Source organism: Homo sapiens, chromosome 1, assembly GCF_000001405.40.
Source record: "Homo sapiens chromosome 1, GRCh38.p14 Primary Assembly".
NCBI classification, from domain to species: Eukaryota; Metazoa; Chordata; class Mammalia; order Primates; family Hominidae; genus Homo; species Homo sapiens.
In genome coordinates, this window is record NC_000001.11 from 112,377,649 (window position 1) to 112,939,775 (window position 562,127).

The window sequence follows — 562,127 nt, forward strand, 5'->3', positions numbered from 1 at the left end:
CTTCCAGTGCTATGTTGAATAAAAGTGGTGAAAGTGGGCATCTTTGTCTTGTTTCAGATCTTATAGGAAAGGCTTTCAGTTCAGCATGATGTTAACTATGGGTTTGTCATATATGGCCTTTATTGTTTTGAAGTATGTTTCTTCTATACCTAGTTTGTTGTAAGTTTTTATTATAAAGAGATGTTGAATTTTATCAAATGCTGTTTTATGCATCTATTGAGATGATCATATGGTTTTGTTCTTTATTCTGTTGTACAATTTGGTGTATCACATTTCTTGATTTGTGTATGCTGAACCATCCTTGCATCCCTGGAATAAATCCCACTTGATTCTGGTGTGTTATTATTATTTTTTTTTTTGAGATGGAGTCTCGCTCTGTTGCCCAGGCTGGAGTGCAGTGGCGCGATCTCTGCTCACTGCAAGCTCCGCCTCCTGGGTTCACACCATTCTCCTGCCTCAGCCTCCCAAGTAGCTGGGACTACAGGCGCCCACCACCATGCTCGGCTAATTTTTTTGTATTTTTAGTAGAGACGGGGTTTTACCGTGTTAGCCAGGAGGTCTCAATCTCCTGACCTCGTGATCCGCCCGTCTCAGCCTCCCAAAGTTCTGGGATTACAGGCGTGAGCCACCGTGCCCAGCTGTGTTATCTTTTTAATGCATTGTTGGATTATGTTTGCTAGTATTTTGTTGAGAATTTTTGCATCCATGTTCATCAGGAATATTGGCCTGTAGTTTTATTTTTGTTGTTGTTGTATCCTTATATGGTTTTTGTATTAGAGTAATGCTTATCTTATGGAATGAGTTAGAAATAATTCTCTCCTATTCATCTTTTGGAATAGTTTGGAAATAATTGGTGTTACTTTGGAGGGAGCTTTTAATACAAAGGAAATGTTCTATATCTTCAGTGGGGGCTACAAGAGTGTATATACTTGTCAAAACTGCACCAGAACTGCCTGTCAGCTGCTCAGGTGGTAGCATCTGATGGTGGCATCTCTCTGGGAACTGTACATTAAAAATAGGTGCATTGGTTGTATGTAAATTACATCTCAATAGAGTTGATTTTTTAAAACGAAGTAGAAAAAATATAATTAAATTAATCCCTCTCTCCTGATTCTCCACCAACATCTCTGGAGAGTACTCCTTAATCTTCTTTATAAATTCTTCATATTTCCCTTTGAAACTCAGGGGTTACTTGATGTTCCATTCTTGATCCTCTTCTTCTCCCTCATATAACCATAATTATTTCACTCAGTATTCGTGTTATAACTACCACCTATTTGAGGATCGTTCCCAAATCTACATTTCTTGCACAGACTTTTCCCCTGAGCTCCAGATAGCTATATCCAAATGCTTAATGGAAAATCTTTATCTCAAGCTCAACATGTCCAAAACTAAGACAATTACCACACATAGGCCAGAAGCAGTGGCTCATGCCTTATAGGCCAGGAGCCCAGGAGTTCAAGACCAGCCTGGGAAATATAGCACGCCCACATCTCTACAAAAAAAAAAAAAAAAAAAAAAAAAAAAAATTTGTTTTAATTAGCCAGGCATAGTGGCATGTGCCTGTAGTCTTAGTTACTCAAGAGGCTGAGGTGGGAGTATCGCTTGAGCCCAGGAGTTCGAGGCTGCAGTGAGCTATGACTGTGCCACTCTACTCCAGCCTGGGTTACAGAGAAAGATTCTGTCTCTAAAAAAAAAAAAAAAAAAAAATTACCACACATAACTTTAAGCCTACCTTTCATACAATATTCTTTATTTTTTTTCTTTTTTACTTTTTCTTTTTTTCTTTTGAGATAGAGTCACACTCTGTTGCCCAGGCTAGAGTGCAGTGGTGCAATCTTGGCTCACTGCAACCTCGGCTCACTGCAACCTCCACCTCTCAGGTTCAAGTGACTCTCGTGCCTCAGCCTCCCAAGTAGCTGGGATTACAGGCATGCACCACCATCCCTGGCTAATTTTTGCATTTTTAGTAGAGACACGGTTTTGCCATATTGGCCAGGCTGGGGCTCAAACTCCTGGCCGCAAGTGATCCACCTGCCTCATCCTCCCAAAGTGCTGGGATTACAGGCGTGAGCCATTGTGCCTTGCCCTATACAATATTCTTCATATGCATTGATGCGCTGTGGCTGACACATAGTAAACACTTTATATATTATTTGTTGAATGAATGAAATGTGAAATAACTAACAGCCAAATATGTCTTCAATTCTCTCTCACTCGCCTATATTATTAAGCACGTGACCAACATGCTTTGTGGAAATTATTTTCACAAATGTTAGTTCATTCTCTTATTCCTTTCTCCTCCCCACTACTACCTCCACTCCCACCCCAGATGGAGAGAGGGTGAGAATGGAGTTGGCACACATCTCTGAATGGCACCTGCTCAGATTGACAGGCTTCAGTATTTCAAGATAAGAAAAGCTGCTCTCCTCTTCCCCTTCTTTCCCCCTTCCAACATCATGGTCACCGCCAGAACTGCCTGCAATTGGTATTCTGGGCAGATGTAGCCAGCTGTAAGGTGCGTTATCTGACAGTGCATCTGTCTGGAAAACCAGAAGAAGGAAAAGGAAAACTGTGTTTAGAAGGTGTATTTTTCTCTTCCCCAGGTAAGCAGGAGAAATAATAGAATTCAAATTGTAATAACCATGCAACAAAACTTCTGCACACTAGGTGTTTATCCCAGTTCATAAAAACAACTATTTTAAGGTAATGAAAAGAACTCCCTGTTGGGGAAGCAAATGGAACTACATGTTTCTGAAACAGTTTGAAAGAAAACAGCAAACTCAATGACCAGACAGCAAAAACATGTCAAGCAGATTGGCACAGTTTGCCTCACTCACAAATCTTCCCCAGACAAGGCTCCAGGAAAGGCTGGACCCCTTGAAATCATACTACACATCAGGAAACCACGTGACCTTCTATTGTCAAACCCATACAGCCTACTCAGCTTCAGTGGGGTGTAAAGGCTCCCCTTTTTTTCTATACTCAGAGCCTAAGAATTCAACTTCATTTCTGTTTCTTTAATGGTACCCTACCAACTCTGAACCTTGGGACCCTGTCCCCCAAGTCCTTTTCTCTGTTGTCTCTAAAGACAAACATACAAGCTTTTATGATTGGAAGAATTAACTGCTAATCACTATAGGAAAATAGACACGGAAAAACAAAAGCAACAAAGATGAAAACGTTTATTTACCTAAGAGCTCTTATATACAGGGTAACCAAATGTCCCTGTTAGCCCAGGACGGTCCCAATTAACATCTATTTTCCTGGCATAATTACTAATTGCAACCGCTTCACTCTCAAAAGTATCATGTTTGGTCATAAAGTAGAATAAGTTATCCTATTTATATGGCACTTATTTTATGCCAGGCATATAAACGTTAATCTATTTGATCCTCAAAGCAATCTCATGAGCTAAGAAATGTTTTCAAAGTAATCAGACCAAAGCAGGAGAGGTTGAGTAGCTTGCCCAAGGGTACACATATAGTCAGTATCTGAGCCAGGATTTGCCAACAGAGGCAACTGGCTTCAATATCCTTGTCCTTAACCATTGTGGTAAGCTATGATAAAGCTTTAGGAAATCAAGTGTTCTTTCATTTAATAAGTATTATTAATGCCTACTATGTGCCAGGCACCATGCTACAAACTAGGAATACAGAATGAAACAGGCAGAGGACGTGCCCCAAGGAAACTTTCAGTCTGAGGGAAACAAAGATACAACTAAAAAGACAAGGAGTACAGGTACAGGGTGCATTGAGAACAATTGGTATAGAGGTGGGAGTGGTATCTAATCAGGCATTAAGAGATCATGGAAAGCTTCCTGGAGGAAGTGACATCTGAGGAGAGTGCTGAAGAAAGGGTATTTTATCTAGACTGGAAGGACCAGGAAAATCTGGTTCAGGCAGAACAGCAAATCAGATGGTCCTAAGGCCAAAGAAATCACAATGAATTCACATAGTTCAGTAGGGTTAGTGTTGCCTGGGGTCAGGGAAGGAGCAAAAGTTGGAGCTAGAAATATATACAAAGGCCAGATCAAGAAGGGATGTTACTGACATGCTCACATTTGCACTTTGTCCTGAAGTTAATGGGAAGCTCATGGCTTACTAGGAACTTAAGCAGAGAAGTGACCTGATCAAATTTTCACTTTACAAAAATCATTAGTGCTGCCATGCAGAAATGGTTTGAAGAGGCAAGAGCCAGAGCAAACACAGGAAACTCAGACAGAATGCTGTTGCCAGGATCCATCAGAGGGAGGAAGCAGGCTTGAACTAAGGTGGTGACTAGAGATGCAGAAAGACTTGGTATATCAAGGAGGTAGAACTGGCAGGACTTGGTGATGAGGAAGATGTGGTGGGTGAGGGGAAAGAAGGGTCATGGATGCCAGAGAGATGTCCCATCTGAGTCTGGAGCTCAGGAGAGAGACGTGGGCAAGAGACATAAATTTGGGAATCACCCATGTAGAGATGGTAATTAGGCCAGCTGGTTAGATGGCTTACCCAGGGGAGTCTGTAGAGTGGGAAGTGGAAGAATTTGCAAGACCAGGCATGGTGGCTCATGCCTGTAATCCCAGCACTTTGGGAGGCCAAGGTGGGAAGATCTGAGTTCGAGACCAGCTTGGGCAATGTAGGGAGATCCTGTCTGTAGAAAAAAAAATTTTTTTAATTAGCTGGGCATGGGCTGGATTCAGTGGCTCACGCCTGTAATCCCAGAACTTTGGGAAACCGAGGCAAACAGATCACCTGAGGTCAGGAGTTCAAGACCAGCCTGACCAACATACAGAAACCCCATCTCTACTAAAAATACGAAATTAGCTGGGTGTGGTGGCACATGCCTGTAATCCCAGCTACTCGGACTCGGGAGGCTGAGGCAGGAGAATCACTTGAACCCAGGAGGCAGAGGTTGCAGTGAGCCAAGATCACACCATTGCACTCTAGCCTGGGCAACAAGAGCAAAATTCTGTCTCAAAAAAAAAAAAAAAATTACCTGGGCATGGTCGCATGCGTCTGTGGTCCCAGCTACTCAGGAGGCTGAAGTGGGAAGATCACTTGAGCCCAGAAGGTGGAGACTGCAGTGAGCTATGATTCCACCATTACACTCCAGCCTGAGTGACAGAGCGAGACCCTGCCTCAAAGCAAAAAAAAAATAGAAAAAAGTAAAGAAAAGAAAAAAAGAACTGGCCACATAATCCAGTGTTAGTGTCTCTCCTCACAAGAAAATACGAAGAAAAATACTGGCCATGGGCTGGGTGGGGTGGCTCACGCCTGTAATCCCAGCACTTTGGGAGGCTGAGGTGGGTAGATCACCTGAGGTTGGGAGTTCGAGACCAGCCTGACCAACATGGAGAAACCCCATCTCTACTAAAAAATATATATATATATATAATTAGCCAGGCATGGTGGTGCATGCCTGTAATCCCAGCTACTTGGGAGGCTGAGGCAGGAGAATTGCTTGAACCCAGGAGGCAGAGGTTGCAGTGAGCCGAGATCGTGCCATTGCACTCCAGCCTGGGCAACAGTGAGACTCTGTCTCAAAAAAAAAAAAAAAAAAGAAAAGAAAAAGAAAAGAAAGGAAAAAAGAAAAAAACAGGCCACAAAGAGTTGGAACGAGCAGAGATGGGAGAGACTGAGCAGGAAAGCTTGATGTCCTCAGGGCCGCCAAGAGAAAAGGAAAAGAAAAACAGTGTCTAAGGCTTCATGGGGCACAAGTTCGGGGCCAGGCATATCCACACAGTTTATCAACAAGATGGTGTTTGCAAATCTTAAGGGTGCAGTTTCACTTGCAGGCAGGAGTGAGACTGCAAGGGGAAGAGGAGAAGCTGCAAGGTGGGAACAGGGAGCAGGGAGTGTCTCAGGGAGAATTGTGCAGGAGGTGGAAGTAGAAGTCATGTCCCAGAACAGAGGCATCCAGCACCCTGCTTTTGTGTACGTGTGGTAAGAACACTTAAAATGAGATCTAACCTCTAAATAAATGTTTAAGTGTACAGAACATTACTGTTGACCATAGGTATGATATCATACAGCAGATCTCTAGAGCTTATTCATCTTGCTGGACTAAAACTGTATGCATGCACATTGATTAGTAACTCCCCACCTCCCCCTCCCCTCAGCCCCTGGCATTCCACTCTTTGCTTCTATGAGTTTGACTCTTTTATTTTATTTCATTCCAACAGCCTGGGAGAGTTTGACTATTTTAGGTGCCTCACACAGGTGGAATCATGCAGTATTTATCTTTCCATGACTGGCTTATTTCACTTAGCAGCTTGTCTAAAGTTTGGTCAAGGAGAGAGTCTTTGTCACCAGTTGGCTGGGGCACAGAGAGTGAGGGGGCAGATCTGCTCTGGCTTATTCTGGAGAGATAAGCAGCAGTCAAGGCTTTGTAAATCCAGTTATCCTAAGAGCACTGAGAAGTTCTAATTGGGAAGGAAGTGATATGACATGATCAGATTGTGTTTTCTCAAAATCTACTCAGATTGCTCTACGGAGAACAGGCTGGAGGGGGTGAGAAGGAATGCTGGAAGACTAGTTAGATTGCCAGTGCTATTGTCATGACAAGAAAATGGGCAGAACAAGGTGATGGTGGTGGTAGAAACAGACATAGAGGGATTTGAGAAATGTAAAAGGTGAAACTGACAGGACTTGGTGATAGATTGGTGGCAGGGAGAAAAAGGTATCAATAAATGGCTTGGTATCTCATTTAATCTTTACTACAACCCTGTGAAACACATTATTATTTCCTCCATGTTATGGATAAGGGATTTGAAACTCAAAGTACTTGAGCGACATGCCCAGATCACACAGCTGGTAGGTCTGGCTCTAAAGTGACGCCCGCTCCACTATGTTATACAACAGTCAAGCAGTTCTTCCTTAAAGAATGGTCTCTTTCCTCGTACACCACTGAAGGCTATGCCTAGTCAATACTTCTACTAATAGCATGGTACTTCACCTACAATATTCTCATTATCTGTTTGCCTATACAACAGGAAAATAAATAAGAATATTATCACAGAAGCCGGCCGCAGTTTAAGCCAGCTGACCTCCAAGGACAGTACAAATCAATTCCTTTGCTGAAGAAGGTGACTTCTTGGGCTTATCTGGCTATAAAAAGTGAGGGCCCCTGAAGAGAGCTGAGATAAGAAAGGTTAGGGCAATAAGAAATTAACTTGCTCTGCATGACAAAGTTACAGGAATTTTGAAGAAGGAACCATAGCCATTAATATAGTTTGGATGTTTGTCCCCTCCAAATCTCAGGTTGAAATGTGATCTCCAATGTTGGAGGTGGGGCTTAATGGGAGATATTTGAGTCACGAGGATGGATGCCTCATGAATTGCTTGGTGCCCTCCCCATGGTCATGACTGAAGTTTCATTCTATTAGTTACCATGAGATCTGATCATTAAAAAGAGCCTGGACCTCCTGCTCTTCTCTCTTGCTCCCTATCTTGCCATGTGACATGCCTGCTCCCCCTTTGTCTTCCACCATTAGTAAAAGCTTCCTGAGGCCTCACCAGAAGCTGAGCAGATGCTTGTGCCACTCTTGTACAGCTTGCAGAACCGTGAGTCAAATAAACCTCTTTTCTGTGTAAATTACCCAGTCACAGGTATTCCTTTATGGCAATGCAAAGTGGACAACTACAACCATCATGCCCATCACTGTAACCCTAGTGCCTAGAACACAGGTACTCAACATATTTTGTTGAATGAATTTGCTTTAAGAAGGGGGTTATGTCTGGAAGAGAAGATGGGAGGCAGGGTCTGGAGAGAAGTGGCGTTAGAAATTAATGAAGAAACAGGAGTGGCCGGGCACGGTGGCTCACGCCTGTAATCCCAGCACTTTGGAGGCCAAGGAGGGCAGATCATGAGGTAAAGAGATGGAGACCAGCCTGGCCAACATGGTGAAACCCCGTCTCTACTAAAAATACAAAAATTGGCTGGGTGTGGTGGCCCACATCTGTAGTCCCAGCTACTCGGGAGGCTGAGGCAGGAGAATCGCTTGAACCCAGGAAGCAGAGGTTGCAGTGAGCTGAGATCACGCCACTGCCACTGCACTCCAGCCTGGGTGACAGAGACTCCATCTAAAAAAAGAAAAGGAAAAAAAAAAAGAAAGAAAGAAACAGGACTGATGAAGTCTAATGGAATTCCTTGAAATGGGATGGTCCATGGCTTTCTACAAACAGTATTAACTGATACTAAATTTTAAATTTTCTGTTTTAAAAGAAAAATTGTTATAAAACTGGACTGGAATAGAACTTTGTATTACATAAATCATGTAAATTTCTGGTCAAATGTTTATACAGTTGTCTGATATACATTAAAGGCAAACTCTCTCTTGTGGGTGATATTGATGTCAGTGGTGGGCCATCTGGAGCAGCCACTGCCACTGCGCCAACTGCCGCAGGGAGGTGAAAGTGGTGGTGGCAGAAGTAGCTGTGAGAGCAGCAATGGTGGTGGTGGGTCCCCTGTGCCCCATGTCTGGAGACAACTGACTGCACCGCCCCCACCCTTGCATGGCCAGGTGGGACCCACTCCCAGGCCCGGAGCTTCTGCAACTCTGGACCCTGGCACCGCATCACGGCTTTTGCGTGGCGCCCCTGCAGGAAGGGTAGGGGGAGGAGGGATAGCTGGGCCTAGGGCAGTGCTGTGCTCCAAGGGAGTCAGCAGGAGCCAGGGACAAGTGGGAGCATGCCCAGAGCCCACTGTTTGGGGGCCGCCACAGTGAGGCCAGCCGAGCCACCCACTGGCAGAGGAGGAGGGTGGTTGGGCATGCAGGGGTGGGCAGAGAGGGGTCCAGTGAGGACCTGGAGTCCCCCACCCCAGACTGCAAGGAGATGCCACCGGAGCTGCATGCATGCTCCAGGGATTGGGTGACAGCCCCGCCCTCCCAGACACAGGACCTGGGTGTCTCTGTACTCTGCACCCTCAGGGGCCCAGGAAAGCTCCTGCTGCCTCCACAGGCTCGAGGGTGTCTGCTCCTACTGCCTGGCCTTTCCCCACTCCTGGTGCCCACTCTGATCTCAGAGCAGGGTTGAGGCAGATTGCGGGGGGCAATGGGGTGGGGGGAGCTGAGGTGGGGCAGAGGGCAGGTTGGAGCTGGCCTGCAGGTGCCCCTTGGTGGGAGCAGCCTGGTCACCATGGATGGCAATAGGAGGCAGATAGGCTCCTGGGTGGAAGGGGGCAGGTCCCTGGTGAGGCCTCACCTTTAGGCCAGGGAGGGCCCAAAGGCTGGAGGCCAGGCTACCAGTCCCTCTGACCCTAGTGGGGACTTGTGGTGCCTTTTCCGGGCTGCCCATGGACCAACTGACATGCACTTCCTCCCCTCTGAGGCCAATAAAAGCCCCAGGCTTAGCCAGAGCTGGACAGATGCCAGCTTGAGCTGACCTGTGAATGAGAGCAAATGTGAAACAAACTCTCAAGTACATAGTACATACTATTTTCTTCCCAAACATCCATCCCCACTTTTTCTGGTAATAGAGATAGATAGATAGATAGATAGATAGATAGATAGATAGATAGATAGATAATAGATGGATGGATGGATAGATGATAGATAGATAGATAGATAGATAGATAGATAGATAGATAGATAGATAGACAGACAGACAGATAACATTTGAGGCTATAACTTTTTCCTACTCTTCATCCATGTCTGCAGGCACATGACCTAGATCTAGCCAATAAAAGCAGCCTATCCCTGGCCACGATGACTGGTTCAGGGATGAACACACAGTCCAAGCAGAGCCAAGGAGATAGTGGGATCTTTCTCCCACTTCTGGAAAAGAGCAGGTGCTCTTTCCTATTGAATACGACAAGATATGAAGCCTGAGCTACTGTGCTTATTGCCAGCTGAGGAAGAATGCCTGTCTAAAACAGAACCAACACAGAGGAAGCAAAGTTGAGAGACACAGGGATAGAAACCTGGTCCTGGCTGGGTACAGTGGCTTGCCCCTGTAATCCCAGCACTTTGGGAAGTGGAGGTGGAAGAAGCACTTCAGGCCAGGAGTTCGAGACCAACTGGGCAACATAGTAAAACTACAAAAAATTCAAAAATCAGCCAGGCCTGGTGGCTCACTACCTGGGAGGCTGAGGCAGGAGGATTGCTTGAGCCCAGGAGTTGGAGGCTGCAGTGAGCTATGATCACACCACTTGCTCTGTCACTCCAGCCTGAGTGACAGAGCAAGACCAGAAAGAAAGACAGAGAGAGAGGAAGGAAGGAAGGAAGGAAGGAAGGAAGGAAGGAAGGGAGGGAAGGAAGGAGAAGAAGGAAAGAAAGAAGAAGGAAAGAAGAAAAAGAAAGAGAGAGAGAAAGGAAGGAAGGGAGAGAAAGAAAGAGAAAGAAAGGAAGGAAGGGAGGGAGGGAGGAAGGAAGGAAGGAAGGAAGGAAGGAAGGAAGGAAGGAAGGAAGGAAGGAAAAAAGAAAAGAAACGAAACCTGGTGGTCCTGGTAACATTTTTGAGAAAACTGATCAAGCCTCATCTGAGGTCAGACTATTCCTGGACTTTCCTATTGTATGCGCCAATAAAAATCCTTTTGCCATTTTGGATAACGATTTCTGTCCCTTACATCTGGAGTCCCGATGATGATGTAAGATAGGGATTTGAGTTATTTTATTTGGAAAGCATGGCTGCAGAAAGCAGGAGTACCTGGGTCCATGAGTTACGCAAGTCTACCTCCTTTCAAGACTGAGTGCCCTGAGGTCCAAAGCCTGTGTTAGTTATCACTGCAATGTTAACAGGCATTCAATGATTATTTTTAGGAATAAAAGGAGGACAAGAAAAAGGCAAGTGGAAGAAAGAAAAGGGGATGGGAAATGTATAAACTCCTCCCAAGAAAGCGGGTCACCTGGTCACTTTGTTCAGGGCAGACTGGTCCTGCAGGAGCCCAGCAGGAGCATGAAGCAGGAAATGAGGGCACAGAAGCATCCAGCACCAGACTGTTCCAAAGGGCCATTTACCAGGAAATTGCCTAGAAATGACGGTGCAGCCATAACCGGGTCATTAGTTTCCCTACAAATATTTCTCCCTTTTGTGTGCAACAAGGACCCATTCAGCCAACTGTGTGGTGCTTCAGCTGAAATAACAGACCAGAGGAAATGTGTAATTGGCTTTCATCAAATTGAAACTGTAAGGCAGCCTAGCCAAGCTGAAGCTCTGTCTCTGGCCCTAGCACAGAAATTATTTTCTGCTTAATGTGAGGTTATATGTGGGAAAGAAGGGGAAATAGAGGGGAAAAAGAAAGAGGACCAGCCTTTGGGTCAGCTTCAGCCCTTCTGGCAAGGCTACTCAGAGCTTTGTCTTAACAGCCAACAAGGACAGAAAAGGAATCTGGCTCCAGACTTTTGGAGAGGAAGGGACCTGGGACAGAGGAAGAGAGGCAGTAAGGGGAGGGGTGGGAAGAGAGGGAAGGAGTTACTCTTTAATGAAATAAGGTAACTTACAAATTAGTTTTTAAAAAATAGTTCCCAACTGATATCTTTTCCCACCAGACTATTTATGTGAAATTTACACCTCAAAATAACAAACATAACGTCAACCAGTTTGCCAACTTACCACCTGGCATATGTGATGGTAACACATTTAATAATTATTTAATAATTTTAATAATTTAATAAAATGTAATCAATAATTTAATAGAGAAAAGTGAAAAAGAAAATTTGTGACTCACCCAAAGGGACATAAAGCATTATTCCAGGGACCTATGACTAATCTATATTTTGGGTGTGAGGGGAACTTTGTTGAATGATTTGGGAACTCTGTGGTATAGCTTATATATTTCCAGTAATTTTTTTTTTTGAGAAGGAGTCTCACTATGTTACCCAGACTGGTCTTGGACTCCTGGACTCAAACAATCCTCCTGTCCCAGCCTCTCAGGTAGCTGGGACTACAAGCACACTCCACCGTGCCCTGCTTATTTCTGGTAATTTTCTATCTGGAATTTTCTCTCTCATCTACTTCCAGGAATTTTCCATCTACCTTTCCTTTTAGGTCTCTTTGAGCTTTGCATTTCCCGTCCTGGCCCATCAGCTTCAGGGGAACATGTGAGTTCCACACAGAATTACTGGAGGGAGACAGGACTCAGCTCCTCTGAAGGCCCTCCCCGGGGCCCCTGACAGCAATATTGTTGTGCAGTTCCCATAGTGCTGCTCTGGTCATGTGCTTCCCTGAGCAAATTGTCCCCAGGATCCTTTGGACTTCTGCCTTGGTGTTTTCATTGCCATCATCTCAGGTTGAGAACTCCAAAAGACCACATGACAATGGTTTCCTGGTCCTCAGGAAGAACTGCCGAGCAGCAGCAGTAATGGAAAGAACATTGAGTCACACAGGCCTGGGCCCGAGTCCCACCTCTACCACCCACCACCTCCATGAGGCCATGGCGGAATAGAAACAGTGTGGGACTGGAAACGGGAGGACCTCGCTGTGTGACCTCAGGCAGCTTCTCAGTTATTCCTTTCTTACACTAAAATCTCAGTTACCTCATCACTAAAATGAAGATTATGATCACCACTTTAAAGTGTTGCTGTGGGGATTAAAAGAAATCATATGCCTGGTGTGGAGTAGGCACTAATTAATTGGCTAATGTTGCTATCATATTGTTATTGTTATTATGTGACCTTGGGGAAGACACTTAACCTCTCTGAACTTGCTTTCTCTTCTGAAAAACTAGAAGTAATAAAAATTACCTCTCAGGATTGTAGCAATAATTATATATGCAAAGGTTACAAGGATTGTTTATGTCACATATGTACCTGGTAGGCACCCAATGTTAGATTTCTATCCCTCTCACTTCTGGACTTCCCCTAATGCAATCTAGGATAAGAGTTTAAAGCTTCCGGCTGGGCGCGGTGGCTCACGCCTGTAATCCCAACGCTTTGGGAGGACGAGGTGGGCAGATCACTTCAGGTCAGGAGTTCGAGACTAGCCTGGCCAACATGGTGAAACCTTGTCTCTACTAAAAATACAAAAATAAATTAGCCGGGAGTGGTGGCAGGCGCCTGTAATCCCAGCTACTCAGGAGGCTGAGGCAGGAGAATCGCTTGAACCCGAGAATCGCTTGAAGCAGAGGTTACAGTGAGCCGAGACCGGCGCCATTGCACTCCAGCAACAGAGCGAGATTCCGTCTCAAAAAAAAAAAAAAAAAAAAAAGAGTTTAAAGCTTCCATCATGGCCAAGCTGGCCCCTACATTTTGCCAAACACCAAAGAATCTGTCTGTCCCTGAGGTGGATTTTTGAGCTGCCAGTCCTTGGAGTCCCCACCTGCTGTGCTGTCAGCCCACACCCTTAAAAGGAAAAACTGTGTTGGGCGGGAGGCATCAGAGGGACGGTCAGAAAGGAAGCCGACGGCTGCAGGATTCACTATTCGACACTAGGGGGCACAATAAGCTCGGGAACACTTTAGGGCCACACCCAGAAATCTCGTTTCCTGGTGCCCGAGTCTCCCCAGATAGGGCAGATCCAAGCAAGAAGAGAACGTTTAAGGACTGCCCAGCAAATCCTTTGTGGGAACAAATGATGGGAGAAAATGCAGAAATGCAGGGGGCAGTGGAGGGCACACCTTGCCTTCGGCTTCAGCCTGGTCCGGGGCTTGGAGAGCCCTCTCTGGCTTTCAGACTTTGACCTCCTCATCAACCCCGGGGAGAAGGGGTGGGGTCGGGAAGCGTGAGGAAAAGGAGATAGTGAAGACAAGCCAGAAGAAAGAAAGCATTTCTTTTCATCACTTTTCCCATTCATTTCAACTTCTACATCTAGCTCACTCAGCACTCAGCATCTTAATAAGTCCCAGTCCAGTGGGCCACAGCTAGAAGGAGCCTTATGGAGTCCCAGATGTTTAGTTGGAGCCTAGGACTCAGAGAAGAGGATTGAGCAAGATCTCCCAGGTAGCTAATACTTCCATGTACATCAGATCGCTTGGATACTGACAACCACCTGGTCTTGTAGACAGGAGCTATTATCTCATTTAACAAATGAGGAAACAAGTTCAGGTAAGTGCCCATAGCTCTCCTCCTAGCTACTAAGCCTTCATTGCCACCCACTATTCCCGCTTCTCTTGCTTTCCCTTGTTTTAAAATCAGTCCAGGCCGGGCGCGGTGGCTCCTGTAATCCCAACACTTTGGGAGGCCGAGGCAAGTGGGTCATTTGAGGTCAGGATTTCGAGACCAGCCTGGCCAACATAGTGAAACCCTGCCTCTACTGAAAATATAAAAAATTAGCCGGCAGTAGTGGTGCGCGCCTGTAATCCCAGCTACTTGGGAGGCTGAGACCGGAGAATAGCTTGAGCCTGGGAGGCAGAGGTTGCGGTGAGCAGAGATTGGGCCGCTGCACTCCAGTCTGGGCAACAGAGTGAGACCCTGTCTCAATAAATAAATAAATAAATAAATAAATAAAATAAGTCCAAACTTTACACATAATTCCAGGAAATTGCTACTCAGCTCCAAATATTCTATAAATCAAAATTGAAAATATTTGTTGCATTCCCCATCTTCCTAACCCACTTAGCATGATGGAGAGATGATAGAGCATAGTAATTTTGAGAGTGCACTTTGGAATCAGATCTAAGTAAATATTCTGTGTTCATCACTTATGAATTCCATGACTTTGGACCTCTTTGTGCCTCAATTTCCTCACCTGCAAAAGGGGACTGTTAATATCTATCTCGTGGAATTCTTTTAAGGGTGAAATGAGATGTCATATAAAAAATTGCATAATGCTTAGCACATAATTTGATAGCTTGATTAATGTATCTAGCATATATCATTATATTAAATCATAGGCTGAAATGATCTTTAGGAATTATTCCACTACTTTCATGCCTTTTATCAATGAACTTAAATGGAGTTAAGTGAGAAGGTTACTTTGCCAAGTAGGTTTGTGTATCGGGTCGAATGATGTCCCCCCAAAATTCATGTGCACCCATCTCAGACTGTGAATTTATTTAGAAATAGGGTCTTTGCAGATGTCATGAGTTCAGATGAGGTCATGGTGGAATAGAGTAGGCTCTAAGTACAACATGAGTGGGGCCTTTATAAGAAGAGGAGAGGACATACAGAGACGCTGAGACATAGAGAGAAGGCCATGTGAAGACGGAGGCAGGTATTGGGATGATGTAGTTACACGCCAATGATCACTGGGAACCACCAGAAGCCAGGGGAGAGAGGCATGGGATGGAGCATCTCTCAGAGCCCCCAGAAGGAGCCAACCTTGTCAACACCCTGATTTTTTTTTGTTTGTTTGTTTTTTTGAGACAGAGTTTCGCTCTTTGTTGCCCAGGGTGGAGTGCAGTGGCGCGATCTCGGCTCACTGCAACCTCCATCTCCTGGGTTCAAGCGATTCTCCTGCCTCAGTCTTCCAAGTAGCTGGGATTACAGGCACCCGCCACCATGCCCAGCTAATTTTTGTATTGTTAGTAGAGACGGGGTTTCACCATGTTGGCCAGGCTGGTCTAGAACTCCTGACCTCAGGTGATCCACCCACCTCAGCCTCCCAAAGTGCTAGGATTACAGGAGTGAGCCACTGCACTCGTCCAACACCCTGATTTTGTACTTCTAGCCTCAAGAACTGAGACAGAACACATTTCTGTTGTTTTAAGCTGCCCAGATAGAAACTACTATAGTTGATGACAGAATAAGAACTAGACTCCAGATTTTTTAACCTCTAGCCTAGACCTCTTTTACTCCATTGCTGCCTCCCCAAACCAGCAATAAACATTTATGGAAATTTACTTATTTGGAAAAAAATTGACACAATCTATAATTTTTAAGCACTTTAAGTTGTTGCCTGACACAATAGGCATTTAATAAATATTTTACTGTCCAGTTGATAAAATGATAGACATTAAAATGTTATATTTTGTTATACAAATCTAAGATATTGTTATGAACCATTTTTTACCTCTGCGTACACCTATGCACCAGACTCTAAATTTATTTACAAGGTTTATGTATTGAAGAATCACAAACCTCCATAACTCTCTCACTGCTACAATCTGAAAGATACACGAGGTTCACAAGCCCTGCCTGTTCCCTACTTCTAGGGGTGAAAAATTAAAAGGAAAGCAATCTGAACACCCTCAAGACTCTGAATCCTACAAGGCAGGGATGTTCTCATTTTTGCTGAGTCCTTCTACACTCATTTAGGAATACGCAGAAGGGAAGCCAGGAAATCAGGGGAGTTGCCCATTGCTCTAAAGGAAGTAGGTCACAGAGCACTGCTCCCACCCAGTCAGCCAGGGAAAAGAATGGGTGGTGGTGGGTTAACAGCTACAAAGGGAATGAGGGAAAGAAAGGAGGACCTGCCGGGCATGGTGGTTTACGCCTGTCATCCCAGCCACTTTGGGAGGCCAGCAGGTGGATCACCTGAGGTCAGGAGTTTGAGACCAGCCTGGCCAACATGGCAAAACCCCATCTCTACTAAAAATATAAAAATTAGCTGGGCACAGTGACAGGCGCCTATAATCCCAGCTACTCGGAAAGCTGAGGCAGGAGAATCGCTTGAACCCAGAAGGCGGAGGTTGTAGTGAGAGATTGCGCCATTGCACTCCAGTCTGGGAGACAGAGCGAGACTCCATCTCGATAAAAAAAAAAAAAAAAAAGAAAAGAAAAACAAGGGAGGAGCTGATTCACTAGAACAACTCTTAGAGTGACTCAGAAGCCAGCAGAAAATAGCTTGTTCTCCCACATCTGCTTCATTGTCAGGCGATGAGGCACTTCCTCATTGCATACACATAGGCAGAGCGAAAGGGAGGAGGAGGAAATGGGATTTTTCAAGTTCCTTTGCCTGCTCCAGCACCTAACACTCTGTATTTGTAATCATTTCAGACATTTTGTTTCAAGTCAATATTTATTGAGTACCTACTCTGTGCCTGGCCCCTCATTTTAGCTTTCAGATTGTCAGTTTTCAGAACACAAGGCATAATGCCTTTCTGAAGTTCAGTATACCCTGCATCATTACTCCAGATTCACTTACACTGCTATCGAGCACCTTCACTCATAGTCTTGCTATCCTTCATATACAGAGATGACCCTCCCAAGCCTAAAATCAACAGGGGGAGGCATAGAGCTGTCCTTCTGGCTCTAATGTTTGCTTTACCATCATCCACGCCCATTCTTAGTCCAGCATGTGAGAGCCAGTGTGAAGTGAGCAGAATATGGCATAAGTATGGAGTCATACATCCTTACTGGAAATTCTTTACCATTTACTAGCTCTATGACTTTATTTGACTTCTCTGAATCTCTATCTTCTCATCTGTAAATTGGACACAATGATGTCTATCCTACACTGTAGGATAGATTTCTCATACAGCACTGAAAATGACATCAAATACCATTAAATGAAAGTACATGGCACAGTGATAACATGATAAATACTTGTTTACTTCTTTCAGACTATAATCGCACAAACTGATCACATCCCTCAGTCAGACTGTAAACTGCATGAGGCAGGCTGCATCTGCCTTGGGGACTGTCTGCCTAGGCAAGCACTAGGTCCCTAATGCTGTCTTGCGAATTATAATTGCTAAGTTTAGGGATAATGTATTAAGTGTACTACATTATTTATGCATTATGAATATTCGTCTCAAATATTTATTATATTGTATTTTAAATAATGTGGTTATTGTAAATGTAACCAGCTGCATCAATCTGTGAGCTGACAGCCATTCTGTGGAAAAGGAATTCAGAAACTTTGACCTTAGGTAGGGATACAACTAGTTATACATCCACTCCCCTCTCTGAGTTATTTGGTCCTGCCTAAGACTTGCTGCCACCAAGATCTGCATTCCTGTGTTCACAAGGCAGACATTCCTTGCATCCTCTGTACTCTCCATTGTTTCAACTTCACTGCAAACACCATTCCCCACAATATAATGAGGCCAAGGAAAGAAAAAAGTCGCCTCAGCTGGCAAGCATAGGGTGGAAAAACCTGCCACACAAATTTGCAATTATTTGACTTCCGCCTGGAAGGCAGGTCGGCTGGGTTTATGTCCCCCAAAGTTAGTATCCTCTTCTGTACAAAATGTGGTTGAGAGAAGGGTGATCTCCAGGTGTTTCATCTTTGCACCCTTGCTTCCAGCACCACGCCCACAGGCGCTTCCAGAAAAAAGAAAAAAAAAAAGGGAGCAAGGAAGCCAGGTTTTTCAACAACGAATTCATTCTAATGCAGACACCAAAGCCCACTTCATTTATTAACATTCTGGATAAAATCCCAATCGATTAGGCCACCAGAGCCCTCCATTCCTAAACTCCGCGTACAGTCAGGTAAAAGCACGAAGCACTAGTCACGGTCCTGCCCAGACTTTTCACGCAGAGGTGGAAAGTTGCAGACCCCGAGCCGGGAGGGGCGCGAGCCCACCCTGAAGCCCAGGACCCAGGAGGGCGCTTCCTCCCGGAAGTGACGCGAGCTCAATCCCGGCCTTGCTCTTCCCAAACAAAAGGGATCTTGGGGCCCCGGGAGGAGCCTGAATGACTTTGGAGAAGCCCCGCCTCCAGCCGGCGCGGATTGGGGCCGAGGCTGGAGAAGCAAGGAGGCGATTGGCGCTGGTGAATGCCAATGCCCCCGCCGGGCGGCTGAGGGGGCGGAGCCTCAGCCGCTGTGGATGGGGAGTGGAGGCGGAGGGGAGCGGAGCCCGGAGCGTCGTGGAAAGGTAGGAGCAACTATCCCTGGGGCTTGGTGATGGCTGGGAGGCCGGGTTCTCAAGAGCAAAGCAAGGATAGGGGCACCGGTAGCCTCCCGCCGCCGTCTCAACGGCCTCTGGGCCCATCCCCTGAGGGGGCGGGGCCGTCTCCTCCACCTCCCGGTATTCCCCGAGGAGGCGGCTCCTCATCCTCCGAGGGTCCTCACAGCTACTTTTTGTCCCTCGTCGATTCCCAGCTCCTCAGAAGGGGCTTCCCTCTGACACCCCTCATTCAAAGGCACCTCCCACCCCGCACCTCAGCCTTGGCGGAGAGGACTCACAGGTACCGATTCTCTAGGCTGCCGCCCCCAACCCCATTTCGTACCCCCGGAAGGCCAAACATCCCTCCCTACACCTGTCCCTGCTCGCCAGGGTGGGACTGGAGCTGCTTTCCTCCGTAAGATAAAATTGGTGTTTCCCAAAAAGGAGGGATGGGGCGAAGCAAAAATCAAAGACCGACCTAGACAGCCAGCTTTACGGAGGAAGCGGCTTCTCCCACTTAAGTTCTTCCCATCCCCCATTCTCTGATGCTCAGTCTTCCTCCCGCAGCCCCTCGCATCCTCTGGCCTCTTGTGAGGAGTCGAGAGCTCTCCTGTTTTGGGACTGTTTTGGACTGTGAAAGAGGGAGAACTAGGACCTCCTCTCCTTCACCCTTTGTACCTTCCTTCTACTTTCTGTTCCTTCTGGGAGCACCCAGCCTCTAAGGGTTTCTTAGGTTTGAATTGCGTTTCATTTTTCCTTTTCCACCCTATTTCCTCCCTGAGAACTTGATGAAAAGCCATCTTATATTTCACAGTGAGGTGGGTGTGTTGGATATCTGCAGAGCTGGCTTTGTGTGGGCAGGAATGCAGTATATGTTGCTTGACAGTCAATGAATAACACCATGTTTTCAAATGAAACAGTATACATAAGTAAATAAGTAGCAGTGGATTAGGAATGAGTATATCCCAGTCTAGGGTGGGCTGGTCCATTGCTCAGGGAGACTGCAGTTAACCTTGAAGGTATACTGCAGGTTGAAACAAAAGACAGGAAGTGTTTGAAGAAAATTCAGGGTCAGTCATCTAGGTTTATGATTAATCTAGTCCTATGTCCTTTGGTAACTCTCTAACCCCTTTTTTATAGTGTCCTCCCCGCCCCCAGGAAACATTCATGTATATTTTGATTGGTTTTACGATCATCTATCAAAATTTAGAGGATGAAAAGTAAGAACAATTTTTAAATCTCAGAGATAAGAGTAAATAAAGGCAAGGTATTCTAGCTATTCATGTTTACCAAAAAGTGCCTCTTCTAGTGTGCTCCTAAAGGTTTTGTCAAGTGGTCTTCATTTCAGCAGGTGCAAAGTGTTGATTTTGACCTCATGTTAATGTCGTTGAATCCCCAGTAATCATCTATTGCTAGCGCTTTTATATATTAAAATTTACCATGTTTTTAGCATAGTTTCTTTTGCTTCCAATCTCAAGTCTACCTCCCCTCTGTCAGCTATAGCCAAAGCTGATGGCAATAAAATGCAAGGAGTTGGAATCACGGAGGGTGATTGTAATGACTGTTGTCTTTTACCTTCTTGATTAGACTTTCTGAAGGTAGACTTCCTAAAGATAATTACTTTTGAATAGTTAGGTTTGAAGTTTTCAGAGCCACTCGGTGCTCACAGGTCTTCTCAGTGATTGTTTCCAAATCTCCAGTAAGAAAGTACAAAGAAGAAACTGGAGGGTGTCTCTAGCAAACGCAATGTGTGCTGCAATAGAAGGGTAAGACGTGAGCTCCCAGCAATAACAGCAGAAAAAACTAAAAGCAGAACAGAAAATCCCAAAAAGATAAGTTGTATTATATCAACAGAGAACAGAAAATAAACTAAGGTAAGAGACTAAGCAAACCAAAGTTGTGATTGCCGAGGTTTAATAGGAAAAAGCAAATAATATTCTTTTATTATTTAGCACAGTAAGCAAGATCTGTTTGTTACACTTTTGGGTCTTGAAAATCTTTCCTTTAACCTTTTCAACACCTGTTTGGTCATGCTAGGTGAAGAAAAGCATAGTATGCAGAGGATAGATGTCTGATCTCTCTCCTTGAATTATAAATTCTTTGAGGGCAGATAGTAGTATTTTTTGTTTTTCATCTTTATATCTTTCACAGTTCCTAGTATATAGTATGACTTCATGAGTGTTTGTTTAACTTAGTTTGAGGCTGTCACCTTAGGGTAGACTGAAAGGCAATGTACTGATTAGATTTGGCACAATTTGTTAGTATAAACGGCCTACTTGTTGTCTTCATTTAACTTGATTTTCCCCATCTTCTGTCTTATGAAATTCCAGTGTCTTAAGTGACTAAAATTTTGAATTTCTTATAAAGAAATATCTGTGAGGCAGGGTGTGGTGGCTCATCCCTGTAATCCTTGCTACTTGGGAGGCTGAGGCAGGAGGCTTGCTTGAGCCCAGGTGTTTGAGGTTACAGTGAGCTATGATCATGCCACTGCACTCTCCAGCCTGGGCAGCAGAAAGAGACCCTGTCTCTTAACAAAAAAAAAAAAAAAAAAAGTTAAAAAAATATATATGTAATCTGCTAGTTAGAAAATACTATTTTACTGTCATGAAATTTGAACCAGACTTAAGAACGTAATGAGTGCTAATCATTTTAGGATTTTATTGTTCTAAATATCTGACCTGATAGGAATGAAGTGAATTTAGGAGAGATCACTAGGGACTGATTGCTGATTTTTGTTCAAGAATAGTTTCTGAGGCCAGGCTTGGTGGCTCACATCTGTAAACCCAGCACTTTGGGAAGCTGAGGCGGGTGGATCACGAGGTCAGGAGTTCGAGACCAGCCTGGCCAACATGATAAAACCCCGTCTTTATCAAAAATGTAAAAAATTAGCTGGATGTGGTGGCATGCACCTGTAATCCTAGCTACTCAGGAGGCTGAGGCAGCAGAATTGCTTGAACCCAGGAGGCAGAGTTTGCAGTGAGCTGAGATTGCACCACTGCGCCCCGGCCTGGGAAACAAAGCGAGACTCTGTCTCAAAAAAAAAAAAAAAAAAAAAGAATAGTTTCTGAGTGTTTGGTTTTGACAAGTTATTGATCTACTTTGGGACTTTTAAAATGGATTTTTAGTTGATTTTGTGTTTTTAAAGTAACACTAAAAATAGGAACGGAGCACAGAACAGCCTTGGGTCCCTAAGTGTAATTATACAGGCTGATTATTGATTGTGGTGGGCATAATACAATCAGTCTTCTCTGGATTTGTATCTTGGCAGAATCACATTTGCAGTGCTACCAGTTGATTTGCAGCGTAGGATTTGAATTCTTGGTTTTTCTGAGTGGAGCAGAATGGTGTTTCTTGGGGGTTTCCATCTAACTGGTGTTTGACGTCATGAAGCAGGAAGCAGAGATATGCTTCTAGAGGAAATTTGTTCAGTCTATGCTGGTTGGCCCCAGGAGTGGCTTATTAGCATGTTTTCTAAAGGCCATTTTAAAATTTCTGAATATTTGGCCGAGCATGGTGGCTCACACCTGTAATCCCAGCACGTTGGGACATTGAGGCAGGCAGATCACCTGAGATCAGGAGTTTGAGACCAGCCTGGCCAACATGGTGAAACCCCTTCTCTACTAAAAATACAAAAACTAGCCAGGCATGGTGATGGTCACCTGTAATCCCAGCTACTCGGGAGCCTGAGGCAGGAGAATGGCTTAAACCCAGGAGGCGGAGGTTGCAGTGAGCCGAGATCACGCCATTGCACTCCAGCCTGGGCAAGAAGAGAGAAACTTCATCTCAAAAAATAAAAAATTAACAAAATTAAAGTTTCTGAATATTTGCTGCTAATAACTAAAATTTAAATCTTCCAAAGTTCAATTTAAAGCCTTTTAGTGAGAAAATGGCTTACTTATCATGAGCCTGGAGAATGTAATTATTTACAACACAGACTTTAAAGGCAAACCTAGGTTCAAATCCCAACTGTGCTACTGTTCACTGTGTGATCCAGGGCAAGAGAAAAATTTTCTGTCTTCACCGTAGCTCAGTCTGTTTCCTCAGCTGTGAGATAGAAATAACTTGGAGAGGTTTCTTTAAGGATTACACGAATAGGCCAGGTGCGGAGGCTCACACCTGTAATCACAGCACTTTTGGAGGCCGAAGCGGGTGGATCGCTTGAGGCCAGGAGCTCGAGACCAGCCTGGCCAACATGGCAAAACTCTGTCTCTACTAAAAATACAAAAATTGCCAGGTGCAGTGGCTCACCTGTAATCCCAGCACTTTGGGAGGCCAAGGCAGGCGGATCACCTAAGGTCAGGAGTTTGAGACCAGCCTGACCAACATGGAGAAACCCCATCTCTACTAAAAATACAAAATTAACAGGGTGTGGTGGCACATGCCTGTAATCCCAGCTACTCCGGAGGCTGAGGCAGGAGAATGGCTTTAACCCGGGAGACGGAGGTTGCAGTGAGCCAAGATCGTGCCATTGCACTCCAGCCTGGGCAACAAGAGCGAAACTCTGTCTCAAAGAAAAAAAAAAATACAAAAATTAACCAGGCATGGTGGCACGTGCCTGTAGTCCCAGCTACTCAGGAAGCTGAGGCATGAGAATTTGCTTGAACCCAGGAGGTGGAGGTTGTAGTGAGCTAAGATTGTGTCACTGCACTCCAGCCTGGGTGACACAGCAAGACTCTGTCACCAAAAAAAAAAAAAAAAAAAAAAAAGGATTACATGAATATACACACATACACGTGCACATATCACAAAGCAAGGTACCCAGGATATAAGAAGCACTTAGTAATTGACAGGTATTATTATTAGCACTTGGCATGTGAGTTAAAGAATTTAATATTCAACATTATTTTACCCCTTCAGCATTTTAGCAAAGGTGAAGACTTAGTGTTGGATTTTAGTTATTGATTGGTTTTGTTTTAAATTTTTCAACATATGACTAAGTCCTGAATAGAGGGAAACAAAGCTTGTTTGCATATGTCATGATCTCAAGCATCTGAGCCAAAGATTTTTAGGAGAGTGTGTATCTGTCTTGGAGTGTGTGTATTTAATAATTTTGTCATGCAGATTATCTTTCTTGAGTTTTTTGGTCCAAGGAAAAAAGAAAGGCAAGGGATTCAGCTAGCCGATGTCTTCTTTCTGAATTGTCAGTTGCTCCACTCTAAGCTCTACTATCTTTAAGTAGCATCATCCTGAATGTCATATAAATGGTTTTGTAGATACTGTGATTACCGTGCAGAGTTATACCTTCTGTGAAATTTAAGGGACTTTTAATGGTAATTTTGATTAAAAGTGGTTTTTACCTTACTTTTGAAGACAGCCTCCCCCACTGTCCTCAAAGTAAGGAGCGATGATAGGAACAACCAAAACTGGAGTGAGAAGAAAACATGGATAGGGGAGTTGAGTAGAGGTGGGGGAACATGAAAGGCGGGAGTTTGTGGGTTGAAGAAAACAAGACTACAAAGAGGCATTGAACTAGATAATGCAATGCGCTGTAATATGGCTCATCTTTGCCAGTTATTTCCAAACTCTGCATTTCAGGTACAGAGCCAGAACTTCCAATCTAAATGTGTCATTTGCTGTTTAATGAATCCTTTCTGACTTCTGGAGCCACAAAGAATATAGTTCTCAATTGTTACTGAATTTAAAGAATGCAACCCTTAATTGTTACTGAGTTTAATAGAAACAAGAAAGGAAAATAGGAAAGCACAGGATGATGGGGTGGGTCTACAGACAAAGACTCCTGACCGTGAGCTTCGGGAGCATCTGCGTAGATTCTTTGTGCAAAACTGCTGGGAAAGGCTAGGCTGAAGCTGAAGTGTGCTCTGGGTCTACTCACCATAGAAAGGTGAGAGCCAGGCCAGGCATGGTGACTCACGCCTGTAATCCCAGCACTTTGGGAGGCTGAGGCAGGTGGATCACCTGAGGCTGGGAGTTCAAGACCAGCCTGACCAACATGGAGAAACCCCGTCTCTACTAAAAATACAAAATTAGCCAGGCATGTTAGCACATGCCTGTAATCCCAGCTACTCGGGAGGCCAAGACAGGAGAATCGTTTGAACCCAGAAGGCGGAGATTGTGGTGAGCCAAGATCGCGCCATTGCACTCCAGGCTGGGCAACAACAGTGAAACTCCATCTCAAAAAAAAGAAAAGTGAGAGCCAGGGAAGGAGAACAGAAAGTAGAAGCAGGGATAAATTGTTTTAACACGAGATAAGAATTGTAAGTTATAATGGAGAGAAGGATGAAAGATAACTGACAGGTAAGTTATAGGAAAAAGAAAGAAGCACAAACTGGGTTTTTTGTTGGAGAATGGGGGCTCCAGGGAGGCCCTCATTACTTGGTTTCTGCTAAATAGTCCTTTCTGTTACAGCAGGTGCTACAGAAGTAACAACAGAACCAATCTAGTTCTTAACTGACTTAATGTTTGAGGGTATAACAATGATCTGGTCTAGCCCTATATATCAGTTTCATCTTGTTGCCTCTTGTCCTTAAATTGAGGGCACAGAATAAATTTCCTTAAAAGGCTCTATCCCCAAAGACTTCTTCACTTCTAAACCCTTAGCCATCACCACACTAACAGACTCTTAACACGTTCCTCTTGGGGGTCAAATAACTTCTCATTCAGCCTGTCTCGTATCACAGTCATCATTTCCCCAGTAAACCCAGTTCCATTTCTAACATCCCTGTTTTTGCTAATGGTATCATCATTCTAGTCACCCAGTCTCAAAACCTCAGCTGATCTGGGATTATTTCCCCTCTTACCTCCCTAAATGAAAATCCGTCATTTACTGTAAGTAAATTCTTAAATAACTAAGTAAATTCTTTTTAATGTCTCTTTTGTCAGTCTCTTCCATTCTTATTGCTACCATCCTAGTTCATACATTTTTGCCTCATACCTATGCTGTTAAATTTTTTTCCCGACTACTCTTTCTGTTTCCATTTTCTCTTCAGTCAAGTCAGCCCTGTACTGTAAGCATTAACTTTCCTAAAACTATGCTTTTGTTATGATTTTCACCAGGTTAAAAATGTTGAGTGGCTTCCCATTTTCTAAAAGGTAAAGTCCAGTTGTGTTGGCTGAGATTGAAAGTGCTGTACATTTCTTTCCAACCAGCATTTTTTCAGTATCTGAACCAGACACTGCTAGTGCTAAGTGTGATCAAGTTGAATAGACAGAGTAGTTGTTCAGATGAGTTCAGAGTCTTGTGAGACAGAAGACAGATATGTAAACAGATGAATTGATGTAATAGAATGTGATAACTGCTCTTGAATTACGAATGTAGATACATATCCATTATGCATTTAATTTAATGTAAAAAAATAGCTGTGATATTTTCAGGAAACCCATTTCTCAGTCATCACAAGTTAAAGTTGTGACTTGATTAAAACCTGTTAAAATTCAGTGGAAGCAAAGGTATGCGTTTACCTGTATGCTAAAGGCACAAAAAACTAATCTAAGCAGAAGGCTGGCCTTTTCTTTTCCCAAGTATTGTGCAGATACAATTGGCTTGAACATGTCTCTAAACTGACTTTCCCAGGAACTGGCCAGGCCATCTCTTTCTTTTTGGTGCAGATCAACCTGCCAGAAGTCAGAAGTAAACTTGTTTTGGTTTGTAAATTAGACACGTGAATGATAGACAATGATGACCCATTGGAAAAGGAAAACTTCATTATCCTTGCAGATGAAACCAAAAAGTATGCTCTTTAAGGATGAGAAATGAGAAGCTGACCAGTCACTAACTCATTTAAACCATGCAGCCTCCTGTTACAGTATGTATTGTTATGTCCATTTTATAGCTAAAAAACTGAAGTTCAAAGGTTAAATGGATGAAAGAGCAAGTGGCAGAGCCAGGATGCAAACTCAGCTCTGTCAGATTCCAAAATCCATGTGCTTTCCACTATAACATACTGTCTCCCAGCAGAATTACTGTCCCTGAAGAACCATAGAACAACAATTGCCAGGCTTGTTGTTGGAAATATTCAACTGATACTCAATTGTTAAATTTTTTTTAAGTCAGTTATCTGTCTTAGAAGACAAAACAACATCACGAGTTTTATTTCTGCTAGAGGATTATTTGAAGTTTTTTTTGCAGTTCAGATAAAGTCAGGTTATGGGCATCGCTAAAACACAGATTCCTTAACTGTTTGATGGTTAATCCTTCATACCATACTCTGGAGTTTCTCCCCAGTGTGGAATCTTAGTGGAATCAATGACGTCATCATCCTACATTAGCATTTGAAGGGTTTGCATTCCAGGCTGCCTCTAGAATTGTGGCCCATGAATCATCTTACTGAAAATAATCAATCTACATGTTATTGTTCCCTTGTGGTATTTTACAAGTTATGGTGGCATTATTTCAGAAAAGCAAAAATTTAGGGGACTGATGGACAGATAGACAATAGAGACGGTCAGATACATATTTGATTGAAATCATGTTACAATTTCATTTAAATGAAATAAAGCCATCTAACAAATTATATAGAAATGATTCAGCCGGGTGCAGTGGCTCACGCCTGTAATTCCAGCACTTTGGGAGGCCGAGGTGGGCGGGTCACTTGAGGTCAGGAGTGCCAGACCAGCTTGACCAAAATGGAGGAACCCCGTCTCTACTAAAAATACAAAATTAGCCAGGCATGGTGGCACAAGCCTGTAATCCCAGCTACTTGGGAGTCTGAGGCAGGGGAATCTCTTGAACCAGGAGGCGGAGGTTGCGGTGAGGCCGAGGTTGCGGTGAGCCGAGGTTGCGCCATTGCACTCCAGGCTGGGCAACAAGAGCAAAACTCCATCTCAAAAAAAACAAACAAAAAAAATGTAATGTTTCAGTTTCCTGGTAATAATATTCTGATGTTAAAAGACATATCTTTTTTAAAATGTTCAATGATAAAAAATTTATTAATATAAAAGTTGTTATTCATTTTCATTAACATCCATTCCAGTAGCTTAACTAATGTAGTTCTAGTTTGGCCTTGTCTCAGATGAGAATACCTGAGATGGTGTAAACAGATATCCAGGTAGACAGACCTTTTGTTCTTGTTTTGAGATAGAGTCTTGCTCTGTCTCCCAGGCTGTAGTGCAGTGGTGCAATCTCAGCTCACTGCAACCTCCACCTCCTGGGTTCAAGCGATTCTCTTTCCTCAGCCACCTGAGAAGCTGGGATCACAGGTGTGCGCCACCATGCCCGGCTAATTTTTGTATTTTTAGTAGAGATGGGGTTTCACCATGTTGGCCAGGCTGGTCTTGAACTCTTTATCTCAGGTGATCTGCCTGCCTCGGCATTCCAAAGTGCTGGGATTACATGCGTGAGCCGCTGCACCCAGCCCAGACCTGTTTTTAATAGCTTTGCACTAATGTTCTCATTTGAGGGAAGAGATATCTGAATGTTTGTTTATGGGCATAAGGCTACTTCCTTCTTTTCTTCAATATACATATAAATCTTGCTGACATCATATATGAGAGACAGAGAAAGAGATGTGTACACACACACACTTACACATTCACACATTCACACTCACAGAGAGATATAGCAGAGTTGCATGAGTCTTAGAACTAAACAAAACAAAAACCTGATACCTATTATGTTGTCCCAGAAAGCGAATTAAACTGGATCTTAAAAAGACATGTATGCGGCCGGGCGCAGTGGCTCACGCCTGTAATCCCAGCACTTTGGGAGGCCGAGGCAGGTGGATCACGAGGTCAGGGGTTCGAGACCAGCCTGACCAACATGGTGAAACCCTGTCTCTACTAAAAATAGAAAAATTAGCTGGGCGTGGTGGTGGGCACCTGTAATCCCAGCTACTTAGGAGGCTGAGGCAGGAGAATTGCTTGAACCTGGGAGGCGGAGGTTGCAGTGAGCCGAGATCGCGCCATTGCACTCCAGCCTGGGTGACAAAGTGAGACTCCGTCTCAAAAAAAAAAAAACGTGTGCTAGACCTAGTTCTATTTAACTGTATTCACATTAACAACTCTGGCCTCAGTACTCATCTGTAGAATGAGAGTGCTGAATTAGATTATTGCTGAGGCTCCTTCCAGCTTTGTGAATCGTTGTTTAGCTGAGGTTTTTCCACCATACAATTCCTAAGGCTGATAAAATGAGAGGATCAGATGTAAGCAGTGGTTACCAAGGGAGTCTCTGGAGTCAATTTACCTGGGTTCACATCCCATTTCTACCACATACTAGCTGTGAGGCTTTGAGCAAGTTTTTTAGCCTCTATGCCTCAGGTTTCTCATCTGTTAAATGAGGAGGATGATGATAATGATGAATTTGTTGGGGATGGTTATAGCATATCACCTAAGGTTGTTGTGAAGACTGAATTAGTTAATACCTGTACATGTCAAGTACTTAGAACACTGTCTGGCATACATTAATGTTTAGCTCAATAAATGTTTATCTTTTTTTCATTATTACTATTATTGTTTAAATTCTTCTTAGAAAACTGCTATAGAACTCTGAAGTGGTGGTGATTATTGCTGATAGTATATCATAATTAATTTCTCTATTAAGCATAGATCCAGATAATCTGGTAACCTGGAATCTGCTTTAATGTAAATAGAGCACTATGTATTTGAATAGAGTACTACAGTGTTATAAATGTTGACCCTAAAAAATACTAGCTTAATTATAGAGCTGATCTCTTGAGGCCTGCTTCAAAGTCTATGTTGGCAGTATTGAATAAACAAGCATCTTGATCCCTTGGCACCATTGTAATTTCTTTGTAAGTGCACTATTCATATTATATTTCAGGATAACTCAAAACATCTTTCCTCGTGGGATCCTGAAATTGATTTTCTCTAAAAATGTTCCCAAACCATTCTGTTTTATATAATGCTGTCTATAATATGGCTGGGAAAAAACAGACTGATAAGGCAAAATAAGGCATTCTGAGAAATACTGTGTTGTAGTGCTGTCATGGTAAGAGGAAGGCTTAGATCCCCCTTACCTACAATTCAATTAGATCCAGTTGTTCTAATCATCTGTCAAAGTAGTAAGTGGTTAACATGTTGTGTGAGTTTGCTAGGGCTGCTATAACAAAGTACCACAGATGGGGTGGCTTAAAAAATAGAAATTTATTTTTTCACAATTCTGGAGCCTAGAAGTCTGAGATCAATGTGTGGGCAAGATTGGTTTCTTCTGAGGCGTCTCTCCTTGGCTTATAAAGATGGCTGTCTTCACATTGTCTTAACTCTGACCCGTCTATATCTCTATTTCCTCTTCTTATAAAACACCAGTCATATTGGATTAGAGCCCACCCTAATGACCTCATTTTAACTTAATTATCTCTTTAGAGATCCTGTTTCCAAAATCAGTCACATTTTGAGGTACTGGGGCTTAGGACTTCAACATATGAATTTTGGGAGGTACAAGTCAGCCTGTGTTATGTGTATTTAACACATGTATTATAGTAATCCAAATATTCCAGTAATATCTTTCACCTTCATCTGAGAGAAGCTTGATTTGAGATATATACTGTTTAATATTGGAATTGAATAAAATGAGATCAGTTATTATACCTTGATTTTAGAACTTTTGTAAATAGTAACAAAAACGGCTTTCTTTTTTCTTTCTTTTTTTTTTTTTTTTTTTTTTGAGGCAGGGTCTCGCTGTATTGCCCGGGCTGGAGTGCAGTGACGTAATCTTGCCTCACTGCAACCTCCACCACCCGGGCTCACGCAATTCTCCTGCCTCAGCCTACCAAGTAGCTGGGACTACAGGCACACATGCCACCATGCCTGGCTAATTTTTGCATTTTTTGTAGGGACAGGATTTTGCCATGTTGTCCAGGCTGGTCTCAAACTTCTGAGCTCAGGTGATTTGCCGGCCTCAGCCTCCCAAAGTGTTGGGATTACAGGTGTGAGCCACGCCCTTCAAAAACAGCTTTCTTTAACAAATGTACAAAAGATCTGCTTTCTTAATCAAAAAATTACTTTCTTTCTTTTTTTTTTAATTTTTTTTTTTTTTTTTTTTTTGCTGTTGCCCAGGCTGGCCTTGAGCGCCTGGCCTCAATTGATCCTCCTGTTTGGCCTCCCAAAGTGCTGAGATTACAGGCATATGCCACTGCACCCAGCCAGAAAATTATTTTCTAGTGGCACATTGACATGTTTTACTTCCTAGCCTAACCCTTAAATGCCAAAGAGGAATGAAAGGGACCATTTAGAATGTTGTCACTCTTTTATCCCAAATGAATAAATAATCCTTCTGAAAAATTAGAATCTTAAATCTTTTGAGATAGTCAAGGTAGTGTGTCAACACCTTCTACCTCCAATATGAGGTTGTTTTGTATACATTTTAATTTTTTTTTAAGGAGCAACCCTATTAACTGAAGCTTTGAATGCATTTTTTAAAATAGCAGTGCATTTCTGTTCATATTCAGATTTAGTATTTGTAAATGTGGCAAGTTTCTTTTTTATTATTATTTCATGTATACTGGGTTTTTAAGAAAAGTACATGATCTAGTGGCAAACTATCAAAAACACCCATTTCACATGTCCATCTTGGCTCTTTGAGTTTTAAGAATTTACTGGCCTCCTATATTTTGGCTTGGCTTATATGTATTGAAAGAGTATTTACGGGCCGGGCATGGTGGCTCACACCTATAATCCCAGCACTTTGGGAGGCTGAGGTGGGCGAATCACTTGAGGTCAGGAGTTCAAGACCAGCCTGGCCAACATGGTGAGACCCCCGTCTCTACTAAAAATATAAAAACTAGCCAGGCGTGGTAGCACGCACCTGTAGTCCCAGCTACTTAGGAGGCTGAGGCAGGAGAATTGCTTAAACTGCGGAGGCAGAGGTTGCAGTGAGCCAAGGTTGTGCCAGTGCACTCCAGCCTGGGCAACCAAGTGAGACTCTGTCTCAAAAAAAAAAAAAAAAAAAAGGAGTCTTTACATAATTGGAGTCAATTTCCTTTATAACTTTGCTCGCTAATCACTAATCACTTTGCTCACCAATACTAAAAACTCACTGAATGACCTTAATCTGAGTCATTTGTAGTCCAAATATAAATTTCTTAAATTTGATAGCTGAGTATAAATTTCTTAAGTTCGATATCTGAGTATATAATTAAAAAGTGATTTTTATCCAGCGTTGCAAGAATGCTCTCCTAGGTAAAATTACTGATTAAAAAAAATTAGTCCAGTTGATTTATTTAAATAGATCTATATAGATTTTTTTGAGGCATTTCTATGTCAGGAGCTATCTAAGCCTCATCTAAAAATGTTGTTTTCCTACCTTATGTGGAAAAACCTACCACCTGGAAAGAAATAAAGCCTCAGTTCTATGTAGATATGCTCACACCCAGATAATAGACAGACAAACATCTTGCTTGTACTCCACCCTGCCCTGCCCTGTCCTGCCCTGTCCTACTGCTTACATGGCTATAGAAGCTGTTTAGGGTGTTTCTTTTTCCGCCATTCAGTCTCTATATGGTAAAATGGCAGCAGCAATGCTTGTTATCTTATAGAATTAAGTCAGAATTCCAGAGCAGAAACTGGGACTTCTTCAAGAAAGAAGAAGCATAACCGAAACCAGAATAAGTGGAGCTCGGATAGTATCCAGAGAGGGGAAAATATCAGAATAAAATGAGCAGAGCCACACCAACATACTTCTAGGCAAAATCAGTACTACAGTTAAGGAGGCACAGTGGGGTAGTTGGGGGGATGCAGTTTTTGATACCCATAACTTCTGACTGTTGGCACAAGAAAGTTCATCTAGAAAAGACTCATGCTGTCCTGGCTATTGGGCTAAGATTTCATGGTGGGATGAAACCTGTGAATACACCAAATGGTATGCTGGGCAGGCTCATTTGAAATCACTTATTGATAACATAAAAATAAGTGTAGGCCGGGCACGGAGGCTCACACCTGTAATCCCAGCACTTTGGGAGGCCAAGGCGGGGGGATCACCTGAGGTCAGGAGTTTGAGACCAGCTTGACCAACATGGAGAAACCCCATCTCTACTAAAAATATAAAATCAGCTAGGCATGGTGGCGCATGCCTATAATCTCAGCTACTCAGAAGGCTGAGGTGGGAGAATAGCTTGAACCCGGGAGGCGAAGGCTGCGGTGATCAAGATCGTGCCATTGCACTCCAGCCTGGGCAATGAGAGCGAAACTCCATCTCAAAAAAAAAAAAAAAGTGTTATACTTAGCCCTTAAATGGGTTTATTTTTCCAGGCTATTAAAATATCTTTTTTAAAAATAAATATCTTTATCTTTTTTATTGTATATATTTATATGTGTATTTTTTATTGAGAAAACTATAAAGCTTAATATAGCTATAGCTGGCTATGCCACAGTGTATGATAATGTATCCAGATAATTTGTCTACAAGTGGTTTTTATTTCAGATTTATAGACTGTAGCATTCCTTAGAAATATCTATGTCTAAACTCTAAGGAAAGTTGGGTCTTGGAAGGAATTAGCTGAGCATTTAGTTGAAATGATCTTGCTCTTCGGAGTTACTGATGATGAAAATGACAAGTGACAGCTTACTTAGAAGATAAGTAGGGAATGAGTCCATAGACTTAGAAATATCTGTGTCTAAACTCTAAGGTAATTCGGGTCTTGGAAGGAATGAGCTGAGCATCTAGTTGAACTGATCTTGTCCTTCAGAGTCACTGATGATGAAGATGACAAGTGACAGCTTACTTAGAAAATAAGTAGGGAATGAGTCTATAGACACCATGTGGCATACCAAAAATCTGTCAGTTTTTCTGATAATGAATATGGGGCTAGAAATACCCTTTTTCTGAATATCCTTGGCCACATAATTCTGCCCATATATTGGGCAGAAATTGCTGGAATAGCTTATGCAGTGGTTTGTGTATATGTTGTTGGGTCTATATTCTTGACTGTATAACAAATTCATACTTCCTGTCCTAACTTGAGAGATCTGTAATTAGTTTAATTACTGATTCTTGTTTTAATGAAGCAACCAAGGACTTACTGCAGCATTATTTCTTCCTTTGACACTGTCCCCATTTGACTGTTAGGTTTCAGCAACTCAAATGGGCTTTCAGACTTAGTGCCTTAAAATAAAAGGCAAAGATTACATTTTATCAAATAAAATTTAAAGCCTATCATTTTTAATAAAATTTGCTGGGTCTAATACACTGTTAGGAAATCATAAACAAAAAATTACATATAATTTAACATTTAACATCTGATCATAAATGTGAAAAATATATACAGCTATAGCTGTCTATACCACAGTGTATGATAATGTATCCACACAATTTGTCTACAAGTGGTTTTTATTTCAGATTTATAGACTGTGGGGATGTGTAATCAGCCTTTATAGACAAAGTCGAGATGCTAAGAGGCTGATTTGTTTGTTTATGGATTGTTGGGAGGTGAGGAGATGAGAATTTTCCTTATATGAATTTGGCAGTTTAAAAATTTCCGTTGTAATTATGATTTTTTTTTTTTTTTGAGATGGAGTCTTGCTCTGTCGCCCAGGCTGGAGTGCAGTGGCACAATCTCGGCTCACTACAAGCTCCACCTCCTGGGTTCACGCCATTCTCCTGCCTTAGCCTCGTGAGTAGCTGGGACCACAGGCACCCGCCACCACGCCCGGCTAAATCTAAGTGCGTTGTGCTTAAGTCATGGTGATTCAAGCAAATAGGTTTTTGTCATTTCAGGAAGAGAAAAGTCAGAAGTTAAAATGGCAGTGGACATCTTAAAGTGGAAAAGATCTCAAAAGCCTCTACCTTCCCTTATTTTAGTTGCAAAAGGGAAGTCAGATTCCTGGTATTTTTCATATATTATTCAACTTCAACTTGAAGAACTGGCTGTTTTCTTCTTTCTTGTCATTATCAACCTGCAGCTGTCAGACCTCATCAGCGATGACAGTTGACGTTAATGGGATTTACCAAGTTGTTTATAGTATAATCACATGAACAATAAATTTCTCCTTATTTTGCAGCATTGGACACATTTCCACCATGCTAATGGCATTTTAAATATATTTGGCAATTTTCCCAATTTTTTACTGAAGAAAACTGTAAGTTTATACTTGAGGACTGAAGTGTGACTCTGCCGATTATCAGGTCAGTATCACCCCTACCTCCAAGGATATCACTGCTATCCTAAAATCTAATGCAATTTTACTGTCATTCTTTTATATTTCAGGCAAAAATTTATTGCAGTGTCTATATATTGAGATTACATTCAAATGCATAGAACAGAAGGAACTGTTAAATGTTAATACTTATAAATGGTGGTTATTGGAATATGCAAAAACAGATCTGTTGGTTCTTACATTACACAGCAGTGGCCTTTCTTTCCTCCTGTGTAATATTTATATTGTGTTCATGTAGACACTAAGCTGAGTTGGTACCTTTTTTTTTTTTTTTTTTTTTTTTTTGACACAGAGTCTCACTGTGTCAACCAGGCTAGAGTACAGTGGCGTGATTTCGGCTCACTGCCATCTCCACCTCCCAGGTTCAAGCGATTCTCCTGCCTCAGCCTCCTGAGTAGCTGGGACTACAGGTGTGCACCACCACGTCTGGCTAATTTTTTTGTATTTTAAGTAGAGACAGGGTTTCACCATGTTGGCCAGGCTGGTCTTAAACTCCTGACCTCAAGTGATCCTCCCACCTCCACCTCCCAAAGTGCTGGGATGGGATTACAGGTGTGGGTAACCATGCCTAGCCGAGTTGGGACATATTAGTGAAATGTTCCAGTTATTAACATTTGTGTGCAGAAGTGATTTATAAACACAGAGATAATAAAAGAATTCTTCTTTGTCATTGACAAGGAATAGAACTTTTTCTTGCCTAGGCTGGACTGTTTTGTAATTAAAGTGACTCTGAAGATTGTTTTAATTTTACTCTTTTATAAGGATGTATATTTATCATAACAGATCAAAGACTTTTTGTTTCATTTTACATATCGAACACTTTAAGTACAATATAATTTAGTTCTTTGTATATGTACCTCTTATTTTTATTTTATTAGAATCTAACAAATAATACTTGGTTTTTACTTAGAAGCTTAAACTAGAACCAAGAAGGACTTCCCAATTGCAAAAGGGCAACTGAAGTTATTTCCGAGGTCATCGATCTTGGCTGTCTGCAGTTTTTGATAGTGCCTTTCTTAAATTCTTTTGAAAAATGAGACAGGATAATAGTTACTAATAATGAAACCAGGTATCAGCAATGTGGTAAGATGTTCTACATTTATTAACTTAATCTTCATAGCAGCCCTATGAGTTAAATATCATCATCCCCCTTTCACAGATTAGAAAACGGAGTCAGATAACTTGCCCAGTCACACAACTAGGAAGATGCAGATGTGGCATCTGACTACCAAGCTACATGTTCTTTCCAATATAACCTCTAATAAAGTGTAGCTTTATTAGGTTTGTTAGAATTTTTTTGTTTAGTTTTGTTTTAGTTTTTATTTTTATTTTTAAAATAAATGTTATCAGATATATCCCTGATACTAAAGTGAACGTCATTTACTAGTTGCTGAAATTCACTTGTTAGAAAATAGAGGCTGGGCGTGGTGGCTCACACCTTTAATCTCAGCACTTTGAGAGGCCAAGGCGGGCGGATCACCTGAGGTCAGGAGTTGGAGACCAGCTTGGCCAACATGGTAAAACCCCATCTCTACTAAAAATACAAAAATTAGCTGGGCATGATGGCATGTGCCTGTAATCCCAGCTACTTGGGAGGCTGAGGCAGGAGAATCGCTGGAACCCGGGAGGCGGAGGTTGCAGTGAGCCAAGACTGCACCATTGCTCTCCAGCCTGGGCAACAAGAGCAAAACTCTGTCTCAAAAAAATAAATAAATAAAAAGAAAAAGAAAAAAAGGCCAGGTGTGGTGGCTCACACCTGTAATCCTAGCACTTTGGGAGACTGAGGTGGGCGGATCACCTGAGGTCAGGAGTTCAAGACCAGCCTTGCCAACATGGTGAAACCCCGTCTCTACTAAAATACAAAAATTAGCCAGGCGTGATGGTGGTTGCCTGTAATCCCAGCTACTCAGAGGCTGAGACTGGAGAAGTACTTGAACCTGGGAGACGGTGGTTGCAGTGAGCCGAAATCACCCCACTGCATTCCAGCCTGGGCAACTGAGTGAGACTCCATCTCAAAAAAAGAAAATTAGCAGTTAGAGCTGAGGTTACATCGAAGATGTTTTACTATGCTTTAAAAGACTTGGACAGCATGTCCTGGAACACAATCTAACAACAAAGTGAAGTATGCATTTTATACATGTTCACTTAAAAGCAGTAGCTCTGGAAGGAATCAATTCTTTTTTTGTGTGCCCCCCAAAATTAAAAAGAGTGATAAATTACTGGAGGATGTGTGAACTGGTCATGTTTTGATTCACTTTCCATAAGAGTGGCAATTTGAAAATAAAAAGTGGAGAGAGAAATATTTGTTCTACTTTGGAAATTATAAAATATATCTTACCATACACACTGGTCAGAAGGCTCTTCCAAGATTGTACAGCAGTCTAACTTGTATCTTTATGTGGTTTGTGAGAATTAGTGTTGTAGAAAGGATTGAGTTTGTGTCATGCAATTTGCCATTTAACATACTTTGGAACATGCAGATTCTCAGAGAAATGTGAACTTACCAAGTCAGATAAATTCAGTTTTTGGTAGCCTAGCCAATTAAGATGTTTAAACAGGCCTGGCACAGTGGCTCATGCCTGTAATCCCAGCACTTTGAAGGCTAAGGTGGGAGGATCACTTGAGCCCAGGAGTTTGAGTCCAGTCTGGGCAACACAGGGAGACCCCATTTCTACAAACAATAAAAAATAAATTAACCAGGCGTGGTGGCATGTATCGGTGATCCTAGCTACTTGGGAGGCTGAGGCGGGAGAATTACTTGAGCCCAGGAGGTTGAGGCTGCAGTGAGCCGTGTTTGCACCACTACACTCCAGCCTGGGTGACAGAGCAAGACCCTGTCTTAAAACAAAAAAAAATAAAGATGTTTAAACCCTATACTTTGAGAATTCATTTAAAAGTAAGTTTGCATATAGTTGAATTAAGTCTATTTTACTATACAAGATATAAATATTGTGTTAGCTATTGTCTGTGAAAGCAGACAATTTAAAAGAAAAATTTCTCCCATACTCCCACCAAACATTATCTCTTTTCCCGAATTTTATTTTAACCAATTGAAGAGGGATATCAGAATGTTTTATATACAGTTTTGGAAATTGGTTATCTAAAACTGGGAAATCTTTTGATGGTCTATCAATTTTTCAGAGAAATGGTATTCATTATAACACAATTTTACCTGAAAAATCAGTGGCTAATTCTTGTTTGCTTTTTTTTTGGTTTTTTTTTTTTGAGACAGAGTCTCACTCTGTCGCCCAGGCTGGAGTACAGTGGCGTGGTCTCGGCTCACTGCAATCTTTGCCTCCCGCGTTCAAGTGATTCCCCTGCCTCAGCCTCCCGAGTAGCTGGGACTACAGGCGTGCCCCACCATGCCCGGCTAATGTTTTGTATTTCAGTAGAGACAGGGTTTTACCATGTTGGCCGGGATGGTCTCGATCTCCTGACTTCGTGGTCCGCCCACCTTAGCCTCCCAAAGTGCTGGGATTACAGGCATGAGCCACTGCACCCAGCCCTAGCGGCTAATTCTTTCTGAGATTTCCTAGGATATTTGTTTGTAAACGTGTCTGGAGGAAATATGATGAAAAATTGATCTTTGTGAGTGGTAGTGAAATCAATAATTAAAGTGAATTTTACTTTCTGTTGTTGCTTAGTTTGTGATTAACACCAGAAAACATATTTCTATTTAATTTCAACTATTTCCTTTATTAAGGCATTTGATACTATAATTGCTCTTATCTCTCACTTTATTTTTTCTTTAATTGTATCAAATTAACTATGTCTTTGGAGATTGTCTGATTGTTACCTTTGTTTCAGGCTTTCAAGATGAATCTGGAAAAACTCAGCAAGCCTGAACTCCTGACACTATTTAGTATTCTTGAAGGAGAGCTTGAAGCAAGGGACCTTGTTATAGAAGCCTTAAAGGTATGTTAAAAGAAAAAAAAAAAGAGGTCATCATACATTGTGAAAGTCATTCATTAGTTTTAATTTATTTAACTAAGGTATTTCTGCAGTTTCCATTGAAATTAAATGGAGGACATACTGATACTTGCCATAGGTAGCCACCTACATTGTGTGTTATTAGGGACACTGGTGAAACCTTTCTGTTTTCAAAATAGTTCCCTTAGTTTCTCGATCTGATGTCTAGACCTTGAACTTCATTCTTTTTTTTTTTTTGAGACGGAGTGTCACTCTGTCGCCAGGCTGGAGTGCAGTGGCGCTATCTCGGCTCACTGCAACTTCTGCCTCCTGCATTCAAGTTCCTGCCCCAGCCTCCTGAGTAGCTGGGACTACAGGCGCACACCACCATGCCCAGCTAATTTTTGTATTTTTAGTAGAGACAGGGTTTCACCATGTTGGCCAGGATGGTCTTGATCTCTTGACCTGGTGATCCGCCCCCGCTTAGCCTCCCAAAGTGCTGAAATTACAGGTGTGAGCCACCACGCCCGGCAGAATTTCATTCTTTTAGTTTAGTGGCCCTTAGCTGTTTTTGAACGCTGACCCCTTTGAGACTTGATAAGAGCAACTTCCTAATAAATGTACATACATCCATATATCAAAATTTGAAATATAATATCTGGGAGATCAAGGATCCCATGAAAACATCCACGGATTCCCTGGACCCCAGATTAAGAATTCTTTTGGTAGTTTTAGCCCATTTCTAATTGTCACTGCTAATTGCCTATTGTTAGTCTCACTTCTTTGCCCCATTTATCATCTGTCTCAATCCCTTCATAATTAGGATAGGAGTGGAGGTAACAGCTGCCTCTAATGGAAAAATCAGAGGATGACCTCGTTTTCTCTTTTATAGTTTTACCGAGATAACCTGTCTGCTTTTCAGCCTTAGAAACTGTACAAACCTGTAGTGCTTTATGTGTCTATTTACTAATCACTGTATCCTCAGCACCCAGCATAGTGCCAGGCATGTAGATGCTCAGTAAATGTTTGTTGAACAAATGAAATGATTGTACCATTGTGGTGTGTTACTTTAAAAGATTACTATAATACTTCTAAGTGGATGTTGTGAATTACTAAATTTTAAAGCCTCTTCTTATGTACTCTGCAGCACATACTGCCTTCTGGTTTTAATGTTAACAGATGCTTAGATGCTTTTTGCACATGTTTTCCTAAAATATATTTTTTTCTTCATGAATCCAATTTTGGTTACTATAGGCAGTTCTGATAAGTTGAGAGAGAAGCTTGAGAAGCAAGAGCTAAAATTAAGGGAGCATTTTGATATAAGATACCATTCAGAATCAGGCACAAGTGTTGTATTTAGTCTGCATATGGTCTGTAGGTGATAAAATTATTCTGAGGCTTAACTCTGTGCAGTTTAGGTGAAATGAATAACTTCACCAGAAGTGACATATCTTTAAACAATCTATTGTTAGATAAAATAGGGGGCAGCCGGGATTAAAATTGTTTCAATCGTTTGAGAAAAGTAACTGCCATAGCATTCTTTAAACTGAAGTATCATTTTATTTATGGAGTTTTGGGGGGTTTTTTGTTGTTATTTGTTTTGGTTCTCCAATGTATCAGGATTTTACTGCATTATTTGTATCGTTTTTGCTTAACAATAAACACCTGTTGGACTTTATGAACTACTATGGCAACTTACCAATTTTCTTCCTTTTAATATTGGTTCTTAATTGATGCTTAGTCGGTTGAAAAGGTTTTGGTCTTTGTTCTAAATAGTTATGATTTGTTTTTCTTTTCTGTTTTGTCTCCAGTAAAAAAAAGCTTATCTTTTTATTTTCTCCCTAGCTTCAAAATAGATTTTTGTCTGGACATAAAATCTGTTCTTTAATCTTATATCTCTAAACAAAACCATATGGCTTACTGTCACTTCTTTGGCAAGGCTTGAGTTTCTTTCAGGATATGTTGTAAAGTTCCCATAGGCTGTAAGTTGACCTCACCTATAGAGTTAGAATTGTAAAAGAGCTACATTCCTATTCCAAAATTTCTGCAAAGTGCCAGATTGCAGCTATACTCTTCTAGAGCCCCCCATAATTACGTTCTTTTTCTTCCCAGAATCCTCCTCACTCACTCTCTATTGCAGCCAAGACATGTTTGGCATAGAACCAGGGAAAGCCAATAGAAAATAATGTAACACATTATTCAGTGTCTTGTATATTTCAAATCTAATTGTTATGGAGGGGACCTATACTATATTTGGTCCTAATTAAATTTTATTTAAAGTGGTTTTCTGTTTTAGAAGGAATCATGTCAGAAAAAAAAAAACTTCTTTATGAACGTCTTTCCCTTTTATTACTTTAATTTCATGAATAAGAACACCAAAGGAATACCCTCTACAATGAAAGCAAATTACATTGCTCATGAACTGTCTGGGGGAAGCAGAGAGTGGAACCACATAGTTCAGCAGGAAAGCCTCAGTTCATTAATTCCAAGCAAATCTAGTAAATGGCTTCCTACCATAGGCTGTGATTGCTTCAGAGGAGAATAAAGGAAGGTTAATCAATGGCCATTTTAAAAAATCTGAAAAATAGATTTGACTGCTAATAAAATTTAGATTAAATAGTTTATTTCTGAATATTCCACATCGGGTATATTACATCTGCACATCTTAGATCTGATGCAAAGCCACACTAAATGGCTTCTGTGACTAAATAGAATCCACCTTGCATTTATTGGTATTGCTTTATTTTAAAGCATTCTTTAAATCATCTATACAATGATAAATGGTGAAATATTACAGCTTTCATGTGCGATTAACTTAAGGAGTCTTGAATTCGTTTCCATTGATGCCTCAATCATAAAATAGGGATATCCTCTTTTAAAACCGAGGATAGAACTTTGTTGTGTTTGGCCAAATGCTGTTGCAAAATCCCCCAAGCAAGAAGATTTACAGGCAAAAATGTTGTAGACATGACAAAGTTAGAAGTATATTTAGAGTATGAGATTATGTAATACATCATTCTATAGGTTTAACTGTTGTGAGTTTTTTCAGCCACAAAGGGTTAAAATGAAAAAATCGAAATGTTATGTCTTTGTTGAAACAAATAATTTACTTTCACTGAAAATATTATTGAAAAAATAATCATAAGGATCTAATGACAGTGCCAAAATATAGAAAACAAAAGTTACCATGGAAGGTGCTGTGGCTTAAGAACATCACAGCTATGATCATATAGTGGTTAGTACTCTGTGTTGTGCCTGCAGCAACCTCAGTTGTATCCAAGTTGTGGCACCAAAAATTAAAAAAAAAATAACAATGCAAGTTCACTATAAGTCCATAGCCTAACATCTGCCTTTGGTCACGGCCTTGTACTTATTATGGAAGCAGATTATTATAAAGACTGGTCTGAAATGAAAAACGTAAAATTGAACTTAGCAATCACCATACATACTAATAAGCCTGTGAAGAGAGTTTGCATTTTTTAAAAAAATCAGATATTAGCTTGCTTGATAACAGATCTTTGAAAGTCTTAAACGGACTCAAGTTGAAACATTCTCTGGCACCCATAAGCCTGGACCTAACAGTTCTTTGGCCAAAAATGATCCCATTTTAATAGATGGTTTTTAGGAAGAGCTTTTAAGATTGGGATGGGTGGTTTCGATCATTGATAAAGATCACATGAACACATGAACATAAGCTATAACTGACAGAAGTCCAATTTCTGTCTAGTTCCCAACTGGGATATTAGGGTGGGAGCAGAACTTTATTTAGGTTACTGAGTTATAAGGTTTTTATATTTACAGTATTCATAACCTTTATTATAAAACGTTAATGAATTAATCAGTGACCATTTGTGGCCACATTTTAATATGTTTTTTAGAGTTGGAGTGGCTTTTTTTTTTTTTTTGAGATGAAGTCTCGCTCTGTTGCCCAGGCTGGAGTGCAATAGCATGGTTTCAGCTCACTGCAGCCTCCGCCTCCTGAGTTCAAGTGATTCTCCTGTCTCAGCCTCCGAGTAGCTGGGATTACAGGCGTGCGCCACCACACCCAGCTAATTTTTTAATACTTTTATAGAGATGGGGTTTTACCGTATTGGCCAGGCTGGTCTTGAACTCCTGACTCCTGATCTACCCACCTCAGCCTCCCAAAGTGCTGGGATTACATGCGTGAGCCACCACACCCAGCCTGGAGTGGCTATTTTTATTCCTATGCTCTGTTTCTTTTTCTGGAGACAGAGTCTTACTCTGTCGCCTAGGCTAGAGTGCAGTGGCTGGAGTGAGCAGCTCACTGCAGCCTCAACCTGCTGGACTTCAGTAATTCTCCCACCTCAGCCTCCTGAGTAACTGGGACTACAGGGGCATGCCACTATACCTGGCTAAGTTTTGTATTTTTTGTAGAGACAGGGTTTTGCCATGTTACCCAGGCTGGTTTCGAACTCCTGCTCAAGCAGTTCTGCTGTCCCAGCCTCCCAAAGTGCTGGGATTACAGGCATGAGCCACCGTGCCAGCCTATTCCTGCTCTCTCTGAGTAAAGTTTATACATGGATTCCTGATTTTTCAAAAAAGAAACATAAAGATAATTACTAGGCACTCTTCAAAACCATCAACCAGAACATTCAATTAAGTGTAGCTGTTAGGAATGTGAGCTTTCAAGTGAGACAGACTTTAGGGTTTGAGCTCTGCCACTCAATTGTAGTGTGATCTTAGACCAATTATTTTACCTTGTAAGTTTTATTGGTAAAATGTTATGGTTATTACGAGGACCAAATGAGATAGCAAATGCTAATTGAAGTGCTCAGTGCTCATTTACTGTTGGTTATTATTATTAGAACAGAGGTTCAAAGTCCATCCATCCATTTAGGAACAAAGATACATTCCATAAAGCAAGAAATACTAATAAGGCCAGGCACTGTGGCTTATGCCTATTAATCCCAGCACTTTGGGAGGCCGAGGCAGGAGGCATTATGTTGCCAAGGCTAGACTCGGACTCCTAGCCTGAAGTGCTAAGAGTTTGAGTCTAGCCTTTGCAACATAATGAGACCCCCATTTCTTTTCTTTTTTTTTTTTTTTTTTGAGACGGAGTTGCCCAGGCTGGAGTGCAGTGGCACAATCTCAGCTCACTGCAACCTCTGCCTCCTGGGTTCAAGCGATTCTCCTGCCTCAGCCTCCCAAGTAGCTGGGACTGCAGGTGTGCGCCACCACGCCCGGCTAGTTTTTTTGTATTTTTAGTAGAGATGGGGTTTCACCATGTTGGCCAGGCTGGTCTTGAACTCCTGACCTCGTAATCCACCTGCCTCGGCCTCCCAAAGTGCTGGGATTACAGGCATGAGCCACTGTGCCCGGCAAGACCCCCATTTCTACAAAAAAAAAAAAAAAGGAGAAGAAGAAAGAAATACTGATAATAGGAAAATGACAGTTCTTCTCAATTAAATCTTTGTTGTTATTAGTGGCACTTGGACATTATCTTGTTTTTCTTATGGGAATTGACAGTTTTGAGGTGACCCATTCCCATCCACACACCCAAAAGCATGTATTTTGAGACAGCAAAGGTTAAGGGTGTACTCTGGTGCATGGAACAGATGTTTTAATTCCTTCTCTTTATAATGAAAACAGGAAATACAGGGATAATGCAGAAGCCTTCGTAGCAGATTTTTTTTCATTGATTTGTTTATTATTCCATTGTTTGATGCAGCTTATTTTGTTTTTTTAAAACAGCTTTATTGAAGTATAATTGGCATGATAAACTGTATTATTTGATATGTGCATACTGATGTTTTGATATGTGTTTCCCCAAGAAACCATTATCACAATCAAGATAACAAACATATCCATTGCTCCCCAAAATTTTTATGCCCCTTAGTGACCTCTCCTGCTCAACTTTCCCCACTACTCTCTGCCCCTTACCCCAAACCACTGATCTGCTTTCTGTCATCAGAAATTATTTACATTTTCTGAAATTTTATATAAGTGGAATCATATGGAATATACTCTATTTTTTCCTGGCTTCTTTCACTCAGCATAATTACTTTGAGATTTATTCATGTCGTTGTGTATATTGATAGCTCATTTCTTCTTTGTTACTTAATAGTGTTGGCATTATATGTATATACCACGGTTTTGTTTTATCCACTTATCTGTTGATAAACATTTGTATTGTTTCTAATTTGGGACTTTATAATTAAAGTTGCTGTGAACATTCATGTACAAGGCTTTGTGTGGATATATGCTTTTATTTCTTTTGAATAAAAGCTAGAAATTGAATGGCTATATCATATGATAGATGTGTATTTAATTTTTAAGAATCTGCCCAAGTGTTTTGCAAAGCGATTGTACCATTTTACATTCCACAGATATATCCAGTTGCTGCACATCCTCACCAAACTTGGTATAGCCAATCTTTTTCATTTTAGCCATCCTTATAGGTGTGTAATATCTCATTATAGTTAAAATTTGCATATTATTGTTGGCTGATGTTAAGTATCATTTCATGTGCTTATTTGCTAATTTGCTCTCTGTATTATGTTTTTTTGTTTGTTTTTGTATTTTTTTATTTTAGAGATGGGATCTCACTTTGTTGCCCAAGCTGGAGTACAGTGGTGTAATCATGGCTCACTGCAGCCTCAACCTCTTGGGCTCCAGCAATCCTCCAGCCTCAGCCTCCCCAGTAGCTGGAACTACAGGCACACACCACCATGCCTGGCTAATTTTTAAAATTTTTAGTAGAAATGAGGTCTCACCATGTTGCTCAGGCTGGTCTCAAACTCCTCACCCTAAACGATCTTCCCGCCTTGGCTTCCCAAAGTGTTGGGATTGTAGGCATAGTCACCAACCTGGCCTGTGTTGTTTTCTTTGGTGCATGCAGTATCTGTTAAAATCTTTTGCCCATTTTTTTTAAGTTATTTGTTTTCTCATTATTTAGTTTTGAGAGTTTCTTATATATCTGGATGCAAGTCCTTTATCAAATATATGCCTTGCAAATATTTTCTCCCAGTCTGTGACTTATTTCATTATCTTAACTCTATTTTTTTTACAGTTAAGATACTTAACTGTTATAGTTAATAATAATGTATTGTATACTTCAAAAATCACTGAGAGTAGATTTTAAATGTTCTCACTACACAAAAATGATAAGTATGTAAGATCATACATATGTTAATTAGCTCGATTTTGCCATTCCACAGTGTATACATATTTCAAAACATCATGTGGCACACTATAAATATTTCCAATTTTTTATCAGTTAAAAAATAAATTTTAAATAAATAAAAACCCAGCCATAATCTAGACCAGGAAAAAAAAATGCATCTTTTGTAGACAGGAAAAAAGAAAAGATACTTAAGTGTGTCTCATTTCATTCTCTTAACTGTATCTTAAGAAAAGATACTTAACCTTGTCTCATTTCATTCTCTTAACTGTATCTTTTGAAGAGCAAAAGTTTTTCATTTCCATGAAGTCCAATTTATCAATTTTTTTTGTTTTGTTTTTTGAGACGGAGTCTCGCTGTGTCGCCAAGGCTGGAGTGCAGTGATGCGATCTCGGCTCACTGCAACCTTTGGCTCCCGGATTCAAGTGATTCTCCTGCCTCTGCCTCCCAAGTAGCTGGGATTACAGGCACATGCCATCATACCCGGCTAATTTTTTGTGTCTAGTAGAGACAGGATTTCACCATGTTGGTCGGGCTGGTCTTGGACTCCTGACCTCAGGTGACCCACTCGCCTCAGCCTCCCAAAGTGCTGGGATTACAGGCATGAGCCGCCGTGCCCAGCCTATCAATTTTTCTTTTATGGATTTTGTTTTTAATGTTATATCTAGGAAATCTTTGCCTAAACCAAGGTCAGAAAGGTTTTCTCCTGTTTTTTTGTTTTTGTTTTTGTTTTTTGTTTTTCTTATAAGTCTCATAGTTTTAAGTTTTACACTTAAGTCTATGATATATCTTCAGTTAATGTTGTTATATAGTACAATGCATGGATCCATTTTTTGTTTTTTTGCATATAGATGTCCAGTTGTTCTAGCACCAATTGTTGAGATTATCCTTCCTCTTTAGAATGGTCTTTGCACCTTTGTCAGTCGGTTATTCATATATTCATGTGTTTATTTCTAGACCCTCTGTTCTGTTCTTTTGATCTATTTGTCTACCTTGATGCCAGTACCACACTGTTTTGGTTATTGTGGCCTTGTGGTAACTTAAAATCAATTAGTGTTAGTCCTCCAACTTGTATTCTTTTTGAAACTTGCTTTACTTATTTATGGTCCTTCGCATTTCCATATGAATAGAATCAGCTTGCCAATTTCCCTAAAAATCCTGTTGGGATTTTGATTGGGATTGTATTGAATCTAGAGATCAATTTGGGGAGAATTCATATCTTAACAACATTGTGTTTTTCGATCCATGAATATGCTATATCTCATCATTTATTTAGGTTGTCTTTAATTTCTCTCAGCAGTGCTTTGTAGCTTTTAGTGTATAGCTTTTTCACATTTTTTTTGTCAGATTTACCCTAAGTGTTTCACACTTTTGATGATACTGTAAGTGGTATTGGGTTTTGTTGTTATTGTTGTTTTGGTTTGGTTTGTTTTTTTGAGACAGGGTCTGACTCTGTCACCCAGGCTGAGTGTAGTGGCATGATCATGGCTCACTGCAGCCTCAAGCCCCAGGCTCAAGTGATCCTCCTGCCTTAGCCTCCCAAGTAGCTAGGACTACAGGCACACACCACAACGCCCAGCTAAATTTTTTTTTTTTTTTTTTGGTAGAGAGATAGGAGCTCACTGTGTTGCCCAGGTTGGTCTCGAACTCCTGGCCTGGACCCAAGTGATCCTCCCACCTCACCCTCCCAAAGTGCTGGGATTACAAGCGTGAGCCACTGCACCCAGCCAGTATTGTTTGTTAAATGTTAATTTCTGATTGTTTATTGCTGTTTTACAGAAATAAAATTGGCCAGGTGCGGTGGCTTACACCTGTAATCCCAGCACTTTGGGAGGCTGAGGCAGGCAGATCACCTGAGGTCAGGAGTTCAAGACCAGCCTGGTTAACATGGTGAAACCCCGTCTCTACTAAAAGTACAAAAATTAGCCGGGCGAGGTGGCACACGCCTGTAGTCCCAGCCACTCAGGAGGCTGAGATAGGAGAATCACTTGAACCTGGGAGGCAAAGGTTGCAGTGAGCTGAGATCGCGCCACCGCACTCCAACCTGGGCAGCAGAGCAAGACTCCATCCCCATCAAAAAAAGAAATAAAATTGATTTTTGTATACATTGATTTTATATCCTGCAACCATGCTAATAAACTCACTTATTAATTCCAGTAGCTTTTAAAATAAATTTCATGGGGGCCCACGACGGTGGCTCATGCCTATAATCCCAGTATTTTGGGAGGCCTTCGTGGGTGGATCATTCAAGTCCAGGAGTTCAAGACCAGCATGGGCAACATGGTGAAACCCCTTGTCTAAAAAAAAAAAAAAATTAGCTGGGTATGGTAGCGTGCATCTGTAACCCCGGCTACTAGGGAGGCTGAGGTAGGAGACTTGATCGAATTAATGAGATTGAGGCTGCAATGAGCTATAATTGCACCACTGCACTCCAACTTGGGAGACAGAATGAGACCCTGGCTCAATCAATCAGTCAGTCGTTTCCATTGGATTTTCTACAGACAATTATGTCTGCAAATAAGGACAGTTTTACTTACTTCTTTCTAATCTGGATGCCGTGTGTGTGTGTGTGTGTGTGTGTGTGTGTGTGTGTGTGTGTGTGTGTCTGTCTGTCTTACTACATTGGCTAGAACTTCAGTACAATGTCAAGTAGAAATGATGGGGATATCTGTGTCTTCTTCCCAGAAAGCCTTCAGTCTGTCAAGTTGTTGGCCGTAGGTTTTTTGCAAATGCTGTTTATCAGATTAAGGAAATTTGTATTTTTAATTTGCAGGGAATTTTTATTAGGAATGGATGCTGGATTTTGTCATGCTTTTTCTGTACCCATTAAAAGCATAAAAATTTTTATGTCCTTGTTGTGTGTCTGAAGTATTGTGTGAAAGAGAGCTTCATCCCCTTTTTTATTGACCTTCTCTGAGATCAAGTAGAGTGATGTGGAGTAGCTTTTTCAGATTTATTCTGCTGCTTTTTAGAAACTAAATTCTGTAATTTAATTTTTAAAATTTTGCTGTGCTGGGCACAGTGGCTCACACCTGTAATCCCAGAACTTTAGGAGGTCAAGGCAGGAGGATCACTTGAAGCCAGGAGTTGAAGACCAGCTTGGGCAATATAGCAAGACCCCATCTCTAAAAAAAAGAAAAAAGAAAAGAAAGTAAAATTTTGCTGAGTAGAGTCCAGTAATTAAATCATTTTCCCTACGGCAAAACTTTTTTTTTTTTTTTTTTTTGAGACGGAGTCTTGCCCTTTACTGAGGTTGGAGTGCAGTGGCATGATCTCGGCTCACTGCTACCTCTGCCTCCTGGATTCAAATGATTCTCCTGCCTCAGCCTCCTGAGTAACTGGGATTACAGTTGCCCACCACCACACCCAGCTAATTTTGTATTTTTACTATAGACAAGGTTTCACCATATTGGCCAGACTAGTCTCAAACTCCTGACCTCAAGTGATCTGCCCACTTCAGCCTCCCAAAGTTCTGGGATTACAGGGTTGAGCCACCGCACCTGGCCTCCCCATGGCAAAACTTAATAGTAATTTAAAAATCATAAACATTTCAACAGAATAAACAATACCTCTACTGCTTTTATGAACTCCTCTCCTTTAAAGCAACTTTCCTTTGTCTTTTATTGGTTTTAATATTTTATTGGCTTCTTATGATCATTTTTCCAAAGACAAAAATACAAAGTGTGAATTTTTATACCTGATAGAATATTATTACCCCTTTCCCAGGAATAACAGAAATAATTTATTTGAAACAATCTTAAAGGCTCCTTTTATGGTAAACCATTTAAATTGATTTTTAGTGGCTCACTTAGGAAATAGACATCAAAATGTACCATTCCTTTAGTATTTTTCCGAAGGCATTTTTTCTCGTTAATCTGGGAGCACAAGAAGATTGATTTTAAAGGGGATTGTGTTTATAGGTGACATCCCCTATATTCTGAATGCTGCTCCAGAGTCAGTTGTTGAAGAATAAGTAAACATAGTATTGCTTCTCCGTTTTACTTTTGGGTAAAAAAATTCAGGGTTTGTTTCTTTTACTGAATTTACTAATCTCAGGACACCTACTGAGGAGAGTGGCTGTAGTTGACATGATTTTACATAAAAATCCATTTACGAAACATTTTGTATAAGTTAACTTCCAATTACCCCTCAGACAACCCATGATAACATAGTTATTTTGATCTAGCAATTAAGTCTTCAGAAAAAGTAAATCCTGCTGGGTGTGGTGGCTCATGCCTATAATCCCAGCACTTTGGGAGGCCGAGGCAAGTGGATCACGAGGTCAGGAGATCGAGACCATCCTGGCTGACACGGTGAAACCCCGTCTCTATTAAAAATACAAAAAAATTAGCCAGACATGGTGGCATGCACCTGTAGTCCCAGCTACTTGGGAGGCTGAGGCAGGAGAATCCCTTGAACCCAGGAGGCAGAGGTTGCAGTGAGCCGAGATCGCGCCACTGCACCCCAGCCTGGGGGACAGAGCAAGACTCTGTCTCAAAAAAAAAAAAAAACAGTAAATCCTTTATTAATAGCTACATGAATTGGGTGGTATATCCACATGATGGAACATTATGAAGCCATTTTAAAATAAGATGCATATGAAGAACGTTTAATGACATAGTAGTGTTCCTAGGACAAAATTAAATATATCCTTTAATCTCAATTATAAGCATTTATATATATATGTATCCACACACACACACTCACACACATACACACACATAAAAGACTCAAGCAAATACATTGAAATTTGTAGTTTGAGTGTTAATAGTGGTTGGCCCTAGGTAGTAGAATCATATGCATATTTTAATTTTTTCTTCAGAACTTCTGCTTTATATCTTAGTTACTTTTATTTCAGAAATGTTGATTTTTTTAAGTAACAATAATCTTGTACAACACATTTTTTTCTCAACTCTCAGTTTATTAACATTCTTGCCCAAAGAAGATACTTTAGCCTTCTATTATTCACTTTGTAGGAAAATAAATTAGAGCTAATCAGACCTACAGTTAAATTCTTCTTTTTTGGTTGTTCCTGATATTAAGTTAATATTATTTCTTTCCAACCCACCTGAAATAACTCAACTGAATCTGCCTAAAAAACCAACCTAAATTTCCAGACTATCCAGTAAAAAGATTGCAGAGTTTGGGGGAAGAAAAAAGAAGACTTGAATAAAGACCTTTTTATCATACCACAGTCTAAAGAGTTGTCTTTTAAACATTTTTGAAATAAATTTCACATTTCACCACAATCCAGGATACATATACACACCCATATACGTATATTAACTAAAACCAAAATTTCACTAGAATTTACTTTGTGTTTTACTATACTATAATATTTATACTATACCATACTGTACTGTAATATTTTCTGTTATACTTCATTTTTCTTTAAATGCTGATTATGACCCCACTAGACTAGTTTTATGATCCACTAATGAGCTGTGATCCAAAGTTTGAAAAACATTAGTCTAAAGCACTTCCTTTAATTTCTTAATTTGTTTTATAGTGGCAAGATTTCACTTTGTTTCATCTTGCCAGATCCTGAGACTGGAAATAAGATTTATTTAGGTATGTTTCTTATAAAATTCTAAAAGAATTTTGCTAAGCTATGGAATCAGAAGCTATTCCCAAAGTTTATTCCTTTAACAAGAACTAGCATTGTATATAGCCCTCTATGGTTTTCAGAGTGTTTCTATGTGTGATATGTTGTTGAATTCTCTGTACCCTTGTGAAGTTGATATTTTACATGCAGATCCTGGAGCTCATCTCTTGTAATTTAACATATTATTTTCAGATTAACTGTGCTCAGCTAAATGAACTATGGGATCTGACCATAAGAGATAAAATGTGTTTCATTAAAAACTGTACCTGTAAAGGTGAGGAGAAACTGGCACTCTCCTATATTGTTGTCCTCAACTGGTTAAGGAGAGTTTGGCAATATCTATCAAATTTAAAAATGCAGAGCCAGGCATGGTGGCACTTGCCTATAGTCCCAGCTACTTGGGAGGCTGAAGCAGGAGGATCACTTGAGGTCAGAAGTTCCAAGCTCTAATGCAAAATGATTTTGCCTGTGAATAGCTATTGTACTCCAGCCTGGGCAATATAGCAAGACCTTACCTCTTTCTTAAAAAAATGCATGTATCTAGAAGAAATTTCACTTCTAGAAATTTCTGCTACAGATGTCCTTAGGCCTTTACAATACAAATGTTCTTAGAGCTAATCTTTACACAATGAAGTATATGTGTAAAGATACCCATTGCAGCATAATTCATAGAAACAAAATGCTAGAAACAATTTAGTGTCTCTTATTAGGGTTCTGGTCAAGTAAATTATGGTATGATTGTAGAATAAAATACTGTGAAACTAATAAAATGAAAGATCTTTATATATAATAAAGAAAGAAAGTCACAGAGCACTGTACTAAATTCTTAAAAAAAGGCAGTATTAAGTTGCCACTGGTGAAGCCAGAAATACATCTCACAAAGCCTCTTCCTTCCTTTTAGCTTGGTTCTCTTGAGAATAGTAGGAACTCTTCTAATAATCTGTTCTAGGAAGAGCATGAAATTAGTAAGAGGGAAGTGCCAGATTCAGTGGTAGAGTACTCTAGCAGAAAAGGGCCAAAAGGTACAGGACAGGCTATTCATATGTGTTAGTTGTTCATAAATTGGCTATTTATTTAAAAAAGGACTGCATTCTTAAGCGATTAAATGTCTTTGCTCCATTCAGAAAAACATCAAACCCCATATATAAAAGCTAGCTCTTTTCTTTCTTTTCTTTTCTTTTCTTTTCTTTTCTTTTCTTTTCTTTTCTTTTCTTTTCTTGTCTTTTCTCTTTCATTTTTGAGACAGGGTCTCACTCTGTCGCCCATGCTGGAGTGCAGTGGCATGATCTCAGCTCACTGCAACCTCCGCCTCCTGGGCTCAAGTGATCTTCCCACCTCAGCCTCTTAAGTAGCTGGGACTATAGGCTTGCACCACGACACCCACCTATCTAATTTGTTGTGGTTGTACTTTTTTGTAGAGATGGGGTTTCGCCATTTTGCCCAGGCTGGTCTCGAACTCCTGACCTCAAGTGATCCACCCGCCTCGGCCTTCCAGAGTGCTGGGATTACAGGCGTGAGCCACCGCACCAGGCCATAGCTAGCTTTTTTTTTTTTTTTTTTTTTTTTGAGACAGAGTCTGACTCTGTTGCCCAGGCTTGGAGTGCAGTGACGTGATCTCGGCTCACTGCAACCCCTTCCTCCTGGGTTCAAGTGATTCTCCCGCCTCAGCCTCCCGAATAGCTGGGACTACAGGTGCGTGCCACCTTGTCCAGCTAATTTTTTTGTATTTTTAGTAGAGACTAAAATACATGTTAGTAGAGACTAAAATACATGTTTCACCATGTTGGCCAGGATTATCTCCATCTCTTGACCTCGTGATCTGCCTGCCTCTGCCTCCCAAAGTGCTGGGATTACAGGCATGAGCCACTGTTCCCGGCCAGCTAGCTCTTAAAAATTATTGTCTGGCATCAGCTGTTTGCTGTATAACTTTTTATCATGTCATCATTCATATTACAAATTGTGGCATTTAGGGGTTTAAGAATGAAGATGCCAGAAGAATAAGCAAATTTCTCGTTTGACTGATGTCTTCCTGTGGGTTCTGTGTTTTGTTTTGTTGTTGTAGTTTTAATATTTTTCAAGAAAGGGGAAATTCAGTTTATAAAACAGTACCTATTTAGAGAACATACAGTTTTCCAGCAGTTACGGAGGGGCTTCAGAAAAGATTACAGCAGTGAGGAATTTCATTGCATTTATTCAGCCTGTAACTAAAACAAATAAAAAAGGGAAATAGCTTATTCCTATTTTGACTTCCTCTTATTGTGTCTTCCTTGCATGTGTTAGCCTTGTGATTTGAGATTAATCAGGGGTTATTTCTAGTTGTCCCCATAAAGAGAAGAGAAGCAAAGGAAGACAAAGAGGTTGCTTCTAAAACTAAAACATATCATTTAGTATTCCAGTTTAGCCAGTTGTAAGAATAATTTGGAAGATAGGAGAAAACCATCTTGTATGTTTGCTGAAAATATTTATGGAAAGGAGGCATTTATAGAATGAACTGGGAGTTTTATTATGTGAAATTGTTTTGTTAGAAAAGCATAGTAATATAACTATTCTACAAAACAGTTCTCTCACATATGCACAAGTTAGCTTATTGAAGCATTGTTTAATACAGTATTGGAAACTGTAAACAACATAAATGTTCATCACTAAGTTCCATCAATGGCTGCATAAACTGGTGCATCCTTAGTATGGAATATTATATACTTTTTTTAATGAGAAAGAAAGCTATGTACTGACAGATCTCTCAGACAGTGAAAACAAATTGCAAAACAGTTTTACACAATAATAATATCTATGTAATTAGGTTTTATACACACAGACACCACACACATGCAAATGTATATATATTCTTGGAAATGGAGGCTGGGCACACAGGATCACTTGAGGCCAGAAGTTTGAGACCAGCCTGGGAAACAAAGCAAGACCCTGTCTCTACAAAAAATAAAAAACTTAAATTAGAAAAAGAAATGGTCTGGAAGGATACCTAACATACTAAGAACTTTTAGGGAGGAAAGTGAAAGGGGGTTACGGTCAGGAAGAGTTTCAGCTTTATCTATATATTTTGATTTTTTTTTTTTTTTTTTTTTTTTTGAGACAGAGTCTCACTCTTTCACCCAGGCTGGAGTGCAGTGGCATGATCTCAGCTCACTGCAAGTTCTGCCTCCCGGGTTCACACCATTTTCCTGCCTCAGCCTCCCGAGTAGCTGGGACTACAGGCGCCCGCCACCACACCCAGCTAATTTTTTGTATTTTTAGTAGAGACAGGGTTTCACCGTGGTCTCGATCTCCTGACTTCATGATCCGCCTGCCTTGGCCTCCCAAAGTGCTGGGATTACAGGCGTGAGCCACCGCGCCGGGCCTATAGTTTGAATTTTTATGAGAAAATACTTACTGATGATGGAATTAAAATAAAAATTTTGTAAGAAATATAATATGCACAATGGGATGTCAAGGAAACTGGATTCATTGGTAGAAATGAGCATATTATTGTATTATTATTAAGTCTCTCTTCTTACTGATTGGAAATGTCTAGAGATTTTTTTCATCCATTTAATAAGACATTCTTCTTTTCTTATACCACCCTATTCTAAGAGTAATGCCACTTGTACTCTTGATCTTATCTTTACCCTGTTTCTTCATGACCATACTCCATCAGTTACACCTTGCCTTCTCGCTTAGTGCCCCAGTTTCTTCTTTTAATACTACTACTTATTTTTGGCTAAAGCCTGTTTGAAACTTTCCATTCTATATTTAAAAAAAAAAAAAAAACCTTCTCAATCTTGCCATCCTTCTAAGTTACCACCCTAGTTCTCTTTCTCTCTTTACACTGAAATATTTAATTAAATATTTCTCATTCCTCATTACTCATTTGCCTTTTGTTTCTACTACTCTAATGAAATTTTACGTTTTGAAGTTAAAAGTAACCGCTAATGGCCTCTTTAATTAGATGACCTAACTCAGCATTCAACCGTGTTGACCATCCTCCTTGTTAAACTTCTTTCCTTGGCTTCTGTGATATTCTTGTCCTGGTCCTTCTCAGACTCCTTTGTGTTTTTTTCTTCCATATTCCTCTTAAATCTGATATCTTCTGTGACTAGATAAAATGTCCCTTCCTGTAGCTCCCATCACATACTGTTCAAAATCTACTATAGCACTTTTCATAACTGTATTGAAATAGCATTGTCTCTTGCCCTATAGCCTTTTAGGATCCTAAAGGGTAGAAGCCAAAATGTTATTATTCATTTTTGTGTGGGGGTGTGTGTGTGTGTGTATGTGCGTGCATGCGTGCGTTTTGTTTTAAAATTCCCCGTGGCTGGGCGCGGTGGCTGACGCCTGTAATCCCAGCACTTTGGGAGGCCAAGGTGGGTGGATTACTTGAGGTCAGGAGTTTGAGACCAGCCTGGCCAAAATGGCAAAACCCTGTCTCTACTAAAATACAACAATTAACCAGGCACAATGGTGCATGCCTGTAATCCCACTACTCAGGAGGCTGAGGCAGGAGAATGGCTTAAACCCGGGAGGCACAGGTTGCAGTGAGCCAAGATTGTGCCACTGCACTGCAGCTCGGGCGACAGAGCAAGACTCCATCTCAAAAAACAAACCAACATAATAATAATAAAATTCCCTGTATCCTCAGTTTCTCCTCCCATTCCCTTCTTGGTCTCCATAAGCAACTATTCTTAATACATTTTTTATTTGTATATATTCTTGTAAAATGTATTGCCTTGTGTGTATCAATTTGCATAAATGGCATTGTGCTATCTAGCTTGTTCTGTTTCTTACTTTTTATAATTACTATGCCTTTGCAGTCCATCATGTTGCCATGACTGCACATGATCTGTTGCTTCTATCTGCTGTGTCATACTCCATAATATACACTTATTTTACTGAGTCTCCTTTGTGGCTTTTTTTTTTTTTAAAGAGACGGGGTCTTGCCATGTTGCCCAGGCTAGTCCCGAACTCCTGGGCTCAGGCAGTCTTTCCGCCTTGGCCTCCCAAAGGCCACCATGCCTGGCCTCCTGTGTGACTTCGTGTCTACACCTAGCATTGCACAGTGGTACATAGAATATGTTAGCTGAATGAATAATACATAAAAAGATATTTCCTGATACTTTGTTCTTAGCCCTGTCACATCGTAACCTATTTACTCTCTTCCTCAGTGGGTGATTTCATCAGTTTTATTGGTTTCTATGGGTTGTTAACACCCAGATTTGTTATTCTCTTATACCTAGACCCATATATCCAAGTGCCTTTTTGACTTGTGCACCTAAATATCCCGTATCACAGTCTCAGCATCCTTCCCTAAAAGCCTGTGTGTTCTGCCTTTGTTCTCTGTTTTGGTTAATGGCATCACCAACCATCCACTCACCCAACCTAAATACTTCAAAGTATCTGTGTGTCTTCCCTCTTTGTGTCTAATCAGGTGCTAAAACCTGTTGGCTCTTCTCCAGAGTACCCCTTAAATGTGGTTTTTCTCTCCCTCTTATATTTTGACTTTAGATCCAAATGGTCTCTGGATCTAGCCTCCTACCTGACACTCTGCTACTCATCTTATATCCTAGATTTGTAACCTAACCATCATTAGTATCAAGTTGATCTTGTTTTTCTCTTTAAAAACTTCTTGTGACTCCTTGCTGCCTAAAAAATTAAGCTTAAAGACATTACATTCAAGACATTTACAGACTGGCTGGAACCCAGTCTCATTTCCTGCCAGTCTACTAGCTATAAATCTGACCTCTGTAGCCAAATTACGCATTTCCATTCTTCCATAACCTTGCTTGAACTGTTCCCTTGTTTGGAATACTGTTTTCCTTTCCTTCTTCTTCACACATAGAACCCTTCACATAAAAAGTATGTCCAGGCTGGGTGCAGTGGCTCATGCTGGTAATCCCAGCACTTTGGGAGGCCGAGGCGGGTGGATCATCTGAGGTCAGGAGTTCGAGACTAGCTTGGCCAACATGGCAAAACCCCATCTCTACTAAAAATATAAAAATTAGCCACACATGGTGGCACGCACCTGTAATCCCAGCTACTCTGGAGGCTGAGGCAGGAGAATCACTTGAACCCAGGAGGCAGAGATTGTAGCAAGCCGAGATCACACCATTGCACTCCAGCCTGGGCAGCAGAGCAAGACTCTGTCTCAAAAAAAAAAAAAAAAAAAAAGAAGTGTACCCAATAAATGTTCATAGAATTGAATCATACGTAACATGGTTTCTCTTTTTCTGTTGTCTACGCTAGATTAGTGATAATAGGAGAATTTATATATTTGTGCTGATAAGCATCACAGATTATAGGGATTTGTTTACTTTCTTTATGTTTATTATTATTATTTTTTTCACTAAATGTAAGCTCCTCAGGGGGCAGGTCCTTAATCTTATTTACCACTATATCCCAGGTATCTGGACCCAAGTAAGTACTTCATAAGTATTTGTCATACAGGAGAATGATTTCAGGCCCTGTAAGTCTACCTTGAATGTATTCAAGGCTCAAAATAGATTGCTAATTATTAATTCATATTTCTCAGAAAAGAAACTTAACTTTAGTAATATAATTTCATAACTTTTACTGTTGTTGATAATTTCCATTCAGTGACATTATTTACATCTTACCCCGTACTAAGAAGGAACAATTTGTTCTTCAGGCAGGAAATCATTGCATTGTGTTCGTTCTTTATTGGTAGTGAAGGATACCACATAATTGGAATATGTACTTTTGCTCACTATTTTGTATTCATCTAAAGAAAAAATCGTTTGGAAATTATTTCCTATTACTTCTTAATTTTCAACTGACATTTAATCTTGGTATCCTTTCCTATCAAATTGGGGTGTGATTATCTGCATTCCCTGACTGGTCAGTAAGGGGAACTTTCAGTATCAGATAAAATAGTTCAGTATGAAAAAAATTAGCTTGTCTTTCTTCATCTGGATACATACAAAAATATTATTTCCCAGACTTTTTAGCTAAGAACCTTTATGGTCATCTGTCTAAATTACACAGATTCTCTATCTTTTAGAATGTATCGACTGATCCTCCATTTCTCCTGTGATTTTTTTTTTTTTTTTGAGATTTGCTTTTTTTTTTGTCCTGTTTTATTGTTGCTTGTTTGTTTGTTTGTTTGTTTGGCTTTCACAAAATCTTTATCATCCCCCTTTGTCTGTTTACTTTCCAAAGTGGTAACTTTGAGTTCTTTAACCTTTAAAATGTCTTTTTCAGGCTCTTGTCCATCCTTTTCTGTGAATATCTGTCATAGGACAAATGACTGACATCTTCACCCCAGACCTAGAAATCATTAAAGGAGGAAGGTGCCAAAACAGAGTCTTAGAGGCCTAGAATAGAGCCAGTTTTCCTATTCCTTATGGGATTAAAATGGAAAAGAGGGTCTTGGTTATTCTAATCTGGTGACATTTAAAGTTTCCATATGGTGTTGCCATCCTTCAGAATGAAAAGAAGAGCTCATGTCACCAAAGATCACTCCTGTTCTTCTTATCCATCCATATCCCAATCCTCTTTAGCACACTTCTTTTTTTTCTTAGAGACAGGTCTCACTGTGTTGCCCAGGCTGGTCTCACACGTCTGGCCTCAAGTGATCTCCTTCAGCCTGCCAAGTAGCTGGAATTATAGGCACGAGCCACTGTGCCTGGCTCCCTTTAGTACACTTTTTTTTTTTTAACTTTTATTTTAAGTTCAGGGGTACATATGCAGGTTTATTATGTAGGTAAACTAATGTCATGGGGGGTTGTTGTACAGATTATTTCATCACCCCTAGTACCCTGTAGTTATTTTTTCTGGTCTTCTCCCTCATCCCACCCTCCACTGTCAAATAGTCCCCAGTGTCTGTCGTTCCTCTCTTGATGTCCATGTGTTCTTATCATTTAGCTCCAGCTTATAAGTGAGAACGTGTGGTATTTGGTTCCTGCATTTGGTAAGGATGATGGCTTCTAGCTCCAACCATGTTTCTGCAAAGGACATGATCTCATTCTTTTTTATGGCTGTGTAGTATTCCATGGTGTATATGTACCACATTTTCTTTATTCAGTCTACCACTGTAGGCACTTAGGTTGATTGTGTCTTTGCTATTGAGAATAGTGCTGCAGTGGATATTCACGTGCATGTCTTTATGGTAGAATGACTTATATTCCTTTGGGTATATATTGAGTAATGGGATTACTGGTAGTTCTGTTTTTAGGTCTTTGAGGAATTGCCAGACTACTTTCCACAATGGTTGAACCAGTTTACACTCCCACTAATAGTGTATAAGTGTTCCCTTTTCTCAGCAACCTCACCAACATTTGTTATTTTTTGACTTTTTAATAATAGCCATTCTGACTGGTATGAGATGGTATCTCATTGTGGTTTTGATTTGCATTTCTCTAATGATCAGTGATATTGAGCATTTTAAAATATGCTTGTTGGCCACATGTATGTTTTCTGTTGAAAAGTGTCTATTCATGTCCTTTGCCCACTTTTTAATAGAATTGCTTGGTTTTTTTTCTTGTAAAGTTGTTTGAGTTCCTTTGTTTTTTTTTGTTTGTTTTTGTTTTGAGACGGAGTCTCACTCTGTCACCCAGGCTGGAGTGCAGTGGTGCCATCTTGGCTCACTGCAACCTCTGCCTCCTGGGTTCAAGTGATTCTCCTGCCTCAGCCTCCCAAGTAGCTGGGACTACAGGTGCCCACCAGCACACCCAGCTAATTTTTTGTATTTTTAGTAGAGACAGGGTTTTACCATGTTAGCCAGGATGGTCTCGATCTCCTGAGCTTGTGATCCGCCTGCCTCAGCCTCCCAAAGTCCTGGGATTGCAGGTGTGAGCCACCATACCCGGCCGAGTTCCTTCCTTATAGATGCTGGATATTAGACGTTTGTCAGATGCATAGTTTGCAAATATTTTCTCTCATTCTGTACGTTGTCTGTTTACTCTGTTGATAGTTTCTTTTGCTGTGCAGAAGCCCTTAAGTAATTAGATCCCATTTATCAATTTTTGCTTCTGTTGCAATTGCATTTGGTGTCTTTGTCATGAAATCTTTGCCAGTTCCCGTGTCCAGAATGGTATTGTCTAGGTTGTCTTCCAGGGTTTTTATAGTTTTTGGGTTTTACATTTAAGTCTGTAATCCATCTTGAGTTAATTTTTGTATGTGGTGTAAGGACATTTTAATGATATTGATTCTACTAGTTCATGAGCATGGAGTGTTTTTCCATTTGTTTGTGTCATCTCTGATTTTTTTGAGCAGTGTTTTGTAATTCTCATTGTAGAGATCTTTCACCTCCCTGGTTAGTTGTATTCCTAGCTATTTTATTCTATGTGTGGCGACTGTGAATGGGATTGCGTTCCTGATTTGGCTCTCAGCCTGGCTGTTGTAGGTGTGTAGGAATGCTAGTGATTTTTGTATGTTGATTTTGTATCCTAGACTTTGCTAAAGTTGTTTATCAGCTGAAGGAATTTTTGGGCTGAGACCATGGGGTTTTTCTGTATTCTATATTTCTATATCTATTCTAGATATAGAATCATGTCATCTGCAAACAGGAATAGTTTGACTTCCTCTTTTCTTATTTGGATGCCCTTTATTTATTTCTCTTGCCTGATTGCCCTGGCCAGGACTTCCAATAGGAGTGGTGAGAGAGGGCATCCTTACCTTTTGCCAGCTTTCAAGGGGAATGCTTCCAGCTTTTGCATATTCAGTATGATGTTGGCTGTGGGTTTGTTGTATACTTCTGTTATGAACAGAAGATAAAGGCAGTCTTAGGTTGGGATTACTTGGACCTAACAGTTGCAGTGGTCACCTTTAGCATGCACAATTTCACCATATATTTGTGCCTTACTGCAGTGATGACCATTGCCAGGTTGTATTCAAAATTATCACTAAACACCCTGCAATGCAATGATAGCCCACCTTTTACTTTTTAGTCTTGACGTTTTTACTCTCTCCCCATTTTGTTCTCTAGAGAAGAATGATCCTTCCTTAATTTGAGTCCCAATCTATCTATTTGACTGCTGGTTGAAACCGAATAACTAGCTAGCTACTTCTTTCTACGTAAGGCTACAGTGACAGCCGAAATTGCTGCCTTTCCATCTGCCGACTTGTGACATAGGGCTTGTTCTTTATCTTAATATGTTACTTAGATATTCTATTCCACCTTCTGTCATTAGGATGTATGATTACACTGTCCTTGCTTCTGTTTGCCTGCCCTGGCATCCTGCTCTCACCATGGTAGGGGTCTTAAAGTATTACTGTCCCCTTTTTCATTCTGCCCTGTCTCTTTTCACACCCCACCTCCACTTCCCCCACAAATTTCTTATTCCTGTTACTTGATAACTTCTAAATATGAATAGTTTCTACTTCTTAACCAAGATAAGGCCCTCTTCCCAGGACCTCACTTTTGAGCAGCTTGTTTCTTGGCATGTTTCTGTGTAATATCAGTCTGTTTATAATTTAAGAAACTTGCTTCAAATAAATTTTTAGAGTTAAGACCCATCTCACAGTTACGCAGCTTCAGATCTCTCTCCCATAGAATACCTTAACTAGAGGAAATGAAGATATCCTTTCACATCTTGTTTACTGAGCTCTTTTAAAATATATTAACCTTGAAGTTTTCGGCACTGTCTGTTAATGGTGAGTGAAAGAGCCCAGCACATCTCCAATAAAGGTTTTTCAAGTTCATAGGGTTAACTTTAAGTATCACACACAGCTATAGTCTGTAGGCTGGGTTTCACTGTGTAATACTTCAGAGACAGTTTTGGGTTGTGTGGGCCCCCTACCCGAACCCTGCCAACCTCATGGTGTTTCCTGTAATTCATTAGATTGCCGATTGCTCCATTTATCTGCCAGAACCCACCCACTTCCAGGGTTGGCCTTTTCCTTCCTATTCCTTGTGAATGTAAAGTCTAAGTCTTAGAAAATTCCAATCTCAAATAAATTGTACTTGGTGTTCCTCTAAACATTAATGATATTGTTTAGAAAACATTTAAACAGAGAGGCTATTTGTTCATTGCTGATGTTAGGCCTTATACTTGTCTAGCAAATTTTAAGCTCCTTGAGGGCAGTGGACTACATCTTACATAGTCACATCTCTGTTCCCATGTCATTACTCACGTTGCTTATAATACACAGTACCCAGCAAACATTAAGTATTCAAACCATTCAGAGCCTGGGCCCTGCAAATCATGCACAAGTCCAGAAAACTTTCCCAGATTTCTCCAATAGTATTTTGGTTGTTTAACCCTGATAACACAGAGATGTGTTGTGTTGTTTATTTTTTGTTACATTTTGTATATTTGATGTTAGACCAAACCTCTCCTGGTTTATCGACTTTATAACATTAGTTAGTTTAAAATAAACAATAATACCGATTACTTATCATTTCTGTTAGAATTTGCATGTTTATCATAGCTTAAATTGTTTAAAATGATAGATTCAGGATTCAGATTTCTTGCATTCTTCATTCCATTCTAGTGTTTCTCAAACTTTTTGGACAGTAACACATATTAAAAAGTAGACTTTGCATTGTGACCCAGGGTACACACCTATATTCTTATGCTAGAAGTAAAGTTCCTCAAAATGCATCTTCTAACATTCAGTGCTCTGCAGTGTTTTTTATTCTGTTTTGTTTCATTTTTAAGTTACTGATCAAGACCTACTAAATTGAAATTCATTCCTACAAAGTCCTGGGGATGTATTTCTGTATTACTCAATCAGCTAACATAGTCAGCACTTAACTATATATAACACTTATTGTTCTTCACTACTTAATTAGCTTTGTGACCTTGGGAAAGTCACGTGTTTGATATTCAGTTTTTCTATAAAATGAAGATAATAGTGATGTTTACTTCATGAGGAATGCTGTTAGGAATAGATTAGATATGTAAAAAGCACACTGTTTCGCAGGCAATAAACGCTCGAGTGTTAACGTCTCTGTTGTTTTTGCTGTCATTGTTAAAAATACTTTGATTTGACCTTCCTATCTGTTTTGGAAATACTGTATGTAAAACATATACTACATATAACTTGTTTCCTTATAACTTTTATTATATATATTTACATTTTACATTGTTTAACTGGAGGTATAATTTGGATATAGTGAAATGCACAGATCTTAAACATTTCAATTCAATGTGTTTTTACAGATGCACACATCCACATAACCCACACTCCTATCAAGACACAGAACATTCTTATCACACCAGGATCTTGTGCCCCTTCCCAGTCAATCATCCCCCTGTCCCCAGAGGAAACCACTCTTCTGATTTTTTGTTCACCATAGTTCGGTTTTGTTTATTCCACAACTTCATCTAAACAAAGTCACACAGAACATACTCTTTTATGCCTGGCCTCTTTTTTTTGTTCAGTATGATGTTCAGGTTCATCAGTGTCACTGTATGTATCAGCACTTTGTTCCTTTTTATTGCTGTCTAGTATTCCATTTTATAAATGCACCACATTCTGTTTATTCTCCTGTTGATTGATATCTGATTATTTCTAGTTTGGGGCTATTACGAATAAAGCTGCTATAGCAGCTTTATTGTATAAAACTCTTGTAGAAATGTGTTTTCATATCTTTTGGATTAATATTTAATACTTACAAGTAGAATTACAGGTAGGATTTGTCTAACTTTATGAGAAATTTCCAGATCAGTTTCCAAAGTAACTGTACTGTTTTATACTCTCACTAGCAATGTGTGAGTGTTCTACTTACTCTACATTCCTTCCAACATTTGATGTTGTCAGTCTGTCATATTAGCCATTCTAGTGGCTGTATAGTGGTATCTTTTTATTTTTTTAACTTACACCTCCCTGATCCCTAATGACTTAGGCACTTCTTCATATGCTTTTCCCTATTGCAGTTTTCTCTTTAGGTCTGTGATGCATTTTTATTTTTGTATATGGTATAAGGTATGCATCTTCCCATTGTATTTTCAGAAATGTACGGTCTCCCGAAAAAAGAGATTAGGATCTAATGTATCATTTAAAATAATACTTTCTTCAACTGGAACAAATGTACCACTTTGGTGATGATACTGATAATGGGGGCGGCTGTGCCTGTGTGGGGCAGGGGATATATGAGAGATCTCTGTACCTGCTGCTGCATTTTGCAGTGAACCCAAAAGTGCTCTAAAAAATAATGTTTTTTGTTTTTTGTTTTGTTTTGTTTTGAGACAGTGTCTCACTCTGTCACCCAGGCTGGAGTGCAGTGGCGCGATCTCGGCTCACTGCAGCCTCTGCCTCCCAGGTTCAAGCAATTCTCCTGCCTCAGCCTCCCAAGTGGGGACTACAGGCATGTGCCGCCATGCCTGGCTAATTTTTATATTTTTAGTAGAAACAGAGTTTCACCATGTTGGCCAGACTGGTCTCAAACTCCTGACTTCAGGTGATCTTCCCGCCTCGGCCAAAAATAAATTATTTTTAAATTATACTTTAAAATTCTTAATTTATATTCAGAGCATTCTCCCTTTATCAGTTCATTAATCTGTTCAGTACTTGTTGAATTCCTAAACACATTTTCTTCCCCACCTCAAAAAGTTATTCTTGTGGACTCAGTCCAGAATGTACATATAATTTGTTTCAACCACCTACCTACACTGAACAAGTAAGAACAAAAAGAAAAAAAAATCTCAACACATTTGATTTCAGTTTCATTAGAACATTTCACAGGACTCTGGAATTTGAATGTTGAAACAGCTACATTATTCTGTTACTCATATTCTTTTTTTTTTTCTTTTAAGAGAGTCTCGCTCTGTCGCCCAGGCTGGAGTGCAGTGGAGCAATCTCAGCTCACTATAACCTCCGCCTCCCATGTTCAAGCAATTCTCCTGCCTCAGCCTCCCAAGTAGCTGGGATTACAGGCGCCCACCACCACACCCAGCTAATTTTTGTATTTTTAGTAGAGACGGGGTTTCGCCATGTTGGCCAGGCTGCTCTCGAACTTCTGACCTCAGGTGATCACCTGCCTCGGCCTCTCAAAGTGCTGGTATTACAGACATGAGCCACTGCGCCCAGCCTGTTTACTCATATTCTTATGCTATCAGCAAGCAGCCTGGGGGCTAGAAGTGCCACACTTATACCTATTTATACTAAACTATTTTTAGTCTTGAATAGAATTTAGTACACTGTAGTCAAATAATAATAAATGGTCATCTGTCCTTATGTAAATAATTGCTTTTATAAATATTTATGGTTGCAGGTTGACTCCAGAGGGAATATTTGAAGTTCATTCTATTTCACAGTTAGTTAAAATATTTTTGAGACAGAGTCTCACTCTATCACCGAGGCTGGAGTGCAGTGGTGCGATCTTGGCTCACTGCAACCTTTCCCTCCCAGGTTCAAGTGATTCTCGTGCCTCAGCCTCCTGAGTATCTGGGATTACAGGCGTGTGCCACCATGCCCAGCTAATTTTTGTATTTTTAGTAGAAATGGGGTTTCACCATGTTGGCCAGGCTGGTCTTGAACTCCTCACCTGAAGTCATCTGCCCACCTTGGCCTCCCAAAGTGCTGGGATTACAGGTGTGAGTCACCACACCTGGCTAATTTTTGTATTTTCAGTAGAGATGGGGTTGCACCACATTGGCCAGGCTGTTCTTGAACTCCTGACCTCAAGTGATCTGCCTGCCTTGGCCTCCCAAAGTGCTGGTATTATAGCTGTGAGCCACTGCACCTGGCCTGAAATATTTTTAAATCATGACAATTTTCTCTCTTTACTGTCATGTTTAATTTTTGTACTATTTTCCAAAAAATAAAGTTTAATTTAAATGAGGCTAAATCAGCTCTTTTATTAGTATCAAACATTAAAATCTAGTTCTTGTTCAGCAATTATAAAGGAACTTCCAGAACAAGGGTTTTCTTATTGTTGTCATCTTTATCCAGAATGTTTGCTTTATTTCCAGTTGCTCAGGTTGCTATAAACTACTTATAGTTTATCTATAGTGTGAATTACTTGACAGTAAATAGATTCAGTGTGCATGTGATAATGATTCCTTTTAACATGCTTTTGGTAGCATTAACCAAATACTTGGAATCATATTGTTGTTCTGGTCCCTGGCATGAAGTATTCAGATTTCTTTGAAGACCTATGATGTTCACATTGCTGATTACTTTTTAAAATATCACTTCAGAATTGTCTCTTTAGTGGCAAAAATACATCCTAATCCAGTTATGGTACCAGCCTGAGTCTTGAAAATAAAACCTTATAGTTGAATATAAACTTCCAATTAAATGAGCCTTAATTCTTCACCATTGGATTTTGAACGATTTTTCATGTTGGTGCCAAAGAATAAAAAGAAATTGATTTCCTACTTTAAGATTGGAATATACACACACACTGTACTGGGAAGTGGAGAGGAGGTGACTACTTCATATTTCCTTTTGAAGTTAGGAATAACACAGCTGAAACTTTTGGAGAGCAAGTATGGCCGACTCTAAGAAGATTATGTGATTTGATTTTAAGCTTTCAGTAGTGGTGTGTTTCATTCAGCCTGTGATAGTAAAAATAAATGAGTAATAGATGACTAGTGTGCTCTGGCTGCTGTGATAATACCCTCTGTTATTGAATCTGTCTAACCAGCCAGTTATTTTTCTGCTGTCTGAAATTAAAGACCATCATGTTTTCTGACAATGTAGGAATTTCTGTTCAGTTAATGTGTGTGTTGTTATTGAATTAAAAATAATAAAATTGAATTTACTTTATTTTTATTACTAAACCCCCTCCAAACTCTAATATCATTTAAAATTTCTTATAAAATAACTGAAATATCATTAATATATTACAACTCAGCTTTGATAGTTTTGAATATAGGTGTTTGGTCTTTAAATTTTGACCCGAGATATAAATGATAGTGGTAGCACATCTAGTCATTGACCTTGTAGCCAGCCTCCAAGATGGCTCCCAGTGATCTCTACCCCATGATATTCACACCCTTGGGTAGTCTGCCCCCAAATTTACCAGAGTTGGTCTGTGTGACTGATAGAATACATCAGAAATGATGGTGTGTCACTTCCAAGATTAGGTTATAAAAGACATTGGGACTTCCATCTTGGTCTCTGTCTCTTTTATGGGGCTGAGGGTCACTTGCTGTGTGGGAAGCTGGCACTTGTAAGGAGCCAAGGCCTACGCCAACAGTCATGTGAGTAAGTAAGCATGGAAGTGGGTCCATCAGTCCCAGTCATGGCTTCAGATGACTACAGCCCTGACCAACAGTTTGATTGCAACCTCATGAGACCCTGAGCCAGAACCACCCAGCTAAGCCCCTCCCAGATTCCTGACCCTCCAAAACTGTGAGATTTTTTTTTAATGTTTATTATTTAGGCTGCCTACTTTGGGGGTGATTGGTATGCAGGAATAGATCATCATTACACACCCCCATTAAATCTCTTCATTCTTCAAATCTTAATATCTGTTTTGGGGTTTTTTTATTATTTATACTGTTAAACCTGTAATCCATATAGTTCACCTGACTGAATCATTAAGTTGATTGAAAAATACCATGTTCTGTCTCCCATGTTCCAGTCCAGTGTTTGATATAATAAATATAGACTTTGAATTCACCTTTCCTATATTTGACCCCATATTAGAATGTACTTAAGAGAATCGCTCTCTGACAAGGAGTCTTCTTGAGGTTATTCCACAGATCCTTTTCCTTTACAGGCAAAGCCGTCTGTATTATACAACTTGTAATTACTATGCAAGTGATTATGGAATTACTATGAAGTACTACAGGAGAAAGCAGACAGCCAAACAACTGTTCTCAGGCTGAGACCTCACCAAAGAAGCTCTTTGTCTATTACTCATAACTCTGTGGTGCTTATTAATTATACAGGGTAATCACAGTGTGGGTTTTAAAAGTCATATTTTGGGGATTAGTTAACTATATACTACTCAAACCAGAGAGACAGCTTCTCAGCAGATCTGATGTCAAGGTCATGAATTGTAGTCCCAGCTCCTACTCCTCCATCCCACTTTCTCCATGGTGCTCTGAAAAGGAAAAGGTTATTAAAAGTATTTGGGTTTACTTTTTCTATTTCCTTTTTGCCCTAACTAAACCAACAGTGCCAATAGTTATTCCTTTACCATCACTAACCATACTGAAATGGCTATCATGAATAAGAAATGTGACAGTTAGAAAAGTAGTATTTCAGCTGCATAAAGAGATTATTTTTTCTTTTGCTTCTTTTTCTAAACTTTTCTATTTTTCTAAACATGGCCTAAAAAAGTGGAAAAAAAAAAAAAAACAACATAGCTGGGTGAGGTGGTATGTGCCTTTAGTCCCAGCTACTCAAGAGGCTGAGGTGGAAGGATCACTTGAGCCCAGGAGGTCAAGGCTGCAGTGAGCTGTGATCACACCATTACACTGCAGCCTGGTTGACAGAGCCAGACCCTGTCTCAAACAAAAAAGAAAAAAGAAAAAAAAAATTTGATACTTTCAGTGAGTTACAGGTAATCAATTTCAGGTTTTTATAGCTGAATTTAAAGAAACATGGTAAAAGGGAAACATTGATGAGTCCCATGTTGTTTGGCACTGTTGCTTTTAAAATACAACTAGCTTTTTGGTTTTACTTTCAGTATGTTTTATTTATTTATGTATTTTTAGAAACAGGTTCTTCTTCTGTTAACCAGGCTGGAATGTAGTGGTATAATCAGAGCTCATAGCAGCCTAGATCCTAGGCTCAACCAATCCTCCTGCTTCAGCCTCCCAAGTAGCTGGGGCTACAGGCACATGCCGTCATGCCCAGCTAATTTTTTGTTTTTTGTAGAGACAAGGTCTCCCTATTTTGCCCAGTTTGGTCTTAAACTCCTGGGCTCAAGTGATTCTCCTGCCTCTGCCTCCCAAAGTGCTGGGATTACAGACATGAGATGCTGCGGCCGGCTATTCACCATGTTTTAAAATAAGAAGAAGAATGGCTGGTTCTGGAGCTGATCTTTTCTTTCTCCATCCTAAATGGACTGGAGGTTATTTTGAAATTTTACTGTGAATTTCCTTTTTAACTTGGAGCTGAAAAAAGTAGGGTTTCAGCCAGGCGCAGTGGCTCACGCCTGTAATCCCAGCACTTTGGGAGGCCAAGGCGGGTGGATCACGAGGTCGGGAGATCGAGACCATCCTGGCTAACATGGTGAAACCCCGTCTCTATTAAAAAATACAAAAATTAGCCGGGCGTGGTGGTGGGCACCTGTAGTCCCAGCTACTTGGGAGGCTGAGGCAGGAGAATGGCGTGAACCCAAGAGGTGGAGCTTGCAGTGAGCCAAGATTGTGCCACTGCTCTCCAGCCTGGGCGACAGAGCGAGACTCCATCTAAAAAAAAAAAAAAAAAAAAAAAAAGTAGAGTTTCATCTTAGACTCTGTGTTTTATACCTCCCCCACTTTTAATTCACACACACACACACAACACACCATAAGGCTAGAAAGATAGTTATTAGTAACTTAAAGAAATGGATTTCTCTCTTCATATTTCCAGTATACAAATAACATCCAAATACTCCAGTAATGTCATAAAGTAAGATGGCTGCAGTCAAGCCAGAAGTAAAACCCAGAATTTCTAACTGCTTTGAACATTTGCCAGCTGATAAGAACGTAAAATTTTACCATAAGGCTAAGTGATTCCTGGGGCCTAAATTGGACAGTCAATGAAGAAGAAGTCTTCAGATTTTCAGCACTGAAATACTTCTGTGTTAAAAAAAAAACCCATGTTTGCTTTATTTTCTTAAAGTTTCCTTTAAATTAAAGCATAGCCAATGAATTGCAAATTTCCCTTTTTTTTAAACAGGCTCCTATTTGTGGATGGCAGTGCTAAGAAAACATGACTACTGATTAGTTTTTTAAAATGGATAAATAATAGTAGTTTTCATAACCAGATTTAATTTGAAAGCTTAAATTATATAGTACTTTGCTGTGACTTTTTAGTTTCTTCAACCCTGTGTTAACACTTCATTTTTCATTGTAAAATATCTCAAGAAACTTTTAAATATCTGTGTAATAAGTAAAAAGTAATGTACATGTAATGTATGATGCTCATGTGGAGTTCTTCAAGCTCTTCCTACAGAGATAAGGAAAGAGGGAAGCCTAGGAATATCTTTCCACCCACTTCCTGATCCTTATACTCCCAACTGGGTACCCAGGGCTAACGTCCTTGACCAGACTCCAGGCACCAGCTTGCATCCCTTTCTTACATGCTCATCCCCAAGGCTCATCAAGCCTTGAAAGAGACAGAAAAGAGAATGGAAAGTAACAACCAGAGACAAGAAGAGGGGGTGGAATTTGGCAGCAGGTGGAAGAGGTTTTGTCTGCATGTCTGGTTATGAGGTGCCTCCATCCTCCTTGACCCATCAACAACTGAGTAATGGTTCATATGTACAGGTCACAAGTAGTCCTAGATTGTAATGTGATCCTGCTTATATTTTGCACACTTTATATATCTGCTGGCATTTTGTTAGGTCTCTAAATATATAAACTCATAAAATTATCATACTTAACATGTTTTAGAAATGCTAGTACCATAACACGGAAAAAAATAAGATGTACCTGCTGGTAATATAAGCATTCATAAGCAGATATAAGCAGAGTCAGTAAGCACAGAGGTTAAGGACACAGACTTCGGGGCCAGGTTGCCTGGGTTTAAATCCCAATTCAGACAGCTTGCTAGATGAGTAACCAGGAATAGTTTTCTCATCAGCAAAATCGAGATGATAGCACTACCTTACAGGGTTGTAAATTTTAAACAAGTTAATCTGACTATAAATATTTAAAACAATGTCTAATACATAGTGCTTTATAAGTATTTGTTCTTGTTAATATACCATGCCACCTTTCTAATGCTGTTTCTTTAGATGGCTCAATCTGACTTGTAATTAGTAGGTTACATTTATACTAATACCACAACCTTTAATGTATAACCACTGGATAGCAAATCCCCCTTCCTCAGTAGTTTTAAAAAGCAAGATGCTTATTTTTTTTCCTCTTTCCCAGGCCCAACACAGAGATACTTTCATTGAAGAACGCTATGGAAAATATAACATCAGTGATCCTTTAATGGCTCTACAGAGAGATTTTGAAACACTGAAGGAGAAAAATGATGGCGAAAAGCAGCCAGTCTGCACAAATCCACTCTCTATTCTTAAGGTTGTGATGAAGCAGTGCAAGAACATGCAGGAGCGCATGCTGTCCCAGCTGGCTGCTGCTGAGAGCAGGCACCGAAAGGTAGGTTCACCTCAGTTGATGTGTAAATCTTTGTGAAGTCTTTATAAATTATGCCTGATACTTTCTTGTCAGCTGCCAGTTTTTCACAGTAATTCAATTGGGACATCTCACGGGTATCAAAAAGCCCCTTAGTTTATGTAAGAGCCAGGAGATAAAAAAGAAAACACAGCTTATTGCAAATGTTAAGTTTAGAGAACGTGCCAGACACGTTATTTAAGACAGCATTTCTTCTTGATATGTCACTCCAAAACACTTTGTATGTTTTTTCAGTTCTTGATCATTCAAACTTTGGGGTTTGGCCAAGCTTGTAGCTGACGGGAGTGTTCTCTATTTGCTTACTTAAGAGATAAATAAAAAGATTAACAGGTATTTGAGGCATGCTATATCCAAGGGAGAGAAAGAATTTACCTGAGGATAAACACAGAAGCCAATAGATTATTTTCATTTATTCCTATTATTCCTAGTTTTGAGTTTCATTGCATTTTGTTGCTCATGAAACCATAAACAGTCCCTTGGTTTATTTACCTTAAAGGTGTTCTACTCTATTAGTGAGGGGTGTGTGTGTGTGTGTGTGTGTGTGTTTTCCATATTTAACAAGCCCTAAAATAGGAAGGCAAACCTTATGGTTATTTACAGTATTTACTTTAAAGCTGTTCTACCCTATTAGTAAAGAGTGTGTGTGTGTGTTTCCATTTCTAACAAGCCCTAAGAAGGCAAACCTGTGCTTTCCTCTGCTTCATCTTACTGGAATTCTAGTGCTTGTGAATTTATTCACCAACTTGTCATCTTGTCATTTACTCCTCAAATTTGGCCTGTAAAAGATGCTTGGCTACAATCTTCATTTTTAAAACACTGTCAGTTTAGATTTATGCCAACAAGGCAGTTATCAGTGCATTTGGTAGGAAACATTTTCATCTGAAAAATAGGGTTAGCAGCTGCAAAATTTGGTGGACCTTACTTTTATGGTTATCAGCATTAGAGCCATCTTCTTAAATTGCATCTGATACATTTTCTAGGCTCTGGATCTTGCCCGTGATCTTTTCTTTCCCTTCACAGAAGCCAAATGAAAGGCCAGAGTGGAACTTCTTAACCATGGATAGGCCTCAGATGTTCCACAGTCCCCCAGAAAATAGACAGAATGTTCAGAGTTTATGCATTTTTGTAGGAAATGTATTTTTTCCATAGCTTTAATCAGATTCTCCAAGTTACCCAAGACCCAAAAATGTTTAACCTCTGGTTAGAATGAAGTAATCTGAAAACATTTACACTCCAATTTAAAAGGTATCAGTGGGTGGGAGTTAGTTGCCTAAATTGGGTGGAGGGGGAGCTTTTACATAATTCTCTAAAAATCTTCACAACATTCTTGTTTAATAGGCAGGCTTTATTTCCACTTCATCCATGAGGTGACTGAGTTGTGTTGAAGCTAGTTGGGCTAGCTTTCATGCCCATGGAAGGTGTACTAGGGACAGTTTGTGTTTCTAGGTGATTGGAGAGAGGAAGAAGTTAAAAATAATTCAAAATTTCTTAATACTATATTGCAGTGCTAAATGTTTTAAGTGAATATTAAATTTTTGAAACAAAGTACCTATCTATTCTTTTTTTTTTTTTTTTTGAGGTGAAGTCTCACTCTGTCACCCAGGCTGGAGTGCAGTGGTACAATCTTGGCTCACTGCAACCACCACCTCCCAGGTTCAAGTTTAAGTGGTTTATCAAAGTAGAAGACTGACTTTGTTAGAAATCAAACAGTACCTAGAGGCTTATAATTAGGGTGCTCATAGTCTCAGCTTATGCCTGTCACCTTGGCTTAGTTATTAACCATATTCCCTTTGACTGTCAGAAATGTTCTGGTTTGAATAATAAATTACATGGTCATTGTGCTTACAATGAAAAACAGTTTTCTATTCCACCTCTTCTCATTCCCCATCCTCCCCAGTATTCACAGGCAACCAGTTTTTTCTTTTAGCCATTCACTTTGGTAGCTAACCTCCATATTTCTAAATACTGCACTGTTCTCTCTTGCTTTATCAATTTTAGACATTTATATTACTTTCTTTTATATAGGTGCAGATTTAGTTATCTTACACCCCGCCTCCCTTTCCTCTCCTTAACCCTTACCCAGAACAAATTTAATCCTCTTTTCCCACCACCATTCTCTGTCACATCTACTATTCCCAAATCCTGAGCCTGTCACACTATTTCTTGAATGTGACAGGCTCAGGATTTGGGAATAGTAGATGTGACAGAGGCCAGATGCTGATGGTCTGTGTGCAGGAATCAGGGTGAAGGGACAAATAATTCTGAAAATACAGGCTTTGAAGGCCAGACACAGTGACTCATGCCTGTAATCCCAGCACTTTGGGAGGCCAAGACAGGCAGATCACTTGAGGTCAGGAGTTCGAGGCCAGGCCAGCCAACATGGTGAAACCCCATCTCTGCTAAAAATACAAAAATTAGCCAGGCATGGTGGCGTTCCTGTAATCCCAGCTACTCGGGAGGCTGAGGCAGAAGAATAGCTTGAGCCCAGGAGGTGGAGGTTGCAGTGAGCTGAGATCACACCACTGTAATCCAGCTTGGGTGACAGAGCAAGACTGTCTCAAAAAAAAAAAAAAAAACACAAAACAAACAAACAAAAAAACAGGCTTTGAGCCAGTTCTCCTGTTTTCTATTCTACATTTCACCTCTCCTCTGCAGTACCTGCCACCTCCAGGTTCCATCTCTTTGGGGCTCTGCAAGGCAAAACAGCTTCCCTCCTTCAAAGTAAAGTAGTTACCACAACTCCAGCCTCTTTTCTTCTTCAAAATATTATTAAAATTTTTTCTCTGCTAGAGGCTCTCTCCTTTGTGGGGTTTTAGTCTTTTTATTCCATTTCTGTAATTTTTGAGGACTCCCAAAAGGGAGAAGATAAGACTTACCACTTTTGGCCAAAAGCATGTCTTTCTATTAAATTGAAAAATTAGATTAAAAAAAGGAAATGTGCCAAATTTTTTTTCTTTCATTTATTTTGAGAGACAGGGTCTCGCTGTGTTGCCTGGGCGGGAGTACAGTGGCTATTAACAGGTGCGATCATAGCACCCTATAGCCTGGAACTCTTGGGCTCCAGTGATCCACCTCAGCCTCCCTAGTATCTGGGACTACAAGCATACACCACAGCACCAGTCTCTTCTTTTTTTTTTTTTTTTTTTTTTTTTTTAGACAGAGTTTCACTCTTGTTGCTCAGGCTGGAGTGCAATGGCACAATCTTGGCTCACCACAACCTCTGCCTACTGGGTTCAAGCGATTCTCCTGCCTCAGCCTCCCGAGTAGCTGGGATTACAGGCATGTGCCACCATGCCTGGCTAATTTTGTATTTTTAGTAGAGACAGGGTTTCTCCATGTTGGTCAGGCTGGTCTCGAACTCCCAACCTCAGGTGATCCACCTGCTTTGGCCTCCCAAAGTGCTGAGATTACAGGCATGAGCCACCACTCCTGGCCTCTTTTTTTTTTTTTGAGACAAAGTCTCACTCCGTTGCCTGGGCTGGAGTGCAACGGCATAATCATGGCTCACTGCAACCTCGACCTCCCTGGGCTGAGGTGATCCTTCCACCTCAGCCTCCTGAGTAGCTGGGACTACATGCACACCTCACCATGCCTGGCTAATTTTTGTACTTTTTTGTAGAAATGGGGTTTTGGGTTGGGCACAGTGGGTCACACCTGTAATCCCATCACTTTGGGAAGCTGAGGCAGAAGGACCACTTGAGTCCAGGTGTTTGAGACCAGCCTGGGCAACATGGCGACACCCCATTTCTACAAAAAATCAGCAGGCCATAGTGGTGTATGCCTGTAGTCTCAGCTGCTCAGGAGGCTGAGGTGGGAGGATCACTTGAGCCTAGGAGGCAAAGATTGCAGTGAGCCGAGATGATGCCACTGCATTTCAGCTTGGGTGAGAGTAAGACCCTGTCTCCTCAAAAGGAAGGAAGGGGGTGGGGGAGGGAGAGGGAGAGGGAGAAATAAATGGCTGGTCTCAAACTCCTGTGCTCAAGCAATCCTCCTGCCTCTGCCTCCCAAAAGTGCTGGGATTACAGGCATGAGCTCATTTTTATTTTTATAGACAGGTTTCATGTCCCAGAAAATTTACTCTCTTCACTCATAAAAATTTTTAGTGAGAAGACTAAGAAATGGCCTTTGGGACAAGAGTGCTCTACCCTGGAGGTCTGGGCCAAGGCACTTCTGAAGCATGAGCAGAAGCTACTAAGCAATCAGAATATTTGCAGTTGTAGATGGGATTATGTGAAAAATGTCTCTTTAAATTTGTATTCTTGGCCATGTGTGATGGCTCACACCTGTAATCCCAGCATTTTGGGAGGCTGAGGCGGGTGGATCACTTGAGCCCAGGAGTTCCAGACCAGCCTGGGCAAGATGGCAAAACCCCATCTCTACAAAAAATACTAAAATCAGCTGGGCGTGGTGGCGCACACCTGTAGTCCCAGCTACTTGGGAGGCTGAGAGGTGGGAGAATCTCTTGAGCTCGGGAGGCCAAGGCAGCAGTGAGCCATGATTGCACTACTACAGTCCAGCCTGGGTGACAAAGCAAGACCCTGTCTCGAAAAATAAATATATTTGTCTTCTCCTTAAAATTGGGCTTAATCCTTTGGCACCAGGGTAAGTGAAATAGGGGTAGGCAAGTTAAATAAAAGGGCGTATGAAAAATCTCCATTTAAGGTCTCTATATTTGAGCCTTTTTACATGCAGTAGGAAGTCAAGAGAGTCTATCCACCTCTTATCTAACTATATAAAAATGTATATTATTAGTTAAACAAGGCACACTTAGAATGTCACCTATTTGAAATGTTGAATTTCAGGCTCCTTCTTTGGTGCCTCTGGTGATTTGAGAATTGAGAAGAAAATCTCAGCTTTCAGGTTTCTGTGGTCCTGTCTTGCTCCATCACCTACACCTGGCCCCTAGTAACACCAAACTGCCTGCAGTTTCTTGGAATTTCTGTTAATTCTCGACACCTCCTCAACCCCTCTAGCTAATTAGTTGCTCTCTTCTCTCTGTTTGCATATCATTCTCTACATACTTCAAGTAAAGTAAGTATCTTACTGTTTAACACAGAGCTTTCATGTCTTTCACTGTAAGGCAGTGTGCTCCTTGATAGCCCTTGCTGGGTTTCATTTATTCGTTTGTTTGTTTGATCTCTGGAACTATCTAAGGTGCCTGATTTGGCACTTATTATTGGTTGTATTAATAAATGTGACTCCTTGATATTTGAAAATGAAATTTAAAAAATTCTTTAAAGGTGATCCTAGACCTTGAGGAAGAAAGGCAGCGGCATGCACAGGATACGGCTGAAGGAGATGATGTCACCTACATGCTAGAGAAGGAAAGAGAGAGGCTGACTCAACAGGTAATTAAGGTAGAGGGATTCACAGTAGCATTTGCCTGGAACAGCATTTCCCAAAGATTATTCTGCAGGATGCCAACTGGTATTGTTCAGAAAAGGGGCTTTGTGGTCAAATAAGTTTAGGAACTACTGGATTAAGCAAAGTTAAACAGGTTTCTAACTTTGTTAGGATCTTTAGTATGCAGAAGCACATTGTGAGTCTTCAAGAACAAGATAGGGTATTCTGTGTTTAGCAAATCCATGGTTTTATAAAATCTTTTATTGGCATAGATCCCTCACTGTGGGATTATTATTGTTCCGTAGAACACTCTTTGGGGAATGGTAACTTAGCGCTTGTAGCTCTCAAACTTTTGACTTAGAACCCCCAGTAAGAAGTGACATTTTATGTCACAACCCAGTATATGTAGACATACACAGTTACGCCTGAAACAAAAATCTCATGAAATCATATATAACCCCTACTGCTACAGTACACATTGATGTTTTCTGTTTATATATTTTTTTAAAATTCTAGTCGTGGCTCAGTTAGTTTCCCCATCCATTAATGGATCTCAGAGTTTGAAAAACACTGAGTTTCTTCAACCCTTTCCCTCTCACGCAGAGTCTCTGCCTCAAATAGGGTTGGGAAGACAATTAAAACAGGCTATATTTGTGTAAAAAATATGATTCAGGCTGGGCACAGTGGTTCACGCCTGTAATCCCAGCACTTTTGGAGGCCGAGGTGGGTGGATCACCTAAGGTCAGGAGTTTGAGACCAGCCTGACCAACATGGAAAAACCCTGTCTCTACTAAAAATACAAAATTAGGCGGGTGTGGTGGCGCATGACTGATCCCAGCTACCCGGGAGGCTGAGGCAGGAGAATCGCTTGAACCCAGAAGGCGGAGGTTGCAGTGAGCCAATATTGCACCATTGCACTCCAGCCTGGGAGACAAGAGTGAAACTCAGTCTCCAAAAAAAAGTATGATTCAAATGCAACTATTTGTGTGTGTTTGTTTCTGAGACCCAAGAAAATTATTGCTGAAACTTTAAAATGTTTGTTTTCAGCAACATTCATCACAAAATGTGGTTGATACAGCTTTCTGTTATCTTGTTTTGATTGGTTCTGATGCTCTCCACATACGTGAAACACAAAGATACGTCATATTCCCACTAATCACTGCAAGACAGTATGGGAACTAGAAGTGCCTCCCAAATCATCAAAGAAAGATTAAATCATAGTGTGTGCATTTTTTGTGTTAGGTGTTCTAAAATTTCAGAAATACTTGATCTAAGCACTGTGATGTGCATGTTAATCCTGTATACCAGAGAACAGCTAACGAAGACAGTCTACTTGATCACAGTTTGTCAGTATGTCTCTCTTTTCTTTTTTTTTCTAGTTGGAATTTGAAAAATCCCAAGTGAAAAAGTTTGAAAAAGAACAGAAGAAGCTCTCTAGTCAGCTGGAAGAGGAGCGCTCCCGCCACAAGCAGCTCTCATCCATGCTAGTGCTTGAGTGCAAGAAAGCCACCAACAAGGCAGCCGAGGAAGGACAGAAGGCAGGAGAGCTGAGCCTGAAATTGGAGAAGGAGAAGAGCCGGGTGAGTAAACTGGAAGAAGAGTTGGCAGCTGAGAGAAAGAGAGGCTTGCAGACTGAGGCCCAGGTAGAGAAGCAGTTATCAGAGTTTGACATCGAAAGGGAACAACTGAGAGCAAAACTGAACCGAGAAGAGAACCGGACCAAAACCCTGAAAGAAGAAATGGAAAGTTTAAAGAAGATAGTGAAGGACCTAGAGGCTTCCCACCAGCACAGTAGCCCTAATGAGCAATTGAAGAAACCAGTAACCGTGTCCAAAGGCACAGCAACTGAGCCTCTCATGCTAATGTCTGTGTTTTGCCAAACAGAGAGTTTTCCAGCAGAAAGAACCCATGGGAGCAACATAGCCAAGATGACAAACACTGGGCTGCCTGGTCCTGCCACTCCTGCTTACTCATATGCAAAAACCAATGGCCATTGTGACCCAGAGATACAAACTACCAGGGAGCTGACTGCAGGCAACAATGTAGAAAACCAGGTGCCTCCACGGGAAAAATCTGTGGCATTGGCCCAAGAGAAACCAGTGGAGAATGGTGGGTGTCCTGTGGGGATTGAGACTCCAGTCCCAATGCCCAGTCCCCTCTCTTCCAGTGGGAGCTCACTGTCTCCCAGCAGCACTGCCTCCTCCTCTCTAACATCCTCTCCTTGCTCTTCGCCGGTACTCACTAAGCGTTTATTGGGGTCATCAGCTAGCAGCCCTGGCTACCAGTCATCGTACCAAGTAGGGATCAACCAACGGTTCCATGCAGCTCGCCACAAATTTCAGTCCCAAGCAGATCAGGACCAACAAGCCAGTGGCCTACAGAGCCCTCCATCCAGGGATTTATCCCCCACCCTCATAGACAACTCTGCCGCCAAGCAGCTGGCCCGAAACACAGTCACTCAGGTGCTCTCCAGATTCACTAGCCAACAAGGGCCAATCAAGCCAGTCTCTCCCAACAGCTCTCCCTTTGGCACAGACTATCGAAATCTAGCCAACACTGCCAATCCAAGAGGTGACACAAGCCATTCACCTACTCCAGGGAAAGTGTCCAGTCCCCTGAGCCCCCTGTCTCCAGGAATCAAGTCCCCAACCATCCCCAGAGCTGAGAGAGGAAACCCTCCACCCATCCCACCCAAGAAACCTGGCCTCACCCCTTCTCCATCTGCTACCACTCCATTGACCAAAACTCATTCCCAGGCAGCCTCTTTGACCACTGCAGAAGACCTTGCCAGCAGCTGCTCTTCCAATACTGTTGTAGCAAATGGTAAGGATGTTGAGTTACTTTTGCCTACCAGCAGCTAGTCCCTAGGAGGGAGTCTCCACGTTTGACATTCCATCAGATTTCGTCCAAAAGCTCAGTCAGACTTCTGAGTCAGATTATGTTATTTATTTTGATAGTAGCTGAAACCATCTGTATAATACATTTAGTATATTTCACCATTTTGTATTTTTTTAAGTAGAAACTGAGTAGTTTGGATTTTTATGGCTCACATCTTTTTACTGAAGCCAGAAAGGCACCTCAAAGATGTCTCAAGCTCAGCAGTCACCGTCATGTTGTGATGAAGAAAGCGAATCACCAGGTGGTGATTTGCTATCTATTTGAGAACTAGAATCACTCAACACTCATTTTGAATTATGCAGAAGTGGTTCATGCAGATTTTTATTCCAGATGAACATGTTTTAAAAGTGCCTGAAATATGACTGCCATATGAATGTGATTCTGCAGCAAAAAACACAAAATAGATCATTTAATTACAGAAAATGAGATCCTCTGTGAATTCTGAATGTTAAAAACCAACACTGCTTTTAATCCTCTTTTAATGTTTTAATACAAGCTTTGTGTTCTGAAACAAGGCTGCATAAGTAGAATGGGAATCCTTCTAAAGGTGGGTGTGAACTCACCACAAGCTGAGCTTTATAGAGCCCTTGAGAAACCCTCCTGAGCACTAAGCAGTTGGGGTGCTGATTTTCTTGTACTTTTGAAAAATTAAGTCACTCCCAGTTTCCTGCATAAGTTCTTGAACAGAATGAAATCACATCTCCATTCAAAAAATGTCTCAAGCATCTACTGTTGTGTAAGGAACTTCTGATTCTGATTGCTGTTACTTGAATAGGAAATGGTTACTCATTCTGTATAAAAGTTTTGCAAGAGAATGAATTTTTTATTCTGTAATCAAAAAGCAATAACTTGAAATTCACTCTGTAATATTATAGGTCAGTCAGAATTATACAAGTTTTACCAAATTGTTACACTTATTCTCCAAGCTGCCAGAACCTGGTATCTGTATCTGTAAAACCAAATTAACTTTTGCTTAAATGGGAAGTATACATATATCTGTATAGATACATTACCCCTTTACATGTTTAACATACACACACTTAAACACATAAATACTAGTGTGATTATATCTTTGGAGTTTGCAATATAGCATAAAGGACAAGTAGAACTGCACATTAAGATTACCTACCGAAGCAACTAGATGTGGCTGGGACACAATCAAAGGAGGAATTTTGTCCACAGGAAGGTGAGGAAATTCCAAATGAAGCCTAGATCTTCAGTATCATAAAAAGGCAGAGCTGGCCAGGCACAGTGGCTCATGCCTGTAATCTTATCACTTTGGGAGGCTGAGATGGGAGGATCTCTTGAGACCAGGTGTTCAAGACCAGCCTCATCAACATAGTGAGACCCCATCTCTATTAAAAAAATAAATAGGCAGAGCTAAACTAACCCCAGTGTCACAAAACTCAACTGGTCATATAAATGAGTGAAACAGGCCTCTCACACAAGCGATGTAAAACAGCTGGGAGCAGTGGGAGCTGTGGCAAACTAAAGTGCCCAAGCCGCATTTAAAAAGGGCATCTGTTCAGCTCCATCTGCTTGCTGCGGTGCAAGAATGCTAAACCAGGATTACCAGTTCTTCACATTTTTTGAAATCCAAATTTTCATGAGAAACATTCTCATTTTTAAATATCAAGAAGTGATTTTAAAATGTTTAAATGGTGCTGGTTAAACAAACACGTCTGCAGCTGGATTTAGCTTGCAAGCTGCCAAGTTGCAACCTCTTTCATTCTAGAAACTTCTGTCATTTTCATCATAGCAAGTCTATGCGGACAAAAGCCTCCAAACTTTCCAACTGTGTAGGCCAGTACAGCTGGCAAGGTTCATAGAATATAATGGCTATCCCCCTCTGCCAAATAAGACTATCCACAACCCAGCTCAGACACAGTGGTTATATGATTTTGTGTCCATACAGGAGAGGCCTTGGTGTCTTCACATACATTCTCTGAGCCAACATCTATCCAGCAGCCCTGACCTCCTGCTATAATTTAAGTCTATTTCCTTTTAATCTAATAAGAGTTGATAGTAAAAAGGCAGGTGATGGAAATCAGTGTATAAATCACAATGGAGTATATTGGCAACTCCACAGCTTATAGTTTGATAAAGGCAAATACATGAAAAATAAAAATGCTACTAATGCCCCAAGGTGTCTATCAAAATGATGTAGGGGGTATCTTAAACTGTCCAAGGCAATCATGCATTGAACTTTATTCCTATGCAGAGCCAAAACGAATAGTGTTGATAAAATAGCTAAACTTTCTAAACTGGAGAGGAGGCTACAGTGCCAGAGAGTTATTGTCTCTTTTGCTTTAAATGGTAATCTTAAAAGTTGCATTGTGCTCTTCCTTTGTTTTGGGATAGATATATATAGAGAGAGATACTATAAGGAAGTTTATTTCTTAGGAAGTGCACTGAATAATGTATTTCTTTTACAGTGTAATATGGGGGTGGGGATATGCGAAAGAAATGTGTATTTTTGCTAGTTGCCTACCTTCTGAGATAAATAAGCACAATCTTGCAATGGATCCAATAACCCAGTTAGGTATTATAGATTAGTATTTAAGTTTGCTGTAGATTGTGTGTGTGTGTGCTAAGTAAAAGTTCCATGATTCACAATTTTAGTATTAACCCATGTTGCAAAAGCTGTTACTGGCCAACAGATTGTAATGATGTGTACCATATAACACAAGCATTAACTAGGCATTAACGTTTGTAAAGCCAAATATACCATGCAGAAGTCTTCATTTTTATAGCAGACTGCATTAAAACAAGTTAAATCTTGCTGTTTGGGGGGAAATAGTCTTGTTTGTACAAAGTGAAAAATGGCACAATTTGGGCATATTTTGTTGGGAAGAGGGGGTGGTGTAGAGGGAGCACTTGACTGTGGCTTTGACAAAACAAATGAAGTCAATGACCCATCCAGGTTAGACTCCATAAGGAACTAAGACATTGATTTTCTTTAGAGTCTTAGAGCTGGAAAAAGCCTTTACAATAATCCAGTCTGTGATTTTTTAAACCTTTTGGTGGTTCTGGACCTTTTTGAGAATCTTAGAAAAGCCATGGAGTTTATCCCTAGAAAAATGAATATGCCTATATGCAAAATTTGTTTGATGGCTTCATAGGATCCAAAGACCCTGAAGCCATCCATGGCTCATGTATTTCTGCTTAAGAAAGCATAATCTTGTTCTGCTCTCTCATTTTACAAATGATTAATGCATCCCTTTTCAACTACTCCAGCGCTGTTGCTGCTGCAATGTTAGCAAATGCAAGCCAGAGAGAAGCACTTGAAAATCCTTTGATGTCTAAAAAATGTTCAAATAGTGTGGATGTTTACATATCTGAAGTTTTCAGCATTTAAGCAAATTAATGATCATTTCAACAAATACTAGCATATCCGGTTTCCCTTAATAGCCTGTCAGCAGTGCTGCCTTGTCAATTTGTGTGTGTGTGTGTGTATGTGTGTGTGTGTGTGAATTCATAAGGAGTGCTTCTGATGCTTAGTCCTTGAAATGGAACTTCAACTGTCTTTCAAAACACTGGCTTCAAAATAGGATGTGTTTTCCTAATGAATCAGAAGTGGGCAATGAGCATTGTTCCACAGGAATAATTTTTAATTTAATTTCTATAAAACTAGTTGAGAAATGAGAGCCTGTCCACCCACCATTTGTGTATCAGTGGCCAATTCATTAGTAAAAATAAAGGAGGGGAAAGGAGACTGGAGTAGTGGTTCTCAAACTTTACTGTGCGTAAGTATAACCTGGGAAGCCTGCTAAAATAAAGATTTCTGGAGATTAGATCCTCAGACTAGCTGATGCAGCTAGTCTGTTTTGAGAAACAGTCCTTCATAGCCCTTACCTGTTCTTTCACAACAACTTGCTATTTGCCTCTGACCTAAGGAAATGTCTTAAGCTCCTGAAACTGGTTTGGCAGAATGTCAGTGATATTCAGAGTCAAGAGTGCCTACTTGAGTACCAAGCACCATGCTAATGATTTCACATACATATTACCTTATTAATCCTCACACGGGTGCTGTGAGGTATTATTATCCCCAGTGTAGTGATGAGGTAGTTGAGGGCCAGAGATCTGTGCAAGGGCCCTTAGCATATGACAGCCAGGATTTAAACCTTAGTGCTTTGTTCTTTCACTACCAGTATTTCCCAAATGAGAGTCTCTGGGGAGGAGCAGATTCCCAGGCTCCTCCCCTGGCGATTCTGATTTCAGTAGGCAAAGGTGGAGCTCTAGATAAATGCCTTGGTGATTCTTCAGATAGAGCAAGTTTAGAAAATGCATGCGGGACACCATGCTGCTCCACAGCCACCCCAGAAATGGATCATCAGACCTAATCAATGCCAGGAGACCTTCATCAGGTCAGATAAATGGAACAAAAATAAAACATCATTAATTCCCCTCAAACAACATGTTTTTTAAGTATCTAAGATGAACCAGAAAGCAAGGTGCTTATTAGGGAAGACACAAGTTTAATCCTGTTCCCTGCCCTTAGGGTACTCACAATCTAGTTGGGGAAACAAAACATTAACAAAATGATACATAGTGAGTCCAGAGGCAACAGTTTGATAGAATAATGCAGGCGAGCTTTTAAAAACCACAGGGAGGGCCAGGCGCGGTGGCTCTTGCCTGTAATCCCAGCACTTTGGGAGGCCGAGGCGGGTGGATCACGAGGTCAGGAGATTGAGACCATCCTGGCTAACACGGTGAAACCTCGTCTCTACTAAAAAATACAAAAAATTAGCCGGGTGTGGTAGCGGGCGCCTGTAGTCCCAGCTACTCGGAAGGCTGAGGCAGGAGAATGGCGTGAACTCGGGAGGCGGAGCATGCAGTGAGCCGAGATAGCGCCACTGCACTCCAGCCTGGGCGACAGAGCAAGGCTCTGTCTAAGAAAAAAAAACCATACACAGTTATTGAAGATGGTTCTGGTAAAAGCACTCTGGTAGCTCAGAGGTAACAGAGCTCTTTGTGGGCAGGAAAACATTAACTAGAAAGGGAATGAATGTCTTTTCTCCTCTCTCCAGGGCATTATTTACTTGGAGTTCTGTAACATGTCCCTGTGTTTGCTTTTTGTTTTAATTGGCTTGTCTTGATTCTAGGATAAGGTCAGAGACGGAGGCACAAGACGTCCCCAAGAGGTGAGTTCTGTTTCAGGGAGACTGACAGACACCAGTGGGTGCTTTCTTCAAGGGTTGGGGCTGACCTAAGAAGGAGCTCCCAGGCCACAGCATTCTGCAATACACTGTCCAATAATTTGTAGGGAAGATCTAGGAACATGCAAAAGGCAGTTTGAAAAAGGACCTGGTTGCCAAAGTACCATATTACCCATCAATGTCCTCTCCTACCCATTTCCCTTTTTCACACCCTCTAAATCTCTATAAGCAAATGCGGAAAATGCAAACTAAGCTTTGAACAGAATCAAATGAGTCCCTCTGGGACACTTGCAGGGGACTTATTTCTTCCGAAGGATGTGACAGCAGCTTCTCCCAATAGTGGCAGCGTTTGTTTCACTGTTAGACTGGAGGAGCACAAGGAGCATACAACATGTGGCTCTGTCCACACCACTGTGAAGTTGTTGGTTCTGAGAAATTACTGGGGGGAGTGTTAAAACAAGATTGGCCTTATCTCTGGGGAGTCACCTGTTTAACCTGACAAGAATCCTGCTCATTAACTCAATGTGTTAGACACTAGGATGTGCCACATGGGTTCCCTTTCAGGAGTGAAATTTAATTCCCTAGGTGCAGGGAATGCTGACAGTAAGTGGCCCTCAAGATATAACCCCTTATAGGAATTACCTTCACTGAAAGAAAATCAGCTTGACCAAAGTCACAGCTCCTTCCCTGGACAGCTCATATATTAATACAAAGACTGGGCATGGTGGCTGACACCTGTAATCCCAGCACTTTGGGAGACTGAGGCAGGTGGATCACTTGAGGTCAGGAGTTCGAGACTAGCCTGGTCAACATGGTGAAACCACATCTCTACTAACTAAAAAAAAAAAGCCAGGCATCGTGGCACAGACCTATAATCCCAGCTACTTGGGAGGCTGAAGCAGGGGAATCGCATGAACCCAGGAGGTGGAGGTTGCAGTGAGCCAAGATTGTGCCACTGCACTCCAGTCTGGGTGACAGAGCAAAACTCTGTATCAAAAAAAAAAAAAAATACAAAGACTGATTGATGTAGAGTTTATACTAACCCTCTTGTCCCAAATTAGGAGAACTCCGAAGGTTCATCTCAGCTTCAAAACCCCCTTTAGAGTTGCCTGAGACCTTTATTGAGACTATATTGCAGATCAACTTCTCCCTCTGCCCAATCCTGCTCCCATCCTGCTTCCATGCCCTAGGTGCGGATCCCAAGGGCACTTCCAAGTAAGCCATCTCCATCGTAATCTCCATCTCAGTCTACTCTGTTCCTTTGGTCATGATGAAGTCCTCTAAAGAAGGGAGGACACATTTTCTGAGTATTTATATAGTGCCAAGCTCTCAATCAGGTATTTTACACGTTACTTCATTTAATCAACAACTACGAAAAGAGGCAGATAATCCCTACTTGACAGATGTGATCATTAACTCCTGCTGAGACACAGTAAATTGCCCAAGGTCCTACAGCAGAGCTGAGATTCAGTGTCAGCTGGGATTCCAATCGTTGAAACCCTATTTGGCTTTCAAGTCCACTCTCTTTCTGCTGGCCACACTATAGTATCAAAACAGTAATAATACATTTGGGGAGTTTGGAATATTGACTTTTTGTCAGTCAAATACCCAAGTATAAGTCCACTGATCAGCTAGCTTTCTTTGAGACCTTCAGCTAGAAACAAGATACTGAAGGAATTGGGTTTTGGTGCAGAGAAAGGAAAAGGATGATTTCCCTACACACGTGGAGTCATCAGATGTTAGAGCTAGAGCTCATCATGGAGGAGACCCTCATAATCGAGATGAGGAAAATGAGCCCTAGAAAGGCCAGGGGACAGGCCCAATTGTGCATGTCTAGTTCACAGCAAGGCCTGGCCTGTACAGAAAGTCCGGCTCCCTCATCCTGCCTCAGCCAACTGCTCCTCCCCGAGCTGACCTGAAACCAGCAGTTCCTAGCCCAGCCCTGGCTGCTCCCTGGGGCACTCCTTCCCTCTCACCTGCTCTACCATGTCTGGCTTTGATCTTGTTCACCTGGGCTGCCCCATATTCCAGGCCCTGCCCTCTGCCTAGGGCTGTCTGCCTGCCACACTTGTTGCCACAAAAATCCTGTCCTCATGTCTCTGAACAGGTTTGACGGCTGGAGCAAGGGTAGGAGGGGGGAGCATGGTGGGGCTTCTCTTCCCAGGCCGTGCCTCCATCTGTCTAGAACCAGCTCTGGGAAGCACTCATCAGGCATGTCTTGCTCCTCAGGTCAGGCATGGACAAGATGCCACCAAAGTCCTGAGCATCTAGCCCCTCCCTGCTCGGGAGTCTGACTTGCCACACCTGCTTGTGGAGGAGGGAACAACTGAATGCTTGAGGGGAGACACCTCCTCCTCCTCCGACGCCTTCCGCACCTGAACTCAAACATAACAGCTCTGCTGGGAAGGGGCTTTTGCGTTTTTAAAGGACTTATCCATTTCCCTTCTCTCTAGTGCCCACCCTCCCACTCCCCCGCTCCCTCAGCCCACCCAACCCAAATCAAAGCCTTCTAGGATGGTTTGTGCCTCTGAGCAGACAGGGTGTCCTCAGGAAGACCCTGATCCAAAGGGATTCGGGGTGGTGGGGTAGTTTAGGGGTGGCGACCAAAGCACACAGGCCCCTTCTTCATCCCTAGCGTGTTTTCCTTCTCCTGAGTCTTGGTGAGTCAGAGCCACAGGGCCACACACAAGGCTACTATTCAGGGCTCGTTTTCCTTCCCCTCTACTCAGATCTTGGCATCTCTCACTCCTTCATTCTCTATGTGGGCCTTATTCTCACCATGGGAAAGCTCTGCTCCCTGCCCTGTGCCGCCTCACTTTCCCCCAACAACCCACCCAACACACACACACACACACACACTCCTCATCCTTGCCTTTTGAGAGTTTGCAGGCCCAGCTGGATACAAACATACAGGAGGTAGAACAACATAGAAATGTTACACCAACAAATCCTTATTCACATACTCAACCGGTTTTATTGCTTCTGGCTCCGTGCAGACCTCAGCCAGCTTGAGAAGGGGACACACACCACACACTCGCTGTGCTTGCCCTTCATCTATTCAGCATATAGTTATTAAGTACTGACTCTGTGTCAAGCAAGCATCATGCTAAGGGCTGGCATTTACACTCTGGTGGAGAAACATGTCTCAAAGAGGTGACTCTCAGGGTTGTGCAGGGCAGGATATTACAAGTGTTCCAAATGAGGGATGGGGCCCCTAAGATTCAGGAGAGCTGGAAACCCGCGGGTCTAGAGACTTAAGAAGCACCTGCTTTAAATAAAAGGGAGAAGGAGATCGGTTTGCATTGATAGGGTTCTGGGTACACTACAGCAAGGAGTCTGAGCAAGAAAAGCAGTTCAGAACAGGAGCTTTGTCGGTCCGTGCGCAACCTTGGACGAGTGAGTGAACCTCCGCCACCCTCCATCTCAGCATCAGTAAAATAAAGATGGGAACCTCCCTCTCAGGGTTTTGTGAGAATCCCGTGAGATAAAGCAGGCACGTGCCTAGCACATAGTAAGAACTCCATGGGTTTGCTGCTCCCTTTGTGGAGCGGCGCTGTGGGTGAAGGGGCGGTGATAGAAGTTGCTTGTCTAGATTGGAAGCCATGTGGTTCTGACGCCAAGGCCCGGCTGCAACGTGCCCGACGGGCTACTCCGGGCTGGCAGCCCCGCCCTTCTTCGGAAAGCTGACTTACTTGCGCCCCCTGGTGTTTCACATGCTGTGAATCTCTCACGACCGAGGTCTGGCCGCGCGCCACCTCTCTGAGGGAAGGACAGGGTCAGTGGCCAGGAAGGGGCCCACTTCAGACGCCGGCGTAAACGAGGATGCGCCTCCTCTCGTCCCCGTGCTCAGCCGCCTCCCTGGTGTCTAAGTTCGGAGCACAGCAGCTTACCCTGCCTGAAAAGCGGAACGAAGCCTAGACTGCGTAAAAAAAAACAGAGAACAGAAACCACCTCACAGCATTGTTGTGAGCCTTAAATGAGCAAATTTAAGACTTAAAACTGGTCATTGACATAAGCCTTCAAAAAGTGATAGCTATTAGTATTATGTAGCTCCTAGAACAGTGGCTGACATATAGTAGATGCTCATAACTGTTAAAAAGGGGCCAGGAGGATTCTATCTATTTATGCATTCATCCATTTAATTATGCTTCAGAAATGTCTTGCTCTTTTTATACTGTCGATGCTGTAAAATACAAAACCCATAATAAGCCAAGTAAGCAAGCAAGAGCCAGCACTCTGGGAGGAAAACAAAGAGATTTTCTTCATTGAAATATCCATGCCACAGTTCCTACTAGGTGCCAGGCACTGTGATAGGCACTAGGATAGAGAAATAAGTTACAGGCCTTTAGGGATTTTAGGTGCTGGTGGGAGAGACAAACATGAAACGCAGTGTTATGTGGATTATAATAAATAGAGCAACAAGCTGTGGCTGCACAGTTAACCCCCAGTGGAGTCAGGAAAGGTCTCACAGAGGAAGGGACACTTGTCTTGGTCTTGAAGGAGAGGTAGATGCTCCCAGGTGAAGAAGAGAATGAAGGGCATTCCAAGGAATGAGGATAGCATATACAGTGCACCAAGTTGCCAGCAGGCACCGTGTTTCTGGTGAGAAGCCTGGGATGGAAGTCTAGATCAGGAGAAGTAAGCAGGAACTCGACAGGAAAGGGCATGGTCTGCCCAGGCAAAGAATTTGTGCCCTTATTTGGTGGGCCACTGGAAGCCTGAATTGAGGAGCATCATGAGCACAGGCACATTTACCAAGAAGCTAATGAGGTTTAAGCTTCGAGGCCCATCACTGGCATGGCCCCTTCCAAACCCTGAAGAGCCCAAGCAATGTGGTTGTAAAATTTGCAAAATAAGATTAAATCTTAACTGCAATCTGTTAACACTGCTGTCTCCTTTCACTCTTTCTCCTATATCACACTTTCCCACATGTTGGATGGCCTTGGAGTGGTAGCCATAAGCATTTTTGGAATTCAACTAAAAGTAAGTTGAATGAAGCACTACTTTATTTAATACTTGTACCTAATTTTCTCCTTTTCTTCTCGATACATAATACTTTACATATTTATGGGGTATATATGATCATATACGTAGTATGTATAATGGTCAAGCTTGTTATACACGTAGTATGTATAATGGTCAAGTCAGGATATTTGGGGTATCCATCACCTTGAGTATTTATCATTTCTATGTGTTGGTATCATTTCAAGTCCTCTCTTCTAGTTACTTTGAAACATACAAAGTATTGTTGCCAAGTATAGTCACCCTATTCTGCTATCAAACATTAGAACTTATTTCTTCTATCTAACTGTATGTTTGTAACCATTAATCAACTTCTCTTCATTCCCCTCCCACCAACCACCCTTCCCAGACTCTGGTATCTATCATTCTATTCTCTATGGCCATGAGGTCAAGTTTTTTAGCTCCCACATATGAGTAAGAACATGCAGCATTTGTCTTTCTGTGCCTGGCTAATTTCATTTAACATAGTGACTTCCAGCACCATCCTTATGGCTGCAAATGAGTTGATTTCATTCTTTTTTATGACCAATAATATTCCATTTTGTATCTATACCAAGTTTTCTCTATTCATTCATCCGTTGATGGACACTTAGGTTTATATCTTTGCTGTCATGAGTCGTGCTGTAATACACATCTGAACGCAGGCATCCCTTTGATATACTATTTATTTTCCTTTAGCTAGATACCCAGTAATAGGATTCCTGGATTATGGTAGTTCTATTTTTAGGTTTTAATAAATCTCCATATTGTTTTCCATAGTGGTTGTACTAATTTACATTCCCACCATCAGTGTATAAGAGTTCCCTGTTCTCTGCGCCCTCATCAGCCTCTGTTATTTTTTTCTTCTTTATAATAGCCATTCTAACTGGGGTAAGACGATATCTCATTTTGGTTTTGTTTTGCACTTCCCTAATGATTCATGACATTGAGCATTTTTTCATGTATCCATTGGCCATTTGTCAGTCTTCATTTGAGAAATGTCTATTCATGCCAGTTTCCCATTTTAATGGGATTATTATTATTATTATTATTTATTGTTTAGTTGTTTGAGTTCCTTGTATATTCTGGAATTAGTCACCTGTTGCATGAGTAGTTAGCAAATATTTTCTCCCATTCAAGAGGTTGTCTCTTTACTCTGTTGATTGTTTCTTCTGCTACATAGAAGTTTTTCCATTTAATACAGTCCTATTTGTCTATTTTTCGTTTTGTTGCCTGTGCTTTTGAGGTCTTGGCCATAAAATCTTTGCCTAGACCAATGCCCTGAAGAGTTTTTCTTATGTTTTCTTCTAGTAGTTTTATAGTTTTCCATCTTACATTAAAATTCTTAATCCATCTTCAGTTGTCTTCTGTATATAGTGAAAGATAGGAATCCAGTTGCATTCTTGTGCATATGGTTATTCAGTTTTCCCAGCACCATTTATTGAAGAGGGTGTTCTTTCCCCATTGTATGTCCTTGGTGATTTGTTGAAGATGAGTTAGCTGTAAATATGTGGATTTATTTCTGAGTTTTCAATTCTGTTCCATTGGTCTATGTGTCTGCTTTTATACCAATACCATCCTGATTTGGTTACTAAAGCCATGTAATCCATTTTGAAGTGAGTCAAGAAGTGACTCTGAAGACACATCTGAAGATAGTGTGATATATCCACTTTATTGTTTTTGCTCAGGATTACATTGGCTATTCTGGCTCTTTTTTGGTTCCATACAAATTTTAGTATTTTTTTTCTATTCTGCGGAAAATGACATTGGTATTTTGATGGGGATTGCGTTGAATCTGTAGATTGCTGCAAGCAGTATGGTCATTTTAATAATACTAATTATACTAGTCCATGAGCATGGAATGCCTTTCCATTTGTTTGTGTCATCTTGAATTTTGTTCATCAGTTTTATGTAGTATACCTTGTAGAGATCTTTCACCTACTTAGTTAAGTTTATTCCTAGGTTTTTTGTTGTTTGTTTGTTTGTTTTTTAGCTATTGTAAATCAGATTTCTTTCCTTTTTTTTTTTGAGACGGAGCTCTGTCACCCAGGCTAGAGTGCAGTGTGCGATCTCAGCTCACTACAACCTCCGTCTCCCAGGTTCAAGCTATTCTCCTGCCTCAGCTTCCCGAGTAGCTGGGATTACAGGCACATGCCACCATGCCTGGCTAATTTTTGTATTTTTAGTAGAGATGGGGTTTCACCGTGTTAGCCAGGCTGGTCTCAAACTCCCAACCTCAGGTGATCTACCTATCTTGGCCTCCCAAAGTGCTGGGATTACAGGTGTGAGTCGCCGTACCCGGCCTATTTATATCTTCTTGTACTATGTCTTCAAAAATTGTTGTGATTATTATTTCTGAGTAGCTCATCTTTTAGTCATTCTACTCAAGATATGAGTAGTTTACACACCACAATTACAGTGTTATGATATTCTGTGTTTTTCTGTGTACTTCCTATTACCAGTGAGTTTTGTACCTTCGGATAATTTTTGATTGCTCAATGACCTTTTCTTTCAGATTGAAGAACTCTTTTTAGCATTTCTTGTAGGACAGGTCTGGTGTTGATGAAATTCCTCAGCTTTTGTTTTTCTGGGAAAGTCTTTATTTCTCCTTCATGTTTGAAGGATAATTTCACCAGATATAATTTTCTAGGGTAAAAGTTTTTTCCTTCAGCACTTTAAATATATCATGCCACTCTCAGCGGGGTGCGATGGCTCACCCTTGTAATTCCAGCACTTTGGGAGGCTGAGGCGGGTGGATCACCTGAGGACGGGAGTTTGAGACCAGCCTGGCCAATATGGTGAAAGCCCATTTTTGCTGAAAATATAAAAATTAGCCAGGTGTGATGGTGCACACCTGTAGTCCCAGCTACTTGGCAGGCTGAGGTGTGAGATCACTTGAGCCCAGGAGGCAGACGTTGCAGTGAGTCAAGATCACGCCACTGCACTCCAGCCTGGGTGGCAGAGTGAGACTCGTCTCTAAATAAATAAATAAATAATAAATCATGCTGCTATGGTGTACAAATGGGGGAAAGGCGTCCGCTCTCTATGCATGAGCCTAAGCACTGAGGCTGCTCCACCAGTGGGGGTAGGGTCACTGCCCAGGCCCCAGACAGTCAGCTCTCAGGCTCACCCACTTGGGCTCCTGGTGGCAGCAACTGCTGCATTTGTGTGGGTGTGGGGGAGGAAGGGGAGGCGGTGGGATGGGTGGAAGGAATTCCACTTTCCGATTATGAGCCCCAGAATAGAGTCTGTGCCACTGCTGGGGGCAAGGTCGCTCTCACAGGGTCTGGAAAGTGTCTGCTCTGGCTTACTGTGACTGTGTCCCAGGGGCTTCCTCCTTGGTGTGTGGCACCATCCTTTTCCTGAGGAGTAGTAGTTCATGTGGGCCAGGGTACTGGGGACCCTGTGCACATTTGGGTCCAGCCAGTGCTGTGCCACTGTAACCCTCTGAGTGGACACTAAGGGACATCAGTGGGGGATTCTGAAATGTGGACATAGGAGGGTGTGGTTCCCAGGGCAGGATGCAGTCCAGTGGTGGCTGTGCTTTCACAATGGTGCTGTGCTGCAGCCACGTACGTCTTGGGGAAGCATGTGACCCTGCATGAGTCCCCTGTCTGGTGAGATGCCCTGACAGGGCCTCCAGACCACCACCCACACTAGTCTCAGAGTTTGTATGGGTAGAGGAGCTCTCTCATGGTTAGGACTGCAGCAGTCTGCAGCAGGGATGTGTATAGCAGAGGGATTCTCACCGCCAACCTTGGCTGAGTTGACCACTCACTTCCTGCTCCATCTGTGCCTCAGGTATTTCCCATAACTTCTCTGTTGAACTCCAGTGTTCTCTCCTAGATGTTCTATTGGAGGTATGATTATCTATTCACAATTATTGATTCCTTCTTTAAAGAGTGAGTGTCTAATGTCTCTAGTCAGCCATTTTGAACCCCTATCTCAGTTTTTTGAGAGATTTCTGTGGTTTGCCGTCACTTCCATGAGTTTATGCTAGCCACGCCAATAGGAATAGCTTCTAGGAATACTCCCATCAATCCATGTGCTGCCTGACCTGACATAATGACATGAAGCAGCAGTGCCAAAGGTTGTATTCTAGGAATATACCCTGTAGTATCTGGCACTAAAAGTAAAGTGGGAAGCAAAGGAGAAACAAGTTTGGAATATGTGGAGCCAGAACACATCTATAGAAAATTCATCTAGTTCTCAGCTGTGTAAAATTATAAGTGGGCAATTAATTTCTTATTAAATCCTAGCCAAAACAAAATTTATCTCTTGCCAAGGAAACTGGTCAGTGATGCAGTGTACATAATTATAAATGCAGCATACATATGAAGATGTAATCAAGGAGTATGAAGTCAAAAGATAGATATATGGTTTTTTATTTTCAAGAATTCTACTTCTGACTTCAAAATAGAGTAACAGGAACTGGATTTATTCTCACACCTAAAAAAAAACTAAGCATTAAGCCAAATATATTAAAGACATTGACGATCAGACAACAAAGGACACAGATGGGAAACAAAGTGAGTCTTATAATTGCCCCCCAACAGGAAGGAGAATTCCAGGCATGGCCTCATGATCTCCTTAAGTTCAGGAGGTAAAGCTGGGAGTCTTGGGAGGGAAGAGTATTGGATGTAAGACAGCTTCAGTGAGAGAGATCACCAGAGGATGTGAGAGGCCTCCCCTGGAGTCTTCAACTAAGTGCTAATCAGCAAATGTATGAGGAAACTACCCAAGACCAATGAGAGAACCACCCAAAAGGATTAGAAGAAACTACTCAGAGATCTCATGGGACTGGGAGTAGTTTCTGTTCTCATTAGCGAAAAATGAAAAATCTCATAATTTGCAGCACATTCAAAGAGTCTTCAGAGTTTTGTCTCTATAGTGGGCCAAAATAAGCCCTAGAATAAATGATGCTCTGTTCCCACCAACCCCCAACCAATGAAAAAAAAAAAAAAAGACTCAAAAGGATAAAACTGTTTCTAAATAACTATGTCTCAGAATAAAGCTCAAGAATATGTATAGGAAAACAAAAATGTCCAGCAGTCAAAAGGTAAAAATCACAATGTCTGGCATCCAATAAAAAATTACAAAGAAGTAGAAAAATATGGCAAATAATTAGAAGAAAACTCAATCCTTGAAAATTACTTCAGGGTGGGCAACATGGAGAAACCTTGTCTCTACAAAAAATACAAAATTTAGCTGGGTGTGGTGGTGTGTGCCAGGAGTCCCAGCTACTCAGGAGGCTGAGGTGGGAGGATCACTTGAGCTTGGGAGATTGATGCTGCCGTGAGTTGTGATCATGCCACTGCACTCTAGCCTGGGCAACAAAGCAATACTAAAAAAAAAAAGGAGAGAAAGAGAAAGAGAGAGGGAGGGAGGGGAGGGAAGGGGAGAGAGAGAGAGGGAAGGAGGGAGAAAGGGAGAGGGAGAGGAAAGAAAAAGGAAAGGAAGAAAAAGAAAGAAAGAAACACGGAAGGAGGAAGGAAGGAAGGGAAAAAAGAAAGAAAAAAGAGAAAGAAAGAAGAAGGAAGGAAGGAAAAGAAAGAGAGGAAGGGAGGGCGGGAGGGACAGGAGAGAGGGAGGGAAGGAGGGAGGGAGAGGAAAGGAAGGAAGGAAGGAAGGAAAAGAGGGAGGGAGGGAGAGAGGGAAGGCAGGCTGGTCAAAATAACACAATGACAGAAATAGCAGACAATTACATTAAAATAGCTATTATAACTGTACTGTATATTCAAGGAGATAGGGAAAAGATTGAGTTTGGTAACTAGAGACATGAAAGATGCAGAAAAACTAAAATCAAACTTCTAGAGATGAAAATCCCAGTATCTGAGATTAAAAAAAAATGGATGAGATTAGCAACAGATTACACATTGTGGAAGAAATGATTATTAAATATGAAGAAATATTAATAAAAGCAATCCATAATAAAACACAGAGCATAAGAAATTTTTTTTAATGAACAAAGCATCAGTGAGCTTTGGGTCACATTCAGGTGACCTAATGTAAGTTTAATCGGCATCCCCAAAGAAAAATATTTGAACAAACAATAGCCAAGATTTTCCAAATTTGATGAAAATAATAAATTCACAGATACAAAAAAAGCCAATAAATATAAGCATAAGAAACATGAAGGAAACTGCAACAAGAAACATCATAATCGGCTGGGCATAGTGGCTCATGCCTGTAATCCCAGCACTTTGGGAGGCCGAGGCGGGTGGATCATGAGGTCAGGAGATCGAGATTATCCTGGCTAACACAGTGAAACCCCATCTCTACTAAAAATACAAAAAAAAAAAAAAATTAGCCGGGCGTGGTGGCAGGCAGTTGTAGTCCCAGCTACTCGGGAAGCTGAGGCAGGAGAATGGCATGAACCCAGGAGGCAGAGCTTGCAGTGAGCCAAGATAGGGCCACTGCACTCCGGCCTGGGTGACAGAGAGAGACTCTGTCTCAAAAAAAAAAAAAAAAAAGAAAGAAAAAGAAAAAGAAACATCATAATCAAAAAGCCTAAAACCTATGATAAAGAGAATGCTTTTTTATTTTTATTTTTTGAGATGGATTTTCACTCTGTCGCCCAGGCTGGAGTGTGGTGGCACAATCTCGACTCACTGCAACCTCCGCCTCCCGGGTTCAAGCGATTCTCCTGCCTCAGCCTCCCAAGTAGCTGGGACTACAGGTGTGAGCCACCACATCTGACTGATTTTTTTTTGTATTTTTAGTGGAGACGGGGTTTCACCGCGTTAGCCAGGATGGTCTCAATCTCCTGACCTCGTGATCTGCCTGCCTCCGCCTCCCAAAGGGCTGGGATTACAGGCGTAAGCCACCATGCCTGGCCAAGAGAACACTTTTAAAACAACCAGAGGAAAAAAAGCTATTACATACAGATGAACAAACATAAAAGAACATGAGATTTCTCATTAGTAATGACACAATCCTGAAGACAGTGGAGCAGTTAGTGGTAGACTACTGAGGAAAAAAACTGTCAACCTAGAATTCTAAACCCAGTGAAAATACCTTTCAAAAACAATGGCGATAGTCACTTTTTAAAATGTGAAACACCGTTCAGAAAAATGAGGATCGTGTTATGGTTTCAATCTGTATCCCCACCCAAATCTCATGTCGAATTGTGATCTCCAATGTTGGAGGTGGAGTCTGGTGGGAGGTGATTGGATCATGAGCATGGATCCTTCATGAATAGTTTAGCACCCTTGGTGCTGTTCTCATGATAATGAGTAAGTTCTTGAGAGATCTGGTTGTTTAAAAGTGTGTAGCAATCCCCCACACACACACCCAGCTCTCTCTCTTGCTCCTGCTTTGGCCATGTGATGTGCCTGCTACCCCTTCACTTTCCACCATAATTGTTAAGTTTCCTGAGGCCTCCCCAGAAAGGGAGCAGATGCTAGCATCATGCTTCCTGTACAGCCAACAGAACCATGAGACAGTTAAACCTCTTTTCATTATAAATTACCCAGTCTCAGGTACTTCTGTACAGCAATACAAGAATGAACTAATACAGATTGCTTTCCTTGATGTGTGAGAGTCATCATCTCTCCTCTTGGTTCATTATTGGGTGTGCTATAAATAAAATCATTAGCAATTAAAGTGAGATTTGCCCACACACACAAAAAGCAAAATAAAGATATTTCTCAAACATGCACATGATGAAAGAATTCCTCATCAGCAGAACTGCAGTACAAGAAATACTAAAGGAAGTAGTTCAGGCAAAATAAAACTAATAACAAATCTGCATCTATACAAAGGAATGATGAGCATCAAAAAATGGTAGGCATATGGGTAAATATGAAAGACTTACCCATTTTAAAGAGATTTAAAGAACAATAACTTTTCTTTAAATATTTAAATCTCTCTAAAGAGTTATCACAGTGTATTGTGGGCTTTTTCACATATGTAGAAATAAAATGTATGACAATGATAGCACAAACGCTGAGGGAAGAGAAATGGAAATATACTGTAGTAAGATTCTTATTCTGTAAATTCATCGGCATAATATCACATGAAGCTAGACCACAATAAGTTAAAGATGTACACAATGAGCCATAAAGCAACCATGAAAAAAAGCAAAACAAAACTAATAAGGCAACAAAGAAGATAAAAATAGAATCATAAAAATAATCTATAAGAAGGAAAGAAGAACAAAGAACCTATGGTAGAAAAATAACATTATTGATTTAAGCTAACTATATGAATAATCGCTTACAATTTAAATAGCCTAAACAACTCAATTAAAGGCAGAGATTGTCCAATTGTATTTTAAAGACAAACACTCAAAAATATGCTGCCCACAAGAAATCCAATATAAATATAAAGACATGTATAGGGTAAATTATTATTGACTACCCCACCCAAATGCAACAGAATACATATTATTTTTTAATGCACACATAGAACATTTACAATGATAGACAATATTTTTGGCTACTGAAAAGTCTCAATACATTTTAAAAGATCTAAATCATGCAAATTATGTTCTCTGGCCACAATGGAATTCAATTAGAGTAAATAAAATGCGGGTTTCTGGGATATCCCTAAATATTTGGAAAATAACACACTACCAAATAACCCATGGGTCAAAGGAAATTAAAGGAGAAATTAGAAAATAATTTGAACTGAATGAAAAGGAAGATGTAACATATCAATATTTATGGGACACAGATTGAGTACTTAAAGAGAAATTTATAACACTAAATGCCTATATTAAAAAAGAAGAAAGATATAAAATCAGTTAAGCAAATAGAAGTTCAAATGACATCACCAAGATGGTGGATGAGAAGGTAATGCCCATCCCCCACTGAGAAAAACAACGAATAAACAACTACATACCAACCAAAATAGCTCTGGGAGAGCTGCAGAGTACAATGAAAAACTTGCAGCAACCCAAAGGACCACACAAACCAAGATAGCCATATTAAAAAATACAGAAAGTATCCTACCTACTCCACCCCATCCCCCAGTCCAAGCACAGCTTTGCACCAAGAGGCATCTCCTGGACACAACCCACAACCTCCACCTGTGGGAGAAAAGTAGAGCAGGAGGACCCCAGCATCCTTTGCCACCAATGCAAACATTGACCACTTTTACCACTGAGGACCCCTGCAGTTTCCACCAGTGATGATCTCAACTGACAGAGCTTTCCAGGGTCCATGCTGCTGTGTCCCCCTGGAGAAGAAGCTGCTGTGTCCCCAGTGGCCAAGATTACCAACTCACCGTCTCACAATTGCATGTATGCTCTAGACCCCAGAGCCAAGGCTGCTACATGTATGATGGACACTTCTGACACTGGCACCACCACTGCCATGGGCACACCTGTACCCCAGATCATAGAGCCATGGCTGTTCTGTGTGCAACCAAGCATCAAATACCAGCACCACTACCAACATGAGCACACCTGCACTGTGGATCTGGCACAAAAAGGGATCCCATCAGCTGTGAAGTTCCCCCAAGCAGGAATAAGAGAACAGGAAAATGCCAGCAGCCTTTGCTGTTGCATTTGGGTGGGGTAGTCAATAATAATTTACCCTATACATGTCTTTATATTTAGAGTACCCAAGCAACTTTTTCTGCTGCTGTGTACACCCACAGCCTTGGCTGCTGAGGGCCTCCAGAGCCATTGGCCATGCTGATCTCAGCTGATGGAGCTTTATAGAGAGTATGCTGCTGTACCCACCATGGAGTTGGAGCTGATGCTGTGGCTTCCCAGAGCTAGAACCACCACACCCAACTCAGACAGCATCTTCATGCCCACTTATAAATGGTCTTTCCCTATTGAAATGAGTCCATACAGTCTGGAAGAGGTGGCTATTACTTCAAACATGCAGACATCACTACAAGGCTAAAGAAACATAAAAAAATCAAGGAAATATTACACCGCCAAAGGAACACAATAATTTTTCAGTAATTAACCCCAAAGAAATAGAGATCTATGAACTACCTAAAGAATAATTCAAAATAATTGTTTAAGGAAGCTTGGTGGCTACAAGAAGACACTGGGAATTCAGTGAAACCAGAAAAGCAATACAAGAACAGATTAAAAGTTCAAGAAAGAGATAGAAATCATTTTAAAATAACCAAACAAATTATGGAGTTGAAGAATACAATGAATGAAATTGAAAATACAATAGAGAATTTCAACAGCAGACTTGATCAAGCAAAATAATTTTAAAAAAAAATCTGTGAACCTGAAGACACATCATTTGAAATTATCTAGTCAGCAGACAAAAGAGAAAAAAGAATGGAAAACAGTAAAGAAAGCCTATGGGATTTATGGAATACCATCACTGAAATCAATATATGTATTTGGGAGTTCCAAAACCAGAAGAGTGGCTGAGCACTGTAGCTCATGCCTGTAACCCTAGCACATTGGGAGGCCAAGGCAGGAGGATCACTTGAGCCCAGGAGTTCAAGACCAGCCTGGGCAACATAGTGAGACCTGGTCTGTACAAAAAATGTAAAAATTAGCTGGGTGTGATGGTGCATGCCTGTGGTCTCCACAACTCAGGAGGCTGAGTTAGGAGGATCACTTGCACCCAGGAGGTCAAGGCTGCAATGAGCTGTGATTGCACCACTGCACTCCAGCCTGGGCAACAAAGCAAGATGCTGTCTCAAAGAGAGAGAGAGAAAATAAAAAAGAAAAAGTAGGAGAGAGGGCAGAAAGCTTATTAAAAAAAAATAATAAAGGCTAAAAACTTCCCAAATCTTGAGAGAGATATAGACATCCAGATTCATGATACCAAATAGCCCCCAAATAGAATCAACCCAAAGAAGACTACATCAAGGCATATTATAATCAAATTACCAAAAGTTAAGGACAAAGAGAATTTTGAAAGCAGTAAGAGAAAAGTAACTGATCACATATAAGGGAGACTCGATGGGACTATTGGAAGATTTCTCAGAAGAAAACTTGCTGACCAGGAGAAAATAGGGTGATATAACCCAAGTACTGAAAGAAAAAAAAATGCCATTTAAGAATACTATTCCTAGAAAAATTTTCCTTTAAAAATGAAGGAGAGGCTGGGCATGGTGGCTCACACCTGTAACCCCAGCATTTTGGAAGGCTGAGGTGGAAGGATCACTTAAACCTAGGAGTTTGAGACCAGCCTGGGCAACATGGCAAAACCTCATCTCCACAAAAAAAATTTAAAAATTAGCCAGGTGTGGTGACACACTCCTGTAGTCCCAGATACCAGGGAGGCTGAGGCAGGAGGCTTGCTTGAGCAGAGGTGTTTGAAGTTGCAGTGAGGCATGATCACACCACAGCACTCTAGCTTGGGCAACAGAGCAAGATTCTGTCTATAAAAATAAAACTAAAGGGCTGGGCGCAGTGGCTGATACCTGTATCCCAGTACGTTGGGAGGCCAAGGTGGGCGGATCCCCTCAGGTCAGGAGTTTGAGACCAGCCAGACCAACATGGTGAAACCTTGTCTCTACTAAAAATACAAAAATTAGCTGGGCGTAGTGGTACATGCCTGTAATCCCAGCTACTCAGGAGGCTGAGGCAGGAGAATCGCTTGAACCAAGGAGGTAGAGGTTGCAGTGAGCTGAAATTGCACCATTGCACTCCAGCCTGGGTGACAAGAGTGAAACTCTGTCTCAAAATAAATAAATAAATAAAAATAAAACTACAAATAAGATTAAACAAAACATAAGACAAAAATTTGCAGGGGCTGGGCGTGGGGGCTCATGCCTATAATCTCAGCATTTTGAGAGGCCGAGACGGGCTGATCACCTGAGGTCAGGAGTTTGAGACCAGCCTGGCCAACATGGTGAAACCCCGTCTCTACTAAAAATACAAAAATTAGCCGGTTGTGGTGGCAGGCACCTGTAATCCCAGCTACTTGGGAGGCTGAGGCAGGAGAATCGCTGGAACCTGGGAGACAGAAGTTGCAGTGAGCCAAGATCACACCACTGCACTCCAGCCTGGGAGACAGAGTGAGACTCCATTTTAAAAAAAATTTTTTTTCTAATGGATATACAGTATAAAAACAAGCCAGCAGCCAACAAGATCACAAAGTGTGCAGGGGTGCAGGGATGGAGAGTAAAAGTCTAGTGTTTTTGTAAGCAATTGAAGTTAAGTTTTTTTGTTGTTGTTGTTTTATTTTTGAGACGGGGTCTCGCTCTGTCTCCCAGGCTGGAGCGCAGTGTCGCATCTCTGCTCACTGCAAGCTCTGCCTCCTGGGTTCACACCATTCTCCTGCCTCAGCCTCCCAAGTAGCTGGGACTACAGGCACCTGCTACCATGCCCGACTAATTTTCTGTATTTTTTTAGTAGAGACGGGGTTTCACGGTGTTAGCCAGGATGGTCTCAATCTCCTGACCTCGTGATCTGCCTGCCTCAGCCTCCCAAAGTGCTGGGATTACAGACGTGAGCCACTGCACCCAGCTGAAGTTAAGTTGTTATCAACTAAAAATAAGTTACAACTCCAAGCTAACCATAAAGAAAAGACCTATGGTTGGGCACAGTGGCTCATGCCTGTAATCCCAGCACTTTGGGAGGCCAAGATGGGCAGATCACTTGAGGTCTGAGGTCAGGAGTTCAAGACCAGCCTTGCCAACATGGTGAAATCCTATCTCTACTAAAAATACAAAAATTAGCCAGGCGTGGTGGCAGGCACTTATAATGCCAGTTACTTGGGAGGCTGAGGCAGGAGAATCACGTGAACTTGGGAGGTGGAAGTTGCAGCCAGTCAATATCACACCACTGCACTCAGCCTGGGTGACAGAGTAAGACTCCGTCTCAAAAAAAAAAAAAAAAAAGAGAAGACAGTACAACCGATACCACAGAAACAAAAAGATGTATAAAGGACTATTATGAACAATTACATGCCAACAAACAGGAACAAACAGGATCACCTAGAAGAAATGGATAAATTTCTAGAAACATACAACCTACCAAAACTGAAGCAAAAAATAGAAAGCCTGAACAGACCAATAAAAAATAAGGCAACTGAATCAGTACTCAAAAAATCTCCCAAAAAAGAAAGCCCAGAACCAGATGGCTTCATAGGTGAATTCTACCAAGCATTTTAAAAAGAATGAACACCTAATCTTTCTTAAACTCTTGTGAAAAATAGAAGAAAAGGGAACACTTCAGAAGTTATTCTGCAAGGCCAAAATTACCCTGATACCAAAACCAGACAAAGATACTCCGAGAAAAGAAAACCTCAGGCCAATATACCTGATTAACTTAGATGTAAAAACCCTCAATGAAATACTAGCAAAACTAATTCAACAGCACATTATAAAAATTATACACCATAGGCCGGGCATGGTGGCTCACACCTGTAATCCCAGCACTTTGGGAGGCCGAGGTGGATGGATCACCTGAGGTCGGGAGATCAAGATCAGCCTGACCAACATGGAGAAACCCCGTCTCTACTAAAAATACAAAAATTAGCTGGGCATGTTGGCAGGTGCCTGTAATCCGAGCTACTCAGGAGGCTGAGGCAGGAGAATTGCTTGAACCTGGGAGGCAAAGGTTGCAGTGAGCCGAGATCGCGCCACTGCACTCCAGCCTGGGCAACAAGAGCAAAATTTCGTCTCAAAAAAAAAAAAAAATTATACACCCTGAGCAAGTGCAATTTGCTTATTTATTTGTTCATTTGTTTTATTATCCCTGGAATGCAAGTATGGTTCAACGTATGAAAATCAATCAATGTGATACAACATATTAGCTAAAGAAAAAATGTGATTATCTCAATAGATGCAGAAAAAACGTTTGGCAAAGTACAATATCTATTCATGACTCTCAACAAAAGAGGTACAGAAGAAACTTACCCTAAAATAATAAAGGCCATTATGAAAAGTCCACAGCTAATATCATAACCAATGGGGAAAAACTACAAGCTTTCCTTCTAAGATCTGGTACAAGGCAAGGATGCCCACTTTCACCTTCTTTTCAACATAGTACTAGAAGTCCTAGCCAGAGCAATGAGACAAGAAAAAGCCATCCAAACAAAAAAGAAGTAAACTTATCCTTCTTTGCAGATGGTGTGATCATGTACATAGAAAACACAGAAGACTCAATGAAAAAACTGTTAGAACTAATAAATGAATTCAGTAAATTTGCAGGGTACAAAAATCAACATAAAAAAATTAATCAGGCCAGGCGTGGTGGCTCATGCCCATAAGCCTAGCACTTTGGGAGGCCAGGTCAAGAGAATTGCTTGAGTCCAGGATTCAAGACCAGCCTGGGCAACATAAGGAGACCCCCATATCTACAAAAATTTTTTTAAATTAGTCGGGCATGGTGGCTCACGTCTGTAATCCCAGCACCTTGGGAGGCAGAGGCGGGCAGATCACTTGAGGTCAGGAGTTTGAGACCAGCCTGGCCAACATGGTGAAACCCCATCTCTACTAAATACAAAAGATTAACCTGGTACAGTGGTGCATGCCTGTAATCCCAGCTACTTGGGAGTCTGAGGCAGGAGAATTGCTTGAACCTGGGAGGCAGAGGTTGCAGTGAGTTGAGATTGTGCATTGCACTCCAGCCTGGGCAACAAGAGTGAAAACTCCATCTCAAAAAAAAAAAAAAATTAGCCAGGCTAATTTAAACGGTGGTGCATGCCTGTGGTTCCAACTATTTGGGAGGCTGATGTGGGAGAATAGTTTGAACCCGAGAGGTCAAGGCTGCAGTGAGTCGTGATTGTGCTACTACACTCCAACCTGGATGACAGAACAAGACCCTGTGTCAAAAAATAATAATAATAATCACATAAAAAAATTTTGAGACAGAGCCTTGCTCTGTCACCCAGGCTGCAGTGCAGTGATGTTATCATAGCTCACTGTAGTCTTAAACTTCTGGACTCAAGCAATCGTCCTGCCTCAGCCTACTGATAATCTGGGACTACAGGCACATGCCACCAGCCCCACTAATTTTATCTTTTTGTAAAGACAGGGTCTTGCTATGTTGCCCAGGCTAGTCTCAAACTCCTGGCCTCAAGCAATCCTCCTGCCTCAGCCTCCGAAAGCACTGGAATTACAGGCATGAGCCACCATGCCCAGCCCTAGTCACATTTCTAGACACAAACAGCAAAGTAGTCAGAAAGAAAATTAAGGAAACAATCCCATTCCCATTAGCAACAAAAAGAATAAAATATTGAGGAATAAACTTAGCCAAAAAGACTTGTACACTAAAATTATAAAACATTGAAGGAAATTAAATAACATTATAGATAAATGAAAAAGATATCGCATGTCCATAGATTGAAAAAATATTGGTAAAATGTTCATACTACCCAAAGTGATCTACAGATTTAACGCCATCCCTATCAAAATCCCAATGGTATTCTTTACAGAAATAGACAATAGAATCCTAAAATTCACATGGGATGACAAAAGACCTAGAATGTCCAAAGCAATCTTGAGCAAGAACAAAGCTGGATTAATCACACTTCCCAATTTTGAAATGTATTATAGCCAGATACAGGGTAGTCCCAGCTACCTGGGAGTGGAGTCTGAGGCAGGAGGATGCTTCAGCCTAGGAGTTTGAGGCTGCAGTGTGCTATGATTGCACCTGTGAATAGCCACTGCACTCTAGCCTGGGCAACATAGATACACACACACACACACACACACACACACACACACACACACATATACACACACACACACATTATAGTAATGAAAACAGTATGGTACTTGCATAAAAACAATATATAGAGCAAAGGGACAGAATAGAGCTCCCAGAAACAAATCCATGCATCTATAGTCAACTGATCTTCAACAAGGATGCCAATAACACACAATTGGAAAAGGATCATCTCCTTGATAGTGTTGGAAAAACTGGATATACAAATGCAGAAGGATGAAATTGGATCCATGTCTCACACTATATACAAAAATCAACTCAAAAAGGATTACAGATCTAAGCTTAAAAGCTAAAACCATAAAACTCCTAGAAGAAAACATAGGGGAACATTTTCTTGATATTGGCCTGGGAAATGATTTTTTTTTTGATGTGACACAAAAAGCACAAGCAACAGAAGCAAAAATAGACAAATGAGACTGCATCAAACTAAAAAGCTTCTGCACAGCAAAGGAAACAACAGAGAAAAAAGGCAGTCTAAGGAATGGGAGAAAATATTTTCAAACTATGTATCTGATAAGAGGTTAACATTTAAAATATATAAGGAACTCATACAACTGAATAACAAAAAAAAAAAAAGAAAGAGAGAATAAATTTAAAAAATAAATAAATAACCCTACTTTAAAATGAGCAAAGGACCTGAATAGACATTTCCCAAAAGAAGGCATACAGATGGCCAATAAGTATATGAAATCATCGGAGAAATGCAAATCAAATGAAATGTCACCTCACACCTGTTAGAATTAGTATTATCAAAAAGACAAAAGCCAGGTATGGTGGCTTGCGCTTATAATTTCAGCTATTCAGGAGACTGAGGTGGGAGGATCACTTGAGCCCTGGAGTTCAAGACGAACCTGAGCAACATAGTGAGACTTTGTCTCCAAAAATTATATATATATAATTTTATATAATAATTTTAACAATTTTATATAATAATTTATATAATAAATTATATATATCATTTTTATATATAATTTTGTCTCCAAAAATTTTATATATATATACACATATATATATACACATATATATACACATATATATACACATATATATATACACATATATATATATATATATACACACACATATATATAGAGAGAGAGAGAGAGAAGAGGGTCTCACTTGTCACCCAGGCTGGAGTTGGTGGTGCAGTCTCAGCTCACTGCAACCTCTACTTCCCAGGCTCAAATGATCCTCCTGCCTCAGCCTCCTGAGTGGCTAATTTTTTTTTTGTTTTTGTTTTTGTAGAGACAAGGTTTCACTACATTGCCTAGACTGGTCTCAAACTCCTGGACTCAAGTGATTCATCTACCTGGGCCTCCCAAAGTGCTGGGATTACAGGTGTGAGCCACTGTGCCTGGCCCCCAAAATTTTTTAAATTTAAATTTAAATTTTTTAAATCACCAAACTCCATGCCTGGCATGTGCCTGTAGTCCTAGCTACTCAGAAGGCTGAGGTGGGAGGATTGCTTGAGACCAGGAGTTCAGGCTGCAACTCCAGCCTGGGTGACAGAGCAAGACTCCCTCTTGAAAAAAAAAAAAAGGTTTATTTCTTTATATTAGCAATGGAAGTAGAAATTAATAAATAATACTATTTATAATAGCATCAAAAATACTAAATGTAAAGATATCTGACAGGAGATGTGCAAGACTTATACACAAAAACTACAAGTCATTGCTAAGACAAATTGAAGTTCTAAATAAATGGAGAGATATACTGTGTTTATAAATCAGAAGACAATATGGCTATGAATTCAGTGCTCTCCAAATAATTCATATATAGATTTAATGCAATCCCAGTGAAAATTCCAACAGGCTTTTTTGTAGAAATTGACAAGTTAACTCTAAAATTTGTATGGAAATGCAAAGGACCTAACATAACCAAAACAACTTTGAATAATAAAAACAAATTAGAAAATGTCACTATCTAACTTCAAAGCTTTTTATAAAGTTATAGTCGTCAGGCCTGGGGGCATGATGGCTCATGCCTGTAATCCCAGCACTTTGGGAGGCCAATGCTGGCAGATCACCTGAGGTCAGGAGTTTGAGACCAGCCTGCCCAACATGTCAAAACCCCGTGTCTACTAAAAATACAAAAATTAACCAGGCATGGTGACAGGTGCCTGTAATCCCAGGTACACAGGAGGCTGAGGCACGAGGATTGCTTGAACCCAGGAGGCAGAGGTTGCAGTGAGCCAAGATTGTGCCACTGCACTCCAGCCTGGGCGACAAAGTGAGACTCTGTCTCAAAAAAAAAAAAAAAAGGTTATGGTCATGAAGACTACGTTTTATTGGAATAGAAATAAAGAACTATATCACCATATCAATCAAACAGAATGAAGAGTCCAGAAACAGTCTCTCAAATATGTGCTTAGTTTATTTTTTGACAAAGGTGCAAATGCAATTCAATGGAGAAAGCGTAATCTTTTCAATAAATGGTACTGAAACAACTGGATATCTATATGCAAAAACTAAGCTTTGATCCATACATCACACCATATACAAAAATTAACTGAAGATATATTTTCGACCTAAATGTAAAACCTAAAAAAACTGTAAAACTTCTAGAAGAAAATGTAACAGAAAATCTTTGTAACCTTGGGTTAGGTAAAGATTTCTCTTAATATACCAAAAGCAGCCAGGCCCAGTGGCATGTGCCTCTAATCCCAGCTACTTTTTCTGAATTCATTGACATGATCATATGGGATTTTTTGACTTGTTAATATGGTGAAATACATTGATTGATTTTCAAATATTAAACCATTTATGCATTCCTTCCATAAACCCAATTGGTCATTTATGTATTATCTTTTTATATATTGTTGGGTTTGATTTGATAAAACACCAGCTACTGGAAGGCTGGGAGGATTGCTTGAGCCCAGGAGTTCAAGACCAGCCTGGGCAAGATAATGAGTTTTTAACACACACACACACACACACACACACCAGGCTGGGTGCTGTGGCTCATGCCTGTAATCCTAGCACTTTGGGAGGCCAAGGCAGGTGGATCCCTTGAGCTCAGCAGTTTGAGGCCAGCCTGGGCAACATAGCGAGACCCCATCTCTACAAAAAAATTTTTAATTAGTTGGGCATGGTGTTAAGTGCCTGTAGTCCCAGTTATTCAGGAGTCTGATGTGGGAGGTTGGCTTGAGCTTCAGAGGCAATGGTTGCAATGAGCCAAGGTCACACCACTGCACTCCATCCTGGGCAACAGAGCCAGACCCTGTCTCAAAAACAAAACAAAACAAAAGAACATACCAAAAGCACTACCCATAAAGAACCAATTGATAAATTGGACTTTATCAAAATTTAAAACTTCTGCTGTTCAAAAACATTATTAAAAGAATGAAAAGACAAGCCATTAACTAGGAGAATATACTTTCAAATCACACATTTAATAAAAGACTTATATCCAGAACATATGAAGAACTTTCTAAAGTTAATAAGAAAAAAAAAACCCAATAAAAATAGGGGAAATATTTTACTAGAAACTTCAAAAAAGACATACAGTAGGCAAATGAAAAGATCATTAGTCATTAGGGAAATGCAAATTAAAACCACAATGAGATAGCAATACATACCTACTAGAAAGCCTAAAATTAAAAGAACTTTTTATATTATGTGTTGACGAGAATGTAGAGCAACTAGAACTGCAAATGGGAGTATAAATGATACAACAACTTTGGAACATATTTCGATAGTTTCTTTAGAAAACATACATTAACCTGCCACATGATTCAGTTATCCCATGCCTAGGTATTTACTCAAAAGAAATGAGGGTATATTCTATGCAAAGGTTGTAAAATAATGTTCATAACAGTTTTACATGTCAAAGCCAAAAACTTGTAATTACCCAAATAGCCATCAACAAGTGAATAGATAAGTAAACTGTGATATATCCATACAATGGAATACTATTCAACAATAAAAAGAATGCAGCTACATGAATGAATCTCAATTATGCTAGTGAAAGAAGACATTTAAAATCAATACACACTATATGATTCTGTTTATTTAAAATTCTATAAATGCAAGATAAGATACAGTAAATAAAAGATTCGTGGTTGCCTGGGGATTGGGGGAGGGAGCAAAGAGAATAGAAATGTGATTACAAAGGTGTGATATAATAAGAAATATATACAGATGCTTCTCAATTTATGATAGCAGGGTTACCTCCTAATAAACCTATCATAAATTTAAAATACCATGTCAAAAATGTATTTAAGACACCTAATCTGCTGAACATCTCATTGCTTAGTGTAGCCTACCTTAAATGTGCTCAGAACACATTAGCCTACAGTTGGACAAAATCATCTAACACAATCCCTATTTTATAATAAAGTGTTGAATATCTCATGTAATTTATTGAATACTAAAGTGAAAAACAGTATAAGTATTGAAGTAGTTTGTGGAAATAAGTAATTCAAAATCTAAGCTGGGCTGGGTGTGGTAGCTCACGCCTGTAATCCCAACACTTTGGGAGGCTGAAGCGGGTGGATTGCTTGAGGTCAGGAGTTCAAGACCAGCCTGGCCAACATGGTGAAACCCTGTCTCTACTAAAATTACAAAAATTAGCCAGGCATGGTGGCACATGCCTGTAAACCCAGCTATGTCAGGAGGTTGAGGCACAAGAATTGCTTGAACCAAGGAGACAGAGGTTGCAATGAGCCGAGATTGCGCCACTGCACTCCAGCCTGGGTGACACAGAGAGGCTCTGACTCAAAAAAAAAAAAAAAAAAAAAAAAAATCTAAGCTGTTGGTAGACGACTCATATAAAAAATTTTTTAAAAACAAAATCTGGCCAGGCACAGTAGTTCACGCCCATAATCCCACCACTTTGAGAGGCCAAGGCGGGCAAATCACTGGAGCTCAGAAGTTTGAAGAGATCAGCCTGGCCAACATGGTGGAACTCCGTCTCTACCAAAAATAAAAAAATTAGCTGGGCAGGGTGGTGCACGCCTAGTAATCCCAGCTATTTGGGAGGCTGAGGCTGGAGAATTATTTGAACTAGGGAGGTAGAGTTTGCAGTTAGCCGAGATCGCTCCACTGCATTGCAGCCTGGGTGACAGAGCAAGACTCTGTCTCAAACAAACAAACAACAACAACAAAACACACACACACACACACACAAACTCTAAAATATTTTGCGCCTTAAGGGAACACGATTATGGCACCTGAGTCACATGACAGGCAGTCAAAACCTTTGTTTATCTGATTAGATTGGCCTTCTTCCTTACCTGCCTTACCTGCCTTGTTTTGTAAATGCTGTAAATAACTAAAGAGTGTTTAGTGATGTTGCACTATGGAAGGGAAGACTCCTTCCTTCTTTATTTACTTACTGTTTTTTTTTTTTTTTTGAGATAGAGTCTCGCTCTGTCGCCCATGCTGGAGTGCAGTGTCACGATCCTGGCTCACTGCAAGCTCCACCACCCGGGTTCACACCATTCTCCTGCCTCAGCCTCCCGAGTAGCTGGGACTACAGGCGCTCGCCACCATGCCCGGCTAATTTTTTTTTGTATTTTTAATAAAGACAGGTTTTCACCATGTTAACCAGGATGGTCTCGATCTCCTGACCTCGTGATCTGCCTGCCTCGGCCTCCCAAGGTGCTGGGATTACAAGCATGAGCCACTGTGCCTGGCCCTTTATTTACCGTTTTTTTAGAGACAGGATTTTCCTATGTCACCCAGGCTGGTCTCCAACTTCTGGGCTTAAGCAATCCTCCCACCTAGGCCTCCCAAATGGGAATTCTCATTCACTGTTGTGAGAGTGTAAATTGCAGTGAAATTAAGCATCTGTGCATCCTAAAACCAAGCAATCCCAGATAAATTTGCACTCTTAAAGGTCAGGTATGAAGATGTTTGCGGAGGCATTTTTTGATATTTTTGATAGCATGGGTTCAAGGTACTTAGATGTTCACTGGGAGAACAGGTAGCAAATTGTGGTGGCTATCACTACAGAATACAGTGCAACACTTTGAGGGAATGAACTATGCACATCTATATAGTAACAAGGACAGATTTTTTTTTAACATGAGAGTGTAAAAAAAAGAAAAAGAAAAAAAAAGGCCAGGCACAGTGGCTCACACCTTTAATCCCAGCACTTTGGGAGGCCGAGGCGGGCAGATTACAAAAGGTCAGGAGTTCAAGACCAGCATGGCCAACATGGTGAAAGCCCATCTCTACTAAAAATACAAAAAAAAAATTAGCCGGGCATGGCAGCAGGCACCTATAATCCCAGCTACTCGGGAGGCTGAGGCAGGAGAATCACTTGAACCCAGGAGGTGGAGGCTGCAGTGAGCCGAGATCACGCCATTGCACTCCAGCCTGGGTGACAGAGGGAGACTCTGTCTCAAAAACAAACAAACAAAAAACCCAAAGAGGTCTAAAGTCCATTGCATTATTCCCAGCAATTCACTCCCTTCTACCAGTTGTCATAAAACTTGCAATGCCAATACTCGCAATGGATATATTTCCTCATCCCATTGTTGAGTTTAGTTATCATGTGTGGGAGCAGATGTGACACATGCCAATTCAAGCTGAAGTTTTAAGAAACATCACAAATTCTGCCTATTTTTTTTTTACTATTCCTTTTGCAAGAAAATATAGCATGTCCCTCGCCAGTATGTTCCTTCAGCCCAGATCCTAAAGTGAGAAGATGGAGGAAGAGAACTTCAGTCTCCACCCACAATTACTGGTTTTTAGGATTTTAAATTTTAGGATTTTTTTCTTACTGCTGCAAGTCTAATACAAGCTTCATGTCAGAATATCATTTATAAAAATTAAAAATTAGAAATACACATGCAAACAACATAAAAGAATACATATATATCCAAGTGCATATTTCAGTTACATTAGAGTGGATGCCTATTACCAGGGGAAGGAATAAGAGTGGGAAATGGGATACAGGAAATAAAGAAACAAACAAGAGAGACACCTCGCACAGGTCGATGATGATCAGTGTTAAGAACTAAGCAGTAGCATTAACTCGACTCTCTGCATGTGCTGTACAAAGACAACAAAAACCTCTGGAGTGACAAGTAACTGTTGGAGAAAGGTCCTGGGGGACTTGGAAGAGGAGGGAATTCACAATCCAGGTAGAGAAAATCGGCCTTGGGATCACCTCCTCGTTCTGAGAGAGAAGCTGAGAGAAAGGCTTCTTAGGGATTCTGTTTTCAATGTAACCTGTACCAAAGGTGTTCTTCCAAGTGTGAGTGAGAAAGGGGCTCAAAGAGAGAGAGATAAGAGAACAATAAATTACTTTTCTCAAAGAACTCATATTCTTTTTTTTTTTTTTTGAGACGGAGTCTCGCTCTGTCTCCCAGGTTGGAGTGCAGAGGCAGGATCTCAGCTCACTGCAAGCTCCGCCTCCCGGGTTCACGCCATTCTCCTGCCTCAGCCTCCCTAGTAGCTGGGACTACCGGCGCCCATCACCACACCCGGCTAATTTTTTGTATTTTTAGTAGAGACAGGCTTTCACCGTGTTAGCCAGGATGGTCTCGATCTCCTGACCTCGTGATCTGCCCACCTCAGCCTCCCAAAGTGCTGGGATTACAGGCGTGAGCCCCCGCGCCCGGCCAAAGAACTCATATTCTTAATGAAAAGACTAAAATGCCCATTTTTGTATTTCAAATCCTACTCATCTATCAAGGTCTAGGCCAAAATTTACCTCTTCCGGAAAGATCCCCCCTGGATTCCCAATAGCTCTACCCTAAATAAATCTACAAATCACTCCTCTTCCTGCTGAAAATCCATAGCATTTATTATGTTAAATTGCGCCTGTGTTTTCTTTTCCGACCAGACTGAAGGATCCTTGAGGACGGCAGTACCTGGCATACCTACACAGTCAGCGTTCAACAAGTGTTTGCAAAGGTACATGATAATTAAAATGTCAGATAACCAATTATAAAAAATAAATTGGCCTGCACGGTGGCTCGTGCCTGTAATCCCAGCACTTTCAGAGGCTGAGGCGGGTGGATCACAAGGGCAAGAGTTCGAGACCAGCCTGGCCAACATGGTGAAACTCCGTCTCTACCAAAAATACAAAAATTAGCTGGGCGTGGTGGTGGGCGCCTGTAATCCCAGCTACTGGGAGACTGAGGCAGGAGAATTGCTTGAACCCAGGAGGCAGAGGTTGCAGTGAGCTGAGATTGCACCACTGCACTCCAGCCTGGGCAACAGAGCAAGACTCCGTCTCAATAAATAAATAAATAAGTCAACAGATCAGATAGCATTTCAGAAGAGGCTAAGAACATGTTGAACTGTTCAGGAAAGACTACATGGAATAGGGCCTTGAAAGAAGGGCAGGAATCAGCTAATTAGAAGACAGGAAGAGCATTTCAGGCCAAGGGAAAATGGTAAATAAACACAAAGAGTTAGAAGGATTGGAGGGAGGGCCAGGTGCGGTGGCTCATACCTGTAATCCCAGCACTTTGGGAGGCCAAGGCGGGCAGATTACTTGAGCTCAGGGGTTCAAGACCAACCTATTCAACATAGACCACATCTCTACAGAAAATTTTTAAAATAAAAAAATTAGCTAGGTATGGAGGCCCACACCTGTGGTCCTAACTACTCAGGAGGCTAAAGTGGGAGGATCACTTGAGCCTGGGAATTTGAGGCTGCAGTGAGCCATGATTGTGCCACCGTACTCCTGCCTGGGTGACAGAGCAAGATCTTGTCTCAAAAAATTTTTTCCAATAAAATAATTTTATTTATGTTCATAAATGTATTAGGGAAAATTTAGGATATGAGTTTCATCATCATGGGAGTGAGAACAACTTCCTAAGTAAGATAGTAACCTGGAAGCCATAAACATATATGTATGACAAGTCACGTAAATAAAATTAAGAGAGAAAGAAAAGAATAGGAAAAGACATTTTCAAAATATATACAAAGGACTTATTTTCCACAATATGTAAAGAAACTATTATAAATCAATATAAAAAAGACACTCAAGATTTAGCAATTTCCCATCTGGCATGTAAAAAGCTTGCAAGTCATCGCCCCAGCCTAACAATAAGTAAAAACCTGAACAAACTGAAAAATCAACACCCTTCTTACATCCACCAGAGTCATGAGGCCACAGGGCAAACCACTGCTTCCTAAATTGCAGAGACAGGCAGGCAAATGCAGGGAATCACAGCTTACCAGAGCAGAAACCCATGAGCAGGAACCAGTACCAGGGTACCAAAACCTGAGCTGTAATTGATGAATTGCTGGAGACTCAGTATGGACAACTCTGAGAATTAAAAACTCCAGGGGAAGCCAGTCATGGGAGGACCTCACATATTGTGAGTTTTACCTCCTAGAGCTCACCAGGTTCTCACAGTAAATATCAGAAAAATATCCCCTGTGCTTCTGGCTGGGGGAAGGAAAAGTAACCATTTCTAAATACACCTAAGCATTCTGTTCTTCTTAACAAGTCCTGTTCTCTCAAGAGAAACTATTTTGCCAGAACCTAAGCTTTTATTATTACTTTTTTTGCAGAGTCTATCCAAACTAGGGGAAGGAAAATATCCAGTTTCAGCCCGCTGTAGCCTTTACATTGGGGAAGGGAATATTAAATTCCATCCCACTCTAACCATCCTATACTACCTAAGGAGTGGAAGGATTGAGAAGCTTTTGCGAGGTGCGCAGTCCAGAGGCACAGGCTCACTAAATGACAGAGACCTAAGCATAGAACTATAGAATGCTTCCTCACTTCTTAACACCTTAACACATTACTAAATGCCTATTTACAGCATTTCTTTTTGTCTAATACATCATGCCTGGCTATCAAGAAAAAACTACAAGGCACACCAAAATGCAAAGAAGACAGTTTGAAAAGTCAAAACAGGCACCAGAACCAGACTCAGATATGGCAGGGATATTGGAATTATCATACTGGGAATTTTTAAAAAACTGTGATCAATATGTTAAGAGCTCTCTCTAATGGGTAAAGTAGACAGCATGCAAAAACAGGCAATGTTAACAAAGAGAAAGGAGAAGCAAGAAATGCTAGAGATCCTGCTCCATCAATAGCACTACGACGAAAGAATGCCTTTGATGAGTTTGTTAGTGGACTGGGTCCAGCTGAGGAAAGAGGCTCTGCACATAAGGCTACCTCAAAAGAAACTTTCAAAACTGAAAAGCAGCTAGACATGATGGCTCACACCTGTAATCCCAGCACTTCAGGAGGCTGGGAGGATTGCTTGAGCCCAGGAGTTCGAGACCAGCCTGGGCAACATAGTGAGACCCTGCCTTTACAAAAAAATGTATTTTGAATCAGCCAGGCATGGTGGTGCACGCTTGTGGTCCCAGCTACTCAAGAGGCTGAGATGAGAGGATCACTTGAGCCTGGGAGACTGAGGCTGCAATGAGCTGTGATCACACCCTTACACTCCAGTCTGGGCAACGGAGCAAGACCCTATCTCAAAAATAAAACGAAACCAAAACTGAAAAGCAAAGAGAAAAAAGACTAGAAAGAAGAAAAAGAATAACCAAGAACGGCGGGACAACTATAAAAGGTATAACATGTATAATGAGAATACCATAAAGAGAAAAAATAGAGAAAGGAACAGAAATATTTGAAGCAATGACTGTGAATTTCCCCCAAATTAATGTTGGCCACCAAACCACAGGTCCAAGAAGTTCAGTGAACACCAAGCAGATTAAATGACAAAAACGAAACCAACAACGACAAAAACACTACACCTAGGCATATCATATTTAAAACTGCAAAAAATCTAAGACAAAAAAAAAAAAACGATATTGAAAGAAGCCAGCGATGAGAAAAAAACCCTTACTTATAGAGAAGCAAAGATAAAAAGTACATCTACCGGCCAGGCGCGGTGGCTCATGCCTGTAATCCCAGCACTTTGGGAGGCTGAGGCGGGTGGATTGCCTGAGATCAGGAGTTCAAGACCAGCCTGACCAATATGGTGAAACCCCATCTCTACTAAAAATACAAAAATTAGCCATGCTTGGTGGCGTGCGCCTGTAGTCCCAGCTACTCGGGAGGCTGAGGCGGGAGAATCGTTTGAACCCGAGAAGCGGAGGTTGCAGTGAACAGAGATCGTGCCACTGCACTCTAGCCTGGGCAACAGAGAGACGATCCGTTTCAAAAAAAAAAATTATATCTACCTTCTCCTCAGGAACTATGCAAGCAAGAAGAAAGCGGAGAAAAATATATATATTTTAAGACACGGTCTTGCTCTATCACCCAGGCTAGAGTACAGTGGCACAATCATGGCTCACTGCAACCATGACCTCCTGGGCTCCAGCAATCATCCTGCCTCAGCTTCTGAGTAGCTAGAGCCACAGGCACACACCACCACACCTGGCTAATTATTTTATCTTATTTTTGTAGAGACAAAGTCTCTCTTTTGTAGAGAAGGGCCCAGGCTGGAGTAAAATATTTAAAGTATTGAGATATAAAAACCACTACCTTAGAAATCTGAACCATGTGAAATTATCCTTTAAAAATGAAGGTGAAGTAAACACTGTCTCAGACAAACAAAAAATAGGAGAATTTGTTGCCATTGGACTGGCCTTGCCAGAAATGTTAAAAGAAATTCTTTAGAGAGAAGCAAAATAATAGGTCAGAAACGTGGATCTACTTAAAGGAAGAAAGAACATCAGAGAAGGAACAAGTGAAGGTAAAACAAAAACTTTTCATATTCTTAATTGTTCTAACAGATAACAGTTTGTTCAAAATAAAAATAGCAATAGTATATTTGATTATGTATGCTTATATATATTCACATGCTTATGTACAAGTGAAATAAATGACAGAAATAATACAAGGGATTAGAGGGAGGAACTAGTATTATTTTGTTATTACAAGGTACTCACCCTACTGATGAAGCAGTATAGTATTATTTGAAAGTGGATTTGGGTTAGTTATAAATGTCTATTCTGACCACTAAGCAATGTAAAAAAATAAGTATAACTAATATGCTAAGAAAGGAGGGAAAATTGAATCATATGAAATGTTTATTTAAAACCACAAAAGGCAGATAAAAGAGCAGAAGACAAAAATAGGTACAAAGTATAAAAGCAACAACAGAAAACAGTAACAAATATGGTAGATATAAATCCAGCTATAGGCCAGGCGTGGTGGCTCACGTCTGTAATCCCAGCACTTTGGGAGGCTGAGGTGGGCAGATCACGAGGTCAGGAGATCGAGACCATCCTGGCTAACATGGTGAAACCCCCGTCTCTACTAAAAATACAAAAAAAACAAAAAAAAATTAGCTGGGCATGGTGGCGAGTGCCTATAGTCCCAGCTACTAGGGAGGCTGAGGCAGGAGAATGGCGTGAACCCAGAAGGCGGAGCTTGCAGCCAGCCAAGAACGCGCCACTGCGCTCCAGCCTGGGTGACAGAGCGAGACTCTGTCTCAAAAAAAAAAAAAAAAATCCAGCTATATCAATAATCACTTTAAACCACAATGGTCTGAATACACCAATTTGATGACAGAGATTGTCAGACTGATCAAACAATAAGACCCAACAATATCTGTTGTCTATAAGAAATCAAATATAAACAAAAACACTATTTTCATCTGTTTTGCTGCCGTAATAAAATAGCACAGATTGGGCAGTTTATAAAGGACAGAAATTTATGTCTCACAGTTCTGCAGGCTGGGAAGTCCAAGATCGAGGTGCTGGCAGGTTCCTTGTCTGGTGAGGGCCAGGTGTCTTGAATGCTGAATCCTCCAGAGTGGAGGACTGCTGGATCTTCACATGGCAGAAGGGCAAAAAGGATAAACTCCCTCTGTGAAGCCCTTATATAAGGGCATCTAATCCCATTCAGGAGGGCTCCACCCTCATAACTTAATTACTTCCCGAAGACCCCACCTTTCAATAGTGTCACATTAATAGTGCCATTAAGTTTCAACATGAATTCCATGGGGGATGGATGGGTGTTTGTTTTTGTTTCTTAGAGACAGGGTCCCCCTCTGTCATCCAGGTTAGAGTACAGCGATGTAATCATAGCTCACTGCAAGCCTCGACCTCCTGGGCTCAAGGAATCATCCTGCTTTAGCCTCCCGAGTAGCTAGGACTACAGGCATTTGCCAGCACTCCTGGCTAAGTTTCAACATGAATTTTAGAAGGTACACATTCAAATTTTAGAAGGGATGCATTCTGCCTCTGGCCCCCACAAAGTCATGTCCTTCCCATGTGCAAAATACTCATTCCATCCCAACAGCCCCCAAAGTCTTAACTCATTCCAGCATCAACTCAAAAGTCTAAGGTCCACAGTCTCATCTAAATCACATATGAGTGAGACTCAGTGCATGATTCATCCTGAGGCAAATTTCCCTCCAGCTATGAGCCCACGAAACCAAACAACTTACATGCTTCCAAAATGTAATAGTGGGACAGGTGTAGGACAGACGTTTCTTTTTCTTTTTTGTTTTTTTTTTTCGAGACGGAGTTTCACTCTTGTTGCCCAGGCTGGAGCGCAATGGTATGATCTTGGCTCACCACAACCTCCTCCTCCCGGGTTCAAGTGATTCTCCTGCCTCAGCCTCCTGAGTAGCTGGGATTACAGGCATGTACCACTACGCCCGGCTACTTTTGTATTTTTAGTAGAGACAGGGTTTCTCCATGTTGGTCAGGCTGGTCTCGAACTCACGACCTCCGGTGATCTGCCCGCCTCAGCCTCCCAAAGTGCTGGATTACAGGCGTGAGCCACTGTGCCCAGCCCAGGACTTACATTTCTAGTCCAAACTGGAGCAATCAGAAAGAAGGAGTAACAGGTCCCAAGTAAGTCTAAAACCCAAGGCAAACAACGTTAAATCCTATGACTGGAGAATAATCTTCTTTGACTCCATGTCCTGCCTTCCAGACACACTTCCCACAAGCGTTGGGCCCCCAAGCCCCTGAGCAGCCCCACTCCCACAGTTTTGCTGGAACCAGCCTACACAGCAGCTCTTATGGGTTGGAATAGGGTACCTGTGGCTTTCCCAAGGCTGGCATTGCAAGTCCATGCCTCAACGGGTCTGAGGTCTCAGGGGTGGTCCTGCCCCCACAACTCCACTAGGTATTGCCTTCGTGTGGGGATCTCTGTGGCAGCCCTGTTCCTGCAGCAAGTCTTTGCCCGGGCCCTGAGGTTGTCTGAGGCATCCTTTCAAATCTAGATGGAGGTAGCCATGCCTCCACAGCTCTTGCACTGTGCGTCCCTGCAGAGTTAGCACTACATGGACGCTGCCAAGGTTTATGGCTTGTGCCTTCTGGGGCAGCAGCCCCAGCTGCACCTAGACCCACATAGCAAAGATTTTAAATGGCCCTGGGCAGGAAATCCTGAGGTCTCACAGGTGCCCTAGGCACTCCCCCAATAACATTCTGCTTCTGAGGCCCTACCACTCAAAGCCTGTGATGGGCACAACAGCCACAAAGACCTCCAAAATGTCTTTGGGTCATTCTCCCATTGTCTTGATGAATACCACCTGACTTCCTTCTATCCTTATTAATCTCCTTACCAAACAGTCACTTGGCCACACCTTTGGTTTTCTCTCTAAACATGCTTTTTTATTCTTTACATGACGAGGCTGAGAATTTTCCAAATCTCTACATTTTGCTTCTCTTTTTTATTAAGAAATTCCATCTTAAAATCGTTTCTCTGCTTGCATTTTACTATAAGCAGTTAAGAGAAGCCATGTAGTACCCCGAGCACTTTGCTGCTTAGCTATTCCTTCCACCAAATATCCTAGTTCATCACTCTTTTTTTTTTTTAAGTTCCGGGATACATGTGCAGAATGTGCAGGTTTGTTATATAGGTATACATGTACCATGGTGGTTTGCTGCACCTGTCAACCCGTCGTCATCTAGATTTTAAGCCCCGCATGCATTAGATATTTGTCCTAACGATCTCTGTCCCCTTTCCCCCCCAACCCCCGATAGGCCCCGGTGTGTGTTGTTCCCCTCCTTGTGTCCAACTCCCACTTATGAGTGAGAACATGCAGTGTTTGTTTTTCTGTTCCTGTGTTAGTTTGCTGAGAATGGTGGCTTCTAGCTGCATCCATGTCCCTGTAAAGGACATGATCTCATTCCTTTTTTTTTTTAGTTTGTTTTGTTTTGAGGCGGAGTCTCACTCTGTTGCCCAGGCTGGAATGCAGTGGTGCCATCTTGGCTCACTGCAACCTCTACCTCCTGGGTTCAAGTGACTCTCCTGCCTCAGCCTCCCAAGTAGCTGGGATTACAGGCTAATTTTTGTATTTTTAGTAGAGACAGGGTTTCACCATGTTGGCCAGGCTGGTCTCAAACACCTGACCTCAGGTGATCCACCCACCTCGGCCTCCCAAAGTGCTGGGATTACAGACTTGAGCCACCACACCCAGCCAATCTCTCTCTTTTTTTTTTTAATGGCTGCACTAGTTCACCACTCTTAAATTTTGCCTTCCACTAAATTCTAGGACATGGACATAACACGGTCAAGTTCTTTGCCACTTTGTAACAAAGATGGCCTTTCCTCCAGTTTGGAAATTGTTTCCCATTTCCATCTGAGGCCTCATCAGAATAGTCTTCACTGTCCATATTTTTACCAGCATTCTGGTCATGATCACTTAGGTAATCATTAAGAGAGAAGCTTTCCCTATATAGCTCTTCTTTTCTGATCCTTTAGTGTAGTAGAATCACCCTTAATACTCCATTCACACCAATGTAAGTTTTTCCATCATTCACTTCAAAACCGTTCCAGCCTCTATCCATTACCCAATTTCAAAGCTGCTTCCAGCTGGGCGCGGTGGCTCACGCCTGTAATTCCAGCACTTTGGGAGGCCGAGGCAGGTGGATCACGAGGTGAAGAGTTTGAGACTAGCCTGACCAACATGGTGAAACCCCATCTCTACTAAAAATACAAAAATTAGCCGGTCGTGGTGGCGTGCGCCTGTAATCCCAGTTACTAAGGAGGCTGAGGCAGGAGAATGGCTTGAACCCAGGAGGTGGAGGTTGCAGTGAGCCAAGATCACGCCACTGCACTCCAGCCTGGGCGACAGAGCAAGACTGTCTCAAAAAAAAAAAAAAAAAAGCCACTTCCACTAAGACCAAAACAATGCAATTCTCCACAATCTCTTCCAGAAGACAGAAGCAGAGGACATACTTCCTAACTTATTCTATAAGTCCAGCATTACTCTAATACCAAAACCAGACAAAGACATTATATGAAAACTCAGACTAATATCTCTCATGAACACAGATGCAAAAATCCACAAAATATTAGCAAATCAAGTCCAATAATGTATAAAAAGAATTAGGCACCATCTGGGATTTATCCCAGATATGCAAGGCTGATTCAACATTTGAAAATCAATTAATATAACCTGTCACATTAACAGTCTAAAAAGGAAAAATCACATGATCATATCAATAAATGCAGAAAAAGCATACAACAAAACCCCACACCCATTCATTAAACTCTCATCAACTAGGAATAGAGGTAAACTTCCTCAATTTGATTAAAAAACAGGTACAAAAACCCTATAGCTAACATATTTAATGTCAAACTTACTAAATCAGAGTGTTATCATTGCATGGTGGAAACTCAGGTTGCTATGCAGGGGTGAAGGTATTTCATCAGAAAGAAAAATAACTCAGACTCCAGAATTGTTTCTAATCATCCAACAATCATATATTGTTCACTATTCTAGGAGTTGTAACACTTCTCAGTATGTTCAGGAGAAATGACAGGAGTAACTGTCTCATTGCTAAATAATTGTGCACAGTGGGGAGTACAGTGTCTTGATCATTAATTCCACAAAGCTGCTATGAGCAGAGGCACGATGGTCATGTTGACATGAACCAGGGAGTCTTAAAAGGGTAGATGGTTGGGAAAAAAGCGAGGGTATGACGACAGGCATAATCAGAGAACTCAAAAGTGATGTCAAAGTTAGGAACTTTGAACTGAGGATCTCAAATCACAGTAACGGATAAGATTGCTAAGGTAGTGACTCTCCAAGAGGTTCATAGTAATACTAAGCTGTTATTTGTTCATGTTTCCCTCGTTCTGTCATGAATGTACAATGGAGCTTTCCAGAGGCTACATTATCACACCAGACTGAATGTAGAAGCACATAAGAGAATTCTGCTATTAAGCCGGACATTAAAGATAGAGTATTTGCAAAAATGTTAAATAATGCCACTCTTTTCATGCTTTTTGTTTTGGAAATTATAGGTATTTTCCCATAAAAATATGGTATTAATATTAACAAGTATTGGGGTTATTATCGCTAATAATAAAAAAATTAAAATAAATATTTTTAAATGTTTCCATTTTGATCTGATAAAATACATTTTAGGCCAGGTGCAGTAGCTCATGCCTATAATCCCAGAACTTTGGGAGGTTGAGGCAGGAGGATTGCTTTAGCCCAGGAGTTCAAGACCAGCCTGGGCAACATAGTGAGACCCCGTCACTAAAAAAAATTTTTTTTAATTATTTAGGCATGGTGGTGCATACCTGTAGTCCCAGCTAATCGGGAGACTGAGGAGGGAAGATGGCTTGAGCCCAGGAGTTCAGGGCAAGCCATGATCGTGCCACTACACTCCAGCTTGGGCAAGAGAGCAAGGCCCTGTCTCAAAAAATAAAAATAAATTAAAATCTTATATTTTAGAGCAGTTTTTAGATTTACAGAAAAATTGCAAAGATAGTACAAAGTGCCCATATATCCCAGTTTTCCCGATTACAAACATCTTTCTTACACTACAAATGTATGGTACAGTTGTCACAACAGTGGACCAATACTAATATATTATTATTAATTAAAGTCCATACTTTGTTCAGAACGCCTCAGTTTTTCCCCAGTGTCCTCTTCCTTTTCCAGGATCCTATCCAAGTTATAATATTACATTTACTTGTCGTGTCTCCTTAGGCGCCTCTTGGCTGTGACAGTTGCTCAGACTTTCCTTGTTTTTCATGACCTTGACAGTTTTAAGGAGTACTAGTCAGGTATTTTGTAGAATGTCCCCCTGGTGGAATTTACCAGGTGTTTTTTTCTTGATTAGACCGGGGTAATGGGGAGGAGGACCACAGAGGGAAAGTGTTGTTTTATCGCATCATATCAAGAGTACATACTATCAACCTGACACTGGTATGTTGACCTTGATCACCCAGTGAGGTTGTATTTGTCAGCTTTCTCCACTGTGAAGTTGCTTTTCCCCTCCACACTCCCTGTCTGTACAATACTCTTGGAAAAAGGTCACGATGCATAGCCCACACTTAAGTAGTAGGGAGTTGTATGTCACCTCCTTCAGGGCAGAATACCCACATACATTATTTGGGATTCTGTATAGGAAATTTGTCTCTTCTCCTCCATTTATTTATTCATTCAATCATTTATTTGTATCAGCATGGACTCATGGGTATTTAATTTTATGCTTTGGGTTACAATCGAAAACTGTTTTGTTTTGTTGCCCAAATTGTCCAGCTTTGGCCACTGGGAACTTTTCAGTTGGCTCCTGAGTTTATGTTAATTTTTAATATGGATAGCTATTACCCACATAAACAAAAGCTCTTTGGGGTCCTTGATAATTTGTGAGTGTAAAGAGGTCCTGAGACCAAAATGTTTGAGAACCACCGCTCTAGGGATCCTCTGGCTGACCCGAATCCCCGGTGTGTGTGCGCGCTTCGTCTGCAGGTAGGAGTTGTGGTCTGGACAGAAGCAAAGTAGGCCACACTCGCCTGCCCTTGGGAACACCCACTTCTCCGTGCCACGCCCGCTCCTAAGGTTTTCTTCGGGCAGAAACGCGGGGATCCCCAAGAAGACGAAGCTCAGGCTGCCATGCCTTTCCCGCGAACGCCACGGCGCGGCGCCCGGTTCACAGGGCGAGTCGCCCACCCGCGAGTCGGAAAGCGCCCGGAATCTTGGCTAAAGCTCAGCGTTCTCCTCCGGGGCTGGGGCCCTGGCCAGGCCTGGCCTGAGCGGTCTCCCCTCACTCTGCGGCTCGCTCTCCCGGGCTACTCCGGCGCGCAGGTGCTGCGCCCGCGGGAGAGAGCGATCCTGCGGCCGTGGCGGACGCCGGGAGGAGCCACCGGGCTCTCCTCTCAGGAGCGCGTCCCCGTGCCCTCCAGCTGCCCGTCCCTGCTGAAAGCATCCGGACAGCTCCCCGGGCCGCGGCCCTGGGGCCCGCCAGAGCCCTGCCCTGCACCCCGCTCTCCCCTCTCTGGCCCGGAGGGCTGCGCCGGGCAGATCCTTTCCTCTGCAAGACAGAGACAAGCAGCGATAAACAGCTAAAGCTGGAGACCCGGCTAAATGATACAATAAGTTCTCTAATTGCCTCGAAAATAAGGTAATGATTTGGCAGAGGGAATGCTTTGATCTTATCAGGCAAGAGAGACCTCTCCAAAGGAAACCTCAGAGAAGGGCTGGAGGCCTCGGACTTGGGGGTGTGAAGCCCAAGGACAGCCTGCTTTCCCCGCCCTCCCCCGACCCTGCGTGTCCACGGTCCCCAGCCTCACCCTCCGGCTTTTCATGGAAAGACCCTTCTCCTGTGATGACTGGAGGAGAGTACACACACATAACACAGGGGTTAGGAGAGGAGGAGGGGGTGGGTTCTGGGTTTTTCAGGAACAGGAGGACGGCTGAAATGACTGGTGCAGTTTTAGAGAGGCTATAGAGAAGGAAATTGGGGGAGAGGGGATTGCGGACAGGGATTATGGAAAACCTGACTTGGCTCAAGTCTGATGATGTTTCTTACACAGTGAGGGCTGCTGATTTGAGCTTTTCAGGCAGGAGGGAGTGACAAAGGGAGGAGAACTTTGAGTGTCCTGCCTTCTCCAAGAATCTGCACACACACTCACACACACACCATTGCTCTGCGCTGTGGGTGTCCCTGCCTGGCAGAGGCCCCAGCACAAAGAGGATTAGAGAGATGAGCTAATCTGGTTTGTATCCCAGACATGGCCCCAGAAAGGGACCTTGTCCACCCTGATATGTAAGGATGTGAAGGAGTGAGGAGTCTTTCTTTGGGGGCCTGCTGGCTAACAGTACCAGAGACCCCACTCCACTGGAGTCCCTGGGATACTGCAGTCCTGACTTCAGGGTCAGATTTAGGAAGCAGAAAGACGGTCGGTCCCACAGAAGGAACTAGATCTCTACCCTACTTGTTTCACCAGTGGGGAAACTGAGGCCTGAAGTGGGAAAGTGATTTACAGAGTCATGCCAATAGTGCATGGCTGAGTTGGGGGAAAAAACCCTCAGGTTTTCTGACTTTTTACTGGTCCAGTGCTCCCTGCACTGTGTTGCAGGAGCTGCAAGGGAGAGGTATGAGACAGAGAGAGGGCAAGAGAAAGAGAGAGACGAAGACAGAAGCAAACATACACACCAAGGAAAATAGAGGTGCGCACACACCCACATGCACAGAGAGACGGAGAAAGCCACAGAGAGTCAGAAACAACATGGAGAGACAGATGGAGAGAGTGAAGAAAGAGCAAGACAAACGGTCATACAGATTCATACAGAGAGATACACACGGAGAGACAGGGAGTGACACAATCTGACAGGGAGACAGGCAAGAGACAGGGATTCAGAAAGAGAAGGACAGAGACATTCAGACAGGGAGGGGGAGGCAGGCCAACTTAGACACATAGAGAGACAAATGAAGACAGGGAGATAAACACAAGAGACAGATGCAAATAGACAGAGAATGACAGAAACAAGAGCCAGAGAGAGACCCAGGGAGATGGAGACTCAGAGAAGAGACATGGGGAGAGTATGAGAACAAGAGGCAGCGTGAACTGAGGAAGGCAGAGTGGGAGGGAGGCAGGCCATGCCCTCTGCAGATATTTGTCCATTGGAAACAACTCTCACTTCCAGATCATTCTAGGGCCCAGAACAGGTGGTAGGGAGAGAAAGAGGGCTTAGTGCTTAGCCTGTGTGATACAGGCAGACTGGGAACCCTCCCTTGGGGAGAGGCTGGTCAGTTGACCACCCAGGATCCCAGCAGCACACCCACTGGCCTCACACAGAACCTGGGCCACCCGCCCGGAATGGCCGTCAGCCCGCCCACTGCCTGGCTCCAGTCTGATTACAGCCAAAGTGCCAAAAGGCTCCAGACACCCCCATTCCCTGCCCCCATCGTCTCACCTCCCCACGCCTCCTCTCCTCCTTCCCCTTCTCCTTTACATCCCTCTCTTCCTTTCTTCCTAGTCCTCAGGGGAGCAGTTTGTGCCCCTGTTTAGCCACTAGCTGGGAGGAAAGGGGTTCTCCTCCATCAAGCCCCCTTTCCTGGTTTGGAGCTGGATGCTCCTTCCCTCCAAAGCCCTTTTGGTCTGGCCTCTTTGAGACACGTTCCACGCCTCGCCTAAGAGCTCATAAATACCAAGGAGAGGCCGGCCAGGCTGTGTACAAAGCGTGGATCCCCACTCTTTTCCCCCCTTAACAGCTCCTGGGTTCTTCCCAAGCTTCCTTTACTTCCCCAGACACCTGCATGGGGTGGCAGGGCAAGAGGTGAGGCATTAGTTACCTGTGTGAACCTGGCCCTATTTCAAATAAGACCTGCCTCGGTTTGCAAAGAAATCTCAGGAAAGGCGTCTCAGGGCCCCTTGTGCAAGCAGCAGGCTCAGGAATTCCTTGACTCCCATCCAAACCTCCCCCCAGCCCCTTCTTGGCCTTTCTCTCTGCTCATTACCATCCACACCACCTCCCACCCACCGGGAAAAAGAGAAGGTCATCGCCAAAGGGGCCCAGGGAAGGGGAGCCTTCTGGAGGATAGAGCAGGGTGGGGTAAGAGCTGTTTACCCACACCCCAGCTCCCCTTAGCTCATCTCCCCTCCCATCCAAGGGCCAGCAAAAATTCAAAATCATTCAGCCACGCATAGCTGAGAACAGAGTGAAAAGAAATCTTAACTCTGTCCCACCAGAGAGCAGAGCATAAGGTGACATCAAGGGTGACAGTGGACCCTTCTTCTTTGGGCACCCACTTTTGAGAGGACAGGAGGAGGCTCTAGTGCCACTATGGGGAAGAGGGTGGACCTGACTCTGCTGGCTGGGTGGAAGCTGTCCTGCTGGAGGCCCCAGGTAATCTGGCAGCTTTCAGGGGACCTGGGATTCTTCCTCAGGTCTCTACTGATACTGTTCACTATGTCTGCAGCATGCACCCTTGAACTTCAGCAGAGCCTAGTGTGCCACCCACAGACGGTTTTATTATATTTCCATGAAAATGCCTTGGGAGTAATGCCTTTTGCTCCTTGTTATTTAGGATACCCTGGCCAGTGTTGGGCACACAGCAGGTGCTCAGTAAGTGCTGACTTGACTCCATGCAGGGTTCTACAGACCAGAACTTAACTCTGAGATCAGTGACTCCTCCCTCTGGCTCCCAGAACTGAGAGTGAGAGTGTGGAATAAAATGAAGATGCAGGTCAGGAGCTAGCTTGAGCCTCTGGCCTTGACCCTCTGCCTGGCAGCCCCACAACAAGCCTTTGCGTGAGGAGCTGAGCTCTCCAGTAGTGTCTAGGACCTTGAGACTGGAAGTTTATTTTGAGATTTGAAGCTCCAAAGAGGCAGATCCCAGAAAACCTCTTCTCTGGCTCCATATTTGTTCTCTAGTTAAGTGGTTGAGTGCAGCTCTTGCAGTCAGCTGGCTCCTGCAGCCTGGGATTCCTCCCGGGGAACTGGGGACTCAGAGGAGAGGGGACAAAGAAGCAGAAGGAGCCAAGCCTCATCCTAGGTTGTCCACTCTGGGGGCAGAGGTGACTTGTAAACCTTAGAGAGAAGTCTAGTCCCCTCACCCACTTCCTTCCCTCTCAGAGCTGCTGATGTTTCTGGCTGTACCCCCCTCACCCCTCCCTTCAGCTCAGAAACATGCTTTAAAATTTTTTTTATTTCTATTTATTTATTTTGAGACAGGGTCTCACTCTGTTGCCCAGGCTGGGTGCAGTGGTGCATTCATGCCTCACTGCAGCCTTGACTTCCTGGGCGTAAACAATCCTGTTGCCTCAGCCTCTCAAGTAGCTGGGACCACAGGTGTGCATGACCACACCTGGCTAATTTAAAAAATTTTTTGGGTCTCACCGTATTGACCAGGCTAGTCTCTAACTCCTGTGCTCAAGCCATCCTCCCAACTCGGCCTCCCAATGTGCTGGGATTACAGGCGTAAGCCACCAAGCCTGGGCCTCAAAAACATGCTTTAATACTTGAGCATCTGTGTTGTGCCAAGACACAGTCCCACTTGACTGTAAAGACAGCTCAGGCCAAAGAAGGGGCCTCAGAAGTGATTTGGGGGCCCATGTGGGCGAGTCCACTCTAGGTTAGGGCTGATGTGATCATCTTCAGCCAACTTTCCCCCTCCCTGCGCTTTCCACCAACCCCAGGCCCTGTGTAGAAATAAACACAGGGCCAGAGTCACACCCAGGTCTAAACACACAGGGGAGTCTGGGAGAGGCTGCTGGAGCTCCAAGACTGCCCTGTGTAGGGATGGGGCTGGGTTGGGAGGAGGTAAAAGAGTGGTCCAAGGAAAGAGGCCCAGCCAAGAAGGAGCCTGGGCTCATTCCTCTCCCACCTGCCCCTCTCAGGAAAACTAAGCACAGAGTCTGTGCCTTTCTAAGGAAATAGCCAGGCCAACTGGAGCCCACCCGACAAAAAGAAAGGGAGAGAAGGGGAAGAAAATAAGTTAGCCTGTTGGCCACAAAGGATATGGTCCCAGTTTCTGTGCCAGGAAGTCGGCCCTGAGAAGTGTCTGTATTCAGTCCTCTCCAACTCCCATCCAACTCCAGCCCAGCCCCCACTTTCCACCCAAGTGGGGAGCACTGCCTCCCATTCATGACTTGGAGCACCTCAGGGACTCATCTGAATTCTCTTCCTCCACGCACTCCGCTCCAGCTGGATGGCCTTCTCGATAACCCTCGTACACCAGCCCACTCCTGCCTTTGGGTCCCTGTACGGGCTCTGCCCTCGGCTTAGGATGCTCTTCACCAGGAAGCTGCCTGGCTTGATTCCTTGCCTCCTTCAAATCTCTGCTTGCATGTCACCTTAATGAGGCCTACCCTGATCATCCTAGTTGCAACTGTAACCATCCCCTTGACTGTGCTCTCTTTACCACTGCACTTACTACTTTTTAACATACTCTGTTTTACTTCTGATGTTTATTGTTTATGGTCTATCCTCCTGCAATAGAAGGCAAACTCCATGAGGGCATAGACTGTTCACCAATGGGTCCCTAGTGCCTAGCACAGTCCTGGCATGTGGTAGGAAATAAGTATTTGTTGAATTAATGAATGCACTCATCACCTTACCACAGAAAGTGGGGGTAAAGGAGTGTCACTGTAGGTTGGGGACAGGAGGGAAGTGCTTGCAGCCCCTTCCCACTCTGCCCGCCCACAGAAGTTGGGGCTGCGGAGTGAGGGGCGCTAGGACCCGGAGGCGGTGGGGAGAGAGGTTAAAGGTTCCTCTGAAACCTTCTCCACTATCTCTGTCTCTGAGATGTCTGCAGCCAGCTGCACCCCATCTGCTTACACTCGGGAGGCACCTCTAACGCCACCACCGCCCCCCACCCCCAACCAAAGACTGACAGTGAATTTGGAGTTGGGGGCATCGGCAGTTACTAGTAAGTTGTTTACCCCAGGACTTTAAAATCATATGAGGAGGCAGGAAAGACACCTGCGAGGTGGGAGAAACTGAGGCTGAAGAAGCGACTGGAGCCAGATCCCAGGTGAACTCTGAACTCTCGAAGTTAAGCCCAGGATTTTAAAAAGAATTTTACTTCTGACGGAGGGCCACAGTGCCCGCAGGGCCCGTACCTGCTATCCTGGGAGGTTTGAGGGTTGGGGTGGTGGGGAGAGGAGAGTCTCTTTCGGCAGACTGCACCTCCCCACCCCTTCCCTATTTACCACGCCCCCAGGCGCTGTGCGGGCGGAGGGAGGGTGAAGGAGCAGTGGGGAGGAGGCAGGGCGAGAAGACGAAGGAGGGAAAAAGCTCCAGGGCTTCCACTCTCTCGGCAGGACCCCCACCCTGGCCTCTGGTGCGGGAAAACCTCCCAGCTGTTTCTGATTCTTTCATACTCTCAGCCCCGCCCGAGAGGGTGGAGGACCGAGGCACAGAGGGGGAGCGGGGAGAGACTGAGCTCCGCTGAGCCCAGGAGTAAGGGGCGGGGAGTCCGCAGGTGCCCCCTTAGCGTCGGCAGTCGATTCCCGGTCCGTAAAGAAAAGCACCCGGGCCGGGCAGGCCGGGCAAGCAGGAGCCAGGTCTAAACGTGATGCATTGGGGGTGGGGGGTGCAGTGGCTCAGAAGAAGCAGGGGCGATGAGCTCTAGCTGAAAGCATCCCCTGCTAGAAGCCGACTGCCCACGGCGCTCCTGTAGGCAGTGTTGAAAAGGTAGTTAAGACCTCCAACTCCCGGTGGCAGGGACTCTACCCATTTCACAGAAGCGCAAGGATGGAGGAAATGAGTGCATCCTCCGTGCTCAGCGCCGGTGTCACTGTAGGTTGGGGACAGGAGGGAAGTGCCCGCATCCCCTTCCCGCTCCGCCAGCCTGGCCGTCACCCATAGAAGTGGGGCTGCTGAGTGAAGGGCGCTAGGACCCGGTGGCGCGGTGTCGGCAGGGACTGGGCGCTTGGGGCGCAGGAGGGAGCCGCGGCGTCCCGTCGCAGCGTGCGGGAGCAGGTGGGGGTGCAGCGCGGTGGCGCGCGGGAGCCCCGAGGGGCGGAGGCGGCTGCTACACCTAGGGCGTCGCGGAGCGCCCCGGGCTTGGCGCGGGCGGAGCCGCCCTAAGGGCCGCGCGTGTCCCCGGCCTCGGCCCCGCCCCGTCCCGTCCAATGAGAGCCCGCGGCCGAAGGGGCTGTCCGCACACTAGGCCCGCAGCTCCCTTCAGCGCCGCAGACCCCCTGACACCGCACCCGGTCCTCAGGCAGCGCGCCCCAGACCCCGGGTTCGGCACGCCGTCGTCGGCTTCCGGACATCGCAACTTGCGCCCCTCTCGGGGATCCTCCTCCCGGGCTCTGGACCCCAGGTGATCCTAGGTCCCCAGCCGCCGGCGAACACCATGGCCCCCCAGGGGGGTGAGGTAGGAGCAGCCTGAGTACCCCCAGAAGGTGCCCCGTCCACGCCCCTCCGGGCTGCGCGGCGGGAGTCTTCGGGGAGCTATGCTGAGACCGGGTGGTGCGGAGGAAGCTGCGCAGCTCCCGCTTCGGCGCGCCAGCGCCCCGGTCCCTGTGCCGTCGCCCGCGGCCCCCGACGGCTCCCGGGCTTCGGCCCGCCTAGGTCTTGCCTGCCTTCTGCTCCTGCTGCTGCTGACGCTGCCGGCCCGCGTAGACACGTCCTGGTGGTAAGTGTGGCTCTCAGGCTGGGCGGGTGAGGCGCTTGGTAGGAGAGGCCGGAGGCGCCTGGAGGGACTGGCTGCTCACGGGACCAGGCTGTTGCTTCGACGGGTTGGAGACGATTCGGGCAGGACTGTCACTGAAATCTGAAGTCGCGGGGTGGCGGGAGGGTGAGGCGCCGCGTCTTACACGACTGGTGAGAAAGGCGCTGGGCATTCGGAGCAAGGATGCCCGGTGGTCGCGGCTCCTTAGGCCTCCACGTGCTGTACCCCCTCTATTTCAGCTCAAGCCCCTTAGGGCAGAAGCTACCTTCCGAGTTTCCCTCAGGGTGAGTTCAAGGAACGAATAACCTTCCAGGGCCCGCAATAGCTTCGCCAGGGCCCCAATCGCCTAAGGTCGCCCTCTGAGAGGTGGAGAAAGGGGCAGCTCGCTAGTCTAGCCCACCCATACCACAGGAAGGCTTTGGTGAGGCAGCAGCACCCAGCCGAGGCTTAGAAATGGAATCGAGGCAAAATTTACCCCATTAACTCCCACAATTAAAACAAACAAAACGCATGGGTTTGCATTATCTAGGCATTTGTCTTCAGCCACCGTTTTGAGGATGTCACTTAGGAAACTTTGCCTCCCTCCCTTCTTCCTATTCTTTCCCATCTCCCATTTCTCCCCTCCAAGAGCCAGAGGGCTGCGGAGTCCCAAGATACTAAGAGACCCCCTCCCCAGATTTCTTGCAGGCCCTAGACTCCAGACACTTCACAAGAGGGCAGATGAGGCAAAAAGGCATTACAGATCCACTGGATGTCTCGTGTCTGTTCTTTTTAGAATCCTCCCTGCCCCCTACTCCTTGGATGGCACTCATCACCTTCCCGTAGGAGAAGGAGCTGCTTTCCCTTCTTCCCCACCATGGGGAGAGGGCAAAGCAGGGAGAGTTGAACCTAGAAAAGACTCAGTCTTTCCTCTTCACCCCACAATCAAACTGGCCTCTTGGACTAGGCTATTGCCCCTCTCCACCAGGCAGTGCCTCCCGTCCTTTCCTTACTCCGTTCTTCTTCCCGTGCAAGCCCCCCTCCCCGAAATGTGGTCTCTTCTCTCCTTGCACCCTGTGGCTTTTCTCCTCTTGACTTGGAATCTTGGCTGAAGGGTGAGGGGTAGCTGGCCGAGGGGCCCGCCAGCTTGGGCTGCAGATTCCTATCATTTCAAGATGCCGTCTCTCCTTATCCCAACCCCCACCCCCTGTTTTCCTGTTTCAGAAAAATCTCTTTTGAATTTTTTTTTTTTAAATCTCTGCAGTGTTGGGGAAGGCAAGGAGGGGGGGTTCTGGTTGGGGGAACAGAGAGGCCTATATCTTACATCTGGCTTGAAACATTCTTTTAGAAAGGGAAAGGGGAGAAGGGGGATGAGGAGAAAAACCTTTCAAAGTTCTGAGTGAGATCAAAGCTACCTTTTGCCTTCATGAGCTTGGTCTGGCTGGGGACTTGGCATCTTCAGGGTCTTTGTTGAGACAACATGAAGTAACCGCTGCCCATCTTTATCTGGCTCAGACAGCAGTTTGCTTTTTGGGACTCTTGATTGCTTCTTACCAGTTTGGGATATAGTCTTGGGGACCAATTGGTGTTTGGGTGAGGAAGTGTCACTCTGGTAATTTCAGCATCCTGGCAGTGGTTCCTAAAGACCCAAATGGGGGTCTTCCTAGTTCCCATTTTGTACTCTTGACTACTCCCTCTCCCTTTTCCTTTCTCCCTCTACTACCCTCCCCTGATGTGGTTCATATTAAAGATTCTGGAAAAATTCCTGGGTGAAAGAGCTAGGGAGGGAGGGAGGGAGGGAGGTGACACAGAGTGACTTAGCAGCCCCTGTGAAAAGGAGGAAGGCTGCAACAGGGCCAGGTTGGGAAGTGGGTACAGAGGTTGTTTCAGCCTCCTTGCTCCACACCTGTCATAGCTACAGGCCCAGATGCCTGCCTCAGTGATCACCACTTGTGGGATAAGGTGAAAAGCTACCTTCTAAGGGCAGGCTAAGCCCCCAAGCCTTTCTCTTAGGAAAAAACCAGCAAGATTGATGTTCTGTACAACCCGTGGAAGAGAAATGCCTGTTGACTCTGGTGTGTCCATGTTCCACTCTGGAGCAGAAGGCCATCATTTTCACCAGTTAATATTTGGATTTTTCTCATAGCTTGAGATTCTTCCCCTTACTCTCTAACCACTGCCCTCCCTCTATCTATCCTAAACAGACCAAGAAATAGGGAGCTTCCGGCATGTGCTTTCCTGTTTCATTTTGCATTCTGTAGGGGGTTGGATGTAGGGAATCACAAGAACAGGATTGTATTCATAGGCTCACAAAGGGAGAGAAACACAAAGTGGTATCATATTGTTAGCACTACTTTTACCAACAGCAGTTGCTTTTAATAAGCCCTTACTGAGCTTCAGGCACTATGGCCAAACACCTTATGAGCATGATCTTTGTCAATCTGAAATAATCCAGTGAGATGGGTTCTATTATCATCCTTATTTCACAAATGAAAGTGAGGGATGCTGTGGCATTAAGAGCAGATTCATGGAGGCTAATAGTGTTATCTCTGTGTTCAAAGTTCTATATGTGCTGGGCTGAATCATGTACACTAGGGGCTGTACACGAAAGGAGGAAAGAAAAAAAAAAAGCAGATCCCTGGCCCGTTTGTGTCTTTAACATACAAACATAAAACATCTGCAGATAGGCTGGCAACTGTTGACAAGTAAAGCTGTAATGGAAATGGGAGTTAATGGCTGGCTAGAGGGAGAAGGGAGTTGGGGATAAATCAGAACAGTTAGGTGTTTATTCAACAAATAGTGATTGCATACCTACTATGTGCCAGGCACTGTTCTCAGTACTGGGGATATTGAATTGAACAAAACCGACAAAAATCCCTGCCTTTGTGGAGTGGTGCATCCAAACCATGTGAGGATCATGGTGAAATGCAGATTCTGTTACGGTAGGCCTTGGGTGGGGCCTGAATGTCTGCATTTCTAACGAATCCCCACATGATACAGATACTGCTGTTCTGGGGACCACACTTTGAGTAGCAAGGGGCTAGAGTAGTGTATGCCTCACTTTGTCAAATGAAGGGATGTGAATTGGCCAAAAGCAGGTGAAGAGAAGCATTCTGGGGCAGGAAGCTGGGAAGGAAGTGAAGAACTTCCAGAAGGGAAAAACAAAGCTAGAGTCAGGGCATCTAACACTCTACCAGACCGTGAGGTGGGAGATGCCTTAAATATCTTTGTGTCCCTGACATCTGAGCTCAGTGCTTGGCACATGGTAGACATTTTGCAGGCATGTGTTGAACTGAGAGGAAGATGTGGTTAGCCTCAGGCTCAGCTTTATTGGAGGCTCCCTACACTAACTACAAGGGGCTGACTACTGGAGAGCAAGCAAGCGCCATGCTCTGTGGAGTCTTGAAGCCATTACTTAGTGGAGTAAGGGTGGTAATAGAGACATTTAATTATCTTCCCATCTTAGATACTGAACAGATGTTCCCACACTCAGTGAGGATGTAATAAAAAGGACCTATGTGGGCTGCAGCAGAATGGATTTAAGTCAGACCACAAGAAGGACTTGTTGCCCGAGTTTGGCCTGCCCCACTCCAGACTGTCTCACGAGGGCTGGGTTATTGGTCTCTCATTCCCATCCAACCCTCCTCACCCAAGCCCCATTAAAAAAAAACAAAAAAACACACCCATTGCCTAGAGCAGTACTTGGGCTGAACTAGGGAAGCTGAACGGTGGTGAGACAGGGACAAGCTCCAACTCCAACGGTCTTGATTCTCCAAACAAAGCACCACAGCAGTGGGTGTAACTCTGGGCTGTGCGTCAGGCAGCCTTTCCGGCCTGGCCCTGTCTGGGGTGTTTATTTTGTTTGTTCCTGGAAGCTGTTGCCCTGATGGACAGTGCTGGGGATGCTGATTCCATGGGATTTGTTAGGGGAGGGCCAGCCCTCTCACCCCTTCCCCGGGACAGATGGGCCCCATCAGCCCTGCTGAGTTCCCGAAGAGGCAAGCATCAGCCCTCCTTGTGTTTGTTTGAGTTGGTGTCACCAGTGGTGATCCAGTCTGTGGGTGAGGGCCGGCTGTGGGAATGCAGGGGGGTGGTGGGGGGGGACACAGAGCCCAGGGCAGTCTAGCTTTTCCCCTCCCCACACCAGCTGCCCTCCCTTCTCCTCACCCACTTCTAGGCCCATTTTGGGGCCGTTCCCAAACCACAGGCTCATTCATAGCTCAAACCAAGTCTTTTCTGTCTGCAGTAACAATTGCTCTCCATGGCCCCACCTGTTCAAAACAGGGGAGGGAGGGCAGCCCTTTGATGCGTTCTGGACAGGAGAATAAAAAGTTCCCAGCAAATCAAGGAAGGTGCTATGGGGTTAAAGGGAGAGAAAGAGAATGACAAGTGGAGCTGGGCTGTTGAGCTGGAGGAAGTGGGTGAATGGGTCAGATCTCATTTGGTGGCCTCTTGGGGAAGAAGGGTGATATACTCCTGTTTTCTCTCTGAAATATTCTTCCTGAGGCTTGTGGTGGGATCCAGGGTTAAAACTGAGTGAAGAGAAAATATTGCCTTGAGAAACAATAATGACTCTGGCAACCCACCTATTCTTTAGTAGCCCATCTCAATTGACCTTCTTTTAATTGTTCATATTGGACAGACTGGAGACTGCAGTGTGGGGAGAGTCATCCTCTTACTTATCTTGGCCTTTGGCTTCCCACTGCAGACAGCCCTTGCAGGTCCATCCAGGTTGGGGAAGATGGTTTTAAAAGGTTCATTAGTTAAGAAAGGCCCTGGGGCCTGGAAATAAAGGGTTTGAGGAGGAGAGTAGAGGGTGGGGTCTTCCTCCCCGGACCTCACGATTGGGAATGAGGATTTTTTTTAGCTACACGGGTCTGACTAGAGCTGTAAACGTTACTCAGATTGCTCACTATGTCTCTTCCCACGAGCCCCTCCCTGTCACCACCCCCCTGCTGTCAAACCATATCTTCGTGGACCAGCCATGCGGGACATCCCTCTTAATGGGAGCATAAGAGTGTTGTCTCAGACCCTTATTTTGTTAGTTTATGTTTCCATGAAGCTCTTAATGTTTATTAAATAAACAGACAATGAGTTTGTGTGACATGCCCACAGCTTCTGTGTATGTGACACATGCCTAGCCTGTGTTCTGGGAGTGTATGTCACTTTGGCCTTTGGCTGGGGAACTGGTGATGGTGGGAGGCCACTCAATTACTCTCTCTGCAACTGTATAACTATTAATACTTCTTCAGAACTGTGGGAAATGGTTCTACTCATCAGCTTTATGGAATGTGGGTTAGGGAGAGGGGACAGAATCTCTTCAAGGTCTGGATGCTAAACGTACCCCTTCCTTATTCCCTCCCAATGCAGAAAAAGGTCTGGGATGTTCTGACAGGGCCATCTCTGCCTTGCAGGTACATTGGGGCACTGGGGGCACGAGTGATCTGTGACAATATCCCTGGTTTGGTGAGCCGGCAGCGGCAGCTGTGCCAGCGTTACCCAGACATCATGCGTTCAGTGGGCGAGGGTGCCCGAGAATGGATCCGAGAGTGTCAGCACCAATTCCGCCACCACCGCTGGAACTGTACCACCCTGGACCGGGACCACACCGTCTTTGGCCGTGTCATGCTCAGAAGTAAGAGCCTCTTCCATCCTGTGTCAGCTCCTTCCCTTTCTGTGCTGGGGGTGGTGAGTGGGAAGAGTAGGCAAGATCTCCCCTCTCCTCTCCCACACACTGTTTCATCATCAGAGAAAGAACTGTGGGCAGAGCCCAGGATATAATTGGGAACAGACTCTTAGCATCTTAGATTTGTAGACAGGGGCTCCTCTAAATCTTAGTGCTCTGGGACAAGACCAAGGTAAAGCATTCCCTAGAACCTCCATCTTTCTCCCTCATTTTCCTTGTCCTCCCCAATCCCCAGCTTGGGAGGCTACCATGTACTGTAAGGCTGAGGTCTATGATAGGCCCTCTGTTCTTAACACCACCATCACTATCGTCACCCCAACACTCCCAACACTACAGTAATGGGAACAAAAGATAAACAGAAAGGTGATATGTAAATATTTGGAGAGTCAGTGGCTTGGCCTCAGCTCAGCAAAAAAGCTAAATAGAGCTAGACAGTAAACTAGGAGAAAGGGAACAAGATGGGAATCTGGAGGTGTCAGGCATACAGGGGCGATAATTCATCAGTCTCCAAGAGCAGGGAGGGAGAGCAAGCAGGCAAGGGAGGGTAGCATGGATCTCTAAACAGGCTGACCCCTGGGCTGGGGTCTCCATTGTGGGGGAACTGTCCAGCAGAGTGGGCCTGAAAAGGCCTGGAATGTGGACTAAGGCAGGCTTAGCTGAGCCAGTGCTGGCACTCAGTGGGAGGGGATGATTCACCAGGAGACTTTTCAATGGATGGACACAGGGAATTTGGCAGGAAACAAGAGTATAGGTCAGCTCAAAAGGTCAGATATACAAAGAAGTGGATAGAGAGTAGTGAGGGCTGAGGGGAAGAGGTCAGATACTCTGGGGAATGCTCTTGGAAATGAAAGGCACCTTGAATAAAGGGGGTGTAGGGGTGACTCTGGGAAAGAAAATTAGGGAAGAGGTTTCAGAGTCAGAGGTTGTATGGGCTGAAGAAGGGGACAGACATGGGCCTCTTTCCTGAAGCACACCTCTACAATTCTCTCTCTAGGTAGCCGAGAGGCAGCTTTTGTATATGCCATCTCATCAGCAGGGGTAGTCCACGCTATTACTCGCGCCTGTAGCCAGGGTGAACTGAGTGTGTGCAGCTGTGACCCCTACACCCGTGGCCGACACCATGACCAGCGTGGGGACTTTGACTGGGGTGGCTGCAGTGACAACATCCACTACGGTGTCCGTTTTGCCAAGGCCTTCGTGGATGCCAAGGAGAAGAGGCTTAAGGATGCCCGGGCCCTCATGAACTTACATAATAACCGCTGTGGTCGCACGGTCAGTACTCATGTCTGTGTAAGTACACTCATATTTGCTGGGGGTGACCAGTGTGTGTGACCATGGACTAAATAAATGTGAAGATGGAAGAGCTGAAGGCTTCTGGGTCACTTCCAAAAGCCCCAACATCCTGGGACAGGAGAACTAAATGCAAGGGAGCTTAGGAATGCCTAGGGTCAATCAGGTGCGTGAAGAGTCTTCACATAGGTGGAAAGTAGGAAAAGGTGGAGAAAAGAAGTAACTTTTTAAGAAGGAAAAGAACTGCCTTCATAAAGACTGAGAGGATAAGAGGTTGTTCTAGTCAGTTCCCTGGTATTTGAACATCTTCTATGTGCCTAGTACTATGCTGGAAAATGGCACACCACTAAAGTAGAAGGCATGGTACCTGGCACTCTAAAACGTGAAAAGTAGAGGATGTGCAAGCACACTGTCATCGTGAACAGAATCCTGTGGCTCTACAGTTCAGTGGGCTGTCATGAAAAGGAAAGCACTGTTGGTTCAGGCAGATTTCCTGGAAAAAGAGTTTCTTGAACTTGATCAGGAAGAATGGGTGGGATCTGATGTGGGAGAGAACCGAGAGCTCAATCGGCCAGCCAGGGCCAGGTCCAGCCTATCTCAGAGCACTCATCCTTTTGGACCTAGGGATGACTAAAATGTGTCCTGACCAGCTACTTCTCCCTTAACTGCCTTCCCCCTCCCCCAGGCTGTGCGGCGGTTTCTGAAGCTGGAGTGTAAGTGCCATGGCGTGAGTGGTTCCTGTACTCTGCGCACCTGCTGGCGTGCACTCTCAGATTTCCGCCGCACAGGTGATTACCTGCGGCGACGCTATGATGGGGCTGTGCAGGTGATGGCCACCCAAGATGGTGCCAACTTCACCGCAGCCCGCCAAGGCTATCGCCGTGCCACCCGGACTGATCTTGTCTACTTTGACAACTCTCCAGATTACTGTGTCTTGGACAAGGCTGCAGGTGAGTAAGGAAGGCAGGCAGGGACATGCAGTCCCAGTTCTTAGTGCAGGCACCCCTGGTTAATCATGGTCTGTTCAGTCTCAGGAGTTAGGGAAGGGGGTGCTGTGGGAGGAGGCAGTTTCCTCTCCACATGAACACCTGGTCATGAGATTGTTGCAGTCCACCAGGCCCAGTGCTGCCCAAGTAGAGAGGAGGTCACTCAGCTCCTTGAGGCCTGAGGTCATGCATCGCTCCTTTGTATCCCAGCATCTGGGATACAGTAGGCATTATTCAGGGTATGTTTAACTTAGTTACCTGTTTTCAGTTTTAAGCAATGTGTGGGCTGCACAGAAACATAAGATGCAGCCCTAAGCCTTTGGCTCTTCGCAATCTACTTAAAGAAATGAGACATAATGGGTAGACAAATGCAAAGAGAGATGGAGAAATCAATAAAGTTTATTTGAAAATGTAGGGAAAAAAAAGAAACTAGAATTTAAGCTGCTCCTTGAAGTGTAGGGAGTATCTGGATAGCTTGAGAGACGAGTGGGCAATTTCTTATCAGAGAGTAGTAGGTGGGAAAGCACATGATCTGTCCCAGGGACAGAGAACAGACCAATCTGCTGGGTAAAGGTTCTCTCTAAGGGAGATTAAAGCTAGAAAGATGTCCTTGAAAGGCTTTATCCAGTGTGCTGCCATTGAAGATTCTGAAACAGCTGAAAAAGAAACGAAGAAGAGATCCCTACCAAAGGCAGGTAAAGCAGCAAATGGTTGTTTTTCAGTCTGTTCGAGGTATTTGTGGTGGGATTCTTGGAGGTGCTGGAAGTTGATATGGTTTTTCCCCAAGGGAATGAAAGTTACCATCCTGGCTCACATTTCTGGTTCAGATAGGTTAAACTAGGAACATGCAATGCAGCAGAACTCTTCTCCTCTGGTTATTGCTGTGGGGCTCCCAGGCTCTTTTCTACAGGCTCAGCGTCAGGACTTGGGTGAAGTGGAGCCAAAAAACCTCAGCTATCTTCGGTACTGTTTGTTTTCACCCATCACTGTCATTCCTGGAAGAGTCAAGTGGCTTGGAGTAAAACTGGGCACAGAAAAAGGGTGGGGCTCTACCCAATTAATGAAGAAAGTAGTCTGTATACTTTGTAGGGTGCTAGAAGAAAAAAACTTGGAGCCCTTCTGATTTTCCTAGTGATTTCCTGCCACTAAGTATACTTTCCTCCCACTTGGTCTAATTCAGAGGGTCACTCTCTGGATACCTAGAAATAATTCCATAACATCTGAGGTGTAAACCTATACTACCATACTGAAAATACACCTTTAGGGAAGGAACTTTGGAGTTAGGAGGGAGGATAAGTCAAATGTGTGTTCGTTTTTCTCAGAGGCATAAAATTAGGCCTCCTAAAACCCAAAGTGGGCCCTGGAATTCAAAGAATATAAGTCATCCCAGAAAGAATATGGAGCCAGGAATTCCCTCCAAAGCAATAGAGTCCAATTGAACTTTCTGTGATGATAGAAATGTTTTCCTATCTCTGTTGTCCAATACAGTAGCAACTAGCCACATGTGATTACTGAGTACTTGGAATATAACTAGTGTGACTGAGGAGCTAAATTTTTTAGTTTAATTTTCATTAATTTAGATGTAAAAGACCATATGTGACTAGTGGCTGCTACCCTGGACAGCACAGCTCCACAGTGTAGAAGGGGTTTTTGGTGCCCAAGAGGACTTAAGACCCAGCCCTTGGAGTTAGGAGACTAACATATACAGTAGACCTAGTCAGTCCACATTCCAGACCAGTGGTCTCCTAACATTCTGGATCCTTTACTCCTATCATTAAAACAATTTGAGCATATATCTCCATTATATGTATATTTATTTATACCTGTGTTCCACTATATGAATATGTATATTATAAAACGTAAATATTTTAAATTGATGAGATAAAAAACATAGAAGTTCTAGCATTTTCCTCCCGTATCCCAGTGACATTTGGAGACTAATTCTGTAGAAATCAGTTAATCTATTCTCCGTTTTGAACCTAGGCTAGTCAGTTTCCCATCTCTGGATTCTTATTAACCATGGAAAAGCTTGGAGTAGATGCTCTCATGGGCCCAACTCATCCAAAAGTCTATTGATTTTATGATCTGTTGGCAGGATCTCTTTTGCTAAAATCAGTCAGAATGAGGTTCTAAGCATTCCCTATGCATGGGGAAAACATGATCCCTATCCTAGAGTTTCCACTGTAAGGGGAAGGGATAATGCTTAGGGATAATAGCAATAATAATAATGCAAGGGATATTACTTAGGAATTCCTTAGGAATATGCCTCCAGCCAGTCATGGTAATCAGTTCACCTCTTCAGATGAACAGAGATTATATCTAACAATCTATTATTGTGCTTATTTTCATATGAGAAACTAAGTTAATGTTTCATTTTGACTAAATCACACAACTAAGAGTGGTAGAACTGGGATTTGAATCCAGACAAGATGATGTCAGAGCCCATGCTTCTTTTTTTTTTTTTTTTTTTTGGAGACAGAGTTTCACTGTCACCCAGGCTAGAGTGCAGTGGTGCAATCTTGGCTCACTGCAGCCTCGACCTCCCAGCCTCGTGTTACTTTCACCTCAGCCTCCTGAGTATCTAGGACTACAGGCTCATGCCCATGGCACCTGGCTAATTTTTTAAGTTTTTGTAGAGACAGGGCTTGCTATGTTTCCCAGGCTGGTCTTGAATTCCTGGACTCAAGGATTCCTTCTGCCTTGGCCTTCCAAAATGCTGGGATGATAGGCATGAGTGAGCCACTGTGCCCAGCCCAAAAAAGCGATTCTTTTTATCTTCCTTCTGAGAATGTGGTTAAGGGTATCCAGGGCAGCTGAAGAGATAACTTTGTTCTCACTCCCTCTCTTCCCCAACCCAGGTTCCCTAGGCACTGCAGGCCGTGTCTGCAGCAAGACATCAAAAGGAACAGACGGTTGTGAAATCATGTGCTGTGGCCGAGGGTACGACACAACTCGAGTCACCCGTGTTACCCAGTGTGAGTGCAAATTCCACTGGTGCTGTGCTGTACGGTGCAAGGAATGCAGAAATACTGTGGACGTCCATACTTGCAAAGCCCCCAAGAAGGCAGAGTGGCTGGACCAAACCTGAACACACAGATACCTCACTCATCCCTCCAATTCAAGCCTCTCAACTCAAAAGCACAAGATCCTTGCATGCACACCTTCCTCCACCCTCCACCCTGGGCTGCTACCGCTTCTATTTAAGGATGTAGAGAGTAATCCATAGGGACCATGGTGTCCTGGCTGGTTCCTTAGCCCTGGGAAGGAGTTGTCAGGGGATATAAGAAACTGAGCAAGCTCCCTGATTTCCCGCTCTGGAGATTTGAAGGGAGAGTAGAAGAGATAGGGGGTCTTTAGAGTGAAATGAGTTGCACTAAAGTACGTAGTTGAGGCTCCTTTTTTCTTTCCTTTGCACCAGCTTCCCGATACTTCTTGGTGTGCAAGAGGAAGGGTACCTGTAGAGAGCTTCTTTTTGTTTCTACCTGGCCAAAGTTAGATGGGACAAAGATGAATGGCATGTCCCTTCTCTGAAGTCCGTTTGAGCAGAACTACCTGGTACCCCGAAAGAAAATCTTAGGCTACCACATTCTATTATTGAGAGCCTGAGATGTTAGCCATAGTGGACAAGGTTCCATTCACATGCTCATATGTTTATAAACTGTGTTTTGTAGAAGAAAAAGAATCATAACAATACAAACACACATTCATTCTCTCTTTTTCTCTCTACCATTCTCAACCTGTATTGGACAGCACTGCCTCTTTTGCTTACTTGCTGCCTGTTCAAACTGAGGTGGAATGCAGTGGTTCCCATGCTTAACAAATCATTAAAACACCCTAGAACACTCCTAGGATAGATTAATGTAGTAAGTCTGGCTAGGCCTTGTGTTGCCTTTTTTTTTTTTTTTTTTTTCTTTTCTTTTCTTCTCTTCCCATGCACTATTCTGGAGGTTTGCCAGGTTTGGGGAGACATGGAGTAAAAGAAAGATAGGCAACTCATGGATGGTGGGAGAGCAGGTAAGCAGGTCTGATCTCAAGGGCCCACATGAGGCATCAGTATATATTAGGCAGGTAGGGATCTCTGGCTTTGGTAATTCTTTATGAGAGGATCCTAGCCTTTGAAGCTGGGAGCAGGAGTCAGTGGCTACAGTGGGAAGGAGTACTGCAGGTTGGGGCCAAAGTGATACACAGCTTAGAAGGCAGCCTTCCTCCACTTACTCAACAAATCTTTATTTAGTGACTCTCCAAGTCCTAGTGATTATTATTATTGTTCACTCCACATTTGGCTTAATGGGTAATGCTATTACCCATTGCCTAACTAGGTTTGCAGTAGTGGAATCTCCAGAGATAGCAGGCTTAGTAAGCTGGAGGTAGGACATGAAGTCCCCCAAAACTTGATGTCCTATTTTTATGTGAGTTGGACAGTGGTTATCTTTTGCCTGTTGATATCTTAAAGCAGCAGAGTGGTATAGAAATTTGCGGTTATGACAGACCCGGGTTAAAAATCACAGCTGTGCCATTTGCTTTGATATTTTGAGCAAGGTAGCTAAATTTTCTGAGCTTCTATTTTCTCATCTGTAAAATGAGGATACGTACCTGTTCTTTTTTTTCTTTCTTTTTATTTCTTTTAGAGATAGGGTCTCGCTTTGTTGCCCAGGCTGGAGTGCACTGGCATGATCATGGCTCACTGCAGCCTCAAATTCCCAGGCTCAAGCAATCCTCCCACCTCAGCCTCCCCATTAGCTGGGACTACAGGGCCATGCCATCATGCCCAGCTAATTTAAACATAGTTTTCAGAGATGGAGCTCACTATGTTGCCCAGGCTGGTCTTGAATTCTTGGTCTCAAGCAATCCTCCCACTGCAGCCTTCCAAAGTGCTGGGCGTACAAGCGCAAGCCACTGTGCCCAGCTGTCAGACGCTGAGTTTTAATTATGCACCAAACTCCAGCCCGCAGATCCTCTTCACCAAAGCCCCTGGCTGGTCTAGCCCATCATGACTTCTCTAGGAACAGTCCTTCTTTAGGACTATAAAGTATTAACAAAAGTCTGTAGATTAAGGAGCCTGCATAAAGAATTCTGGATACAGGCCCCTGTCTTTCCAAAGTTCCTCTCCAATATCCCTTGGGGTCCTCATGTTTTTGAAGCAGCTTCACTCTGCACAGGCAGCAGGAGGTTGGGGGAGCCATAGCTCTGGGCCACGGGGGCAGATTTATTTGGATGATAGGACTAATATTTGTGTAACCTGCTGAGACCTGTGTGGGAGAGTTTAGGGTGGTTTTTCTTTTGGTGAGGGGATTTGCTCTGGTTTCACATCCATTAACACAAAACATGAGCTAGTCAGGGCCCTTGTGGTCTGCGGTAAGGGGATGCCTGTGGAGAAATGGGCCTGAGTGAGTCAGGCCAAGAGAATGTCTTCCTTCAGAATGGAGTCAACTGGATAACTGATGAGCCAATGGTGGGATTAAGGAGGGGGAAATGGGAGGGGAAGAGAACAGCTGACATCTTGAGGAAAGCTTTGGGGTAGTGGAGAGGTAAGGGGGTCATGGTCAGTCTGAACTCAACAATAGGGCTGAATGAATTTACCAAAGGAAGCTGCCTTATATTATATGCCAGGCTGCTGGGGAAAGCCTCAGGTCCTGGCCAGCCCCTGTTCTCACAAGAACATGCAGGTTACCACATAAATAATGGCATATGCCTTCCATAGGACGTCAACCTGACTTAAATCTACCTATACCCTACTCTCTATTCTTTGGTTTTTGGTTCTCATCCCTGTGGAAGGAAATGGGCCTCTTCTGGCATCTCATGCTACTCTGTGCTTTTCCTTGGGCTCCAAATTCTAGCTCATAAAGATGCAAGTTTTGCAATTTCCTATAAATGGTTAAGAAAAGAGCAAGCTGTCCAGAGAGTGAGAAGTTTGAAAAGAGAGGTGCATAAGAGAGAAATGATGTCCATTTGAGCCCCACCACGGAGGTTATGTGGTCCCAAAAGGAATGATGGCCAAGCAATTAATTTTTCCTCCTAGTTCTTAGCTTGCTTCTGCATTGATTGGCTTTACACAACTGGCATTTAGTCTGCATTACACAAATAGACACTAATTTATTTGGAACAAGCAGCAAAATGAGAACTTTATTTGGTGCAGTCAGGGCTCCATTTAGTTCCCTCACTCTGCTTCTAATCACCCCTTCTCCCAGCCCTCTTCTATTTGATAGAGGTCTGTCCCTCAGATCAGCAATGTCTTAGCCCCTCTCCTCTCTTCCATTCCTTCCTGTTGGTACTCATTTCTTCTAACTTTTAATAAACATTTAGGTATAATACATTACAGTAAGTGCTATTTAGATACAAACTTAAAACATACTATATATTTTAAGGATCTAAGAATCCTTTAGAGAAGGCACATGACTGAAGTACCTCAGCTGCGCAGCCTGTAGCCAGTTTTTTTAATGTAAAAGTAAGAATGCCAGCCTTAACCTAGCCCTGCAGATAAAAGCTAACTTTTATTAATACCAGCCCTGAATAATGGCACTAATCCACACTCTTCCTTAGAGTGATGCTGGAAAAATAAAATCAGGGGCTTCAGATTAAAAAAAAAAACAAAAAACAAAAAACAAAAACAAACATTGCCTGGCCCTGAGGGTCTGTTTGCAAAACTTCTTGTAGATCTAATTTCTGAACACTCACTGCTTCATTTCTATTCCTCCTGTTGCAGGGAGTAATTTCTTCTCCTTTGTCTCACTTCCCTTATCAAGAACACCAACCAGTAAGTCTTTGCCAAATTCTCAGACCCACTCAGGACACGAGTCTCTACATGGCTTAACAGAAGAGAGATAATTAGGATTTTTTTTTCCTCAGTCTTTCTGAGGTTTTTATTTAAATGCACTCAGTGGTCATAGGGCAGAAGCTCAAGCTAGCTGGGGCGAAGGGAGGACGCCAGGGAGAGTATGTTTCTCATCCCTGGGAGGCATTCAGCCTAGCTCCTGCAGCCAAATTACAGCACCAGAGAACAATGTGATGCATTCCTGGGCAGGTCGGTGGGACCCTGGGCGCCTGGGCCTTGTGGAGAGAGGTGCCAGACACAGAGTTCTCCGTAAGCAATCCTGCAGAGCCGCCCCCTGGGTGCAGAAATGAAATACGGGAGAGCTTCACATTACACAGAGACCTGTAGCTCACACCTGGTTATTGATGGCCTTGGTGGAGGCCTCTGCCCCGACCCTCCACTTGGGAACTGCCTGCTACTACGGGGGTTGGGCATCTTTGAAGCAATGTTGGATAACAAGAAAGAGATGCTTCCTTTTCACTCTTTGCCCTCCCTGTCAGCCTGAGCACAACCATGAGGTTACACACACACACACAGAGGTGTACATATACAGACACATAGAGAACTTCTCTCAGGCTGCATAGGAGTTCTGCTCATCCTCCTCTCCCCAACAATTAAAAAAAAAAGCAATTAGATTTCGATCCAGTACTTCAAAAAGGATACCAATAGGGTCTGGCTTTAATCAAGGAATATCTACAAAGTCACATTACCAACCTGCAGGCAACTCTTTGGTTTGGGGACCAGAACTCCTCTGGTGGGTGGTTGGGGGAAGGATGCAGGAAGGGCATGGTGAGGAGAGATCAGTGGTGAAGAATTACCATCAAAGCAGAGTGGCTGAGACTGTATAAGTTCGCAAGGCTGGTTCATGCCAGAGATAGTGAGATGTGCACCCTATGTGCTGAGAATGATGGAGCAGTCTCCTATGACTGCATGGGGTATAACTGCCAAGCCTACTGCTCATGACCTGTGGTTGTTTTTAACTCTTAACTGGGTTAGAAAACTGGAGAGCTTTGGATTCCAGGGATGATCTCCATAAGAGAGAAGCACTGGAAAAGACCAAGTGGTGGCTTTATTAGGGTAAATATATCACAGTTGCTACAGTGAATTGAGCTTTCTCAGAAGCTATTATTTTCTTTGGGTGATTGGCAGGTATAGGGCAATAGCCAGTGGGGTGTCAGTAATATGCCCTGTCCCTGACCTCAAAGGTAAAGGGATAGAAAAGAGAGGGCGTTGACAAACTCATTTTCCCACTTCCCACTCATGGCTTATATTATCTCTGAGCATCTCGGTGGCTATTCCTCATTTACTTAAGATGTTTTAGTCATTCTGGATGTGCAAATGCAAGGCAAGCATTCTCCCACTGGCCCCCTAACGGTTAACTATCCTGGCTTAAAATTTTCCTTTGCTCACTTCCATTCTATGAGTATATCGATGGAGCAGCTGGACATTAGAGTTCTTTCTCTTTGACCAAAGGAGCCAAAATGCGGTGACTTGACTTCAACCCCAACAGCCCCTGTAAGTAGCCCTGGCCAAACAGAAAGGCTAAGCTGAATGAAGAAAAAAGGAAGACAATTTCATCTACAGTTGTCCTTTTTGACAGCTTCCAAGGGGGGTTTGCCTAGGAATAACAATATTCATAAGAAGCTTTTTCATATGCAAAATGCTTTAGCATATATGTAATCCTCACAACAACCCTGTGAGGTAGGGGTTACTGTCACTTTACAGATGCTGTTCAGAAAAATTTGGTGATTTGTCCAAGGTCACATGAACAGTGCGTGGCTCAGCCAGAACTCAAACCTAGGTCTTCTGACTTCAAATCCTGTGTATTCTCCTCAAAGCCTGAGGATGCCCAGGGTTGGGGGCACCAGAGTCCCAGCACCTTCAAAACAGAAATTGATACAAAATGTTCAAGCCCTGTAGGAGTCCCAGGACAGCCAAGAGAGTATATCTGAGCACAGTTTACAAAGGAACAGCCTAGGCCCTCCTGAACCTTATCAACCAATGGCTCTTTTGCCATTTCTGCCACTATTACCACCAGTACCATGTGACCACTATACAACATATTCCACATTTAAACAACTCTGGCTCCTAATTCTACTCCTTTTTTCCCCTTCAGATTAACATTAAAAATTTTATCTAGTCCTTTTGAAATTATGCTAAATGTATAGACACAGTAGAAGTAGTCATGACAGAAAATTATTAAGGCTTTGAAAATATGTATCAGAGGCCGGGTGCAGTGGCTCATGCCTGTAATCCCAGCACTTTGGGAGGCCGAGGTGGGGCAGATCACGAGGTCAGGAGATTGAGACCATCCTGGCTAACACGGTGAAACCCTGTCTCTACTAAAAATACAAAAAAATTAGCCGGGCCTGGTGGCGGGCGCCTGTAGTCCCAGCTACTGGGGAGGCTGAGGCAGGAGAATGGCGTGAACCCAGGAGGCAGAGCTTGCAGTGAGCCAAGATGCACCACTGCACTCCAGCCTGGGAGACAGAGCGAGACTCCGTCACAAAAAAAAAAAAAAAGAAGGTATGTATTAGAATTTTCTTTGAGATTTCACTCCTTTTAAAAATGACGTCAACTCCTGGGTTAGGAAAGCAAGATGAGGGAATAAGTGTCCTAAGAAACTCCCATCCCAAGCCAGACAGATGCCTACCCGTGGCCTGGCAAAGGTCCTGGGATCTCAAGCTGATGCAAGCAATTTGTGTACACCAAGGCAAGGGGTCTCAATCCTGCAGAGAAACCCATGAGATGAGGCAGACAGCAGATTTTCACTTGATCAAACACTTGCTGCTCTCAACCCCTCTTTGTTTTCCCATCCAAAATCTGGACCTCTGTTTAGGCGCAAGACAGTGAGTAAGAGCAGCTCCAAAAGATGACGTATGCAAGGGGAACTCTTCTGTTCAATCCTGTAATGTTTTCTGTTAGAGACAGCATAGGCTACCTATCCTAATCCTGCACCCCAACTGTTAAGACAGAAGGGAAAAGTACAATGTTCATCAATCATAGCTCTGGGATGCTGCAGCTCCCTGACCTGGGCCCCTACTTGAGCTAGGAGAAGAACACCTCATGAAAACAGTCTACCTATAGTCAGGACTTCCCCAAGGCAGACTTTATTTTTTGGTCCATCGATCTTGGCTCTCACTGTTCTCCCTGCTTCCCACCCCCAACTGCCTCTGCATGTGGGCTCAGAAGTCATCATCTAAAGAATTCCATTGCTCACCTCCTGCATAGCAGCACAGCCCCATGAGGCCACACACCAGATGGAGGGGATAAAAGTACGAGGTCATGGCTTCTTGCAAGAGGCTTTTTCTTAAACTAACCCTGACTCCTGGAAAAGAGGCAGAGCAGGAGAGTGTTGAATGAGCTGCTGATGACAGCAGCTTCATAGGTCTTGTGTATAAAGGAAGGAAAAAGCTAACTTGGCTTTCCGTGGAAATTTACCTACTCCCATTTTCAGGTCTACTCCTGGTCTCACATCTACTTCTTGAAGGTGTCTAAGTAGAATGCAGAGATTGTCAAGCTAGAGGGTTAACTCCTTCCCAATTGTAGGGATCTATTCAGCAGGCTGCCACACACATGCTGAGGTGGAGGCCAACCCTGAACACATGCGCTGCTTCTTTAGGAATGTAACTATGAAGTAAAAGGAAACAGTAAGGAAGGTGAACTGGAACTCTGGGGAAACTGAAAAGGTCATCAATAGGCCTTCAAAATATTTGTGTGTAATAAGTAGACACAAGAGGCTGGAGGAAGATGATCATTCCTAGAATAATTATGCTTACTGGGTGACAATATACAGAAGCAACAATTACAATAAAATGAAACAGTTTAATGGACTAGGAAGCAGAAGTCTGAGAATAAAGGAATTAGGTTAATGAGATTAAGCAGAGATGGCATTCCACAGGAGGTGACTTTTGAGTTGAATTTTTAAAAGATAGCTTTATGTGTTTTATGAACTGACTGAGGGCAGTCAGAAGAAGGCATTCTAAATAGAGGGAACTGGTATGTGCTGAAACTTAGAAGCAGGAATGTACAAGCAATATATAAGGAATTTCAAGCAAGTACACATTATATACACTGGGGAATACAGAGAAATTAGAATGCTGAGATCAGGGCTTAAATAATGTGAGGTGACTGTGTGCACCTAGACTGTCAAATGGTTCAGCATCCCCTATAGAGCCACATAGTATCTTGATTTATGTCAGTAAACATCAGGGCACCTATGGAAAAGCACAAGGATGAGTCCATTTGTTACAGACCCAGGGACTAACAGAGATCTACACTGTAAAGTTCAACAAAATGCTACATATCATTAACTACAGCTCCTTATCATTTGAGATTCTGGGCTAAGTAAGAGATATCAAATATCCTATCCAGTACTGTGATACATTAATGTAGGCTTACAGGCCCAGAACCTGGCATAAATCAAGCCAAACCCTTAAGAAATTAGAATGTGAAAAGAAAATAATTTAAAATAGAAAATACATGCTGCTTTTCCTCACTCCCAAACTTAAAACTTGACTGGTCCTACATATTCTACTTGGTATATTGAATTTTTGCAGCTAGCAGATTTATCGTATCTGAGGCCATAGTGAATAGAAGAGCTGCAAAAGAGCTTTAGAGACTGCAAAACCAGCTCACTAATAAATGAGGAACTTTATTCTAATTTACTACCAGGGGCTGAAGTAGCAGCCAAAGAAGGAGACAAATTCTAACTTCATGATCTCTAGTTAGGTGTCTATTTTCCTGCATTTGCTAAAGGTAAAAATCGCTACTTATGGGGCTTTTGTCATACTTCTTAACCAAACTTCCCTAACTTCTGAGGATAAAAACCATAAGGGCAATCTTATTCTTCCAAAGCAGTTCCCTGGTGCCACTTTCAGAAACAGAGTATTGAACTATGGGTCTGACCCAGTGTGGCACTGAGTGTGTGTGTGTTTGTGTGTTTGTGTGTGTGTGTACACTGAATAAGCCAAAACGTGTGCCATATTCTAGGTTTCTGCTTTACTTAACTGGCAAAATTTGGTGCTGTAAGGGAGGCAGCCACAAAACCAGTGATAGCATTTGTTAGTATCATCTTAGTTCTCTTCCCTCCCCTAGGTAGTTTATAAAGGGTGATTTCTGAAACCCTTCACAAAAGAAAAGCTCAAGGGTTTACATTCAACTGTGACAGCACTATGAATTCATTAAGAAGCATGTTTCAGGTTGCACTGTAATTTCCCTATGTAATACAAACCCATGGAATCTGACATAAGCTGATTGCTCATGCTGGTTGTTTTATTTACATTTCTGAATGGAAAGGATTTCAATACTCATAAAATATCTAACTGGCTTATTTTTCATCTGTTCTCCCAGAGAAGCTATTATAAGATAGGCATAGAGACAGAAGTCTCAACTTGTATAACTGGTTAAGCAACCAGGGAAATGTTATTGCTCAAAATGCAATTTTAAAAAATTCAATATGGAACTTGAGGCCAAAAAAACAGAAGGTTACTCTCAATGCCATCCAAAAGATAAAAGTTAAAAAAAAAAAAAAAAAAAAAGGTAACTATGCTCATTATTTTCAACCAAGTTCTATGGAGGTGGTACCTTCACAGGAGCTCAGTGGAACTGGGGTTTACTTACATCTTTTTTCTGGGAACCTAATGTTAGCAGACACAGTTGCTAGTTTGAACAGGAATGCAGATGAATGGATGAAAGTGGGCTCCCTACCACCCAGAAATATGAATGTGCCTCCTTACCAATATGCTACAAATCAGACCTCTGAATTAGAAGATGCCATCATGCAACTAACTTACTATCTGGAGATGTGTATTTTGTTAACCTAGGCAAAGAATAACAATTTCTGCTTATTCCAGTAGGTGTGACAAGCTCAGAGAAGTGAGCGACAAGCTAGAGAAGTAATAATTACCAATAAAGTAAATTCCAAAGCCGAATCCCCAGTTTTCTGCCTCCAAGTTGTTGTTCAAATAGTTTATCTTCCTTTCTTCTACTGCAACACTAGTTTAATCAGTACATTCTACAACTCTCTAGTATTATTATAATATTTGCATGAGTAGTTTAGAATTTAGCCTTGGGCCTGCTCTTCTACCATTTTACCATATTTACTGATTACATTTTACCATATTTTACCATATTTACTGATTACATGCCTAATTTGTATAAACTCAAGGAGAGGTTCTGTGCCTTTTTGTTTGTTTTTTGAGATGGATTCTCGCTCTGTCACTAGGGCTGGAGTGCAGTGGCGTGATCTTGGCTCACTGCAACCTTCGCCTCCCAGGTTCAAGCAATTCTCCTGCCTCAGCCTCCTGAGTAGCTGGGATTACAGGCGCCTGCCACCACATCAGGCTAATTTTTGTGTTTTTAGTAGAGACAAGGTTTCACCATGTTGGCCAGGCTGGTCTCAAACTCCTGACCTCAGATGATCTACCCACCTCGGCCTCCCAAAGTGTTGGGATTACAGGAGTGAGCCACCGCACCCAGCCTCTGTGCCTATTTTAAAACATATATCCCAAAGTCATATCCCCAGTGATCCAGCTAGTCTGTTACTTTAATGAGACAGCTCAATAAAGATAGGAAATATTTTTTCAGTTACTTAAAGAGAAAATAATACTGGTGGTTCTCCCTGTAAAGAGGTAGAATTGCCAAAAAATGCAGAATTGATCAGCAAAACCCAGCTATAAAGAAAGGGCAAAAGGAACTTTATTTTAGTGCCTTATCCCAATATCCTTTTATTTAGTTTTTTGATTAACATGATGTGTGCCTATTTTCAGAATCAGTGACTGCCAGCTGCAGCTCTTGACATTATCAAGTGAGCTCTGGAAAATTCTGGGTAGCTCTTTCCTATTCTCTCACATGCCCAAAGAACTAAGTAATTTTGGTCCTAACTCTTACTATTCTATTCTTCTTCACATGAAATCACATTGTTTCATACTGAAAACCAGGATGGCTATTAGTTCTTATTAATCTGTCATTATTAGGAATGAGAGGATATAAAAGAGGTATATAAAATGTATGAGTGTAGAGCTTTTGTCTAAGGCAATTACTCTGTGAATCTGAGGTGAGACATTTCTTAAATTTTGAATTGTGGAGCTCTCCATTTTTTGATAAATTATATTCATATAAACATTATAATAAATAACACTGCTTACAAAAAGATGAATTCCAGCTGCTGAGTATAAAGATGAAAGTACTCCACATCACATATTTGGAAAAGAATAAAGATATCTCTTTCTATATGTTCTTGCTTGACCTAACCGAATAAATTCTTCTGAAAGGAAGCATAATCTATTAGTCTAGACTGACCTTTTGGGTCACTATATCTTACGGGAGCCGTGTGAAAATAACTCACCATTCCCTTCCAGTCAAATAAATGAATATTCAAGGATGAACTCATCTATTGTGGCAATAGCTTCCACCTTATACTAATACATCTTCATGCCCATCTCAAACCCCCTACCACTAGACTATGAGTTACTTATGAACAGGGATTATATTTTATACTTCACAGGTACCCAATGAATTTGAAATGCAAAGACCTGTTATATGTTATAGGACAATCATTACCATATTTTAGCATGTTATAGGACAATTAAAACCATGTTTTAATTTGCTGAGGCTCTTTACAAATCTAAACTTTGAAAACAAATCAAGACAGGCCCTATTGGAGTCCTTCCATTCAATAAGCCAACATTCAAAGAAGACTCTTTTCAGGTTATCCAGGACTCTCTGAACTGCATGTTCTACTGCAGTTTTTGTTTTTTGTTTTTTAAAGGTGGTATTACAAGAGCTAAAATTCACCAAGGGCAAATTAGTAAGAAAAGTCTTCACAGCTAGGGCTTAGCCAAATTAGAATCCCTGGGCTCGCAATAAGGGCTAAACCCCTAAAGGGATCAGAGTCTAATAAATAAAAAACATCCAGCTGAATTTTATCAGAGGGCAAAGTTTCAACTTTGAGTGCCCCAGCAACCAAGGATGAATTATGCATAAGATTAGTAAAGTGCCTTCGTCCACACCCTAGACAGAGAACATTTTTCTATCTCACTGTGACTGAAGGAAAACCAGCAATGTATTTGCCTGCCAAGAACAGCTGTGGCTGTACTCTTGATAGGAGTCTAACAACACTGTCGGATTAAAATTTAATTGTAAAGCTGCTGCTACCTGGGAGTAAAAGCATGAGCTCTGGCTTCAGAAAGAAACTGGGACTGCAGCATATTGAATAAATGAAGACGAGAGCTGGCATGTTCCTAACAAAGAGTGTGGGAATGTGCTCCCTTCTCCAACTGTCCCCTAAGCTGCATCTTTCTCTGTCACATTGGTCATCTGCAAGGATGTTTAAAGGAAACATAGCCCTTTTCTACACTTTGAACAGTTTTATTTCTAGAATGCTTGAAATTACAGAGTGAGGTCAGAAGGTGATTATGTGATCTGCATTCTCTGAATATCCTACTCTTAATTTTGTTAAGTATTATTGAATCCCAAATAATTTCTCTCCTTGAAGCTGGCTACTGTCAAGACAGACTTAAGACAATCTTAATGTTATTACAGAACAAAGATAATTTTATGATTTCCTCAAATTCAGATAGAACACCCAATTAAAACCCAATATTTTATTGAGGCCTCATGAGCATTAAGGAACACACCCAAGTTTCCTACCTATTGATACAATTACTAGAAGTACCTCTGCTACCTAAAATTCCTACTTTAGGGAAAAAAGTTATAGGTTATGATATTTTAGACCAAAAGTTTATTATGTTCAGTTTATCTTTCCCCTACAATCCTTCACAAACTTGCCCTTTGATTTTGAAAGAAGACTGATATTGAAACATAAGGTATACATTTATACTTCATATTAAAACTTTAAAAAAGTAACTTGAGAGTCAAATTCCCTCTGAATCATTACAAACCAGGGCTTACTGTTTCTTTAGTATTATTGTACATTTTAAGCACTTAGAGAGGCTGAAGTCTATGCAGTAACGTTTGAGTATGCAATGTAAATGACCAAGCGGCATTCTTTCTTAAGTAGCTAACTAGCAAGAGGAATGACATTGGAATGAATCAGTTTGAAAGAAAAGCATATGTGCGTTATTTTATTTTATTTTTTTTTTTGAGATGGAGTCTCGCTCTGTTGCCAGGCTGGAGTGCAGTGGCGTGATCCTGGCTCACGGCAATCTTGGCCTCCTGGGTTCAAGTGATTCTCCTGCCTCAGCCTCCCAAGTAGCTGGGACTACAGGCGCGCCACCACGCCCAGCCAATTTTTGTATTTTTAGTAGAGACGCGGTTTCACCATGTTGGCCAGGATCGTCTTGATCTCTTGACTCATGATCCACCTGCCTTGGCCTCCCAAAGTGCTGGGATTACAGGCGTGAACCACCACGCCCGGCTGAGTTCTTTATTTTTAAGTAATTAATTTATGTATATATGTATGTATGTACCTATTTATTTAAGACAAGGTCTTGCTCTGTGTCCCAGGCTGGAATGTGGTGTTGCTATCATGGCTTACCATAACCTCCAACTCCTGGGCTCAGATGATTCTCCTGTCTCCGCCTTCTAAGTAGCTGAAACTACAGGGGTGCGCCACCATGCCTGGCTAATTTGTTTTTATTTTTACTTTTCATTTTTATGAGCTCTTACTACTATAATTACTACTGTAATTGCCCAGGCTGGTCTCGAACTCCTGGGCTCAAGCAATCCTCCCACCTCAGCCTCCCAAAGTGCTGGGATTACAGGTGTCAGCCACCATGCACAGCTTTCATTCTTTATTTTAAAGCATTGGAGTTCATCAAACAGACTTAAACTGTGAAGAGTACTCCCAGGCAGCTTATTTGCCCACTGATACTTGTCTTTGCAGTAAACATTTCTCCAACCTAAGCACCCTTTTTATTTTTCTGACAATCCACATCAGTATCTTCATTTAAAACTCTTCTCCAAATTTAACTCTTTTAGGAAAGTTTCTCTAGCAAGCCACTGGATATCACCACTCTGTCATTCTCTATTCCCTCAGCATTACTATCTCTGGTATGAAATTTATTCTTTTGTACTCATTTCAGTGTAAGTTATGAAGTGATATATTATTGAAATCAAAAGTATGTATCATGACTAAAAGTAATAAGCTATCTTATCAATTGTGTAATTTTAGGCACATCACTTAACTTTGATGACTCAAACTTTACATCTATAATGTTCCCATGGTTTCGGTAAGTCTATGTTCCAATGGCTCCAGTAAGAATAAATGAGGATATAAGTATAATCTCTTTTAAAAAATGAAGCACTAACTGAAGTCTGAGTTACTCTTGGTTTAGAATTGTAATATATTATGTAGTCTCACTAATTTAGTTCATTTGATTGGTAGGGGAAGGGAGCCAAACTCCACCAAGATAAAAGCTAAAAACTATTCCTCAATATTATAATTTTCTTCTGTACCCCATGATTCTCCCAATTTAGAGGACTATGCTGGGTCTGCAAGATAGAGATGTTTTCTAAAACAAAGATCAGTGTTTCCTATTGTGAATTATAATATCACTAGGAGAATGGGTTTCGAATGAGTGATTTATATCACTATCTAAGCACAGCTCTTCTAAAAACTGCTAAGCACTCCATGTGTCCCAAGCGCTAATGATTAAGCAATAAATATATCAGTAGCAGTTAGTGACATGATGTCCTAAATTTTAGCAATGAGATTTTCACTTTGAGGGGGAAAAAAGATGATTAAACATATGTGAAACAAATTCTGGGAGAGCTTCTGTGAACCTCATACTTGACAGGCACATGTTAATGGGAAAAAAGGATACTTTCTACCAACTTTAAAACTGAATTAAACCCTGGGGAAGGGATATACACATGCGTTAAACGGTATATTGTTGGCTGGGCGCAGTGGCTCACACCTGTAATCCCAGCACTTTGGGAGGCCCAGGTGGGTGGATCACTTGAGTTCAGGAGTTCAAGACTAGCCTGGCCAACATGGTGAAACCCTGTCTCTACCAAAAATACAAAAATTAGCCAGGCATGGTGGTACATATTGTAGTCCCAACTACTTGGGAGGCTGAGGTGGGCATATGGTTTGAGCCAGGAAGGTGGAGATTGCAGTGAGCCCAGATGGTGCCACTGCACTCCATCCTGGGCAACAGAGGCAGACTCTGTCTCCAAATAATAATACTAATAATAATAAGAAGAAGAAGAAGAAGAAGAAGAAGATGAAGAAGAAGAAGTACATTGACATGGCTGGGCACGGTGGCTCAAGCCTGTAATCCCAGCATTTTGGTAGGCCGGTGTGGACAGATTGCTTGAGCTCAGGAGTTGGAGACCAGCCTGGGCAACAAAGTGAGACCCCATCTCTATAACAAATTTTTAAAAATTAGCCTAGCATGGAGGCACATACTTGTAGTCCCAGCTACTCGGGAGGCTGAGGTGGGAGGATCACTTGAGCCCAGGTTGCAGTGAGCCGAGATGGCACCACTGCACTCCTGCCTGGGTGAGAGAGTGAGACTCTGTCTCAAAAAAAAAAAAAAGTACATTTTCCTAACTTTTATTATTTTCTTTCCCCCTTAGAAGAGCTCAGTGCTTAGAAAATCTGGATGAATAATAATACCAGCAATTTCACAAATTTCTTAGTTTGGTTCTTTTTGAAGCAGAAAAACAAGGATGAAACATGAGAAATACCCTTCTAGGAGGTAGAGAACGTCTTTTCTCTTGATCCAAAATCCCAGTTAGTAAAGAAAATTAAAATTGAATATGCGAGACTGCCCAAATAAAGACTTTAGATGCACCAACAATGGAACAAATATGTAAACATTTAAAAATTTTGACCTGTCACACAATAGGTTTATTTTATTATCTGTATTATCTCTGGGAAACAACTCAGATTTATAACTGTGGAAATAGCATGGTTATAGAATATTTTACAGAAATGTAAGTTTAGTTACATTTCAAAATGTTTTTAAAACTGTATCAGTTCTTACGAACTAAAAAAGTCTCATAGCTTTGAAAGTAATCCATTTTCAAACAAAGTGAAGAAATTTATTTTAATCATTAATTTAATTTCTGAATGTGGCCCTAGGAATTTAATAAAGAAGTATACAACTATCATGTCACAGGTTATAATAATGGAAAACTCAGAACCTTTAAAAAAACATATATTTTTCAATTGGTATACATTAATATATAGTTATAATTGTTTATTAACTCCCCCGGTTCTGAAGATCAATCTTTTCCCTGAAAAAAATGGTAAGAATAGTGGACAAATCTTCCCAAAAGTTTTGTTCACTTTTCAGTAAAAGACACTTGGCATTTATATCTGCTTATTCTTTTAAAAATGTAATTTGGGAAGAAAAATTTTAATTATTTTTGAGAAGGGACTAAAGAAACCCCAGTGAGACATTCTGTAGAGAGGTTCTTTGTTAGTGTAACATCTGACCTTCTATATCTTTGGAAATCATGCAACTTGGCTAATGTAGTCCTTAAAGAATTAATCAAGCAGATTGTAAGGCCCTAGTTACAGTGGAGCCAGCCAATTATGAGTTGCTCAGAAATTCATCATTGGCATGTCCAACCACATTTTCCCACATAAAGATTAGTAGAAATATGTGGAAACAAAGCCCATTCCCACCGCAGCACAGCTACAATATGCGTTCAGTAAAACAAACTTCAACAAAGTTTTGCTGTACTAAAACAGACAATTTATTTGGGAATCTCTGATTCCTACCTTTACCTGTAACACCCTTTTCTGCCAAAATTGCAAAGACTACCCTGTTTAGTTAAAACCCAACTAGGGACTTTTTTTTTTTTTGAGATGGAGTCTCACTCTGTTACCCAGGCTGGAGTGCAGCGACGCGATCTCGGCTCACTGCAACTTCCGCCTTCTAGGTTCAAGCAGTTCTCCTGCCTCAGCCTCCCAAGTAGCTGGGATTACAGGCAAGTACCACCACGCCCAGCTAATTTTTTTTGTATTTTTAGTAGAGACGGGGTTTCACCATGTTGGCCAGGCTGGTCTCTAACTCCTGACCTCAAGTGATCCGCAGGCCTCAGCCTTCCAAAGTGCTGAGATTACAGGCGTGAGCCACCATGACTGGCCCCAATTAGAGACTTTAATATTTAAACACACTTCTGAATTCAAAACACTAAAGTCACATACCACAAGTCTGAGTTTGTCAGTAAGTTAGTGAAACCCCCAAGACCATCTTTAAGTCTTTTCACTGTTGTGATAATACCTTCCCAAGCCTTGCTAAGAAGAACACTTTTCTTGCAAGAGAAATTAAAGGGGCCAGAGTAGAAGATTGGTTCTCTAAGGAGAGGGCAGTGCTGTTGTTAAATAAAGAAGCTCCTTTCAGATAAGCAGAATCAGATTCCAGTTCAGTTGGTTTGCTGGCTACCCTTACTTTGAACTCTCATATTTAATCCAGCAGGCTTCAAAGCAGGTGAGAAAATGACCTACCACTTAAAAGCAATTTTTCCTTTTTCAGGAATTCTGGCCTTAGAGAATATCAGCTCTGATATAAGCACATTCCACATCTCCAGGGATTTATGCAACACTTTTTCATTGCTCTGTGTCTAATGTCAGACTAGGTTTTCATCTCAGCCAGGAGAAAAATCAGGGGAAAAAAGTCCTAACTTGCTAAAAATGAAGTCTATTCCACATAGCCGTATACCATGCAAAAGAAGAGGCACTAAAACCATTAGCCATTCTAGTTCATTCCCTTTCATTTCTCTAAATCTGATGTACAGTGAGAATTATTTAAAATCAGTGTCCAGTGCCTGGCCTCACCATAACACAATTTTTTTAACAAATGCATTTTAAGAAATTCAAACTCAATTTGCTCTGGCATGTGAGCTATTATGAAAAGATATTAGATGAGAAAGAGACAATGGTAACAATAAAGAAATTTAGGAAATTTTTAAAAAGTCTGTCTTCTGAAGTAGAACAAGTATGTCTCAAAGATTCTTCACCAATTTCTACTTTATTTGGCCATCAAATATCTGAATTAACTGGAAATGCTAACACAGACAGTTTGCAGCTTACCAACAGGTTCTGTTCTACAAGGTAGTTTGCCAGTGCCTAGAACCTGAAACATTTCTTCACCTTCTACATTCATATACACATAATGTGCCAGAAGCATAGTATTACAGTATTTTTTTTGAGACAGGGTCTTGCTCTGTTGCCCAGGCTGGAGTGCAATAGTGAAATCATGGCTCACTGCAGCCTCCACCTCCCAGGCTCAAGCGATCCTCCCATTTTAGCCCCCTGAATAGCTGGGACCACAGGTGCACACCACCACGCCTGGCTAATTTTTTTGTATATTTGGAAGAGATGGGGTTTCACCATGTTACCCGGGCTGGTCATGAACTCCTGAGCTCAAGTGATCCGCCTGCCTTGGCCTCCCAAAGTGCTGGGATTACAAGCACGAGAGCCATTGCACCTGGCCTACTAATAGTGTTTTAAAAATTATACCCAATCACCATTTATACTACAGTTTCTATGGAAAAATGCATTTTGAGCTGACTGTTAGGACATATCTCCTTTAAACAAGAAGGGGGTAGGGTTTCCCACTATTGCACTTTGGTGATGATGATGACAATAAAGGTAGCAACAACAGCTAACACTCACCTAGTTTTTACTGTGGGTAGACATAGTCCTAACACTTGCATATTTTAAAGTCATTTAACGCTCACCAAAACCCATGAGAGGTAGTATTATTCTCATTTTACAACTAAGGGTAGAAAAGGTTAAGTAACTAACCCGAGGTTGTACAGCATTGTTTCAGGGCTAGAATTCAAAGCAAAGCAGCCTGCCTCCAGAATCTATTTCATAATGACTCTGCAATGCTGCCTCTTTTCCACCTTGACAAGGCAGCACTATCGAGCTGTTCTAAATTCCTCTTATTGGGGGTAGAGTACAGCAAGTTTCTCCAAGCTTTAAATGTATATATAGGATCACCTGGGGATCTTGTTAAAATGTAGATTCTGATTCAGAAGGTCTGGAATGGTGCCTGAAGTTATGCATTTTTCATGAGCTCCTGGGTGATGGTGATGCTCCTACTGCATAGAGCAAACACTGTGAAGTGGTGAAGAAGTGTAATTTAAGCCTTTAGTTCCCTTGCTGTTTGTCTGTCTATAAAGGCATCTACACATTGTGTTTATAAGCTGGAAACTGGCCGGGTGCGGTGGCTCACGCCTGTAGTCCCAGCACTTTGGGAGGCCAAGGTGGGTTGATCACTTGAGGTCAGAAGTTCGAGACCAGCCTGGCCAACATGGCAAAACCCCATCTCTACTAAAAATACAAAAGTTAGCTGGGCGTTGTGGCACGTGCCTGTAGTCCCAGCTATGTGGGAGGCTGAGGCAGGAAAACTGCTTGAACCTAGAAGGCGGAGGTTGCAGTGAGCTGAGATCACGCCATTGCACTCTAGTCTGGGTGACAGAGCGAGACTCTGTTTCAAAAAAAAAAAAAAAAAAGAAAAAGAAAAAGAAAAGAAAGCTGGAAACTGCCCATACCACAGTCATTTCCCATTAACTCTTAAATGGAACCTGCCTTTGGAAATCCTGCACAAATATTGGTTTGCAGGAACTTTCAGTAAATACTTAGCTTTTAGGGTTTTAAAATGTACATGTAAAGGCCACAGGGATAAAAATGTGGCTGTAAAAGTTTACCATTAGGCACATTCTTAACACTATATACCATCACCTATACAGATACCAAAATAAATGCTTGTTTATTATCCATCAACTAGAAAAGCAGTATATCAATAACTTTTGGTCTGAAAAAGAAGCTTCCATTTAAAATATGTAATTATTCATTCTCAGTCTCTACTAGAGGAGTGCTAAGGAACTTATGCTATGTAATCGTAAAGATTCTTCTGGTGCCATTAGTGACTGCCTAGGTAAAGGCAGACACTATAAACATTAATTGTAGCTTGCACCCCATGGAAATATACTACTAACAGTTGGTATAGATCTATTCCAGATTCTAGATCTCCCTCCTTGCTCTATTTCACTTCCTTCCCACTCCACTTGCCTGAGACAAATCCAAGAATCATCTCTCCCATTGCTTGCCTGTGATCTCACATACACAGTTGCACATTTTCTTTCCAGCTATTAAATGGATGGAATTCTCTTTCTAGGCCATTTTTATTCGATGCCAGATTACATAGTAAGGTCATTTCAGTTTGAGATGCACTCACTCAACTATTAGCACTACTGCAAATAACAGTTATGAGTATGATCACTAAGTGTTCATTTTACACTGAAAAGAAATAGAATAGTCAGTTTCCAAACCAAATAGCTATACTCCCTGAACAACAGTGGAAAGTCATTCTTCTTGAAGTTTGACCCAGAATCAAGTGCAGACTCAGACTCCTAGGCCTACAGCCAGTGGCAACTTAACACATTATATGGTTGACCTTCAGGGAAAAAGGGAAACCACTGCTCTTACCACTGGTGCCAGAAAAAAGCCAACTAATCTTTAAGGCACAAAATAAACTATTCTTAAGGCAGAAAAAGAAACTGTGAGGAAACAAGTTAGAATGGAGGCATATAGAGAAAAATACAGAAAATACATTACCAAGTAAGGACTAGTTTTTCCATGGTTCTCAGTGTTTTCATTTTTGGGAATATAATTAATCAGCATTTTCTTTTTGGGTTTTAACTCCTACTACCTGGTAGAAATGCAAAGATGTACAAGAAAGATGCATTTTTAAAAAGGCTTGGAGACTTAAAGGCAATTATCTTTGCTAATTTTACTTTGAGCCAGTGACATTAATAAGTTCATATAGAAAAGTAAATAGTTGCTGGGCATGGCGGCTCATGCCTGTAATCCCAGCACTTTGGGAGGCTGAGGCGGGCAGATCACTTGAGCCCAGGAGTTCAAGACCAGCCTGGGCAACATGGCAAAACCCTGCCTCTACAAAAAATACAAACATTAGCTGGGCATGGTGGCATGTGCCTATAGTCCCAGCTACTCGGGGGGCTGAGGCGGGAGGACTGTTGAACCCAGGAGGCGGAGGCTGCAGTGAGCTGAGATCGTACCACTGCACTCCAGCCTGGGTCACAGCGAGACCTTGTCTCAGAAAAAAAAAAAAAAGTAAATAGTGATGGGATACCCACTCTAGTATCAGTCCTCAAGTGTTAACTGGTTCAGGAAATGGGGAAGTAGTTCAAAACTAAAGGGTAAAAATGAAAATATAGAACTACACATGGTTCTATATCCAAGTCTGGGGAAGTAAGAACAAGCAGACACAATAACTTGGAGAACCTTTGAGACATAGGCACATTCTGTACCTAGGGACAAATGTCCCATCTGTTCCCCCGCCTTATGTACTTATTATCCATCCTAGTTGTGCTCTTGAGTTTAAAGTTCAACAAATCCTGAGAACTAATGATTTCATTTAAATGAAAAAAATCAAAGGGTTTGTTTACAAAATAGGGTATTTTTAAAAATACCAAAGATAGTAACAAATGCTGTTTATCACCAAAAGTGATCTATAAGAGCAAACTTTATAATGTTATATTGTTACAATCTTATATTGTATTCTTTAAACTTTTAAGCAACAGAAGTAGCTCAAATCACCAAAAATTTATGTTTGATGTATTTATGGCAGCAACTATATACAAATCAATTCCTTTAATTTACAACAAATATCTTCCATTGTTCAGCTGGGTTAGCACAGGCAGATCAGAGATGGTTTCTTGTGTGTTTTACAAATAATCTACACAAGTCCTTGAGATCATACTTACAGCTTTAGCAAAAATACCCATGATTTCAGGAAACTGGTGAGTGAGAATGGCTATCATTGCTGTAGAAGAGCAAAATCCTGCTGTGAAATGGATGAACAAAGGAAGCTCCTTTTTTGGGTAAACAGAAACATGATGAAAGGCTGCAATGGAGAATAGGTAAGAATCAATTTTATTTCAGAATAACATGTAAACAAGTCTTAATCTTTTCAAATGAAATCTGTTTTTAAAAATTAAAAAGAAAAAAAATTTAAAAAGGAAAGTCTCTGGCTAAGCAAGGTAGAAGACAGTTATCCATTATTTATCCCAGCATCAACAGCATATCTAAATAGCCAGACAACTGTGCTGGGTGTGGGAACAGGATGGCGTCATGGGAAAGAATATTGATTACAAAATCATGCTGAGGTGATTTTGAAAAAAAGCTTTGTCACTTATTAGCTATGTGATCTTGAATAAGTTGCTAAACCCTCTAGAAGTTGCTATGGAGAGTTGTAATGATGAACATTTTAAGTGCTTAATGTGAGTTGCAGCCACAGGTGGTGGTTCACGTCTGTAATCCCAGCGCTTTGGGGGGCCAAAGAGGAGGATCGCTTAAAGCCAGGCATGCGACACTAACCTAAGCAAAATCGTGCTTAAAAATTTTTAAAAATTTTAAAAATTAGCCCAGCATGGTGGTGTGTGCCTGTAGGTCCAGCTACTCTGGAGGATGAGATGGGAAAATCACTGGAACCCAGGAGTTTGAGGCTGCAGTGAGCTATGATCATTCCACTGCACTCCAGCCTGGGTGACAGACCTGTCTCTAAATAAATAAATAAATAAATAAATAAATAAATAAATAAATACATTTGAGTTGCTACTTTTTTTTTTGAAGAAGAAGAGTCTCGCTCTGTTGCCTAGGCTGGAGTGCAGTGACATGATCTCGGCTCACTGCAACCTCTGCCACCCAGGTTCAAGTGACTCTTGTGCCTTAGCCTCCCAAGTAGCTGGGATTACATGCACAGGCCACTACGCCCAGCTACTTTTTTGTATTTTTAGTAGAGAGGGGTTTTGCCATGTTGGCCAGGCTGGTCTCAAACTCCTGGCCTAAAGTGATCCGTCCACCTCGGCCTCCCAAAGCGCTGGGATTACAGGTATAAGCCACCACACCTGGCATTGAGTTGTTATTAATTATTGTTCTTTGGGAGCTCAAAGACTAGTATGGAGAAAGAGGCAGACATGTCATTGGTGATTTCCTAGGACCATCAGTTAATAATTTTACCCAGTTATTAATGTGTTTATATATGTGGCATTTCATTAGGCACTGTAAAACTAAAGTAGGTAAGACGGGAGCAGTGGCTCACGCCTGTAATCCCAGCACCTTGGGAGGCTAAGTCGGGTGGATCACGAGGTCAGGAGATCGAGACCATCCTGGCCAACATGGTGAAACCCCGTCTCTACTAAAAATATAAAAATTAGGTGGGCGTGGTGACACGCGCCTATAGTCCCAGCTACTCAGGAAGGCTGAGCAGGAAAATCGCTTGAACCCGGGAGGCGGAGGGTGCAGTGAGCTGGGATTGTGCCACTGCACTCCAGCCTGGCAACAGAGCAAGACTCTGTCTCAAAAATAAATATGTAAATTAATTAATAAATAAAGTAGGTAGGCCAGGTGTGGTTGCTCATGTCTGTAATCCCAGCACTTTGGGAGGCCGAGGCAGGTGAATCATTTGAGTTCAGGGGTTTGAGATCAGCTTGGCCAACATAGTGAAACCCCATCTCTACTAAAAATAGAAAGATTAGCCAGGCATGGTGACGTGCACCTATAGTCACAGCTACTTGGGAGGCTGAGGCAGGAGGATCGCTAGAACCTGAGAGGCAGAGGTTGCAGTGAGCCAAGATCATGCCACTGCACTCTAGCCTGGGCAACAGAGTGAGACTCTATCTCAAAAAAAAAAAAAAAAAAAAAAACCTAAACTAGCAAACTGAAGGCCTAGGATTCTGACCATAAATAAAGTCCCTTGTCTTATTTTACCATATTTACATATTTACTCAGCTATTATTTTTCTAGTGATTGGATATTTCGTTATCAATTATACTCAAGTATTTATATTTTATTTGAAATTTGAAAATACTTGAATAACAATACTGAGATGAGCCTATTAGAGTACTTAACATGCAGTAGGTGCTCAATAAATGTCTGCTAAACTGAGAGCTATTCTGGGACTTCATTAGGCCAGGAAGTTGACCGCTTAGGGCTGGATACTAACCCAGGAATTTCTGATGTAATATCCTGCATTAGTAAGGGATGACTAATTTTGTGCTGAACCAAGGTCAGCTATAAATTTCACTTTTAAAACATAATGATTCACAGAGATTACACCTAAGCTTCCTTCAACAGCTATATTTTAATTTTTATTTTACTATATTCAGAAAGTATATACCAAAACACAAACCCATTAAAAATCCAGAAAATGTCCAGAACCTTGAGCCATGATTAAAGTAAAAGCACATCAAAATGGAAGTTTTAAAAGTTAGAAACATTAGAAACTGTAGAGAACATTGTGCTTTCAGCACCCAAAGAACCAGTCAGCAATCCCCTTTGCCCTGTCCCTCAGCCATGAGAGGCCAACTTCTTCTTCTTCCCAACTTCAAATCAAGAGAAACAAACCCTGCTATTCAAGAAGGTGGGAAACACATACAAGACAGCAAAGTTAGTAATATTACCTAACCTATATAGCATTTTATGGTTTATAAAGAACTTTAATTTATATTAGCTCATTTAATTCTTTTCAGTAACCCTAAGAGATAGTAGTATTCTCACTTTATAAGGTAGAAAACTGCATAGCTTTAGTGAGGAAATTTCCTAAAATATGAGATTTTTATACTGTAAGAGAGACCTAATTATTTCTTCCTGGATTGCTTTCTGTAGATTCATTTGTCAGTCAATGTTTGGCTAATACATCAAAATAATGGATGACTATTACAGAAACACTCCCTTGGAACGAAAGTTCAAATTTCATCACTGGCTTGTAGAGAAAAATTTATCAGAAGGCATAAAAGACGACTAAATAGCTATGTGAACTAGGGGAATAGTTCAACTCTGAACTTATGAGGTCCATAAGCAAATTCCAGAATGCGGTAAGTCATATCAAAGTTGAAGGAAAATTAAAAACAAAAAACATTAAGTACTCCTGGGTATTAAAACTCCTTATTGTTAACAATTTGTTCATTCTTCCACAGTCAGAGACAGAAAAAAATACTCTAAGAACATAAAATATAATCAAACAAAACCCCCCAGCATATTCCCCCTCTCCTACCTTCTGGAGTTTGCACCAAGTTAGAATAAAGGCTTGCCAAGAATAAACTGTCTGGTCTTATAGCTTACAGCTTTGACAACATAATAACCCTGATTTTATTCATATTACTATGTAAAATTGGCCTTATATTAGACAACCTTTGCAATAATTTACAAAGGAGGGCATTATTTTAGGCTAAATGTATTAGCTTAATATAATATACTCTTGCATATTGATGTTCCATAATTTAAGGTCCATTCTTTTGCCTTAAATATATTTGTTCCTGTTAAAATGGAAAGACAACAAGAACTACCACCACCACCTCTTTAGAAAGGAAAATAAAATTTCTCTCATTAATGACATCTTAATTGCTAAAGTCAATGGATTCTTCTTAGTATTTACCTTACCTATTATCTTGGATATTACTCCTCACTTGGAAATTTCTTCTTCCTTTTAGTTCTAGCATATTTAGTTTTAGTTCTTGTCCTGTCTCTCTGACAACCTCTTCACTGAATCTTCAACTGTCATTCTGCCACTCATTGCTTAGACATTTCTGTGCATCCATGGTTCCACCCTCAGTTCAATTCTCACTGTATACAGTTTTCCTTAGTGATTTCATTTATGCCTACGACTTCTTTTGCTACCTAGAAAATAATGACTCCCAATTCTGTTTTTTGAGATGTACAGAGGAAGATATATGAGGACCGCTGGCAATTTTATTTACACAACCTAATCCTGTCTTTAGGCTACAGCTGACTGGACAAGGAATAAACACCTGGATAAATCTGATTCTCTCTCCCAGAAGTTTTAGAAGTGGGATTGAGGCTGGGTGCAGTGGCTCACACCTGTATTCCCAACACCTGTTGAGGCAGGCAGATCACTTGAGCTCAGGAGTTCAAGGCCAAGCTGGGCAACATGGTGAAACCTCACCTCTACCAAAAATACAAAAATTAGCCAGGCATGGTGGCACATGCCTGTGGTCCCAACTACTCAGGAGGCAGAGTGGGGAGGATATTTTGAGCCTGAGAAGTCGAAGCTGCAGTGAGCCGTGACTGCACCACTGCATTCCAGCCTGAGTGACAGTGAAATCCTAACTCAAAAAAAAAAAAAAAAAAAAGAGAGAAAAGAAAAAGTGGGATTGAGATATTATTCATTCTGTATTGTCTGCCTGAACTCATGACATGTAAATAGAGGGCTGTAGGGGCCTCAAGTTTGGCCACATGGTTGTCTATGAAGGGAAAGCCAAACTGTAAAGAGAAAGATGTAAGAATGAAGTGGATACACTGAGAGAAACAGAAACGACAGAACACAGAAGGAGAAAATGGGGCTGGGGATGAAGGAAAGGAAAGTAAGAATAGGAAAGACTGAAAAAAGCAGCCAGGGACAGAGAGATATACAAATAACTGATTCCTGGAAATCCTAATGGCTTTCTAGTCCCCAGTTCTAGTCCCTTATGAAGTCCAAATATAATTGTTGCTATTGAGTTCTCTGATAACCCAGTGTTCTTCCAACAAATTACTATTTATATTTAAGCTAGTTTGAAGTTGCTCTCTATTACTTATGCCTACAACATTCACTAATTATAAATATTATATGTATACTTCATAATATACATTATATACATAACTTAAAAATATATCTATACCTATATATTATTTAGAGAGAGGAAAATATAGACTTGTATGTATATGTGTTAAGTAGATTATACAAGAAAATATTTAAGCATATAAATCTCTATATATGTACATATATATATACACATATACAGGTATGTATGTATATATGGATGAGATGTTACACAGGCAACATAGTCAAAGCTTGAACTTATTTATTTCCCTAACCCCTATTCCCAAATTGGCTCCTCCTGATATAGGATAGATTTACCATTCTCCAAGTCACCGAAGTCAGAAAATTGAGAATCATTCTTGACCTCCTAGATAGCTAGGCCCTCCCTTCTAGAGCTTTCTTTCTTTCTTTTTTTTTTTTTTTTTGAGACAGAGTCTTGCTTTGTCACCCAGGCTGGAGTGCAGTGGCACGATCTCGGCTCACTGCAACCTCCACCTCCTGGGTTCAAGCAATTCTCCTACCTCAGCCTCCTGAGTAGCTGGGATTACAGGCGCAAGCCACCACACCTGGCTAACTTTTGTATTTTTAGTAGAGATGGGGTTTTGCCATGTTGGCCAGGCTGGTCTTGAACTCCTGACCTCAAGTGATCCGCCCAGCTCAGCCTCCCAAAGTTCTGGGATTACAGGCGTGAGCCCCATGTCTGGCCCTTCTCAAGCTTTCTTATAATGTATTCCATACATGTAGCACTTAACACATTGTCTGTCATCTTTGTCATCTTTTTTTTTTTTTTTTTTTTTTTTTTGGAGACAGAGTCTTACTCTGTTGCCCAGGCTGGAGTGCAGTCTCAGCTCACTGCAACCTCCGCCTCCCAGGTTCAAGCGATTCTCCTGCCTCAGCCTTCCAAGTAGCTGAGATTACTGGCATGTGCCACCATGCCGGGCTAATTTTTTGTAGTTTTAGTAGAAATGGGGTTTCTCCATGTTGGCCAGGCTGGTCTCGGACTCCTGACCTCAGGTGATCCGCTCGCTTCAGCCTCCCAAAGTGCTGGGATTACAAACGTGAGCCATCGTTCCTGGCCTGTCCATCATCTTTTTATCAACCTTGTTAGCAGCCTAGGAGTTCAGAATAGGGTGAGAGGGAGAAGGCACTAATATTTAGCATTTTAGTTAAGTACTTACAATGTGCCAGCCATGTTTATAAGAATAAATTAATGAATTTGATTAATTCAACCAATATTTATTGAATACCAATTTTTATGGTAACCATTATAAGAGATACAGGAACAATGGCCAGGTGTAGTGGCTCACACTTGTAATCCTAGCACTTTGGGAGGCCAAGGCGGGTGGATCACTTGAGGCCAGGGGTTCAAGACCAGCCTGGCCACCATGGTGAAACCCTGTCTGTACTAAAAATACAAAAAAAATTAGCTGGGCGTGATGGTGGGTGCCTGTAATCCCAGCTACTCTGGAGGTTGAGGCAGGAGAATCACTTGAACCTGGGAAGCAGAGGTTGCAGTGAGCCGAGATCAGACCATTGCACTCCAGTCAGGGCAACAAGGACGGAAACTCCATCTCAAAAAACAAAAAAAGAAGAGAATCCTGGCCTTCAAGGAGTTTACAATCTAAAAGGGGAGATTAAGAAGTACACAAAGCACTTTGAGAATTCAGAGTAGGAAGAGATCACTTAGCAGATAAAGGAAAATAAAAAACATTAGGAGAAAAACACCAGCATACTCAATTTGCCATAATCTCTCCTAAATTTTCATTTATCAGTTTAAACTTATCAACTAGTTAAGTTTGATAGTTGTAAACCTGCAATTTTCCTTCCTAGACTTCAGTTTTAATGGCTCAGTATTGTAAAAACTGTAGCACAGGTTTATATCACATAAGAAAACATGGTCCTAGTGTTTATAGCCTTCGGCATGGTTGCTTCTCAGCTAAATCATAAAAAGAGAAGTTAAACAGAAATTTACTAGTTTACAGAGGAAAGAACAGATGATAAGGCAGCTGAGACACAAAGTGTAGACTGTTCTTTTGAGAAGTCTGGCTTCCTAAAGGCAGGAACTAGACTGAAACACTACCAGCAATCATAATCCTACATATTTCCGGTTCTCCTTCTAGTTCTTTGACTGCTCTTTTTCAATTCGTTCTTCTTCATAAAGATTGTTTGGGTCCTTTGCCTTTCCATATACATTTTAGAATAAGCTTGTTACTTTGTGTGTGTGTGTGTGTGTGTGTGTGTGAAAAATCCCTCCTGGGATTTTGATAGCGATTGTATTGAATCTATAGATCAATTTGGAGAGAATCGTCATCTAAATAATATTGGGGCCAGCCATGGTGGTTCACGCCTGTAGGCCCAGCACTTTAGGAGGCTGAGGCAGGTGGATTGCTTGACCCCAGGAGTTTGCAACCAGCCTGGGCAACATGGCGAAACCCTGTTTCTACCAAAAATACAAAAATTAGCCGGGCATGGTGGCATGCACCTGTAATCTCAGCTACTCAGGAGGCTGAGGCACAAGAATCGCCTGAACCCAGGAGGCGGAGGTTGTAGTGAGCTGAGATTGCGCCACTGCACTCCAGCCTGGGTGAGAGTGAGAATTGGTCTCAAATAAATAAATAAGTAAATAAAATTGGGTCTTCCAATCCATCAACATGGAATGTCTCTCCATTTATTTAGTTTTTCTTTAATTTCTCTCAGCTATATTTTAGTGTACATGTCTTAAATTTCTTTCGTTAAATTTATTCCTAAGTAGTTTTTGTTGCTACTATGATTGCTATTGTTTTCTAAATTCAATTTTCAGATTGTTCATTACTAGTATATAGATATATAATTAATTTTAGTATATTGATCTTATATTCTACAACCCTGTTGAACTCATTTATTAGTTCTAAGAGTATTTTTATGGATTTCTTAGGATTTCCTACATAGAAGATCATGTCACCTTTGAATAAAGAGAGTTTTACTTCCTCCTTGCCAATAACGAGTGCCTCTTATTGCTTTTTGTTGCCTGGTAACACCAGCTAGAACCTCTAGTACAATATTAAATAGAAGTGGTGACAACAGATATCCTTGTCTTATTCCCGATCTTAGGGGGAAAGCATTCAGTCTTTCTCCATTAAATATAATGTTAATTGTGGGTTTTTCAGGGATTTTTTTTAAATCAGGTTGAGGAAGTACCCTTCAATTTGTAGTTTACTGAGATTTTTTCTTTTTATCTTGAATGAGAGCCAGATTTTGTCAAATGCTTTTTCTGCATCTACTGTGCTTTATTCTATTAACTATGGTACATTACATTTTCAGATGTTAAACCAAACTTGCATTTGTGAGGTAAATCCCACTTGGTCATGGTATATAAGCCTTTCTATATGTTGCTGGATTCAGTTTCCTAATATTTTGTTGAAGATGTTTGTGTCTATATTCATAAGGGCTGTTGTTTTATAGTATTTTTATATCATATCTTTGGTTTGGTATCAGGAAAATACTGCTCTCATCAAATGATTTGGGGAGTATTCCTTCCTCATTTATTTTCTGAGTTTGTGAAGGATTGGCACTATTTCTTTTCTAAAAGTTTATAAGATGACAGTTCTTGTTAATATCTTTAATCTTGGTGTCCTTTGTTGCATCTAGCACAGAGTTTTGCTCAATAATTATTAGGAAATAAATTGAATTATACAACTACATCCCAGAAGTGGCTAAAATAGTATTTAAACAGTGTCCTGAATTTAAACCAAAGGCATTTTTAAAATGGAGAATACTATGACAAACAATCTAAACTTACTACTTTTAAGTTTAAGAAAACTAAAATATTTACTTACTAGGTAATAGCTCTCTATCAGCCGTCTCTGTGCAGCTGGGATAAGGGTAAAATAGATGTCCTTTCTCTAACGGGTATGGAATCATTCTAAAAGCTGAGGAAAAAAAAGCATGTGTTGATACTCAATTCTGTCTCATTTACCATCCTATATTTGGAGACAAATTTATATAGAAATTTCACATACTATTTTCTTTTTTTAGTGAGACATTTAGATACGAGAAACAAAGTAAGCAAAATAATAAATAAGGGGAAGGATAAGATTTATTTAGATAATAGTGAATGGTCTAGTCTGGCTGGAGTAAAACTATAGGGAGTGATAGATGAGACTGGCTGGGTCCTTCTTTGCTTCATTCAGTCTCCTCATTACAAACACAATTGATAATTCCAAAGCAGAATTGATAATTCTGCCCCTTACAGAAATCTTCATATAACTGGGATGTATATAACTGTTGTGGCCATTACTATTGGCAACCTAAAATAGTTTTCAATGGTTCCTAACTTCACATGTGAGTTTCACCAAAGCTTTCTATGAGCAGATCTTTTTTTTTTTTTTTTTTTTTTTTTTTTGAGACAGAGTCTTGCTCTGTTGCCCAGGCTGGAGTGCAGTGGCGTGATCTTGGCTCACTACAAGCTCTGCCTCCTGGGTTCACGCCATTCTCCTGCCTCAGCCTCCTGAGTAGCTGGGACTACAGGTGCCCGCCACCACACCTGGCTAATTTTTTGTATTTTTAGTAGAGGCGGGGTTTCACCGTGTTAGCCAGGATGGTCTCGATCTCCTGACCTTGTGATCCACCCACCTCGGCCTCCCAAAGTGCTGGGATTACAGGTGTGAGCCACCGCGCCCGGCCTATGAGCAGATCTTAATCTAGATCAGGGGTCACCAAAGTATGGCCCTTTGGCCAGGTCTGGCCCACTATGATTTTATAAATAAAACTTTATCGGAACATAGTTATGCCATTCATTTACATATTGGCTAAGGCTGTTTTCATGTTACAAGAATCGAGTAGCTGTGAAAAAAACTGTATGGCCCACAAAATCTAAAATATTTACTATTTAGTCCCTTGCAGGAAAAGTTTGTCCACCCCGATCTAGATTGTCACCAACTCCTGTGGATTTATTAAAGAAGAAATCTTTATTGATCTATTCCATTAGCTAAGTACATAAATCTTTAACGTTGTCAATAGGTTCTTGGAAACTGTGACTTTAAATGAAATGTCATATAATAAAACCAATTTTACCATAGGCTAACTGATATAAACAAGAGTTAAGTTCCTTGGTCACAAAACATCACCAAACTTCTAAATAAAGATCCAAAACACTTCTTATATTAAACATTGAAATAAATGTGAGCTATACATACGTTTAAGAAAGATTCATAAAAACAGGATCATTATTTACCCAATTATTTTAGTTCAGGGTCAAGCACGGCCAGAGCCTATCCTGGCAGCCCAGGGTGCAAGGCAGGAACCCACCCTGGACAGGACACCATTCCAGTATACCACTCACACACACCCCCACACTCACTCATACTGAGACAATTTAGATACACCAATTAACCTAATGTGCACATCTTTGGGATGTAAGGGGAAACCCACAAAGGCATGGGAATATCTTGCAAACTTCACAAAGACAATGGCCCTGGCTGGAAATCTGTTTTTTTTCCCCCCGATCAACATTATAATGAAATAATGTTGAATGAAACAACATTATTTAAGGGCCTGCTGTAGTCATCAAAATTGCGATAAGGTTTTTGTTTTTCCTTTCGTGTTTGGCTCTATAAACTTTTGTCGCAATTTAGACTTTATTTATTTATTTATTTATTGAGACAGAGTTTTGCTCTTGTTGCCCAGGCTGGAGTACAATGGTGCGATCTCGGCTCACCACAATCTCCGCCTCCCAGGTTCAAGTGATTCTCCTGCCTCAGCCTCCCAAGTAGCTGGGATTACAGGCATGCGCCACTATGCCCGGCTAATTTTGTATTTTTAGTAGAGACGGGGTTTCTCCATGTTGGTCAGGCTGGTTTCGAACTCCCAACCTCAGGTGATCCGCCCACCTCAGCCTCCCAAAGTTCTGGGATTACAGGCGTGAACCACCATGCCCAGCCTAGACTTTATTTTACCACAATAAGAAGTAGTTATTTGTCCAAAGTCATAGAGTAAATTAGTGATAACACTAATAAATCATTGATCATGATTCATGAAATACAGTATAAATCATAGGTGGTTGGGCATGATGGCTCATGCCTGTAATCTCAGCTCCTTTGGGAGGCCAAGGTGGAAGGATTGCCTGAGGCCAGGAGTTCAAGACCAGCCTGGGCAACATAGCAAGACCTCATCACTACATAAAAAGTAATAAAAGAAAATAAAATCATACACTTATTGAAAACCTATTTGCCAAGCAGAATGTCAGGCAGTGAAGACATGCACAAAATGAGTGAGACAGAATATCTGCTTTTGAAAAAAAGAAAAGATATTCATTGAGTATAGACTTAAAAAAAACAAAACAAAACAAAAAACAATATCTGCTTTTGAGGAGCTTATGGACTACTGGAGAAAAAGCAAAAGTAAGTTGAATTACTCAAAGACATTTGGTTTCTCAAGCACATAATCCCAGTTTTATCAATCTTTTCTTTAAACACACACACACACACACACACACACATATTAGAGAGAATCTTGCTATGTTGCCCAGGGTGGTCTCAAATTTCTGGCCTCAAGTGATCCTCCTGCCTCAGCCTCCCTAGTGGCTGGAACTACAGGTGTGAGTCACAACACTTGGCTCATCAATTTTATTTACATTGTCATTGTCAAGCCACAGTGTCTGGCTTTTAGCAAATGGTTAATGCAGAGGTTCCAAAATTGGTTCAAGATAATTTCACTTGTTAATAGTGAGTCCAAACAACTTAAAAAATTTATGTTCTGATAATTTAGCAGCAATTTGGAAAAAAATGCACATAAATTTAAAGAATCAATAAATCAATTTTCTTATTTCATTTTTAAATGACCATAATTTCTTACTAATGAGATATAGGTATGAGCCTATTAGACACTGTACAACTTCTCAAAACTTGGAATCACATTGGACACTACCATTCTCATTTCCTATATCACATTGATTTTTGTGTGGTACTTCTTTTAATCAGAGCAACTAACAAAACTCCAGCTTTGCAAAGATATAATGATATTGAAAGGAATGGAGAATGATCTAATGTTGAAACTGTGAACTGTCTGGAGCTAATAGTTTAAGTGATATCTGACAGATGTTGAATTATTCTTATTATTATTTTTGAGACAAGGTCTTACTCTGTCACCCAAGCTGGAATATAGTAGTGCCATCTCGGCTCACTAAAGCCTTGACCTTTTGGGAGGCCTCAGCCTCCCAAAGTGCTGAAATTACAGGCATGAGCCACCATACCTAGCCTTGAATATTGTATTGTGTTTCCATTGAAAATTAAAAATGTTCTACAGCACTCTTGTGAATTGCTGCAATATCCAAGGTGCCTCAGAGTAGTTTGGGAACTGAGGCGGGTTAACCAATTTTAGTGAATAAGCATTGAATTTATTTTTGAATTTTTACTGATAGCTGTGGTGTACTTTTCAAAAGAATTATGTGAATCCTATGGTAAAATGTTTTAATTAAGCTTCTTTACTTTCTTGGTGGTTATAAGAAGCAACAATTAAAGAGATCGGGTAGTTAGTTTAAAACAGTCCAATTTATTCTCCAAAGAAGATATATAAATGGCCAATAAACACATGAAAAGATGTTCAACATCACTAATCATCAGAGAAATGCAAAACACCACCACAATGAGATTCCACTTCACATCCATTAGGATGGCTATTATTTACATAAAGAAAAATCCCAGAAAATAACAAGTGTTGACAAGGATGTGAAGAAATTGGAACTTTTGTGCCTTGCTGGTGGGAATGTAAAATGGTGCAGCTGCTATGGAAAAAAACACTACTGAGCTTCCTTAAAAAATTAAACATAGAATTTTATGATCCAGCAATTCCCTTTCTGGGCATATACCCAAAAGAACTGAAAGCAGGAACTCAAATAGATATTTGTACACCAATATTTGTAGCAGCATTATTCACAATAGCCAAAAGGTAAAAACAACCCAAGTTAAATGGGTATCTGTTCATTAACAGATGAATGGATAAAAAAAATGTGATATATACATACAATGAATTATTCAGGCTTAAAAATGAAATTCTGATGCATATTACCAATATAAATGAATTTTGAAGATATTATACTAAGTGAAAAAGGCCAGACAAAACAGAACAAAAATTACGTAATTCCACTTATATGAGGTACCTAGAGTAGTCAAACTCATAGAGACAAAGTAGAATGGTGGCTGCCAAGGGCTAGAGGGAGGCAAGACTGGGGAGTTATTATTTAATGGGTATAGAATTTCAGTTTGGGATAATGAAAAAGTTCTGTAGATGGATGATGGTGATGTTCGTACAACACTATGAATGTACATAATGCCACTGAACTATATACTTAAAATAGTTAAAACTAAATTTTATGTTGTATATATTTTACAATAAAGAATAGGTTGATATTAGTTATGAAGAAAATAGTTTCATATTGTATACATCGGAAAACAAAACAAAACAAAAAGACCAATTTTTAAAATATTAGAATAGCTCAACCACATTAAAAAAGTTGTAAGTCAGGCCAGGTGCGGTGGCTCATGCCCGTAATCCCAGCACTTTGGGAGGCAGAGGTGGGCGGATCACGAGATCAGGAGATCGAGACCATCCTGGCTAACACGAGGAAACCCCATCTCTACTAAATATACAAAAAATTAGCCGGGCATGGTGGCAGGCGCCTGTAGTCCCAGCTACTTGGGAGGCTGAGGCAGGAGAACGGCATGAACCCAGGAGGCAGAGCTTGTGGTGAGCAGAGATTGCGCCACTGCACTCCAGCCTGGGGGACAGAGTGAGACTCCGTCTCAAAAAAAAACAAAAAAAGTTGTAAGTCAAAGGGCCAAGTTTTCATTTTCTTTCCTTACAAATATGTAACTTAAATTAACATATGGCAGAATACCATAACAATTTCTCATTCTGCTTTTGTGGGATCAATATAACATTATGCATTTCTACCAATAAACCAAATATCTCATCACTAATTTCCATTTGAAACCAATCTGAACGACAAATCCTTATGGAAACCCAGACAATCTCATTTAAAAAGACTGCCTGTGAATTCAATGAATAGTTAGAGAGATTAGTGTTACTTTTGGAAAAGAATACTTACTGCCTTCCCATGTACACTGTAACAGATTAAGAGCACCTTCTATTCGTTTCCAGTGCTGAAGATGAAAGAAAGCATAGGCAATTGCTTCACTATCACCCCGTTTCAGAATGTGTTCTGGAGGTAAAATTAAACTTTTCATCTCTAATAAATACTGAAAGAGTAACACACAGACACATATACACACAACAGAAAAAAGAAAAATTAAATTGTGTTAAATTCAAACACCCACAAAAATGTAGATTCAAAGTGTTAGAAAGTTAAACTGATTTTTAAAAAACTAACTGAAATGACATGAAGATACTGATAACATGTATAAAATGCTTATATACGCAAATTATGAAAACCAGAATATTTCTATAGGTAAAAATAAGGTGATAAATGGCATATGTGTGGCCTGGCTAAATACAAAATGGAAACTCGAGCTGAGAAGATGTGAGAGTAGATATTTATTTTTCCAAAAAGGAATTAAATGTAAAAATTACACATTTTTTATTTTTAAAATTCATTTATTTTAAATTTTTAATTAAGCCATTTCCTACTGAAAGGAAGAATTAAATATAAAAATTATGAAATCCAATTTTGGAACAATATTTGTGCAATTCTTTTTTCTCTTACTTACATTTTATAGGTGAAAGAACTTAATTGTGGAAAAGTTCAATTAAATTCCTATTTACTAAGTTCAAAGCACTGTGGTTGTTAGGGAATACCAAAGAACGCTTTGCCTGTTCTGTGGAGCTACATAATGCAATGGAAAAGACAGATTTCTTAAGTGAATAATTATAACAAGACTACGGTGAGTACTTTATTAGAGGTATACACAATGTACAAGGCCGAGTGCGCTGGCTCACACCTGTAATCCCAACACTTTGAGAGGCCAAAATCGTGAGGTCAGGAAATCGAGATCATCCTGACCAACATGGTGAAACCCCATCTCTACTAAAAATACAAAAATTAGCTGGGCCTGGTGGTGCATGCCTGTAGTGCCAGCTACTCAAGAGGCTGAGGCAGGAAAATCACTTGAACCCGGGAGGCGGAGGTTGCAGTGAGCCGAGATTGCGCCACTGCACTCCAGCCTGGCGACAGAGCGAGACTCTGTCTCAAAAAAAAAAAAAAAAAACAAAAAAAAAAAAACACAAAGAAAAGAAAAAAAAAGGTGCAATACATAGGAATACAGATAGAGGTATTAATTTTTTTAATTTAGTTTTTAAATAACAGCCTTTATTGAGATATAATTCACATACCTTAGAATTCACCCATTAAAGTATACAATTCGAGGATTTTTAATATATTCAGAGATATGTGCAACTATTGCCAAAGTCAATTTTAGAACATTTTCATCACTTCAAAAGAAAATCCTGTACCCTTTAGTTACAACTCACTTCTCCCCTAGTCCCCCAACCCCCTTAAGCAACTACTAACCTATCTTATATCTCTATAGATTTGCCTATTCTGGATATTTCATACAAATGGAATCATTTTGTGACTGGTTTCTTTCACTTAGCATAATGTTTTCAAGGTTCACCCAGTTTGTAGCATGCATGGGTACTTGTGCCTCATTTCTTCTTATGGCTGAATAATACTGCATTGTACATATGGTATATATGTTCTGTTTATCCATTCATCAACTGACAGATATTTGGTTGTTTTTAGCTTTCGGCTATTATGAATAATGTTGTTATAAACACTTGTGTATAAGTTTCAGAATGAACATATGTTTTTGTTTCTCTTGAGTAAGTACCATGGAGTAGAACTGCTGAGTCATATGATAACTCTATGTTTAGGAAGTATTATGATTTAGAGGCTAGAAATAAACCACTTGATGGGATTTGACTTGATATTTACAGATAGGTAGAATGTGGATGAGTGGACTGGGGAGTGAGGAGAACAGCAGGAGGACATAAACAAAGCACAGGGCCATCTTGAATAAAGGCACTGAACCAAGAGAGCATACTGCAGGATACATTTAATGTGCCTGTTAAAGAAGTTATAGTTTTCTCTCAATTCTTCTTCAGATATGAACCTAAATTTTATCTTAAACTCCTAATGAAAATACTTGTACTAATATTATCATTTATAACAAAAGCAGTGTAATCACAGTTACTATAGCAATCAAATGTACTTGTTATATGTAGAAAGATACAAAGTTAACTATCTGTACAGCATCTTTACTATTAGTCAACTTAAAACCTTTAAAAACTTACTTAGTTAGCTAAATACTATCTCCAAAGACTGAGACCAGAATGCACTTGCCCTTCTAGAATAGGTTTGAAATTACCTCTTTGGTTCCAAACAATTTGATATCAAATTATGTGTCATAAGATACAAATTATGTTAACTTCTCTTATAAAATATAAAAAGAGAAACATTCCAGAGGTGTCTCAAAAGATACACTCTCAGATTTCAAATTCTAGTTCCTCAGGTTGTTATACAAACTAACGGGACAACAGAAATTAAAGAGCTGAATTTGTGAAACACTTTGTAAAACTGCTACAAGCAATAAGACTCTAGGAAGACTCTTAAAAACAAAAAGCTGTAGTGGTTTCAAAATTTAAGCCTTACTTTATTTAATCAATATACATGTACTCCTCATATTATATCTAAAATAATTTTTCGATTTATGAAATGTACCTTTCCAACAATTACTAAGTTTAATGCCCATCTTTAATTACTCTTACTCTTGATGTCTTTGGCTCTGTTCTCAAAGTGTAAGAATATAGTCTGCTCATCAATTTATTTTACCAGATGTCACAAACTATGAGATTATTTACTAATCCAGTTTGGGGACTTAACATTTCCCATTCAGTTTCTTAAAGGAATGCAGTAGAGGTTGTGTCCTGGTCAAGCAAAGCCCATTTGATGCCTGGTTGGGTTCTCTCCCCTTAGTGCTTTGGGCCTATATTCAGGAGGGTAATATTCTTTCTAATCCCCTCTAATCCTTGCCCATTTTTTTTAAAACACAGTAAAAGATCACTCGCACCAGGCGGCTGTGGGAAAATGGACTCAAATAGCTGACCTCTGACATGACTCCTTATGTTCTTTGCAAGCGCACTAAGAGCTTCTTCAGTAGGAAGCAAAGAAAATGTGGCAATCACAGTGGAATTGTCATAATAAAAAGAATACTGAGTTTTCAGAAGAAAACTGCATAATATTTAAACCAAGTTCTTTCTATTAAAATTCTGTTTCATTTCACAGACAAGAGACAAAATATCCCAAATCATTTTCAGTGAATTTTAGAACTCCGAAGCCTTAAACCCCAACATGTTAAGTATTTAGTATATTCGTAACCATTTAGCAAATGTAAGCAAAGATATTCAGTTAACAATTATTAAGTAAAGCTTATATTACAAAAAATATCAATTTGATGTGTCAAAAAATACTTTTATTTATTTATTTTTTAGACGGTGTCTTGCTCTGTTGTCCAGGCTGGAGTGCAGTGGCTCACCAGAACCTCTGCCTCCCAGGTTCCAATGATTCTCCTGCCTCAGCCTCCCGAGTAGCTGGGACTACAGGCATGCACCATGATGCCAGGCTAATTTTTGTATTTTTAGTAGAAACGGGGTTTCACTATGTTGGCCAGGCTGGTCTCGAACTCCTGACCTCGTGATCCACCAGCCTCGGCTTCCCAAAGTGCTGGGATTACAGGCATGAGCCACCACGCCTGGCAAAAAAAAATACTTTTTTAAACAGCAACTATATACCTAAATTTTTACTGTTTAATAATCTGAGTGATAATTCAGGTGGTAAACACACATGGCACACTTATTAAGAAATTATACTTCAAGATTTTATATTAAAAATATTTTCTATTTAATCATTTTAAAAATCTTCCTTGGCTGGGCGCAGTGGCTTACACCTGTAATCCCAGTACTTTGAGATGCCAAGGCAGGTGGATCACGAGGTCAGGAGTTCAAGACCAGCCTGGCCAAGATGGTGAAACCCCGTCTCTACTAACTATACAAAAATTAGCCAGGCGTGGTGGCGGGCACCTGTAATCCCAGCTACTCGGGAGGCTGAGGCAGATAACTGCTTGAAGCCGGGCGGTGGCAGTTGCAGTGAGCCGAGATCGTGCCACTGCACTCCAGCCTGGGCAACAGAGCAAGACTCCATTTCAAAAAGAAAAAAAAATCTTCCTTATGCTAGCTTATTTTTTATTTAAAATAATTATTTGTTATCGATTATTATTGGTGGTCCTACCCACCAGCAAATATCCTTTCCAATTTGACTTTAAAACAAAGCAATTTTTCGGGCCAGGCGCAGTGGTTCACGCCTGTAATCCCAGCACTTTGGGAGGCCGAGGCGGGAGGATCACGAGGTTAGGAGATCCAGACCATCTTGGCTAACACGGTGAAACCCCGTCTCTACTAAAAATACAAAAAATTAGCTGGGCGTGGTGGCGGGCGCCTGTAGTCCCAGCTATTCGGGAGGCTGAGACAGGAGAATGGCGTGAGCCCGGGAGGCGGAGTTTGCAGTGAGCCAAGATCGCGCCACTGCACTCCAGCCTGGATGACAGAGCGAGACTCTGTCTCAAAAAAACCCAAAAACCAAAAAACAAAAACAAAAAAGCAATTTTTCAATTCCTGATTAGACAGTAAAATAAAAGTTGATCCCCAAAATATAAGAGAAAAATTTCAATTTAAGGAAAATGTATACAAATTATAAGATTATTTATTTTATCTCCTTCACAAACTGCTACTCAGGAATTTCCACTACCCAGCATAGGCTGTAACTTATTACACTATAAAAACCATATCCTTAAAATTCTACTACCATGCCTAGCATATTACACTAAAAGCAAGTATTAAAATACTTATTGGCCAGGCGCGGTGGCTCACACCTGTAATCCCAGCACTTTGGGAGGCTGAGACGGGCAGATCACCTGAGGTCAGGAATTTGAGACCAGCCTGGCCAACATGGTAAAACCCCATCTCTACTAAAGACACAAAAAATTAGCCAGGCATGGTGGTGGGTGCCTGTAATCCCAGCTACTTGGGAGGCTGAGGCAGGAGAATTGCTTGAACCCGGGAGGCAGGGGTTGCAGTAAGCCGAGATCGTGCCATTGCACTCCAGCCTGGGCGACAACAGCAAAACTACATCTTAAAGAAAAAAAAAAAAAAAAACTTATTAACTGAGTTAATCTGATAAATACAGCTGAAATGTCTTCAAATTCATATTTATATTTTAGTTTTTACCAAAGATATATTTTAACTCTCTGGGAAAACTAAAACCAAATACAAAAACTCTGCTACCCAGACTTTAATTTTCTAAGAAGAATATAAAAGATTAAAAACTGACCGATGATTTTTTTCAGTCTTTTTTTTTCTGCTTAGTAAAGTATATGCTCAGTGTACAGAAATGGAAACATAACAGAGCTAAGTAGTAGAAAATAATATGTTTGAAGAATAAAAAAATAAACTAAAGACAGGGCATGGTGGTACATGCCTGTAGTCCCAGCTACTCAGGAGGCTAAGGCAGGAGGATAGCTGGACCTCAGAAGTTTGAGCTCCCTGCCTCAAAAAAAAAAAAAAAAAAAGACAATAATCTGATTTATGTTTGTCTGGATTTCTTTTTCTATGCATAATACATTTTGCGCCTCCCTTCCTGTCTCTATACAGATCTAACTTTTTTTTTTGGAGATGGAATTTTGCTTTTGTTGTCCAGACTGGAGTGCAATGGCGTGATCTCGGCTCAGTGCAACTTCTGCCTCCTGGGTTCAAGCGATTCTCCTGCCTCAGCCTCCTGAGTAGCTGGGATTACAGGCGTGCACCACCACACCTGGCTAATTTTGTATTTTTAGTAGAGATGGGGTTTCACCATGTTGGTCAGGCTGATCTCAAACTACTGACCTCAGGTGATCTATCTGCCTTGGCCTCCCAAAGTGCTGGGATTACAGGCATGCGTTGCCCGGCCAATCTAACATTTTTAATTGTTGTATGATATCATATTTAAAGCTGAGTTATTTCATAATATAGTAAATACAGTCATGGTAAAATCACACTGTCATCTTTAAAAGGTAAAAAAATGGTATTATTAAGCAAAACTTGTAAAAACAGTTACGTAAACTAGCTTAAAAATTTGAAGAAATGATGCTTCTAAAACTTTACTTTTTTTTTTTTTTTTGAGACAGGGACTCACTCTGTCACTCAGGCTGGAGTGCAGTGGTATGATCATAGCTCACTGCAGCCTCGACCTCCTGGGCTCAAGCAATCCTCCTGCCTCAACCTCCTTAGTAGCTGGGACTGTAGGTGCAACTACCACATTTGGCTAGCTTTTTAATTTTTTTTGTAGAGATAGGGTTTCACTGTGTTGCCCAGGCTGGTTTCTAACTCCTGGGCTCAAGTGATCCTCTCACCTTGGCCTCTTGAAGTGCTGGGATTACAGGTGTGAGCCACTGTGCCCAATCTACTTTCTTTAACTTAGATAGACTTTTAAAGCAATGCAGTTCCAAACTACAGATATGTCTGTTTCCCAGTGTTTACTGATTGTCTATATAAGCTAGGAAGAGTGTTGGACATTAAATGATAAGTAAGACAAGTGCCCTGCTTTTGTTCAGAGGGAACTATGGGAGAAACATACAAACAGACCAATTAAAAAAAAAGATATGATTGAGATACTGAAGGAACAGAGAAGAGAAAGCCGTTATCTCTTCTTGGGAAAACTAGAAAAAACTCCTTATAAAGGAGACAACAGATGAGCAGGGTCTTAAAGAATGAGTAGAAATTTGCCAGGTAGAGAAGACAATGGCGGTGAGGTATGATGAGGCATGACCAATCCAGGGAACAGTGACAATGAACATAATGAGCAAAGCAGAACTGGCAAAGAGTAAGGCTGGAGACAGATACTGGCCCAGAATATGAAGGGCTTTTATAGGTGTAATACTAAAAGGTTGGTCCTTATCCTGTAGGCAATCGGGAACAAGCAGAGGTCTTTTAAGACTTGCTATTTAGGTAGATAACTCTGGCAATAGCTGGAATGGAGAAGGGCTGATGGCAGAAAGATGAGTGAGGAATCTGTTTTAATAGTCCACACAAGACACGGTAAAGTATTTGAGATTCTTTCTATGTCTATCTCTATGTGTTTAGAAATGCGTAGAAAATGTGGGCCAATATATATACCAAACAGTAACAGGTGGTTACTTCAGAGAAGTAGAATTGGGAGGGAGAGAACAGGAGATTTCTACTTTGTAAAAGTCTGAAGAGTCTGAATTTTTAAAAAGTACCTATTACTTTTGTTATAATAATAATAATAATAATAATATATTTTTTAAAGTACAGGTAATGAAGGCAAACAAGAGTCAGTGACAGTGGGGATGAGATAGATGGCTAGATCTGAAAAACATTTCAAAGGTTATAATATGAGTTGGCAATTTGGAAATGGCAGAGGTAAGGGTTAATGAGAGGATAATGAAGCCATAAATCAAAATATAGAAATAAATGAGAGGCAGTTTGGCAGTTTGAAGAAAGGACTTAACAAATTTTAAAAATTCTGTTTGAGACACATTAAAGTGTTTGAGGTACTTAACATGTGATTTCCACAACCAGATGGAAATGCTAAGTCTACAGACAAAGAAAGAAGCCAGAGATAAAAGACACAGATTTGGAAATTATCAACAAATAAAACATAGCTGAGGACACAAACCAAAGCTAGGACCTAATATGTGCTATCAGACCTTCCATATTACCTCTGACTCAGCCTATTGTGTCTGTAATGAGAAACTGCTTGGGACAATTTTAACTAGCATTCAACTATGAACAATACATTCAAATGAGTAAAACAAGAGAATTTAGCCTGTTGCTTTTCACTAAAAATATAATTATTAAGGCTCCTTTGGAAGCTATGGTTAAAAAGACATAATGATGTATGGTCTAGTGGTTTCTTTTACAACTCTAAAGCCCTATGTATGCTTACACTCAAATTTACTTTAATTTTGAACTGCTTTGATCTTTATAATTTATCTTTAGATTACTTTTTTCTATTACTTTGTAAATCTTACAACAGCTTTTGACCAAAAGCAATATAATTCTGACCTGAAGTAATGATAATGCTTTATAATCTTCCTCTTAAAAGCAGAGGTTAAAGAAAAATCTCTCTGAAGGCATCTGAAATTAAGGTACTTTGCTCTTGATCAGTCATGCACACAAAGAACCAACTTATCTCTGCAATTAGTTTTCTCAGTGCACATTCTATGAGATTGGACAGGCAGGGCGAATGCAGAGTCCACATTGGTATGTATTGGGGGAGACTAAAGACAGTTCCCAGATAGAAAATAAACAGAACTGCTATGTGAATAAACTGAAAGAAAACATAATACTACCTAACAATTTCAGGAGCCAAATAAAGTGACTTATACTGAAGGGAAAAGGAAAGGAGGCTGGAGAGGGCATTGCTACAAGAAAACTCCTTTCCACATCATCCTACAGAGCCACACCTCAAGATATAAGCATTTCATATCTCAACTCTTCTACTTAGGCCACAGTACAACATAAGGGAAAGGCAAAGGTTTCATTGTGCTCTAAGTTTGGGTCACAGACTTCAACACTTCTCCTTTGCTCTCTTTACCCCTGCTATGCCACTCGGAATGTCAACTGAGCACCTGTTTCCCTTTTATCTTTTATATATGCCGGTGCTATGATATAAGTAGTTTAGCCAGTGAAATGCAAGTCTGCTGCTAAAGAGCTACTATCAGCTGGGAGCAGTGGCTCAGCACTTTGGGAGGCCAAGGCAGGTGGCTCACCTGAGGTCAGGAGTTCAAGACCAGCCTGGCCAACATGGTGAAACCCTGCCTCTACTAAAAATACAAAAATTGCCCAGGTGTGGTGGCGGGTGCCTATAATCCCAGCTACTTGGGAGGCTGAGGCAGGAGAATTGCTTGAACCCAGGAGGCGGAGGTTGCAGTGAGCCGAGACTGTGCCATTGCACTCCAGCCTGGGCAACAAGAGCAAAACTGCATCTCAAAAAAAAAAAAAAAAAAAAAAGAGCTACTATCTTCTAGGGTGGATAAGACTTGTAACATTCTACGGGCTTCCATTTCTGATCAACCAGAACAGATTTTACTTTCTATGTATCAATTTATTTTTAAAACTTCCTCTGCACTTAAAAGTCTCCAGGTATAGTCTACTTTCTTGGCAGCATAACACTAAAAGCAGTTTTATTGTAAAATAAGAAATAGTAATTTTTATTTATTATTATTATTATTTGAGATGGAGCTTTGCTCTTGTTGCCCAGGCTGGAGTGCAATGGCGCGATCTCGGCTCACTGCAACCTCTGCCGTCCAGGTTCAAGCGATTCTCCTGCCTCAGCCTCCCAAGTAGCTGGGATTACAGGCGCCCACCACCATGTTCGGCTAATTTTTTTTTTTTTTTTTTTTTTTTTTTTTTGTATTTTCAGTAGAGACAGGGTTTCACCATGTCGGCCAGGCTGGTCTCAAACGCCTAACCTCAGATGATCCAACCCATCTCGGCCTCCCAAAGTGCTGGGATTGCAGGCGTGAGCCACCACGCCCAGCCAAAATAGTAACTTTTAAATGCTACAGATAGCGAATTTCTAAATATGTACTCCAGTTATAAGGATTTACTAAACACACTTTTGTTATTGTTTTGTTTCTTACTGCTCTACTTTACTCTTGCCCTAAGGGCTTCTTCTGTAAGACACAAACTGTTTTCAGGGTATTGTAACTAATTCAAATTAGTTATTACCTAACTATTATTACGTTATTAGCTAATTCAAATTAGTTAATTCCTAACTGTTTTCAAAATCTTCACCACTACCTCATCTCAACAAAGGAATCCCCCAAACCTTATACATTCTAAGGCTACAAACACTAAAATAACATCCACAAAGAAACAAACACTGAACAACTCAAAGAAGATGGGCCAGGCACAGTGGCTCATGCCTGTAATCCCAGCACTTTGGGAGGCCAAGGTGGGCGGACTGCTTGAGCCCAGGAGTTCAAGACCAGCCTGGACAAATGGCAAAACCCCATCTCTACAAAAAATACAAAAATTAGCTCCGTGGCATGCACCTGTAGTCCCAGCTACTAGGAAGGCTTAGGTGGGAGGATCACTTGAGCCCACCAGGCTGAGGCTGCAGTGAGTCATGATCATGCCACTGCACTCCAGCCTGGATGACAGAACAAAACTCTGTCTCAAGAAAAAAAAAAAAGGTACAGAAATAAAGTGACAACCACCATGATAATCAATAATAGCCTGACACTCAGACACTGTGTTAAGCACTTCACATACATTATCTAATTTCATCAGAAGGCATGATACTTTTACAATGCTTTCCATGCTAAGTCAAATTCTTTTTTCTTTATTGAGGTATAATTTTAAATACATAGATCCTAAATATGCGGCTTGATGAGTTTTGACAAATGTAGACAAGTAATGCCCAAATCAAGACATATTTTCTTTTATTTCTTTTTCTTCTTCTTCTTTTTTTTTTTTTTTTTTGAGACAGAGTCTTGCTCTGTCATCTAGGCTGGAGTGCAGTGGCGTGATATAGGCTCACTGCAACCTCCACCTCCTGGGTTCAAGTGATTCTCCTGCCTCAGCCTCCCAAGTAGCTGGGACTACAGGTGTGTGCCACCATGTCCAGCTAATTTTTTGTATTTTTAGTCGAGATGGGGTTTCACCATGCTGGCCAGGCTGGTCTCGAACTCCTGACCTCGTGATCCGCCCTCCTCAGCCTCCCAAAGTGTTGGGATTACAGGCATGAGCCACTGCGCCTGGCCATCAAAACGTATCTTCTTTCACTCCAGGAAGTTCTCCTTTCTAGTTAATGAATGTTTCACCTGACCACCTGAGGCAAACAGTGTTTTCATTTCTACCACCACAGATCACTTTTTGCCTTTTCTTGAACTTCACATAAATGGAATCATTCAGTAAGTACTTGTTTATATGTCATATTTTTGGTTTCATTCATGTTTTGCTTGTATCAGTAGGTCTTTTTATTGCTGAATACCACTGTATTGTAACTTACTTATCTATTTACCTATTGAAGGACATTGGGATTGTTTCTAGTTTGGGGCTATTATAAATAGAACTGCTATGATATTCATGTTCAACTCTTCTTGTGGACATATGATTTCATTTCTCTTGGGTATATACCTTGGAGTAGGATTGCTGGATCACAGGTTGAAGGATATATTTAATTGTATCAGAAATTGCCAGTTTTCCAAAGTGGTTGTACCATTTTGTAATCTTAGCAGCAGTGTATGAAAGTTCTGACTTTCACATTCTTATTGACATTTTATCAGTCTTTTAAATTTTAGTCATTCTGATAGATGTGAAAGTATTACTTCATGACTTTATATTGCATTTCTCTCATAACTAATGATGTTGAACATCTTTTCTTTTTTTGCCTGCTTCATTTTACCTTCATATGAACATCTCTTTATGTGTTATTGGACATTCCAATATTTTCTTTTGTAGTATCTGTTCAAGGCTTTTGCCCATTTTTTAATATTGTGTTTTTTTATATGTATATATTTTGGATACGAGTCCTTTGTCAGATAAACATATTACAAATATTTTTTCCTGTCCATGGCTTGCCTTTTTGTCTTAACACTAACATGAGCAGACTTTTAAAATTTTGATAAAGTTCAATTTGTAATTGTCTTCTCTTATAATTGCCTTCTATGTCCTAGGAAATCTTTCTTTACCCCCAGCTTTCAAAGATAGTCTTAGATGTTTTGGTCTAGATGTTGTATAGTTTTGGTTTTTATATTTAGATCAATGACACATTTCAAATTAATTTTTGTGTATGCTATGTGAAAAAAATTCATGATTCCCTCCCACCACATTTAGATATCCAGATGTTCTAGTACCATTTGTTGAAGTTCCATTTCCCCATTGAATTGCATTGGTGCTTTTGTCAAAAATCAATTGACAGTATATATGTGAATGTTTTGTCACATATATGACAGTATATATGTGGATCCATTCTGTGATTTTGTTTTTTATAGTAATTATTTTATATTTGAATATAAAATAAAATTTAGAAGAATTCAGCTATAGTATGCTTACTTTAAAAATCATCAATAAAATATTACAGCAAGCCATTGTTAGATCTTAAAGTTGGGCGATATTATTCTAACTGATGTGTGAAGTGTCATACCAACAATAGTTACATTTATAGTAGATCACTGACATTCAGGGATCTAACGTTTACAATTTCTACTCTTTGTGGGAGCTCCAAATACCCATGATGTATAGCAGGCATCATTTTGCTAAGGCACAAATTTGAATAACATGCTTTGAGGCTTGTGCACGCATGTGAATGATGTACCTAATGAATACATCTAGCAGGCTCTTTAGCATCTGTATCTCAGCAAGGTTTGTGACCCATTCTCATGTTTACATTTCATAGGTGAAAATACATGTAATAGTGGCATTTTCAAATGTGGATATTCACAATGGTTCTGGATCACATTAATCAAGAGTGTCAATGGTCTACTGTAATAATATTTTTTTTTTTTTTTTTTTTTTGTGAGACGGAGTCTTGCTTTGTCGCCCAGGCTGGAGTGCAGTGGCATGATCTCGGCTCACTGCAAGCTCTGCCTCCCAGGTTCATGCCATTCTCCTGCCTCAGCCTCCCAAGTAGCTGGGACTACAGGCGCCCACCACCATGCCTGGCTAATTTTTGTATTTTTAGTAGAGACGGAGTTTCACCGTGTTAGCCAGGATGGTCTCGATCTCCTGACCTTGTGATTCGCCCGCCTCAGCCTCCCAAAGTGCTGGGATTACAGGCATGAGCCACTGCGCCTGGCCAATAATAATGTTAAAGAATACCTTATAATAAAAAGATAAATAGAATACCTTTAATTTAAAAAACAAAAAAACAACAACAAAAAAACAAATTTAGGCCAGGCACAGTGACTCAAGCCTGTAATCCTAGCACTTCGGGAAGCTGAGGCAGGAGGATCCCTGGAGCCCAGGAGTTTGAGACGAGCCCGGGCAACATAGGGAGACCCTGTTTTTTATAAATATAAATATAAATATATATATATATATATATATATATAAAACAAAAATTTAAAAATATGCAACTTGAACATATATCTGTCCAAAGAAAAAACACAAACAGCCAATAAACATATTAAAGTGATGCTTAATATCATTAGTCATTAGGGAAATACAAAACAAAACTACAATGAAATATCACTTCATACCCATTGGGATAACTATAATAAAAAAGACAGATAATAATAAGTGTTGAGACAAATGTAGAGGAACTGGAACTCACACATTGCTGAGGGAATGTAAAATAATGCAGTTACTCTGCAAAACAGTTTGGCAGTCTCTCAAAAAATTAAACAGAATTACTTGCGATCTACCAGTTCCACTTCTAGGTGTATACTTGAGAGAATTGAAAAATTTATGTTCACACAAAAACTTGTACATGAATGTTCATAACAGCATTATTCATGCTAGTCAAAAAGTGAAACCAACCCAAATGTCCATCAGTTGAATGTATAAACAAAATGTGGTACAATGGAATAGTATTCAGCCATAAAATGAAGGAAGTACTGACATATGCTACATTATGCTAAGTGAAAGAAGTCAGACACAAAAGGCCACTATTATACGATTCAATTCATATGAAAAGTCCAGAATAGGCAAATGCATAAAGACAGAAAGTAGATTAGTGGTTGTGAGGGACTGGGGGGTGACTACTAACAGGTACTTCTTTCCAGAATTAAATAGTGGTAATGATTTTACAACCTTGTGAATATACTAAAAACCACTGAATTATATCCTTTAAAAGTGAATTTTATAGTATGTAAATTATCTCAATAAGAAAGACAGTATCAGCTGGGCGCAGTGGCTTACGCCTGTAATCCCATGACTATGGGAGGCCGAGGCGGGTGGATCACGAGGTCAGGAGATCAAGACCACCCTGGCTAACATGGTGAAACCCCATCTCTACTAAACATTACAAAAATTACCCGGGCGTAGTGGCACGCACCTGTAGTCCCAGCTACTCAGGAGGCTGAGGCAAGAAAATCGCTTGAAACCGGGAGGTGGAAGTTGCAGTGAGCCGAGATAGCACCACTGCATTCCAGCCTGGATGACAGAGGAAGATTCTGTCTCAAAAAAAAAAAAAAAAACAAAAAAACTATGAAACCATTTGATGGTTGGATAAGAAAAGTATGATACCAGAATGAATGAAACAGAATGCAGTGGAATATTTAGAATATATGAAACAATTTCTACTGAAAATAAAACTGACAATTCATATAGTAGCTGAAAGATAAACGACCGTTTTTGTGTTTGGCAACTAAAAAAAAAGTTCACTGAATCAAAGCCATAGCTAAATAATGAAGAATAAGTCAAAAACCATGAACACATGCTGTTCTATTTTTTTTACTGTGGTACTATCAGTTACTATACACTGAAATTCATTTAGTAGAATAAAAAAGCTATAGAAGCTATCAATATTAATGAAATACCTAAAAGCAAATTCATTGCTTGAAGAAATTTATATGATCTTTCTCTATTGCACTTCTAATAGTTTCCAGCTTTAACAAATTGCACAGCTCTAGACCTACAGCCATTTCTGTTGTAGTTATGTGGAAAGTTGCCAAAAATATTTCCCGCTAAAACAGCTTTATCCTTTGTCATTTTACTGCTAAGATGCATACAACCATTTGTATAATAAATTTGTGAGAATAAAAGATGTATATATATATATATATATATATATACACACACACATATATTTGAAATGTCACTGTTCCTTAGGTTGAATAAGTTATTGTGACTCACAATTGAAGTGTGAAGAAGAAAACCCCTAAATCCCTTTATGTTTGCTTGCTTCCAGCTGACAGTCAGGAATAGAGACCATAACAGGAGAAAAAGAGGGTCTGTACATACTTCATCAATTGTAAAACCCTAGCAAAAACAGCCAGTCACAAATTCCAGAGCTCTCCCAGTTCATATAACATCAATGTTATTTAAGTGAGATATTATTCAGGTTGGTGAAGTTTAAAACTTCTCCAAAAGTTTTGGCTCACAAATCTTCTCCAAAAGTGGTGGCTCACGCCTGTAATCCCAGCACTTAGCGGGGCCGAGGCAGGTGGGCCACTTGAGGTCAGGAGTTCGAGACCAGCCTGGCCAACATGGTGAAACCCCATCTCTACTAAAAATACAAAAATTAGCTGCACGTGGTGGCGCATGCCTGCGGTCCCAGCCACTTAGGAGGCTGAGGCAGGAGAATCGCTTGAACCCGGGAGGTGAAGGTTGCAGTGAGCCGAGATCAGCCCACTGCACTCCAGCCTGGATGACAGAGCGAGACTGTCTCAAAAAAACCAAATTCTTCAAAAAAACCTTAATAATTATTGTGTTTCATAACACTCGGCTTAAAGGGTCTATCTACAAACAATAATATAAGTTTATAGCATCACTCACTTAGCTGGATATTTTGAAATAGCTGAATTGTCAACTGCTTTGATATTTAGTTGAGGGGAAAATGGGTAAATTTCTACCTATAAATAAAAATGACATTAAAATGTTAAAGTGTATATGTGTGTATGTATATCTATCTATCTATATATCTATATAGTTTTATTTATTTATTTGAGACAGAGTTTCGCTCTTGTTGCCCAGGCAGAGTACAATGGCATGATCTTGGCTCACTGCAACCTCCACCTCCCAGGTTCAAGTGATTCTCCTGCCTCAGCCTCCTGAGTAGCTGGGGTTACAGGCATGTGCCACCAGGCCTGGCTAATTTTGTATTTTTAGTAGAGATGGGGTTTCTCCATGTTGGTCAGGCTGGTCTCGAACTCCTGACCTCAGGTGATCCACCCGCTTCGGCCTCCCAAAGGGCTGGGATTACAGGTGTGAGCCACCACGCCCAGCCTATATAGTTTTAATGAAGCATACTTTATATATCCCAAAATTCATGTTTGTAACTATAGACATATCTTGGACATATTGCAAGTTCACTTCCAGACCACTGCAATAAAGCAAATATCAAAATAAAGCAAGTCACACAAATTTTTTGGTTTCCCATGACATATAAAATTTACTTTGCCCAGATCCACCAGAGGAATCACTATATATGGGACCTACGGCCTTACTAAATGTATTTCTGAAATAATAGGACTTCCAAGTCAAAATGACTTCTTGATCTGTGGGCTGCAGAATGGCTGTTGTGTTAGCAGGTGTGGAAACATTAATCTCCTTGTACATCTCCAACAGAGCTCTTGGGTGACTAGGTACATTGTCAATGAGCAGTAATATTTTAAAAAGAATCATGTCTCAGCAGTAGGTCTCAACAGTGGGCCTAAAATAGTGTTTAAACCATGCTATAAACAGATGTGCTGTCATCCAGGCTTTGTTGTTCCATTTATAGAGCACAGGCAGAGAAGATTTAGCATAATTCTTAAAGACCCTAGGATTTTTGGAATGGTAAGTAAGCACTGGCTTCAACTTAAAGTCACCAGCTGCATTAGCCCCTAAGAAGAGAGTCAGCTTGTCCTCTGAAGCTTTGAAGCCAGGAACAACTTCTCCTCTCTAGCTATGAAAGTCTTAGTTGGCATCTTCTTCCAATAGAAGGCTGTTTCATCTACTTTGGAAATCTGTTGTTTCTCAACATGAGCAAAGCAGAAAAAAGAAAAAGAAGAAAAAAAATTTGAAGAAAATCTTTTGTTTATTATATCTACCTTCATGGAATAAATATAACTCTAAATCAAAGATGAAATTATAAACAGATTAGAAAATATTTTGGGCCAAGGGAGGTGGCTCACACCTGTAATCCCAGCACTTTGGGAGGCTGAGGAGGGAGGATGCTTGAGGCCAGGAGTTCAAGACCAGTCTGGGCAACATGTGGAGATCCTGTCTCTATTTTTTTTTAAAGAAAATATTTTGAACTAAATTATGTAAAAAATGTTGCTATAGTATGCAGTTAAAATTGTGTTGAGAGAAGTTTCTAGATTTAACTGGGTATATCAGAAGAAAGACGAAAATTACAGAGTTAAGTACCTATGTGAGAAGACACAGGAAATTAAAATAAAATAAACTCAAATTAAGTTGAAGGAAGGCAATAAAGAGCAGAAATGAATGAACCAGAAAATAAATAGTAGAAAAAACCCAACAAAGCCAGAGCCAAGTTCTTGGCAAAAACAAGTAAGATTGGCAAATCCCTAAAGAACCTGATCAAGAAAAATAAAACTAGCCAAGGTTAGGAATTAAAAAGTGGGGCCAGGTGCAGTAGCTTATGCCTGTAATCTCAGCACTTTGGGAGGCCGAGGCGGGCTGATCATCTGAGGTTGGGAGTTTGACACCAACCTGACCAATATGGAGAAACCCCATCTCAACCGAAAATACAAAATTAGCTGGGTATGGTGGCGCATGCCTGTAATCCCAGCTACTCAGGAGGCTGAGGCAGGAGAATCACCTGAACCCGGGAGGTGGAGGTTGCAGTGAGCCGAGATCGCGCCATTGCACTCCAGCCCGGGCAGCAAGAGCAAAACTCCCTCTCAAAAAAAAAAAAAAAAAAAAAAGAATTAAAAATTGAGTATTACAACTAATGCTGCAAATACTAATATGGCAATAAAAGGATTTTATGAATACCTTATGTCAATACATTTGAGAATTTTGATGAAATAAATTTTTAGAAAAATACAACTTAACAAAAACATAAGAAGAAACAAAAAATTTCAATAGTTATGATATGCTTAGAAATTGAATTTGTAATTAAACTATTAAAGAAATGAAATTTGTAACTCAAAGTCTTCTCACAAAGAAAACTGAAGAATCAGATGGCTTTAATAACAAATTTACTAATCATTTAGGGCAGAAATAATTCTAATTTTATACAAATTATTCCACAGAATAAATAAACAGGGACCACTCTTTAACTCATTTATAAATCCAGGGCCAGGCATATGTTTGCTCACACCTGTAATCCCAGCACTTTGGGAGGCTGAGGCGGGCAGATCGCTTGAGCCCAGGAGGTGGAGGTTGCAGTGGGCCAAGATCACACCACTGCACTCCAGCCTGGGCATGAGAGCAAGACCCTGTCTTCGTTTTTTCTTTTCCTGTTTTTTTTTTTTTTTTTTTTTTGAGACGGAGTCTCACTCTGTAGCCCAAGCTGGAGTGCAGTGGTGCGATCTCGGCTCACTGCAACCTTCATCTCTAGGACTCAAGTGATTCTCCTGCCTCAGCCCCCCAAGTAGCTGGGACTACAGGCGCACCCCACCACACCCGGTTAATTTTTTTGTATTTTTAGTAGAGACAGGGTTTCACCATGCTGCCCTGGGTGGTCTTGAACTCTTGAGCTTAGGCGATCCACCCACCTCGGCCTCCCAAAGTGCTGGGATTACAGGTGTGAGCCACTGCGCCCGGACTTTTTTTTTTTTTTTAATGAGACAGAGTCTCACTCTGTCACCCAGGCTGCGGTGTAATGGCACTATCTCGGCTCACTGCAACCTCTGCCTCCTGAGTTCAAGCAATTCTCCTGCCTCAGCCTCTCGAATAGCTGAAGAGTCTGTCTTAAAAAGAAAAAAAAAGCCAGACGCACTGGCTCACGCCTGTAATCCCAGCACTTTGGGAGGCCAAGGCGGGCGGATCACAAGGTCAGGAGATCGAGACCATCCTGGCTAACACTGTGAAACCTCGTCTCTACTAAAAATACAAAAAATTAGCCAGGCGTGGTGGCGGGCGCCTGCAGTCTCAGCTACTTGGGAGGCTGAGGCAGGAGAATGGCATAAACCCGGGAGGCAGAGCTTGCAGTGAGCCTAGATCACGCCACTGCACTCCAGCCTGGGCGACAGAACAAGACTCCGTCTCAAAAAAAAAAGAAAAAAAATCCATAAATAAAAAGTACAGATAAAAAACATAAAGGGAGGAAATAAACATAATTAATAAATAAGAATACAAATGAATAAGAATAGTGGTTACCTTTAGGTAGGAAGGGAGGTTGTAATGGGAAAGGGCAGTCAGGTAGGCGTCTGTGGGTTGATAATGTTCTGTTTCTTGATCTCGATAGTTTTCAAGCATTTACTTTGTAATAAATCATTAAGATGCACATTTTTGTCTCATACACTTTGCTGCATGTGTAGTAGAACTCATAATAAAAAGTTTACAAGGCTGGGCGCGGTGGCTTATGCCTGTAATCCCAGCACTTTGGGAGGCTGAGGCGGGCGGATCACAAGGTCAGGAGATCGAGACCATACTAGCTAACATGGTGAAACCTCGTCTCTACTAAAAATACAAAATAATTAGCTGGGCGTGGTGGCGCGCACCTGTAGTCCCAGCTACTTGGGAGGCTGAGGCAGAAGAATCGCTTGAACTCTGGAGGCGGAGGTTGCAGTGAGCCAAGATTCTGCCACTGTACTCCAGCTTGGGCGAAAGCAAAACTCTGTCTAAAGAAAAATAAAAGTTTACAGTACTCACTCCTTATCCTCAGTACATATGTTTTAAGACTCCCAGTGGATATCTGAAACCACAAATAGTACCAAACCCTACGTACACCATGTTTTTTCCTCTAAATATATGCCCATGATAGAATTTAATTTATAATTTAGGCACAGTAAGAGACTAATAACAATAACTAATGATAAAATAGAACAGTTATAACAATATGTCAATCTTGCATTTGGGGTCACTATTAAGTAAGATAAAGGTTACCTGAACACAAGCACTATGATACCATGACAGTCGATCTGATAACCGAGTTGGCTACTAAGTGACTAATGGGCGGGTAGCATAGACAGTGTTGGATATGCTGGACAAGGGGATGAGTCATGTACTAGCCTGGATGGAGGGGGATGGTGTAAGATTTCATCAAGCTACTCAGAACGGCATGCAACTTAAAACTTATGAATTGTTTATTTCTGGAATTTTCCATGTAATATTTTCAGACAGAGGCTGACTGTGGTAACTGAAACCATGGAATGCAAAACCATAGATATGGGTGAACCGCTGTCTTTAAATTTATGGAACCAGTGTCACTTAATGAGAGAATGGTATAAATATTTGTTGACTCTCTTTCTTGGATTTAAGTACTTTTCTTAACCATATCTTTACTTACTCTAACAGGCTTACAACATCCTTTTCTTGGAAATTATCTTTTAGCAATTAATCTCTTTACTGTAGCTCTTTAGCTTCCAAGCTCTATTAACACCCTTTCACTGGAATCAATAGCTATAATTACTTTCCGTAGTAAGGGCATCTATTCTTGAATTGTCTATACTTCCTAACATGGGGCATTGTTTGTAGAACCCCAATTTTTTTTTTGAGATGGGGTTTCACTCTGTCACCCAAGGCTTCAGTGCAGTGGCGTGATTGCAGCTCACTACAGTCTCGACCTCCTGGACTCAAGCAATCTTCTCCCCTTGGTCTCCCAAGTAGCTGAGACAACAGGAAGCATCACCACACTCAGATAATTTTTATATTTTTTGCAGAGATGAGGTCTCACCACATTGCCCAGCCGCTAGTCCCAAACTCCTGGGCTCAAGTAATCCTCCCACCTCGGCCTCCCAAAGTGTTGAGATTATAGGCATGAGCCACTGTGCCCAGCCCAAACCCCAAAATTTAATTTTGTGTTGTAACACACAAAGATTAAGCAATAATTTGTATAACTGCAAGGTGTACAATATAAAGACAAAGCAAGTATATAGACTCATTGGGGACGAAATAAGCATCAGCCAGTTTTTCTGGGAATTTCCACATCTGCCTCCTATCATTGATTATTTTAATCTGTTTGTCTTCAGTTTTTGTCTACCCAACCCTAGTTCAAAACCCAGGCATCTGTCTAGAAAAAGCTTTCACAGTAACAGGAAATTTGATTTAGTGATAAGAAATATGAATAATCTTTTATTAAGACCAACCCATTATTTATTTTCTACAACTATACTAAAAGAACAGCTAAGTGAACACAGTTCAAATTATATTTTGATAGTAATTACAAAGCATATAGCTAACTATTGCTCCTATCTACCTTTCTAAATGCCTAAATGTTTCAACGTCCCCTGTAAGGTGAATAATAAGCATCAAAATATAGCAGATTAAAACAATTCTGCACCAAATTATGGTGACCCAGACTCTGGTCTACGAACTGTCATCAATTTGATAAACTTAAATAAAGGTAGTATTTTTATCATAAAATTTCTCACTTTTGGAACATGAGGATTAAATTCCACAGCTCTATGAATTGCTTCCACGGCATTAATTTCTGCTGTGCTTAATCCTCTTCTGGAGGCTGTTTCTGGAGAGAATCTACAAGAAAACCACAAAATGAAAAAATAAATATGCTAAAAAAAAGAAAAAAAGTATGAATTTAGATAATAATACAGCCCCTTGAATCAAAAGAAGTTTCTGGAGATGGCCAAAAACAAAGCCAGAGGACTAACAAAAAAAAAAAAAAAATTAAAGCTGGCCGGGCGCAGTGGCTCATGCTTGTAATCCCAGCACTTTGGGAGGCTGAGATAGGTGGATCACCTGAGCTCAGGAGTTAGAGACCAGCCTGACCAACATGGAGAAACCCCGTCTCTACTACAAATACAAAATTAGCTGGGTGTGGTGGTGTGTGCCTGTAGTCCCAGGCACACATGGGAGGCTGAGGCAGGAGAATCACTTGTACCCGGGAGGCAGAGGTTGCAGTGAGCCAAGATTGTGCCATTGCACTCCAGCCTGGGCAACAAGAGTGAAACTCTGTCTCAAAAAAAAAAAAAAAAAAAAAAAAAGTATAGTCTTGTGGGTTCAACATAGAAAAAACAAAGCAGCATAAGGAATGAAAGTCTTCAAACTTAGGTAAAGAAGGCCTTCAGGAGAAGTCCACTGAAGGTACACTTTAGGAAAGGTAATAAAGTAATAAATGCAACACAGTGATATCCAGAGAATCTCATGAAATAGCAGTACATTCTTATCAAATTCTTATTTGAGAGGACACAAATGGAAAATTCCATTCTAATTCATATCAAAGCATAAAAATCTAAGGTGAAAGAAAATGGCCACTATTTGGTTGGTTTCTGAGTATCTTACCTGCACAATAAAGAGAATTCACTAAGAGTAGCCAAAAATACAAGAAAAGCAGAAGAACTCAGAATTATACTCTAAGAAGAGATAACATAAGCCTATTTCCCTACTACACACTTTATCATCATCATCATAGTTACTATTTGGTGTGTGTACTTTCTTTCTAGATATTGCTTTAGGCACTTACCACACATAATCCTCCTACAACCCTCCTGCAATATTAGTCTCATTTTACAGATGAAGGAGAGACTCAAAATGATTAACTTGCCTACAGTCCTATAGCTAAAATGTGGTAGAGTTTGAATTTGAGCTCAGGTTAGCTCTAAAAACTTTGCTCTTTCCACTACACACAGCAAGAAGCCTAAAAGCCCAAGAAGATCCAGGGCTATTCAGAAGGAAGTAGAGTGGAAAACAGCATTGTTTAAAGTCAGTAGAGGACAAGCATAATACTGAGTTTAGCAGTCTTTCCAAATCATTGTAGTTTTTATAACACGTACTTTTCTGAAACAGTCCTTGTCTTCAACAGTGCTGCTGTGTAACAGATTGCTGCTGACTTTGGAAGGCTTATATCTGTAACGATAATTTTCAATTTAGGTAGGAATTACAAAAAAGGTATTGAGACAATTTTTTAATAAGAATAATTCACGGCCAGGCATGGTGGCTCATGCCTATAATCCCAGCACTTAGGGAGGCTGAGGCGGGTGGATCATGAGGTCAGGAGTTCAAGACCGGCCTGACCAAAATGGAGAAACCCCGTCTCTATTAAAAATACAAAAATTTGCCAGGCATGGTGGCGCATGCCTGTAATCCCAGCTACTCAGGAGGCTGAGGCAGGAGAATCGCTTGAACCTAGGAGGCGGAGGTTGCAGTGAGCCAAGATTGCGCCATTGCGCTCCAGCCTGGGCAACAAGAGTGAAACTCCGTCTCCAAAAAAAACAAAACAAAACAAAACAAAAAAAAGAATAATTCACAATGCAATGCAAATTCAATAGTTATATAGGAAAAACCTGGACGTGATGTTGAAAAATCTATAATATAGTAGGAAAAACCCGTATATGAAGTTGAAAAAGCTGAATCTGAATCTTTATCTTACTATTTACCAGCTAAGCATCTTTGAGCTAGTAGCAACTTGTTTGACCTCAGTTTTCACCTCTCAAAATAATGATATTTTCTGACCGAGATGAAATTATGTCTATGAAAGCCGTCTGCACAACGGTGAAATGCGTTCAACCAATGTCTACAATAACCTGCTTATGGACGGGCGTGGTGGCTCATGCCTGTAATCCCAGCACTTTGGGAGGCTGAGGTGGGTGGATCACGAGGTCAGGAGTTCGAGACCAACCTGGCCAACATAGTGAAACCCTGTCTCTACTAAAAATACAAAAAATTAGCCGGGTGTGATGGCAGGTGCCTGTAATCCCAGCTACTCAGGAGGCTGAGGCAGGAGAATCACTTGAACCTGGAAGGCCGAGGTTGCAGTGAGCCGAGATTGTGCCAGTGCACTCCAACCTGGGTGACAGTACGAGACTCTGTAAAAAAAAAAAAAAAAAAAACAATAAAAAAAAAACCTGCTTATAGTAAGTTCAGGGGAAAAGGCATGGTATAATTAGAACTATGTAAAACCTTCACCTATTCATAGAGAAAAACTAATATTAGAAAAAAATTAAAATATTTAACAGTAGTTAAATCCAGGTTGATTCAACCGAGGGTGATATTTTTCTTCTTCCTAGATTTATTTTTCTTAAATTATTATTTTTTAGAAAATAAAAATTTCATCTGGAACTGTAGGTAAATTAATTATATCAATCATTCTCAAAAGAATATCCAAAATAATGCTATCAGAAGATGTTTCTGATCCCAGAATCATACTAGCAAATGGAGAACTAAGGAAGTAAATTTGCTTTCAACTTCCTCCAGATTCTGGAATGGTAAAAACTGGGACTCATGAAAATAACTGAAAATACAGAAGCATATCAACTTAGATATGCTTTATTAGTTTTAGTTTTATTTTATTTTTAATGAATCAGGTCCTATTCCAGTTTGTTACATTCAGTCCCTAAGCTTGCTCATCATAAGTATTATAAGCAGGCCATGTATCCAGTAAGTTACATATGGAAAGAATTTCTCACAAATTTCTCCATGAGCCTACACTATTCTGAAGCATTGCTTAAGAATTCCAGATGTTTAAAAGAAGTAAACTTCTCTTTCCAAGTATAACACATTTCAAACTTCCCAAGTCATGGGGATTCCCAAGCAAATGGGTAGGAACCTATAACAGGACAAATGTGAATAAACGACCTTTTTCTTTGTTTTTTTTGTGAGATAGGGTCTCACTCTGTCACCCAGGCTGGAATACAGTGGTGCAATCTTGGTTCACTGCAACCTCTACCTCCCAGGCTCAAGAGATCCTCACACCTCAGCTTCCCGAGCAGCTGGGACTACAGGCGCATGCCACCACACCCAGCTAAATTTTTAAAATATTTTTTTTAGAAATGGGTTTTCACCATGTTGCTCAAGCTGGTCTTCAACTTCTGAGCTCAAGCAATCCACCCGCTTCAGCTTCCCAAAGGGTTGGAATTACAGGCATGAGCCACTGTGTCCAGCCTTCAATGTGACTTACATGTGTTCTCGTATAGTGAAAGATACCACCAGAAGCATAGTAACCCCAAATTTTCAGCTTGAGGTTAAAAGCTGATGCCTCTCTCAGGATAAGAAGGGAGGCTTTATGTCTTTAAAATTCTCCAAACTTCATGTGTGGTAAACTGGTATTGTTATAACATAATAATAAAAATAACTGCCAGGTGCGGTGGCTCACGCCTGTAATCCCAGCACTTTGGGAGGCCGAGCCAGGCAGATCATGAGGTCAGGAGATCGAGACCATCCTGGCCAACATGGTGAAACCTCATCTCTACTAAAAAAAATACAAAAAAATTAGCCAGACATGGTGGCAGGCACCTGTAGACCCAGCTACTCGGGAGGCTGAGGCAGGAGAATGGCGTGAACCTGGGAAGCGGAGCTTGCAGTGAGCCGAGATTGCACCACTGCACTCCCGCCCAGGCGACAGAGTGAGACTCTGTCTCCAATAAAAAAATAAAAATAACCAATATATATTGAATTGTTACCATGGAAAGACTAATGAACTAAGAAATCAAACACCTGGATTTGCCTTTTACTGGCTGGGAGACCTTACTCCAATACTTTAACCTTCTTAAATTCCAGTTCCCTTATTCAGTTAATTGGAGACAGTAAAAATACTTGTCCCACAACATCATAAGACTATTATAACGATCATATTATCATTGAACTTTGTAACTAAAAAGCATTGTAAAAATGTTATTCTGAATTGCTCTTATAGTATATACTGCTAAGCAACTTCTCTGTTAGGCTTGCTTGACACTCCAAAACAAATAAGGTACCCCTACTATGTGCACAGCACCCATACTTCTCCAATTATCTCCCAAACATGCTGTCTTCAATGTAACTGCTGCTCATTTGTCTGTATGCTCCACTAAACTGTAAATAAACTGTAAATCCTATGAGGGCTCCCCGTCTTTTTTTTTTTTTTTTTTGAGACAGGGTCTCCCTCTGTCGCCTAGGCTGGACTACAGTGGTGCAGTCACAGCTCACTACAGCCTGAACCTCCCAGGTTCAAGTGATCCTCCCACCTTAGCCTCCCAAGTAGCTGGGACTACAGGTACACACCACCAAACCCAGCTAATTTTTTTAAAAAATTTTTTTGTAGAGACAGGGTCTTGCCATGTTGCCCATGCTGGTCTCCAACTCCTGGGCTCAAGTGATCCTCCCACCTCAGTCTCCAAAACAAAATGCTGGGATTACAGGTGTGAGCCACCATGCCCAGCCTCCCATGTTGTCTTGTTCACTGTCATATTCTGAATGACTCACTCATATTAGAAACAAGCACTCAATAAACAAACAAGTAAATCTTGACAGAAGAAAAGTTCTTCCTTGCAGACTTTTGCTAATGAAAGTCCTGATAAAGAAGATACTAAATAGCAACCTCTGAGTGCTAAATACTGACTGGTAAGAACAGAAAGAGAAAATTAAATACTAGAATATAACCACATTTATAATTACATAATTGGAAAAGAATAACCATGCTATCAACTAAGGGAATATGACTCACCATCATATTTTGCTAGGACTGCCTGAACATCTGGATAGGCCTGTAATTCTAAAAGTGATTCTAAGAGATTTTCATGGATGTTCAACATGGTAAGAGGAGGAAATTCTTTCATCAACTGTATATTAAAAGGAAAAGAAAGATTAAAATCATAACAAAGGAACTCAATAGAGCTGAGCCAGATTCATTAAGTAGAAATTCTTGTTTCTTACCATAGCTGTGAAGAAGACCTAACCCTTAAGAAAGGTACGTATATTAAATAAATACCTTGTTCTAAAAACTACCAATTAAAATACAATGATTCTGCATTAAAATAACTGGCAACTTAACTAAATTTTTAGTTTCTGGAGGAATAAATGTAATAGTCCCATCATCAATTTACTTACATCTCTCATTATTTTTACTGCTTCTCTTATTCTTCCTAATTTTCTTGCACACATTGCCAATCTTCTTTTAATATATACCAGTACATTGGTATCTCTCCCTATTTAGAAAAACAAAAAAATGATACAACTATCACTTTTGTATTGTGGGCTGCTATTTCATTAACATATCCATTAATTTTATTTGCTTCCCTTGGAAGAGTCAATTAAAATTAAATTGTGTCAGAATGGAAGAATATTAATGATGTCTACATTTGGATGATAAATATTGAACAGGAGTGTTCTCTATTTTTGCGCATGTTTCAAGTTTTCTGTATTAAAACTTAAAATACACATTTAATTATTTTTGCCTCTAATAGTAACTTAAGTACAGTATATATAATTCGTGTATGATTGACAAGTTTATTTTACCATTAGCAAAAAAGAAATACATACATTATAGTAAGATATAACATTAACCTAGTATTTAAGTTTGTGCATAAATGATCTACTATTCTGATACTCTCTATTGTTTTAAATGAAAAACAAAAAATGTCCAAAACAAAATTTCCATGGCTAATGTAAACTTTTCTTAACAGTGAGTAGTTGACAAACTATAAAACTACTTCTAGAAAGAGCTAACAAATATTTCTGTAACTAGCTCATAACCGTATTTGAGATTATTCAAAGACAAATGGCATGACATTTTTAAAGATGTAGTTTCATTAGTTCCAGGCTACAAAATTATATATTCCCACAGATTTGTGTTATAAAAACTGTGCATTAATGAAACATACCATATATATCTGTATTTAGCTTAGGGAGAAAAACATTATCCAAATTTTAATTTACACATAAAAAAAGATTTAGAACTTAGCTGCCAGTAGATAATGCATTATATAAACATATTTCAATTTATTACCCACTATTTGCCAAAATCATGAAACTAAAACCCTCTGGCCATAAAAATAGCAGGAAGCAGCATCATTGCTGATTCTAACATCTTTGGTAAAAAAAAATCTCAATCATAACTGGTAGAGCATATCTAAGAACAGAAAGGACTTCTGTTGCTATGGCTCATCTGATCTCAAGCACATCATGGAGAAAAATCAACCAAAGAAAGAATCAATGCCAAGTATGAGGTTGGATTTTGGGCTAAGAATCAGATGGTGTGAAAGGGGCCACTCCCTAGCACTATATGCAGATACACAGTCTGAAGAACCAACCAAATAATGTACCTCTACTGTTGCTTAGAGTAAGGGTGAGGATAAAGATAACAGCTGCTTATCATCACTAGAAGGCTCTCCTGAATGCTGAAAGTTTTTGAGTTATGTTTTTACAATGACCAGCCCAATTCTCACATGAAATAAATTACTGTTAAGTCTCAGAGCAGCACATCTTCTCTCAATAACCTGAGCAGATCTATTCCCTTCCACAAGCATTCTCTGGCTAATACACATTTCTGTCTTGCTGGCTTGTAGGTATTGTGAATAGATTAGTTATTTCCAGTGAAAATTAACTAACCTGTAAGTATTAAGTTTTTTATTATTGTTGTTTGTGTTAAGACACAAGCAAATTACAGATGCTAAAAGACAGTAATAACCAGTTCAAACTTGCTTACTCAGTTGAGCTTCATGCTGAGGACTTTGGTGCTGGCACTGCTGTGACTGCCTATAAATTGTTTCTCCTGCCTTGAGTGCCTGTTTAAATAACCTTTCAGCATCTACAATAGTTGTTGCTTCTTCCTCAGCCAGTAGAACATATGCAGTGGCACAGCTATGAAGAAAGCAAGAAGGCAATTTTAAATAAAATGGTAAAGCAAGTGTTTTCTCTTGGTTATGTCCCTTTGCTCTATGTCATATTTCCTTACCTACACTTTTTCCATCTTTAGAAAAAAAAAAACCTTCGTTCAATATTTTACCTTAATAGGGGCACATTGGTATATTCTTTATGTCTGATTCCACAATTCTTCCACTTTCTTATCTTTCCCTTCTCTTTGTTTTTTAAAAAAAAAAAACAAAATTTTTAAACTTCTATCTCATTCTCTGACCCATTGTCCTGTGTTTTCTTTTTGTGAAAGGGGGGAGAAAAGAAGATTTATAAAGAATTATCTGAATTGTATACCCTCTACTGGTCATACCTGCTTTTTTTTTTGAGATGGAATTTTGCTTTTGTCACCCAGGCTGGAGTGCAATGGCCCAATCTTGGCTCACTGAAACCTGGGCCTCCTGGGTTCAAGCAATTCTCCTGCCTCAGCCTCCCGAGTAGCTGGGATTACAGGCATGCAGCACCACGCCCGGCTAATTTTTGTATTTTTAGTAGAGATGGGGTTTCAACATGTTGGCTAGGCTGGTCTAGAACTCCTGATCTCAGGTGATCCACCTGCCTCAGCTTTCCAAAGTGCTGGGATTACAGGCGTGAGCCACCATGCCCGGTTGATCATACCTGCTTTTAGTCGCTATATAATTTATGACATCCATTTCATGGGGCAGGTATGGGGAGGGTGAAGATTGGGAAGATAGTCCCTTGGCCAACTAGGCACTTTTAACATCTGACTCAGAAACATAGTCCAGGACTAGACATTTTCCCCAAATCTGAGTACTCCCCTCTGCATGCTGTCCCATCCACACATGGACTTATCCACAATATTATGCAGTATAACTTCCCTTGTTCTGAATTCAGGTCCTTCCTCCTACACTCCTATTCTCATTCCTCAAAACTATGCTTATGCCAAGTTTTCTTTTCTTCACCCCACTAAAACACAGAGGCTTTTCTTTGTATCTTTTAAGTCAACACCTGGCTAATAAACTAATGCTTGTTTTGGGGCCACAAAGAGAAACAAAATGTTGTTATTCCATTCCCAGAAATAACAAATCCATCTCTTCTACAGACAATATCCTAGTTGTGATTATCTAAGACGGCACTGTCCAGTATTCTAGGCATTAGCCACATGTGGTTATTGAGCACTTGAAATGTGATGCGTCTGAATTGAGATGTGATGCAAGTGTAAAAATGCACAACGAATTTTGAAGACTTAGAAGAATGTAAAGTTCTTCATTAACAGATTTTAGAAAAGTACTGACTATATGTTAAAATAGTTTAATATTTTGGGCCGGGCGCGGTGGCTCATGCCTGTAATCCCAGCACTTTGGGAGGCCGAGGCGGGCGGATCACGAGGTCAGGAGATCGAGACCACGGTGAAACCCTGTCTCTACTAAAAAAAATACAAAAAATTAGCTGGGCGCAGTGGCGGGTGCCTGTAGTCCTAGCTACTTGAGAGGCTGAGGCAGGAGAATGGCATGAACCTGGGAGACGGAGCTTGCAGTGAGCCAAGATTGCACCACTGCACTCCAGCCTGGGTGACAGAGTGAGACTCCGTCTCAAAAAAAAAAAAAAATTAATATTTTGAATATAGCTAAATAAAACATTATTCAGATTAATTTCACCTATTTCTTTTTACTTTTTAAATGTGGCTACTAGAAAATTTAAAGTTACATATGTGGCTTGCATTATATTTCTAATAATTAGTGCTTATCTCAGCAAGAGGAGAGAAATTATTGATAAACGTACAAGACCAAGCATTAAACAAAAGTGATGGCAGGTAGCTATCGTTAAGTGGGGACAAAAACGTTCTTCAGTTATAGAAAATGCAAATCATACCATTTCATCATCCTTCAAATAAGAAGACCCTATAATACATAACAATTTCACTAATCAACAAAGATTTCTCCATTACATTACACTAGATCCCTGTGAAGCATTAGATACACTGCTGCTTTAAACACTGGCCTTCCTGCCCAGGCACAGTGGCTCATGGCTATAATCCCAGCAGTTTGGGAGGCCAAGGCAGGAGGATCACTTGAGGCCAGTAGTTCGAGACTAGCCTGGGCAACACAACGAGACCCTCTCTCTATAAAACAATAATAATAAAGATTTAAAAATTAGCTGGGTGTGGTTGTGTGCACCTGTAGTCCTAGTTACTTTGGAGGCTGAGGCAAGAGGATTGCTTAAGGCCAGGAGTTTGAGGTTACAATGAAGCTATCATCCTACCACTGCACTCCAGCCTGGGCAACAGAGCAAGACCCTGTCTCTAAACAAAAACAAAAATCAAAAACACTAGGCTTCCTGACTGCCATTCCAAAAACCGACTGAAATATTTTAAAATAACCATAATAAAAACAGTTTTTAAAAGACCTAGATGGGTATAAATCAAAATATAAACATAATTATATGCTTATATTTTGAATGTATATACTTTTAATGACTGTATGGATATATGGTGAAAAGATTTTTTCCCCCTTAAAGTTTTCTTGGATTTGTTCAAAAGTATTTTATATGGATACTAATTCAGGAAATTCATTATGTGAATACCTAATTAATCTTACTTTGAAGAATGTTGGTTTTTTACATTGAGGTAAAATTCAAATAACAAGGTTCACAGTTTAAAGCATTTTGAAGTATACAATTCAATAATTTTTAATATATTCACAGAGTTGTGCAACCATCGCCACAATGTAATTCCAGGACATTTTCATCATCCCCACAAGAAACTTCATACCTATTAAGTAGTCACTCCCCATCTCCCTTGCCTCCTCAATCCCTGGCAATCCCAAATCTATTTCTGCCTCTTGACAATGTCCTCTGATGCATAAAATATTTTAACTTTGATAAAGTCCATTTACCTGATTTTTCTTTTGCTGCTTGTACTTTTGGTGTTATAATTTATGAGACCACTGCTAAATTCAAGGTGATGATGATTTGTCCCTATGCTTTCTTCTAAGAGTTCTGTAGTTTTAACTCTTCCATTTAGGTCCTTGATTGATTTTTAAATTAATTGGGATATATGGTATGAGGTAAGGGACCACCTTTATGCTTTTATGTATGTGGCTATTCAGTTCTTCCACCATCATTGTTGAAAAGACTATTCTTTCCTCCACTGAATGGTTTTGACGCCCTTGTCAAAAATCATGGCCAGGCGTGGTGGCTCACACCTGTAATCTCAGCACTTTGGGAGGCTGAGGTGGGTGGATCACCTGATGTCAGGAGTTCAAGACCAGCCTGGCCAACATGGTGAAACCTTGTCTCTACTCTAAAAATACAAAATTAGCCGGGTATGGTGGCACGTGCCTGTATTCCCAGCTACTTGGGAGGCTGAGGCAGAAGAATCACTTGAACCCAGGAGGTGGAGGTTGCAGTGAGCCGAGATCGTGCCATTGCACTCCAGCCTGGGCAAAAAGAGTGAAACTCTGTCTCAGAACAAAACAAAACAAAACCATCAACTGACCATAGATAATATGGGTTTATTTCTGGAATCTCAATTTGAATCCATTGATCTAGGTGTCTATCCTTGTAATTTAACTACTGTAGCTTTGCGGTAAGTTTTTAAATTGTGTAGTGTGAGTCTTCTAATTTTGTGCTTCTATTTCAAGATTGTTTTGGTATTCAGGGTCTCTTGCAGTTCTGTATGAATTATAGGATCGCCTTGTCCATTTCTGCAGAAATGATAATTAAAATTTTTATAGGGATTGCACTGAATCCGTAGATCAATTTAGGGAGTACTGACATTCTAACAATAATGTCTCCCAATCCATGAACATGGGATGTCTTTTGATTTATTTATTTAACTTATGCTTTATAGTTTTCAGCATCCAAGTCTTGCACCTCCTTGATTAAATTTATTCCTAAGTATTTAAATCTTTCTGATGCTTTTGTAAATGGAATTGTTTTCTTAATTTCCTTTTCAGATTGTTCATTGCTAGGATATAGACATACAACTGATTTTCATATGTTGATTTTGTTTCTCACAATTTTGTAAACTTTCATTAGCTCTAATAGTTTCTTTGTGGATTAAGACTTTCTACAAATAAGATCATGCCATCTGTGAATGGAGATAGTTTTATTTCTTCCTTTCCAATTTAGATGCCATGTAAAATTTTTCTTGACTAAACTGCACTGACTAGAACCTCCAGTATGCCATGTAACACAGAAGTACAAGTGCAGACATCCTGCCTTTTTTCTGATGGTGGAGGGAAACCTTTCAATCTTTCATCAGTAAGTACGTATTTAGCTGTAGATTTTTCAGACGTTCTTGAGGAAGTTTCCTTCCATTCCTAGTTTTTTAATGTTTTCATCATAAAATGGTGTTAGATTTTGTCAGATCTTTTTCTTCATCAACTGAGATGGTCATGTAGTTCTTGTCTTTTGGTCTACTAATGTGGAGTATTACATTAATTGATTTCCATATATTTATCATGATGGGGAACTCTGTCAAATGTTTTTTCTACATCAGTTGAGATAATCATGTGGTTTCTTTCTTCATTCTATTAATGTAGTGTACTACATTGACTGATTTTCGTATGTTGAACCATTCTTGCATCCATGAATAAATGCCACTTGGTCAGGGTGTATAACATTTTTAATATGCTGCTGTATTTGGAGTGCTCTTTTGTTTTCAGCTATTATTTCTTCAAGTATTCTTTCTGCCCTTTTCTCTCTCTTCTTTGGGACTCCTATAATGCATACATTGATATGCGTGATAGCATCCTACAGTTCTCTCAGACTCTGGTCATATTTCTTTACTCCTTAATTTTTTCCTGCTTCTTGAATTGGGTAATCTCAATTGACTTAAATGAAACTCACTGGTTCTTGCTTCTGTCTGCTCAAATCTGCTTGCTGCTGAACCCCTATGGTAAATTTTTCATTTTAGTTATGCTTTTCAATTCTGGAATTTCTATTTAGTTCCTTTTAATTATTTCTTCCTCTTTACTGATATTCTGTAATGGTGAGATATCATTATCATGGGTTCCTTTACTTCCTTCATCATATTTAAAACAGTTGATTTAAACTTTGTGTCTATTAAGTCCAAAGTCTAGGCTTCACAGGGGCAGTTTCTATTAATTTCTTTTCTTTTTATTTATTTTTTGAGACAGGGTCTCTTTATGTTACCTAGGCTGGTCTCAAACTCCTGAGCTCAAGTGATCCTTCTGCCTTGGCCTCCCAAAGTGCTGGGACTACAGGTATAAGCTACCACACCCAACCTGATTTCTTTTCTTTCCTATGTATGGGACATGTTTTCTTGTTTCTTTGCATGCCTTGTAATTTTTTGTTGAAAACTGGAAATTTTAAATATTATATTCTGGCAACTCTAGAGACATAATTTTCTCTACTCCCTAGGATTTGTTGTTGCTGCTTTTGCAGTTGTTTGTTTAGTGACTTTTCTGAACCAATTTTATAAAATCTATATTATCTGTCATGTGTGACCAGTGATGTGTGTGCTATTTTAGCCTCGTGGTCAGTTGGTGATTTGATAGAGGTTTCCTTAAACACCTGGGAACAAAACCAAACAAAACACAAAAAGCAAAAGTATTTGCAGATGGGCTCTGTGTGGGTGCTAGGGCACACCTTCAACATTCAGCCAAACAGTTTACAACTCTGCCTTAGCCTTCTCCTCCTACTTGTACAGAACATGAAGGTTAGGCAGACTTGACAGCTTAGGACTTTCTCAAGTCTTTTCTGAGCATATGCCCAGCTCTGGCTGTGTGTGGGGCCTTGATTCCCAGAAACATGTGGGAGCTTTTTAGAGCCTTTATTCCTCAAAGTGTCTAATTCCCGAGACTTTGCTCACAAGCTTTCTGGTTTGTCTATTGTTTGTCCTTCCTGTTATCCCTTGCCCCAGGCAGCAGCAGCTAATGCATTTGCCTTTAAATGTTTTTAACAAATGACCCAGAGTGTAGTTATGTCAATTCTGGGAGAGTTTTGAAATTGAAAACTCTCTTCTTTCAGTAAGCTGAAATAAAGCAAGCCCTTTGAGCTAGTCCTTCAGAAAGCCAACAGACAGGTCAAAACAAACGACCACAGTTCTTTGAAAATAAGGTCCATTCCACTTCCTCTGGTACTAGAAACCTATACCTGGAATGTACTCTGTTGTCTTCAAGACTGCCACTGAGCTAGGGAGTGAGGGATGGGGCCAGGATAAATAAAGCACTACAAAGCTTTCTTAGAGAGATTTAGGTGTTTTTCCCCTTGATTAAGCATTCACTAGGTTACTGTAAACTTTTCATTAGTTTCCAGAGTTTTAATAAAGTTGATCCTGCCAGTTTCTGCCAGTTTATTATTTTGGCATTCTTTACTCTGCCATTTTTGCTCCACCGTGGGAAGGTCTTCTTAATAAGGATAGCGTATATACTTGGGGGAGAAGGTTCAGGGAACAACTCTAAATTTACATTATTCAGGAAGCATTCCTTGATAAACCCCAACTGGAACCATATTTTCACTCTTGGTATTTATTTAGTCTGCATTAGATTAGTATTTATTGATCTGTTCCTTGTAAATAGTAAGTTGCCTTGTGATTTTACATTTTGCCTTTTCAAAATATAAAGTTCAAACAAAGAACTATAAAAAAATGCTGCTAACATGGAAAAAAATAAACTTGACAGAGCTATGTTTTACTTATTTTTAATCCCCTTCTCATGCCTTCAAGTCCATTAGCAACTAAAGTACTCAAGATTGAATGCTTTAAGTGAATGTTTTAAACGAAAAAATTAAAACAGGTGCATAAATACATTTGTATTTTAGTACCCTTTTTTTTTTTTTTTTTTTGAGACAGAGTCTTGCTCTGTCGCCCAAGCTGGAGTGCAGTGGCATGATCTTGGCTCACTACAAACTCCACCTCCCGGGTTCATGCCATTCTCCTGCCTCAGCCTCCTGAGTAGCTGGGACTACAGGCGCTCGCCCCCATGCCCGGCTAATTTTTTGTATTGTTTAGTAGAGACGGGGTTTCACCGTGTTAGCCAGGGTGGTCTCGATCTCCTGACCTCATGATCCGCCTGCCTCGGCCTCCCAAAGTGCTGGGATTACAGGTGTGAGCCACCACACCCGGCCTAGTATGTTAGTACCCTTTTAACTATAAAGTATTATCACCATTCTCCATGAGCATTCTCCATTTTGAAAAGTATTTCTAGCATAATTTCTATTCAAAAGCATATATAGATTTACAATTTCAGAAGCAAAATACAGATGTTGGCAAACACTGAAAATTTTATTAAATATCTATAACATGCAAAAAGGAAATGACTAATGACTCCAAGTGTCTTAGGAACAGACAAAGGAGACATAAAAATCATTTGCCTTGGTTTCCTTCAAAATAAATTTATTTTCCATATATTTCAAACTTACTCATTGTTTAATTCTAAAGCTTGATAGGCTGCTTTGATTCGAGCTGGAGGATTTCTTTCCCTCCAAGCCTTCTGCATAACTGTAGAAAAAAATTCCATAAAATAGATGAGATGGTAAAAAAATAATCTGCAAAATTATGAAGAATAAGGTAGTGGAGTAAGCAAAGCTTTAAATAATATATTCTTAAACATACAAAACAAGAAACTAGGTTATTAGTTCACATTATCTATTATGAGAAATTTACATTAAATTTGTAAGCTTCACATAAAATAAAAATATATTCTTTCTCTGATTTATTTTAACAATATACAGGGTACCTAAACAAGTTAATTATATCATTATTATGTATGAACATTTATATATCTAAATGCTTGTTAACATTGAGTTTAAGTGACATCACATTATAATCAATATGAAATATTACAGTTCTACTTTTATCATTCTGAAAAGGTTTTATGGAACTGCTAAAAATAAAAATATACAAAAACTTAAAAACAAAGTCTTTGTCTAATGAATGATTCACTCTACGAAGAATGTACGGGCTTGCGTTTTGTGTAAAAGGGCAAAAAAAAAAAAGGAATTAATTTAGAATATAGTACCTCTAGAAAATGTCAGCCTCTATCAGGATTCAACAAAGGCCTGAGTTAGGATTTCTTTGGAATATTAATTTTGCTACCAATTTACTGTACCAAAATGAAGACTTCACAGTAAGTAAAGTTTTCTTTAATTAAATAAACAAATAAAGTAGACTCAGAAGACAAACTGGCCCATTTCAAGTTTGATAAGAAAAATAGAGAACCTATGAGTGTTGCTTTTGGAACAAAACCTGCAACTGTCCAGGAAGAATAATGTGAAAAATGTTTGAATTTTCCTTTGGAAACAAAATATTAGTCTCAGCTTAGAAAAGGAGTCAATATATTCCACTTGTGTAACAAAAATACATTTCTCATATCAAACATGTCACCAGCTAGCTGCCACCTAACGCTTCCTGAACTTGACAAACTGATGAAAGTCAGCACCCATCTGATACTGGCCAGGTAAAGAACATCATTCTGCTGCAACACTAAATATTACATTAAAATAATGCATAATACTAGACTTGTAATTTTTGATGATAGGCTGTCTTCTATGAGTTATATGATATTTACAGGTCAAATTTTAACACTGAATCTTTATTAACATTTTAAATTGTTATTTGGTACTCTAGTATATTAAATACATACCCTAATTTATCTAACAAATTCCCTTTTGATGGACAATTAAGTCATACTAAGTTTTTTGCTAATACAAAACATTGTGATAACAATCTTTCAGTATGTGTTTTCATATCTAATTAAATATTTCCTTTCTAGAAGTAGAACAGCTGACTAAAATATGTATATTTTAAAAGATTCTGGATCTGTAACAAGTTTGGGGAGTTAGGAGAAAAAAAAAGACTCCAGATATACACCCCCCAAATTCCACAATAAGACTGTATTAATTTATACTTTTTCAGGCAGTGTAACACAGTATAATCAGTCTTTGCTAATTTAACACCTTAACACAGTATTATCAATCTTTGCTAATTTAACATCTGAAACTTATTTTCATTTGTGTTTTTTTAAATTTCTAGTGAGGTCATCTAATTCACCTTTAAATATTTTATCTTATTCTTTTGTTTTCAAATGCTCTACCTAGCCTTTCAAGAGTATTCTTCACAACCAAAGCAGTCCTAAGCCTAAGCAGAAAGGAGAAATAAAGTTGATGGGGGAAAAATGTATATATTTTTTTCTAAAATAAGGCTTAGGAGTAATTTAAAACAAAATGCTGATTTGGTATTCAATTGTCCTCTTTAAGGGCTCTTAATATGCTGAATATAATTAAAACAAGCAATTAGCAATTCACTCAAATTTATCTATTTTTCAAGTTAAATAACATTCTAATAAGCTAACAAGCACAAAACAGATCAGCAGTTATCATAAGGTCAGGGGTCATAAATATGTAAATGCCTACAAATGCCAGGCATTAAACATAAATGAGTGAACTGAAAGCACATTCACTGTCTCAAAGGGAGAGCCACAACTCAGTTCCATCTTATTACTGTCAAGTGTAAATTCAAGTTCAATTTTGCCCTATTTTTCAAACTTCAAAAGGCATAAATTCAGATTTTAATGTAAAATCTCCTGATTTTTAAATGCTGAAGAAAAAAATCCAAAAAACAATGGTGGGCCCTTCTGGATAAGTTTGTTCTCTGCCCTAGATAAATTAATAGAATAAGAACAAAATCTAATTTAGTTATTACTGATGACAGTAAGTCAAGAGAAATTTGCCACATCACAAAAATACACATTTGTATTTCTGAAAATAAAACTACTGATATAAATCATGACCTTTATGTGAGGGTCTGAAAAGATCAATATGGAATCAACAGTCCATTTCTGAAGATCATTCACAGATACACTCTGTCCTCCTTGAGTTCAACCTTTAGCTGGGGTTAGACACACCTCTAGAGAAGTACATAAAACTTTGCAAGGACCAAAATGGAATACATGGTTTTAAGAAAATCAACTTCTAAAGCTTCAACTTTATCACTCTTTCCTATAACTGATCTACCAAAGAATGTTTCTCTGGTTTCCCTATCCTACCTAACCACAATTCCTATACCTGCTCACTGCAAAGATATGTTCCTTTCTCTTATTTTACAGAAAAAAAAAAAAAAAAAAAGGGCTTACTTCTTACCCATCCTGAATCTTACAAGATGTACTGCCCTATAGTGTAAAAATCTCCAGGTGCCAAAGGGACAATTCAAAGTTTGGGTTGGGGGCAACCATGTTTAATCAAGACATCCTATAATAGTATTGCTGCCTTTTATTTATTAAACAGTGAAGCTTGGCATTGGAAAGAAAGTATTCTGGCCGTGTATTCAAGTATATTACAGAATGAAGAAGGGAATGATAACAATTTTTAACAGTTCTATTAGCACCCCTCCCTACTTACTATCAAAGAATGGATTGCTCCTAGGGGAAGGTCCCCTCACATCAAGGCAAAGCAGGCATTAGCAAGGAGTAATAAAGGTAGTGAAGCCTAATTTCGGCCAAGTGGTAAGTTCTAGGCAAAGTTCCAAGACACAGCTATCTTTCTATCTTAGAATCTGAATTCAGAAGACAGATGGTTGTCATGGGGAGGCATGTTAATATGTTTATTTAAATTGAAAAATGAAGTCAGACTGCTCTGTCAGAAAGTAAATATGATTTCGTTGATAGAACTGACAATGAGAACTCACCCAGTCAATTAGATTATATACAGAACCTTCCACAAAGTTTAAAGAGCTAAATATGTAGCTCTAAGGATTTGACAGAAATATAATTAAAGCATGTCATAACACTTAGAACCTTACAGTCAAATGCAATTTAAATTTTTAAAAATTACATTAGAATGTTTTATTGTGGAAAAGGATGGAAGTGTGATACCAGACTCTACAGCATGAAATAATGATAATAAAATTATATAGGAATGCAAAACAGATATGTGTTCAAGAAGAAAAAAGACAACATTTACTACTGTTAAAGGGCATTTGGTAAGCTGGGCGTGGTCGCTCACGCCTGTAATCCTAGCAATTTGGAAGACCAAGGGGGGGCGGATCACCTGAGGTTGGGGTTCGAGACCATCCTGACCAACATGGAGAAACCCTGTCTCTACTAAAAATACAAAATTAGCCGGGCATAGTGGTGCATGCCTGTAATCCCAGCTACTCAGGAGGCTGAGGCAGGAGAATTGCTTGAACCCAGGAGGTGGAGGTTGTGGTGAGCCGAGATTGCACCATTGCACTCCAGCCTGGGCAACAAAAGCAAAACTTGGTCTCAAAAGAAAAAAAAAAAAAAAAAAAAAAAAAAAGAGCATTTGTTTACGTATTGTTTTGCTTGCTTGGTTGTTTTTTTAGATATAGGGTCTTTGTCCCTCAGGCTGCAGTGCAGCAGTGCCATCATAGCTCACTGCAGCCCCAACCTTCTAGGCTCAAGAGATCCACCCACCTCAGCCTCTCAAGTAGCTGGGACTACAGGCATGTACCACCACATCTGATGAATTTTAAACTTTTTTTGTAGGGATGGGGTCTTACTGTGTTGCCCAGGCTGACAAACTCCTAGACTCATGGGATGCTCCTACCTTGGCCTCTCAAAGTGCTGGGATTACAGGCATAAGCCACTGTCCTTGGCCTATTTATGTATTTTTCAATGGATTGTAGTGGGTATTAAATCATTTGATTTCATAACATAGATTGAAATATAGGGTATACTATTATTTTTAAATGTCTGTATTTTGCAATATGTCAAAAATTACATTCTCTATGATTATTTAACCTTATGATGTCAACTTAAAAATGTGTGAAGGGACATATTCTTTTTCAAAATTCTTTTGGGAGATATTCAAATAAAAATGTTTTAATACCACAACTTCAGTAGATAGCCATGATTGCTATTTTAAAAGCCTGCTGACGTTTGCAATTCAGTGTCACTCTGTGAGAGGGGCTGTGAGAGAAAGGGTGGTGAGACCTAACTTCCAGAGTCACTCAACCCTTAAAGTTAACATACAGTACTGATACTGTGCTGCTGTTATTTCCCCAACACCTATCCTTTTGCCATTAATATAAACATTAAGCATATAAACATAAATCTATTTTTTTTACTCCTTTATTGCAATTAAACCATTTTATGTAATCATACCAAAGATTCATGGGTTTCCTATCATCCACTCTTAACCTATTTAATCTAGCAAAGATAAATCACTATGAACTCATTTTAATGCAGGAAACTGGCTATTTTTCAGACCCTTCAGTGATTTTGTGGTGGGTAGAAGCAGTAATAGTGTAGTGGTTAACAGCCAGTCTTGAGTTTGAAACATGGTTTTATCAATATTAGCTGTGTGACTCAAGGCATATTACTTGATCCCCCTTTGCTTCGGTTTCTTTATTGTTAAAATGGGGCTGATAATACCACCTATCTCATCAAGTGACTGGGAAGATTAAATTTCTATAAATTGCTCAGAACAGTGCCTGGCACATAGTAAGCCTAGGCAAGTATTAGCTATTATTAGTGAAATTGCTTAGACATCTGTGACATCTAGGCCATTCATTCATTCATACTTTTTTTTTTTTGAGATGCAGTCTCACTCTGTCGCCTAGGCTAGAGTGCAATGGCCCAATCTCAGCTCACGGCAAACTCCACCTCCGGGATTCAAGTGATTCTCCCACCTCAGCCTCCCGAGTAGCTGGGATTACAGGCACCCACCATCATGCCCAGCTAATTTTTATATTTTTGTAGAGACGGGGTTTTACCATGTTGACCAGGCTGGTCTCGAACTCCTGACCTCTGGTGATCCATCCACCTCGGCCTCCCAAAGTGCTGGGATTACAGGCGTGAGCCACCGCGCCCAGCCCATTCATACTTTCCTCAAAGAATAAATATTAATATTTACATTATGCCAGGCAATGTGCTGGATAATAGAGATTCAAAGATGAAGAGAATATAGTCCCTGCTGTCCAAAAGTTTATACCCTAGTAGCAAAGACAAACATGAAAGCAATATAATAACATTAACAAATAAATGTTTGTGGCTGAATAAATTAACTAAAGTTACTTCATAGAGGTTTAGACAAAGTAGTATAGAACTGCAGAAAACAAAATGTTTAATTCTATGACAAGGAATCCCAGAGAGGGCTTTCTAGAAAATGTGACTTTCAATTTGGATAATGAAGGATAAAAAGTAACTCATCAGATAGATAAGGAGGGTGAGTGCATTCAAAGTAGAAGAAAAATTGTGATAAAGATCCCAGACCAGGGCACAGTGGCTCATGCCTATAATCCTAATGCTTTGTAATGAGTTTGAGGTTACTTGGAGCTATGATTGCACCACTGCACTCCAGCCTGGACAACAGAGTGAAATCAATCAATCAATCAGCCCTGTCTTTAAACCATAAAATTAAGAGTCTCAATACTCTCTTCTATAGATAAGCACTTAGAGAAAACTAAACACAGAAATTTCTATGATCTTCTACCACTTTATATGTATCTCTAACTCACGACTAAAACAAAATAGACTCCAGTTTTCTGTACATGCCATTCTCCAATGTTTATACATTGACCTGTTCTTCTATTTTATGTATAATTGCAGGTGTTCATTTCCCAGACAGAAATGGGGTACACTGTTTTCTGGAAAAGTAGTTGCTATATTTGATCTGAAAGGTTTTTGAAGTAGTAAAAGAAATATGAAATATTTTAAATTCTTTATAAGGAAAAGCAGTGTATCAACCTAGCTTATAGTCATAATTTAATCTGAGTTTGTTATCAATAATATAAACAACTCCAAGCCAAATAACTAAATAACTCTGTATATTATAATAAATAACTCTAAAGAACTTTTAAGATGATCTTCATGATCACTGTTTATACTATGAACAGATATGATACATACCTGTGTCTGAAGGACGTAAAAAATCTGTGTCACAGGTGAAAAAGGTCTGATGGTCCTGAGCTGACAGGTTCATGTCATAGTATGTAAGTGGCTCTTTACCAGTCACCCAAGTGTATCTTTACCAAAACACAACAAAATATTTAAATTGAACATGAGAGAGCATCTATCTGCTATAACAGACACTACTTAAATTCAAAAATGTACTGCTACACATTTGGATGTTTTAAAATCTTACAATCAGTAAAACAAAAGATAACCTCACAAACTACTTAAAGTATGATAATAAAACATCAAAGACCAAATAGAAAAATAATATTCAATAAACAACTGCTTCTGAAAATTGAATTGGGCCGGGTGCCGTGGCTCATGCCTGTAATCTCAGCACTTTGGGAGGCTGAGGCTGGTGAATGACTTGAGACCTGCAGTTTGAGACCAGCCTGGGCAACATAGTGAGCCAGTGAGCCCTGTCTTTACCAGAAAAAAAAAAAAAAAAATTCAGCCAGGTGCAGTGGCTTGCACCCGTAATCCCAGCTACTGGGGAGGCTGAAGCTGAAGGATCACTTGAGCCCAAGAGCTCAAGACTAGCTTGAGCAATATAGCGAGATCTTATCTCTATTTTTTAACTAAAAAAAAAAAAGACTCAGTAAAACGAAAATTAAGGATTGGGAATTGAGACACAAAATGAAGCCTGGAATGGAGCTAACATATGAAATGTATACCCAAAAGTTATACTTTAACATTAAGAGAAAATAATCATTCAAAAGAAGCATAAGGATTCCTGATACTAATAAATTTATCCTAGGCCAGGCACAGTGGCTCACGCACGCCTTAATCCTTGGCACTTTGGGAGGCTGAGGCAGGAGGATCACTTGGGGTTTGAGGAGTTTGAGACCAGCCTGGCCAATATAGTAAAACCCTGTCTCTCCTAAAAATACAAAAATTAGCCGCATGTGGTAGCGGCCGCCTGTGATCCCAGCTACTTGGGAGGCTGAGGCAGAAGAATCACTTGAACCCAGGAGGAGGAGATTGCAGTGAACCAAGATCATACAACTGCACTCCAGCCTGGATGACAGAGAGAGACTCAGCCTCAAAAAAAAAAAAAAATATATATATATATATATATATATATATATATATATATGTGGATGTGTGTGTATACACACACACACACACACACACACACACACACACTTCTTTTCAAGATCTTCAGGAAATGGATACTGCATAATACAACAAATAGCCTCAAACTTTGATTAAACACAGTAAGAGATACAAGGACCTGTTTCTTACAGGTATCCCTTAACACAGGCTAATGGCATCTTTCATAAAAGCCTGGCTTTCACTTCACAGAATGTCACTATCTTACACTATCATGTCTTTAAGCATAGGAGTTATTGCTTAGTCATTTTTGTATCTCCATCATTTTGCACAGTGCCTGTACATGGTACAAACATAATGTTTCTTATTCAATAAGTTAAATAACATGCCCCATTCTACTTCTGGGTAAAACGCAGCACTCCTCAAAATAAAAGTAAAGTATCTTTGCTCATAAGTTTCAAAAGATGTTTTCTCATTTAGAGTTAAAAACCAGAAGAGAAATGGACACAGTAGTGAAAATAGGAAGCGGCAATATGAAGTCAATATATAGTCCCTCTACTGTTGCACAATTTACATTCAGAGTGATATTTTCTAATGCATCCTCAAATTTTGAAATTTAGCACTCATGCACAGGAATATGCTGACACTGGTAATTTTTTCTTAATGTCACAAATTCTTTGAAAAAGGCTTTTTATAAACCAGGGGCCTAATACATACTTAAATGTATACAATGTATACTTATACGTATCACAAATACTTATATGTATTATAAACCAGGGGCCTAATATATACTTATACGTATCACAAACATATAGTTTGATGTAATGTTTCTTATGATTATCAAATTAAACACAGGCTATGTGTGGTGGCTCATGCTTGTAATTCCAGTGATTTGGAAGGCCAAGGCAGGAGTATTACTTGGGCCCAGAAGTTTGGGACCAACCTTGGCAACATAGCAAGACCCCTGTCTACCAAAAATTTTTTTTTTTGAGATGGAGTTTTGCTCTTGTCGCCTGGGCTGGAGTGCAATGGCGTCATCTCAGCTCACTGCAACCGTTGCCTCCTGGGTTCAAGTGATTCTCCTGCCTCAGCCTCCCAAGTAGCTGGGATTACAGGTGTCTTCCTCCACGTCCAGCTAATTTTTGTTTTAGTAGAGACGGGGTTTCACCATGTTGGCCAGGCTGGTCTTGAACTCCTGACTTCAAGTGATCCGCCCACCTTGGCCTCCCAAAGTGCTGGGATTACAGGCATGAGCCACTGCACCTGGCCTCTACCAAAAATTTAAAAAAATTAGCTGGATGTGGTCTCTGCCTATGGAGTAGCGATTCTTTTATTCCTTTCCTTTCTTAATAAACTGGCTTTCACTTAAAAAAAAAAATTAGCTGGATGTGGTGGCATGTGCCTATAGTCCCAGCTACTTGGGAGGCTGAGGCAGGAGAATTCCTTGAGCCCAGGAGCTCAAGGCTGCAGCTAGCTATGATCGTGCTACTGCACTCCAGCCTGAGTGACAGGGCAAGACTCTATCTCTAAAAAATTTTAATTAAAAAAAAAAAGTAAACACAGTGAAGATGCTGCCAAATAAACTGTGGACTAATCATTTTACTTTATCATAGACCAGTATCTTCTACTAGAAGAGCTGCGATATATTTATAAAGACAAATGATTTTGTAAATACCTTTACTCTAAAACCAATGCCCTACTTATACTGAAAGCAAAATGTAATACCTCCTATATTCTGCTCCTCTGAAAAGATTTAGAGGGTTTCTCCATACCTTACATTCTGAAAAACAAGGGAGAAAAAGGGGGAAAAAGAGACACTTTAAAATCTTCATTTAACCAATATCTATTGTCTACCCACTGTAGGCTAATCACAGTGCTAGCCACAGATGGTACAAAGATGAATAAAGCATGCTTTCAAAAAACAGAATTAAATCTAGTCATTTCCTTATTTCTGTCTCCATAGTATTTGGTTCATAATTCAGTTATAGCACTTACCATATTACAATGTGATTATCTGCTTGGTTTTGTTTCCCCTTTAAAATATGAAGTTTTAAAACTTCGCTCATTTTTCTATTCCTAGAACCAAGCACAGCATCTAGAACTGACTTGCTTAACTGAATTAAATATAGTATGAGAGTAGTCATGTAAATGGCCTGAACTCTGTAATAACAGACATGTTTTGTTCTTTTTGTTTTGAGACAGAGTCTCGCTCTGTCACCCAGGCTGGAGTACAGTGGCGCAATCTCAGCTCACTGCAAGCTCCATCTCCCGGGTTCACGCCATTCTCCAGCCTCAGCCTCCCGAGTAGCTGAGACGACAGGCGCCTGCCACCACACCCGGCTAATTTTTTGTATTTTTAGTAGAGACAGGGTTTCACCATGTTAGTCAGGATGGTCTCAATCTCCTGACCTCGTGATCCGCCTGCCTTGGCCTCCCAAAATGCTGGGATTACAGGTGTGAGCCACCGCGCCTGGCCAGACACGTTTTGTTCTAAGAGAAAAAAAAAGAAGTGATTAAATTTGTTCTGGGAAAATCAGGGAAGGCTTTAGAAAGGTGGTGATATTTGAACTGATGTTGAATCACTGTAAAAAATGAGAGTAAGCTTGCAAAATGACGAACATCTGCAGCAGAGGAAGTGTCATAAAACCATACAGCATGGTTAGGCTAGAGTACAGGGTAAGGAGTGTGAGGGAGAAGTGTAAATGGGGTTAGAAAATAGACTGGAAGAGGCCGGGCATGGTAGCTCACGTCTGTAATCCCAGCACTTTGGGAGGCCAAGGTGGGCAGATCACCTAAGGTCAGTAGTTCAAGACCAGCCTAGCCAACATAATAAAACTCCATCTCTACTAAAAATACAAAATTAGCTGGGCATGGTGGTGCGTGCCTGTAATCCCAGGTACTCAGGAGGCTGAGAGTGAGACAGAAGAATTGCTTAAACCTGGGAGGCGGAGGTTGCAGTGGATGGAGATCGCACCATTGCATTCCAGCCTGGGCGACAAGAGCAAAACTCCATCCAAAAAAAAAAAAAAAAAAAAGAAAAGAAAAGAAAATAGACTGTAAGAAATTGATGAAGGACCGTTATGTACTACAGTAAAGAGTTTAGATATTATCCTTGGTCATCAAAGGTTTATAAGCAGAAAAATAACAAATATCAAATCTTTGTTTAGATCAGCAGTTCTCAAAGTATGATTCATGGAACTGCAAAGTAACAATTCTTCAAAATAAATTCTAAGACATTATTTGCCTTTTTAAATGTGTTTACTTGAACTCAGTTGCATGACCCTGAGAGTAAGGGTGTCCTTAAATTTTGTACATCAGGCACCTGCCTCACTTGTCTTACTCGTCCTACAAAATTGAACAGGTGATGAAAAGTCAATGATGGGTAAAACTGCTAGTACATTAGCATGAGTCAAGACAATGACAACAAACTGTACTAGAAGTCATTGGATTCTTCACTTCCACATCCTTACAGTAAAAATAAGGCAAATTTCTTTTAAACATTATAGCAGGTATGATGGTTGTCTCTAGTAAAGCAATTGTTTGTGAGAACTGGCCCCTTTTGTAATGAAACACCACTTTTACTTGAAAGAGCCACACACAAATTTAACGGTTATTTAGATGGGTACCTGGCAGACATTTTCTTTCTTTTTTTTTTTTTTTTTTTTGAGACGGAGTCTCTCTCTGTCGCCCAGGCTGGAGTGCAATGGTGCAATCTCCGTTCACTGCATGCTCCGCCTCCCAGGTTCACGCCATTCTCCTGCCTCAGCCTCCCGAGTAGCTGGGACTACAGGTGCACCCACCACCACGCCCGGCTAATTTTTTTGTATTTTTAGTAGAGACGGGGTTTCGCCATCTTAGCCAGGATGGTCTTGATCTGCTGACCTCGTGATCCACCCGTCTCGGCCTCCCAAACTGCTGGGATTATAGGCAGCCACCGCGCCCGGCCCCTGGCAGATATTTTCTTAAAAATGAACTGAGTCTGTCAAGAAAAAGGAAGAAAATGAAAGTATTTGCTGCCAGTGATAAAATTTGAGCTTTCAAGTACATACTGAAATTTTTAAAAATGTATGTCTGCTACTGTGAGCCTGGCAAATTTCACAATAAAGACTTTTCTGTGAGAATGGTGATGATATTAACAAGTGAGTTTTTTCGTATTATGCAATAAGATGGATCATGATATGGATATGATATGCATAATTCAGTGAACAAGTATTTTCCAAACAACCAATGTATGATATAAAATTATGCATCGGTAAAAGATCCATTCAAAATGTTAAGATATACCAATAGATTTTCACATAACAGAGCATGCAAAGTTCAGATTTTACACTGCAACTAAACTTTCAGAAGAGTACTCATAGAAAGTTTTAGTGTAGTATCAAAAAAAGGTATCCACAATTTTCTGAGAAGATTATTAAAATACTCCTCCCCTTTCCAATTACACATCTGTGTGATGCCAGGTTTTCTTCATACACTTCAATCAAACACCATTTCACAATAGACAATGGAGAATAAGCTGTCTTCTATTAACTGAACTTTTTCTTGTTGTGGGAAATACATTTTTCACAATGTGTGTATAGCTCAGGCTGCCGTAACAAAATACCATTGACTGTGTGGCTTAACAGAAATTTATTTTCTCACAATTCTAGAGGCTAGAAGTCTGAGATCAAGGTACCTGCAGGGTACCAGCACAGCTGAGTTCTGGTGAAACTGAGTTCTTGTTGTGTTCTCACAAGGAAGAGAGAGCTCTGGTATCTCTTATTATTATTATAAGGCCTTCCTGTCTTATCAGGTTTCCACTCTATTTTATCTTAATTACCACCTGAAGCCCTATTTTCAATAGTCATATGGGGGATTAGGGGTTCAAAATATGAATTTTGGGGAACACAATTCAGTCTACAGCATTCTGGCCCTGGCCCCCCAAAATTCATGTCTTTCATATATAATACATTAATTCGGCTGGGCACAGTGGCTCACGCCTGTAATCCCAGCACTTTGGGAGGCCAAAGTGGGCAGATCACTTGAGGTCATGAGTTTGAGACCAGCCTAGTCAACACAGTGAAATCCTGTCTCTACTAAAAATACAAAAAATTAGCTAGGTATGGTGGCGCATGCTTGTAATCTCAGCTACCTGGGAGGCTGAGGCACAAGAATTGCTTGAACTTGGAAGGCGGAGGTTGCAGTGAGCCGAAATGGTGCCACTATACTTTAGCCTAGGCAACAGAGCGAGACTTCATCACAAAATAAATAAATAAAAATACAACAATTCTCCCCCAAAAGTCTTAACTCATTCCAGCATCAATTCTAAAATCTAAAGGCCAAAGTTTCATCTAAATATTATCTGAATCAGACATAGGAGAGGCTCAAGGTACAATTCATTCTTAGACTCAATTCCTCTCCAGAAGTGAACCTATGGAACCAGACAAGTTATGTGCTCCCAATATACAGTATGATGGTGGGCAGACATAGGATAGACATCCCCATTCTCAAATGAAAAAAATCAAAAGGAAGGAAAGGGTAATGGTTACCAAGTCCAAAACCTAGCAAGGCAAATTCCATTACATCTTAAAACTTGAATGCCAGGCACAATGGCATTCCTGTACATGCCTGTAATCCCAGCTACTCAGGAGGCTGAGGCAGGAGGATCACTTGAGCCCAGGAGTTCAAGACCCCAGCCTGGGCAACATAGTGAGGCCTTGTCTCTCTTAAAAAAAAAAAAAAAAAAAAAAAAAAAAGACTGGGCGTGGTGGCTCATGCCTGTAATCCTAGCACTTTGGGAGGCCAAGGCGGGTGGATCACCTGAGGTCAGGTGTTCAAGATCAGCCTGGCCAACATGGTGAAACCCCATCTCTACTAAAATACAAAAAAAATAGCTGGGCGTGGTGGTGCATGCCTGTAATCCCAGCTACTCGGGAGGCTGAGGCAGGAGAATCATTTGAACCCAGGAGGCAGAGGTTGCAGTGAGCAGAGATCACGCCATTGCATTCCAGCCTGAGCAGCAAGAGTGAAACTCCGGCTCCAAAAAAAAAAAAAAAAAAAAGGGCCGGGCATGGTAGCTCACACCTATAATCCCAGCACTTTGGGAGACCAAGGCGGGTGGATCAAGAGATGAGAAGTTCAAGACCAGCCTGGCCAAGATGATGAAACCCCATCTCTACTAAAAACTACAAAAAAATTAGCTGGGTGCAGTGGCAGGTGCCCGTAATAACAGCTACTCGGGAGGCTGAGGCAGGAGAATCACCTGAACCCAGGCAGCAGAGGTTGCAGTGAGCCGAGATTGCGCTCCTGCACTCCAGCCTGGGCGACAGAGTGAGACTCCGTCTCAACAACAACAAAAAGAGGCCAAGTGTGGTGGCTCATGCCTGTAATCCCAGCACTTTGGGAGGCCAAGACAGGCAGATCACCTGAGGTTGGGAGTTCCAGACCAGCCTGACCAACGTGGAGAAAACCCGTCTCTACTAAAAATACAAAATTAGCCAGGCGTGGTGGCGCATGCCTGTAATCCCAGCTACTCGGGAGGCTGAGGCAGGAGAATCACTTGAACCCAGGAGGCAGAGGTTTCAGTGAGTCGAGATCACGCCACTGCACTCCAGCCTGGGCAACAGAGCAAGACTCTGTCTCAAAAAAAAAAAAGAGAAAAAGCTTGAGAATTCTTTTTGGCTTGATACTCTGCCCTCCAGGCCTACTGGGGTGGCAGTGTCACCCCCATATCTCTGTGGTACAGCCCCACCCATGCAGTTCTCTGTGAGGGTGGCCTGGCCCCAGAAACTGGAAAGGCAGCCTCACCCTTTGAAACCAAGGAGGAAACAGCCTTGCCCTCTGGGCCTGTATTGGGAGCAGCAGTCCTGGATTTGGTCATTCTTCCTTTTCTTTGAAGTCAATACATGTTGACAATTGAACAGCTCTATGGTCTGGTCCTGTAGAATCCAAAAAGTCTAACAGCCTTCCTTCATTCTGTCCCACCTTCCCTGTCCCTTTTAGTTCAAACTGGTAGTGTGTTTGCTCGTGTAAACTCAATTCTGTTCCTGGCTTCTACTAAGATGACTAAGTCCATGAAGTGCACACGTGATATCAAATAGTTGTTCAACCACATCCCTACTATTGTCTTCAGAGCAAGTTTTCTCATGTATTTTATAAAATGGATAGGCTGAGAATTTCCAAATCTTCAAGTTGTGGTTCCTTTTTGCTTAACAAGGGCTTCTCCTATTCATCTCTTTCCTTTCACATTTCACTATAAGCAGTCAGAAGAAACTAAGTGGTGCCACTTTGCTTAGAAATCTCCTCAGCTAAATATCCAATGTCATTGCTCTCAAGTTCTACTCTCCCCAAAATGCTAGAATACAGTTCAGCCAGTTCTTTTCCACTTTATACAAGGACCACCTTTCCTCCAGTTACCAACCACATATTCCTCATTTCCACTTGAGACCTCACCAAACTGTCCTTATCCATATTTCAAGTGTGTACCTCAAAACTCTTCCAGCCTCAACTCATTACCCAGCTCCAAAGCTGTTTCCACATATTTAGGTGTTTGTTACAGTGGCACCCCACTTCTTCGTAACAAAATCTGAGTTAGTCAGCTCAGGTTGCCATAACAAAGTATCATATGCTGAGTGGCTTAACAACAGAAATTTATTTTCTCACAATCTGAAGGTTGGAAGTCCAAGATCAAGGTACTAGAATGGTTGGGCTCTGGTGAGGGCTCTCCTCCTGGCCTTCAGAGAGCAGTCTTCTCACTGTGTCTTTGCATGGCAGAGAGACAGCAATCCCTCTCTTCTTCTTACAAAGCCATCAATACTATCAGATTAGGATCCCCTCATTTAACCTTGATTATCTCCTAAAAACCCTAGCTCCTAATACAGTTACATTAGAGGTTAGAGTTTCAACATGTGAATTTTGGGGGACACATTTCAGTCTACAACATGTTAACACGTAATGGATTTACTACTATTAAAATATTTTTAAATTTCCTGCTTTAATTTCTAATATGATAAATATTGATGGATATAGTCCACATTTAAACAAAGGCTCTTTGAGGTCCTGGATAATTTTTTAAGAATGTAAAGGATTTCTTAGTCTAAAAAGTTTGAGAACCACTTTTTTTTTTACCTAGTAAGGAGAGAGTATGTACTAGAAGGGGAAGTGTAAGAGGAAGGGAAACCACTTAGGATACTATAGCAATAGCCAAGGGAAGAGATGTTTAAGGGCCTAGATATGGGGCTATGAATGTTGAAAGAAAAGAAGACAGAATGGGCCAGGCCTGGTGGCTCATGCCTGTAATCCCAGCACTTTGGGAGGCCGAGGTGGATGAATCATCTGAGGTCAGGGGTTTGAGACCAGTCTGGCCAACATGGCGAAAACCCATCTCTACTAAAAATACAAAAATTACTCTGGCATGGTGGCAGGTGCTTGTAATCCCAGCTACTCGGGAGGCTGGGGCAGGAGAATCGCTTGAACCCGGGAGGTGGAGGTTGCAGTGAGCCAAGATCGCGACATTGCACTCCAGCCTGGGCAACAAGAGTGAAATTCCATCTAAGAAAAATAAAAAAGAAGGCAGAATGGAGTCACGATGATTTTTAAGGGGGAATACAATTTGGGGTTGATTGGAGAAAACAGGGGAAATATAAATGATATAAACTAAAAAAAAAACCCAAAGATTGCTAAAATGGAATTGGACGCCATTAGAAGATTTTAGAATTATAGAGGAAGAACTATGGAAGAAGATAATTAGTTTCATTTTGGATGGAGTTCAGGGTGGTTAGGGCCATTAAAGGTGGAAAATTCTAGCAAAGAGTTAGAAATGTAGGTCTAGAGTTTAAAAGAGAACTTGGGGGTAAAAATTTTAAATTGGTTCCCCCCAGCATATATGTCTGTGGTAGCTAATATTATTGAATAAGATGAAGTTATCCAGGGAGAAAAAAATTGAACAAAAGCATGCTTTAATTCACTTAAAAAATTTTTTTTTCCCCCTTGGAGAGAGGGTCTTGCTCTGTCACCCAGGCTGGAGTGCAGTGGCACAGTCATAGCTCACTGCAGCCTCAAACTCCTGGGCTCAAGTGATCCTCCTGCCTCAGCCTCCCAAGTAGCTGGAACTACAGGTGCGTATTACTGTGCCCAACTGATTTTATTTTTTGTAGAGATGGGGGTCTTGCTATGTTGCCCAGGCTGGTCTCAAACTCCTTGTCTCAAGTGATCCCCTTACCTCAGCCTCCTAAAGCACTAGAATTATAGGTTTGGGCCACTGTGCCCAGCTTTTAACTCAATTTGAGATCCAATTCAAGTATTTCCTCTGTGATATATTTTGCGGCCCTCCCTCCAAGAATAACTGACCACTCTTTCTTTTCTGTCACCATAGTATCTTATATAAGACACCATGTATCTTTATAGAGTATCATATATAAGATACTCTATAAAAGCAGTTAACCATACTCTTTTACTGTCAATTTATTTATATCTGTATCCTCTGCCAAGATGAAATGTTCTTAAGGTTATCTTCACTCTCATTATTAATGGCATATTCAGTCTTACAATGGAAAATAAAATCACATCATGTGCTATTGTTATAATTATTTATATATTGAACGCTGAGCTTCATGAGGACAGATCTGTATCGTATTCATCTTAATATGCCTTACTCTTAGGGGTTCTGTAATTATTTTATGAAAAAGAAAGAAGAGGAAAGGAAATGACCATTATTCCTTCTTGTACTCTTGAATGGCTGCCAACCCCACCCCACTATTCCTAGTCAGGCTTCAGGACTCCACTTAAATGGTGCTTCCTCAGGGACTTTGACCAAATCTAAAAAGTGCCACCAGTTGCACTCAGGCAGTATTTTTCTACTAAACTATCATAACTCTAGTGGTAAGCTATTGAACAAATGAGGCATTTGGAATATTATGGAATTAACTCATTTGTATTATTACTATATGGTTATTACCTATCCCAGTGAAAGGAACAATAATCCAAAATATTCATTTTGGCCCAGGAGCGATGGCTCACACCTGTAATTCCAACATTTTGGGAGACTGAGGTGGGAGGATCACTTGAGCCCAGGAGTTCGAGACCAGCCTGGGCAACATACTGAGACCTCATCTCTATTAAAATAATAATAATAATAATTGTATTTGGCTTTGTAAATTTTCCTTTCCTAATTATGTATCATTAAAAATATTTGCTTTCTAGCTGGCCAGGCTCAGTGGCTCACGCCTGTAATCCTAGCACTTTGGGAAGCCGAGGCAGACAGATCACCTGAGGTCGGGAGTTCAAGACCAGCCTGGCCAACATGGTGAAACCCATCTCTACTAAAAATACAAAAATTAGCTGGGTGCAGTGGTACATGCCTGTTATTTCAGCTACTTGGGAGGCTGAGGAAGGAGAATCACTTGAACCCAGGAGGCAGAGGTCGCAGTGAGCTGAGATTGCACCACTGCACTCTAGCCTGGGCTACAGAGACTTCGTCTCAAAAAAAAAAAAAAATGCTGGGTATGGTGGCTCACGCCTGTAATCCCAGAACTTTAGGAGGCCAAGGTGGGCAGATCATGAGGTCAAGAGATTGAGACCATCCTGGCCAATATGGTGAAACCCCATCTCTACTAAAAATACAAAATATTAGCCAGGCATGGTGGTGCATGCCTGTAGTCCCAGCTACTCGGGAGGCTGAGGCAGGAGAATCATTTGAACTTGGAAGGAGAGGTTGCAGTGAGCCGAGATCGCACCACTGCACTCCAGCCTGGCAACAGACAAGATTCTGTCTCTAACTAAATAAATAAATAAATTTGCGATTACTCGACACAAATAGAGGAACAGTCTACAATAAAAGTATGACAATGGAATATCCATCCATGAAGAGCTGAGACTTTGATGCCTTTTTAAGTATACTGAAAAAAATTTTTTTTCCTACTTTTCTCTCTTGGCAGAGATGGCTGTTTCTGTTCTCTCCTTTATTAGTCATAAGATTCCCTGATTTGCTGGGCGTATATATATATATACACTGAGAAAATGATGAAAATTTCTAGCCTTCCTTATAGCTAGTAATGGCCATATGAAACAGACCTGACCAGTAGGAAGTAAGGTGAAATAGTATGTAACATTTCTGAGAATAGTCCTTGGCTTCTGTGGGGTGGAGTAGAGGGAAGTAGTGACCTTACCCCGGATTTCTTTCCTTCCTACTGATTGGAATGTGGATATGATGGCTGAAGCAAGAGCAACAGTCTTACACGACAAAGTAAAAACTACATTTGGAGATGGCAGGCTAACAAAATAGAAGGGGTCTGGGTATCTGATGATTATTGTTTTCCATACTAGCCATGGACTAACTATATTAACATGAAAGACAAATTTCTGTGTCTTGGTCCATTTGGACTGCTATAACAAAATATCACAAACTGCGTAGATTATAAACAGTATAAATTTATTTTTAACAGTTCTGGAGGCTGGGAAGTCTATGACCAAGGTACCAACAAATTTGGTGTCTGGTGAGGGTCTGCTTTCTGGTTCACAGACGGCGCCTTCTCGTGGTGTCCTCCCACGGTAGAAGTGGCAAGCAGCTCTCTGGGGTCTCTCATAAGGGCATTCATCACATCCCTGAGGGCACTGCCCTCATGACCTGATCACCTCCCAAAGACCCTACCTCGTAACATCACATTGGTGATTAGAATTTTGGGGGAAACACAAACATGCACACCACAGCACTCTGCTGTTTTGAGTTTTCTATCTCCCAGAGCCAAACTCAATCTTAAATACACAGCTCTGAAAACACATTAGAAAAGTAGTCACCTGACAAATTCTGTCTGCTGGTTTCATTTTCTCTGTTCCTCGAAGGAGAACCTGGTTCTGAAATGCTGCTCTCTGTTCCTCCCATCAGTGGTTGCAAATGGCTTACAGATACTTGCTCAATAAAAGATGTGCCATGCTTATGGAAGTACCACCATTCAAATATCTATGACAAACAGAAAATATCCTGCACTTAGAATCGATCAGCAGATACATGAGCTCAAATTAAAACATTCTCTCAAGATGTCCTGTTCAATTCAGCATTTTAAATGCACTCTCCTTTCAAAAAGAAAAAAACATACAAACACAAGATTCACCAATAACATGTCACGTAAAAGTGAAATACATTTTTTATAGTTCCGTCATAAAATTTAGACAAGCTTAAGCAAAACTAGGCATATGTAATAAAGCATTAAAAACAGAAAGAAGCATTTTAATCTATAAGTAATTTAACTCTGTTAAGTTACATTGTCATTTTATTCTATCTGCAGCATAAACAGTTTTCAAATAATAAGCATAGTGGATGAACAGACTAGACTAGCATCAGCATGCCCATGTTTTAACTCCCAAATCAGTCATTTATTAGCTGTGTGCTGTGGGCAAGTCACTTAATCTCTTAATATCTCAGAGCCTCAGCTAAATGTGGTTAACAAGAATTATAAGAAAGTGCTTTCTGAAGCAAAAAGTACTACTCTGGTATTTGGCAAAATTATTAATAAAGGTTAAGGTCAAGTTGATTCCCATATTGAACCATTTAAAAATCAGGATATTCATTTCTTTCTATTTCCATGGTTTATCACTGATATAAAAAGAGAAACCAGGCCAGACACGGTGGTTCACGTCTGTAATTCCAGCACTTTGGGAGGCCAAGAAGTCCCAAAAGAGGGATCCTCAAGAAGAATCGCTTGAGCCCAAGAATTCTAGACCAGCCTGGACAAAACAGTGAGACCTCATCTCTACAGAAAAATATAAAAATAAAATATTAGCTGGGTGAGGTGGTGCATGCCTGCAGTTCCAGCTACTCAGGAAGTTGAAGTGGGAGGATCTCTTGAGCCCAAGGAGGTCAAGGCTGCAGTGAGCTGAGATTGCACCACTGCCCTCCAGCCTGGGCAATAGAGTGAGACCCTGTCTCAAAAAAAAAAAAAAAAAAAAAAAAAGTCACCTGACAGACTAGTCTTCTGCCAAATGTAGTGGATACATGTATTACTTTAAAGAATAAACAAAGCATATGCACAACTAAGAGATTTTAATCTTTTTATTTCCTTTTTTTAAAATGTTTTGAGATAGGATCCCACTGTCACCAGGCTGGAGTACAGTGGCATGATCACAGCTCACTGAAACCTTGACCTCCCTGGGCTCAGGTGATCATCCCACCTCAGCCTCCCGTGTAGCTAGGACTACAGGCATGTGCCACCATGCCCAGCTAATTTTTATGTTTTTTGTAGGGACAAGGTTTTGCCATGTTGCCCAGGCTGGTCTCAAATTCCTGGGCTTAAGCGCTCTGCCCTCCTTGGCCTCACAAAGTGCTAGGATTATGGGTGTAAGCTACCATGACCGGCCAGATTATAATATTTTTGAAAACTATTTTACTATGACCACAAACAGAACCCATCACAAAAAAATCAGCATTTTCAAATCTGTAGGAATGTTATTTTTTTGCTTCAGTAAATAACAGAACAAATATGCTACATAGGTGCCAAAAGTATAGTCATGTTGGGGCCCGCTGACTACATGCCACAACGTTTATAGGAAAGTGTGAGAAAATCATGGTGCAGCATTTTTTCTATCATGTCACTAATGTTTTATGCTCAGTCTAAAATGGTATCTCTTTCTGCTCACTCTTAAGTTAGCAAGAATTACCACCAAATGAGGCCATGGTTTGACTTCTACCATATATTTTACTAAGAAGTGAGATAAAACTTCTTTACACAAGCAGAAACTGTTCATGTGACAGAAAAGGTTTATATTGAATAAATCTTGGCTAAGAAAATTGGATAGGGCCAGGCACGGTGGCTCATGCCTATAATCCCAACACTTTGGGAGGCTGAGGTGGGAGGATCACTTGAGGCTGGGAATTTGAGATTAACCTGGACAACATAGTGAGACCCCATCTCTACAAAACATAAAAAAAATGAGCCAGGTGTGAGGGTGTGTGCCTGTAGTCCCAGCTACTTTGGAGGCTGAGGTGGGAGGATTGCTTGAGTTCAGCAGGTCAAGGCTGCTGTGAGCTGTGATTGTACCACTTCACTCCAGCCTGGGTGACAGAGTAAAACACTGTTTCGAAAAAAAAAAAGAGAAGATAAGTACCATCAAGGGCAACAACAACACACTTCCCTTCACCATACAAAGTGCAGGTGGGTTTTCTAATGAATGAGTATGAAGTTAGGGGCTTTTTTCAACTTTTGAGTCAACTTTTTAACACAAATGAACAATGGTAATAATAACTGCAAATACTTATCAAAAGCTTTCTATGAGCCACACATTATGCCAATCCTTGACATGCATTATGTCATTTAATTTTTATAACAACTGATTTTAGAGATGAGGACACACATTCCAAATTTAAATAACAGTTCACATCACTGGTAACTGGCAGAGCTGGGATTCTTATTCAGGTTTGCCTGACTTCGGAGCTTCCAACCATTACACCAGACTGATTCATAAATATATCTCTTTATACATGTATATGTGATTATATGTATATACAAGTTTGTTAAATCCAGGTGGTAAAAGAAATTATAAACACAACAACCTTTGCTAATAAAAACCCATCAACATTGCAAGGGTAATAATACAGTTTAACCTTTAAAATGTTACTTGAATTTCCTAATTTGTGTATATTTAAAATGCGGTTTTATAAAGAGTAACAAAAGGTTTTTTTGGGTTTTTGTTGTTGTTGTTTTGTTGTTGAGACAAGGTCCACTCTGTTGCCCGGGCTGGAGTGCAGTAGCATGATCACAGCTCACCACAGCCACGATTTCCTGGGCTCAAGCAATCCTCCCACCTCAGTCTCTGAAGTAGCTGGGACTACAGGAATGCGCCACCACAACGCGCTAAATTTTTAAAATTTTATACAGAGACCAGATCTTGTTCATTTGTCCAGGCTGCTCTTGAACTCCTGGCCACAAGCAATCCTCCTGCCTCAGCCTCCCACAGTGTTGGCAGTACAGACACGAGACACCACACCTGGCCACAAAAAGTTTTTTACAAGGTTTTAGACATCATATATATAAGTTATCCCCCTCTTATAAATGAGGAAATTATAGCTTAGACAGTTTATGTAGCTTGCCCAAAATTATCAGCTAGTAAGTGGCAGAGTTAAGATTCAAAATTTTATCTTCTGGTTCCCAAACCAGAGCTTTTTCCACTATATCAGCTGCTTAATATTGATAGTTTCTTTAAAACAAACAAACAAAAACCATATTAAATAGAGACAGGGTCTTGTTGTTGCCCAGGCTGGTCTCAAACTTCTGGCATTAAGGGATTCTCCCACTCCATCCTCCCAAAGTGTTGGGATTACAGGTGTAAGCCACCGTGCCTGGCTTAAAGACAGTTTATCGTCTTTACTTAGACTTTTGTATGCTATGGACTAAACATGCTAAAATATGCTTATGTTAAATTATGAGGCTTATATTAACATGTAGTTTTAATCCTGAATTCCTCAATAGCTTCTATTTTTTTTAGCCAAGAGAAAAATCTCGTTCTTGTTTGGCATTTCACTTTAACAAAATGGTCTGTATTTAGTCCCTATTTAAAAAAATAGATCCAATACAAATGCTATTTCTACTACAGCTGGAGAGCACCACCTAGAGATAAAAAAAAGAACAGGCTGGGCATGGTGGTTCACGCCTGGAACCTTAGCACTTTGGGAGGCCGAGGAGAATGGATCGTTTATGCCCAAGCGTCTGAGACTACCCTGAACAACACAGTGAGACTCTGTCTCTACAAAAAATAAATAAAAATTTAAAGGGAAGAGAAAAATTTATTGGCTATGCATGGCATAAAACTTCTTAAGATTTTTATCTGCAGCAGTATTGTTCCAAAGTGTACACTAGTAAACATGACATCCTAGGGATGTTAACGTGAATTATAAAAAATATTTTATTTTTTTTAAATTAAAAATATCTTCTTCAAGGAAAAGTTGAATTAAAGTTAAACAGTTTTGTTGTTTTTGTTTTTTGAAACAGAGTCTTGCTCTGTCACTCAGGTTAGAGTGCAGTGGCACCATCTTGGCTCACTGTAACCTCTCCCTCCAGGGTTCAAGTGATCCTCCCACCTTGGCCTCTCCAGTAGCTGGGACTATAGGTGCGCCACACACGCCTAATTTTTGTATTTTTTTGAAGAGACAGGGTTTTTCCATGTTTCCCAGGCTGGTCTCGAACTCTATCACCCCACCTCGGTCTCCCAAAGTGCTAGGATTACAGGTATGAACCACTGTATCAGGCCAAACAGGTTTCTTAATTGTGAGAATTCTCAGAATAATGGCCAAAATTCATTAAGTGTACATTCTGAACCAGCTATCATGTTATAAACTTACAACATTATCTGATTTACTCTTCATAATCCTATAAAGTTCATGCTATTAACTGCCAGTTAACAGATGAGGAAACTGGGGCTTGAAAAAACTGTAAGTTGAATTCATGACACATAAATTTTAGTCTTCCCAATGTTGCCAATATTAAAATGCTGTAGTCAGACATGGTGGCACATGCCTGTAATCCCAGCTACTAGGGAGGCTGAGACGGGAGGATGGCTTGAGCCCAGGAGTTAAGGCCACAGTGTGCTATAATGGTGCCTGTGAATATCGACTGTACTCTGGCCTGGGCAACGTAGTGAGACTCCATCTCAATTTTTTTTTAATGGGCAAATTTTATATAAAAACTGTATGTCCAGGTTCTACTTATTTATTCATTCATTTTTGAGAAAGGGTTTCTCTCTGTCGCCCAGGCTGGAGTGCAGTGGCAAGATCTTGGTTCACTGTAACCTCCACCTCCCAAGTTCAAGAGATTCTTATGCCTCAGCCTTCCGAGTAGCTGGGACTACAGGCACATACCACCATACCCAGTTATTTTTTGTATTTTAGTAGACGGAGTTTCATCATGTTGGCCAGGCTGTTCTTGAACTCCTGGCCTCAAGTGATCTGCCTGCTTCAGGCTCCCAAAGTGCTGGGATTATAGGTGTTAGCCACCACGTCCGGCCTGTCTGGGTTCTCTTTAAATCATTTGAAAAATTGAAAAACCTGGTAATACTAGTTCCAAGTCTATATGGCAACAATTAGCTTTAGCCTCTTTTAGAAGGGGCATGCACTGTCCAGGCTACCCAGTCCTCAAAGAAATAAGAATTTAATTATTAAACTCTATCCATTTCACTCATTTTTGTTACCAACTTGGGCTCTGCAGGCATTTAATTTCCAACACACCCCAAGCCCTCCCTGACTACAGTTTACAATAAGCCTTTAATATGTAAATAAATACTGTCAATCTCTTAAAAGTAGATTGGGAGATGCAGTGTTCCCCAAACTTGTTTGAATAGGTAACTCTTTTCAAATGCTGAATACATTTTGGAAATGCTAATCCATAGGTAATAATAATTTATAATTATTATAACCATATAAAGGATCTTTAGGCCAGGGCGGTGCCTCACGCCTGTAATCCCAGCACTTTGGGAGGACAAGGCAGGCGGATCACCTGAGGTCAGGAGTTGGAGACCAGCCTGACCAATATGGTGAAATGCCATCTCTACTAAAAATACAAAAATTATCCGGGCATGGTGGCCGGCACCTGTAATCCCAGCTACTCGGGAGGCTGAGACAGAAGAATTGCTGGAACCTGGAAGGCGGAAGTTGCAGTGAGCCGAGATCATGCCACTGCACTCCAGCCTGGGCGACAGAGCAAGACTCTGTCTCAAAAAAGAAAAAAAAAAAATATCTTTAGATAAACACCAAAACATGAAGGAAGGAAATGGAAACTACTTACAAATATTAGTCCTGATATCAATGAAGAGGTCCCTGTAAGTGCCACATAGAATTTGGGTGTCAATGAATTTAAAAATACAGTCACTGTCAAAAGAACAAGAATCAAAGTTTTAAAAAATGCAAATTTAAAGTACTTAGGTTACAAATATGCAAGTATCTTTATGAGTGGTGGGACTTAAGTAGTATTAATATCTAGTGTGAAATTCACTTGAAAAAGTTTTAATTTGTATATATATTATACATAATGGCTTATCACTATTTGCAACAAATCAAAATGAGGTAATTCAGCTTGCTTTGGAGAATAAAACTAAAGCACTTATAAGTCATAATTTAGATAGAACTTTTGCAAGTCTGTAAGAATAAAAAGATAAATATGCTTTTACAAAGGAGGTTCAAAACTACTCCATATTTATTTTGGTAGGATACAAAACCACTGTCTCAAATTAGAGGGAAGGAAACAGCATATGTATTTGGTATATCAGCTAGAGAGGCAAAATGGCTCAAAGAGAAAAGCAACAAACAGAAATCTCCCTGAGTTACTGAAATCCTGGAGCAGATTTTTCACTTCAAATAATTATCTCATAAGTACTGTGGGTTTTAGAAAGAAAATAAAAATCTGGCCAGGTAGGATGGCTCACTCCCATAATCTCAGAGTTTTGGGAGGCCAAGGCAGGAGGATCACTGGTAGCCAGAAGTTCAAGACCAGCCTGGGCAAATAAAATAGACCCAGTCTCTACGCAAAATTTAAAACTCAGCCAGTCGTGGTGGTGCACGCCTGCAGTCCCAGCTACTTGGGAGGCTGAGGCCAGAGGATCGCTTAAGCAGAAGAGTTCAAGGCTGCAGTGATCTTGCCACTACACTTCAGCCTGGGTGACAAAGGGAGACTCTGTCTGTCTTTCTCTCTCTCACACACACACACACACACACACACACACACACACACACGAAACGTAAAAAAGAAAAATCTATAGTAATCAACTATTCTCATCTAAATGTTGCATATGGTTAACGTAGAAAAATAAATGACAAGTCAATCAGTAACACTGTGCATAGAAACCACCGTTAAGCACTTCATTCACCTGTTACAGAGATGCCAAATTAGCTCTTCAGTTTAGCTTATTTTAGAGTGCTAGTTATATTTGAACTTGATACCTATCCTCCAAAAAAACCAAAATATTTCCGAACATTAACTCACAGTCTTTCATGTCATCTCTGAACAGGAAAGGGGACATTTGCTGCCTTTTGCTTCAGAAAAATCAACCACCATACTGAATCATGTAATGGAAATACTTATATCTTGTTCTGAGGTTGCTGCTCAGATCTTGAGTGAAATATAATCACATGGTAAGGGGACCTGGGCCCTAAACACTTCATCCTGTCTACAGCTAAAGAATAGTACAGTATATGAGAATCCATCAGGATCATCACTTCTTACATGTGTTCGTATTGTCAGCACAGAATACGTAGCAAGTGTTCTACAGACGTCGAAAGAACTAGCAAACCCACTGTTGTTTGTGGCGCTCTCACTTCCTGTACTATTTTATTACTCAAGATAAGCCTAAAAGAACAGACAAAACTATCACGAAAACGATTTCTTAACAGAACTATTTTAAAACAAGAGAATCCTCAATTAAAATCATGCCATTTTCTTTCTCTGAAATCTTTAAATTACAGATGTGCTCATCTTTGTTGCCTGGATATGAGTTCTTTCAGCTGGGCAGCGGGAGACTCAAAGTAGTGACTTTTAAGGGATCCTACCAGAGGTGGGGGAGCCAATATAAATTACGTATCCTAATCTGAGACACTCTTCTGTCCTAATACCTGAAGCTTATAGCTTGTCAGGTGGCTTTTCCATGGAAAAACGAGGACATAAGAGAGAGGGCGGACCTTAAGAGTTCTACGGAGGAGCCGGTAACGGCAGCAGGCTTGTCAATCAACTGCAAGGTTGCAGCCCAAAAGAAAAAGAACTCACTTGATCGCTCATCATCGACTCCTCAGAGGCCCTCTAGGACTACCGAGAATCTCTTGCCCTTTGGCTCTTGCCCCCGACATCTCTCCTGGCCCCCCGCCCTGCCCCAGGAGGTCTGGTCCTCTCACCCGCTGCCAAATTCTCACACAGCCTCAAAGGGATCCTCAGGGCGTAAAGCAGCCCCAGCCCCGCCACGAACCACAACGAGGCCCCAGTCCCCGCCAGCCCGGCCCGCAGTCGCTCCCTCCAGCCTAGCGTCGGGTTTAGGCCAGGGACAGATGCAGGAGACGCTCCAACAGCTGCGGCTTCACCCACGCCGCCACGGTCCGCCATCTTGCCGCTATCGCAGGCGCCAGGAGCTGGGAGGGGAGAAGGACAGGAAACCGGGAGTCGGGAATCCTGGGATAGTGGCGGACCTGAAGTTGGCCTCTGTGAAGGCTGAGTCCTGGGGAACCGGGACCGAGAAGATTTCGAAGGTGGAGGAGCGTGTCTCAAGATTGGGGCTACCTGTTCTTTCGTGGGGCAGGGAAGGGGCGGACAGCAGCGCCTATTCTGGAGGAACTGGACTGAGATGTGACCCCGAAGTGTTACCGCTTCCAAACGAAATGAGGGTCACCTTTCACACCGCCCCCCCCCCGGGGTTGGAAAAGCCACCGATCGTTCCAGCTGCCGAGCAGCTCTTAAAGCTTTGGATTCGGCTGTCGTGGAGATAACGGGCACCAGAAAAACTTGTAGGAGTAGCAACAGCTATTTGGTCGGATGGAGGCCAGAAGCCAAGAATAATCGAAACACGCTGCCAGCGCCCATTAGATGGATGGGAAATGAGTGTAACTCATTGGGAAAGATATTAGACTTCAAATCACCTAAGGCAAACCCTACTTCCTGGGGCGCGGGCGCGGGCGCTGGCGTTAGGAGACGTCACTCCCGCGCATAACTGACATGGGGCCCTCTTGGTCGGCGTTTCCGGGCGGGTCCTTCCGACGGCCGCCGCGGTGATTCCATCACTCGGCTTTCTTCCCGGCCTGCCTCGCGCCCGTAGCCGGGCTGGGCCAGAACAGCCCAAGATGGCCGACTTCGATGATCGTGTGTCGGATGAGGAGAAGGTAAGGGGTCCGCCTCTCTCTCTTACCTCCTCCCCCGACAGGGAACTGGGGCCCGGCCCGGCTGCGTTGGGAGCCTAGCAGTGTCCCCAGGAAAAAGAAGCTTCTTGGTCCATGCTGACATACGCTCTCCGCAGTCGGGACGCTTCCCTCTTAGGGGGCTTTCCTCTGCCTCACGGTGGCCCCAGTTCCTCGTTCCTCGACTCTCCTTTTCTCTCAGGCCTGAGGCACAGCCCAGGGGCCTCCCTGCAAGGGAACAGACGTTTCCTTTATTGGATCGTGACTGTGGACTTTTTTCTGTAATTTTGCGAGAGGGTGGTGGTTATGTTGCGACATATCAAAAAGCAGTTATTTTACCGCCTTTAGCAGTTGGGGCTCACCCCATCCCCCCATTTGTAGATATAATTGGGGTTAGTTTAGGGCGAGTCACTTCCTGGTCAGGATGGCCTCTTAACTTCCCTTTTGCTCCTCCTTCCTCAGGAAGTGATTTTGCTGTCACGACTCTTCGACAAGGAGAGGTCCCAAATGTTGTCCATCTCCCTACACATGCACTACTTTTCTCCTGTACTGTCGCCTGTCTGATTCGCTATAATAAATCTGTGAGCCTCAGGGCATTTGCTTCAGAATTTGAACACCAGTCTTTCCCTATAGACACATCCCTTTTAACGATAATTTTTGAAAATTTTGTTTCTTGTTAACAAATCTAGAATAGCTGATGGATTTTCTTAACCTCCAGAAAGGTTTTCTGTAACACATAATAAACCTTATGTTAACACGTTCAAGACTGAACAAAGCATCCTGCCTTCTTTGATGCTCCACTGTGGAGTCTTTGATCAGTTGAATTTGTCAGTGTGCATTTTGTATGCTCATTTCTTGAAAAGGGTCTTAAATACAAGAGCACATTCTAAGGTGGAATAACTTTTCTTCTGACAGTTGCACAGTTTCATAACAGTTTGTCAGGCTTTTCAGTAAGTACATGGTTTTAGGGCACGTAGAACTTAGAATGACCTCACAAGGCAACTTATTGGACAAGAATTATGACATTTGTCTCCCACTGTGGCTATTAGAAAATGTGTCCCCTTGAGTGCTCTGTAAATCTACCTGGGTGTTTTTTTCAATAAGAAGTTGGGATGGGAAGGGGACTGTTATGATCCATAAGTCCTCTGTACGGAATAACTTGATATATGTAGATATGGCATGCCATTTTGAAATGTTTAACAAGCCATTGACAACAGCGTTAGATTTTCTCTTATTTGGAAACTGATCTTCATACATGTTTAAGATTTAGGACAAAAACATTTATGTATAAGCCTATGCTGGAAATCGATCTATAATAAATTGTTCTAAGGCAAATAGTTACTATTCAAATAAAATTAAGCAAAAATCCTGTTACAATACAACTAAACAATTTTTTTTTTTTTTTGAGACGGAGTCTCGCTCGGCTCACTGCAACTTCCGCCTCCCTGGTTCAAATTATTCTCCTGCCTCAGCTTCCCGAGTAGCTGGGATTACAGGCACCCGCCACCAAGTCCAGCTAATTTTTGTATTTCTTGTAGAGAGTGGGTTTCGTCTTGTTGCCCAGGCCGGTCTCAAACTCTTGGGCTCAAACGATCCATCCGTCTTCGCCACTTAAAGTGCTGGGATTACAGGCGTAAGCCACCGCGGCCGGCCAAAATTTCACAAATAATTTAAATAATAAACTTTTAAGTTTATTGTGCCTACCTGATACACATTGACCAGTGTTGTTGGATTTTTGTCTTTGATACCAGGTTAGAATGCCTTTAATTAAACTTGGGAAAATATATATTTTAAAATGCCAATTAAGATGCCTTTAGATACTGGCAGTGTTTTAATTAATAACATTAATGTCTTGGGTTATGGTTTTTTTTTTTTTTTTTTGAGATGGAGTCTCGCTCTGTCACCCGGGGTGGTGTGCAGTGGTGCGATCTCCGCTCGCTGCAACCTCTGCCTCTCTGGTTCAAGCGATTCTCCTGCCTCAGCCTCTCGAGTAGCTAGGATTACAGGCGCCCGCCACCAAGCCTGGCTAATTTTTTGTATTTTTAGTAGAGACGGGGTTTCACTATGTTGGCCAGGCTGGTCTCGAACTCCTGACCTCATGATCTGCCCGCCTTGGCCTCCCAAAGTGCTGGGATTACAGGCGTGAGCCACCGAGCCCAGCCAGTATTGTTTTTTTTAATAGCAGATCTGTGACCAGTTTCCTCTTCTAGCATACTTTTTTTGTTGCCAAGTATATTTTAATATTGTTTTTTATCTTTGTTACATTTTCTAAAGGCAGTGAACCTTTAGAAAATTTGGTGATAATGGACTCTTAGTTTCCTTGTAAATATTTATGTAAAAGCTAGTAATATCATCTATTCTCATAACTGCTGAAGTTTTTTTAATCACTTTATAAAGAGGAAGTTGGGTTTTGTTACCTGAAATGGTCATGATGAGCTGTCTAAATAAAACAGGAAGTTGAAAGTGTAATAACTTTTAGAAATAAATCTTTTAGTTGTAGCTTTGAGTTCACAGTTTCTGAGAATGAACTTGAGCTCTTTAGTTACATGCTTAGCAAGACCAAGATACTATAATTAGGAATCCTGAAATATGAGATGAATTACTTCTTTGGGTTCTTTTCATTGTCTATTTCCTTTATTTCATTCAACATTTGTAAAACATAAAAGCAAAGAGAATTTTGGGGGGCTGGAAAAAAGTGTGACTAGCATATTTTTTCCCTTCAGCCTAACTAGTGGAATATTTGTGTACAATTTCAAAAGTATGGTAATTGAGAAGTCATGCTTTCAGTTTAGACAATGCTTTCAGTAATAAGATAAAGTTTTCAGTATTAAGAAAAACTACATGCTTTCAGTTTAGACAATGGTAGTGGTGTTAAGGCATTTTTGAGAAACAAGTTTATCAAAATTATTTAGTAGAGCAGTAGAAAATGTTGTAAATAGATGAAATATGAGGGCTTTGTTAGAGCACATGAAAAATATTTTATACTTTTTTTTTTTTTTTTTGAAACGAAGTCTTGCACTGTCTCCCAGCGGGCTGGAGTGCAGTGGTACGATCTCGGCTCACTGCAACCTCCACCTCCTGAGTTCAAGTGATTCTCCTGCCTCAGCATCCCAAGTAGCTGGGATTACAGGCACCTGCCACCACACCCGGCTAATTTTTTGTATTTTTAGTAGAGACAGGGTTTCAATATGTTGGTCAGGCTAGTCTCAAACTCCTGACCTCGTGATCCGCCTGCCTTGGCCTCCCAAAGTGCCGAGATTGCAGGCGTGAGTCACTGCACCTGCCAAATATTTATGCTTTTAAACTGGATCCTTGATTATGTATTACCTCCTTAATTTACTAGTTACCATTGTAGGATAAAGCAAGCCCTAAAGATTGTTTGGTGTGGCTGTTTTCTAACAAGTCATCAATTAATATTAAAACTGTCATTCTTCCATCTTCACTTTTCAGTTAGTTTTGCTGAGAGGTATTCATATAATCTGTTAAGACATCCTAGGACAGGCCGGGCCCAGTGGCTCACGCCTGTGACCCCAACACTCTGGGAGGCCGAGGCAGGTGCATCATCTGAGGTCGGGAGTTTGAGACCAGCCTGACCAACATGGAGAAACCCCATCTCTACTAAAAATACAAAAATTAGCTGGGCGCAGTGGCACATGCCTGTAATCCCAGCTACTCAGTAGGCTGAGGCAGGAGAATCGCTGGAACCTGGGAGGCGGAGGTTGCGGTGACCCGAGATCACGCCATTGCACTCCAGCCTGGGCAACAGGAGCGAAACTCCGTCTCAAAAAAAAAAAAAAAGAAAAGAAAGCCCGGGCGCGGTGGTTCATGCCTGTAATCCCAGCACTTTGGGAGGCCGAGGCGGGTGGATCACGAGGTCAGGAGATCGAGACCTGACCTCAGGAGATCGAGATCCTGGCTAACGCAGTGAAACACCGTCTCTACTAAAAATACAAAAAAATTAGCCGGGCGTGGTGGCAGGTGCCTGTAGTCCCAGCTAATCGGGAGGCTGAGGCAGGAGAATGGTGTGAACCCGGGAGGCAGAGTTTGCAGTGAGCCGAGATTGTGCCACTGCACTCCAGCCTGGGTGACAGAGCAAGACTCCATCTCAAAAAAAAAAAAAAAGAAAAAAGAAAAGAAAAAGAAATCCTAGGACAGGAGCATAAAGCCTAATAAGCAGGTGCAAACTCACATGTCCAGTCTTGTTAGTAGTACTGATTTATCATAATTTCTTCCAGAACACTTAGCTGTTTTATTACGACCAGGCTTAATGCTAAACAAAGTAGTGTAAATTTGTCAGAAAATTCAGATCCCAGGTTTTTCTGATTATGTAGCCATGCTTTTTTCACTATACTTTTCTTTTCCATATAGGTATGAATGAAAAACCAGAGTAGAGACATCCATTTAGTGGATTATAAATGAGGTATTATGGGCTGGGCATGATGGCTCACGCTCGTAATCCCAGTACTTTGGGAGGCCAAGGCGGTCAGATCATCTGAGGTCAGGAGTTAGAGACCAGCCTGACCAACACGGTGAAACCCTGTCTCTATTAAAAATACAAAATTAGCCAGGTGTGGTGGTGCATGTCTGTAATCCCAGCTACTCAGGAGGCTGAGGCAGGAGAATAGCTTGAACCCAGGAGGCGGAGGTTGCAGTGAGCCGAGATCGCGCCATTGCACTCCAGCCTGGGCAACAGAGCAAAACTCCATCAAAAAAAAAAAAAAAAAAAAAAAAAAGAGGTATTATGATGTAATGGAAAAGAGTGATTGTGAGTGTTAGATATGGCCTTTCCCTTTCGTGCTTCTAGCCACCTTGTCACTGATTTTGGAAACCTCACTTAACCTCTATGGGTGGGCCTCAATTTCCATCTAAAATAGAGAAGTAGGGAGGAATTGGATCAAACCAGCCCAAGAAAATTTAATTAACTATTTCAAACTCTAATGAAAAATCTCTACTTTAAAAATTGAAACACAAAAATGTTCTGGGAGGTTCTATTCATTGTCTGCTTTCCTACATTTGCCCTGATTACAAGACTGAGTTCCTTGATAATTGAAACCATGTCTCTTTATCTAGTGCCTAGCATAGTGCCAAGCACACAGTGTATGCACAGCCTATTGGTATGAAAGAGAACACAACTTCATTAATTCTCATATCTCTCCAGTTCACACCCCTTCATCTCCTGTAAAACACCCCTTCCCCTACAATTATTTCTGTTAGTCTCTAGGTGTTTCTTGTATTCAAGAGTATGTCCACAGTTTGGGTGCCTCTGTGCATTCCTTCTATCTGAGCATCTGCCATCATTGGTGCTCTGCCATGCCACTGCTGGGAACATTTGACCCCTCTGGGAGCATCTTCCTAATAGATCCCATAAACTGCAAAGCCTTATGGTTACCAAAATGATGGTGTATATATATACTTGGAGCCTTGCAAAGCCCCTAATGAAAGTATTTCCTTCACCAGCTAGAAGTACTCTCCTTTAGCGATCAGATTAAAACACACACCCAGGTGTGTGTTTTAAAGAAAAAGGACCCAAGAGGGAAAAAGTTTCCAAGGCATGAATGAATTAAGAGTGGCAAATGCTACTGAGATAGAAAGATTAGGACGGAGAAAACAGCACTCACTCTGACAGTATTCTTTCCAACTGGATTTGGTAAATAAGAGTGAAGAGGTACCTCGAGTGAGCACTGGGAGAAGTCATACTGGAAGGGATAAGCAGTGATTGACATAAGAAAGTAAAATAAATTCAGGTTCATCCAGACACCCCCATAATCTTGCCTTGACCCAGAAACATTGTGTTCACAGGACTTTCAGCTTCCCACCCCCATAAGTAAGCTTCCTAATTATGATATCTTGGTCTTGCCAAGCATTTAGAGGGCCTTACTCTGTGGCCCTCCAGATAGTGATTTGAATGATTAAGTAAACCTCTTTTTAGATAAGTGTTCTAGTCCAGTCTAACATCAGCTTGTTGGTCTTTTTGGCACTGTCATTGTCCAGTACCAGCACATTCTTGGCTCCTTGCCACATCTCTGGCCTCAATGTGGGAGGCAAAGACAGTGAGCATTTCCAGAGTGGTGAGATGGGTGCAGCACATAATGAGGCGATGACCACACAGCATCTCTGAACAGCATGTCCACACAGGGCTCGAAGTCATTATGCTGCATGTCCACCTCATGTCCACAATAGCTGAGCAGTTGAGATTGGTGGAGTGGACCTTCTCATTACTCATCATCTAGAGGAAGGTCCTCATCATCTCTACTTCTCAAAGGGGTAGAATTGAACCTGAACCTGCTTGACAGACAAGAGCCCAAGCCTAACCAAGGTGGCTGCCATGGTGACCCTTGCCCTGAAAGCCATTTCCATTAATTTAAAAATTGTAGGTATATAGGAACTATAATAACAGGCTTAAAATTAAAATTTGCTCTGTTTGTTGGGTCACACGTGTAATCCCAATACTTTGGGAGGCTAAGCCGGGACGATCACTTGAGCTCAGAAGTTTGAGACTAGCCTGGGCAACATAGTGAGATCCCGGTCTCTACCAAAAAAAAAAAAAAAATTAAAATGGTGGGACAGGGCACAAGTAAAAAGTCGCCTCCTGCCCCTGTCTTCCACCCACCCAGTTTCCCTGACAAGTAGCCAATATTACCAATTCCTCTTGTATCTTTTCTAATTCTATGCATATACAGACACACTTTTCACTTAATAATATCTCTAACCTGTCCACATTCCATCTACCATTATTTTCACTCAGGACCTTTTTTTATGCTTGAATTATTTTTAACAACATTTTTAATTATCTCTCTGCCTCAGGCCTCTCCTTTCTTTATACATCCTTCCTGGTTTATCATAAATTCTTCACAGCTATAACGTATTACAAAATTTTGAGCAGTGTGTAAAATTTATCTTTGGTACAACTGCACATACAGATTGTTAAGGCAGTGTCAGTGAAATGGAACATTGATCGAATTCTGTTGAGTGTAGTCATGGTATAACATACTGTTTAAACAAGAAAACAGCATAATGGCAGACTGTAGCAAAGGAAGGTGGTAAGAGAACTTTGCTTTGTGGATTCTTTGTTTTACATCTGGGTAACATTTAAGTGCTTCTTTTGTGCTAACTATGTATTAACCATGTATTTATCTCACAACATCCTTATAGGACAGATACTTATGCCCATTTTACAGTAGAGTAAACTGAGGCACAGGCACATTTGAGGTTAAAATATATGACCCAAGTGTCCAGAACTAATAAATGGCAGAGTGGATACAATGCTGTTGTCTGCTGTCAGAGCCTATGCTCTTACCCATTTTGATTCCTTTAAGTAGATAGTAAGATAGTAAGCAGTTTTGATGAAATAATGACATAGTCCTAAACAGCAACCAAGTTAATCATGTAGTAACCTGGATGCCTTTATAGACACTGAAACATTGGTGTTCTGTGGTCCTGATTGCATTATAATTGTTGCTGAATGGCCAGGTGCGGTGGTTCACACTTGTAATCCCAGCACTTTGGGAGGCTGAGGCAGGCGGATTACTTGAACCCAGGAGTTCAAGACCAGCCTGAGCAACATAGTGAAACCCCATCTCTAGAGAAAATACAAAAATTAGCCCAGCATAGTGGCACACGCCTGTAGTCCCAGCTACTTGGGAGAATCACTTGAACCTGAGAGTAGGAGGTTGCAGTGAGCCGAGATCATGCCATTGCACTCCAGCCTGGCCTGGCCGACAGTGCGAGACTCTGTCTCAAAAAAAAAAAAAAAAAAAAAAAAAAAAAAGAAGGGCCAGGCGTAGTGGTTCACGCCTGTAATCCCAGCACTTTGGGACTTTGGGAGGCTGAGGCAGGCGGATCACCTGAGGCTAGGAGTTTGAGACCAGCCTGACCAACATGGAGAAACCCCGTCTCTACTAAAAATACAAAATTAGCTGGGCGTGATGGCGCATGCCTGTAATCCCAGCTACTCAGCAGGCTGAGGCAGGAGAATAGCTTAAACCCAGGAGACGGAGGTTGCAGTGAGCCAAGATTGCGCCATTGCACTCCAGCCTGGGCAACAAGAGTGAAACTCTGTCTCAAAAAAAAAAAAGTTGCTTAGTGCTCTTTGAGCTTAAGTATGCCGTGAAGAGTTCTAGTATTTATGCTGTGTTATTAAACAGGTGTTGAAAAACATGGCTCTAGAAATTTAAAGATCACTAAAGTCCCCGTAACAAGGCCAAGGAGAAACTTTACAGTATGACAGTATCTTAGAACATCCTTGCCTATGGCAGAATCTGTGTTTCCTTCAAAAACAGATTTCTGAGTTCCATCCTAGGTATATTGAATCAGAATTTTTTGGAACCAGTTGTCAGGAATTATTTGTAATAAGCCTCCCAATAATTATTGGAATACTTGAGAACCATTATCTTAGTGAACTTGCTGTGGTTCAAATCTTAGTCCTCTGCTTATTTAGCTCAGAAGCTTGATTGATCAGGATACTAAACCAGGTCTCTCTCGGGGATAAACTCATTTTAGCTAGGCTTATGAAACTAATGTATAAAACTGGAATAACAATTTAATACATATAGAAGGAACTAAGTTCTTTTTTTCAGATAGGTCAGGAACATGGGAAATCAAGTTAGAATGTTTTAATGGAGCATAGAATTAGAACAAAGGAAGTTAACTAGATAGTCCAAAGTATTGATGGCATTTTGTTTCATAATAGGCATATGTACCCAACACCAAAACCAAGTCACGTCTTTGTATAACAGCATTGGACATTTTTCCTCTAGATAGGTTCATTTGTTATCACATTACTAGCAGGGGAGTTTTGCAGGACTGGTTATGTGTCAAAATTTTGCATACTGCAGCTTCTCCTACAGTCTGCCCGCCCTTGGTTAATGACACTTCCATTCTTTAGTTGCTCAGGTCAAAAACATTAGTGTTATCTTTGACTACTATTTCTTTCACAATCCACTTGTTGTCCACTGGTAAATCCTGTAGGCTCTGTCTTTAAAATAAACCCAGAATTTGACTATTTCTTACCACACCCTTATTCTAACCACTCTGGAAGAAGCCATTGTGACCTCTAGATTATTAAAATACTATTTTTTATGGTTTCCCTGCTTCTGCTGTTGCTCCTGCCCAGCAGTCTGTCCTCGATGAAGCATCCAGAGTGATCTGGTTAAAATGTAGGTCAGTACATGTCACTTTTCTGCTCAAAGCCCTCCGGTGGCTTCCCATCTTTTTCTAAGTCCCTATGTTCTGGGATGTTACCTCTTTGCCATTTATCTCTGACTTTATCTCCTACATGTTCTTCTTCTGGTCTTTGTTCCAATCACGTATTCTCGCTGAATAATCTTTGCATTTGTTCTTTTCTCTGGAGTTCTTTTCCTTCTGTATCCCTCATTTCAGATACTTAACCAGAAGTCATCTCCTTAGTGAAGCTTTCTCTGGTTATTCTGTCCAGTTGCAAATCCTAACATTTCTTGTCCCTTTTCTTTGCCTTGTTTTTTCTCCTTAGCATTTATCACTTGCCAGGTAGTATTTTACTTAATCTTCTCTGTTGTCTTTACCCACTAGAATGTAAACTCCATGAGGACAGTATGCTAGTGAGTCACCATTGCCTAAAACATAGTGGGTCTTCTGATATTTGTTGAATGCATGAATCTTGCTTGGATAGCATCTGTCTTGATTTCATTGTTAACTCTCATAGGGCAGTCTGATTTCCAAGTTTTGTGAGGCCATATTGAGGACTCCAGTACTTCTGTATTACTGATAGATTTTTATTAATGGAGCTTTGTCCTCAGAAAGCTTTAGCAAGTGGCCATTGCCAATGACATACGGAATGAAACCAGATTTGGTATTACCATCATTACTGCTATCTGACTTACCTTAGTTCATCCTTCTCTTTTATTCTCTCCAAATCCTCTGTTCTACCAAACAAGAGAGTGTTTTCCCACTACCTTTTTTGTTCTTATTCCCTCACTCATAGTGCCCTCCCTTTCCTCCCTTCCACCCTATCTAAAGTACTTTGCAGAGCCCAGCTTCTCCTTTTCTCTGTAGTTGTCCTCCACCAACCCAGCTCAATATCCAACTCCTTACTCTTAAGTTCTGTGCCTTATGTTATCTGTACTACTGCTTTGGCAGTTTTGCTGCTTAGAATTATAGTTGTTTTTAATTTTTTTATTTTATTTTTGGGACAGGGTCTCACTCTGTCACCAAGACTGGAGTTCAGTGGTGGGATCTTGGCTTACTGCAACCTCTGCCTCCTGGGCTCAAGTGATCCTCCCACCTCAGCCTTTCTAATGAGTAGCTAGGACTGCAGGCACGCAACTAATTTTTAAGTATTTTTTTTGTAGAAACAGTCTCACTATATTGCCCAGACTGGTCTCAAACTCCTGGGATTACAGGCATGAGCCACTGCACTTGGCACTCGGCCCTGGCAATTATTTTATTTTTTATTTTTTAATTTTTTATTTGTATTTATTTTTATTTTTGTTAGAGAGTCTCACTCTTTCGCCCAGGCTGGAGTGCAGTGGTGCCATCTCGGCTCACTGCAACCTCCGTCCCCCAGGTTCAAGCGATTCTCCTGTCTCAGCCTCCCGAGTAGCTGGGATTACAGGCGCCTGTCACCACACCTGCCTAATTTTTTGTATTTTTAGTAGAGACGGGGTTTCACCATCTTGGCCAGACTGATCTTGAACTCCTGACCTCGTGATGCACCCACCTCGTCCTCCCTAAGTGCTGGGATTATAGAAGTGAGCCACTGCACCCAGCCGGATTTTTTATTTTTTGAGACGAGACATCATTGTGTCCCATGCTGGTCTGAAACTCCTTGGCTCAAGCGGTCCTCCTGCCTTGGCCTCCCAAAGTGCTGGGATTACAGGCCTGAGCTCACTGTGCCCAGCCTGAATTAAAGTTATTTTTAAATGCTGGCACATCTTTACTGAGGGCTATTATTTGTATAAATTGTTTTGTTAACAGTGGTAAAGTATACAGAGATTGGAAAGCCAAGGTGCTTACTGTATGTTATATTCGTCTTATGTTGTTTGTATCTACCAGGATGAATTGCACTTTATATTAGCTTAAGGTAGTGGCTGTCAACCCTGACAGCATGTTAGAATCACCTGAGGAAGCTTTTAAACTGATGCCCAAGCCCTACCCCAGACTAGTACATCAGAATTTCTGCAGGTGGAACCCATATGTCAATATAGTTAAATCTTCCCAGGTGATTCTAATGTGTAGCCAAGGTCCAGAACCACTGATTTAAGGCAAAAGATAATTTGTTGGCTTACCTCTTTGACAATCCTACTCTTTGTCTTTATCTTTAGTATTCACCTCAGTGCCTGAGACCAAATGAATTGTTTTGTGGTTTGTTTTGAGTGAATGAACAAATTGTTAAACACAAAGAGCTGAACTTTTTAAAAGACAACATAACTCAGAATTCAGTGATGTCTAGGTATTTGCTTAGGGAAGAAAATTAAGGATCTGCTGTATGGGAGTCTGTCTCATGTTACCTCATGGGTTCTTAAAACAGTCCTAGATATGAGTAGGTTTTATAATCACAAATGAAGAAACTAAGACCCAAGCAATTTAGCAGTAAAGCTGGCATGTGAAACTGTATCTGACTCCCAGTGATTTTGAGGAAAAAAAAAATTGGTAAAAAGATATACTTTAAGTTAGAATGCCGTAACATGCCAGATACATACCAGATCTTAAAGGCAAAACCGTTCTTGTTTCCCACTGCTGCTTTTTCCATCTAGCCTGGGTTCTCACCGCCGAACTTTACCCTTTCAAACTTGACATCTACATCATTGCTCGCTAACACGTGAATCTCAAGGTACCTGGTGTGGTCATTTTTCCCTAATTTATTTTATTTATTCTTGGGCAACCTCCGGACCAGAATAGGTTCAAAGAGGCTTTTTCCTAATTTTTTAACCTTGTGGGTATTTTTTTAAGCACATTTAAGCTCCTAAACAAGTTGCTTATGGGATGTTTTCACTCATTTTAATTTTTTTTCTGTGTGTTGTAAATGTTATGCTTAAATGTGTCATTTTTAAACACTACTAAGTGGTATGAAATACAATGACTCTTAGTTAAAGTAAAAATTATTCTAATGCATGTTAAAACAGTAAAGAAGACTATTCAAAATTATTATGGCCAGGTGTGGTGGCTCATGCCCGTAATCCCAGCACTTTGGGAAGTCAAGGCGGGCGGATCACCTGAGATCAGGAGTTCAAGACCAGCCTGGCCAACATGGTGAAACCCCATCTCTATTGAAAATACAAAAATTAGCAGAGCCTGGTGGTGGGCGCCTGTAATGATCCCAGCTGTTTGGGAGGCTGAGGCAGGAGAATTGCTTGAACCCGGGAGGTGGAGGTTGCAGTGCGCCAACATCACGCCACTGCACTCCATCCTGGGTGACATCTCAAAACAAACCAAAGAAAAGACTATTACAATAGGGGAGAAAAATCAGGCTCAACTCCTAATACAGTAAAGACAGCTGGGTATTTACGTATAGCCAATAAGCAGAGTTGGGGAGAAAATTATTAAGAGGAGACCATGAGGGTAGGGGGATTCATGCTGAAGGCAGTTCAAAGACTTACACATCAAAAGTAGGGAATGAAGAACTTGATCAGATATCAAGGGTGGGCAGATTCTTGCTAAAACTGGGCTAGGCAGGCCAAAGACAGGGGGATGTGGGGCAGGGAGGCGGGGTGGGGTGTCAAATCCTAGTTCAAAAGAGGCCTTAGAGAGAAGCCTAAAGTTTGCCATTCCATGTGTTGTGAGATGTACATAATTGCTTTAGTAAATAGTCAAGTGTTTAAGACATACCAGAAAAGCAATTATTCCCTAGAGTTTGTAGAATGTTTTAAAGTGAAATTGCTCTACTTAAAACTAACTTGCCTGACTTCCCTACCTACTTATGTCTAATAAAACTCTTAATTGGCTACTAATAGAGAAAACAATTTCTAAAGACTATTAAAATGACTTTTGAAAGAGTGAATGTGAAGCAAATTATTTGGAAATGCCAGCATCTATTTTTTATAATGTTGATTCTGATTTAAGATATATCTTTATGCTTTCAAGTCTTATCTCTTGCTGATAATGATAAACTATATACATCTACAATTTTATTTCTAAGTACATTCTGTGTATCTCCAGGTCTCAGCTGGGAAAATAATATTTAGTTTATTTAGAATTTTAAGAAACACAGATAACAGTAACTTTTATTTAGTGAAACCAGTACTGTATACATTATTACTAACTGTGGTCACCATGCAGTGCAGTAGAGCACTAGAACTTATTTTTCCAGTCTCACTGTAACTGTATACCCTCTAATTTCTATCTTTGATATCTTTCCTTTCCCCATCCCTTCCCTGACCCCTCAGCCTCTGGTAACCACCATTCTATTCTCTGTTTCTCTGACATAGGCTTTTTTAGATTCTGCATATCTTATAGTGAGATCATACAGTATTCATCTTTCTGTGTCTGGCTTATTTCACTTAGCATATATCTTTCAGGTCCATCCTTGTTGTTGCAAAAGACAGAATTTCCTTCTTTTTAAAAGCTGTATAGTATTCCATTGTGTGTATATAACACATTTTCTTTATCCATTCATCTGTTGAGTTGATTGATACTTAGGTTACTTTTGTATCTTGATTATTGTGAACACTGCTGAAATGAACATGGGGGTGCAGATATCTCTCTGACATACCAATTTCAGTTCCTTTGGCTATCTATCCAGAAGTGAATTTCCGAATCATATGGTAATTTTAGTATATTGCGGAATTTCCATGCTGTTAGTATTTTCCAAAATGGCTGTACTAATTTACATTCCCACCAACAGAAGGGTTCCTTTTTCTCCTTATCCTGGCCCAAGACTTGTTATCATTTGTCTTTTTGATAATAGCCATTCTGACAGGCATGAGGTGATATCTCATTGTGGTTTTAATTTGCATTTCCCTGATTAGAGATGTTGAGCATTTTTTCATATATCTCTTGCCCATTTGTATATCTTTGAGAAATGTCTGTTCAGACCGTTTGCCCATTTTAAAATTGGGTTATTTGTTTTCTTGCTATTGAGTTGTTTTGAGTTCCTTATATATTTTTGGTATTAGCCCTTTATCAGATGTATAGTTTGCAAATATTTCCTCCCAGTCACTTAGTTGTCTCCTCTTACTGTTAATTTTCTCCTTTGCCATACAGAAGCTTTTTAGTTTGATGCAACATCCGAAATATCTTCAAATGGGAAAAACTCCCTTAGGAAATAGCATTGAATTCTGTGCAAGCAGAACTTACCAGGATAAGAATAACATCCTGTACATATCTCTTTCAGGAAAAATAAATGCAACTATTTATTCTTGAATACTTTTGGAATGGGTTAGAGTGAAAATAAGTAAAATAAATATTTACGGAGGCATAGTTTACTACTATTATACTTTCTTTAAGTATACCCTATTTGGAAAACTTTAAAAACTTTGAAATATGTGTTATTACTTCAAAGGGAAATTGGAACAGACATTTTCATAAAGCTTTTTTGGTCAGTAAAAAGTTGTGTAGTTATTGGTGGGGATTATTATGATGGCAATGATAGAGAATATAAAGTGGCTAGGACCCAAAGGATTTCTAGAACAAGAGGATTATTTTCTTTGAAGTAGTAATTTGATAGTAATTTGAAGGGTTTGCTCAGTTTATAATTTAAAGTAAGAGTTATCCTGCTGTGACCAGTTAAGATAACAGTAGCTGACATTTATTGAGCCTCTCCTGTTATATTTTAAGTATTCTGCTAAAGATTTGACCATATATTGTCTCATTTAATCTTTACAACAATTTTTTTAAATTTAATATTGGGTAGGTTGGTTTCTGGTGAAAACCAGAAAACCTGCTACACAAATTCTAAAAGAGCTGTAACAACTCCCAACAATTTTTAAGGAGTACATACTATCCCACTTTAGGGAGAGGATGTGGTTCAAAGAGATTTTTAAGTGACTGAAATTCAAAACTGGGTCTGTCCAATCCAGAGCCTATATTTTTCCATTTTGCCATAGTACCTCATAATAATCTTTAAAACTGAGAACATTTCCTTTACATCTTCTTATTCAAAAAGGATTTTGTAAATATTTACTCATTGCCTGCCATGTGTAATTTAATTTGCTAGACCCTGTAATATATAGAAGAGGAAAGCAAGGCAGTTTCCCTCCCAAAAAAACTTGAGTCTTTGGAGGCAGACTAGTATCTATAGAACTAATTATCAGTAGCAGTTATATTTTAGGTGCTATGATAAGCATTCAAATACACTTTGAACACTTTTTACGGTTGGGTTGGAAGAACCCAACCTTAAAAAATGGGAAGGATTTAGACAGACCAAGATAGGGAGAAAGGCACAACTTTCAAGGAGAGTATGAGTCAAGGCCAAGAGGTGAAATCTTTAATACATTCAGTAGACTAATGAAGGAGGTAAAGATTTTTATTGACCAGGGAGACATGCTGGCAGAGATTTGGCTCCTAAAGTATACAAAACTGGGGTGGTATAAACTGACCAGGCCTTTGCTGATAAGTGGAATGTGGATATTATCTAGCGAAAGAATTCTCCCTTTTCTGTCTAGAATTATCCACCAGTGCCCACAAAGAGTTGCAGTTGTTAAATATTTAACTTAAAGTTCGTTTGTATGTGTTTGTCAAGGACTTTTTTTTTTTTTTTTGAGACGAGTAGCTGGGATTACAACACCCAGCTAATTTTTGCATTTTTAGCAGAGACAGGGTTTCCCCCTGTTAGCCAGCTGGTCTTGAACTCCTGACCTGCCTCGGCATCTGAAAGTGCTGGGATTATAGGTGTGAGCCACCGTGCCCGGCCCAAGGAAATAATTTTAAAAGCTAGTGATGGCTGGGCTTAGTGGCTCACGCCTGTAATCCCAGCACTTTAGGAGGCTGAGGCAGGCAGATCATGAGGTCAGGAGTTCGAGACCAGCCTGGTCACACGGTGAAACCCCACCTCTACTAAAAATGCAAAAATTAGCCAGGCGTGGTGGCAGGCGCCTGTAGTCCCAGCTACTCAGGAGGCTGGGGCAGGAGAATTGCTTGAACCCGGGAGGCGGAGGTTGCAGTGAGCTGAGATCGCGCCACTGCACTCCAGCCTCGGTGACAGAGCGAGACTCTTTCTAGAAAAAAATAAAAAATAAAAGCTAGTTATGAATAGGTGCAATGTTGATGAAATGTGTGGGGTCTGTTATTAAAAGATTATCTAATAAGCTACAGTTTTATAAATTCCTTAGGACATTTTCTTAAGATTCTTGCTAAAATATGGTATATGAAAATCTAAGAAAATTAAGCCACTTCTAGGGAAAATGAAACTTAGGACTTTTCAGTGCGACTGATTTTTAAACTTTCAGTACAGATACTAGTAATGTGAAAATGAAATTTTGAATCTTGCAAGGATTGGTTTATTATTATTTCCCCCTTTTAGAGGTAAGAGAATAAGACGAATGGGAAGAAATTGAAATTTAGGAAATCTTATCTTTTGTTGGTTATATATTTTAAATCCCCCCTTTTTAGGTTAGGAACAAAATATAATTAATTTTATGCTAGTAATTTTATTGTAATATTTAAATATATGAAAGAGGAAATTATGTAAAAGCCTCGGATAGTCTCCCTTTAAAATATTCAAGGAGTTACACCGTTTAGTGTAGATACTATCTGATGAATACAGTGTGTAGTGAAACTGTTACTTTATGAAATAGGGACAGTTTTTTAAAGGCTTTTTTTTTTAAGCAGCAGTTCAGTTTTTGTTCAACTAAAACCTTCATATTAGTGATTCTCAAGTTAGAGGAGCTGACATACCTCCCCTTTATGGGAGATAACTGCCTTCTTTCTTTCACTCTCCCACCCTTGAGAATGATTGACTAAATCACTGTTAATGAAAATGTCATCCCTCATCTGTATTGTAGCAAAGATATTTTTTCAGTCACTAACTGCTTAGTCATTTCCCTCTCCCCTTTTGCTCTATTAATTTCATCTTAGCTTTGACCCAGTTTTGAAGTTGGATAAAATGTTAACTTTTAAACTTATTTATCATTTTATCTATTCTTCTCAACTTTGTAACAACTGCATCTTTCACAAGCATAGCTTTGACTCAATTCTTGGTTAAAACAGTCTAAAAGGACAGTCAAATTCATGTGACACACTAAAGGTAATCCTCCAGACTTATACTTCCTTTTAATACTGCATGATATAGTTGAATGTCTAAGTTACAATTCCAGCTCCACCCATTTATTATAAGCATGCAATCTTAGACAAGGCACTTACACTCCCTGAACCTATTTCTTGATTTATAAATGGGGATAATAGTCTCTCCCCTGCCTTCTTTAACAAGCTGTTTTAAAGATCAATAAAAGAAACAGCTTACATAAGAGTTTTATAAACAATAAAATAGTATTCATTCATTCACATTCCTAGCATGTTCTAGGTCTCAGTCCTGGGTATACTGCAGTGAACAAACATAACAAGTTCTTTTGTTCTGTGTCAGGGGTTGACAAACTATGGCCAGTGGGCCAAATCCAGTCCACCATCTGTTTTTGTTTTGTTTTGTTTTGTTGTTTGTTGAGACAGGCTCTTGCTCTATTGCACAGGCTGGAGTGCAGTGGCACAATCATAGCTCACTGCAGCCTTGACCCCCCAGGCTCAAGTGATCCTCCTGCCTCAACCTCCTGAGTAGCTTGGACTACAGGCATGTGCCACCATGCCCGGCTAAATTTTCTTGTTATTTGTAATAGAGATAAGATCTTACTGTGTTGCCTAGGCTGGGTCTCGAATTCCTGAGCTCAAGCGTTTCTCCAGCTTTGGCCTCCTAAAGTGTTGGGATTACAGGTGTGAGCTGCTGTGCTGGGCCCACTGCCTGTTTTTATAGGATCTATAAACTAATGCTTTTGGAATGGTTGAAAACAAAAAAAGAATAATCATATTTCATGATGTGAAAATTACATGAAATACAAATTTCAGAGTACAAAATAAAGTTTTATTGGAACACAACCATGCTTAACAGTTGGGACAGAAACGCTGTGACTCCCAAAGCCCATCTGCCCTTTACATTAGCAGTTTATTGACTCTTGCTCTATGATCTTGGACTTTGGGGGATGTTGGACAGTAAACATGTAAGTATATGTTAAGTGGTGGCAAATTCCTTGAAGAAAAATAAAGCAGTAAAAGGGCTAGAATTGTGAAGGTTGGAAGGGTACAACAGCTAATTTATATATGGGAGTTAGGGAAGGGTAGTTTATTTGGCAGGTAACATTTGAACAGAGACTAAATAAAGATTGGAGTGAATAATCCAAGAGAGCATTTCTGGCCAAAGGAACAAGAAATATACCCTGAGGCATGAGTGTAGCTGTAAGTCTAGGAGCTAAGTGGTATGAGTGGAGGAATTAGGGAAGGAGGAGCCATGGAACAGACTTTAGATTTATTTATTTTTTGAGACAGAGTCTCACTCTGTCACCAAGGCTGGAGTGCAGTGGCACTGTGTTGGCTCACTGCAACCTCCGTCTCCTGGGTTCAAGCAGTTCTCCTGCCTCAGCCTCCCGAGTAGCTGGGATTACAGGTGCCCACCACTACGCCCGGCTAGTGTTTATATTTTTAGTAGAGACAGGGTTACACCATGTTGGCCAGGCTGGTCTCAAACTCCTGACCTCAATTGATCCACCCACCTCAGCCTTCCAAAATGCTGGGATTACAGGCGTGAGCCACCACACCCAGCCCAGACTTTAGATTTTATAGTGAGTATGTAAATATATCAGGCCGGGCACAGTGGCTCGCATCTGTAATCCCAGCACTTTGGGAGACTGAAGCAGGTGGATCACCTGAGGTCAGGAGTTCGAGACCAGCCTGGCCAACATGGTGAAACCCCATCCCTACTAAAAATACAAACATTAGCCAGGTGTGGTAGCACATGCCTGTAATCCCAGCTACCCAGGAGGCAGAGGTTGCAGTGAGCCGAGATCATGCCACTGCACTCCGGCCTGGGCAACAGAGCGAGACTCCATAGATATAGATATAGATATAGATATAGATATAGATATAGGTATAGATATAGAGATAGAGATATATATAGAGAGAGAATAATTTATATAATATATAATTATATATTATATAATTTTAATATAATTATATGTATTATGTCTACTACTTAAAGGTATTTTTGTGGTATTGTGTTCAAATAGTGAAAAATCAACACTTCAGAAACTATCAAATATCTAATAACCATCCACCATTTTAGTAACTGTCAGGAAATAACATAGGATTCCTTGCTATGACAATGTGTTTTAGGATTCCATGTTGGCATCTAATGATAACTACATTATTTTTAACCACTCATTAAGTATTTCACCCTTGCCATTGCATATACTTTCAAATCTCCTCGCTTTCATTTAAAAACTGGGAGATGTTTTGGTTCCTCTAATTGGATATTTCTCCTGTTCTTGATATTCACAGATGAACAGGGAATATTAAGTTTTTTCAGCACTTGAACCCGAATTCAAATACTACTACTAGATTTTCTTCCCTCACCCTGCTTTTTAACTTAGAAAATGGAAGTGAGCTTTTAGTTTACCTTTTTCTTTCATATAATCCCCTTGTTTAACCAATTCATCAATTTTTTAAGCATGAGGTACTATGGGGATATGAAGGTCAAAGGTCTTGGTCAAGAAGTAACTTTAAGAAGCCTTCTTTATTGCCTTTAGGATTTGGACATCCTCACCTCAGTCCTTTGGCTTCCTTGACCTGGTTCTTTCAGTTTTCATGTCACTCAGTAGCTTTTATCTTTCTTTATTTCCCCTTTCATCTTAAAAAAAAAAATTAAAGGATGAGGGATGTTGACATGCTCCTTTTTTTATTAAAAAAATTGGCCAGCCGCCCCGTCCGGGAGGTGAGGGGCGCCTCTGCCCGGCCGCCCCTACTGGGAAGTGAGGAGCCCCTCTGCCCGGCCAGCCGCCCCGTCCGGGAGGGAGGTGGGGGGGTCAGCCCCCCACCCGGCCAGCCGCCCCGTCCGGGAGGGAGGTGGGGGGGTCAGCCCCCCGCCCGGCCAGCCGCCCCGTCCGGGAGGGAGGTGGGGGGGTCAGCCCCCCGCCCGGCCAGCCGCCCCGTCCGGGAGGGAGGTGGGGGGGTCAGCCCCCCGCCCGGCCAGCCGCCCCTTCCGGGAGGTGAGGGTCGCCTCTGCCCGGCCGCCCCTACTGGGAAGTGAGGAGCCCCTCTGCCCAGCCAGCCGCCCCGTCCGGGAGGGAGGTGGGGGGATCAGCCCCCCACCCGGCCAGCCGCCCAGTCCGGGAGGGAGGTGGGGGGGTCAGCCCCCCGCCCGGCCAGCCGCCCCGTCCGGGAGGTGAGGGGCGCCTCTGCCCGGCCGCCCCTACTGGGAAGTGAGGAGCCCCTCTGCCCGGCCAGCCGCCCCGTCCGGGAGGGAGGTGGGGGGGTCAGCCCCCCGCCCGGCCAGCCGCCCCGTCCGGGAGGGAGGTGGGGGTGAGCCCCCCACCCGGCCAGCCGCCCCGTCCGGGAGGTGAGGGGCGCCTCTGCCCGGCCGCCCCTACTGGGAAGTGAGGAGCCCCTCTGCCCAGCCAGCCGCCCAGTCCGGGAGGGAGGTGGGGGGGTCAGCCCCCCGTCCGGGAGGTGAGGGGCGCCTCTGCCCGGCCGCCCCTCCTGGGAAGTGAGGAGCCCCCTGCCCGGCCAGCCGCCCCATCCGGGAGGGAGGTGGGGGGGTCAGCCCCCCGCCCGGCCAGCCGCCCCATCCGGGACGTGAGGGGTGCCTCTGCCCGGCCGCCCCTGCTGGAAAGTGAGGAGCCCCTCTGCCTGGCCACCGCCCCGTCTGGGAGGTGTGCCCAGCAGCTCATTGAGAACGGGCCAGGATGACAATGGCGGCTTTGTGGAATAGAGAGGGGAGAAAGGTGGGGAAATGATTGAGAAATCGGATGGTTGCCGTGTCTGTGTAGAAGGAGGTAGACATGGGAGACTTTTCATTTTGTTCTGTACTAAGAGAAGTTCTTCTGCCTTGGGATCCTGTTGATCTGTGACCTTACCCCCAACCCTGTGCTCTCTGAAACATGTGCTGTGTCCACTCAGAGTTAAATGGATTAAGGGCGGTGCAAGATGTGCTTTGTTAAACAGATGCTTGAAGGCAGCATGCTCATTAAGAGTCATCACCACTCCCCAATCTCAAGTACCCAGGGACACAAACGCTGCGGAAGGCCGCAGGGTCCTCTGCCTAGGAAAACCAGAGACCTTTGTTCACTTGTTTATCTGCTGACCTTCCCTCCACTATTGTCCTATGACCCTGCCAAATCCCCCTCTGTGAGAAACACCCAAGAATGATCAATAAAAAAAAAAATAAATAAATAAATAATTGAAAAAAAAAATTTTAATTTGCTTTATCATACTAGTAACATTATATTTCTTATAACTTTTTGAACACAGAGGTAAGCCAAAAAAAGAAAACAATTTTTTTTGTACTAGAGATAGTCCCAGTTAAAATTTAGTAGCTATACATAGGTGTAAATATATATAATTTCTAAAAGACCAGGAAAGAAGTAAAAGCCCTTTTCATTCAACAGCACATTATAAACATATATAAACAGCATATTATAAACCCATGTCAACAAATGGAGCACTTCTCAAACTTTTTTACTGTCAGGACCCCTTTACATACTTAAAAACTGAATTTTTTTTTTATGTGGCTTATATCTGTTAAATTAGATATTAAAACTGAGGCCGGGCGCAGTGGCTCACACCTGTAGTCCCAGCACTTCGGGAGGTGAGGCGGGTGGATCATTTGAGGTCAGGAGTTCAAGACGAGCCTAGCCAACATGGTGAAACCCCATGTCTACTAAAAATACAAAAATTAGCGGGGCCTTATGGCACGTTCCTGTAATCCCAGCTACTCAAGAGGCTGAGGCCGGAGAATCACTTGAACCTGGGAGGTGGAGGTTGCAGTGAGCTGAGATTGTGCTGCCGCACTCCAGCCTGGGTGACAGACTGAGACTGTCTCAAAAAAAAAAAAAAAAAAAATACTAAAACTGATTTTTAAAATAACTCATTTGAAAATAATAAACCTATTACATTTAACATAGTTATTTGTTGTTTAAAAAAAAACCTTTATTTTCCAAAATAGAACAGGAATTAGTGTGACAAGTCACATTGTTTTACATTTTGCAAGTCTTGTAAACTCCTGCGTTCAGTTTGTTACCACATGTTGTCTTAGTTTGTGTATATTGTTTCCTGTACTCGGAATGCCTTCCTTGATCTTAACTACTCATCCTCCAATCCATCTCAAACATCACAGCCTCTGAAGACTACCCCGCACCTTTTTTTTTTTTTTTTTTTTTTTTTTTTGAGACAGAATCTCACTCTTATCACCCAGGCTGGAGTGCAGTGGCGCAATCTTGACTCACTGCAACCTCTGGTACCTGGGTTCAAGCAATTCTCCTGCCTCAGCCTCCCGAGTAGCTGTGATTACAGTTGCCTGCCACCGTGCCTGGCTAATTTTTGTATTTTTTTTAGTAGAGATGGGGTTTCACCATCTTGGCCAGGCTGGTCTTGAACTCCTGACCTCGTGATCTGCCCACTTTGGCCTCCCAAAGTGCTGGGATTATAGGCGTGAGCCACCGCGCCTGGCCGACCACCCTCTTTTTAATGTAGGTATACAGAGTTGATTGCATCTTCCTTTGTGCCTCACTCTGCATTTATTACCTGCTTGCTACATTACTATCTAGGCATCAGGTCCTTGAGGGTAGTGACAATGTCTTATCCAGTCTTCGGTCTTTATTTATTGATACTTCTCTTCCTAGTTTGCCGAATGGGTGAATTATTACTTTTTTATATGCGGTATCAGTTCATCTTCTATCGAAACAAACTGCTGTTCTTTCATTTGTACCAATTCCATCAGATTTTGTAACTTTTGAAAATTTGGGTGGGACTTCGGGAATATTAGTATCTTGAATTTTCAGTTTGGTAATTTTATTATACATTCAAATATTATGTTATATAAGTAGTATGTAAAATATGGCTGTGGCTTTATTCCTTTTTCCTTGCAGGGAAGTTACTTTTTTGATAGTGTGTGAATATGTATATACTTATTTTTTGGATTACACACACTTGACCGAGGAGTTTTATAATTATGTAAAGATTACGGGAAATGCACCTTGACAGAAAGGGGATAGACCATAGCTCACTCCACAGATTTGTCACAAATAGACCAAAAAAAAAGGTTTATTATTAAAAGTAGGATTACTGATTTTTTAAATAAGAGATTGATACCAACAGTTGAAAAGTGCAGAAATGTGATTAAGTGTACATGCCAAGGAAAATATAGATAGAAATCTTTATTGTAACGGTTAGTCCTATGTAGCATAATTTTCATGAGTTGAGCAGGATTTCTTCCTGATTAGAATCTCTCTTTTTATTGTTTTTGCTCAGTTAATATAAGGAGCCTTATGGAGCATTTCCTCTCCACCAGTTTTCATCCCAGAAAAAATAATACACTATCTGTAATTACCCTGTCAAGGCAGGGTTCTAAAACTTTATGTACCTAAGAATATTCTAACATGTATTTTTGTGGCGTGAATTCCTGATGCCTGTTTCCAGGTAGTCCACATACCAACTTTTGTCTTCCAAGTCTTAAAAAATGTGTAGGATTTGTAGCTAAAAGAAATTTTGCAGATCTTCTAATATGACTCTATGAGGAGATGGATTATCATGAGAAAACTCAGGACCGAAAAAAGTTAGTAATGTTTCTAGAATCACAAATCTAGTTAGCTAATGGACCAACAGAGACAGTTATTGGAACCCAAATTTTCCATTCTACCTTGCTCCATCAATCACTAGGCCTTTCTTGACTAACGGTTTCATCACAGAGCAGCTTTTCTTTGTCCTTTTCAGAATAAGAGTGAACTTACAGTAAGATTATCTGTATAAGCCTAGGAATACTAAAGTTGTAAAGTATTTCTGTTTTGTTTATTTTCTTTTTTGAGACAGTCTCACTCTGTCGCCCAAGCTGGATTGCAGTGGCGGGATCTCGGCTCACTGCAAACTCTGCCTCCTGGGTTCAAGAGATTCTCCTGCCTCAGCCTCTCAAGTAGCTGGGATTACAGGTGTGTGCCACCATGCCCGGCTAAGTTTTGTATTTTTAGTAGAGACAGGGTTTCACCATGTTGGCCAGGTTGGTCTCGAACTCCTGACCTCAAATGATCCACCTGCCTCAGCCTCCCAAAGTGCTGGGATTACAGGCGTGATCTACCACACCCAACCCAAATTGCTGGGTTTTTTTTTCTAATTCTCTTCTCCCAGCTTTTTTTTTTTTTTTTTTTTTTTTGAGACAGAGTCTCCCACAGTTGCCCAGGCTGGAGTGCAATGGTGCAATCTTGGTTCACTGCAACCTCCACCTTCCGGGTTGAGGTGATTCTCCTGCCTCAGCTTCCCAAGTAGCTGGGATTACAGGTACCCACCACCACACCCAGCTAATTCTTGTATTTTTGGTAGAGATGGGGTTTTGCCATGTTGGCCAGACTGGTCTTGAAGTCCTGACCTCAAGTGATCCACCCACCTCAGCCTCCCAAAGTGCTGGGATTTTACAGTCATGAGCCACTGCACCTGGCCCCAGCTTTGTATTCAAGAGACTCTTGAACGTATTTTTTTTTCTGCTGAAGAATAGTTTGATGGGGTCATCAATAAACTTAAAATTGTTTGAAGGAAATAAGTCAACAGAGGATAACTAGCTAGAAATAAGGCTCAGTTTATTGTTAGATATACCATGTTCTTCTTTGCCCTACCTTAGGGAGTTGAATCATCTTCATACTCATTATTACATCAAATATTAGGGAATTTTCATCCTTTCTCTCATAGTATGTTAGAACTATACTGAGAGACCCATTTGTGGTGAGTCCTATTTATTATCATTACTAGCATTATTACTATGTATAGATACTGCCAAATATCTATATATTGGTATTGCCAAATGCCAAATAGATAGGAGCCATTCTGGAGGATCTTACATCAGTTTAAGAATCAAGAAGGAAAGGATCCAGAACAGTCTTAGAGTAGATTAACTGGAGAATTGCTCTCTGGCTAGTTGGACCACTTAGCTCCTCCCTTCTCTCCTCTTTGGGCTAAGCTGAAGACAAAAACAGCATTTGTCCTCAGAATATAGCACTGAGTATGAGCACTGGGACCATAGATGCAGAGTGGTGTCCCACATAGCCTGTGGACCTTAGGCTCACTCAGAAGATAAACTGCTCACATACCCTGATGAGCAGAAGCAAATCTACTCTTTCCCTCCCCTGTAGTCACTAGAGGCAAGCTACCAGCAAACAATAGGCAAACTAAATTAAAGTCAGAGCACCATTTATGGAAAACCAATACCATGAAGGGGAAGAATCAAATTCAATGAGGATAGGATCTAAATTTTTAGGAAACAATCAGTAGAACAAGACTTTAAAATCGGTAGTTATACTGGGCACAGTGGCTCACACCTGTAATCTCAATGCTTTGGGAGGCTGAGGTGGGAGGATCACTTGAGGCCAGGAGTTTGAGACCAGCCTGGGCAATATAGTGAGACCCTCTCTCTGCAGAAAATTAAAATTTTTTAAAAATTAGCCAGGCATGGTGAGGCACACCTGTAGTCTTAGCTACTTGAGAGCTTGAGGCAGGAGGATCACTTGAACCCAGGAGTTTGAGGTTACAGTGAACTAGGATCACACCACTGCACTCTAGCCTGAGCAACCAAGTGAGACCCTGTCTCTGAGAAAAAATAACTACAAAAATTAAATAAGTAGTTAGTGTCCTCATAAAGATATTGTATACACACTAAAATAAATTGCTTTGCTCTACATACTTGCCAGTGCAAAAAAAAAAAAAAAAAAGACAAAAGGAATTACCAAAAATCTTGGAAATTAAAAATTGAACAGTCAAAATAATTGTTATGCTGGGCCTGTTGATGAGTGCCTGTAGTCCCAGCTACTCAGGAGGCTGATGCGGAAAGATTCCTGAGGTCAGGAGTTGGAGGCTGCAGTGAGCTATGATCACACCACAGTACTCCAGTCTGGGCAACAACATAGCGAGACCCTGTCTCTTAAAAAAAAAAAATGGAGCAGGAAAATGGGCACAGACGAAGAGCATATTAATGGATTGGAGTAGAGCATTTTCCCCAGACAAATCATAAAATGACAAAAAAGATAAAATATAGAGGAAAACAATGAGATAAGCGGATTAGAACCTAACATTTTATCATCCATTTATAATAGTATATCCAGAAAGGGAGAATGGCAACAGGGGGCAGAGGACAGAGGCTAGGTTGAATAACAGGAGAAATATTTTCCATAGCATTCCTTGTGCCCTCTAATACAGTGGTGAATAGTAGAGGTGATAGGAGTCATCTTTGCCTTGTGTTTAAAGTTGATGACTTAGGGCAGGCACGGTGGCTCACACCAATAATCCCAACACTTTGGGAGGCCGAGGCCAGAGGATCACCTGAACCTAGGAGTTTGAGACCAGCCTGGGCATGATGAGACCTGTCTCTACAAAAATAAAAATTACGAAGTTAGGTGTGGTGGCACATGCCTGTGGCCCCAGCTACTCAGGAGGCTGAGGCAGGAAGAGCGCTTGAGCCCAGGAATTTGAGGCTGCAGTAAGCCTTGATCATGCCACTGCACTCCAGCCTGGACAACAGCCAAGACCCTATCTCAAAATAAATAAATTAATAAAGTTAGTGACATTGCTTATGTTTCATTATTAAGGTTGTTGTAGAATTTTGGTAGGTAGTCCTTTATTAAATTAAAGGTGTTTATTTTATATCTACCAAAAATTAATAGTTTTGGTTTTTTATGATATTGGAGTAGGTGTTAATTTTTTTTTTTTTTTCAGCATGAGTTGAGATGATCACATGGTTTTGGTCTTTTAATTTGTAAGTTACAGTAACTTATTATATTGAACCGTCCTTGTATTGGGAGAATTGGTATTGGTATACTATTTAATTTGCTAATATTTTATTTAGTTTTGCTTAAATGTTCATAATCAAGATCATAGCTTTCTCTTTTTGTGAATGTAATGTATTTGGTCAAAAACTATTATCCTGTTTTTGAAAGACGAATTCAGATTTATCAAAACACGTATATTCCCAAATCAGAATGTACCTATATTGATAGTAACAGCTTTGGGGTGCTTTATGAAAAGAAAATTTGAAGACTCCTAAACAGTAAATGTTTAAACAGAACATTTTTTTCAAGGGATATGATGAAAATTTATAATTTGTTAATTATTTCTCCTTTTATATGTTACTCTTCATAATTCTCCTAAGTGTAAATTTTGTTTCTCTTTAGGTACGCATAGCTGCTAAATTCATCACTCATGCACCCCCAGGGGAATTTAATGAAGTATTCAATGGTGAGTAAAGATTAGTATTTTAATCCCTCCTTAATTACCATTATTTATTGAGTACTTGCTGTCTGTTTTAATTCTTACGACTTGTTGTAGCCATAGCTAAGTAAATCAAGATTCAAAAAAATTGAAATAACTTGTCCAAGGTCCCCCAGTTAGTAAATGTCAAAGCAAGAATTCAAACCCAGGTCTGAGTGAAAATAAAGCTCCTAACCCATAAATTAGGATGCCTATCTTATGTGAGAAAAGATTTAATGCAGATTAGTATCAATAAATGTAGAAACAATACTAAATTATTTTCATAGTTTTATTTTTATCGTTATAGATCATAGCTTAATTTTCTTCATTGCTTTCACTTAGGAAGTCACATGATATGGAACACTTTTTTGGGCCAGTGGGGCTGAACGGACTATATCTGGGGAGCTTATTAAATATGCAGATTCAACTTTATCTTCCCCTCAAGATTCACATTCATTAGATCTGAGGTGGAACTGGTTAATCTGTATTTCATCAAGTTCTTTACCAGGTGATTCTGAATCGCAGCAGGTTGGGGAACCACAATTAAATACATTTACAACTTTCCATACTATCTGCTGTCTTAATACATTTTACAAGATGGAAAATGTGATGGAGCATCTTAAACTTCATGGTGAAATAAATAATCATAATCCCATTTTAAGTTATTAAGTTTGTCTTAAAGATGCCTTAAGCAAAATAATAATTGTTGTGCATCTTGGTTCAGTTTAGCAAACATTTATTTTGAGATTCTAATTTTATATTAGAAAGTTAGCTACTCGAGAGGAACTGTATGATATTCCTTTGTACCTGGCCCAGATGGTAGAACAGTCAATAATAATCTTTATTGCTAAAATTGGAAAAAGTAACTAGGAGAAACATAAACATTTGCTTCAGGGAGTATAAGATATAATAGAAGTAAATCAAGATATTTTTTCTAAAATTGTTTGTGGATTTTGAGCACCAACAGCAAAGGAAACAAATGCAGCCTTTTTCTAGTCTTTTACATTGACTAAATGTAAATTCTTAGTAACATTTTTAATAAATTTTCCTGTTGAATTTTTCTTTTTTTTTTTTTTTTTTTTTTGACGGAGTCTTGCTTTGTTGCCAGTCTGGAGTGCAGTGGCGTGATCTTGGCTCACTGGAACCCCTGCCTCCCAAGTAGCTGGGACTACAGGTGCTCACCACCACACTTCGCTAATTTTTTGTATTTTTAGAAGAGATGGGGTTTCACCATGTTGGCCAGGATGGTCTCGATCTCTTGACCTCATGATCCGCCTGCCTCAGCTTCCCAAAGTGCTGGGATTACAGGCGTGAGCCACCACACCTGCCCGAAATTTTCAATTTTCAGTAGAAAATTCTTCTTGAACTTTAGCTCAGATAAATTCTTAACTAACAGGCCAGGCGTGGTGGCTCACACCTGGAATCCCAACACTTTGGGAGGCCAAAGTGAGCAGATCGCCTTAGGTCAGGAGTTCGAAACCAGCCTGACCAACATGGTGAAACCCCGTCTCTACTAAAAATACAAAAATTAGCCAAGCATGGTGGCAGGTGCGTGTAATCCCAGCTGCTCGGGAGGCTGAGGCCGGAGAATCTCTTGAACTGGGGAAGCGGAGGTTGGAATGACCCAAGATTGCGCCATTGCACTCCAGCCTAGGCGACAGGAGTGAGACTTCGTCTCAAAAAAAAAAAAAGGTGACTAGACTTCTGATACACAGCTTTTTAAAAAGGTTGTAGACCCCACATTAGATTCTCCAAGGTTAAGAATTTCACTCTTACTGACTGAATTGTGCCCAGCTTTCTTGATATGATGTTGTAGAAACGCCTGCAATTCTTAATCTATGCTCATATTAAAGGATTCATTTAAATACAGAATTAACACTCTTTAACTGTAGCTTTCTGTAAACCATGTTTGTCATTTGCTATAAAGTTCCTTGAGACTATATAGCACACATAATTGTACACAAATCTGTGAACATTAGCATCTTTTTATTTGCATGTTTAGAATTTCTACTCATATAGTACACCTGAAGACTAATTTTACAAAGCCTGACATTTAAAAATTCAATCTAGAAATCTGCTAAAATTTCTCAAATTTATCCTCCACTGAACATTGTAACATTTTTCCTCCTCAGACGTTCGGCTACTACTTAATAATGACAATCTCCTCAGGGAAGGGGCAGCACAGTAAGTATCTTTCCAAATCCACTTAGAATGTTACTCTAACATTGGATAAACTATGTTGACAGTAAACTAGCACCCTGAAAACAAAGTTTAAAATACTTCAAAGTAAAGCAGTTGGTTTTAGCAATTTTCGTTGTTTTTTTTAATTGGAGAAAACATGTTCCCCCAATTGTTGTTTACTTCCTCAAAGCTTACTATAATATATGAACTAGTTTTTATTTCTGCCCACATTTGCCCGATTAAAGCAGAGTTTAATGTTAGCTGTTAGGTTTTCCTTTATAGTTGTTCTAGTTCGTGTTGAATTTTTTTAAACAGCTAGCTATACATAGGAATGATCTGCCAGTGAGGAATGATAATGTTTAAGAATAGCAAATATTAATAAAGTGCCTTAATAGTTAAAATTAACCATAAGATAAAAGCATGATTAGCTTACCTAGTCATTGACTCCTTACCACTCTGAAGCTAATTAATCTTTCTAAAATATTTTCATTGTGTCCTTGCCTTCAAAAATATTACGGTGGTGCCTCTTTTTTTTTTTGATATCTTCTATAATAAAATCTAAACTTGCTGTAGCTTTCAAGGCTCCCTGTTGTCTGGCTTTATCACTACTCTACTTTTCAACACAAAGTTCTGTTTCAGTTGCTGTCTACCCAACTGGCTCAGAGTTCCTTTGTAAAGAGTTGGATAATGGCTAGAGTGGGTAGGGATGGGGAGACAGGACAAGGACATGTTGATGCAGAGCAACAAATAATTATCATAAAGTCATTGGGTATGATATATAATTGGTTTAGATTTTAGCCATAGAAAACAGTTGTAAGAGCTGCTGCCTGGGAAACAATAATCTGCCCTGTCCATGCTGCTTTTTTGGAACTCATTTTGGGACTAGATTCTGCAAACGTAGAATTTGCACAGCTTTACTGTAATTGTCATCGTGAATGATACCCTAATTATACATTGATTTAAGGAAGCTAGGCTCACATCGGAGATATACTCTAATGATGGTTTCTCTTAGATTCATAGAATCTGCCATAGAAAAGGACATTCATGATTTGCTAGTTTAACTCCTCTCTACTTTCTTTCACTGAAAGAATCTCATCAACATCTGTCAATAGACAGTTATCTAATCTGAATGCTTCTAATAATAAGGAATTCACAATCTCACAAGGCAAGTTCTTCAATTTGCCTGCCATATTGGTCCCAGTTTTATCCTTGAGAACTACCCACAGTAAATATGCTCTGTACGTCACTTGATAAGCTGAAAGGGGTGGATGTTGAGTATCACCTAAGTGTCATTGCAACCTAAAGCCTGTTATCCTCTTTCCAATAGAACCAAAGAGAAGTTGGTATGTAGCTTCTCGGCCTTTTGGCTAAGATTAAGAGAAGTTGGTATGTAGTTCAGATACTTCATTTTCTTTAATTGCACTGACACTAAAGCTTTGTATTTATAACTATTCTGGTTCTTATAGACTATAGGTTCTTGGGGAACCCTCTTGTTAAGAGAATTTTCCTGGACCCAAATATTTGATTTTCCATAGAGAAGAAAAATTCAGTTTTATTTCTGTATTAAAGCATTTCAGTCCCTTGGCCATAGTCCTCATAGTAACTGCTCAATTAATGTTTTCATAATCATTGTCATAATTATTGCCTTCAGTCTGTATAAAATGAAGGGCTTGAAGTAGCTAAGATTTACCATCTTTCCTGGATTTCCACCAGTTTCTGGCCACCAGAACCATCCCCAGATAATTCCAGCGCTTCTGGAATAAATAGGGTGTTGTAAGTTATGTTAAAGAGTGAATTTCATTCTGACAGAGATAGGAAGTAAGATTGTTTTGAGTAGAGAATAACATAATGAGACTTATATTTTAGAATAATCACTAGCTCCTGTGTAGAGGGGCAAAAGCTGAGGTAAGATGAGTAATTCCAAGACAATGAGAATAGTTCAGGGATAGATGCTACTGGTTGGACTAGAGTGGTAGCAGTGGGGGTGGTGGGAAGAAGTCAGATTCTGAATATGTACTTAAGTAGAGCCTACAAGATTTACTGATGGACTGGATGTGAAGTGTGAGAAAAAGAGAAGAATCAAAGATCACCCCAAGTTTTTGGCTTAGGCAGCTGGTAAAATGGAGATGCTGTTTACTTGAGATGGAATTAAAGGTAAGGACATTTTGGTGTTGGTGTTGGTAATCTATAGTCTTAGGACATATACTAGAATAAAATATTTACTTCCTACTCGTTTTTTTTTAAACTAACATTTATTCTACTTTTTATGAATAAATTGTATCCTTTCTGAAGAGCTAATGTGTTTGGGATTAATTTTGCTACATGGGGATGTGGTGTTTTAAGGAGTAAAACACAGTAATAACTTTTGGCTGGGTGTGGTGGCTCACACCTGTAATCCCAGCACTTTGGGAGGCCAAAGTGGGTGGATCACCTGAGGTCAGGAGTTCGAGACCAGCCTGGCCAACATGGTGAGACTCCCCCCGATCTCTAAAGAAAATACAGAAATTAGCTGGGTGTGGTGGTGCGCATCTGTAATCCCAGTTACTTGGGAGGCTGAGGCAGGAGAATCACTTGAATCCGGAAGGCAGAGGTTGCGGTAAGCCAAGATCGTACCACAGCACTCTAGCCTGGGCAACAGAGTGAGACTGCATCACCCCCACCCCCCAAAAAAATAAATACACAAAGTATACAGTAACAACTTTTAACAAAATAAGATTGAAAATTAGCTTTAGAGGCTGGGCACGGTGGTTCATGCCTGTAATCCCAGCACTTTGGGAGGCTGAGGTGGGCGGATCACCTGAGGTTGGAAGTTCGAGACTAGCCTGACCAACATAGAGAAACCCAGTCTCTACTAAATATACAGAAATTAGCTGGGCATGGTGGCACATGGTAATCCCAGCTACTCTGGAGGCTGAGGCAGGAGAATCGCTTGAACCCGGGAAGTGGAGGTTGTGGTGAGCCAAGATCACACCATTGCACTCCAGCCTGGGCAACAAGAGCTAAACTCCATCTCAAAAAAAAAAAAAAAAAGCTTTAAATATTTGAAGAAGTTTAAATGTTTGTTACTTTGCTTTATCTTGAGAAGCCTAGTTTTAACCACTGCTTAAAACTAGTGGTCTCCATCCTTTTGTAGTTCATAAGTGTGATGGTTGAGTTTTCACATGCATGTGTGAGATGTGCCTCCCTCAAACCTTGTTATGTTGGCACATTACCTGTCTGACATGGGGAAAAAAAAAAACTAGCAGTCTATTTTAATAGGTTAAAATTGGGAATTCTGTGAGAAGACTGATACTTTTTAAGAATATAAGTGTAGCTCTTATTTCCATCTTTCTTTTATCTTGTCTTTTGCTTTAGCTTTGTAAAATGTATTAGAGAGCCATTAAAAATGCAGAATTTCAAAAATCAAGCTTTGGACAAATAGTAATATTAGGCATGTACTTTGATTATTTATGCATTCCTCTTTTAAAAATAACTACTTTGTGCCTGAGGCTCTACTTTTATACTTGACTCATGCTCAACTCTCACTTCACCTTCTTCGCATGTCAGATGCCTTCTGACATTTAATTATAGTTTCTCGTGACTTTGAGAGCCAAGAAAAAAGATCATTTCCAAAATAGTGTATCAATGGAGGATTCTTTTGAATTACTGAAAGCTTCTGCCCAAATGATTAAAATTGTTGGCAGTTCACAATAATTAGATTGCTTCAAACTTTGGAATTAGCCGAGTGTGGTGGTGTGCACCTGTAGTCCCAGCTACTCAGGAAACAGATGGGAAGATCTCTTGAGCCCAGGAGTTTGAGGCCAGCCTGGCAACGTAGTGAGACTCTATCTCAAAACAAACCAACTTTGGAATTGTCTAAGCAGAAGGTCTTTTGGAGCTCAGGAGCAGAGAGGAAAAGGTAATTTCAGAGTTTAAGGAGCTTCCAAGATCTCCGTAGAGAGGAGTCCCTTCAGAAAGCTGGAAGGCATTATGTTAACACTGGATGTCTGGGGAGAAGGGAAAAGTACAGGGTACTATTTTCACATTTCCTTTCACTATTCTGTGAACCACCTTTTGTGTTTATTTACACATAATTCTTTTCTCTCTCCCTCTTTTTTTTTTTTTTTTTAAAAAACTTTTAAAAAAAAACAGTGCATTTGCCCAGTATAACATGGATCAGTTCACGCCTGTGAAGATAGAAGGATATGAAGATCAGGTAATAATTGCCTTTTAGACAGGCTATGCCTGGCAGATAGTAGAGATCCTATTAATGGAAACCAAAGCAGATGTCTGAACCAGGTGCTGAATAAATTTGTCTTAGTTTTTATAGTTTTTGTGTGTACTGTACGTGTTAGGATATTCTTCTCTTTCTCATAACACTAGCAGTTTCTTTGACAAGAAAGGAGAGCAGCCTCTTAACAAGAACAGTGAAAATGGAAGTATTTAAGTTTTACAGGTTTTCCAGCTGTCTTTAATTCTCCTTGATAAGAGTAACAACAGACATTATATTTAATGGAAAAACAGAGGCGTTCCTCCTGAAATTTAGACTACTTATTTATTACTTTAGGATTTTGGTGGTTGGGAAATGGGATGAGAAAACAGTTCACTTTGTGTATTTTTTCATTTTTGAACCATGTGAATGTATTACCTATTTTAAATGCTAAGTGTAATGGCCCTAAAGTTTCATAATGACTCTGGAAAAATATGTGAAAAAAATACAAAAGTGTACATAAAAGTTATTACAGCTATGTATAAAGTACATATATAGTTATGTATAAGTATATATTAGAAACCAAGAAATGAATATTATTAGTATGGGGGATATTTTGTAGTTTAAAGTTGACTTATTCATAAATACAATATTCTTAATAATACGGGACTTGGTTGAAAAATTAATATGAAAGAAATCTGACTAAATGAAAAGTTAACTGCCTCAGAATTTTTATTGATGTGTTTCATAAAAGGCAGTAAGAATTGTCTTTTTTACAGTTACTCATATGTTTAATGATTCTTTGGAAGGTCTTAATTACAGAGCACGGTGACCTGGGTAATAGCAGATTTTTAGATCCAAGAAACAAAATTTCCTTTAAATTTGACCACTTACGGAAAGAAGCAAGTGACCCCCAGCCAGAAGAAGCAGATGGAGGTCTGAAGTCTTGGAGAGAATCCTGTGACAGTGCTTTAAGAGCCTATGTGAAAGACCATTATTCCAACGGCTTCTGTACTGTTAAGTATCTGACTGCTTCGTTATCAGAGAGTGTTTTCTTATATTTACCTTATCCTTTGGAGGCTTTGGCCTACCAAACATCCCTACTTTCTTCTTAGCCATGCTCTCTTCTCCTCTGCATTTTATTCCCTAAATCATTTTGGAAAGGGGTATAAATGAAATTTTTATATGGAAAATTTCTTTTTAAAATCCCAATGCACAAAAAATTTAGGTATCAGTGTATTCTGTTTTCACATTTGACTTATGAAAAATGCCTTACACCCATCAGAAAAAGGTCTTTGGTTTTTCTTTTTTTCTTTCTTTTTTTTAAATTAACCTTTTAAATTAATTTTTTTTTGTTTGTATTTTTACCCAGATCTAAAAGGTCTTTGGTTTGGACATGGAGAAAAAAATGGTATACTAAGATTGTTGAGAGAGCTTTTGCTCATATTTATGGCTTTTTGATATAGGCATTTTTACACAAACTACTTCTACATAGTTTAGATGTTTATATTCAGTAATCAAAACTATTAGAACTAAACAATTGGCTGGACATGGTGGCTCATGCCTGTAATCCCAGCACTTTGGGAGGCCAAGGTGGGCAGATCACTTGAGGCCAGGAGTTCGAGACCAGCCTGGCCAACATGGTGAAACCTTTACTTAAAAAATACAAAAAGTAGCTGGATGTGGTGGTGCACACCTGTAGTTTCAGCTACTCAGGAGGCTGAGGCACAAGAATCACTTGAACCAGGGAGGTGGAGGTTGCAGTGAGCTGAGACCACACCACTGCATTCCAGCCTGGGCAACAGAGTGAGACACTGTCTCAAAAAAACAAAAAACAAAAAAAACCAAACAATTTTTTTTTAATCAGGAGTGATTTTCTTTTTGTTGTTGTTTTTGCTGTTGTTGTTGTTGTTCTTTTGTTTTTTGAGACTAAGTCTTACTCTGTCACCCAGGCTAGAATGCAGGGGCACCGTGTCAGCTCAATGTCACCTCCATCTCCTGGGTTCAAGCAATTCTCCTGCCTCAGCTTCCTGAGTAGCTGGGATTACGGGTGCCCACCACCACACCTGGCTAATTTTTATATTTTTAGTAGAGACAGAGCTTCACCATGTTGGCCAGGCTGGTCTCGAACTCCTAACATCAGGTGATCCAGCTGCCTCGGACTCCCAAAGTGCTGGGATTACAGGCGTGAGCTGCTGCACCTGGCCTAATTTTCTTTTACTCCCTCTTGACTGTAAAAATAGATAAATTTGGCTTTATTATTTTTCCTTTATAAAATTATGGCATATTAAGAAAAATATTGATTAGAATATTTTTTATTTTTAAATTGACAAAAATATGATATGTACAACATGATATTTTGAAATATGTATACATTGTGGAATGGCTATATTGAGCTAATAACATGGATTTCTATACATATTTATCATTTTTTTGTTGTGGGAAAATCAGCAATTTTCACTAGAATATTTTAAATATACAATGATGATGAATTACATGGCAGTCTAGAATACAGTTAAGAGCACCTACTTTGAAGCCTTACTAACTGGTTTGATTCCTGGCCCTGCCAATTAATTAGTTGTGTGACCTTAGGTAAATTACTTAACATCTCTGTGCCTCAATTCTTTGACTGTAAAATGGAAATAATTGTTTTTATCTCATAGAGTTGTTGTGAAGATTTAATGAATTAGTAATATATGTAATATATGCCTGGAACAGTGCCTGGCACAAAGTAAGCTCTACATAAATGTTAGATGAATGTTAGGCTAGGTGTCATTATGTTTGATTTTTTTTTTTTTTTTTTTTTTTTTTAATGAGAATACCCATTATGGTGGACTGGACAAGTATAGAATTCCTGTTGGGAAGCCAGTATTGCAAAGGGGAGACATGATAGACTCCCATTTAGAAATTGACTGTTTAATCCTAAATATACTTTGAATTTATTGTTTGTTACCTGTTCAAAGTTTGTCACTACCCATTCTTAATTTGGAGAGCTCCAGCACCAAATAACCCTACTGTGTCCTTAGCTATCAAATGACCTACAGAAAGTCATGGAATTGTTGTGATGGTGTCTGCTGTATATAAGTATCCTATGTCTTATGTCTTCAGCTGACCTGCTTAGTAGTCCGTAATTTCATCTCCTTATTCCCTATCACATTTTCTACATAGTATGTTCCAAACATTTTTCATTGTCCTCTGACAGGCATCTAATCCCCCATGTTTTGTAAGGATTGAAACTGACAGAAATTTTTTTTTTTTTTTTTTGAGACAGAGTCTCACTCTGTCTTCCAAGCTGGAGTGCAATGGTGTGGTCTCGGCTCACTGCAACCTCCCCTTCCTGGGTTCAAGCGATTCTCCTGCCTCAGCCTCCTGAGTAGCTGGAATTACAGGCGCCTGCCACCACACCTGGCTAATTTTTGTATTTTTAGTAGAGACGGGGTTTCACTGTGTTGGCCAGGCTGGTCTTGAACTCCTGACCTTGTAATCCGTTCGCCTCAGCTTCCCAAGTAGCTAGGACCACAGGTGCACACCACCATACCTATCTAATTTTTCTCTGTGTGTGTTGTGTGTGTGTAGGGACTACAAGGCATGAGCCACCAGGCCCGGCCTATTTCTCCTTCTTTGTCTGCCCTTTCCACCTTGCCCTTTCTCCCTCTTCTCCACTTTTTCCCTTCTCTCATCTCTCTCTGCATCACCACCACGTCAGTACATATTCTTTGCCTGCTAATGCCATTTCCTCTATCTACTTCTGAACCCTTTAATTTTTTACTTTAGTCTCCATTCTACAGAAACTGCTCTGAGTTTACTAATGGTTCCTGAGTTACCTGGTCCAGTGTCCTTTTCCTTGTCCATGACTTCCGAATGGCATTTCACACTGAAGCCAATCAACCACTTCTAGAAATTATCTTTTACTTAGGCTGCTGTCAGCAACCCCTAATTCTTTTTTTTTTTTAGAGATGGAGTTTTGCTCTTTTTGCCCAGGCTGGCGTACAGTGGCATGATCTCAGCTCACTGCAACCTCCGCCTCTCAGGTTCAAGCGATTTTCCTGCCTCAGCCTCTCTAGTAGTTGGGATTACAGGTGCCCACCACCACACCTGGCTAATTTTTGTATTTTTAGTAGAGATGGGGTTTCACCATGTTGGCCGGGCTGGTCTTGAACTCCTGACCTCAGGTAATCCCCCTGCCACAGCCTCTCAAAGTGCTGGGGTTACAGGCTTGAGCCATTGCACCCAGCCCCCTAATTATTCTTACTCTATACTAAGTTCTTTTTTTCCCCTACCTTTGTAAATGTAGGCATTCCCCCAAAGTTCATAATTCATTTAATGCAGGTAAAGTAACACAGACTTCGGTGTCACAAAAACAGTGGGTTTGGATTCTACCTTTACCACTTCCTGAGTGACCTTAGGCAAGAAGCTTTGTGAACTTCAACTTCTTATCTGTAGATAACACTGTATTTCATCAGATTTATTAGAGGAAAAAGAAAATACATGTAAGAACATATTTTGTGGACTATAAAGCGCTATTTTTTTTTTCTTACTTTCCCTTGGTGATTGCATTTCCATTCACCTCTCCCACACTAAAGAAGAGTTAGTGTTTCTAACTACTAACTAGACATCTCCATCTGTAATTTCCAGTTTGTTAATGACACCACCATCTTTTTAGTCACTCTTGAGTTCCTTCTTTCCTTTGCCCATCATTTGCAATATACTGCTAGACTTTGATTGTACTTCTACATTCTGTGTGCAACTCTTCCTTTCCATTCCCATTAATATAACTCTGACTTGTTGCCTAGATTAATCCTGTGGCCTCCTAACCAAGCTTCAGCTTTTCTTCGTTTTATCTTGAATACCAGTATTGATTATTCTCCCACAATATTAGTTCTAGTCATGTTTTGCTGTCTCTCCATTGCCTATAGAATAAAATCTTAAACTTCTTACTTTACATCTACTATTACATGACCTAAATCTACCATCCTGTTTTGTCTTTCATTAGTCCACTTCACACACACCCTTTAAACCTGACAGTCTTGTTCACTGAACAAGTCCTTAGTTTCCTGTCTTGCCTTTATTTTCAGTCTCTGCTTATCAGAATCTCATCTGTCTTGTATGACCCAGCCTAAATGGCACCCGCCTTGTACCCCAAACCAAGAGCAGTATTTCCCTCTGTTTTCATTGTATCACTGTCTCTGGTAGAACCTAACATGTTCTGCTTTGTTTTCATATCCCATGTGCACTATTGTGTTCTAAGCTCATTTTATGTGATTCTTTGTCTCCCCCAAGGATTTAACACTCTGCTTTTGTACAATGCATGTTGTTTAAATTAAAAGTGTTTGGAGTCTTTAACTATTTTTTTTTCCCAACAATAGGTTTATGCTAAAACTATCGATGGGCAACAGACTATTATTGCATGTATTGAAAGCCACCAGTTTCAGCCTAAAAACTTCTGGTAAGAAGTAGATATTCTCTTCTATTTACATCTGAAAGAAACCAGCAGTTGAGACTTGGTTTTTAATCCAACTAGCTTGGAATAATTATTTAACTTACAGACTTCAGTTTTCCATCTATAAATGAGGGATTTAGATTCCTTACAGTTCTAAGGTTTTATAATTATATTTTCCTTTAAAAGTTACTCTTATTTTGAGTGAGAACAAGTGATTAGTAAAGTGCCCTGTTGAAAATCTGAGTTTTACTTGGCTTAGGGTTACTGCTACTTGAGTTAATTGTGTAACTCAGCAGCCTATTCATCTGATTTTGGAAGAGCCTCCCATGAGCAGAATAGGCATGGTTTTCCATTTCAAGGGAAAAAAGGAAAAATGAAAGACAAAATAACTTAGAAAAGGCTTATGGTCAGGCCACTTAGATCCAGACTTACATTTGAGTAGACAGAGCTTTGGGTTTGCCAAACTGGAAATGACAGTTTCTCTCTCTCTCTTTTTTTTTTTCTTTTTTTGCACCCCTCTTTCCCAACTTCTGTACCTCAGTGGCAAATCACCTCTTTCTTGTGCTTATTGCTAATTCTGCAATGTTGTGTGTGTGTTTTAATAGGAATGGTCGTTGGAGATCAGAGTGGAAGTTCACCATCACACCACCTACAGCCCAGGTGGTTGGCGTGCTTAAGATTCAGGTGAGATTCCAACATGTTTATAGACTTAAAACTTCACATCTTTAAAACATGTGCAGGTTGCTTTGGTATTAAATAAGGACCAAGTATGTGTAGATGCAAAGGGAGACTGATGGCAGTGAATAGAAATAGAAGCCTCCTTCTTGGGGTGGTAAACAGAGAGAGCTATTCTGAGTTGATAAAGGATAGCATGTAGAGTGTATGGCAACATGGTTATTGTTATTTTTCCTTCAATGGTAACATAAGATATAACTAGGAATTATCAAACAGCAGTTTTAGGAAAGATTTAAAATTAATAATAATAATAATTATTATTTTTTGGGACAGAGTTTCACTCCATCACCCAGACTGGAGTGCAGTGACGTGATCTCAGCTAACTGCAACCTCCACCTCCCAGCCCAGGCTGGGTTAATTCCTAAAAATTATAACTAGAGAGAATGGCAGGTGTTTTGGAATATAAATAGCCAAGCAGAAGTAGATTGATTGATTGATTGATTGATTGACTGATTGATTGATTTTTGAGATGGAGTTTTGCTCTTATTGCCCAGGCTGGAGGTGCAATGGCATGATCTCGGCTCTTCGCAATCTCTGGCTCCTGGGTTCAGGTGATTCTCCTGCCTCGGCCTCCCGAGTAGCTGGGATTACAGGCATGCGCCATCACGCCTAGCTAATTTTCTATTTTTAGTACAGGCGGGGTTTCTCCATGTTGGTTAGGCTGGTCTCGATCTCCTGACCTCAGGTGATCCACCCGCCTCGGCCTCCCAAAATGCTGGGATTACAGGCGTGAGCCACTGCACCTGGCCCAGAAGTAGATTTTTAATGCTGATGTCAGGGTAGACAGGCAGCTGAATAAGATAGCTGTTAACTCATTTGATGCCTGTCTGGATTGAAGTTTAATATCCTAGCAGAGGTTTGACTTTCTAAACTCAGGGTGATTTAATATTTAAGCCTCACTAACTGTAAGGTCAGAATAGGTACAGGTAACCGAGAAGATCAGTACCTAATCGTACCTGTATTATATTATGTGAAGCTGTGCTTTAACAACAATTACCAAGAGTTGTCTTTTTTTTTTTTTTTTTTTTTTTTTGAGAAGGAGGAGAAGGAGGAGTCTCGCTCTGTCGCCCAGCCTGGAGTGCAGTGGTGCAATCTTGGCTCACTGCAACCTCTGCCTCCTGAGTTCAAGCAATTCTCTTGCCTCAGCCTCCCAAGTAGCTGGGATTACAGGCACACACCACCACGCCCAGCTAATTTTTGTATTTTTAGTAGAGGTGGGATTTCACTATGTTGGCCAGGCTGGTCTTGAACTCCTGACCTCAGGTGAGCCACTGTGCCCAGCCAAGAGTTGTCTTTTTTAATGCTCTAATTTAATCAAGTGCATAGGTAATAAATTCTGTAAAAGTAAATCTGCTCTTTTTATATATACCTATAGCTTCCTGCAACAAGTAGCTCCTGGCCATAGGAGCATGCCCAACTCAGGTGAGACAGGCTGGTGTTGAGTTCACAGCTCTAGGAGGAGCCCTCAGTGATATGTAAGAGTTGGTAGATAAATATGGCAGCTTCCTCAAGTAGGACAACTTTCAAGCACATTCTGTTTAGTCTTCCGGAGCCCAATACCCACAGCTGTAACCTGCTCATAAACGTACCTCTAAGGCTTCCTTCCCTTCTGTGTCCCACTTCTTCTGTCCCCTACTGTAGCTTTGTGAGATTCGCTCCTGAATAAACTACTTTTTCTCTAATCTTTGTCTTGGGGTCTCCTTCTGGGAAGGTGCAACCTAAGACAGCATACTGTTCTGTTTCTGTTAACAAAATATCTTAGTAGCCTAGCGCTCTAGATCTCTTGTAACTGTGGCATTAGCATTAACTTCCTAGAACCATGGTATCAGCATTGTAGAAGCTTATTGTAAATTTTGTGTAAATAAATTTTACTTTGTTTCTAGATGGAAACAGCCATTTGTATTTTAGCTCTGCCAGTGCAAACCTATAAAATAAGAGCACACATCACAAAGGGTGATAATTTATGGTAAGATTCAAAATACAGCCCAGTGTACAGACCCACATTTAAACCTTTTTAAGCACAGATTGAGCACACTTTTGGGGAAAGCTTATTTCATTTACATATCTTTTAAATTTTGGAGTGAGAATTATTTGGAAAAGTCGTTAAGATATTTAGCCTTTCAGGCTAGTCTATAGGCAAAAACATCGTTCTGAGAAGGCAACAATTTCTGAGGATTTATGTTGATGACAATCATGTTGAAATTTGTGTTAGTTAATTGAACCATTTTCATATTAGCAGATGAGACCTAGAAAAGGTCTTAGAACACATAAGTTTTGAGCTTAATTTCTTTCTTGAAACGGTGTATCTCAACTCTGTCACCTAGGCTGGAGTGCAGTGGTGCTTTCATAGCTCACTGCAACCTCAAACTCCTCAACTAAATGATCCTCCCACCTCATCCTCCCAAGCACCTAGTGCTACAAGCACATACCACTGTACCTGGCCAACTTTTTTTATTTTTTTGTAGAGTCGGGGTCTCACTATATTGCCCAGGCTGGGTTAATTTCTAAAAATTATAATAACATTAGTGTATTAGGTAATGAAATTAATATTTTTTAGAATTTTTCTTTTTTTTTTTTTTTTTTTTTGAGACAGAGTCTCGCTCTGTTGCCCAGGATGGAGTGCAGTGGCAGGATCTCGGCTCACTGCAAGCTCCACCTCCCGGGTTCATGCCATTCTCCTGCCTCAGCCTCCTGAGTAGCTGGTACCACAGGCGCCCGCCACCATACCTGGCTAATTTTTTGTATTTTTAGTAGAGACAGGGTTTCACTGTGTTAGCCAGGCTGGTCTCGAACTCCTGACCTTGTGATCCGCCTCCCTCAGCTTCCCAAAATGCTGGGATTACAGGCGTGAGCCACTGCGCCTGGCCCTAGAATTTTTCATTGAGATCAAAAACAGTGAGGCTTATTGACCTTACCCTATATTCCTTTCCATGTCCTAATTAAAAAACATAACAGAAGTTCAAACTAATTGTATAGTCTTTATTCTCGAACAAAAAGAATGTGCTCTGCATACCTCCTCTCTTTAGACAAGTTCTGAGAAATACAGAAGTTCTTGTTTCTTCTATGGCCAGATCTGTTGTTGTTTTTTTAAATATCTCCCATCCTGTTTGTAATAATTCCCCCCTGCCCCCTTTTTGTTTTGTTTTGTTTTTTGAGATGGAGTCTTGCTCTGTCGCCAGGCTGGAGTGCAGTGACACGACCTTGGCTCATTGCAACGTCCGCCTCCTGGGTTCAAGCGATTCTCCTGCCTCAGTCTCCCAAGTAGCTGGGCGTACAGGCGCATGCCACCACGCCCAGCTAATTTTTTGTATTTTTAGCAGACACCGGGTTTCACTGTGTTAGCCAGGATGATCTTGATCTCCTGACCTCGTGATGCGCCTACCTTGGCCTCCCAAAGTGCTGGGATTACAGGCGTGAGCCACTGCACCCGGCTCATTCCCCTTTTGAATGTTCTTTTCAGTCCCTGAACCTCTAGTTTTTTTAATGAAAAAACAAACAAAACTGATATTTGATTGTGACCTACTTGTATTTTAAATATTCTTATCTATTGGGATTTTAACCTTTATATGTCATCATCATTTAGCCCAGTCTTTTTTGCCCACATCTTTGCTGTTCTGATTTTACATGTAAGTATTAGTGGTTCTTATTATCACCCTTCTTTTCCATTGGATTCTCATCTTGTCTCCAGTGGATTCCAGTCTCTCTCTGTCACCCAGGCTGGAGTGCAGTGGTGCAATCTCAGTTCACTGCAGCCTCTGCCTCCTGGCTTCAAGTGATTCTCCTGTCTCAGCCTCCCAAGTAGCTGGGATTACAGGCACCTGCCACCATGCCTGCCTAATTTTTTTTGTATTTTTAGTAGAGACAGGGTTTCACCATGTTGGTCAGGCTGGTCTCGAACTCCTGACCTCAAGTGATCTGCCCACCTCGGCCTCCCAAAGTGCTGGGATTAAATGTGTGAGCCACCATGCCTGTTCTCAGTAGATTCTTATATTGTCTTTTCTTCTTTAACCTCTTAGAAAGCCAAAAGGTAAAATTTCAGGGTTTAGAGAGGGTATGGAAAGTCTAGCTTCTCATGCCCATCTGGATAGAGCCAGCTGTTTGTCCTCATTCAAGAAGATACTTGCCGGGCACGGTGGCTCACGCCTGTAATCCCAGCACTTTGGGAAGCCAAAGCAGGGGGATCATGAGGTCAAGAGATCGAGACCAGCCTGGGCAACACAGTGAAACCCCATCTCTGTTAAAAATACAAAAATTAGCTGGCCATGGTGGCACGCACCTGTAGTCCCAGCTACGTGGGAGGCTGAGGCAGGAGAATTGCTTGAACCCAGGAGGCAGAGGTTGCAGTGAGCCGACATCAGCCACTGTGCTCCAGCTTGGGCGACAGAGCGTGACACTGTCTCAAAAAAAAAAAAAAAAAAAGATACTTATTTTTGTCCTTTAAACAAGGATAGGTAGGGGGTTCTTGTTATCCAGGAAAGTCTTTTTGTTGCAAATAGCTTTCTGCCTAGATGAAGCTTGACTGTTAGTTATGCCCTTCTAATGATATCCACAAAGAGTAAGCCCCTGCTGAGACACTATTTCTCCCCAGATCAAGGAATTTCTAACTTTTTGACAAAACATAGCATTGGGAGGTATTACATATGTTGGATAGCTCTGGAATTTGACCTAATTCAAATCCTAGCTCCTCCTCTTACTAGGTGTGTGAACATGGATAAGTTATTGTTTAATAACTGCCTCAAGGCAAACTTCAGTTTCCTCAGCTGTAAAATAGGGTTAGTCGTAGTCCTCATCTCATAAGAGTTTTTGTAAAGATTAAATGTGGTGGCCTAGCGCAGTGGCTCATGACTGTAATCCCAGTACTTTTGGGAGACCGAGGTGGGTGGATCACAAGGTCAGGAGTTCGAGACCAGCCTGGCCAACATGGTGAAACCTCGTCTCTACTAAAAATACAAAAGTTAGCCGGGCGTGGTTGCGGGTGCCTGTAATCCCAGCTACTTGGGAGTCTGAGGCAGGAGAATCACTTAAAGCGGGGAATCGGAGGTTGCAGTGAGCCGAGATCGTGCCATTGCACTCCAGCCTGGGCGACAAGAACAAGACTCTGTCTCAAAAAAAAGGATTAAATGAGGGAATATAAGTAATAGTGAAGTGTTTGCACAGTGTCTAACACATAGTAAAGGCTTAATAAATAATAGCTCCTACAGCTAAGATTACTGAGTAAGTGAGATGAAGTAAGTGAAGATTACTGTTCTTCTCTTTTCCTTTTCTGCTTTATCCCTCAAAACATTCTGTTTTGTTCACATATCTCCTGGTAGCATAGACTAGATGTCTTTGTTTGGGGTTTTTTTGTGTTTTTTTTTTTTTTTTGAGACAGAGTCTTACTCTGTCACCCAGGCTGGAATGCAGTGGCATGATCTTGGCTCACTGCAACCTCCGCCTCCTGGGTTCAAGCAATTCTCCTGCCTCAGCCTCCCAAGTAGCTGGGATTACAGATGCCTGCCACTACACCTGGCTAATTTTTTTTGTATTTTTAGTAGAGATGGGGTTTCGCCGTGTTGGCCAGGCTGGTTTCGAACTCCTGACCTCAAGTGATCCGCCCGCCTTGGCCTCCCAAAGTGCTAGGATTACAGGCATAAACCACCGCGCCCGGCCTTGTTTCAGCTATTATAACACAATACCTTAGACTGGTATACCTTAGCAGAAATACCTTAGCAGAAATTTATTCCTCATACTTCTGGAGACTAAGAAGTCCAAGATCAAGGTGCTGTTAGATTCAGTGACTGGTGAGTTCTGTTTCTCATAGGTGACACCTTCTGCATTCTCACGTGACAGAAGGGGTGAACACTGTCCTCATGAGGTAGAAGAGTGGCAAGAGAGCTTGATTGAGCCTCTTTTAGAACGGCACTAATCCCTTGAAGGCTTCATCCTCATGACCTAATCACCTCCCAAAGGCCCCTCCTCTTAATATTATCCCATTGCATATTGGTCCAACATAAGAATTTTGGGAAGGTACCAACATTAAAATCATAGCACTAGATAAATGGCATTACCTGGACTATTGTTCTGGCATTATGTCTCCAATAGCAGCTCCTTCGTTTTATTTTCTTCATAGCACAAGTATAATCTTTCTAAAACATTCCTTTTCCCGTGTGTCACCTATAATAGGATAACATCTGCATTCTTTTTTTTCCCTAAGATGGGGATCTTGCTATATTGCCCAGGCTGGTCTTAAACTTCTGGCCTCAAGTGATCCTCCCGTCTTAGCCTCCTGAGTAGTCTGAATTCTTAACATGGTTTATAAGGTGCTTTGTTCTTCACAGTCTGTGTTTCCACTTCATAGCAATGTCTCCTGCCACACTCCTTTTTTACACATATTCATATGCAGTGAGTTCTTTGTTCTTCTCCAAATTAAACCAGTTATACTCCATTCTGTTATACTTTTTTATCTCCTTGGTGTAGATGTCATTCTCTACCTGTCTACTTAGGTGACAACTACTGTTTTCAAGATCCTATTCAAATGCACAAAAGGATACCCTCATCCTATTGTGTATGACCAATTAGTAGCCTTGTCAAGGTGACTAAACCTATCTTAAGTTGCCAAAACTTAACCTAAAATGTCATTGACTTGTTAGTCTCTTCTCCTTTTTGCTAATTGTTTGCATAATTGTAGCACTTCACTTTACCTTACATATTCAGAACTACTTTTATCTTACTTTTTAAAAATATCTGATTTACCAATAAAATATTTGTTTTTCTGTCCTGTCTTTAACCCTCAATGTGACTTTTCCTGTACCTGGTCAGTTCTGCTTACCAACATTGATGATAATGTATATGGAGAAATGTGCCAAATATTAGGTATGAGGATCCATTAAAATTCCTTGGTTTTCACAGAGAAAAACTAATGTTTAATAACTTTAATTATTTTAATATTGTTAAGAGTGGGATCTCATTTACCTTTGTATTCACAATGCCTAGCACAGTGCTTAGAATGTGAAAAGCATGTAATAAATGTTTCTTGAACTTAATAATCAGTTTTCCTTGCTAAGGAAAAAGCGTTCTTAAACTTAAGTGTTCTGTGGATTAATTAACCACCATTGTGAATTACCACTGCTTATATTAATTATTTGTTCAGAGTTGGTAAAATGGCTCATCAACTTAAAGATAGCTTAAAGCATGGATTTGTGTCCTAAATAACAGGTTTCTCTATGAACTTCCCCTAAAAAGGCTCAAACATTGTCTCACACAGGTTCACTATTATGAAGATGGCAATGTTCAGTTGGTTAGTCATAAAGATGTACAGGATTCACTAACTGTTTCGGTGAGTATGGAATATTTAGTGTCTGTCTTACTCATGTCTCGTTTTTCTTTAAAAAATTAGTTTTGATCCTGAGTGCTGATTCTGCCAGTAGAAATTCAGTTTGCTTTTAATGTTTTGATTTTGGCCACTTCTGTTAGTGCCTCTTATCACCAACCAGCATATATTAGTTCACAGTTTTTGACTCACAATATTGATTATGACTTTAGACAAATGTCCTTCTTAGTCGCTCTCTCAATTGTAATAGTTACTCAAGGACAGCAATACCTTCATTCAATAAATACCAAGAGCAAGGAAAGTTTACCAAACTGCATCCTATAGGGCTGCATTTATATCATTAGAGAAACAACATTTTTAGGAGTATTCAATTAGAATGTTTTGTGGTTTGGTGGTGGTGGTCTATTTGAGACAGGAATTCACTCTGTTGCCTAGGCTGGAGTGCAAGGAAGGACATGATCACAGCTCACTGCAGCCTTGAGCTCCCAGGCTCAAGCGATCCTCCCACCTCAGCCTCCCAAGTAGCTGGGACCACAGGTGCATGCCACCATGCCCAGCTAATTTTTTTATTTTTGGTAGAGATGAGGTTTCTATGTTGCTGAGGCTGGTCTCAAACTCCTAGACTGAAGTGATCCCCCTGCCTCAGCCTCCCAAAGTACTGGGATTACAGGTGTGAGCCACCATGCCTGGCCACTATTGTGTTCTATACCTTGAAAGAAGAGACATGATTTGTTCTTGCATTTCTTTGATAGTCTCATTACTTCTTTAAGTTATTAGAAGTTATTGAGTACCCCCAAAGAGTTTTTGTTTATGTGTTAGATCTATCAATGTTTACCTCACTAAAAATTAAAGCTGAGAAGTGTGGGCCGGGAGTGGTGGCTCACACCTGTAATCCCAGCACTTTGGGAGGTCGAGGCAGGTGAAAGCTTGAGCTCAGGAGTTCAAGACCAGCCTGAGCAACACGGTGAAACCCTGTCTCTACAAAAAAAATATAAAAATCAGCTGAGTTCCTGTAGTCCCAGCTACTTGGGAGGCTGTGGTGGGAGGATCACCTCAGCCCAGGAAGGTTGAGGCTGCAGTGAGCCAAGATCGTGCCACTGCACTTCAGCCTGGGTGACAGAATGAAACCCTGTCTCAAAAAGAAAGAAAGAAAGAAAACTAAGAAGTGTTAAAACTATTCGTTAATTAAAAATAATGATAACAAACCCATTACTTGTTAATAAGTAACATCTTTGTGAATATATTTTCCAAATCAAAAGAAAAAAATAGTGGGAAGAATGGCATTAGTCTGTGTCTTCACAAATTGTGTATTAAAAGATGGCGGACTTTATTGTGATATTAGTTGTTTTTTGCTTGTTTGTTTGTTTTTTTGAGATGAAGTTTCGCTCTTGTTGCCCAGGCTGGAGCACTGTCTTGGCTCACTGCAACCACCACCTCCCAGGTTCAAGTGATTCTCCTGCCTCAGGCTCCCGAGTAGCTGGGATTACAGGTGTCTGCCACCATGCCCAGCTAATTTTTGTATTTTTAGTAGAGACAGGGTTTCACCATGTTGACCAGGCTTGTCTTGAACTCCTGACCTCACCTGCCTCGGCCTCCCAAAGTGCTGGGATTACAGACATGAGCCACTGTACCTGGCCTCTGCTTCATACCTTTCATTATCCCTGAAAGTGATAAAGTCATCACACATCATGTAGTTTCTAGGAAATTACATCATACACACATTACAGAGTGAAAGTGAAACAGGCAAATAACTTTGTGTTAGTATTATTATGAAAGTAGAAAATAGTTTTGACCTCATAGTCTGTCTTAGGACTGCAGCTCTAGATATTAAATCCTACCCTCTTCCCTTTAATTCTGTTGTACTTAATGGTAACAGGAAGAGGGAGATTCATTTCATTTTAGACTTGAACCACGTGGTACAAAATGTGATTGGCTAGTTTAACATCATAAGTGGCAAATAAAGGCATATGTGAGCTTATGTATATGACTGATGTGTCCAAGGGCATTGTTCATACCATTTTAAACCAGAAATATTTTCAAGGCATCAAGGTTTCAAGACTTGATGATGTCTTTTGGGCGTACTGTGGTAGAGTGGAAACAGCATGGGTTTTTTTGGTGAAGACCTAATTTCAGATCCCATCTTTATCATTCAAAAGCTGTATAATTCTGGTCAAGTTGCTTAAGAGGATTCTGTTTTCTCATCTGCAAAATGGGGGTTATGATTATAACATAGTGTCTTCCATAGAGTTGTTGTGAGAATCAAAGGAGGGTAGTGGGCATGGGAACACTTGGAAAACTAGAAATTGTCATACAAATGTTAGTTAAGATGGACTTACTTTCAGGATCTTACTGCTTACACATTAAAAAAAAATCTGATTTTCCCCTTCTTCCTTCCTTCATTAGAATGAAGCCCAAACTGCCAAGGAGTTTATTAAAATCATAGAGAATGCAGAAAATGAGTATCAGGTAAGAAGATTTGGAGTTAATTTTCCTAGATCTACTATCTTATTATTTCGCTGTTAGCATATTTTGTTAGGCCTTGTGTCCTTTAATGTAAATATACATGCTCTTCAGTTTTACTAAATGTGGGAGACTTTGCAGACCTTCCAAGTTGGCATTCTGCTTACAGTCAGGGTTTGAGGATTGCTTGGGACTGTAGCCCTCATTTTAGAAATAATATAGGTGAACTTCTTGACCTACTTCAGAGATTGGAGAGGAGCTCATTGAAAATAATATATCCTGTCTATCCTTCACAGGGGACTCAAGCATATCCATTGACTATAGCATTACTTTTCTGTTCACAACCAGCCCCATTTCTGTTCAAGCAACTCATCTTCAATTATCTATTGCAGACAGCAATTAGTGAAAACTATCAAACAATGTCAGATACCACATTCAAGGCCTTGCGCCGGCAGCTTCCAGTTACCCGCACCAAAATCGACTGGAACAAGATACTCAGCTACAAGATTGGCAAAGAAATGCAGAATGCTTAAAGGCTGAATGTAGGATTCTTCAGTATGTGGAAAGACAAGGATTCAACGTGTGGTCATATGATAAATAAGTGATTTATAAACAAGAGTGATATTTTGCTAGGGCTTTCAAAGTTAACCGGTTTTCTAGCCTCATGGAATACTGTTGAACCTATAGCGTTGTCTTGATTCTTTTGTGTTCTCTGCCTTGTAATTTTCTGTTACTGCTATATCTACGTGTAAATCTTTTTTTCTTTTTTTTTTTTTTTTTTTGGTTAATTCTGCCACATTTAATGTTGGTGAGAGAGTGATCTATCCTAATGACATTTTACTGTTTAAAAAAGTTTCCTAGCCATGAAGCCCTGCTACTGATTTAGACAAGGTATTATGGTCATTACTTTGTACCCCTATCCTTCCAAGCACTTCTGGTACTTCAGTCGTTTTTACTGATCCACCAACACCTAAAGAGGCTATGCTACAGTCTCTAGCTAAATGGAAGACACATTCATCCTTCTCCCTCTGACTGCTTTGATCATCATTTATTGCATCTCATAACTAATTTTCTAAAGTTTGGATTGGGACTTTTCAGGTCCTTTTTGGAGGGCAAAGGAAGTGCCAGCTTCTCTGGGGAACTTGTTTTTAAATCCAAAGACTTGAACCACATTCCCTGCACATGAACATGTTTGCTTTTATCCCTTCTCTCATTGTCTCCTTCCCATCTTAGTACCATTGTAGTTATAAACATCTGCATTTTTTAGAAGCATTTTACCCATTTATTTTTTTAAACATTCAAGAACTGCTGACGTACTGTGGATGTAGAGTATAAAACTTGAAAAATGCAGATGTTGAAGGAATAATAGGTATCTTGTGCTTTAATACTTTATGGCAGGATTGTACTATAAGCAAATGAATTAAACAGCTATGTAAATCATAAAGAAAAACTAAAAATGAACCAAAGTGAAAGGATAACTTCCAGGCAGTATCTTTCTATTGTAACCTGTTATTTAAGGAAATACTAGTGATTTCTTCTAAATAGGATGTAAAACTTCTTTCAAATTACTCTTCCTCAGTCCTGCCTGCCAAGAACTCAAGTGTAACTGTGATAAAATAACCTTTCCCAGGTATATTGGCAGGTATGTGTGTAATCTCAGAATACACAGGTGACATAGATATGATATGACAACTGGTAATGGTGGATTCATTTACATTGTTTACACTTCTATGACCAGGCCTTAAGGGAAGGTCAGTTTTTTAAAAAACCAAGTAGTGTCTTCCTACCTATCTCCAGATACATGTCAAAAAAAGAAAGGTGTTTGTGCTTCCGTTTTGTTTCTGCTCAGTAATATAGTCAAGCAAGTTTGTTCCAGGTGACCCATTGAGCTGTGTATGCATTTTTGTTTATTTCAATAAAATATATTTGTATTATTTGTCCTTCATACTATCCATCCATACCACACTATCTTCTGTATCAGGTAGTCTAATAGAAATATACCTGTTTTGTTCTAAAATTGTCTGAGTCTCTCCTTTTTGATTCATCGCTTCAGCCTTGGTTCTCAAGGTAAGATATTCAGCTGTATTTGATCTTATGTTGAGAATGTTTAGGGTTTCTAAAATTGGTTTCTACCTTCAACTATTTATAGACTCTGAATATCCACAGATTTGCAAAGAACAGCTTTTTAAAGCGTGAGCAATGTCTATGGATCATACTGCTCTTCACTCAAAGACTACCCATGTTTCAAAGGGAAAAATGTAGTTGTCTTCTGTACCTGTCACTCAGAAAGCAAGGCCCAAGTACAGTTGTAGTCACTAGGCAGAAGTAGAAATGAAAGAATCCCTGCCTTAAACTTGGTAATATTTCACATTGCGTTATCTTGAAATGCTGCTTTCCTCTCCTTAGCTGGCCTAGCTACAAACTTGTGGGAGAGGCTTTTATCCTGGTTCCCAAAAGAAAACCAGAGGGAGTTTTTATGCTTCAAGTACTCCATCCAAGGCCAGTTCAAATTCCCACCTTTTTGAGGAATATTTAGCTGCATTCCATTCTATTTGTAATGCAAATAGATTGAAACATTCTTGCTTTTAATTTATTAACTCTCTCATCCTGCCCCTGCTATCCCATTGATTCCTTAGCTTAGACTTTTTTAAAAAATTCTTAACCCCTTAACTATCTAAAGGCCTTGGTTACTTGTATAGTCGGGAGGAAGTCAACCCTCCTTAACCAAGTCTGCCAGAGACACTCCCTCTCCCCCTTCCGCCCCCTTCTTAACCTCCCTTAGCAGAATATTTGCTTGAATTGTATCTATTTTATCACCACAAGCTGCTGAAATCAGCCTGTTGTACGCTATGGCAAAGATTTCCCAGCCATCTGGAAAAGGGTTTTTTGTGAGGCTTCCCTCCTATATTTTGGTTTGAAATGACACTGCTGAAGACTTTTTTCATCTGAGCCTCAGTGGTTATCCCTCTATTGCTTGCCTAGTTCCAGTGCCTGTTCTCTTTTATAGTCTAAGACTTCGGTGCTGGACTCATCTAGGTTCATGGGATGCTTGGCAAACTTGGCATATTCTCTTCAAACTCAAAGAATGATAAATATTTGAATGCCAACTTGTGAATTTACAATTTTCTATAAAACTACCAAGTAAACCAAATGCTGGTGACCATTGTCTCGTTTTTCAGCTACCTACTATGTGAAAAATCAAAGGAAGATTGGTAAATATGAACAAAGCTGGATTGTCCTGTAGTTTAAGTTGAGCTAACTTAAATTTCTTCTTTGAACAGATAGGGTATATATAAATGCACAGAGTATATATAAGCTCTCTGAGCACAGAAACAAATCTCACATCTGACGGCCAGAGGTCACTCTCCTCACCATCTTGGTTTTGGTGGGGTTTAGCCAGCTTCTTTACTGCAGCCTGTTTTATCAGCAAGGTCTTTATGACATGTATCTTGTGCTGACCTCCTGTCTTATCCTGTGACTTAGAATGCCTAACCTCCTGGGAATGCAGTCCAATAGGTCTCAGTCTCATTTTACCCAGTCCCTGTTGAAGATGGAGTTGCTCTGATTCAAAGAGCTCTGACAATAACAATTAGAACCCCATGTGAAGTAGATTTTTCTGGATGAAATTGTTTAGAGAAGTTCCATTGTAAACAAAGCCACATAGCATCACACTTTTTACCCAAGGTTTTACTATACTGCAGACTTTTGTGTACGTTTTGAGAACATCCAAGACATAAACCTGACCAGAGAAGAAGGGAGATTGTATCCAAGAATAATAGGGATTTAGATTTGCTGGTCAGAATGGAGCCAGACATTCAGTTTGAGTACGGTTGATGGTACGTTTTTGAGATGGTAAGTAACAAGGCAATTTTTAAGAGTTCACCCTCTCTATTCTTCTGGAACCTCATCAGGACATTGAGGGAGAAAAAAGGTAAAATCTTTGGCTGCTTTTCTAGTTTTTTCTTCTACTTTGCATAATAAGTTTGTAAGATGTTTTCCTCTGCCCTATTTTACCCATCCCCGTAGCTTTGGTTCCCACTGACATTGCATTTCCTGTTGCTAAAGCCTGTTATTCCTGGCTTCATTTGGTTGTTGGCCTGAGAGAAGGTACCGGGTAGCCCAGCTGGAGTATGACCTGGGTTCTGGACTTTCTTCAATTCCGTAGATTGAGTGTGTGGCCTCCTGCTGGTAGCTACTATGGAGAACAACACTAGCTTTGATTTATTTGAAAGTGATGTATTTGATTTAAAACTTTGTAGTGTAACTTAGCTTGTCCCATTCTAGTGTGTGTGTCATTTCATTCTGCGGGAAAAAAATAGATACAAAGGTTTGTTATTGTAGCCCCACCCCCTTAAATTTGTCTATACAGTCTTCTGAAGCACACTGCCCTTTTAGTTCTCTTCTTGGTACTGATGCTGTCACTATTAACCACTTATTATTGCCTAACACAACAGTCCCTTACGCTCAAGATGCTAGTATTTTGATGAATATAAGGGTCCACCTTATATACCAGTAAAAATTAAAGAGCAATACAGACTGGAATGCAACGAAGCGCCCAAATATGTGGCTCAGGGGTAAGGGTCGGTCACCAGCCTTTCCACATAAGCCGATGTGGCAGAGAAAAGCAATTACTGTGTATCCTGGCAGAGCCCCTTGTCCCTCCCTCCCACACGTACACACCTTTATCTCAGAGACACTGGGTTCTTTTCCCCAAACTTCTTTGACCCTTATGCCAACTACGTGCGTCTGAAAGCCCGAGAAGGGAAAATGGGGGAGGGGGCGTGTCGCCCCGAGTTTACGTCCCTGGAAGGCTGGGGGAGGCGCTGGATGAGCTTCCCCATTCCGGCCGCAGCCGACCTAGATCCCAGCCCTGCCCTTTGCTCTCCTGCTTTTCACTGAGTCCCGAGGCTCTGGAGGGTGGGCGTGAGGGTAGCCCTGGCTGAGGCTCGGAGGTCCTCCCGGGCTGTTCAGAGGGCCCCAAGCGGTAGCCACGTTCTGATACTGGCTAGAAGCCAGGGGAGGGAGCTTGGGGTAAGGGGAGGGCCCTGAGGGAGGGGTCAGACGCTTTAGGAAAGAGTTAATGCGAAGAGGGGGAGGGGATAGGACGAAGAAACCGAAGGGAAAGCTCAGGTAAGAAAAGAACGGAGGAGGGAAGCCTGGTGGGGAGAAGGGAGCCCGCAGGATCAGGGGTCAGAGTTAGGGGGCTTCCCTCCTGCTGCACCCTCATCTCAGGGCCGCCAACTTCCAGCTGCAGCGGCGACTTTCAGTTTCATTTCCACGGACCCTCCTGCCTGGGCCGCAGCCGCCGCCGCGATGCCCAGTAAGTTCAGCTGCCGGCAGCTCCGGGAGGCGGGCCAGTGTTTCGAGAGTTTCCTGGTCGTTCGGGGACTGGACATGGAGACAGATCGCGAGCGGCTGCGGACCATTTATAACCGCGACTTCAAGATCAGGTACGGGCCGGCCCACTCCCGGCCCCGAATCGCGGGCCCAGCTTGCTGCCACGACCCCCGCGCGAGGGCCACCTTTCCCGCCCCGGGGCGCAGAGGGACGCAGCTCCCCCAGCGGCTCAGGCCAGTCCCGGGGCGGCGCAGACCTCCCCTCCCGCGCCTCGCCCACGCCCCACCAGCGCCGCCCGGAGCCCGCCAGTTCTGCCCGAGCTGGGCCCCTGCGCCAAGTCGCCGCGGAGAGCCTCCCGCGCTGCCCGCGCCCCCGGAGGCCGGAACCCGGGGCCGGGAGCTGCGTCCCGCGTCCATGCGCCGCTCGCGGGGGCTGAGGGACAGCGCTCGCGGTGGGGGAGGGGAGCCTCCAGAGGGGGCCCAGGCATCGCGGGAGCGCGGGTTAGAGGCTGCCTGTTGGGGGCTGCGAGCCCGAGCGCGGGCTTTACAGGGACCTCTGCCACCTTGTTGAGGCGCTGCTGCCTCGGGGGTCCGCTATCTGGGAGAACTGAAGAGGCCCAGGGTAGAAGGGAGAAGCTCAGGAAGCTCTGGAAAGAAGAAAAGGGCACAAACTACGTGCGTACCAAACCTCCATTAGCACCTGTGGCTTCTCCATGGAGACCCAGGGGCAGAGCCAGCCTTCTGGAGGCTCCCTTTCACCCTGTGGCTGAAGGCTCTTTGGTCTCCTTTTCCTGCTACCACCCAAGTGAAAATCAAAGAGTCTTCTGTCACACCACAGAATTGTGCTTCAAAAACACGTTTATCAACAGGCTGCTGCCTTGCGTGGAAAACCAAGAAGCAGTTTAACAAGGGTAAACGTAAAGACTTGTACAAATAAACATAAGGTAGTGGGAATCTGGGCTTAATAACAGACCTCCCGAAAAAGACCTTGGGTTTTAGCAGACCAGAGGGCCAGTATGGGTGAGATATGGCTGCTAAAACAGCTGAAGTCTAAGATTGAGCTAACAGAAGTGTGATTTGGGGTGGGGGAAAAGGGTAGAGACTCTCCATATTGGTGAAATCGTGTCTGGAATATCGTTTTCACTAATGGTTATCACATTTGGAGAGGGATATTAACAGGCTTGAACAACATCTGAGAAGGGGCAAAGATGATGAGGCCCTGTTTTATGTCACCATGCTGGACACTATGGGGACTCTTAAGATGAAAAACACACAATCCCAGAGGAGCATCAGAGGCTATGATATGCATGCAATATACATGTACACAATATAGGATAGTACATGGTAAAATGGAGGATTATACTAGGGATGGTAAGAGAAAAATGCTGGAGGAAAGAGCGAGCATTTGCATCACATGGTATCAACACTTAAGGTATGTGAATTCACCTATATCCACAGAGTACAACATGGCTAGGAAACAAGTCACCTACTTCTTTTGGCTCTGTTAAGGAAAAAGTAATTGGTTAAAACAGTAAGGCTGACTTGACTCAAGGCTATGGTAATAGGGTATTGCAATAGGAAAGAAGAGAGTTGGAGCTCAATTCCGAATACAGCAAAAACAGCGGGGGATTTATGACCAATGAACAGAGTAAGGGGATCAATATATAGAAAATTACTAAGAGGAGTCATAAAGAGTGGGAGGATTTTTGCTCACCTGACCTAACAAGATTCTTGTTAAAGGCAGACCAAGGACTTGTACATCAAAGGCGGGAATGAGGAACTTGATCAGATATCAAGCGTGGTCATGCATCAAGGGTGAGGAGTCTCACTAAAATGACTTCAGTATTCTTGCTAAAACTGAACTAGGTGGGCCTAAGACTGAAGGGTTTGGGGAGGCAAGGTCAAGGGCTAGTCAAAAAGAGGGCTCAGGGGAGTCTAACAAAAGTTTGATCAAGGAGAGTCTTTGTCAGCTCTAAACCAAAGGTACATAGTATGTTTTAGTACTGGGGAAAAACTGGTTGTGTTGGATTGCATACAGAAAGCCAGATATACTGTATATTATGGGTGAATGTAGGCATTTTCCAAAGTAGTTTTTACTGTATGCACTTGTGTTTATGCAGATAAGATACCACTCCTCTGTAATCATTAGGGGATGTGATGGAGAAGATGGCATTGACTTTAGCCTTGAAAGAGATAAAATTTTAGTACATAGAGGAGGTGGAAAGGCCTTCTATGTGGGTTCATATTCTATCCTGAGACCCAGTGAAAGAAACTCAGAAATATTTGCCTCAAAAATAGAAAAATCAGACAGTACAAGGTAATTATCCTTGACTATTTTGGAGTGTTATAATGGATAAGATTGCACTCCTGTGTCACTCCAGAAGACAGAAGCGGGTTTCATCAACTATCCCCGCTCTGTACCCTCATCATGTTGGGGAAATGTATGTTCAGATTAAAGAACTTGCCTACACATCCTTTAAAGCCAGGCTGGAATGCTGTGAAGTCAACCTTCATTTCCCAGTAGGAATTACTTGCTTTTTCTCTGGGCTCTCATGGCTCATTCTTTATACCTTGGGTATAGCCTGGTATTATGGTCACGTTACACTCTGCTTTATGGCACGTGGTCATCTCCTCCTGGTACCAAATCATTGTAATATGCTAAAGCCAGTGTATTATGCTAGCCACGCAAATGCTAGATCCTCTACCTTTAGTCAGGTTTATATCTGTCTGCAGTCCCCAGCATAGAGCTTTGTATGTAGTAGATGCTCAATAAATGCTTGCAGAATCTAAGTGAACTAGCAACTAGAGTTAACTAACAAGAGAATGGGCCATATAGCGGGGGGTATAGCAAGTCACACTCTTTAGGAATTCTAGGAGATTCCTACACTGAGAGGGGATAGGTCTCTCCAGCTAGGTTATTTTATGATGTTATAAAGTGCTCTGCTCTGAACTCTTGCCTTTTCCCACCTACCTTTATTCATTTAGCAAATATAGTTAATGAGGCTCTACTGTGTGCCTGTGCCTTGGTCCTTGCCTCCAAAGAATATAATCTAGTAAAGAGCAGCAGATATGTGTAGACAAACAAATGCAATACAGTAGTATAGGTGCTAGTAATGGTGTTTAGATAGCCCTGCCATTTAGTGGTTGCATTTAACTTTGAACAACTCTCTAAATTTTCCATTTCCCCAACTGTAAGAGTATGTAAAATAGTACCTTTCTCTCGGGGTTGTGAGAGACCAAAATGAGTTGTCCTAGGCAAAGCATTTGTGTGGCTAGCATATTACACTGGCTTTGTTAAGTGGTACCCCTCATTAGTGCGATGATGATTAGGAGTCCATTGTATGGGGTAAGGACTGATGTCACGAAAAGGTTTCTGAGAGAAGATGATTCTTGCTTTGGACAGGAGACTCATTCTTCTACAAGTACTGGCTGAGTGCTTCCTATGAATGGCAAAGCAAAAGTGAGTTGCTAGAAATATACAAAAGGAACCCAACTAACTAAGGAAGGAGGCAGCAGTTAGATAATTATTTAATTACGGTTGTGATGAGTGCTTGTACAGAAAAGTCCAGTATGCATTGAGAGTATATAATTTGGAGATCTGTCCTAGTCTAGCAACCTAGACTAGATCAAGAAACTTAGGCAGAGGTTTCTTGGGGAAAGTGATATTTGAGTAGAATCTTGAAGGATTAATGGGACTTAGAAGGTGTAAAGGGCAAGGGTAGAGTGTACAGGCAGGAACAGCACCTTCAAAGGCTTGGGATGACCTCAGAAGAACGGGAGACCAGCAGGGCCCTGGGTAGGCATTGTGAGGTGTTTTGTTTTGTCTTTAATCTTAATGGAAATAGGAAAACACAGAAAATTTCAAAGTAAGAGTCTGACGTAATCAGATTTAGAAAGATCATTCTGGCTTCTGGCGTGGAGAGTGGCTTGGTGGTTGGACCTCTACCCACAGTAAAAAACACATTTTACTTTGGGACCTGGCATACACAACCTTCACAAAACAATGCCTGCCCTTGAAACAATACATAGTTTCACTCCCTGCTCTCTGATATTTTTTATTCTATTTTATTTCAATTTTATAAAAACCCTGGCTTTGACCCGCTAATGGGAGTTGGAATCCATAGTCTATAGATTGTGAAACTAGATGTCTCTTTAAGATCACTTCCAAATCTGATCATATGTGCTGAAATACCATTCCTCTAGCTTTTGGCCTTTCCTGAACTGGGTCTAAAAAGATTAGCCATTGTTCACCCAACAAACAGCAGGGGCGGCCTAAGGCAGGGCAGTGCAGGCTAAGGATGTCCACAGCACAGAAGTCTGCAGAGGGGCACAGTGATACAAGTAGTTGGGAATGGCTGAAATAAGGATGGATTGACAAGAGGCCAAGTGTGGTTGAGGATGTGTACCTCAATTTCTTTTTCTCTAAAATGGGATGATAATAATTACTACCTCAAAGGGTTGTTTTGAGGATTGAATGAGATAATGCATTCAGGAAACGTTTTCTGTTGATGTTATTGTATTTGCATTATCGTTGTTACTATGGAGGATCTTGGAAGGTGCCATATTAAAGACTTAATTTTGTGGACTATGGAGTTGTAAATTGAGGGAACAAGATCAGATTTGTGTTTGATGACAATTCTGCAGATATAGGGGGTGGCCTAGTGTAGGGGTATGAAGCCAGAGGTAGGGAGAACAGTTAACTGGAACCTAGAAAATTGAGCAAGGGGTATGATCAGGCAGCTCACAGAAGAAATATAAATGACTAATAAAAGAAGGAAAGATCCTTGACTATATTGGTGATCAGAGAAATGCACAGTTTAAAAAGATAGGAGTTTTTGTAATCAAATTGTCAAAAATTTAAAACATTGAAAATTTCTGATGTTAGAGCTTTGGGAAAAGGGCATTTTCTAACTCTTGTTAGTGAGAACATAAATTTGTACAACCTGTTTAAAGGACAATTTGGCAGAACTTATCAAAGTTGTAAAGGTTCATTCTCTTTGACCCAGGTGTTGTACTTTAAGGAATTTATCCCATTAGACTTGCCTACAAGTACAAGGGTTTGTGTGCAAGGATAGTTATTGTAACATTAGGAGTAGCCAGAAATTTCAGGCAGCTTGTCTATCACTAGAGAAAAAAACACACCATGATGCATTCATACATGCTATCTTTTGTAGCCATTCAAAAGGTCATGGTGGTTCTGTAAAGCATTGTTATGGGAGAAGATCCATGGTGGGAAGACGCCTGCTGCAGAATAGTATGTGTAGCATGTATCATCTCATTATTGTGTTTTATATGCATAGAAAAAAATCAGGAAAAACATACATCAAATAGTGGGTTTAATTAATTGCTCCTAATCAAGCAAGTAGTTGGAAGCAAGGGAATTAAGGGCTTTAATGTTTTATGTTAGATACTTGTTTAAATGTTTTAAAAATACTTTTGGGCCGGGCGCGGTGGCTCACGCCTGTAATCCCAGCACTTTGGGAGGCAGAGGTGGGCGGATCACGAGGTCAGGAGATCGAGACCATCCTGGCTAACACGGTGAAACCCCATCTCTACTAAAAATACAAAAAATTAGCTGGGCGTGGTGGCGGGCGCCTGTAGTCCCAGCTACTCAGGAGGCTGAGGCAGGAGAATGGCCTGAACCCGGGAGGCGGAGCTTGCAGTGAGCCGAGATTGTACCACTGCACTCCAGCCTGGGCGACAGAGTGAGACTCCGTCTCAAAAAAAAAAAAAAAAAAAAAAACTTTTGGTGATCACCTTTTCATTTATCTCTTTTTTTTTTTTTTTTTTTAAATCTCTCTCTGTCACTTAGGCTGGAGTGCAGTGGCACGATCTCAGCACACTGCAACCTCCACCTCTCGGGTTCAAGCAATTCTCCTGCCTCAGCCTCCCACGTAGGTGGGATTACAGGCGTGAACCACCATGCCTGGCTAATTTTTGTATTTTTAGTAGAGACGAGGTTTCACCATATTGGTCAGGCTGGTCTTGAATTCCTAACCTCAGGTGATCACCTGCCTTGACCTCCCAAAGTGCTGGGATTACAGGCGTGAGCTACTGCACCCGGTTCATTTATCTCTTTTTGCAGGCATGCTTATATCACACCTACATAAGTTTACACACGTGGGATCATTATCACATATCATTTTTATTGTGGACCCCTCCCCTTATGGGCATCCAACCTCCATTTCCACATTCCGCCCTGTACTCAGGTACCTCTTGATATCAATCAGGGTGGTTTTTTTAGTCATTGTTTTATTTAAAAAGAATCATGTTTGGCCGGGCTCAGTGGCTCAAACCTGTAATCCCAGCACTTTGGGAGGCCAAGGCGGGTGGATCACCTGAGGTCAGGAGTTTGAGACCAGTCTGGCCAACATGGCGAAACCCCGTCTCTACTAAAAAATACAAAAAATTAGCTGGGCGTGGTGGCGGGCGCCTGTAATCCCAGCTACTCGGGAGGCTGAGGCAGGAGAATCACTTGAACCCGGGAGGCGGAAGTTGCAGTGAGCCAAGATGGCGCCATTGCACACCAGCCCGGGCGACAGACCAAGACTCTGTCAAAAGAATCATGTTATTCACATCATCCACGTCCTACTCTCTCAACTGTGTGATGGGAATCACTCGTAGGCATATGGCATAGACCTCTAATGCATTGTTGGGATTTTTTCCCCAATATCATACTATAATAAATTTTAAACATAAAGAAAAGTTGAAATGAATCTACAGTGAACATCCACATACCCTTACCTAGATTTCTTTTAACGTTTTACACATATCTGCCCATAGATCCATCCCGCTATTCATTTAGCAAGTCATCTTAATTTTCCTGATGCATTTCAAAATAAGTTACAGACATCAGTACACTTCACTCCAACAAATTATTATTAATTATTTAGCGTGATTATTATCAGCTAGAGTTCAAAATTTATGTTATGTTTGCCTAGAAATAAAAAAAAATTGTTTATGGGTTTTTTTTTTTTTTTAGACAGTTTTGCTCTTGTTACCCAGGCTGGAGTGCAATGGCGCAGTCTTGGCTCACTGCAACCTCCGCCTCTGGGATTCAAGCAATTCTCCTGCCTCAGCCTCCCAAGTAGCTGGGACTACAGGCATGCGCCACCATGCCCAGCTAATTTTTTGTATTTAGTAGAGACGGGGTTTCACCATGTTGGCCAGGCTGGTCTTGAACTCCTGACCTCAGGTGATCCACCCGCCTTGGCCTCCCAAAGTGCTGGGATTACAGGCGTGAGCCATCGCGCCCGGCCATGGGTTTTTTGTTGTTGTTGTTTGGGTTTTGGTTTTTTGTTTTTTTAAGTCAAGGTCTTGCTCCGTTGTCAAGACTGGAGTACAGTGGCATGAACATAGCTCACTGCAGCCTCAACCTCCCAGACTCAGGCTATCCTCCCACCTCAGCCTCCTGAGTAGCTGGGACCATAGGCGTGTGCCACTATGCCCAGCTAATTTTTCATTTTTTGTGGAGATGGGGTCTGTCTATATTGTGCAGGGTGGTCTTGAACTTTTGGGATTACAGGTATGAACCACTGTGCCGGGCCTTTAAGCAAAATTTGCAAACAGCAAAATGTTCAAATTGTAAGTGTACTGTTCTGTGAGGTTTAACAAATGCATATATCTGTGTGCAAACGCCTGTTGAGGTACAGAACATCACATCACTCCAGAAAGCTCCCTCGTGCCCTTTCCTAGTCAGTCCTCACTCTTACTCACCCAGAAGCAACCACTGCTCTGATTTTTTCATGACAGTACCTGTTCTAGAAATTCATTTAATGGAATCATATAGTATGTACTGTTGTGTAAGGCAACTTTCACTTAGCGTAATGTTTTTGAGATTCATCCACAATGTATCAGTAGTTTCTTTTTTATCACTTAGTAGTATTCCATTGTATGAATCCAAATCACAGTTTGTATATTTATTCCCCTGTTTATGGACAGTGTTTTTAGTTTGGGGCTCTTCTGAATGAAGCTCCTAGGAACATCTTTTTTTTTTTTTTTTGAGACGGAGTCTTGCTCTGTTGCCCAGGCTAGAGTGCAATGGCATGATCTTGGCTCACTGCAACCTGCACCTCCCAGGTTCAAGCAATTCTCCCGCCTCAGCCTCCTGAGTAGCAGGGATTACAGGTGCCTGCCACAACGCCTGGCTAATTTTTTTTTTTTTTGTAGAGACGGGGTTTCACTGTGTTTGCCACGCTGGTCTCGAACTCCTGACCTCAAGTGTTCCATCCGCCTTGGCCTCCCAAAGTGCTGGGATTACAGGCGTGAGCCACCGTGCCCAGCCAGGAACATCTTATACAAGTCATTTTGTGGACTTACATTTTAATTTCTTTTGGGATGTAACTAGGAGTGGAATTTTTGAGTCATAGGATAGGCATATGTTTAGTTTTACAAGGAACTATTAGACCTTTTCCCAAAGTGCTTAAACCATTTTACAGACCAACAAACAATGCATGAGAGTTTGGGTTGTTGTATTTTTTATTTTTTTGAGACAAAATCTCATTCTGTCACCCAGGATGGAGTGCAGTGGCACAATTGTGGCAGACTGCAGCCTCAAGGGCCCAGCTAATTTCTTAATTTTTTTGTAGAAACAGGGTCTTGCTATGTTTCCCAGGATGGTCTTGAACTTCTCAGTTGAAGTGATCCTCCTACCTCAGCCTTCCAAAGTGCTAGGATTACAGGCATGATCCGCTGTGCCTGGCCTGGTTGTTCCGTATCCTTACCAGTGTTTCGTATTGTGAGCCTTTTAAATGTTAGCCATTTGAGTGGGTGTGGTACATCTTTTCAATGGCTGCATAATATCCCACGGTATGAGTGCTTACAATGTGTTCACCTTTCACTCTGTTGATGGGCATTTGTTTAATTTTCAATTCTTGACCACTGTGAGTGACTCTGCAGTAAGTATCCTTGCACATATGTCTTTATACATTGGTACTTTTCTTCCCATGGGACACATTCCAGGAACAGTGTTACTGGGTTTTGTGGGGTTTTGTTTTATCTTTTAAATTTAAATTTTATTTTATTTTATTTTTTGAGTCAGGGTCTTGCTCTGTTGCCCAGACTGGAGTGCAGATCTGCAATCATAGCTCTCTGTAACCTCAAAGTCCTGGGCTCAAGCAATCCTCACACCTCAGCCTCCTGAGTAGCTGGGACTACAGGGGTGTGCCACCACACCTGACTAATTTTTTTTTTTAATTCTTTGTAGAGACAGGGACCTGCTATGTTTCTTAGGCTGATATCAAACTCCTGGGCTCAAGTGATCCTCCCACCTCAGCCTCCCAAAGTGCTAGGATTAGAGGCGTGAGCCACCATGCCCAGTCCCTGGGATTTTTTTTTTTTTTTTTTTTTTGTGACAGAGTTTGGTTCTTGTTGCCCAGGCTGGAGTGCAATGGCGCGAACTCAGCTCACTGCAACCTCCGCCTCCTGGGTTCAAGCGATTCTCCTGCCTCAGCCTCCTGAGTAGCTGGGATTAGAGGTGCCTGCCACCATGCCCAGCTAATTTTTTCTATTTTTAGTAGAAATGGGTTTCTCCATGCAGGTCAGGCTGGTCTCAAACTCCCGACCTCAGGTGATCCGCCCGCCTCAGCCTCCCAAAGTGCTGGGATTACAGGCGTGAGCCACCGTGCCCGGACAGTCCCTGGGTTTTAAAGGATACCTGTATTTTAAATATTTGTAGATGTTGCCAGATTGTTTTCCCAAAAGATGGCAATACTTGACTCTTCTACCAGCAATTTATGAGTTCACTTTTCCACATACCCATTATAGTAATATATGCTAGAACTATGTTCATTTTTGTCAGTCTAATGGGAATAAAATAATATCTCATTTATACTTTAATTTGCATTTCTCTACATTTGGAGCAGTTTTTCATACTCTTTTGGCCATCTGGATCTGTTCTTTTAATTGAATATTCGATTTTTCTGTTGAATTGTTCATCTTGTCAATTTGTAAGAAAATTTATATATTATAAAAATTAGCCCTTTGCCTGTCATCTGCATTATGAGTATTTATCTGGTATTTATCTGTTGAATGTGTTTATATTACCTTTTGCTAGAGAAAATATTTTTTAGTAGTCAGAAATGTTTGTTTTCTTTTTTAGAGACAGGGTTACCCAAGCTCTGTTAACCAAGCTGGAGTGCAGTGGCGTAATCACAGCTCACTGCAGCCTTGACCTCCTGGGCTCAAGTGATCCTTCTGCCTCAGCCTCCTGAGTAGCTGGGACTACAGGTGTGCACCACCATGCCTGGCTTTTTTTTTTTTTTTTTTTCACTATTGCCCAGGCTGGTCTCAAACTCCTGGGCTCAAGCAGTCCTACCACCTCAGCTTCCCAAAGTGTTGGGATTACAGGCATGAGCCACCACACTTGACCTAGTTTTATTTTATAGCTGCTGGTTTCCAGTCTTGGTTAGAAAGTTTTTCTTAGAAATATAGGGGATTACGGCCGGGCACGGTGGCTCACACCTGTAATCCCAGCACTTTGGGAGGCCGAGGCGGGCAGATCAGGAGGTCAAGAGATTGAGACCATCCTGGCTAACATGGTGAAATTCTGTCTCTACTAAAAATAGAAAAATTAGCTGGGTGTGGTGGCGTGCACCTGTAGTCCCAGCTACTTAGGAGGCTGAGGCAGGAGACTCACTTGAACCCGGGAGGCAGAGGTTGCAGTGAGCCAAGATCGTGCCACTGCCCTCCAGCCTGGTGATAGAGCAAGATTCCGTCTCAATAAAATAAAATAAAATAAAATAAAATAAAATATAAAATAAAATAAATATAGAGGATTACATGTATAATACAAGGATTGGGGCTTTTTTCCGACAAGAATATAATAAGTTTGTGATTTTTTAAAAATAATTTTTGTATGACTGTTACCTAGACCAATGTTAGGTGAATTTGGGTAGTGATGAGAGACATAGAGAATAATTTGAGAAATATTTAGGGATAGCATCTGCAGTAGAATTTGGAAATTTTACAGAGATGAGTTCTGTCTGCCCTTGTGCCATGCAGGTTTTCAAAAATAGGAGGTTTCATGTTAAAATTTTGATTTTGTCTTTTCTTGAAAGTCAGATCTGGCCATCCGGGGCCTGCATTCCCTACTGGCCCCGTTCGAAGATAAGCAGTTACCTGCTTCAGACAGGGCATGCACTTCCCAGTTTGTTCAGTCCCCACAAAGCCCTCTTTCTGCCCAGCATTGATCTGGGAGCCTGGAGCCACTTTTCTTGGAGGTTGCACTTTGTTTTCTTAGCGTTGTGAGGGATATGCATGCAGTATTCTTACACTAGTGACTCTCAAAAATGGACTGAACAGGTGTCTGAAAGGGCTGCAAGGATCAAGATACCTGTGAAGCATAGCTGCTGTAGGCATTAGCTTGTGCCTCGATCCATGGGACTTTGATGGACTCTAAGAAGCCCTTGTGAAAGTTACTGATGATCTCCTGATTTCAGTCCCTGTATTACTGGACCCCTCAGCAGCTTTTGATCCTGATACCTGATTTTGAGACTTTGCTGATTCTCCTTTCTCTCTTGAGGGTTTCTTGTTTTCCCTTCCTCCCCGGGTTGTGCTAGTAGCTGCTCTCAACTACTCACACTCCCTGGGGAGATTCCTACACTTCCTTGATTATAACCACTACCTGGGGACTCCCTAATACTAGGCTGTAACCTTGACTTTGGCCTGAGTTCTCAGCTTCTGACTCGTGGAGCTGGTTGCCTCTGGACCACAGGAATCTCAAACGCATCATATCCAAATCCAAATGTCATGGTCAGTCCCTCCAACCCCTCCTCCTCTTGTCTTACATCCTATCTCAGAGATAGTCCTAGAAGCCAGGCCATTGATTTGGGGATCCTAGACTCATCCCTCTTCCCAGCCTTCATTCCCCCTTCTGTCAGTCACCAAATTTCTGCTAATTTTACATTCTAAGTATTAGCGAATCTTGCCGCTCTTCTTCTGTATCTCTACCCACTGCCTTGCTCAGGCCTTTGTTATCTTTTAACTGGACAATTGCAAGGGCCTTCTTCTAACTGGTCTCCCTGCCTACAGTCTTGCCTCCAGCAAATCCATCCTCCAATCCTGATGCCAGAGTGATCTGAAATGCAAATATGATCTTGCCACTCCCCTGCTTAAAACCCACCAACCGCAGTGGTTCTGTAACCACAGTGTAGCCTCTGACGTGGGCTGAAAGTAAGTTGTTACTACTCCTACTACTACTGCTACTATTAGTACTACTATTTCTACTAATATAAATACTAACAATAGTAGCTAACATTTACTGAGCATTTTCTATTATGCTTTTGAATGATTTATTACCTTTTTAAAACAAATCATAGCCAATTCAATGTTTTCCAAATTGTACCAGTCTCATTTGCTTGGGGTGAAGGAGAGGGGCAGAGTTACAGGCAGCAGGCACCTGAAAAATACTCATAACCATAAATGATCTTATCACATACCCTAGTGAGTGACCATGATGATTTAGCCTGAAGAGTTAAATAGGAATTACCATAGTCCTCATAAACAAAGATTTGCTTTTAAGGGAGGGTGTCAGTCATCTAGATCTTGAATATGTCCCTGAAGTATGTGGCACGTGGGAATGTCCTCAGGCTCCTGGGTATCAGTAGAGCGGGGAAAACGACTGCAGACATGCAGAGTCAAGTCCAGGCTTGGCCTGTTGTGCAAAACTGTCCATGATCTGGTCCCTGCCCACCTCTGCTCCTCCTGCCACTCCCTTCCTTGTGCATTTCACTCTAGCACAATGAAACTGTATGTGATACTAATCATGGCTCACCCTTACTGAGGTCTCCTATGTGCCAAGCACTGTGCTAAGTGGTTCTCTGCCGTGTCAAAATCTCATGTAAACCTCACAGCAACCCTACGAGGTAAGTCTCGCTTTCCTCCAATTTTATAGAGGAGGAAAGCGAGGCTCTGAGAGGTGAGGTCAACTGAGCTGACCTGGCTAGAGTTGTCAAGTGGGCCGCCCCCCTCTGCCCCTCCCTGCACATGTTCTTGCGTACCTCTCACATCTGCTTACACTTCGCGCTCCCTCTTGTGCCCAGGTAATGCCCACTCATCCTCAGGACTCAGTTCTTATGCTGCCTCCTGGGAAGGCCTTCATGGACACCTCCTCTGCCCCCAGACTGGGCTCAGTGTCCCTCTGTGGCACTGAGCCCCTCTGTGGCCGATGAGCTGCCCTCCAAGCACCACGCTGGAATGTATATGTTCAGTCTGTGTGCTCCTCGAGGCAAGCGCTGAGTTTCTAGCATCTTTGAACCCCTAGCATCCAGCATAGTGTCTGGCACATAACAGGCCTCCGTAAGTGTTTGTTGAATTGACTGAACTGAACTCCAGGCACTGAGCCTTGAGGTTATTGTCCTTCTGACCAGTTTTCCCTGTCTTCACCTTCTCTAGGCACAAAGCCAGGCTATTTGATCTCTGGAGAAGGATCCTTTCCCTTCCTGCTTGGGTTCCACCTGCACCCTATGACTTCGGGTGGAAACTGCTGTCTGATCAGCCACCTTGCCCACACACTTGGACATCTGTACTGTCTCTGATCCCTTCTCTCCTCACCAACAGGCTGGACCCCACATCCACCCCTCTGAATCAAATCATTCCGCTTCCCCTTAGCCTCAGCTCTTTCTTCTGGGTTGTTTGTATTTTCTTTTCTGTCCCAAACAGTTTCCCCCACAAAAAGAACTTTATGTCTTTCTCTGTCTTCCCTCAGTCCTTCCAGTCAGCAGCCTGTGATTGGGCTTTTCCCCTCAGAAACGAACAATCCAGAACCCACTGTTTAAAACAACTGTATTTTGCCTTGGGAAGTCCCATTGCCTTCCCTGAAAACATTAAACATTCCTCCGATCCCCAGCCTGAGTCTCTCTGTCTCTGGGCCCCATCCTGCTCCACAGCAGGGCTGGTGTGTCCAGCACAGAGTGACCCTCCGATGCCCTTTCCCACCCGCCGCCCTGCCTCCCTCGAGCCCTGCCTTCCCTCACTTCCCAGTCTCCTCTGCTTCTGGCAGCTTTGGGACCCCCGCCCCTGGCTTCTCCTCCATGCTGTATGGAATGAAGATTGCAAATCTGGCCTACGTCACCAAGACTCGGGTCAGGTTCTTCAGACTCGACCGCTGGGCCGACGTGCGGTTCCCAGAAAAGAGGAGAATGAAGCTGGGGTCAGATATCAGCAAACACCACAAGTCACTGCTAGCCAAGATCTTTTATGACAGGTGTGTGTGTGTTGTATGTTGTGTGTACGGGGAGGTCTGCAGGGTGTGAGGGAAGGGGGCTATCTGTGTGAGGAAAGAGTGGGTTACACAAGTGGGAATAAGTCCCCCTCCTTCAGGGAATGGGGGAAGGGCAGGGAACTGGTCTGCTGGGAGGGGGTGAGTTTCCTAAGCACAGCTGGCACTTTGCCTGCCTCCCAAGCCTAAAGCTTTCCCCAGGGTAACTCCCCAGTCAGACCGCTCCCACCCCAACCCCCCCTTGACTCCCCTTCTCCCCAGGGCTGAGTATCTTCATGGGAAACATGGTGTGGATGTGGAAGTCCAGGGGCCCCATGAAGCCCGAGATGGGCAGCTCCTTATCCGCCTGGATTTGAACCGCAAAGAGGTGCTGACCCTGAGGCTTCGGAATGGCGGAACCCAGTCTGTTACCCTCACTCACCTCTTCCCACTCTGCCGGACACCCCAGTTTGCTTTCTACAATGAAGACCAGGAGTTGCCCTGTCCACTGGGCCCCGGTGAGTGAGTTTCCAAAGGAAAGAGCTGGTGGACAGGGGCTTGTCCCAGGCAGTGCTTATGCTTTGGGAAACACACTGTCACTGTCCATGGGACTCTTGCCTTGGGATGGGGCTTCCTGGGGGAGTGTCCGGGATAAGGATATGGGTGGGAGGGTCCCTACCCCCATTCACTCATCCATTCTCCTCCAGGTGAATGCTATGAACTCCATGTCCATTGTAAGACCAGCTTTGTGGGCTACTTCCCAGCCACAGTGCTCTGGGAGCTGCTGGGACCTGGGGAGTCGGGTTCAGAAGGAGCCGGCACATTCTACATTGCCCGCTTCTTGGCTGCCGTCGCCCACAGCCCCCTGGCTGCACAGCTGAAGCCCATGACTCCCTTCAAGCGGACCCGGATCACCGGAAACCCTGTGGTGACCAATCGGATAGAGGAAGGAGAGAGACCTGACCGGTAACTCCTCCCTCCAACTCAGCCCTGGCTGGGCTCGTATCTCAACCACATGGGCCAGGGCTTTGGGAAGAGCACAGAGCTGGGAGCCAGAGCCCTTTTCCTACAGGCTCTTCACTCTTCTGGGTCTCAGAGAATTTTTCTGTCAAGGAAGAAAGTTGCAGATGAACTGCAGATCTGAGGACAGAGTGAAAACAGTTTTAGGCATTGTCCCTGTGTGATGCATTATCAGGCAGATCATTGTAGACATCTCTGTTTTGTTTTGTTTTTTGTTTTTGTTTTGAGATGGAGTCTTGCTCTGTCGCCCAGGCTGGAGTGCGGTGGTGTGATCTCAGCTCACTGCAACCTCCGCCTCCTGGGCTCAAGCAATTCTCCTGCCTCAGCCTCCTGAGTAGCTGGGATTACAGGCGCCCACTACAACACCCGGCTAATTTTTGTATTTTTAGTAGACATGGGGTTTCACCATGTTGGCCAGGCTGGTCTCGAACTCCTGACCTCAAGTGATCCGCCAGCCTCGGCCTCCCAAAATGCTGGGATTACAGGGGCGAGCCACCGTGCCCAGCCAACATCTCTGTTTTTTTAAACAGCTGTATTGAGATAATTCACATACCATATGATTCACCCATTTAAATTACACAATTCAGTAATTTTTTTAGTATATTCACAAATATGTGACACTATCACCACCATCGGTTTTAGAACATTTCATTATCCCAAAAAGCTATCACCCTTTTATCCTCCACCCACTTTGTTCAGCCCTAAGAAACTGCTCATCTACTTCCTGTCTCTGTAGATTTCTCTGTGCTGGATACTTCATATGGATGGAAGCGTAGGATATGTGTAGACATCTCTTTTTGTTTTTGCTAGATGTTCACAAAATACTGAGTTATAAAAGCAAACTAGCCGGGTGTGGTGGCTCACACCTGTAATCCCAGCATTTTGGGAGGCTGAGGCGGGCAGATCACTTGAGGTCAAGAGTTTGAGATCAGCCTGGCCAACATGGTGAAATCCCATTTCTACTAAAAATACAAAAAAATTAGCCGGGTGTGGTGGCGCATGCCTGTAGTCCCAGCTACTCTACTCAGGAGCTGAGGCAGGAGAATTGCTTGAACCTGGGAGGCGGTGGTTGCAGTGAGCCGAGATTGCGCCATTGCACTTCAGCCTGGGCAACAGAGTGGGACTCAAAAAAGAAAAAAAAGCAAACTACATAATAGGACCTTCACAGACCATTGTGCTCTTTTTGTTGACTATATATGTATAACAGAAACTTACAGGGAAAAAAGTCTGGTAGTTAACATTGGTTATTCCTGGATGGTAAGAATGATATTTACTTATTACCTATTACCTGATTTTTTTCTCTAGTGATCATTTATTACTTAGATAATAGTTTTAAAGGTTTCCAAGTATCGCATGTTCCAAAAATGAGAGTAGTCCACCCTTGGAGCGAGGCTGCTGACTTCCCTTCAGCAGTAGGATTGCAGGAGGGCTTTGTGCATCCACCCCAGAGGGGCGTTCTCAGAGTGTTGGAGGGTGAGGGGTTTTCTGTGTTTTCTTCCCTCGATTCTGCAGCGCTAAGGGCTATGACCTGGAGTTAAGTATGGCGCTGGGGACATACTACCCACCTCCCCGCCTCAGGCAGCTGCTCCCCATGCTTCTTCAGGGAACAAGTATCTTCACTGCCCCTAAGGAGATCGCAGAGATCAAGTAAGTACCATCCCTCTGCACCCCGCACTCTCCCGTCTTTTACCTACTGGCTTCTTTGCATTGCCCTGGCACCTCCGTCCTCAGCCTCCCAGGCTGTATTCATTCATTCCCTTACTGAGCACGCACCATACACCAAGCACCATTCAAGGTGAACCAGTCAAATGAAGGCCTGGCTCATTTTAATGGGGGACAATGAGCATTTTTGTTACAATTTCATGGAGTGATGAGTGCTGTGAAGAACTAAACAGGTCAGGTGTAAGTGGCTCATGCCTGTAATCTCAGCACTTTGGGAGGCCGAGGCAGGTGGATCATTTAAGCCCAAGAGTTCAAGACCAGCCTGGGGCAACATAGTGAGATTCTGTCTCTACAAAAAAAAATTTTAATTAGCCAAGTGTGGTGGCACATGTCTGTAGTCCCAGCTACTTGTGAGGCAGAGGTGGGAGAATTTCTTGAGCCCAGGAGGTTGAGGACACAGTGAGTGAGCCCAGATCATGCCACTGCACTCCAGCATGGGTGACAGAGCAAGATCTTGTCTCTAAAAAAGATGAACAGAACTATACTGAAACTAAAGCAGGGTTAGGGAATGGGTTGGTGCTGCTTTGCAGAAGGCCAGTTAGTCCTGGCCTGTTTGAGGTAGTGATGTTTGAACAGAGAAGGACATTTGAATGAGGTGAGGGTGGGAGTCATGAGAGGATTGGAGGAGAATGTTCTGGCCATAAGAGCCACCATGCAAATGCAAGTCGGGTGAGGTGGGGGCAGGGGCATCCAAGGAAGCAGGAGCCAAGGCTTCCTTCTTCAGGGCCTCTGACTCTCATCCACTTCTGTATCCCTCTAGTCTTCTCTGCTTTTTGACGCTAGTTCCAGAGCTTCAGGTGGGAGAAGGTGGATACTCCTGGGCATAGGGGTTGTCTGGCCCATCCTGTTCCTGCCCCCACTCACCCCTCCCAACCATCATTTCCAGGGCCCAGCTGGAGACAGCCCTGAAGTGGAGGAACTATGAGGTGAAGCTGCGGCTGCTGCTGCACCTGGAGGAACTGCAGATGGAGCATGATATCCGGCACTATGACCTGGAGTCGGTGCCCATGACCTGGGACCCTGTGGACCAGAACCCCAGGCTGCTCACGCTGGAGGTCAGGGCTCAGATTGAGTGTGAGGAGGGTGGGCTCAAGCCAGCCAAGCTAGAGGCTGTGGGCAGAACTATTCCTGACAGCAGGGCAGAACAAGAGGAAAGTTGAAGTGGTTCCCAGGGCTCCGCAAGAAGCAGGGTGGGCATCCTGTGCCCAAAGATGTGTTGGAGCAGGGAAATGGGGAAGATCTGGGTTCTAGTCCAGGCTTTGCTACCACCTTGGGTAAGTCCCTGGCTTTCTCTAAGCCTTAGTTCCCTTATCTGAAAAGCACAGAGCTGGACTGGATAATTCTTAGAGCTCTTTCTGGCTCTTGGATTTTCAATGTGTGCATATAAGCCCAAAATTACACACGAGAATGGATTTCTACACACAATTGCAGGTGGGAATTAGAGGGTGAGTTTGTTCAAGGAAAGATTACTGCAGGAAGTGAGTTTTGAACAAGTTTTTTGTTGTTGTTGTTTTTGTTTTGAGACAGGGTCTCACCCTGGTGCTCAGGCTGGAGTGCAATGGCATGATCTTGGCTCGCTTTAATCCCCGCCGCCCGGGCTCAAGTGATCCTCCCAAGTAGCTGGGACCACAGACATGCCCCACTACGCCTGGCTAATTTTTGTATTTTTTGTAGAGATGGGGTTTTGCCACATTGGCCAGGCTGGTCTCGCAACACCTGGACTCAAGTGATCCGCCTGCCTCAGTCTCCCAAAGTGCTGGGATTACAGGCGTGAGCCACCATGCCTGGTCCGTTTTTTTTTTTTTTTTTTTTTAATTATTTTTTTAGCAACCCGATTAACTGATGAACAGGATTTTTATAGGCAGAGCAGGAACTGAGCTGGCCAAGAGGGCAGCTGCACTGGAGGCTCCGGGTTCCTGGGCTCGGCATCTCTGGGCAGCTTCGGAGGATTTGTCTTCTTCCTCTTCCCCTGACTCCTGCTGGTATGAAAGGAAAGAGGGGTGCAGGGATAGCATAACTCCCTGAGTCTTAGGTTAGAAGGCCAGTCTCAGTCCTTGTCCCTTAAAGGTCTGGGGAACCTGGGGGCTGGGCCCTCCAGCGTCCATCCCTGGGACAGAAGCTTGCTTGTGTTCACACCCCATAGGTTCCTGGAGTGACTGAGAGCCGCCCCTCAGTGCTACGGGGCGACCACCTGTTTGCCCTTTTGTCCTCGGAGACACACCAGGAGGACCCCATCACATATAAGGGCTTTGTGCACAAGGTGGAATTGGACCGTGTCAAGCTGAGCTTTTCCATGAGGTGGGTGTTGGGGGAACCCTGAGCTGCTGGAAGGGTCTACAGACTTCTGACCCCAGGGGAGGAGGAGTGTTTCTCCCTGAGATAAATGAGACCCCGGGGCAGAGCAGGAGACTTTTCCTCAGGGGTACCCTGAGATGCTACGGCAGCTTCCTCTTCTAGAGAACTTGCATAGAGGTCTTGGAAAGAGGGGTTGGGACACTGGTTGGTGGAGAAAGTTCTGGCCCTTTATTGCCCACCTCCCCTGCCCCAACAAACTCTTACCACCTCTCTCTGCCCAAAGCCTCCTGAGCCGCTTTGTGGATGGGCTGACCTTCAAGGTGAACTTTACCTTCAACCGCCAGCCGCTGCGAGTCCAGCACCGTGCCCTGGAGCTGACAGGGCGCTGGCTGCTGTGGCCCATGCTCTTTCCTGTGGCACCTCGGGACGTCCCGCTGCTGCCCTCAGATGTGAAACTCAAGTGAGACTGTGGGCAGGGAGCTTCTGGAGCCACTTGGAGTGTGGGCACAGGGGGTGGAGTCAGGGAGGCCTCTGGGTCACTGGATGACTTCAAGTTCACATTCCTGGTCCCTCTGCCAGGCTGTACGACCGGAGTCTGGAGTCAAACCCAGAGCAGCTGCAGGCCATGAGGCACATTGTTACGGGCACCACCCGTCCAGCCCCCTACATCATCTTTGGGCCTCCAGGCACCGGCAAGACTGTCACGTTAGTGGAGGCAATTAAGCAGGTGGGGTCTGAGCACAAACCTGGGGCCTGCACTCTGATTCCCCCAGCACCAAGCAGTTGTCCCCAGATTCTAGTTCCTTCCCACTCCCGAAATGCTCCTGCTTCTAAGCAGCCATCAGAAAGAGAGGTAGGGGCCGGGTGCAGTGGCTCATGCCTGTAATCTCAGCACTTGGGGAAGACTAGCCCAAGGAGTTCAAGACCAGCCTGGACAATATTGCAAGACCCTATCTCTATGAAAAATATGAAAAATAGCTGGGCACTTGAGGCTGCAGTGCGATTGTGCCACTGCACTCCATCCTGGGTGACAGAGTGAGACTCTGTCTCAAAAAAAAGGGTGGGGATTGGGGAAGTGGGAAGTTAGGGTAAATGTGGCTGTGGAGCACTGTTGTACGGGTAGGGCACTGCATGAATCTTGGAGTCACCATTCACATTTCAGTCATCATAGACTTGCCCTGCCCCAGCCTGGGTACGGCTGAGTCTCAGGAACCTGCCTCCCACACTGCGCTTATCTGCATCTCAGGTGGTGAAGCACTTGCCCAAAGCCCACATCTTGGCCTGCGCTCCATCCAACTCAGGGGCTGACCTACTCTGTCAAAGGCTCCGGGTCCACCTTCCTAGCTCCATCTACCGCCTCCTGGCCCCCAGCAGGGACATCCGCATGGTACCTGAGGACATCAAGGTACTAGGGAAGTGCAGAGGGCCAAAGAATGGCAAATGCCGGGGAGGCTCTCAGGGCAGACACTGAGGCGAGGAAGCTAGGAGACCTGGATTCTGATACTTGCTATGTGACCTTGGGTTGGACAGGACCCCTCCCTGGGCCTCAGTTTGTCTGTAAGTGAGGGGGGTGGATAAAACATTTGGGGGGCTGGGTGCAGTGGCTTACACTTGTAATCCCAACACTTTGAGGGGCGAGGCAGATGGATTACCTGAGGTCTGGAGTTTGAGACCAGCCTGGCCAACATGGCAAAATCCCGTCTCTACTAAAAATACAAAAAAATCAGCTGAGTATGGTGGCGCGTGCCTGTAGCCCCAGCTACTCGGGAGGCTGAGGCACGAGAATTGCTTGAACCCAGGCGGCGGAGGTTGCAGTGGGCCAAGATCACACCATGGCACTCCAGCCTGGGGGACAGCGAGACTCCGTCTCAATTAAAAAAAATAAAAATAATTGTTTGAGGGGGGGTACCCACAGCCAGAATCACGGTGGGAATGAGTGGAGCCAAGCTGATTCCTCTGGTCCCTTCACAATCCACAGCCCTGCTGCAACTGGGACGCAAAGAAGGGGGAGTATGTATTTCCCGCCAAGAAGAAGCTGCAGGAATACCGGGTCTTAATTACCACCCTCATCACTGCCGGCAGGTGGGGAGTGTGTGTGGGTGTGTCTCTGAATCGTAAGTGTAATTAAAGGGGTACCGGGCTGGGGAAATGGGGAAGAATGGTTTCCGGAGTGGGGTGGTGGGTGCTGAGAAGCCAGCCTGGGAAAGCATTCAGGTTTGGTAGTTGGGTGCCTGGATATGACCCCTGCCTGGCCTGACACCTCCCAGGTTGGTCTCGGCCCAGTTTCCCATTGATCACTTCACACACATCTTCATCGATGAGGCTGGCCACTGCATGGAGCCTGAGAGTCTGGTAGCTATAGCAGGTGAGGGACTCAGGTGGGGCTGCAGGTATACACCCTGTGTGGGTCAGAGAGGTTGCACCACTTACCTTTCTTCCCACACCTCTTCTGCTTCCCAGGGCTGATGGAAGTAAAGGAAACAGGTGATCCAGGAGGGCAGCTGGTGCTGGCAGGAGACCCTCGGCAGCTGGGGCCTGTGCTGCGTTCCCCACTGACCCAGAAGCATGGACTGGGATACTCACTGCTGGAGCGGCTGCTCACCTACAACTCCCTGTACAAGAAGGGCCCTGATGGCTATGACCCCCAGTTCATAACCAAGCTGCTCCGCAACTACAGGTATTCCCATGCCCTTGCCTCCCCTGCCATATCCTATGCTTTCACATCCTGCATGCAGACCCCACTGGAGAGTCTGGCTTGCTGTCAGTCCTGTTGCTCAGAGGTTGTGTGATGCAGAAAGACTAAACTGGAAGGCAGGAGGTTTTTCTAGCCCCAGCACTGCTGCTTGTTGTCTGCGTGACTTAGCCAGTGGTTTCACACTACACCAGTCAGCTTATCTGCATCTTAGGGGGTGGTCAGTGGTTCCTAGAGGCTAGGGTGTGTCTGGTACCAGTCCCAGATGAAGTTTTCAGGCAATCCAAGGAGAGATAAGAAAAATAGGGAGGAGGTCGGGCACAGTGGCTCATGGCTGTAATCCCAGCACTTTGGGAGGCCAAGGTAGGTCAGGCTCCCACCCCCGATCACTTGAGGTCAGGAGTTTGAGACCAGCCTGTCCAACATGGTGAAACCCCATCTCTACTAAAAATACAAAAATTAGCCAGGCATAGTGACAGGCACCTGTAATTCCAGTTACTTGGGAGGCTGAGGCAGGATAATCGCTTGTACCCGGGAGGCAGAGGTTGCAGTGAGCTGAGATCGCGCTACTGCAGTCTAGCCTGGGTGACAGAGCGAGACTCCATCTCAAAAAAAGAAAGAAAAATAGGGAAGATACAGTTTTTTCATAAACCTATTGTTATTCAAATTAAAGAGCTGTATACTTTTAGTGAATGAGTTCAGCCATCTAAAATGCTTAGATAAGTTTTATGCTGTCACTAAGAGCTCAATAAATGTTAGTTATTGTGTCATCACTGCTTATATTTTTTGATTTAACACATGGTCTCATCAAATAACGTGATAGTCAAGGAGAATTTGGTTTCGTACTGTCCTTGGTAAATTTGAAACCTGAAAATGGGCCCCTAATTATTTAGTTTTAAATGTCATGGGTCTGTGGAGTCCCTGGACTAGATGCTCTCTGGAACTATATTTGGTTCTGCTTTCTGTGGTTTACAGTGCCTGGCAGCAGATATTATGGAGGAGTGTCCTGCTATCCAGGGAGCCAGCGGGGTAGCAGGCTATTGTGTGTGGGCCCAGAGTGGGTAGAGCGGAGCCCCTGTAGGGCAGAGGGAATCTGACCCTTGGTCTTGCTTTTCCTCCTCCGGCCTCCCAGGTCTCATCCCACCATCCTGGACATTCCTAACCAGCTCTATTATGAAGGGGAGCTGCAGGCCTGTGCTGATGTCGTGGATCGAGAACGCTTCTGCCGCTGGGCGGGCCTACCTCGACAGGTGAGGCTGAGCAGGGCAGGCCCCACCCCTGTACCCTGACTTCCCTCCCACTGAAGGTGCAGCCCCTCCCTTTGTCACCTTGGCCTAGGATCTCTTACTCTCTGGAAGGGTTTGGGAAGGGAGGGAATAGAGGGAGGGTGGTCTGGCTGACGGTTTCCCCCGACCCCATGTCCAGGGCTTTCCCATCATCTTTCACGGCGTAATGGGCAAAGATGAGCGTGAAGGCAACAGCCCATCCTTCTTCAACCCTGAAGAGGCTGCCACAGTGACTTCCTACCTGAAGCTGCTCCTGGCCCCCTCCTCCAAGAAGGGCAAAGCTCGCCTGAGCCCTCGAAGTGTGGGCGTCATCTCCCCGTACCGGAAACAGGTCAGGTCCTCAGTTACCAGCAAGGGTGGGGCCCCTCCCCCAGATGGTACCTCCTTAATATCCAGACCACTAGGCAGAGGCTCCAGGAGCTTAGGCCTCTGCTGGCTCCGTATCTCAGAAGAGCACCAAGGTCAGCTGCCGCCTCCCTTTGTTCCCCAGCTCCCTGGCCTCCTGCCAGGCTCCCTCTTGCATTAGGTTAATGGCACGAGAGAAAGGCACCTGTCCCCTCCTTCCAGGTGGAGAAAATCCGTTACTGCATCACCAAACTTGACAGGGAGCTTCGAGGACTGGATGACATCAAGGACTTGAAGGTGACATGCTGTTCCACAGTCACTCCCTGCCTTCCGTGTGCCCCCACTTGCCCACTTCCAGAGACTTCCTCAAGCTTCCACTCCAGCCCACGTCCCCGTCCCACCCCTGCTGCCTTGAATAGAGCTCGAGCTCTCCCTGAGCCTCTCACTCCTGGAGATTCCAACTTAAGGGTCTGGGATGGGATCAGGAAGCCTGCATGTTTAACAAACACCTCCTGTCATTCTTAGACTGAGGCAGGTTTGAGGCCTCTGCCCTAAGGATAAAGTCCAAATTCCGTGGCCTGTCATGTGATGCTGCCACCCCCACCCCCAGTAGCCTCTCTCTTAAGGTTCTGGTCTCAACACTGGCTGCAGATAACAATCACCTGGAGAGCTTTTAATACCCCGCCCCCATGCCAGGGCCCCACCCACCAGCTCATACAGCTATCGGGGCAGAGCCAGGGCACTGGTAGTTTTTACAGCTTCTCAGGTGATTCTAATATGCAGCCAGGGTTGAAAACACTGCTCTAAGACTTACAGGCCTCTCTCTTGGAAATTCTGATCGGGGGTCCGGGTTAGGGCCCAGGGTTGTATATTCTTAACAGATACTTAGTGATTGTTTTCAGGAAAGTTTGAAAGTCACTGCTCTGAGTTCCCGTGTTCTTTGCAATGCTGTTTTCTTTCCTTAGAACACTTTGCAGGCCCCAGCCCTCAGCAGGATTCAACCTTCATGTTTCAGCTTCCACAGCCTACCTCCCATCCCCTTTCCCTGGGCCGTGTCGCAGCACTGGTTCACTCACTGATCTACAATTGCCCAGTGACCTCTCTGTACCCTCCTTGGAAGGCAAGCTCCCTGGGGTAGGGCACCCCTTTGACACCCCTGGCTGGTCTCAGGCCCTGCCTCTTTCCCCACTAGGTGGGTTCAGTAGAAGAATTCCAAGGCCAAGAACGAAGCGTCATCCTCATCTCCACCGTGCGAAGCAGCCAGAGCTTTGTGCAGCTGGATCTGGACTTTAATCTGGGTTTCCTTAAGAACCCCAAGGTTTGAGGGCTGGTCGGGGTGGCAGGAATTCTTCCATTCTCGGGGCTCTTCCCTCCCATGACCACACCACTTCTTCCTTCCAGAGGTTCAATGTAGCTGTGACCCGGGCCAAGGCCCTGCTCATCATCGTGGGGAACCCCCTTCTCCTGGGCCATGACCCTGACTGGAAAGTGTGAGCATTCCCACCCCATTCTCCCTCTTAGTGGCCACAGCCCCTGCCTAGGGCAGGTGGATCTTTTTTAAGCGCTTGCTTATCGCTCAGTTAATCCTCAGATGTGTCCATTTTCACAGCATCACTATTGTATTTATAAGTTAAATGACATCCAGAGGTTGAGCAAGTACAGCTCAGATGGGACAGGACCGTGGCTTAGCCTCCAGTCTCTGCTGGCACTCCTCTGTACCCCACAGATTCCTGGAGTTCTGTAAAGAAAACGGAGGGTATACCGGGTGTCCCTTCCCTGCCAAACTGGACCTGCAACAGGGACAGAATTTACTGCAAGGTCTGAGCAAGCTCAGCCCCTCTACCTCAGGTATGGCTGGGCCAGGGTGGGGACAGTGCCAGAGGAGGTGGTAAGGAAGACACAGTGTACTTTCTCTCTTTCCAGGGCCCCACAGCCATGACTACCTCCCCCAGGAGCGGGAGGGTGAAGGGGGCCTGTCTCTGCAAGTGGAGCCAGAGTGGAGGAATGAGCTCTGAAGACACAGCACCCAGCCTTCTCGCACCAGCCAAGCCTTAACTGCCTGCCTGACCCTGAACCAGAACCCAGCTGAACTGCCCCTCCAAGGGACAGGAAGGCTGGGGGAGGGAGTTTACAACCCAAGCCATTCCACCCCCTCCCCTGCTGGGGAGAATGACACATCAAGCTGCTAACAATTGGGGGAAGGGGAAGGAAGAAAACTCTGAAAACAAAATCTTGTTCTATGCAAAAGCCTTGATAATGTCTCCTCTGCCTGGCCCCAGCTTCCTGAGCCCCTAAGCTGACCCTGTAGGGAAGGGTGGGACTTTCAGCCCTGCTGAGGGTCACATCCCCTCCCAGCTGGAGAGGAACCCAGCCCCCACACTCGGGGGAGGAAACCCAGTGGGAGGTGGCAGGGAAGCCACCCACAGGTTTCTAAGTTTAGCCCCCTGCTACAGACCACTCCCTTCACCCGCCTCCTTGGCCCAGAGCCAGGCATGACCTCATCCTTTGCTCTAAGACTCCACCCTGCTGGCCACTGGCCTGCTTTGTAGACAGGGGGCCAGGCTGGCAAGCAACTTGGACATGAAAAGAGATGGGACACCAAGCACCCAGAGGGAAAGACCGAAAGCTGCCACACACGTTGGAGCCTGTAGCCTTTATTCATGCCCCCCTGACCAAATGCAGTGAGAGACAAGGCCCCTGCCGAAAACAACTCCAGGGGCCTGGGACTCTGGGTCCCCTACTGCAGACACTTTCCTGTGAGCCAGAAGTGTATAAAGTGCTGGTGTGTGACCATCCTTTGGGGAAGGTCAAAGGGGGCAAGATCCCCAGGGGCCCTGAGGAAGGGCAGGGCATAGGCGTGGCTCCCAGAGCGCTGGGAGGGAGGGCCCGTGCCACCACCTCGGGGCTAGAAAACAATGCAGTCCTGGGCAGGAGGGAACTGAAAATGGGAGCCTTCAGCATGGAGCCCTCAGGAGGCTGGGGTTGTAGGGGGATAATTTCTGTACCCCTGTGAAGGGAGGGGGCATGTAGGAAAGGCCTTGGGGATCTCAGAGAATGGGACAGCCCCTCCGACGCTTGTTCTTGCGGACCTGGAGGCCAGCCCGAGTGGCCATCTCAAACACCTCCCGCACTCCCTCCTTGGTCTTGGCTGAGCACTCAAGGTAGCCAAAGGCACTGATCCGGTTCGCCATGTCCCGGCCTTCCTCAGACCGAACGGGCTCCTGAGAAGACATAAGATGAGGGGTCAAAGGAAGCTGTTGACTACATGAACCTCTCCTGCCTCACCCATAAGTGTAGCAGCTGGAACAAATGCCTCCTTCTCCAGCCCTGACCCAGAAAGCGCCCAGGCCCCAGCTACCCTGGGCAGCTTCGTGGCCAGGGATCCAAAAATCCCTCCAGTCTACTCCCTCCATTCCCATGCAGCCCCACCTCCTCCCACACACAGCCCCTGGTTCTCTTGCCTGAATGAGCGTCTCCCACCTCCTGACTGCTCTGCCTCCATCCTCACTCTCTTCCAGTCAGAATTATTTTTCTAACACACAGACCTAACATCTCCCCAGTTTGAAACTTTGCCATAATTATCTTTGCATTTCTTATCCTGACAGCTTTCTCTAATAAACTCTAGTCCTCTGGCTAGAGAGCCACTTACAGGTCCCTGAATAAGCCAGCTCTCACATCCCTTCTTCCAGCCACTTACACAATGCCTGCCCTCATTCCCGCATCCACATCCCTACACCTCCCCCAGGGGCACTCTGATGGCACAGCCTGGGTATCCCAAGTGAAACATAAGCTGTCTCCCCGAGGGCAGATTTTCTTAATCATCTTAATAGTCCCAATTCTGAACGGAATGGACAATTAACTGGAATAAATAAAAATGCCAAGTGACTTTGGACAAGTCACTTCATTCTGATACCTCATCAGACACAACCCTATGGGTCCTCCCTCACCAGGAGATATTACTGTTTCCCCTAACACACGGCAGTAGCTGGAGAGAAGTTCCCTTTGCCCGTCTGCAACCCCTCAGAGGGTGCATTCTTCCCCAGGGGCTCCAGCCTGGCAGCCGTACCCACCTGCTTCATCTTGGCCAGCTCTCTCCTGGTGTGCTCGTCTTGCCTCAGGTCCTTCTTATTCCCCACCAGGATGATGGGCACGTTGGGGCAGAAGTGCTTCACCTCTGGGGTCCACTTCTCAGGAATGTTTTCTGTGTAGACATGCACCAACAGGTGTCGGTGCCTCCACTTAAGCTAGAAAGCTCCCCTGGGGGGGCCCTCATCTTCCCAGAGCAGTCTTAGAAGCCATTCAGCATGATGGTCCCTTTCACAGCTCAAAACCTCAACAGTAGTATGCCCTCAGAGGGCCAGTTACCACAGTAAAGGAGACCAACAGGGCCTGAGTGCTCCCCTGCATCCCCACCCCCACCTCTGAAGATGACTGAAGACAGGCCAAGGCACGAGACCTCTGGCTGATTCCAAGGGGTTCTCAGTCCCCTCCCTCCAATCCCCTCACCCAGGCTGTCAGGGCTGTCGATGGAGAAGCACATGAGGATGACATCAGTGTCCGGGTAGGAGAGAGGCCGCAGTCGATCATAGTCTTCCTGCCCTGCTGTGTCCCACAGAGCCAGCTCCACCTGACACACAGGGCCAGTGAGTAGCTGGCCTGAGGGCCCCAACCCTGCCACCCAAAGGTCCCCTGAAACCACTGTCCTTCGGGCTCACTGAACTTCTTTATTTGAGCACCTGCTATGCACCAGGCATTATATTAATCACTGTCCCACAACATAAATTAGGTCAGTTTGTTAAAGAAATCTAAGACGTGTTTGACCCTTGAGTTGCCACTGTGAGCACCATTATTTTGGTTAATTCTCACAACAACCCTTTGAGGGAGGTCTTACCATCATCCCCATTTTGCAGGTGGGGGAGCTTAAACCCAGAGGCAAAGGGACTCGGCCCAGGTTACAGAGCCAGTCTGTGGGAGAACCAGAAAGTATATCCAGGTTTTTTAAGACTGCAGATTTACTTCCTAACTTTTACTGGTTCCAGCAGGGAGAATGAAGCAAAGACAGGGGTAGGAATGGGGAAGGACATACTAGGTCATTCAGTGACTGGGGGGCGGGGTCTCAGGGTGGGGTGGGAAGGGCATTTCTGCCTTCACCTGCTTGCCGTCCACCTCAATGTCCGCAATATAGTTCTCAAAGACAGTAGGGACGTAGACCTCCGGAAACTGATCCTTGCTGAAGACGATGAGGAGGCAGGTCTTCCCACAGGCACCATCCCCAACGATCACCAGCTTCTTTCGGATTGCAGCCATGGTGGGGCTGCCAGGAAAGACGTATTGGGGATTTGAGGAAAAGCCATTAAGTCCAAAAACACTTCTCTAGGGCCCCCAAACCTCCCTGGAAACCGAGGCATCTAGCAAAGGGACAGGGGGCTTGCTCAGGCATGTTCTGGCAAAACACCAATTGTGCGACAACAGAGCTTGAAATTCCTAATCTCTGGGTCAGGGACAGGTCTCCCTCGATGGGTTAGAATACAGTGGTGGGAGGTAGATGATGACCCCACTTGGGAGCTGGAAAACATGAGTTTCAATCTAATCCACTTGCCAACCTGGGGACTCCAGGTAGCTAGAGAGCTGCTCAGGGATGCGGGACGTCCAGGGAGCAAGCTTCTATCTACTTCACACATCAGGGTTTCGAGTCAGACTTCATTGGTTACCAGGATTTTGATGCATTTACAGTTTAATAATCTCTAAGGTCCAATCTAGAACAGACTGTCCCTCAGCACAAGTCATACCTGTCCAGTCACAAATGAGGAGTCCCTCTCTAGGACCAGAGTAGCAGAACCAGCTACCAGGTGGTAGGTGGGTAAAGGAAGAATAGTTATAGAGCCCCTAGGTGCCAGGCACTCTGTCGGGCATTTTGGCAGGAATTATCTCCTTCGGTACCCAGATGCCTGGAAGGTAGATGGTGCACTTTCCATTTTGACAAACCAGGAAACTAAGGCTCAGTGAGGTTAAGACAGATTCAGAGCTGTGGCTTATAAGGGGCAGGGACAGCACCCAAAGCAGGACTGTGTGACTCAAAGTCGTGCCTCTTCGACATGTCACCTCAGGGGCAGGAGGGAGAGCAGAAGCAGGGAAACCCAGACAGAGGACAGGGGTAGCAGCCAGCCAGCTTCCCTGGTCCACCCCACCCGGTCCCCAAAGCCCCAAGTAATACAAAGGAGGCTCAGTCCCAGCAATGCCCACAGCTCGAGTTTGGGCAGGCTGCCTTCCTCCCCCCTTCCTCCTAGGCCTGCCAGCAACACTGGGTCACTCAGCCCCCGGCAGGGGACAATGACCACACTGTAGGGAGCCACACATCTACCACAGCACAGTGACTGAGAAGAATCCACCAGGGAATCACCTCCACCCACTCTGGAACAGCCCCTTCCTCCCTCAGTCCAGCTCACCCGCATGCCCTGCCCACCCCTCCCTGTGACTCAGGGCAAGGAGTCAGCTTCCCGGGCTTCCATGTGTCCCCCACCCCCAGCACACACAGCGAGCATCTGCACAGTTCATCACACCTTCGCAGCTTCCCTCACTTCCTCCTTCCCTGGGGAGGGGAACTGACCTCCAGCCGGCTGAAGTTCCCAGGCTGCAGGAAGAGAGGGCGGGCTCTGGAGCTGAGATGAAGTCAAGGCTGTTGGGAAGGGGGAGGGGGCTAGAGTCTGGGCTGGGAGGAGCCCCAAAAGAAGAGACAAATGAGGGCCAGTCCCAGCACCAACCAGGCAGGGAGCAGTTAAGAAAGCGACGGTAACCTGATCTCAGCCTCAAACCTAGCTTTTTCTCTCAGTCCCACATCCTGTCAAACTGGGCTGACTGAACGCCTCTACTCCCCACACCCCACCACCACCTCACACTGCCCTTTAGGAAGCGAATACTCCAGCCCCAGGCCTCTTCCCTTCAACATAGATCCTGAGTGGCCCTTCCCTTGCCTCCAGACACATTCACAAAACTGTTGGTTTTGTGGACATGAGTCAGAGAATTTACAGGAGTTCAAAGTACACAGCCACACTCTTCCCACCACAAAACGGACTCTCTCTGATTCCCCAGAAGACAAGCAAGAAGGCATTCACCCTGTCGGCAGATCGCCTCCAGAAATGGAAACCATCCTCCAAAAAGAGGGTTCCTTGGGAATTCTATCCCGGTGACTGACGCTGGGATTTCTTCCAACTCCTCCACCCACTCCATTAGTTCACCTTGCCCTGTTTTGTAAAGATGGGCTGGGGTAGCCCCAACCTGGGGTGGGCAGTGTTGATGGAGGGCAATCACTACTGGGGTGAAAGCCAGTCACTTAGGCATGAGTATGCCACTGCTGTCCCCCCAGCAGGGTAATTCAGACGGCACCAGAGTGGTGGGAGGCAGAGGACAGAAACCCGGGGTTGAGGCATGCGTTAAGGGACCTGGAGCCTCCAGCCCAATTAGAAGACTTTCCCTCCAGGCTATGATTGGGCCAGAACAGCAGGCAGCCCAGGCCAGGACACTAGGCCCAAGGCCAAGATGGCATGGACAACTCCCTGTGAGAGGCAGCCCCAGAGGGACTGTCCCACTGACCCCTTAAGAGGGGCAACTGAGCCCCACACAGGGCCTGGAATGGAGCCTGGAACTTCTGGGGCCTTCCCCAAGACAAGACAGTGTGGCTACATCAGACCTCTCTCCAATCGCTCTCTTGAATTCCCAGATGATCCAGAGCGGCCGGTTGACTTTGCCGGCCCACCCTACACCTAGGGAAGGAATCCGTTCTGGAGATACCAAGAGATACTGCATTCTCAACTTTAAAACCAGAGTGAGGGCGGGACTCGGCCTCGGGATCCCAGTCCCAAACCCCAGGATACTCTTTCTTGGTTCGAGTATGAAGAAGGAGGATTCTCAATCTCATTTTCTCTCTCTCTCTCTCTCTCTACACACACACACACACACACACACACACACACACCACACACACACACACACACACACACACACACACACACACACACACACACACACACACACACACACACACACACAGAGTTGGATCCTTCCCCATCTCCCTTATCCTCAACACAAGCGGGCTCCAGGAACCGTCCAGGGCGGCGTCCAGACCCTGCCGAGCAGTGGCAGGCCCCAATGGTCACATCCCGCCCCTATTCCCGCCATACCTCCCTCCTGGCCTGGAGGAATTCCCACCCCATCCCACTCTAGGTCCCCTGCGGCCGCCCACCCTGGGGGCTGGGGCGTCTGAGTTGAAGTTCCCTCGCCCCTCGCCCGGCGGGGCAGGTTCCGGGAAGCTGGGAGGAGAAGGGAAGGGGCTCCGACTCGGACCTCAGGAGGCCAGAGCCCCTGCCGGCAGGTCCGGGCCCCCTCGCTGCAGCCCGGGGAGGGGCCGACGCGGTCCGACCACCGCCCAGCCCGGATGCCGACTCCGCTTGGAGGGAACGGGGTCCACGCCCAGGCCGAAGCCCCTCCTCGCACGGGCCCCGATCTCCGGGCCAGCGAGGAAGGGAAAGTGCTCTCCTGGGGACGAGTTCCCAAGACGCCCCACCGCCCGCAGCCCCGGCCCAGGGTACCTTCCGCTCCGCCGCCTCCAGCTGCGCGGCCGGTGCCGGAGGCTCAGACTGACCCCAGGGCCCCGCCCCGCCCTCCTCCAGCGCCGCGGCGGGGAGGGCGGGCCCGGCAGGGGGAGGGTCGGCCGGGGGCGGCCCTTGGCTCGGCCCGCCCCGGCCCCGCGCAGGGCCGCAGCCACCGGCCCCCTCCGCAGGCCGGGGACTGGGGGCCAGGGGCGTCCACCCCTCCAGGTCGGGGAGAGCCACGGGGAGATTCCTGGACTGCGGAGGAGCCGGGCGAGCGGGGGGAGCACGACCCGGGTGGACTCAGACTCTGCCCAGCCTTCAATCCCCTAGGGGAGGACCGGCGTCGGGAAAGTTAAGAGGTGCTCGGGGTGGGGTCAGGAAGGGCCGCTGCTGCCCTCCTGTGGCCAAGCGGCCACCCGCTCCTGCTGCACCTGGGACCTCGCGGGAAGCGGGACTGGGAAAGGGTATCCGCCGGGAGGTCCCAGGGCCCGGCGCGGGTGTGTTGGTTGGGGGGAGATGTCCACCCTCTTGTTCCTAGGATCGTACAGCCCAACGTCATCCCCCAAACTTGAAGACCTCTCAGAGCCGTTCAGACCCAGACCACCGTTCCTCCTCACAATTCGCTTTCTTCCCTGGGCCTGGAATTTCCAGGAGTCCAATTCCTACCTACTCCTCAAAGGGTGCGCCTAGAAATGCTTCTGGATCCCAGCTGTGAATTCTGTTCCCACTCCTAGGTCTGACTTGGCGCATAGGATATTTACCTACACGCGTATCTCCTTTCCCTGTAAGGGAGCTGAGGAGGTGGGAGTAGAATGAGGACGTCCACCAACATTTCATTGGCTTGTGCTTGGGACACTACACAGCTTAACCCTTTCAATATTCATCACAGATCTCTGGGGAAAATATACCCATCCCCTTTTGCCCATAGAGAAGCTGAGGTTCAGAGAAATCAAGTGGCTTACACAACTGTTTTTGACTTGTGACAGCAAGAATTCACACAGCCGGGCCTGTCTGGCTCCAAACTGGTGGTCTGGCCCTGCTACCTCACGGGCTCCTCCAGCCTGTCCCTTCCCCCGTTGTCTAGCAGAGTGAGTGGCACATAATAGGTTGTCAACAAATATTTGATGAATGAATGAATGTTAGGAGTCATACAGACTTTAAATATCTGAAGTGCAATCCAGACATTTGACAAATGTGAAAACAGGTCCGCAGCAGTTTGGCCCCAGGCCTCTTAACTGACTCAATGAACATTTCTCGAGGGTGAACTGAGAGCTATGTTCGGAAGATCCATTTCTGCCTTCAAACAACTTAGAGTCTAAATGAGGAATGCAATTTCAAGATAGCTAACATTTATTGAATCCATATTACATGGACCTGGGTCCACATACATTAACTACAAGAATCCCATGAGGTAGCTATCTCCATTTTACTGAGAAGCAAATTGAGGTTCAGAGAGGTTACAGAGCTAGTGCTGGGTCTGACACTAGAACCCAAACAGCTGAACTCTAGAGCCCCTGTTCTTAATTCCTACTCCCTACTGACTCCTAATGTAGACAGTTACAATACCGGAGGTCATTGCTGTAGTGTGGGCATGTGTGGGCTGTGCGATACCCAGTCCTGAACAACAGGTGAAGTTCTCAAGATAAGGTGATGTGTAGATTTTTTTAATTTTAATTTTTTTTTGAGACAAGGTCTCTGTTGCCTAAGTGTGCAGTGGCAAGATCTCAGCTCACTGCAGCCTCAACTTTCCAGGCTCCAATGATTTTCCCACTTCAGCTTCCCCAGCAGCTGAGACTACAGGCGTGTACCATCACACCTAATTTTTGTATTTTTTGTACAGATGAGGTCTTGCTATATTGCCCAGGCTGGTGAGGGGCCTTTTCTAATTATTTTGCTCATCTTTATTTTTGCTTCCCTTAACTTACTTTGGGTTTAATTTGCTGTTCTTTTTCTAGCCTCTTAAGGTGGAAACAGATCACTGATTTGAGATCTTTATTCTTTTCTACTATAAGCAATACTCTTAATTTCCTTGGATGCTTAACTGCTTCCCACAGGCACTCACCACTACATTCAGCTAATTTTTTATTTTTTTGTAGAGATGGGGTCTCACTATTGCCCAGGGTGGTCTTAAACTCCTGGGCTTAGCAGTCCTCTCACCTCTGCCTCCCAAAGTGTTGGGATTACAGGCGTGAACCACCGTGTCCAGCAGTAGATTTTGAATAAGTTGGAGCTACTAAAAGCCCACAGTTATGCAAACCCCAGGAAGTTGGTGGTGGTGGTAAAAAATGAAGCTGGAGAAGGAAGCAGTGGCTGGATCATGAAGGTCCTTATATGCCATGCACAGGAGTTGAGTGTTGATTTTGTTCTAGGCGCAATAAGGAGCCACTAAATTTAGGAGGCCAATATAGTAAAAGGTGGTGGTGACTGAAGGCGGGGAGAGATGGAGATAAGTAGAGAAATACTTTTAAAGGTCTATAGTCAACAATACTTAGTGATCAATTACCTTGATGAGAAAGAAATGAAAGCCAAGGGTGACCAACTCCAAGATTTCTAACTGGAGCAGCAGAGCTGGTGCCCATTGAGGGGATATACCAGGAGAAGGAACATGCTATGGAGGGCAGTCGTGAATTTAGTTTGAGGTATTTGAATTGAAGTGCCAGCAGGCTATCCAGGAGACATTCGGGAGATGACTGGTATGTGTGGGTCTAAAGCTCAGGAAGGGTCTGGGCAGATGGGTGAGGCCACAGAAGTGGATGATGACACTCACAGCAAATGCGTGGAGTGGAAAGAGTGGGGGTGGAATAAAGAACCTGGGGGACACCACATTTCTAGAACTGTTCTGGTGCTCTTTCCACCACCCCACAGAGCTTTCTTCTTATCTTTCAGTTTCTAGTCAAAGCAAATACAGACACACACCTTTATCCATCTCGTTTATTTGCCAATAGCTGTAATTTTGGATATAGCGGACATCCCTTCTTCAGTTAAGTTGCCACTAAAGAAGGGTCAGGGAGACAACTTCAGAATTTGGGCTGTGAGAGGAGTAAGTATGGAGAGGCTAGTGGGAGGGATGGTGTTCAGCCCCTCAGGAGTAACTGCCTGGCCCTCCCAGGGGGATGACGAAGACAGAGATGTCATCCCCGGAACCCAGCTTGTTGTTGGGGAGACGCCAGCCACGGTCTCGGGGGGTACCCCGGGCCCCCAGGACCAGAGCTTGGGCCAGAGCTGTATACCTGCCAGGAGCACACATGCACATTCATGTACCAACATGTATGTGGGAAGACAGATACACAGGCCCACATGTGGGGTCCCAAGCATTGCTTCCCTTTGACCCTTCTTTCACCAATGCCATCCCCTTACCACCATGCCATGCAGCCCCTACCTGCTGTGGTCATTAGGCTCATAGGCCGACAGCACCCTGTCCACAGTGGCAGCTACCTCACAGTCAGTAGTGACATCCCACAGGCCATCTGTTCCCAGGACTAGCACATCATCTGGGCAGTGCTCATATTGTGTCAGGTCATACACTCGTACCTGGTGGGAGAAAAGGGCAGAGAGGATTGAGGTGTGGGGTTTGCTGGACAGGGAGCTTGGAGATAAAGGGACTGCAGATGAAAGCTGGCCTGAGACTCCCAGAGAAGGCAAGGTGTGGTTTAAGGGGCTCACCTCAGGGAAGCAGGAGAGAAAGGGCTTGATGGGCAGGGTGGAACTGCAGACCTTAAGGCTGTGGTCTCCCAAGCCTCGGGTCACCCCAATGGTGGCCATCACCCGAGCCTGAAAGAAATGAGGAGGGAGTGCCACTGTAGTCCTCTGCTAGATTCTCTGAAACCAAAGATCCCTTCCACCCCTACCCTCAGGTAGAACCTCCACCTCCCTAGACAAGTTGTGATAGGTCCTCCTCCCCTCTCCCACCTCTACCATGGAGTTTACCTTTTTGCCCTCCCCACAGACCAGAGGAAACCTGAGATCCTCCAGCTCGATCTTTTTGTAGGCCCTGGGGAGGGGGGAGTAGAGGAGGCATCACCCAGGCATCAAAGCCCCTCTCCCCTAGGAGCTGCATACCCTCACACAAACCCCTTAGAAGGGCCACATCCTCCCAACTCCCAGCCTCCAGCTTCCACCTTGCTGCGGGCGAGGGACTGGTTGTGTTGCCATGGGAACGGGCCCCAGCTCTGAGGGAAGTGTTACCAGCCGGTCATGTTCTGGTCCCGGTACAACATCCTCTGCCCCAGCTCCTTGGGCAGAACTCTGCGGGGGAACTCAAGGTGGGTGAATTCACTGCCTAGCAGCTCTGGTTTCAGGAAGCCCTGGAGTTGGGGATGATCAGAACAGAGAGCCAGGGGGCATTATGCTCACAGCACACGGTGGCACACAGATGACGTTGACTACAGCAGACCCTTAAACAGAGTTTACCATGTGCCACACGTTATTCTAATATTAGCAAATATTAACTCATTTACTCCTCACAACAGCCCTTAAGGCAGGAACTATTGATGCACAGAGAGGTTAAGGGAGGGAACTGCTCCGGTCACACAATTAGCAAAGCACTCAGACCAGGATGCATCCCGGGCTTCCAGCTCCACAGCCACATGCGTTTAGGCACTAAGCCGGACTGCCTTTCAGGGGCCTTTGCTGTTTCCTTCCCCCACCTCAGTCTCTACTTCCTGCCTCAGCTGGGGCCACAGTGGGAGCACTGGACCAGCCCAGTGCTGCAGCCTCCCTGCTGCAACCTCCCACCGGCTCAGCCCCGCACTCCATAGTCCACACAGCGGCCTTCCCAGTAAAGTGCTTTCTGTGCCTGTGGTGGGGGTGTGAGAGTTCTCAGGGCCATGGGGTGCAGGGAGGCACAAGACCCGACAAAGAATGGGGGTAGGGAATTTGGTTCCTACTTACAAGCAGCTGAAGACGCTGGCGCTCAGTCTCCGGGGTAAACTCCCGGGACATTGGAATGATTTCACCATTCCGGACAATGATGGCCCTGCCCAAAGAAAGAAAAGGAATTGGGACCTGGTTCTCTTCAGACCCACTCATGAAAAATTCCAGAAAGACCAGGCCCTCTCCATAATGACCTTTCAGATCTCTTACCCAGACCCCCATATCTGCCCCTGACCCCACCCAATGGATATTTCAGGCCACTCCTTATGTCTGTCACCCCTCTTGACTCCCTCCAATCTTGATTTTTAACCCCTGCCACCTTACTCTCCTGTATTCCCCCAACTCAGAGAGTGTGGCCCTCTGTCGCCACCTTGGAGCCCCCTCCCCCATACCTGCTATCGCCTGCATTGGCCACGTACACCTTGCCTAGCAGGTAGATCACAACCAGTGCACAGCAGCCCCCCTCCACTTGGTGGCCACGCCGCTCCCGGGCCATCTGCTCATCCTGCCACATAAGGAAGGGTCAGAGGTGGGTAGAAGGAGAGGTTCCAGCACACAGTCACCCTCCCCCTACCCCCTCCACCCGTAGAAATCAACTGGCCCAGCCAGGCTACACTGGAAGACAGGAGGGAAGACTGGGGTGTAACTGCCCCTTCTCCCTCCCCTCTGAACCAAGCTCTGCTCAGGCTCTCAAAGGTGTTGTGGGTTCTCAGGGTAACCCCCTCTGGCTTCCACACAGAGTTGGCCAGAGTGGTTGCCTAGCAGGCTCTTGGCCCAGGTCACCCACTCACCATGAGCTGGAAGGCATTCTCAACGGCCCCCACTACCAGGCTCTCGTGGCTCACTTCCTTCTGTGAAGACCAGCAGGACTGAGGGCCAAGCAAGTGAGAGGGATCGGAGGAATCTGGGGTCCCCGGAGTGGTTGGGAGGCAGAGGGGTGGTGGCGAAGGGTCCTGAAGTATCTCTACCAGGTCCTTTAGCTGCTCTCGGATATGGCGATGCAGGAGCCGTGAGGCCATTTCAGCAGCTCCGCCCCCTGCATGCCCATCAAATAGGCCCCAGTAGTAGAAGCAGAGTCCCTGGTGGAGGAAAAGTTGGAGGTGAGTTTTGTTTGTGTGTGTGTGTGTGTGTGTGTGTGTGTGTGTTATGCAAGGTGAATAACAAGACTCTGGGCATCCATACAAACATCTGAGAGGTCAGTGTTTGCTACTGAAGGCAAATTAGGTTTATTCACATAAGGCTTCGTATGTGTCAAGAGAAAGGAAAGGCTCAAAAACCCAAACTCAGAGGATAACAGATCCAAAACTCAGCACTGGCAATTAAATCATCCATAAATATGTGAGCCTCTACATTTTAGGTGGGAAAGTAACATTCATGCTTACATGGTAGAATCTAACTGATGAATACCAGGTAAAGGTTCTGTGCCAGAAGGTAGATAGCCAGTGAGTTCATCAGGTCTTCCGCATGGCTCAGATTTAAAACCAGAGGCCTGAGTCCCTGGGGAGAGGTGTCACTGTGTCTCTGGGAAAGGGGATGGGTCTTACCTGGCCTCGGCTAGGCTCCCTAGGTACTCCTGTAACACTCCTCCGACCTTCCACATACACCACTTCACAGCAAGCCTGGTCCTCATTGTGCCGACTCTTGCCAGCATTGATGACCCTGCCAGGCCAGAATGACCACATCAGGTTGGACACCAGACCAGGTCCTGGAATAACCCCCACCTTAGACACACACCGTCTCCTGCGCCCGCTGGCCAAGCTGAGAAAGGTCACAGCCACCTGGGATCCAGGCCAGAGGGAGGAGGAGAAGGGAGGGCTGGCAAGGTGTAAGGAGTACTGTTTGGGTGGCCAGCCCTACCACTTCACAGAAAGGCCAGCAGGAGCTTCTGGCCAACCGCTATGTCCCCTGCCTGCCTCACTTCCCCCATCCCTGGCAAAAAAAAAAGAAAAAAGAAAAAGGCATTCCTAGTGGTGCTTCTGGGGGAGGGGCTAGTTGGTAGCAGAAGTTTTACTTCCCTGCTAGCTAGACCCTACATCCCACCCTCAACCACTATCAACTCTCCCAGTGCCTTGTCCCCAGCACCTCATCCTCATGGGCACACCCACCCTTATCCTAAAACCATCCAGCGAAAGTTTCTGCTGCCTTAACAATGAGGAAGCTCTCCAGCCCAGATCGGGAAAGAGGAACTGAAATAGAGTAGAAGTGAAAGCCCACCTGGACTGGGCAGGAGCCACATACCCATAAACTCCTCCCACACAGGAGGCTAAGGGAGGTGGTGGTGGGTCCATGGGCCACCAGCCACCTTCCTCAGCGAACTGAGCGCCCCCATCTCCCTCGGTGCTCTGCGTTCCCGGCAGATGCATTTAAAATACACACAGCCCGGGGGCCAGCCGGCCGCTCCGGGCAGGGGGTCCGCTTCTTTGCCAGGCCAGCACGAGTTGGCAGGCTGAAGGGCATCTAAATGGGACCCTCCTCTACCCCGGGCGTCCCCCTCCCCGCTCCTGGGGAAGCTGGCGGCCTCCTGGTGTCGCGGGCTATTTCTGGGTGTGGAGGGGGAGGGGAACTACGGTAAGAGGGACAGGGAACTGGGGCGCTGGAGCCGGGAAGCGGGTGAGCGAGTCTTCCCAACCGCTATGTCCCCTATTAAAAAGAACCCCGCTCCTTCGTGAAACCCCTTTTCCCTTAGCCTTTAAGCTGCCGGGCCGCGACGGGGAACTGGCCAACTCATCCTTCGCCGGGCTCTCCGCCCTCCGGGCTCTGGGGCAGAACAGGGTCCTGAGGCGGCGTGGGCGAGGGCAGTCAATGAGCGGGAAGGACGTGAAGAAGGTGACACAGGCTGCCCCCCACTGGAAAATGGGTTGGGAGGGGGTGCGGCCCGAAGACCAGAGGATAGCAAAGGTCCACGGAAAAGGGAGCTCCTGGCCCGGACGCGGCGTGGGGAACGCGTCCTAGCGCCGGGGATGCGGAGCTGGGGAGAGGGGTGGGAGCCCCATCCTGGTTTGGGTGCCCCAGGGGGCGCTCACTCGGCGTAGCCTGTGCTCCAGGGCAGGCGGCGGCCCGTGTCCGGGGGGCTTTGCACAGCCCGGCCCGCGTGGTCATCGGCGCGTCGCAGCCCCCCGGGGCTCAGCTGCAGAAAGGTCGGTCTGGAGAAGCTCGCTCGAGCCTCAACAGCCTTCGCGGGCGTCGCGCTCCCGCTCCCAGCCTTCGCGGGAGGGCTCCTGGGCGCTTCTGGAGCGGCGGCGGGCGGCGCCGAGGCGGCGTTGGGCAGGTCCGGGGATTTGGGGCGCGGAGGCGGAGCGCCCCCGGAGCTCACCAGGTGCGCCACGGCCGAGCGCACCCGGTTTAGCATGCTGCCTCCCTGCCCCGCCCTCGGCCGCGGCCCCGCCCCCGCCCAGGCCCCGCCCCCATGGCTCCGCGTGGGCGGTGCTCGCGCCAGCCGGCCCTTCCCTGCTACTGGCTCCCGGCCAGCTGGGCGGGTCCCGGGCGAAACTTGCCCTTGCTCTGGGCCACCCCAGGAACCGGCCCACGGGTCCCCGGCCTCTGCCCCGCCCCATTCCGGCTTGGCCCCGCCTCCGTTTCTTAGGGGTAGGTTCTGTTGCTGTGGGAAGGGGGCGGAGAGAAGGAAACCTTATTTCAGCCGTGCGCTAGATTAGACACAGCTAGAATGTCTCCATTGTGACGGGGGCTGAGGGACAAGGGGGTGCGGTCTCCTCGCTCTCGGTTCGGTGTGGCCAGCCAGCCCAGAGAGCCATGGAGCTAATGACCTCAGAGCAAAACAGGCGCTTGGGAGCCGCTGGGTATGAGGCGCCAGGTGTGACACCACCTCTGGATGGGGCTGCTGGAGCGAGAGCGGGCAAGCTGGTACCGGGTGGGGTTGCGGGATTAATGACGCAGGCTGCAGCCGACCACCCCGGAATCAGGAGCCGGGGTAGATTCCTGGGCTCCTGATGCGCTGTTCCCCGTGAAGACCACCTCTAGATCTGGGAGAGCGGTTGCTACTCCCACCCTCCTTTCTCTCTCAGAACCCAGGTCTTTCCCACAATGCAGACCTTCCCTGACCACAGCAGGACAAGCTATTAATAGGATAATAACAACATAACAAATACTATTTATTGAAGAAGTACTGCATACTAGACCCTTTACAAAGCACGTTCCATACAGTATTAGGTTATTTATACTGCACACCAATCCTTCAAGATGGTTTTTTTTCTGTCAGTTTCACGGATGAGGCAGGACGGGACGCTTCCTGTCATTTTACCGTGACTTGCCCCAGGAGGTCACACGGTCAAGTGAAAGATTCACACCTATGTCGGCCTCCTGACATTCAAACCTGCTCTGTCTTAAGAACCAAGCTTACTTCTCCGGATCAGGGAGGAAGGGCTAGAAAGGAGATCAATGGCAGAGAGAGGAGTGGGGGTTCCTCCCCTCCCATCCTTCTCTTAGGGCCAGGGCTGAGAGCAGTCCGGGAATGCTGAGCAAGTTCTGTGTCTACCGCCAGGGGGAGACAGAGGCCAGGCTAAGCCCTTGCCTAAGAAGAGTAAAAGCACACTCACTGGAAGACCAGGACAGAGCCCAATGCCTGGTTGGCTGCCCGTTCTTCCTAACTTCTCCCCTCTGGGAGAGGGTGGTACTGACCTGATGCCACAAGAGCTCTGTCTCTAAACCTCCTATCAGAAAGTTGATCGCTAGGTATCCACAGACACCACCCATCCACACATCTCAAATGGGGACAACGCCGTTGTGGCCCTCAAGCAAGTTGGAAGTAGCCATCAGGGACTACGGCACCCAGTTCACGGCTGGAACTTTTCTGGGCTCTGTCGGCCAGGTGCTTCCTGACCACATACCACTTTGTTCCCCAGGCTAAACTGTGTCCCCAGAAGGGATGACTTTCTTGGCAGCTTCCAAATAAAGATCCCACAGTGGTCCTTCAGGTTGGTAGACTTACTATGCCTGCTTTGTTACACCTGAGCTTTAGGCAGAGAGAGACAGAGGAAAAGAAGTCACAGGAGAGAAAAAAAACAGACCCCAAGGCAAATAGAGCAGCAAAAGAAGACGGGGACAAAGAACAGGCTGCTTCTATAGGTTTTCCCCTGCTATTTGAGAAAAACTGGAACCAACTCTCAGATAAATAACAGCAGCAGCAAGCCAGCAACTGAAGAAACAAATATAACTCCTGGTTGTTTTTATTATTCAGTGTTTCTGGGACAGTTTACTTACCACTTCTTCGTGTCACCCAGCTCCCTATTCCCTGCCCTTTCTAGCACCCACCATGGTGTGGCTGCAAGCTGTCCGCAAAGCTAAGCCAAGAGACCCCCCCAGCCCCAGCACCAGATGATCAGCAGGGAGAATAACAGCTCCCTGGGGCTCCAGAACAGCCCCCAGCCATGGCCTAATCCTAAGGCTCCTCCTCCCTGAACCTCTCACCTCCTATTCCTGGCACCATTATGCCTCCTCCATCCTCAGACTGCCCCAGAACCTGGTGAGGTCATCACCTCTACTCATCCCTGAGGCAGCGGAAAGTGAGAGAGAAAAGGGGATGGGGTATGAAGAAGCAGACTTGTGGGATGTTTTTCTCTGTGAAGAGTGAGACTCTGCTTAGTGGCTGGCCCTGCTGGGGGAGTGTGAAGCTTGAACCAAGGAGGGGGACTGGACAGCCTCAAGACAGGCCCCTTTATCTCAGGCCACAGTGGTGGCTCAGGGCCCAGAACTGGTCATCTTCTGCCTTGTCTCTCCCCTTCACATCACCCTAAACCCAAAGGCCTCTTAAACTAAGAGGAAAGTCCCTTCAAATTCACAGAACACCACTTCCTCTCATTTGTCTAATACATTCGCATCCAAAACAGATCTCTGTAAAGAATTATTCAGTTGCAATTAATTACATTACAATTTTTCTGATAAAGAAACTGGGTCTCAGGCCAGGAGTGGTGGCTCACACCTGTAATCCCAGCACTTTGAGAGGCCATGGTGGATGGATCAGTTGAGTCCAGGAGTTCAAGACCAGCCTGGGCAACATAGCAAAACCCTGTCTCTACAAAAAATACAGAAAATTAACCCTGGCTTGGTAGTGCACTACAGACTACCCCTATAGTCCCAGCTACTCAGGTGGCTGACATGGGAGGATCATTTGATCCCAGGAGGTGGAGATTACAATGAACCAAGATCTGGGTGACAGAGTGATGAGATCCTGTCCCCAAAAAATAAATAAATAAAAAAGAAAAGAAAAAGAATGAAAGAAAGAGAAGGAAGGAAGGAAGAAAGAAAGAGAAACAAGAAACTAGGTCTCAGAATTTGGTTCCCATGTTGGTATTCACACTTAACATCCATAGGGACCATTCATAGCCTACTACTGTCCTCCTGCCTAATGCCCACACCCTCATACTTCCTCTAGCCCTCCCAGCCCCTGAGAGCACCACTCCTGGGAGAGGAAGAGATATTTACTATTCCCTCCTAAATATCATTCTAGAAGAGTGCTGCTGAACAGAACTTTGTGCACTGACGGGAATGTTCTACATCTGCTCTGTCCAATACAGCAGTCCCTATCTTCGTGTGGCTATTGAGCATTTGAAATATGGTGCCTACTAATGAGGAACTGAATTTTAAGTTTTATTTAATTAATTTAGATTTAAATTTAAATATCAACATGCCACTAGTGGCTACCGTATTGGACAATGCAGTTCTGCAATCTTCAAAGCTCAAAAACCCTGAGGGTCTAGTCAATCACTCCTCACTCCCAGCTCCTTTCCCCCCAGCACCTCCACCTCCCCTGAGCCAGGGCACTGGGGGCCACAAGACCTTCAGGGTTTTGAGGGACCTCCTCTGAGTTGCCACCACGGAGGTGTCCATCCTCACTGAACCTGCGGGTGCCGGATGTCCTCTCTCCCTTCCTCTTGCCCTCGGCCGCCAGGGGCCGCTGCGTCTCGGCTGTGCCCATCCGTTCAGCCGAGCGCCTGGCACTGTCCCGAAGGAGGCGGCGGCGCCCACGCGGGGCTGGAGGAGCGGGGGTAGCCCGGGGCGAGGCGGCGGTTGCGGCGGCGGCTGCGCGCTCCCCGGCCTGCCGGCAGGAACCTTGGAAAAAACCCGGCTGAGTTCTGCAGAGCTGGCGGGGCCGGGCCCAGAGCTCCCCTGTGCCCAGAGCCCGGCCCGCCCTGCGGATGATGCCAACCTGACCAGAACCCCGCTGTCCCGGGGGCGCAGCAACTTGGTGAAGGGGACAGGGCTCCGGACTAGACAGCACCCAAGCTGGCCGCTCCCTCCCAAAGTCTGTCTTTCGGAGTGCTGGTCCCTGGCTCAGTGGCAAGGAAGACTTCAGGCCAGCAGATCGAACCAGTGGGCATCACCGTGGACCAGGTAGGTCCCAGGTGTGGGGGCTCAGAATGTGGAGGAATGAGTAGGCGTTAGGGGGGTTTGTGGGGAGAGAAGGTGAAGAAAGGTTGAAGATTCTTGTGGTTCACATCCTCAAACCCTTGTAATGCAGGCTGCTAACTCAGCCTCACTAAACCCCTGGATTGGGATTTAGGAAAAATAGGCTAGGAAATTGAGGCAGGAGCATGGAAGTCGAAAAACACATCCCAGAAGCTTCTATGTCCAGCTGTTTCAGGGAGGGAGGGAATAGAATGCCAGGGATGAGAGCCCAAATGAACACCCCCACCCCTCTGCTCCCCACCCCACCAAGGTCTTTTGGGCCTTGGGGTTCCTAGGAGAGATGCCTGAGTTGGATTGGAGGATGTTGCAGCTCAGAGGGAAATAGGATCACCTGAGAGAAGACAAAGCTGCATTTGTGATGGTCAAAAGGAGGGTTCCTGGAGGGCAGGGAGAAGAGATCTCTACTCAGGAAAGAGGCACATCTAGAAGAGTGGGAAGCTCAGCCCAGGGAGCACACCCATCCCCTGGGAACTGGCACCTCTTCTCTGTGTTCCTCCAGATTCCCCTTATGCTCTCGCTCCTAGGAGCTAGGACTCAGGGGTCTCTGTCCTTCCGGGGCCCCACCATCCTATATGTTTCAGTTCTGCCTCCCTTTAGAGAGGTGAGGGAAGAGAGGTTCTTAGGGAGAAATGGAAAGCTATTGGAGGCTGTGGCCTTCAAAGGCTCAGGGACCTGGAGTGTCCCCATTCCAGCCCTCTGGTGTGGGAATGGGGGCAAGGGATGCTAAGCCAAGCCAGCTCCATGTGAGTCCAGGAAGCAGGTGCCATAGTGGGTAGGAGGTGGAAGCAAAGAGGATCAGGGCCTCAGGTATCTCCCACGTGCCTCTTCCAGCAGGAATCTGTCAGGTTCTGCTCCTTCCTTGACCCTCAGCTCCCTCCCAAGGCCAGAGAGATGACAGCTGTGATTCTTAGACCCCTCCCTACCATCACCCTGCTTCACTCTTGGGATAGAGAAACTCCCTCAGGCCACCCTTCTCAGGCTCACCACCCTGTGTGATCCCAGAGTCTGCAAGAGCCCCTCCAGATTCCCAGGCCAGAAGAGACTGTCCCTGCCCTGGCACCTGAGAACAGCTTCAGAATTGGGCTGAACTTCAGTGCCCAGCCCACCCCCTTGCCCTCTCCCAGGTTCTCCTTCACCCCCTGCAGAGCCATCGGCTCCCTCTATCCTTTGCAACCCCCTATGAATCTTTCCTACTTGTCCAGGTGGAGTGAGTCTGAGGACAGCAGATGAACAGACAGAAACTGAAAGATCCCCAAAAAGGTAAGTGGGGAGACATTGAAGATGGGGAGTAGCGGGGGTGGACAGAGATCAAGTACCCTATCTGAGGAGCAACTGGGTCCTAGCAGTTGGTTTGGCCTCTGGTATTCCCAAAGCTGCACTGGCACTTGTGGGGGCCCAGCAGTGGTCCAGGCTCACCCCTGAGCTTTTGGCCTTGCTGCATCCTGGGACTTCTCCTGCTCCCTTCAATGGCTGGGCAGCTCCTAGCTACTCTGTGCCTCTTGCTTCCTTAGGATTCCCTCCATTTCCAGCCTACCCTTCAGGGTAGCTTTGGGAGGCCCAAACCATCAACGATGAAAGAGGAAAAGGAAAGGGGAAGAGAACAGAGGCAAGGTGGTGCAGTGGGCAGAGGGCAGGCTTCTAGGCTCTGAACTCTTCCACCCACATGCTGCCTGGCCTTGGGCAAGTCATTTGACTTCTGTTAGCCTCGGTTTCACCTCTTCCTTTTTAAATTTAAATTCTGTTTAAATTGAAGTGCTACTGCATTCCCGTGGTTGGCAGCTCAAAAAGCAAGAAATAAATCAGGAGAAAAAGTCTCTCTTCTACCTCCATCTCCCAACCAACCAGTTTCCCTTTTGGATGGCAAACAATATTACTAGTTTTAAAATATATTTTTCAAAGCTAGTTTATGCATATCTGAGCAACATAGATAATCCTTCCTTTATACACATTTTATTTTATTTATTTTTGAGCTAGGGTCTCACTCTGTTGCCCAGGCTGGAGTGCAGTAGCACAGTCATAGATCACTGCAGCCTCAAACTCCTGATCCTCTCACCTCAGCCTCTGGAGTAGCTGGGACTATAGGTGTGCACCACCATGCCTGACTAATTTTTTAATTTTTTGTAGAGATGGGGTCTTGCTATGTTGCCTAGGCTGGTCTCGAACTTCTGGCCTCAAGTGATCCTCCTGCCTTGGCCTCCCAAAGTGCTGGAATTAGAGGCATGAACCACCACTCCTGGCCTGCCTTATACACATCGTATACACACCATTCTACACTTTGCTTTTTTTCCCCCTTAACAGTGGATTATCACTGGAGATCACTGCATGTGTCAGGACATAAAGCAATTCCCCATTGGTTTTTTTACAGCTATCTGGATGGGACTGCATTTGTACAGACTCTTTACGATGTATTCAGCCAGTCTTTTACTGATGGTTGTTTAGGTTATGTCCTAGCTTTTTGAGCTTTGGTTTTCTCATCTGTAAAACAGGTAATAATAATGTTGCTTTGTAGGACAGTTGTGAAGAATTCAAGAGTGTGCATGTGAAGTGCTGGAACCAAGCACTCAAAGAGTAGGAGTCAGTATTATTGTCCCTCCCATGTCACGACCCTCCATGGGCCCATAGCTAGTTCATCCTCCAAGATGCCTCTTAAATGTTGTCTCCTCCAAAGGCTCTCCTTTTCTTCCTGCAGCACTCACTACTGCCTGCATGACTCTGTGCCAGGTCGAAAGATGCCTGGGGACAAGGTGTGCCTCCTCCCCATCTTTGTGCCTCCCAGAGTGTGTGGCACAGAGAAGGTGCCCAGGTGCACAGGGGAGCTTCTGCCTGGAGCTGAGCAGAATGTGTGCTTCTCTCCGCAGGATGAGTGAGAGGGTCGAGCGGAACTGGAGCACGGGCGGCTGGCTGCTGGCACTGTGCCTGGCCTGGCTGTGGACCCACCTGACCTTGGCTGCCTTGCAGCCTCCCACTGCCACAGGTTTGGAGGAGGTGGCAGGGCCCGGGGAGGGAGTTTCCCAGGACACCTGGGGAGCTGGACACCACTCCACCGTGTTCCATAGCAGGCAGGTCTCCCAGGCAGAGTAAAATCCAGAGATTCTAGGGGTTCCGGCTCCTCCTCTGCTCTTTACCCAGGAATCTCTGCCCACCCCAGCTGTCCCGCCCCAGAGAAGGTCTGGGCAGACCCTTTGCTCACCTCTCCTTCCAGGCTGGAAGGTGTTCTGTAGTGAGAGAGGCCCTCGGGTGAGGGCTTATCTCTAGCCTCCTGGCCTAATTCTATGGTTTTCCTTCTGGGATGGCTAAAGCCTGTGTAAGCGGATGATCCTCCCCACGCATTGTAAGCCCTGGGGCCCTTGCCCTCACCCTGAGGAAGCTGGGGAGGCGGGGCTGGTGCGGGACTCTGTCTTCTGCCCAGGGGCCGTGCTCTGCCAAAGGGTGAAGAGCACAGGCCTCACAGGGGAGGGAGGAAGAATAGGAGCTCTGTGAAGCGGCGGGAAGATTTCATCCACTTCCTCCTCCCCTGCCACTGGCAGTCTCTTCCATAGCCCTCCCTGCAGCAGGGAGGAGGGGCTGGAGGCCAGCCCGGGTGGGCGGGAGGGAGCGGGGTCGGGCGTGTTGGGCGTCTGATCCTGGGCGGCTCCCCTCAGTGCTTGTGCAGCAGGGCACCTGCGAGGTGATTGCGGCTCACCGCTGCTGCAACCGGAACCGCATCGAGGAGCGCTCCCAGACGGTGAAATGCTCCTGTTTTTCTGGCCAGGTGGCCGGCACCACGCGGGCAAAGCCCTCCTGCGTGGACGGTGAGTGAGAGGCCAGGACCCGGGCAGGGCCCTGAGCAGAGCCATAAGGAGGCCTGTTCAGGCCTCGCCATCTGCTGGGGATACAATTTCATACCCGTCTCAGGGCTTTCATGAGCAGTCTCAAATGGTGGGGCCCCCTCTGGGAGAAGAGGGCAGACGTGGCCATCCCTGTGTCATAGATGAGAAAAGCTCTTGTTATGCGCACAGCCTCCCACACTCACGTGCCCTCTGCCTGTTGCACACACAGGAGCGTTCCCTCACACAGCCCCACTCCTCTCCCCACACACTTCCTCCAGCTCCTTCCCCTGCTGCTCCTTCCCCTGGCTGTCTCAGCCTACTCTCCTCTCCTTCTCAGCCCTTCTCTCACACTTTCCTATGTGGACACGTGTGATCCTTCACACCCACACTCATTACCCTAACACTCATTTGGCACCCCATACACATGCCCACTGTGTCACGCGCATACCAGCTATGCCAGCTATGCACTCCTGGTCTGTAGACCCCTCCAGACGACTCACACCCTTGCTCACACACCACAGAGGGAGTATACTGGTTGTGCATCGATGCTAGTGACATGGTCACCTTAGAGACATTTTTGCCTGCCTTCACCCGTCACTGTCTGGGGAGATGCAGGGATCGGTGGGATTAAAGTTGAGAGGGTTACGTCCCCAGGCCTCAGGCTGAGTACTGCCTCTCTGGGCAGCCTGGAGTAGGGGAAAGACAAGGGAAATGCATGGCTCAAGGCCAGGGGTGTGTGGAAACGTGCACCTCATTCGCAGACCTGCTCTTGGCTGCCCACTGTGCTCGTAGAGACCCTAGAGCTGCACTCCGCCTCCTGCTCCCACAGCCTCCATCGTCCTGCAGAGATGGTGGTGTCAGATGGAGCCCTGCCTGCCGGGGGAGGAGTGTAAGGTGCTCCCGGACCTGTCGGGATGGAGCTGCAGCAGTGGACACAAAGTCAAAACCACCAAGGTACCCTGGGTGGGCACCTCATCCCACCCTCCCCTTCCCTCTCTACCAAGGGCAGAAAAGGGGGCACAGGAGCCTTGGAGGTCTAGGATGTCAGTGTCCCAAGGTGAGATCGTGAACCATGAAATTCACAGACAGTCCTCTCAGGTCTGTTCTCACTGGGGACTGGAGTTAGGGGGGTCAGGACTTGAAATCCAGTGTGTCCTGGGAAGATTCTTGATGTCCATATACGCTGGTTTCCTCCTGTCTGCCTGGAATTAGTTTGCCTCCAGAAAATATCAGGCCTATAAAAACATAGTCCATGGAATACTATGCAGCCATAAAAAATGATGAGTTCATGTCCTTTGTAGGGACATGGATGAAATTGGAAATCATCATTCTCAGTAAACTATCGCAAGAACAAAAAACCAAACACCGCATATTCTCACTCATAGGTGGGAACTGAACAATGAGATCACATGGACACAGGAAGGGGAATATCACACTCTGGGGACTGTGGTGGGGTGGGGGGAGGGGGGAGGGGTAGCATTGGGAGATATACCTAATGCTAGATGACGAGTTAGTGGGTGCAGCGCACCAGCATGGCACATGTATACATATGTAACTAACCTGCACAATGTGCACATGTACCCTAAAACGTAAAGTATAATTTAAAAAAAAAAAAACAACATATTAGAGCAGCAAAAAAAAAAAAAAAAAAAAAAAAGAGCTTAAAACAGAACTACCATTCAACCCAGCCATCCTATTACTGGTATATACCCAAAGGAAAATAAATCATTTTGCCAAAAAGACACATGCACTTGTATGTTCATCAAAGCAGTATTCATAATAGCAAGGGCATATAATCAGTCTAGGTGCCAATCAACATTGAATAGGATAAAGAAAATGTGGCACTTATATACCATAGAATACTACACAGCCATAAAAAAAATAATGTTTTCTGTAACACCCTGGTTGCAGCTGAAGGCCATGATCCTAAGGGACTTAGCATGGCAACGGAAAATCAAATACCACATGTTCTCACTTCTGAGAGCTAAACATTGGGTACACATGGACATAAAGATGGGAACAGTGGACGATGGTGACTACCAGAGCAGTGAGAGAGGGAGGGGAGCAAGGGCTGAAAAACTACCTATTGGGTCCTATGCTTACTACATGGGTAATGAGATCAATGGCACTCCAAACCTCAGTGTCATGCAATATACTCATGTAACAAACCTGCACATGTAATCCCTGAATCTAAAATAAAAGTTGAAATATTAAAAAAAAAAAAAAAAAAAACATAGTCGAGAATGGGAAAAATTATAAGATAATTGAGGGAGGAATTGCTACTTCTACCTGAGCTCCAGGTACAGTAGTCACTCTGTCACTCACCTCTGCCGTGACCATCCCCCACCCCCACCCCATTCCCACTGTTGTTGACTCCCTACAGTTCATACCTACCCTCCTCTAGTCAGATTTCTCTGTCCACTGTCACAGCACCCAAGAGGATTATTATTTTCATGGTTTGCTGCCTGCTCCACAGAACAAGGGGTAATTAAATTTTTTATCAAACTCGTTAGCAGCTCCATGTGTGTCATGGCTAATCAGCCGCATTGCTCTGCCGTCACCATTGGTACAGAAGAGTGACACTGCAGGGCAAGCCAGGGTTCTGCCTTTGGCTTTCCTTCCCTCCCACCACACACAGCAAACAAGCAAACACATAAGAAAATAGAGAAGGAGGGCTGGGTGCGGTGGCTCATGCCTGTAATCCCAGCACTTTGGGAGACAGAGGTGGGTGAATCAAGAGGTCAGGAGTTCAAGACCAACCTGGTCAACATGGTGAAAACCCGTCTCTACTAAAAATACAAAAATTAGCTGGGCATAATGGCACACGCCTGTAATCCCAGCTACTTGGGAGGCTGAGGCAGGAGAATTGCTTGAACCTAGGAGGCAGAAGTTGCGGTAAGCAGAGATCATGCCACTGCACTCCAGTCTGGGCGACAGAGTGAGACTCCATCTCAAAAAAAGAAAAAAAGAAAAAAAAATAGAGAAGGAAAGGCAGCCTTTGGCTTCTGAAGAGAGCAACCATTTTCACAGAGCACACAACAAAAGGAGCTACAGCAAGAAAAAGTTTGGCTCTAAAGTAGAGCATCCTCTCTCTATCCGGAGGCAGGGATGAGGGACAGCCATTCTGAGTATATTTAAGATCAGAAGAGAATGAGACCCACTACAGAGCTTGTGACATTTGTCACCATGTTATAGGTTTGGGTTTGTGGCCTGTAAGGAAGTGCTTGCAATTTGGGTAGCTACTCTGAAGCAAACAGTGGGGAGGCTTGTCTGACGTATGTTTGCATGGGTCACCAGGCCATGCTTTCCCATTCCGGCCTGCTTTAGGGTGAGAGGATTGGCAGCAATGTCCTCTAAGTGACCTGCATATTCTGGGTAGTCTCTGGCATGCTGGAATGGAATAGGCATTCCCTTCTCTAACCTTACCCTCTCGCTTCTTCACCAGGTCACACGATAGCTCTTGGGGGTCACGGCCTGGACAAGAAAGGCTTGACTGAGCCGTGAACTGAAGAATGGTATCCAGTCATCAGCCAGGAAAGATGGGGATTCACTTACATGCCTCATGTCAAATGCAGCATCAGTCTTTCCGGGGCATTTCAGTTAAGCTGCTCAGCAGATATGGATGGATCTGCAATCACATACCTAATGTGGAGCTGGGCTTTTCTGGAGACACGAAGGTCAACACACAATTCCTGCCCTTAAGGAATGTCCAGTTGAATTGGAGAGTTGATGACAGACAATTTAGATAATTTAGGTTAAAGTACTTGATACCAGACTGCGGCTTCTGGGCCACATGCTATGGCATGATGGGGGTTTGGGAATGAGATTCCCACAGTTCTTCAGATACCCTGTGGCCACAGGGCATAGAAACAAGAGGTCACATTCAGCACCCACCACCTCCCTCTTTCGCATCAGTTCTGAATCCCCAGCAAGCTGTTAACATGTTGCAGGAAAACACTCTCCCCTTATGCCAGACCAGCAGTATCTCATTTGGATGGGATTGGATTGACTTGCGGAAGGAAAGTAAAAATAAAGCCAAATAACTTCCCAAATCTTTGGCACAGGTATGGGCCATTCATTGGGTATGGGATGGACAGGACTTTAAAATCATCTCCATCCAAGCACCTCAGGTTTTTGTTTGTTTGCTTATTTTAACAGATGAGGAAGCAGCTCCAGAGAGGTGAGGCAGTTTGCCCAAGATCTCATAGCCTGGGCTCCCAGACCTCTAAGACTGATGACTTTCCACTAGCCTGAATAATAGGATTCCAACGTAGGCCTCCCATGTTAATTTTATGTCAAGTTACTGGAACCAGCAAAGTACAGGCTGGACAGCAGCAACATTTTTCTTGGGAGATGCTAGAGCAGAGACTTTTACTAAGGTCACTGTTCTCCTGTCTGAAATAATCCAGAATATCCACACACCGGGATGTGGGACCATCTGGTCTCCACTCTACTCTCATCCTCCAAATTTCAAGCAGGCCTTATGACACCCAGAGGTCACTCAACTCAGTTACAGCTGGGGCTCAGCTGGCATCTCCATTGCCCACTCTGACCCATCTCTTCTGGGGTCTTTGGGCTATGATTCTCAGAAGGTCTGGCTCCAGGAGAAATTCTGGGTGGGATGTAGAACTGGTTAGAGTCTTCTCTTTTCAAAGGCCCCTGCTGGGCAGCAGGGGTGGAAGGCTAGAGCCTCCGTTTAGAATTAAAGGTCAGTGCAGTCAGGCTGACACTAGATGGCTCAGGGATGACACATAGGCTTCAGGGACTCAGAGGCATGGGCTACTTAGATATCTCATCAGTAAGAGAATTGCAGCCTCTGAGACTGTGGGTGTTGAGATCACCAAGGCCTTAGGGAGGGGGGTGTCAGTAGAGACCCACCTGGACGATGCTGAATTCTGACCCTCAGAAAGACAAATCAGATGATAGTTTGTGGCTGAGTCTCAGCTTCTCCCTCCCTCCCTGCTCAGTAGAACCAAGACTGATATTCCCCTTTTCTTGCCCTACTCCAGTTTATTTTCTTGTTTTTGACAATGGGGTGAACAATGGTGCCAGCTTCTTACTAGAGTGTAAATATCAGAACTCACAACTCAGAATCTCTGCCGATGGTGGGCTCATGGGGTGGGGTAGGTAGGGAGTTGGTCAAAGATCGTCCCCTCTCCCCTCTCCCCTCTCCCCTCTCCCCTCTCCCCTCTCCCCTCTCCCCTCTTCCCTCTTCCCTCTTCCCTCTCCTGCCATGATCTCAGCTCGCTGCAACCTCCCTGCCTCGGACTCCCGTGATTGGCCTGCCGAGTGCCTGGGATTGCAGGCACGCGCCGCCACACCTGACTGGTTTTTGTATTTTTGGTGGAGACGGGGTTTCGCCGTGTTGACTGGGCTAGTCTCCAGCTCCTGACCTCGAGTGATCTGCCCGCCTTGGCCTCCCGAGGTGCTGGGATTGCAGACGGAGTCTCGCTCACTCAGTGCTCAATGTTGCCCAGGCTGGAGTGCAGTGGCGTGATCTCGGCTCGCTACAACCTTCACCTCCCAGCCGCCTGGCTTGGCCTCCCAAAGTGCTAAGATTACAGCCTCTGCCTGGCCGCCACCCCATCTGGGAAGTGAGGAGCGCCTCTGCCCGGCCGCCGCCCCGTCTAGGAAGTGAGGAGCGCCTCTGCCTGGCCGCTGTGCAATCTTCCAAGTGTGAAGTGACAGCCTTTCTGCAGGTGTACCCAACAGCTCCGAAGAGACAGTGACCATCGAGAACAGGCCATGATGACGATGGCGGTTTTGTCGAAAAGAAAAGGGGGAAATGTTGGGAAAAGAAAGAGAGGTCAGATTGTTACTGTGTCTGTGTAGAAAGAAGTAGACATAGGAGACTCCATTTTGTTCTGTACTAAGTAAAATTCTTCTGCCTTGGGATGCTGTTAATCTATAACCTTACCCCCAACCCTGTGCTCTCTGAAACATGTGCTGTGTCAACTCAGGGTTAAATGGATTAAGGGCGGTGCAAGATGTGCTTTGTTAAACAGATGCTTGAAGGCAGCATGCTCTTTTAAGAGTCATCACAACTCCCTAATCTTAAGTACCCAGGGACACAAACACTGCAGAAGGAAAGCCGCAGGGACCTCTGCCTAGGAAAACCAGAGACCTTTGTTCACATGTTTATCTGCTGACCTTCTCTCCACTATTTTCCTATGACCCTGCCACATCCCCCTCTCCGAGAAACACCCAAGAATGATCAATAAATACTAAAATAAATAAATAAATAAATAAAATAAAATAGTGGCTAGACAGAAAAAAAAAAAGAAGAAGATCGTCATTACCTCCTTTAAGGTTGGAGGATGGAGGGTGGGGATGGATTAAGGGATTGGCAAACATTTTCTGGAAAAGGCCAGATAGTAAATATTTCAAGCTTGGCAGCTCACATACAGTCTCTGTTGCATACTCTTTGTTTTTATTGTTGATTTTTTGTTTGTTTGTTTGTTTCATTTTGTTTTAAAATATCTTTAATATACAAAAGCTAGTCTTATTAATAGCTCAAGTCTTAGCTGTATAGAAACAGAATCTGGGTCTGTTTCAGAAGGATGCCAATCTGATGAACCTTTGAAGGCAGGCCATCTCTGCAGTGTGGGACTGCCTCCCAGCCTCCTTGCCTGACTTCTGTGCAATGGGAACCTGAGCATGAGGGCTGGGTCAGGTTTTGTTTTTCTCCTAATGCTTCTTGAGAGATTGGTGAGTGAATTATTTAGGCTACAAATGAGACAGCTTTAGCAGAGTCAGACAATAACAGCCTGTTCTCCTGGAGGCCAGAATAGGGGCTTTTCTCCAGTCATTCTGCACCCTCAAGACTGTGTCCAGGAAGGAGGGAGAGGGCTCGAGCCCCCTGCCCATCTGCTGCATCCACAAGCTGGTGGGCTCTGAGCTGGGGATTGAGCCTGAGAGCAGGGATCATGCTATACAAACTCTCTCCTGAGTTGCCAACCACTGCCAGCCTCTGCCTCAGCCAAAGTCTGGGTTCTGCAACCTTCCCTGACCTCCCTCACCCCTGCTACAGAGAAGACCTCTTTCCTTTGACACATGCTGGAATTTGCTAACTCCTAATTCATTTTTTTTAACTCCTCAAGCCTTCATTTCCTCCTTACCTTTTCATATATTTTTTTGGTGGGCCTTGAGGGGTATCTTTTATATAGCCAGAAGACCCCTACATAGGAGGGTCTGATGGAGAAGGGAAAGTGTCCCACCTCCCCCACAATAGCATCCTAGGGTCCTGTTTCCAACTGAATCAATATTTATGTGCGTTTTTTAGCTACAGTTTAAAAATGCAAATTAATTTTCCTGGAACATAGGGTTCCTGGAGTCATTTATCTTCCTCTTCTCCCCTTACTGGATTGGAATCTCAGTCCCTGAAGTTAGCTGGTACCCACACTGTCCTCAGCTGTGAAGGCCTTAGGAAGGTTACCAACCACAGGAGATCATGTGGCTAACTTCTGTTGGCATCCTAGCAGTTTCATTGAGGCCTATGAGTGACATCCTAATTAACGGTCCCCAGACAGTTGCCTGGATTGAGGCTGCAACTTCCTAAAATCACAAGCTTACAGCTAGAAGGGATTTTAATGTTTTCTTTCTTTCTTTTTTTTTTTTTTTTTTTTTTTTTTTTTTTTTTTTGAGACAGTGTCTCCCTCTGTTGCCCAGGCTGGAGTACAGTGGCATAATCATGGCTTACTGCAGCCTTGGCCTCTTGGGCTCAAGCAATCCTCTCACCTCAGCTTCCTGAGTAGCTGGCACTAATGGCATGTGCTGCCACATCCTTTTTTTTTTTTTTGTAGAATAGAGACAGGGTCTTCCTATGTTGCCCAGACTGGTCTTGTCTTGAACGTCCGGCCTCGAGCAATCCTCCTGCCTCAGCCTCCCAAAGTGCTGCGATTACAGGTGTGAGGCACCACACCCAGCTTGCAAGGGATTTTAGAGACCAGTTAGCCAACTCCCTCATTTGACAGAAAAGGGAGGCTCAGAGAGGCTAGGTGATTTGTCACATAGCAAGCTGTTGATGTGTCCTGTCCAGTGATCCAGACGGTGTTCTTTCTACTACTACACATCAAGTTTAGATGAGGAACCTGAAAAGAAGCTGGGATTTTAACAAGGATGAATGTGAAAGTGTCCCATTCTAAAGTCAATCAACCTTGCGAGTGCAAGGGAACAGAATGAAGAATGGGAAACATGGAGAGATATATACACAGAAGGAGGGCAGGAGGAACAAAAAAGAGGGATTGAGATCACTCATTCAGAAGAACACAATGCACAGCACAAAATAATAAGAACAGAACTGATGCCACATCCAAAACAATTGATTTTTATCCTTTCTCAAGGAGACAGAATGGAGCCCCTGTTAACCTTAGAGAGATCAGCGAAGCCACTTGGATGGCTTCTGGGTTCTTCAGGCTGCATACTAAAGCCCATGGGCTAAATCTGGCCTGCTGCCTTTTTGTAAATAAAGTTTTATTGGAACTTAACTATGCTTATTTGTGTCTTCCTGTCTGACTATTTTTATACTAAACAGCAGAGTTGAGTCATTTTGAAGAGCCCATATGGATCACAAAGTCTAAAATATTTATCTAATCCTTTGTTTTTTGTTTTTGAGATAGAGTTTTGCTCTTGTTGCCCAGGCTGGAGTGCAGTGGTGCAATCTTGGCTCACTGCAACCTCCGCCTCCCGGGTTCAAGCGATTCTCCTGTCTCAGCCTCCCAAGTAGCAGGGATTACAGGTACACGCTACCACACCTGGCTAATTTTTGTATTTTTAGTAGAGATGGGGTTTCATCATATTGGTCAGGCTAGTCTCGAACTCCTGACCTCAGGTGATCCACCTGCCTTGGCCTCCCAAAGTGCTGGGATTACAGGCATGAGCCACCACGCCCAGCCCATTATCTGAGCCTTTGTACAAAAATTTTGCCAACTGATGCCTTGGTGTTTTAGTTGAATCTTTCTCAACATACTTTTGCAATCTGGAAATGATGACTCTGCATTGTTTTCCTGAGTTTAGGGATATATATACATATATATATTTGAGGCTGTGCCTCTGCCTGCTTTAATCCCTTCCAGTGCCACCTGTGATATCTAACAAGCAAAGAAATGAAGACGTAAAGACTAAGAAGCCAAGAGAAAGACTTCAGGACAGATGCTTCCCTAATATGCTGTCACACCCTAGATCAGTTCAGTTCATATTTTCCAGGTTCATGTAACTTCTGCTTTTAAGCTTAAGGAAAATAACTGCATGTGCACCCATGTGTGAAGATGTAATTGTGTGTGCATGTATGCTGCTGGTGTTTCTTTTTTTTTTTTTGAGACGGAGTCTCGCTCTATTGCCCAGGCTGGAGTGCAGTGGCGCTATCTCAGCTCACTGCAAGCTCCGCCTCCTGGGTTCATGCCATTCTCCTGCCTCAGCCTCCCGAGTAGCTGGGACTACAGGCGCCCACCACCGCGCCCGGCTAATTTTTTTTTTGTATTTTTAGTAGAGACGGGGTTTCACCGTGTTAGCCAGGATGGTCTCGATCTCCTGACCTCGTGATCCGCCCGTCTAGGCCTCCCAAAGTGCTGGGATTACAGGCGTGAGCCACTGAGACCGGACTTGCTGCTGGTGTTTCTGTGTGTCTGTGGATTTGAGTATCTCCATGCCTACAAGCAAGGACAATATTCACAATACATAAAAACCAGTTTAGCACAGAGACTGACTCATCAAGACAGGTGCCAGCCCAGGGCACACTGGCAGCACACAACCCAGCACACAACTGCACATTCCCACTCCTCCTGCTATGGCTGAGATGGACTCCAGAACAGAGGAAGGCTCACTTCCCTCTTCCCCACAATGTGAGCAGCTAAGATGGTTTCTGATTTCCTGGGACTTGTGATTTGTCATCAAGCGTGAGTCTAGGCATGTGCATGGGCACAGCAGCTACTGGGCTCATATGGCTCTAAACACTCTATTTAAAATAGATATGTAGACTGGGCATAAGGAGGACCAAGCAACTACCTTTCAAACCATACATGAGGGTACAAACTCCCCTTCAGTCTGGTCTAGAGGAAGTGGATTCCAGCCATTTTTAAAAGGCTAGATTGACCACAAGGCTGGGTGATTGGCGATACACCGTAGCTTCTATTAGTGAAACTCTACCATGTGTCAAACATATATTAAATGGGACTCTTCCCATCTCAAAATTCGGACAGAGGCCCTAAAGATCAGGTAAAATAAAATTGACTATCAACTATACTAAACTCCTCCCACATTCTAAATCAAAATGCTAGACTTGCAAAAGGGGTGATGAATAGCTGTTACCCACCTCCAGACTGCATGAGAAAGGGCTAAGAACTAAGGTTGAAAAGCAGGCGGTAGTGAAGATCTGACTGGAGAGAGTTGTCACTTTCTTCCACCCTGGCCAATGGTGTGATTCTTTCTTACTGTAAGCCACTTCAGAGGGGGTTCCAGAGAAGAACTCCAAGAGCTTGACTTGAATCCATTGGAGCGTATGGGACCCAGGAACTCAGACCTGAAAATAATCTGAAGGCGAGTGGCTATGGCTGGCTGGTTGCTCTGGAGAGAGTCCAGAGGACCACCTTGAGAGTGAGCTGCCCCCAAGAGCTCAGCAGAGCGCGATGTTTGCATGTTTTCCACAGGCCAAAAGTGGACTGCCCAAGAGGGCTGCCTGGAAGAGAGAGGTGAACCCAGCTAGGGAGGGATTACCGAAGCCAGGAGTCTGAGAGGGAGTCATAAGTGGCCAGTGGAAGGAGACATCACCCACATCAAGGGATTTGTAAACAGGGGATCCCCAGCAATAGGGCATCTTCCAGAAATCCAGGAAAGTATCCTCTCACACAAGATAATGCCCAGACTCTGAGATGGAAAGAGACTTAGAGAGACTCATAGACATCAAATAATTCATTCAATATCAAGCAGCTAAGTAAATGGCATGTGGTAGTTTTGTATTGTGTCAGTTTGGGTAAGCTGGAGCTACATTTCCCAGAATCCCATCCCCTGCGTGGTTCTGGTTTAGAGTTGGCCAAAAGATTAATTTGTGAATGATTTGTAAGGCAGAGAAGCGAAGCAGCTGCCACAATTACTTTCTGAAGGCTGTCATAGGTTAGAAGTGTCAGCAGGTTCCAGGTTATACTTATTCTCACCCACTCCACATTTAGCCTTACTTGGCAACTCCTGGCCCTTCCGACCAACAAAAACTGAAAAGCCCAGACCAACCCCAGATACAGAGGCAATAGACTTTCATAAACTTCTCCTCTCTAGGATCCTGCTCCAGCAGCTGGCATTCCTGAGTCCAGAAAGTTTGATTAGTGGCTTTTCTCTGGTCCTCCAACTTCTTCATTCAAACCTTTACTCTCCCAGTTTCTCCAGCAATTCTGTAAAGCCACCCTCCCATAATAAATCTCTTATTACACAACACTCTTAGTGTTTCTCCTTCCCTGATGGAACCCTGACCGATACCATTAGTATCAATCATAAACATCAAGTAGGTATTGGAAATGGCTCCAGAGGAATAGAACATTAGGGATAAAAATTTCGAACTGATCTGGTTAGATTGAAAGGCATTAATGATCCTATTACCATTGGTATAGGTGACACTGGTAAATCATGGCATGCAGTGGCAAGAGAGGTACATGAATTATCACCTGTAGTCACCTGTAATACAAACGTCTTTAAAGGCAAGTCTTTGGCTGGCCAAGTAGTTGCCCCCACTGAACATTTTAATGGAAATAGAGAGCAAAGGAGTGTTCGTTGATTGCTTCTAAGTGTACTCAAACATGTGGAGGAAGAAAATGATGAGCTCAGGACTTTAAATGCCAAGCTCAAGGTTTGATTACAGGAGCAGGATGCTTCTATTATTGCCTTAAAAGAAACCCTCATTCTGCTGGGCGCAGTGGCTCAAGCCTGTAATCCCAGTACTTTGGGGGGCCAAGACGGGAGAATCCCCTGAGGTCAGTAGCTCGAGACCAGCCTGGCCAACATGGTGAAACCCCCGTCTCTACCAAAAACACAAAAATTAACCGGGCGTCACGGCACATGCTTGTAATCCCAGCTACTTGGGAGGCTGAGTGAGGAAGGAGAATCGCTTGAACCCAGGAAGCTGAGGTGAGCTGAGATCGCACCACTGCACTCCAGCCTGGGTGACAGAGTAAGACTCTGTCTGTAAATAAATACATAAATAAAAGTTTAAAAATCATCATAAGGCTGGGCGCGGTGGCTCATGCTTGTAATCCCAGCATTTTCGGAGGCCAAGGTGGGCGGATCACCTGAGGTCAGAAGTTCGAGACCAGCCTGACCTACATGGAGAAACCCCATCTCTACTAAAAATACAAAATTAGCTGAGCGTGGTGGCACATACCTGTATTCCCAGCTACTCGAGAGGCTGAGGCAGGAGAAACACTTGAACCTGGGAGGCGGAAGTTGCAGTGTGCCGAGATCCCGCCATTGCATTCCAGCTTGGGCAACAAGAGCAAAATTCCGTCCCAGAATAAAAAAAAAACAAAAAACAAAAAACAAACAAAAAAAAACCATATAAAAAAAAGAAAGAAACCTTTATTTCCTGTAGCGCCAGAGGTGAAATTTCTGAAAACCAAAATGGCCAGTCTTGACTTCAGTGTAATAGAAGTCACTGTTGTGCCCCATGGTGGAGACATTCTTCTCTTAGAACCCAATACCACTAAATCAGTGGGGCCCAGAGTCTTGGGATCAGGAAGTAACATTTTAATGGTGAATCATTAGGGATGACAGTGAGAAGAGTCACTCCTATTTTCCATCTCATATTGGAAATTCCACTGACTCATGCAATGAGAGCTACTGTGGTGGAAAATGCCAGGTGGAAGCCTTTAGAATGGCCTGTACCTATCAAAATAGTAAGCCCAAAGCAATTTTGTTCCAGAGATTACTGTCACCATAAGAACTTGAAAGATGTAGTAGTAGTGATTTCTACCATATCTTCTTTCAACTTGCAGAATACAGATGGATCTTGGAGAATGACAGTAGATTATCACAAACTTAATCAGGGTGGCTCCAATTTCAGCCTCTATTCCAGATGTGATTTCTTTTTCCTTTTTTTTTTTTTTTTTTTTTTTGAGGCAGGGTCTCACTCTGTCACTCAGACTAGAGTGCAGTAGTGGCATCATGGCTCACTGCAGCCTCAACCTCCCCAGGCTCAGGTTATCCTCCCACCTCAGCCTCCTGAGTAGCTGAGACTACACGTGTGCACCACCATGCCTGGCTAATTTTTGTATTTCTTGTAGAGATGGGGTTTTGCCATGTTGTCCAGGCTGGTCTCGAACTCTTGGGCTCAAGTAATCTGCCTGCCTCAGCCTCCCAAAGTACTGGGATTACAGATGTGAGCCACTGCACCCAGCCCGGATGTGGTTTCTTTACTGGAGCAAAGATGGTTTTGGTACCTGGTATGCAACTAATGGCCTATTATTGAGTAAAGAAATGTTTATTTATTTTTATTTTTATTTTTTTGAGACAGAGTCTTGCCCTGTCACCCATGCTGGAGTGCAGTGGCACAATCTCGGCTCACTGCAGACTCTGCCTCCCGGGTTCCAGTGATTCTCCTGCCTCAGCCTCCTGGGTAGCTGGGATTACAGGGGCCCGCCACCATGTCTGGCTAATTTTTGTATTTTTAGTAGAGACAGGGGTTTCACCATGTTGGCCAGGCTGGTCTCGAACTCCTGACCTCAGGTGATCCACCCCACTTGGCCTCCCAAAGTGCTGGGATTATAGGCATAAGCCACCGCGCCCAGCCTATTCTTTATGTCTGTTAGGAAAGATCACCGAAGCAGTTTACTTTCAACTGGTAGGGCCAGCACTACACCTTCAATCTCCTTCCTCAGTGGTTTATCAACCATATGGAAGATAATTGCAGCACTGCTGCCCCACTCATAGAAGACCCTAAATGATAGTGGTAAAGGAAAATCCCACCATTCTACAGAATTCTGAGCAGTACAAAGGAGAGATAGTCAGAGGTACAGATACACACACACACACACACACACACACGCTCCTCCACTTCACACACAAATTCTTCCCCACTTCACATCTATAGCAACTCCTGGCCCTTCTGACCAACAGAAACCAAAACACCCAGGCCAACCCCAGATGCAGCCACAAATTGTGTGTGTGTGCCACGGGTGGCTGAAAGTTTGACTTTCAGGTTATTGATACTTAGGGTATTGGAGGGAACACATTTGGAAAACTGATGATAAAGAAGTCTGGAGAAGAACTATGCAAATGAACTGTCATGAGCTGACACAAAGTGTGAAAATATTCATGTATTACATGAATGCTCGCCAAAGTGCAACTTCAGTAGAGGAGGATTTTAATAATCAGACCACTAAGATGCCACATTCTTTCCCCAGTCATTTCCTCCAGTCATCCCTGTCTTTGGCCAGTGGCTCATGATCAAAGTGTACATGGTGGCGAGGGTAGAAGATATGCATGGCGCAGCAACATGGGCTTCCACTCATCAAATTGGATCTGTCTATAGCCGCTGCTGGGTGTCCAATCTGCCAAGGGCAGAGACCAACACTGAAACCTGAAGAAGGTAGTATTCCCCAGACTGAATAGCCACCACTTGGTGGCAGGTTGATTACATTGGAACACTTTCATCACAAGAGAGGCAACACTTCTCCTAGTAGACACTCACTTTGGATATGGACTTCTTTTCCCAGTCCACATGCTGCTGACAAAAACACCAACTTACAGAATATCTTTTTCATTGTTATAGTATTCCACTAAGCATAGCTTCTTACCAGGGAACTCATCTTACAACAAATAAAACATGGCAATGGGCTTATGATCATAGAATTCACAGGTCTTACAATGTGCTGATTGCCCTGGAGTAAATGGCCTAAAAAGAATGATCTTTCTGAGGCTCAGGCACAATGCCACCTGAGTGCTAACACTGGGCAGGGCTGATGCAATGTCTTCCACGATGCCCTGAATCAGTGACCAGTATATAGTGCTGTTTTTCTCATAGTCAGGATTCATGAGTCTGAAAATCAAGGATTTGAAGTGGAAATTGCTCCTCTCATTGTTACTCCTAGTGATCCACTAGAGAAATTTTTGCTTTCTAGCCCCATAGCTTTGGGCTCTGTGGGTTTAAAAGGCAATTTATTTGCCTAGGTTAATTATACACAAGTAAATTATGTGACAGAGCTATCATTCAGCGACTGTATTAGGTGAAGTGTTTGCTGAAAGCAAAGGGAATACGGACTGAATAGTACAGAATGAAGTTAAAAATACCAGCTATGACCATATGACCAGTTATAGAAATGAGGACTGTAGTAGTTAAAAGTATTTTTTCTCACACTAATATGAATATATTACAATAGTCCCCTTTTATCTGTGGTTTCACCTTCTACGGTTTTAGTTACCTGTAGTCAACCATGGTCTGAAAATATTGATATTTCTCTCAAAATATTGTTCTATTTTATTTTTGTTGTTAATCTCTTACTATGTCTAATTTATAAATGGAAATTTATCACTGGTATGTATAGGAAAAAGCATAGTACTATATATACAGAGTTCAGTGCTGTCCCTGGTTTCAGGCATTCATTGGAGCTCTTGGAATGCATCCCCTGAGGATAAGGAGGACTACTGTAAGGTAAATATTAACAAATTATTTTTTCCCTCTTCTTATTCATGGAAGTGACCAGGACTATTACCTGAAAGTAACCAGAAAAATACACAGAAGCTGCCCAAGATTTCATCCAGAACCACAGAAATGAGTCCACATGTTGGAATTAAAGGTGAAGGTGTGGAATAGCCAAAGCAATCCTAAGCAAAAAGAGCAAAGCTGGAGGCATCACGCTACCTGACTTCAAACTATACTACAGGGCCACAGTAACTGAAATAACATGGCACTGGTACAAAACCAAACACATAGATCAATGGAACAGAATAGAGAATCTAGAAATAAGACCACACACCTACGACCATCTGATCTTCCACAAACCTGACAAAAACAAGCAATGGGATAGGATTCCCTATTCAATAAATGGTGCTAGGGTAACTGGCTAGCCATATACAGAATATTGAAACTGGACTCCTTCCTTACACCTATACTAAAATCAACTCAAGATGGATTAAAGACTCAAATGTAAAACCCAAAACTATAAGAACCCTGGAAGACAACCTAGGCAATACCATTCAGAACATAGGCATGGGAAAGATTTCATGATGAAGACACCAAAAGCAATTGCAACAAAAGCAAAAATTAACAAATGAGATGTAAATAAACTAAACAGCTTCTGCACAGCAAAAGAAACTATCAACGGAGTAAACAGACAACCTACAGAATGAGAGAACATTTTTGCAAACTATGCATCCAACAAAGATCTAATATCCAGCATCTGTAAGGAACTTAAACAAATTTACAAGAAAAAAAAACATTAAAAGTGGGCAAATGACATGAACAGACACTTTTCAAAAGAAGACACACATGCAGCCAACAAACATATGAAAAAAAGCTCAACTTCACTGATCATTAGAGAAATGCCAATCAAACCACAGTGATATACCTTTTCACACCAGTCAGAATGGCTATTATTACAAAATCAAAAAACAGGTAGGGGCAAGGTTTTGGAGAAAAGGGAATACTTACACACTGTTGGTGGGAGTGTAAATTAGTTCAACCATTGTGGAAAGCAGTGTGGCAATTCCTCAAAGACCTAAAAACAGAAATACCATTCGACCCGCCAATCCCATTGCTGGGTATACACCCAAAGGAATATAAATCATTCTACCATAAAGACACATGCACATGAATGTTCATTGCAGGACTATTCACAATAGCAAAGGCATGGGATCAACCTAAATGCCCATCAATGATAGACTGGATTAAAAAAATATGGTACATATACACCATGAATACTATGCAGCCATAAGAAAGAACAAGATCATGTCCTTTGCAGGGACATGGATGGAACTAGAAACCATTATCCTTAGCAAACTAACACAGGAACAGAAAACCAAATGCCACATGTTCTCATTTGTAAATGGGAGCTAAATGATGAGATCACATGGACACACAGAGGGAAAGAACACACACTGGGGCTTTGGGGAGGGTCAGGGGTGGGAGGAGGGAGAGGTGGATACTAGGATTAATATCTGGGTGATGAAATAATCTGTACAACAAACTCCCATGACACAAGTTTACCTGTGTTACAAAACTGCACTTATACCTCTGAACTTAAAAGTTTTAAAAAAGGTGAAGGTGTGATTTAAAAAAAAAACAAAAACAAAAAACAGTTTTTCCGGCTTGAGACCCAAGTCATTGTAATTCAACAAACTGATTACACATATCTTGAATCATTTAATTCCCACAGGAACTTGTGAGGTAAGTGTTATTAATACCAGTTTACAGATGCAGATGCTCAGAGGGGAAAGAAAGTCTGAGGGCATTCAATAGCTCTCTCATGGGCTGGGAGTCCAGGACCAGGAAAAAGCACATAGTAAATAACATTTGAGGAGCAGACTCTTAAAATGTGAATTGTCTCATTTAATTCTCACACTAATTCCATAAGATAGGCATTACTATTCTCAATTTACAGACAAGGAATACAAGACTTTGAGCCCAGGTCTGCTCAGCTGTAACACTCACATCCCTCCATCACCCATGAGATGTGTTCTGGTCATCTCCTTGGGGACTGGCTGTCCAGAGTCCAAACACTTCAAAATTAGTGCTTAGGTAAGGGGTGAAGATCAGGGGATAGACTGAGTAGTAAGTGCTGTGACAGAGGTGTCTCCTCCCTGCTCTGGGGAAGGAATGGGGGTAGAGGAAACCAAATCCAGTATGAGGAAGGCATCCTAAGGGAGTCTTTTTTTTTTTTTTTTTTGAGATGGAGTCTTGCTCTTGTTACCTAGGCTGGAGTGAAATGGCGCTATCTCGGCTAACTGCAACCTCCACCTCCTGGGTTCAAGCGATTCTCCTGCCTCAGTCTCCCGAGTAGCTGGGATTACAGGCATGTGCCACCAAGCCCTGCTAATTTTTGTATTTTTAGTAGAGACAGGGTTTCACCATGTTGGCCAGGCTGGTCTCGAACTCTGGACCTCAAGTGATCCGCCTGCGTCGACCTCCCAAAGTTCTGGGATTACAGGCGTGAGTTACTGCGCCTGGCCATGAGAAGGTCTTTAAATTTGAGTGGGAATCAGCCAGGCAAAAAGCGTGTGTGTGTGTGTGTGTGTGTGTGTGTGTGTGTGTTGGAGGGAAAGGAGTGCAAAGGCTGAGGGAAAAGCATTTGTAAAGAACAATTGAGGCAAATTCAGGTAAGCAGTTAGCAATGGCTGGAGTACAAGAGGTAAGGACAGATGGCAGAGATGAGGCTGAAAGTTGGCCAAGGCTGAGCTCAGAAAGAAGCTGGTTGCTGTACAGTTTGAGTTTTATCTTGAAAACAATGGAGAACCCCGCAAGGGCTCAAGGGCAAGGGCAGAAGCAGATTGCCACCTTAGAGATGAAGCTGTAAGACCCGATGGGTGGGTGAAACTGAAGCCTGGGCAATAAAATAGAAGTTTTGACAATTATCCAGGTAAGAAATAATAAGCCCTTGGGCCAAAAGTGGTGTTTGCCTGAGGGTGCAGAGAGGGGAAGGAGGAGGATGAGGGTAGTTTCCAACTCTGGGCTCTCCATTCCTTAATGGATGATTGCTTTCTTCTCTCCCACGATCTGGCTACAATGGGTGGCAGCACTGGCCCCATGCACCTGCTTATGTGCTGTTTGAAGGACTCTGAAGGCCCAGAATCCCAACATGCTGCCTTCTCCACGGCCTGTAACCCCTCTACTCAAGTCCCTATTACGGCTGTATTCACACAAAAGCAAACACTGAACACTTACTGCACCTTTTGGTTCCTTTTTTTTTTTTTTTTTTTTTTTTTTTTAGAGGCCACCATTCGAATCTTGGTCAACTGTGAGGAAAGGCTGGAAGAGGAGTTTGGAGATGGACTGTGGCAATTCTGGAAGACCCATGTCCTGGAATTCGAGAGAAAGAGAGGAGGCCATACCACCTAGGAGAGAGGGGCTGCTGAGGTGGGGTGAGCTGGAATCTGCTCTCATAAGTTATTCCTGCCCTTTGGCTTCCAGGGATTTGGGGGCCTTTGGTCTTTCCTTTCACTCTGGCCCAGGATCAAGTTTCTCTTTAACTTCTTTTTCTGCACGTGGATTCCCAGACCCAGCCTGGTGCTCCAGCCAGAGCCTAGGCCATAGTGGGGAGCGCGAGTGAGGAGCATGTCCTCTGATGGGTTTTTCAGCGAGGGTCGAAAGGCAGATGCTGAAAAGGTGACTCGCTTAGACTCACGGGACCAGTCGGGGCAGCTCTGGGACTCCCAGAGTTCCCAAAGACGATGGTCCAAAAACCAGGAGCAGCGTGAGCGGCTGCCGAGTTCCATTCCACTCGTAAGCTCTCGCCAAGTACTGGGCAGGAAACATGATAGCCAAGAGGACTGGAGCGTTGACTTTTTCTCCTGGGAGTGATACCTGGGACAGCCTTCAAGGCTGAAGGGCCCAGGTTCTCTCCGTCGCTCCCACCTGGGGACGTCTCTTCTGGCTCTCCGCCGCCGCGCACACGCACTAGCTGGGCAGCAGGAGACCAGTCAATGAGACTGCAAACGTTGTTTGCTTTTATTTATTTATTTTTGAGACTGAGTCTCGCTCTGTCGCCCAGGCTGGAGTGCAGTGGCGCGATCTCGACTCACTGCAAGCTCCGCCTCCAGGGTACACGCCATTCTCCTGCCTCAGCCTCCCGAGTAGCTGGGACTACAGGCGCCCGCCACCACGCCCGGCTAATTTTTTTCTATTTTTAGTAGAGACGGGGTTTCACCGTGTTAGCGAGGATGGTCTCGATCTCCTGACCTCGTTATCCGCCCTCCTCGGCCTCCCAAAGTGCTGAGATTACAGGCGTGAGCCACCGCGTCCGGCCCGTTGTTTGCTTTTAGTTACTGATTGTTAAAAGATTAAGCTGCTGGTAAGCCGACATCAATAATCCCTCCGGAAAAATCTTTTAACTAAGTTAATAATAGAAAAACATTGGTTGCAATTGTAGATACTAGTCATTTCGAAGATGTGTGAGAGGGAGGTACAGTGGGTCCCGGGTAGGCTGCAGGGGTGTGTGCGCGCGAACGTGTTGGGTCCGGGAGACTGAGAGTGTGTGTGCAAGATTTCGGGAGGGAGCTTTTTCTCCGGGGTGAGGAGTGCGGACTGCAGCTCTCCCAGGCCAGCTTCCGCCCAACACTCCCCACAACCCCTAACCCCCAAGCCCCGCACACTCGCCCCGCCCCAGGCTGGACAGTTACTCCCAGGGACTCTTCCTCCTGCTTTACTCAGAAGGAGGCAGCTGCGAGCCGGGCGTGGTGGCGGGCGCCTGTAACCCCAGCTACTAGGGAGGCTGAGGCAGGAGAACTGCTTGAACCTGGGAGGCGGAGGTTGCAGTGATTCAAAATCGCGCCAATGCACTCCACCCTGGGCGACAGACCGAGACTCCGTCTCAAAAACAAACAAACAAACAAACGAAGTCGCTGCGAGCGTCCCCTCCTCTCCTTCCCTCTGATTAGCTGAGCTGCATCGATCAAGGACCATCCGGCCCGGGCGGCGGGATAGGGAGGGCCTGGGCGAGTCCCTCCCGGAGCCTTGGAGTCCGCAGGAGATTTGCGGGGGCGGGCTGCGTCTCCAAGAGAGCGAGCGTCTCCAAGAGAGCGAGCTCCCTGTCATGGGCGGTGTCCACAAAATGCGCCTCTGTGGGCGACAGAGGGGTGCGGTGGGGCCTAGGAGGCTCGTGGGCGATTCCGAGCACCGGGTCGGTCCCGAGTGAGGGGCCAGCCCTGGGGCTGGGAGGAAGGCGAGAGGCAGCGCCACTGCTCCTGACTCCCCGGGCGACTCCACGAAGGAAGGCAGAGGGCTGAGCCCCAGCGCGGATCAGCCAAACTCGACGGGCCCTTGCCGGTCACCCGTCCCTAACCCTGGTTGGGCTGGGAGGGGTCTTCTCGCAAGTCTTCTCGCCCGGCGGAGGCTTCTCCTTCCCAACCCCCGCGACGGGCGCATGCCTTAAGCTGCTCTCGCCCGCCGGGCTCCTCTCTCGCTCCCAGGGCCTGGTGGCCCGCGGTGGCCCGCGTCCATCGTGTCGGTCCCACCGACCCCGATTAACGCAGGTTCGAGATGCGGCGGCTTCCGCCGAGTGGGCGCGGCGTTCGGGGTCCTCCGGGAGCAGGTGCGAAGGACGTGTCTGGAGTCTGTCGTCTGGACCTCTGGCCTCTGGGTGCGCAGCAACCCCTCGCGGCAGGATTGCAACCGCGGAGGCCTGCAGCTGTGACTAAACTCGCGCCTCCTCCGCCGGCTTCGCGGCCCGCAGTCCACCCGGGCTAATGGTGTCAACTTTGGATTCCTCTCAATGCCGGGCCCTGTGGCACCCGGGAAAGTCTCCACGCAGGAAGGCCCAGGGTCCTGCGGGTGTACACATGGGAAGGCACAAAAGCTACAGATATTGTTTGTTCAAATTGAAGCTCGGTGGAAAGCTATGCCTTCTTACTTTTTAAAAAATTCAACTTTGTTGAAGTACAGTTTACATGCAATAAAATGCACCCACTTTAAGTGGATATTTAGATACATATTTTGACACAGTCACACTCCACTACCATGATCAAGATACAGAACATTTCCATGTCCTCAAAAATTACCTTGTGCTGTCATCCCAGACTACCCTGTGTCCCTCTACTCACCCCATCCCACACACCTGAGTTCTAGGCAACCGCCGGACTGCTTTCTTCTACTATAGATTATGTTTTTGTATTTTCTGGAGTTTCATATCAATGGAATCATACACTATGAGCTCTGTGTCTGACTTTCACTTAGCTTAATGTTGTTGAGACCCCTCCCTATTGTTGGAAAGATCAGTAGTTTACCTTTTTGTGTGTGAGATGGAGTCTCGCTCTGTCGCCCAGGCTGGAGTGCAGTGGCGCGATCTCAGCTCACTGCAACCTCCGCCTCCTGGGTTCAAGCGATTCTCGTGCCTCAGCCTCCCGAGTAGCTGAGATTACAGGCATCCGCCATCACACCCGGCTAATTTTTGTATTTCTTTAATAGAGACGGGGTTTCACCATGTTGGCCAGGCTGGTCTCGAACTTCTGACCTCAGGTGATCCACCCACCTCGGCCTCCCTAAGTGCTGGGATTACAGGTGTGAGCCACCGCGCCCAGCTTTTTTATTGCTGATATTGCATTGTCTGGTTGTACCGCAATTTGTTTAACCTTTCTCTTGTCCATAGACATTTGGACTTTTTCCCAGTTTGGGCTATTTTGAATTAAGCTGTTAGGAATATTTGTTCAATTCTGTGTGACTTTATGATTTCATTTCTCTTGGGTGCATATATAGAAATGGAATTGGTGGGTCATATCAGAAAATATATTTTTAATGTTGTAAGAAACTGCAAAACTATTTTCTAAAGTGGCTGAAGCATTTTACACTCCCACCAATAGTATATGAAAGCTCCAGTCATCTCCACATAGCCACCAATTTTTAGTATTGCCAGTCTTTTTAATTTTAGTTATGCTAGTGGGTGCCCAGTGGTACCTTACTGTATTTTTAAATTTCATTTCTCAAATAACTACGTTGAGCATCTTATGACGTGTTCGTTTTAAAAATGTGTATATCTTATTTAGTGCAATGTCTGTTCAAATATTTCACTCATTTTTATCAGGTTATTTGTTTTATATTACTGAGCTGTAAAAGTTTTCTATATATTTAGGATATAACTCCCTTATTTATGTTTTGCATATATTTTCTCACAGTCTGTGGCTTGCCTCATCATTTTCTTTTTCTCTCTCTTTTTTTTTTTTTTTTTTTTTTTTTGAGACGGAGTTTCACTCTTGTTGCCCAGGCTGGAGTGCAATGGTGTGATCTCAGCTCACCACAACCTCCGCCTCCCAGGTTCAAGCGATTCTCCTGCCTCAGCCTCCCAAGTAGCTGGGATTATGGTCACACACCACCATGCCCGGCTGATTTTGTATTTTTAGTAGAGATGGGGTTTCTCCATGTTGGTCAGGCTGGTCTTGAACACTTGACCTCAGGTGATCCGCCCGCCTTGGCCTACCAAAGTGCTGGGATTACAGGCATGAAGCACCACACCCAGGCTTTTTTGTTTTGTTTTGTTTTGTTTTTGTTTTTGTTTTTTCAAGATAGAGTCTTGCTCTGTCACCCAGGCTGGAGGGCAGTGGCATGATCTCAGGTCACTGCAACCTCCACCTCCTGGGTTCAAGCGATTCTCCTGCCTTGGCCTCCCCAGTAGCTGAGATTATAGGCGTGCGCCACCATGCCTGGCTAATTTTTGTGTTTTTTAGTAGAAATGGGGTTTTGTCATGTTGGCCAGGCTGGTCTCGAACTTCTGACCTCATGATCTGCCCGCCTCAACCTCCCAGAGTGCTGGAATTACAGTCATAAGCCACCGCGTGCGGGCTGCCTCATCATTTTCACAACCATTTCAAAGAGTTAGTTTTAGTTTTGATGAAATCCAATAATCATTTTCTTTTATGGTTTGTGATTTTGAGGTCTTAAGAAATCTTTTGCCTTATGTCAGGTTTGCACAGATTTTTTTTCCTTTGTTTTCTTCTCACAAGTTTTATAGTTTTAGCTCATATGTTTAGGCCTATGATCTATTTCAAGTTAAATTTTACATATGGTGTGAGGTAAAGGTTGAGGTCCATTTTTTTCTGTGTGGATATCCCATTGTTCCAGCATGATTCATTGAATAGACTACCCTTTTCCCATTAAGTTACCTTAGAACCTGTGGTAGCTAGAATTGAAGATGGCACCTAATGAATACCACCTGTATGCAGGCCTCTGTGTAGTCCTCTTCCACTGCATTGATTTCTTTGGTTGACCTGTGTAATCAATACAATTTTGCAGAAATTAGGGAGTAAAAGTTAACAACACCAGGTCATAAAAACATTGGCTTCTACCTTGCTCTCTACCTTGATCTGTCCTAGATCACTCACCCAGGGAAGTCAGCTGGAAACTCAAGCCACTCTATGAAGAGTCTTATGTGGTGAAGAACTGAAGCCTCATGCCAACACCAGCATCTACCTGCCAGACAAGTAAGTGAGCCATTTTTAAGAGTAGATCCTCCAGTCCCAGTCAAGCATTCAGGTGACTAGCCTCAGCCAACATCTTGATGTGCAAACTCAGGAGAAGGTCTGAACTAGAACCACGAGTCTAAGCTGCCTCTGAATTCCTAACCTAAGAAACTATATTTCTAGAATCTCAATTCTGTTCCACAGATCTATGTGTCTGTCCTTACAGCAACACTACACTGTCTTGATTACTGTAGTAAGTCTTAAAGCTTTCTAATATTGTTTTCTTTAAAAACTGCTTTGACTCTTCTAGGTTCTTTATATTTTTATATCAGTTTTAGAATTAGCTTGTAAATTTCTACAAAAATCTTGCTGGGTTTTGATTGGGTTTGCATTGAAGCTATAGTTTTAATTCTGGGAAAACTGATCTCTTTTTTTTTTTTTTTTTTTGACATGGAGTTTTTGCTCTTGTCGCCCAGGCTGGAGTGCAATGGTGTTATCTTGGCTTACTGCAACTTCCATCTCCTGGGTTCAAGCGATTCTCCTGCCTCAGCCTCCCAAGTAGCTGGGATTACAGGCGCCAGCCACCAAGCCTGGCTGGTTTTTTGTATTTTTAGTAGAGACGGGGTTTCATCATGTTGGTCAGGCTGGTGTTGAACTCCTGACCTCAGGTGATCCACCCCCTTCGGCGTCCCAAAGTGCTGGGATTACAGGTGTGAGCCACCACACCCGGCTTGAAAACTGGTATCTTAATATTCAGAACCACTCTGGGTTGCTGCCATCGCTGCCACCGTCGTGCCAGCCCCTCAGGTCTCCGCGAGGCCAGGTGACGCTCAAGAATGGGAGACAAGCCAGTTTGGGAGCCGATTGGATCCAGCTTCAATCAACATTACTACCAGTTATTTGATAACGATAGAACGCAACTAGGCGCAATTTACATTGATGCTTCATGCCTTACGTGGGAAGTACGACAGTTCCAGGGGAAAGCTGCCGCTGTGGAGAAGTTGTCTAGCCTTCCCTTCCAGAAAATCCAGAACAGCCTCACGGCGCAGGACCATCAGCCCACGCCAGATAGCTGCATTATCGGCGTGGTTGTGGGCCAGCTTAAGGCGGATGAAGACCCCATCAAGGGGTTCCACCAGATGTTCCTATTAAAGAACATCAACGATGGCTTTTGCGCCAATGACATGTTCAGGTTTGCCCTGCACAATTTCGGCTGACCTCCTCTCAGCCAGGCACTAATGCTGTTTCCTCCTCCCTTCTCTTCCCAATACTATTCCTACTCCTCCAGATGCTCCAAATATCATGCACAAATAAGCAGGGCCGCGGCGGGAGTGGGCGCAGTGCGCTGCTGCCACCGAGGTGTTGTGCATGATGTTTGGACGCTAGACTAGTTACATATGACAGGAGAAGTTTGTGTTGTACCAGCGCGTGCCTTGGAAAGGCTTAAGTAATGCAAAAGGTTGTCCTTAGTTTTTGGTTTTTTTGTTTGTTTGTTTTTTTAAATCTACTGACAGGTTGCTTTAGTAACCCAAAGAAGTGAAGGAGAAAGCAGCTGCCTCACCGCCCAGACATTGATTTGTTCAGATGTTTCAATGCCTTATGATACAATAAAACCACAAAAATTTCCTTTAAAAATTCAGTCTTCTGATCTATGAACATGGAAAATATCTGCATTTATGTATGTTTTCTTAAAAATTTCTAAACAATATTTTATAGTTTTAAGTGCTCAAGTTTAGGTCTTGCAAATATTTTGCAAAACTTATCCGTAAGTATTTCATGTTTTTGATGATACAATGAATGGTACTGTGTTTTAAATTTCTGTTTATAGTTGCTTGTTGCTAGTACAGTTTATAAACATACAATTGATATGTGTATATTGGCCTTTTATCCTGTGATGTTTCTAAACATCCTTCTTGGTACCAGTAGCTTCTTAAAAGTTTCTTTTGGATTTTCTACATAGATAATCATGTTGTCTCTGAATAATGATCATTTTACTTCTTCCTTTCCAATTTGGAAGCCTTTTAGTTACTTTTCTTCCCTTATTTCAATGATTGGGACCTCTAGTACAATATTGGGTTTGTTTGTTTGTTTGTTTTTGTAGAGACAGGGCCTCGCCATATTGCCCAGACTGGTCTTGAACTCCTGGACTCAAGTGATCCTCCCACTTCAGCCTCCCAAAATGCTGGAATTACAGGCATGAGCCATTGTACCTGGCCGTTATTCCAACATTGAATAGAAGTGGCAAGAAAAGACAATGTTGCTCTTGTTTCTAATTTTAGGGGAAAACATTCAGTCTTCACCATTAACTATGTTATTAAGTGAAGGTTTTTCATAAGCATTCTTTATTACATTGAAGAAATTCCCTTCTATTCCTAGTTTGCTGAGACATTTTATTAAAAATGTGTGTTGAATTTTGTCAAATGCTTTTCTGTATTTATTGACATGATCATATTGTTTTCTTTTTCTGGTTGAATAATATAATAAATAAACAATGTCAATTGTTGAATGTTAAACAAATTTTGCATAATTCTTGGGATAAACCCCATTTGAGCATGATGCATTTTCCTTATTATTTTCTTATTATATTGCTAAATTTGATTTGCTTATATTTTGTTAAGGACTTTTTTCATCTCTGTTTATGAGGGATATTGGTTACAGTTTTTTTTTTCTTATAATATCTTTGTCTTTGTTTTGGAAACAGGATAATGCCGACTTCATAGTAGGAGTTGCAAAGTATTTACTCCTATTTTCTGGAAGAGTTTATGTGAGTTTGTACTATTACTTTCTTCAGTGATTGATAGAATTCACTAGTGCAGCCATCTGGCTGGGAGTTTTCTTTGTGGAAAGGTTTGTAATCAGAAATTCTAATTCCTTAATAATTGTAATGAATATTCAGGTTATTTCTTCTTGAGTGAACATCAGTCTTCCTTTCAAAATAATTTTTCCCTTCCAAGTTATTGAATTTATTGCCATAAACTTGTACCATCTGTAGTGATGCTTCCTCTTTCATTCCTGATATTGGTAAGTGTGTCTTCTTTCTTTTTTTTCTGTTCAGTCTGACTAGAAGTTTTTCAATATTATCTTCTCAAATAATTGGCTTTAGAGTAACTGATTTCCCTATTGTCGAGGGCTTATTTCTTCTCTTTTTTTTTTTTTTTTTTTTTTTGAGATAGGATCTCACTCTGTCACCTAGGTTGGAGTGCAATGGCAGGATCACGGCTCACTGCAGCCTCAACCTTCCTGGCTCAACTGATCTTCCTGCCTCAGCCTACTGAGTAGCTGGGACCACAGGCACATGCCACCATGCCTGGCTAATTTTTTTAATTTTTTTGTAGAGTTGGAGTCTTGCTATGTTGCCCAGGCTGGTGAGGGGGTCTTCTCTAATTATTTTGCTCATCTTTATTTTTGCTTCCCATTGCTTACTTTGGGTTTACTTTGCTTTTCTTTTTCTAGTCTCATGAGATGGAAACATAGATCACTGATTTGAGATCTTCATTCTTTTCCACTATAAACATTTGATACTCTTAATTTCCTTGGATGCTTAACTGCTTCTCACAGATTTTGCTATATTGTGTTTTATTTTTATCCAATTCAAAATATTTTCTAATTGCCCTTGTGATTTCTTCTTTTACCCATAGGTCATTAAGAAGTGTATTTCATTTCCAAATATTTGGGGATTTTCCACATATCTTTCTGTTATTGGGTTTAATTACATTATAGTCAGAGGATATACTCTATATGGTTTTATTTTATTTTATTTTTTGAGACAGGGTCTTACTCTGTCACCCAGGCTGGAGTGCAGTGGCTCGATCTCGGCTCACTGCAACCACCACCTCCTGGGTTCAAACGATTCTCCCACCTCAGCCTCCCAAGTAGCTGGGACTACAGGCACAGGCCACCACACACAGCTAATTTTTGTATTTTTTGGTAGAGATGGGGTTTCACCATATTGGCCAGGGTTCACCATATTTCACCATGCCTGGCCATACTCTGTATGGTTTTAATCCTTTCAAATACATTGTGACTTATTTTTTTGGCCCAGGGTATGGTCTATCTTGATAAATATTTTCTATTCACTTGAAAAACATATGTATTCTACTGTTGTTGGGTGGGTTCTATAAATTCAATCGGATCAAGTTGGTTGGTAGGATTACTCAAGTATTTTATGTCTTGAGTGTTTACTTTTATGTCTACTTCTATAATTACTGAGAAAGTAGGGCCAGGCGCGGTGGCTCACGCCTGTAATCCCAGCACTTTGGGAGACCCAGGCAGGTGGATCACCTGAGGTCAGGAGTTCAAAACCAGCCTGGCCAACATGGTGAAACCCCGTCTCTACTAAAAATACAAAAAATTAGCCTGGGCGGTGGCGGGCGCCTGTAGTCCCAGCTACTCGGGAGGCTGAGGCAGGAGAATGGCGGGAACCCAGGAGGCGGAGCTTGCAGTGAGCAGAGATCGTGCCACTGCACTCCAGCCTGGGCGACAGTGCAAGACTCCGTCTCAAAAAAAAAAAAAGAAAAATACAAAAATTAGCTGGGCGTGGTGGCGGGCGCCTGTAATTCCAGCTACTTGGGAGGCTGAGGCAGGAGAATTGCTTGAACCCGGGAGGCGGAGGTTGCAGCAAGCTGAGATCGCGCCACTGCAATCCAGCCTGGGTGACAGAGTGAGACTGCCTCAAGAAAAAAAAAAAATACTGAGAAAGCAGCGTTGACATCTCCAAGCACACTTGTAGATTTGTCTGTTTCTCCTTTTCATTCTATCAGGTTTTGTCTCTTGTATTTCAAAGTTCTTTTATTGGCTGGGTGTGGTGGCTCACTCCTGTAATCCCAGCACTTTGGGAGGCCGAGATGGGCGGATCACAAGGTCAGGAGATCGAGACCATCCTGGTTAACACGGTGAAACCCCGTCTCTACTAAAAATACAAAAAAATTAGCCGGGCTTGGTGGCGGGCGCCTGTAGTCCCAGCTACTCGGGAGGCTGAGGCAAGAGAATGGCGTGAACCAGGGAGGTGGAGCTTGCAGTGAGCCGAGATCGCGCCACTGCACTCCAGCCTGGGTGACAGAGCGAGACTCCGTCTAAAAAAAAAAAAAAAAAAAAAAAGATATTGTAGTGTTGCCTTCTGGCTTGCTTAGTTTTTGATGAGAAACCTACGGTCATTCTTTTTTTTTTTTCTTCTTGAGACGGAGTCTCGCACTATCGCCCAGGCTGGAGTGCAGTGGTGCGATCTCGGCTCACTGCAAGCTCCGCCTCCCAGGTTCACGCCATTCTCCTGCCTCAGCCTCCTTAGTAGCTGGGACTGCAGGCGCCCGCCACCACGCCCAGCTAATTTTTTTTTGTATTTTTAGTAGAGGCGGGGTTTCATTGTGTTAGCCAGGATGGTCTCGATCTCCTGACCTCGTGATCCGCCCGCCTTGTCCTCCCAAAGTGCTGGGATTACAGGCGTGAGCCACCGCGCCCGGCCCATTCTTTATTATCTTAGTTTCTCCGTAGGTAGTGTCTTTTTTTTAATCTCTGACTGCCTTTCAGAGTTTTTCTTTATTACTAGTTTTCAATATTTGGTTATTATTTGTCTTGGTGTAGGGGATTTTTTGTTTGTGTGGGTTTTTTTCTTTTTGAGACAGAGTTTCACTCTTGTTGCCCAGGCTGAAGTGCAATGGCGCGATCTTGGCTCACTGCAACCTCCACCTCCTGGGTTCAAGCGATTCTCCTACCTCAGTCTCCCGAGTAGCTGGGATTACAGTCACATGCCACCATGCCCGACTAATTTTGTATTTTTAGTAGAGATGGGGTTTCTCCGTGTTGGTCAGGCTGGTCTCAAACTTCCAACCTCAGATAATCTGCCCACCTTGGCCTCCCAAAGTGCTGGGATTACAGGCGTGAGCCACCACGCCCGGCCTTTTTGTTTGCTTTTTATCCTGCTTGGGGTTTGTCGAGCTACTTGGATAATTAAGATTACATTTTTAGTCAAATTTGGAACATTATCAACCATTATTTTTTCCTTCTTCCTCCTTTCTTTCCTTTACTTCTGGGACTTCAATTATATGTACATTGTGTACATGTTGTGCATGTCTAATTACTTGTAAAACAAGACCACTTGACATTGTCCACTAAGTCACTGAGGAACAAGATCATTTTTTTTTCAATCTTTTTTCTCTCTTTGCTTCATTTTAGTATGGTTCTTTTTTTTTTTTTTTTTTTGAGACAGGGTCTTGCTCTGTTGTCCAGATTGAAGTACAGTGGCATGATCATGGCTCACTGTAACTTCAACTTCCTGGGCTTAAGCAATCGTCCCACCTCAGCATCCTGAGTAGCTGGGACCACAGGTGTGCACCACCACATTGGTCTCCCTATGTTGCCCAGGCTGGTCTCAAACTCCTGGGTTCACATGATCCTTCCACCTTGGCCTCCCAAAGTGTGGGATGACAGGTGTGAGCCACTGCACCTGGCCTAGTATGTTTTCTTTTCTGATTTTTTTAAATTTGTAGGGTCCTATCTGCTCTTATTCCCATCCAATGTATTTTTCAACTCAGCTTGTTGTATTTTTCATCTCTAGAAGTACTATTTTAATATTTTTTATATTTTTGATTTCTCTTATTTTCTTTCTTTTTTTTTTTTTGTTTTCATTTGTTTGTTTTGTTGTTGTTGTTGTTTGTTTGTTTAGAGACAGGATATTCCTCTGTCACCCAGGCTGGGGTGTAATGGCACAATCATAGCTCACTGTAGCTTCAAACTACTGGATTCAAGTGATCTTCCTACCTCAGCCTCCTGAGTAGCTAGGACTATAGGTGCATACCACCATGTCTGGCTGGTTTTTTATTTTTATTTTTTATTTTTTGGTAGAGATGAGGTCTTACTATGTTGCCCAAGCTGGTCTCAAACTCCTGGGCTCAAGTGATCCTCCTATCTCAGCCTCCCAAAGTGCTAGAATTACAGGTGTGAATCACTGTGCTTGGCCCATTTCTTTCATTTTCATATTCTTGGCCTAATTGGGCATAAAGAACATGTTTGTAATAACTATTTTAACATTTATGTCTGCTAAGCTCATCATTTCTGTCATTTTTTTGGTCTGTTTGTATGGACTGATTTTATCTTCCAGCTATGAATCACATGTTCCTGCTTCTTGGTATGCCTAGTAAATTTTGATTGGATGCTGGACATTGTGAATTTTATGTTATTGAGTGTCTGCCTTTTGTTAGACTTTTCTGACTTGCTGCATTGTGTTGTACTTCTTACAATGTGTGGCCTTTCTATGGTCTCTCCAGAGGTGTAGAGAGAAGTCAGATGATACGCAGCCCTGTGTCAGCTCTGGATAGTGTTGATCTTCCAGCTCCCAGGTAGTTGCTCCTTCCCTGCAAGTTGTTCTTGCCCAGTCTCAGCCTCAAGGGGTTTTACCCCAAACATATACAGATTGATATTTGGCCAAGGACTTGGAATCTTCTGTAGATTTCTGGAGCTCAGTCTCTATGCAGTGTCCTTTTCTCTGGTGTTTTTCCCACAGTTTTTAGATGCCTCAGCATCTCCAAACTCTGATCTCTGAGTCCTCAGTTTTGTGAGATTGCTGAGCTGTTTGGGTTTCTCCTTCTGAATTGTGCCCTGGGAACTTTCTCCAGGCTATACGTTGGTGGACTCATAGGTCTTACCTCATTTGTTTCCCTTCTTACAGGCATAGCTGGTGTTTTGTGGTTGCCCCATTGGGGTGGATCAATTCCCCACCCAAAATTGGTTTGGATATCAAGACTAATGATGCCACACATGCACCAAGAGGGTATGAAAACATTTATTGCCCACATAATGGGACTTTCTAGGGAGAGCAGAGCAGGCCCTCAAGCCCTCTGGAATAACTTGAGCAAAGGGAGGGGTGAGTGACTTGAGTTTCTAATGCAATTGGGGCCAGGGTGAGAGTTCCTGCCCATAGGCCAGCTTTTGAACTTTTCTTGCTGGCACTAAGGGAGAAAGCATGTGGCCTTCTTGTCAAGGTGGGTCAAAAAAGGAGAAAGGGAAGAGATAGGACTTGAAAGTTATCAGTAATCAACCATCAAAAAATAGAGTGAAGTTCTTTTTGCAACTGTCCTGTACTGACTGTTACCCAGTGTCTGAAAATAGCTATTTCATATATTTTGTCTGTTTTGCTAGTTATTTTTGGCAAGAGAGCAATTGCTGTAACAGTTAATCTTTTATGGAGGAAGAAAAAGTCTCTGTGCTCCATTTAAAAACTAGGTTTAGGCCAGGCACAGTGGTTCACACCTGTAATCTCAGCACTTTGGGAGGCCGAGGAGGTAGGGTTGCTTGAGCCCTGTAGTTCAAGACCACTCTGGGCAGTATAGTGAGATCCCATCTTTACAAGAAAATATATTGTTTAAACTAGGTTTGCAGTGATGTGTTCATCTAAGCTAGGTAAACTGGGGGGTAACTTATTTTGGATGGTTGACTTATAGAGCCTGGAGAAAGTGCTGGGCAGACTAGCAACCCAGGTCAGGTAGGCCCTCTCTGGTCTTTAATCCACCTCTGGTGGGGAAGGCAAAGACTTGAAAACTCATTGATTTCCTGACACTCCTTGTAGAAAGGCTTTGCACAGGTCTGGATATGTGTTTAATATTTGAGAAACATTTGGCCATTGTCAAAGCATTTCTATATAGTACTTTGTGTCCTTCATTCTCCACAACAAATGGGAAGGAAGATGGGCAGAAGGTGGTAGAAGTACTTTGTACTTGAGTAAATTAAAGATTGCAACCTGGGCCGGGCACGGTGGCTCATTCCTGTCATCCCAGCATTTTGGGAGGCCAAGATGGGAGGATTGCTTGAGCCCAGGAGTTTGAGACCAGCCTGGGCAACATAGTGAGACTCCATCTCTACAAAAAATTAAAAAACTAACTAGGTGTGGTGGCTTGTGCATGTACTGCCAGCTACTTGGGAGACTGAGGTGGGAGGATTACTTGATCCCAGGAAGTTGAGGCTGCAGTGAGCCTTGGTCGCACCACTGCACTCCAACATGGATGACAGAGCAAGACTTTGTCTCAAAAAAAGAAAAAAAAAGATCACAACCTGACTAACTCCTAGTTGAAAGGCCAGGAGAAATGGGAAAAGGGAGAAGGGCCTGACATAGGAGGAGGATTGGAAAAGATTGGCGAAACTTGTGACTTGCCAAAGTGTGAGTGTCTGCACATGATTTCTTTGAGGAAAGAGTTGTTAAAATCCTATTCTGGGGCCAGGCGCGGTGGCTCACGCCTGTAATCCCAGCACTTTGGGAGGCCGAGGTGGGTGGATCACCTGAGATCAGGAGTTCGAGACCAGTCTAATCAACATGGAGAAACCCCATCTCTACTAAAAATACAAAATAGCTGGGCGTGGTGGTGCATGCCTGTAATCCCAGCTACTCGGGAGGCTGAGACAGGAGAATCGCCTGAACTTGGGAGGCGGAGATTGCAGTGAGCCGAGATCGTGCCATTGCACTCTAGCCTGGGCATACAGAGCAAGACTCCATCTCAAAACAAAAACAAACAACAACAAAAAATTCCTATTCTTCAGATGAAGATACAGAACTTGTTCACAAACCACATAGCTATTAAATGGCTGGACCTAGACCTTGGTGTGCCGCCATCAGGGCCTTGAGCATAGCTGCAGACCTGAGCCCTGTGTAAACCACAGACCTGGACTTTGAGTCTCTATGGTCCAAGGAACCCAAGGTATCCCACTTCGCATGTGACTCTGTCTGATCTCCAGTTTTCAGGGTCTTCTGGGCTGAGCTCCTACCAAGTCTCTCAGTAGGTCCATCTTGGCAATACCTTGTCTCCCTCTAAACATCCATGACTGCCTGGTATCTATATTCCAGCTGGCCTCCTCCCCCTGGGCAGTCAGAGCGGCCCAGGGTGGAGACTGAGGGTGGAAAGGACAGCTGTCTCATGTTGGCAGAGCTACTCCCTAGGTAGTGGAAATGCCATGAAGGTAGAGGAAATGCCATGAGGAACAGTGGTAAAGAGATCAAGGGTCAGAGAAGACCACAGAAGCCTCTCTTGAGAGCCATGTTGCTTGTCCCTATGATGGGCACTTTTGGCCAGTTCATTTCTGCTCTGGACTTGGAGTCCTTGTCTGAGAAGTGAATGGACAGAAGGAATAGTTTCTGTGGCTCTTCTAGGCTGATGCCCCATGGTTGGTGCCTCACTGCTGTTAATGGTTCTGTGTCCACTTGTTCCAGGTGCCTGTCTACTCTTGCATCTGTCACACTGTGCCTCACATCTGAGTCCTGGCCTTCCCTAGCCATTGTCAAGGGCTCCTGGAACTGTCAATGCCCTGGATTCCCAGAGAGAGCTTTATATGTCTTCTCTATGTAGAGAAAGTAGAGACGAGTTTCATCCGAGAGAACCAGGTTCCACCACTTATTTGCTGAGTGTCTTTAGGCAAGTTATTTAACCTCACTGTGTCTCAGTTGCCTTATTGGTAAATTATAGTATGTTTACAGTGATTTACCAGAAATACATGAGTCTGTTTAGAGCACTCAGCATGAAATAAGCATTTGATCTTATTTCCTGTGATGGAGAGGGTAGGGCTGGGGGTGTGAGCTGGAGGGAGAGTGCTGTCCTACCAAAGAATAAACACCACGTTTGGGATGCTGTTCTGCAGTATTTCCTCCTGTCCCCAAAGCAGGGAAAACTAAATCACTCTAAAATTAATACATGGATGGAGGGTCTGAGAATTGAGTTTCCTTTGAGGAAAAATTAGTCTCTGGTAAATATTTCATTAGGGGAGATGCGGATGCAGCAGGGCTGATCCTGTCTAAGCCTCCTCTTGTCTCCCCTCGCCCACTGGATTCCCAAGTGGCTCCTCCAAAGAAGTCCCACCTCTCTCTCCTACCCCACCCTGCCCTCCCTCAGGCTGCTCTCCTGGGTGACGCTGTGCTCCAACATTCATGGCCTGACAGCTATTGCACATGTTCCTGTGTGGCCTCTGGGTCATCAGGTATGTGTTGGGAAGTGGGGATTTGTCTCTTGCTCAAACCACGAGGACCCTGGGAGGAAGAATGGCCTACTTTCTTCCTTTCCTAAGGTCACTCACATGGTACGGGAGGGGGTGATCCTAAAAGCATAGGACCATCTCCATTATTTCTCAGCTCTCCCACTCCACTCCCTGCTCTGAGCTTCTATATGCTAGTCCTGCCTGGTGGTGGCGGTGGTGGTGGTGGTGGTGGTGTGTGTGTGTGTGTGAGAGAGAGAGAGAGAGAGAGAGAGAAAGAGGGAGAAAAAGCCATCACAGCATTCTGACCCAGGCAGAAGAGAAGAGAGGAGAAAGCAAGTCCCGGTAGGAGGAGGTAGGAACCACTATAACCAAAGCCAGCAGGCAACCAGGCTCAGCCTCTGGAATGCTGCAGCCTGAAATGACAGGAAACAGAAATGGGGGAACTCACAGAGCTCCACGCGCCCTGCTCAGCCCCGGCCATGCCCAGCCCTATGCTGCTCAGAGGAAGGCACTCAAAGGACACAATGCCTCCAGCTCACGGAAAGCCCCACCCCACCTTCTCCCTCTCCCCATGGACATAGGCTCATTCATGTGGGGTAGGGACTGGAAGGGGTGTGGACTCCACCGTGACATTTACCGAAGACATGAACTCAGCGAACATTGTAATTTGCTGATTAAAAATTTAATCCCCATCTTAAGGTCAGAAAACCGGGTACGAAGAAGTTGGCAGAAATTGGGGCTGGTGGGTGGGGAAGAGTGGAGCAAGTCAGTCTGCGTTAGCTGAGGGGAGGGGTTTGTCAGGCTGGTGGGGTTTGGGGGCAGAGTGTAGGGGGAAATTGAGGAGGACCCAGGAGCCCGCTGGCAGGGATAAGGATGGGGGCAGGACACATCTTCCTAAGGGAGCTGGGTGGGGTAGATACTCCCAGTCTATTCCCAGTTGCAGGAGACAGAAAGAGTCCGGACTTCAGAGTGAGATGGACCTGGGCTAGCATCTGGCTGTGTGGCCCTGGGGACGAGAGCCCTGCCCAATACAGAGTGATTACAACATGATAACGCTTCCTCCTACCAAAGTGCAGGGCTAGAATGGATCTTGGCCCATTTCTGAAAGTCTGACAAGAAAGAAAGAAGGAAAGAAAGAAGGAAAGAGAGAGAGAAAGAGAAAGAAAGAAAGAATTAAGAAAGAAAGAGAGAGAGAGAAAGAAAGAAAAGAAAAGAGAAAGGAAGAGAGGAAGCGAGAGACAGGAAGGAAGGAAGGGAGGGAGGGAGGAAGGAGAGAAAGAACGAAAGGAAGAAGGCCGGGCATGGTGGCTCATGCCTGTAATCCCAGCAACTTGGGAGGCCAAGGCGAGTGGATCACCAGGTCAGGAGTTCAAGACCAGCCTGGCCAAGATGGTGAAACCCCGTCTCTACTAAAAATACAAAAAAATTACCCGGGCGTGGTGGCGGGCGCCTGTAATCTCAGCTACGCAGGAGGCTGAGGCAGAGCGTTGCTTGAACCCGGGAGGCAGAGGTTGCAGTGAACCAAGATTGCGCCGCTGCACTCTAGCCTGGGTGACAGAGCGAGACTCCGTCTCAAAAAAAAAAAAAAAAAAGAGAAAGAGAGGAAGGAAGGAAGGAAGGGAAAGAAAGAAGAGAAGAGAAGAGAAGAGAAGAGAAGAGAAGAGAAGAGAAGAGAAGAGAAGAGGGGAGGGGAGGGGGCCGGGTGAGGTGGCTCACACCTGTAATCCCAGCACTTTGGGAGGCCAAGGCGGGCAGATCACCTGAGGTCAGGAGTTCGAGACCAGCCTGGCTAACATGGTGAAACCCTGTTTCTACTAAAAATACAAAAAATTAGCTGGGTGTGGTGGCGTGTCCCTGTAATCCCAGCTACTCGGGAGGCTGAGGCAGGAGAATTCACTTGAACCTGGGAGGTGGAGGTTGCAGTGAGCCAAGATCGCTCTATTGCACTCCAGCTTGGGCAACAAGAGCAAAACTCCGTCTCAAAGAAAAAAATAAAGAAAGAAGAGAGAGAGAGAGGAAGGAAGGAAGGAAGGAAGGAGAAATCTTCATTCTTCCTCTTTTCTTTCTCCATCTTTCACTATCTCCTCTTCTTCCTCCCCTTCCCCACCTCCCAGGCTTAATTCTGTAACTCAGGGGGAGGGAGAAAGACAAGCCGGGTGGTGGGAGCTAGGACACTGGCGGGCAGAGGGGAGGAAAGAAGGATTTGGGGTGGATGGGGTGGGAGCGAGGTTAGTGAGGACAGTGGCCCCGAGACCTCTCTCCTGGTTCTTATTTTGATCCCTCCCGATCGTCAAGTTGGTCTGCCATGCCCAGTCCAGGGACAAAAACAAACAAAGTGGTAATAATAATAATAATAATAATAATAATAATTAGTCCGGGTGCGGTGGCTCATGCCTATAATCCCAGCACTTTGGGAGGCCAAGGTGGGTGGATCACCTGAGGTTGGGAGTTCGAGACCAGCCTGACCAACATGGAAAAGCCCCATCTCTACTAAAAATACAAAATTAGCCAGGCATGGTGGCGCATGCCTGCAATCCCAGCTGCTCGGGAGGCTGAGGCAGGAGAATCGCTTGAACCCGGGAAGTGGAGGTTGTGGTGAGCCAAGATGGCACCATTGCACTCCAGCCTGGGCAACAACAGTGAAACTCCATCTCAAACAACAAAATAATAATAATAATAATAATTATTATTACAATTATAATGGCAACACTTGCAGAGTGCCTACCATGTGCCAGGCACTGTTCTACACTCTTTACTTGGAGTAACTTTTTTTTTTTTTTTGAGACAGAGTTTCACTCTTGTTGCCCAGGCTGGAGTGCAATGGTGCGCGCTCAGCTCACTGCAGCCTCCGCCTCCCGGGTTCAAGTGATTGTCCTACCTCAGCCTCCCAAGAAGCTAGGATTACGTGTGTGAGCCACCACACTCAGCTGCTTTTTGTATTTTCAGTAGAGATGGGGTTTCACCATGTTGGCCAGGCTGGTCTCAAACTCCTGACCTCAGGTGATCTGCCCGCCTCGGCCTCCCAAAGTGCTGGGATTACAGGGGTGAGCCACCGCACCCGGCTGAAACTACCTTTACTTAGACAAATTTAGTGTAACTGCTGCCAGCTGTCATGATTGCCTTAGCTTCATAATAAGTATTGAATTCAGATAGACTTGGTCCTCCAATTAAATTCTTTTTTTTTGAAAGTTGTTTTTAGCTATTCCACGTCCTTTGCATTTCCATATGACTTTTGTAATTCTGCTTGTCAATTCTACAAAAATCCTGCTGGAGTTTTGATTGGTACTGTGTTTGATCTGTAGATTAATTTGGGGAAAACTGGATGGAATGTAAGAGTCAAAACCTAAACAAAGTTGATACTATAGCATTTATCATAGGGTTTTGAAATTGTCCGTTTATTGTTTTTCTTCCCCAAAAGGCTGTAAACACATTTAGGCCAGGGGCTGTGCTTTATTTGCCACTTATTGCTCACTGTTATATCCCTACCCCTGAACTGAGGCTAGCATGTAGTAGTTACTCAATACATATTTGTCACAGGAAGGCATATTTATTTGATTATTTATTTGTTTATTCAACAAATAAAATGAATTCTTACTTTCACTCTACTTTCTGTTTCCTTTATAGACAAAGTCTTCTCCTATTAATGCGTGTTGAATCACTATCATGTTTTAAGAAGTATGCCCGGGGCTCTGTGTGTCTTTTTGAAGCCTATGTATTTGTGTGTGTGGTGAGTGCATGCACATGCACGCCAGTCTGTGGGTGATGTATGTGTCCGAGCCACAAGAACCCTTTCTCTAATACCAGCCACTTGGATAGATGCATTTCGTTTCTTCCATCCTAGGATTTCTGGAGAGGCAGCTTGGGAAGGCCAGGTGTGGATAACATGTGTAAAGTGCTTCTTCTTTCCCTACGTGAATTAAACAATCATGTCTGTTTTTTTCATCTCTGAAACATGACCTTCCCCAAGTCTAGAGTTGGATGAAACTATCTTTACTTAGACAAATTTAGTGTAACTGCTGCCAGCTGGTAGAAGTGGTACTTTGTGGTTTTTAAGGTTGCTGTTCCATGGGTGCTATAGGAGCTCTCCCCGGGCTGGGTGAGAGGCTGAAGGAAGTGGTTCAGCTCCACGTTTATCTTTGGCTGTTTTCTCTGCCATTTGACTGAAGCAATTTTCAGTGACGAATGAAGTGAATGGTTAAAGCTTATTTTTCAATCAAAATTCAATTCCTGCAAGTGGAAGAGGGAGGAGAGAGAGGGTGTAAATCATTGATCAAACTTATTTAAGCACCAAGATTCCCTTCTGCAGAAAATCCAATTACCTGACAGAGGAAAAGAGCTCCTTCTCTGGAAATCCATGAGGCTGGGTGCTCTTCACACTAACTGATCCTGTTAGGGCCCAGCTGCTGGCTGCACCGGAAGTCAGCTTGGCACAGCAGAAGGAACAGATTCACTTGGGACTGGAATCTGGTTCTGCCACTTGCCGGCTCTGTGACTTTAGGCAAGCGACTTCACATTCCTCAGCCAATTTCATCCGTGAAAAGGTAATTAATAATTCCTACTATACAGAATTAGTGTCATGATTTGAGAACAAGGTATGTAATAGCATCACATGTTGTAGGCAGGCTGTAGATAGCTCTTGTTTTCATGCTTCTGGCTTGGGAGCTGGGTGTGAGCACAGACCTCTGTGTGAGTGCTTGGAGGTAAATGCCCTGTGTGGGAGCTGAGCATGTGTGGCGTGGCTGCGTGTAAGTAGAGCTCTGAGAGTCTCTACTTACTGTGGTCTCTCTATGGATTAAGAAGCCTGCATTCTCCAGCATTCTTGGAAAGGTCTCCAGAAAAGCATCAGAGGAAATCTCTGAAGGAATTTCTCAGGGGTTGTCTGGGAACTGTGGGGGCATTCCATCCCTTTCCTGGAAGCAGCAACAGCTCTCAGGCCCCATCTCTGCGCCCCTCTCAATCCCTGGTGACTTGTTAAAAGACTTCAAAGGATAAACTTCAGACTAGAAATCTTACTTGCCATTCACATTTTTTAACATTGAGGACACAACCCTGAAGAACATGTCTGTGCATGTCAATTAGCCTCTAGAGAGGGAGAAAGGAGAGAATAGAAGAGTCACAGACACAGAGCTGTCGAGGGCCAGAAAAATGCTGCAGTGGCCAGCGCGGTGGCTCACGCCTGTAATCCCAACACTTCAGGAGGCTGAGGCGGGTGGATCACCTGAGGTCAGGAGTTGGAGACCAGCCTGGCCAACATTGTGAAACCCCATCTCTACTAAAAATACAATAATTAGCCAGACGTGGTGGCGCATGCCTGTAATTCTACCTACTCGGAAGGCGGAGACAGGAGAATTGCTTGAACCTGGGAGGCAGAGGTTGCAGTGAGCTGAGACCGCACCATTGCACTCCAGCCTGGGCGACAGAGCAAGACTCTGTCTCAAAAAAAAAAAAAAAAAAAATGCTGCAGGTACGCAGGGGGAAAGGGAGTTACTCCCTGAATTTTGTAAAGAGCAACCTCAAGGACACACATGACTCGTGAGGGTAAAAACGACTCAGGATCAACAACAAAAGGGCCTGATCTCAGAGGAGAGTCAGTAGGATGAGAGGTGGCGCTGGCTTGGGGTTTCCCTTTTTGAAGAGGCAAATGAAGTGGTCTGTGCTGGGCTGCCCCTGCACAAGGAGGACAGAGGCCTCACAAGATGGAATGCAGTAGGCACTGGGAATATGGGGTGGGACCTGAAAATAGCCGTCCAAGCTCTCACTCCAGTCTTTCATTTTTACAATTTCAATAGCTTTTAAGGTACAGTGGTTTTTAGTTACATGGATGAATTGTATTTTGGTGAAGCAGACTTCGGTTTTTAGTGCATCTATCACCTGAGTAGTGTACAGTGTTCCCAGTATGTGGTTTTTTTACCCCTCACCCACTTCCCATTCTCCCCATTCTGAGTATCCAAAGTCCATTATACCACTCTTTATGCCTTTGTGTATCCATAGCTTAGCTCCCACTTGTAAGTGAGAACATAAGGTATTTGCTTTTCCATTCCTGAGTTACTTCACTTAGAATAATGCCTCCAGCTTCATCCAAGTTTCTGCAAAAGACATTATTTGTTCTTCTTTATGGCGGACTAGTATTCCATGGTGTATATATACCATATTTTCTTTTTCTTTCTTTCTTTTTTTTGTTTTTTGTTTGTTTGTTTGTTTGAGACAGGGTCTCACTTTGCTGCCCAGGCTGGAGTGCAGTGGCATGATCTTGGCTCACTGCAGCCTCCGCCTTCTGGGTCCAAGTGATTCTCCCACCTCAGCCTCCCGAGTAGCTGGGACCACAGGTGTGCACCACCATGCCCAGCTAATTTTTGTATTTTTTGTAGAGACAGGGTTTTGCCATGCTGCCCAAGCTAGTCTTGAACTCCTGGACTCAAGTGATCCTCCTGCCTCAGCCTCTCAAAGTGCTGGGATTACAGGCATGAGCCACCATACCAAGCTCTACATTTTCATTACCCACTCATTGGTTCACCCCAATCTTTCTTTCCTGCACCCACTAACGCCCGTCACTTATATCTGAACTCTTATTTTATTAGGAAGCATAAAAAATGAATCTTTATTTAACACCATGTACATTTATAAATACTATCTTATGGCCAGGTGCAGTGGCTCACGTCTGTAATCCCAGCACTTTGAGAGACCGAGGCAGGCAGATCACTTGAGGTCAAGAGTTTGAGACCAGCCTGACCAACATGGTAAAACCCACTCTCCACTAAAAATACAAAAATTAGCCAGTCGTGGTGGTGGGCACCTGTAATCCCAGCTACTTGGGAGGCTGAGGCAGGAGAATCACTTGAATCCAGGAGATGGAGGTTGCAGTGAGCCGAGATCATGCCACTGCACTCCAGCCTGGGCAACAGAGTAAGACTCTGTCTCAAAAAAGAAAAAAGAACACTATGTTATTTATTTATTTGTTTATTTATTTATTTATTTTGAGACAGAGTTTTGCTCTGTCACCCAGGCTGGAGTGCAGCGGCACGATCTCAGCTCACTGCACCCTCCATCTCCTGGATTCAAGTGATTCTCCTGCCTCAGCCTCCCGAGTAGCTGGGATTACAGGTGCATGCCACCATGCCTGGCTAATTTTTGTATTTTTAGTAGAAACAGGGTTTTACCATGTTGGTCAGGCTAATCTCAAACTCCTGACCTCAAGTGATCTGCCCACCTCAGCTTCCCAAGAAAACTATGTTATTTAATTCTAACATTGTTCATAGGAAGTAGATACTTAGGAAATATTATCTCCACTTTATAGATAAGGAAACTTGAACATCAAAAGGTCACACCTGGTCTGTCTCCTGACAATGGATCAGCCTGCTTCCATCCTTTGGGTCTTGAAAGTCTGAGTTGTTGCTATCAAATTATTTCAATCTTCATTTTTTCCCCTGGTTACCAAGTAAATGCATGTTGTGGGAAGTCAGGGACCCCAAACGGAGGGACCGGCTGAAGCCATGGCAGAAGAACATGGACTGTGAAGATTTCATGGACATTTATTAGTTCCCCAAATTAATACTTTTATAATTTCTTATGCCTGTCTTTACTGCAGTCTCTAAACATAAATTGTGAAGATTTCATGGACACTTATCACTTCCCCAGTCAATACCCTTGTGATTTCCTATGCCTGTCTTTACTTTAATCTCTTAATCCTGTCATCTCGTAAGCCGAGGAGGATGTATGTTGCCTCAGGACCCTGTGATAATTGCGTTAACTATACAAATTGTAGAGCATGTGTGTTTGTGCAATATGAAATCTGGGCACCTTGAAAAAAGAACAGGATAACAGCGATGTTCAGGGAACAAGAGAGATAACCTTAAACTCTGACCGCCGGTGAGCAGTCTCTTCTTTCAAAAGCAAATGGGAGAAATATCGCTGAATTCTTTTTCTCAGCAAGGAACATCCCTGGGAAAGAGAATACATGCCTAGGGGTGGGTCTCTGAACTGGCCCCCCTGGGCATGGCTGCCTGCTATGGTCGAGGCTGTAGAGGTGAAATAGACCCCAGTCTCCCATAGTGCTCCCAGGCTTATTAGGACGAGGAAATTCCCACCTAATAAATTTTGGTCAGACTGGTTACTCTCAAACCCTGTATCCTGATAAGATGTTATCAATGACAATGGTGCTCGAAACTTCATTAGCAATTTTAATTTTGCCCCAGTCCTGTGGTCCTGTGATCTTGCCCTGCCTCCATTTGCCTTGTGATATTCTATTACCTTGTAAAGTATGTGACCTCTGTGACCCACACCTATTCGTATACTCCTTCCCCTTTTGAAAGTCCCTAATAAAAACTTGCTGGTTTTGCAGCTTGTGGGACATCACGGAACCTACCGACATGTGATGTCTCCCCTGGACGCCCAGCTTTAAAATTTCTCTCTTTTGTACTCTGTCCCTTTATCTCTCAAATTGGCTGATGCTTAGGGAAAATAGAAAAGAACCTACGTGACTATTGGGGCAGGTTCCCCGATAAATGCATGCTTACTAAAGGCATTTATAAATAGTGAAAGTTACAAAGAAGAATATAAAAGTCATTTGCATGGCCAGGCATGGTGGCTCACCCCTGTAATCCCAGCACTTTGGGAGGCCGAGGCGGGCAGATTATGAGGTCAGGAGTTTGAGACCAGTCTGGCCAACATGGCGAAATGCTGTCTCTACTAAAAACTACACAAAAATTAGCCGGGCATGGTGGAGGGCACCTGTAATCCCAGCTACATGGGAGGCTGAGGCAGGAGAATTGCTTGAACCCGGGAGGTAGAGGTTGCAGTGAGCCGAGATCACCTTACTGCACTCCAGCCTGGGCAGCAGAGCAAGACTCTGTCTCAAAATAATAATAATAAAAATAAAATAAAATAAAATAAAATAAATTATTTGCAATTGGTAGTGGTTTCTATTTTCTTCTATTTTCTTTATGACTAATTATTATAGTTAGTGAGATGCTGTATTAGGAATGCCTTGTTTGTTTGTTTGTTTGTTTGTTTGAGACAAGGTCTCACTCTGTTGCCAGGCTGGAATGCAGAGGCTGGATCACAGCTCACTGCAGTCTCCACCTCCTGGGATCAAGTGATCCTCCCACCTCAGCCTCCTGAATAGCTGGGACTACAGGCATGCTCTACCACACCAGGCTAAGAAATGTTTTCAACTATAAGAGACAGACACTGTAATCCCAGCACTTTGGGAGGCCGAGGTGAGTGGATCGTTTGAGCCTAGGAGTTCAAGACTAGCCTGGGCAACATGGCAAAACCCTTGTCTCCACACACACAAAAAAACAAAAATTAGCCTGGCCTGGTGGCACACACCTGTAGTCCCAGCTACTGGGGAGGCTGAGGTTGGAGGATTGCTTGAGCCCAGGAGGCAGAGGTTACAGTGAGCCAAGATCGTGCCATTGCACTTCAGCCACTCTGTCTCAAAAAAAAAAAAAAAAAAAAAAAAGAACAGACAACTTGACTATCAGCACAAAGATCAGGGGTGTTTTAAAAATAGAGATTTATTTTGCTTGTATAACAAGAAGCCTAGAGGTAGACAGTTGCCACTGCTGGTTTAGTGGTTCAGGAATGAATCACAACTTCAAAATGCTCTTGGCCTTTGCCTCATGGTTACAGAATAGCTGCTACAGCTCCAAAAATCACAACCATGTTCAAGGCAGTAAGAAGAAAAGGGAAGGTATTAGCATTAACTGTTCCTTTACGAGCTTTACGAGTAATGAAGAGATTTCCCAGAGGTACTTGGCAGACTTGTTTACAACCTACTGGCTATTCTGAGTCACAAAGCCGCTTCTACCTTGAAGGGAGGCTGGGAGAACCATTTGCTCCTCCAGAGTCTCTCACCGAGGTGAGTTAGGGGGAAGGAGGTTGGGGATGGGAGTTAGGTTAGCCAGTCAGAGGTATCTGCTACAGATGCAATGCTGTGATTGGCAGGCCTACTTCACGTGCCCACCTCTGAAACCTTGGTAGACCCTGATTTTCCACAATCACATGGACTGAAAATGGTGGAGAAAAATTGGGTGCTGTAAGCATAAAAGGGAAATGGATGTTGGGAAGGTGAGAGTAAAAGATGTCCATTACATTTTGTATGACATTTTACCCTATAACAAATCAACCCCAAACTTAGTAGCTTAAAACATTTATAATTCCTCACAATTCTGTGGCTCAGTTGAGCAATTCTTCTGTTCTGAGCTGCTTAGATGGCTTATCGGATCACTTTCATGAGTTCAAATAATAATTGCTACTATTAACTGGGTACCTACTATTTATTAGATGGTGACATTAGTCCACTTAAATACTTCGTCACACTTTCCTCCTTCTCCTATTCCTGATATCTGCTAGTGTGTGTGTGTGTGTGTGTGTGTGTGTGTGTGTATATATATATTTATTTATTTATTTAATTTTTTTTTTTTTGAGATGCAGTTTTGCTCTTGCTGCCCAGGCTGGAGTGCAATGACTTGGTCTCAGCTCACTGCAAACTCCACCCCTCGGGTTCAAGTGTTTCTCCTGCCTCAGCTTCCCAAGTAGCTGGGATTACAGGTGCCTGCCACCACGCCTGTCTAATTTTTGTATTTTTAGTAGAGACAGGGTTTCACTATGCTGGCCAGGCTGGGCTCGAACTCCTGACCGCAGGTGACCCTCCTGCCTCAGCCTCCCAAAGTGCTGGGATTACAGGCTTAAGCCACTGCACCTGACCAGTCTGCTAGTATATGTTGAAGTATGTGTATTCAGTTGAGGTATACTATGTTCAAATGTAAGTAATAATTTTAGAGGTTCAGCATTAGGCGCTCCACATAGATGGTTTTGTAAAATCCTCACCACAACCCTATAAGGTTTGGAGCACATCTGGTTGCAGCACAGTTTTTCTATTGATTTTTATTAGAGGGGAAAATTCCCATTATACTTCTGTGAAGCTTCTGGAATTAAGATAATTAAAGAGGATCCTAACATTGCAAGATTTAAAATACTGCTACAATTTACAACTACTTATTTGTGGAATCAGGATTTTTTTTTCTGAGTAACCAAAATAAAATTCAGAAATAAATAGGACACATGAGATTGTAACTATCATCTAACATCTCAATTTCAAATTTATCTAGCGACCTCTTGAATTAGAGTTATTTGCTTTAATATGTTAATACAGTTGTTTCCTCTTACCTGTGGGGGATATGTTCCAAGACCCTCACTGGATTCTTGAAACCTTGGATAGTACCACACCCTATGTATCTGTCTCAACCAAGCACTCATCATGCACTGTGGCCGTAACTTTTGCAGTTTGAGGTACAACAACAAAACTAGCATAAATTTCTTTTTCCTTGGTCACAATTTCATGGAGGGAAGATTCATTCTCATTGTAGATCTTAGCAACCTCAGCATACAGATTTTTTTTTTCTATCCTTAAGTCAAAAACTTTTACCTTTTCACTTAAAGGAAGAACTTTCCAGCTTATTCAACATTAATATACAGTATATTCAAATTGCCATGATCACTGCTACTGCACTTTAGGGCAATTATTAAGTAAAATAAGGGTTACTTGACACAAGCATTGTGATACCTCAACAGTTGATCGGATAACCTAGAGGGCTCCTAAGTGACCTGAGAGCCAGTAGTGGATACACTGGACAAAGGATGATTCACATCCTGGGCAGGATGGAGTGGGATGGTGAGATACTTCATCGGGCTACTCAGAATGGTGCACAATTTAAAACTTGTGAATTATTTCTGGACGTTTTCTTTCTCTTTTTTTTTTTTTTGAGATGGAGTCTCGCCCTGTTGCCCAGACTGGAGTGCAGTGGCACCATCTTCGCTCACTACAACCTCTGCCTCCTGGGTTCAAGCAATTCTCCTGCCTCAGCCTTCCGAGTAGCTGGGACTACAGGTGTGTGCCACTATGCCTGGCTAATTTTTTTGTATTTTAGTAGAGACGGGCATTTCACCATACTGGCCAGACTGGTCTCGAACTCCTGACCTCGTGATCCACCTGCCTTGGCCTCCCAAAGTGCTGGGATTACAGGCATGAGCCACTGTGCCCGGCCTGGACGTTTTCATTTAATATTTTTCGACTGTGGTTGTAACTGAAACCATGATAGTAATTTTCACTTTCGGAAAGTGAAACTGCAGATAAGCAGGGGAGACATATTTAGTCATGTATTACACCATTTTTTTCTGTTTTATATATTGGGGTTCTGCATGAAATTGAAGTTTGAATTTTCCTTTGCTCTCCCATTATCTCGCTTGATCTCACAAAAGCCCTGCATAATCAAGATATTAGTATTATTCCCATTTTACAAATGAAAAAACAGAGGCTCAGAGAGGTTAACTGACTTGCCCAAGGTAAATAAGCAAACAGACAAGCAGGTACGTGGCACAGCTGGGACTTGAAACCAGTTCTTCCAACTGCAAATTTGAACTTCATTCCATTGTACCATGCTGCTCTCTCCATTCATTCCCAAGCTGCCGGGAATATGTGTACTAAGGCTGGTCCCACTCAAAGGGCACTCGGATCCAGGACAGACAGAAAACGGCCCATTTTGGGTGGAGGGTGGGAGGAAGCAAAAACAGCAGCAGCAATAGCTTCCTGGGCCCCGAGAATTCTCCCCAAGGGCCCAGCAGGCTGTTTGAAGAGTGTTAGCAAGTTTTCTCCCTCAAATCTAAACACCTCAATACTCCACCCAGGAGTCAGGAGGGGTGAACTCATAGGGATTTCTACCCTGCCAGGAGCTCCGAGAGAGGGAGAGGAACCCGAACCACTCTCTAAAGCCATTCTGCAAACCCTGCTTATTCTCACTTTGGCTAAGTGTATTGAGGTGACTGGCTCTTTTCCAGGGTGGAACATTAATGCTTCCTTTGGTTTTGGAGGCTTGAGTTGAGGCAGGAAGATATAACTTTGGCCCTATGAGCTCTTTGAATTGCACCCTAGTCATCTTCTAGAGTGAGAATTATTAGGTGTGTGACCAGCCTCACTTATGGACATTTGCACTGTCCACTCACTGTCAGGGGTGCGCTAATGGGTATTAATTAATAGGTATGCACTGCCCCGATGCTTCCTGTTTCAGAGCCTTGGGTCCCCCGTGGCAAGGTGGAGTGAAGGAAATATCAGCCACCACTCCCCGCTCCTCTCCCAGGTGGTCTGCTAGGCTGGCACTCGGTGAAGCTTTGTGCTTTGTGTCATTCATTGCATTTTGTGTATGAATTGCTCTTTGCAGTTTAAAGCCACCTCTTTCCTGGTAGTGAAACACACCTAGGAAGTTCCACCTCCTCTCCAAATGTCGTCTTTTCAGAATTATAGTCTCCTCCTCCTGAGACCACTGTTACCTTGAATGCTGCTCCACTCCCAACCGCATGTTTTCAGGCAGAGCTGCCCTTTCTTACCTAACTACACCCCCTTGCCAGGTTTGACTGGACCAGAAGTCAGCATTCCCTGGGTGTTATAAACTGAAATTCACTGTTGATGGAGTTATAACAGCTAATATTTACTGAGCACTGTTCTAAGCCCTTTACTGATACTAATTCACTTAATCTTTACTCCAATCTTATGAGTTAGTCATTCTATTAGCCTAATTTGCAGATGAAGAAACTGAGGCACAGAAGGTTTAAGTAACTTGCTCAAATTTACTCAGCTAGAAAGCAGCAGAGTTAGGATTCAAACCTAGGGAGTCTAGTGTGCCCCCTCCTCCCTCACTACTTTTCCCCTTCTCTTTTATAAAGTTTTCAACAGACAGAAAGGTAGGCAGAATTCTATAATGAATTCCCATACACCTGTCACCTCAATGTAACAACTGTCAACATTTTGCCATATTTGCTTCATCTATTTTTTTAAGTCTCTATTAGATAAAGGTTTTTAAAAATAACATGCCATGATACCATGATCACACTGTAAATCAATAGCAATTTCTTCATATTATCTAATAGTCCATGTTCAATTTTTTTCTGATAATATCAAAAAATACAGTTTTTAAATTTAAATTAGGATCAAAAATTGATACATTGCATTTGGTTGAAACATCTCTCAAGTCTTACATTATAGATTATGTTTTAATCTATAACACTCCCGCCCAATTTTTTTTTTGTTTTTTGTTTGTTTGTTTGTTTTTTGATTTTGTTTTTTTTTTAGACGGAGTCTCGCTCTGTCGCCCAGGCTGGAGTGCAGTGGTGCAATCTTGGCTCACTGCAACCTCTGCCTCCCGGGTCCACGCCATTCTCCTGCCTCAGCCTCCCGAGTAGCTGGGACTACAGGCGCCCGCCACCATCCCCGGCTAATTTTTTTGTATTTTTAGTAGAGACGGGGTTTCACCGTGTTAGCCAGGATGGTCTCGATCTGCTGACCTCGTGATCCGCCCGCCTCGGCTGGGATTACAGGTGTGAGCCACCGCGCCCAGCCTCCCGCCCTATTTTCTAAAATAATTAATTTGTGGAAGAAACTCAACCGTTTGTCCTGTAGTATTTCTCACACTCTGGATTTGGCTGCTTGTATTCATGTGATATTGTTCAGCATCTATTCTACTGTAAAGTGGTAGTTAGATGCAGAGTACTGATTAGCGGAGCACACACTAGGTGCTTCTCCATCTCGCTGGGCATTCATTTCTACATGCCAAAGGTTAGCATTTTACTGCCCAAGGACTTCTTCCTCACCATGAAGCACACTTACTTATGCTCTAGGCAAGTCAGGAATGCAGGAGAATTAATCTCCCCAGAAGCAAACCTCAACCAATAGCCAGGGATTTGGTGCATAATACCTCGGCTTCCTTATCTCGCAGTTGGAACAGCTCTGAAATTTGCTCTACATTGTCTGCCAAAGTTCCCCAGTGAGGCTGAGCTCCAGCTGCCCACAGTGGACCTGTCTTACTTTCCTACTCCATTATGGAAGTTTTCTGGCGTCATCTCCCAAATAAACTACTTAAAGTGAATCCTAGTCTCAGGATCTTCTTCTAGGCTTACACAAACTGACAACTAGATTCTGCTTCACATCCTTTGAATGAATACTTCAAAGGTTGTGTTGTATAGTTTCTATTGCCTTGTATTAGGGGAAATGTGATGTTCAGTTGTCCTACTTTTGTTGAAGTAAAGATTAATTAGTGGGTTCAAGTAATGTCAGCCTGATCCATTTATCATAAATTTCCCAACAACTTATTTCTTATTTTCAGCACGAATTATAATGATGGTGGTATTCTATTTCAATAATTCCTTCTGAAATTATTAGCTGTGGTTCTTCTATTAAAAATAACTTATTGAGGGGTGCCTCTGCCCGGCCACCCCTACTGGGAAGTGAGGAGCCCCTCAGCCCGGCCAGCCACCCCGTCCGGGAGGGAGATGGGGGGGTCAGCCCCCCCACCCGGCCAGCCGCCCCGTCCGGGAGGGAGGTGGGGGGGTAAGCCCCCCGCCTGGCCAGCCGCCCCGTCCGGGAGGGAGGTGGGGGGGGTCAGCCCTCCGCCCGGCCAGCCGCCCCGTCCGGGAGGTGAGGGGCGCCTCTGCCCGGCCGCCCCTACTGGGAAGTGAGGAGCCCCTCTGCCCGGCCAGCCGCCCCATCCGGGAGGGAGGTGGGGGTGTCAGCCCCCCGCCCGGCCAGCCGCCCCGTCCGGGAGGGAGGTGGGGGGGTCAGCCCTCCGCCCGGCCAGCCGCCCCGTCCGGGAGGTGAGGGGCGCCTCTGCCCGGCCGCCCCTACTGGGAAGTGAGGAGCCCCTCTGCCCGGCCAGCCGCCCCGTCCGGGAGGGAGGTGGGGGTGTCAGCCCCCCGCCTGGCCAGCCGCCCTGTCCGGGAGGGAGGTGGGGGGGGTCAGCCCTCCGCCCGGCCAGCCGCCCCATCTGGGAGGTGAGGGGCGCCTCTGCCCGGCCGCCCTACTGGGAAGTGAGGAGCCCCTCTGCCCGGCCAGCCGCCCCGTCCGGGAGGGAGGTGGGGGTGTCAGCCCCCCGCCCGGCCAGCCACCCCGTCCGGGAGGGAGGTGGGGGGGGTCAGCCCCCCAGCCCGGCCAGCCGCCCCGTCCAGGAGGTGAGGGGCGCCTCTGCCCGGCCGCCCCTACTGGGAAGTGAGGAGCCCCTCTGCCCGGCCAGCCGCCCCGTCCGGGAGGGAGGTGGGGGTGTCAGCCCCCCGCCCGGCCAGCCGCCCCGTCCGGGAGGGAGGTGGGGGGGGTCAGCCCCCCCGCCCGGCCAGCCGCCCCGTCCGGGAGGTGAGGGGCGCCTCTGCCCGGCCGCCCCTACTGGGAAGTGAGGAGCCCCTCTGCCCGGCCACCACCCCGTCTGGGAGGTGTGCCCAACAGCTCATTGAGAACGGGCCTGGATGACAATGGCGGCTTTGTGGAATAGAAAGGCAGGAAAGGTGGGGAAAAGATTGAGAAATCGGATGGTTGCCGTGTCTGTGTAGAAAGAAGTAGACATGGGAGACTTTTCATTTTGTTCTGTACTAAGAAAAATTCCTCTGCCTTGGGATCCTGTTGATCTGTGACCTTACCCCCAACCCTGTGCTCTCTGAAACATGTGCTGTGTCCACTCAGGGTTAAATGGATTAAGGGCGGTGCAAGATGTGCTTTGTTAAACAGATGCTTGAAGGCAGGGTGCTCGTTAAGAGTCATCACCAATCCCTAATCTCAAGTAATCAGGGACACAAACACTGCGGAAGGCCGCAGGGTCCTCTGCCTAGGAAAACCAGAGACCTTTGTTCACTTGTTTATCTGCTGACCTTCCCTCCACTATTGTCCCATGACCCTGCCAAATCCCCCTCTGTGAGAAACACCCAAGAATTATCAATAAAAAGATAAATTAAAAAAAAAAAAAAAAAATAACTTATAGGGACGGGAGCGGTGGCTCACACCTGTAATCCCAGCACTTTGGGAGGCCGAGGTGGGCGGATCACAAGGTCAGGAGATTGAGACCATCCTGGCTAATATGGTGAAACCCCATCTCTACTAAAAATACAAAAAATTAGCCTGGGTGGTGGCGGGTGCCTGTAGTCCCAGCTACTCGGGAGGCTGAGGCAGGAGAATGGCGTGAACCCGGGAGGCGGAGCTTGCAGTGAGCCGAGATCGCGCCACTGCACTCCAGCCTGGGCGACAGAGCAAGACTCCCTCTCAGAGAAAAAACAAAAACAAAAAAAACAACCATAATTATGAACTCCTAGATTTTTTATTTTTGACATGTTATAATCTATTGCTGTCATCATTCTTTTGGGTGCTCATATTTTCCCACCTTTGACTACTGAGAGCCCAATCAAGTTGACTGTTGTGTCTATCTGACATTACCCCAAAGTCTTCAAGAGCTTCCTTGATTTTAGACAAGGCTTATCTTGTGCATTTCCAGCTCCAGCCAGGAGTTAAGCCTTTCTCCCAACAGCCCTGGTTCCTTTTAGTGGAAAATGGTATTTGAGAACACAACATGGTCAGATGCAGTGGCTCACGCCTGTAATCCCAACACTTTGGGAGGCCAAAGTGGGCAGATCACTTGAGGTCAGGAGTTTGAGACTAGCCTACCCAACGTGCTGAAACCCCATGTCTACCAAAAAATACAAAAATTAGCCAGGTGTGGTGGCATGTGCCTGTAGTCCCAACTACTCAGGAGGCTGAGGTGGGAGAATCACTTGAACCAGGGAGGCGGAGGTTGCAGTGAACCGAGACTGAGGCACTGCACTCCAGCTTGGGCGACAGAGTGAGACCCTGTCTCAAAAATAAATAAATAAATAAACAAAATTCATAGGTGTAGTGGCTTGCACCTGTAGTCCCAGTTACTAGGGAGGCCGAGGTAGGAGGATCGCTTGAGCCTGGGCAGTCAAGGCTGCAATAAGCTGAGACTGTGCCACTGCACTCCAGCCTGGGCGATAGAGTGTGACACTGTCTCAAAAAAAAAAAAAAAAGTGAGAATACAACACAAACTGTAGCAGTACTCATTGCTACCAGCTTATCACTGCTCCTAGGTCTTTTTGGTGAACCAGATTGATAAGTAAGCATTTCTTTGTTTTTTGTTTGTTTGTTTATTTGTTTTTCTTGAGACGGAGTTTCGCTCTTTTGCCCAGGCTGGAGTGCAATGGTGAGATCTCAGCTCACTGCAACCTCCGCCTCCTGGGTTCAAGCGATTCTCCTGCCTCAGCCTCCTCAGTAGCTGGGATTGCGGGCACCTGCCACCATGCCCAGCTAATTTTGTATTTTTAGTAGAGACAGGGTTTCTCCATGTTGGTCAGGCTGGTTTTGAACTCCTCACCTCAGGTGATCCTCCCGCCTTGGCCTCCCAAAGTGCTGGGATTACAGACATGAGCCACCATGCCTGGAGATAAATACATATTTCTTAGAAAGAAAAAAATATATTCTGAGTTCATACTGTTATTTCCAACTTAAAATATATATGACAGAATTTGCACTTAACTTTCTGGTTTTTGCAAATTCTGTCATATATATTTGCATATATTTGCATCTCATTTGATTTGTATCGCTTGTCTCTTATTCTGAAAATTTTAGATCTTAAAAACGTGAATATAATGACTTGTTTTTTGCTTTACCTCACTATATATACATATATTCATGTGTATATGTGTTTATATGTGTGTATATATGTACATGAATGTGATAGACTGCATCAGTGGCCCTAATTCTTCACCTCTTTCTGCATCTATACCCTTTTTCAGTCTTTCACTAAAGAAGTCGAGTCTGTTTTACCAACCCTTGAGTCTGGGCTGGCCTTGTGCCAAGCTTCGGCCAATAGAATGAAGCAGAAGTGATGGTGTGCCAGTTCCAAGCCCAGGCGTTAAGGATCCTTTGCTATTTCTAGTTATTAACTTGTACCTCCACCAACACCTGGAGAACACACCTGGATAGACCTGCTGGAGACAAGTGGAGCAGATCTGAGTCCACCCAGTCAGTCCAGCATGGCTAACCTAGATCAGCCAACAGCTAGTTGGTTCTTCTATTATTGAGTGTGGAACATATAAGCAATTATATATGTGTATTCCTATCTTCCTCTCTATTATTTTCCTAGGGATGCCATAACAAAGCACCACAAACTGAGTGGCTTAAAACAATAGTAATTTATTCTTTCATAAGTCTGCAGGCTGGAAGTCAGAAATGTAGGTGTTGGCAGGGCTGTGCTCCCTGCGAAGGCTGTAGGGAAGAATCCTTCCTTGCCTCTTCCTAATTTCTGATGGTTGCTGGCAACCCTTAGTGTTCCTTGGTTTGCAGCCTCTTTCATCACCTGGCCTTCCTCTGTGTCTCTGTGTCTCTGTGTCTAAATGTCCCTCTTCTCATAAGGACACAAGTCGTTGGATTAGGGCCTACCCTAATCAAGGATGACCTTATCTTCACTTGATAATACCTGCAAAGATTCTATTTCCAAATAAAGTCATATTCACAAGTACTGGGGACTCGGACTTGAACATATCTTTTTGGGGGACACGATTCAATCCACAATACCTCCTCTAACTTTTTATACAAAATAGCAGCATATTATTCATAGTCTTCAGTGCTTTCCAGAGTCCACATGGTTCTGGCATGACCTGGTTTCTGTTTCTTAAGATCAATTTGGCAGAAGTATAGAGGCTGAATTGGAGGCAGCAAGTCAAGGAAGGCCATTAGGAAGACACTTTCACATGTTGAGGTGAAAGATAATGAGTGACTGTCTTAAGAAAGTTCAATATCTGCCAGGCGCGGTGGCTCACACCTGCGATCCCAGCATTTGGGAAGGCCAAGGTGGGTGGATCATGAGGTCAGGAGATCGAGACCATTCTGGCTAACACAGTGAAACCCCATCTCTACTAAAAATACAAAAATTAGCCAGGCATGGTGGCAGGTGCCTGTAGTCCTAGCTACTCGGGAGGCTGAGGCAGGAGAATCGCTTAAACCCGGGAGGCGGAGGTTGCAGTGAGCCGAGATCGAGCCATTGCACTCCAGCCTGGGTGACAGAGCGAAGAGCGAGACTCTGTCTCAAAAAAAAAAAAAAAGAAAAAGAAAAAGAAAAAAGAAAGTTCAACATCCGTATGGACAACTTCTCCAACACTTTAAAGCTTCCTACTCCTTCTCAGCTACCTGCTCACTCCCATGACTGTTCCCTTGACTCTTGTCACAGTAACCACCACTACCTATTTCTGTTTAAAACAAAGCTCATGATCCTCCCCCTCTAATGTGCCTTACTCCTTCCACACCCTCTGTCTCAGTAAATGGCACCACCCACCAGTCAGCCAAGGCAGAAACCTGATGTCATCCTGAGTCCTCCCTTTGCTCAGCCCTAACCATTTCATGGTAATTCACAGAAGCAGCACTGGGCATGTAGTGGGATCCAGGCACAGTGCTGGGTGCTAGCAGTACAAAGACTATTTAGGCACAGTATCTGCCCTCAAGGAGCTCACACTCAAGTGGAAAATTATGATGGAGAGTTATGCAATCTAGTGGGATCACCTCTTATATTATTTTCTCTATTTTACATATGGAGAGACTATAAAAGCACTAGTTGCCCACGGCTGGTAAGCGGCATGATTAGGACTCAAATTCAGCTCTGTGTGACTCTACAAAGCATTTTCTTCTGTCCTTTGGGCGGCCAGAAATTCCTGCCCATTTTATCTTCTAGTGTTGAAGTCTTCTCCATTGCTAATGTCGGTGACTTAGTGTTAAGCTCATGGTCTCTCCCATGGACCATTAACATTTCCGTCTAATTGGCCTCCTTGCCTTGCTGCCTCCAATTCCACCTCTAAATAGCTGCCAAAGTGATCTTGGAAAGCAGAAATCAGGTCTTGCCATTCCCTGCCCAGCAGGGTAAAATCCACACTGCTCAGCAAAACTGCTGAGGCCTTTCATGCCCAGATTCTGCCCACTTTTCTGGCTTCTCAAGTCCCACTATGTCACCTCAGTTCCCCAAACTGGCCTTGGGCAAGTTTCTTAACCACTCTGGGCCCTAGTTTCTTCAATTGCAAAACAAAGATAATAAAATCTACTGTGTAGGTCACTGTGAACACTAAATGAAGAAAATATATCGCCAGGTGTAGTGGCTCACTCCTGTAATCCCAGCACTTTGGGAGGCTGAGGAAGGCGGATCACAAGGTCAGGAGTTTGAGACCAGCCTGGCCAACATGGTGAAACTCCATCTTTACTAAAAATACAAAAATTAGCTGGACATGGTAGCAGGCACCTATAGTCCCAGCTACTCGGGAGGCTGGGGCAAGAGAATCGCTTGAACCCAGGAAGCGGAGGTTGCAGTGAGCCGAGATCATGCCATTGCACTCCAGCCTGGGCGAAAGAGTGAAACTCCATCTTAAAAAAACGAAACAAAACAAAACATACACACACACACACACACACACACACATATATAATTAAAGCTGTTACAGTCACACCTGGCATACGCATTCAGTAAATGTTGCAGATATCACTGTTATTAATGTTGGGACATTTCTCCTCCCTCTCTGCCTAGCAAACCCTAGTCATCTTTCAAGCCTCACCCTCTTAAACTGTAACATCTCAGACATCCCGAGTAGAACTGGCCATTGCTTCTGTGTCCTCACTGTGCACTACACAGCCTTTCAGGATAGATTTATGATATTCTATTCACTCATTAGCTAACCTGTCTGTCTCCTCTCCTAGACTATAAGTCCCTTGATTACAAAGATTGTGTTTCATTGACCTTGCTTCCTAGCACTGAGTACTGTGCCTGGTTGCTGGTCTGTACACAGCAAAGATTTGGCCAGCGGATGTATGAATCAGTAGGTTATTCAGCTTCTCTAGCTAAGGATTTTGACTATCTGGACAGGGGTACCCATAGTCATGCTCCTGACTCTGCCTGGACTCTTCTTGCTGTACCTGGAAGCTTGTGCTTCCCACTCCTGAAAAAGAAGTGGCTAATCTCTTGTCATTCCTGCTTCACAGCACGCCCCTCCCACTACCCCCAACATCTGGCTCTGCCTAATGAAATGCTGGATTATTAATGGCTCCTATTCAGCATGTCCAGTTAAAGCCACCTCCCACAGCTGTTTGAATTTCATCAGAGGCTTCGGCAAGCTTTCTATCCCCAAATCTTTCAGCCCCAAAGCCACATTTGGAGGGGAGATTTCAATAAGGAACGTTCAGGTCAGTAGCAGCCTATCTGCAGGCTGGTTTCTATCCCCCTCTGTCCCTTCATTTCTATGTGTGGAGGAAGCAAGTGGGAGCCGTGGAGGGAGCCAGGATGACAAAGGGAACGCAACGATCCATTATTTCCTCTCAGAACAAATTAATTTGTGTCTAAGGAAATCTGAGTCAAGCTTTACTGGAGGGGCTGGAGACAGCAGAAGGGATGTAAGATGAAAAATGAAGGCCTGGCGGGGCGCGGTGGCTCACGCTTGTAATCCCAGCACTTTGGGAGGCCGAGGTGGGCAGATCACGACATCAGGAGTTTGAGACCAGCCTGACTAATATGATGAAACCCCGTCTCTACTAAAAATACAAAAATTAGCCAGGCATGGTGATGCATGCCTGTAATCCCAGCTACTCAGGAGTCTGAGGCAGGAGAATCGCTTGAACCTGGCAGGCGGAGGTTGCAGTGAGCCGAGATCGTGCCATTGCACTCCAGCCTGAGTGACAGAGTGACAGAGCGAGACTCCGTCTCAAAAAAAAAAAAAAAAAAAAAAGAAGGCCTTCTTGGATTTAGGCCTAGAGACATCCAAACTCAGTTGCCTATTCTTCCTACCTCTGCTGCTTGGAGACTATTGCTGGAGGGCTCAAAGGACCATCTCTTCCTTCTACTTAATACATTCTGAGGCCAGTTGGTTTCCTTTATTCTTTTTTTTTTCTTTTTGTGGCTGGGTCTTGCTGTGTTGCCCAGGCTGGAGTGCAGTGTTGGAATCATAGCTCACCACAACCTCGACTTCCTGGGATCAAGCAATTTTCCCAGTCTCTTGGGTAACTCAGTCTCTTGGGTAGCTGGGACTACAGGCACATGCCACCATGCCTGGCTAATTTTTTATTTTTTGTAGAAAGAAAGTCTCACTATTTTTCCCAGGCTGGTCTTGAGCTCTTAGGCTCAAGCAATCCTTCTGCCTCAGCCTCCCAAAGTGCTGGGATAATAGGTGTGAGCCACCGCTCCCAGTCAGCTTCCTTTGCTAACTCTTGTCAGCTCTGGGATTGGCATAATTTTTGTCTCTATGGAAAGTTGATGGCCGGAAAGTTGATGGTGGGACATTACTGTGGGCCCTGGCACCAGCAGGATCTAGATATGCCTTTGGACAAGTTATGCTCTTCTCTGGGCCTCAGTTTCCTAATTGATAAATCAGGAAGTAGAATCTCAGGCAGGTTTACTTCACATGGCTGTTGTGAGGGTAAAGTGTTACCTGGTACATTGCCTGCTTATTCACCAGACCATCTCAGAGTTATCCTGTTCCTAGAACCTGAGAAAGTCTCTGACATGTAGTAGGAGCTCAATGAAACATGTTACATTCGTCAATTCTTGCATTGCTATAAAGAAATAACTAAAACTAGAACATTTATTTATTTATTTATTTATTTATTTATTTTTGAGATGGAGATCTCGCTCTGTTGCTCAGGGTAGAAGAAATGGCATGATATCGGCTCACTGCAACCTCTGCCTCCCAGGTACAAGTGATACTCCTGTCTCAGCCTCCTGAGTAGCTGGAATTACAAGTGCCCGCCACAACATCTGGCTAATTTTTGTATTTTAGTAGAGATGGGGTTTCACCAGGTTGGCCAAGCTGGTCTCCAACTCCTGACCTCAGGTGATCCACCTGCCTCAGCCTCCCAAAGTGCTGAGATTACAGGAGTAAGCCACCACGCCTGGCCAGACTGGGTAATTTGTTAAAGAAAAGAGGTTTAATTGGCTCACAGTTCTGCAGGCTGTACAGGAAGCATGATGCTGACATCTGCTTAGCTTCTGGACAGGCCTTAGGAAACTTACAATCATGGCGGAAGGCAAAGGGGAAACAGGCATGACTTACATGGCCAGAGCAAGAGCAAGAATGAGAGAGGGGATGTGCTACACACTTTTAAATTAGATCTTGTTAGAACTCTATCACTATACAGTACCAAGGGGGGATGGTGTTAAACCATGAGAAACTGCCCCCATAATCCAATCACTTCCCACCAGATCCCACCTCCAACACTGGGGATTACAATTTGACATGAGATTTGGGTGGGGACACAGATCCCCACCCATATCATTCTGCCACTGGTCCCTCCCAAATCTCATGTCCTTCTCACATTGCAAAATTCAATCACATCTTCCCAACAGTTCCCCGAAGTCTTAACTCATTCTAGCATTAACTTAAAAGCCCAAAGCCCAAAGTCTCATCTGAAACAAGGCTAGTCCCCTCTACCTATGAGCCTGTAAAATAAAAAACAAGTTAGTTACTTCCAAGATACAATGGGGGTATAGACATTGGGTAAACATTCCCATTCCAAAGGGGAAAAATCAGCCAAAGAAAGGGGCTATAAGCCCCACATAAATCTGAAACCCTAAAGGGCAGTCATTAAATCTTAAAGCTCCAAAATAATCTCTCTTTACCTCATGTCTCACATCCAGGACACACTGGTATGAGGGGTGGGTTCCCAAGGCCTTGGGCAGCTACACTCCTGAAGCTTTACAGGGTTCAGACCCCATGACTACTCTCATGAACTGGCATTGAGTGCCTGTGGTTTTTCCAGGTGCAGGGTGCAAGCTGCTGGTGGATCTGCCATTCTGGGGTCTGGAGGATGGCGGCCACTTTCTTACAGCTGCACTAGGCAGTTCCCCAGTGGGGATTCTGTGTGGGGGCTCCAATCCTGCAGCAGGCTTCTAGGTAGACATCCAGGCTCTCCTCTGCACCACCCTAGTAGAGGTTCTCCATGAGGGCTCTGCCCTTGCAGCAAGTTTCTGCCTGGACATCTAGGCTTTTTCATAATCCTCTGAAATCTAGGCAGAGGCTCCTAAGCCTCAACTCTTGCACTCTGAGCACCTGCAGGCTTAACACCATGTGGAAGCCACCAAGGCTGATGGTTTGCACCCTCTAAAGCAGTGCCCTGAGCTGTACATGGGCACCTTTGGGCCAAGATTGGAGCTGGAGTGGCTGGCACACAGGGAGCAGTGTCCCAAGGCTTCCACAGGGTGTGGGGCACTGGGCCTGGCCAGGAAACCATTCTTCCCTCCTAGACCTCCAGACCTGTGATGGGAGGGGCTTCCCAGAAGGGCTCTGAAATACCTTCAAGGCCTTTTCCCCATTTTCTTGGCTATTAGCACTTGGCTCCTCTTTACTTATGTATATTTCTACAGCCTGCTTGAATTTCTCCCTTGAAAATTGGCTTTTCTTTTCTACTACATGACCACACTGCAAATTTTCCAAATTTTAATGCTCTGCTTCCCTTTTAAATGTAAGTTCCAATTTCAGGTTATTTCTGTGTTCATGTGTATGGACATAGGTTGTTAGAAGCAGCCAGGCTACATCTTGAACACTTTGCTGCTTAGACATTTCTTCTGCTGGATACCCTAAATCATCTCTCTCAAGTTTAAAGTTCCATATATGCCTAGGGCAGGGGCAAAATCCAACCAAGCTCTTTGCTGAAGCATAGCCAAAGTGACCTTTATTTCAGTTCCCATTAAGTTCTTCCTCTCTCTGAGACCTCCTCAGCCTGTACTTCGCTGTCCATATCACTATCAGCATTTTGGCTACAAGAATTTAGCACAGCAGTGTCCAATCTTTTCACTTCCCTGGGCTGCACTGGAAGAAGAAGAATTGTCTTGGGCCACACATAAAATACACTAATACTAACAATAGCTGATGAGCTAAAAAAAATCACAAAAACATTCCATAATTTTTTTTTTTTTTTGAGATGGAGTCTCGCTCTGTTGCCAGGCTGGAGTGCAGTGGTATGATCTCGGCTCACTGCAACCTCTGCCTCCTGGGTTGAAGTGATTCTCTTGCCTCAGCCTCCCAAATAGCTGGGACTACAGGCACACACCACCACACCCTGCTAATTTTTGTATTTTTAGTAGAGATGGAGTTTCACCATGTTGGCCAGGATGGCCTCGATCTCTTGACCTCATGATCCACCCACTTTGGCCTCCCAAAGTGCTGGGATTAAGGTGTGAGCCACTGCGCCCAGCCAACATTTCATAATGTTTTAAGAAAGATTATGAATTTGTGCTGGGCTGCATTCAAAGCCATTCTGGTTTGCGTGTGGCCCATGGGCTGCTGGTCGGAGAAGCTTGATTTAACACATCTCTAGGAAGTTCCAAAGTTTCCCTCATCTTCCTGCCATCTTCTGACCTTCCACACTGTTCCAGCCTCTTTCCATTACCCATCTCCAAAGGTGCTTCCACATTTTCAGGTATCTTTATAGCAATGCCCCACTCCTTGGTACCAGTTTTCTGTGTTAGTTTGTGGGGTTTTTTTGGTTTTTGTTTTTTTTGGTTTTTTTTTTTTTTTGAGATGGAGTTTCACTCTTTTTGCCCAGGCTGGAGTGCAATGGCGCAATCTTGGGTCACTGCAACCTCCGCATCCCAGGTTCAAGTAATTCTCCTGCCTCAGCCTCCTGAGTACCTGGGGTTACAGGTGCCCACCACCATGCCCAGCTAAATTTTTTTGTATTTTTAGTAGAGATGAGGCTTCACCATATTGGCCAGGTTGGTCTCCAACTCCTGACCGCAGGTGCTCCACCAACCTCGGCCTCCCAAAGTGCCGGGATTACAAGCGTGAGCAACCGTGCCTGGCCCTAGTTTGTTCTTACATTGCTATAAAGAAATACTTTTCTCTTTCTTTTTTTTTTTTTTTTTTTTGAGCTGGAGTCTCACTCTGTCGCCAGGCTGGAATGCAGTGGCGCGATCTTGGCTCACTGCAACCTCTGCCTCCCAGGTTCAAGCGATTCTCCTGCCTCAGCTTCCCGAGTAGCTGGGACTACAGGTGCGCACCACCATGCCCAGCTAATTTTTTTATTTTTAGTAGAGACTGGTTTTCACCATGTTGGCCAGGAAGGTCTTGATCTCTTGACCTCGTGATCTGCCCGCCTTGGCCTCCCAAAGTGTTGGGATTACAGGCATGAGCCACTGCTCCCGGCAAGGAATTATTTTAAGCCTGTAATCCCAGCAGTTTGGGAGGCTGAGGCGGGCGGATCACAAGGTCAGGAGTTTGAGACCAGCCTGGCCAACATGGTGAAACCTTGTCTCTACTAAAAATACAAAAATTAGCCAGGCATGATGCCACGTGCCTGTATTCCCAGCTACTCGGGAGGCTGAGGCAGGAGAATTGCTTGAACCCAGGAGGCAGAAGTTGCAGTGAGCAGAGATCATGCCACTGCACTCCAGCCTGGGCAAGAGGGCAAGACTCTGTCTCAAAAAAAAAAAAAAAAAAAGGCCAGGTGTGATGGCTCACGCCTGTAATCCCAGCACTTTGGGAGGCCGAGGCAGGCGGATCACCTCAGGTCGGGAGTTCGAGGCCAGCCTGACCAACATGGAGAAACCCCGTCTCTACTAAAAATACAAAATTAGCCAGGCATGGTGGTGCATGCCTGTAATCCCAGCTAATTGGGAGGCTGAAGCAGGAGAATTGCTTGAACTCAGGAGGCAGAGGTTGCAGTGAGCCGAGATTGCACCATTGCACTCCAGCCTGGGCAACAAGAGCAAAACTCTGTCTCAAAAAAAAAAAGAAAGAAAGAAAGAAAGAAAGAAAGAAAAAAGAAAAGAAAAAAAAAGAAACACCTAAGACTGAGTAATTTTATTTATTTATTTATTTTTGAGACAGAGTCTCGCTCTGTCGCCCAGGCTGGAGTGCAGTGGCGTGATCTTGGCTCGCTGCAACCTTTGCCTTCTGGGTTCAAGCAATTCTCTGGTCTCAGCCTCCTGAGTAGCTGGGACTACAGGCACCCAACACCACAACTGGCTAATTTTTGTATTTTTAGTAGAGATGGGGTTTCACCATATTGGTCAGGCTGGTCTCAAACTCCTGACCTCAGGTTTTTCCCCTGCCTCGGCCTCCCAAAGTGCTGGGATTACAGGCATTAGCCACTGTGCCCAGCCAAGACTGGGTAATTTATTAAAGAAAAGAAATTGGCATTCTCCTGCCTCAGCCTCCTGAGTAGCTGGGATTACAGGCGCCCGCTACCATGCCCGGCTAATTTTTTGTATTTTTAGTAGAGACGGGATTTCACCGTGTTAGCCAGGATGGTCTTGATCTCCTGACCTCGTGATCCGCCCGCCTCGGCCTCCCAAAGTGCTGGGATTACAGGTGTGAGCCACCACGCCCAGCCTGACATTAAATCGACCAGCCTTTTGAGTGCTTCAGTGAGAGATTTTATGCAGAATCGCAGCCAAGACAAAAAGACAATCTGAGAGCAGGCACACACATTTTAGAGGACAAAATAATGAAATTTCTTTATCAGTTCCATCATTATATTTTTTTCATTAAAAAAAAAAAGAAATTGGCTGGGCACAGTGGCTCACGCCTATAATTCCAGCACTCTGGGAGGCTGAGGTGGGTGGATCACCTGAGGTCAGGAGTTTTAGACTAGCCTGGCCAACATGGTGAAATCCCGCCTCTACTAATAATACAAAAAAAAATAGCTGGGCGTGGTGATGCACACCTGTAATCTCAGCTTCTCGGGAGGCTGAGGCAGGCAGGACAATTGCTTGAACCCGGGAAGGGGAGGTTGCAGTCTGCCGAGATTGCGCCATTGCACTCCAGCCTGGGCAAAAAGAGTGAGACTCTGTTTCAAAAAAAAAGAAAAGAAAGAAAGAAGAGGTTTAGGCTGGGCTTGGTGGCTCATGCCTGTAATCCCAGCACTTTGGGAGGCTGAGGCGGGCAGATAACCTGAGGTCAGGAGTTCAAGACTAGCCTGACCAACATGGACAAACCCTGTCTCTACTAAAAATACAAAATTAGAGCTCGGCACGGTGGCTCACGCCTGTAATCCCAGCACTTTGGGAGGCCGAGGCAGGCAGATCACAAGGTCAGGAGATTGAGACCATTCTGGTTAACACGGTGAAACCCCATCTCTACTAAAAATACAAAAAATTAGCTGGGCGTTGTGGTGGGCGCCTGTAGTCCCAGCTACTCGGGAGGCTGAGGCAGGAGAATGACCTGAACCCGGGAGGAGGAGCTTGTAGTGAGCGTAGTGAGCAGAGATGGCACCACTGCACTCCAGCCTGAGAGACAGTGAGACTCTGTCTCCAAAAAAAAAAAAAATAATACAAATTTAGCTGGGCGTGGTGGCTCATGCCTCTAATCCCAGTTACTCGGGAGGCTGAGGCAGGAGAATTGCTTGAACCAGGGAGGTGGAGGTTGTAGTGAGCTAAGAGATCATGCCATTGCACTCCAACCTGGGCAACAAGAGTGAAACTCCATCTCAAAAAAATAATAATAGTAAAAAAAAAGGGGTTTAATTAATTTACAGTTCCACCAACTGTATAGGAAGCATGATGCTGGTATCTGCTCAGCTTCTGGGGAAGCCTCAGTCAACTTACAATCATGGCCGAAGGCAAAGGGGAAGCAGACACATCTTACATGGCCAGAGTAGGACTGAGAGAGAGAGAGATGCTACACACTTTTATTTTTATTTTATTTTTTGAGACTGAGTCTCACTCTGTCACCCAAGCTGGAGGGCAGTGGTGGGATCTCAGCTCACTGCAGTCTCCACCTCCCAGTTCAAGCAATTCCCTGCATCAGCCTCCCAAGTAGCTGGGATTACGGGTGCTCACCAGCATGCCCAGCTCATTTTTGTATTTTTAGTAGAGATGGGGTTTCACCACGTTGGCCAGGCTGGTCTCAAACTGTTGACCTCATTGATCTGCCCACCTCAGCCTCCCAAATTGCTGGGATTACAAGTGTGAGCCACCGCACCCAGCCAACACACTTTTAAACGACCAAATCTCCTGAGAACTCTATCACTATACAGGACCAAGCGGGGATGGTGTTAAACCATGAGAGACCACCCCCATGATCCAATCACCTCCCACCAGGCCCCACCCCCCATATTGAGGATTATAATTCAACATGAGATTCGGGCAGAGATGCAGATCCAAACCATATCACATGAGGAATAAATTGTTGTAAAAGTGCTCATCAGCACCACTACACTGCAGCCTAGGCAACAGAGTGAGACTCTCTCTCAAAAACAAAACAAAACACACACATACAAAATGTGCTCATCAGCTGTCTAATACTTTACACAGGATTATGTTTATTGCTGCTCAGTCTAATTTATGGCCCCGTCAGCCACACTGACTACTTCAGACAAGACACAGAGCAAAGAAATATCACCTTGTGTGTCCCCTCTCCCAACACTATCTTCTTTCCCAATGACAGGGGTGGGGTATGTTCTATCATGCCCCTCTTCAATCTTTCATATTTCTACATGACCTTAGGCTTTCTAAATGCTCTCACATCCATTATCATATTTAATCTTATTCCAATTGTTGAAGAAAGCAGGTCAAGTGGGGAAGCCAAGGCCCAGCATGGTGAAGTGATCTGCTCAGGGACATACCATGTGGAAACAGCTTCAGGGTCCCCATCTTTCTCTGGCTTCTCTGACCTCCTCATCTGTTTATGTACTGTTCTCTCTGCTGCAGATGCTGTTCCTTTTATTAACTGCTACCTCAAGACTCATCTCAGGTGGCAGCTCTCCAGGAACTCTTTCTTCACTTTTCTAAGCCTGGGTGAGAGGCCTCTCCAAGCACTCCTTCCCACTGTATCTACCTCTCTCATAGCATGGATCTAGTCTGTGTCTGCCACATGAGACTGGGAGCTTCCAGAGGGTATGGACTGTCATTAATTTCTATATCTGTGTACCCAGCACAGTACCTGGCACATTGCCTTTAAAATGTCTGATAAATGAATGGATGGATGAGCAATGCATAGATAGAGTGGTAGTGTCGTTTGCCTAAGGTCACTCAGCTAGAATTATAAACTGAAAAACAAATGTTTAAAGAAGGTTGAAGCTGGGCACAGTGGCTCGTGCCTGTAATCCCAGCAGGAGGCTGAGGCAGGAGGATCACTTGATGCCAAGAGTTCAAGGCTGCAGTGAGCTATAATTGTGCCACCGCATTCCAGCCTGGACAAGAGAGCAAGGCCCTGTCTCTAGGGGAAAAACGTTGAAAAACTACGAACTCAAGATTTTTCCTAAGTATTTTCCAGTATCTCAGACCAGGTGTTCTGGCTTCTAGTGCCACATGCTCCCCATTGCCCTCTCATGAGTGCCCATCGCAGAATGGAGGTGCAAGGGAGTAAGACTCTGGACCTGTTATTTATAGCCTGTTGAGGAAGCACCAGAGCTTGAAAACCTGTCCCAGAAAGGTAAATGGTGTCCCTCAGCTCCTTTGCTGACCCAGGGTCACTTCCTCTTGCATTTCTTGTTTTTTTTTTGAGGCGGATTCTCGCTCTGTTGCCCAGGCTGGAGTGCAGTGGCGCGATCTGGGCTCACTGCAAACTCTGCCTCCCGGGTTCATGCCATTCTCCTGCCTCAGCCTCCCGAGTAGCTGGGACTACAGATGCCCGCCAACATGCCCGGCTAATTTTTTGTATTTTTAGTAGAGACGAGGTTTCACCTTGTTAGCCAGGATGGTCTCAATCTGCTGACCTTGTGATCTGCCCGTCTCGGCCTCCCAAAGTGCTGGGATTACAGGCGTGAGCCACCACGCCCGGCCTCTTCCTCTTGCATTTCTGATTCCCACACCTTGCAAGGCAAGTATGGCCATTCAGACATATGGTTCCTAAACTTTTCAAACCCCTTTAACAGGGAAGGGTGCTAATGACCTGAGGTCTTACACACTCCCCCGTACTGGGATTTGCACAACTTGGTGAGGGCAAGTCATTCCATCCTGAACCCCTAGATGTGCCCCATTAGGAGCTCTAGGGAAGCCCAGCAACTACTGCTGTTAGTGCTGCTACTGCAGAGCCAGAAGTTAAGGCACCAAAAATGGAAGTGTCTTATATTGGATTGAATTCCTCTGAAACAGATCCTGAGACAAGGATGTAAGTGCAAAGCATTTTTTGGGAGGTAATCTCAGGAAACACCCATCAGGAGTGGTAAAGTGAGATAGGGAAGGAAAGGAAGTTAATGAAGGGATGTTACCAAGCCAGTTACCACTGTAGGCAACTGGAGCCCTATCCTACTGGGGAACGTCAGGAGATGATATGGGACATGCTGTCATGAGGCAACTCAGGACAAGGAAGCCAGGTGCTTATGCCCCACCCTTTTACCACTTGCCATTTTGCCTCTGGGGCCTTCCACTCTCTGGCACTTCTAGTTTGCCAGGCATGTAGATGTTCTAAGTGGGCAGCCTTGGATGGGCAGAGGTGAATGCCAAGGGCATGTGGATGGGACCTAGGCAAAGCTCACTGAGGTCTCATCAGCATTCTAGCCTGGCTTGGTGTCAACTGAGCTTCATCCTCATCTTCTGTAAAAGGAAGGGAATGATCCATCTCTCCAGCTAGGTGGTGTGAAGTTAGTGGAGATAAAGGTATGGTGGAGCGGGATGATTGACAATTAGAACTAATGCCAACTCCCCATCTCCTGGCACATTAGAGAGAGATTTAGAAGTCAAACACCAAAGAGAATGCCAGTCAGGTTGACTCCAAGGGGAAATGGCTTTAGATTTAGATCTTGATGAAATTTCTGAGTTGGCTGATGATAGAAGCAGGAGCTCCCCAGCCTGCACACAACTACTGGTCAATTCACACCCAACCCACACCAAACCTCAAGGAAGAAAAATCGCTTTCTTCTCAGCTCCAAACTTTGGTTCAATTATTATTCCCCAGTGGACAGGAACTGCCAGGGAAGAAGGACAAAGCTGCTATGGTAATGAAGGACTGTTTACTGATCAGCAGGAAGGAAGGGCAGCCAGAATGAGGTCAGGAACAGATGAATCTGCCCCATTGGGTGGATGGCATGTGTGATTTATAAGCTCTCTCCCTTGAAGATCCAAAAGTTTCTGAGTGGGGAGGGGAATGAAGAATGAAGGAAAGGACTAAGATAGAGACAGAAGTCTGTTTATTCTTCCCTTTCCGCATTATCAGTCAAGGCAGTAAATTCAGCAAATCTACTCGACACTAATCTTGTTAGACTAATTGACTATAATTCAGTTCACTGTGGGGATAATCAGATTTGTGTAAACTTTCACAATAGTCTCCAAAGGCTTCATATATCTTGACGGATATAGTCTTTAAAATGCCCGTGCCCTGGTCTTAGAATGGGAGAGGAGACACCGCAGGCTGGTGGGAAGGAGCGGCTTCAGAACCCAAAGAGATGCACAGAGCCACCCCTTATCTTAGCCCCGCTTTTAGGCCTTCACTCCACCCCCTCCTGGTGAGCTGGCTCCAAAGCTGATGGATGGGACTGAGACTGGCCTGGGTTGGCAGATAGGCATATCTTACGAATGACAGGGTAGTCACCCTGCACCCTTCCAAATCTAATTGTCCGATAATTGCTGATCCAATCAGGAGTGTGTCTGGCATATAATCATCAACAATAAAGGCAATTCTTGTGATTATTAGTCAAGATAATGCATATAAACTTGTTAAAAGGTAAACTTGGGCACACTGAAATTTTAAAGAGTTTATTTGAGTGGACAGCAACTCATGAATCACGCAGGGCCAAATCACAAGCAGTTTGGGTTCCACCAATGGGTGCAAGGAAAAACCTTTTATAAGGTGTTTGGGAAACACAAAGAAAATATTTGCTTGGTTGAAGTGTAAAGTCCCTGCTTGGTCGTTAGCTGGCGGTTTCATATTGGTGAAATCTTTAAAATGAGCATAGTTGGCAGTTTCTGATTGGTTTAGCTTAACTTTCACTTTATGGTTTACGTTGACTTTGATTTTAGTTTGTTTATGTAGGAACTGAAGGTGCTGAAGCCATCTCAGCCTAATGGCCTCTGTGGACAAAAGCAGTCAAACTCTGTAAAATATTTGACAAGGTTTATTCTGAGCCAAATATGAGTGACCAATGGCTCATGACCCAGCCCTCAGGAGATCCTGAGAACATGCACCCAAGGTGGATGGGCTACAACTTGGCTTTATACATTTTAGGGAGACAGAAAACACCAATCAATACATGTTAGATGTACATTGCTTCAGTCTGGAAAGATGGGACAATTGAAGTGCTCTCAGGTAGATTCAAAGATTCTCTGATTGGCAATTGGTTGAAAGAGTTAAGTTATTGTCTAAAGACTTAGAATCACTAGAAAGGAATGTCTGGGCTAAGATAAGGGCTTGTGGAGATGAAGGTTTTATCATGCAGAGAAGGCTGGGCGCAGTGACTCACGCCTGTAATCCCAGCACTTTGGAAGGCCAAGGCGGGCGGATCATGAGGTCAGGAGTTCAAGACCAGCCTGACCAACATGGTGAAACCCCGTCTCTACTAAAAATACAAAAACTAGCTGGGCATGGGGACGTGTGCCTGTAATCCCAGCTACTCAGGAGGCTGAGGCAGGATAATCGCTTAAACCCAGGAGGCAGAGGTTGCAGTGAGCTGAGATCACGCCATTGCACTCCAGCCTGGGTGACAGAGTGAGACTCCATCTCAAAAAAGCAAACAGGCCGGGCGCCGTGGCTCACGCCTGTAATCCCAGCACTTTGGGAGGCCGAGGCGGGCAGATGAGGAGGTCAGGAGATTGAGACCATCCTGGCTAACACAGTGAAACCCTGTCTGTACTAAAAAAAAATACAAAAAATCAGCTGGGCATGGTGGTGGGCGCCTGTAATTCCAGCTACTCAGGAGACTGAGGCAGGAGAATCACTTGAACCCGGGAGGCAGAGGTTGCAGTGAGCTGAGATCGTGCCACTGCACTCCAGCATGGGTGACAAGAGTGAGACTCCGTCTCAAAAAAAAAAAGATATCATGCAGAGGAAGCCTCCAGGTAGCAGGCTTCAGAGAGAATAGATTGTAAATGTTTCTCATCATACTTAAAGAGTCTGTTCCATCAGTCTTAAGGTCTATGTTGATGATAATGCTGGTCAGCATTATCCCCAAAAGTGAGGAAGGTATAATAAGGTGTGTCTGAACACCCCCTCCCATCATGGCCTGAATTGGTTTTTCAGGTCAACTTTGAAATGTCCTTGGTGGAGAGGAAGGTTCCATTCAGATGGTCGGGGGACTTAGAATTTTATTTTTGGTTTACACCCCCCAGTTAAGTATTTTAAATAACGTACATAGCATTGTGTTTGGCATACAGCAAATGCTGAAAAATGTTACCCATTATTATCAAGAAAAAAGTCCTTTTGACCTTAGAGATCTCCCAGTCTAATGGGTATGAGGATTGCAAGAGAAGGTGTCAGGAGCTCAGGAGAGGAGGAAAGGGAGAGAGAGAGCTGAGCTTTCAGGTGTTGAAGTTGATGATTAAAGCAAGCTGTAAATAAAAACATTAAGCCTTTAGTTACTGTGATAGTATAAGCGAGGGGCTAAAACTGGGGGAAGCACCGGCATCCCCTGTTCCAGCTTTCGTGAGACAGCAGCGCACCAGTTGAAGGTCAGGTGGATCAGCATAGACCTAGGGTTTCACTGTTGAGAAAGCCCCCAACAAAAGGCTGTGGCCGCTTTATGGACCTTGGAGTTGAGGAAGGGCAAGGGGAAAGGTCTAGAAGTGAAGTCCTGAGTACTGAGTTAGAGTGGAGAACAGTATCTTCAAGGTTTTCTTCCTTCCCCCGATTAAGGAGACCTGGACAGAAGTCCTCTGAAGAGGTCACCTGAAGAGAACCTCTGCCTGAGGCCTCAGAGAAAGAGATGTAGGAATGTGGGGCACTGAATGGGCTAGGAATGTAGATATGTATAAGAACATGGCCCACAGCAGGCCTTGAGACCTTGACTGCGGCTCCCTCCAAGGCTGAGATGCACTAGTGGTAAGCTGAGACTGCTGCAGGAGGGCAGCCTGCCTGGGAGACCTGGCAGGTGAAGCCTTCCTAACTGCTGTGAAGCAGGCTCACTTTTGTGAATCCAGTGAGACCAAACACAATGATACTTGAGTTATATGAAGCAGGTTTATCACTTACAGGTAGGCAGCAAAGGACAACAGATGCCAAGGACTCACTGTGACCCAGTTCTCCATGGCTCAGAAAGCTGCCCGGGGCGGGGAGTCTCCACTGCGCGTGCCCCTGTAAGGCAGTCCACCTGGGTTATATACCTTGGGGTCACATGACACACAGGACTCGTGTTGAAGGCCATGCTGTGCAAGGGGGGACTGGAACAGAGCCCGGGCTGTTCCAGCCAACTTTCCCCTTATCTCAGGATTTTGCATTCCCAGCACATTCTATAGTTATTCTTGAGAACTACAAGCAAGAAAGGAGAACTGGGTGGTTCAGGCCTTGTGTCAAGGCTGAAAAATCACATGTGGGTTTTTAATCGGGAGCCAGACTCCTCAGAAGGTTGACAATAAGGGAATGTCAGATCAGCAATGTTTTCTACAAGGCAAGACCAGGCCAGTGAATATAAGGTTAGGAACAGAAGCACGGAAACTTGAATGAGTTAGCCCGTGCTTTGAACTTAGGAGTTCTAATCAACTTTGCAGGCGAGGACACTGAAATAGTTCAAGACTTTGTTTTCAGTGAGTCTCTCTGGTCTCTTCTCTTTCGAGATCCCAGTTGGTGTTATAGAGAGGAAAGAAAAACTGAAACAAGGCAACTGTGTTTTCATTCTGATAAGATCTGTCCACCCGTCACCCTTTCACCTCCACCCCACTACCCCCAGCTATCTGCAAGGCCACTGGCTATGAAAGTAACAAGTTCCCTTTAGTGTGAAGAGGACTCTAGGACTTCACACTGTTTAGGGGGAGCAGAAGACGGCCCTGGGGAATGCAAGAAGTTTCTCTGCTACAAAAGAGTTGGCAAATAAGTTTTCATTTCAAGTAATTTTCTCCCCTTTGTCCTTTAACCCCAGGAGATTAGAGAAATGGTTACTGACAGTTCTTGTAATTTGCATTTCAAAGTGGTGTATGCAAAAATAACACATTTCAGCACTCACTCCATTAGCATATTAAAACAAATTGGCTTTGGGTCCTTGCCATTTATTTCATTCTAACTCCAAGTCCCCTAATGCATTTAGGAAAAAAAGAAGGGAGGTAAGGAAGAGACAAAAGTGGAGCAGGGCCCAGGTGCGATGGCTCACACCTGTATTCCCAGCACTTTGGGAGGCTGAGGCGGGCGGATCACCGGAGGTCGGGAGTTTGAGACCAGCCTGAGCAATATGGAGAAACCCCACCTCTACTAAAAATACAAAATTAGCTGGGCGTGGTGGCGCATGCCTGTAATCCCAGCTACTCGGTAGGCTGAGGCAGGAGAATCACTTGAACCCGGGAGGCAGAGGTTGCGGTGAGCCAAAATCATGTAGCCTGGGCAACAAGAGCGAAGCTCCATCTCAAAAAAAAAAAAAAAAAAAAAGGTGGAGCAGGGACCTGTGGAGCTACCCCTGTGTGTGTGTGTGTGTATATGTGTGCGTGTGTGTGTGTGTGTGTGTGTGTGTGTGTGTGAGAGAGAGAGAGAGAGAGAGACAGAGAGAGAGTGTGTGTATTGGGTACAGAGAAATTCATGGAGGGGATCTGGCCTAAAGGAAACTGCCCCTAATGAATGGAAATTGGTTGGGTGAACTAATTGATTCGTTGAAATGTTTTTCTCTCTCAACTCCCACTCCACCCTCTTGCCTCTAGAGGAAGGAAGGCAAAAAAGAAAGTAGAGAAGGCAGCCTAATTATAATCCCGTCTGGCTGGTGAAGCAGGGAGCACCCAAGGAAGGCTGAAGAGCTCAAGCTTAGGCTCCTGAGGCACCTTCTTCATCTCTGTGCACCCAGGCCCAGGCCTGCGGAATTCCGACACTCCAGATTGAATGGTTGCTGTGAGATGAATGTGGGAAGATGTCCTATCCTCCAGGAAAACGAGAGGACACCTCCTTGGGAGATCCTCTCTACCCCACCACTGTTGTTATTGATCAAAAATCCTCTGGTCTCTTTCGTGGGTGTATTTAGATGATGTGGTTATCTATGAGGGGTTCTTAAAGAAAATAGAAACTGCAGGTGAGGGGAAGTTCAAGTATAATTTTCGAAAAGTTAAAAGATGATTCTCTTGTAAATATATAGTGAGCATTTATTTAACTCATTAATGAGGGAATGGGCAGAATGGTAAAGCCATTTCAAAGAAGGATATATGATACAGTATATATGGACAGAGAAAGAAAATTTGCTAAGTTAACTATAAAACTTTGTTAATGCCCTATGAGACAATACAATGGTAACCTTTGTATCTATCTTTTCTATGGGGCAGAGGTGCTATCATTTGCACTTCTACTGGACAAAAAATTATTTACAACTTTTCCTCTTCAAATGAATTGCACGTGAAGGGAGATTGCTAAGTAGGTCCACTCAGCCCTGGGGGAGGAAGAAAGCCTGTCCTTTCCAGGCTGTGGGCTGCAGTAAGCATGGCAAGAGCAAAAGGACAGGGTGAGAAGGTGCAAAGCAGTGGGGAGCCTTAATATCCACGGCTCAAATATTAAAGAAAGGGGCACTTAATTAGAGAGAGCCTAGAATGAGTGAATGAAACATGAAATTTAGAATCAGAAACACCTGTATGCAAAGTAGAGTGTCTGCATTATCTCTTGCTTAACTTTTCAGACATGGTTTTCTCTTCTGTAAAATGAGTTATGTGAAGATTAAATTAGTTACTATAATGAACGTAAAGAGCCTGGCTCAGATTATGAAGTGAAAAATAGTAGTTGCTAATATTATTACAATTGTATAATATTTACATAGTTGACAGTGTAGATCCCTGAATTGGGAAAATATATGTAAAGAAAGTAGGCCGGGTGTGGTAGCTCACGCCTGTAATCCCAGCACTTTGGGAGGCTGAGGCAGGTGGATCACCTGAGGTCAGGAGTTCCAGGCCAGCCTGGCCAACATGGTGAAACCGCATCTCTACTAAAAATACAAAAATTAGCCAGGCCTGGTGGCAGGCACCTGTAATCCCAGCTACTTGGGAGGCTGAGGCAGGAGAATCACTTGAACCTGGGAGGCAGAGGTTGCAGTGAGCCAAGATCGCTCCGCTGCACTCCAGCCTGGGCAACAGAGTGAGACTCCGTCTCAAAAAAAGAAAAAAAAAAAAAAGAGAGAGAGAGAGAAAGAAAGAAAAGATAAGATTAGATTGATAGTTCTTGTGGGTCCATTCTCTGAAATTCCGAATGTTAGCCACAGAATGTTAGCCTAAAGCTCATTCCTCCAACCTTTTGACAATTTTATAAGAATCTAATTATCTGTATTACATTTCTTGCAGCTTAAAATAGCTAGAGTGGTTGGTTTCCTGCACTGACCCTGACTGACAAATGAGTTTGAGAGCACAGGCCAAAGGGAACAGTGTCAGAGACTCAACACGATAAATACATCATCCAGGAAGAGAAACTAGAGCTGCTCATTGCTGTGAGTTTCTCTCTTATATCAACAAAATTCTTCCCTCATCAGTTAAACCCATTTACTCTTTTACTCTCCTCTGTAGAAAACCAGAAGAGCAAGATGTTGGAGAATTAATATCTGCTAGAGAAATATGCATCTCAGCCTGGACTAATTGGTGCCTGGAACATGATGGTAGGTCTCCTACTCACAAATTGGATGGTGATGGAAAGGCCATCCTGATGAGCCTTCCAAAAGTTTTGTCAGAAGACAGAGTGATGTTGGATAACACTACTGAGCCACAACTTCCATCCACGCAAGACTTAATATATTTCCTGGGACAAAAGTACCTAGGAAACCAAAAGCCTTTCACCTTATCCCTTGAAGCTAATTTCCCTTTGGCTGACACTGTGCAGCAAAGTGTATTAATATCCATGATGGGTGATCAGCCTTCAATAAATAATGCTGGTTGTTCTAATGTACCTGGCATGAAATATTCAGAGCTATTAATGCATTTCAGTTTAAATAATCACCAGGGCTTTTGTCCAAATCAGTGGTGAGCTTAGGTTGTATTATCTTTTTTTGTACATATCAGATGTGGAGTGCAGGCTGAAAGTTCCAGGAAGAAGCATTAGGCCACTGACCCTGTGGAGAAGGTGGGGACTATGTGGTGCAGGAATATGTGATGGGGAGTGGCCCAACCCCTAGCTTGGGGTCCAGGATTCCTGGGTCCTGTCCCAAACTGAAGTATAGCCAGTGCCAAGAGACTCAAGGCTCATCTGGTCTTGGGAAGACAGATCATCAGGGCATTATGGGATATCTTTCCCAGTTTTTGATTGTAAGTATTTCAAATGCTTCCAGTCTTTTGAGGCTGTATAAGAAACCATGGGAGTGTGATCATATAGATTGGGAGTTGGACTCAAATTACCAAGCAGCAGGGCCTCCACGGGAGACTTTGAGCAGCTGGAGATGTAAGAAGGCTGAGCTCAGGCCTTCTGTCAGCAGACGGATGGTTGACATGGCTATAAATCATGTTGGAGGACTTGCAATCCGGATTGGCAGGTGGTAAGCATGGGAATTATCTGAAAGGTGAGCTGACAGGAGTGAATGAATCTGGGCCCAGTGGGGCAGGAGTGCTTCCCACCTCCATTTCCCTTCTTTTGTTAATTTTGAGAACAGTAAATCAGAAGAAAATAATGTTGGTGCCTGACCAACATGGAGAAACCCCGTCTCTACTAAAATTACAAAATTAGCTAGGCATGGTGGTGCATGCCTGTAATCCCAGCTACTCAGGAGGCTGAGGCAGGAGAATCACTTGAACCCGGGAGGCGGAGGTTGTGGTGAGCTGAGATCGTGCCATTGTACCACTCCAGCCTGGGCAACAAGAGCAAAACTCTGTCTCAAAAAAAAAAAAAAAAAAAAAAAAAAAGAATGTTGGTGTGGGGAGCTCTCTCCAGCCAGAATTGCCTGGGCTCTCCCATCACTTGAGTCCCCACATCTTCCCCAGATCTCTGAAGTGTCCCACCCTGTCCTACCTCAGATGGGGTTCATTAAGAAGGAAACCCAAGGGGATTTGAAAGGAAGGAAGGGCTGGGTGCTTTTGTTCCACTCAGACCTCCCTGTCTCCTTCCTTTGCCCAACCAGAGACCAATATAGGGACAGGAGGCTTCAGAGATGGAATTAGCTTTCTGAGCTCCACTCTCAGAATCCCAGCTGAAAGCTCAAATATTTTCTCTTCGTATTCTTAGTGAATGCGCCTCCCCTCACTCTTGCCCCTTCTCCCATGCTTCCATCAGCCTGGGTCACTCAAGTGCTTTCACCATGGGTTTCCTTCACTGCTGCTTCCCAGCAGCTCTTTTCTAATCTCACAGCTTATAGACTGGTCCACTTTCCCCAATATGGCGGCTCTGTCCAGCTGATGCCTGTTTCCCCTGATGTTTGCTATACTCAGCCACTTCTTAGCTCTCAGAAGCCAGGAAGTAAGTTTGGGAAAAAGCCCACCATTCAGACTGGCTTTAGGCCATATGCAGAGACCTTATATATGTACCAGTTATTCAGCTAGTATCTCTAAGCTTCAAACCCACTCTTCTCTACTGGGCCTTGTGAAGCTGGGGCAAGAAATTTGAAAACCACATTTCTGCTTTGCTAACTGGCACCCTGTTGGCTTCTGTCAATATAGGGTAACCAGGGAGATTGGAAGGCTAGAGGAGGAAGACAGGATGCCTTTTTCCTCTTTGCTTCCTGTTCCTATCAACGTTGTCCAGCCTTGCTTCTACACAGGGCAGAGTGTATTCTACACAGTCCATTCTAGTAGCAGTAGTTGGCTTCAATTTGTAATTGTCTCTCCACTGTTCAACTTCTATTTTTTTTTTTTTGAGACAGGGTCTCACTGCATCTCCCAGGCTGGAGTGCAGTGGTGCAGTCATGGCCACTGCAGCCTCAACCACCCTGACTCAAGTGATTCTCCCACCTCAGCCTCTTGAGTAGCTGGGACCACAGGTTTGTGCCACCATATGCAGCTAATATTTTTATTTTTTGAAGAGATGGTGTCTCACTATATTGCCCAGGCTGGTCTTGAACTCTGGGACTCAAGTGATCCTCCTGCCTCAGCCTCCAAAAATACTGGGGTTACGGGTGTGAACCACCATGACTGGCCTCAACATCTTTTTTTTGAGACACAGTTTTGCTCATGTTGCCCACGCTGGAGTGCAATGTCATGATCTCGGCTCACTGCAGCCTCTACCTCCCTGGTTTAAGTGATTCTCCTGCCTCAGTCTCCCAAGTAGGTGGGATTACAGACGTGTGCCACCAATTTCCCTGCCCCCATCCAGTCCATCAGCAAAGTCTAACTGACTTTCCACCATCTTCACTGCTTCTCCCCAGTCAAGCAACCCCTGGCTCAGAGTGAGTGGAGGGGAGAATCAGGAAAGCTCTTAATGCTTCCAGAATACTCAGTTACAGAATCTCAGAGTACGATGACTCCTGTTTCTAAATAAAAGGAAAGTTGGACTCTTTCCTTTTATTTAGAAACCAGATGTTTCTAAATAAAGGGATGAAACCAGACTGTGCAGGGGAGGGGCTGGTGGGGGCCCTCAAAGAAACAGGATGGAAGAGAACGAAAAACAAAAAGCTGTCCTTTTTGATGACTTATCTACCCCAGAGGGGCCACATGCTCCCCTATCATTATCTGTACCTGCCTGGGACTGCGTGTGGTGGTTAGAGCCCGTAACTACCCATAATGACTTCATGGGGCTCAGCCCAGGTAGGGGCCCAGACATTTCAAGCTAATGACTTTTCTTCCCTTTTTATTCTGTCTGTATTAGCTCCCTGCATGGATTGAAAGGTGCTTATTAACACAAGCGCCCCTGATAATTAGGTTGGTCCTGGCTTCATTAAACACTGATGGGCTTCCTGCTTTTGGGTCCAGACAAGAGAAGGAGCCAGAAGACAGGATTCTCCTCCCCATAGGTCTCCGGGGTGCAGATAGGGCAAGGTGGCACTTTCTTCTCATGTTCCTGGGTTGAGCTGAGTGAAAAGGGAGGCAAGAGATAGGAGTAAAAGCAACTGGAAGAGGCCTTTTCCCTATTTATCCCACCTACGGGCTAAACCTTGATGTTCTTATCTGCTCATTGGGCTTAGAACCAGAGACTATGAAAGCTAGAAGAGACCTCAGATATCAATCTTCACATTTTTATCATAAAAAAGAGGTGAGGGCCGGACATGGTGGCTCACACCTGTAATCCCAGCACTTTGGGAGGCTGAGGCAAGCAGATCACCTGAGGTCAGGAGTTCAAGACCAGCCTGACCAACATGGAGAAACCCTGTATCTACTAAAAATACAAAATTAGCTAGGCGTGGTGGCGGGCGCCTGTAATCCCAGCTACTAAGGAGGCTGAGGCAGGAGAATCACTTGAACCCAAGAGGCAGAGGTTGTGGTGAGCCGAGATTGAGCCATTGCACTCCAGCCTGGGCAATGGGAGCGAAACTCTGTCTAAAAAAAAAAAAAAAAAAAAAAGAAGTGAGAAGTCTATGCAGGTCCAGAGAGGGAACAGAACTTGCTCGAGATCACACACCTTAGCTGTGCCAAAACCATGCTCAAAACCCAGGTCTTTTGGCTACTCCAGGCTCAGCGATCCTTGACGTATCTCACAGGACTGTCCCAGGGATCAGGAGGTGGAAGAGAGGAAAGTGGTGTGAAAGTAAGGACCCCACGCAGTGGGAGGACTTCCTGTCTGGGCTGTGCTGCTCATGAGGTCCTGGGCTGCAGGCCTGGGGGGTCAGCCTCCAGAGTCTCCTTACCTGCCCTGCTTGCCTCATAGGGCCCTGGGGAGGAGGGGGCTTGTGAAAGTGCCTTGAGAAGCAAAACCTGTCAAGCTATTCTACCGGCCGGCTGTGTGCTCACTCCTGCCTCTGTCTCCCCAAATCCCCACTTGTGCCCTTTCTCCCAGGAGCCTGAGGATGCTGCTGAGCCCAGCCAGTTACACAAGCCTCGGTCAGCATCATCAACAGCCACTTCTCCATTTGCTTTCTGAATTATTTAGCCCTCCTCTTCCCAGCCCACCCCAGACCTTTTACCACATTAAACCTTCAAATAGGCCTGAACCTTGGCTTGGGAAACAACATTTCCTTACTGTCCCTGCCATAACGTTTTGGAGAGGGCACATCTCCCTATAGATTGGTTTTCCTCTTCACCATGCCTGGTGGTAATTGACAGTGCCTGGGTCCTAATGAGGGAACAGGCCCAGCCAGGGTGAGGCAGAGGGCCCTGCCCTCTCCTAGTCCCTGGTTTGAGGTCCTGGCTATGGGTTCTCCCATCTATTCTTGCTGAGCACTTGCCAAATATTTAATGTCCTTCATCCAGCAAGCCAATGGCAGCTCTGGGGCTGGAAGGCTCCCGAGGTCATTTTGTCCCTTCCTCTGCTTTCAGGCTGGTGCACATCTCATCCAGGGTTGACAGATGGCGGCCTCTTCCCTGGGGCTGAGGCTTTCCTGCCCTCGCCCCTAGCTCCGGCCCACATAAGACCTGGAGAGACTTTTGTGTGGACTACCTGGAAGGCTCTGGTTGTTGTAGATGCCCCAGAGGAACAGCCCAGGGAGGGGCGGGGGGGGGCTCTTATGGGGTAGGGATGGAGGTGTCAGGGGAGGAAAAGTCTTTGGGTGCCACGACAAGCGGATGAAGCGTTCTGCTGTGTGGGGCTCAGGAGAGTCCACCTGAGACTAAGGAAGTCCTGCTGGCTTCTTTTTTTTTTGAAACAGAGTCTTGCTTTGTCACCCAGGCTGGAGTGCAGTGGCACCATCTCAGCTCACTGCAACCTCTGCCTCCGGGTTCAAGCAATTCTCATGCCTCAGCCTCCCAAGTAGCTGGGATTATAGGTGCTCACCACTGAGCCTGGCTAATTTTTTGTATTTTTAGTAGAGATGGGGTTTCACCATGTTGGCCAGGCTCATCTCTAACTCCTGACCTCAGGTGATCCGCCCGCTTTGGCCTCCCAAAGTGCTGGGATTACAGGTGTGAGCCACGGTGCCCTGCCCCTGCCTGCTTCTTTGTGTCTCATTTGTACTCATTTGTCTGTCTGTGGGTCCTATAGCCTGAACCAGCCCACAGTCCTGCCCTCCTCTCCACTCCCTGCCTGTCCTGTGGGCCCTGCTTGGAGAAAGCTACAACCTGGCTCCATGGAGCCCCCAGAAGGGAGCACTCCTTCCCCCTCCTGGTGCCCACTCGTCTGGATCTTCTGGGCGTCTCCCAGCCCTTCTGGCCCCTCACAATCTGGGTTTCCTGCCTGCAGTTCGCTAGTGCTCTCTCTCTCTAAATGGCAATGGCCAACCTCAGCTGGTGTCACAGAGCATGTCTAATGTGGCTGGTGCCCACCTGGGCTTGCCCTTCCTTTCCCATCCTCAGAGCTGGAAGTGACCCTATGGAGTTGGCAGACACCCCCATCCCCTTTCACTCTCACCACCCTCAGCCTATATGTTCTTCCATGAATCTGACTCGAATCTCTTCTGACAATTTTTTTTTTTTTGAGACAGAGTTTCGCTCTTGTCCCCCAAGCTGGAGGGCAGTGGCGCAATGTCAGCTCACTGCAACCTCTGCTCCTGGGTTCAAGCAATTCTCCTGCCTCAGCCTCCCGAGTAGCTGGGACTACAGGCACGTGCCACCATGCCCAGCTAATTTTTGTATTTTTAGTACAGGTGGAGTTTCATCATATCGGCCAGGATGGTCTCAAACTCCTGACATCAAGTGATCCGCCTACCTCAGCCTCCCAAAGTGCTAGGATTACAGGCATGAGCCACCACGTCTGGCTGACAAAGTTTAAATCTGCACCCTTCTGGGTGCAGAAGCCCTTCCCAGGACACCTCCTCTGTCTGGTGAACTTGGACTCTCCTTCAAACTTTAGTGCAGAGGCCACTCTCTCAGAACCCCCCACATCCCCTAGCCTCTCAGAGCAGAACAGGATGGCCTGTCCAACACCCCCTCTCCCCCACCCTGCATCCTATCCTGTCCTTTGAAATACTTCCCAGGTATGTGAATTTACATGTGTTTCTGACTCCCTAGTTGGTCTGTTATCTCCAGGCAGGGCAGGAAAGTGTCTTCAGTGCTCATGGCCTTATCTCCTGTACCTGCTCTGGAGTCCAGTAGTCGTAACAAGTAGTAGGAGCTCAGTAAATATTTGTTGAATGAACAAATAATTCTCTGAGCCCTGGAGGAAGGGTGGGCAGTGTCTCCAATGGACTGTGACAGTTACCTTAGTAAAAATCTGGGGCTGGGGTCCAGAAACCTTGTGTGGCCCCTCTGCATTCCTGTAGTCACAAGGTTGGGTGCTTAGTGAGCCTGGCTGGCCAGGCAGGGCAGGTGCCTGGCGTGATGGGACAGTGCCATCTAGCTGCGGCTAGGCCAGAGCAACAACAGGGCCCGCGAGTTGGCTTGGTCAAAGCGATGTCATACAGGGAGTCCCTGGGCACTGCTAATTCCTTAGCAAGCAAGCAGCTAAGGGGTTGACACAACCTCAGCTTAATTGGTCTCCAACTTGAGGCCTAGGCTGCTATAAGGGGAGCCCAGGGTCAGGCTGGAGATGCCTTTGAAGGAGCCCCCGGTGGATACCAAACTTATCAAAAGCACCTGGAAATGACCCTGCATGTGACCAGGCTACTTACAGAGGCGGTGTCCAGGTCACTGGGTATTGTCCTACTGTATGCTTGATGGCCCCATCATACAGGGGGCAGTACGGAACTCTGAATGCGGAACAAATGCATGTCCCCAGGACTGTTGAGGGTGCTGGGAGCCAGGCCCCTGTTCACTTCCTCACTCTGGACCTCATCTGTCCAGGGGGCAGAGACAGGGTCTACAGCATCCTGTCTTCCTCACAGCCTGGCATGGGCCTGGCAGACACATAGACCCTTGCTCTGTGGCTCTGCCTGGCAGAAGCCGACCGGTGTGAGAAGAGCCTTCTAGCAGTTGGAGCTGTGTAGGCACCAAAAGGGCTGTTCTGTGAGAGGATGAGTCCTTGTCACTGTCAGTGCTCAGATCAAGGCAGCCTTAGCTGGGTCAAATGCTAAGCTGGGAGTGCTCTATTGGACTGGATTACATGCCTTCTGATAGTCCCTTAACTTGACGATTGTATAAAATGTAAACTGCTCAATGCATATCCCTCCCATAGCACTTTAACACTGTTCACTGTAAATCTGTGCCACAAGCTAGGATCCTCAAGAAGCAAACTCTGAGACGGAGATAAGTGTTCAGGACATTTGTTAGGGAGTTCTCTTGGGATGATCCCTTGTGGAAGAGAGGGGCAACAGCAGTGAGATTGGACAGAGGGAGAAGTTGAGCTGCACTGCAGTCTGAACAACAGTCCCAGCTGACCCTGCAGGGAGCTTGGGAGCTGGAATGACCTTCAGAGTTGTCTCAAACTGGGGAGAGCAGGCTGGGTGTTCATAGTATATATTGATCTGTCATTGGGTGCAGGCTGGCCTGGGCAGGTGGTGTGATCTAGGGCAGTCCTGGAAGGGGCTGGCTGTGCTCCCTGAGGGTGGGGAATGTGTCCTGCATTTCTGGAGGGGGTCCGCACACAGCAGCATCTGCCACTCTTCCGGTGCTGACATTTTAAGCAGCAGTGAGCAGTAAGGAAGGTCATTTGGGGCAGTGAACCCTGTCCTGTGTTTCTCAATCCCTGCCCTTGAACAGCTCCCTAAGGGGCAATGACCAGAGTCCTAGTGGGGGTGCTCTGGCCCCTCCACATTCATTTTCTCTGCCTATTCTGAGAGGAGGTTCAGGCTGGAGGTCTGGTGGGGAGGTGGTGAGCACAGGAGGTGCACAAAGGGACAAAAGGCTCTTGCCTTAAATGCCCACAATTAGAACCAGCTCCTTTCTATTCCCACCATGCAAGGGCCCTAATTAAAATTTAAACTCATGTTTCCTTTTTTTCTTTTTAAAGTTTCCATGGTAGGTAATTAACTTTTCCTTTCTGCGAGTGAGCAACTAATTAATGCTCTGTTCATAAGGACGGCGATCAGAGCACTGCGACTTGCCTGGGAGTTTGTTTCTTTCATTTATTTCCACCTTCCAAAAGAACTGGCTTGGTGAAAGTGGGGGCAGAGAAAGGAAAGAAGCTCTGCCAACATCTGTTGTGTGCAGCAGGGTGCTGACAAAGTCCTTACAACATGAAATCCTTACCATGAGGAGGGCATACAGGGTCTTCCCTGGACCAACAGAAGCAGCCGGGTGCAAAAGTGTTCCTGTCTAAGTGAGCCTTCCTCAGGAGGGGCCAGCTGAATACTTCCCTGGGGAACAAAAGCACCTGTGGCTGAACTGCACTGGCATCATGGGTGTGAGGGCCCTCCCACTGCCAGCCTCTGTGCCTTCCTCTCCCAGGCCCCTGGGTTCACCTCCTGGCCACACAAGCCTCAGGGAGAGGATACGGATTAACAGTGTTTGTACAAATTGCAGGGACAAGGGAACATTTCCCCTTCGTCCTTTGAAGTTTTGCTGAAAATCACTGACAAGAGGCAGATTAGTGAGAGAAAAAGTAGACAAACAGATTTAATGTGTACATGGCAGACTTCAGAATAAAGACCCAAAAGATACAGAGGAAATTGTCCATTTTTATGCTGAGGTTCAACAAAGTATGGACAGCTATGTAGAAATGTGACTGGACAGGCTGGGCACGGTGGCTCACACCTGTAATCCCAGCACTTTGGGAGGCCAGGTTGGTGGATCACCTGAGGTCGGGAGTTCAAGACTGGGCCTGACCAACATGGAGAAACCCCGTCTCTACTAAAAATACAAAATTAGCTGGGCATGGTGGCACATGCCTGCAATCCCAGCTACTCCAGAGGCTGAGGCAGGAGAATCCCTTGAACCCGGGAGGCGGAGGTGGCAGTGAGCCGAGATTGCGCCATTGCACTCCAGCCTGGGAAACAAGAGCTAAACTCCATCTCAAAAAAAAAAAAAAAAAAAAAAAAGCCAGGCATGGTAGCTCATTCCTGTAAGCCCAGCACTTTGGGAGGCCAAGGCAGGCGGATCACCTGAGGTCAGGAGTTCGAGACCAGCCTGACCAACATGGAGAAACCCCATCTCTACTGAAAATACAACATTAGCCGGGTGTGGTGGTACATGCCTGTAATCCCAGCTACTCAGGAGGCTGAGACAGGAGACTTGCTTGAACCCAGGAGGCGGAGGTTGCAGTGAGCCGAGACTGCACTATTGCACTCCAGCCTGGGCAATGAGTGAAACTCTGTCTCAGGAAAAAAAAAAAAAAAAAGTATGATTGGACAAAAAGAGTACGATCTAACGCTAACAGACTGAGTGGGGAATCCCAGCAGGGCCGGTCTGTCTAGATTCTTCTTGGCCTCTCAGAGCACGCATTCCTGCATTCCTTCCTTCTGAATGTGGGGCAGGACCCTCTCTGGAATGGGGGTCTTATAACCCATAGTCAAACAAGGCAGGTCAGGTAATTTCTTTATGACCAGTTTTTACACAGAAAGGCAGAGGCAAAGTTAGATTAATGATTTTTGGTTTTATGGCTGGCTTTGGGGAAAAGGTGCTGGTTTCAATGACTTGGTGGGGAAGAGGGATTCTATGGCTAGCCTTGGGGAGAAAAGGATTGAGAGACAAGAGAATGGATAAATAAAGAATGCTGAGGTCACCCAGAAAGAAGAAAGGCAAGAAGCAGCTACCAGAGTTGGGGAATAAGAGGGAAGCATTTTATAGAAGCTTGGAGAGTGAATGAGGGTGCCCTGAGCAAGTGGGGCTCAGACCCCTGACTCATGGAGCCAATCAATTCTATAAAGATCCAAATGCAAAACTAACAACAAATGTTGTTTCGACATATGTACCGATGTGGCAAAATTTTTAAAAAGCAAGGGAACGATAAACACAAATTTAAATGGCAATTACCTCTTCCACAGGGAGGCAGAGGGGTGGAGGAAAAGGCACATATAGGACGATGCAAGTTATATGATTTCTAGTTCTCGTGAGTGATGGGCTCATGGGTGTTGATCGTATTTTGTTTTATAAGTAACATTTAAAAATATGTTTTGTGGTATCTCCTTTCTGAAAAGGACCCCAATGTTTCCTCCCTCCTAGAATTCATATTCCCTCTCACATCGTACCAGGGTTGGCCTGTGTCAGCAATAGAATATGGCAGAGGTGATAGTATGTCACTTCCAAAATTAGGTTCTAAAAGACACCATGGCTTCTATTTTGGTTTCTCTTGCCTGCTGTCTCTTGGCATATTCGCTCTGGGGCAAGCCAGCTGCTATGTTCCTAGCAGCCTACCGGGAGGGCCCAGTGGCAAGAAATTAAGTCTGCCAAGGACAGCTGTGTGAGTGATCTTGGAAGTGAATCCTTCCCAGCCTTCAGATGACTGCAGTCCTGACCAACATCTTTTTGTTTGTTTGTTTGTTTGTTTGTTTGTTTGTTTGTTTGTTTTGAGATGGAGTTTCGCTGTTGTTGCCCAGGCTGGAGTGCAATGGCGTGATCTCGGCTCACTGCAAACTCTGCCTCCTGGGTTCAAGTGATTCTCCTGCCTCAGCCTCCCGAGTAGCTGGGATTACAGGCATGCACCACCACGCCTGACTAATTTTGTATTTTTAGTAGAGACGGGGTTTCTCCATGTTGGTCAGGCTGGTCTTGAACTCCCAACCTCAGGTGATCCGCCCGCCTCAGACTCCAAAGTGCTGGGATTACAGGTGTGAGCCACCACGCCCGGCCCTGACCAACATCTTGACTGAAACTCACGAGACACTGAGCCACAACCTTCCAACTAAGCTGTTCCTGGATTTCTGACCCTAGGAAACTGTGTGAGGTAATAGATGTTTGCTATTTTAAGTCAAGACATTTTGGGGATAATTTGATACATAAGATTAAATAATTAATACATAATTATTTGATATGCATAGAATATTGAACTTTAAAATATGAGTGGGGGTCTAGGGTGTGGTGGCTTAACACCTGTAATCCCAGCACTTTGGGAGGCCGAGGTGAGAAGATTGCTTGAGGCTAGGAACTTGAGACCAGCCTGGGCAACATAGCGAGACTCTAACTCTACAAAAAAAATTTAAAAATTTTAAGATATTAGCCTGGCATGCTGGTGCACACCTGTAGTCCCAGCTACTCAGGAGACTGAAGTGGAGGATTGCTTGAGCCCAGGAGTTCCAGGCTACAGAGAGCTATGATTGTACCACTGTATTCCAGCCTGGGTCACAGAGAGACTATGTCTCAATCAATCAATCAATAATGAAAACAGTGAGAGGTAAAAGAAAAAAGAGAATCTAGGTTTGAGGGAGGCCAGCTGGAAGTAATATGAGTGGTGCCCTGACATGCAGGGAGTGGGCAGCCTGGAGGAGGGATGAGTGGGTGCCCAAAGGGAGCCGGGATCCTGCCAAGAGACTGCAGGGCCTCTCTGCCCACACGAGGGCGCCCCACATTGCCGTATCTGGGCTAGGGGATGGGAAATGAAGACCAAGAAAAGGCCTTCTGGGGAGGGAATGTCCTGTGTGCCCACACACTGGCCCCTCTCTCCAGGTTTCTTGAAGGTCAGCGTGAGGTCCCTCTGGCAACTGGAGACAGAGCCGGTTTTCAAGCCCTGAGAATGCATGCCTCTGCAAGTCAAGGCTGTCTCCTCTGCAGGGTAGCATGTGTTATGGTTGATTGTGAGTGGTGGCAGTGAGGGTGTGAGTGGGTAACTGTCAGGCCTCTGAGCCCAAGCTAAGCCATCATATCCCCTGTGACCTGCACTTACACTTCCAGATGGCCAGTTCCTGCCTTAACTGATCACATTCCACCACAAAAGAAGTGAAAATGGCCTGTTCCTGCCTTTGCTGATGACATTACCTTGTGAAATTCCTTCTCCTGGCTCATCCTGGCTCAAAAGCTCCCCTGCTGAGCACCTTGTGACCCCCCCGCCCCTGCCCACCAGAGAACAACCCCCTTTGACTGTAATTTTCCTTTACCTACCCAAATCCTATAAAACAGCCCCACCCCTATCTCCCTTCGCTGACTCTCCTTTCGGACTCAGCCCACCTGCACCCAGGTGAAATAAACAGCCTTGTTGCTCACACAAATCCTGTTTGGTGGTCTCTTCACACGGACGTGAGTGAAATTTTGGTGCCGTGACTCGGATTGGGGGACCTCCCTTGGGAGATCAATCCCCTGTCCTCCTGCTCTTTGCTCCGTGAGAAAGATCCACCTACGACCTCGGGTCCTCAGACCGATCAACCCAAGGAACATCTCACCAATTTTAAATTGGGTAAGCGGCCTCTCTTTACTCTCTTCTCCAACCTCTCACTGTCCCTCAATCTCTTTCTCCTTTCAATCTTGGCGCCACCCTTCAATCTCTCCCTTCTCTTAATTTCAATTCCTTTCATTTTCTGATAGAGACAAAGGAGACACATTTTATCTGTGGACCCAAAACTCTGGCGCCGGTCACGGACTCGGGAAGGCAGCCTTCCCTTGGTGTTTAATCACTGCAGGGACACCTCTCTGATTATTCACCCACATTTCACTGGTGTCTGATCACCGTGGGGACGCCTGCCTTGGTCATTCACCCACATTCCCTTGGTGGCAAGTCAGTTGCGGGGACTCCTGCTTTGGCTGCTCCCCCATGTTGCAGCCCAGGGCTGCTCCCCACCTCCCTTCTCTGTGTCTTTACCCTTCTCTTTAAACTTACCTCCTTCACCATGGGCAACCTTCCGCCCTCCATTCCCCCTTCTTCTCCCTTAGCCTGTGTTCTCAAGAACTTAAAACCTCTTCAACTCTCGCCTGACCTAAAACTTAAACGCCTTATTTTCTTCTGCAACACTGCTTGGCCCCAATACAAACTCGAAAATGGTTCTAAATGTCCAGAAAATGGCACTTTTGATTTCTCCATCCTACGAGACCTAGATAATTTTTGTCAAAAAATGGGCAAATGGTCTGAAGTGCCTGACGTCCAGGCATTCTTTTACACATTGTTCTCTCCCTAGTCTCTGTTCCCAATGCGACTCATCCGAAATCCTCCTTCTTTCCCTCTCGCCTGTGCTCTCAGTCCCAACTCCAAGCGTCGCCGAGTCTTTCTTTCTTTTCTACAGACCCATCTGACCTCTCCCCTCCTCCCCAGGCTGCTCCTCACCAGGCTGAGCTAGGTCCCAATTCTTCTTTAGCCTCTGCTCCCCCACCCTATAATCCTTTTATCACCTCCCCTCCTCACACCCGGTCCGGCTTACAGTTTCGTTCCTCGACTAGACCTCCCCCACCTGCCCAGCAATTTCCTCATAAAAAGTTGGCTGGAGCTAAAGGCATAGTCAAGGTTAATAATGCTCCTTTTTCTTTATCCGATCTATCCCAAATCAGTTAGCGTTTAGGCTCTTTTTCATCGAATATAAAAACCCAGCTCAGTTCATGGCTCGCTTGGCAGCAACCCTGAGATGCTTTACAGCCCTAGACCCTGAAAGGTCAAAAGGCCGTCTTATTCTCAAAATACATTTTATTACCCAATCCACTCCCGGCATTAAATAAAACTCCAAAAATTAAATTCCAGCCCTCAAACCCCACGACAGGACTTAATTAACCTCGCCTTCAAGGTGTGTAATAATAGAGTAAAGGCAGCTAAGTAGCAATGTATTTCTGAGTTGCAATTCCTTGCCTCCACTGTGAGACAAACCCCAGCCACATCTCCAGCACACAAGAACTCCAAACGCCCGAACGGCAGCTGCCAGGGGTTCCTCCAGAACCTCCTCCCCCAGGAGCTTGCTACAAGTGCCGGAAATCTGGCCACTCGGCCAAGGAAAGCCCACAGCCCGGAATTCCTCCTAAGCTGTGTCCCATCTGTGCGGGACCCCACTGGAAATTGGACTGTCCAACTTGCCCGGCAGCCACTCCCAGAGCCCCTGGAACTCTGGCCCAAGGCTCTCTGACTCCTTCCCAGATCTTCTCGGCTTAGCGGCTGAAGACTGACGCTGACCGATCACCTCAGAAGCCTACAGGATGATCACAGAAGCTTTAGGTAACTCTCATAGTGGAGGATGGACTTAAGAAGTCCGTCCCCTTCTTAATCAATACGGAGGCTACCCACTCCATATTACCTTCTTTTCAAGGGCCTGTTTCCCTTGACTCCATAACTGTTGTGGGTATTGAATGCCAGGCTTCTAAACATCTTAAAACTCCCCAACTCTGGTGCCAACTTAGACAATATTATTTTAAGCACTTCTTTTTAGTTATCCTCACCTGCCCAGTTCCCTTATTAGGTTGAGACATTTTAACTAAATTACCTGCTTCCCTGACTATTCCTGGGCTACAGCCACACCTCATTGCCGCCTTTTCCCCCAGTTCAAAGCCTCCTTCACATCCTCCCCTTGTATCTCCCCACCTCAATCCATAGGTATAAGACACCTTTACTCCCTCCTTGGTGACCGATTACGCACCCCTTACCATCCCATTAAAACCTAATCACCCTTACCCCACTCAATGCCAATATCCGATCCCACAGCCCACTTTAAAAAGATTAAAGCCTGTTATCACTTGCCTGTTACGGCACGGCCTTTTAAACTCTCCTTACAATTACCCCATTTTACCTGTCCAAAAACTGGACAAGTCTTACAGGTTAGTTCAGGGTCTACGCCTTATCAACCAAATTGTTTTGCCTATCCACCCCGTGGTGCCAAACCCATATACTCTCCTATCCTCAATACCTCCCTCCACAACCCATTATTCTGTTCCAGATCTCAAACATGCTTTCTTTACTATTCCTTTGCACCCTTCATCCCAGCCTCTCTTTGCTTTCACTTGGACTGACCCTGACACCCATCAGACTCAGCAAATTACCTGGGCTGTACTGCCTCAAGGCTTCACAGAGAGCACCCCCCCCCCATTACTTCAGTCAAGCCCAAATTTCTTCCCCATCTGTTACCTATCTCGGCATAATTCTCACAAAAACACATGTGTTCTCCCTGCTGATCGTGTCCGACTAATCTCCCAAATCTCAATCCCTTCTACAAAACAACTCCTTTCCTTGCTAGGCATGGTTAGTGCAGTCAGAATTCTTACACAAGAGCCGGGACCGTGCCCTGTAGCTTTCTGTCCAAACAACTTGACCTTACTGTTTTACCCTAGCCCTCATGTCTGCGTGCAGCGGCTGCCACTGCTTTAATACTTTTAGAGGCCGTAAAAATCACATACTATGCTCAATTCACTCTCTACAGTTCTCATAACTTCCAAAATCTATTTTCTTCCTCACACCTGATGGGTATACTTTCTGCTCCCTGGCTTCTTCAGCTGTACTCACTCTTTGTTGAGTCTCCCACAATTACCATTGTTCCTGGCCCGGACTTAATCTGGCTTCCCACATTATTCCTGATATTACGCCTGACCCCCATGACTGTATCACTCTGATCCACCTGACATTCACCCCATTTCCCCATATTTCCTTCTTTCCTGTTCCTCACCCTGATCACGCTTGGTTTATTGATGGCAGTTCCACCAGGCCTAATCGCCACTCACCAGCAAAGGCAGGCTATGCTGTAGTACAAGCCGCTAGCCCGCCTCTCAGAACCTCTCATTTCCTTTCCATCATGGAAATCTATCCTCAAGGAAATCACTTCTCAGTGTTCCAGCTGCTATTCTACTACTCCTCAGGGATTATTCAGGACCCCCGCCCCTGCCCCCCGCTTCCCTACACATCAAGCTTGGGGATTTGCCCTCTCCCAGGACTGGCAAATTGACTTTACTCACATGCTCCGAGTCAGGAAACTAAAATACCTCTTGGTCTGGGTAGACACTTTCACTGGATGGGTAGAGGCCTTTCCCACAGGGTCTGAGAAGGTCACCACAGTCATTTCTTCTCTTCTGTCAGACATAATTCCTCGGTTTAGCCTTCCCACCTCTATACAGTCTGATAATGGACAGGCCTTTATTAGTCAAATCACCCAAGCAGTTTCTCAGGCTCTTGGTATTCAGTGAACTGATGGTCTTTTTAAAACACATCTCACAAAGCTCAGCTACAAACTTAAAAAGGACTTGACAATACTTTTACCACTTTCCCTTCTCAGAATTCGGGCCTGTCCTCGGAATGCTACAAGTTACAGCCCATTTGAGCTTCTGTAATAGACTCTCGTTTTATTAGGCCCCAGTCTCATTCCAGACACCAGACCAACTTGAACTGCGCCCCAAAAAACTTGTCATCCCTACTGTCTTCTGTCTAGTCATACTCCTATTCACCATTATCAACTACTCATAAATGCCCTGCTCTTGTTTACAGTGCCTGTTTACACTGTTTCTCCAAGCCATCACAGCTGATATCTCCTGGTGCTATCCCCAAAGCGCCACTCTTTTTTTTTTTTTTGAGATAGAGTCTCGCTCTGTCACCCAGGCTGGAGTGCAGTGGCGCGATCTCAGCTCACTGCAAGCTCTGCCTCCCGGGTTCATGCCATTCTCCTGCCTCAGCCTCCCGAGTAGCTGGGACTACAGGCACATGCCACCACGCCCGGCTAATTTTTTGTATTTTTAGTAGAGATGGGGTTTCACTGCATTAGCCAGGATGGTCTCGATCTCCTGACCTCGTGATCCGCCTGCCTCAGCCTCCCAAAGTGCTGGGATTACAGGCCACTCCCACTTAAAGTAAATAAATAATCTTTGCTGGCAGGGCTATGCTAAACCTCCTTGGGCACTCTCTAATTGGATGTCCTGGGTCCTCCCAATTCTTAGCCCTTTAATACCGGTTTTTCTCCTTCTCTTATTCGGACCTTGTGTCTTCCATTTAGTTTTTCAATTCATACAAAACCACATCCAGGCCATCACCAATCATTCTATATGACAATGTTTCTTCTCACAACCCCACAATATCACCCCTTACCACAAAATCTTCCTTCAGCTTAATCTCTCCCACTCTAGGTTCCCACGCCACCCCCACTCCCGCTCAAAGCAGCCCTGAGAAACATCGACGATTATCTCTCCATACCACGCCCACCAAAATTTTTGCTGCCCCAACACTTCAACACTATTTTATGTTATTTTTCTTATTAATATAAGAAGACAGGAATGTCAGGCCTCTGAGCCCAGGCTAAGCCATCATATCCCCTATGACCTGCACGTACACATCCAGATGGCCGGTTCCTGCCTTAACTGATGACATTCCACCACAAAAGAAGTGAAAATGGCCAGTCCCTGCCTTAACTGATGACATTACCTTGTGACCCCCCACTCCTGCACACCAGAGAACAACCCCCTTTGACTGTAATTTTCCTTTACCTACCCAAATTCTATAAAATAGCCCCACCCCTATCTCCCTTCGCTGACTCTCTTTTTGGACTCAGCCCGCCTGCACCCAGGTGAAATAAACAGCCTTGTTGCTCACACAAAGCCTGTTTGGTGGACGCAAGTGAAAGTAACCAGGTGCCTGGGGAGTCTCTCTCCATTGCGCATGATGGGCTTCCCCATGGCTTCCTTCTCGGGAGAGGAGAAAAGTCCAGGGTGCAGAGAAATTGTCAGTAGCCTTTCCCTTCTCCCCTCCTCACCTTCACTTTTGCAGCTGCAGAGCTTAATCATTATTGAGGAATTCAATTGCAGTCAGGCCTTAAGGTTGATGGGAGGTGTCGGGGCTCACAACATAATACACCAAAGTATGGTGCTGTGGCATGCGTAGACTTCTGAGAAATGCTTCATTAGGCGATTTTGTCATCGTGCAAACATCACAGTGTATTTAACACAAATCTAGACAGCATAGCCCACTATACATCTAGGCTATATGGTATGGCTTATTGCACCTAGGCTACAAACATGTACAGTATGTTACTATGTTGAATACTGTAGGTAACTCTAACACAATGATAAATATGTGTGTATCCAAACATACCTAAACATAGGAAAAGTACAGTCAAAATATGGTATTATAGGCCAGGCGCGGTGGCTCACGCCTGTAATCCTAACACTTTGGAAGGCCGAGGTGGGCAGATCACGAGGTCAGGAGATCGAGACCATCCTGGCTAACACGGTGAAACCCCATCTCCACTAAAAATACAAAAAAATTAGCCGCTTGTGGTGGCAGGTGCTTGTAGTCCCAGCTACTTGGGAGGCTGAGTCAGGAGAATGGCGTGAACCCGGGAGGCAGAGTTTGCAGTGAGCCGAGATTGAGCCACTGTACTTCAGCCTGGGCAACAGAGTGAGAATCCATCTCAAAAAAAAAAAACGGTAATATAAACTGTTGTTTGAGACAGAGTCTCACTCTTTGTTGCCCAGGTTGGAGTGCAATCAATGGCGTGATCTCGGCTCACTGCAACCTCCACCTCCCGGGTTCAAGCAATTCTCCTGCCTCAGCCTCCCTAGTAGCTGAGACTACAGGCACGTGCCACCACGCCTGGCTAATTTTTTTTTCTTTTTCTTTTTCTTTTTTAGGCGGAGTTTCGGTCCTGTTGCCCAGGCTGGAGTACAATGGCGCAATTTCAGCTCACAGCAGTGATTCTCCTCCCTCAGCCTCGCGAGAAGCTGGGATTACAGGCATGTGCCACTACGCCCAACTAATTTTGTATTTTTAGTAGAGACGGGGTCTCTCCATGTTGGTCAGGCTGGTCTCGGAACTCCTGAACTCAGGTGATCCGCCTGCCTCAGCCTCCCAAAGTGCTGAGATTACAGGTGTGAGCCACCGTGCCCGGGCTAATTTTTTGTATTTTTAGTAGAGACAAGGTTTAACCATGTTGGCCAGGGTGGTCTCAAACTCCTGATCTCAGGTGATCCACCCGCCTTGGCCTCCCAAAGTGCTGGGATTACAGGCATGAGCCACCTCGCCCAGCCAAGTGAGGCTCATTTTTAACCTTTTGATGATTATACTTGAAGGGGTGGCCTGCCCCTCCACACCTGTGGGTATTTTTAGTCGGGTGGGATGAGAGACTGAGAAAAGAAATAAGACACAGAGACAAAGTATAGAGAAACAATAGTGGGCCCAGGGGACTGGCGTTCAGCACACCAAGGACCTGCATCGGCACCGGCCTCTGAGTTCCCTCAGTTTTTATTATTATTTTCATTATTTTAGCAAAAAGGAATGTAGTAGGAGAGCAGGGTGATAATAAGGAGAAGGTCAACAAAAAACATGTGAGCAAAAGAATCTATATCATAATTAAGTTCAAGGGAAGGTACTATGCCTGGACGTGCACGTAGGCCAGATTTATGTTTCTCTCCACCCAAACATCTCAGTGGAGTAAAGAATAACAAGGCAGCATTACTGCAAACATGTCTCACCTCCCGCCATAGGGCGGTTTTTCTCCTATCTCAGAATTGAACAAATGTACAATCGGGTTTTACACCAAGACATTTAGTTCCCAGGGGCAGGCAGGAGACAGTGGCCTTCCTCTATCTCAGCTGCAAGAGGCTTTCCTCTTTTACTAATCCACCTCAGCACAGACCCTTTATGGGTGTCAGGCTGGGGGACAGTCAGGTCTTTCTCATCCCACGAGGCCATATTTCAGACTATCACATGGGGAGAAACCTTGGACAATACCCCGCTTTCAAGGGCAGAGGTCCCTGCGGCTTTCCACAGTGCATTGTGCCCCTGGTTTATTGAGACTAGAGAATGGCAATGACCTTTATCAAGTATATTGCTTGTAAACATTTTGTTAACAAGGCATGTCCTGCACAGCCCTAGATCCCTTAAACCTTGATTTTATACAACACATGTTTTTGTGAGCTCCAAGTTCGGTCAAAGTGGTTGGGTCAAAGTGGCAGGGGCAAAGCTACAAATTAACAACATCTCAGCAAAGCAATTGTTTAAAGTACAGGTCTTTTTCAAAATGGAGTCTCTTATGTCTTTCCTTTCTACATAGACACAGTGACAGTCTGATCTTTCTTTCTTTTCCCTACAATACTGTGATAGTAGCATTGATGGTTTGGAAGTGGCAAATGAGAAGTGAGGCTGGGAGGCTTTTCGAAGGAGATTTCAGGAATTCTGATGAGGCCCTGTGAGGGCCTGACCCACAGCTATAGCAAGGAAAAAGGCAAGGTGGGGGTGTTGATGGGGAGACACTGAAGCAGGGCGACCTACAGGGATTGGTACTTGAGAACTATGCAGGAGGAATGGGGTGGGGCCGGTGTGGGGGTGGAGGGAGTGCAGGAACCCCCTGAAGCTCCTGGCTCAGAAATCTACCCCCTGCAAGCCCAGGTCTTCCCAGCTGTGCTCCTCGTTAGCATTTGAGAAGCTGGACAATGCTTAAAATTCACCTTCTAGGGCTGGGTCTACAGTTGTTACCAAATGTCTCCATAGCTTCCAGTGTGAATCGCATTCAGAATTACAATCAGATAGAAAGGCACTCAGGCCCTTCTCATTTAAAACAAACAAAAGCATGAGGGATAGGAGGGCACAGAGAATAAAAAACAGCAAGAGAAAAACGCCCTAGGGCAAACTTCATCTTTTTTTTTTTTTTTTTTGAGTTGGAGTCTCGGCTCTATCGCTCAGGCTGGAGTGCAGTGGTGCAATCTTGGCTCAATACAACCTCTGCCTCCCAAGTTCAAGCGATTCCCCTGTCTCAGCCTCTCGAGTAGCTGAGATTACAGGAGCACGCCACCATGCCCAGCTAATTTTATTTTTTTATTTTTTATTTTTTTTGCATTTTAGTAAAGATGGGGTTTCACCATGTTGCCCAGGCTGGTCTCGAACTCCTGAGCTCAGGCAATCCACCTGCCTCAGCCTCCCAAAGTGCTAGGATTATAAGCATGAGTCACCGTGCCCGGCTGAACTTTCTCATATTATGTATATACATATAGTCGGGCCGGGCGCGGTGGCTCACGCCTGTAATCCCAGCACTTTGGGAGGTCGAGGCGGGTGGATCACAAGGTCAGGAGCACAAGACCAGCATGGCCAACATGGTGAAACCCTGTCTCTACTAAAAGTACAAAAAAATTAACCAGGCGTGGTGGCACATGCTTGTAATCCCAGCTACTCGGGAGGCTGAGGCAGAATTGCTTGAACCCGGGAGGCGGAGGTTGCAGTGAGCCGAGATTGTGCCACTACACTCCAGCCTGGGTGACAGAGCGAGACTCCATCTCAAAAAAAAAAACACAAAAAATGATGTATATACATATAGTCAGTGCACCAGAATATGAATGAATGCTGGTCATATTTACAGTGTATGAAGCCCTTTTACATACAATTTATCATCTAATCCACACAAACCTTGGGGAAGTGGATATAAATAAAAACAATGACTCTTTTGTGTGGGTGGAAGGAGTGTAGGAGCTGGATAAAGCTTCTGGCTTGGAAAACCACCCCCTGCACATCCAAGTCTTCCCCTGTTGTGCTTATCTTGTGCTTATCATGTGACGTAATCCTAACTTCTTCATGACTTATGGCCACTTCCTCCTGGGACCCAGCTGGAGTGAGCAAGTGAGTAAAATGCAAGCTCTTTTAATTCTTGAGACAGCAAAGCATATTAAGGAAGGAAATACACAAGTGAGAAAAATCACATTGTGAATTTCAAAGCCGAGGGACAAAACTGCAGAACTGCGGGAGCCAGTGATAGGTTTGGCCATTATTTACCCTCAGGATCACCCAGGACTCAGCCTCTTCTGTTTCCTGAACTTCCATCCAGTACAGCCTTCAGCTGTAGCCACTAAGCTGTAATGCAATTGCTTTACAAGACACTGTCTGGCACTGTCTTTTCTGACAGTGGGGAAGATGCCCTGGCAGGATGACGGCTCAGCTAAGGAGTCAGGGTTATGGGTATTTTCTTACTTTTTATCTTGGAATTTCAGATTTTAAAAAAAAGTTTGATAGTATAGAGAGTTCCTGTATACTTTTCACCCAGCTTCCTCTGCAGTTAATCTTTTTTTTTTTTTTTTTTTTTTTTTTGAGACGGAGTCTCACTCAGTCGCCCAGGCTGCAGTGCAGTGCTGCGATCTCGGCTCACCGCAAGCTCCGCCTCCCGGGTTCACACCATTCTCCTGCCTCAGCCTCCCGAGTAGCTGGGACTACAGGTGCCCACCACCACGCCCAGCTAATTTTTTTTCGTATTTTTAGTAGAGACAGGGTTTCACTGTGTTAGCCAGGATGGTCTTGATCTCCTGACCTCGTGATCCGCCCATCTCGGCCTCCCAAAGTGCTGGGATTACAGGCATGAGCCACCGCCCCCGGCCTCCTCTGCTGTTAATCTTATATAAACGTGGTACATTTGTCAATTTACCATTGGTACAATACTAAATTTCACTCGCCGTGTGAAGAGACCACCAAACAGGTTCTGTGTGAGCAACAAGGCTGTTTATTTCACCTGGGTGCAGGTGGGCTGAGTCCAAAAAGAGTCAGTGAATGGAGATAGGGGTGGGGCCGTTTTATAGGATTTGGGTAGGTAGTGGGAAATTACAGTCAAAGGGGATTGTTCTCTGTTAGGCAGGAGTGGGGGTCACAAGGTGCTCAGTGGGGGAGCTTTTGAGCCAGGATGAGCCAGGAGAAGGAATTTCACAAGGTAATGTCATCAGTTAAGGCAGGCACGCGCCATTTTCACTTCTTTTGTGATTCTTCAGTTACTTCAGGCCATCTGGATGCATACATGCAGGTCACAGGGGATATGATGGCTTAGCTTGGGCTCAGAGACCTGATATTCCTGTCTTCTTATATTAATAAGAAAAATAAAACAAAATAGTGGTAAAGTGTTGGGATGGTAAAAATTTTTCGGGGGGTGGTATGGAAAGATAATGGATGATGTTTCTCAGGGTTGCTTCTAGCGGGATTAGGGGTGGCATGGGAACCTAGAGTGGGAGAGATTAAGCTGAAGGAAGATTTTGTGGTAAGGGGTGATATTGTGGGGTTGTGAGAAGAAACAGTTGTCATATAGAATGATTGGTGATGGCCTGGATACAGTTTTGTTATGAATTGAGAAACTAAACAGAAGACACAAGGTCCAAATAAGAGAAGGAGAAAAACAGGTATTAAATGACTAAGAATTGGGAGGACCTAGGACATCCAATTAGAGAGTGCTCAAGGGGGTTCAGCATAGCCCTGCCAGCAAAGATTATTTATTTACTTTAAGAGTTAAGAGTGGCGGTTTGGGGATAGCACCAGGAGATATCAGCTGTGATGGCTTGGAGAAACAGTGTAAACCGGCAGTGTAAAGAAGAGCAGGGCATTTATGAGTAGTTGATAATGGTGAATAGGAGTATGACTAGACAGAAGACAGTAGGGATGACAAGTTTTTGGGGTGCAGTCCAAGTTGGTCTGATGTCTGGAATGAGACTGGGGCCTAATAAAAGGAGCATCTATACAGGAGCTCAAATGGGCTGTACCCTGTAACATTTTGAGGACAAGCCCGAATTCTGAGAAGGGAAAGTGGTAAAAGTATCCAGTCCTTTTTAAGTTGGTGGCTGAGCTTGGTGAAGTGTGTTTTAAAAAGACCGTTAGTTCACTGAACACCAAGAGCCTGAGAAACTGCTTGGGTGATTTGACTAATAAAGGCCTGTCCGTTATCGGACTGTATAGAGGTGGAAAAGCCAAACGAGGAATTATGTCTGACAGAAGGGAAGAAATGACCACAGTGGCTTTCTCATACCCTGTGGGAAAGGCCTCCACCCATCCAGTGAAAGTGTCTACCCAGACCAAGAGGTATTTTAGTTTCCTGACTCGGGGCATATGAGTAAAGTCAATTTGCCAGTTCTGGACGGGGGCCCGAGCTTCATGTGTAGGGAAGGGAGGGGGCCTGAACAATCCCTGAGGAGTAGTAGAATAGCAGCTGGAACACTGAGAAGTGATTTCCTTGAAGATAGATTTCCACAATGGAAAGGAAATGAGAGGTTCTAAGGGGTGGGCTAGTGGCTTGTAACCTACATGGAAGAGGTTATGAAATGATGACAGAATAGAATGGGCCTGTGAGGCTGGAAGGAGATATTTCCCTTGGTCTGAGAACCATTTGCCTTGTGTGGGAAGAGATTGACAGGTGGAAGTTTTAGTGGGGGAGTAGGTGGGAGTGGCCAGATGAGAAGGAGAAAAACTGCCCTGAGGGATAGAAGTTGGAACACTAGCTGTTTTTTTAGCTACCTTATCAGCATAAGAATTGTCCTCAGTGAGGGGATCTGATGCCTTTTGATGGCCCTTGCAGTGAATGACTCCAGCTTCCTTTGGAAGTAGAGCAGCTTTGAGAAGAGTTTTTATTAAAGAGGCATTAATGATGGAGGACCCTTGTGTAGTGAGGAAATTTCTTTCAACCCATATAACAGCATGGTGGTGCAGTATATGGAAGGCATATTTAGAGTCAGTATAAATATTGACGCGTAGTCCTTTTGCAAGAGTGAGGGCTCGAGTTAAGGTAATGAGTTTGGCTTGCTGAGAGGTAGTGGGGTGGGGGCAGAAAGTATATGCATCAGGTGTGAGGAAGAAAATCGATTTTGGAAGTTATGAGAACTGTAGAGAGTGAATTGAGCATAGTTTGTGATTTTTAGGGCCTCTAAAAGTATTAAAGCAGTGGCAGCCGCTGCATGCAGACACGATGGCCAGCCTAAAACAGTAAGGTCAAGTTGTCTGGACAGAAAGGCTACAGGGCACGGTCTGGCTCTTGTGTAAGAATTTCAACCACACAGCCCTGCACTTCGGTTGTGTGTAATGAAAAGGGAGTGATGAGTTAGGGAGAGCTAGTGTGGGAGCTGTTTTTTAAGGAATGGAAAGGAAAGTAGGGAAAGGATATAGGATCTATGGGGTCAGCTAGGTTTATCTAGAACAGAATAATGGGTTGTAGAGGGAGGTATTGAGGATAGGAGAGTATATGGGTTTGGCACCACGGGGTGGATAGGCAAAACAATTTGGTTTTGGTTGATAAGACTCAGATCCTGAACTAAACTGTAAGGCTTGTCCAGTTTTAGGACAGGTAAAATGGGGAAATTGTAAGGAGAGTTTACAGGCTTTAAAAGGCCGTGCTGTAACAGGTGAGTGATAACAGGCTTTAATCCTTTTAACACGTGCTGTGGGATGGGATATTGGCATTGAGTGGGGTAAGGGTGATTAGGTTTCAATGGGATGGTAAGGGGTGCATGATCAGTTGCCAAGGAGGGAGTAGAGGTGTCCCATACCTGTGGATTGAGGTGGGGAGATACAAGGGGAGGATGTGAAGGAGGCTTTGAACTGGGGAAAAGGGCAGCAATGAGGTGTGGCTGTGGCCTAGGAATAGTCAGGGAAGCAGATAATTTAGTTAAAATGTCTCGACCTAATAAGGGAGCTGGGCAGGTGAGGATAACTAAAAAGGAGTGCATAAAAGAATATTGTCCAAGTTGGCACCAGAGTTGGGGAGTTTTAAGAGGTTTAGAAACCTGGCCATCGGCCGGGCACGGTGGCTCATGCCTGTAATCCCAGCACTTTGGGAGGCCGAGGCGGGTGGATCACGAGGTCAGGAGATTGAGACCATCCTGGCTAACACGGTGAAACCCCGTCTCTACTAAAAATATAAAAAATTAGCTGGGCGTAGTGGCGGGGGCCTGTAGTCCCAGCTACTCGGGAGGCTGAGGCAGGAGAATGGCGTGAACCCCGGAGGTGGAGCTTGCAGCGAGCCGAGATTGCACCACTGCATTCCAGCCTGGGCGACAGAGCCAGACTCCATCTCAAAAAAAAAAAAAAAAAAAAAAAAGAAACCTGGCCATCAATACCCACAACAGTTATGGAGTCAAGGGAAACAGGCCCTTGAAAGAAGGTAATGTGGAGTTGGGTAGCCTCTGTATTGATTAAGAAGAGGACGGACTTACCCTCCACTGTAAGAGTTATCCAAAGCTGGGCATCTGTGATGGTCCAGGGGGCTTCCAAAGTCATCTGGCAGCATCAGTCTTCAGCCGCTAAGCTGAGAAGATCTGGGAAGGAGTAAGAGAGCCTTGAGCCAGAGTTCCAGGGGCTCTGAGAGTGGCTGCCAGGTAAATTGAACAGTCCAATTTTCAGTGGGATCCTGCACAGATGGGACATGGCTTAGGAGGAATCCCAGGCTGCAGGAATTCCTTGGCCCAGTGGCCAGATTTCTAGCACTCATAGCAAGCTCCTGGGGAAGGAGGTTCTGGATGAACCCCTGGCAGCTGCGGTTCATCCAGAACCTCATCCAGGTGTTTGGATTTCTTGTGTGCTGGAGATGTGGCTGGGGTTTGTCTCACAGTGGAGGCAAAGAATTGCAACTCAGAAATACATTGCTACTTGGCTGCCTCTACTCTATTATTGTACACCTTGAAGGCAAGGTTAACTAAGTCCTGTTGTGGGGCTTGAGGGCCAGAATTTAATTTTTGGAGCTTTATTTAATGTCGGGAGCAGATTGGGTGATAAAATAAAATGCATATTGAGAATAAGATGGCCTTCTGACTTTTCAGGGTCTAGGGCTGTAAAGCATCTCAGGGTTGCTGCCAAACGGGCCACGAACTAGGCTGGGTTTTTATATTTGATGAAAAAGAGCCTAAACATTAACTGATTTGGGAGAGATCGGATAAAGAAAAAGGAGGATTAACCTTCACTATGCCTTTAGCTACAGCCACCTTTTTAAGAGGAAATTGCTGGGCAGGTTGGGGAGGGCTAGTCACAGAACGAAACTGGAAACTGTAAGCCAGACCAGGTGTAAGGAGGGGAGGTGATAAAAGGATTATAGGGTGGGGGACCGGAGGCTGAGGAAAAATTGGGACCTAGCTCGGCCTGGTGAGGAGCAGCCTGGGGAGGAGGGGAGAGGTCAGATGGGTCTGTAGAAAAGGAAGATTGGAAAGACTCAGCGATGCTTGGGGTTGGGACTGAGGGGACAAGGCGGGAGGGAAAGAAGCAAGATTTGGGACAAGTTGCATTGAGAACAGAGACTAGGGAGGGACCGATATGTAAAAGAATGCCTGGACGTCAGGCACCTCAGACCATTTGCCCATTTTACAACAAGAATTATTTAGATCTTGTAGGATGGAAAAATCAAAAGTGCCATTTGCTGGCTATTTGGAACCACTGTGGAGTTTGTACTGGGGTCAAGTGGCATGGCAGAAGAAAATAATGCATTTAGGTTTTAGGTCAGGTGTGAGTTGAAGAGGTTTTAAGTTCTTGAGAACACAGGCTAAGGGAGAAGAAGGAGGAATGGAGGGTGGAAGGTTGCCTATAGTGAAGGAGGCAAGTCCAGAGAAAAGACAGGGTAGAGACATGGAGAGAAGGGGTGGGGGGGTGCTTGCCCCCCAGGAAAGTGGAGAGAAGAGAGGGTAGAGACATGGCGGGAAGGGGTTGGGTGAGCAGCCCTGGGCTGCAATGTGGGTGAGCAGCCAAAGCAGGCATCCCTGCAATTGACTTGCCAGCAAGGGAATGTGGGTGAATGACCAAGGCAGGCGTCCCTGCGGTGATCAGACACTGATGAAATGTGGGTGAATAATCAGGCAGGTATCCCCACGTGATTAAACATCAAAGGAAGACTGTCTTCCTGAGTCCGTGACTGGCACCGGAGTTTTGGGTCCATGGATAAAACATGTCTCCTTTGTCTCTACCAGAAAAGGAAAGGAACTGAAATTAAGAGAAGGGAGAGATTGAAAGATGGCACCAAGATTGAAAGGAGAAAGAGGTTGAGGGATAGTGAGAGAGGTTGGAGAAGAGAGTAAAGAGGGGCCGCTTACCCGATTTAAAATTGGTGAGATGTTCCTTGGGCTGGTTGGTCTGAGGAGCAGAGATCGTAGGTGGATCTTTCTCATGGAGCAAAGAGCAGGAGGACAGGGGATTGATCTCCCAAGGGAGGTCCCCTGATCCGAGTGATGGCACCAAATTTCATTCGCGTTGCTGTGAAGAGACCACCAAACAGGTTTTGTGTGAGCAACAAGGCTGCTTATTTCACCTGGGTGCAGGTGGGCTGAGTCCGAAAGGAGAGTCAGCAAAGGGAGATAGGGGTGGGGCCGTTTTATAGGATTTGGGTAGGTAGTGGGAAATTACAGTCAAAGGAGGTTGTTCTCTGGTAGGCAGGGGCGGGGGTCACAAGGTGCTCAGTGGGGGAGCTTTTGAGCCAGGATGAGCTAGGAGAAGGAATTTCACAAGGTAATGTCATCAGTTAAGGCAGGAACAGGCCATTTTCACTTCTTTTGTGATTCTTCAGTTACTTCAGGCCACCTGGATGCATACATGCAGGTCACAGGGGATATGATGGCTTGGGCTCAGAGGCCTGACACTAAACCATGGATCAGCTTTTCCCCTAACATCCTTTTTAAGTTCCAGAATCAATCCTAGAATACTGTTACTGAAAGAGGTCCCAATCCAGACCCCAAGAGAGTTCTTGGATCTCCTGAAAGACAGTAAGGGAGGAGACCATCCCTCATATTGTTTTATGCCCAATTTCTGCCTCCAAAGAAAGAAGTAAAAACTAAAAGGCAGAAATGAAATCCACAGGCAGACAGCCCGGTGCCGTGCCCTAGGCCTGGTAGTTAAAGATCGACCCCTGACTTAACCGGTTATCTTATCTACAGATTCCAGACATTGTATGGAAAAGCATTGTGAAAATCCCTGTCCTGTTCCATTCTGATTATCGGTGCTGCACCCCCAGTCACGTACCCACTGCTTGCTTGATTGATCACAACCCTCTCATGCAGACCCCCTTAGATGTGTAAGCCCTTAGAAGGGACAGGAATTGCTCTCTCAGGAAGTTCAACTTTTGAGAAGCAAGCCTGCTGAAGTTCCTGGCTGAATAAAGCTCTTTCCTTCTTTAACCTGGTGTCTGAGGAGTTTTGTCTGTGGCTTGTCCTGCTACATTTCTTGGTTCCCTGATGGGGAAGCAAGGTGATTGGCAGACGGTCGAGGCAGCCCCTTAGGTGACTTAGGCCTGTCTTGTGGAGCATCCCTACGGGGTACTCCGACCAGCCTGAGTGACGCAGATCCAAACAGCACTCCCGGGTAGGCAATTGCCCCAGTGGGATGCCTCGCCAGAGCAGCGTGTGGCAGGCCCCTGCAGAGGATCAACACAGTGGATGAACACCGGGAAGGAACTGGCACTTGGAGTCTGGACATCTGAAACTTGCTAAGACTGGTCTTTGGAACTTGTGCACTCCATTTGAGTGGAAGCGTGGCCTGATCACCCATGGCGTGCCTCTACCAGCACTTTGGTTTTTGTTTTTTACTTGACTTGGATTACTTGATACTTTGGTTTTGGTTTTGGCCTGGCTTGGATTTCCTGATACTCTGATTTTGGTTTTGATTCTGGTTTGGTGTAAACTGTAAAAGTGTGTGTGTGCCCTTTTTACTTGTTCTTTGTTTTGTGGGGTGCGAGTGGTGTGAGTGTGGTGTTTTGTCTCGAGGAAGCATGGATCAGGCACAAACTAAGCCCACCCCACTAGGAACTATGCTGAACAATTTCAAGAAAGGATTTAAGGGAGATTACAGTGTTACTATGACACCAGGAAAACTTAGAACTTTGTGTGAAATAGACTGGCCAGCATTAGAGGTGGGTTGGCCATCAGAAGGAAGCCTGGACAGGTCCTTTGTTTCAAAGGTATGGCACAAGGTAAGCCAGGGCACCCAGACCAGTTCCTGTACATAGACACTTGGTTACAGCTGGTTTTAGATGCCCCCCACAGTGGTTGAGAGAACAGCAGCATAAGCAGCTGGCAGAGGCAAGGAAAGACCAGCAGAGAGAGAGAAAGGAAAGAGACAGAGACATTAACCACTGAAAATTCCCTTAACCCAGCAGGTTTCCTAACGGGATCTAAATCTTAATTACCATACCAAGGTTGACCAGACCTAGTAGGAACTCCCTGTAGGATAGGACAATAGATGGTTCCTCCCAGGTAATTGAAGGAAAAAAAAAGAAAAAAGCCATCTATACCAATTATAAGTTAATTTGGACTAAACAAGGTCTTATTAATAGCAAAGAATAATTGAAATCCCAAACTTACAAGGTTTTCAACAAAAGTAAAGTTTGCTAAATGTAAACAGTGTAACATGTATTATACTAACTTCTAATCTTGTGTCCTTAGACAGTCTAGTCCACAGATATAAAGGAAGCTTGCTTTGGAAAAGAATGGTTATCGTCTTCAAAAAAAAGGGGGGAAAAAAGAAGGGGCAGAATTTATCTAAAAAAAAAAATGTTATATGGTAAATTCTTGTCCTAAAATAAATTAACTGGTTGTTTAAAGAAAGAAATGTTTGTAATAAGTCAGAAAGTTGAGGCATGTCGAAGAATTGTCTGCAAAAGTCATGAAAAAAAGTTATAAAAAAAGAATTTATGCAAGAAATGTTGTACAATTTAAAAGTAATTAGGCCTCCTGAATGTAAAACTATTGGAGAAAAAGTTTATGTGCAAGGTGTATAAGAAAAGTAAACTATACCTCTGGTAAAAGGATTAAAAGGAAGCATAAGGATGTGGATTTTTACCTACATTAAAAGGTTTAAAAAAATTTGCTTTGAAGGTTTAAGCAAGTTTTAAAATGTTAATTGTAAAGGAAATTCTGTGTGTAAACATATTGGCTAAAGTTAAAGGGGTATCATTTTTTTTCTGTGAACTGAACATTAAAAAAAAACACAACGGGTTTTTCTTAAAGTGCTAACCTGCTCTTTAACAAAAATTATAAAAGGTTAAAAAGAGTCTATAAAAATCTTACCTTATGGTCTGACATTAAAAATTGAATAAATATGTCTACAAAGAAAACAAAGTTTAACATTAATAACACACTCAAATAAAGGTGACATTTAGCTTATCTGGTATAAACATACAGGAAGCGTTGTCAAATATAAAATGGTGTTTAGCTTTCTTTGGTCTAAAAACAAATAAAAATAGGTGAAAACAAATAAAAATAGGTGCTAAAGGAAATTTCTCAGTAAAAAGGCACCAAGGACTATAAAGTCCACTGCTGATGTCCCCACATTTAAAACAAAAGGTCAATTTCTTAAAAATTATATACTTGGTTTAGCACATGTACCACCCCTAGAATTTCCAGTAAAACAGCACCAGCCTGAAGATCATGTTCTTACCAAAGGGTGGAAAGAAGGAAAACTCGAGTCAGCCTGGGAATGACCCTATCTTGTGCTGTTAACCACCAAGACTACTGTTCATACAGCGGAAAGGGGATGGACTCATCACACCTGAGTCAAGAAAGTGCCACCCCTCCAGAGTCATGGGCCAGAGTCCCAGGGGAAAACCCTACCAAACTAAAGCTAAGAAAAATTTAACTTCTTCATCTATTCTATTACTCTTTCTTCTTTCCTCTCTCTATTGCTGACCATCTAGTTATTAACATAACCAAGTCAATTTCATCTCAAACTATTGCATTTAATGCTTGCCTTGTTACACCCTGTGGGGACTTGCCAAGTCAAAGACAGCTCTCTACTTCAGAAAAGTACCTCTGTCCCTCCTGACTCTCCTCAGACTGGGCATTAATAAATTGGGACCATTTAATCCAGGGAGATTTCGATAAAGACCCCAGTGACAACCAGGAGTCTTGCCCCCCAATTTAGAGCTTTTATGCCGTAGTTGGTCCAACGTTCTGTGGACCACTAAACAGCAAGGATGGACTGCCCCAACCAGTTTTTGTAATTTCCTAAAACCATACATTCATTTTACTAGAGGATCATAGAAGTTAAAGACTTAAAATGAACTTTGGCAATTAAGACAGGATATCAAGATGCAAATGCCTGGTTGGAATGGATCAAATATTCTGTCCACACATTAAACAAAAGTGATTGTTATGCTTGTGCATGTGGCAGGCCAGAGGCCCTGATTGTCCGCTTTCCACTAAGGTGGTCCTCCAGTAGACCAGGCATGGGCTGCATGGTAGCTCTTTTCCAGGATTCTACAGCCTGGAGTAATAAGTCATGCCAAGCTCTCTCTGCTATATCCTGAAGTCCGGCACCCTGTGGGTCAGCCACCAAGGGCCATCCAGCTTCCCTCTCCCAAAACTAAGTTCGCTTCATGTCTCTCATGACAGGGAGGAAACTTAGTGTTCCTTGGAGACCTGAAGGGATGCAGTGAGCTTAAGAATTTTCAAGAGCTTATGTATCAATCAGCCCTTGTTCATCCCCAAGCGGATGTGTGGTGGTATTGTGGTGGACCTTTACTAGGCACTCTGCCAAATAACTGGAGTGGCACTTATGCTTTAGTCCAGTTGGCTATCCCTTTCACCCTGGCATTTCATCAACCAGAGGGAGGAAAAATAAGACATCATAAAGTGAGAGAAGCCCCTTATGGGTCTTTCTACTCTCACATCTATTAAGACTCAATTGGAGTCCCATGGGGAATACCAGAACAATTTAAAGCCCAAAATCAAATAGCTGCAGGATTTGAGTCAATATTTTGGTGAGTGACAGTTAATAAAAATGTAGATTAGATAAACTACATCTATTATAACCAACAGCGACGATATTTTCATGAGTTAAAAGAAAAACGCATGTCGGCCCCAGCCCTGGGGCTACCTGACCTGACAAAACCTTTTACACAATATGTATTAGAGAGAGAGGAAAAAAAATGGCGGTTAGAGTTTTGACCCAGACTGTGGGGCCCTGGCCGAGACCGGTGGCCTACATCTCTAAACAACTAGAAGGGGTTTCTAAGAGTTGGCCCCCATGTTTGAGGGCCTTGGCAGCAACACCCCTGCTAGCACAAGAAGTGGATAAGCTAACTCTTAGGCAAAACCTAAACATAAAGTCTCCCCCATGCTTTAATAAATACCAAAAGACATCATTGGCTAACGAATGCTAGACTAACTAGATACCAAAGCTTGCTCTGTGAAAATTCCCGCATAATCATTGAAGTTTGCAACACCCTGAACCCCGCCACCTTGCTCCCGGTATCAGAGAGCCCAGTTGAACATAACTGTGTAAAAGGTGTTGGACTCAGTTTATTTCTGCAGGCCCAACCTCCGAGACCATCCTTGAACATCAGTAGACTGGGAGCTGTATGTGGACAGGAGCAGCTTCGCCAACCCTCGCAAAGTGACTCTGAAGAAGACCACAAGCCCTGCTCCAGTCACACCCAGAAGCTGACTGGTCCACGCATGGCCGAAGCATGAGGAAACTCATCGCAGGACTCATTTTCCTTAAAATTTGGACTTGTACAGTAAGGACTTCGACTGGCCTTCCTCAGACTGAGCACTGTTCCCAGTATATACATCAAGTCACTGAGGTAGGACAAAAGGTTGCTATAGTCCCATTATTTTATGGTTATTATAAGTGTACGGGGACTCTAAAAGGAACTGATTTATATAATGCTATACAAGGTATGTAGCCCAGGAACTGACCAGCCTGATGTGTGCTATAATCCATCTGAGCTCCCTATGACTACCATTTTTAAAATAAGTTAAAGACTGGCAACTTCTGGGTTCTGAAAAACCTCAATTATTAGACAATACTGTATAGCAAGGGTGAGGACGGACTTCACCCTTCCTATGGGAAGACTCAGCTGCCTTGGGCAAAAACTGTATAATAGTACTACAAAAACAGCCACTTAGTGGAGTTCAAACCACACTGAAAAAAATCTGTTTAGTAAATTTCCAAAGTTGCAAACCATGTGGACCCACCTGGCATCCCACCGGGACTGGACAGCCCCCACTGGATTATACCGGATATGTGGGCATAGAGCCTATGCCAAGTTACCTGACCAATGGGCAGGTAGTTGTGTTATTGACACCATTAAACCATCCTTTTTCCTACTGCCCATAAAAACAGGTGAGCTCCTGGGCTTCCCTGTCTATGCTTCCCGAGAAAAAAAAAAGCATAGCTATAGGCAACTGGAAAGATGACAAGTGGCCCCCTGAAAGAATCATACAGTATCATGGACCTGCCACTTGGGCACAGGATGGCTTGTGGGGATACCAAACCTCCATTTATATGCTCAACCAAATCATACAGTTACAAACTGCCTTACAAATAATCACTAATAAAACTGGCAGAGCTCCAACTGTTTTAGCCTGGCAAGAAACCCAGAAGAGAAATGCTATTCATAAAAATAGACTAGCCCTAGACTACTTGCTAGCAGCTGAAGGAGGGGTCTGTGGAAAGTTTAACCTGACCAATTGCTGTCTGCACATAGATGACCAAGGGCAAGTAGTTGAAGATATAGTTAAAGATATAACAAAGCTGGCACATGTGCCTGTGCAGGTGTGGCATGGGTTTAATCCTAGGTCCATGTTTGGAAAATGGTTTCCAGCACTAGGAGGATTTAAAACTCCTATATAGGAATTATAATAGTAACAGGAACCTGCTTGTTGCTTCCCTGTGTGCTGCCTTTGCTCCTTCAAGTAATGAAAAGTTTTGTCACTACCTTAGTCCATCAAAATACTTCAGCACAATTGTACTATATGAATCACTATTAATCTATCTTGCAAGAAGACATGGGTAGTGAGGATGAAAGTGAAAACTCCCATTAATGAGTGAGGTTCTCAAAGCGGGGGAATAAGGGAGGAGACCACACCTCACATTGTCTTATGCCCAATTTCTGCCTCCAAAGAAAGGAGAAGTAAAAACTAAAAGGCAGAAACGAAATCCACAGGCAGACAGCCCGTTGCCGCACCCTGGGCCTGGTTAAAGATCGACCCCTGACCTAACCGGTTATGTTATCTATAGATTCCAGACATTGTATGGAAAAGCATTGTGAAAATCCCTGTCCTGTTCTGTTCCATTCTAATTATCGGTGCATGCAACCCCCAGTCCCGTACCCACTGCTTGCTCAATCAATCACAACCCTCTCACATGGACCTTCCCCCTTAAAGTTGTAAGCCCTTAAAAAGGACAGGAATTCCTCACTTGGGGAGCTCGGCTTTTGAGACACAAGTCTGCCAAAGTTCCCAGCTGAATAAAGCTCCTTCCTTCTTTAACCCAGTGTCTGAGGAGTTTTGTCTGCGGCTCATCCTGCTACAAAAGAATCTGGGGGTAGTCCACAGAGTATAGTGAAAGCAAGTTTATTAAGAAAGCAAAGGAATGAAAGAATGGCTACTCAATGGGCAGAGCAGGGAGTTCCCAGAAGCAAGAGGAGGAAGGTGCCCACCTTAGGTCCAATGCTTGTTTATATATGAAATAACAAAGCAAATAATCATGGGGGAGATGTGCTCTACTACGCAGGCTTTTGACAAAGGATTGTGTAACTACTTTGTATAACTACTGTCTTCCACAAGAACCTATATTATTATCTTTATTTATTAATTTTTGAGACGGAGTCTCCCTCTGTTGCCCAGACCGGACAGTGCAGTGACATGATCTTGGCCCACTGCAATCTGCAACTCCCAGGTTCAAGTGATTCTCCTGCCTCAGCCTCCCAAGAAGCCAGGATTACAGGCATGTGCCACCACGCCAGGCTAATTTTTGTACTTTTAGTGGAGACAGGGTTTCACCATGTTAGCCAGGCTGGTTTCAAACTCCTGACCTCAGGTGATGCACCCGCCTCGGCCTCCCAAAGTGTTGGGATTACAGGCATGAGCCACTGTGCCTGGCCTAATATGGCATTTCTTTTCTTTTTCTTTTTTGAGATGGAGTCTTGCTCTTGTCGCCCAGACTGGAGTGCAATGGCACGATCTTGGCTCACTGCAACCTCTGCCTCCGGGTTCATGCGATTTTCCTGCCTCAGCCTCCCGAGTAGCTGGGATTACAGGCACCCACCACCACGCCCGGCTAATTTTTGTATTTTTAATAGAGACAGGGTTTCGCCATGTTGGCCAGGCTGGTCTCGAACTCCTGAGAAGCTGCAGGTGTTAGGAACTTGTTTGTTCACTGTTACTTCTCTCCTATCCAGAAGTGAGGCATATAGAACTTGTTCCAAAAAATAGTTTGGATGAATGAATGAATAAAAGGTTAATCCTATATCTATTGCTTCAATCAGAAAACTTATTTCCTTATAATTTACTGTTGTGTCTTTCCTTACTAGAAGGTAAAATCTATGAAATACAGACAGCTGGGTTTTGCTCCTTGCTGAATCCTCAATGCCTAGAACAGTGCTTAGCACTGGCACATGCTGTCATAATATCCACTGAATGACTATGTGGAAAGGTAGGCTTTCTCTTTTGGCCAACATCAGCATCTTTTTTGTGACATCAATGTATTTCAGATGTTTAGCTCAGTAAGATAATGGTTGAGAATAACCACAATACTGTGAGTGGCTGACAGCTGAACACTCTGGCTCCCTGAGGTAAATACTCACTTGCAGCTGAATGGTGATCAGAAGGGAACCACAGGAATGCTGTCTCCAAGAGCACTGCCTGCAAGAAGGAGGCACTGGTGGCCGGCACAGGTGGCCTGTGGATGCTACACTTCACAGCTTTGGTCCAGCACCAGCAAAATAGTGAGGCAAGACCATTGTGTTCTTGAGTTCCGTGTTATACTCACCTCTCTTTCACCAGAATGCAACTCTTGGAGAAGCAGAAAAAGTAATGTGCTTGTAATAACCATTCACGTCTTTATAGGAGTCAAGTGTCTCTAGCTAGAACCCTTTTATTTCACATCTATTCACTTTTCTTCTTTTATTATTAGTGACAAGGTAACAATCATATTCACATCAAGGAAAACTAGAATATGGAAAAAAATCATCTCAAGTATGTTTAGAATTTTGTGTGTATTTCCATCGCCCTTTATTTCTGAAAGTATATTATATATACAGAATTCACCTAGTTTGTAGTTTGTGTTCTGCATTTTTTTTTCTTTTTTCTTTTTTTTTTTTTTTTTTTCAGATGGAGTCTCGCTCTGCCGCCCAGGCTGGAGAGCAGTGGTGTGATCTCGCTTCACTGCAACCTCCGCCTCCCAGGTTCAATCGATTCTCCTGCCTCAGCCTCTCGAGTAGCTGGGATTACAGGCACGTGCCACCATGCCCAGCTAATTTTTTGTATTTTTAGTAGAGACGGGGTTTCACCATGTTAGCCAGGATGGTCTCGATCTCCTAATATCATGATCCACCCATCTCGGCCTCCCAAAGTGCTGGGATTACAGGCGTGAGCCACCGTGCCTGGCAGATGTTCTGCTTTTTTCATTTAACATTGTTTTATGCTTACAAGTATCTTTCCAGCTGGGCATGGTGGCTCACACCTGTAATCCCAACACTTTGGGAGGCCAAGGCCGGCAGATCACCTGAGGTCAGGCATTTGAGACCAGCCTGGCCAACATGGCAAAACTCCGTCTCTATTAAAAATACAAAAATTAGCAGGGCATGGTGGTGCACACCTGTAATCCCAGCTACTTGAGAGGCTGAGGCAGGAGAATCGCTTGAACCCAGGAGGTGGAGGTTGCAGTGAGCTGAGATCGCACCACTCACTGCACCCCAGCCTGGATGACAGGGCGAGACTCTGTCTCAAAAAAAGAAAAAAAAAAGTATCTTTCCATGCAATTAGACTTCATAACCACTTATTTAAATGCACTGCCATGCATTTAAGGATTTGATTTTTTTTTTTTCTTTTTCTTTGAAACGGAGTTTCGCTCTTGCTGCCCAGGCTGGAGTGCAATGGTGCAATCTCAGCTCACCACAACCTTCACCTCCGGAGTTCAAGTGATTCTCCTGCCTTAGCCTCCCGAGTAGCTGGCATGCACCACCACGCCCGGCTAATTTTGTATTTTTAGTAGAGGCGGGGTTTCTCCATGTTGGTCAGGCTGGTCTTGAACCCCTGACCTCAGGTAATCCACCTGCCTCGACCTCCCAAGTCCTGGGATTACAGGTGTGAGCCACCGCACCTGGCCTATTTTTTATTTTTTTGAGACAGGGTCTCGCTCTGTCACCCAGGCTGGAGTGCAGTGGCACAATCTTGGCTCACTGAAGCCTCGATCTCCTGGGCTCAAGCTATCCTCCTGCCTTAGCCTCCCATGTAGTTGTGCCTATAGGTCTGTGCCACCTCACCCGACTAATTTTTGTATTTTTTGTAGAGATGGGGTTTTGCCACATTGCCCAGGCTGGTCTCAAACTCCTGGGCTCCCTTGGCCTCCGAAACTGCTGGGATTACAGGTGTGAGCCACTGCGCCTGACCTACGATTTTCAACTATATTATTCATTTCACTGTCAGATAAGCCCGAAAAAGTCACTCAAAGAGTTTGAAAGACAAAAACTCAAGGTACTTAATATCTTTAAGACCTTGTTAAATATCAGGTTTGAAAAACGAAAGTTCACAAAATTATACAGATGACAAGTACATGAAAAAATGATCAACATCATTAGTCATCAGGGAAATGTAAATTAAAACCACACTGCCAACTGACTAAAATGATAAAGTTAAAAAGACTGACAATATCAGGCCGGGCACAGTGGCTCATGCCTGTAATCCCAGGACTTTGGGAGGCCGAGCGGGTGGATCACCCAAGGTCCGGAGTTCATGACCAGCCTGACCAACATGGTGAAACCCCGTCTCTACTAAAAATACAAAAATCAGCTGGGCATGGTGGTGCGCGCCTGTAATCCCAGCTACTTGGGAGGCTGAGGCAGGAGAATCACATGAACCCGGGAGGTGGAGGTTGCAGTGAGCCGAGATCACGCCATTGCACTCCAGCCTGGGCAACAAACAGCGAAACTCCATCTAAAAAAAAAAAAAAAAAAAAAAATGACTGACAATATAAACTGCTGACAAGGATGCAGAATACCTAGAATTCTCACACATTGCTAATGGAATTACAAAATTATAGCCACTTAAAGAATAGTTTGGTAGTTTCATATAAAGTTAAACATGCATTTGCCATATGACCAGCAATCCCGATCCTAGCCATTTACACAAGAGAAATGAAACCATATGTCTATAAAAAGATCTCTATGTGAATGTTTATAGCAGCTTTATTCATGATAAACAAAAGATGAGATAACTCAAATGTTCATCAACAGGTGACTGGATATACAAATTACAATTCATCCATACAAAGGAATACAATTCAGTAATAAAAAGCAATGAACTGCTGATAAATGCAACCACACAGATGAATCCTAAAACATGATGCTATGTGAAAGCAGCCAGACACAGAGGGCTACTCTGAACTGTTTTTACTCACAACACTTCTGACAACCGGTTCTCCAGCTCTCCAAACACCAAGTGGGTGTCACTACAATTCAGTTCAGTTCTGCCACTAACGACCCAGAGTTCGTGTCAGACTGCAAAGCCTTAAAGGCTCAGTCCCACAAGACTACTTTCACTGTAGATGGTATTTTCAAGTACCAGGCTGCCACTTGTGCTTCTAAGGTCAACTGGCTATAAATTGGGGGTTCCTGTGACCCTGATCCAGTGATTGTGCTACTTGTCAAGTTCAATAATTTGCTAAAACAGCTCATAAAACTCAGAAAAACACTTTACATTTACTGGTGGGTTTGTTGTTGTTGTTGTTGTTGTTGTTGTTGTTGTTTGAGACAGAGTCTTGCCCTGTCTCCCAAGCCGGAGTGCAGTGGCATGATCACAGCTCACTGTAACCTTGAATGCCTGGGCTCAAGAGATCTTGCCTCAGCCCCCTCAGTAGGCTGGCTAATTTATTACAAACATTTTTTTGTAGAGAAGGGACATGTACTCGTTTATTATACAGCATACAACTCAGGAACAGCCAGATGAAGAGATGCATAGGGCAAGGTATGGGGAAGGAGCATCCGTGCTCTCTCTGGGCATACTACCCTCCTGGTACCTCGATGTGTTCACCAACCCAGAAGCTCTCCAATTCTTATTGTTCAGGGGTTGGTTTGTTTGTTCGTTTTTGAGACGGAGTCTTGTTCTGTTGCCCAGACTAGAATGCAGTGGTCCCCCCATCTTGGCTGATTGCAACTTCCACCTCCTGGGTTCAAGCAATTCTCCTGCCTCAGTCCCCTGAGCAGCTGGGATTACAGGCGTGGGCCAACATGCCTGGCTAATTTTTGTATTTTTAGTACAGATGGGGTTTCACCATGTTGGCCAGGCTGGTCTCAAACTCCTGGCGTCAAGTGACCTGCCTGCCTCGGCCTCCCAAGTGCTGGGATTACAGGTGTGAGCTACTGTACCCAGACTTTTCAGGGGTTTTTGTTTGTTTGCTTTTTGAGGCAGAGTTTCACTCTATTGCCCAGGCTGGAGTGCAGTGGCATGATTTCAGGTCACTGCAACCTCCGCCTCCCGGGTTCAAGTGGTTCTCCTGCCTCAGTCTCCCAAGCAGCTGGGACTACAGGCACGCACCACGATGCTGGGCTATTTTTTTATTTTTAGTAGAAACAGGGTTTCGTCATGTTAGCCAGGCTGGTCTCGAACTCCTGGGCTCAGGTGATCCGCCCGCCTCGCCCTCCCAAAGTGCTGGGATTACAGGCACTGCGCCTGGCCCCTGTTCAGGGGTTTTAATGGAGGTTTTATTACATGGGCAAAATTGATTAAAACATTGGCCTTGGTGATTGACCTCAACATCCAGCCCCTTTCCCCTCCCCAGGGTTCAGGAGGTGAAGCTGAACATTCCCATTCCACTCCTGGGTCTTTCTGGAAACCAGCCCCCTCTGCCTCCTGGGTTCAAGAGATTCTCCTGCCTCACCCTCCCAAGTAGCTGGGATTACAAGCGCCTGACACCACGTCCGGCTAATTTTTGTATTTTTAGTAGAGACGGGGTTTCGCCATGTTGGCCAGGATGTCTCAAATTCCTGACCTGAGGTGATTCACCTGCCTCAGCCTCCCAAAGTGCTGGGATTACAGGCATGAGCCACCACGCCTAGCCTTTTTTTTTTTTTTTTTTTTTTTTTTTTTTTTGTTGAGATGGAGTTTCACTCTTGTCTCCCAGGCTGGAGTGCAGTGGTGCAATCTCGGCTCACTGCACCCTCCGCTTCCTGGGTTCAAGCGATTCTCCTGCCTCAGTCTCCCGAGTAGCTGGGATTACAGGCACCCGCCACTGTGCCTGGCTAACTCTTGTATTTTTAGTAGAGATGAGGTTTCACTGTGTTGGCCAGGCTGGTCTCAAACTCCTTGACCTCAGGTGATCCACGCACTTCAGCCTCCCAAAGTGCTGGGATTACAGGTGTGAGCCACTGCGCCCAGCCAATTTTTTGTTTTTTTAATTGGCAAATAAAAATTGTATATATTGGCCAGGCGCAGTGGCTCACATTTATAATCCCAGCACTTTGGGAGGCCGAGGCAGGCGGATCACGAGGTCAGGAGTTTGAGACCAGCCTGGCCAACAAAGTGAACCCTGTCTCTACTAAAAATACAAAAATTAGCCAGGCATGGTGGCGCGTGCCTGTAGTCCCAGCTACTTGGGAGGCTGCAGCAGGAGAATCGCTTGAACCTGGGAGACGGAGGTTGCGGTGAGCCGAAATCATACCACTGCACTCCAGCCTGGGTGACAGAGTGAGACTCCATCTCAAAAATAAAAACAAAAAAAAACTGTACGTATTTATGGGGTATGTTTTGATATACGTATACATGGTGGAATGGCTAAATCAAGCTAATAAACATATGCATTACCTCACATACTTTTATTACTTTGGGGTGAGAACATTTATAATCTATTCTCTTGGCAATTCTCAAGTATATGTTTTTATTAACTATAGTCGCCATGTTATACAACAGATCACTTAAACTTATTCTTCCTAGCCGAAATGTATCCTGGCTGGGCGCGGTGGCTCACGCCTGTAATCCCAGCACTTTATGAGGCCGAGGCGGGTGGATCACGAGGTCAGGAGTTCAAGACCAGCCTGGCCAAGATGGTAAAACCCCATCTCTACTAAAACTACAAAAATTAGCCAGGTGTGGTGGCAGGTGCATGTAATCCCAGCTACTCAGGAGGCTGAGGCAGGAGAATCACTTGAACCCAGGTGGCAGAGGTTGCAGTGAGCTGAGATCACGCCACTGCACTCCAGAGCAACAGAGTGAGAATCCAACTCAAAAAAAAAAAAAAAATGAAATGTATCCTTTGACCAACATCTCCCCATTCTCCCCTTCTTCACCCTCAGTGCTTGATCATCACTATTCTCTATTTCTATGAGTTGTACTTTTGTAGATTCTACATATAAGTGAGATCATGTAGTATTTGTGTTTCTTTGCCTGGCTTATTTTACTTCACACAATGTCCTCCAGGTTCATCCACGTTGTCACAAATGACAGGATTTCCTTTTTTTTTTTTTTTTGAGGCACAGTCTCAGTCTGTCGCCCAGGCTGGAGTGCAGTGGGGTGATCTCAGCTTACTGCAACCTCCGCCTCCCAGGTTCACGCCATTCTCCTACCTCAGCTTCCCGAGTAGCTGGGATTGCAGGTGCCTGTCTATGCCACCATACCTGTCTAATTTTTGTATTTTTAGTAGAGATGGGGTTTCATCGTGTTAGCCAGGATGGTCTAGATCTCCTGACCTGGTGATCCACCCGCCTTGGCCTCCCAAAGTGCAGGATTTCCATTTTTTAAGGCAAAATAGTATTCCACTGTGTATACATATCACTAGATACGATTTTTGATCTGTTTTGTGCTGAATACTTCCATAAGCTTCTTGTGTCCTTACTTTAACATTCCTTCATCATTCATTCAGTGTTCAAATTATTGAAAATGCATTATTGAATGCTTTCTGTCCTTGACTTTTTTCTGGATTTTCTTCCTGTCATGCAGGCCAATTACTCCTTTCTATTTTGATTCAGTGACTCCATTTCTTCTGCCTCCTCTGTCTTAACAAAGGTTGGCAAGTGACCAAAAACATAACTTGACCTGACTTGAATAAAAAGAAAATGTAGGCCAGGTACAGTGGCTCATACCTGTAATCCCAGCACTTTAGGAGGCCAAAGCAGGAGAATCATTTGAGACCAGGAGTTCAAGACCAGCCTGGGCAACACAGTCAGATACTGCTTCTACAAAAAAAAAAAAAAATCAAAAAATTAGCCAGGTATGGTGGCATGCCTGCAGTGCCAGCTGCTCAGGAGGCTGAGATGGGAGGGTGGCTTAAGCTTAGGAAGTTGAGGTGGGAGGGTGGCTTGAGCTCAGGAAGTTGAGGTGGGAGGGTGGCTTGAGCTCAGGAAGTTGTGGCTGCAGTAAGCTGTGATCATGCCACAGCATTCCAGCCTGGGCAACAGAGTGAGACCTTGTCTCAAAAGGAAAAAGAAAATGCTTTTGGCTCATGTGACTGAGAAATCTAAAGTGGGGTTCTGGTTTTAGGCACAGTTGAATGCAAGAACCAAATAATATTGGTTCTACTTTCTTCTGTGTTGGTTCCGCTTTCAGACATGCCCTCAATTCACTGGTGCAAGAATTGCTAGTAACTTCAACTTTACACACTCTCCTATAACAATTCTAGCTTCTTTCCAGGCAACAGAATTCCAAGAATGAACATGCTGGGAATATAATTAGCTTTGAGTAAGTACTTGGTTCACTCAAGGCTAATCACTGTGTAAGCTTTGATTGGCGGGATCTAATTTGCATGCTTACTCCTGAAGCCTGGGGTCTAGTGGATAGAATGTAAAGCCAACGTTTTAAAGTGCTACAAAGGGTCTACATAATTTGCCCTGACTTCATCTCCTACATTTATCCCTCCTGGATCATACTATTCCAACTACAATGGCCTTCTTACTATTGTTAGAGGATGTCAAGTGTGTTCTTTAGGGTTTCTCAACCCTAAAGGAGTTAGGTGTGCCTGGAGTGTTTGTTTACTCAGGTATCACTTCAAATCAAATGTTTACATTATCAGGGAGGCTTTTCAGGGCCATCCTGGATCAAATGTCAACCTCTGACTTCGCACTCCTTACCTTGCTTTATCTTTCTCCCTAGCGCCTATCTAAAAGATTATCTAAATAAGAGTAAACACTCATATAGTGCTTTCTATGAGGCAGGAATTAGATTAAGCACTTTAGTTGATTAACGAATTTAATACTTTCAACAACCGTATAAAAAAAGTACTATTATTTTTTTTAAGAGTAGGGGAGGCTGGGCGCGGTGGCTCACGCCTGTAATCTCAGCACTTTGGGAGGCTGAGGCGGGCAGATCATAAGGTCAGGAGTTTGAGACCAGCCTGGCCAACATGGTAAAACCCTGTCTCTACTAAAACTACAAAAATTAGCTGGGCGTGGTGGCAGGCGCCTGTAATCCCAGCTACTCGGGAGGCTGAGGCAGGAGAATCGCTTGAACCCAGGAGGCGGAGGTTGCAGTGAGCTGAGATCACGCCACTGCACTCCAGCCTGGGGGAGAGGACGAGACGTCGTCTCAAAAAAAAAAAAAAAAGGGGTAGGGGAAATTGAGGAACAGAAAGGCTAAGCAGCTTGCTCAGGATGTGGTGGAGCAGAAATTCAAACCTAATCAGAATGTCTCCCAAGTCTGTGCTCTTTAGCACTAGGCTATGTTTCCTCTTATTCTCAGTCTCCCTCCACAAAAAAAAATATGGTGCATTAAAGGAGGAACTTTTTTTTTTTGAGATGGAGTTTCGCTCTTGTTGCCTAAGCTGGAGTACAACGGTGCGAACTCAGCTCACTGCAACCTCTGCCTCAGCCCCCCGAGTAGCTGGGATTACAGGTGTGTGCCACCATTCCAGGCTAATTTTTTGTATTTTTAGTAGAAACGGGTTTTCACCATGTTAGCTAGGCTGGTCTTGAACTCCTGACCTCAGGTGATCCACCTGCCTCAGCCTCCCAAAGTGCTGGGATTACAGGCGTGAACCACTGTGCCTGGCCTAAAGCAGAAACCTTTTTTTTTTGTTTGTTTGAGACGGAGTCTCTGTTGCCCAGGCTGGAGTGCAGTGGCACAATCTCGGCTCACTGCAAGCTCTGCCTCCCGGTTTCACACCATTCTCCTGCCTCAGCCTCCTAGGTAGCTGGGACTACAGGTGCCCGCCACCACACCTGGCTTATTTTTTATATTTTTAGTAGAGATGGGGTTTCACCGTGTTAGCCAGGATGGTCTCGATCTCCTGACCTCGTGATCTGCCCACCTCAGCTTCCCAAAGTGCTGGGATTACAGGCATGAGTCACCGTGTCCGGCCCTTTTTTTTTTTCCCCCCAGCACTTAGGAAGGCTGAGGTGGGTAAATCACCTGAGGTCAGGAGTTTGAGACCAGCCTAGCCAACATGGGGAAACCCCGTCTCTACTAAAAATACAAAAATTAGCCGGGCGTGGTGGCGCATGTCTGTAGTCCCAGCTACTCAGGAAGCTGAGGCAGGAGAATCACTTGAACCCAGGAGGTGGAGATTGCAGTGAGCCCAGATCGTGCCATTGCACCCCAGCCTGGTGACAGAGTGAGACTCCGTCTCAAAACAAAAACAAAAACATGCATCTCACACATGACCTTCTAAATCAATACTCTACACCCAGATCACATCTGTTTCAGTGGCATCATTACCATTTATGTGATGATTCGATCACCAGCTCAAATCACTGGCCAAACAAGAAGCTGGGAGCCATCCTTCTCTCATTTGCCTTCATGCCCCATATCTGACCAACATGAATAGCTCTTGAACCTATCCTCCTCTCCACTCTCACAACCACTACACCTGAGATCAGGTCGCCATTTCCTATAGTTTAATGTAACAGCTTCCTAGTTCATTTCCCTGTCTTCCACCTTTCTGTCTTCCCCTGATTATTTTGATTATTCATCAGAATGAGTAAGATTACGCCATGAAGTTCTTAGAAATACAATTTTCCACCCATTGCCACTCACTCATTGATGGAGCAGACAAACAGAGGTAATCAAAAGTCCTTGAGAGAATAAGCATCTTCCATTTCCCCTGCAAGAGTTATGATCCGTGTAGAAGCCATTTCAAAGTTTCCCCAATCTGGGGCCGGGCGCGGTAGCTCACACCTGTAATCCTAGCACTTTGGGAGACCGAGGCAGGCGAGTCACTTGAGGCCAGGAGTTGAGACCCGTCTGGCCAACATAGCAAAACCCCGTCTCTACTACAAATACAAAAAAGTAGCTGGGTGTGGTGGCATGCGCCTGTAATCCTGGCTACTTGGGAGGCTGAAGCAGGAGAATCCCTTGAACCCGGGAGGCGGAGGTTTTAGTGAGCCGAGATCATGCTGTTATACTTCAACCTGAGCAACAGAGTGAGACACTGTCTCAAAAAAAAAAACCAAAAAAAATTAAAAAAAATAAAAGCATATGAAACTGACAGTAGCTGGGTACAGTGGCTCACACCTGTAATTCCAGCACTTTGAGAGACCGAGACGGGCAGATTACCTGAGGTCAGGAATTGGAGACCAGCCTGGCCAACATGGTGAAACCCTGTCTCTACTAAAAATACAAAAATTAGCGGGGTATGGTGGCGGGCAGCTGTAATCCCAGCACTTTGGGAGGCCGAGGCAGGTGGATCACAAGGTCAGGAGATTGAGACTATCCTGGCTAACACGGTGAAACCTCGTCTTTACTAAAAATACAAAAAATTAGCCAGGCGTGGTGGCGGTCCCCTGTAGTCCCAGCTACTCCGGAGGCTGAGGCAGGAGAATGGCGTGAACCCGGGAGGGCGGAGCTTGCAGTGAGCCAAGATCGCGCCACTGCACTACAGCCTGGGCAACAGAGCGAGACTTTGTCTCCAAAAAAAAATAAAAGAGTGAAACTCCATCCCCCGCCCAAAAAAAATTATTACGTAATTGTTGCGCCTCCTCACTGTGTTCTAGAGTGCCTGATTTATTGAAATAATTTTAAAACCCGTTGCTGGGCGCTGTGGCTCACGCCTGTAATCCCAGCACTTTGGGAGGCCCAGGTGGGTGGATCATGAGGTGAGGAGATCCAGACCATTCTGGCTAACACGGTGAAACCCCATCTCTACTAAAAATACAAAAAATTAGCCGGGTGTTGGTGGTGGGCGCCTGTAGTACCAGCTACTCGGGAGGCTGAGGGCTGAGGCAGGAGAATGGCGTGAACCCGGGAGGCGGAGCTTGCAGTGAGCCGAGATCAGGCCACTGCACTCCAGCCTGGGTGACAAAGCAAGAAAGACTCCGTCTCAAAAAAAAAAAAAAAAAAAAAAAAACTATTATAGATTTAAATCTATTTTATTATTATTATTATTTTTTGAGACCAAGTCTCGCTCTGTCGCCCAAGCTGCAGTGCAGTGGCCTGATCTCCGCTCACTGCAACCTCTGCCTCCCGGGTTCAAGCGATTCTCCTGTCTCGCCCTCCCGAGTAGCTGGGACCACAGGCGCGTGCCATCACACCTGGCTGATGTTTTTTATTTTTAGTAGAGACAGGGTTTCACCATGTTAGCCAGGATGGTCTCGATCGCCTGACCTCGTGATCTGCCTGCCTCAGCCTCCCAAAGTGCTGGGATTACAGGCGTGAGCCACCGCGCCCGGCAGATTTAAATCTATTTTAAAACCAAATTTATAATGTATCCTGAATATCTAGAGAGACATTTATAACTAAAGATTAAAAATCAACTTATTTTTCAGGAATCAAAAAGTGGATTACATAAAGTCCTAATTTATACTACTCTTTTTTTTTTTTTTTTTTTTGAGATGGAGTCTGACTCTGTTGCCCAGCTGGAGTGCAGTGGTGTGATCTCGGCTCACTGCAACCTTTGCATCCCAGGTTCAAGTGATTCTCCTGCCTCAGGTTCCCGAGTAGCTGGGATTGCAGGCACTGGCCACTATGCCCAACTAATTTTTTGTATTTTTAGTAAAGATGGGGTTTCACGATGTTGGCCAGGCTGGTCTCAAACTCCTTACCTCAGGCTATCCACCCACCTCGGCCTCCCAAAGTGCTGAGATTACAGGTATGAGTCACCACACCTAGCCATAGTATTCTATTGTCTTTTAACATAACATCTCAGATTTACATTCAAGAGAACTAAATGTGTGTTAAAGTGACTCCCAAGTCTGTGGTCTTAAACTGTTTTGTCCCAAAAGAACTTTGGAATATATATATATCCCCTTACACATTGCTTACTAAATGTGCTGTTTAACAGTTGCAAAGATATAATTTCTGGCATATTGTATGTTGTGTTATAAGTGCTTTAAATATATCTTCATCAAAACCTTGGTGCTTTGCTCACTTGATTTATGGAAAAGTGCCACTTACTGGCCAGTCTTCAAAAGGTCTGAACTCATTTGCATTCAAAGCAGTGAGTTGATAAACATTTGTTATAACCATCACTCTTTCAAATTCTAAGCATGATAGAAGGCAGTCACATACATAAAAGGCAGAAGTTTGATGCTTAGGTGAAATTAGTTTGTCTCCTTCAATATTTTTCTCTCCAGAGCTATCTATTTTCTCCCCAAAGGTTTTGAACTGGAATGAGTGAGTTAGCCTTTCTTTTGTACCGAGAGATAAGATTTGTGTAATAGAGTTGGGAAAGAAGTCCTGAAGCACCCATTGTTTTTTTTTTTTTTTTTTTTTTTTTGTTGTTGTTGTTGTTGTTTGAGACGAGTCTCACTCTGTCACCAGGTTGGAGTGCAGTGCTGCAGTCTCGGCTCACTGCAACCTCCGCCTCCCGGGTTCAAGCAATTCTCCTGCCTCAGCCTTCTGAGTAGCTGAGACTACAGGCAAGTGCCACCACGGCCAGCTAATTTTGTATTTTTAGTAGAGACCAGGTTTCACCATGTTGGCCAGGATGGTCTCGATCTCTTGACTTCGTGATCTGCCCACCTCGGCCTCCCAAAGTGCTGGGATTACAGGCGTGAGCCACCGCGCCCGGCCCGGCGCTCTTATTTCAGGAGAGATCATTTTAAATTCAGGTTACATATGAAACTGAGGATTTGCAAAATAACTTTTGAAAACGATAGCAACGTTTGAAACTAAAAGTTACTTATGCTAGCATTTCTAAATGTTCCATTTGAATTATAGAAGCATAATATCAGTTTAAAGGAAACAATCTGAGTTCTAGAATTAAATAGAAATCCCCAGGGCATGCATGTTACATTTTTCTCTAAATTAAGAGTAAAAAAAAAATTAAAGTTTATTCATCTTAGACTATTTACATGAATGCTTAAATGCTGACAATATAAACCCTAGAATATAGTCATTAAAATAAAAATCACTTCCTTTACAGTACACTTACAATAACTGCAACGATCAATTTCTCTTTCCAAAGATTGTCAGTAAGTTGTTAATCTACTTCTCTGTTCTCTGTTTTTTGTTTTGTTTTGTTTTGTTTTTTTGAGACAGAGTCTTGCTCTGTCACCCAGGCTGGAGTGCAGTGGCGTGATCTCAGCTCACTGCAGCCTCTGTCTCACGGGTTCCAGTGATTCTTCTGCCTCAGCCTCCTGGGTAGCTGGGACTACAGGTGCATGCCACCATGACTCGCTAATTTTTGTATTTTTAGTAGAGACGTGGTTTCACCATGTTGGCCAGGCTGGTCTCGAACTCCTGACCTCAAGTGATCCACCTGCCTCAGCCTCCCAAAGTGCTGGGATTACAGGCGTGAGCCACCATGCCTGGCCCTGTTCTCTGTTTTCTTTCTTATTTTATTTATTTTTTGAGACGGAGTCGCCCAGGCTGGAGTCCGTGGCGCCATCTTGGCTCACTGCAACCTCCACCCCGCCGGGTTCAAGTAATTCACCTGCCTCAGCCTCCCGAGTAGCTGGGATAGCTGGGATTAAAGGCGTGCACCACCACGCCGGGCTAATTTTTGTATTTTTAGTAGAGACGGAGTTTCGCCATGTTGGCCAAGCTGGTCTCAAACTCCTGACCTGAAGTAATCCACCTGCCTCGGCCTCCCAAAGTGCTGGGATTACAGGCATGAGCCACCACGCCGGGCCTATTGAGTTTTCTACAGGACAAACCACAAGTAGCAACACAGTGCAATCACAAAAGAGGAAGGTAAGCTTTTAAATTTCTAATTTGCAGAGCGGGTGTTCCAAATCTGAAATTCATCGACCTCTACACGGGTTGCTGAAATTGATGCGACAAAAGCCTGCATCTTTTTTTTTTTTTTTTTTTTTTTTTTTTTTTTTTTTTTTTTTGAGAGGGAGTCTGGCTCTGTCGCCCAGGCTGGAATGCAGTGGCGTGATCTCGGCTCACCGCAACCTCCGCCTCCTGGGTTCACGCCATTCTCCTGCCTCAGCCTCCCAAGTAGCTGGGACTACAGGCGCCCGCCACCACGCCTGGCTATTTTTTTGTATTTTTAGTAGAGACGGGGTTTCACCGTGTTAGCCAGGATGATCTCTATCTCTTGACCTCGTGATCTGCCCACCTCCGCCTCCCAAAGTGCTGGGATTACAGGCGTGAGCCACCGCGCCTGGCCAAAGGCCTGCATCTTTTTTTTTTTTTTTTTTTTTTTTGAGATGGAGTCTTGCTCTGTGGCCCAGGTTGGAGTGCAGTGGCATGATCTCGGCTCACTGCAAGCTCTGCCTCCCGGGTTCACGCCATTCTCCTGCCTCAGCCTCCTGAGTAGCTGGGACTACAGGCGCCCACCACCGCACCCAGCTAATGTTTTGTATTTTTAGTGGAGACGGGATTTCACCATGTTAGCCAGGATGGTCTCGATCTCCTGACCTCGTGATCCGCCCGCCTCAGCCTCCGAAAGTGCTGGGATTACAGACGTGAGCTACCGCACCCAGCCAGGCCTGCATCTTGAAGTGAGTTACTGAAGACAAAGTTTGGCGCTAATTTAAATAATGTGACTGATGCGACTGATTGCGACCACAACGGAAGGGTACCCCACAGGTCACAATAATTATCCCAAAATTAACTGAAGATGCCCACTGTTACTTCTGTTTAACCATGTGTTAACCATGTAGTTATGGGAACTACAATGACGTTCACTACCTTAGAGAAACTTACAATCTTGGGCCAGGTGCCGCACTTCACAACTATAATCCTAGCACTTTGGGAGGCCGAGGAGGCTGAATCACCTGAGGTCAGGAGCTCGAGACCAGCCTGGCTAACATGGTGAAACCCCATCTCTACTAAAACTACAAAAAATTAGCTGCGTGTGGTGGCAGGCACTTGTAATCCCAGCTACTCGGGAGCCTGAGGCAGGAGAATCACTTGAACCCGGGAGGCGGAGGTTGAGGTGAGCCAAGATCGCGCCACTGCACTGCAGCCTGGGCAATAAGAGCGAAACTCTGTCTAAAAAAAAAAAAAAAGAAAGAAAAACAGAAACTTACAATCTGTTACAGGAGACAGCAAACAAAAATAATACAAGGTTCGGCTGGGCGCGGTGGCTCACGCCTGTAATCCCAGCACTTTGGGAGGCCGAGGCGGGTGGATCTGAGGTCAGGAGTTCAAGACCAGCCTGGCCAAGATGGTGAAACCCCGTCTCTACTAAAAATACAAAAAAATTAGCCGGGCATGGTGGTGGTCACCTGTAATCCCAGCCACTCGGGAGGCTGAGGCAGAGAATTGCTTGAACCCGGGAGATGGAGGTTGCGATGAGCCGAGATCGCGCCACTGCACTCCAGCCTGGGCGACAGAGCGAGACTCGTCTCAATAATAATAATAATAATAATAATAATAATAATAATAATAATAATAATAATAAGGTTCACGTACTACAAAGCAGAGAACAGGGAGGGGAAGGAATTAGAAGAGAATTTCTATGGGCAGAGCAAAGTCATGGGTCACGGGAATCACGAACTGGGGAAAATTATTTGTCAGGTTTAATTAAAGGAAGAGGAACAAATAGAGTTTAAAGATTAGAAGGTTACAGGTGGCACCCCACAATCCCCAAAACAAACCCCACCTCGGCTCAGCCCCAGTCACCTCCCAAGGGGGTATATCTTGCCCAGAGAGCCTGAAGGCAGGGGCATTTGTTTTTACAGCCCAGTCACTATTCTTCCAGACAAAAAAAGCATTTCCTGTGAGGATGAAGTGATTACCCCAGGTCACCTGGCCACATTCCTCTCCGGGAGCTGGTGGCCACACCACCTGGCCGCCCCTCCACTAGCGCCGCGCTCCGAGGTCACGCAGCTGCCTGCGAAGCCCTCAGTGAGGCCGCCTCCCACCCCCTGGAGACGTGGTCTCCCCTCCCGCGAGGGTCCCTCCGACCCCACCCGGGCAACTAGGGCACCGCGGGCTGTTACCCAACTAACCATTAAGCGCGGAGCCGAGCGCGTGCGTGGCACGGAGAGGCGGGGCGGGTCTGGTCTGCGCTCTCGGCACCATGCGGCCCCCAAGACGTAGAGCTTCCCTGCCTCGGTTTGAAGGGACCGCTGGGCTGCCTGATTACGCGCCCCCGGCCGAGCCTGCGCACTGGGGACGCAGTCGGCCCTCGCGTCCTCTGCTGCCCGAAACAAGCGCGTGGAAAGCTTGGTCGGGGCTTCTCACAGCCGCGCGCACAGACTGGTTCTCCCCCCGCGTCTCCCGGGAGCGTCGCCGCCACCTGCACGCGTCCGGCACACAAACGTCGGTCTCACCCCTTAGTTTCTGGAAGAGAAAAAGGAAAAGCCACCGAGAGGCCTGACCCTGAGGGGTCGGGGGGAGATGCGGGCGCGTAGTAGAGGGAAGCGACTGAGGAGCGGGGACTGGGCAGCATTTGAATGGATGCGGGTGCCGCTGGCACCCGGGAAGACGCCTGGGAGCCGGCGCTGGGGAGCCGGGCATGGGCTGGGATGTGTTTGGATTCCAATCTGGGCCTGACACCAGTTCAGTGACCTCGGGAAGTTCCCCAACCCTGCGGGCCTGTTTCCTCCCTCTGAAGTGGCGACAGTAATAGAACCGACCTCGTAGGCTCATCGGGAGGTCCTGATGGGAGAACCCATGCAACTTGCCACCACAGAGCCAGGCCCGCGGCGACTGGCTCCTGGTGGGTATTAAAGACGAGTCGGGAAAGAAGAGCAGGTAAGAGGGCGGGGAGACTGGCCCAGTGGGTTGGGGTGTGCACCTCGGCCACGTGGAAAAGCGAGAATGCAGGGGCCGGACGCTTATGGACGATGCATATGTGGGGCCGGATAGAATTGTGGCAGGCGGCGCTGGGGCTGATGCGCCTCACCCAGATTATCCTCTGTAATCCTCACAGCCCTGTGAAGTGGGCCCTGCCATGAACATTTTGTAAATAAGGCACCCGAGGCTCAGAGAGGTGAAGTAATTTTCCAGACAGCCCAGCTCGTCAGCGGCCAGCATTTGAAGTCACACTCCAGAGCCTGTTTTTATCATAATAGCCGCTGTGACCGCATAACCAACGTGTGTGTTGAAGTGATCAAATAACCATGGGGTGGTCTCTGATGTCCAGGACTTTTGAGAAATACTGAAAAAGTATGAGGCAAGGCCCCTGCCTTCAAAGAGCTTTCAAGTTTATGGGAGAGACTGAGTCAGGCGCAAATTAACCAACATCTGTTGAGCACTTACTGCTTGCCAGGACCCTGCCCTTCTCTCACTGTCTTCCTCCCTTCCAGGACTCACCCCCTCACTTACCCTTCCCCTCAATTCTCACAAGAGATTGAAGAAGGGTAGAGACTGGAGGATGAGGCTGGGCGCGGTGTCCCATGTCTGTAATCCCAGCACTTTGGGAGGCCGAGGCAGGTGGATCACCTGAGGTCAGGAATTCAAGACCAGCCTGGCCAACATAGCGAAACCCCCCTCTACTAAAAATACAAAAATTAGAAGGGTGTGGTGGCACTCGCCTATGGTACCAGCTACTCAAGAGCCTGAGGAGGGAGAATCACTTGAACCTGGGAGGCAGAGGTTGCAGGGAGCTGAGATCATGCCACTGCACTCCAGCCTGGGTGACAGAGCGAGACTCTGTCTCAAAAAATAAAAAAATAGGCCGAGCGCAGTGGCTCACGCCTGTAATCCCAGTACTTTAGGAGTCCGAGGTGGGCGGATCATGAGGTCAGGAGTTCGAGACCAGCCTGGCCAACATGGTGAAATCCCGTCTCTACTAAAAATACAAAAATTAGCCTGGCGTGGTGGTAGACACCTGTAATCTCAGCTACTCAGGAGACTGAGGCAGGAAGAATTGCTTGAACTTGGGAGGCAGACGTTGCAGTGAGCCAAGATCATGCCATTGCTCTCCAGCCTGGGCGACTCTATCTCAAAATAAATAAAATAATTAAACAGATAAAAATAAAAAATGGTGGTGGGACAATTGGGTATCCATATGCAGAAGAATGAATTTGCATGAAATTGACTTAAAATTCATCAATAACAAAGAGCTAAACTGTAAAACTCTTAGAAGAGAATATACAGATAATCTTTTTTTTTTTTTTTTTTTTTTTTTTTTTGAGATGGAGTCTCATTCCGTCGCCCAGGCTGGAGTGCAGTGTCGCAATCTCGGCTCACTGCAAGTTCAGCCCCCGGGTTCATGCCATTCTCCTGTCTCAGCTTCCCGAGTAGCTGGGACGACAGGCGCCCGCCACCACGCCCGGCTTTTTTTTTTTTTTAGCATGTGGGAGCAACTTACCCACATTTCGGTTACACTAGTATGGCTACAAAAAAATTTTTTTTAAGGAAAAAAGTATTGGTGAGAATGTGGAGAAATTCAAACTTCATACTTTGCTGATGGGGATGTAAAATAGGGCAGCTACTGTGGAAAACAGTTTTGTGGTTCCTCAAAAAGAAAGAATTACCATATGATGCAGCAATTCTGCTACTGAAGCAGCGTCGTTTTCTGGGGTAAATACCTGAGGTTCCTCGTCTAGTGCCAAGAAGATTAAGGACATGGATACACGCAAGGAGCGAGTTTAGGAGAGGAGATTTCATAGGCAAAAAAGGGAGAAAAGGTCTCTCATGAGAGAGTGGGGCGCTCGAATGGGAATTCCAGCCTGGGGCAGAGTGCACCCGATTTTATAGGCAGGCTTAAGAAGGCAGTGTCTGATTTACATAGGGTCCAAAGATTGGTTGGACCAGGTGTGACGTTTACATAACACGCCAGGTAAGCTGGCTTCTCCACCCTAATCTTATTATGCAAATAGAATCTTTGCCTGGCTGGCACCATGTTGCCTGCTCCTTACTACACACGCGGCTAGCAAAGAGAAGGGAAGATGGAGCCGCCATTTTGAACATGCGTAGTCCCAGGTGTAGCCTTTTCCTATTGCCACAACTGCTGGCGTTCACCCCTGCAAGCTTCCAGCTTGCTTGTCTATGTTTGCAGCTTGATTTTACAGGATGTTCTTTGTTACAAAAGAAAATTATCTGGGGGCTGTTTTTCATTAAAAGGAAAACCTTACCAAGGACTCCTGTAGCTTACCTGCCTAAATAATTTATTCTTAATGCCTATATCACTACTAGGTATATTACCAAAATAAAACCGGTATTCAAACAAACACTTGTACAGCAGCACTATTCACAGTAGCCAAAAGTTGCAAACAATTCACATGTCCATCAATGGATGCATAGATAAACAAATATATTATGCAGCTATAAAAGGGAATGAAGTACTAATAAATCCCACAATGTGGATAAACCTTAAAAATATATAAGTGAAAGAAGCCAGAAACTAAAGGTTCAAAATTGTATGTGCGATAATTTCGAGGCATTTGAACCAGAGCAACTCCATCTTGAATAGGGACTGGGTAAAATAAGGCTGAAACCTACTAGGCTACATTCCTGAGATGGTTAAGCATTCTAAGTCATAGGATGAGATAGGAGGTCAGCATAAGATACAGGTCATAAAGACCTTCCTGATAAAATAGCTTGGAGTAAAGAAGCCAGCCAAAACCCACTAAAACCAAGATGGCCCAGAGAGTGACCTCTGGTCATCACTACTACACTCCCACCAGTGCCATGAGAGTTTACAAATGCCATGGCAACCTCAGGAAGTTACCCTATATGATCCAAAAAAGGGAGGCATGAATAATCCACCTCTTTTTTAGCATATAATCAAGAAATAACCATAAAAATGGGCAACCAGCAGCCCTGAGGGTGCTGTCTATAGAGTAGCCATTCTTTTATTCCTTTACTTTTTAAATAAACTTGCTTTCACTTTATGGACTTGCCCTGAATTCTTTTTTGCACGAGATCCAAGAACCCTCTCTTGGGCTCTGGGTCAGGACTCCTTTCCATTAACAATTTCATTGCATGAAATACCCAAGATAGGTAAATCCATAGAGACAGAAAGCAGATTAGTGGTTGCCAGGGGCTAGGGATAGGGAGAAAGGGAGTTGTGTCCGGATTTGGTGGGTTCTTGGTCTCGCTGACTTCAAGAATGAAGCCGCGGACCCTCGCGGTGTTACAGCTCTTAAGGTGGCGCGTCTGAAGTTTCTTCCTTCTGGTGGGTTCGTGGTCTCGCTGGCTCAGGAGTGAAGCTGCAGACCTTTGCGTTGAGTGTTACAGCTCTTAAGGCGGCGCATCTGGAGTTGTTCGTTCCTCCCAGTGGTCTCGTGGTCCCGCTGGCTTCAGGAGTGAAGCTGCAGATTTTCGCGGTGAGTGTTACAGCTCATAAAAGCAGTGTGGACCCAAACAGTGAGCAGCAGCAAGGTTTATTGCAAAGAGTGAAAGAACAAAACTTCCACAGTGGAAGGGGACCGGAGCAAGTTGCCACTGCTGGCTGGGGCAGCCTGCTTTTATTCTCTTACCTGGCCCCACCCACGTCCTGCTGATTGGTAGAGCCAAGTGGTCTGTTTTGACAGGGCGCTGATTGGTGCGTTTACAATCCCTGAGCTAGATACAAAGGTTCTCCACGTCCCCATCAGATTAGTTAGATACAGAGTATAGACACAAAGGTTCTCCAAGGCCCCACCAGAGCAGCTAGATACAGAGTGTCGATTGGTGCATTCACAAACCCTGAGCTAGACACAGAGTGCTGATTGGTGTGTTTACAAACCTTGAGCTAGATACAGAGTGCTGATTGGTGTATTTACAATCCCTGAACTAGGCATAAAGGTTCTCCACGTCCCCACCAGACTCAGGAGCCCAACTGGCTTCACCCAGTGGATCCCGCACGGGGCTGCAGGTGGAGCTGCCTGCCAGTTCCGCGCCGTGCGCCCGCACTCCTCAGCCCTTAGGTGGTCGATGGGACTGAGCACCGTGGAGCAGGGGGCGGCGCTCATCGGGGAGGCTCCGGCCGCATAGGAGCCCATGGAGTGGGTGGGAGGCTCAGGCATGGCGGGCTGCAGGTCCCGAGTCCTGCCCCGCGGGCAGGCAGCTAAGGCCCGGTGAGAAATCAAGCGCAGCGCCGGTGGGCTGGCACTGCTGGGGGACCCAGTACACCCTCCACAGCCACTGGCCCGGGTGCTAAGCCCGTCATTGCCCGGGGCCGGCAGGGCCGGCCGGCTGCTCCGAGTGCCGGGCCCGCCAAGCGCACGCCTACCCGGAACTCCAGCTGGCCCGCAAGCGCCGCGCGCAGCCCCGGTTCCCGCTCGCGCCTCTCCCTCCACACCTCCCTGCAAGCTGAGGGAGCCGGCTCTGGCCTTGGCCAGCCCAGAAAAGGGGCTCCCACTGTGCAGCAGTGGGCTGAAGGGCTCCTCAAGTGCCGCCAAAGTGGGAGCCCAGGCAGAGGAGGCGCCGAGAGCGAGCGAGGGCTGTGAGGACTGCCCTGCCAGCACGCTGTCACCTCTCAGAGTGACTGCTTAATGGATATGGAGTTTTCTTTTGGGGTGATGAAAATGATTTGGAACTTGATATAAGTGGTGACTGTGTTACCAGAGAGGTGTCCGATTCCAGACCCCTCCAGAGTAAACTGAAAGCCAGTTTTTAGGAAAGTAAAGGAATAAGAGAATAGCTACTCCATTGACAGAGCAGCCCCAAAGGTGCTGGTTGTCCATTTTTATGGTTATTTCTGGTTCAAACGTCTCTGACAGTTGCATGTGCTATTGTGAAATATATATTTGGTCTTCTTCTCCATTTCCTGGTGGCATACAACTTCTAAAATCCTTAGAACCTCCAAAGAGATGTGTCTTTTTATATGTTAATGAGTTGACTGATGGTTGGGGACTCCTGGATAGCTTCAGGATTGAGGGCTGGTCACAGGAAAGACCAAACCTTGATGAGAGAGTTGGGACTTGCAGGCACACCCCTCAACCTCCACGAAGGGGAGGAAGGCTGAAAGTTATGCTGATTACCAATGACCAATGATTTAATGACTCATGACTACATAAGGAAGCTTTCATAAAAACGCAAAAGGACTGGGTCCAGAGAGCTTCGAGTTAGTGGAACACGTGGAGGCACCTGGAGGGTGTCATGCCCTGCCAGGGCATGGAAGCTTCATGCTCTTTCCCACATAAGCATTTCTTTCATCTGGTGTTCAACAGTCTCATTTGTAATATCCTTTATAATAAACCAGTAAATGTAAGTAAAGTGTTTTCCTGAGTTCTGTGAGCCACTTTAGCAAATTAGTTGAACCCAAAGAGAGGGTAGTGGGAATCTTGATTTACAGCCAGTCAGTTAGAAGCACAAGTAAAACAACCTGGGGCTTATGATTGGCATTGGAACTAGGGGCAAGCTTGTGGGACTGAGCCCTCACCTGTGGGATCTGACACTATCGCCAGGTGGATAGTGTGACAGTTGAGTTGAATCAGAGGACACCCAACTGGTGTCCACTGAAGAATGGATTGGTTACTGTTGGGGAGAAATTCCCACACACATTTTGGTTACCAAGAGTCACAGAATGGTGAATATACTAAAAACCATTGAAATGTACACTTTAGGCCGGGCGCGGTGGCTCCTGCCTGTAATCCCAGCACTTTGGGAGGTCGAGGTGGGTGGATCACAAGGTCAGGAGTTCAAGACCAGCCTGGCCAATATGGTGAAACCTCGTCTCTACTAAAAATACAAAAAAATTAGCCGGGCATGGTGGCACATGACTGTAATCCCAGCTGCTTGGGAGGCTGAGGCAGGAGAATTGCTTGAATCCAGGAGGCAGAGGTTGCAGTGAGCTGAGATCGCGCCACTGCACTCCAGCCTGCATAACAGGGCAATATTCCGTCTCAAAAAAAAAAAAAGAAATGTACACTTTAGCTGGGCATAGTGGCTTACGCCTGTAATCCCAGCACTTTGGAAGGCCGAGGTGGGCAGATCACCTGAGGTCAGGAGTTCGAGACCAGCCTGACCAACATGGAGAAACCCCATCTCTATTAAAAATACAAAAATTAGCCAGGTGTAGTGGCACATTCCTGTAATCCCAGCAACTCGGGAGGCTGTGACAGGAGAATCGCTTGAACCCGGGAGGCGGAGGTTGCGGTGAGCCAAGATGGCGCCATTACACTCCAGCCTGGGCAACAAGCGTGAAACTCCGTCTCAGAAAAAAAAAAAAAAGAAAAGAAATGTACACTTTAAGATGGTTGATTTTGTGACATGAATTCACCGGACTTAAAAAACAAACAAATAAATACAAAGAAACACATTTTCCATGAATCTCGTGAAGCTTTTGGGAGGTGCTCTAACAGTATATTCATAGGATCATATCTAATTTTTTTTTTTTTTAAGATGGAGTCTTGCCCTGTCACCCAGGCTTGAGTCCAGTGGCGTGATCTCAGCTCACTACAACCTCCACCTCCGAGGTTCAAGCAATTCTCCTGCGCCTCAGCCTCCTGAGTAGCTGGGATTACAGGTGCACACCACCATGTCCGGCTAATTTTTGTTATTATTATTATTTTTTTAAGTAGAGATGGGGTTTCGCCATGTTGGCCAGGCTGGTCTTGAACTCCTGGCCTCAAGTGATCTGTCCACTTCAGCCTCCCAAAGTTCTGGGATTACAGGCATGAGCCACCGCGCCCGGCTGGATCGTATCTAATTTTATAATTTTAACTTTTTATTCTTTTCTTGAAGAGGGCCGCTGTGGTGGACACTATAAGCACCCCCTCCCAAAGATGTCCATGTTTTAATCCTTGAAACCTGTGAATATGTTATGTAATATGACAAAGGATAATTAAGGTGACAGATAGAATTAATGTTGCTAATCAGCTGGCCTTAAAATAGGGAGATTATCCTGGATTGTCTGGGTGAACCGAGTATAATCAAGAGTCCTTAAAATGGAAGAAGGTGACAGAGAGGAGGTCAGAGTGAAGCAATCTAAGAAGGACTTATCTGTTGTTGCTGGTTTTGAAGATGGAGGAAGAAGCCACAACTCAAGGAATGCAGATGGTCTCTAAAGCTGGAAAAGACAAGGAAACTGATTTTTTCCCAGAGCCTCCAGAAGGGAACACAGCCCTCTTGACGCTTGAGTTTTATTTAGCCCAGTGAGTCCTGTCTGGACCTTTTAACTACAGAGCTGTAAGAGAAATTTGTGTTGTCTAAAGCTACAAAGTTTGTGGTAATTTGTTATAGCAGTGATAGAAAACTAATACAGCCACCTTAGATGTGCATACTTCAGGCCCCGCAAAACTTTTATCTTCCGCTGACAGGGAATATAAAGAGTACAGGCTTTGAAGTTGGAAAACCTGGTCTCGTAACTTACTTGCTGTGTTACTGTAGGCAAATCGCTGAACTCTTCCAGGCCTTAGTTTCTTCACAGGTACATTGGAGATAATACCTACAAACCTGATCTATTGTGCAGATCAAAAGAGAAAGTGATTAATAAAACTTGGAAAGTGCTCTAAAAATGTTCATGTGTCATTTTAAGTTGTTAATAAAGAGTATTAGAGTGACTAAGTGACTCCAAGCTTATTAGCTGGAAAAATAGAAGTAGGAGAGCCGATTCTCTGGGACATGCCTGTAGTCCCAGTTACTTGGGAGACTGAGGTGGGGAGAATTGCTTGAGTCCAGCCTGGGTAACATGGGGAGATCTGTCCCTAAAAAATGAAAAAAGGAAAAACAGTTGGAGGGTAAGAAAAGGAAACCAGTTTTGATGAACTAGCCAAGTTGATTAAAATAAAGCAGATACAATTCCTACTGTTTTTCCAGATATCTTCCTGATTTTTTTTCTTTTTTTTTTTTTTTGAGATGGAGTTTCGCCCTTGTTGCCCAGGCTGAAGTGCAATGGCATGATCACAGCTCACCGCAACTTCTGCCTCCCAGGTTCAAGCAATTCTCTCAGGTTCAAGTGATTCTCCTGCCTCAGCCTCGCAAGTAGCTGGGACTACAGGCATGTGCCACCAGGCCCGGCTAATTTTGTATTTTTAGTAGAGATGAGGTTTCTCCATATTGGTCAGGCTGGTCTCGAACTCCCCACCTCAGGTGATCTGTCCGCCTTGGCCTCCCAAAGTGCTGGATTACAGGCGTGAGCCATCACGCGGCCTGTCTTCCTGATTTTAAGCCAGTGCAAGATAGGAATTTTAGAGCTGAAAGGAGCTTGAAAATCACATAGCCAGGCCGGCCGCAGTGGCTCACGCCTGTAATCCCAGCACTCTGGGAGGCCGAGGTGGGCGGTTCACGAGGTCAGGAGATCAAGACCATCCCGGCTCACACAGTGAAACCCCGTCTCTACTAAAATTACAAAAAAATTAGCCGGGCGTGGTGGCAGGCCCCTGTAGTCCCAGCTACTTGGGAGGCTGAGGCAGGAGAATGGCATGAACCCTGGAGGCGGAGGTTGCAGTGAGCCAAGATCGTGACACTGCACTCCAGCTTGGGCAACGAGTGAAACTCTGTCTCAAAAAAAAAAAAAAGAAAAGAAAAAAGAAAGATGTTCTTTTTGTTGTTGTTTTTTTTCTTTTTTTTTTTTTTTTTTGAGACGGAGTTTCACTCTTGTTGCCCAGGCTGGAGTGCAATGGCGCGATCTCGGCTCACTGCCACCTCCGCCTCCCAGGTTCAAGCGATTCTCCTGTCTCAGCCTCCCGAGTAGCTGGGATTACCGGCATGCGCCACCATACCCAGCTAATTTTTTTGTATTTTTAATAGAGACGGGGTTTCACCATGTTGGTTAGGCTGGCCTAGCACTCCCGACCTCAGGTGATCCGTCCGGCTCGGCCTCTCAAAGCACTGGGATTACAGGCGTGAGCCACCGCGCCTGGTGAGAAAGATGCTCTTAACCCTATTTCACCAATAATAAAACAAAAAGTGTTCTTTTTGTTTTTGTTTTATTGAGATGTAATTCACCTAACATAAAATTCACTATTCTAAAGCGCACACTTCAGTGGTTTTTAGAAAATTCCCTATGTTGTGTAACCATCACCATTACTCTCAAAACATTTCCATCAACTGCGCCCCCCCACCGAAAAAAACCATACTATTAGCAGTTAGTCCCAATTTCCCCCTTCTCCCATCCCTTAGCAACTACTAATCTGTCTATGGATTTGCTTATTCTGGATATTTTATATACTGTAAATTGAATTATTAGCATAATATTTTCAAAGTTCATTCATATTGTAGCATGCATCAGTACTTCATTCCTTTTATGGCTGAATAATAATCCATTGTATGGATGTATTACATTTTGTTTATCCTTTAGTTAGCTGATGGACATTTGGATTGTTTTCACTTTTTGGCCATTATGAATAAAGCTGCTATGAACATTCATTTACAAGTTTTTGTGTAAACATATATTCTCATTTCTCTTGAGTATATGCTCAAGAAGTGGAATTCCTGGTTCATATGATAACTCTGTGTTTATCTTTTTGAGAAACTGCTAAACTGTTTTCCATAGCAGCTGTACTTTCCACCAGCAATATATGAGGGTTCCAATTTTTCCACATTCTTTTCAACACTTGTTGTTTTCTCTTTTTGAAAATATTGTTACTATAGTCAACCTAATGGGTGTAAAGTGATTTCTCATGTAATTTGTTTGTTTAGTTTTATTTTTGGAATAGCATTTCCCACTCTTTTTATTTAATTTTAAATTTTTTTTTTTTTTTGAGACGGAGTCTCACTGTGTTGCCCAGGCTGGAGTGCAGTGGCGTGATCTTGGCTCACTGCAACCTCTTCCTCCTGGGTTCATACAGTTCTCCTGCCTCAGCCTCCCAAGTAGCTGGGATTACAAGCATGTGCCACCATGCTCAGCTAATTTTTGTATTTTTAGTAGAGACAGGGTTTCACCATGTTGGCCAGGCTGGTCTCGAACTCCTGACCTCATGATCTGCCCGCCTCGGCCTCCCAAAGTGCTGGGATTACAAGCGTGAGCCACCGCTCCTAGCCCATTATGGTACTTTAGATGACCACAGTTATAAAGTTGGGTCACATAATTATCAACCATAGTGATATGTGTTTATACATTTCCCCTTTCGACCTATTTCTTTTTTCTTTTTTCTTTTTGAGACAGTTTCGCTCTTCTTGCCCAGGCTGGAGTGCAATGGTGTGATCACCTGATCGAAGTCAGGAGTTCGAGACGAACCTGAGCAACATGGAGAAACCCCATCCCTACTAAAAATACAAAATTAGCTGGGTGTGGTGGTGCATGCCTGTAATCCCAGCTACTCGGGAGGCTGTGGCAGGAGAATCGCTTGAACCCCGGAGGTGGAGGTTGCGGTGAGCTGAGATCGCACCATTGCACTCCAGCCTGGGCAACAACAGTGAAACTCCGTCTCAAAAAAAAAGTCGATAAAAATAAATAAGTAAATCTAATAATCTGATTTTAAAATGGGAAAAACTCCGTCTCAAAAAAAATATGGTTCATCTGGTTGTAACTGTTATAGCCATGTAACTGTAATTAGTGTACGTGTTTATGCTTGCAAAAATAGGTATGTTATACTGAGTATTTTGTTGTGTAAAGTGACCTATGAAGCGTTCTGTCATGACTTTATGTGTCTCAAATAAATCCCCTTTTAAAAATGTAAATAAGGCCGGGTGGGGTGGCTCATGCCTGTAATCCCAGCACTTTGGGAGGCTGAGGCGGGTGGATCACGAGGTCAGGAGATTGAGACCATCCTGGCTAACACAGTGAAACCCCGCCTCTACTAAAAATACAAAAAATTAGCCGGGCGTGGTGGCCGGCGCCTATAGTCCCAGCTACTCGGGAGGCTGAAGCAGGAGAATGGCGTGAACCCGGGAGGCGGAGCTTGCAGTGAGCCGAGATTAGGCCACTGCACTCCAGCCTGGGTGACAGAGCAAGACTCCCTCTCAAAAAAAAAAAAAAGTAAAAAAATGTAAATAAATACCTTTTAAATAATTTTTAAAATTAGTTTTCCAGAATGATAGTTTTGGAATGTTGAGCTTTCAGGATTTCAACACTTGAGGTTATGCCTTTTAGGATTATGATCAGCTTCCTGTCTCTTAAGAATGAAAACAAGCAAGCACATACACTCTCAGCACTTTCACCCAGAATTTTAATGGAGGTTCTCGTGAGTTCGATAAGGCAAAAATAATAATAATTATTATTATTATTTAGCCGGTCGCAGTGGCTCACGCCTGTAATCCCAGCACTTCGGGAGGCCAAGGCGGGCGGATCACGTGAGGTCAGGAGTTCCAGACCAGCCTCAACATGGAGAAACCCCCCGTCTCTACTAAAAATACAAAATTAGCCGGGTGTGGTGGTGCATGCCTGTAATTCCAGCTACTCGGGAGGCTGAGGCAGGAGAATTGCTTGAACCCGGGAGGCGGAGGTTGCAGTGAGCCGAGATCGCACCACTGCACTCCAGCCTGGGCAACAAGAGCGAAACTCCGTCTCAAAAAAAAAAAAAAAAAATTAAAGACATCGAGATTGGAGGCCGGACACGGTAGCTCACGCCTGTAATCCCAGCACTTTGGGAGACCTAGGTGGGTAGAAATTCTGTCTCAAAAAAAAAAAAAAAAATAGATTGGAAAGGAAGAAGTAAAATTCTAATCACAAACAACATGGTCATCTTTACAAAAAATCATTTGGAATCTACAAAAAGGCTAATAAAACTTAGCAAGTTTGTAAGAAACAATAAAAATCAACTGTATTTTTATATAGAATTAGCAGACATTTTTAAGTAGATAATAAAATCAGTGCTATTTTCTTTCTTTCTTTTTTTATTATTATTATTTTTAGTAGAGACGGGGTTTCACCGTGTTAGCCAGAATGGTCTCCATCTCCTGACCTTGTGATCTGCCCACCTCGGCCTCCCAAAGTGCTGGGATTACAGGTGTGAGCCACCGCACCCGGCCTAAATCAGTACTATTTTCAATAGGAGCAAAACAGTTAAAATTTAGGAATAATTACGACAAAAGATTTGTAAGGCCTGTACACTGAAAGCTATAGAACATTTCTGAGAGAAATAAGAGACCTAAATAGATGGAGAGATAATATCATGTTCATGAATTGGAAGATTCAATATTGTTAAGAACTCAATTCTCTCCAAATTATCTATGGAGTTGTGATATTATGTTATCTATACATTGATTTTCATCCATGGTTCCTGACTCATAACTCCTGTAGCTCTTGTTATAATGTTGGGGTGCTTTAGGCCTCAGAAGCAGGCCTCAGGAAATAGAATCTCTCTCTGATCTTCTACTGCTGTCCTTTCACGGGCTCCCTTTTCTCCCCCAAGGCAGGACTGTCATCTTCCCCTGCCTTTCCATAAAGAAATTCCCTGACCTACCTTGTCTGATTGTAGGTCATAAAACCCCTATTTTAGAAAGGGTCCTGCTCCATACCCTGAAGGAAGGAATGCTGCACACAGAGGCCAAGAAGAATCTGAACAAACAGGCCTTGCTGGGTATCCCCATTCAGTCTATTTTAGATCCTACCCTTTTTATCTAATCACATTTCTACATGGTTGTCAATCATACCTATCCAATGAAGTCTTCATAAAAGGCCCAAGAATACAACGTTATAGAGAGCTTCCAGATAGTTGAACAAGGAGAGTCTTACAGGAAAGTGAGCAAGAACTCAACCACATGCCAGGAGGGCAGTGTACCGCAACTCCAAAGGGACAGAAGCTCCTGTGATCAGACTCTTCCAGACCTTGCCCTGTGTCTCTCTTCATCTGGCTATCTATTTATATCCTTTAAAGTATCCTGGCTGAATGCAGTGGCTCACGCCTGTAATCCCAGCACTCTGGGAGGCTGAGGTGGGTGAATCACCTGAGGTCAGGAGTTTGAGACCAGCCTGACCAACATGGTGAACCCCGTCTCTACTAACAAATACAAAAATTAGGCGGGACACGGTGGCTCACGCCTGTAATCCCGCACTTTGGGAGGCCGAGGCAGGTGGATCATGAGGTCAGGAGTTCAAGACCAGCCTGGCCAAGATGGTGAAACCCCATCTCTACTAAAAAGTACAAAAATTACAGCATGCCTGTAATCCCAGCTACTCGGGAGGCTGATGCAGGAGAATCGCTTGAACCTGGGGGGCGGAGATTGCAGTGAGCCGAGATGGTGCCACTGCACTCCAGCCCTGGTGACAGAGCAAGACTCCATCTCAAAAAAAAAAAAAAAAAAAAATACAAAAATTAGCTGGGTGTGATAGCGGGTGCCTGTAATCCCAGCTACTTGAGAGGCTGAGGCAGAAGAATCACTTGAACCTAGGAGGAAGAGTTTGCACTGAGCTGAGATCGTACCATTGCACTCTAGCCTGGGCAACAGAGCAAGTCTCCATCTCAAAAAAAAAAAAAGTATATAACTACACACACACACACACACACACACACACACACACACATATATATCCTTTGTAATAAACCAGTAAATGTAAGTAAGTGTCCCCCTGAGTTCTGTGAGCCACTCTAGTAAAGAGGATCATGGGAACTCCATCTTGAAGTCAGCTGATCAAACGTACAGAGGTGTGGTCTTGTGACTAGTGGGAAGGAAGAGGTGTTCTTGTGGGACTGAGCCCTCAACCTGTGGTTTCTGAAGCTATTTCCAGGTAGATAATGTCAGAATTCAATTGAATTGGAGGACACGCAGCAGATATCTGCTGCAGAATTGATTGCTTGGTGTATGAGGAGAAACCAACACACATTTGGTCCCAGAAGAATCCTGGGTTGATTGTTGTGGTGTGAGAACAGTGGAAGAACATGGTTTGAGTTTTTCTACTATCCCAAGAGTCAGTGTAATCCCAATCAAAATCTTTTTTAAAAAATATTTTACAGAAAAAATTGACAAGCTGCTTCTAAAGTTCATATGAAAGGGAAAAATAAAAAAAACAACAACCCAAACTTAGAGTAGACAAAACAACTTGAAGACTATGAAGAAAGTTGGAGTCCATGAGTGGTGGCTAACGCCTGTAATCCCAGAACTTTAGGAGGCTGAGACAGGCAGATCACTTGAGGTCAGGAGTTCAAGACTAGCCTGTCCAACATAGTAAAACCCCGTCTCTACTAAAAATACAAAAAAAAAAAAAAAAAAAATTAGCCAGGCATGGTGGTGAGTGCCTGTAATCCTAGCCACCTGGGAGGCTGAGGCAGGATAATCACTTGAACTTGGGAGCGGAGGCTGCAATGAGCCAACATAGTACCACTGCACTCTAGCCGGGGCGAGACAGAGTGATACTCTGCCTCAAAAAAAAAAAAATATTGGAGAAGTGGTTCGTTTGCTGCCCATATCCTGACAGTAGGTTTGAGGGCATAGGCCAAGGGAAGCAGTACCAGAGGCTCAACATGATGAAAACAGCTGTCCAGCAAGAAAGACTGGAGCTTGGTTTTTGTTAATTTTTTTTTCTTTTGAGATGCAGTCCTGCTCTGTTGCCCAGGTTGGAGTGCCGTGGCACAATCTTGGCTCACTCCAACCTCCGCCTCCCAGGTTCAAGCGATCCTCCTGCCTCAGCCCCCAAGGAGCTGGGATTATAGGCATGCACCACCAAGCCCGGCTAATTTTTGTATTTTTAGTAGAGACAGGGTTTCGCCATGTTGGCCAGGCTGGTCTCAAACTCCTGACCTCAGGTGATCCACCCTCCTCGGCCTCCCAAAGTGCTGGGATTACAGGTGTAAGCCACCGTGCCTGGCCAGCCACCGCGCCTGGCCAGCCACCGCGCCCAGCCTTTTTTTTATTTTTTTATTTTTTTTTTGAGACAGAGTTTTGCTCTTGTTGCCCAGGCTGGAGTGCAATGGCGCAATCTCGGCTCACTGCAACCTCCACCTCACAGGCTCAAGCAATTCTCCTGCCTCAGCCTCCCGAGTAGCTGAGATTACAGGCATGCACCACCACGCCCATCTAATTTAGAATCTTTAGTAGGGACGGGGTTTCTCCATTTTGGTCAGGCTGGTCTCAAACTCCCGACCTCAGGTGATCCGCCCGCCTTGGCCTCCCAAAGTGCTGGGATTACAGGCATGAGCCACCGCACTCGGCCTTGTTAAACTTTTTTGTTAATTTTTTTTTTTTTTTTTTTTTTTGAGAGAAGTCTCGCTCTTATCTCCCAGGTTTGAGTGCAATGACTTGAGCTCGGCTCACTGCAACCTCCACCTCCCGGGTTCAAACGATTCTCCTGTATCTGCCCCCCAAGTAGCTGGGATTAAGTCACCTTCCACCACACCCAGCTAATTTTTGTATTTTTTAGTAGAGACAGGGTTTCACCATGTTGGCCAGGCTGGTCTTGAACTCCTGACCTCAGGTTATCTTCCCGCCTCGGCCTCCCAAAGTGCTGGGATTACAGGTGTCAGCCACTGCGCCCGGCCATTTTTTTTGTTAATTTTTAAGACATGATTAGAGCCAAAGAAGAGTTGGTGTAGAGATCAAGGTTTGGACAAGGGTGAGGCAAGTGAGGCTTTCATTCTCAAGGACCCATCTTGCGCTTATATGATCTTGAGAGTGTGTGCCTCCTAAAATTTTATGTTTCCTCACCTGAAGGTAATCCTGCCCCTTATGGGACTCAGAACATGACACCCCAAAATATGGCACCTTGGCAATTAAGAAAACTAAAGAAGCAAGATCACGTTGACCTCCCCCCGCTTTCTCATGCACAGTGCTTTCATAAAGGAATTATTTAACCTACCTCACCTGAAAGCAGGACATAAGACCCTCATTCCAGGCTGGCCCAGCCCCATACTCAGAGAAAAGGAATGCTACTCAGCAGAAAGGAATGCTACTCAGAGTGGCCAAGAACAATCTGAACAAACAGATCTTGTCATATTTCCCCTACTTCCCCTACCCCAGTTTATTACCATTAGATCATACCCTTTGTCCAGTCATGTTCTCCACAATCATCTACTTCTTTCAGCAGACTTAGCATTTAAAAAAACACAATTTTCCCTGGGTCTTTGGGTCTTCATTTCTGAAGGCTCTTATGTCTTATAAAACCTTGTTAAATTTGTTATGCTTTCCTCTTATTAATCTGCGTTTTGTTATGGGGTGTCATCTGTGAACCTAGCAATGGGTGAGGAAGACAATACTTTTTTCTCTCCTATGCCCTGATGGGGAACTCTCTAGACAGACAAATGAATAGCTGAGGCTTCTCATCACCCATATACCCACATTCTCTCTCTCTTTTTTTTTTTTTTTTTAAACAGAGTCTCCTTCTGTTGCCCAGGCTGGAGTACAGCCTGGGCTCACTGGATCCTCTGCCTCCTGGGTTCAAGTGATTCTCCTGCCTCAGTCTCTCAAGTAGGTGGGACTACAGGTGCATGCCACCAGGCCCGACTAATTTTTGTATTTTTAGTAGAGACGGGGTTTCACCATGATGGCCAGGTTGGCCTCGAACTCCTGACCTCAAGTGATCCTCCCACCTTAGCCTCCCAAAGTGCTAGGATTACAGGCGTGAGCCACCATGCCCGGCTGCACACTCTCTTACCTTTCCCACACCTTGAAATTTCCCTCACTGCCCACCCTAAATACAGTACCATGAGACGCAAATCTTAGATTAGATTTCAAAGGAAGGGCAGTGTCACTTAGTTCCACTAAGGCCTACCTGTATCCTCTGTGGCCTAGACTGGAGGTGGATATGGGGAGACTGATTTCCAAGATAGACATAGCTCTGTTATCTTCACTCCCTGAGTCCAAGCCCAGCTGAATACCTAAGTGGCTTCTCATTCTTTTTTTTTTTTTTTTTGAGACGGAGTCTTGCCCTGTCGCCCAGGCTGGAGTGCAGTGTCATGATCTTGGCTCACTGCAACCTCTGCCTCCCAGGTTCAAGCAATTCTCCTGCCTCAGCCTCTTGAGTAGCTGGGATTACAGGTATGTGCCACCCCACCTGGCTAATTTTTGTATTTTTAGTAGAGACAGGGTTTCACCATGTTGGCCGGGATGGTCTCGATCTCCTGACCTCGTGATCCACCTGTCTCGGCCTCCCAAAGTGCTGGGATTACAGATGTGAGCCACCACGCCCAGCCGTGGCTTCTCATTCTTATCCTTAGAGATTGCTGGCATCCCCGGCCTCTTACCACTCTTCCCATCCTTCCATCAGCTTAGACCACTCAAGTGCTTTCACTGCAAGTTCCCTTTATTGTCATCACTAGGCAGCTGCATTTTGATCTCAGAGCTAATAGATGAATCCACTTTCTTCAATATGGCCACTCTCTCAGCTGGGGTCTTCTTCCCTAATCTGTGTGTGTGTGTGTGTGTGTGTGTGTGTGTGTGTGTGTGTGTGTGTTTTGTTGGGTTTTTTTTTGAGACAAAGTCTCACTCTCTTGTCCAAGCTGGAGTGCAGTGGCACCATCTCAGCTCACTGCAACCTCCACTTCCCGGGTTCAAGCAATTCTCCTGCCTCAGCCTCCCAAGTAGCTGGGACTACAGGCACGCGCCACCACGCCCAGCTAATTTTTTTTTGTATTTTTAGTAGACACAGGGTTTCACTATGTTGACCATGCTGGTCTTGAACTCCTGACCTCCTGATCCGCCCACCTCAGCCTCCCAAAGTGCTGGGATTACTGGCGTGAGCCACCCTGCCCGGCCCTGAAATAAAAAAAAATAATTTTTTTTTTTTAAAAAGAGTTTGAGGCCTTGTGTACCTTGAGTTAAAGAGGCCTCTAAAGGAGAACCTGGGGGATTCCAAATCTGACAGCTACAATTTTGCACAAAGCCTTACTCAATGTTCTCCACTCATCACCCCCTTTCTTTTTACCTGCTTCCCTTGTCTTCTGCTCTTCTCCTCTCCTGGCGAGTTGGTGTTGGTTGTTGTCAGGAAGCCTCAGCTCCTCACAATGGGAACTCCCCAGAGGGCTCCTTGAATGTCCTCATGACATGGCGCCTAACTCCCACCAGAATGAGAGATCCAGGAGACAGTGAGAGGGAAGCCACCAAGCCTTTAGGTCCTAATCTCTAAAGTCACTGTAGGGGAGAAAATTAGCATCTTTATCTAGTATCACCCTAGGTTTGTGGCAGAGATCCCTATAACAAAATATTAAATACAAGAGAAAAGCATACAAATTTATTTAATAAGTTTTACATCATATGAGAGACTTAATAAGGAAATGAAGACCCAAAGAAACAGAAAAAAAACGGTATTTTTATGCTTAGGTTCGTGTAGAGTGGACTATCATACAGTATGATTGGACAAAAGTGGGTATGATCTAATAGAATGAGACCACCACTTCTCCTGTTGTCCTTCCCAGCTTCTCCCCAACCTCCCCTTTTCCCTAGTTTATAAGACAGGAGAAAAGGGAGAAAGCAAAAAGTTGGAAAGAAACAGAAATAAGATAAATAACTAGACGACCTTGGCGCCACCACCTGGCCCTGGTGGTTAAAAGAATAATAATAATAATAATAATATTAACCCCTGACCAAAACTACTAGTGTTATCTGTAAATTCCAGACATTGTATGTGAAAGCACTGTAAAACTTTTTGTTCTGTTAGCTGATGTATGTAGCCCCTAGTCACGTTCCTCACACTTACTTGATCTATTACGACCTTTTCACGTGGACCCCTTAGAGTTGTAAGCCCTTAAAAGGGCTAGGAATTTCTTTTTTGGGGAGCTCAGCTCTTAAGACGCGAGTCTGCTGACACTCCCAGCCCAATAAAAACCTCTTCCTTCTTTAATCCGGTGTCCTAGGAGTTTTGTCTGCGACTTGTCCTGCTACAGTAATGGTAACAAACTGGAGAGAACTTAACAAGGCCTGTTTATTCACAGCTTCTTGGCATCTCTGCGTCTTCATTCTTTTCTTCTGGGTATAGGAAGGAGGCCCTGCAAATAGGGTCTTATGACCTTATTTTGTAAGAAGGTCAGAGAATTCTTTTAGGGCCTGCTTCATGGGAGAAAGTCAGGGGAAGGTCAGAGAGACCTTCCCTGTTAAACCTTCCCCATAGTGTTAACAATAATTACATGCCAGGCTTTAGATAAAAGTATAGATTAAGCATTAGTCAGGTTGTCCTATGACTCATTTCCCTATAGCCTCTTATGGACCATGTAGGCCAGGACATAAACCATGAATTTACTTATTGTTCTTGTAGATAGGAACTTTGACTTTAGGAGCCTTACAACTTTTCATTTGAGATGTTTTTCAGAACTAACGCCAATGAGTCCAAAGACCACACCAAGGAACCAAGTCGGTCTGAGAATGCAGTTTCTTCAGCTGGGCGCGGTAGCTCACGCCTGTAATCCCAACACTTTGGGAGGCCAAGGCGGGCAGATCATGAGGTCAGGAGTTCGATACCAGCCTGGCCAACATGGTGAAACCCCGTCTCCCCTAAAAATACAAAAATTAGCTGGGCGTGGTGGTGTGCACTTGTAATCCCAGCTACTGGGGAGGCTGAGGCAGGAGAACGGCTTGAACCCAGGAGGCAGAGGTTGCAGTGAGCTAAGATCGTGTCACTGCACTCCAGCCTGGGTGACAAACAAGAATCTGTCTCAAAAAAAAAAAAATGCAGTTTCTTCACCTCCATCCTATGACATCACCCTTCACTCTTTGAACAATCGACACCTTGGCCCACTACTCGTCCAAACCCCTTAAGGTCTCTAGACCCAAACTCTTTGAAGAGGTGGTTTTGAGGTTTCTTCTCATCTCATTTGGTGGCCTTACAATTAAACCTCTTTCTCTGCTGCAACCTGGAGTCTTGGTGCATTGACTTTCTGCATATCAGGCAACACACCCAGCACAATCACCCCTGCACATGCTGTTTGTCCATTCAGTTCTTCAGCTTGAATTCTTTTTTTTTGAGATGGAGTTTCACTCTTGTTGCCCAGGCTGGAGTGCAATGGTGTGATCTTGGCTCACCGCAACCTCTGTCTACCGAGTTCAAGTGTTCTCCTGCTTCAGCCTCCTGCGTAGCTGGGATTACCGGCATGCGCCACCACGCTCAGCTAATTTTGTATTTTTAGTAGAGACGGTGTTTCTCCATGTTGGTCAGGCTGGTCTTGAACTCCCGACCTCAGGTGATCCACCCGCCTCAGCCTCCCAAAGTGCTGGGATTATAGGCGTGAGCCACCATGCCCAGCCGAATTATTTCACATGTCAAGGCACCATATTTTAGGGTAGTGCATCCTGCACTCCATCTGGAACACATGCCACATCCCTTCTGCTACATTCTACTGGTCAAAGCATCCCTTTTGCTACATGCCACTAGTCAAAGCAAGTTACAAAAGCAGGCCAGATCCAAAGGTTGAGGAAACAGAACCCCACCTCTGAGAAGCAGCAAATAATTTGTGACCATGTTTAATCTACCATAAAGAATTTGGCCAGGATCAGAGATGGTTGCCCACACTTTTGTCCTTTCTCTTACTGAACTGGAGTTTTGAAGAGGCCATCACGCGGTCTACCCCCTTTAGAAGGAGATCTGCAAAAGCTTTAAATGTTTGCCCTGAGCTCTCAGTTTCTCTGGTTTTTCCTTTTCCCATCTCTCTCTCTCTCTCTCTCTCTCTGAGCCCCACCCCACTTTCCCTGCTGCCCCATCCTCTGTAATTCAGCTACAGCCAAGCTGTAGCTTTTCCTGTCTAGCCCTACCCAACTCAGGGACCCATTCTTCTCCCCATTTCAAGCCCCATAGGCCTCCTCAACTCTCCCTGGAAAGGAGAAACCGGCTCAAAGTGAGTTGAGTGGAGAATTGGGAAAGCTCTTTGAGACTTCTGGAGTTCCCAGTAGCAAAAGGAAACAGGATAACAAAACAGGGTGAAACCTGAATGATGGCATGGAGGGGCTGGTGGGGGTGCTCACAAGAGGTAGGATGGAAAAGAACTGAAAACAGAAAGTTGCCCTTACCTTCCCGGACTTGAGGGACCTGTGACTCTAGGCAATTGAGGGTAGTTGTCTTGCCAAGGTGATAGCATGTAATAGCCCATAATTACCCATAATGACTTCATGAGGCTCAGCCTAGGTGGGAGCCCAGGCATTTCAAGATAATGTCTTTTCTTCCCTTTGTATTCTGAGTGTGTTAGCTCCCTGCATGGATTGAAAGGTGCTTATTAACACAAGTGCCCTTGTTAATTAGGTTGGTTCTGACTTACGTGCTACTTATTAGATACTCAAGTCAATATGGATAAGTGTCCTGCTTCTGGGCCAGGGACAGAGAAAAAGCCAGAAAACCCACTTCTCCTCAAAAGGTGTCTCTGGTGTCCAGAAAGGACAGAGGATGCTTCATTTTTATGGTGCTGGGATGAGCTGAGGGAAGGGGAGAAGCAGGAGGCAAACCCTGGTGGGGGCGCTGCTGGAAGGAGACAGCTCACAGGACACCACCACCACAAGCTGAGCCTCCACTTTCCCATCTGTGATGTGGGGTTTAGAACCAGAGTATTGGCATGAGAAAGGATTAGAGATGAATGCCCACTTTTGTCCTTGTAAGAAAAAATTGTGGAACTTTGAAATTAAGTAGGAGTCCTGGCCTAAATAGTTCATCCTTCTAGATTATCTCTTTCTTTATCTCTTCCTAGTTTGTCTTTTTTTTTTTTTTTTTTTTTTTTTTTTTTGAGACGGAGTCTCACTCTTGTCGCCCAGGCTGGAGTGCAATGGCGTGATCTCGGCTCACCACAACCTCTGCCTCCCAAGTTCAAGCGATTCTCCTGCCTCAGCCTCCCAAGTAGCTGGGATTACAGGCGCCTGCCACCATGCCCAGCAAATTTTTGTATTTTTAGTAGAGACGGGGTTTCACCATGTTGGCTAGGCTGGTATCAAACTCCCGACCTCGAGTGATCTGCCCACCTTGGCCTCCCAAAGTGCTGGGATTACAGGCGTGAGCCACCACACCCGGCCCCTAGCTTTTCTTTGATTAGGATATTTTACCACTCTGTAGAGATAACAGTTGACTTGTAAAAATCTGGTAGTAAGACAGTTTCCTTCTAAAGAAATGCAAATTGCATCAATTGTACAGTGAAATGCAGTTGATTCTATTCCTTTGGTATGATAGGGTTCACGACATACTACTCCAAAATGTGGCACCTCGGCATTCGAGAAAACAAGAGAAGCTGGGAGGTTTCTCTGGCCTTCTCCCACTGTTCTCCCACTGTTCTCCCCTGAGGCAGGCCATAAAACTGAATTGAACTTCTCCTGAAGTAGGTCATAAGGCCCTCATTTCAGAGGGGTTCTCTCTATATCTGGAGAAAAGGAATAAAGACACAGAGATGCCAAGAAGAATCTGAACAAACAGGCCTTGCTAAGTTCCCCCAGTTCCCTCCCGCTCCTGTCTCTGACTCCTCTGCCTTTCCCAGAACACAGGGAGAGGCTTTCTCTGAAGTTCCCTTATCTGACCAAGGGAAGTTTCTTCAGAAGGAATGCAGTTGTCTTGGGCCCTCTCCCTACAATCTCATTAAACAGAGAAGATTAACTCACAGGAAAGGAGACTGGAGTTGACACCAAACCCAGAGCCCAGACGAACTTTGTGACACGATATTGCCTGTTCTTTGGGCCCATTCATTCCCCCTAAGAATCGTTTACTCTTTCTCTAAAATTGCCTAGAGCCCCCACCTCCCTTACTGCTATGAAGAGGGCATTTAAGCTTCAGCTATCTGGCCCTTTGAGTTTACTTTGTGTGACTCTCATTTGTGTAACTCTCTTGCACTTGCATATTAATGAATTCATCAGCCTTTTCTCCTGTTAATCTGCCTGTTGTCCATTTATTTCAGCAGATGCTATTATCAAACTTTCAGAGGGGAAGTGTAAACTTTCCTGCAATACACTTTTGGCTTTTGATCATACTTCTGCATGACTGCCCATAAAAATACACAGATTTTTCAGTTCTTTTGGGTCTTTGTTTCTGAAGGCTCCTGTGTTAAATAAAATTTAAACTTTGGTTAAATAAAACTTTGGTTAAATAAAGATGTATGTTTTTATCTTGCTGATCTGTCTTTTGTTATAGGGGTCACTGCCATGAACCTTGCAAAGATTAGGGAAAAGATAATACTTTATCACACATAAATATTGACCAGTTTTTTCAGTTCTTCGAGTTTTGCATCCACTTGTAAATGCATCTCAACATTCTTTATCTGACTCTAAACTTGATAGTTTTCTTTAAAATGGACTATAATATTCAAATTATATTAATGAGGGTTTCCTTATTAATTAATGAATTAAATGTTTTGCATTTTATATCTGTGTAACAGTATATCCTTTTAAAATATTAATCTTGTGGCCGGGTGTGGTGGTTCATGCCTATAATCCCAACACTTTGGGGGGCCAAGGCAGGCAGATCGCTCGAGCTCAGGAGTTCGAGACCAGCCTGGGCAACATGGTGAAACCCTGTCTCTACCAAAAAGTACAAAAAAAAAAAAAATTAGCCAGACGTGGTGTCACAAGCCTCTAGTCCCAGCTACTCAGGAGGCTGAGGTGAGAGGATCACCTGAGCCCAGGACGCGGAGGTTGCAGTGAGCCAAGATCATGCCACTGCACTCCAGTCTGGGTGACAGAGCAAGACCCCTCTCAAAAAAAAAAAAAATTACTCATTTAACATTCTACAGAAGAAGAAAAGTAGGCCCCAAGAGGAGGTGGGACTTACCTGAGATCACACAGCTCATCTGTCCCAAAGCATGACTAGAAGAAGCCAGGCCTCCTTTGGCTTCTTTAAGTTCAGTAATCACTAAGGTACCTCACAGGATTGTCTTCAGAACCAGAAGGTGGAAGAGAGAAGAGAAAGTGGTGTGAAAGTGAATGACGCCAAGCAGAGGGGAGGGCTTCCTCTCTGGGCTGTGGTGGCTCATGAGGTCCTGGGCTCCAGGCCTCATAAGGCAGTGATGTGAGCACGGCTAGGGGTGTCAGCCTCTTGAGTTTCCTTAGCTGCCCTGCTTCCCTCACAGGGCCCTGGGGTGAGGGGTGAGGTGAGAGAGGAGGCCTGTGAAAGTGCTGTGGTGGTTTTTAAAATATGCCCACAAATTCTTTGATATTCCTCCCTTCAAGAGGTGGAGCCTTGGCCGGGCACGGTGGCTCATGCCTGTAATCCCAGCACTTTGGGAGGCCAAGGCGGGCAGATCATCTGAGGTCGGGAGTTAAAGACCAGCCTGACCAACATGGAGAAACTCTGTCTCTACTAAAAATACAAAATTATCCGGGCGTGTTGGCACATGTCTGTAATTCCAGCTACTCAGGAGGCGGAGGCAGGAGAATCACTTAAACCCAGGAGGTGGAAGTTGCAGTAAGTCGAGATTGCACCATTGCACTCCAGCCTGGGCAACAAGAGTGAAACTCCGTCTCAAAAAAACAAAGAAAAAAAGAGGTGGAGGCTCAAAAAGGTAGAGCCTAGGCTGGGTGCGGTGGCTCACACCTGTAATCCTAGCACTTATGGGAGGCCGAGGTGGGTGGATCACCTGAGATCAGGAGTTTGAGACCAGCCTGGGCAACATGGTGAAACCCCCTCTCCACTAAAAATATAAAAATTAGCTGGGCATGGTGGCGGGCACCCATAGTCTCAGCTATGCAAGAGGCTGAGCCAGGAGAATAGCTTGAACCCAGGAGGCAGAGGTTGCAGTGAGCTGAGATCATGCCACTGCACTCTAGCCTGGGCAACAGAGCAAGACCCTGTCTCCAAAAAAAAAAAAAAAAAAAATTTAGAGCCTAGAGCCTAGTTCCCCTCAAGGGTTGATTGGATTTAGTGACTCACTTCTTACAAATAGAATAAAATGGAAGTGATGCTCTGTGTGTGTGTGTGTGTGTGTGTGAGAGAGAGAGAGAGAGAGAAAGAGAGAGAGACAGTCATAAAACAGCACTGTGGCTTCCATCTTGGTGATACTCTCTTGGATTTCTTACTCTGGGAGAAGCCAACTGCTCTGAGAATACTCAGGCAGCCCTGTGGAGAGGCCCTTTCTGTGAGGAATTGAGGCCTCCAGCAAGTAGCCATGTGTAGTGAATTCCAGGAGCACGGGGGCTCATGCCTGTAATCCCAGCACTTTGGGAGGCCAAGGTGGGCAGATCATGAGGTCAGGAGTTCGAGACCAGCCTGACCAACATGGTGAAACCCCGTCTCTGCTAAAAACACAAAAAAATTAGCCAGGCATGGTGGCAGGCACCTGTAGTCCCAGCTACTCAGGAGGCTGAGGCATGAGAATAGCTTGAACCTGGGAAGTAGAGGTTGCAGTGAGCCGAGATAGCGCCACTGCACTCCAGCCTGGGCTACAGAACAAGAATCTGTCTCAAAAAAAAAAAAAAAAAAAAGAAAAGAAAGAGAGAAAGAAAAAGGAAAAAAAGAAAGAAAAGAAAAGCTCGATATCACTGATCACTAGAGAAATGCAAATCAAAACCACAATGAAATACCACCTCACACCAGTCATAATGGCTATTATTGAAAAGTCAAAAAATGGCCAGGCACGGTGGCTCACACCCGTAATCCCAGCACTTTGGGAGGCTGAGTGGGTGGATCACGAGGTCAAGAGTTTGAGATTAGCCTGACCAACATGGTGAAACACCGACTCTACTGAAAATACAAAAATTAGCCGGGTGTGGTGGCACACGCCTGGAATCTCAGCTACTCAGGAGGCTGAGGCAGGAGAATTGCTTAAACCTGGGAGGAGAGGTTGCGGTGAGCCGAAATCACGCCATTGCACTCAGCCTGGGCAACAGAGGGAGACTCTGTCTCAAAAAAAAAAGAAAAGAAAAGAAAAGAAAAAAGTCAAAAAATAACACATGCTGGCGAGATTGTATGGAGAATAGGGAAGCCTTATATGATGTTATGATGTTGGTAGGAGTGTAAATTAGTTCAACCATTGTGGAAAGCAGTGTGGCAATTCCTCAAAGAGCTAAAAGCAAAACTATCATTCGACCCAGCAATCTCATTACTGGGTATATACCAAGAGGGAGATAAAGCGTTCTACCATAAAGACACATGCATGTGAATGTTCATTGCAGCACTACTCACAATAGCAAAGACATGGAATCAACCTAAATGCTCACCAGTGACAGACTGGATAAAGAAAATGTGGTACATGTGCACCATGGAATACCATGCAGCCATAAAAAAGAACAAGATTTTTTTGCCAGAATATGAATGGAGCTGGAGGCTATCATTCTTGGCAAAATTATGCAGGAACAGAAAACCAAATACTGCATGTTCTCACCTGTAAGTGGGAACTAAATGATGAGAACTTATGAACACAAGGAAACAACAGTCACTGGTGTCTATTGAGGAGGGAGGTTGGGAAGGAGAAGAACAGCAGAAAAGATAACTATTGAGTACTGGGGGTTAATACCTGGGTGATATATAATAATAGTATGTACAACAAACCCCTGTGACACTCGTTTATCTGTGTAACAAACCTTCACGTGTACCCCCAAACCTAAAATAAAAATTAAAAAAAAAGAAAAAGATATGGCTATGAGGTGGTAATAACATACAACAAGCTTTATTTGGGCCGTGTTTTGACAGGGTTGCCTGCTGAGGAAGCTTTTCACAGCATGAGACCTTCCGCAGGTAATGACTGAGGCCACCAGCTAGAAGAGAAGGAGGGTGGGGGAGATTCTGGGGGACACGGAGATTGGAGCGGATCCTTAGATGTCTAGATGATGCCCTCAGTAGTAGGGTGTGGAGTCTCAGAGTCAGAGAGATCCAAAGGGCAGCTATGGCTGGTGCTTTTTTTTTTTTTTTTTTTTGAGACAGAGTTTCCCTCTATGGCCCAGGCTGGAGTGCAGTGGCGTGATCTTTGCTCACTGCAAGCTCCGTCTCCCAGGTTCATGCCATTCTCCTGCCTCAGCCTCCTGAGTAGCTGGGACTACAGGTGCGTGCCACCACATCCGGCTAATTTTTTGTATTTTTAGTAGAGACGGGGTTTCACCGTGTTAGCCAGGATGGTCTCGATCTCCTAACCTCATGATCCACCAGCCTCAGCCTCCCAAAGTGCTGGGATTACAGTTGTGAGCCACCATGCCCGGCAACTGGGGCCTTTTATAGCACCAGAGTTTATTGTATCTGTGGCTAGTAAATGTGGGATTCTGTTTTGTGGGGTATGCAAAACCGGAAGGCTGTCAATGACTAACGATCTGTTTATTTAGACTATATTTAAAGCAATTGGGTGTATAAAAAATTTGAGCTTGGCACTGGTAAACTTTTGAGGCAATGATACCAGTCTGCTGTGAAGCAATAAAAAATATAGGGCCAATATAGAGTTAATATAACTTTGGCTTATTATGTAACAGCATGTCTGTCTTTGATTCTTTAGGCTCAATCAAACCTTCAATGGCCCCGAAAGACATCTTGATTGAAACCTCATGAGAGACTCTGAGCCAGAAAACCCAGCAACTTAGAACCCAGATACCTGACCATCAGCCACTGTGTGAAATAATAAATGTTTGTTGTTTTAAGCTGCTAGTAATATGAGTGTCTTGAGAAACAAAGCCAGTCGGGCTGCACTTAAGGCTGGCTTTGTGTTCCCTCCAGCCTTTGTCTTCCCCCATCATGACAACTTGTGCTCTTTCTCCCAGGAGGCTGAGGATGCTGCTCTGAAACCAGCCAGGCAAGAACCTCAGTTAGCATCAGCAACAGCTGCTCCTCAATTTGCTTTCTGAATTATTTAGCCCTTCTTTGCTTCTATCCTAAATCCAGACCTTTTAAAATATTAATATTTTAAATATGCCTGGGCCTTGGCTTGGAAGTCTGTATTTCTCTCCTGTCTCTGCCCAAGGCTAGACGTCTTAGAGAAGAGTTATCTCTGCCCTGAATGATTTTCTCTTTGGCTCTGGCTCCTGGAAATTAAATCTGGCTGGGTTCTAACCAAAGAAAGGGAAACCATTTTCACAATGGAATCAAAAGAGTTTCTTTTCTACAAATGCAGCCTTTTACTTGCCCAAGCTCACAGGGCTTGTGTCACAGCTGGTGATCTGAGACCCAGACCCTCTCACCACCTCCCAGCCACCACCACGCCAGAGGGAGACAAAGCTCGCACTGCTGTGAGACGTTCTCTGCTTCCCATGACCGCTGCGTCATTTACTTATCTCTCAGTTCTCCTGCCACCCCGTGAAGTCCCTGAAACCTCTGGGGATGCAGGAGCCCAACACAGCCGACAGACCAGGAGAGGGGTCCTGAGCTCTGCTGTCGTGCAGTGGCTCTCTGCTGGCCTTCATGTCCTTACCTGCAAGTTGAGAGGGTGGCACCATCTCTCAGGGCTGCAGAAGTTGGAGTTTGTGAGTCTGAAACCCCATTTGGCCGTTAGAAAGCCAAGTCGCACAGGTTATAATACACCTCTGACTGGCCCCCAGGACTTGATTCCTCACCCAGGGTTCAATCCTACAACTGGGCTGCGCCTCACTCACCTCCCCAGACTTTATGCCAGGCATAGAGGGAAGTGGGACCTTTATTCTGAGAGCTAAGGGAGGGCTCCTTCCTGCTTCTCAGCCTTCTCAGGAGCCCTTCCCTGGGCACCTTCTTTGCCTGGTGAACTCAGACTTTCCTTCCTTCAGTGCAGAGCCACCCCCTAACTCCTGCCCACCCAGCCTCTCAGAGCAGGGCAGGATGGCCTATCCAATATCCCCTCTCCCTCACCCTTGCATCCTCTCCTGGTCCTTTGGGGCATTCCCCAGATGTGTGAATTTACTATTAATTCTGTCTCCCCTGTTAGTCTGTTAGTTCCAGACAGGGCAGGAAACTATAACCTCTAGGAAGGGCTGTATCTGTGTTTCAACAATTCCTGATTTTCATATCCTGAAGCTTCAGAACCCCTGGAATAATTCCCAAGCAAATCAGCAGCCTCTCCTTCCAGCCAGGAGGCATCACAGCTCCAACGTAGCACAACCCAGCTTGGGGGCTTGGGCTACTGGAAGGGAGGCCACAGGGTCAAGATTAGGCTGGAGATGCCTCAGAAAGTATCTAGAAATGTCTGGTATGACCAGGCTGCAATCAGAAGAGGAGTGTCCAGGCCACTGGGTGACTGTCCTACTATGTCCCAATGGCTCCATCATTCACGGAGCGCTGCAGAACTTCGAATGTGGGACAAACACATGCCCCTAGGACTGTTGAGGTTGCTCACCTCCTCAATCTAGACCTGATCTGTTCAGAAGGCAGGGACAGGGTCTGCACTACCCTGTCTTCCTCACAGCCTGGCACAGGCCTGGCACCCATAAGCCCTTGCTCTGTGGCTCTGCCTGGCAGAAGCTGACCCAGTGTCAGAAGAGCCTTCTAGCAGTTGGAGCTGCCTGGGCACCAAAAGGGCTGCTTGAGAGGATGAGTCCCTGTCACTGTCAGTGCTCAGGCTGAGACCACATTAGCTGGGTCAGGTGCTAAGCTGGGAGTGCTGTGCTGGGAGGGAATTGCCTTCTGTTAGTTGTTCATTTCTTAGCTTGAATCATTTCCCACAGCATTTCAATAGCTAGGTAAATCAAGTCTCCCTAGTGGAATCTTAGATGATAGGTGAGGAGGGTGGTTTTGGGGCAGCGGATCCAGGCTACTGTTTCTGAAATCACTGCTCATGAGCAGCTCCCTATTCTTCTAGCTGAGGTCATCTCAGCTGACCATGCCCTGAGGGGTCGTAGCCAGAGTCCTGGTGAAAGTTGTCTGCTCCTCCACCCCTTCTTCTCTGCCCTCTTCTGATCAAGAGCATAGGCTGGGGGTGGCACACAGTGGGGGTGAGTAGGGGAGTGGAATCCTGGGTCAGAGGCTCTCACTTTTATTATAACAAGAAGTTCCAAGAGATACCAACTCATTCCCATTCGCACCATGCAGGGGCTCTAATTAAATTTTTCTTTTTTCTAATTTCCATGTGTCAGACAAAATTACAACAAATTTAGTTACAGATTGAATTGGCTTTTATTAGCAATTCATGAATCAGGGAACACCTCATTCTACAAAATAGAATGAATGTTCTGATGAGCTGAGCAGAGGAGATTGGCTTCATAGTATGAAAAGGGCTGAGGAAAGTAGAAACAAAGAACAAAAAGCAGATTGGTTGTTCCTGACTTACTTTCCTTATGAAGGTTAAAGCAAAGGGAACTTCTTCATGATGCCAGCTGAAACTGACCTGTTTGGGGATCTGGCTATTACCTCTCCCGATTTCTTGCAAGGACAGATAGGTAATTTAGTGTTGACTTGGTGGTGTGGAACTTCAACATGAGTAATTCCATTTTGGTTTGGTCTGTTGGGCCTACTGCAGGAGCTCAGGCCAAACCAATGGCCTCCTATAAATTTTATTTAACACGTGAAGGTAGTTCACATTCCCTACCCACATTGTTTACCTGTGGGCAAACAATGAATTAATGCTCTGTTGATTATTGGATCTGATGGAGATCAGAACTGTAATTTGCTTGGGAGCTTGGGTTTTCTTTTTTTCTGTTTTCTTCCACTTTCTAAAAGAAGCAGCTTCAGAGTGGGGAGGGAGACAAGAAGAAAGGAAGCCCATGTTTAGTGAACATCTGCTAAGTGCAGCAGGCTTCTTTGTCAGGGCTCTGGGGAAATCCTTACAACAATGTGAACAAGTCTTGTTACTCTCATCTTTACTGAGGGAGGCCAGTTGGAAGTAATGAGAGTGGAGCCCTGACATGCAGGGGGTGGGCAGCCTGGAGGAGGGATGTCTGGATGCCCAAGGGGAGCCGGGATCCTGCCAAGAGGCTGCAGGGCCGCTCTGGCCACAAGAGGGCACCCCACATTGCCATATCTGGGCTGAGGGTGGTGGAATGAAGACCACAAAGAGGCCTTCTAGGGAGTGACCGTCCTGTGTACCCATACACTGGTCCCTCTCTCCAGGTTTCTTTCTTTCTTTCTTTCTTTCTTTCTTTCTTTCTTTCTTTCTTTCTTTCTTTCTTTCTTTCTTTCTTTTTCTTTCTCTTTCTTTCTCTCTCTCTTCTCTCTTCTCTCCTCTCTCTGTCCTCTCTTCTGTCTTCTCTCCTCTCTCTCTCTCTCTCTCTCTCCTCTCTCCTCTCCTCTCTCTCTCTCTCTCTCTTTCTTTGAGACAGTATTTCGCTCTTGTTGCCCAGGCTGGAGGGCAATGGCGCGATCTCGGCTCACTGAAACCTCCACCTCCCGGGTTCAAGTGATTCTCCTGCCTTAGCCTCTCGAGTAGCTGGGATTACAGGCATGCGCCACCACGCCTGGTTAATTTTCTGCTTTTAGTAGAGACGGGGTTTCTCCATGTTGGTCAGGCTGGTCTCAAACTCCTGACCTCAGATGATCCACCGGCCTCGGCCTCCCAAAGTGCTGGGATTACAGACGTAAGCCACTGCACCCCAGCCTCTCCAGGTTTCTTGAAGAAGGTCGGCATGAGATTCCTCTGGCAACTAGAAACACAGCTGGCTTTCAGGCCCTGCAGAACGCATGTCTCTGTAACTCAGGGCTGTCTGTGTCAGAGGAGGAAGGATATTTGTTGTCGATTAGGGCGTGTGCAGTCTGTGCGTGCTGTGTTGGGAGTGACTGTATATAAGCGTGTGGGTGTAAGTGTGTGAGTTTCTCCAGGATTCTAGTGGAGTGTGGGAGGGGGTGGCGGGGAAGGGCCTGTTCCTGGTTCCAGAGAGCTGGAGCTGCTGCTAAAAGGAGGGAACCTGAAGCAAGATCCAGCTCAGTGCTCTTTCAGGTCTGGGGCTGAAACCTGTCTTGTTTCCCCATCAGAGGCAGTCCCAGGCCCGAAAGAGGAGAGATGGACCTTTGCCTTGCTGCTGGTGGTGGTGGGCAACTCCTCCTACCCTGGTCCAGCAGGACTGCACATTGGGGGCTTCTCAAAGGGCCTGCCAAGCTCCAAGGCTTCCAGTGATGCCTCTTTGCCTAGCAAAGGTTAGGACCCACAGCAGTGGCCAAGCCCTGGAGCCTGTTCAGTCTTGCCAGGAGGACCTGGTGTCACCAAGATTTGCCTGGGGGCACAGCCGCAGTCTTGTGACCCAAGAAATACCACTGGTCTCAGTTTAGACCAGAACTTTTTTTCCCCTGAAAGCTTTGTGGGGGCAGTGGCAGGGAGCCCAGGCTTAGGGGTGGGAGGGGCAGTTGCCATGAGCCTAGAGGCTTCTCCCCACTCTCACCACGGTCATCAGACAGCTGCTTCACATGAATAAGCTCTGCAGGCTGTACCCTGGCCTGGTGTCTCAGCCGGGGATTTGGAGGCATTAGGGTTGGTGGAAATTAAATCTAGAGTGGGAGCCTCAGGCCAGTAGGCTGACGCCCTGAACAGTGTCCCAGAGCAGGAAGAGGAAGTCCTGAGGCTTCTCAGAGCCAAATTGGGAGGGGGAATAGCAAGCCCCAGGAGTCTCCAGATTATGAAACATGCGGGGGACAAGAGCAGGACTCTGCAGTGTGCAGGAGACCCCTAGCTGGGGACGGGGAAGACAAAAAAAGATCCACTGGAGCCACGGTCTCTCACAAGGTCTTGGTTGGTTTCTCTGTCCCTGTCCAGACTTCCCCTGCAGGACCTTCCCCCCAGCAGCCTGGCCTTAGCTCTGAACTCGCTGTCCTTCCCAGGAGCTTCCATTCCTGGGCCCAGCCAAACAACCATGAGATAAACATGAGAGAAAAACATCCTTCTGGGACCTGATTGTTTCAGGGAGTAGTGGGGCCTGCAGGGAGCCGGAGATTCGGGGAACAAGGCTTAATGACCATGTAACCATTAAGAAGAAAGCATTGGCCGGGCACCGTGGCTCACGCCTGTAATCCCAGCACTTTGGGAGGCTGAGGCAGGCGGATCATGAGGTCAGGAGATTGATTAGACCAGAACCATGAAGACCATCCTTGCTAACACGGTGAAACCCTGCCTCTACTAAAAAAATACAAAAAATTAGCCAGGCGTGGTGGCAGGCGCCTGTAGTCCCAGCTAGGTGGGAGCTGAGGCAGGAGAACGGCGTGAACCCAGGAGGCGGAGCTTGCAGTGAGCCAAGATCTCGCCACTGCACTTCAGCCTGGGTGACACAGCGAGACTCTGTCTCAAAAAAAAAAAAAAGGAAGAAGAAAGCATTGCTATCAGGCCTGGGTTGGTCAAAATTTTGGTACAGCTGCCTAGTAGCCATGTGACCTTAATGAGCAAAAATTACTTAACTTCAGTTTCATCATCCACAAAATGGGGACAATAATTACCTAGCAGAAGTATGAAGATTTAGAAATTAGGAAGGTAAAGCACCTGATCAACAGTAAACACTGTTATTATATTCTTTATTAATACACAGACCCCTCCCCACCCAGGATGGCTCCGGGCCTCTCACCTTTCTAAAAAGCAGGCATCTTTTCTGGGCTCCAAGAAAAGTAGTCCTCCAGCCTGGCCAAAACAGTGAAACCCTGTCTCTACTAAAAATACAAAAATTACCCGGGCATGGTGGCACGCACATGTAGTCCCAGCCACTCAAGAGGCTGAGGCAGGAGAATCGCTTGAACCCGGGAGGTGGAGGTTGCAGTGAGCCGAGATCGTGACACTGTACTCCAGCCTGAGCGACAGAGTGAGACTCTGTCAAGAAAGAGGCTGGGCGCCGTGGCTCAAGCCTGTAATTCCAGCACTCTGGCAGGCCGAGGCGGGCGGATTGCGAGGTGAGGAGATCGAGAGCATCCTGGCTAACACGGTGAAACCCTGTCTACTAAAAAATACAAAAAATTAGCCAGGCGTGGTGGCGGGCGCCTGTAGTCCCAGCTACTCGGGAGGCTGAGGCAGGAGAATGGCGTGAACCCGGGAGGCAGAGCTTGCAGTGAGCCGAGATCATGACACTGTACTCCAGCCTGAGCGACAGAGCGAGACTCTGTCTCAAAAAAAAAAAAAAAAAGAAAAGAAAAAGAAAAGCGGGCCAGGCGTCGTCGCTCATGCCTGTAATCCCAGCACTTTGGGAGGCCAAGGCGGGCGGATCATGAGGTCAGGAGTTCAAGACCAGCCTGACCAACATGGTGAAACCCCATCTCTACTAAAAATACAAAAAAAAAAAAAAAATTGCAGGGCGTGGTGGCACACGTCTGTACTCCCAGCTACTCAGGAGGCTGAGGCAGGAGAATCGCTTGAATCCGGGAGGCAGAGGTTGCAGTAAGCCGAGATTGTGCCACTGCACTCCAGCCTGAGCAACAGAGCAAGACTCCATATCAAAAAAAAAAAAAGAAAAAGAAAGAAAGAAAAGCAGTCCTGGCCGGGCGTGGTGGCTCACACCTGTAATCCCAGCACTTTAGGAGGCCGAAGCAGGCGGATCATGAGGTCAGGAGATCGAGACCATCCTGGCCAACATGGTGAAACCCCGTCTCTACTAAAATACAAAAAATTAGCCAGGCGTGGTGGTGCACGCCTGTAGTCCCAGCTACTTGGGAGGCTGAGGCAGTAGAATCATTTGAACCCAGGAGGCGGACGTTGCAGTGAGCCGAGATCACGCCACTGTACTCCAGCCTGGTGACAGAGCAAGACTCTGTCTCAAAAAAAAAAAAAAAAGGAAAAGAAAAGCAGTCCTATAATTTGCCTGCACTAGCGTGATAATGAAATGGTAAAAAGTTAATGTCACCCAGGCAGTAATGGATCAATTTCTCCCTGTTAACAGGAGACCTCTGGGAAGATACCTTGATTCCAAAGAGTGAATTTATTGGATGGCAGGCAGTGAGTCCTGTGGGTGATGAGCCAGGTGGGTCTCTCCTTTACTCCTGGATCTTACAGCAGTAGAAACACAGAACTTTTCGACTTTCTGAGCAGAAAGAGGCTGAGTTGGCTGCCTGTTTCAGTAGGAGCCCAGAGGCTTTGTCTAAGGCCCTGGTGATGTCCCTTTCCTATCATGGGTTTAAGAAGTCAGGAGCTGGCCGGGCATGGTGGCTCACGCCTGCAATCCCAGCACTTTGGGAGGCTGAGGTGGGTGGGTGGATCACCTGAGGTCAGGAGTTTGAGACCAGCCTGGCCAATATGGTGAAACCTTGTCTCTACTAAAAATACAAAAATTAGCTGGGCGTGGTGGCGTGTGCTTTTAATCCCAGCTACTCAGGAGACTAAGGCAGGAGAATTGCTTGAACCTGGAGGTGGAGGTTGCAGTGAGCCGAAATCGCACCACTGCACTCCAGCCTGGGTGACAGAGCAAGACTCCATCTCAAAAAAAAAGAAGTCAGGAGTCAAGTTCCTCCAGCACTGGCAGAGGGGAGAAGGCATGAACACGGGCTTAGGGTCTGTAAGATTTTCCCTTCTTCCCAGCTCACCCTCAGCCTCCCATCTCTGCTTCAGAACCTCTCAATCAACCAGGTAACTCCCTTAGGTGAGGCTGGGAGAAGCCTCATTCATGGCACACAATAGGTGCTTACTATTCCACATAACAGGTGGATTGAGTTGAATGCAGGCCATAAAGGTGTTGGGAGGGAAGAGGCTTTCAGTGAACTTAGTCCAGGAACAGGGAGACTGTGGGTGGGCAGCGCCCCAGTATCAAGTGCCAGGAGCCGATGAAGGCCCTGCCCTATTGGGTGAGCCCACTGCCGAAACCTGGCAGCCACTCAGGTTCCTCCCTGCCCCCACCCCCACACCCGACCTGCTCAGCCTCCTCCTAAACTACCTGGAATTGGCTCTGCCTATTTCCAGTCCTTCTCTAGGGCATTATTATTTCCAGCCCAGAAGGCTGAATTATAAATGAAATTCTTGTCTGCAGTCCTGCCCTCTTACAAACTGTTGCACAAACCCCATCAAAGTGATATTTCTGAAACCAAAATGATGATCCTTCTCCCTGCTTAAATACCTTCTATGGGCCAGGCATGGTGGCTCACGCCTATAATGCCAGCACTTTGGGAGGCCAAGGTGGGCAGATCACTTAATGTCAGGAGTTCCAGACCAGCCTGGCCAACATTGTGAAACTCCATCTCTACTAAAAATACAAAAATGTTTAGTATTTTTAGGTGTGGTGGCACATGCCTGTAGTCCCAGCTACGTGGGAGGCTGAGGCAGGAGAATAGCTTGAACCCGGGAGGCAGAGGTTGCAGTGAGCCGAGATGGCACCATTGCACGCCAGCCTGGGTGACAGAGAGAGACTGTGTCTCAACAAACAAACAAACAAAAAAACCTTCTATGGCTCCCTATTGCCTACACACTAAAGCTCAAATTTTTTCTTTTGTTAAAAAAGACCACTATGGGCTGGGCGTGGTGGCTCACACCTGTAATCCCAGCACTTTGGTAGGTTGCAGTGAGCCAAGAGCCCTTTTTTTTTTTTTTAAGAAGGAGTCTCACTCTGTCACCCAGGCTGGAATGCAGTGGCATGATCTTGGCTCATTGCAACCTCCACCTCCTGGGTTCAAGCGATTCTCCTGCCTCAGCCTCCCGAGTAGATGGCACTACGGGCACCCGCCACCATGCTCAGCCAATTTTTGTATTTTCAGTAGAGACGAGGTTTCACCATGTTGGCCAGGCTGGTCTCGAAATCCTGACCTTGTGATCCACCCGCCTCGGCCTCCCAAAGTGCTGGGATTACAAGCATGAGCCACCGAGCTTGGCCTAAATCAAATTCTTTAAAATGACACACAATGCCCCCTGAGACCTCTGACCCCTGTCCCTGCTTTCCTCTCCAGCTGCATCTCTTACCCACCACCCTCACCATCTCTCTATGCACTGGTCAGACCAAACTGTCTACTCCTGGCCTGGCAAATGCCATGCTCCCTCCATCATTCAGGGCTTTGTGTATGTGTATGCCCCCTCAAGGTGGAATGAGCATTGGTACACATACCCCTTGTTTCCCTCTGCTTAATTTGGTCAATTTCTATTTGTCCTTCAAGCATCATACTATACTTCCCTTCTACCGGAAAGCCTCCATCCACTGACCTCTCCACCTTTGCCATCCAAGATTGGGCCTGGGTGCCCACCCACCCCAGGCTCCCACAGCTCCCTATGCTCTCCTGGCTTTTATGAAGAAGTTTTTTTTTTTCATTCACCAATTTACTTTATGCTCCCTCTTGAGTCTATATATTTCTACAGGATAGGAACCCATCTTGTTTGCCGTGATCTCTCCTAGGGCCTAGCACAGTGCAGCCATATAGCAGGCATGTAGCAATAATGGCTATAATATCAACCATAGCCCACATTTATTCAGCAGGCACTATCATGTGGTGGGAAGCATTCAGGATGCTGTCAGTCATAGTGTGCTTAGTACTCATGTGGCTGCATAGCACCCAGGATCCATTCCCACCAATCTCCTGTCCTTTGGAGGCAGATAGGTGAAAACCGCGTTTCCCAGCCTGACTTCTTTGAAAGCAATGGGTACATACGGGGATCCAACATTTAGGCCCTCACATGAGATTTGGAAGGTGGAAGAGGCAGAGTCCGCCTTCCTGCTGCTTTGGCTGGTTCTTTCTGGCAAGCAGGGCCATACAGATGCACGCTTTTTCCTGCAGCAGCATCCAGTGTCCAGTTACCACCTGCGGGGAATACGGGGACAGTTGGTGGCAACAGCTGTGGAGGCCCCATCTGCTCCCTGGACCACAGCCATGCCAGTGTAACCCAGAACTCTGCAGTGCCAATGGAAATCTCCAGGTGCCATACCTTGCTTCCTGCTCAGGTAGAGGTGGCAGACCCTCTGGACTCAGCCTTACTTCCTCTCCTCTCCCCATCCAGACACTCCAAGCACCCTGTAATCACCCAACCTTTGTCTCAAATCACTTTCTGCTCAAAGTACCTCCAGTGGTTCCTATGTCCTGCACTGAACTCTGCTGACTCATACAATTTTTTTTTTTTTTTTTTTTTTTGATACAGAGTCTTACTCTGTCACCCAGGCTGGAGTGCAGTGGCACAATCTCGGTTCACTGCAGCCTCCGCCTCCTGGGTTCAAGTGATTCTCCTGCCTCAGCCTACTGAGTAGCTGGGACTACAGGCACACACCACCATGCCCGGCTAATTTTTGTATTTTTAGTAGAGACGGGGTTTCACCATGTTGGCCAGGATGGGCTCAATCTCCTGACCTTGTGATCCGCCCACCTCGGCCTCCCAAAGTGCTGGGATTACAGGCATGAGCCACCGCGCCTGGCCAGACTCATACAATTATTATCCTTATTTTACAGAGGAAGAAACTAAGGCCCAGAGGAGTTAAGTAATCTTCCCAGAGCCTCACAGCCAGTCAGTGGTAGAACCAGGCTTTGAACCCAGGGCTTTCTGACCCCAGCACCCACCATACTTGCTGCCTCTGAGAATATGTGTTGCTGCGTGCCCGATGTGGGAGGAGGCACAGAGAGCCTTCTGGCAGGGGGCTGGGCTGACTCCCATGCAAGCAGGTCCTGAGGCAGGGTCCCAAGGTGTCTGCCCCTTCCTGAGCAGCACAAACTGCTCAGCTTCCTGGGGAAGGTTCCAGAAGCTAAGCTGCCCTAGATGGGATAAGGGGCAGGGAGGCTGCCTAGGAGAGCCAGGCTGTCTAGTCACAATGTCAAGCTTGTGGAAGAAATATTCCTTTTGTGGTTCATATCCTTCTTGTTGCTCTAATCACTGGGAGACCATCTGGTACATCGTTGATGGCTGCAAACGTGCATTTAAGAGCTTGAGAGAATACAGCACAACAGGGAGGCCACCATAATGACTGTCAGGACAATATACCAAAAGTTTGGAGTGTTTCTTAGTCAAGGTCCCCATGAACCAAACCAATGAAAATAAACAAAAGAAAACAAAAAGTTAATGGCTAGAACAAACTATTAACTCAGTCTCTGAGTCTACAGGGCAGTAAAGAAGATTTCTGTATGTTGGTCTGTTCCATGATAAGCAGGTCTATACAATCCTACCCACAAATACCGAGAGAGCTGACAGGCTGGCCAGTTGCAGTGGCTCACACCTGTAATTCCAGCCCTTTGAGAGGCCGAGGCAGAAGGATCACTTGAACCCAGGAGTTTGAGACCAGCCTGGGCAACATAGCAAGACCCCCATCCCTATTTTTAAAAAGAAAGAGAGCTCAGAGGCTGAAAAAAGAGGGTGACAAATCCAGTTTCTTAGAAATAAACATTTAATAGGAATTCACAAACAGAAGTCATGACTTGGGCAGCCACAAGATGGTGGATCCCTGCACTGTCAATATTACTCTCCAGACCCAGGGCTTATACACCATAGGGAAAGGGCATATGTGCTTCAGGAGGAATGTGTGGGACAATTGAAGTTGATTCCTTAGGGAAAGGCAAGCACACTATGTGCATCATAGCCTATAAATTGCCTGAGGGCAGGATTTATGTTAAGTGCATGCTAACATTACACAAAGTAGAAATCTCAATGACATTCCCATAACTGGGGTTAATCAGAAGTCAAAGTGGCAAATTAGCATCCAAGATGGAGCTGCTTTAACCTCCACATGTTCTCAAAGCATTTTCATTTGGAAAGGGGTCAGGCACTGGCAGTCTGACAGATTTTCCTGGTTCGCAGTTTGCACCAGGTGTTCCAGTGAACTTTCTGAGTAGTTCATACAGCAACAGGCATGAAGGTTGTTCATATAGAAGCTGTTATGATAATTTCTCTGAAGCCTGTATCAAGTCTTCCAGCTTTGACTTGCAGAGCTCTTAAGACTAGAAATCTTTTTTTTTTTTCTGAGACAGATTCTCATTCTCTTACCCAGGCTGGAGTACAGTGGCACAATCTCGGCTCACTGCAACCTCCACCTCCTGGGTTCAAGTGATTCTCCTGCCTCAGCCACCTGAGTAGCTGGGATTACAGGTGTGCGCCATCACACCCGGCTAATTTTTGTGTTTTTAGGACAGACGGGGTTTCGCCTCAGGTGATCCACCCACCTTGGCCTCCCAAAGTGCTAGGATTACAGGCATGAGCCACTGCGCCCGGCTGACTAGAAACCTTTTTAAGCCAGGCCAGTTTTGTTCCAACGGGTGCTTTATTGGCTCCGTAATGCCAGCCTTAGTTCCTTAAAGCTGCCTAGTTGTATCTCAAAATATAACATTCCAGTTAAAGCCTTGGTTAATTTAACCAGTGTTTCCATTATGTTTGCTACAGGAAAACAGGTTCTTACTGAACTTATGCAAACAATTATATTGCCATAAACATAAGGATACTCACTAATAGTTTCATAATTCTGGAGGGATCAGGTAGGGAAAAAAAGTAAATGTTATAATTTTTGTTCACAAAAGTATACTTTACCAAATTTCTATAAGCTACAGATAGCTTAAGAAAAAAGAAAAAAAAATCTTAAAGAAAACAAATTTATTTTATTTTATTTATTTATTTGAAATGAAAGGCCTCATATTTATTACTGAACCCAGTCAACCAACACGTTCATAACAGATTCAGAGAGGAAAACATTTCGAACTGTCTAGATAGTGGTGACATTTTCAGCTTGATATGGTAACGTGATTGTGACCTTCAGACAGCATCAATATGTGTGCCGTCTTATATGCAATTCCTTATAGATCCAGCTTGGTTCTTCTCCAATGTCTCCTTTTGGAGTTGTACCTGAGTTTATTACCAGTTTTCATCTGAATCCACTGGGGAATGGGACAATTTTGCTTTTGTTTCTTGGCCAGGAATGGCTTAATCCTGAAGGTCTTGTGAGAAGACATGGCGAGAAGTGGAGTCAAGCACACACCATGACGGCGGAGAAAGGAAGAGAGTATTCTATTTTATTCACTTATTTTTTTTTTTTTTTGAGACAGAGTCTTGCTCTGTCACCCAGGCTGGAGTGCATTAGCATAATCTCGGCTCACTGCAACCTCCACCTCCCGGGTTCAAGTGATTCTCCTACCACAGCCTCCCAAGTAGCTGGGATTACAGGCGCCCACCACCATGCTCAGCTAATTGTTGTATCTTTAGTAGAGACGGGGTTTCACCATGTTCGTCAGGCTGGTCTCAGAAGTCCTGACCTCAGGTGATACACCCCCCCTCTGCCTCCCAAAGTACTGGGATTACAGGCACGAGTTACCGCGCCCGGCCTGGAAAACAAATATTAAAGAACCAGAAATGTTTTAAACAAAAAGGCACAAACATTATCCTTGTCAGTTTATTCAGTCTATGTAATTAATTCTTGTCCTGCCTAGTATTGGGTTAGCAGTTTCATGAACCCATCAATTTCCTTAGAATTGATCCATGAATCTCCTTGAAGATGAAACATTTTAGGATTATAATTGTTTGCAAAAGCTTTCAGGAAAGTGTCAGAGTAAAATAGTTAACTGTCTGAGGATAACAAGACTTAAAATGGCCATCATTAAAAATCTGATATGAGTTTATTATAATACAATTGACATAGAAAATTCATTATTGGCTGGGCATGGTGGCTCATGCCTGTAATCCCAGCACTTTGGGAGGCCAAGGTGGCAGATCACCTGACGTCGGTAATTCAAGACTAGCCTGATTAACATGGAGAAACCCCGTCTCTACTAAAAATACAAAATTAGCCGGGCGTGGTGGCGGGCGCCTGTAATCTCAGCTACTCAGGAGGCCGAGGCAAGAGAATCACTTGAAACTGGGAGGTGGAGGTTGTGGTGAGCCGAGATCACACCATTGCACTCCAGCCTGGGCAACAAGAGTGAAATGCTGTCTCAAAAAAAAAGAAAAGAAAAGAAAAAGAAATTTCATTATTTATGTGACATGCAACATTTTAACATAATAATCAAAATTATGACTGATACTATTATACCAGGACATGTTAGATTTTTAGAAATTTCATATAATTTCTGGAATACTCATATCAATTACAAATATAAGGTTTTAGCAGCACTTATCATTTGACAATTCTCCTCATATAATTTAACATCTAAAATAAGCCTAATCAGTTTAATATCTCTCTTTTTATACAAATTATTTTGATACATTCAAGAAACCTGTCTGGAAAATCCCAAAGTTAAAGTGAAGAAAAAAACAATTTAGCCAGGCACAGTGGCTCATGCCTGTAATCCCAGAACTTTGGGAGGCCTAGGCTGGCTGATTGCTTGAGCTCAGAAGTTCAAGACCAGCCTGGCCAACATGGAGAAACTCCATTCTGTACTAAAAATACAAAAATTAGCTGGGCATGGTGCTGTGTGCCTGTAATCCCAGCTACTCGGAAGGCTGAGGCAGGAGAATCACTTGAACCCAGGAGACTGAGGTTACAGTGAGCTGAGATCATGGCACTGCACTCCAACCTGGGCAACAGAGTGAGAAGCCATATCAAAAACAAAAGAAAAAAACAATTTAGAATTTGATTTTGGGAAGTTTGTTGAAAATATCAAAGGTTGAAAACACTTGATTTAGGCCAGGCACGGTGGTTCACACCTGTAATCCTAGTACTTTGGGAGGCCAAGGTGGGCGAACTGCCTGAGCTCAGCAGTTCGAGACCAGACTGGGCAACATGGTGAAACCCCATCTTTACTAAAATACAAAAAATTAGCCAAGCATGTTGGTGTGCACCTGTAGTCCCAGCTGAGGTGGGAGAATCGCTAGAACCTGGGAGGCAGAGGTTGCAATGAGCCAAGATCATGCCACTGCACTCCAGCCTGGGCAACAGCGAGGTTCTGTCTCCAAAAACAAAACAAAACAACACTTGATTTAACAGGATCACAGATAATTATGAAGAAATGCCAAAGTGACTAAACATTTCAAAGGCAAGTACAGAAAATTAGTTTTAAAAAAATTAGCAGTTTTAATATTGAGAAGACTAAGTTCTTAAATAATCAAAAGACCTAACACAGGCTGGGCACGGTAGCTCACGACTGTAACCCCAGCACTTTGGGAGGCCAAGGTGGGCAGATCACCTGAGGTCCAGAGTTCAAGATCAGCCTGACCAACATGGAGAAACCCCATCTCTACTACAAATAGAAAATTAGTCAGGCAAGGTGGCACATGCCTGTAATCCCAGCTACTCAGGCAGCTGAGGCAGGAGAATTGCTTGAACCTGGGAGGCAGAGGTTGCAGTGAGCCGAGATTGCACCATTGCACTCCATCCTGGGCAAGAAGAGTGAAACTCCATCTCCAATTAAAAAAAAAAAAAAAAAAAAAAAGACCTAATACAAGACAACATGAAGCACATGAAATTTTCTTGATAAAACACAGAAGCTTTTTTTTCCCCCTCACACAGATCACTTCGAAGATAATCCCTTTCAGTCTCTTATCTACTCCAAGGAAACCCTATTGTTTTAAAAGAAGAGGCCAAATGTGTCTGGGTGTGGTGGTACTGTAATCTTAGCACTTTGGAAGACCCTGGCTGGCAGATTGCCAGAGCTCAGGGGTTCGAGACCAGCCAGCCAAACTTGGCGAAACCTCGTCTCTACAAAAAATACAAAAATTAGGCAGGCATTTTAATGGCCTGATGGGTTCACCTTGCCGGTTGCTTAGATATAGCTAATTTATCAAAACAGGGGAATTGCAATAGAGAAAGGGTAATTCATGCAGAGGCAGCTGTGCTAGAGACTGGAGTTTTATTATTATTCAAATCAGCCTCCTGGAGCATTTGGTGATCAGAGTTTTTGAGGATAATTTGGTGGGTGGGGGAAGGCCAGTGAGTTGAGAGTGTTGATTGGTTGAGTCACAGCTGAAATCATGGGAAGTTGAAGCTATCCTCTTGTGCTAAGAGTCATTTTCTGGGTGGGGGCTGCAAGATCAGTTGAGCCAGTTTATCTACTCCGTGGTGCCAGTTTATCAGTCAAGTGCAGGGTCTGCAAAATATCTCAAGCACTGATCTTAGGAGCAGTTTAGGGAGGGTCAGAATCTTGTAGCCTCCAGCTGCAAGACTCCTAAGCCATAATTTCTAATCTTGTGGCTAACTTGTTAGTCCTACAAGGGCGGTCTAGTCCCAGGCAAGAAAGAGGTTTGTTTTGAGAAAGGGCTGTTTTGTTTTAAACTGTAAACTATATGTTTCTTCCAAAGTTAGTTTAGCCTATGCCCATGAAGGAACAACAACAGCTTAAAGATTGGAAGCAAGATGTAGTCGGTTAGTTAGATCTCTTTCACCGTCTCAGTCGTAATCTTGCAAAGGGCAGTTTTAGCATGGTGGCATGTGCCTGTAGTCTCAGCTACTTTGGGGGCTGAGGTGGGAGGATCACATGAGCCCAGAAGTCCAGACTGCAATGAGCCGTGTTCACACCACTGCACTCCAGCCTGGGTGACAGAGTGAGACGGTCTCAAAAAAAAGATCAAATTCTAGTTTTGCATCAGTGTAACTTTGACATTAAGATTCATTTTTAAAAACTCCCGAGAGGTGACAGCATGCTGGCAGTCCTTGCTGGCTCTTGGCGCCTCCTCAGCCTCAGCGCCCACTCTGGCCACGCTTGAGGAGCCCTTCAGCCCGCTGCCGCACCGTGGGAGCCCCTCTCTGAGCTGGCCGAGGCTGGAGCCGGCTCCCTCTGCTTGCGGGGAGGTGTGGAGGGAGAGGCACGGGCAGGAACCGGGGCTGCGTGTGGCGCTCGCGGGCCAGCGCGAGTTCTTCGTGGGTGTGGGCTCGGCAGGCCCTGCACTCAGACTGGCCCGCCGGCCCCGGCAGTGAGGGGCTTAGCACCCAGGCAAGCAGCTGTGGAAGAGGCGCCGGGTCCCCCAGCACTGCCAGCCTGCCCGCGCCGCCTCAAATTCTTGCCGGGTCTCAGCCACCTCCTTGTGGGGCAGGGCTCGGGACCTGCGCCGCTGCGCTGCGGCGCCCCTTCCCATCGACAGCCCAAGGGCTGAGGAGTGCAGGTCTGTGGTGCAGGACTGGCGGGCACCTCGGCCTGCGGCCCTGGCGGGGGGATCTACTAGGCAAAGCCAGCTGGAGAACTTTTATGTCCAGCTGGAGGATTGTATATGCACCAATTAGCACTCTGTGTCTATCTCGGGGTTTGTGGATGCACCAATCAGCACTCTGTATCTAGCTAATCTGGTGGGGACTTGGAGAAATTTTGTGTCTAGCTAAAGGATTGTAAATCCTTTAGACACCAGTCAGTGCTCTGTGTCTAGCTCAAGATTTGTAAATGCACCAATCAGCACTCTGTATCTAGCTAATCTGGTGGGGACTTGGAGAACTTTTATGTCTAGCTAAAGGATTGTAAATGCACCAATCAGCACTCTATGTCTAGCTCAAGGTTTGTAAACACACTCTGCACCCTGTGTCTAGCTCAAGGTTTGTAAACGCACCAATCAGTGCTCTGTGTCTAGCTAATCTAGTGGGGACTTGGAGAACTTTTACGTCTAGCTAGAGGATTGTAAATACACCAGTCAGCACTCTGTGTCTAGCTCAGGGATTGTAAACTCACCAATCAGCACCCTGTCAAAACGGACCAATCAGCAGGATGTGGGTGGGGCCAGATAAGGGAATAAAAGCAGGCTGCCCAAACCAGCAGTGGCAACTCGCTCGGGTCACCTTCTGTACTGTGGAAGCTTTGTACTTTTGCTCTTTGCAATAAATCTTGCTGCTGCTCACTCTTGATCTGGACTGCCTTTATGAGCTGTAACACTCACTGCGAAGGTCTTTAACTTCACTCCTGAAGCCAGCGAGACCATGAACCCACCGGAAGAAAGAAACTCCGAACACATCTGAACATCAGAAGGAACAAACTCCGGACACACCATCTTTAAGAACTGTAACACTCACCGTGAGGGTCCGTGGCTTCATTCTTGAAGTCAGTGAGACCAAGAACCCACCAATTTCGGACACACTCCTAGAATAAATTCATTCAATTTCAGCTGATTTGACACATCAGATTCTCACTTTTGCTCTCTTGCTCTTTTCAACTTTCTGTCTATTCAGTTTTTGCCTTTATCAATTTCTTCATTCTAAAACAACCTGTGGGCTAAGTGCGGTGGCTCATGCTTGTAATCCCAGCACTCTGGGAGGCCAAAGTGGGTGTGTTACTGGTGGGTCCTTGTTCTTAGAGCTCCCAAGATGGTGGCGGGCTGCTCCCAAGATGGCGGCAAGCCTTTTCTTCTCTGACCTGGAGTTCTTGGCCTCCCAGATTCCAAGGAATGGAACCTTGGGCCATGTAGTGAGTGTTACAGCTCTATTAGAAGTCGTGAGTCACGGAAGAGAACTGTGGAACCCAGCAACTAGTGTTCAGCTCCATCAGGACGAACCTAGGCACTTAGCTGCGCAGGAACAATGGTGAGTCTCTAGCCCCATTGGGAGCAGCAATGGGCACCTCGCTGGATCAGAAGCACAGCCTGTGGTACTGCTTCTCTTGGCCTGTGTCCTCAAACCTACTGTCAGTCAGGATCTGGGCAGGAAACCACTTCTACAATTTTTTTTTTTTTGAGACAGAGGAGTATCACTGTCTCACCCAAGATGGAGTACAGTGGTACTATGTCGGCTCATTGCAGCCTCCGCTCCCAAGTTCAAGCTAATTTTTGTATTTTTAGTAGAGACAGGGTTTCACCACATTTGCCAGGCTGGTCTCAAACTCCTGACCTCAGGTGATCCACCCACCTCGGCCTCCCACAGTGCTGGGATTACAGGCATGAGCCACTGAGCCAGGCTGTGCTGGCTATTATCTGAAGTTATTTTATGGTTGTTGACAAATAGAAAAGTACTAAAAATATCACAGAAGCAAAGAAACTGAAAAACATGATTCTTCCTTGTATTTTAAAAAAAAATTTTACTTTTCATGATTGACCTGCCATCAAGCCATTATTTTTACAGTGCATTTCACTTATAGGTTGAATTTATAGTCTTATGGTCTTAAATATCTATCAGAGACAATATAAACTTGTTTGACTAGGAAATCTAGGCAAAAACAAACAGTTCTTAAAACAGTTTCATTTTTATTTTATCAACCATTTAAAAACTAGCTTTACTTACCAAAGATTACCCCATATCATATGAATTAAAAGGCAGTTGGGCTATTTCCTAAATTTCTGAGAGTTTTAGGGATATTTCATTTATATTAGTGCTCATTTAACTCAGCTCAAGTTTGAATAGAACTCCTTTAGGGGATTTTATAAATTAGTTTAGAAATACCATCTGGAGGGAGAAAAAATATCAAATATACAAATCATACATAACTAAATATACATTAAGATGGATACGAAGATCTTATAGCTTTTATTTTAAAATTTTAGTCACGAATCAGTAATACAATTGGCTTATCTCCACTTATATTTTTATTCAAATTGTGCTTCTGACAAAAATCGGACAAGTTAAGGCTACTTGCTCACACGGCTAAAGCATATTTTAAAAATAAAATTTGTGGAAAAGACAATATTTTTTGGTTGCCAGTTTCCAAATAGTTTCTCCTCCTTTTTTAAAAAGAAAAACCAAGCTTCTTTTTTTTTTTTTCATTCTATTTCATTTTATTTTGTCTTTTCTTTTTTTTTTTTTTTTTTTTTTACATTTTTTTTTTTTAATTTATTTATTGATAATTCTTGGGTGTTTCTCACAGAGGGGGATTTGGCAGGGTCATGGGACAATAGTGGAGGGAAGGTCAGCAGATAAACAAGTGAACAAAGGTCTCTGGTTTTCCTAGGCAGAGGACCCTGCGGCCTTCTGCAGTGTTTGTGTCCCTGATTACTTGAGATTAGGGATTGGTGATGACTCTTAACGAGCATGCTGCCTTCAAGCATCTGTTTAACAAAGCACATCTTGCACCGCCCTTAATCCATTTAACCCTGAGTGGACACAGCACGTTTCAGAGAGCACAGGGTTGGGGGTAAGGTCACAGATCAACAGGATCCCAAGGCAGAGGAATTTTTCTTAGTGCAGAACAAAATGAAAAGTCTCCCATGTCTACTTCTTTCTACACAGACACGGCAACCATCCGATTTCTCAATCTTTTCCCCACCTTTCCCGCCTTTCTATTCCACAAAGCTGCCATTGTCATCCTGGCCCGTTCTCAATGAGCTGTTGGGCACACCTCCCAGACGGGGTGGTGGCCAGGCAGAGGGGCTCCTCACTTCCCAGTAGGGGCGGCTGGGCAGAGGCGCCCCTCACCTCCCGGACGGGGCGGCTGGCCGGGCAGGGGGGCTGACCCCCCCCACCTCCCTCCCGGACGGGGCGGCTGGCCGGGCGGGGGGCTGACCCCCCAACCTCCCTCCTGGACGGGGCGGCTGGCCGGGCAGAGGGGCTCCTCACTTCCCAGTAGGGGCGGCCGGGCAGAGGCGCCCCTCACCTCCCTGACGGGGCGGCTGGCCGGGCGGAGGGCTGACCCCCCCACCTCCCTCCCGGACGGGGCGGCTGGCCAGGCGGGGGGCTGACCCCCCCACCTCCCTCCCGGACGGGGCGGCTGGCCAGGCGGGGGGCTGACCCCCCCACCTCCCTCCCGGACGGGGTGGCTGGCCGGGCTGAGGGGCTCCTCACTTCCCAGTAGGGGCGGCCGGGCAGAGGCGCCCCTCACCTCCCGGACGGGGCGGCTGGCCAGGCGGGGGGCTGACCCCCCCACCTCCCTCCCGGATGGCACGGCTGGCCGGGCGGGGGGGCTGACCCCCTACCTCCCTCCCGGATGGGGCGGCTGGCCGGGCGGGGGGCTGACCCCCCCCACCTCCCTCCCGGACGGGGTGGCTGCCGGGCGGAGACGCTCCTCACTTCCCAGATGGGGTGGCTGCCGGGCGGAGAGGCTCCTCACTTCTCAGACGGGGCAGCTGCCGGGCGGAGGGGCTCCTCACTTCTCAGACGGGGTGGTTGCCAGGCAGAGGGTCTCCTCACTTCTCAGACGGGGCGGCCGGGCAGAGACGCTCCTCACCTCCCAGACGGGGTCTCGGCCGGGCAGAGGCGCTCCTCACATCCCAGATGGGGCGGCGGGGCAGAGGCGCTCCCCACATCTCAGACGATGGGCGGCCGGGCAGAGACGCTCCTCACTTCCTAGATGTGATGGCGGCTGGGAAGAGGCGCTCCTCACTTCCTAGATGGGATGGCGGCCGGGCGGAGACGCTCCTCACTTTCCAGACTGGGCAGCCAGGCAGAGGGGCTCCTCACATCCCAGACGATGGGCGGCCAGGCAGAGACACTCCTCACTTCCCAGACGGGGTGGCAGCCGGGCAGAGGCTGCAATCTCGGCACTTTGGGAGGCCAAGGCAGGCGGCTGCTCCTTGCCCTCGGGCCCCGCGGGGCCCGTCCGCTCCTCCAGCCGCTGCCTCCCGGGCGGCGCTCGCCGGCGCGGCGGCAAAGACTGAGACAGCTCCGCTGCCCGCTGAACTCCATCCTCCCGGCCAAAACCAAGCTTCTTAACAAAGATCCTGAAGTGTTGAGTTTACTAATTTAGTTAGGAACTTTCCAATTTAGCTTTTGCTTTTAACCAGATTATTGAGTTCAGGGTGGAGCTCATTGACAAATAAGGCAGACAAAGCATTTTCTGTGTCTGGGCTCAGCATACATAGCTCTGAGCTTAATAATTTGACTAGGGCATAAAGGTGGTTAAAGAAGCAAACTTGACTGACTTGAGGGCTTAACTTTTATAAACAGTTTTTCTGGCTTTCTTTTAAACCATCAGGGTGGGATGGTCACTAAGTAAACAGGTTAGCAGATTCGATTTTTCTTATCAGTTTGTTGCTTAAAGCTTTTCATTTGCCTTTTTAAAGGAGACCTTTAGAGAAGCAATTTTTTGAAACCTAAAATCTGGTTAGAGGCTTCTGTGTATCGAAAATAGGCATCTCATCTGTTTGTCTAATTTGAGAGCCCTTACTTTCAAATGTGCTTCTTAGATGGATAATCTTGTCCATCTGGAATGTTCTCTATAATGTCCCCTGTAATTCTAAATTGTCTTTGATAAAATTTCACCACTTTTTGGCCAGGCACAGTTGTTCATGCCTATAATCCCAGCACTCTGGGAGGCTGAGGCAGGAGGATTGCTTGAGCCCAGGAATTCGAGACCAGCCCGAGCAATGCAGTGGGACTCCATCTCTACAAAAATGTTTTTAAATTAGCCAGGTGTGGTGATGTGCACTTGTGGTCCTAGCTACTCAAAAGGCTGAGGTGGAAGGAATCACTTAAGTCTTGGAAGTCAAGGCTGCAGTGAGCCATTATCATGCTACTGCACTCCAGCTTGGGTGACAGAATGAGACTCTGAAAAAAAAAATCACCATTTTTGTTAGAATTTACAGCTTCCAAGATGAAAATTTTTGTACATAAAAAGGCAGGCACGGGTGTGGTGGCTCAAGCCTGTAATCCCAGCACTTTGGGAGGCTGAGGCAGGCAGATCACCTGAGGTCGAAAGTTCAAGACAAGCCTGACCAACATGGAGAAACCCCGTCTCTACTAAAAATACAAAATTAGCTGGGCATGGTGGCGAATTCCTATAATCCCAGCTACTCGGGAGGCTGAGGCAGGAGAATCGCTTGAACCCAGGAGGCGGAGGTTGCCGTGAGCTGAGATTGTGCCATTACACTCCAGCCTGAGTGACAGAGCAAGACTCCTCTCAAAAAAATAAATAAATAAAAATAAAAAGTAAAACGCAGGCATACTGGAAGGTGGAGTCCTAAGTTGTTTAGCATATTGGGTTTCTCAGATGAGATGCCTATTTTCTCAATATGAGAGCTGAGATAAAAGCCTAAGAGGGAAATGTCAAGAGGTTGGGTCGTGTGATGTTTTCAGTGTTTCTTTTTGCAAGGAAATTTTCTTAAGGCTCATGGGTAACCTAGCGTCAAACTAAACCTTATCCTTTCTTTTTCTTTCTTTCTTTCTTTCTTTCTTTTTTTTTTTTTGAGACTGAGTTTTGCTCTTGTTGCCCAGGACGGAGTGCAATGGCGCGATCTCGGCTCACCACAACGTCTGCCTCCTGGGTTCAAGGGATTCTCCTGCCTCAGCCTCCCAAGTAGCTGGGATTACAGGCATGCGCCACCACACCCAGCTAATTTTGTATTTTTAGTAGGGACGGGGTTTCTCCATGTTGGTCAGGCTGGTCCCCAACTCCTGACCTCAGGTGATTCACCCACATCACCCTCCCGAAGTGCTGGGATTACAGATGTGAGCCACAATGCCTGGCCAGCTTATCCTTTCAGTAGTTACATATTTAGGTGATAGGTGATCTAACAGCTTTTGGGTGCCCTTCCCATACCTGTCAATTAAGTTGTGGTTTGGCACCAAGATTCCTTAGCCAACATAGCCAATGATCTTTCCCTACCTTAGTGTGCAAGAAAAAGAAACAAAGAGGAGATAACCCAAATCCCTGTGAATTTCTGAAAAATAGTGTCTAACACCCCCTGCAGTAACTGCCATTTGCTGCAATCACTGTCAGTTATCTTTAAAAGTGTGATTCTTTGGTAGCGATGCAACAATCACCAAAAGTCCCAAAGATCATTTACTCTGCTACAACACAACCTTTGGCACCCAAAAGCCAAAATAATCAGGAGCTCAAATACAAAGAGTTGGCCCTGGTAGGAACTTACTCATGACATTGGGAGCACTGTGAGGAAGTCAGGGGACTCTAAAGGAGTAAGGAGCACCTTATCTGCATCCTTCAGTGGCCTCAGGGTCATCAGCCTTCTTCAAGTCCTTTCATGTTCACCAGAACTGTTAGAAAATTTCAATAAATTTAGTCTAAAGATCGAGTTGGTTTTTATTAGCAATTCATAAATCAAACAGCATCTCATCTAAAAATAGGTAAGTGCTCTGCTAGGATGGCAAACCAGTTTTTGTTTTTGTTTTTTTTTTTTTTTTTTTTGAGATGGAGTCTTGCTCTGTCACCAGGCTGGAGTGTTAGTGGTATGATCTTGGCTCACTGCAACCTCCACCTCCCGGGTTCAAGTGATTCTCCTGCCTCAGCCTCCTGAGTAGCTGGGACTACAGGCACGTGCCACCATGCCCAGCTAATTTTTGTATTTTTAGTAGAGATGGGGTTTCACCATGTTGGCCAGGATGGTCTCTCAATCTCTTGACCTCATGATCTGCCCGCCTCGGCTTCCTAAAATGCTGGGATTACAGGTGTGAGCCACCATGCCCAGCCTAACAGTTGGTTTTTATAAGATAGCTAGAGCAGGAGTGAGGAAACAATAATACCAAAAGCAGATTGTTAACATCAGGTTACTTCAGGTTACTTTCCTTGTAAGGGTTAAAGGAGGAGACTTCCTTAACATGCTGGTTCAGGTTGACTGGGCCTCTTCAGACTGGTTGCTATGAATCTTCTGTTTTTAGGAAAAATTGGTCTAATGGGGAATTTTCTTGCTTCCTTAAAGTTTCAACTTGATTGCATGACACTTAGCATAAGTGACTCCATTTTAATTTGTTTTGTTGGGGCCTAGTGCAGGAGCTCAGTCCAAAACAATGGCTTCCCATACATTTTATTTTACACCTTTACAATAAATGGGTAAATGTAAGTAAAGCATTTCCCTTAATTCTGTGAGCCACTCTAGCAAGTGATTGAACCCAAGAAAGGGTCTAATTTGTAAAACCTCTAATTTGTAGCTAAGTTGGACAGAAGTTGTGAGTAACATGAAGGTCTACTATTTGCAGTTGGAGTGTGAACGTGTGGAACTGAGTCTTTTTTTTTTTTTTTTTGAGACAGGGTCTCACTTTGTCACCTAGGCTTGAGTGGAGTGGCGCAATCTTGGCTCACTGCAACCTCCACCTCCTGGGTTCAAGCAACTCTCCTGCCTCAGCCTCCCAAGTATTTGAGATTACAGGCGTGCGCCACCATGCCCGGCTAATTTTTTGTATTTTTAGTAGAGATGGGGTTTCACCATGTTGCCCAGGCTGGTCTGGAACTCCTGAGCTCAGATGATCCACCCACCTTGGCCTTCCAAAGTGATTGGATTACAGGCGTGAGCCACCACGCCTGGCCTGGAACTGAGTCCTTAATCTGTGTGATCTGACACTATACCTAGGTAGATAGTATCAGAATTGAGTTTAGTTGTAAGACTCTCGGTGTCTGCAGAAAATTGGAGAATTGCTTGATGTGGAGAAAAATCCCTACACATTTGATCACAGGAGTGTTCTATGTTCAGTGTGAGTATAGAGAAAAATAATTTGCTTTTCCTATTCAGTAGCCCACAGGCCCACTGGGATCTCCTCTGTTTTCTGCCCTTCATCAGACTTGGGCTTGGGAAACACTCTGCCTTTGTTCACTTCAGTCTCCGAAATTTGGCCTGTGGACTTTTAGGGTCCTCATCATGCTATGTTGTAAGCACTGATTTCCTTTTCATGCCACCAACAGATTTAAAGCTTCTTAAAAATACAGACCAGGCTTTATTCAGCTTTTTATCTTAACCTAGCCCAGGGCCTGGCACACAGTCTGTGTTTAACAATGCTTGGCTGTCAGTTCTACCATGGTTCCTACATAGCTTTCTCTGGATGCTTTTCTCCAGGAGAAATGCAGCACTATTTTTCTCTACCTGGTTGAAATGCCACTTCCTGCAGAAGCTTCCCCAGGCCCTAAAATCACATGGCATACTTTGTGTGTGGTTCCCTCTCATCTCAAGAAGTTCACAGTTTCGTAGGGATTTAGAAGAGCAAACTAACATGTACAATGCACTGCAGTGCTAGGAAAAATTGTGAAAGACTTTTAAATGGGCAAGTAATGACTGGGTGTCTTTCAATGGAATGATGTGTGTTACAATTCTACCCTACAAAAGTGCTGGACTGTTTTATAACTCTGTAGAAATGAAGGTTAATGGGGAGGCCTGATGATGGTGTAGATGTTTTCTGTCTAGAGCTGGATGCAGGATGCAAACAACTCTGTTCATGGCAATGCAACTAAATACATTTTGTCCAGTACAGAACAAACCGCCCAAGGGGTTCACCTTGCCCTCTGCCTAGACAGAGCATTCATCAAGACAGAGGAATTGCAATAGAGAAAGAGTAATTTACACAGAGCCAGCTGTGTTGGAGACCAGAGTTTTATTATTACTCAAATCAGTCTCCCCAAGTATTCAGGGAGCAGAATTTTTAACGATAACTTGGTGGGTGGGGGAAAGCCAGTGAGCCAGGAGTGCTGATTTGTCAGAGATGAAATCGTAGGGAGTCGGAGCTGTCTTCTTGCACTGAGTCACTTCCTGGGTGGGGGCTACAAGATCAGTTGAGCCAGTTTTTCAATTGGGTGGTGCCAGATGATCCATCAAGTGCCGAGTCTGCAAAATATCTCAAGCACTGATCTTAGGAGCAGTTTAGGAAGGGTCAGAATCTTGTAGCCTCCAGCTGCATGACTCCTAAACCACAATTTCTAATCTTGTGGCTAATGTTAGTCCTACAAAGGCAATCTAGTCCCCAGGCAAAAAGGAGGTCTGCTTTGGGAAAGAGCTGTCTTTGTTTAAACTATAAACTAAGCTTCTCCCAAAGTTAGTTCGGCCTATACCCAGGAATGAACAAGGACAGCTTGGAGGTTAGAAGCAAGATGGAGTCTGTTAAGTTAGATCTCTTTGGCTGTCTCAGTCATAATTTGGCAAAGGCAGTTTTATAAGTAAAATTCCATTTTAAACAGTTATAAAATCCTACTAGTTTCCTCCTTAATTCATGATTTAAATAAATGTATGTTCATTCTCTGTGTGAGTTATGCTTTTATCATTTTGAAAACTATTCTTTAATAGTGGTATCTGTGAAAGAGTAAGCAAAATTAATACACAGTGAGCATTTATTCCATGTCAGGCACTATGCTAAGGGTTTTATAGATTTAATCATCATGGCGACCCTGTAAGTTAAGTTCTATTATTAGTTCCATTTTACAGATCTGGAAACCAAGGCCTAGAGATTAAGTAACTTTCCTAAGGACCCAGAGCTAGTAAGTGGCCTGAGATTTGAGACCTGAGATTTGAAAGACTTGCATTGTAACTGCACTTCAGTCAAGAGGGCAATTGAAATGAAATTGTGGGATCAGGTAAGGCTTCCAAATTTCGGAGGATAAGGTGTTGGTGCAGAGGGAAAAGAAGGGCGGGGCTTTCAGGTACAGGTCAGCCCTAAGAAATGCAGTTGGCCTGGAGAGCAGGGTGTGGGCTGAGGAGTGGTAAGAGATAAGGCTGAAGGAAACTTCAGGAGTTTCCTTCACAGAGGAAGGAAATCACGGAGAGCTCTGTGAGGCCAGAAGCCAAGGAGTTTGGACTTTATCCTCAAACTACAGTATTTTAAGCAGAAAAAAAAGACATGATTAGATTGAGTTGTATTATTTTTATCTTTATTGCTTTTGTTTGTAGTTATAAAAGAGGTATAGGCTTTTTTTAAATTGTTGTTAAAACAAAACAAAACATGGAGAAATTTGGCCCTTCTAGAAAAATTATTTTGGCAGCACTGTTGAGGCTCGATCCGAAGTGGTGAGTGAGAAAAGAGGGAAGCTGTTGGAAACTAAGCCAATAGCAAGAAAAACGAAGAGGAGGGGATGGAAAGGAGAAACAGTAAGCTAGCTGAATCTACAGGATTTGGCAACTGTGGCATGTCGGGGGTAGGAAAGGGTGGGAAGGAGGGGCTAGTGCACAGGGAGAGCCCCATCAAAGTACCTAGCTCAGAAAACCTACTGCAGGCCTGGTTACTCATTCTTAGCATGTAAGAACTGAGATAGTACTTGAAATTTAAAGCGAAAAGCATTGATATCAAGTTTGTACAACACCCATTCTAAAAAGCATATACAAATAGAGCCTGACCAAAGTACCCAGGCCTTTTTTTTTTTTCTTTTTTGGCCTCAAGGTGGTTAGAAGCGGGAGACAAAAAAGGGTGTTGAGAAAGGAAAAGAAAGATAAATCACAAAGACTATAACCATTTAAACCTTCTGTTGACAATTACGCACATACAGATTGTCAGCACACCAGGTGACTTTTAATCCCGGTCCAGTTCCCCTCCTGGCCCTCTTAATGGCTTCTGGCCACTTCCTCTTGGGATCTGGCCAGAGTAAGCTCAGGAAATGCAAAGTTTTAATTCTGGAATCAGTAAAGCATATTAGGAAAGGAAATCCACAAGTGAAAAAAACATCACATTATGCATTTTGAAGCCAAGGGACAGAATCAGATTGTAAATTTGTGGGGACAGGAACCATTTTACACATTTTGGTGCAGAACTCAGGGATTGGTTTAGCCATTATTCCCCCTCAGGTTCACCCAGGATTTGGTCTCTTGCATTCTTGTATGATTCCAAAGCTTCCATCCAGCACAACCTTCAGCTCTAGCAGTTAAGCTGTCTGCAGTCCCGCTTTGTGCTCCCTGACAGCAGGGGAGGATAACCCGCCAAGATGAAGGCCCAGATAAAGAGTCAGTATCTTTAATTATACTCACTTCCCTAGGATTTTGCAGGATCAGATGATAGAATATATTTGAAAGGCCTTTGTAAAATTGGATGAGCTATACAATCACTAGCTGTTCTTTATTCATTGTTGTTCTGGTTGATGACCTAACTGATACTTGCTACACTGCATTGCAGAATGTTCAAGGAGATTCAGATTTTTACAATGACTATGCACTTAATATATTAATGTTACTATGTGCTCAATGGTGTGCTGTGTACTTTCACATGTAATCCTCAAAATAATTTTATCATGTTTATCAAAGATCAGATAGATTAACTTGCTCAAAAACATAATTTTTGATTTTTTATGCTCTCCCAAGATTGGATTAGGTTTTGCCATGTGTTACCACACCACAGAAGTTACTACATATCTTCCCCACTACACTAGAAGCTGTGGGTGCTAGGAACTATATTTTGTTCACTGCATTATGCCCTCTATCCAGCTAATGGAGCCAGGCACAAAACATACATGCTACAAAAAATAGTTAGGGTGAATGAATGAAGGCTGATTTTATATCCATTGCTCTATTCTGAAAACTACTGTTTTCTTAATAACTTACTGTTCATCATCTATTTTTCCCTACTAGAATGTAAGATACTTGTGAAAACATATCATTTGTTTTATTCACTGCTGGATTCTCAAAGTCTGGAACAATGCCTGGGATATACTAAGTGTCCAATAAATATCTGTTGGTGAATGAACAAACGATAGCCACGTGGACAAGCAAATTCCACCTCTTTTTGTCTATCACTATATTTTTTCTTTTTCTTTTCTTTTTTTTTTTTTGCGATGGAGTTTCACTCTTGTTGCCCAGGCTGGAGTGGAATGGCGTGATCTCACCACAACCTCTGCCTCCTGGGTTCAAGCGATTCTCCTGCCTCAGCCTCCCTAGTAGCTGGGATTATAGGCATGCGCCACCATGCCTGACTAATTTTGTATTTTTAGTAGAGATGGGGTTTCTGAATGTTGGTCAGGCTGGTCTCGAACTCCCGATCTCGGGTGATCCGCCCGCCTTGGCCTCCCAAAGTGCTGGGATTACAGACAAGAGCCACCATGGCTGGCCTTGTATTTTCTTTTTTCTGATGCTGATCTCAATAAGATAACGCTCAAGAACAACACAACACTGTGATGTGGGTGAGCGGCTGAGAGCTGAACACTCTGGCTTCCTGAGGTAAATACTTGCAGCTGAATGATGATTAGAAAGGAACCACAGGAATGCTGTCTCCAAGAGCACTGCCTGCAAGAAGAAGGCACAGGTGGCCAGCACTGGTGGCCTGTGGACTCTACACTTCACAGCTTTGGTCCAGCACCAGCAAAATAGTGATGCAAGACTATTGTGCTCTTGAGTTCCATGTCACACTCACCTCTCTTTCACCAGAATGCAACTCTTGGAGAAGCAGAAAAAGTAATGTGCTTATAACAATTAGCTTGATTTTCTTAGGAATCAAGTGTCTCTTGCTAGAACTCTTCTAGATCACATGCATAGTTTTTTCTTTCTGTAAACCAGTAGTATATGGTATGTTGTTTTCTTTTAGTATAAAAGTAACCATCGTATTAAGAAAATTCTGAATATGGAAAAAACATAGAAAACAGTCACCTAATTTTACCACACTAACAAAATTATGATTGGTATATATGTGCATTTTCTTTTTCCCTGTGCTTGTGTATGTATGTATTAGGCATATATATCTACACATATCATACTAGGTTTTTTTTTTTTTTTGAGACAGAGTTTCACTCTTGTTGCCCAGGCTGGAGTGCAATGGCATGATCTTGGCTTACCACAACCTCCACCTCCCGGGTTCAAGCGATTCTCCTGCCCCAGCCCTCTGAGTAGCTGGGATTACAGGCATGCACCACCACACCCGGCTAATTTTGTATTTTTATAGAGACAGGGTTTCTCCATGTTGGTCAGGCTGGTCTGGAACTCCTGACCTCAGGTGATCTGCCTGCCTTGGCCTCCCAAAGAGCTGGAATTACAGGCGTGAGCCACCACATCAGGCCTAGTTTGTGTTTTTTCACTTAATATTATGCCGTTTTTGTATCAAAGGGACTTCATAACCATATCCATCTAACTACTTATTAAGGCCAGGTGCAGTGGCTCATGTCTGCAATCCCAACACTTTGGGAGGCCCAGGCAGGAGGATTGCTTGAATTCAAGAGTTGGAGACCAGCCTAAGCAACACAGTAAGATCCAGTCTCTATAAAAGTTATAGTTATGAGGTCAGGAGTTCGAGATCAGCCTGGCCAACATGGTGAAATCCTTTCTCTACTAAAAAAATACAAAATTAGCTGGGTGTGGTGGCATGTGCCTGTAATCCCAGGTACTCAGGAGGCTGAGAAAGGACAATTGCTTGAACCCGGGAGGCAGAGAGCTGAGATTGCGCCACTGCACTCCAGCCTGGGTGACAGAGCAAGACACCATCTCACACACACAAAAAAGTTATAGTTAATCCCAGCTACTTGGGAGGCTGAAGTGGGTGGATTGCTTGACCCTGAAAGGTTGAGGCTGCAGTGAGCAGTGACTGATAGTGCCACCTCATTCCAGCCTGGGCAACAGAGTGAGACCCTGTCTCCAAACAAAACAAAACAAAACAAAACAAAACAAAAACAAAAACAAAAAACAAAAAAAAACACTGATACCCAACGTAAGAATTTTTCAAAGAAATTGACAATTTCAAAGACAGGCAAAAACTTTCTTAGAAAAATTTCAAAATCTGAAATTTTTAGGAAAAACGAGTTCCTCGTGCTTGATACATCTTACAATATTGCCTTCCCAAAATGTTATACCAATTTACTCAGCCACCAATAGGTAATAATTTATCATTTAAACTGTCATGATGTAGTAGGGAAAATAGATATTTCATCAACCTTTCCATTTGCATTTAAATACATTGCTAGGGATAAAGGACTTTAGCCAAGATTATTTACTAGTTTTATTTCTTCTCTTATAGAATCATTAGTTATTGAGGGGAAAAAAGTTTATCTGCTACTAGTACGGCATCTTTTCCCTATGGAGGGGACTGTGGTATTAGAGTAGAAAGACTAAGGACTTTGATATTCAAATCCATCTTACGTGAAAAGCCGGTATATATGAACCATTTGGTGAAGTGTTAGTTTCATCCGTTCATTTACCAAAAAAAGACCAATACATTGGGAAGACAAAAAGGAGAAGCTGATCAAAAAGGAGTATTTAATTGTTTAGCTAATATTCTTAAGAGTCACTCCAAAACCATCCACTGCAAGTAAGAGTCCACTTCAGGAATTCTCATAGCCTTTTTACCCCTAAGCATGAACTTTTTAAATAGTCAAGTGCATACACTTATTAACCTTCTTGACAACCCTAGCGGTGGGTACTAATTATTATTAACACCTTTTATTAGAAAAAAAACCCTGATGCTTAGGGAGGCTAAGTAATTTGTCTGATCCTCAATTTGAACCTAGGCAGCCTCCCTTGTTAACCAACCAGTAGGATGTGATTCCTTTTGCTATACATCTCCTCTGGGCAAGTCAGAGTAAAAGCAAAAAGTAAATATACTGATGCTCTTCAGCTGAGGAGAAAGATACTCTTCGCTCTACAGCTTCCAACTGCTTACATTTGAATGACTTTGCCACAATGACCCAGACTGAATGGAGGAAAAAAGAGTGACTGAATCTAAAACCCTAAAGCTGGAACACATTTCAGGTAACAATGTATGTAAACTGCCACCCCTCCCCGCCCAGATTCTTTTAAAGTCTGAAGCATCTTGGCTCAATTGCTCACATTTAGGCAAGCCAGGCAAACTTGAGTTGTCATTTCCCATCATGTACTGAAAGAATGGTCACAGTTACAAAAGTCTATCATTAACCTCTTTCTTCATGTCTTCTAAGCAATGCCTGACTTGATTATTAAAACAAACCATGATGGCGGGGCACGGTGGCTCATGCCTGTAATCCCAGCACTTTGGGAGGCTTTACTGTTAACCTTTTCCTCATCTTTCTAAGCAAAAGTGTGTGTGAGGGGATGGTGGTGAGGGGCATACCTGCACTGATGATTAGACTTATTATGCTGTGAACCATTTCCTAGGGAGGGTAAAACCCAGACATTTAGCTTTTTCATACAAACATGCAACCAATATCCAGTTTATCAATCTGAGATTTAATACAATAAGCCATTTGTTCATACAGAAATATTAAATGGTTTTTAACCATTTTTTTCTTTTTATTTTACCATCATCCTTTCCTTAATACGATACATAGTTTTGTACAAACTATGCATTCATGTTGGCTAGTTAAGACAGTTTATAGATTTGGGTATAACATGGTAATATGATATGATTTATGTTACCATGATCTGCAGTTGTTCAGCCTCTCAGTTTCTTGAAGACTTTTCCTGCTTTGACTTAGGAGCCTATTTCAGAGCGTGACCCCTGAACAGCCCCGTGCCTTTTCAGGCACTGCAACTACCTACGAACTGTCTATATTCTCTCTGTGTTATAGAGAAAAAGAAAAGATAAGCAGGTGCTTTATGCGTACATCTACTTTCCCAAAGCAGCCACTGAAACCATGTTAACTGAAATAAAACTTCAAATGCAGTCAATCTTCAAATGGAGTAAAGGACAACAGACTAGATCAGAAAGCCCAGTTGCTTCCAGTGTTGACCTGCATCACAGAGATGATAAGCTGATTGTTAATAAAGAGAGACTCAGAGTAGGCCTATGTTGAGCTTTAGTGTGGGCTCTGTTACCAAAATTGATTCTGAATAAATCCCTTAAGCCTATATATTCAGCGGCAAAATGTCAGGGTTGTACGGGTAATAAAACATTTAGTTCCAGCTTTGAGCCGGTTATAGGCATACCTTAAAGATACTATAGGTGCAGTTCAAGACCATGGCAATAAAGCAAGTCACACATCTTTTTTTAGTTTCTCATTGTATATGAGTTATGTTTACACTGTATCCGGTAGTCTTTTTTTTTTTTTTTTTTTTTTTTTGAGACGGAGTCTTGCTCTGTTGCCAGGCTGGAGTGCACTGGCGCGATCTCAGCTCACTGAAACCTCCACCTCCTGGGTTCAAGCGATTCTCCTGCCTCAGCCTCCCGAGTAGCTGGGACTACAGGCGTCCACTACCACACCCGGCTAATTTTTATATTTTTAGTAGAGCTGAGGTTTCACCATGTTGGTCGGGCTGGTCTTGAACTCCTGATCTCAAGTGATCTGCCCACCTCAGCCTCCCAAAGTGTTGGGATTACAGGCCTGAGCCACTGTGCCCAGCATGTGGTACTAACTTTTGCTTCTGAATACAGCAACTTCAGAACCCTTGTGATAAGTGGTGGTTAATCTGCATCACAAAACCCTCACTCCACTAACAAGATTCAACTATTGAACAGAGATTAAACGGAAAGTGCTATGTGGATATGACTTCAACAATAAAGATGAGGAAAAAGTTATTTATACTTGCTTTACTTTTATTTTTTCAGATTTCCTTTACTTACATTCCTTATTCCCTCACCAACAGTAATCCTCATTTTTATAGAAGGTAAGAGAGAAGAAGTACGCAGAGGTTACAGACTTGGGTCCAAAGAAAATTACAGAGTCCAAACTGAGGCCAAGCCTGCCAATACTCTCAGCAGCAGTTTTCTCCTCTAACACTCTTCCTCTATCTGCCATGATGCCCAGGCATACAAAGGGAGTTTTTCATTGTTTCCTTAAGGTTAACTGCTCTGGATGCTCTCAGTTCAAATAAGATGGTTTTAAAATTCCCCTCCTCCTTGCCTTACAGCAAAGAAGAGGAAAGGAGAAATTCAAATGAAAATAAATCATATACACAAATATCAAGGTTCAAAAGCTGGAGGATTTAATTCAATCAATTTAGCAAGGCCCAAAATGAAACCTGGTAATGAAAATGAAGACACAGCAATATTTTCCTCAAGAAAATAGACATTTGGGAGAAGAAATGTTTTCTTAAAAAATGTTTATTTGGAAAAGTCAGCCTCTTACACAAGGTTTTGTATCTATACTTTTACTCTGTCAATTACAGTGGTATTTTAAATGCATTGAATATAATTCATTGAATGTCTGTATCTTTCTGCCTCGATTTAAGTGATATTAGGTTAAAAAAATATTTACAGTTTTCATTCTGGTCCACCTTCCCTCCTTATCCTTATACTGAATCCATTTCTCTACTTTTCAGGTAAGTGAAAGGGGTCACAAAATTTTTAGGTTTGTGTGGAGGGTAAAAATGCATCCAGCAATTCTAAGCACAACAATTTTCTGTAAGGCCTTCTCTGAAAAAAGAGAAGGAATTACTTATTAAAACTAAGCACACTTAGCAACTTCTTTCCCAATCCTATCTTTATTCGTTTGCCTGGTGCCAAATTTTTCTGGCCCTTTTTAATTTGCAAACCTTAAAAAAAAAAAAACAAAAAAACAAAAACACCAAACACACACATATCTCACACATAGCACTAAGCTAGAAGCAGATATAAATGGGACCACTGTGAATCAAAGGGGAAAAATTCCAGGAAAAAAAAATTCCAATAGCTTCACAGTTTAACTGAGGTTTTGGAAAAACTTAAGTGAATTCAGCTGATGTTTGAAATATCTGTCTACATTTAATTAGATGTGTTGTATTTACCAAGGAGGCACAAATATGTAGTTCTGTAGATTTTAATACTAACTTTTCCAGTAAGAAAAATAATACCAGGTGATTTCAAAAAGGGCAGTGATCTATAAACACTCAAAATGCATCTTTGAACAGGGGAGCAGAAATAGCTAATTTAATGAAAACAAACCTTAAGCACTTTACTTGGCTTCTAATAAGCATCCCAAGAAAAGGTACCTGAGAGGGGTTGACAAGTACACTGTGTCTAGAACAGCCAAGATGTTGCCAAAGTTTTATGCTTTGAATTTCCTAAATATATAGCTAGCAGAAACATATGCCAGAAATCTACTGATGCTAGGAAAATATTTTTGTCAGCATTTTGTAAAATCTCTAACTTTCAACCAATATTTCTGTTCATAAATCTTCCAGTGAAAATGTCTGAAATATATTACATGTAACAATGAAGCAAGATTAATTTTAAATTTTAGATTTGCCTCAAACAAGTTAGTTGTTATTTTTCCTTTTAACACAACACTCGAAATAGATGAATTCAGCAAAAATGGTTTAAGAAGTTAAGGCTCTCTAGAGTTCTAAAGACTAAAACTTAAGGCACATATTATAATCTTTATGACACTATTAAAAGCTAAGATTAAAACAAAACAAAACAGAACCTACTTCTTTCCCCCATCCTTTGCTACCAATCATTCCCTCCTCAAATTCAGGCTATTGGTAAGGAGTCAAACAAAAATCCCATCAATGAACAACTGGTATGATTTCCACACAAATGTCTACTATTTGCATTGAGCACCACTGGTAGATTACAGGCCAGTAGAATATTTTCAGATATCCTGGGTCATGAACTGCTCAATTTACCCTTCAGCCCCATGGATTCAGACTGGACTTTCCTCCTCCTTGGGCCCTCCATCTGTGTCTTTCTGGTCCGGAGATTCTGCTGCTTTGGTAACTTCATTTGGCTTCCCAGCAACATCTATACTGGTCTCTTCCTCTTTACTTTCCTTTTTCTGCTCGTTTGCTTTCTGTTCTTTTGCCAAAAGTCGATAATTGATGCCCATGCCAATGAAGAGATAGATACCTGAAATAATTAGGACGACGCCACATGCCCAGTATGTGTATTTGTAGTCTCCATACATGTCATTGAGCCGACCTAAATATGTAAAACAACACAAACAGTTGTTTCTAAGAGTAAACAGTTTTTTTTTCCCCCAAGCAAAGCTTAAGGATCCATTCAGAAAGATGTCAATCCAATCTTTAAAGAGTCCCAAAATGATGAATTAGTATAAGGAATTGCTGAAAATTAGCTGATCCTCTGTTTATAATGCATCATGGATTTTAAGTGGCCTTTGCATATTCTGTTATTTTTAGTAACTTGAAAATAGTTAACTCTTGGCAAACTGGAAATGGAAGAGACGTAGTGATCACCTAGAGTCAATTCTCTTAATACACTATAGAAATAAGTGTTGCTAAAAGAGGCTTGGGAGTCTTGTCCAAGGCCATAGTGCTGTCCCATTTACCCAGGCCAATGCTCTTTCTCTCTCAGCATTTCCCAAAGAGTATTCCTGTAAACACTTGTCCAGTGCTAAAAATTTAAAAGCAATATCTTACACCCATTCTAAGTGCTTAATCTTTATAACAGGCAGATTCTATTATCATCCTCACTGGACAGATTTAAAAACTAAATTACAGAGATGTTAGCTAATTTGTCCATGGTCACAAAACTAATAAGTGAAATGACTTGGCTTTAAACCTAGAAAGTCTGACTCGGAAGTCTGCACCCTTAAGCATGTGCTACAAGGATACTGCTTTAATGTTTCAAAAGTCAAATGAATTGATAAATGGCATATTATTTTCTCATAAAGGCTTTGTGAAGTCTGGTAGTAAAGAACCCTATTTAATTTGATGTTTACAAATTTTATTTTGGTCATGTAACTTTCATTACTGTAAAATTTATTAGCATCTCATTGAACTGGTATCTCTGGGAAAATTCTACTCTATGCTTAAACAGGACTTAATACAACCAATTTAAATATGATTCCATATGGCTTTCTAACTCAGGGCATCATTCATTCAACAATATTTATTGAGCCTTTATCATATACCAGGCACTGGCTCAGCTAAGCCCTGAGGATAAGGGTGAACAGAGGATCCACAGTTCAGTGGACAAGAGATGTTAATCAAGTAACTACACAAACTGTGACAAGTACTACCAGGAGAGTTTGAAAGAAGTGGGGTCAAGAAAGCTTTCCTTAAAGTGTCAACTTAGCTGGGATTTGCAGGATAGGAATTATCTAGGAGAAAGGAGATGGGAATTAGATCCAGGCAGAGAACTGTAGTGCAAAGGCGCAATGGTAGGAGAGAGCATGGTGTGTGAGGGGAAAGAAGGGCCAGGTTGCTGGGGCACAGAGAGCAGGAGGCCAGTGGTAGAAATGAGGCTGGAAGGACAGCTGGGGCCAGCCCATGCAGTGCCTTGCAAGCCACATTAGGGAATTTGCTTTTCACCCTGAAAGTAATGGGAAGCAACTGGAGAGTTTTAAGAAATCTTGAAGAGTTCTGAACTGGAGACTTCAAGGAGACTGAAGAACAGCTAGAACTGATACAGGTAGACCAGTTAGGAGGTTACAGTTAGGAGCAGCCCAAACAGGAGACAGGAGCTTTGGATAAGGGTAGTAGTTGTGATGGAGAAAAATGGGCAGATGAGAACAAGATTTAGAGCATAAAAACTCATAGAACTTAGTAACTCACTGGGTATGAGATGGAAGAAGACAGTGATCTCAAAAGGCAGCTATGGATCTTCTGTTATATACTCACTCACTCCCCAAATCAAAGTTCCTAAAGTATGAGTCACATCCAGAAGAAGGGTCAAATTATTTTTTCACTATGTGTTATGTATTGAGCTATTAATTTGAAAGATAAAGTATTCAATAACCTTCAGGAATAGTTCCCAAGTTGTAATTAATTTTCTAGCTGTATGATTTTAGCCAAGTTATTTCACCTTTTGAAGCCTCTGTTCACTTACAAAATGGGGACTTAAAACGGTCCTACCTCATATGGACTTGTGAGATACAACAGGAGATACAAAATGATAAGGACAGTCTCTGGTACACTGTGAGCTTACATGGTAGCTATTATTATACTACTGCTACTGAAATAAACTTTTTTTTTTTTTTTTTGCTTTTTGTGTGTTTTTAAAAAATTTATGGATCAGGCATGGTGGCTCATGCCTGTAATCCCAGCACTTTGGGAGGCCAAGGCGGGTGGACCACCTGAGGTTAGGAGTTCAAGACGAGCCTGGCCAACATGGTGAAACCGTCTCTACTAAAAATACAAAAATTAGCTGGGCATGGTGGTGGGCGCCTGTAATCACAGCTACTTGGGAGGCTGAGGCAGGAGAATTGCTTGAACCCAGGAGGCAGAGGTTGCAGTGAGCCGAGATCGCGCCATTGCACTCCAGCCTGGGCAACAAGACCAAGACTGTCTTAAAAAAAAAAAAAAAAAAAAAAAAAACTTATGTGAAATATACTTCATTTTTAAAATGAAATAATCACTAGCGCTTTAAAGATTGGGTTGTTTTTCTACATGCTTTTCTACACTAAGCACATCAGTTTTGCGATCAGAAAAAAACATATTTTAGGCCAGGCACAGTGGCTCACACCTGTTACCCAGCACTTTGGGAGGCTGAGACAAGTGGATCGTTTGAGGTCAGGAGTTAGAGACCAGCCTGGCCAACATGGCGAAACCCTGTCTCTATTAAAGATATAAAAATTGGCCAGGCATGGTGGCATGCATCTGTAATCCCAGCTACCGGGAGGCTGAGGCAGGGGAATCGCTTGAACCTGGGAGGCGGAGGTTGCAGTGAGCTGAGATGGTGCCACTGCACTCCAGCCTGGGCAACAGAGCAAGACTCCATCTCAAAAAAAAAGAAAAAACACTGACATTTGTAACAATATTTGATCCCCCTTTTGCCTTGATGGTTCCATTTAATTAGATTCTATATTTGAGCAATTATGCTGTGCCAAGCATTGTCCCAGCATCAAGGGTACATAAATGAGAAAGATTTATTCTTACCCAAATAGCTCACTAATGTTTGCTTTCTGTCAGCATTCCCATCTTACATGCTTGTTTTGTAATAGACCCACATTAGTAGGGAGATATACTATACCTAAAAGTGGTGGCCCCAGGAGGACAGGACAGCATTCCACAATGGTCACCAATCCCACAGCGCTGGAGAACCTCTGGGGTCCAACAAGGTCCATCAATGTTTCAAACAATACGGAGCTGAGCCACCCGAAGGCAAATCCAAAGAATCCCGCATAGACACAGAATCCAACATAGGTAGTGGATAAAGGTGCTAGCATATGACACACTCCATTTGCAACAACGGAAGCCGCAAAGAAATACTGAATTCGAGGTCTTATTGGCTTTGTGTTGGCTACAAGTCCCATAGATGGTCGGGCTACCATGTCAACAAAAGCCAGAATGGAAAGAAGGAAGGCAGACTTCTCACTAGAATAATGCTGACTCTTCCCATAACTACTAAGAAACACCAAAGGTGCAAAGAGTCCAAAAAACATGATCACATTTCCAGAGAGGTATAGCAAAAAGCCTCTGTGGGTGAATAGGGTTAAGTCCAGGAACTGATTAATTGTTTGGAAGACTGATCGTTTCTCTTGTTTAGGGTGTCTTCCAATAAGATCTGTATTTGCATCATGCAGATCTTTTTTCACACCAGATTTTCCAGCTTTCTCAAGGGATGCTTTAGACTTATCTTTCCCTGCCTTGGTTGGCTTGGGCCCGATTGGTCGCATGAGGGCTCCAGCAACACAGCAGTTTAGTAGCAAGCCCCCAAGAATTAGAAAGCTTCCTCTCCATCCAAAGATACCGAAGAAAACCTGATTGAGGGGGGCCAGAGTACAGAGGAACACAGGGCTGCCTGCCATGGCCAGTCCGTTGGCCAATGGTCGCCTCTTGTAGAAATACTTGCCAATCATGGTCAGAGCTGGATTCAAGTTGAAGGCAAGCCCAAGACCTGTGAAGACAATAAATAAATAAATAAATAAATAAATAAATAAATAAATAAATAAATAATAAGAGGTATAAATAATGGAAGGAATAGGATATAAATCCTCATTATTAGAGGACATGTTATGTAGTGGTTTAAAGTATGACTTCTAAAACAGACATGGGTTCAAATCTCAGTATCAGTGCTTACTGGTTGCATAATCTCAGACATGTATACCCTCCTATGACTGCTTCCTAATATGTAAAACGGGCACAGGTCACTGTTGTGAGGAAGAAAAGATTTGTTAAGCACTTAGTACCCAGTGCCCAGTATGTAGTAAGCACTTAATACATGTTATTTTTATTATTGTTGTTTTTATTATTTGAAGGTGAATAACTATTTTGTCTAATCTAACAAAATCACCGGAAGGATTATTATAACCATATAAGATCATTAAGTCGACAGTAGAGATAAAACAAATTTACACTAGAAAATGCATAAGGCCAGCTGCAGTGGCTCATGTCTATAATCCCAGTGCTTTGGGAAGCCAAGGCGGCAGGATTGATTAAGGCCAGGCATTCAAGACCACCTTGGGCAGCATAGCAAGACCTGTCTCTACAAAAAGTAATTCGAAAATTAGTCAGGTATGGTAGTGTGTGCCTGCAGTCCTAGCTACTTGGGCGGCTAAAGCTGGAGTATCACTTGAGCCTAGAAGTTTGAGGCTATGGTGAGCTATGATCACACAACTGCACTCCATCCTGGGCTACAGAGAAAGAACCTGTCTCAAAAACCCAAAAACGAAAGAAATAACATATAGTACAAAATGATCCCTTCCACTATAGCACCAAAACTTAAAAACAGGCCAATTCCTAAGACTCCAATTGTGAAACTTTCCTGAGAGATCAGAGAATTTAAAATACACACAAAGTTTTGGGAAAATAAAACACAACATTGCTAAGATGCCAAGGCTCCTGAAATGAATGTACTAATTTATTTTATTTATTTATTTATTTATTTATTTATTTATTTTTGAGACAGAGTCTTGCTCTGCCGCCCAGGCTGGAGTGCAGTGGCGCGATCTCGGCTCACTGCAACCTCCACCTCCCGGGTTCACACCATTCTCCTGGCTCAGCCTCCCGAGTAGCTGGGACTACAGGCGCCCGCCACCATGCCCGGCTCATTTTTTTTTTGTATTTTTAGTAGAGACGGGGTTTCACCGTATTAGCCAGGATGGTCTCGATCTCCTGACCTCGTGATCCACCTGGCTCGGCCTCCCAAAGTGCTGGGATTACAGGCGTAAGCCACCGCACCCAGCCTGAATGTACTAATTTAATGCAATCCAATGAAAATGTCAGTGAATTTTACTTTCGGATTAAGGTAAATGATTCTAAAGGATACTTACAGAACAAATACAGAGCTACTAGGAAATTTTTGATGGTGCAGAGGAAAAAGTGGGACCAACCAGAACAAATTATTTAAATGGCTTTACAAAAGCTACAGTCATTAGAGCAGTGTGGCCCTGTTTCAGGAACCAGTAAAAATTCGTCAGTGAAAGTGCAGAAACACTATAGAAAGTCCAGGAACAGAGTTGAAATACATGGAAACATTTAATGTAAGATAAAGTAGCATTTTAAATTAATAGAGAGAAATTATTCAATAAATAGTGCTAGCAAAAGTAATATTCAAAGAACTTCCTCCCTGACCTCATAGCAAACCATTCTTACATTTGTTAATAAGCTCTACGGTCTATGATCCCTTACATTTTCACAAATCTGGTTCCCTGTTGTTATGCAGGTCTCTACTTAAAGTTGATTCTTCAGTGAGCCCTGACCTTCATTGCTTGCCCAGTTCTTCCCTGTCACAACACTCAGTTAAAGGCTTTATATAGCATTTATCACTACCTGATATTTTTCTTATTTATTAATTTATTTATGAGTTGTACTGTTTGTCTCCTCCTATTAAAGAGTGTAACTGCCTGACTTGTTGCTCTATCTCTACAGCACCTAAAATGGTTCCTAACACACATACAGTTGTTGCTCAATAAATATTTCATAAATAAATTAATAAAAGAGCAAATGAACCAACTGATTAACCATGTGGGAACAAATAGAGTTATATTTCTTTTTTCTCATCTTATGTCAGATGTTTTCATCCATTTGGAATTTTTAAATGTAGCTGGGCGTGGTCGCTCATGCCTGTAATTCCAGCATGTTGGGAGGCCGAGGCAGGCGGATCACCTGAGGTCAGGAGTTTGAGACCAGCCTGGCCAACATGGTGAAACCCCGTCTCTATTAAAAACACAAAAATTGGCCAGGTGCAGTGGCTCACGCCTGTAATCCCAGCACTTTGGGAGGCAGCGGCAGGCGGACCATGAGGTCAGGAGTTTGAGACCAGCCTGCACAACATAGTGAAACCCCGTCTCTACTAAAAATACAAAAATTAGCTGGGTGTGGTAGCGGGCGCCTGTAATCCCGGCTACTTGGGAGGCTGCGGCAGGAGAATCGCTTGAACCCAGGAGGCGGAGATTGCAGTGAGCCGAGATCATGCCATAGCAGTCTAGCCTGGCAGTGAGAGTGAAACTGTGTCTCAAAAAAACAAAACAAAACAAAAGAACAACAACAAAACCAGATTTTTAAAATATAAAAACTAAAGTGCAGTAAACAGAAGTGGACAAATATTTTCATAATCTTGGAGTAGAAAACAACTTTCTCAGGATGACATACAAGATGGAAACCATAAAATACGTTTTGAATACATAAAAATTTATATGTTTAATAAGGGAAAAACATTGGAAAAGACTGAATTTTAAAAATACTTTTTAACAAAATTCAACATCAGAAGGCCGGGCAAGGTGATTCACGCCTGTAATCCCAGCACTTTGGGAGGCCGAGGCAGGCGGATCACAAGGTCAGGAGATCGACTATACTGACTAATGCGATGAAACCCCGTCTCTACTAAAAAAAAATACAAAAAATTAGCCAGGCGTGGTGGCGGGCACCTGCAGTTCCAGGTACTCAGGAGGCTGAGGCAGGAGAATGACGTGAATCCAGGAGGCGGAGCTTGCAGTGAGCTGAGATCGCGCCACTGCACTCCAGCCTGGGAGACAGAGCGAGACTCCGTCTCAAAAAAAAAAAAAAAAGAAAAGAAAATAAGGATTAAAACCAAGAGATACTGTTCTCACGTGTTAAACTGGCAATTATTTTTTTAAAAAAGGCAATATCCCATTGTTGACAAAAGGGATAATCTTGGAATCTCTGATATATTGTGGTGGGATAATAAGTGAGTATAACTTTTTTGGAGGACAATTTAGCATACATATATTAAAACAAACACACAGCAGTTCCCTTTCTACAAATTTATACGAAGAATATATTCATGTTCACAAAACTTTCAACTTAATACTGACAAAAATCTGGTTATAAAATATTAGACATAATTTGATCCTTTTTTGCTCAAAAAAAGGTGTATCTGTGCATAGAAAAACACATGGAAGGATATACATAGAAATGTTAATGATATTCTTTGGATTGTGAGGTTATGGGTAACTTTTATTCATTATGCTCATCAACAGTTCATTATCTTAATTTAGTGATTTTTAAAATGGGGGGAGGAATTATGAAGCGTATCCTCTACCCCTCAGAAATGTTATGTGGACATTCTATCAAATTGCCACTCTCGCACCAAGTTGCCACACACATTGTATCTACCACTACTGGCTATTCTTAGGACAAGGAATGCAATCATTCTTTCAATTCATTCACTCATTCGACAAACAATAAATATCCATTATATAATGGCAATTTCTTTAAAAGTTTGCTTTTCTAGTACTTTTATCTCTAGTTCTTCAAAATGATAATCAAGTCATTTCTATAAGAAAAGAATTTCACTCCAGAGATCTGAAAGATGAATGCAGGTAAATACAAAATAGCCAGCCATAAACTAATGCTTCCAAATGAATCAGTAGTAACTCACCTCCAATGACTCCAATACAGACGTATAGTTGCTGTACGGTGTTACAGAAAGAAGCTGCAATCAAGCCACAGCCTGACAAGCAGCCACCAACAATCATGACTATACGACTTCCATATTTATTCACCAGGATACTGCTGATAGGACCTAAAAGACAACCAAAAATGTAGTAATATAAAGGAAACTGCTCCCTCACATCTACACAAGTATGAATGACAATGAATGACAAATCCTCCAAAATAAACAAGCAGCAATGATAAGAATATTGTTTTCTATAATTACTTCTGAGTCACATGTGTACTAAAATAAAGATGTTAGAAAACATAATTAATTGTGCAGGTTCTAAATCTAAAAATACTGGATGGAATTTTACTAAAATACAAAAGACCTGAAGTTATCCTTAATCTTTCTCTTTTATGGCAGGGCAGGCTGAAAACACCTTGGTAATGGATGTTCACAAGGTTCTTGATGTATCTAGGATACGATTAACATGTATGTAGAAAGTGGCTGGGCGCAGTAGCTCACGCCTGTAATCCCAGCACTTTGGGAGGCTGGGGCAGGTGGATCACCCGAGGTCAGGAGTTCAAGACCAGCCTGGCCAACATGGCGAAACCCCGTCTCGACTAAAAATACAAAAATTAGCCAGGCGTGGTTGGCGCGTGCCTGTAATCCCAGCTACTCCGAAGGCTGAGGCAGGAGAATGGCTTGAACCTGGGAGGTGGAGGTTGCAGTGAGCCAAGATTGCGCCACTGCACTCCAGCCTGGGCAATAGAGTGAGACTCTGTCTCAAAAAACAAACAAACAAAACAAAAACATGTTAGTAGAAAGTATGTTCTGTTTTAAATTTCAGACACACGCAGTGATAGGAGACGTATAAATGCATCTAGATTTTAGAGTACTTGTATATTATCATAAATGTGGTTTGTGGTGTTGTGTTTTTTTTGAGACGGAGTCTCACTCTGTCACCCAAGCTGGAGTGCAGTGGCCTGATCTCGCTTACTGTAAGCTCCGCCTCCCGGGTTCATGCCATTCTCTTGCCTCAGCCTCCTGAAAGACAGGGTGGGCGTGGTGGCTCATGCCTGTAATCCCAGCACTTTGGGAGGTGGATGGATCACCTGAGGTCAGGAGTTCAAGACCAGCCTGACCGACATGGAGAAACCTCATCACTACTAAAAATACAAAATTAGCTGGGCGTGGTGGCGCATGCCTGTAATCCCAGCTACTCAGGAGGCTGAGGCAGAAGAATCATTTGAATCCAGGAGGTGGAGGTTGCGGTGAGCCATTGCACTCCAGCCTGGGCAACAAGAGTGAAACTCCGTCTCAAAAACAAACAAACAGCAATCCCTAAAGCCACGCGGCCGCCAACTCCAGGGAGCTGATGCTTCCAACCACTGCACGTTGCTCCCGGGCTGTCGCAGTCTCCTGTTGCCGCCATCATGTCCCGGCCCTCCACGGTGTTGGGTGCCATGGAGATGGGGCGCCGTAGTCACCCGCGCCTTCCTGGAGCACGGCCACACCAAGATAGACACGGCCTTCGTGTACAGCGACAGCCAGTCCAAGACCATCCTGGGTGGCCTGAAAATTGATACCAAGGCCAATCCATTGTTTGGGAACTCCCTGAAACCTGACAGTCTCCGGTTCCAGCTGGAGACGTCACTGAAGTGGCTGCAGTGTCCCCGAGTGGACCTCTTCTACCTGCTCAGGCCAGACCACAGCACCCCGGTGGAAGAGACACTGAGTGCCTGCCACCAGCTGCACCAGGAGGGCAAGTTCCTGGATCTTGGCCTCTCCAACTATGCCACCTGGGAAGTGGCCAAGATCTGTAACCTCTGCAAGAGCAATGGCTGGACCCTGCCCACTGTGTACCAGGGCATGTACAACGCCACCACCCAGCAGGTGAAAACGGAGCTCTTCCCCTGCCTCAGGCACTCTGGACTGAGGTTCTATGCCTTCAACCCTCTGGCTGGGGACCTGCTGACTGGCAAGTACAAGTATAAGGACAAGGACAGGAAACAGCCCATGGGCCGCTTCTTTGGGACTCAATGGGCAGAGATCTACAGGAATCGCTTCTGGAAGAAGCACCACTTCGATGGCATTGCCCTGGTAGAGAAGGCCCTGCAGGCCGCGTATGGCGCCAGCGCCCCCAGCATGACCTCGGCTGCCCTCTGGTGGATGTACCACCACTCACAGCTGCAGGGTGCCCACGGGGACGCAGTCATCCTGGGCATGTCCAGCTTGGAGCAGTTGGAGCAGAACTTGGCAGCGGCAGAGGAAGGGCCCCTGGAGCCAGATGTTGTGGAGGCCTTTAATCAAGCCTGGCAATTGGTTGCTCACGAATGTCCCAACTACTTCCACTAGGCCCATCGTTTCTCAGGTTGCCCAAGGCTCTTCTGTAACCTCTTTTGTTTCTCACACTTTCTTTAATTTAGAAGTGCCTCAGTAAATTCTTAGGGATGGAAGTATTTGGACAAAAACCTAACAGTAAAGTCACCACCAAATGAAGAATGAAACCTCCTGGGGTGCTGTGTGTTAGTCTGTTTGCATTGCTATAAAAGAATACCTGAGACCGGGTCATTTATAAAGAAAACAAACAAACAAAAACAACAACAACAAAAAAAAGAAAAAAGACAAAAATGCATGATCATTTTTTCCAAGTTTAAGTAGTGTTGCAATTAGGTAATCTTGATTAAAAAAGAAAAAGTTCCTAGTTACATCCAAATTCAGGTACTAAACCAAATATATCTTTCAGGGGCCAGGTATGGTGGTGGTGCATGCCTGTAGTCCCAGCTACTCGGGAGGCTGAGGCGAAGAATCACTTGAACCTGGGAGGCAGAAGTTGCAGTGAGATGAGATCGTGCCTGGGCAACAGAGTGAGGTTCTGTCTCAAAAAACAAACAAACAAAAAAAACCCACCCAAATATATCCTTCAGAATTACTTGGTTCCATGCCTATATTATTAAGTTTCATGGTAGTACAATTGTGAAAAAAAATGCTTGCAGGATAAGATTAAATCAGATAACAGTCAACACAACGTGGGTGTAACAACTCAAGAGAATAGGAAATAGTATTATCCAAGAAAACCAGACATTTCCTCAGCTAACTATATGCATATAAAAATCAGCATTTCTAGTATGTGAGAAAAGGAACCAAATGAAAAGCATTATAAGAAACAAGAAAATATTTTATGCATTTCATGTATCAGTTTTTTGCGACCAGTCTCCCTCTGTGGCTGGAGTGCAGTAGCGCAATCACAGCTCACTGCAGACCCAACCTCCTAGGCTCAAGTGATACTGCCACCACTGCCTCCAAAAGTGCTGGGATTATAGGTGTAAGCCACCATGACTGACCTATGTATCAGTTTTTGAGAAGAGGAATCAAATGTCAAGTGGCCTTTCTTTTTTTTTTAAATTTGAGACAAGGTGTTGTTCTGTCACCCAGGCTGGAATGCAGTGGTACTATCAGGGTTCACTGCAGCCTCGACCTCCTGGGCTCATTCAATCTGCCTGCCCAGCCTCCCGAGTAGCTGGGACTTCAGGTGCATGCCACCGTGCCGGGCTAATTTTTGTATTTTTTGTAGAGACAGGGTTTTACCATGTTGCCCAGGTTGGTCTTGTAATCCCGGACTCAAGTGATCCACCTACCTAGGCCTCCCAAAGTGCTGGGATTATAGGTGTGAGCCACCGTGCCTGGCCTTCTCTTCTTACTTGCTATAAATAGGTATAATCTGTAATTTGCCTTTTCCAAATTTCAAAATCTTAATTACAAGAAAGTCTTATCCAAACATAGAGTCTATTTCTAAAAACACATATTGAATGTACATATATTCAGAATATACTAATGATCACATATTGGCATATTCTATTTCCATAAATACTATGAAAAATACTTCAGTTACTTATAGTCTAGTTTTACTATTCAGAGTTGCGGTACAGTATACTAACATTAAAAGGATAGGCTGTAGCCCCAGGGCACCCTGTTTTAAGTTTTGGTTTCACCATATTCTTGTCTGTTTCTCAGAGGTTATTATTAAACTACTTTATAGGATTGTTGAAAGAATAAAAAATTAACTAATATATGTGAGGTGTTTAGTTGGTCCTCAATAAATACTGGCAGTGATCATGATACTGGTGCACATGCTTATTTATGCTTTCACATGACACAGACAGAAGGTGCTCTCTTTCCATCTCCATCCATATAGATATAGATGTTATGTATGTATATATACATAAGATAAGCATGTTAAGAAGGAATTAAAGCTTTTGATTATTCATGTGTTTCATAGGACCAAGTCTCTCTAAGGTGCTACATCAAGAACTGGCCGTTGCCAGGCGCAGTGGCTCACGCCTGTAATCCCAGCACTTTGGGATGCTGAGGCAGGTGGATTACCTGAGGTCAGGAGAGTTCAAGACCAACCTGGCCAACACCATCTCTACTAAAAATACAAAAACTAGCTGGGCGTAGTGGTACACACCTGCAGTCCCAGCTACTCAGGAGGCTGAGGCAGGAGAATTGCTTGAACCCAGGAGGCAGAAGTTTCAGTGAGCAGAGATCATGCCACTGTAGTCATAAGACTTTGTACAGTTAGAATTACAAAGATAAATACCAGGCTAGGCATGGTGGCTCATGCCTGTAATCCCAGCACTTTGGGAGGCCAAGGTGGGCAGATTGTTTGAGCCTAGGAGTTCAAGACCAGCCTTGGCAACATTGCAACAACCCATCTCTACAAAAAATACAAAAATTAGCCGAGTGTGGTGGTGCAAGCCTGTAGTCCTAGCTACTTGGCAGGGTGAAGGGGGAGGACCGATCACCTGAGGCCAGGGAGGCTGAGGCTACAGTTAGTGGTGATTGTGCCACTGCACTCCAGCCTGAGTGACAGAGTGAGAAACCCTATCTCAAAATAAATAAATAAATAAATAAATAATAAAAAAACTTAAAAAAAAAAGGATCAGCTTGGGCCATAGAGTGAGACCCCATCTCTACTTAACAAAAATAAAAAATTAGCTGAGCATAGTAGTAGGGCCACCTGCTACTGGGGAGGCTGAGGCAGGAGGATGGTTTGAGCCTCGGTGGCTGAGGCTGCAGGGAGACATGATCATGCCACTGTACTCCTGGTCAACAGTGAGACCCTGTGTCAAAAAAAAAAAAAAAAAAAATCCCACAAAACAAAGATCAGTATCACCACACTGTTGACTCTGAGGTAGAAGTTAATACTGTAGAAGTTAAAGTTTTTGAAATATTTAAAATTCCAAACCACAAGTGTTAAGGTGACCCTTGTGGAACTGATAAAATTTATACTTTCATGTTTAAAAAAAAAAGGAAAAACAAATAAACAAACCAAAAGTAGGCAGGTAAGATCTCTTCCCCGCAAAATATACTTTAACAACCATCACTGTATATCTCTGACCCAAAGCACTAAAAAAGAAAACAAAACCAACCATATCTCAAGACGTATTAGTGTTCAGATTGTGGTCCAAATGAACAAGTTAAAGGATTATCACAGTTGTAAAAGTGATGAAAACTATTAGGGGATATACTATTTAGAAACCAAACCAAACAAAACAACCCATTTAGTAAAAATTCTGCAACAAGGTTCATGATAGGCATTTTGTCTTTTAGTGTTATTTCAGGAAGGATAGGCCTAATTAGCTATCATTAAAAATAGAAAGGGGTACGGTTTATAGGCCTATTATAATACAAACTCAAAAAAATGTGCTAGTTATCTCACTAATTGAGTAAGGACAAAGAAGGAACTGTTTCCCCAAAGGAAAGTGTCATGTGCAACTAATAAAACTGACATCACTTACTTTTGATGCAAAACACAAGTGGCTTTCTCGCTCTTTGGTAGCACAGAATAGCAACATGTAAACTTCTGGTTTGTAGTCAACTTAAGAAGACACTGAACACCTGGAGTACCTCTGGGTAATGTTTATACCAATTTCTTCAAGCCATCATAGTCAAAACCTGATTAAAATCCTGGCAGAATGGAGTTCAAAGCCTACAAAATTATTGGCTCTCAGAAGCTAATGCCCAAAGTCCATTTTGATTTCTCTGAACTTATTAAAAAAAAACACTACAATTAAGCACTTAGGTTCTTTAATTTGATAGACAAAATAGGCCTATGTTCAAAATGTAAAAGGCACAAAAAGATAAACAGTGGAAACATAAGTCTTCCTAATCCTGTTCCCAGTCACCCAGTTTCTCTTTCTCCATGGCAGCCAGTTACCTGTTTCTTCTGGACGATTTAATTACAGGCTTAATGAAATTATGATTTCAACTGCTTATTCCTGTTTCACGATCATATATTACTGTCTCAAAAGGATTATAAACTTCTCAAAGGAAGGGATCAGTGTTTTCTGTCACTCACAATACCTAGCCCAGTGCTGAATATATTCATAGAACTTGACAGATATTGGTTGACTCTGGCACCACCTTAGCAGCCTAAGGCTAAGTTATTTATAGTTGAAACCAAGAATCATTACATTGGCTAGAAACAGTATTTTAGATGATGTTAAGTGAGCAACTTACTTCCAACATTTCCTTTACAATATGCCAAAAAAAACAAAAGAGAAATAAATGGTAAAATTTAAGTTTAGGGTGCAGCTGAAATGCTTTTAGGACTCATAACATCGCAAGTAATACGGAGGAGGTTTTTTCAGTTAATTCTAACATCATATAAAGATTTTACCTGAGAATCTGAACCATGCCATTCAGGCTAGTCTGATTTATTTTAATCCTCCCAACATCAATTTTTAAAAATCTATATTTATGTTTACATTTCAAGAGTCCAGCAGAGATCAACAAAAAAAATACAGCTGTGAATACATCATTTTTATAACAGTCTTTTAAACTCAATGATACATCAGTTGGAGCAAATCAAGGTCCCTCACAATTTTCTCATTTCTGTTTTGAAATACTACAGTATACTATAGCAAGAGTTGCTATTGTTATCAGGAATGAAAAATGTGACTCTAAACACCAAACTTTAAGAAATAACATTTCAAAACATCTCACTGAATAAGACTTTTTTTTTTTTTTAAAGTTACCTAATACAGACACTCTGGCTGCTTCATGAAAATTAAAAGAGCAGGCCTTAATGGGTACTTACCTCCACCATACATGACAGCCAACATTATGGAGGATATCCATGACACTTCGCTGGTGGTGGCATGGAATATACCTTCAATCTCTTTGAAGAAGACAGTAATTGATTTGGGAAATGCATAAGAGAAGCCGATGGAAATGAAAGCTCCAATTACCACTGCCCAGCCCCAGCCTCCATCTGGGGGGGTGTATCCAACTGGACCTCCAACTGCTGGTGGCATTTTAAGTGTAGATAAATTCCAAAATGCAGGTCAAATCCAAATATCTGAAAGACATAAAATTAAAATAGTATGTCAATATAAGGCACACCTATAAAACTCTTTTGTGAAATAAGAAATATAGCCAATCGTGGTGGATCATGCCTATTAGTAATCCCAGCTACTTGGGAGGTTGAGGCAGGAGGATCATTTGAGGCCAGGAGTTCAAGACAGCCCGGGCAACACAGATCCTGTGTCTAAGAAAATTTTTAAAAAATTAGCTGGGTATGGTGGAGCATGCCTATAGTCCCAGCTACTCAGGAGGCTGAGGCAGGAGGATCACTTGTACTCAGGAGTTTGAGACCACCCTGGGCAACATAAGTAGACCCCAACTTTACAAAAAAATTAAAAAATTAGCCAGACATGGTGGTGTGTGTCTGTGGTCCCAGTTACTTGGGAGGCTGAGGTGAGAGGATCACTTGAACCTGGGAGGTAGTGGCTGCAGGGAGCTGTGATTGCACCACTGCACTGCAGCCTGGGTGAAAGAGCAAGATCCTGTCTCAGTAAATACATAAATAAATTGGTAAACAAGAGACCTGATGAGATTCCAGGTTGGTCATTGCATCCATGTGCAGGGAGGATAGCATACCCCAATTCCACGGGGGAAGAGGCTCCTGTACTTGGGGACCCTTCCAGACTTTGCCCTATGTACTTCTTCATCTGGCTTTCACATGTATCCTTTAAAGTATCCTTTATAATAAACCAGCAAATATTAGTAAGCGTTTCCCTGAGTTCTGTGAGCCTTCCTAGCAAATTAATCAAACCCAAGGAGAGGGGTAGTGGTAACCCGATTTATAGCTGGTGAGTCACAAGTACAGGTGACAAGCTACTACTTATGTATGATTGGCATGTGAAGTAAGGGCCTTAGTCTTGTGCAACTGAGGCCTTAACCTGCGATCTAACTCCAGGTAGCTGAAGTCAAAATTGAATTGAATTACGGGACACCCAGTTGGTGTCTCCTACAATTGCTTGGTATATGTGGGGGAAAAAAACCCCCACACTTCTGGTTACAGTAGTGTTTTGTGATGTGCTGAGTGTTGACTGTGTAAGAGGAAAAAAAAAAGTGTTTTTCTCCTTCAGAACTTTACACCTAGCTCTCGAGTAAATGAATTTTTTTTAATGTTACTTATCCAATAGACATTATCTTCTTTTAAAGACATTATCAGAAAAAGCTTTAGAGTCATAGTATTGCCCATAATTTTTTGTAGCTTAAAGGAAAATAGCTTCTCACCACTTAAGAAATCATAATTGAAATAAATCCCTTTCAATAAATCAGTTAACATCATAATTCCTTAAATTACTTAGATAACCAAATGCCCCATTTGACTTATCTGCTTAACCTAAGATAACACATAATACATAACCTACAAACATTTTAGGTTTTTTTTTTTTTTTTTTGAGACAGAGTCTCACTCTGTCGCCCGGGCTGGAGTGCAATAGCAAGATCTTGGCTCACTACAACCTCTGCCTCCCAGGCGGTTCTCCTGCCTCAGCCTCCCGAGTAGCTGGGACTACAGGCACACGCCATCACCTTTGACTGATTTTTGTATTTTTAGTAGAGACGGGGTTTGGCCATGTTGGCCAGGCTGGTCTCGAACTCCTGACCTCAGGTGATCCACCCACCTTGGCCTCCCAAAGTGCTGGGATTACAGGCATGAGCCACCACTCCCAGCCCCAATGCTACAGGTTTTAATATAGCCTTTATAAGTTTTTTACCTTTTCCAAAATATATTCTTCCATACTCTTTTCATTCTCTTATTTATGGCTGACTTAACATACTAGGAAGTGGGTGCCTGACTCACTAGATATGTAGCAATTTACAAAAAAAAAGATAATTCTGAACACCGAAAATTTTCACTTAACAGGCTGGGGAATTATCTCAGAAAAGTTTCCTTTTATCTTAATAGCTTTGATTCAAGGTATTTTTCCGCATTATATGACAAGAAACTCCTAAACAACAGCTAGCCAATACAGTTAAAATCATAAATATATATATGATGTCAAAAGATGGTAGTTTTAGGCCAGGCGCAGTGGCTCACACCTGTAATCCCAGCACTCTGGGAGGCAGAGGTAGGTAGATCACCTGAGATCAGGAGTTCGAGACCAACCTTATCAATATGGTGAAACCCCATTTCTACTAAAAATACAAAAATTAGCCAGGCATGGTGGCATGCGACTGTAGTCCCAACTACTAGGGAGGCTCAGATAGGAGAATCCTTGAACCCGGGAGGCGGAGGTTGCAGTGAGCCGGGATCATGCCACTGCACTCCAGTCTGGGCGACAGAGTAATACTCTGTCTCAAAAAAAAAAAAAAAAAAAAAAAAGTAGTTTTAAATCAAAGATAACTCCTTTGTCTTGAATTCACTTAGTACTAATGAATAATGAATAGCATGGTTAGAAAATGTAACCTTCTGTTACATTTTCTAATAAGATTTTAATAAGGGGCAGGTGGGAGTGAGCGTTTGGTGGTAGGTTACCTGTTTTCTCATGAAGGTCTCCTTTACTTTAAGCCAACTTCCACCCTATATTACAACTTATCCTGTATGTTAGCAGGTCCATTTCAAAGTACTTCCACTCAGACTATATTACAGCAATGAACACAGGTCAGAGATGACAAGTTCACTCTTGACTACCATGTTCTTTAGTCTATAACACAAACGCTTCTTCATAATATTAGCACTCAACTCCAAAACACTGTTCCTTCCAACCCCTATGAACACTTCAAATACAATTTAGGACACTGGACATTGCGGGAGTATGATGAAAATAGCTCCATACAAGAAGTTTCCTGAAAAGCAAGGATATACTCACCACTTATACACAACATTCTACTATAGGTTCTAGCCAGTGCATGCAGGCAAGAAAAAGAAACAAAAGGCATAAAGAATGGAAAAGAAGAAATAAAATAGGCCAGGTGCAGTGGCTCACACTTATAATTCCAATGCTTTGGAAGACCAATGTAGGAGAATCGTTTGAGGACAAAAATTCAAGAACAGCCTGGACAACACAGCGAGACCCTACCTCTACATAAATTGTTTAAAAATTGGGTGTGGTGGTACACATCTGTAGTCCTAGCTACTTGGGAAGCTGAGGTGGGAGGATCACTTGAGCCCAGGAATTTGAGGTTACAGTGACCTATGATCATGCTGCTGCACTCCAGAGCAAGACCTTGTCTCGGCCAGGTGCGGTGGCTCACACCTGTAATCCCCAGCACTTTGGGAGGCTGAGGCGGGCGGATCACAAGGTAAGGAATCCAAAACCAGCCTGGCCAACATGGTGAAACCCCGTCTCTACTAAAGATACAAAAAATTAGCCAAGCATGGTGGTATGTGCTAGCTACTTGGGAGGCTGAGGCAGGAGAATCGCTTGAACCCAGGAGGCAGAGGTTGCAGTGAGCCGAGATCGCGCCATTGCACTCCAGCCTGGGTGACAAGGGGAGACTCCGTCGCAAAAAAAAAAAAAAAAAAAGGCCTGTCTCTAAAAAATAAATAATAAATAAAGTTGTTTTTATTCAGATGACAGATATGTATAAAGAAAACCCTAAGGAACATCAAATAAGTGAATTTGACTAGGTCTTAGGATACAACATCAATACACAGAAATCAATTGTATTTCTATATATTAACAATGAACAATCCAAATATGAAAACATTTTTAAATGCTATTGTAAATGGTAAACTATATAGAAATAAATCTCACAAAAGATGTATGAGATATGTACACTGAAAACTATAATACTGAGAAGTTAAAATAGATAACCTATCCTCTCGGACTGAAAGACTCAATATTTAAATCAAGCAAAGATTTCTGAAGGAACATAAAGAAACAACTATAAAAAAAGTTGGCCGGGCGCAGTGGCTCACGCCTGTAATCCCAGCACTTTGGGAGGCTGAGGCGGGAGGATCACGAGGTCAGGAGTTTGAGATCAACCTGGCTGTCTCTACTAAAAATACAAAAATTAGCTGGGTGTGGTGGCGTGTGCCTGTAGTCCCAGCTACTCGGGAGGCTGAGGCAAGAGAATCGCTCGCTTGAACCCGGGAGGCGGAGGTTGCAGTGAGCTGAGATCACGCCACTGCACTCCAGCATGGCCGACACAGCGAGACTGCGTCTCAAAAAAAAAAAAAAAAAAGTTTTAAAATTAGACTTCAAAATATATGCAAAATAATATACTCAAGAAAAGACATACCCAGAACATAAAAAGAACTTGCACAACGATAGCAAAAAGGCAAATCACCCAGCTTAAAAAAAAAGCAAAAGATCTAAACAGGTGCTTCACCAAAGATACATGAATGATAAACAAGCACATGTAAAGATGCTGAATGTCGTTGGTTATTTAAAAATGCAAATTAAAATCACAATCTAATACATACCTACTAAAAATAAGACAGATAATTCCATGACTTTGTGGGGTTATAAAGCCAATGGAACTCTCATATTGCTGATGTTACAGTCCCTTGGAACACATTTTGGCAGTTCCTTATAAAGTTATAGATATATTTAACATATGAGCCAGCCATTACAGTGTCAGGTATCACCCAGGATTTATATAAAAAATTCTCTAGCAGCTTGATGCATAATAGCCAAAAACTGAAAACAACCCAATGTCCATCAACAAATGAATGGATAAACAATGGTACAGCCATATAATAGAATACTACTCAGCAATAAAAAGGAACTACTGATGCATGCGATAACATGGATGAATTTTAAAAGCGTTCTGTTAAGTAGGAAAAAAAAGCTAGACAAAAGATTGTATTCTATATGGTCACATTTATATTAAATTGTAGAAAAGGCAAAATTCTAGCACAGGTCAAGCATTTCTCTAATCTGAAAATATGAAACCCAAAATCTGAAACTTTCTGAACACCAGCATGATGCTCAAAGAAAATACTCATTGGAACATTTCGAATTTTGGATTTTTGGATTAGGGATGTTCAACTGCTTAAGTAACTGCAAATATTCCAAAATCTGAAAAAATCTGAAATCCAGAACACATTTTATCCCAGGCATTTTAGATAAGGGATAGAAAACAGATCAGTGGCTACCAGGGGTTGGGGAGAGGAGACTGACTGCAAAGCAGTATGAGATAACTTTTAGGGTAAATGGAAATACTTTATTATCATGATGGTGACAGTTACTCATCAAAGTATACATTCAAGTTAGTAAATTTTATTATGTCAATTATACCTCAATAAAGCTGATCAAAACCAAAAGAAAGTCCAAGGACAGTGACAAGGGGAATAAAATTTGTTCTGTGGCACAGGGAGACAATACAGAAGCAAAAGGAGAGGGCAGGCAAACTTCTTTGTCTTAGTTATCTAGACGGTTAAAAGAAAGAGGAAGAAGACAAAGATGAGGATAAAGAAAAGGAGACAAGAGGAGGACAGAAGATTCTTCTGAGAATTCACAACTCAGGCCAGTGTGAGCTCATGCTTGGCAGGGAATTATCTGTAGAATATCTTTGTTGTTCTTCCAGAGATACACTATATTTGATTTTGCTAGCAAAGATTTCCCACAAAGGCCTGCCAAACATAAGCTCACAATTGTGAACACATCAAGAACCAATTAACCGTGAGCAAACGCAATGCCAATCTAACACAGTTGGATTAGACACTCAGGAACTATAGGCATAGCAATATGAATATTTAAATGACTAAAGACATAAAACAAGGCATTTAAAACATTAGAAAAAACTGTGTATTTCTCTAAAATTATGTCTTTCTCTAAAAAAGATCCATAGAAGAAGATTAATTGATTTGAAATAGAACTAGAAATGGAAAGTAAAGTTAGCCAGGCATGGTGGCTTGTGCCTGTAATCCCAACACTTTGGGAGGCCGAGGAGAGTGGATCACCTGAGGTCAGGAGTTCGAGAACAGCCTGGCCAACATGGTGAAACCCCATCTCTACTAAAAATACAAAAATTAGCCAGGCATGGTGGCACATGCCTGTAATTCCAGCTACTTGGGAGGCTGAGGCAGGAGAATCGCTTGAACCTGGGAGGTTGCAGTGAGCTGAGATTGCACTACTGTACTACAGCCTGGTGACACGGCAAGACTCCGCTTCAAAAAAAAAAGTAAAGTCAGTGAAATTAATAACACATTAACTGGAAGACTGGATGTAGCTATATACAGAGTCAGTAAACCTTAAGAATAGGTTTGAAGAGATTAGTCAGAATTCAGGGGAGTGTCATTCTGAAGCTATGAAAGAAAGGCTTTAGAATGGGAGGATCTGACATTTATCTAATGGGACTTTGGAAAAAGAGAATAGAGAATGGAGAAGAGACAACTGTCTGGGTAAATGACTAAGGGTTAATGACTAAGGATATTATAGACTTGATGAACAATATAAATCCTCAGTTTGAGAAAACAAGATAAAGAGAAAAATCTTAGAAGACAACTACTTAGAAAATACAGATGACTCAGCTAACAAATATTCATACTGACAAAACAGTCTTCCTGACAATTTTGAAAAATTCTCACCTATTATGTCTTCAAATATTGCTTCTCCCCCATTCTCTCTTTTCACTTTTCTCAGACTCCAACTGGATATGGGTTGGACCTTCCCATGCTATCTACTCTCTTACTCTCCCTTCTATGTTGTCATGTTATCATTCATTCCTTTGTTTCTCTGAACTTCATTCTGGATGGTTTCTTCTGTACTTTAGCTGTGTTTGGCACTAAAGATTAAGGTGATGTAACTTAAGATTAAGGTGATGTAACTTACAGGAAATAGCTGGCCAGTCCTCATTTTCAAACCAATCAAGTAAAAGAGATTTCTGTTAAACAAAAGCACACTTCATTTTAATTCAAATAAATGTGTTGATACACATCTCTGTGATAACTATCTCATTTTTATAATAATAATTCTAACTTAGAGAAGGCAGCCGGGGGCAGTGGCTCATGCCTGTAATCCAAACACTTTGGGAGGCCGAGGCGGGTGGATCACTTGAGGTCAGGAGTTCGAGACCTGCCTGGTCAAAATGGTGAAACCCCAACTCTACTAAAAATACAAAAATTAGCTGGGCATGGCGGCAGGCACCTGTAATCCCAGCTACTTGGGAGGCTGAGGCAGGAGAATTGCTTGACTCTGGGAGACAGAGGTTGCTCAGTCTAGGTGACACAGCATGACTCTGTCTCAAAAAAAAAAAAAAAAAAAAAAAAGGAGAAGGCAGGAGTTTGTTGTCCAGATGAAATAATTTTTCAATATTCTCCAATATTTCTGACCTAATCTCTTTTTGGATTTCTATCATGGGACTCTCTCTAGGACTATGCATTCTGGAATTTTCCCTTCCTTTGAGATTTTTATTGCTTAGGACAGTGAACCACCATAAGAAATGGGATGAATAAGAGATACACCTCTCTTTTGTAGTGGGAGTAAAAGGCTTTTGGATAACTCAAGTTGGAAAAGAAAAAGTAGAGATCAGGCATCCATTCTCAAGAGGTAATTTTTAGCTAAGGTTATCTCTCAACCTGAGGATGTGCAGAATAATTCCTTCAAAAATATAACCCAGTTTAAAAATTGAAGGTCTTTGTCCTAGGGCATTTCATCTACCTAGGATTTGGGTGAGATAAAAATATTTACAAGTTAAGGTTTCCTAAAATTTCTACTGGAATGAATATGATTAAAAGCTATTTAACAGGTCAGCTCTGCTAACAGCAACAGCCTGAATTCTAAAATGATGTTAAATAAAACTGCTGCAGGCATTGATTTTATGAGCTTTTTCTTCTTCTAAGTATGAAAAAAGAGAACACTTAAAAAATTTCAAAGAACCACTAAAAAGATTAATTCATCTCAGAATATTTACACACATAGAACACCCACACACAGACAGTAGGGCTGTTTAACACATCAAGCTCTGACTAGAACAGCTAATACGTGCTGGACGTGATTAAACTTTGAGTTTAGCTGCCAGCTATGATTTGTCCCAATTAAGGCAGTTACAATTTTTAGTCACTAAAGCTTGCCTCATCAAGTTAATACCTTATTCCACAGTGCCAAAATTAGATTTAAAGCCTCAAGAAACTTTAGAAAAATTTAAAAGGAAATAAGAAAGTATAAGAAATAAGAGCATGCAAAATCATTATGAAAAACAGAACACTTCAAAAAACCACACACAGATTCAACACAATTCTGCCACCACCTGACAAATGGCTATCCCTGTTAACTTAAAAATACTGATGGTACATAACTGAAAAAAAAAAGTCAGTTAATATTATCTAAGCATATTATTTCCTTTTTTAACTGGCAAATCTCAGCTATAAACAGAAGGGCTCATTCAAAAAGTAAATTATGAGAGCAGGCCCCCTTGCAGAGTACTCAGAGTTCCCTTGAGAAAGCAGAGCACATGCATTCTTTGTATGCTAAAGCCCAGAGGCTAAAAGGGACTAAAGTTTAAGATTTTAATCCTTACAATATGCACAGTAGCTTTCCTATCAGCTTAGCTATTACTGCCCAAGAGTGATGGGGAGACTAAAAAACAAAGTGATAGGGTAATGAGAAAAATTCTTCATTAATTCATCTTCTAAAGGATGATAGAAAACAATAACCCTAACTTTTCTTGGCAATGACGGTGATAAGAATCACCTTCTAGATTTTCTGATATTTTTTTCTCGTAACTCTCATGAATTGTGCTAGTAAACTAATCTGGAAAGCCGAAGCTGTGCTCCATACCTGCCATGTCCTTGCCCCACTCCCAAAGAGAAGAGCTACAAAAGCCTTGAAAATAGTATTCATCATGTTCTGTACACTTTCCTCATCAACATTTAAAATGAAGCCACTGTCTTTTCCTAAAATGACAATGACCAGTTTGTGAACTTAAAAGAAGCAGAAAGTATCTAAAACCAATAACCTTAAAATAATCTGTTAATGAGTGTAAACTAGTTTTAGGTTTCAAACACATGGAAACATTCAAATCCAGAAAGGCTGATTTCCTGAAGCTATTGCTGCTAAAGTAGATAACCTGTTGTTCTCTGTAACTAGCCCTAATGCAGCTTCATGGTTTACAGAACCACCTGTCCCAAGTTAACTCCCAAGATTCAAAGTCTAGGAAACCTCACTTTCGTTTCTTTTCCACTTTGAAACTGAATACATTGAGGAAACCAAAACAATGAAAAAATCAAGCAGAAAGCGCTAGTCAAAGAAGGAATGTAACTACTGGATCTGGCTAGCCAAACACTCAGCAATTACGAAATGCATAATTTTGATCAAACTGCATATAAAGAATCTTAAAAAATATAAACCTGTCTCTGCAAACTTCCAACTCTCTTTACCTACCCTGCCATTCTGGGAAAATCCTATCCACATTACAAGAAGTTAAATATATTATGCTTATAAGAGAAATTAACAACTTGCTAACTCGAATGCTTAAAGAAGGATTTTAGGCCTATCTTTCAGAATTCTGTTTATGATAATTGATTTTAGACCTTGCTTTTAATTCATATTTATAATCCCTAAAAAAATCAGTATTTTAGTTAATAATTTACAGTTTAAAATTATTTACATAGACCACTCTACCAATAAATAGAAAGCATTTCTTTTTTTTTTTTTTACCTTTTTTTCTTTTTTGAGATGGAGTCTTGCCCTGTTGCCCAGGCTGGAGTACAATGGCGCGATCTCGGCTCACTGCAACCTCCGCCATCCGGTTTCAAACGATTCTCCTGCCTCAGCCTCCTCAGTAGCTGGGATTGCAGGCACACGCCACCATGCCCAGTTTTTTTTTTTTTAACTTTTAGTAGAGACAGGTTTTACCATGTTGGCCAGGCTGGTCTCGAACTCCTGACCTCGTGATCCACCCGCCTCAGCCTCCCAAAGTGCTGGGATTACAGGCGTGAGCCACCGTGCCCGGCCAACGTATTTCTTTTTAAAGACAGCAGATTTCCAAAGAACAAGAATTGGTAAGGATGTGGAGAAAAGGAAACCCATGTACACTGTTGGAGGGAATATAAACTGGTGTAGCTGTTATGCAAAACAATATGAAGATTCTTCAAAAAATTAAAAATACAATTACCATTTGATCTAGCAGTCATACTTCTGGGTATATATCCAAAGGAACTGAAATCTGGATCTCAAAGAGATTACCTGCACACTCCCATGTTCTCTGCAGCATTTTTCACAATAGCCAAGATATGGAAGCAACCTAAATGTCCATCTACGGAGGAACAGATTAAGAAAATGTGGAAAATACATATAGTTGGTCTTGTCGCCCAGGCTGGAGTGCAATGGCATGATCTCGGCTCACTGCAACCTCTGCCTCCCAGGTTCAAGTGATTCTCCTGGTTCAGTCTCCTGAGTAGCTGGGATTACAAGCATGTGCCACCATGCCGGCCTAATTTTTGTATTATTAGTAGGAAGGGGTTTCACCATGTTGGCCAGGCTGGTCTTGAACTCCTGACCTCAGGTGATCCACCCACCTCGGTCTCCCAAAGTATTGGG

General features: G+C 43.7%; 10 protein-coding genes, 5 long non-coding RNA genes, 3 other non-coding genes and 4 pseudogenes across 75 annotated transcripts in view, besides 71 other annotated features; 12 read left to right on the forward strand and 10 right to left on the reverse strand.

The window, feature by feature from the left end:
- Positions 8,152–8,687: an enhancer, noted in NCBI's record as "H3K27ac-H3K4me1 hESC enhancer chr1:112928422-112928957 (GRCh37/hg19 assembly coordinates)". NCBI's record gives its function as "activates a minimal SCP1, AML or CMV promoter by ChIP-STARR-seq in naive H9 embryonic stem cells {active_cell/tissue: H9 hESC(naive)}" and the evidence as "EXISTENCE:reporter gene assay evidence [ECO:0000049][PMID:30033119]".
- Positions 8,688–9,222: an enhancer, noted in NCBI's record as "H3K27ac-H3K4me1 hESC enhancer chr1:112928958-112929492 (GRCh37/hg19 assembly coordinates)". NCBI's record gives its function as "activates a minimal SCP1, AML or CMV promoter by ChIP-STARR-seq in naive H9 embryonic stem cells {active_cell/tissue: H9 hESC(naive)}" and the evidence as "EXISTENCE:reporter gene assay evidence [ECO:0000049][PMID:30033119]".
- Positions 13,439–83,516, forward strand: CTTNBP2NL (CTTNBP2 N-terminal like). 4 transcript variants are annotated; one of them, XM_017001806.2, is made up of 6 exons: positions 13,439–13,969; positions 34,546–34,669; positions 38,509–38,616; positions 71,294–71,524; positions 76,801–76,908; positions 78,283–83,516. In XM_017001806.2, exons 3-6 carry the CDS (start codon positions 38,518–38,520, stop codon positions 79,762–79,764), a joined length of 1,920 nt encoding a protein of 639 aa, XP_016857295.1. In that variant the 5' UTR covers positions 13,439–13,969; positions 34,546–34,669; positions 38,509–38,517; the 3' UTR covers positions 79,765–83,516. The 4 variants fall into 4 exon arrangements, with proteins under 4 accessions (XP_016857295.1, XP_011540083.1, NP_061174.1 ...); XM_011541781.3 differs by lacking the exon at positions 13,439–13,969 and adding an exon at positions 18,566–18,937; NM_018704.3 differs by lacking the exon at positions 13,439–13,969 and adding an exon at positions 18,566–18,624.
- Positions 18,764–18,813: a silencer, noted in NCBI's record as "silent region_1195". NCBI's record gives its function as "represses an Ori minimal core promoter by ATAC-STARR-seq in GM12878 lymphoblastoid cells {active_cell/tissue: GM12878}" and the evidence as "EXISTENCE:reporter gene assay evidence [ECO:0000049][PMID:35858748]".
- Positions 26,827–27,352: an enhancer, noted in NCBI's record as "NANOG-H3K27ac-H3K4me1 hESC enhancer chr1:112947097-112947622 (GRCh37/hg19 assembly coordinates)". NCBI's record gives its function as "activates a minimal SCP1, AML or CMV promoter by ChIP-STARR-seq in naive H9 embryonic stem cells {active_cell/tissue: H9 hESC(naive)}" and the evidence as "EXISTENCE:reporter gene assay evidence [ECO:0000049][PMID:30033119]".
- Positions 30,105–30,292: a silencer, noted in NCBI's record as "fragment chr1:112950375-112950562 (GRCh37/hg19 assembly coordinates)". NCBI's record gives its function as "represses an EF-1alpha promoter that drives an FKBP-Casp9 reporter gene in an ReSE screen in K562 erythroleukemia cells {active_cell/tissue: K562}" and the evidence as "EXISTENCE:reporter gene assay evidence [ECO:0000049][PMID:32094911]".
- Positions 66,639–66,933: a silencer, noted in NCBI's record as "tiled region #6417; HepG2 Repressive non-DNase unmatched - State 23:Low". NCBI's record gives its function as "represses a minimal TATA promoter and a strong SV40 promoter by Sharpr-MPRA in HepG2 cells {active_cell/tissue: HepG2}" and the evidence as "EXISTENCE:reporter gene assay evidence [ECO:0000049][PMID:27701403]".
- Positions 84,122–84,185, reverse strand: MIR4256 (microRNA 4256). Its single transcript, NR_036210.1, has one exon. It is a non-coding gene; the product is annotated as a microRNA 4256 (primary transcript).
- Positions 88,498–88,597: an enhancer, noted in NCBI's record as "active region_1512". NCBI's record gives its function as "activates an Ori minimal core promoter by ATAC-STARR-seq in GM12878 lymphoblastoid cells {active_cell/tissue: GM12878}" and the evidence as "EXISTENCE:reporter gene assay evidence [ECO:0000049][PMID:35858748]".
- Positions 88,778–89,057: an enhancer, noted in NCBI's record as "active region_1513". NCBI's record gives its function as "activates an Ori minimal core promoter by ATAC-STARR-seq in GM12878 lymphoblastoid cells {active_cell/tissue: GM12878}" and the evidence as "EXISTENCE:reporter gene assay evidence [ECO:0000049][PMID:35858748]".
- WNT2B (Wnt family member 2B) lies at positions 88,893–152,517 on the forward strand. 3 transcript variants are annotated; one of them, NM_004185.4, is made up of 6 exons: positions 88,893–89,943; positions 113,363–113,433; positions 137,226–137,446; positions 138,492–138,769; positions 139,473–139,737; positions 142,632–143,640. In NM_004185.4, exons 1-6 carry the CDS (start codon positions 89,890–89,892, stop codon positions 142,859–142,861), a joined length of 1,119 nt encoding a protein of 372 aa, NP_004176.2. In that variant the 5' UTR covers positions 88,893–89,889; the 3' UTR covers positions 142,862–143,640. The 3 variants fall into 3 exon arrangements, with proteins under 3 accessions (NP_004176.2, NP_001278809.1, NP_078613.1); NM_001291880.1 differs by lacking the exon at positions 113,363–113,433; NM_024494.3 differs by lacking the exons at positions 88,893–89,943; positions 113,363–113,433 and adding an exon at positions 131,317–131,796 and having other exon boundaries at positions 142,632–152,517.
- Positions 99,965–100,165: a silencer, noted in NCBI's record as "peak369 fragment used in MPRA reporter construct". NCBI's record gives its function as "represses an SCP1 promoter by STARR-seq MPRAs in K562 erythroleukemia cells {active_cell/tissue: K562}" and the evidence as "EXISTENCE:reporter gene assay evidence [ECO:0000049][PMID:32103011]".
- Positions 124,629–124,718: a silencer, noted in NCBI's record as "silent region_1196". NCBI's record gives its function as "represses an Ori minimal core promoter by ATAC-STARR-seq in GM12878 lymphoblastoid cells {active_cell/tissue: GM12878}" and the evidence as "EXISTENCE:reporter gene assay evidence [ECO:0000049][PMID:35858748]".
- Positions 130,585–131,128: an enhancer, noted in NCBI's record as "H3K4me1 hESC enhancer chr1:113050855-113051398 (GRCh37/hg19 assembly coordinates)". NCBI's record gives its function as "activates a minimal SCP1, AML or CMV promoter by ChIP-STARR-seq in naive H9 embryonic stem cells {active_cell/tissue: H9 hESC(naive)}" and the evidence as "EXISTENCE:reporter gene assay evidence [ECO:0000049][PMID:30033119]".
- Positions 130,585–131,235: a biological region, named in NCBI's record as "H3K4me1 hESC enhancer GRCh37_chr1:113050855-113051398".
- Positions 131,106–131,235: a silencer, noted in NCBI's record as "silent region_1197". NCBI's record gives its function as "represses an Ori minimal core promoter by ATAC-STARR-seq in GM12878 lymphoblastoid cells {active_cell/tissue: GM12878}" and the evidence as "EXISTENCE:reporter gene assay evidence [ECO:0000049][PMID:35858748]".
- Positions 131,246–131,355: a silencer, noted in NCBI's record as "silent region_1198". NCBI's record gives its function as "represses an Ori minimal core promoter by ATAC-STARR-seq in GM12878 lymphoblastoid cells {active_cell/tissue: GM12878}" and the evidence as "EXISTENCE:reporter gene assay evidence [ECO:0000049][PMID:35858748]".
- Positions 131,416–131,495: a silencer, noted in NCBI's record as "silent region_1199". NCBI's record gives its function as "represses an Ori minimal core promoter by ATAC-STARR-seq in GM12878 lymphoblastoid cells {active_cell/tissue: GM12878}" and the evidence as "EXISTENCE:reporter gene assay evidence [ECO:0000049][PMID:35858748]".
- Positions 131,556–131,665: a silencer, noted in NCBI's record as "silent region_1200". NCBI's record gives its function as "represses an Ori minimal core promoter by ATAC-STARR-seq in GM12878 lymphoblastoid cells {active_cell/tissue: GM12878}" and the evidence as "EXISTENCE:reporter gene assay evidence [ECO:0000049][PMID:35858748]".
- Positions 131,659–131,953: a silencer, noted in NCBI's record as "tiled region #8072; K562 Repressive non-DNase unmatched - State 20:ReprD". NCBI's record gives its function as "represses a minimal TATA promoter and a strong SV40 promoter by Sharpr-MPRA in K562 cells {active_cell/tissue: K562}" and the evidence as "EXISTENCE:reporter gene assay evidence [ECO:0000049][PMID:27701403]".
- Positions 132,053–132,552: an enhancer, noted in NCBI's record as "H3K4me1 hESC enhancer chr1:113052323-113052822 (GRCh37/hg19 assembly coordinates)". NCBI's record gives its function as "activates a minimal SCP1, AML or CMV promoter by ChIP-STARR-seq in naive H9 embryonic stem cells {active_cell/tissue: H9 hESC(naive)}" and the evidence as "EXISTENCE:reporter gene assay evidence [ECO:0000049][PMID:30033119]".
- Positions 140,155–242,036, reverse strand: ST7L (suppression of tumorigenicity 7 like). 29 transcript variants are annotated; one of them, XR_007061291.1, is made up of 16 exons: positions 241,261–241,493; positions 239,165–239,247; positions 233,193–233,355; positions 223,146–223,200; positions 220,323–220,438; positions 213,877–213,955; positions 206,324–206,478; positions 204,727–204,824; positions 204,344–204,458; positions 200,697–200,769; positions 199,338–199,440; positions 178,220–178,370; positions 172,953–173,045; positions 164,303–164,442; positions 163,131–163,224; positions 140,155–140,768 (listed from the first exon to the last, which is right to left on the reverse strand). XR_007061291.1 is itself a non-coding variant. In XM_047423352.1 (16 exons), exons 4-16 carry the CDS (start codon positions 233,275–233,277, stop codon positions 148,365–148,367), a joined length of 1,362 nt encoding a protein of 453 aa, XP_047279308.1. In that variant the 5' UTR covers positions 233,278–233,355; positions 239,165–239,247; positions 240,599–240,721; positions 241,996–242,036; the 3' UTR covers positions 145,866–148,364. The 29 variants fall into 29 exon arrangements, 20 of the variants coding, with proteins under 20 accessions (XP_011539930.1, XP_047279308.1, XP_047279297.1 ...); XM_047423352.1 differs by lacking the exons at positions 140,155–140,768; positions 163,131–163,224; positions 241,261–241,493 and adding exons at positions 145,866–148,463; positions 240,599–240,721; positions 241,996–242,036; XM_047423341.1 differs by lacking the exons at positions 140,155–140,768; positions 163,131–163,224 and adding exons at positions 145,866–148,463; positions 241,996–242,036 and having other exon boundaries at positions 241,261–241,491.
- Positions 185,785–185,985: a silencer, noted in NCBI's record as "peak370 fragment used in MPRA reporter construct". NCBI's record gives its function as "represses an SCP1 promoter by STARR-seq MPRAs in K562 erythroleukemia cells {active_cell/tissue: K562}" and the evidence as "EXISTENCE:reporter gene assay evidence [ECO:0000049][PMID:32103011]".
- Positions 241,457–241,556: an enhancer, noted in NCBI's record as "active region_1514". NCBI's record gives its function as "activates an Ori minimal core promoter by ATAC-STARR-seq in GM12878 lymphoblastoid cells {active_cell/tissue: GM12878}" and the evidence as "EXISTENCE:reporter gene assay evidence [ECO:0000049][PMID:35858748]".
- Positions 241,665–242,864: an enhancer, noted in NCBI's record as "MED14-independent group 3 enhancer chr1:113161935-113163134 (GRCh37/hg19 assembly coordinates)". NCBI's record gives its function as "activates an origin of replication core promoter dependent on BRD2, BRD4, P300/CBP and CDK7 cofactors, and independent of MED14, by STARR-seq in HCT116 cells {active_cell/tissue: HCT116}" and the evidence as "EXISTENCE:reporter gene assay evidence [ECO:0000049][PMID:35650434]".
- Positions 242,017–242,466: an enhancer, noted in NCBI's record as "active region_1515". NCBI's record gives its function as "activates an Ori minimal core promoter by ATAC-STARR-seq in GM12878 lymphoblastoid cells {active_cell/tissue: GM12878}" and the evidence as "EXISTENCE:reporter gene assay evidence [ECO:0000049][PMID:35858748]".
- On the forward strand, positions 242,184–293,968 carry CAPZA1 (capping actin protein of muscle Z-line subunit alpha 1). 3 transcript variants are annotated; one of them, XM_017002424.3, is made up of 10 exons: positions 242,184–242,235; positions 269,562–269,625; positions 271,770–271,821; positions 275,950–276,013; positions 276,817–277,023; positions 281,374–281,453; positions 282,053–282,131; positions 289,426–289,497; positions 291,895–291,957; positions 292,248–293,968. In XM_017002424.3, the coding sequence occupies exons 1-10, from the start codon at positions 242,197–242,199 to the stop codon at positions 292,482–292,484; spliced, it is 957 nt and encodes a 318-aa protein (XP_016857913.1). In that variant the 5' UTR covers positions 242,184–242,196; the 3' UTR covers positions 292,485–293,968. The 3 variants fall into 3 exon arrangements, with proteins under 3 accessions (XP_016857913.1, NP_006126.1, XP_011540527.1); NM_006135.3 differs by having other exon boundaries at positions 292,344–293,968; XM_011542225.4 differs by lacking the exons at positions 291,895–291,957; positions 292,248–293,968 and adding an exon at positions 283,558–283,604.
- On the reverse strand, positions 248,224–248,577 carry MRPL53P1 (mitochondrial ribosomal protein L53 pseudogene 1; annotated as a pseudogene).
- RNU7-70P (RNA, U7 small nuclear 70 pseudogene) lies at positions 257,081–257,133 on the reverse strand (annotated as a pseudogene).
- Positions 258,156–258,255: a silencer, noted in NCBI's record as "silent region_1201". NCBI's record gives its function as "represses an Ori minimal core promoter by ATAC-STARR-seq in GM12878 lymphoblastoid cells {active_cell/tissue: GM12878}" and the evidence as "EXISTENCE:reporter gene assay evidence [ECO:0000049][PMID:35858748]".
- Positions 260,342–260,842: an enhancer, noted in NCBI's record as "H3K4me1 hESC enhancer chr1:113180612-113181112 (GRCh37/hg19 assembly coordinates)". NCBI's record gives its function as "activates a minimal SCP1, AML or CMV promoter by ChIP-STARR-seq in primed H9 embryonic stem cells {active_cell/tissue: H9 hESC(primed)}" and the evidence as "EXISTENCE:reporter gene assay evidence [ECO:0000049][PMID:30033119]".
- Positions 274,940–275,040, forward strand: LOC124904810 (small nucleolar RNA U13). Its single transcript, XR_007067406.1, has one exon. It is a non-coding gene; the product is annotated as a small nucleolar RNA U13 (small nucleolar RNA).
- A 2,822-nt stretch (positions 293,969–296,790) lies between the features above and the next one.
- Positions 296,791–323,091, forward strand: MOV10 (Mov10 RNA helicase). Of its 14 annotated transcripts, none has more exons than NM_001286072.2 (22): positions 296,791–297,081; positions 297,184–297,401; positions 309,318–309,458; positions 310,680–311,490; positions 311,767–312,002; positions 312,192–312,450; positions 314,017–314,151; positions 315,113–315,281; positions 316,370–316,524; positions 316,805–316,981; positions 317,101–317,248; positions 317,768–317,926; positions 318,500–318,603; positions 318,789–318,886; positions 318,982–319,198; positions 320,346–320,463; positions 320,639–320,830; positions 321,067–321,141; positions 322,037–322,162; positions 322,246–322,334; positions 322,571–322,692; positions 322,768–323,091. In NM_001286072.2, exons 4-22 carry the CDS (start codon positions 311,318–311,320, stop codon positions 322,857–322,859), a joined length of 2,844 nt encoding a protein of 947 aa, NP_001273001.1. In that variant the 5' UTR covers positions 296,791–297,081; positions 297,184–297,401; positions 309,318–309,458; positions 310,680–311,317; the 3' UTR covers positions 322,860–323,091. The 14 variants fall into 14 exon arrangements, 13 of the variants coding, with proteins under 13 accessions (NP_001273001.1, NP_066014.1, NP_001123551.1 ...); NM_001389562.1 differs by having other exon boundaries at positions 297,011–297,081; positions 297,200–297,401; NM_001389563.1 differs by having other exon boundaries at positions 297,011–297,081; positions 297,200–297,401; positions 311,287–311,490.
- Positions 297,412–297,811: a silencer, noted in NCBI's record as "silent region_1202". NCBI's record gives its function as "represses an Ori minimal core promoter by ATAC-STARR-seq in GM12878 lymphoblastoid cells {active_cell/tissue: GM12878}" and the evidence as "EXISTENCE:reporter gene assay evidence [ECO:0000049][PMID:35858748]".
- Positions 314,706–315,206: an enhancer, noted in NCBI's record as "H3K4me1 hESC enhancer chr1:113234976-113235476 (GRCh37/hg19 assembly coordinates)". NCBI's record gives its function as "activates a minimal SCP1, AML or CMV promoter by ChIP-STARR-seq in primed H9 embryonic stem cells {active_cell/tissue: H9 hESC(primed)}" and the evidence as "EXISTENCE:reporter gene assay evidence [ECO:0000049][PMID:30033119]".
- Positions 321,339–321,633: an enhancer, noted in NCBI's record as "tiled region #4682; HepG2 Activating DNase unmatched - State 1:Tss". NCBI's record gives its function as "activates a minimal TATA promoter and a strong SV40 promoter by Sharpr-MPRA in HepG2 cells {active_cell/tissue: HepG2}" and the evidence as "EXISTENCE:reporter gene assay evidence [ECO:0000049][PMID:27701403]".
- Positions 322,636–323,563: an enhancer, noted in NCBI's record as "NANOG-H3K27ac-H3K4me1 hESC enhancer chr1:113242906-113243833 (GRCh37/hg19 assembly coordinates)". NCBI's record gives its function as "activates a minimal SCP1, AML or CMV promoter by ChIP-STARR-seq in naive and primed H9 embryonic stem cells {active_cell/tissue: H9 hESC(naive and primed)}" and the evidence as "EXISTENCE:reporter gene assay evidence [ECO:0000049][PMID:30033119]".
- Positions 322,636–323,595: a biological region, named in NCBI's record as "NANOG-H3K27ac-H3K4me1 hESC enhancer GRCh37_chr1:113242906-113243833".
- Positions 323,483–329,760, reverse strand: RHOC (ras homolog family member C). 3 transcript variants are annotated; one of them, NM_175744.5, is made up of 6 exons: positions 329,430–329,479; positions 327,452–327,520; positions 325,996–326,158; positions 325,351–325,471; positions 324,915–325,045; positions 323,483–324,065 (listed from the first exon to the last, which is right to left on the reverse strand). In NM_175744.5, exons 3-6 carry the CDS (start codon positions 326,149–326,151, stop codon positions 323,892–323,894), a joined length of 582 nt encoding a protein of 193 aa, NP_786886.1. In that variant the 5' UTR covers positions 326,152–326,158; positions 327,452–327,520; positions 329,430–329,479; the 3' UTR covers positions 323,483–323,891. The 3 variants fall into 3 exon arrangements, with proteins under 3 accessions (NP_786886.1, NP_001036144.1, NP_001036143.1); NM_001042679.2 differs by lacking the exon at positions 329,430–329,479 and adding an exon at positions 329,185–329,290; NM_001042678.2 differs by lacking the exon at positions 327,452–327,520 and having other exon boundaries at positions 329,430–329,760.
- Positions 323,536–323,595: an enhancer, noted in NCBI's record as "active region_1516". NCBI's record gives its function as "activates an Ori minimal core promoter by ATAC-STARR-seq in GM12878 lymphoblastoid cells {active_cell/tissue: GM12878}" and the evidence as "EXISTENCE:reporter gene assay evidence [ECO:0000049][PMID:35858748]".
- Positions 326,588–327,142: an enhancer, noted in NCBI's record as "H3K4me1 hESC enhancer chr1:113246858-113247412 (GRCh37/hg19 assembly coordinates)". NCBI's record gives its function as "activates a minimal SCP1, AML or CMV promoter by ChIP-STARR-seq in naive H9 embryonic stem cells {active_cell/tissue: H9 hESC(naive)}" and the evidence as "EXISTENCE:reporter gene assay evidence [ECO:0000049][PMID:30033119]".
- Positions 327,890–327,939: an enhancer, noted in NCBI's record as "active region_1517". NCBI's record gives its function as "activates an Ori minimal core promoter by ATAC-STARR-seq in GM12878 lymphoblastoid cells {active_cell/tissue: GM12878}" and the evidence as "EXISTENCE:reporter gene assay evidence [ECO:0000049][PMID:35858748]".
- Positions 329,199–329,918: a silencer, noted in NCBI's record as "silent region_1203". NCBI's record gives its function as "represses an Ori minimal core promoter by ATAC-STARR-seq in GM12878 lymphoblastoid cells {active_cell/tissue: GM12878}" and the evidence as "EXISTENCE:reporter gene assay evidence [ECO:0000049][PMID:35858748]".
- PPM1J (protein phosphatase, Mg2+/Mn2+ dependent 1J) lies at positions 332,350–337,684 on the reverse strand. Its single transcript, NM_005167.7, has 10 exons — positions 337,328–337,684; positions 335,849–335,963; positions 335,096–335,383; positions 334,697–334,809; positions 334,323–334,407; positions 333,618–333,736; positions 333,360–333,423; positions 333,096–333,203; positions 332,812–332,963; positions 332,350–332,662 (listed from the first exon to the last, which is right to left on the reverse strand). The coding sequence occupies exons 1-10, from the start codon at positions 337,651–337,653 to the stop codon at positions 332,515–332,517; spliced, it is 1,518 nt and encodes a 505-aa protein (NP_005158.5). The 5' UTR covers positions 337,654–337,684; the 3' UTR covers positions 332,350–332,514.
- Positions 336,715–336,774: an enhancer, noted in NCBI's record as "active region_1518". NCBI's record gives its function as "activates an Ori minimal core promoter by ATAC-STARR-seq in GM12878 lymphoblastoid cells {active_cell/tissue: GM12878}" and the evidence as "EXISTENCE:reporter gene assay evidence [ECO:0000049][PMID:35858748]".
- Positions 337,235–338,024: a silencer, noted in NCBI's record as "silent region_1204". NCBI's record gives its function as "represses an Ori minimal core promoter by ATAC-STARR-seq in GM12878 lymphoblastoid cells {active_cell/tissue: GM12878}" and the evidence as "EXISTENCE:reporter gene assay evidence [ECO:0000049][PMID:35858748]".
- Positions 337,235–338,033: a biological region, named in NCBI's record as "Sharpr-MPRA regulatory region 11832".
- Positions 337,739–338,033: an enhancer, noted in NCBI's record as "tiled region #11832; K562 Activating DNase matched - State 1:Tss". NCBI's record gives its function as "activates a minimal TATA promoter and a strong SV40 promoter by Sharpr-MPRA in K562 cells {active_cell/tissue: K562}" and the evidence as "EXISTENCE:reporter gene assay evidence [ECO:0000049][PMID:27701403]".
- PPM1J-DT (PPM1J divergent transcript) lies at positions 337,963–340,148 on the forward strand. Of its 2 annotated transcripts, none has more exons than XR_947713.4 (2): positions 337,963–338,115; positions 338,521–340,148. It is a non-coding gene; the product is annotated as a PPM1J divergent transcript (long non-coding RNA). The 2 variants fall into 2 exon arrangements; XR_947714.4 differs by having other exon boundaries at positions 338,803–340,148.
- TAFA3 (TAFA chemokine like family member 3) lies at positions 341,257–349,587 on the forward strand. Of its 3 annotated transcripts, none has more exons than NR_169586.1 (6): positions 341,257–341,651; positions 342,929–342,986; positions 344,585–344,700; positions 345,368–345,517; positions 346,328–346,489; positions 348,981–349,587. NR_169586.1 is itself a non-coding variant. In NM_001004440.2 (6 exons), exons 3-6 carry the CDS (start codon positions 344,586–344,588, stop codon positions 349,030–349,032), a joined length of 510 nt encoding a protein of 169 aa, NP_001004440.1. In that variant the 5' UTR covers positions 341,257–341,651; positions 342,929–342,986; position 344,585; the 3' UTR covers positions 349,033–349,587. The 3 variants fall into 3 exon arrangements, 2 of the variants coding, with proteins under 2 accessions (NP_001004440.1, NP_877436.1); NM_001004440.2 differs by having other exon boundaries at positions 346,297–346,489; NM_182759.3 differs by having other exon boundaries at positions 346,365–346,489.
- Positions 341,317–341,366: a silencer, noted in NCBI's record as "silent region_1205". NCBI's record gives its function as "represses an Ori minimal core promoter by ATAC-STARR-seq in GM12878 lymphoblastoid cells {active_cell/tissue: GM12878}" and the evidence as "EXISTENCE:reporter gene assay evidence [ECO:0000049][PMID:35858748]".
- Positions 346,196–346,400: a silencer, noted in NCBI's record as "fragment chr1:113266466-113266670 (GRCh37/hg19 assembly coordinates)". NCBI's record gives its function as "represses an EF-1alpha promoter that drives an FKBP-Casp9 reporter gene in an ReSE screen in phorbol 12-myristate 13-acetate-treated (for megakaryocytic differentiation) K562 erythroleukemia cells {active_cell/tissue: K562(+PMA)}" and the evidence as "EXISTENCE:reporter gene assay evidence [ECO:0000049][PMID:32094911]".
- Positions 349,588–370,446: 20,859 nt separating the features above from the next.
- On the forward strand, positions 370,447–370,841 carry NUTF2P4 (nuclear transport factor 2 pseudogene 4). Its single transcript, XM_047437990.1, has one exon. It carries the CDS (start codon positions 370,447–370,449, stop codon positions 370,825–370,827), a length of 381 nt encoding a protein of 126 aa, XP_047293946.1. The 3' UTR covers positions 370,828–370,841.
- Positions 381,477–382,375: an enhancer, noted in NCBI's record as "H3K27ac-H3K4me1 hESC enhancer chr1:113301747-113302645 (GRCh37/hg19 assembly coordinates)". NCBI's record gives its function as "activates a minimal SCP1, AML or CMV promoter by ChIP-STARR-seq in naive H9 embryonic stem cells {active_cell/tissue: H9 hESC(naive)}" and the evidence as "EXISTENCE:reporter gene assay evidence [ECO:0000049][PMID:30033119]".
- Positions 385,213–385,840: an enhancer, noted in NCBI's record as "H3K27ac-H3K4me1 hESC enhancer chr1:113305483-113306110 (GRCh37/hg19 assembly coordinates)". NCBI's record gives its function as "activates a minimal SCP1, AML or CMV promoter by ChIP-STARR-seq in naive and primed H9 embryonic stem cells {active_cell/tissue: H9 hESC(naive and primed)}" and the evidence as "EXISTENCE:reporter gene assay evidence [ECO:0000049][PMID:30033119]".
- Positions 413,790–414,364: an enhancer, noted in NCBI's record as "H3K27ac hESC enhancer chr1:113334060-113334634 (GRCh37/hg19 assembly coordinates)". NCBI's record gives its function as "activates a minimal SCP1, AML or CMV promoter by ChIP-STARR-seq in naive H9 embryonic stem cells {active_cell/tissue: H9 hESC(naive)}" and the evidence as "EXISTENCE:reporter gene assay evidence [ECO:0000049][PMID:30033119]".
- Positions 414,365–414,937: an enhancer, noted in NCBI's record as "H3K27ac-H3K4me1 hESC enhancer chr1:113334635-113335207 (GRCh37/hg19 assembly coordinates)". NCBI's record gives its function as "activates a minimal SCP1, AML or CMV promoter by ChIP-STARR-seq in naive H9 embryonic stem cells {active_cell/tissue: H9 hESC(naive)}" and the evidence as "EXISTENCE:reporter gene assay evidence [ECO:0000049][PMID:30033119]".
- Positions 424,998–425,498: an enhancer, noted in NCBI's record as "H3K4me1 hESC enhancer chr1:113345268-113345768 (GRCh37/hg19 assembly coordinates)". NCBI's record gives its function as "activates a minimal SCP1, AML or CMV promoter by ChIP-STARR-seq in primed H9 embryonic stem cells {active_cell/tissue: H9 hESC(primed)}" and the evidence as "EXISTENCE:reporter gene assay evidence [ECO:0000049][PMID:30033119]".
- Positions 425,499–425,999: an enhancer, noted in NCBI's record as "H3K4me1 hESC enhancer chr1:113345769-113346269 (GRCh37/hg19 assembly coordinates)". NCBI's record gives its function as "activates a minimal SCP1, AML or CMV promoter by ChIP-STARR-seq in primed H9 embryonic stem cells {active_cell/tissue: H9 hESC(primed)}" and the evidence as "EXISTENCE:reporter gene assay evidence [ECO:0000049][PMID:30033119]".
- Positions 426,476–426,525: an enhancer, noted in NCBI's record as "active region_1519". NCBI's record gives its function as "activates an Ori minimal core promoter by ATAC-STARR-seq in GM12878 lymphoblastoid cells {active_cell/tissue: GM12878}" and the evidence as "EXISTENCE:reporter gene assay evidence [ECO:0000049][PMID:35858748]".
- Positions 426,636–426,785: a silencer, noted in NCBI's record as "silent region_1206". NCBI's record gives its function as "represses an Ori minimal core promoter by ATAC-STARR-seq in GM12878 lymphoblastoid cells {active_cell/tissue: GM12878}" and the evidence as "EXISTENCE:reporter gene assay evidence [ECO:0000049][PMID:35858748]".
- Positions 431,505–432,026: an enhancer, noted in NCBI's record as "NANOG-H3K27ac-H3K4me1 hESC enhancer chr1:113351775-113352296 (GRCh37/hg19 assembly coordinates)". NCBI's record gives its function as "activates a minimal SCP1, AML or CMV promoter by ChIP-STARR-seq in naive H9 embryonic stem cells {active_cell/tissue: H9 hESC(naive)}" and the evidence as "EXISTENCE:reporter gene assay evidence [ECO:0000049][PMID:30033119]".
- Positions 431,742–432,021: an enhancer, noted in NCBI's record as "active region_1520". NCBI's record gives its function as "activates an Ori minimal core promoter by ATAC-STARR-seq in GM12878 lymphoblastoid cells {active_cell/tissue: GM12878}" and the evidence as "EXISTENCE:reporter gene assay evidence [ECO:0000049][PMID:35858748]".
- Positions 439,807–440,538: an enhancer, noted in NCBI's record as "OCT4-NANOG-H3K27ac hESC enhancer chr1:113360077-113360808 (GRCh37/hg19 assembly coordinates)". NCBI's record gives its function as "activates a minimal SCP1, AML or CMV promoter by ChIP-STARR-seq in primed H9 embryonic stem cells {active_cell/tissue: H9 hESC(primed)}" and the evidence as "EXISTENCE:reporter gene assay evidence [ECO:0000049][PMID:30033119]".
- Positions 440,539–441,268: an enhancer, noted in NCBI's record as "OCT4-NANOG-H3K27ac-H3K4me1 hESC enhancer chr1:113360809-113361538 (GRCh37/hg19 assembly coordinates)". NCBI's record gives its function as "activates a minimal SCP1, AML or CMV promoter by ChIP-STARR-seq in primed H9 embryonic stem cells {active_cell/tissue: H9 hESC(primed)}" and the evidence as "EXISTENCE:reporter gene assay evidence [ECO:0000049][PMID:30033119]".
- On the reverse strand, positions 442,521–472,995 carry LINC01356 (long intergenic non-protein coding RNA 1356). Its single transcript, NR_103746.1, has 7 exons — positions 472,032–472,995; positions 471,306–471,402; positions 462,840–462,932; positions 450,829–450,863; positions 447,865–448,024; positions 446,005–446,106; positions 442,521–442,893 (listed from the first exon to the last, which is right to left on the reverse strand). It is a non-coding gene; the product is annotated as a long intergenic non-protein coding RNA 1356 (long non-coding RNA).
- Positions 443,463–444,192: an enhancer, noted in NCBI's record as "OCT4-NANOG-H3K27ac-H3K4me1 hESC enhancer chr1:113363733-113364462 (GRCh37/hg19 assembly coordinates)". NCBI's record gives its function as "activates a minimal SCP1, AML or CMV promoter by ChIP-STARR-seq in naive H9 embryonic stem cells {active_cell/tissue: H9 hESC(naive)}" and the evidence as "EXISTENCE:reporter gene assay evidence [ECO:0000049][PMID:30033119]".
- Positions 465,638–466,587: an enhancer, noted in NCBI's record as "H3K27ac-H3K4me1 hESC enhancer chr1:113385908-113386857 (GRCh37/hg19 assembly coordinates)". NCBI's record gives its function as "activates a minimal SCP1, AML or CMV promoter by ChIP-STARR-seq in primed H9 embryonic stem cells {active_cell/tissue: H9 hESC(primed)}" and the evidence as "EXISTENCE:reporter gene assay evidence [ECO:0000049][PMID:30033119]".
- Positions 467,896–468,530: an enhancer, noted in NCBI's record as "H3K27ac-H3K4me1 hESC enhancer chr1:113388166-113388800 (GRCh37/hg19 assembly coordinates)". NCBI's record gives its function as "activates a minimal SCP1, AML or CMV promoter by ChIP-STARR-seq in primed H9 embryonic stem cells {active_cell/tissue: H9 hESC(primed)}" and the evidence as "EXISTENCE:reporter gene assay evidence [ECO:0000049][PMID:30033119]".
- Positions 468,531–469,165: an enhancer, noted in NCBI's record as "H3K27ac-H3K4me1 hESC enhancer chr1:113388801-113389435 (GRCh37/hg19 assembly coordinates)". NCBI's record gives its function as "activates a minimal SCP1, AML or CMV promoter by ChIP-STARR-seq in primed H9 embryonic stem cells {active_cell/tissue: H9 hESC(primed)}" and the evidence as "EXISTENCE:reporter gene assay evidence [ECO:0000049][PMID:30033119]".
- Positions 472,209–500,223, forward strand: LINC01357 (long intergenic non-protein coding RNA 1357). 2 transcript variants are annotated; one of them, NR_189281.1, is made up of 3 exons: positions 472,209–472,779; positions 499,292–499,336; positions 500,082–500,223. It is a non-coding gene; the product is annotated as a long intergenic non-protein coding RNA 1357 (long non-coding RNA). The 2 variants fall into 2 exon arrangements; NR_189282.1 differs by lacking the exon at positions 499,292–499,336.
- On the reverse strand, positions 479,880–490,736 carry LOC105378911 (uncharacterized). Its single transcript, XR_001738192.2, has 3 exons — positions 490,640–490,736; positions 480,272–480,359; positions 479,880–479,968 (listed from the first exon to the last, which is right to left on the reverse strand). It is a non-coding gene; the product is annotated as an uncharacterized LOC105378911 (long non-coding RNA).
- Positions 487,151–487,660: an enhancer, noted in NCBI's record as "H3K27ac-H3K4me1 hESC enhancer chr1:113407421-113407930 (GRCh37/hg19 assembly coordinates)". NCBI's record gives its function as "activates a minimal SCP1, AML or CMV promoter by ChIP-STARR-seq in naive H9 embryonic stem cells {active_cell/tissue: H9 hESC(naive)}" and the evidence as "EXISTENCE:reporter gene assay evidence [ECO:0000049][PMID:30033119]".
- Positions 487,905–488,105: a silencer, noted in NCBI's record as "peak371 fragment used in MPRA reporter construct". NCBI's record gives its function as "represses an SCP1 promoter by STARR-seq MPRAs in K562 erythroleukemia cells {active_cell/tissue: K562}" and the evidence as "EXISTENCE:reporter gene assay evidence [ECO:0000049][PMID:32103011]".
- Positions 488,173–488,682: an enhancer, noted in NCBI's record as "H3K27ac hESC enhancer chr1:113408443-113408952 (GRCh37/hg19 assembly coordinates)". NCBI's record gives its function as "activates a minimal SCP1, AML or CMV promoter by ChIP-STARR-seq in primed H9 embryonic stem cells {active_cell/tissue: H9 hESC(primed)}" and the evidence as "EXISTENCE:reporter gene assay evidence [ECO:0000049][PMID:30033119]".
- Positions 491,699–491,993: a silencer, noted in NCBI's record as "tiled region #5001; HepG2 Repressive non-DNase unmatched - State 22:ReprW". NCBI's record gives its function as "represses a minimal TATA promoter and a strong SV40 promoter by Sharpr-MPRA in HepG2 cells {active_cell/tissue: HepG2}" and the evidence as "EXISTENCE:reporter gene assay evidence [ECO:0000049][PMID:27701403]".
- Positions 500,607–501,204: an enhancer, noted in NCBI's record as "H3K27ac hESC enhancer chr1:113420877-113421474 (GRCh37/hg19 assembly coordinates)". NCBI's record gives its function as "activates a minimal SCP1, AML or CMV promoter by ChIP-STARR-seq in primed H9 embryonic stem cells {active_cell/tissue: H9 hESC(primed)}" and the evidence as "EXISTENCE:reporter gene assay evidence [ECO:0000049][PMID:30033119]".
- Positions 503,198–504,118: an enhancer, noted in NCBI's record as "H3K27ac-H3K4me1 hESC enhancer chr1:113423468-113424388 (GRCh37/hg19 assembly coordinates)". NCBI's record gives its function as "activates a minimal SCP1, AML or CMV promoter by ChIP-STARR-seq in naive H9 embryonic stem cells {active_cell/tissue: H9 hESC(naive)}" and the evidence as "EXISTENCE:reporter gene assay evidence [ECO:0000049][PMID:30033119]".
- MIR11399 (microRNA 11399) lies at positions 504,402–504,481 on the forward strand. Its single transcript, NR_162120.1, has one exon. It is a non-coding gene; the product is annotated as a microRNA 11399 (primary transcript).
- RPL39P8 (ribosomal protein L39 pseudogene 8) lies at positions 512,941–513,323 on the reverse strand (annotated as a pseudogene).
- On the forward strand, positions 518,522–534,818 carry LOC124904342 (uncharacterized). The gene is made up of 2 exons (XR_007066442.1): positions 518,522–518,751; positions 532,217–534,818. It is a non-coding gene; the product is annotated as an uncharacterized LOC124904342 (long non-coding RNA).
- Positions 519,936–520,479: an enhancer, noted in NCBI's record as "NANOG-H3K27ac hESC enhancer chr1:113440206-113440749 (GRCh37/hg19 assembly coordinates)". NCBI's record gives its function as "activates a minimal SCP1, AML or CMV promoter by ChIP-STARR-seq in naive H9 embryonic stem cells {active_cell/tissue: H9 hESC(naive)}" and the evidence as "EXISTENCE:reporter gene assay evidence [ECO:0000049][PMID:30033119]".
- Positions 524,647–525,580: an enhancer, noted in NCBI's record as "H3K27ac-H3K4me1 hESC enhancer chr1:113444917-113445850 (GRCh37/hg19 assembly coordinates)". NCBI's record gives its function as "activates a minimal SCP1, AML or CMV promoter by ChIP-STARR-seq in primed H9 embryonic stem cells {active_cell/tissue: H9 hESC(primed)}" and the evidence as "EXISTENCE:reporter gene assay evidence [ECO:0000049][PMID:30033119]".
- Positions 525,581–526,512: an enhancer, noted in NCBI's record as "H3K27ac-H3K4me1 hESC enhancer chr1:113445851-113446782 (GRCh37/hg19 assembly coordinates)". NCBI's record gives its function as "activates a minimal SCP1, AML or CMV promoter by ChIP-STARR-seq in primed H9 embryonic stem cells {active_cell/tissue: H9 hESC(primed)}" and the evidence as "EXISTENCE:reporter gene assay evidence [ECO:0000049][PMID:30033119]".
- Positions 525,581–526,713: a biological region, named in NCBI's record as "Sharpr-MPRA regulatory region 4510".
- Positions 526,419–526,713: an enhancer, noted in NCBI's record as "tiled region #4510; K562 Activating DNase matched - State 5:Enh, and HepG2 Activating non-DNase unmatched - State 23:Low". NCBI's record gives its function as "activates a minimal TATA promoter and a strong SV40 promoter by Sharpr-MPRA in K562 cells, with weaker activity in HepG2 cells {active_cell/tissue: K562 | HepG2}" and the evidence as "EXISTENCE:reporter gene assay evidence [ECO:0000049][PMID:27701403]".
- Positions 528,516–529,075: an enhancer, noted in NCBI's record as "NANOG-H3K27ac-H3K4me1 hESC enhancer chr1:113448786-113449345 (GRCh37/hg19 assembly coordinates)". NCBI's record gives its function as "activates a minimal SCP1, AML or CMV promoter by ChIP-STARR-seq in naive H9 embryonic stem cells {active_cell/tissue: H9 hESC(naive)}" and the evidence as "EXISTENCE:reporter gene assay evidence [ECO:0000049][PMID:30033119]".
- Positions 533,416–534,027: an enhancer, noted in NCBI's record as "OCT4-NANOG-H3K27ac-H3K4me1 hESC enhancer chr1:113453686-113454297 (GRCh37/hg19 assembly coordinates)". NCBI's record gives its function as "activates a minimal SCP1, AML or CMV promoter by ChIP-STARR-seq in naive and primed H9 embryonic stem cells {active_cell/tissue: H9 hESC(naive and primed)}" and the evidence as "EXISTENCE:reporter gene assay evidence [ECO:0000049][PMID:30033119]".
- Positions 534,028–534,638: an enhancer, noted in NCBI's record as "OCT4-NANOG-H3K27ac-H3K4me1 hESC enhancer chr1:113454298-113454908 (GRCh37/hg19 assembly coordinates)". NCBI's record gives its function as "activates a minimal SCP1, AML or CMV promoter by ChIP-STARR-seq in naive and primed H9 embryonic stem cells {active_cell/tissue: H9 hESC(naive and primed)}" and the evidence as "EXISTENCE:reporter gene assay evidence [ECO:0000049][PMID:30033119]".
- SLC16A1 (solute carrier family 16 member 1) overlaps positions 534,199–562,127 on the reverse strand; it is a 44,350-nt gene continuing 16,421 nt past the window's right edge. For 2 of the 3 annotated variants that reach the window (NM_003051.4, NM_001166496.2), the window contains exons 2-5: positions 551,444–551,704; positions 544,342–544,485; positions 539,530–540,396; positions 534,199–536,517 (exon numbers count right to left, since the gene is read on the reverse strand). In NM_003051.4, the coding sequence (NP_003042.3) occupies positions 536,243–536,517; positions 539,530–540,396; positions 544,342–544,485; positions 551,444–551,660 (1,503 nt within the window). In that variant the 5' untranslated portion in view covers positions 551,661–551,704 and the 3' untranslated portion in view covers positions 534,199–536,242. Of the gene's footprint in view, positions 536,518–539,529; positions 540,397–544,341; positions 544,486–551,443; positions 551,705–558,175; positions 558,375–562,127 lie in introns of those variants that run through there. The other variant, XM_047428789.1, reaches the window with a different exon arrangement.
- Positions 545,221–546,086: an enhancer, noted in NCBI's record as "H3K27ac-H3K4me1 hESC enhancer chr1:113465491-113466356 (GRCh37/hg19 assembly coordinates)". NCBI's record gives its function as "activates a minimal SCP1, AML or CMV promoter by ChIP-STARR-seq in naive H9 embryonic stem cells {active_cell/tissue: H9 hESC(naive)}" and the evidence as "EXISTENCE:reporter gene assay evidence [ECO:0000049][PMID:30033119]".
- On the forward strand, positions 545,702–547,025 carry AKR7A2P1 (AKR7A2 pseudogene 1; annotated as a pseudogene). Its single transcript, NR_002796.2, has one exon. The product of NR_002796.2 is annotated as an AKR7A2 pseudogene 1 (transcript).
- Positions 546,087–546,951: an enhancer, noted in NCBI's record as "H3K27ac-H3K4me1 hESC enhancer chr1:113466357-113467221 (GRCh37/hg19 assembly coordinates)". NCBI's record gives its function as "activates a minimal SCP1, AML or CMV promoter by ChIP-STARR-seq in naive H9 embryonic stem cells {active_cell/tissue: H9 hESC(naive)}" and the evidence as "EXISTENCE:reporter gene assay evidence [ECO:0000049][PMID:30033119]".

Excerpts from the sequence above, each read along its gene's own strand:
- MOV10 (NM_020963.5), top strand. The coding sequence starts at position 297,265 with ATGCCCAGTAAGTTCAGCTGCCGGCAGCTCCGGGAGGCGGGCCAGTGT. Across the intron at positions 312,003-312,191 it reads GCCCTGTCCACTGGGCCCCG|GTGAATGCTATGAACTCCAT; the intron begins GTGAGTGAGTTT and ends ATTCTCCTCCAG. Across the intron at positions 317,927-318,499 it reads TGGTACCTGAGGACATCAAG|CCCTGCTGCAACTGGGACGC; the intron begins GTACTAGGGAAG and ends CACAATCCACAG.
- NUTF2P4 (XM_047437990.1), top strand. The coding sequence starts at position 370,447 with ATGGGAGACAAGCCAGTTTGGGAGCCGATTGGATCCAGCTTCAATCAA.
- TAFA3 (NM_001004440.2), top strand. The coding sequence starts at position 344,586 with ATGAGTGAGAGGGTCGAGCGGAACTGGAGCACGGGCGGCTGGCTGCTG. Across the intron at positions 345,518-346,296 it reads AAAGCCCTCCTGCGTGGACG|ACCTGCTCTTGGCTGCCCAC; the intron begins GTGAGTGAGAGG and ends CCTCATTCGCAG. Across the intron at positions 346,490-348,980 it reads ACAAAGTCAAAACCACCAAG|GTCACACGATAGCTCTTGGG; the intron begins GTACCCTGGGTG and ends CTTCTTCACCAG.
- RHOC (NM_001042678.2), bottom strand. The coding sequence starts at position 326,151 with ATGGCTGCAATCCGAAAGAAGCTGGTGATCGTTGGGGATGGTGCCTGT. Across the intron at positions 325,046-325,350 it reads CGACAGCCCTGACAGCCTGG|AAAACATTCCTGAGAAGTGG; the intron begins GTGAGGGGATTG and ends ATGTCTACACAG. Across the intron at positions 324,066-324,914 it reads AGCTGGCCAAGATGAAGCAG|GAGCCCGTTCGGTCTGAGGA; the intron begins GTGGGTACGGCT and ends ATGTCTTCTCAG.
- PPM1J (NM_005167.7), bottom strand. The coding sequence starts at position 337,653 with ATGCTAAACCGGGTGCGCTCGGCCGTGGCGCACCTGGTGAGCTCCGGG. Across the intron at positions 333,204-333,359 it reads TCTGTGGGGAGGGCAAAAAG|GCTCGGGTGATGGCCACCAT; the intron begins GTAAACTCCATG and ends CATTTCTTTCAG. Across the intron at positions 332,964-333,095 it reads TTCTCTCCTGCTTCCCTGAG|GTACGAGTGTATGACCTGAC; the intron begins GTGAGCCCCTTA and ends TTCTCCCACCAG.
- CAPZA1 (XM_017002424.3), top strand. The coding sequence starts at position 242,197 with ATGGCCGACTTCGATGATCGTGTGTCGGATGAGGAGAAG. Across the intron at positions 276,014-276,816 it reads TAGAAGGATATGAAGATCAG|GTCTTAATTACAGAGCACGG; the intron begins GTAATAATTGCC and ends ATTCTTTGGAAG. Across the intron at positions 291,958-292,247 it reads ATGCAGAAAATGAGTATCAG|GGGACTCAAGCATATCCATT; the intron begins GTAAGAAGATTT and ends TATCCTTCACAG.
- WNT2B (NM_024494.3), top strand. The coding sequence starts at position 131,615 with ATGCTGAGACCGGGTGGTGCGGAGGAAGCTGCGCAGCTCCCGCTTCGG. Across the intron at positions 131,797-137,225 it reads CGCGTAGACACGTCCTGGTG|GTACATTGGGGCACTGGGGG; the intron begins GTAAGTGTGGCT and ends TCTGCCTTGCAG. Across the intron at positions 139,738-142,631 it reads TGTCTTGGACAAGGCTGCAG|GTTCCCTAGGCACTGCAGGC; the intron begins GTGAGTAAGGAA and ends TCCCCAACCCAG.
- ST7L (XM_047423341.1), bottom strand. The coding sequence starts at position 241,465 with ATGGCGGACCGTGGCGGCGTGGGTGAAGCCGCAGCTGTTGGAGCGTCT. Across the intron at positions 206,479-213,876 it reads GCTTTAGAATTAAACAATGA|CTGTGCCACTGCATATGTTC; the intron begins GTAAGTTTGAAA and ends CTTTCTTCATAG. Across the intron at positions 199,441-200,696 it reads ACAAGGACTGTTTCAGAAAA|ATTCTCTCCAGAAACAGCCT; the intron begins GTACGTGTTATA and ends GTTTTCTTGTAG.
- CTTNBP2NL (XM_017001806.2), top strand. The coding sequence starts at position 38,518 with ATGAATCTGGAAAAACTCAGCAAGCCTGAACTCCTGACACTATTTAGT. Across the intron at positions 38,617-71,293 it reads TTGTTATAGAAGCCTTAAAG|GCCCAACACAGAGATACTTT; the intron begins GTATGTTAAAAG and ends CCTCTTTCCCAG. Across the intron at positions 71,525-76,800 it reads CTGAGAGCAGGCACCGAAAG|GTGATCCTAGACCTTGAGGA; the intron begins GTAGGTTCACCT and ends AATTCTTTAAAG.